The following is a 431,958-nucleotide window of genomic DNA, read 5'->3' as shown; positions in this document are numbered from 1 at the left end:
GACATATTGAGAGATCGTGAACTGTTCAATAACCTAGCTATTATATGGATTGATGTGACATACCTAGCAACTTTTTTTCTTCTTCCCACTCTGATTTTTGGGGGATGGAGATCTTTTTACCTTGGTCTTATTAGTCACATTTTATCCAATTTCGTTGGCAATCCGTTAAATGGGTTAAGTATCAATAACGGATACTCTGTAAAGATATAACTATTATGCATGCTTCTGAGGAGCTGTCATGGTCTAATTGCTAGACTGAGGAATAATCCTTTAAAGGAAAGATTTTAGCCAAAGATGTTTTGAAGAAGAGGACAGAGATGCTGGTGATTACTTGGGGCAAAATAGCTTTGAAAAGAAAACCTTAGAAGTACCATTTCAGTAGGCTTACTGCGAACCTGTGTTCACCTTACATGTTGTAGTTATTAACATTGTAGTTTATTAACAGGGGTGAGAGTCATTACTAATGGAATAGTCTGAAACTTGGATACAAATTCAAGGCTACGTTGAAATGATGCCATTTCTACTGTTTGGTAACGGTGGGGTTATAGATTTCAAGGAGCTTTTGAAAACAGTATCCAAAGCACTAGAGAAGTAGATCACAGAGCAGGATTTCTTTATTTATGAAGAAAATAATATTGTCTGATTTCTTCACCAGGCCGACATAAAAAGTCTTAATTCAGCCAAAAGTCTGAACAATCTCATCCCTGAGTTAACCTTGTCTGGTATTCACAAAGTGTTAAATCACACAAAGAAAAAAAACAGGCATTGAAAATGTATAACTTCTAAGGCCAATGCTATTTTCATTCTGCAGAGGGCACTCACTGGTGGGTGTAATTTGTAGGGGCACCAAGGTCATGACCTGGGGCAATAGTGACCTATATAATTGATGTCCTAGTGTCCTATATAATTGATTGGACCTCCTTTGTCCAATGACAGCAATACTTGATGTTGTTGGGGATTTATTTCCTCTATATATCTAGGAAACTACAGGGGCTGAGTGACTGACCACATTTGTTATAGACAATATGGGCTCACATTCTGTTTTTGACATCCCTGTGGAGGCATCTTTTGTTCTCCCCTTTTTCAATGCAGTTTACATCCTCCCAGAAACTTTCTACGCAAACTTCCTTGTGGAGCACCCCATGGCAGTCTTAGGAATTCCCTTTCGGAAACCGTGTGTTTCCTTTTGTGTTTCGTTTCCATCTCAGGTTGCAACTTTAAAAACATTAACAATGTTCACTCATATCATGTAATTGTGTATTAAGCCAAACTAGGCTTTGCAGAGCAGGATAGAAACTGATGGTCACAGTTATTTGTTTGCACACCTGAGATGCAGATTATTTTCAATCCGGACCTCAGATTATAAGGCTGGCTAATCCTGTGGTTCTGCTTGATTCTGATGAAAACAAATGTTGTGATGATTGAAAAGTCTCTTCCAGGATGCACTATACATTATAAATGAGTCAGTGTACCAGACAGTAGTCAGTACAAGTCCTGTACAAGTTGAGGCAGTTCAGATTGATTGGATTCTCCTTGTGGCTCTGGCTTGCGGCTTCGGCTTGTGGCTCTGGCTTGCGGCTTTGGCTTGTGGTTTTAGGCTTGGGGCTTTGGTTTGCGGTTTTTGGCTGGTGGCTTTGACTTGCGGCTTTGGCTTGCAACTTTTGGCTTGGGGCTTTGGCTTGGGGCTTTTGGCTTGGAGCTTGGGTTTGCGTCTGTGGCTTGCAGCTTTGGTTTTGGGATCCTTCCGTTCGGTTGTTTTAAACTTGAGGTAATTTTAGAGATGTAATTACCTCCATATGTTAACCCTACCAGAGTCATTGCTAGGGTCTAAACTCGGAGGGCAATCCTGTTTTTTTAATTTGAGAAAGTCTTTATTGTTACATCATCATTGGCTTTCAATTTCTATGATAGTTGGTATACTTCAACCATTTGAACTTTCTTTATAATGATTGAGTACTAAACTGAAACGGTATTACTAAAGTTAGTCACAGGTTGTGGCTATGGCTATGTATATAATGTGACTGTGATGTTCAGACCACTACGACTGCTGGGGCAGCCATTAGCCACAGCCTAACCCCTAAAAAAAAAATATAAGGATTATATAGGAATGAAAGAAAGGACGAAAAACCTATAAGAATCCTATAGGAATCTTATGTAAGTCCGATTGGGCTCTACAAGCATTTCACCTATAGATGTAGGACTTTTTGTAAGGGAAATTACTAAATTGAGAAACAATCATACATTCCCTTTAAAGCAAAGAGGATTGGGGGGGTGTCTTCGCTTGATATTGTTTTTAATTTACAACAAAATATATATCGGCCGATATTGCTAAAAATAACAGCAAATCTCAGCCTGGGATTGGATTGTGATTTCACAGTTGAGTTAATGACAAGATAGTCTTATTTACTGCTTAGCTTAACACCTTCATGGCGGGGCCAGCTATAGGGGTCTACTCGGTGTGGAAAAACGCTGCCGGTCTAAGCTGGTGTTGTCGGGTCATCGCAGATATTGGATTGACTCGTTGAAGCAAGGTTCCCTAAATTAATGCTTGTTTAGCCAATTAAACTCATTCTTGGTTTTTTTTTTGTATGGTGGTATTTTGCTTTAGGTCTGAGGCTTAACCTTGATTCTCTCTATTTTGATTGTTTGAAAATTAATTCCGAAGCTTTAAGTAAGCCGGTTGAAAAAAACACAGAATATTGAAATTTAAAAATTCAAGAAGAAGTAAAAGATGTTTCAAAATATCATTGTTATTTTTCCTTGTTTGTTCTTAATGACTTGATGAGAAACTGTCATGCAGTGAGTAGTATAATGCAGTATTTTTTTATTCAGGAATTATGAAATTCTGAAATGTGCAAAATAACGAAAGCGTCAATACTTGCTATTGGCAAAAAAAATTATTTCATGATTATCTATCCTTCATAATAAGAAAGACAAATCATCATGCTTAATCATCACTATTATTCTATTAATAACTAATAGTGTAATTTGACTCCGTTAATAATCACAATATGCATCAAAACAAATTGCATGACGTATTGCAATCATGAGGTTTCATTATTTTCTTGAATCTTGAAATTATCCTTCATAATATTTTAATTGCTGTGATGTCAAAACCTTGGCGATACAATCCCCATCTCCATATTTCTTAGAAACTCTTGCTAAGACTCTCTTAATTTTTCCTAAATGCTTGCTTAATATTGATCTTCACAAATGCCAAGGTGACCTTTTCCAAAAGCTTATTCGAGGATTCAAAAACATTAAAGGCCCTGGGCATAATTGGTATGGTAACTAAAGACCAGTATTCTCACTAGGTGTATTCCATCTTAATGCATAAAATAACAAACCTGAGAAAATTTGGGCTCATTTGTTCATCGAAGTTGCACAAATTTGTGTTTTCCAATTCAATTTTTTTAGTGAGAGACTACCTCTTTATCTGTTACGTCAGAGGGAGTCATTTAACCTGCAATGTTTAATACTGTCTTATTTGTTTTGACTTGTTATCAATAGTGTCCAGTGCCTTTAAACCTCACGCGTAAGGATGACTTGGAAATGTTCTCTTTCTTAGAAGAAGAATAACGACCCCCCCCCCACCACCACCCTTTATTTTTTCTCTCTTGGCCCCAAAGCAGATAAATCAATTTCTAAAGATTGTCAGCGTGCATTTTGGTTTGTGGTAATTAAGAAGAAAAAAAGGACAGCAGCAATGTTCCGATTGAACACCAATTGAATTTGGTCGCCTGATTGATCCATAAAGTCCCACGAATGAGATCAAGTTCATGACCTACAAGTCCGTGGAGGACCGCACTGTACCAGCGTCAACGACCCACCTGGAGGACACAAGGGCCTCTTCCAGTGGCAGGTGGATAGCCAGGGTGCCATCCGAGATGATCACCTCAGTGTCTCCAAGATGAAATTTCCTGGACCAGCCCCTTATGTTTGTACTCGGCAAGTAGAAAGAGGTCTGCACTTGGCAAGTGCCCATTAGTTGGATCTTAAGGCATGTGCCTATTCTAAATGTTTTGTCAAGTCTTTCATTTTGTTATTTCGAAAGGTTACAACTGGTTAGGGACTCTGCATTTGATTTGCAACTTTTGGAAGGAGATGGAAAGAAAGGGAAGTATACAGTTTCCTGCCTTTGTGGTATGTGTTATGAGTTTGCATTTTGAGTGAACAAAGAGCAATGGCCTAAAGCAGGGGTTGAACCTGTGTTGTAAATTACCATTTCAAATACACTATTTTTAAAATTTTGTTTTTACTTTTTTACATCATTTAGCTGTGTGGCCGTCCTTTTTTTTTCTTCTTGAACTTCAAACCCTTTTTTGGCAATTTACATTATTATTTTGTTTTAGTATAAAGGCTCTAAATTTAAATACAAAAAAGTTTCACAAAGGTACATTATAGTTGTTTTTTTTAATAGTCTGGCACCTTTTTTTGGATTGACACAAATATTGTTTAACATCATTGTAAGCAGGGTACTAAGCAAAGATTGATCCTACATAAAGGTCAAAAAGCTGAATGATGTGGCCATCAAATCTGAACTGTATCAAGGTAACTTATTGTTTTGTTGTTTACTTATTTAAAATATTAGTTGTTTCTTTTTTCAATTCAAACAATGGTACTTAAATTTATCTATCTACTAATATGTTGTATTTTGTTATTAACAAAAAGTTTAAGTTTAAGTGTTATTTATACTGAAAGTATAACCACAGTACAAAAATAGACACGCCCCCAAAATTGGAAGATAATAGTCTGGCGCCTTTTTCTGATTAGCACCAATATTGTTTATCATCAATGCAAGCAGGGTACTTGGCTAAGATGGTTCCTGTAGAATGATGTGCACCCAACATGTGAGTCGTTGTGTCAAGGTAAACTATTTATGCATTGTCAATTAACTTTAAAGTTCAACTGGTGGTTCATTGTCATTTCTAACAGGCAAGGTACTAAAAATATGGGAATAAACCACAAAAAAGAAACACAAGTTTGTCTTTAATTTTATTCTTCAAAAATAGGCACTTCAATTAAGAAGTCTTAGTCAAGCCAGTGGTTGACAAGAAATGACCTTGTCTATTCCATTGTCAATTGTTACTTTACACCTAAGATTGTTAACTTATATATGTCATGGGGGTCCTTGCATACTGAAATGAACAACCTCTATAAGTAGAATTTTGAAGGACAACACCTTCCAAACAAATAATGTCTTAATTGTATTTGCCCTTCATGCTTACTGGTGAGGAAAAGTTTCCGTATGGCGCCACCACTTTTTCATTCGAAATAAAATAATATAGTATCTAATTTACCTGATTGATATATCCCTTTTTGTAAAAATGAGTGAAAAAGTGGTGGCGCCATACGGAAAGTTATCCACTGGTGAACTTACAGGTTAGGTAGGATATGCCTTTGTTTTTGTAACCATCTAGTTTAAAAAAAAGAAACATTATGAATTTATTTTATGATTTCTTTTCATTTCTCTTGCATTGTTGCAAAACAACAATTGTAAGATTAGTGCTCACTTTTCACGAAGATGGTATGCTATCAAAAGATGATTGGCACCATTAATATTACTAACTCCATTAAGAAGATTTTTTAAGAACTGAACTTTGTCTGACCTATTATTAAAACCAAGAATGGTTAGCTTGCGGCCATTGCTGTTGTCTACGAAGCACAAATTAGTGTACCCTCGACATGCCTCGGCTGTTCCAAAATGATTTCCGTTGCCTTTGCTGAAAATATGTAGATGGAATGAGCATAAACAGAGCACATGCAGCCTGCTATATAGGCTTGACTTGGGAGCTATAAGGCTGTTTTAAACAGAAATTCAAATAATCGTATATTTAATTTCTTTTTAAAATCCTACTGGACACTTACTCAAAAAACTCTTTCTCACCTTTCCCAGAAAAAAAGTGAATCGACCAAGACCGAGAACAAAACCCTAAACTGCTATCTTCCTAATTCCAGGGTAAGTTTCATTTTGTTTCAAGTGTTTTTCTTTTCTTTTCTTAGAAAGAGGGTTGAAGTGCAAGGCCAGAAACCCATATGTCCGCCACTCGTTGCATGTAATGTGTATGCAGTGTGCAACAGCTTATTTATGCTTCCTCTCTATTTTAATAACCAATTACCAAAATAGCATCGACTTGTGAAAGTTGGTAACAGCAGCAGAAAAATTATGTCATGGCTTTCAAATATTTAGCAGAACATTCTTTATTGATTGAAACATTGTTGAATTATTTGTTCTTTTTGTCAAAAGCACTCAAAAGCGGCCGCTCTTTTTAGGATGATCTGAATTTTTAACATAAATTAATTTATATTTCAGATGTTATATGTTGAATTGAGCCTGCATTGCAGATATTGTTCATATTTTAAAAATGTGATTAATAAATAATAAACAATTTGTAACATGTTTTCTCAAAATTTGTTGGTTTATATAAAATTAAATGGCGCGGCCATTTAATGGCCTCGCCTTCTAGGTGGTACTATCTTGTACTATTGCTCTGACATTTTTGATATTTACAGTTCTTGGCAGCCTCACTTTCAAACCAATGGCAAATACGGTCAATAGCTTCAAGTCGTAATCGGGTCAAAGGTTAAATCTTAATGGCCAGAGTTGCTAATTCGTGGACTGAGGAGACTGCCCCTTTAAGGACGATAGGAAACTCTAGCAGTGAACTTATTACAAAAGAACGACCACCCCCATCCCTTTTGTCCATCGTACATTCACATCAATCCAGCAGTAATCCCCCAGCAAAAAAGTCCAAGTCTTTAATGAACATCTCCAAGATCTTAACGCACCATCTCGTATCTTCTTACGTATCCCCCCCCCCTTCGCCGTCTTTACATGTCTGTTAATATAGAGAGCTCTTTAAGCCGTATGCAAATAAGGGAACTCCGAGCAGGTGATAATAATCAGAGGAAGTTGATCTCTTAAAGTACAGTACGTCATTCGCCGAGAAGAGAGAAAACGGCGAGAAAACAACTTTTTTTCTTTAATATGGGATTTCTTGGGAGCTCAGCACTAAACATCAATGAAATCGAAGAGTCTCTCATTAGCCGTGATCTGAATCAGCTGCGGAGGGATTACCCGGCCTCTGCACTTCCATTCATCTTGAAGACTCTTACCAACGAATTGATTTTAAAAAGTGTGATTATATACTCCTGGTTAAAATGTTTTTTCATTTGATCTGATTCGTGTACACAAGCCGCGACGACGGCGCTATCTAAAAATAATAAACCAACACTTTCTAATCGTTTCTGTCGGGGTGTTTTTATTCCCTTCGTATTTTTCCGCTTAGTTCAAGTTATGTGTTGTTGTCCAACCACTTTACCTTATCTGAATGCAGAATCTTGAAGAAAGTGCATTCTATGAATCATGATTGTATGTAATTGAAAAGTTTGTCTTCATTTTCCTTTGCTTACTTCTTTCTTGTTGTGTTTGGTTTGTTTTTGTACGCTTCTTGACACTGCACTAGGATTGACAACAGATTGACGAGCAGTCGTTGGAGTAATTGCTAAGTTCAAGTTGCTGGCAGTCTGAAGCTCCCTCAGATTACAGAAATACTGCCCTCTCTAGACATTTGTTAGTTTCCCTAGGCAATTTGTATACATATGCTAAGCAAATTTGCTTAGCTGGGAAAAGTTACCAGCCAAAGCGCCATTTAATGTATGTTGATCCTGATTTGGTTCACTGTTCATTAATGTGTGTTGAGCACTTTCTGGGAAATTTGTGAGAATTCTTGAGGTTTTACCTATATTACTTACAGCTGGATTTGAGAATAATTTGTTACTTTTCTTGGATGGGGTTTAATTTGTAGAAATTTTTGTTTCAGAAGGGAGTTTGTGACAAAGTGGATTTATCCATACTTTATTGTAACAGTAGATGTAAAAAAAATTATAAAGCTGTTTAGTTAGCATTGTGCTTACTGTACACATAAAGGCATACCTAAGCTTAGGTGTACTTCGTGTTATAGACTAAAATTAAACAATTTTTTTTGTGTCCTCACCAAGGTACCATGCCTTTATGTTTTAGCTGTATTGATACAAGCAGGGAATTTGGCACATAGAGTGTGTCATGAGAAAGATAATTGGCTATTAGGCCAGAGCAGATCTTTCCTTTGAAACAATATAGGTAGTAAGCAAGCAGTCATTATGACAATTTTGAAAATTACTTGTTTTCATCATTCACCTATATTTATACTTAAATGCATCAAAGGGATTTGAAGTAAAGCAGCGCAGTCAGTTAATCTACTTATAATGGCATCATCAAAAGTACTTAGTTATTAATTTTTTTAATATATTTATTTTCGAGACTCTGCTAGGGTCGAAACATCAGGCCATTAACTATTTTTTTCGTATATTTTTTTTCCCCTGGTACCCTCTGCTAATTACAAGGATTGAACAGGATTTTAGCGGCCATGCTTGATCCCCCGTCCAGCAATTAAGACATCTTCTCTAGACTTAGGGGTGGGTTCTCTAGACTTGGGGGTTGGGTGGACGGTTGTGGGGGGGGGGGGAGAGGAAAGTCCCACTCGAATTGAGTGAAGATTCTATTCATGCAAGACTTTCGTAAACCATCAAGTGTATCATGTTTATTACATTGGTTGTAGGGTAAAAAACTAATATTCATAAATACCTCAGACAGTTTCGCTATTCCTTTTGGTGGAGAGCGCGTCACGTGGGTGTGTATAAACCTTTGTTAATGACCGGTAAAAAGTGTTAATTCATGGGCGTGACACACAACCTTGCACCTGTTCTTATAAGACAGTTTCTTCATTCCTATTGGTCGAGAGCAATGCTGAAACAGTTGTGCCACATCACGCGATACGTGCGACGCGCACAGCATTCCCTTATAAGGAGTTGTTTACCCGAGGGCGGCGGAGGGCTTTACCATTTCATAGCTGGAGGGGTGTTGTGTTGAAAGAAATCATTTAACAATTATAATTTTTGCATTTATTTTACTTTTTGACCAAAAAGTGATGTTTTTGACCGAAAAGGTATTTATGAATGGGAATCAAAGTGTGTTGAATGGGTTTTCAACTAGTGGTTCAAACCCGCCGAGGCCTGGTTCTATATAATTTACCTCGACTTCGTCTCGGTAAAATTATCAAGAACCAGGCCTCGTTCGGATTAAACCGCTAGTTGAAAACCTCTTCACCAAACATTGATTCCCTTATTTATAAATGGATTGTTTACTACGTTGTTTTTAGTTCAGCGTAATCATTTTTATTATAAGGTGCTTTTTATCAAATTAACGATGGAAAATGGGCTGTTTAAATATTATTTTTATTTTTATTAAAAACTACAGTAATATGTTTCATCCATGACGCGATGAATACATCTATTAAAATGTCATAAGCCAACCTAATAATAATTGATATTCATAATTGATACTCATGGCAAACCGTATGGTGATGATAATTTTGTTTACCCACAATTACTTCACAGAAGAATGGGCTCTAATTTTAATTGCATAATAAAAAATTGTGAAATAAATACATATGTTTTTTCTAATTAAGTGAAAAAAAGGAAACCATACCAATTTATACTTTGATAAATTGGGCATGTGTTGGTATTACAAACAAAGGAACTTTACAAAAAAACATCAATCAATCAAACCAATAAACAATAAAACAAACAGAAAACCCTAATGAGTGCATACATATCTTCATTATACATATCAACCATTATGGCCATGGTTGCAATTATGTGTGTTGTCCACTCGTCATTTCCAAGACGAACCCGTCAGAATTATTCCCTTCCTATCTTCTGCCCCCTCTGGGCTGAACCCTATTATTTCACCTGTTTTGGCACGGAGGATTTCCGAAGCAATCCTTTGTTGAATAACAAAATAGCTTTAGCTGCGTGAAACCGACAACGATGACGATCTGGCCACGGCCCCCTTCACGTGTAACCAGACCACACGTAGAACGTAGCTAGGTGTATCTGTGTGTATCGCTGAGCCGTCTTGTGCCCGGAGAGAAAGACGTGTTCATCCCTTGCTGCCTTCTAGGAAGGTAGTGGTAGGGGGTAGGGTACGATGTACACAACGATGCTACCTCAATTACACGCAACAACATGTTAGTTTATTTTTAATAGCTGTACAAAAAAGAGTATACAACAATTATGAAAATAGTTGAACACTAGATAAGATCTACTCCTGGAAGAAACTTAGAGCAAAAGGGTGCCATGTTGGACTGATAAGTACGTTGGTTTTCACAGACTAACATGATGTAATAGTGTAATGCATCACGGTGGCAACAAAGGCGAGTGCCTTCCTGCCCCCTGGCCATTGTCTTGGTGCCCTTCAAATTTTGAATTTCCTCATTAGGGTGACGTTTACCATGGAGAAAATGCCTTGGTGCCCCTGCCCTTTCAAAAACGAAGCATACAGGCCTGATCATCAATCTTCACACACATTTTGTTTTAGAAGGACACAGTTACATGTCTCTAGAGTTTGCAATGTGTGAAACATTTACCTGCACATTTTGCTCCCAAAACCACTCTGACTCACAGTATTGATGAATTAAACTCTACTTTCTACAGTCATAAAATCAACTAATGCACCAATTAAAAACCTATTGATTAAATTTAAAAAAAGAAAGGGTGGTTTTAGTTTTGTTTGGGCACATTTGGATCAACTGAAGGACAAATTAATAGAAGGGATAAAAAAAAAACTCATCACCTCTGCATGCAAAACAGCAATCAATAAATCTGGGTTGGAAAAAAATAACCTGCATTTAATCCTTGCCCTTGCTGACAAAATTGTTGATGGTAATTTCTGATCAGGGGGCAAAAAAAACCAGCATAAATATATGTGTCAGGGAATTAAACATCACAAGTCAGGAAGGATTGAAGGGGTTGGATTTTGTTGGATAAATGGAGGATATTAGTAGACGTATACATATTGATATTTTCTGTAGATATATTCTTAGTGAGTTTGATCTAAAAATCTCTTTGGAGAACGAGACCAAACATCCTGAAAAGTGATCCCAACTGACAAGTTGTCAATTTCAAGAAAATATGGAATCGGTATTTATTTTCTACTAATGACTCATTTCCACCTTGGAGTGGTTCCTTAAATCTAAAAACATTTTACCCCAGTTTTGAGTTTAATGATCAAACAAAAAATCTAAATTTATTATACAAATAATTAAATATGATTTTTTTTCTAAGAAATGTTATCCAATATTTGAAGATGTTAAACTATTGTGGGTCAACTGTTCGGGATATACCTCTTACATTACTTAAGATCCCACAATTAAGTTAATTGGTGCTAATATTCTGAGAACAGAATCATGTTTAGATACAGATTCATTATATTTGTTGTTCTTGCAATACTTATAAATAGGGATTGAAATAAGCAGTAGTTTTCTGCATAACAAAAACCTTCTAGGGAATGATTTGGAAGGCAATATTCGGTTCCAGTACTACCTTAGCCAGTGCCAACTTTAAAGGCACTGGACACTATAAAATGGTTAAGTGATTGTGAACATTTTATATTAAAACAACAAACTGTGTCCCCCCCCCCCCACAAGCTCCCCCCCCCAAAAAAAAAAAATAAAAAAAAATAAAAAAAATAAACACAACCAAAACCCCAAACAAACACTGTGTACTATTTTGAGGTGTTTTTCATGAAAGTCTAAACCATTAGCCTAATATTGGAAAATAATTGGAATTACTACAAAAAAACACCTTCCCATTCAGTAAGCTTTTATAATAGACTCTTGTAATTTATGTGGAATAGTTCTGTACTTCATTTCCAGTTTGGTTAATACAACAATATGGTTCTGGCAGTTATTCTTTATCCCATCGCAGACGAAGCTGGCTTCATTATTAATTAAGCAAATGCCAGGTGCTACCGGCAATTAAAATAAGTAGAAACACTAAAAACTGCTGTTTTATTGAGATCAATTGCTCTGCTTAAAGCTGTATTATAACCATTAAGATTGTTTATTACCAACAGAAGCTGTTCAACCATTGTTCGTCGATGAACTATAAAGACAAAATATTTTACTGGTTTAAATTGTGAGTGGATTGACCTGTGTAGCCTAATGAAGGAAAAGGATATTATTTTGGGGGGTTTTGGGAAAAGAATTCCTCTATTTATGTCAGAGACCCTTTAGAAATTTTATCAACTAGTATTTTTTTATATGCAGTGTTCTTTGGCAGGAAAATTCTCTATTTTGTATATTTGAATGATTCCTCCATTTATGAGACAATAGTTCATCAACCATGATTAGCTTTCACAGTTAACAAGAATGTTGTTGGGGACAGTAATGGAAGTGCTAAATTTTATAGAGCTGTTTAAGCAGCAAATATTCTTTAACATTAATGATACCTAATTGGTAAAAGCAAGAAAACAGTCACAGATGATACAGATGATATTTACAGTTTACCGGGAGCCTCTTTCTACATGTAGTAAGCATAATTTTGCTGTGCATAGCTACTTTTTGTGGTACTTAAAGGTACTTGACACTTTTGGTAGTTACATAAAATAATTGTTAGCATAATAACCATTGGTAACGAGCAATGGAGCGCTGTTAAAATGACTTACTCCCTCTGAAGTAACAAAGCTCTTGAGAAACAGGTAATTTCTCACCCAAGATTAAAAGACTTCAGACCCGAAGCCTTTTATAATTCATCTGAAAGCACCCAAGTTCAAGAAGAGTTTTTATTCTTTTTTTTATATTTTCTTGCAACTTCAATGACCAATTGAGTTAAAATTTTCACATTATTTGTTATTTTATGCATATGTTGAGGTACACCAAGTGAGAAAACTGGTCTTTGACAATCACCAAAGGTGTCCAGTACCTTTAAGCAGCTTTATGCAATTCGGCCCCTGACAGAATGCAAACATCTGGGCAGATTAAGAATGCAGAATTTTCATGATGCAAGAATTTTATCATTCATTAGCTAACATGTGAATTACCGACGGTGTATCCACACCCTATGAATATCAAGTACATAATGCAGATATAATTCTTTAGGAAAGATCAAGTGATAGACTAAGTCATTCAGCATGCAATCCCAGTAATACCGTGCTGCCAGAAAGACGTGGATCAACCGGGACAAAGTTTCCAATTTCGGGTGACCACCGAGAACCCTATCAGAGGAAGCTCAGTGTTCCGTGAACATCCATGACTGTATACAGCAGCGTTTTTTTTTTTGCGTTATAATCCCGCACGGACTACAGCCCCCTAATCTGTCGTCTCTAGCTGTTGCCAATTTACACAGAACTTAACGCTTTGTTACAACCGCGACCCACATAAGTCTACATCTTGTGGTATTAAGCGATCACCTGATTTGCTTCTGGTCTACTGGAAAAAAACATGGCTGTTGGTTTCGACTAAGTCATCAGGCCCTGTAATCCCTTCTATACCCCATGCCGTTAACCTTGATAATGAACACTTGCATAATTCAATTCGGAGGCACGGGGGGGAAGGATCGTCAAATGTTGGATCTCGTAAGACATGTTTGTTGAGAGGAGTTATTAAAGCTAAAGGAAAAGCCCATGGTTGTCTGATTTTGTTTAGACTTCCAATATTGTTGGACGTGCAGAAATGCAGCGCAATTCGGTTCAGGCCGTAAAGCCTGTGTGTTTTTCAATTGTGAACTGGCTTGGGTTGATCTGGGTAGTAAAGTAAATATTGTAATAAATTAAATTTTGTTATTGTATTCTAGCTGAAGTGACAGTAATCATCACTTATAATGTGTCGTGCGGGACAAGAGACTTAATTGTTTTTTTTGTGTTTTTTTTATGCTTCCATGAAATTCAAGTTTTATTATTCTATATTTTTTTTCTGTAATGGATTAAAGTTAAAATCCTGTAAAATAATACTTTTTATTTATTTAGAAGCAAGTATTATATGCACTTACTTGCCTGTTTAAAAAATAATAATATGTTTTTGTTGTCTTGGATGGGTCAAGCTTATTGAGACCAATGTAATGTTTCAATTGTTAATTTAAAATAGTCTTTGGGTTTTTTCTCCTTGAAATATATTTTTTGTGTTTTTTAATATATTCAAAGTCGTTACTTAAGTACAATTTGGTCATTAGACTGCAAATTGGTGAATGTTTTTTTTATAAATAAACCATAAACCAACAAAACCACTTTAAGGGAAAACTTCAATTGGGCTGCCACTGTCGTTGTCATGTTTCTCGTTACAGCAGCACTAATTAATGCCAGCTATCATTAAACCAAAATGGGGCAAGACTAGTCTGCCCTTTCAGCCTGGTTTGGATTCATTGATTTTGTATGAAAGGAAATACTAAATGGCTGCATTGTTCTAAATTCTATCTTTTTTTAGACAAAAATAACTGGGAAAAATATATTTGTAAACATCTGTTTTAGAAAATGGTCAGGATGGTTCTTTACAAGTTAATCACTTTCTCCTTGAAACTGCTGCTCCTTAGTCTTATTCTTTGTTAGTCCATTATCATAAAAACTACACACAAACAATTATTAAGTAGTGAGCATTAAGTGTTATCCCACAAACAATTAAAGCCAGGCTTTGATAACCCAATGCTACATCTCTAAATTGTAATTCTTTGTTGAAATTTTGTAATAGTTAATTGCAGGTTACATCACCCCCACCCTCTGACATGTCTGATTCCTTACAATCTTGTTCCTGCCTATCTCCCCTCAAAGCCATTGGACACTTTCGGAACAGAAAAAAAAGAAAAAAGTTCACAGATTTACAAATAACTTACAGGGTTTACAGAAGGTAATGGTGAAAGACTTCTCTTGAAATATTAGTCCATGAAATGCTTTACTTTTTGAGAAAACATTAAAACATTATCAATTCTCGATATCGAGAATTACAGATTTATTTTAAACACATGTCATGACACGGCGAAACGTGTGGAAACAAGGGTGGGTTTCCCCATTACTTTCTCCCGAATCCGATGACCAATTGATCCTAAATTTTCACAGGTTTGTTATTTTATATATAAGTTGTGATACACGAAGTGTGGGCCTTGGACAATACTGTTTACCGAAAGTGTCCAATGGCTTTAAAAGGGTCTAGAGACTTTTTGTAGGACACAAAACACTATCCACAGATTTACATTAAACTTACATGGTTTGGAGATAATGGTGGTAGAAAGCTTCCCTTAGAATATTACTTGCTGAGGTGCTGTATTTTTTGAGAAATTATTAACAGGTCACAATAATTATTTTAGAATGTTTTAAACGTGTTTCATGACATTTGTTTTACTCATTTCTCAAAAACTACAGCACCTCAGCAATTAATATTTTCTACTATCATAATCTTCAAACTGTGTAAGTTTAATGTAAATCTGTGGACATTGTGCTTTGTGTTACAATAGGTACCCCAATCCTTTAAACACCCACTCCCCAATTCCCTGCAATTTGCAGTCTATATGACAAGATCCTATAGTGTATAGTGTCATTCTTCTATCTGCTCGTTCCGGGGGTTAACATTGACAGCAATAATGAAGTAAACAGTCATAATAACTGCCGCAATTGTTCCAATCTATCAGATAAACCATCTTGACTCATCGGACCATATAATGTCCACTGCATCATTATTGATGGACTGAATCCAACGATGTGACTACCTATTAATTCCAATAGCGATACGACGACGACCCAAAAAGCTGTAGAAGCATCAAAAACGCCACTGTATACAGCACTATCTATATCTTCAATACACCGGCCCAACCCTGCAACTGTTATGGAGTGACTGTAAAAAATCGCTACCATGGAGATATAAGACTTCATGAATTTGTGTCGACATTGATTTTCTTGGTCGTCTTCTCTTATTCCCTTCCCCTCAAGTCTGACAGAAATCTTTTTGAAGATGCTTGATGGACCTGAAACGTGATAGTGACATTAATAAAATGTGGCCTCTTAATGTGGAGATATTGATGCATCTACATATAGTAATGAAACTTCATAAAACGGGGCCTTCTTATTTTGTAATACATTTATGAGAACTTTGAGATCAATGAATGGAAGGACATGTTCAGATTTCTCAGCCATGGTTATGCATTCAGAACAGAAATGTTACACCCAAAGTTGTGTATACAGATATTCATACAGAATTTGTATTAAATCAGTTAAAGGGAACTTGTTAACATGATATACTGGGTACAAATATTGTATAAATTGAGAAAGTTATATTGGGTATTTATTTATTGGGTATTGAATTGTCATTTTTGTAAACATTTTTTTCTTCTGTGGGCTGTAGATCTCAACTAGCTGTCTCATCATCTCTGTCATGTTGCCAAATGTACAGTAGTACTAATGAATACCGACTCTCATTAAGTCAAGATGGGACCAGACTATTTTAACATTTCAGCCTCGGTTTGGTTGCATTGATTTGATTGGGTGAAAAACAAGATGGCTGTTTAGGGATAAACCCTGTACTTGGGTCTTTTTCCCAAACCTAGGTTTTTGCTTAGGACCGGACTTGGTCTCAATCAACAGTAAAGACATTGTGCTTTTTGAATGGTGTGGAGCTGGAGCCGGGACCAGCCAAAGCCTTGATCAGGAGTCTGCCAGGGGTCAGAGCCAGGAGTCAGAGCCAGAAACCTGAGGAAGATCGTTAAGAGCAGGAGCCAGGGCTAGTAGCCGGGAGCGCGCAGGACCATGATCCAGGGGCCGTAGCCAGGAGCCATAGCCACAGGCCGAAGCCAGGAGCAATACTCGGAGCCAGGAGCCAGAGCTAAGCAGAGAATAAAAAATAAAAAAAACTTCCCCTTAATATTACTGCTAGACATGACTGCTATTATAGGTTCTCAACATGAAGGCCCTAATTTTTATGACTTGCTGGAAAGTTAGTTTGTGTTGAAAATGAAATTGATGAAACTTAGAAATGTTTCAAAACGTTATGCCTCATCTATACTACCCCTTTAAACTGCCTGGTGATTTCATCACATTGTAAACATACCCCATGCATTAAAGAACATGTGAGTTGTTTTCCAGTTTGGTAATGGTTCCAACTAATGGGAAAAACATTGCATGAACACTTGTCATGTAAGTAATACTTGTTTAGTCCTTCGCTCCAGATGTTATTGAAGACTTAACATCAATCTATTTATGTCATTGCTTCTGATAGCATTTTATTACTTGATTTAACATTTTAACTGTTACATTGACTACCGTTTTGTCTGTGGTTGGCTTCGAGTACCACAACTGGGATGGCATAAAACTAGCCAGTTGATGAAACAGTAAAGCCCTTCTTTGTATGGCGAATTTGTTTACTTGTTGTTTTGGGTAGCATGATCGAATTCATTGACGTGGGTAATTGTAATAATTTATCAGTTTTTGTTTAAAAAATAAATTGTTAGCAGAAACTGCCACCATTACTGTGTACAGTGCCCTAGAGCCTGCATGATTAGAGTGCTTTAAATAATGTCATACTATTATACTTTTGCCAATTTTACAACAAATTTCCTAGCTGTGACATCTCATTGAAAAGAGAGGTCTATAACGCCAGGTTGTGTGCACTTTTTGGATAAGACGAAGAACCTCAACCTTCTGTTTGCTCTCTTAGAGCAGTTCTCTAGGGAGATGCGGGGAATACGGGGATGGACTGTTATAGGATCAACACCCTCCCCCCCCCGCACAAAACCCCCCGAACAACAACAACAACAACAACAACAACAACTACAACAATAAACAACAACAACAACTACAACTACAAAACCCAAAAAACAAACATCATCAGTGAAACAATCTGCATATACAGAGACATGTCACCAATGGTTCTTTGAATACTATTCACTATGAGACAGGCTAATTCCTCAGATCTCCTTGAGCCTGCCCAACCGCATCTTCTTCTATTATCGTATCAATACCATTAGCTTGTTGCACACGCTGGTTGAGATGCTGACTTTCAAAACCCTCAGAAGCCACAGATTAAATAATTTTAAAAAGAAAACTCCTCACGTTTTTCTACTCAGATTTACGCCACTGTCTTGACAACATAGCTTGTCCTGCGACAAATTAAGCCACTTTCTAGCTTCAGAGTTTATCAAGGGGCAGCATTGATTCTTGTTATTTGTAAATGTACATGTAGGACAGTCCGCAGTCCTCATTTCAAGCTCATTGGTACTGCGTTATTACTCTCTCAGTCCTTGCGCAGTCCTAAACTCAACTCGTTGGTACTGTGTCATTACTCACTCGGACTACAATGAATTATGTCATATTGTTTCCGACATGGTGTTGAATCAGCAATAAACATAATGAAGTTGGCAATAAAAACGGTCATACTTGTAGAGTATTAATAGGCCTTATGTTTGTTTGCTAGTTACCATTGCTTGTTATTGTTATTGTAAACCCACCTGTGGCTGCCAGCATATTTTTCTCATCCATCGCTAGACTTCTCATATAGGTTTTTCCCAGTGCATATATTCAGACGTTGTAGAAATCTATGTTTGGTTGTTTTTTAATCGATGTTTAATTGTCTCAGTGAGAGGATGGATGGGTGATAGTTGGCTCACGATCAAGAGAGTGAGGAGCCCACACAAAACTCCGAAGATCACAGTAAATCAAGGCTGTATTAGAAAACCTGAACAGGAGGTTACTGACCAAACGACCTACATATCTCAATGTCCTACATTGTGCCATCGATCCTGCACTTTCCACCAGATTGTAAAGATTTTGATTATTGTTATCGCGTCCCTGGATATAGGTAACTTGAGACGGGGCAGATTTCTTGAGAGCCAACAATGCTAGGGCGTAGGGGCACTTGTAGGCTGAGCAATTAATCAGCGCAAATGAACAGATTCTAAATGAGATACCCCCTCGGATCCCAATCCATTTTCTCCGAAGCGAAGTAACAAAGTATCGTCTTAGTGTGAAAACATTAATCCTCTTAATGTACTCAAGGATAAAAAGAAAAAAAACTAGGCTGGGTGTTAAAAAAAAGACGGAGAGTGAGAAGGAGAGAGAGAGAGAAAGAAAATAGGAAAACCTGAGTCCGATATCTCTGGACGAGATATTTCTCCAATAATGAAATCTAATCTTAAGTATGCTTTGCATCTAAGAAGGTATGTGTGAGAGGTAAATTGACACCTTCAAGTATTTTTCCCTCAGATTTTTGAATAATTTATCTGCCTTGTAGGTTTGAGGAGTACTGAATAAACAACATGGGTAATTAACCAAAGGGGAAAGGAGAGTGAATCTAGAATTACAATTCAAACTCTGTGTTTTTGGACATTGTTCTAAACACTAGAAGTGTTGATCGGTATAGATTCAATCAAACATTTCAACCAGTCAAGAAGAGTAACCAGAAGGTATATTTTTTATCAGTTATTCATAAGGGACATTCATTTGGTGAATAATTAATAATTTAGCAAAAATCTACAAAATAAATTCAACAAAATCTACACAAAATCTTCAATAAAGGGATACTCGGCAAAGGTTTTACATAAAACACTAAAACACTACAGGGCCCAATTTCGCTAGCCTTATAAGCGTAAAATGCCTAGTAATGTGCAGTACGCATGCTCAGAAGCCAAAATTCGCCGCTAACCCGTGAAATATGCTTGCCGTAAGCATGAAATTCCCTGCTTCCGTAAGCGCCAATTCTGTGCTTACGGTAAGCAGAGCCATGAAATTGGGCCATGGTAACAGTTGTTTTCTTTTTGCTTGTGGAGTATTGTGGTATATTTAAATGTAAGGACCTTTTGGATTTTATCCATGGCACTATTTTGTGAAGATGTAACAACATTTAAAATTAACAAAACACTTTTTGAAATCATTGATGACATATTTAAACATTTTTAGAAAGAAAAGTTTGAACAAACATGCACAATCATGTAAGTTTATAGTTTCCTACTTAATAATAAAACATCTCCTATCATTTGAGTTTTAAAATGTTGATGGATAAATATTTAATTAAAACAAATAAATTGTTATCACAATATTTACTGTTGATACGGAGCAGCCGAATTGAAGTATTATATTCAAGTGAAGTTAACCCCATCTTCAATCATAATTGTGTTTTTTCCCAAATCTATACATTGCTGTCGCCGATGGCTTGAACTGATAACTGTACGTGTTATCTCAATAAACAGCCCCTGATGTTTTAAGGACATGAATAGAAACACAAACGCCTATTGAGTCTCCAAAGTTCTTTGTCATTCATTCATTCATTCATTAGAGGTCATCGCTGAAAACATTGAAAGCTTAAAGGTGATAGGGTCATAGATTGGTTTCTGCCAATGTAATACTTATTTATAGGCAAAACTATCAAGTCAATAAAAGTTACATATTATGTGAAAATTTCAGGCGAATTGTCTGTTGCCTGAGAAAACAGCAAAAGACTCTCCTGGTATTTATAAAAGACTGTTGGATCCGTCCACTTTTAGTGAGGTAACAGTGGATACCAACCGCATCTCTAGCCGCAGCATCCACAAATGAACACCAAACCCTCAAATCTGAGAACCGCAAGGGGATCCTTCTTTTTCAATAATAGTTCATACTATCAAAAGGTGCAGCACTTCTCTCCAAATAAGTTTTGGGAGAAAATAAATTTTGCAAGGAAAAGTAATTTTACCACTTGGAATAAAACTAGTATTAAATAGCACTCTGCACTGAACATAAACATAACAGCAAAATACCTGACAATGTATCAAAATTTACTAGTGTGAACATGTCCAAGTTTCATATGTAATTGCAGGAACTGACTAAACTAAAAGTGCAGTTTTGTGTGTCAATGTCGCAGTGATCGCTAAGTTGTGGTCATGACAGCCGGGTGGTTTGAGCAATTGTGATGGTATTAGTTCGGCGTGCCATGGAACAGCTTTATTCTGTGCACCGTTTAAGAAGGGGTTGTTTTTAAATGGAGCCAACAGGGCCCAATTTTATGACTCTGCTTACTGCCTTAATCTGCGCTTACGAAGTCCTGTAACATGTAGGAACGAGACGTAAGCGCAGAATTCCACAGTAAGCAGAGCCATGAAATTGGACCCTGAGCTCATGGGCTATTGACTATTGACTTGTTTCTGTGGTTTTTGTTATTGTTTACAAATTTGATGTTTATATTTATCAGTTGATAAATGTTTAACAACATTTTCTCAAAACCCCCAAAGTATTTGTGTGTGTTGTGAGTCTGAGTGTGGTCCTTCTTTAATGAGGTGTTGGGGGGGGGATTGTACAAGGAAAGAAAAATGGGTCAAGAGACAAAATGAGATGCAACAATCTAGCTCTCGTGCCCAGACTTTCTCTATTCCCTCTTTTAAGTGCATGATAATCCCTGTAATCTTCCATGTTTTGCGACACAGATCAGATTTCTTTGCTGGTCATGTTCTGTCGCTAACGTCTGACCAGTTTCTCGTATCATTCGCCGTAATCACTGATGATTGAAAGCTCATGGCAGCTGAATTAGGAACCCCCATGTCACAAATGAATGGGCGAAGCTCATCAGGAAAGCTGATAGGCCAGGGGTAGACTTAAAGGAAGCCTCCTTGGATTCACACGTTTGTGGGATCAGGGAGTGGCTTATTAAGCAGAGGCGGAGAGGGGACCAGCCTGGGGTACGTTGACCCAGGCATTAGATCATGGTGCAACCATCTTGATTTTCCCCCAATTCAAATCAATTGAATCAAACCGAGGCTGGAAGGAGAAACAGTCTGGTTCCTTTTTTGTACAATGAATGTTGTTCATTGCTGGTGTTGGATACAAGGATCATGACCAAGATGGTGGCAGTAAGATAATTTGGTCTAGTGACGTTCTCTAATGGAGCGATTGAGGGTGTCCGAAGTAGGGACCGATACATATATATCACATGGGCCAATTTCATAGAGCTGCTTAAAAAATTGTCGGTTGAGTAGAAATTTGGGAGCAGGATACCAGTGACAAATTGTACATGTTTTATTGTAAATTGGCTGGTAACCTTATTCTGGTAAGCATAGCTTTGTTGTGCTTAGCTACTTGTGCTTAAGAAGCTCTATGAAATTGTGCCCTACTGGTGGTAGACTCAAAAATTGTTATCAATTACTCTCTTTGGATCGAGATTAAAGATACATTGATTCAGCAGTGTTGGCTCACTCCATTTTGGTTAGATTTATAGGATTGCATGGAGTTGTTGTTTGTTTTATCATTTTTCATTGATTGATAGTCCAGGTCTTTAGTGTGTGACACTGCAATATTAATAATCATCTTTTTGAACCAAGGTCTTTAACATCATAATCTTAATCTTACAATGAAATTACTGTGACATTTAGAATGTCTGTGATTCAGTTCAGTAAAATGTGATCCTTTAAAAAAAAATTTGGATGACCTGTGATGGTTATTTGTAGAGGCTTAAAGGCAGTGGAAACTATTGGTAATTACTCAAAATAATTATTAGCATGAAACCTTACTTGGTAACAAGCAATGAGCTGTTGATAGTATAAATATTGTGGGAAACGGCTCCCTCTCAAGTAACGTAGTTTTTGAGAAAGAAGTAATGTAGTTTCCACGAATTTGATTTTGAGACCTCAGATTTAGAATTTGAGGTCTCGAAATCAAGCATCTGAAAGCACACAACTTTGTGTGACTAGGGTGTTTTTTCTTTCATAGTTATCTCGCAACTTCGATGACCAGTTGAGCTGAAATTTTCACAGGTTTGTTATTTTATGCGTATGTTGAGATACACAAACTGTGAAGACTAGTCTTTGACAACTACCAATAGTGTCCAGTGTCTTTAAGTTAAATCTTAGTAAAAGCATGTTTGTTGTAATTTACAGAAGCTTATGGTTGGATGTGACATTGACTCTGCCAATCTGTGATACATTCTAGTGGCTGAATTCAATGGCTACGGCTACAACTGGATCACCATGCCAAAATGCATCAAAGCATAGGCTTTACCCTTAGAAGTAGCCACAGCCACTGATTCTGACATGGCCTTAGTGAAGCGTGTATATGTTTAATGGCAGAGGCGGTCAAGCACATTTTAGTCAAGCTCTGGTGTTTCTGATGAGCAGTATGTGGGTTCGAGTCCCGGTCTTGACACCTTTGTCCTTATACAAATGGGACATAAAGCTATAGACCTTTATCACGGTGTGGTGATTTTGATTTATTTACTCCATTCCAACTCATTGCATCAAAAATGAGGCTAGACGAAATAATAGTCTGGTGTCATGTGCAATGAGTGTTAGCATTCATTACTGCGACCTCTGGAAATAGGGAACATGACCAAAATGGTGACAGCGTGGTAAAGGTCTATTGGTCAAGTTTGTAATGTAATGCACGTACAATAATCTGTATACACTTATCGCTAAGAGAAGAGGTCGGCACCTGCTTGGTGCTCAGGTACCTTGTTACCCTGCTTAAAATAATCACTGCCAAAAATCTGAATAAAAACTTTTCTTTTCAAAAGGAGTTACACAGGTGTTTTTTTTCCTGAAGTCAGATTTGTTTTCTTAATTCAAGAATACTACCTTTTTTAGCAGTGTAACACTTATAAGGAGTTATGTAAATCGGTCTCGCAATTAATCAACTTTAAAAAAAAACTGTCTGGAAATAAACAATAATAAGCACTTTGAGTTGCACAAAGTGCTATACAAAACTCTTATATATACATTTTTATTATTATAAAAAATAAAATAAAAAATCCTCCTCCCTTGAATCTCTTTTTAACTGAAAATACTGTCCAAAATAAAAAGGGGAAAAAGTTCACTTTAAGAAGAACAATCAGTCTACCTTTTCAATGTTAGATCAAACATTTCCTATACCTTCCCTAATATTGAATATTTCAAATTGATTTATTTCTTTTACCATTCAATCAGATTAAGATCACGTTACCTTAATGTTTTTCCCAGCACTTTACAAATTTAGAAGTAGAGGTTTTGTTTGTGGAGCACTTTTAGGAGTTATGAAGTGGGCCCAATGTTTTTCCAGCACTTTTCAGAGTTAAGAAGAAGTAGGGCCTATATTTTCATAGCATTTTTTCTAGAGCTAAAATATCTGGAATCTATTCAAGAAGGAATTTCAAATGACAACTCTGAGATTTTTCTAGGTTATGTATTCTTTAGGGAGATAAAAAATATTGTAATACAATATTTACTTAAGAATCAGAAATAAGAATGAAAATTTTCCTTTTGCTATAAATGGATATCATATGCTTCTTGTGTGTACTTGATTTGCCTCTGAAGAAGGTCCGGTTTGGATTGAAAGCTAAAGCCATCTATCCTACTCATTTTTTAATATATATATTTCTTTATAATCTGTTTCTAATCTGTTTCACTTTTTTTTTTAAAGATGGCCTTCTTTTCAGTGTTTGTTATAGATTTGTGGCAAGGTTGACAAAATCTGTGGATGTAGATTTAAGGTGTGCACCAACAAACAGATGTATCAGTGCATGAGATGATTTCTAAACCGACTCCGTTACTTAACCATCTATAAGGATTATATATCTAGCGTAGGCGCCAATTGCTGATGACCTCAATATTTGATCGCATAATTCCAGCTGCTCTTCAGAGATTCTTAGCTGAATTAACCGTCGTGACTTTATAGAAAGAATCAAGCCATACCACAGTAATCAATGAAAAACACAACCCAGTCCAAATATAAGTATCAATAAATTTGTCACAGGCGATGGCCAGTTGAACTCATGCGTGTGTTCAAATTTCCGTCGCCATACGCCTGCATTATCGCATTCACAAAGCGTATGGATAGAGACCCGTTTGGAGAAATTAAGAGCCTCAAAAGCATGGAAATTTGTGAAGTGTGTCGTATATTTATCATCTATTCAAGAATCGGGAGGATGGTCGTCAAATGTTTAGTGAGCATCGGAGTAATTACTCTGGCAGGCACAGCGGATGTTTTTCCAAATTCAGCGCAATCAAAGGTTAGGGATGATTCAAGGTCTCAGTGCTCATTAATTCATGTAATATATTTATATGTTAAATTAATTAATAAAAAATAAGAACTTGTCTCCTTCACAAATGAGGATGGCATATAGTATGTATTCTTTGAGCTATTTATAAATACAAGGACTAGTAATAACGTCCACAATGACAGCCAAGTAAACAACTTACTTGTATTTTATGCAATTTATGCAGTTTTCTTCTGAAAAATAGTTTATTTAACATTTCACATTTTGTAATAACAAGTTATCTTTTTTAATAAGTCATATATAAGGCTTGGACATACATTTTGAAATCAGTTTGATTTAAATAAATTTAAAGCTTTAACTTCGAGCTGCCCTTAAAAGTTCATCAAAACTTTCTTAAGATGATATTTAGTTAAAGATTGGTAATGGACAGGACAGCATTTAAGAGGCCTACTTGTAACAGCCTAAACAAAATCAAATAAATACAACAAATATTATTCTGAATTTTGCACATGTATCAATCTTCCAGAAAAAATAACTGTCCATTTGAAATGCCTTTTTGAAAGAAATAAACTAATGACAGAGAGGGGTTGGCATCATCCATCAAAATTGAGAACATCACAAAACTTGGGACATTGAAGGTATTTTATCAGATACTTGAGCAACTATACATCTTACACAAAGTAGTTGTAAGATGTGTTTTTTGCATCATGAAGAGTCAGATGCATGAAAGCTGAAGTTGTTTTTTCTGAGAGTTAAAACTGACCATGAATATTGCTGCTGTAAGGTCCTATCATAAAAAGCTTCTATTCAGGGCCCAATTTCATAGCACTGCTAAGCACAAAACTTGAAATTTCTCCCTTGATAAAAACAGGAATGCCAACCATATTTTCATGTGATTTTTAGGACAAGCAAACAACAGCTGAATACCAGTAAGAAAGCAACATGCAACAAATGGAAATTTGGTTGGTAATCCTGTTTTTATCAATTCATGCTAAGCAAATTTTTGTGCTTAGCAGCGCGGTGAAATTAGGCCCTGGGTGCCAGCCATCTTATTTGTCTCCCATTCAAATGGGAGGGCAAATTGGTCTGGAATCAGTTTTTATTGTAAAAGGAACATTGCTGTTCATTAGTAATGTTGCTCATATAATACTAGGGCAGCCCCTTGCTGCTGCTTCTCGGGTTGTTTAGATGATGCTGCTGGTCTTTTTGGCAAACACTGCTCAGCTCAAGATGTTGGTCACTTTAGAGGGAAGGTACACCTTTGGTAATCACTCAAAACAAATATTAACTTAAAAAACTGATTTGGTAACAAGCATTTGAGAGTTGTTGACAGTATAAAACATTGTGAGAAACGGCTACCTCTGCAGTAGCATAGATTTTGAGAAAGAGGTAATTTCTCACTAAAATAATAAAAGACTTCTAGCCAGAAACCTTTTATTCCTATCTGAAAGCACACAAATTCATCCAACAAGGGTGTTTTTTCTTTCATCATTTTCTTGCAACTTGTTATTTTATGCTTATGTTGGGATACACCAAGTAAGAAGACTGTTATTTGACAATAACCAAACGTGTACCTTCCCATGGCCAATTAATTATAAATAAAAAAAAATACGAGTCAACTTCTGAAATTCCCTCCACATGAACTGAGTAAATAATTGACAATATTCAAATGAATTCTTCATTACAAACACTGTAAATAACTAACCTGACAGTTTTTTTTCTTCGGTGGGGTAAAATAAGGCCTGCGTTCAGTGATGATTTAAGCTGAGCATTCTCTATGATTTATCTAAAGGCACTCTGGACATCTTACGCAATTGTCAGAGACTAGTATTCTCACTTGATGTATCCCAACATAAGCATATAGTAACAAATCTGTGAAAATTTTAACTCAATTAGTCATCAAAGTTGCAAGAGAGTAACAAAAGAAAAAAAAACACACCCTGCACAAATTTGTGTGATTTCAGATGCCTAAAAAAGGTTTCAGGCCTGATGTCTTTGAAAAATTACCTTTTTCCCAAAATCTACGCTACTTCAGAGGGAGCCGTTTCTCATAACGTTTTATACTATCAACAGCTCTCCATTGCTCGTTACCAAGTAACTTTTTATGCTTACAATTATTTTGAGTAATTACCAATAGTGTCCAGTGTCTTTAAGATGAGCAATTTCTGTAATGATTCATTTAACGCAGCAATTTCATCCCCCAAAAGTGCAGGAGTAGTCTCGACCAAGTCATTTGCAAGGGTTCCTCAGAGTATTTTATCTTTTCTAAGTTTTTTTTTATGGCTAGGCTGCTCAAAATATAAAAGAAAATTGCCTAATGGAACCGTCTCGATGACTAATTTACTAATATCTTAAATGGAGCTTTGCTTTTTAAGTGGCGATTTGCATTTTCTTTCAATGATCTCCATTTGAAAGTAAAGTGGTTTTGATGAGGAAACAATGCAGAAATGACTGAACAATGAGGGACATTAAAACTGAAAAATTCAATTAAAACTGTTCTCTCTGCTTTATGTATTTTTTTATTTATTTTTTTCAGAGATGTAAAAAGATCCCCCTATACCCCTGGGAATTTTTCTTTTCTTGTCCAATTTTGCTGAGACAAGGTGGGTAAACAGTTTACATCAGTGCATCACACATTTCTCTGTTCTGGCCATGGTACAAACAATTGCCTTTTTTTCACCATAAAATATTTTTGTGTGTGTGTATCAAAAGGGAACGTGAATGGCTGAATTAAGTATGATTTTGTGGTGTGAATAAAGAAAAACAATACTAGAATGGGTTTGGAACCTGCCACCTCTGGAAGTTGTGCTGATGCCCTAGTCCTACTGGTTGAGCTATGGATCTTACTTCAAAGTCGGGGCCTAATTCATAAAGTGTCAGCACAAAAACGTGCTAAGCAAAGAATAGTAATGCTTAGCAGGAATAAAGGTTACCAGTCAACATTACATGAAGTTTGCATTGTTGTGGCAGGTGTCCCACTCAATTGTTGCTCTGCAAGGAAACTTGCCGAGCAGTATTTTCTGCTTAACAGATGAAATTGGACCCAGGTCTATCTGCACAGTAGTTGCAGTAAGGCGAGGAGACTTTCCAACAAGTTATGAAAAGATTATGATTTCACCCCCGGAATTTCTAGTTCACATGACAAGGAACCAATTTGTTATTAATAACTACTTTTGACACTTTAATACATCATGTTGGATGAGAATTTAAAGAGTTGCCGGAGGAAATCTGTTCTCAGTTTTAACAGGCCAACTTTGGTCTGGATGTGTGGGACTGGCAATGGATTTTTTAGTGTGTGTGGCAATTGTCCTTAGTTTCTTGTATTGAACTTTCAACCAGAGATGTTCTATTTAGGTAAAAAATAATTAAATCCTCTTGTCTGTAATTATGCCATGAATAAATTGTGACTCCACAAATGGTCTGTCTGCAAAGCACATCTTAAAATAGTTTAAAGAGAACAAGACTAACCTAGTTAATCCCACTGTGACCCCTTTCACATGAGAGCAATTTATCAAGGGTCCCTTGCTAAATTGAAGCAGGGTTGTAAAATTTTACAAAATGTACCTTGTGTGACTAATAGACTATGAGAGACCTTAGTGGCAACTTTTAGAGGATTGTACTGTTTTCAGCAAACCTTAAAGGAACACGTTGCCTTTGATCGGACGAGTTGGTCTATAAAAAGCGTTCATAACCGTTTGTTATAAATTGCATATGGTTGGAAAGATGTTTTAAAAGTAGAATACAATGATCCACACAAATTTGCCTCGAAATTGCGTGGTTTTCATTTTACTTTGCGAACTAGCACGGTCAGCCATCCATAAATGGCCGACCGTGTTCGTCGATGAGGTAAAGGGAAAACTGTGCAATTTCGAGGCGTGTTTGTGTGGATCATTGTATTCTACTTTTAAAACATCTTTCCAACCATATGCATTTTACAACCAAATGTTACAAATGCTTTTCAAAGACCAACTCAACCGATCCAAGGGAACGTGTTCCTTTAACTAAAATCATACACAAAAGTTTTGTTAAACGTCAAACATTCCCAGCTTGCTCTTTATTCTTGTCAAGTAGGCCTGTAAAAAAACATACACATAGCTGCCTGTTACACTTTGAACCTGTCATTCTACCCTTTTTTATTTGTGAACAATAATATTTCTGATATTCCCCTCCTATACTTTCTCCTACTCCACCTCAAAAATTCAATCAATAAAAAAAAGTGTCTTGATAAAAGCGAGTCAAGATCCAATCAAAGAAATATTCACAAAGGTTTATTTTTTTATGAGTTTCCAAAGAGCTGTTGATCCTGTAGGAGGAGTTATATTGCTACATGCTGTTCATGCAGTCTGTCAGTCAGGCAGTTCACCATCAGACACTATAGGAATTGGTTCCGTTCAATACTCTAATAATCTCCGTACAGAGAGAGTAAAATGCCTGTAAAGACAGCTACACCTTCTTAACCATTTTTTAAAGACTTTCGCCAGAAATTATAGAAATTACTGAGTCGGTAATTGAAAAGAAATTATAATTTATTGTATACATTTGTCATGCAAAATTATTTTCTTTATTGTGTACAACTATTCTTATGTAATGTATAAAATTAACAGCTATTGGCAAAAAGTCAAACCCTAATCAGTACTTGTGAAAACTGTGTCATATTTAATCCACCTTTTAATAATTGACATTCTGATTTAATTGCCCTCAAATTATCCCAGCCCACAGAACAACTTTTCAATCACTTTCAGTTTAAAAAGTTCCGAGTCTAAAGTCCAACTCTTACTAATCAATACAATTACAGTCTCAATTATTAATACAAAGAAGATATCAAAGTCCTTCCATTCTTATGACATTCACTTGGTCATACTCTCCCGACACTCTCCCTCATTTATCGGGGTCTGCATAAAATTTTAATGCCCATTCTCCTTCAGAGATATAAGTGAGTGCGTTTTAATCCCCAGTTTCCGTGGTTACCAAGCAAAGAGGAGTATAAGTGTGATTAGCGATTGGACGATATCTCCCCCATCTCTTGAAGGCAGTTCCAAGTCACAGAGGTATTTAATGAGGATTTCTCAAAGATAAACCATGGACATGCAAACTACGTGTTAAAGGAAGGCTTTACATCCCTTAAGGGGTGGGTTATGTTGAAAGAGGCTTACCGATCCAATTTTTATCGAAATCCGTGCTTCCAGCCCTGAAAATGGATGGAAAACTCAACAGGCGAAGAAAACCTGCGCATTGGTTTCCCCCAATGACTTGTCATAGGAGTAATTACCTCGCAAGGTTCTTGTACATTATTCAAATGAAGTGAAAAGGGATACAGTCTTCGTCAGGTTCACTATCAATCCGAATCTATCTTGTTTTGATGTTTTAAGCTTTATAATGTGAGTGTAAAATAATCTTCTTACACACCCATGATGTAGGTTTAAGAGGGATTGGAAATGTACTTAGAATTACAACAGATCATTACAAATTAAATGTTTGTTTCTCTACAGATTTTAGTTTGAAACATCCAAAAAAATTGCAACAAAATCTTGCACAAATAGTTAGTTACCTTTACTCTAATTTTTGATTTCTCAAAACCATTACCATATTGATCTATGTTGTGACATCATATTTTGCTAAGCAATTAAGATGGACTCTTAAAACATGCTTATACCAGGAGACGGATTTTAGCAGTGTGTGAAAATCGAGCCCTCCTAGGGTTCGATTTCACAAACCACTCAAGATTCATCTTACGATGAGTTGTCAATATTTCCTTTCCCACTCTGCTTTGCAATTAAGATTAATACACATCTTAAGATTAATCTTAATACTGTGTGAAAAATAGACCAGTTAATTAATTCCAGTACACACATATCAAGTTCTGATGAGTCCTTTGCCCTTTTCAATGTGAGAAAAAACCTCCCTCGAAAACCCCCCACACAAAAAACCTACACATTGTGTGAGTGCACTGTTTTTACAAAACATAAAAAACATTCATTTTGATTAAAATGTGAAGATTTGGTTTTCAATTTGTAGACAACACGTTGTGAGTTTACTTACAAACAGACCAACACGTACTTAAAAGACCACTAGGGGCATGTCTACATCTTTACAAGACATGGCACGATTACCACTGCTGGGGGCAACCGACAACCTTTTGAGCGGAGAAAAAATATTACCTTACAGTATCTGTGGGCGTAAGAAAACTAAGGGGTGTGGGTAGGAAGGGGGATGTCTTCTTCTTACCCTATGGGTTCTGTATACCGTTGTTACAGAAGGAGGAGGTTGCACGGAAGAGATGGTTGTTCCTCCTGAGACATTCAAAATAAACTGTAACCGCTTCAAATCCAAATGCATTGGTTTGCTTGATTCTGTTTGGTTGAGGACTGCACTGGTAAACTGATTACGCTTGACATGGGATTTGGTATTCAAAGCACCATAGTTTAGGTATTGAGTTATGTCATAATGGTGTTTGATTTTGTTACAGTGAGGTAGGATCCAAATCAATCAAGGATGATCATTGTCAGTATTTTTTTTTTAAGTCTAAAATTATAACATATCCTTCCAACAGCTTAATGATAGGGATATATATCGTTTGGTTTTTGTCAACATGGTTTATAGACCAAATTATCAAGAAAGATACAATAGTCACCTGTGAAAGTTCCAGTTGGATACAGTCTCTACTTTTTGATAAAACAGGCCAAACTGTAACAGTATTTTCACCAAGAACAAAGAATCCTTCCACCAGTGAAATGAAAAAAGGTACTGTGTTGATTCAGAGTTGGTAATAACTGCATCTCTGGAAATAATAAGGGAAGCGTTCAAACAGAAACGAAAAAGTTTGGAGAAACTTTGCAGGTTCAAATCATAATTTTTACTGATCAACAGGGGCACTTCAAACAAGTTAATTTCCCAGGATTCTTACTACTGTTGACTTGTTCTCAAATACCCATTGCACAAGCGCTAACTGTTGAATGAGGTGCATGCTGGTCTAGCTAGCGATCAAACTTAATCTCTAGCTAGACCAGCATGCACCGCATTCCACGGCCAATGCGCGTGTAACAAGCATTCTTGCGATAAGGTCTGTTACCATCATTATAACTAGGTGGGCTTTCGGATAAAAATTTCATTTTTTGGGGGGCCATTACGAAAGTATGACCATGCCTTTAATACTCGGGACTGTCAATGCTTTTTATTGGCACTAAATACTAGACTCACCAGGCTAGGAAACCCTTTTCCCCCGATGGTTCATTACTTAATGTTTTCTTTTTAACAATTTAAATTTCAACTTGACAAAACCCCAACCTCCGCAAAATTGGTTTTCCTTAACCTAAGCAGTGCCCTTTATTAAATATGTGTAATTCCCTTTTGATTGGTTAGCAGATTGCAAGAGCTAATTCTATTTGTCTATGCATTTTCAGCTGTAAATTACTAGTTCTGATTGGAAATAGAAAATACAAAAACAATGGCTTCAGTCAAGGAATACACAAATACAAAGCTCATTTCCTACAACTCAAATTTTCTCTAAGACTGTTTGTTATTAAAAAGTTGATTGAATTTGCGCTACCAATATACAGTCTAAATATTGGGCTATTTAAAGGCACAGGACACTTTTGGTTATTACTCAAAATATTTTGTAGCATTTTTGATAGTACAAAACCTTGTGAGAAATGGCTCCCTCTGAAGTACATTTAACGTAGTTTTCGAGAAGGAAGTAATTTTTTCAAGAATTTGATTAGATTCTGTGACACGGGTGTTTATTCTTTCATTATTATCTTGCAACTTCCAGGACCAATTGGCTCAAATTTTCACAGGTTTGTTATTTTATGCATATGTTGAGATACACCAAGTGAGAAGACTGGTCTTCAGTGTCTTTCAGTCGACCAGTAGGCTCAGGACACTATTAGGGTTGATAAGTTACAGGCAAAATGGAGTAGTTGCTATAGAAAACAACCAACAACAAAATTCACCAACAAAATCCACCATGAAGGTAGTTTGCTAGAGAGCTACTTTGCATGCACATTGGTCATGGCAACAAATAGACAGCCTAACGTACCAGTCAAACACCCATTTGATGCCCCAGTAGCCGATTTCACGAAACGCTGGGATTAATCATCCTGAGTTAGGACGTGTAACTTGTCCTAACTTAGGATTAATCTTAAGGTCTGCATGCTACAGTGCAGGGCTGGGACTTGTCCTAAGTCCTAAGATCAATCCTAAGTTCGGAAGAGTTTGGTGAAATCGATGGCTGGTTCGGCTCCCGGCTTAAGGTCGCGAGTAGAGTTTGTATTTTTGTTGGCTTCCTGCTCCCTGTGCCATGATGGTTTCTCTTCATTATTTTGGTCCCCCCCCCTCTCTGTTAAACTGAGCTCAGTGCTCCTTGGTTATATGGGTCAATGTAGCTGGCTGCCAAAGAAGCCTTTTGATACATGCCTACATAGCTGCTCGACCACGACAGTATAGTCGCATCCTTTGCAATTCAGTTTCTCTGCTGCAAGCAAGGATGATTTGCCTACTGAATTGTTATTATTATATTAATTTTAAACTGTTTTTTTTGTCTTGCTATAAAGCATGTTTTTATGAAACTGGGTGCATTTGGACTTTGCTAATGAGTGTGTAAAATATAATTGCTACTAAGACAAGGTTGTTTGATTTCTGAAGATCAAGAGTAAAACAAATCAAATAAAATCAAATTAATCAACATTTATTTTCATACAAACATAATATACAAATACTAACAATAGGATTTTACAAGACTGAAAACTGTATGGAGGCATGGCCCATTAAAGCCATTATACACTTTCGGTACAGAAAAAAAAAAAAAAGTTCACAGATTTACAAATAATTTACAGGGTTTACAGATGGTAATGGTGAAAGACTTCTCTTGAAATATTGTTCCATGAAATGCTTTACTGTTTGAGAAAACATTAAAACAATATCAATTCTCGTTAGCGAGAATTACGGATTTATTTGAAACACATGTCATGATACGGTGAAACGCGCGGAAACAAGAGTGGGTTTTCCCGTTATTTTCTCCAGACTCCGATGACCGATTGAGCCTAAATTTTCACAGGTTGTTATTTTATGTATAAGTTGTGATACACGAAGTGTGGGCCTTTGGATAATACTGTTTACCGAAAGTGTATAATGGCTTTAAAGCAAAGCTTTTAGGCTGGGGATGCCTGCACAAAACAATGGAAGGTAATAATAAGATGCAATTCCTCATGATCAGTTCAAGCAGTTATTGTGTTGTAGTGGGTGTGGTGTTGGTAAAACTACCTCAGGCATCCCATTCATTACAAAGAATGAACCATGGACTACGCTAACAACCGATTTAACAAAAACCAAGTCTTAAGACCTACATAATGAGTTCAACATTTTATATAATGTGTAAAACGAGCCTGCTATCATTTCCCCCTCTTTTTAAATTTTGCAATACACTCATCCCCCGGAACTAAAGAATTAAGAAATATCACTAGGGCAAAAACAATTGACAATTCCTATTAATTTACGTTGTGCAAGTCATCTTGGTAAGGCGTGTAATTCAAAACTAGTCTGGCAACTTAAGTCTGGAGCATCCCCCCCGCCATCTGGTCTTGTATCGGATTTCCTACTTTCTTTCGGCTTCCACGAGCCGATATTAAAAAGACAATAAATTAAAACTTAAGCACTAATTTGTTCCAGGGTCCACATCTGATATTTTTAAAGATTCATACTTTAAAAAAAAAAGTATGAATCTTTGGATTTTCTGTGCGGAATTTTTGATTTTGTACAACTTGCGGGGAATGCTGATTTAAAGTGACTACCAGATAAGTTAGTGCCTTGCCTATTTCATCACCAGTTATCACCAAACAGAGTAATAATAATTAACAATAGTACACAAATTCTGTGCTTGTCAAGTTTTGTCTGTGCTTACAAGAAATAGATAACAATCAACCAATCTGTCTTCTCTCCCTTCCTACTTCGCAATCCAATCTTGAAAGATAAAGTTCATAACTCTTCACACAGACAAACAAAAACACCTGGATTGGATGTGCCACAAATGGGTGCTGGCCCGTTTAGTCTTAAACTCTTGGATTTAAGTGAAAATGTCACACCTAATGACTTGAAGACAATTTATTTGATCTTTGATAAACAAGCTAGAGGTCAGACCGAGGTCAGCGATGGAATGCATAAGGGTCCTGTTTATGATCTCAGCAGATTCATCATTAAAGGAATGGTGGGAGTCTGGTGTCAGCTCTTAAAAGTTAGCTAAACTATTTCTTTGAGAATGTTTTCTTTTACTGAAGTGGATGGTACAGATGGTTAAACCCAAGTATTACTTGATATCTAAGTTGGTTTCATAATTCAAACGTAGCTTTCACACCTGTTATGCAACATATAAGTGCCTTCAGACACCTGTTGGGTGTAACAATGTGCTGAGAATGTTAACTTTTACTGAAGTGGATGGTAGAGACGGTTAAACCTTAATACAACATGATATCCAACTTAGTCTCATAATTCAAAGTGGATGGTACAGAATGGTAAAACCCAAATAAAACATGATATCTAACTTGGGGTGGATTTCACAAAGGTAGTCCTAACTTAGGACTAGTCCTAGGCAATGCTAAGAGATAGGACCAGTCCTAAGTTAGGATGAGTTACTGAACCTAACTTAGGACCAGTCCTATCTATTAGCATTGCCTAAGACTAGTCCTAAGTTAGGACTACCTTTGTGAAATCCACCCCTAGTCTCATAATTCAAACATAGCTTTGAATTCATACCTGTTATGCAAAGTATAAGTGCCTTCAGACACTTATTTGGTGTGATAATAGCTTATATAACGGCATTGTACAGGCAACCAGTTCCAGGCAATTTCCAAGAAGAAAAAACACATTAACATTTCAGTTTTCTTGATAAGTTCCTGGGGACAGTGCATACAAGTCAAAATTCCTTGCTAACCTGCAGGCCCAATTTCATAGAGCTGCTTAAGCACAAAATTCTGCTTAAGCAAAATAATCAATGCTTAGTAAAATCAGAATACCGGCCAAGACTCCACCCAATTGTTATGCTAAGTAAACAACAGCTCAATACCAGTCACAGGCAATGTATATGGCATGAAATGTTGGCCAGTAACATGTGTAAAACAAGCGAGCTATTTTCGCGCTTAAGCAAATTTTTTGCTTAAGCAGCTCTATGAAATTGGCCCCTGTGAAATTAGCTTGACTGATTATTTGCTATGGTAAGCAGAGCCATGCAATTCATACAGAGATGCTTAAGCACTAGCCCTGGCTGCCTTACACTTTTGTATTACGTGTAGACAGCACAGAGGAAGATTATTGTAAAGGGCTTCTTATAAGCACAAAAATAAGCTAAGCAAAACAAAATTATGCTAACCAGATTAAGGTTAGCATACAGCAGTATTTCCTGCTCAAGAAGCTCTATGAAAGTGAGCCAAGAGGTGTGTCTGTATTTGCGATATAGCAGTTCACCATATTTAAAGCCTTTGGACACTTTCGGTAAACAGTATTGTCCAAGGTCCACACTTTGTGTATCACAACTTATAGACGATGTGACCTCTGACTTCACACGAAAACCATAACATGATTCGCGCACATACCGCCGGGCAAAACCTTTGTGTTTTGGCAGCCAGCTAGAAAGTGTACGTAATCTTACTATGACTACGCAACTCAGTGCCCGGCGAAACATGACGTATATAGTGTTTTGTCAACAGAGGGCGGTTTGAATGTAAACATAGGTCACATCGTCTATATATAAAGGAACAAACCTGTGAAAATTTAGGCTCAATTGGTCATTGGAGTAGGGAGAAAATAACAGGGAAACCCACCCTTGTTTCCGCACGTTTCACAATGTCATGACATGTGTTTAAAATAAATCCGTAATTCTCGATATCGAGAATTGATATTGTTTTAATGTTTTCTCAAAAAATAAAGCATTTCATGGAATAATATTTCAAGAGAAGTCTTTCACCATTACATTCTGTAAACCCTGTAAGTTATTTGTAAATCTGTGAACTTTTTTCTCTGTTCCAAAAGTGTCCAATGGCTTTAACAAAGAAATTCCAAACAAATGCAAACTGTAGTCTTAACTGGGTCGAGGCTTAATCAAGGTATTGAAACTAGGTCGGTTCATTAAGTGGAGCATATCACTATTAGTGAAGTAATGGTGGAGCATTCTCACTGATGGAGCATAAAACTCAACTGTTCTAAAATAAGTACTACGGTTTGCATTGAAGTGTAAACAACTTTTTTTGTAGGTAGTGGTCAGTGGCTCTAAGAAGAGCTGTGAGTCTACTCGTCAACCAGTGCTCGACATTTCGATCAGGGCACAAACAAATTTTTTGCTTTACCCGAGGCAAAATGTTATCCCTTGTAATTATTAGACATTTCTAGTATTGAGACCAAGGATGCCTCATAGGTGAACTTAGCTTGCAAGCCTGAGGAAACCTATAAACAAGGGTAGGCTACTTGCTATGAGAAACAAATTTGCTTCTTTATCTTCTTCTAATACTGTAATTCAACTGTAATTGAAATGAATTGTCAAGGAACTGGTAATGATAACTATAAACCATCTCTTTAATACAATTTCATCATTAAATTTCATCAGTGAAAATACTTGATAACAAAGTATTGAGTTTGAAGCTAAATTAATTTGTCACAAACGCGACAGATTTTCAGACAAAATTAATTTCAGTGATATTGATATACCACCATCACATTTATAATCAACCCAATTAATACTTGACAGCAATTTTTGTTAAAGCCACTGGACACCTTTGGTAATTGTCAAAGACCAGTATTCTCACTTGGTGTATGGCAACATTATGCATAAAATAACAATCTGTAAAAATTTTGACTCAATTGGTCATCGAAGTTGGAAGAGAATAATGAAAATAATTTGTGTGCTTTCAGATGCCTTAAAAATATTAAGACTTCAGGCTTGAACCCTTTTAATATTTGAGTAAGAAGTTATCTTTCCCAAAAACTGTTTTACTTCAAAGGGAGCTGTTTCTCACAATGTTGTATCAACAGCTCCCTATTACTTGTTAACGAGTAAGGTTTATGCTAATAATTACTTTGAGTAATGACCAATAGTGTCCACTGCCTTTTAATGAAGAAACATTCCAACAGAAAGACAGAAACTATGCCTGGATAAAAACAAAACAGATACACTCAGCTATGGCTATGATTGTTGCTAAGGGAGTTGCTCAGGACACACTTCAATGCATTCAGCCATAGCCAATAGCCATAGCCAATAGCGGACATTCCAACAGAAAGACAGAAACTATGCCTTGATAAAAACCCAGATACACTCAGCTATGGCTATGATTGTTGCTAAGGGAGTTGCTCAGGACACACTTCAATGCATTCAGCCATAGCCAATACATGTAGCCATAGCCAATAGCTATAACCACCTAATCAGACACGGCCTAGTAAGCCTTGGATTTAAATAATATCTGGTACAGTGACTTGCTTAGTCTCAAGTTACTCCTTACCTCTGACTATAGAGACAGTTACCATCATTGGTTGCCAGATTGTCAAAGCCTGATACCATTGTGCCATACACATTTTCATTCAGAATTGTGTCTTGGTGTTCATCATCTTTTTCAAAACTACGCGGAAGCTTGCCATGAACAATGTGACATGCCAACTAAAGTCTGAGGAAACCGGAACTGAGAAAGTCTAAGACAAATGTATCTTGCAATATGTTTATTATGCTTAAAACATACAAACTTGGTGTAAATTTTTGGTTCTAAAAACAAAATGTGTGGTGCATCCTACTCTTGTCTGGTTTGCAGCTCAGTTTTTGCAGAACAGATCAAACTTGCCAAGGAAATTCTGTTCCAAAGCTTTCTATTTAGTAAAGCAGTGCCTTTGTGATTTTGGAGCACTGAGAAGCCCATTATTCAACTACATTAAATCCATCGCTAGCTCTATAGTGTGAACAATCACGTTTTTGAAGATTTTTGAAGATATTCTCATTGCGACTTTCTCTTTAACTTGAACAGACCCTTGAAAAGACACCCACCATGCCCCGTTTGGATTATAGGATTAGACGCATGTCACCCTGGCCAGACACTATCATAAGTCATCCTTCAGATAATTAACAAGAGAGTAAAAAACCCACAACAATCTCTATTGTTGGCAAGGGCCATGACAACACTAATGATTAAGGAAGTGTTGTTGTATGACTAACGAAACAAAAACAGGGCGGAAGTTGGGTGTCAAAGGCTTTTTCTTCAGTGATGGGAGGTCCAGCAAGGGCCATCAGTGTTTTTGTTTGTTTGTAACAAAACAAAACAACAACAAATGGGTTCCATGTGGCTGATTGTTTATCTTGGTTTTACCTTTTTGTTTTGGTTGTTATTTATTTACTTTGTATAGTTGTTGATTTACTAATGTTTTTATTGAATTTTATTTTTGAAAAGAAAGTGCCAAAGACTTCAATTAGAATGCAAAGTATACAGCTATATGACACACATGAGAATTTGACTAGTAACGTAAAGTTTCTATAACCCAAATTGTTTCCCAATAACCAATAGGCCTACTGCGCTCCTAATCATAAAAGGCTTATCTGATTGCAAGTTATTATAAATAAAAGACAGTAATTCTTCATTTGAAAATAATGCCATCTTAAATGCAGTCATTTTGAGCTAAATGTCTCATTAAACTTGGATTTTTAGTGGATAGTAAGATTTTTTTATCTCTTTACTTTAAACATTTTTTTAATGAGAGATTGCCCAACATAATAAGGCCAGACTTTCACTTCAAGATAAGGGCTACACTTTACTGATTTGGTCTATCGACCAAACTCATCTGCCACTAGCTGTTGCCACCTACTCCTGGTGCTGAAACATGGTTACCCCCTTTCATAGTCCATAAGGATGAAGGCATGGGTATTATCCACTAGGAGCCTTTCCAATTTTTTAAGGAGTAATTATGGTTAAGTGCCTTGTTCAAGAGTACAAGTGTCATAACCGTGATTCGAACCCACACTCTGCTGCTTACAACATCAGCACTTGGGTCCGGTAAACTAGACCAATTGGCCACAACACGCCACAAAGCATTGTTTAACTGTGATTCTGGGTCTCAGCACCTTTGACTGTGGCTTCATCAGCCATTTGCATTCACCCATTGGACAGTCAGGTTGGTGTCGTGGTGTCATGCCTTGCCTTCCACCTCTGTCCAGGCACCCCCGTTCCAAGACCATCGGGGGGGGGGGGGGGGGGGAGGCACTATTTGGATTGGGTTTTCAGTCCCTACTTTACTGTATGGGTTTTCCCCTGGAATAATTCTCTAGGGTTTTTAGCAATAAGAATTTAAATCCAGATCCAGACTTGTTGGTAATAAAGCCATAGCCACTCCTGAAGCCATCAAATCCAAAATGCCCAAGACAAGAAAGAGTAACAGTCTGATCCCTGTTTGGTATAATAAGATTCAGTATTCATTTCTGCTGTTGTATGCAGGGAACATGACAAAGATATTGACTGTTCTTATGCCACAAGTATTGACTGTTTAAGTAAAATCCCAATAACAAGATTCATCTACACACAAACTTCCACTTCAGAAATCTCTTTATTTCTCATCTCCTATCCATGATCACCCTTTCCTCCTTTTCGATTATACTTTCAATTTTTTTGGTAAAAAAAGTCAGGAAAGACAAAGCAAAAAATAAAAGACAAGAAAAAGACAAAAATTGAGAGGGGAGTACTCAGTTGGCTTGCATGTGATTCACACTTTATCGATCGATGGCATCAGCTAGTTGCCTAGGCCATAACAACATAGAGTCCAGGCCCCCGGGCAAGTTCTGACTTCCCTCCCCTCATGCGCAAAATCGCATTTGCTTGCCCCTCCCTCGTTGGCTTGGAGCCTGATTTGATTACCGTTGTGCTCACACTGCCCAGACTTTGCAAGTCAGTGTATTCAACCTGCCGAGGACCGACTCCTTTTTGAATATACATTGTCAGCCGGATGCTTACAAGTGAAAACAACTAAAAACCATAAACTACCTGCCAAGTGCTCAAAATGTAAAACAAATATGTCTTTGACGCATCAGGAGGGATATGATTTTGATGTTGTATGCTTGTTGTATTTGTAGTTCCTTTATTAAAGAGTCAGGATGGAAAGCAACACAGTTTCTCCTCAACACCTTGTTATTGTTTAATTACATCAACTCATGTTTCATCTTCTTGAGATAAAACTGATATTAAAATGTTTTGGCTGAAATGTTTATTTGTAAATAGTACGTTTCACATTCAGGGTAAATAAAGGATGAAAGTCAGAGACCACTTACCAACCTTTAAGGACCTGTAGATTAAACGCAAAACCTAACAGGTCCTTTTTTTTCAAAAGGCAAAATGTATGCCACTCACATACAGTACTAAAACATTCAAGAAGACGCGAGAGTGTAACACAAATAAAAGGAACAGCACTAAGCCACTTTTTTGTTCCTGGCTAGAAAAATTTGAGCTCAACCAAAGGACAGAGTTTGGGGCCGAATAGAGAAGAAATTGTGCCAAGCAGTTTTTGATGCTCGGTGACAGTGGACCCAGGTGTTTTTGTGGAATGGAAGTGTCATTGGTTTTTCTCTTTCATTGTGTTTGGGCATTCACACAGCCTTTGGGAGGTCTTGTCAATGATTCGTGCCGTAAGAAAACAAATAATTCTCACTTGATTTTGTGGTGCACTTGTCACAAGGTAATGTTGTTGACTTAACTCGCTTGGCCTCGTATAAAAAGGGAACACTTTCCATGGTAACTGTACCATTATGGTAGATATCTTAGAATTCAAGATGCTACCTGCCCCCACCCCACCCTCGGACAAACCTTCCCCTACCCCCCCCCCCAAAAAAAAAAATAATAATAATAAAGGCAGTGGATACTATTGGTAATTACTCAAAGTAATTTTTAGCATAAAACCTTACTTGGTAATGAGTAATGGAGAGTTGTTAGTAGTATAAAACATTGTAAGAAACGGCTCCCTTTAAAGTCATGTAGTTTTCGAGAAAGAAGTAATTTTCCATGAATTTGATTTTGTGACCTCAGATTTAGAACTTGAGGTCAAGCATCTGAAAGCACACAACTTCGTGTGACATTATTATCTCGCAACTTCGACGACCAATTGGGTTCAAATTTTCACAGGTTCGTTATATTATGCATATGTTGAGATACACCAAGTGAGAAGACTGGTCTTTGACAATTACCAAAGGTGACCAGTAACTCGTCCTAACTTAGGACTGGTCCTATCTCTTAGCATTGCCTAGGACTAGTCCTAAGTTAGGACTACCTTTGTGAAATCCACCCCAGTGTCTTAAAGTAAATTTTTTGCTTGGCTGTTTAAAATAAATTGTAACATTGTTAACTAATCATATCTGTTGTGGCCTCTGATACTTTTGGCCTTGTTATGTTTTTATAACCAAAATAAACAAATCAAAAAAATTAATCAGTTTTATATCATGAAAGCAGTTGATTCCCATAAAGTAAACAAAGTAATACTTATAATAATAAACGAAACTGTTGTTTTCCCTTTTTCACCCTGATTAATGTCCCATTGATAATGTTATCTTACCCGATTATTTTTCTGTTATAGTTGCAGGTTTAAATATAAAAATACATTTGTCTTGATTGAAAAACAGTTTCATATTGAATTTTGTTGTACAACCTTAATTAATTTTCAAGCATACTTGACACATAGCTTAAAATAGCGCAATACGTGATATAGAAAAGGGTTTGATATTGGCAGTCCAGGGCCCAATTTCATGGCTCTGCCGAATTCTGCGCTTACGATTGCGATTCCCTGCTTACGTGCAAGCGCGAATTTCTGCGCTAGCCTTGTAAGCGTAGAATGCCTAGTAACGTGGAGTACGCACGCACAGAAGCCAAAATTCGCTGCTAACCCCTGAAGTACGCTTGCCGTAAGCACAGAATTCCCTGCTTCCGTAAGCGCCGATTCTGTGCTTACGGTAAGCAGAGCCATGAAATTGGGCCCAGGTCATACACATGTATGTACCATACTCTTTAAGATCAACCAGACAGAATTAAGGATCAAAGTTACCATGAAGATAGTTATACAGGTTAGCTCAGTGGTTTCTGTCCCTGCCTTTTACCTCTGTGGACCCTGGCTCGATACCCAGACATGAGACTTGCATGTGGATTGGGTTTTCCAGTTCCTATTACTGATATTGTGGGGTTTTCCCATACAGTGGTCCCCCCCCCCAAGTCTAAAACTGAAATGTCTTCACTGTCTACTTAACTTGGTGTGATGTTTCCTTTTGGATGCTTTGTCGACTGACTTCATAATTCAGATTCAGATATAGATTGCAACAGGTATATGTTCAGTTGATTTTTCAGTAACAAACTTTGCAAAGGCTGAATGGTAAAGGCAGTATTAAAGGCAGTGGACACTATTGGTAATTGTCAAAGACTAGCCTTCACAGTTGGTGTATTTCAACATGTGCATAAAATAACTAACCTGTGAAAATTTGAGCTCAATCGGTCACCAAAGTTGCGAGATAATAATGAAAGAAGAAAACACCCTTGTCACACAAAGTTGTGTGCGTTTAGATGGTTGATTTCGAGACCTCAAGTTCTAAACTTGAGGTCTCGAAATCAAATTCGTGGAAATTTACTTCTTTCTCGAAAACTATGGTACTTCAGAGGAGCCGTTTCTCACAATGTGTTATACCATCAACCTCTCCCCATTACTCGTCACCAAGAAAGGTTTTGTGCTAATAATTATTTTGAGTAATTACCAATAGTGTCCACTGCCTTTAACACACACATAGTTGGAATAGTATAATTTTCTCTATAGTCCAATGTACTCAATGAAATGCAACAAGGACACAAGACAAAAAACAAATCGGGAACCAGCATCCATCATCGATGATAAAAATATTCATTTACTCAAACATGACAAAACTACACAGCTCCGTTTCATTAACACAGTTGATATTAAATCTTCCCAACCAACCCTTTCTACTCTAATCGAGTTAAAATAAATATTTTATACAAATGGTGAAAAAGCTACCAGGTCATGTTGAAGCATAATTTCAATCGGCGAGGCCATTAACAGGGTAAGCTACGTGATGTGAAAATGAAAATGGGCTTCTCTTCTTTTTACAACAAGTTTGTCACAATTGTTATTGTGTGCACCAATACTGTAAATGTATGAACTGCATAGGTGTTCTGGGACAAAGTTGATTGTTGTGGACACAGCGTGGACACAAATAAGGTGTACCCATTGGAATGTTAACTATTATTATTATTCCTTATACGAGTCCAATTAAAAGCTCACAAAGATAAAGGTTTAGTTGTAATTAAAAACAGTTTGCCAACAGCATAAAATGCATGACAGTACATTCCAATACATGAAAGTTGCAAAATAAATAATGAATAATGTCATAGTGGTCAAGTGATTACACTACAGGACTAGCAATCACAAGGTTGTAAGTTCGAGTCCCCAGCTAACCGCTGATTTCACAATGACAAGAATAAGTATTGCTGTCTCGTTACTGAATCACAATTTCTTGATTTGTGCAATTCATAATCATAGGCATCAAACCAATGTTTGTATGGGAAAGATTAGCTGTTGCCAGCATGGCATTTGTATCTATCCCCTTGTGAGAGCTTTGCCAAGTTTCCTTTTTGGGAAGATCATCTCAACAAACAAACAAACAAACAACAAACGAACAAACAAAAACAAATAAACTAATAAAAAAGTAAAACAAAAAAACATCTTAAAAAGAATGAATCACCTTACCCTGGTTGACAATGAGCATATGAGAAAACCAAATTCTAACAAAAGTTACACTTGTATAATTATTTGTTTAAACTTACAATATGATCTTGTTCTTGGAGATGAACATTCACTAAAGGGTGCTAGATGTCCTGAGTTATCTTTTGAGTATGCCACGAGTTATAAGTGTTTCATAATGATGAGGAACGAACTGCTTGAGATAGGCACACATCTTCCCTTCAACAACCGTCTGCTTTCCTAGACCTGTAGTCAATAACAGGTAAGGAGAGGAGTGGACACAGGGCGAGTTAAGAACAGGATTTAAGAAAAGAAAAAAGAAGTGATGAGATAAGATGGCGTTTTGAAGTTGGGATGGAAGTTGGAAAGTAGATGTAGGATGAGGCAGAAGGAAAAGGAATTGGGAACAAAATTGGGAAAAGATTATTTGGACAAGAGAGAAATATGAAATAGAATTAAATGAGATATAAATTGAAAATGAACATGGTTTGTGATCAATAAGAAAGCGTATTGTGTAGGGATTTTCGAGGAGATGGGGAAAAGGAGAACGCGCATTGGGAATTAATAACATTCCCAGAACACAATGGAACGATGAATGGGAATTCAATGAAGAGATGAAGCCAGTAAAGGGGGGGGGGGGTCAGAAAGGGGCATAGGAGAGAAAATGATGAACACAGAAACATTGCAAGATGGATCGGACAGGAAGAAAATGAGGTCAAAGTATTAAGTAAACACAGAGCAATAAAGGGGACAAATAGTGAAAGGAAGGAAATACGAAATTAATATTAAAGGCAAAGATGGATATGAAAAAGAGGTCATGAAAAGACACAGAATAATAGATGGAAAGATGGAGAAACGAATGAAAAAAAAAAAAAAAAAAAAAAAAAGGGATCCAAAGAATGAACATGAAAAGATGGACAAATGATGATAGACAATACAAATGTAAGAATGATGAAATGATTCAATGACAAAAGAGAAAGAAATGATGAGCAGATTTAAGAAGCAGAGGGAAAAAGAAGAGACAAAAAAGAAAACATTAATTTCATTTTAAGACCCAACTGTTAAATTCAATAAAATGTGACTGCATGGGACTGAAACCATTGTTGCGGTGTGTTATTGCCGTGACAACGATAAAATTGCCCTGGTCCGTATGACAGCAACTTTGTAAAATCTTTGATCATACCTACTCACTCATCTGATTGCAAGGTGCCCTGCACACTGAACGGTAAATTACTTGAAATTGTAGCCTTTCGGGGGAACAAATTAAATACAATGATAAACAACCAAAAATAGATTTAATTTTAATTCCTGGCAGCTGCAAATGCAAATGAAATGCGATAGACGCTCGAGTCAAATTTCATCAAGTTTCAGGTGCGTCTGCGAAGCCCCAATTTGAATAATTTGTACACAATTATTTTTGTGTGGTTCTCTCTGTTGCTGCCATATGACAATGGATTTTAGAGATGGGCAACTTAACGCCTGTGACTGAAATGTGACTGTGAATGTCATTCTGTATTTATAGTCATATTCTGTAAATGTAGTTTATTACAGTAACATATGGTTTATATCATTTAAACATAAATTATATTTTGTTGTTGTTTCTATTTATAATACATATGGCATAGCTTAAAATGGTTCATTAGTTACGCAAATTTAACAACACATGAAATATGTTTTATGGGTCCAAAAAGAGCCATCAACAATTGCAGTCACTGAAATAAAAAATAAAATGTATATATATTTTTTAACCAGCATACTTTTTAAATATTAACAAACTTGACCTTACTGAGTGACTTGGGATAAAGGTGTTTGCCACAATCTGGGGAAAAGGGTTCTGAATTGGCAGACAATTTTAAACCAATGGCCCCATTCATTTTGAGGTGATGGTGGTATGAACAAAAATTAGGTGTTGTTCCATATTATGTATCTGCCATCATGAAATTGGACCAAACAAAGTTTCATAGCATAACCAAGGAAGGGGGAAGGGGCATGCTGACTAGATCAAGTATAGACTTGCTAAATTGTGTTGTTTTTCGTTTTTGTGTTTGTTCTGGGCCATGAGCGTCTTATGCAGTTTAAAAGGTAGAAGCTGGTATTGTATATTAATTTTTAATTTTTTAAAAATCAAATTTAGTGTTGATTAAAGACAAATTTTCTCGGGCGAGATTTTAACCTGTGACTTCCGGATTAAAGTACCAGCACTTTAACAACTGAAATATCTAGCACTAATTCTTGGTGGTCTACCTATTTTGTCTGTATCTTTGTTCAGTGGTTGCCCATTAGAAGCCGTTCAACCTGTAACTGCCGTATTGCCAGGGATCACACTTGAGTTTGCGATTCAACAGGCGAGGACAGGAGAGGGAACACCGTAATAAGGGGGATGTAGCTTTTCAATTCAAATATCAAGTAATAATTCAACCATATTCTTGTTGCATCAATATCTCTGAGAAATAGTTCCTGCATAATTGTCATCTTTAAAGGCAGTGGACACTAGTGGTAATTACTCAAAATAATTATTAGTATAAAACCTCACTTGGTAATGAGTAATGGGGAGATGTTAGTAGTACAAAACATTGTGAGAAACGGCTCCCTCTGAAGTAATGTAGTTTTTGAGAAAGAAGTAATTTTCCATGAATTTGATTTTGAGACCTCAGATTTAGAATTTGAGGTCTCGGAATCAAGCATCTGGAAGCACACAACTTCGTTTGACAAGGGTGTTTTTTCTTTCATTATTATCTCGCAACGACCAATTGAGCTCAAACTTACACAGGTTTGTTATTTTATACATATGTTGAGATACACCGAGTGAGAAGAATGGTTTTTGACAATTAGCAATAGTGTCCAGTGTCTTTAAGAAGACACTGACTGAATATTGGATATAAGAATGAAATGCCCAGAAGGCACTTTTTATGAGCATTATTTAACAAAATATAAGCAAATAAAAAACAGGATGAGCATTGATGGATGCAAAAAATCCTGGAAAATGGCTAGCTGGTTTGGGTTTCCTTTTTATTAATCATGGAAGCTTCTTGATATAGTTCAGGAGGTTAACAGACTTAATGAATCACAAGAAAGAACAACAAACAAAATTTTGATTTTTTTTCTTCTTCTTTTTCCCTTTTGGTGATTTCTTTCAAGAAAATGTACAGACACAGGGAAGACTTTGATAAAATACTCAAATATCAGAGATTTCCAAGAAAATCAAACCACCGAACAACTGTAAGACTTAAAAGGTTATTCAAAAAATGTGAGCACATAATCTTTTCCAAATCATGGCAAGATGATCAGGGTTGTAGCTAGACCAAATTCAGTGGTGGGCAATAAATCAAATTTTGTTGGAAGTCTACCAAGTGCAACACAACAAAATTGTTCATGTTTAATTATGGGGCCATTATTGCTGAGGTGGGGGCCAGGTTTCCAAACTGTTTGTATCATGTGGCCATCCAATAGTTGAATGGCCTTTTGATTGTGTTACTTCTCACTCCTCATCATAAGCTGTGTCTCAGACCAATGCAAAGTGGACAATATTTAAAATCTGTGCTGGGCGGCGTAATGTATTTTGCTCAGATTGTGGGAAAAAATTGAGAGTCCTGGGCAGGCCCGCCCAGCACCGCCCAATGTGGCTACAACACTGAAGATGACTTATGAAAGCAAGTTAGTCGTGTGCCTTCTAATGCTGTTGCTTAATATCGATCAATTTCATTTTCTTCAAAACAACTTATAAGTATACCATTATTTTGCATTGATTTTCAAGTAATACAAAAAAATGACATTAAGTTTGAGAGTATATGCTTGTACTTTTTTCCCTCAGAAAATAATATCGTAGATAGAAAGGGATGGTAGTCATAATTACCTTTAAACATGCACACACTAGAAAGGCTGCATGCGTAATTTGAAGTTTAATTCAGAATTCACATCTTTGTTCTATAGACAAAGACTCATCCTTCAGTTCAGTATCCACACATGTTAGTTTTCATTTCAGAAGTAAAATTAAGAATTAAATTATTTCCTAATTAGATTAGGACAACAATAGTTTCATTTCTCTTTGTTCATTCTGGTCGTTATGCTTGAGACCCCGTCTCGTATATTCCCTCGTCTTTCGTTTCCAAGCGTATGTTAATTACAGTGTTTTTTAATCAAGAAATGGACAGAAAAGATGTGCCTGCATTCTAATTATATGGAAATGAATTAAATTTTCCGTGATGAACTAATGGAAGTGACGTCTATTGCTGGAGAGAAACGTCAGCGCACTGAATTTTGTTGACAACCTGACCTTTCTCCAAGGCAGTGAGATAATTAGAAACGGCATTTGGGAGTTACTAATGAATAACAAAAAGTTAATTGAAATAAATAATTTCTCGGTGGATGCATGATTCTTGTGGTAGGAAAAGCCACCGCTTACGTGGTCTTTAAGATACTGAGATTTTGTCTAGTGTGTATGGAGGAATGATAAATTAATCATGGATCTTATTGTAGTCAATGAACCAGCTGATCAATCAGGTAGCTACTATATGACCGTCAGGTAACCTCTGAACATGTCTGTTTATAGCCACCCAGCATACAAACAACCAACCCAACAACCAACTAACCAACCAACAAACTAACAAACCAACCAACCAACCACGTAACCCAACAAAACAACCAACCAACCATTTCCAACCAAACAAGCATTCAGTCAGACAAACAGCTCAGCAGCAAGGTAATCAGCAAACCAACTAACCAACCAACCCAACAACCGACCGACCGACCGACCGACCGACCGACCGACCGACCGACCGACCGACCGACCGACCGACCGACCGACCAACAAACAAACAAACAAACAAACAAACAACCAACCAAAAATAACAAACCAACTAACCAAAAACAGCAAACCAACCAACCTACCAACCAACCAACCAACCAACCAACCAACCAACCAACCAACCAACCAACCAACCAACCAACCAACCAACCAACCAACCAACCAACCAACCAACCAAACAACCAACCAACCAACCAACCAACCAACCAACCAACCAAACACAAACCAACCAACCAACCAACCAACCATGTAAATGTCTTCCAAAATATTTAGACTGACAGTCAATCAAGTAATTGGTCATCAGACAAGCATCTTAGAAGATAGGAAACTAAACCAATCAATAACTCAGCTATAACCTATTACAAGAACAACTCACACTAAACCAGCCAAGCCAAAACACAGGCTGTTGGCTAGTATTCTTATTACCTATAGCCAGTCCACGCGCAAGAAAGACATCAAGCTAGTTTGCCACACTGTCAGCAGGCAACGTTTGAAAACAAGTTTGCACGTTTTTGAACCAGTCACAACACAGGATAACTAGACAATCAACCAGCCAATAGACAATCAACCAGCCAACTTGGCAACAGCCACTCTTGACCCTGCTCAACAGATGGCTTGTTTACACTGCAAATACAAGGTAGCTGGACAAGCTAAAGTGAAGAAAATTCAAAGTGTGAAACTGAGGGGGAGGGGGGGGGGTGCAGGACCCCTGCTAAGAACCCTAGCCTGAGTAGCCTACCCGTCAGACTCCCCCTTCCCCACGATTCTTTTGTATTACTGTATGGAAACCCTATGGTAGAAATAATGTTTATTAAAACTAATCTGTGAAGTTTGTTAAAGCCACTGGCCTTTCTGAACAGAACAAAAACTAAACGTTCACAGATTTACAAATAACTTACAGGGTTTACAGAAGGCAATGGTGAAAGACGTCTCTTGAAATATTATTCCATGAAATGCTTTACTTTTTGAGAAAACATTAAAACAATTATCAATTCTTGATATCGAGAATCACAGATTTACTCTAAACACATGTCATGGCGAAACGTGCGGAAACAAGGGTGGGTTTTCCCGTTATTTTATCCCGACTCCGATGACCGATTGAGCCTAAATTTTCACAGGTTTGTTAATTTATATATAAGTTGTGATACACAAAGTGTGGGCCTTTGGAAAATACTGTTTACCGATGTTGTGCGATTGCTTTAACAAATCTATTGGTAGAGTTAAATGCGTGATCACATTTTCCAGTATTTCCAGGTTGTGAGTGCTGAATTCAGGCAGTGCATGCTTATGAACATATAACCAAGACTATCAGCTCAAGTAACTATATACACTGTAACTAATTGATTATATATGAAGACCCCAAAAATTATTTCCAGGCCTGTCTCTCCCCCTTCCCCTCCCTCCAAAATGAAAATGTCAAGTTATGTCATTGCAGTGTATATATCTTGTTAAAGCTACAAAGTTACACAAGAAAATTCCTCATAATTGTCACTTCAGTTCGCTAATTTATACACAGTAAAAACTGCTTGTATTATTTTCATATTCTACTGTTGAGTACGAGTCCTCCAGAGGCATACAATCTCGGGTCAGAACAGACGCCTTATCCAACTGATGTCTTTTTCACTTTAACTGTCAAATTAACTTCCCGTTTGTCATACACCTGAAATGATTCGCTTTGGCGTCATAATTGTCAAGAGTTCAATGTTCTCAAAAGTCAGTCTGGGCATTGACTCTCCACAATACCTAGGTGTTAAGACCGACTCCTGGCTGATTGCACCTATTATTGTTTGAAGTCTGGGACATGGGATCCCCCCCCCCAAAAAAAAAAAAAATAAATAAATAAATAAATAAATAAATAAATAAAAAAAAAAAAAAAAAAAAATAAATAAATAAAATATCAATATAAATATAAATAAATAACTAAATAAAATAAAATTATATTAAAAATCCAACCCATCAAATATTTGAAAGACTAAGGATTGATAATCATCAGGGGAGGGGGGAGGGGGTGAGAATGTTTTGTTAATTTTTAATAAGAGTGCTCACTTGTTATAATGTATATACCACTATACCAAAACTCCAGTGAAATATTTGTCCAAATGGAGAACTTGGCCTTTTTTTAGAATCACTGCTGGACAATTCAATTGAAGCCACAGAAATAATTCAAACCACCTTTTACTAGAGGAATTTAAACTAACTGTCAGTTTCTTTTTCGATTTGCAGCTTTTTAATTTGATGAGTTGTTAATTCCTTGTCACTTCATAAAAACAAAGATTAAGCCAGCACATCCCACAGAGCATTGTGTACAGGCTGATGCACTTTTAGCTTTGTCACTTTGTAAGATGTTAAATCAACAGATTTGTCACTCTGTAGAAACGCAGAAGTCAAAGAACGCTTTTTCTAGGAACCGTACAAGCGCTACGTTAATCAACGGATTAAGTAATTTTGATTTATCACTTCATAAAAACTGCAATTGTAAAATACATGATTTGTCTGTAATGCTACTTAGTTTTAACATGAAACTATTACTATTACATGTTAAGTCCTGAAACTTGGTGAAAATATTAACATTATTGAGTGGTTCTACATCAAAAATGTGCAAAAAAAAAACCCCGATTTGTAACAATTAGTGATTTTTTGTAAGGACAGTGCTCTTAAAGGATTTGGGTACTTTTTGTAACACAAAACACAGTGCAACAACAGATTTACATCACACTTACACCATTTGAAGGTAATGATAGTAGAAAGCGTACCTTCAAATATTAGTTGCTGAGGTGCTGTAGTTTTTGAGAAATGAGTAAAACATTGTCATAAAAATACGCTTTTCACATGCTAAAATAATTGTCGTCTCATGATCACTGAGACGACAATTATATTCATGACATTGTTTAACTCATTTCTCAAAAACTACCCAGCATGTAATATTTTCAGAAGAGTTTCAAACTGTGTGAGTTTAATGTAAATCTGTGGACATTGAGTTTTTTGTCCTACAAAAAGTTCATAGACCCTTTAACCAATCTATCCTTCATGTCCAAGTTTCATCATAATAGTGATAAAATATAGACTTAAAGACACTGGCCACTATTGGTAATTGTCAAAGACCAGTCTTCTCACTTGGTGTATATCAACATATGCACAAAGTAACCAACCTGTAAAAAATTGAGCTCAATTGGTCGTCGAAGTTGCGAGATAATAATGAAAGAAAAAAACACCCTTGTCACACGAAGTTGTGTGCTTTCGGATGCTTGATTTCGAGACCTCAAATTCTAAATCTGAGGTCTCGAAATCAAATTCGTTTTTGAAAACTACTTCACTTCAGAGGGAGCCGTTTCTCACAATGTTTTATTCTATCAACCTCTCCCCATTACTCGTTACCAAGTAAGGTTTTATGCTAATTAATATTTTGAGTAATTACCAATAGTGTCCACTGCCTTTAAAAGGTGACTCCAACAACCTTTAGAAGGCTTTTGGAACCAGGAGTACACAATCTGAGAAGCATTACTGCTCAGATGCAAATTTTGGGGCATAAACACCGAGATTTTTACACAACAATATAATATTGTACTTTGAATGCCTTTACACCATCAAAAGCTGATGTAGGCTTCTAACTAATAGTTTTTATTGCAATAAGTTTTCAGGGTGATTACCCAACGTATACCTTCCCTTTAATACTTCAGTTCCGTTGTGGATTTCTATTGGACAAACCAAGCTTGATTTAGGTCAGAAGAACTGCGCATGTTTAAATAACTGCAGCAATCTTTGAGTATCCTATTATAACACACCTGTAGAGGGCAGGCTCATGTACGTATCAACAAATCAAAAACTCAAATCCCAGAAGACCCTCCTGATGTAAATACTTGTGTCTGTAATGAAGACAATGTACTTCCGCATCTTATGTTCTCATAATAACCTTCTCTAATTCTACCCCACCCTCCCTATCCAACTCCTGCCACCGATGATCAGCGCAAGACTAATAATTCCAACACTGTTTGAATAAATAGAATTCAGGGTTGTTTGCCTCCCCGCAGTTTCTAAACGTTGGAGAAGTTTAGCCTGCTAATGGAGCGAGACGGCAATATTGGGCAATGGCTCTCATGCGTGACCAACTCCCAAGTACATGAATATGTTACGTGTGATGAAGTTACTGATCAACTGAATGCATAATGCAGTTGAAGTAAGACTTGCTTAGACTAAAATACACACTTTAGCAGGGGCAGTGATTGCTTTAAATTGACTTTGCCTCTACTCAAAGAACCATTACTCTTTTTAATATTTCTCAGAGAAAGAGGATGTGGGTTTAAAAAAATAAGAACAACAAAGAAATAGAAGTCACTTGAAGTATTGCTATGCAATTTGACCTGATTAACAATTGAATAAAAAAATAAATTTCCGTCTAAAGTAAATAAATTCAAACAGATTACCGAAAATATGAATCCTAGGGGGATTCTCTCCCAGGGCATGCTGGGACAATGTGATCCGATGAAGTGTTTTGAGATAAACTGAAAGTACAAGAGGGGACTAACTCTGGAGGAGAGGCAGAACAGGGAATTTAGTTTTCAGAGATCTGTCAACCTTATTTAGTGGAAGATGTACTTTAAAAGAGAAATGCAGAATAATGAAAAGAAAGAGAGGAATTTCATAACAAGTAGTCTTCTGGATAAAACACAATTTCTTTTTGGGTCGTTACCAAAGAATGCCCCTACATTGACCTTTTGTTTAACTACTTGTCAATTTCTTTGTAGATAACAATATACACTGAGCAAGCAGTGTTTCAATCATTGTTAAAAACACAATAATTCTATTCCATTTTTATTCCGTTGCATTGTAGAGTTCTCCCCATACACAAGCTATCATATCGGACTGATGCTCGATTTTGCATAAAAATATTTGATCGATACACAAAAAAACAAACCAAAAAATTGTGTTTAATTATTTTTTATTTCCCCCCTTTTTTACACAAAACTTAAAAAGGGAACCATATAGAATGCTCCGGATTGCTCAGTATATAGGTCTTCTAAACCAAGATAGAAATAAGTAGAAGACACTCCGAGGTTTTGTATCAATCCAGCATGCTTTGGCCAAACACATAACAGTTTGAGTCCAGAACGCCCCAGTTTTGAAAAAAAACAAGGGGAGGGCCCTGTGGTTACAGCATTGGAAAGAAAACATAATGTTGAAATCATCATGATCCATCCATGATAGTGGGATGATAACGGGTACCAACCGCTTTGTTGGCTATATTGAGGGGTGAGTATTCAAACTGGGTCACTAGAGTATGGGTTCGAATCCTGATCACAGCATTTGTGTCCTCAGGCACAGCATTTTTAACTGTTATCACATCTCATCATCCAGAAGTGAACGGGTACCTGTGAGGGTAGAGATTGTTTGCCCATTTGGCTGATGGTGCTTGAGATGGCTTTAGGAATGTAGGAGGCCTGACAGACAGCAATTGTAATAATAGTAGCCTAAAACGCACTTTGTTTTTACTTTATTAATTTGGGGTTGAAACAAACGGAGCGGGATATGAACAAAGATATTGACGAAATAGGGAGCCGCCAACACAGGGGTAGTTAGCTCAAGTATTAGAGTACCAAGGAGGTCAGGAGGTTACTGGTTCAACTCTCGCTCTAGCCACATATTAGAACTGAAAGTAACCACCGCAAAATAAATCAAATTTACATTAAGTTTCCATGAAGATGAAAAAGGACATTACATAAAACAACGACCCCCCAACACTCAAAGATACCGGACTGGTCTATCACTTTATATCTTAGCATTTAAAATTGACAATGGACAGAAAATCCTTTTACCAAACCTTGAAAAACAATTAAACAAAACGAGCCAAAACCGAAAGGTTTATTTGTCCACAATCCACATTATCTCAACTAATACGATATAGAAGCATTTATTACAGCGGACTAAAACTACGCACAATACCTCTAATATTCTTAAATGTTGTTGTCCATATTCATCAAGTGATTGTGAAAGAGGTAAAGAAACCTATTGGGTAAGCTTTAGTCCCGATGTCCTTTTGGTTTCAAGGCAGTGGACACTATTGGTAATTGTCAAAGACCAGTCTTCTCACTTGGTGTATCTCAACATAAGCATAAAATAACAAACATGTGAAAATTTAAGCTCAATCAGTCATCGAAGTTACGAGATAATAATGAAAGAAAAATAACCCTTGTCACACGAAGTTGTGTGCTTTCAGATGCTTGATTTCAAGACCTCAAATTCTAAATCTGAGGTCTCAAAATCAAATTTGTGGAAAATTATTTCTTTCTAGAAAACTACGTCACTTCAGAGGGAGCCATTTCTCACAATGTTTTATACTATCAACAGCTCTCCTTTACTTGTTTCCAAGAAAGGTTTTATGCTAATAAATATTTTGAGTAAATACCAATAGTGTCCACTGCCTTTAAAGACACTATTGAAAGTCTTACATCAAACCACGGTCAGAAGAAGTACAAGATACGTGAATGCATTAAGATTTAATAAAGTGCACTGCATCAAATATATATAAACCTGTGGGTAAGAGAAGAAAGTGTTGTGGACGGTTGATTTTTAGATTTCAATTAATGAAAGTACCAGAGTCCTGATTCCATCTCAAGGTCATGTGTTTCTTATAATAAATAATAAAAAGAAAGCTTTTTTCCCCCCTCGTTCCTCTGTTTCTTCATGGTCTGATCGTGTGCCACAAAGACAAATTCCCATTATCTCTGCCAGTGTGGTCTTCAATTAAACTCAGAAGATTACCGAGGAAAGGCACTTAAGAGCCAGGCAACCCATGCATTTATAATCGTTGGCGCAGGCCGATCTTAAGATATATTTCTTTCTATTCATTAAGTGACTGTAACACTCCTAGTTGCTGACTCCCCAGGGTGAGTTGCAATTAGAGTTAGAAATACAACAACTATGTCCATGCATATATATTATTCATTTAATACTACTTTACCAAAACCCGTCACATCTACAACGCAGGAAGGGAAAATCATTATTCCACAAAACAATTTCCACCGTGAAAATGGTACTACGGTAACTACTTGGTATATTTATAAGGCGAGGGATAGGCGTCTACAATTGTGAAAAGGGTGTATCTATGAATTTCCCCAATGCTCTGTCTTACAATATTTGAATAGGAATTAAAGTGGTTTAGAACTTACAATAAAGCTGTTCTCCACAATTCCTACACATACGTCTGTGAAAGAAATTCTAAAAATAAAATAATTTTGAAAGCATCTTTTTTAAACAAAGTAACCTTTCTCCAGTAATATAAACTTTTGTTGTGCTTGGCTGTTTTTTGTGCTTTAAGAAGCTTTATGCAATTGAGACCATGACCCAATTTTGACCCAACAAATATTGCTTAGCGGAAACTGTTTATCTGTCAAAGTGCATGAAGTTTGTTGTGACTGGTGCCCCACCCATTTTTTTGCTTAGCACAGAAATTGGCTGAGCAGTATTTTCTGCTTAACAGCTTGATGAAATTGGGCCCAGATCTACCCCCACAGTCATATTTAATATTGTTTGATTTTAATAATTTATTTTTTTGTGTAATTATTAACACCCCCAAATGCATATATTTTTTTATTCTGAAATTTTTATATATTTTTATAAATCAAATGAAATTCTTTGTTCCTTTTTTTTTTTTTTGGGGGGGGGGTGTTCATTCTGCACAAAACTGGCATTTATCTAGGATTTGTAATGCATACCAGTCGTAATGCTATGTTCTAACCATCAAAGTATTTCCATTTAGACGACATTGATCAATAATCTTACACTACATTAGCATCCAGGACGCACAAATGTCTTATGGTAAATAGTGATTTGAAATGACCTTCAACTGACGTTAATTTAGCTTTATCTAGATTTGTACATTAAATTGAATTTCATAGAGAAAAATCCATATAAGTTCCTGGGTGAAATTGGAATCCATTCTACGCTTCACTGAACCTCTTATTCTCAGAGCAATCAAATCTTAAGATTTGTTCCAGATACATACTTTTTAGAAACCAGTGTTCAACGGTGAAATGTTTTGGTTGTTCTTTTTCTACACATTAATGCCAACTTTAATGTTCAGCAAAGCAGTTAGAACAAAGGTAAGGAAAAAATTGAAAAAATAATAATAAAAATCCAGCAATTAGGATGAGGATATTTCTCAGTCTGTGAGCCATTTTGTAATCAGAATCCCACAGCTAGCACACAGTCCAACCTCTGGATCAAATATAATTTCTTTGACAGTGATTAAAACACTAGGAGCCTGTTAAAGGCAGTGGACACTATTGGTAATTACTCAAAATATTCATTAGCATAAAACCTTACTTGTAAACAAGTAATGGGGAGCTGTTGATAGTATAAAACAGTGGAGAAACGGCTCCCTCTGAAGTGACGTAGTTTTCAAGAAAGAAGTAATTTTGAATTTGATTTCGAGACCTCAGATTTAGAATTTGAGGTCTCGAAATCAAGCATCTGAAAGCACACAACTTTGTAAAACCTGTAAGCACAGAAAAGTATTGCTACAAAATAGGTTTCCTGACTGCATGGGTTCTCCCTGGAATAATTTTCTGGGGTTTTCCTCACACATCTAAAACTTTCTTATGGAAAGGTTTGTGGTAACACAATGGAATGACTATCTCTAATGGGGTGGTTCTGAAAAGAACCGCTTTCTCCGGAAGACGATCAGAGCATACTGATCATAACGTCGAGTTGAAACCAACGGTTCTTTTCAGAACCACCCCAACTCATTAGAGATAGTCATTACATGGTGTTACCGCAAACCTTTCCATATCGTATTTCCACCATGTAGAGTTTCAAATCCTACTTAAAACTTTCTTCTATTTTTTAGTCTTCCCTCTTTTGGGTTCTTGTTTAGTACTGTAATTATTCAATTGATTAAGTTCCCTTTTGTCGAAATGGAGTAAAGTCTATACACTTAATTTTTTGTGCGAGAGCTTATTAAGAAAAAAAAGAAGTAGATGTAGCATTCATCTTGAGGCATATTTTTATCCAATAATTTTCTTTTAACAAAACTGTGGTCCAAATCCACATTATTAATCTACCTGGACAAGTAATTTAAGTCGGCATTGTTATGTGGAAAATACTTACCCAACAGATGTAACAATTGTACACTTTTTTAATATCTATTAGCTATAAGGCAGAATTCCCCTATCTAAACAACAAATTCTAGATGCTTCTCTACTTTCAATTTAATTCAATGTTATATTTCAACCCATTCTCAAGATGAAATTGGACGACAAACCGAAAGACTTCTAAAGTAAAGGAGGAAACTTCAGTAAAAGAAAACCGTAATACCGAAATAAATACACTGAAGCTTTGTGGATTTCTGTGATAATACAATATAAATAATTGCATTATTTGAACTTGGACATAGTGACTATGATACCATGCATAAAAGAAGATAAAGACAAATATTTGAATGGGGGTTTTGGAGGTAAATAAGATGTAAATGCTTACCAAGAAATACCTAAACAGATCGTCTACGAACTGACAGTGAAAAAAACACTATTTTTGTATCCAAATTGTCACATTTTAGCAAATTGTTAATCGAGACACTTTCATGCTGTTTCAATGCTCCAAGAGCTTTACTTTCTTGGTTACGATAATAAGAAACTGCAACTTTGCACCGAAACTGAAAATTTTTGTTTCCAGGAACTGAGACCAAGGTTCATGTTACCTTTGTTACACCATGGAGCAATAAACTAGTTTATTGCCCTACAGCACCCCAACCCCAAATGTGAATAAAAATCTTTTCACAAACTGATATTGCCTTGTGTGTAGCCCACACTCTGACCTACATTTTCACAAACTGACACACAGTCATGTTGTAATACATTGCATGGTGTCAGTTCATGCACTAAAAAAATGTATATTTTGTGTAAGAATTGACATAAACCGTTCTTACATTATTGCTTACTAATTTATGGCCAAAAGCAGTCAAAATCTATAGGCCTATGAAGTTCAAAGCATCAGTTCTTCACTCGCTGTCAGAAAACTAGGTGAAAATACCTTGAAATATTAGGAAAGCTTGATTTTAAAAGGTGTTCATTATTAAATGCTGTTTGTAGAGATGCGTGTGTCAGGTCGTGGTGAGATGTCTGTAATATTGTATTTTGCCTGGCAGGAGGATGTACCGTAAGGCCAGGGAGGGAGGCCACTGCCTCTGTTGCCCCTTTTCATGGCCTTTGTGCCCCTTCAAAAGTTTCCTATATAGACTTTAAGATTTACTCGTTTCTTTGTGAAGTCGTTATTTAAGGCGTTTGTAACTGGTTTTCGCTCGTGCAATCACATTTTTCTAATTTGTTAGCATATCGAATCCTGTTATGCCTGTTTCACACTGTACAGAGCCAATTCCCAGGTAATTCCTGGGGAATTTTAACCCCACTACAACCCCATGTACGCTTCACATCTTATGCAATTTACCCGGGGAAAGTGCACACAACCCAAGGGTTGTATCATTTAACCTGATCAGGGGTCAATTTAACAGAGATAGTCCTAACTTAGGACTAGTCTTAGGATTTATTAAAAACTGAAGACTAGTCCTAAGTTAGACTGAGTCATAACTCAAGATAAGACTAGTCTTTTGCCCAGGGGTCGGTTTCACAAAGAGAGTCCTAACTTTGGATGAGTAGCTCCTCCTAACTCGGGATACAAAGAGTTAATTTTACAAACAGTTAGGACTAGTCCTATACTTAGGCCCAGTCCTATAGGAGATATTGAAAACATTGGGATACTCCTAAATTAGGACGATCAACTTGTCCTAACTCGAGATAAGTTTAGTCTTAACTCTTTGAAAAATTCACCCCAGGGGTCGATTCTACAAAGAGTTGGGACCAGTCCTAACTTGGGACTAGTCCTATACTTAGGCCCAGTCCTAGGAGATATTAAAAACTTAAGGTTAGTCCTAAGTTAGGACTGAGTAACTCCTCCTTAATCCAGATAAGACTTGTTTTAGCCTAACTCTTTGTGAAATCCACCTCAGAGCCCACAACAACTTCCTGGAAAATGGCTAAATACCCTGGGAATTTGCAGGGTGAGCAATCTAAGTGTGAAAAGGTCAACCAAAGTGTCCCAAGAATTCCAAGTTTAATGTGAAAGGGGCTTTTGTGTAGAGATTGAAGTTTAAGGATGCATGGTAAATTAAGATATGAAAACTCTCTATTTCATCACCATAAATGGAAGTCTAAATTTTAGAATAAAAGAGGGCTTTGTCTTGGTTAAAGTTTTGTAATAAATTGGAAGACAAAACATTTGTGATGAAAACAGAAAACAACCACAGTTTGTTTGGCCAATCAACAATCAAGTGCCTGACAATATACATGTAGTACAACTGCAAAGAGGAAAATTTAAACTGTAAACATGTTTATTAATTTTGGTTTCACCCATACACCGATGTGTGTTAGCACTGTATACTCAGTACTTTCCTGAGTCCTGTGAAAAAATATCACAGGCATGTTACTCGGGTGGGATTCGAACCCACGAACCTTGCAATTCCAGAGCAGTGTCTCACCAACTAGACCACCGAGGTTGCCCGGTAGCTAGAGGCAGTTCGTAAACATGTAAATATATTTTCAAAAGAGCCTGAGTAAACCATTGGTAATTAATGTCCATGTTTAACTTAACACTCTTCAATGGAATGTGGTTTTAGAGAGAGAGATTTGAAACATTTAAATATGAGAAAGGTTTCCGCATGGATGGAGCATTTCTCACTATGTGTATTCCAATCACAGATTATTTTCCTGTATGGACATAACAACTCCAGATTTGCTTCCATCTATAGAAATGAAATGTTAAAGGCAGTGGACACAATTGGTTATTACTCAAAATAATTATTAGCACAAAACCTTACTTGGTAACGAGTAATGGAGAGAGGTTGATAGTATAAAACAATGTGAGAAACAGCTCCCTCTGAAGTGAAGTAGTTTTCGAGAAAGAAGTAATCTTCCAGGAAATTGATTTTGAGACCTCACATTTAAATCTGAGGTCTTGAAATCAACCATCTAAACGCACACAACTTCGTGTGACAAGAGTACTTTTTCTTTCATAGTTATCTCGCAACTTCGACGACCAATAAATTAAGCTCAAATTTTCACAGGTTTGTTATTTTATGCATATGTTGAGATACACTAAGTGACAAGACTGGTCTTTGACAATTACCAATAGTGTCCACTGTCTTTAACAAGTTTGTTTTGTTGTTTACATACTACATATTTATGTGATTAAAACAATCCAGCATAGCCAAAAACCAAAGGTATTATGCTTTGCCTTAAGTGACAAAGGTAATTGTCAAAGACCAGTCTTCTCACTTGGTGTATCTTATGCATAAATTAACAAACCTGTGGAATTTTGAGCTCAATCGGTTGTCAAAGTTGTGAGATAATAGTGAAAATAGTGAAAGAAAAATACCATTGTCACACGAAATTGTGTGCTTTCAGCTGCTTGATTTCGAGACCTCAAATTCTAAATCTGCGGTCTCGAAATCAAATTCGTGGAAAATTACTTCTTTCTCGAAAACTACATTACTTCAGAGGGAGCCGTTTCTCACAATGTTTTATACTATCAACAGCTCCCAATTACTCGTTACCAAGTAAAGGTTTTATGCAAATAATGAATTTTTTATTAGTTACCAATAGTGTCCACTGCCTTTAAGTATAAAGTCTATAGAGTATACATTGCCTCTCTCAATTTGATCATAAAGTGTTATTTTCATGTTTAATCGTCCCATAAAGATTATGAAGATAGCTGGGACACTGACAAGAAATAACATCATCAAACATAATTGATGACTTATGAAAACAGAAATGACCACATAAAAATGATATATAACAATTACACAAAGAAAGACACCGAGCAAAAAACACATCATTAAAGGAACACGTTGCCTTGGATTGGTCGAGTTGGTCTTTGAAAAGCGTTTGTAACCGTTTGTTATAAAATGCATATGGTTAGAAAGATGTTGTCAAAGTAGAATATAATGATCCACAACACAAATTTGCCTCGAAATTGTGTGGTTTTCCTTTTACTTTGCGAACTTACACGATCGACCATTTATGGGAGTCAAAAATTTGACTTCCAATAATGACCCACCGTGTTAGTCGACGAGGTAAAAGGAAAACCAGGCAATTTCAAGTGATACTTGTGTGGATCATTTTATTCTACTTTTAAAACATCTTTCCAATCATGTATTTTATAACAAACAGTTACAAACATTTTTCAAAGACCAACTCGTCCGATCCAAGGCAACGTGTTCCTTTAAGTATTTGTTGTTGGAGTTGCAGTGACTATACTTTGTTAATTAGTAGCCTGGGTGGTGTGATTCACTGTTTCCTATCCACATAATGCAAAGCTCATTCCCATAATTGCTCCCAAGTTTGGCCAAAAGGACTTGGTGATAACACACACGTATAGGCAATTTTTTATCATTAATTGAATTAGGTCTTTGCAGCATGCATTTGTGTATTCATTACCCAGTTATTGCAAGGTGCAGCATTTAGGGGGGACACAATACTTAATGGTTTTAGCCAGAAGCCATAAGATGTGCTCCCGTGTTGGATCATAATCAACATTTCTTATTCTTATTATTAAGTATATCTATGCTTTTATGGGAAAAAGGGCAGACAGAAATTTAATCTCATTTTGGTTCAATGTCTATAATGCATTACACATTAGACTCTTTTTTTTGTTGGTCTCCATATTTTATGTTTGTGAATTTACGCTCATGTTATGATACATGTAATGGTGTTTTACTTAATTTAAATACTTGTGCAAAAAAAAAAAACGTTTTAAAACCTTTTTATGACATTTTAAAAATACTTCTTCATGGTTTAGTTTTTAAATTAAATCTGTGTGAATTGTTTCTCAAAAATAATTTCAAAGGATGCTTACCAACATTACCATCTTTGTACCAAGAGCTTTCCAAGAGAAATTACAAATTTTTTTCAGCGCCAAATACTAAAGGATGACCCTATGTTTATACTACATAATTCATGGAAAATAAACACTTTTTTGTTTGAAAGCTTATTTTGGTACAACATTGTTAATTTAACATGGAACAGAACACCTTAAGAAATGCACTATTTCAGTTCCCTTGGCCAGGAAATATATAATGTACAAAAACACAACCAAGGATTATTCAATAAGGGTATGGTAAACCGTGTGTCACTCAAACCTTAAGATTTTGACAAAATAAATGGCTTTTAGTTTTGACGGGAAAAAGTTATTGAAAAAAGTTGTTGTTACGTGTAATATTTCACGTTTGTTCATATACGCTCAATTGCACAATAAAACTGCCTAAGAAGACGCCTATGAACTTTAAACATAATCTTGACAGCCTTTCAGACGGAAACATTTCTCAGGATGAATTGAACCAGTACTTCCAATTACCTGAGGCATTATTTCCGTCTGAAATGCCGTCACTTTATAAGAAATTGTACCGTTATTCACTTAAATTGTCCTCACTGTGAAAAAATTGTCTTCAGTAAATATACGACTCTCTTAATATTATTCATGCATGATGTCATTATTCTTACTAAAAATGAGGCTGAAGGCGCCCGTTCGCCAAACATTTGCAGTGGCTGCGCCTATGACCTCGTTTTGGGTTAGAATTGTGACGTACAATACTCATGCATATGTATTAGAAGAGGCCTATTGAATTTGTCATCACTGAATATTTAAACTGTATTCACTGAATATTTAAATTGTCTTCACTGAATATTTAAATTGTATTCACTGAATATTTAAATTGTCTTCACTGACATACCCCATCCCATGCCTTTGCTTGGGTAAAAGAATGAAAACGTGCCGCCCTATACACACCGTGCCCAGCTCTGGGCAATTTATTTTCTTCTCACTAAATATTAACATTATCTTCACTGAATATTTAAATTGTATTCACTGACATACCCCATCCCATGCCTTTGCTCGGGTAAAAGAATGAAAACATGCCGCCCTATACACACTGTGCCCAGCTCTCGGCAATTGACTTTCTTTTCACTAAATATTAACATTATCTTTGCTGAATATTAAAGTTGTCATCACTGAGTACTAACACTGTCGTTTGATTTGGACAAGTCCTGTAATGTATTTACAAAGTCATTCTGAAGCTACAAAGGGAATTTTATGAAGCGCCTTTTATGGAGTCTTTCTGTTATCGTCCAGATCCTTAATTAGAAGCAAAATCCTTAATCTAATGTCTAGACAAGTACTCACAAGGGGAGGGGAGGGGGGGAGCGCTCGAGTTGAAGTTCATCCACTGCAAAAAGGACGTGCAAGAACTAGAGTCGTGAACTCCGACTTCCTATCTGGATCACTAATTGGTCAATGTATCCAAAAGGTGTCAGGTGATTGCCCGTTGCTAAGGAAAAGGCTGACAGGGAGTAAGCGTAGTTTACTGCTCTGTTTAAAGAAGGTGTGCGCAAAACTGACAAAGCGTAATTTATGCACGGGTAACTCAAAAGATTTGATCATAAATTATATTTTTTAGACTGTGGGGGCAAAGTGATAGAGTTACAGATGTTCATTGTCTTGCCTTGATGATAGAGAACTTAGGTTTGAAACTATTCCTCTGTCCCTAGTTTCATAGGATTTCATCAAATGACTGTGATCTGTTTTAGCTATAAAAAAACACCCATAAAAACACCCAGAAGACACTGACTCTGAAAATGCGCAACCAAGATTACTGTGGCGATGACGGTATGTAAATTGGGTCAATAAGATTAAACCAAGGTGACCATTTAATATTAACAATAATAATATAAACAATAATGGATTTAAAGAGTGCCTGTTAGCCTCAAAGGGCCTTGCAATATGTAAAAAGCAAAACAAATTAAATGCTAGGTTTAAGTTAAGCCGTTTTCACACGACCTAAAAACCCGATTCCCTGTGACAATTTTTAAGAGGGTAGATTGTTTATTTTATTATCTCACACTTGGCCGCCTTGCAAGCTTTCACACAAAGTGATGTAATAATTTGACCACTGTGAGACAAGAGTACAGATATCCCTGGTAACCAATGAATTAATGTCCACTCTTAATCATCACGTAGTACCAGAGAATTGATCACAATCCACTTTAAGCAAATGTTTGCGTGACCATTTTAAAAACGTGCATCGCACTAAAAATGTTGACTGTTCCAAGTTATCACACACGCCTCCATCAATCCGCTTTCACATGGAGTGGAGGTATTGGATTATTTCACACAATGAGTAAACTAAGTTCACTGTATGAACAAACAAAAACTCTTGAGTAAGATCATGTATAGACCTACAACAAAAATGTGCAATAATAAAAAAAATTAAAAAGAATGCGCGAGGAAAGTAGGATGTAAACAAAACATTACTCATCCTTTTTTATCAACTTAAAAAAAAAAAATTAAGTTAAAAGAATTTTTTCTCTTTTCTTGGACTCTGTTGCCCTGGTCCTGGCCTTAGTGCCCCATTGAAAGTGTCCATAGTAATAAAATAAAATAAAAACCCTCTCAAAGATGAAATTTCTTGCTTGACAATAACTTTTCTGAGATTTAAACTACAATACCTAAACAAAAACCATTTAAATTATAGAAAAGCTGCTCCACCCTTAATGCCCCCCTACCACTCCATCCCCAACCACCTGAAAAAGGGAGTAGCAAAAAACAACAACGATGTAATTATTGTTGATTGCCACAGGCTACAATTAACACAGTTTTTTCGAACAGAGTTTGGTTTAGGCATATCCATTTAGAAAAACAAAATTAATTTTGTAGGACGTAATACATGTCCAGCTGTCATTTCCTACTTGAATGGGGTCAATATATTAAAAATGTGTAATTTTACACCTAGCCACATGTACCCTTGATCCAGCTTGTAATAAGCAAAGGGTCAGAATAGTACACCTACGATAACATTTATCGTAAAAAAACACGGTGTGGTCTTTAATATCTGCAGGTGGATAAAATAGCAGCATGTCTTAATTGCATTACACACTCCTTTAAAATGCCATTAAATCCCGATTTGTAGCATTTCTCGTAGGGTGTTTCGCGCTTCGAATCTCAGCGACGCCATTCCCACAAGTCAACTTTACACTTGCGTAATTGAGTTAACGTTTTGATTAGGTAGTTTTAGGGGCGAGAAAACACAAGGCACAAATAAGCGAGACACAGCCATGCATAAAACCTCGTCGGTGCAACGTGTACTTTACCCTATGCTTGATTTGCTTTAAACACCAGCTAGGCATCTTTCTCCACTCTTTTGATATAAATGCGTTCATTTTTATTAATAAATCGCCCACACAATATTGCACCTCCTCCAGCCAAAAAACGTTAGACCAAAATGGATTTTTGCCCCAGTGCAGACACACACTGGCAATGTGGCAATTTTAATTATCCATCCCGAAGTTGTGTTCTTCATGCTCACATGCACACTAGAGTGACGGAGACCCACCAAGTGTAGATCGCAAGTGTCTAAAGTAATTTCCTGACCGGGCGAAGTAAAAAAATTACACCCTGATGGAAGTTCTTTGAGAGCCAAACCATAAAAAAAAGAGATGGGGGGAGACGAAAGGAACTAAAAAGACAAAGGAAATATTGCGAATCAAAGCATTAATTACTTGAGTGTGACTCACACCCTTACAGCTTGATGAAATGCTAAAGCCTTGTCTGACCATATTACCAAGAATTAAATGATTAAGAAAGGTAATTTGTCACTCTTCTTCAACTGTATGACAAAGAATATGCGTCCGTAGTGCACATCCCAAACTGAATGGTAAGTCAGTTTTAAATCTCTTTATTGAGATTGTGTGTTTAATGAGGTGTGTAGATTAGACGCTCTGTGATTACACTTGAAGGGAGAGTAGACACCGTTGGTAAACGTATTCAATTTCAGATATGAAAGGTCCTTTTATCACCAAAATTAACTTGACTCTTATTAAAAGGTGCATCCACACTTTCTTAGAGAGCCAGAAAGGTGTGAACAAACTGGCTCCAGATAATTATTTTTAAGATGTGCTATTTGTTAAGAAGAACTTGGGTGTGAATTAACGTTTAGATAAGAGCAGACAGCTTGAAAAATAAAATGGATCAAATAGATAAATAAATAAATAAGAAATCCAATTAGAGTAGTTTGTACACAATACCGCCATCACAAATTATTTAGTTTTCACGGGGAGATATCAGTAAAAAAAAAAAAAAAAAAAGGATGAATGTATATATTTTCAGAGATTTCCGCTAAACACATACCACAGAGGCAAAGGCTTGAATTTTGTCATAGTTAGTCATCATCCTCTCCAATATTTCAAATGGCCACATCCAGAGAGATTGATAAGCAACCGAACAAAAAAGAAAAGACCTTTCAAAATACTTCAGACAAGTGCTGTACTAAATATTCGGACAATCACCAATCACAACACTTCACTATACATTATACTTGCTGTGCGCTGTAACCACCAAGCTTCTACTAGAAACGTTTTCAGCGGTAAAGCCCTTTCTTTTACTTCCCCCCCCTCTAGAACCGCCCCCTGAACAACGAGAAGTTGATGTACTCTCATCCAGTACTGTACTTTTTTTTTTTCTGGCTCCTTCACTGGGTCGAAATGAAATAAAACAAAAGAGACGGAAAGCCGATGTTTTGTAACAACACCACCTTGTTGGTAATCAACTTGCGCAAAGTCATAGTTTAATAACAGACGTTCAATTATTCTTCATCTTCGGTGGCTCTCTGTCATCACCTGTCCCTCGGCAAATTTGCGTAAAAAACTCTAATCATCCTGACAGCTGAAATCTGCCCAAAAGAACCCCAGAAGCTATGCCAGAAAATCCCCCCCCCCCTTTTCTTTCTCCTTCTGTTTTCATCCTGGAAGATGCTAATTGGCAGAACAGGTTAAAGATTTGCCTTTCTGCGTGAATGCACGAAGGAGATAGGGGCTGGTGTATATGGAAATTGGCAGTTTTCTTCTCTGGAACTGTCAGTGTTAATGCCAATTAAACACAGGCACGGCAATGTTTGCCTTAAGGGGCCTACAGTTCACAAAAGTGCTCTATGGCTAACTGCGTATGACTCCCACTGCATCTGTTGTCAGTACTTACCAAAAAAGAAAAAAAAAGAAAAAATGAACATGAAGCAAACAAAATTCAAGTTCAACTCACTGATGAAGTTCAAGGGATAAGTGGCAAAGTTCTTTTCCTTCTTAACGACCTGAGAGACATCCACAAGTGCCTCAACACTTATAAGAATCATTATCCCAGGGAAGCATTTCCTTTTAAGTGGAAATCTTATTGATTTCTCTTCAATGTGTAAAGAAGTTCAAGAAGTACAAGACCACAATACCCATACAAGAATCCTTTGAAACTCAAGTCAGTAATCTTCTCACAAAAACTGTGTATTTTTTTTTGTCAGAGTGTTAATGGGATTATCCTTGGTTATAACCCTCCCATCATGTCAAAGTTTCTGACATTAATCTGATTTCATAAAGGTTAGACTCAATCATCCACAATTTGATTTCCAATAGAATATTCGTACATTCTGAATTATCCAAAAACCTTGAAACAGTCATAAGATGAGACTAGAAAGCATCGTTATCGAATCCAACTCAATTAAGACAGTACAAACATACGTTTTGAATCTAAATATTGAAAATTGCAGTCTCTCATGAGATAGGTCCACAATAGTCACTTGATGTAAATATACAACCATTGGAAATCGTAGTTTCAATAGAGTTTAAAATATATATTGACTTAGAATGAAAGCCAGATGTACAAGTTGATGTATTTGACAGTCTCTTAACTTAAAGATAAAAGCTCTATCTTTAGATGATTGTAATAGTAATAATAATAGTATTTAATTTAATTTATATTGCGCTCTCTCTAATACCAGCCTGTTTTAGGGTGCGTAGCAGTAAAAAATACCACAAAAAAAGTGCACAGAAAAAGTTCAAGAAAAATTATAATTGATAAGAAGAATAAAAGGTTTCTGCTATAAGCTAGGCACACAAACAATATGTCTTTAGCTGAATTTATATTTAAAGAACTGCCGGCTATGATCAAAGTAAACGAAACCATGTGACCTGTGACATCACTCCTAGATTTCCCGCAGACCTGAGCCCAATTTCATGGCTCTGCTTACCGTAAACACAGAATCGGCGCTTGTGGAAGCAGGGAATTCTGTGCTTACGGCAAGCGTATTTCATGGGTTAGCAGCGAATTTTGGCTTCTGCATGTGCGTACTTCACATTACTAGGTATTCTACCCTTACAAGGCTAGCGCAGAAATTTGGCGCTTATTGCACGTAAGCGGGGAATCGTGATCGTAAGCGCAGAATTCCGCGGTAAGCAGAGCCATGAAATTGGGCCCTGATTTGTACACAGCCCAGTAACGTTTGGTTACTCTGGCGCACTTTTACACTATCCCTGCATGCGTATTCCTGGATCCTTAGTCCATAGGGTTCGTTGTACATTGGGGTAAAGAAATACCCACTTTCATTTCCCACTAGCAGTTATGCCCCGGGGATTTGAACAAACCCCCAGGGTTTTACTGCATACTCCTGAGCAGGGGTGGCTATTCTCAGGGGTATGCCAAATTGTTGCCAGGGTAGATCAGGGGTAAAGCGCTCTTAGTGTGAAAGGGATGGCCGTTATTCCCTGTGGTTGCCCCTGGGGATTAGACTAGTGTGAAAGGGGTTGCAGGTAGATCAGGGGTAAAGCGCTCTTAGTGTGAAAGGGACGGCCGTTATTCCCAGTGGTTGCCCCTGGGGATTAGACTAGTGTGAAAGTAGCTGCAGAAAACTGATATATATTTTATTGAGATTGCTGTCTTATATTTTCCTTTTTTATTTGAAGAGGGCATAAATAAATATCAAATTTTATTTTTAGAATTTTTGAGTTTATGTGGAAATTATGACCAAAATGTAAAATGTCCCCCATGACTGAGTGCAGTGTCTTCTTCCCTGCCAGAAATACCCTGGAATAAACAAGGTCACACTTTCTTCGTGCTCATCACGAAAATGCAAGTGCCATGCCAAATCTTCTTCTCTGATTATAAGGCATGCTTACGAATGCCTTAAAACCATTGTTTTTCTGCTAAAGTAAGCACAACAGTAGGTTTACAGCTTTAAGAAATCAGGCCACATTTTTCTCACTAATGCACACTAAGAAGCTTTATGAAATGGAGCCATGGGCCAATTTCATGTTCGCTCAGCCCCACCAGTCTTATCCGAAAACCTCTGGGATTGGCTGATGAGCTTGTACAAATTCTTGTTTAGGATGTAGTGATGCATGATGGGAACGACCATAGTGCAGTCAGCGCAATGCGTACAATCACAACAAGTACTTGCACAAGATGATAAATGTTTGTGGTTACACCATGTATATGTAGAATACAGTCTAGTAAGATTTGCAGGAACACATAATAATGTACATGAGACCTAAAACCATATAGACGGGTAGGATTTGGAAACTTTGCATGGTGGAGATACAATCTAGTAAGGTTTGTCAAACACATGAGTAAGATTTGAAAATTTGCATGCTTGAGATACTATCTAGTAGGTTTTGCTGTAACAATGTGTCCATAAAACTCACTCACCACAGTTGTCAGAACCACCCAAACACATTTCACAGTGTCTCGGCAAACTATTTTTAAAATTTTGTGTGTGAAAGAGGCAAGACAATTAAAGGAACACGTTGCCTTGGATCGGCCGAGTTGGTTTTTGAAAAGCGTTTTTAACCGTTTTTTTTAATAAAATGCATATGGGTAGAAAGATGTTGTAAAAGTAGAATACAATGATCCACACAAGTTTGCCTCGAATTTTCCTTTTAATCTGCGAAATAACACGGTCGGCCATTTATGGGAGTCACAAATTTGACTCCCATTAATAGCCGACCGTGTTAGTCGACGAGGTAAAAGGAAAACTGTGCAGTTTCGAGGCATATTTGTGTGGATCATTATATTCTACTTTTAAAACATCTTTCCAACCATATGTATTTTATAAAAAACGGTCACAAACGCTTTTTATAGACCAACTCGTCCGATCCAAGGCAACGTGTTCCTTTAATCATCTTTTTGGATTGACACTCACATTCTCAACAGTAGAGGGCTTATCACTGAGTACACTACAAAGGTCCTGAACTCTATCAGTTTCATTTAAAAAAAAGTGTGCCCGGAAAATGTTCATAAGTAATCAATGCAGCTAATTATGTTTCTATCCAACTGAATGTGAAAGATGTTATGCTTTTATACAAATTTTTATTTTAGGAAATTCTAACACTGCAAGGAATGGAAACAACATAATTTCTATGTCTTTTGAGCAACACATATTAAAGACAGTGGACACTATTGGTAATTGTCGTAGACCAGTATTCTCACTTGGTGTATCTCAACATATGCATAAAATAACAAATCTGTGAAAGATTGAACTCAATTGGTCGACAAAGTTGCATGATAATAATGGAAACAAAAAAAACACCCTTGTCACACAAAGTTTGCTTTCAGATGCTTGATTACGAGACCTCAAATCAAATTCGTGGAAAACTACTTCTTTCTAAAAAAACTACTTTACTTCAGAGGGAGCCGTTTTCTCACAATGTTTTATACTATCAACAGCTCTCCATTGCTTGTTACCAAGTAAGTTGTTATGCTCACAATTATTTTGAGTAATTACCAATATTATCCACTGCCTTTAACAGTTGTGCTGTGCTGCCATCAACGAAGTTATTTTTTTGTTTGCTTAGAATCTTCTGCTGAGACAGAGTGCTGTACTTTGTGTGCTCTGCAAAAGGTCTTAGAGCACTACACCCTTGTCATGCCACGACTTATTCTTGATTTAATCGTACGTATACAAGACCCATTGTTCAGTAATAAAGATTAGTCAAGAGTGTATACTTTGGGTGTGGCATTTTATTCCTAAGGCTATGCCATGGACAACTACTCAATTAAATTTCCTGAACTTAGGGAAGGGGCCAAATCAGCAATTTGATGGACAGATAAATTATTACACAGCTGATGATCTGCCTTATTTCTTCATTAAAAGAAAAAAAACTTCAAAAGGGAGGGAGTCAAGAGAAATCGTATGGAATAAAAACCTTGGAAAGATGAAATTAAAGAAAAGCTTACAAATCTACTGTTTGGAAGGAAGGGGCTCCTACTTGGAAAGTTCTTTAGTTGTTTTCGTCACAACTGCAAAACAGCTTTCCTTCCTGTTTTTTTTTTCAATCAATTTATAGACCCCACGGGAAAATGACTGGGTAATTTTTTTAATAATTTGGGGTTGAAGAATTTTTTTCTTATACTAGGGCAAGACAAGAACCTGCAATCTCAGGATTAAAAAGCCGGGGCAAGTGAGCTTTGCACACTACACCAGACCTGTAGGGCCTATGTTTAATTTTTGAAAGGGCACAAGTACCGAGGAATTTTCACCTGGGTAAAGGGCACCCTATGAGAAAACGGCAAATTTCTACTGGAGCATTGGAAGGGCATGAAGACAATGACCAGGGACCATGAAGGCAATCGCCTTCAGTGCTTCCGTGAAGTATCAGGTCTACTATACCCAGTGCATGGATCAACTGAATACAATTTCACAAACAATGGTCTCTACTGAAACTGTCTGGAACTTTTGTTTCTACAAAACTCTCCCCATCTCTCTCTCTCACTCGAGAGAGTCGAATGAATTAAAAGTGCCCAAGTATGACTTCCTGTTAGAACGTTGAACTTGTCCTCTACGCCCTTATCAAATGAGACACATTACCAGACGCACCCTAATTAAAGCCCATTCAGGGTTTGGCTGCTCTGACTAATAATATTTGTTGACTCCTTCAATGTCTCCATAAAAACAAGAAATCCCAGGGAAGGGGGGTCTTAGATCTGAGGGGAGTCTGGGAGTGGGAAGGGGGAAGCTATAAAAGTATAAAAATAGTAACAGAATATTGTTGTGGGAAATGCTTGAGTAGTTACAGGGGTTTTTGTCCTTCAGTCCCACGGCTTAAATTTGGGGTAAAATTCCACAAGCCTTGTAGCTCGGCACTGTACACAGTTGGTATTTACTCAAAATATAGCATAAAAACCTACTTGGTTAGGAGCAACGGAGAGCTGCTGAAAGTATAACACATTGTGAGAAACGTCTCCTTTTCGAAGTAACCAAGTTTTTGAGAAATGGTAATTTCTCACTAAAAGACTTCTGGCCAGAAGCCTTTTATTCCTATCTGAAAGCACACTAATTTGTACAACAAGGGTGTTTTTTCCTTCATAGTTTTTTTGCAACTGCAATAACCAATTGAGCCCAGATTTTCACAGGCTCATTATTTTATGCATATGTTGGCATACACCAAGTGAAAATATTGGTCTTTGACAATTATCAATCGTGTCCAGTGCCTTTAATCTTTACTGCCGGACCAGAATTTCACTGTACAAAACCAGAATCTTAATGCGAAAGAACTTTGATAACTGATTTTATTTGAAGCACTGAGAGAAGTTACCATGCTTGCCTTGTGGCTAAGTGGGCCTATATTTTGATACTCTACCTGGGGTAAATTTCACAAAGAGTTAGGACTCGTCTTATCTCGAGTTAGGACGAGTAACTCGTCTTAACTTAGGATTAATCTTAAGGTCTGCATGCTACAGTGCAGGGTTGGGACTCGTCCTAAGATTAGTCTTAAGTTAGGAAGAGTTTTGTGAAATCGACGGCAGACTCAAAAGTCAAAACATAATTTCCTTTAGGGAGAAACTATAAATAAATAAATAAATAAACTTGTGGGTACAACCATGTGTAAGTCTCTTTTTTTTGGGAGTGTTGGTTCTAAAAAGAGGCTGTGTCTATGGTCTCGATGTTTCAAAAGCTTCCCCTGATCAGCAATATACTCGGCTTTCCAAAAAAATTCATGTATATTACACATTGAGGTATTATTAATTCAAAAGAAAAACACAAGTCCATCGGACTTGTCCGGCCGTCAGTTTTCTGGCCCAAAGATAAAATCACTGACCTTGGGCCTGCGGTCTAGCGTAAAATTTGAGCCCTGAATCCCAAAGAAAATTACGCAAATCTTCAATGTGAATATCTTTTCTTCTTAGAGGTTGCCTGGATTGAGTTGCCTGAGATAAATTGTTTCATGTGACATGGCCAGTAGATAGACTTACCCTTGACGTACCTAGTCAGTCGGTAAAAAGATTTCAAATGGAATGAACTCAACTGTTGGTAAGATTTTAATTCATGAAACATAAGCGTTTCCTTCATGATCTTGATTGCCTTTTTTGTGCTCTGATGTGATTAAAGTAGGGCAAGTTGGCATAGTGTGGAGCATGGATAAATAAAATAAATAAAAAAGTTCACCTATTTTTAAGAGGGTTTTTAAGTTACCATCAATCCCCTTGCAGACAAACTCTTCATCAGATATGGATTTTTGTTTAAAGTGATTCTTAAAAAAAAAAAAAAAAAAAAAAAAAAAACCCTGCTTATTTCAGTTGCTGCAACTAAAATAAGAAAGTGTTTGGATATCAATGCTTTCACACATTAATGGGATTACCACCTATTGGGTCATTTGAATGATAGTGACTTTGACGAAGAGGGATGGAGCGTGAAGCCATTTACTCTTCTAAAGCTCAAAAAAGTAACTATTTATTATAATACCGTTGAGGAAATTTGCCCCCAAAATGGAAGATAGTCTTCTGTTTCGACCCTAGAAGAATCTTTCTTCAAAAAAGGTTTAGTATTTGTAGATAATTTTTGTTGCAATCAGCTAAATTTTACTTCTTCCTTTTTTTTAAAATAATTAGTTGTCTGTCTTCGCTAGTGTCTAACATATATTGACCCAATTCACCGTACGTCATCAACTGAATAATCTTGCATGCGACATATTGGTATGCAATGTCATTGTGCGTTATTCAGTGAAGTGCACATTTTAGGCGCAGAGCGTTTACGCGTAAACCTACTGCCAACCAAAATGGTGAGCATGGCACAGTCGCCGCGTGCATGCAAGGGGGTCAATAGAGATTAAATGCCACTTTTGGATGTGGACAACTCCACAGGTAATTCATCTGAAGCTTGAATTCAGATGTTGATGTTCATTTTGTGATGCCTTGATGGGTCTTGCGGCCTTGTTAGTCATCATTTTTTGACAAGGTTGAAGAAAAGAGATTAAGATATATTTACTTATCAGGAACGTTAATGCTCATGACTGAGCCAAGGTCATTCTAGATGGGGTGGGTGGGGGGGGGGGGGTTCGTAGGTTGTGTCGTGGTGAGGTGAAGGGGAGTTTACATGTTAATTTAAGAACAGAAATTAGAATTACAAATAATCTTCCAGTGCCGTCTATTTATTTGACAGAGAAATAAGAATGCACCGTACCACTCTGTGTAGTCTGGACCGTTCCATTTTGCTCGCTTTGTTCTTGTCAAAAATGGAACAGTCTGGATTTCACACTGTGAGTTATATTTTGTATTTGATGGGGGTTTGTTATCTATCTTGCAATCAAGTAAGCTTATTAAAATTTGGGGTAACTGAGTTTCCATAATGAATAATGCACTATGAGGCTTATTTCATAGAGCGTTAAGCAAAACCAATAAAGCACAGAACAAAAGTAAATTGCAACCACAGACAACAAGCCCAAATTGAATACTGATTGATACACTGTTAATGAACGGTTCCCTGCTGTTAATTGCTTGGTAAACAAACCCATTGAGCATTATTTTCTGCATATTAATCTGATGACACTAAACATGCCTGGATTTACAGGCATGCCGCAGAGGACGTGGTCTCCGTTGCCCTGGTCTTGGCCTTGGTGCCCTTCAAAAGTTTCCCATTGACTTTAAGATTTTCCAATGGAAGTGCCCTTTGCACAACGGGAATGGCCTTGCCCTTTCAAAGATGAAATTCAAGGCCTGTAGACTAGGCCGCCCGAGGAAAGCATAGTGTTACACACCAACTTGACACATTGTCTGTTTGTCTGTCAACAAGATAGATCTGGACTCAGTTTCATAACTCAGCTTACCAGCAAATATTAATGCGCTTGCAAACACCACTCTTCCCTTACAGGGCAAACACCAAATTTGTGTGCTAGCTGTGTAAGCCAAGAATACCTAGTGTAGTAACACAGATTATGTTTGCACACAAGCAGAAATTCTCTGCTAACCTGTGAAATACACTGTGTAAGCCCCAAATTTCCCTTTTCCCTAAGCACCGATTCTTTGCTTATAAGCAGAGAGCCATAAACTTGGACCCTGATCCCAAACTCAACTACAGTTGTCGAGATCATCGTTCATCAGCAAGAAGAATAACAGATGTTAAATTTGCATCGGGAATAAAGAATATTCATTTAGGTTTTCCCCATACTACACCGATGTGTGTTAGCATTGTAAACTCAGTACTTTCCCGTGTTCTGTGAAAAAAGATCAGATAGGCATATTACTCGTGTGGGATTCAAAGTCACGAATAACATTGTGTAATATTATAATGCTATAGACCCCCTGCATTATGACGCCACACTTTCAAAAAGCGTCCACACTAATCATTGGACAAGTCAATAGCTGTTCTTTGAGCGTAAAGATCATGCTTGAACCTCAGTGTTCCTGTAGCATTTTGCGCTAGCCTATGCAAGGGGTCTATTGCTAAAATGCTAACCTATTTTCTCCACCATCTCGTTGATCTTCATCTCTGCTTCCTTGACATCATCCCCAGATTGGCTGCTCATCGCTTCAACTTCACCGACGCTGAAACCAAAATTTGTCTCATCCAATACAATCGAGATCCCTCCATTCATTGAAAAAGTCTTACGTTTAGTCGTAAAATCAGCAAAAGGTTTGAGATTTAAGTTCTGCATTTTGAGCCACTTTTCAAGATTTGTGTCCATGCAATTATCATCAGCAACCTTGACCTCGTCTGGGTCATTTGCATAGGTCAGCAAAATGGCTGACAGATTGGCAATTATGTTCTTCTCATCGTCAAATTCCAAGTATTTAGTGTATGTTTCAGGTTTATTTTGTTTACTACGATCAACCAGCGGTACTTTGAGTTCCCATTTACCGTCACGTCGTCTCAGCCAGTGGTCGGCCAGAGTTAACTGAAAGGAATCCGTATCAAAATAGGCATCGTGAAACGACACATGGTTAACACACGTCCCTCCTGCCTGAACAACTCGTCCTTCAGTGTCCACTGTAATGGCGAATTTGCTTTCGATTTCTAGGTTCATCTCACCACTGCTACAGCCAGCACCATTTTCCACTGCTTGATTCTCATCTGTCATGACAACTCGGTTGTTTTTCACTCCATTTTCACTGATAAAACCTCGTCCGAAATCGCTGTACTTCGTGAATTTTCAGCTCAGGTTTTGTTATGGTTCGGTTGTTGATGATGCTACACACACACAACGTAGACGAAGACAGGGGGCAACACAGGGCACCCGACTACTGATTGCAGTGTTTACATTTCGTCCAGCTGACTTCTGTGGACATGCTGGAACGCAGGATTCCCGCTAAGTTCATTACGTCACTTCCGTTGTCCTCGACTCGACCTGACGCAGCAGCAGACAATCTGCTATCAGTAGGCGAGACAATTTGCATGTAGCGACCGCGCTGTAGACCACGTGTAATGATTGAATCAAAGCAGTTATAGACCGAGAGTCAGTCTTGTAAAACGCGCAGTTGTGCCCTCCCCAAATTGCCCTAGATTGATGATGGTGGGCGACGAGAGGGAGTGTGTGGCAATTCCTCGTGGTCGTTTAATGGAGACATAAAAGCAAAAAAGATTCCGACTCTCGGCCTACTTCTAGATCCTTTCACGAGATTCATTGACGTTGGTGTGACTTTGACATTGGGCTTCCATTCAACCAGGGGGATAGGGAACTGATATGTGCCCACGTGGTCTGGAGAAATTTTGGCAGAGTTCAAAGTTCTTACTTTTGGGAGGTTGCCTTTTTATCATGAAGGTAAAAAAAACCGCGATATTCAGCTGATAACCTAAAACAAGTTTCAGGATGTGGATGAAGACTTAATAATTTTGTAACTTTTATAATTCCATTCAAGGACAAATTAATGAACAATCTTTTATCAACATGACACAACATCAAATCCGGTTAATTTTCTCCAACAGACTTCCAGTGTTATCAAATTGTTGAAGTGTGAAATAAACAAAACAGGATAAACCCCTCCATTAAATATGCAAATTACATTGCACCTGGCGGACCGGCAGTTGTACGCATGCCCGTGGTAGTATCACCTAAGCCCTCCACACACAGCCATTTTGAAATAATTAGCAAAACAATGTGTTGGCTTCACTCGAATCAGGGAATGCGTGGTTTGCCTCGCAACGCTCTACACACACCACACCGCGTGCGGTAATTTAGTTTGGCGAACCTGGACAAACTGTGTGTAAATCTCAGACTGTTACTGCAGAGAATTTCAACGGGAGCAACTCGGTGTGTACGCAAGGGCCCACCTACTGGAACTGCAAGTCTTCGGAGACATTTTCTAAGGAGTTCAGAGCGGACCTCCAAAAAAATGTGAGTTTTTCATGTCTTGTGTTCGGTGGCAGGCAGCGTAACTGAACGTGTGCAGTGTCATCGGATTGTGTCAGTGATCAGTTTTAGGTCATTAATGCATAGTGGATGTGTTCCTCAGTCTTGTGTGTGTGTGCACAGTTTTGAATTGGAGCGCGTGAGAAAGGCTTTCTAATTACTCGGCCCGTCCTTAGCATTTGTAATTAGTGGCGCGGTTTTTATTGTCCTGGCCGGCTAGGCAGGTCATTTCACATTTACCGAGCGGGGAAGACGGTTGATAATCGGTGAGTACTACACCTCGGCATGTTATGCTACAATGTGTTAGAATTTGTTTATATATTTTGTTTGAGCTGCAAGATTTTTTTTTATTCCGGTCGCGGTTATCACAATCGGTAACATCAATTTATGGTAGTGTGAATAGGTTGGTGTTATATATTTTGTTGTGAGCTTTATTCTGGGATATATGAACAATTATAAGCTGTGTGTTTAATCCCATATATATAGCAAGCATAGCTAGCCTTTTCCATTTTCTTTTTCGAGACATATGAACATTCCTGCGTGTACATCAGTGGTTTGTGTTGTGTGGCAACTCGTGTGAATGGGGTCATCCAATCTTAAACTTTATCCAGTGATTTCCCTTGCCATTTTTGTTCCAGCCAGCTCCTGAGTTCAATTTTGCTCTCGTGGAACACTTGACCGTGTGGTTGTTCCATCCATCACACACAAAACTTCACTGACCAGGCTTTGCAAGTTAACACATGCACAGTGTTGGTGACAAGGTCAAAATAATAACCAACCTATTGAATGGTGTTGGCTTCAGTTGTGAAAAATCACTGGCTGGTCATTTCTGGGGGGATCTTTGTGTTGTTGCTTTGCACAGCTCCGATTGGAAGTTGTGGTTGAGGTTGTGTGCTGACAATATACTCATTTTTTGAGCTTCATGGGCTGTTGGCTTTTTATTGTACTGCACAATTTATATAAAGTCAAAATTAAATTTTTCTGATATATTTTTTCTTGGAAAATATTCTCCCTTTTGACTGGTATTTTCAACTTTTTGATTTATTTGAATTTTATTATGGTCTCTTGGAGTATTGTACAAAAATTGCATTAAATAGGGCCTATATTTGCTGTATGTAGGAGGCCTACTCCTCCATTTTTGTTGTTGTAATTTCTGCACTATTGAGTTGTATGGATGTTAATTGGCATAAAAATGAAGATTTTTTAATTTTACTGAGATTTAATTGGAATATTTTTGTGAAACTTGCATTCCCATGGACACTGCTGTAGCAATGCTGTAACAAAATCGTGCACGGAAACGAACCCCAACATTTGAATAATGTGACTGACTTTCCCAAAATGAGAACAGCTTACAAGATCTGCCCCAATTTCATTGCACTGCTTACCGCAGAATTCTGCGGTTACAGTTCATATAATTTCATATGTTTAATGTGGGTCTTGCAGTGCCATGTCAAATGGGGCCTGCTCAGGTGCTTCTTAATAAATAATGTTCTTGTTGAAGTAGTTTTATAGTTTTGCAGTTGTAGAGATAAGATTGTCCTCTTTTGTGAGGTTTAGTTCAAAGCGTCGAGTACGATTTGTCATCATGTACACATGGACCTTTAGTGATTCTGAAACCATTTGTTGGCTCTAAAACCCAAGCTACTCTTATTGCAGCCTTCTCCCAACAGTGGTCCGCTGGTCAAATGTCAGTTAAAACAAATGAGGACCAGTCCGAATTCTGTCCAATTGGTCCATGTGACTAAATTCAGTGTTGATTTTGAAAAGCATCCCTATTTCTTTTGAATATTGACTTGTGAAAAAAAATGGCGCACTAGTGAAACAACAAGCTAACTAGTCCTGGTGGCTAGTCATTTAAAAATTAAGGGTTTAAGTCTGGTATAGACCTTTCTTTTGCAACGTCACAGCCCGAGTTTTTGCCAACCCAGATTGGAAAACTATGGAAAGCCGTAAGTTTAAATTAAGAAAAGATCGCTATTTTTTGTAACAATGTAACCAAGTTTGTTGATTTTGTTAAAAACAAAACAAATAATTATGAGAGGTATTTTATTTAATTGAAAGTTTGCAGAAAATGCTGAATTTGGTTAAAACATCTGTTTTTAAGATTTAGTGTTTTACTAACATTCGGCCGACCATGCCAACCAAGGCGGTTTGTTTATCAACAAAAGAAAGGTCTATTGTCAAGATGACCTTAGCTGGTTTTTATCTGCCTTTCTCAGAAACAGCTGTGAGGTTAATTATGATGGTGTGTCAAAAAAAAGTTCAGTCTTTCAGTCTGTTACAATGTCTTTCAGCATTGAACTTAAATCCCATTTAATTTCCATCTGGAAATCCGTCTTCAGTTGGGTCCAGTGGTTGTAGTATTTATGAAGCAAATGTAGATATCTACACACATTCTTTGAGAAAATTGTCCTTGTAACCGGGAATGTTTTTGCCCAGCAGTTTTGCACAGCAAAATACTTAGAATGAACTTGGCCATTGTTTTGGGGCACTTTGAATGTTAAAATTGAGCAGGAAACAATAGGTTTCTGAGTTGTAACTAACTATTGATACAACTTGTGAAGCATTTTGCTAACCAAAAGAAAATTTTCACAGAGCAGCATCATTGTGGATAAAAGAATTGAATTGAATTGATGAAATAATCATGTGGTTATTTGAGATACACACCTCATTCAAAACGTATATGTTTTAGGACAAAATACATAATTCAATCTGTGACAGTAAATAAATATATTTGTTATTTAGTAAATGTAATACAATTAAACAAACAAATAACTAAATTCATATGTATAAGTCAATCCCAATCCTTTAGAAAGAAATTGATACAAATTAATAAATTTACTGAAAGAAATCAAATAATATATAAAGTAATTGGTGCTGTAATTTTAATATCTGGTAAGAAATGCAGAAGTTAAAATTGGAACTTAAAATTAGAACTGTCGAATATTCAATCTGTTTTTTAGATAGACAACTTTCAGTGTCTGAAAATGCAGTATGCCAACATACGTTTTATTCCCTATTGGTCTAGACTGTTAGTATAGACAAACAGTGTAACAGGATTAAATAGACAACCAAATGGTGATTTATTTTTTTAATTTTATGTATATTACAGGGTACCTGCAGAATTAAAACGTGAAATTATCATATTGTTAAAACGAACAGACCTGGAGCTCTGAAGTTGAGTAGAGTGTTTGAAATGTCGAGACCACACAAGGGTTTGCCCTTACTAGTTCAGTGACTAGCCAGCAGAACGAAATAGCTAGTAATTTTACTAGCACCGTTAGTTTTTCAACTAGCCCATATTTTCACTTAAAGTATAGATGCTTTTCAACACTGAACTAGCCAGACCAGTTGGGGTGAATTTTTACTGGTCCCCCTGTGTTTTATCTGGCCTTTTTGTCAGCGGACCAGCAATAAGGGAGAATGCTGCATACCAATTGCTCTTTCAGATTCAGCATTCCTCCCCAAAAAAGATTTAAACATGAATGTACTGCCAGTTATAAGTACTTGTTTTATCCACACCATGCAGATCATCAAACATCACTGAAACTTGACTCTATTTATTGCCACTAAAACAGAGAAAACAATGTGTCTCGGAAAATGTACAAAATCTTGAGTGACTCGCAAGCCCTTTTTGAACTGCTTGTTAGGCTACTAACTTTGGCTCTGTCCAGTGTCAATGATTTTGAAAACCAACACTTTCAAAACAAGACTTAAAGCGGGTAGACAATGTCTAAGTCATGATTTTGAAAATTGCAAGGGTTGAAAGGACTAACAAGAAGGGTCTCTTTTTATGTGAGGAATGAAGCATCAGTGACTAATTCATTGGAAAATCAAAAATTTCATTTTAAAATTTTTCAAAAAATTTCAGACATTGCAAAAGTGGGTTAAACACACACGGCACAGTGTTAGGTAAATTGCTTGGAAATCATTTTTTTGAAGTAATGTGAAAAATCTACCATTATACATTTCTAGCAAAAACTGTTTCATTAGAAATGATTCATTAGAAAACAAAAATTTCATTTTAAAAATTTTCAAAAAATTTCAGACATTGTAAAAGTTGGTTAAACACACACGGCACAGTGTTAGGTAAATTGCTTGGTAATCATTTTTTTGAAGTAATGTGAAAAATCTACCATTATACATTTCTATACATTTGAATATTGTTATTTTTCAAGTATTTTTTCACTTCAACAATTACATCTATCTTAGTTTTGTTGTTGTAGTATAGTTGGACTTATTATTTTCTGTCAGAATTAGCAAAAATAAACATCCACAACTTTCTTCTATGGGAATGTACCGAGTGACCCATAATCTTTCATGCATTTCTACTGAGGTTTTAAATAACTGGACTGCTGAAGCTACCCATTGACTAGAGAGCCCAGCTTGAGTCCTATGTTAGAACAGGAATGCCAAGTTGTGATCAAAATTTGATATGCTGTAAGAATTACATCAAGTGAACGTACATGTAAATGATTAAAGAGTGTCGGGGATAGTGAATCACATTGAATGGAAAATCCTTATACTTGGATTACGCTGTATTCAATCATTTACGATGTACTTGTGAGACCAGTGTTGTACTTGTAGTGTTGTATGCAAACTTTTCTACCTTTCAAAGAAATGCACAAGATCAAAGTCCTAATGCTAATCAAAATGTTTGTTGGGGTTGAATGAACACCTTTTGAGGGGTTTGTATTCTCCTCTATTCTTTTGCTGCTCATAATGCTTAAAATCACAAATACTTTGTATGATTTGTGACCAAAGGGCATCAACTGACTGTTTGACCATAATTAACAGTGAAACTATACATCAATGAGTAAATGCAATGGAGGAGAGCTGGGGTTGACCATGCTGTGCACTTATTTTATACCATTTACAGTGTACGTGAGTTATTTTGTAAGCTCACTTTACACGCTCTGTATGTAGCCTAGGTCAAAGTTGGTATGCGCATTGTGTAGTTACTAAATATACACAACCGTGGTGAATTATTGAGGTCCCGTATTCATTGTGTTTTCAACAGTGTGTTATCAGAATCTCTTACCTTTGATGATGTTAGGCTGAATAAGAAAAAGGCACTTCAGAAATCGTATGAATGGTGAATGAATGGTGTATACTGAGTGAAGGCGCTACCGTCATAAATGCCTAGCTCTAAGATGGTTTAACTGCAGGAAATACTTCATTCAAATCCAAGGCATTTTAACAAAAATTCAAGGACATTTATATCTGTATTTTAAAAGACTCAAGAGACAGCACACCTCAAAAATAGAACAGATTTATCCAGTTTCACATTTGATCAAAGTTTCATTTGGCCATAGTTTGTTCTTCATAATCATAGTACTGTTGTATCTCTTGTATTGCACATTTTGCTTTTCTCAATCATACAGAAATTAAAAAAACCCAATTAAGTATTGATTTGACTGAGCCAGAAAAATTTGTCATAGACAACAAGTCGGACATAAAGTTTAACGTTTTGCGTTCACCCTTGGTGACCTGTCTTCAGTGCGTCATTGCTTATACATGTAGCATATCTGCTGATTTGTTTAAGAGATTCAGTAACACTCTCGGAATAACTTGCGCCCAATTTCAACATAACTGAGGTGTGAATTTGTTGATGTGATACTGTCCAGCAAAAAGTGATATTTAAATATTTTGGAAGTCGATGACTCATTAAACTTTCATAGGCAACACTTTTTGATTGCTCTGCTCATCAACGGCAAGAACTCATGGTTTCCGATGATTTATCGGCAAAATTTAATTTTCTATGCCACTGGGTTCCGAGTATCAAGAGGGAGCGAGGGATGAGGGACAGCGCCCACGTCAGAAACCCTAATGAGTCTAATACTCAGTCGAGCGAGAAGAGTGACATGTTGCCAACGTCTGTTGCAGATACCAGACGAAGAAAAAGGGGAAGAAAAAAAAATCAAAGTGATATTTCATTACTTTGTTCTTTTTGATAAATATAGGATTCACCGCTGTGATCGGTCCTTACCAAACAGCTGACGCATATCTGTTATTTCTACAGTGCCAAAATTCATTGTTAAGACGGTTAAAGTGCAGGCAAGGAAAAGCAGCAGGAAATGGTAGCAACTGCCAGCGGATTCCGTGGCCGTCGCATTCCCCAAAGGTTTTCCAGGATAGAGGGGAACCGTAGTGTAATCTAGCCAATGTTGCATGAAATTACATAGTGTTTCTTTCATTTGTCCCAATTCCCTGGTGCGCCCAGTGTTGATGGAACAGTGTGTTGACATGGGTTCATTGGCAGCTCAGTGGTGAAGAGAAGCCATCCAGATGGCCTCCAATGCCCTGAGACACAAAACCAAGTCTCTACATGTAGTCCAGAAGGGAAGAAGCCTCAACAACTTACCAACAGATTTGAGCCCTGGTCGTCTCCAGGTGCAAGCCCATGTTATTCTTTCCTGGATTGTGTACTAATTGCCAGGGGAAGTGTCCTGTAGACCCATCTTATTTTTTTCTGTTTGGAAACCCGCTGCTCGTAGGGGGGAAATGTGTATGTGCAGGAAATATTCTTTACTAACTGCTAAAGCCTCTCATTCATCAGTGATGCAAGGGGCTTACTCGTCTTGCAACATAGTCACACATCTGATTGGCCTATATAAGATTCCACACACTCCCAACATATCCGTAAGGTCCTTTGAAGCTAGCATGCTCCAGGAAAGCGAAAAATTTCTTTAAAAGGCTTAACCTATTTCTAAACCATGTTCTTTCTTTTTGTTCATACAGACATTTAAATTCCTTTACTGTTAAAATTCATTTCATCTTTTTTCTTATTTTTTTATTTTTTATTTTTGTTGAGCTTACTTACCGGGTATGTATTTTTGTATGTAGACATTGTCTTATCCCAATTGGTTCTTTGTTGAGATAATTACCTGGTAAGAAACATTAAAACACTGGCTCAGGTTGCTTTACCTCAAGGTTGCTTTACCTCAAGTGGCCCAAACGCCTTTTAAACTTGTTTGTTTTATGAGGTCATCATCAGTGCACAATTGATTGTGTGCTGTATTGTCCCACATTTTCTATAAAAAAAAATATTTAAAAAAATGCTAGACTAGCAATTAGAATCATTCACACTCCAGTAGATTGCCCTCACTCATTCTGACTGTCAATTTATGATCCATGTTCAAAACGGGCAACAACGGAAACTTCCCACCGAGCATGTTACATCTCGCACGTAATAAATTAATGCGTGAACGATGTAATAGAGCTAATTGGCAGTTGATCAATGGACTGTGGTATTAATAAAGACATGATAAAAACAGTGTGGAAGGGGCGGGGCAGAAGACCACTGTTAGAACGTCAAACCAAGCATTCCATCTGAACAACACAGCACGGCAAAAGGTCCATAGACAACAAATTTTCTAAACTAGAATCAAAAGGTTTGCAGCTGAAATATTACGCTATGTTTGTTTTGTAACTGTTTCCCTGGATAAGGCACAAAATTGTGCAGTTTCCTGCAGTATTTTCTGTGACTGAAAGGGTATTTTAGCACCCAAGTTACATGACTAAACTAATTAGACTAAACAACAACAGGCTTTGGTTATGTTACGAATGGTTTATGAATGGTTTATTTATTTAAAAATGCCATCGCAGCATACCGCTGAATTGCGACATAATTTACAATCATTAAAAACATTACCATTATTATTAAAAAGCTTTACAATAGAAAATACTTAGTGAACATTTGAAGAAAAAACCCCACAAAAACAAGGGACTGCCAGAAATGTACAAACAGTTTGACTACATTTATATACATTTAAGACCAGGAAATTTAGCAATATATGTTCTGTTCAGGGTAATGTGCAAAAGAATAGACTGAAATACAGTAATTAAAAGGAGTTTAAAAATCTAAATCTAAAGCTCAAAAAGGGACATGTGGTTTTTGTTTTAGAAAGAAGCGGTTTAATGACCACCTACATTCCCTGAAGAGTTTCACAAGGTCTTTGTTGGAAAATTACAGGACTATCTGTATTGTTTCGGGGGTTGTAGACATCATTCTGCACAAGATTATTCTTTTAATACCAACACATCTGGGATGGGACATGAGCATTAGAACTTTTTTTTGAGGGGGGGGGGGGGGGAGAAACTCCGTAAATAGCGCACTCTGACCATCGAGGTTGTCACTTCGCATCAGGGCATGTGTCATCCGCGGCCCGTTATTTACACTCCCCACCGAAGCTGGGAGCCCATAGCTACCTAGCATGGTGCACGATACTCATGTTACACATTCCTGTATGATAACAAAATGAGTTGTATATGTTATGTTTGGGTAGTCCATGTGTAGACACTGTCATATTGAATTAATACAATCTGTAAAATATTATGAGATTGCAAGCAGGGCGTATGTTACACATTCAGAGCAACTGTTCCCACCGTGTTAAATAGTCAGCAGCTGTATACGAAGAAGCACCACATACTTAAAATACCCCAAATCACTCCTAATTTGCTGGTATAAAAATAGTACAGGTCCATGTGATTCAACTCAAAGCCCCTTTTTTATTTGTCGTATATTTACAGAGAATATTACTTTTTACTACTTGTCCAATAATTTGAAGAAAACTTTAAAGAGCATTTTTTTGTTTCAGTCGAGTTCTAATTTGTTTGAAATGAGTAAGCTTGTTGTATTTGTATGTCTTGACTGAAAAAAAATCACAAACTTGACTGATTTAACAATTGAACTAAAAGTTGTTTTGCCTCTTTGTAAGTCAATTCCGTCACCATGACAATACAACGGGCACCAAGCAATCCTGCAACCCTGCAATTTTCCTGGAATTTTTCCTAATCTTTTGGACCCCAACAGCACCCAAAACCTGTGGATTTTGACTATATACATTTAAGGGGGAATTGTGTAATTGATGTTAGCAAGAATAGATTCATTTCCACCCTCTAATAAAACAAAAAACTTTAATAAGAAATCTGCAAAGATTTTGTAGAATTGGTGGTCATATTTTTGTGAAACAGGTTTATGATGTATGAACCTAAATGTTCATAGGTTCATAGGTTTGTCATTTCATAAAGGTAACATAAACAACATACACTGGGCTTTGATAATGCCAGTGTTGAACACTTACTTTGAGGTTCGACAAAATGGTAAAACCTTTACCTATATTATGAGTTTGCTTCTACAAGAGAAGTGATTTGTAAAGTTTGATTTTATTGGCTTTTGTTGGTAATTGAACAAGGAAATAAGGTTACACATCCAGGTTGGTTGCATACATTGTGGTGTTTAGACCAAGTTGGTAGTGATCATTAATTCAAACAGGAAATTGCTGCTTGGTGATTTAGCCATTATTTTGTTGTTTTATAAGGCCCCCCCCCCCCCTATGTGCTCTGCTCGAAGACTGACATTTGGTTTTTTTCTTGTGCATTAACACGTTTTGCATTTTTTTTTCTTTTTCTTCCGATCAAGCGTTGTTCTTGATTATCCTTAAAGTCTAACCGGAACTTGTATGATGTTTTCACCTCCCCCCCCCCCCGATGTAAAAACACATAGTGTCTGTGGGAAGTACGATACTATAGTCTGCTGTTTTGTACTCTGAATAATTACATTTGTTTTGTTTACCCTAAAAAAAACCCAAGGGCACTTGATCTTACATTCCATAACTCAAACGCCCAACTGGCACAGAATAAACAAAACCAATTAAGTTAGCGAACACTGTATTTGAAAGAACACATATGGCCAAAGAAAATTAGAACAGTTTGACATTGTCGTTATTAATCATATAAAAAAATGAGCGCTGTCTAATATCTTCACAAAAAAATGATATTGATAAGGAACGAGAAAGACTTTCTCCCGCTGCTAGCCGAAGCTTACATCGCAGTTGTTATAGGTTGTAGACTCGGGCATTATTAACCTCTCCCCTGTCATGTGCTATCAATTATGTCCCCCTCGCTACAAAAACATGTGCTACATAATTCTAGTAAATAGATTCCATTAAGATGACATGATGCTGATTGCATTGTGGGTCTCCGAGTATTTCTCTACTTCATTGGGAACACTTACTTGTACATGTGTCTGCTCACTCAGCCACTCATACTGAGGGATTACCGAGTTTACGCTTTTACCTTGACTTTTAGAAAGCTAATTGACAAGACCAGCTGTATCTCAAGTCATTCCTGTTCTTTAACCCAACAAGCGATTAACCTGGAAAAAGGAGGGGGAGAGAAAATGGAGTTAGTTTATCTGTTAATTACATGTAGGCTCCTCGTTCAAATGCTGGTTTTTAATCTGGGCTTTTTTTCTTGTTTTGGTCGGGAATGGCATTAGGAGGAATGTGTTTGCCTTATTGTGCAACGGTAGGGTTGTTGGAATTGGAAACATTCAAGTGTAGAATTTGTCAGAGGAAACGAATTCTAGTTTGGGATGTTTACAATGGAACATATAATGTTTAAAACCTCCCACATGCAAGACAGTGCTATTACTTTAGCTTATGCATAGCTGCACAAAAATAATTAACTTTTTATTTTAAACTTTTTGGAAGATTTTAAAGGAAGATTATCAAATGGAAATTAATTAACTGTGTTTTAAGCTACATTGCATGACAAAAAACCACAAAAAAATTATTTCAGATGCTTGAATTCGAGACCTCTTTAATTCAAATATTTTATTGAGAAATTACTTCTTTCTCAAAAACTACGTTAACGTAAAGGGAGCCATTTCTCACAATTTGTTAATACCATCAATAGCTCTCCATTGCATTACTTGTTACCAAGTAAGTTTTTATTACCAACTGTGTCCAGTGCCTTCTGCTCATCCTAAAAGTATTGAGAGAAAACACTAAGGTGACATTTATCAGCAATGGAGAGGCAAACTGAGTTTTTTTTCAAGAAGTAACTTCAAGGCTGTACCGATAGTGAGTTTGTCTTCGATGGCTGCCCAAATTTTGTGAAAACTAAAAGTAGAAGAAACAAAGATGATGTGCTTACATTTATCATCAATGGAGAATCAGAGTTTTTCAAGTAGTAACTGAATTCAATGTCGTAGCGATAGGGGCCTAGTGAGTTTGTTTTTGAATATAGCTGCCTAACTGACTGATGTTCAATGTGTATGCACAGACTCGTTCATTTGCTGAATGGTAGTTTCTCTTAACCTTTGGTGACCTGTATAAAATGGAATATCCTGAATCTCTGTACTCTGGACTTCCTCCCAACAGAGTCAATAGAGTAAACTGTCATCATAAGTAATGTGTACAATAACTGGGAGAACTAAACGTCGGAAGCACTCCACAGCTTGGTCTCAATCTGAATTGTGACTACAGTTTTATACACTATAATGAATAGGGTAGGTGGCCTTAGCTTTCGATCCAAACCGGACCTTCTTCAGAGGCATAAAACAAGTACAAACAAATACATATCCATTTATAGAAAAAGAGAGGGGAAAGGGATAATATATAAGGGATTTAATGTACTGGTATTTCTTACAGGCACTGGACACAGTTGGTAATAAAAACTTCCTTGGTAGGTAACCAGTAATGGAGAGCTGTATAAAACATTGTGAGAAATGGTGTAACATAGTTTTTGAGAAAGAAGTAATTTCTCACCAAAATATTTGAATCAAATTCTAGACCTCAGCTGAGGTCATGAATTCAAGCATTTGAAAGCACACAACTTGTGCGACAAGGGTGTTTTTTCTCTCACAACTTCGACGACCAATTGAGTTCAAATTTTCACAGGTTTGTTATTTGTTGAGATACACCGAGTGAGAACAATTCCAAAGGTGTCCAGTGCCTTTGAAGTCTTGCCACTGTTTTTCTGGTTATCATAAAGTCATAAGTAAATTTGTTATGTATATCAGGTTTTTACAAATTCTGACAGGCAAGAATACAACACAAAATAAAACACGTTTTGACAGTATGTATTTTTTATTTTTACGTTATTGAAAATTTCCATGGTATTAACACACTTCAGTTTTCTAATTAAAAGGTCAAATTGTGTTTTCTAGTGCACTCATCAATAGATAGAGTCCTCACTAAAGTGAAGAAAAATATAAAAGTCTCTAACTTCACATTAGAATAGTGTAAAAATTTTTATTTTTTTTTAAGTTGGAAGCAAGTCCAGATAAACTAGCAAGTGAGTTTGTGTCATAAGGTCAAATTCAATGCTGTTTTGATTGAATATCATCAGATTTGTTCAACTCTGCAGCAGTAGAGTAAACAGCAAGACAAATTCTCAAAGAACAAATCTACCCAGCGAAGTAGATGTTGTACAAACATTGTTAATACAGATTTGAATTTTGTTTTGTTATCATTACCAATTTAGCATTGTGGCTAAATCATTGGGAACTTGGGACCATCTTTTAGTAGCTACTTCTTGGGTGGCCTTTGAAAAAAATAACTACACTACAGCTTGGCCATTTGGTTATGCACCAAACCAAACCAACCTCCCCACCATCAGTGTAAAACACATCAGTGTAATTGTATGAAGTGCTAAGCACTTTTTTTTCTGTAATTACTACTATCTATCTAGCAAGGTTTGGAGTGACATCAGTTTCAGTAAAACACTTTGAACTTGGCATTTAAACTCCATCAAGTTGTGTTGGGCCAAGGGTGAAAATGGAAAAATTAAACCCATGATGTCACTGATCGTGTGAATGCACTGTTAAAGTGTTGTGAGGGCAATGCTGTTTTTTAAAAATCTATAGTAAAAGGGCACTTCTACGAGAGAAATGAACATTGTACGGGAAAGTTTCAAGGGGCACCACGAGCAGGGCCAGGGTGTGGGGTCAAATGCCTCTGTTCCCCCCATGATAGATCAAGTCAAAACCACAACAGAGAGCTTGTTCTTTGGCATATACGCAAAGAAACGGATAAGGAACCCTAACTAGACAAAATTATATACCTTAAGATTGAACCACAGCACAGAAAATAAGCCTTCTGATGCTCATACCAAAGACATCTATTTGAGGTCTTGCAGGCTTTGGATGAAGTGAAATTTATGGTGTCTCGGTTTCTGTGAAGTTCTTACAAAACAAGGAGAAGCTAAGGAGTTGTATTTTTATCAAAAGAATCGATGGACATTTCATCAACATTACTTGTGTATTTTGGTGATTTGAATCTAGGTTACTTGCCAGGCTAGGAGTTCACATAAGCATTTCCGTTGCTGTACAAACTTTCGGTGCCTTGTTTTTCAGTTGCCATCTGGATCATTAACCAGTTAAGGATGTGCCACGGGAAAAACCAATCAGAGAAAGTGTAATTTAGCATCATAAGTGTCTTCATAGACTAATTCTTGGGCCAAAGCTGAACATTTTTGTAATCAATACACATTTTATAAAGTGCCTCTGCAAAGAAGTCAATCAATTTTGGGTCCAGTCATAATTTCGTTAGAATCAATTTGTTGTTTACTTCGTCAAGTGGAGGAATTTTAAATCTGGATTCCCTTTAAAGGCAGTGGACACTATTGATAATTACTCAAAATGATTATTAGCATAAAACCTTACTTGGTGGCGAGTAATGGGGAGAGCTTGACGGTACAAAACATTGTTAGAAACGGCTCCCTCTGAAGTGCCAGAGTTTTTGAGAAAGAAGTATTTTTCCACGAATTTGATTTCGAGACCTCAGATTTAGAACTTGAGGTCTCGAAATCAACCATCTAAACACACACAACTTCGTGTGACAAGGGTGTTTTTTCTTTCATTCTTATCTCGCAAGTTCGATGACCGATTGAGCTCAAATTTTCACAGGTTTGTTATTTTATGCATATGTTGAGATACACCATCTGTGAAGGCTAGTCTTTGACAATTACCAATAGTGTCCAAATAAATCAAAACCCACTTGAAGAGTTTCGTTTATAGCTGTATTGGCATGTACCACTAGGAGACTGTAAATACCTGTGATTCCTATTCACAATGGTCACGGATGTTTGAACTAATTTCATGAACATGAAACACAGATTGGAAGGATCCTGTAAACTAGGTTTCCTGTGCTGTCAAACGCTTAATTGACAAAGAAAATATTAGCCTGTCGTTTTCCGCTCATCAGTGCTTTTGGAATGAGATCACTGTCTTGGTGATTTTGTTGTTGGGGTGGTACACAAAAAAAATACATCCTGCTCTGATTTGTGTTTCATTGATCAAGGGATATTTAAAGAGGTTTATCAATATTTGTGTAGTCTCAGATATCGCAGTGTTTGTATTATTTATCAGTCGAACTGCAGTTATTATTATCTTTCCCATCAAAATCAGAACACCATGTGAATTAATAATCTCGGAGATTTTTTATAGAAAGAGGAAACGAGGTCCCGAGTGTGAATGCCTTGGATGTTTTAAAGGCAAGCTGTTTTTTTTCTTGGGTAGGTGAATCTCTTCTAATGAACGGGAGACTTTAAATTTCCAATTAGCAACAGTACGCCAGAATTTAAAACCAATTTTCTCCTGCCGCCTTGCTCACACCCTGGAAAAGAACAAGCGCACATCCCCCAAACAAGGCCTAAATCAATTTGGCTGAAAAATTATAAGCTATGCTGGCCATAGCAGTGCAAAGACTAATTTAGTGTGTAGAGCAGACTCCCCCCTCCTCAGTGAACATGCATAAGACTCTGTTGGTTAGATTAAGTGCCTAAAACTAATGAATTCTCGCCCCAAATGAAATTAGAGCATCAGCGTCCGCGGGGAGCAAGAAGACTCTCCTACCCCAGCTAGTCCACAAACCCAAATTCATTTGTTTTTGCAAAGATGGTTAATTTGTATTGGGTTGTGATGAGTTTTGCCGGCAGCGGCGCAGGCATTATCACATTTTGCCTCTGAACGCTGGGGGCAAGTGAACCAGTTAGGGCTGCCAGCCTTGTTGCTAAGGTCAGTTTGGTCCCGTTCGGCATAATTTCCCACCCTCCAGCTAAGCATACACAGAATGCAAGAAACAATTGGCATCTAAAAAAAAAAAGAGCTTAAAAAAAACACCCTCAAAATATGCATTAAAGCCATCATGTTTCAAAAAAACATCGGTGGACGGTCAAGTTCTGTGTGTGGGAAATGTCTGGAGTAGGCTTTTAGCCAGCATTGCAATTCGAGAGATTTGAAATCTGCTATAAATTAAACAACTAAAAGGATGTCCAATTCCTCTGACAATTCAACAAAAGTCATATGGAAACTTTTTGGTTAAAACCTCAGTGACTGATTTCATCAAGAAAAGAATTGCGTTGCAAAAATGTGCAAAGTACCAGTCACACCATAGATTGTGTAGGCCTATAGTATGTGACCATAGAGTCTATGATGTGACATGGCACTTGACTGGTAACTTTATTTTGTTAATCCTAATTTTGTTGTGCTTATAGCTACTGTTTGTGTTTTAACAGCTCTGAGAATCTGGTTAATGTATTGAGAATTGTGACCAATTTCTGAATATAACATTCTAAAATATATTGAATCTTTGATTTGGCATAGTTAGCAGACAGCGTTTTAGTTTTCAAACAACTCACTCGCTCAATACTTTCTTTTAAACAATTTGGATGTAATAATAAATTGAACTTAAAAGAAGCAACCCCCCCCCCCCAAACAAAAACCAGACAAACGAACCCCAGGAAGAAACCCACCACCAACATGCATCACATGCTACTAAACGGCACATGAAAATATTCCATAATGAACTTCTAAAGACGCTCGTATAAATAGACACAACCGTGTTTTCCCCCCAAAGTGTCTTGTGTTACAGAAGACACAAGACTCACTTTCCTACAGTAATTTAATACAATGCATCTTTAAAAGCCACACAGGGATGATTAAAAAAGAAATTAGAGCAAAGCATTGTTAATTTTTTTTTATGGCTGAAATTGAAGACAGCTGTTTGAGTTCATGAATGTGAATATATTATTACTTGATGTTCCAGCAAAAATCCAATTCTGTGCGGAAATGAACTAACAGATATCACCCTGTTTCTTTTATAAAAATATCGACCAAAATGTATCAATTAAATCACGTTATTCATTTGAAAGATGCTAAAACATTGTTTTATGCTAAGACAATTTTGTGAGTAGTTTGAAATGTAATGAGTTTGTAATTCAATAAATTTGAGAGATTTTCCCCCAAATTATGTGATTTCACTTAAAACATTGTTTTCTAGGCTAAGAATTATATGTGTGTAGTTTGAAAATTAATGAAGATAGTCTTCATTAGGTTTGAGAAATTTGTTCCCGAAAATATACTATTTCACTTTAATCCTATTATATTTTCCTCTCCATTAAGTATTCATAGTAGGCTGCATTAACAATTTTCAGAAAAAATCTTCTCTAAATTCAGTCTGATCTTCATTAACGAATGGAAGTAAATCATTTTGTAGTCCTCACATGCACAAAAAATACATGACCGGGTAGTTCAGGTCGTCCGTCTGTGAGTGAAGAAAAAAATCTAGTCCATAAATTAATCAATCTTATGAAATGAAGGGGTCTGTGTCGCAGGTTGAAGTAATGGCAGGTGCATTCAGGGTACACAAAAACACTGTATGAGCTACATTAAAAAAGTCAGGTATCCAATTTCTTGTGATATGTTTATTTTTCATACTCTCTGTTTGTGACACCAATGAATGCTTACAGCTACGGGGAAAAAAAATATCAAAAATGAGTTTATTCAGAAATGAAGTAAATGTACTTGAAGACTAAATTAGGTGACTAGGAAATGAAGACAAAATCTATGGTTTCTGCAATTATTTATTCAGGATGAGTAGTGCTGACAAAATAGTTGCAGTCCACAGACACTTTTCATGTTTGGTGAGATCAAACAATTTACATGAATTAACAAACCTGAAAATATTGGCTTAATCTGCTATGCGTATGCATGTAAACACAATGTCCTTAATTTGGGTTGTAACAACCGAAAACGGCAATTATTGAATAAAAAAATTAAAAAAATGGTTTACAGACACAGTTCCCAAGTATGACTTCATTCCAGAGGGTAAAATATTTTTCCAGAATAAAATGTGTTGTTGTCTGATCGTCATAGTCAGTAAGCTTTCAGACTTAAATTTAACACCAAATGTGCACCAATCATGTTTAGTACCTTTAAAGACACTGGACACTGTTGGTATTTGTCAAAGACAAGTCTTCTCACTTGGTGTATCTCAACATGTGCATAAAATAACAAACCCGTGAAAATTTCAGCTCATTTGGTCATCGAAGTTGCGAGATAATAATGAAAGAAAAAAACACTCATGTCACACAAAGTTGTGGGGGCTTCAGATGCTTGATTTTGAGACCTCAAATTCTAAACTTGAGGTCTCGAAATCAAATTCGTGGAAAATTACTTCTTTCTTGAAAACTAGGCCACTTCAGAGGGAGCCGTTTCTCACAATGTTTTATACTATCAACCTCTCCCCATTACTTGTTACCAAGTAAGGTTTTATGCTAATAATTATTTTGAGTAATTACCAATAGTGTCCACTGCCGTTAAACTATGACCGGTACTTTCACCATTTGTAGCTAGCACATTTTCTCCATCTTTGGAATGTAACTTCCAACCTAGGCCCAAACTCATAAAGCCTGTAAGCGCAACAAAACTTGCCTAGCACAGAAAAGTATTTCTTAGCAGAAACTGGATACAAGCCGAAAATTCCATTATGTTTTTGCCTGGTGCCTCACTCAATTCACGCAGAGAAATTTGTCAAGCAGTGTTTTCTGCTAACAGCTTTATGGGTGTTTTAGGGTGTGCGCAATATTGTTAAGATAGAAAACATGACTGGACGCACTATAAAGTGTAGCTTCATCTACCGTCACGCTTGTAGTATTTCAAATGGTTGTAACTTTGTTCAAGTACCTGAAACTAGCTGAGAGTGTCTCAACATGTGAGTGGACATACACACTTTTATACTGGAATTAATTAAAGTTTATTAGAGTTTTAAATGTTCCAATTACTCTCAAGTTTCATTTAAAAAACTGGACCGAAAAGGCAGTTATATTTTTTCAAGCTATTTTCTTTTTATGGAAATGAATAAATAAAAAGATAAAATAAACAAACTCAAATTATTGTTTGGTTCAAGCATGGGTGGTCATTTACATGCTAAAACACTTTGAGTGGTTTCAGTTAAAAATATATTTTTTTTAATTATTTGAAAGAAAACAAAACCCAACCTGCTTATTATGACGGATGCACAGTGGTTTCCTTTGTACATATGTATGTTGGGTGGTTTCAGTTACTTGTATAAAATATTTTTTTTACAACTATTTTTACAACAGTGTTTTACTTTATTGTATTTCCTGTTCACACTGATTATGCACGTAAATAACAACATGGTGTAACGATAGTCACCATGGAAAAATTACATTGATATCTTTTTGCTTGAATGTTTTTAAGTTCTTGAGCATTGAATAAAAATTTGTCTCGTAGGTAAGTAAACTTCAAAACCAAATAGTTTTGAAAGATATTTGTCAACATTTGAACATAAAATAAAAAATATGGATTTGACAAAATGCAATCCTGTCAGACTTGCCCAGTTCTGAGTTTAGCTGACCGACTCTTTAATCACTGGCCTCAGGGGGTGGTGGTCGAGTGTCAATTTCAAACTCTGATGTACCATTTTGTTTTCTATATTTTGCGTGGCCACAGAGGGACTGTACCTTCGAAAACATCCATTGCAAAGAGGCAATGGACTACATTGCCCCTGATCTTGGCCTTGGTGCCCCTTTAAAAGTTTCCCAATGACTTTTAGATTTTCCAATGGAAGTGCCCTTTGCAAAATGAAAATGGCCTTGCCCTTTCAAAGATGAAATTCCAGGCTTTAATCTTAGTTATTTTTTTAGGTTCGAATCTTGAAATGTTAATTTACAATTGGTAATTAGAGCAGTGCGCAACACACTCCCTCTCACAGGCTAATATAGCCTGCAAAAAAAACCCCATAAAATCAAATATATTGTATCAAAATAATGGCAGAAAACTGGGGGGAAAAACCACAAATATTATTTCAATGATTTCACTTTTGTTTATGTCTATGTTAAATGAGGGTACCCTGTTTAAAAGTGGGCTTTCCTGCTGACAAAAAATGCTTACAACTGTCTGTATTAAAGCCATTGGACCCTTTTGGTACAGAAACAAAAGAAAAAGTTCACAGATTTACAAATAACTTACAGGGTTTACAGAAGGTAGTGGTGAAATACTTCTCTTGAAATATTATTCCATGAAATGCTTTACTTTTTGAGAGAACAGTAAAACAATATCAATTCTCGTTAACGAGAATTACGGATTTATTTTAAACACATGTCATGACACGGCGAAACGCGCGGATACAAAGGTGGGTTTTTCCGTTATTTTCTTCCGACTCCAATGACCGATTGAGCCTAAATTTTCACAGGTTTGTTATTTTATATGTAAGTTGTGATACACGAAGTGTGGGCCTTGGACAATACTGTTTACCAAAAGGGTCCAATGGCTTTAATGACTCAACATTAAAAACCGAAATATACACTGCTTCAAGTCGTTCATGTACATGTATTATTATTTTAGTTGTGAACAAAAATAATTAGGAATGGCTGCAGTTTTGGGCGGCACTGGCTGTATCTTATCTAGCTGGTGTAGAATTATAGATGTGTGGCATTTGAAACATCCGATACTTTGGTAATACGACACAAGGTAATCAATAATTTATTTCAAGTACATCTCTCCTGTCTCACACCTCTATGAAATAAATCTTCACATTAAGAAGTAAGCATTGTTAGTTTTCAATTTTTTATTTCATTAAATTTCTTTACTTCAAAAGAGAAAAATGAGGCACATTCTGCCAATGCAGGGCACGGAATTTAATCAAAATGGGTACATGCTGTAATTGAAGTGAGCAATTTTGTCCTCCTTTTTTTTTCTTCACTTTTTTTCTTCACTTTTTTTCTTCGGGTGTTCGTTTTTGGGGGAAACAAAATAAGCCTGGCTTAACTTTTCAACTTGCTTTAAAAGGTTTCTGGTTCGGCATTTTTTGAAATAACAAACAATCACTCAATGTCCTACTCGGTAATGTTGGACCTCCATAATGTTCCATGCACTATTGGTTAAAGGCTCCCCACCTGGGGAAAGACTGTGTGAAAAAGGCTAACCTAGATCGGAATTAACAAACCGAGTTACAGTTCAGCAGGACTCTGAAGGGGAATGGAAACAAAAGCAAAATTCAAACCCAGATTTTTTTTTTTTTTTTCATGAATGAGCAAATATGATTACTCCCATAGTATGGTATGGCCGGCCCGATTTCATAGAGCTGCTAAGCTAAACTGAGTAGGGCACCGTTTACAAACGATACATGTTAAATATTTGACTGGTTATCTTATTCCTGTAAGCATAATTTTCTTGTGCTTAGCTATTATTTGTGCTTTAAGCATCCCAATGAGCTTGGGCTTTCTGATGTGTATAGTTGTGTTATGTCCATCCACAATCTTAAGTGGTTCATATGCTACTCTCAAATGATGAAAAGCTCTGTCCCCACTGAGTTCACAAATGCTTTAATTTCTATTCCAGGAAGGGGGGATGCAAGCTCAACCCTGATGAAGATTATGCAAAGATTTGTTAATGTTACATTCTGTCTTTAATGATGCCTGTGTGCCTAACCAAAATGCTTGTAAATGTAGAAGGGTGTAGCATTATGTAGTTGAGTCACCCACCCCTAAATAAGAAAAGAAAAAATTACAGAATTATTAATGATGCACAACTGTCAAGTTCATAAAATAAATCGTTTTTTCCCTTTTTATCATTGTACATAAAAAAACACAATTTTTTGATAATAATTTGTTTAGGTGATTTAAAAAAAATATATAATAATAATAATCGTTGTTAACCCATCCATATGTTACTAGACAAAAAGAGGAACAAGATCACAGGTAATTAAGATTTCAAATCACTTTTTAGAGACATGGCTTAGATGACCATGGCAGATTCCATGTAAATAAACAATTTCAAAATTTAATTTGTTAATGCCACAATAATTTAGAATATAATACTTAATATCCAATATTTCTAACAGTTCTTGTTGATTTCAGCTAAATTCAATTATAACCACCGCTTAAATAATTGGCAGGGTCTTTCCTGCCGGACCATAATTGTTGTTCACTTTTCTTACACCGTTTTTAAAAGGGGGTGACGGAAATTGGTAGACAAAGAGTTTCCTTTGCATCTGTTGGCTCTTAAGTTGCCCCAGTTCTCCACCCCCCCCCCTCCCAACTCGTCTAACCCCCCTCGTCCAGTGGCCAGGAACAATATAACCAGTGGTCTGAATGTCTCAGGACATGATCACTGGCGCTGGCATAATGAAACCCATTAAACCAAGTGTGCTGGTGGGGCGTCCAAGATGGCAGGAGTGTGTCCCTTTGCATGACTCAAGATTAATCGCTTCATCTTCCCCCTCTACTCCACCCTTCAATCGTTGATTCAGAGAGCGAAAGAGAAAGAGCTACTTCATTGTCTTGGTCATTATTTCGCCATGTCGTTGTACAAACCTCACATTGAATGGGGGTCACATGTGTGCCATCAGTTTAGCTGGACTTTACGTTCAGGAGGCTGATCTAGCCCCAGGCTCTGGTATGGTTAAAGGATAGGCAAACATTATGACTTGATATAAAAACGGGGACGTTTTTTTTTCTTCTTTTGGCCATTGTCACGGACTTCCCTACTCCGATTGAGCCTCGACAAAGAAGTCATTTGCATAGAAGTGTAAGCCCACAGGTTTATCCAACAGTAGCCTCTCTCTCTTCTGTGGGTTGCTAACGAGCTGTCCTGAAAGGCGCAACACCATATGTCACTCTGGAATTATCAAAGGGAAATTTTTTTTTGAAAAGGGAAGTGCAGAGAAAAATGATAGGATATTATTCATATTGTAGGGCTCTTGTGTTATGATCTGATAAGTTAGTCATAACTAATGTGTGTGTATAAATTATACTGTCACCGATGAAAAGATTGATCATTCCATGCTTGACACAGTTGTCTGCTTTAATGGTGCCACTGCTATTCAGCTTATCAGTTTGTGTTTCATTGAAATAAGATTTGTGTAATCTATCAACTGGACAGTGAGATTTTTGTTATCGCCATGGTATCAGGTTTCATTTTTATTGTGGCAGAGAAGAATGAACTTTACGTACTAATTAAAAAAAAGACCTTAAAAACGTTAATAGATTTGAGCTCTTTGTATAAATCCCGACACACCCCACCCTCATCACTGCCAGTCGTGTCATTTCTTCTCAACCCATCTGTGACATTGTAGTTGACCTGTATTCTTGATAAAATGTCAATAGATTCTATTTTGTTTTTAGATTATGAATCGTATACAACCACGGTGTAGCTAATTCTATCGTAACATTTTCAAGATAACAGCAAACGATTGTTATTCAAATTTTCTGTGGGAAATTCCTGTCCATGAACTTACCTGATTTCCCAAGTCAGGTACCCCCTCTTGTTCATGGACAGAAAATTCCCAAAGGATATTATTTATATAAATTGTTTCTCTCCACAACTGTTAGTGCATTCGTTGTAAATTAAGGTTAAGTTGGTTTGCGCACTATGAACATCTGATATTACAATTCATCAACAGTATACACTTGCAGGCAAATGATTTGAACATTTGAAACCGGCGGTAACTTCGACTAAGATTTCTAAAGAAAAAAGGAGTTTATTTGAAACTATTCCCCACTGTATTGAGGTATACCCCAGTACGTGACGCTGACGATAATGCCGAGTATTTCACAGTGAAATTCAAGGACTCTTAGTTGTCGTGTCCAAGTCGTCAGCCACAGCAGGGGGGAGAGTAAACCCAAGTCTCTTTGATTAATCTAAGACGCACTTGGCCATGAGGTGCTCCATAGTTTGTCAAATGATGGTGATTTCTTTTTATGCGAATGTGTGGTTGTGTGTCTGAGAAATCATGTCTGCGCTTTGCATAACGCAATCATGGATTAGAAGTTATTAAAATGGAAGCCTTGAAAAGAAAACCCATCTGGCTCATCGCACAGTCATTACGCCTCCCAAGACAAGGTCTAATTTACTAGTTTACTAAAAAAGGAGAACAAATTACAACTAAAAATAGAATGTACAGTTGTTTGTAAATATGTTGGAGAAATAACACTATTTGGTCAGTATAGTGTGCAGTTGAGCTGTATAATGAACAGTTGCGAAATAAAATCATGTATCACCAATTTTCTTTAAAAAAAATATATAAAAAACGAAACCTAAAATAATCTTTGATTTTCACTTTAATAGGAGTTCACTCTCAAAAAAATTACAACGTGGATATATTTTGTATCCTTTTCCATTCAGTTAGTATTAAGATGAAATATTGACATTCAAAATAAAATGTCTTGAAATGAAACATCACCAAACATTAAGAAAGACCCACAGCACAAAGCAAACTACAGCCGTCTGCAAATAGCTGTGGTATATTCTTAGAAGAATAGAGATAGAGGAGTGGCATGATTATGCAAGTAGGCCTTTGCTGATTAGCCCCACAAACACCTGTCCCTATTAAGGCTAGTGCACGGCAGAATGAACCAATAGAACGAGAAATAAAACGCAGTAAAAGAGATGGAAAAGTCGCTGGCGAAATGAGACAAGCAAGTCATGTGCAATGTGATCGGCGTGGGGCAAGTGAATTAGACTGTAAATTGTTCATAGGCAGAGCTTCATCCCCCCGTCTGAGATTTGCTGAAAGATATTGATTTTCCAGTTAATTAAGAGGAGGTAATAAAATGAAATTCCCCCACCTTTTTACTTCTTGTTGATATTGTATTGGAGGGCCACTTTCTTTTCTTGTCTTAAACTCGGCAGTTTGAGGGAAAATGACTTTGGGATTGTTTTTGCAAGGACAAGCGATTGGGAGCTGTAATTGTGGTAAAATTGCTCTCTCTTTCTCGTTATATCTCTGTATCTGACTTTTTGTAGGAATAATATCCCCCATCAATTCTTCAGCGTGCATTAAGACTTATTTGGATCTTGAGTTTTCTCCTTAATTCGGATTCAATCTGCTGAAACCGTGTAGGCATTTTTACGTTAAGATAACAGCGACTGGATGTTGACATGTACTGTTCTGTCTGCATGGAAGCCGTCGTCGTCGTCTGTCGTAGAGGTGGTCCTTTGTTCATTTGTAGCTCTGATTAAAGCACCGATCGATGGAGCTTCGACTGCTAATGAATTCCTTCGTTTTTGTCAGTATTGACTTATTCATGTTTGTCCAAGGGGAATTAATTTGCAGGCTTTCTTTTTTTTCCTCATTTTTTTTTCTCTCTCTCTCTTATGCTCTGTCCAATCACCAGTGGTGCACTTGACAGTCGTGGCACAATGATCGCCACTGACACGTTCTAAGCTTTTTGTTTCAACATGTTAAATCGATGCCCTAGCTCTGCCATATGAATAAATGATAGTAATCAATAGGAAGGACTTCATAGGAGGTGTTGACTTGTGTGGTCCCTAGTGACCGGTAATGGACAAGGATCAGAACCCGTACTCACTGGAGTTTGGACTCATTTCATCTTCAGTAAACCCAACAAATATAACAAAAAACCAACTGTGCATAATTAATACGGCTCACACTTGCTTTGTTGGGCTTTGCCCGTTGTGATTCTGTTTTTTTTTTCTTTCTAGTTTTTTCTTTCTTTTCAAAATGATGGTGGGCTTTTTCAGGCTAGCGTGTTGTTTGAGGACAGGTTTTATGTTTTTGTACGTTGGTTGAACTTGGGTGGTTTTGCTCGGGAGCCTTTGGTTTCTGTTGTTCAAGTTTTAGGTCTTTGTAGTTTTTCATAACAATGTATTCTGCAAGGTGAACCTGGACAGTCTGTTTGACTCATTCTAGGAATTTGTTTTGTATCTTCTTGCTTTTTATGTGTATTGAGGATTGTTTCAAATGTATTTTGATATTTCAAAGTAAAAAAATTTTACAAAATAAATTTATGTCTGTTCAGAAGTCTTTACAAGAGAAATGTGGAGGGGCTTTGGGTCTTTGCTTTTCGTTACCATAAAAAAAAGCCATGCAGTTGTACACACTGAATTCACGCTTTCAAAAGGAAATATTTACATATATAGTGCTGTTCTGGTCTGGACCATTTGATAATGATGAATAATCTTGTTGATCAACTTGACAAGCAAACTATTATTTCCTTTATTGAAAACTCTGTGGCTAATGCAAACAACATTGCACTCACTGCATGAACAAAGTACGTGCTGAATGTAGGGTTTGTGCGATAAATAAAAATAAATAAAAAAATCCAGTTTGGATAAAAAATCGTGACGGCATAAACTGTTTGGAAGTCATTGGAAGCTATCCGAAGTATTTTCGCTTGAATCAGAAAATCTATTTTGTTTATAAACTTAAAACTGAGAAAAAGTTTTTTGCTAGTTTCTCATTACCACACGTATGAAAATAGAAAATATATTAATAATTCATTAGTTCTAAACAAATGATTGTTTTTAGTTAATAATCAAATGTCAGCTGGCAATAATTGAATTTCAGTCCAGTCATTAGATTCAAGTAAATGCGTATGTTTACATGGTCAACCATGTAAGCAATGGCGTTGCTGTTTTAAATCATCCACGATAAATATTAATTTGTTGTGTCAGCACAAGTTGTCGCTTAACAGCCCGATAACCACAGGAATGTACTCATAGAGTACAGCGCGGGCGACTGATGATCAAGAAATCAAACGGATCCGAACTATCAGAGAGAATCCCATTATCGGTTCCTCAATCTGACCCACAAAGAATTTCTGAAACCAAACCATCTCACAAAGAAATTCTGAAAACGAGTTCATGATTTTTTTATTGGTCTATGACATTTGTCAGGTGTTGTTGAATTTTAAATGACAGCCAGTAGGATCATTGTCTGTTTCCAAAGTTTTCCTTATGTGGTTTTTGTGGTAGACATCTAGATAGTCTGTGTTGTAATTTTCAAACCTTGTAGATGAACAACCCAGTCATAGTACCGTTTTAAATTGGTACATTTTGAAAAAGGGTTGAATATCAATGAAAAGATTTCCCTCATTAATTTTTAGAGATGGGTTGATGAGTAACAATAAAATAATCCATTTATCTTTGCCGAAGAACAATCCATTTAGAAAGCACTATTTGCAAAGTGTTTACTCAGCCTTAAACAAAGAAAACAAACAAATTACACATTTTTGGTCACCATTCACAAGGCTTCTTGACCGAAGGTAAAGAAAACGCTGAAAAGCTTGGAATAATTTCCAGAAAAGACCTCTGGTTTCGGTAAAACAAAAAACAGTTACAAGTTGTATCATTCAATTGACAAAGTTTGATCATACTTGGTCTAAAACAAATTGTATATGAAGCTAAAACTTTACTTTAACTGAGAACTGAGGTTGTTTCCCCTTTTCCAAAGAATCAGTAAAGAATATTTCTATATTTATGTACTTGTTTACTACTACCTGAGAATTTTCTCATTGGTTTTTATGGTTTTATTTAAAGGCAGTGGACACTATTGGTAATTACTCAAAATAATTATTAGCATAAAACCTTTCTTGGTGACGAGTAATGGGGAGAGATTGATGGTATAAAACATTGCGAGAAACGGCTCCCTCTGAAGTAATTTTCCACGAATTTGATTTCGAGACCTCGGATTTAGAACTTGAGGTCTCGAAATCAACCATCTAAACGCACACAACTGCGTGTGACAAGGGTGTTTTTTTCTTTCATTATTATCTTGATGACCGATTGAGCTCAAATTTTCACAGGTTTGTTGTTTTATGCATATGTTGAGATACACCAACTGTGAAGGCTAGTCTTTGACAATTACCAATAGTGTCCACTGCCTTTAAAGATCTATTGGACAACATTATTTACGGTCCACTATCGAATATTGTTTTTTTTAATGCCTACAATTGTACATCCCGCCATTCAAACGCTGATACCAGGATTCGCACAACAACACTGCAAACCTGGTTTTCTTCATCTGCCATTTGATGTTTTTATACAGCTGCTCCAAACCTTTGGAATAATCTTTCTAATCAAATCCGTCATGCCATTTCTCTGACTGAGTTCAAAACATAGCTAAAAACTAATTTTTTCAAGACTTTGAATAATGTGGTAAAATAATCTTGTTTGATTTTGTACAATGTCTGGAAAGGCCTTAGAATGGTTGTACCTTGCATCCTGATTCTGAGATGTAACCAACGGTTCTTTTCACTTTTCAGAACCACCCCAACTCATCTACAGATTATCATTACATAGTGTCACTGCAAATTCTTCTTTATCAAATTTCCACCATGCAAACTTTCAAAACCTACTTAAATCCTGATTCTAGTTGTATGATTGTCATGAGTCGGATAAACAATTTTGGGTTGAACAAAAAAAGAAGTTAACTAGATCGGGACTTCAATCTCTGACCTCCGGATCAACATGCTGGTGTTCTACCCGCTGAGCCATCTCGGCCTATAGTCGGCAGTCCCACTTTTTTGTTAAAAAATATATCTTCATTCATGCGTGCCGAACAATGACATTAAGTTAGCACAATGACAGATCTTAACATTTCATAAAACCAGGGGCCTATGCTCAAACCTCGGCTTGCCGCTCCAGCTCAGGCTTAGGCTCCACGCAGTAGGTACGCAGCTCAACCCTCAACCTGCATTTTAGAGCAGCGCGTATTGCTGATTGTACCAGCACGCGAAGCCTGAGCCGGAGCCTATAAGCAGAGCGTTGAGAAAGGCCCCATACTTCTGATACATGCGGCCATTGTAACAATGAGGGCACATTTAGGTTTTTGGAATGCGTCACATATTTTTTTCTTTCTTTTTCCCTTCATTATTTGTTTAACTGTACAACTGTAGAATTGTACAAATGTTTTCATTCAGGCTATTTTATAAGAGTGGTTTAAAGGGCAGGTATTCCTTTGGTAAACTCCCAAATGTAAAAACTTACTTTGATAAGACCATTAAATTTCAGTTAAAAAAAAATCTTTGTTCAAAGAGGATCACTTTTCTAATCTAAAGACCCAGCCCAGCTGTCGTTTTCACCAAACTCTTTCCAACTTAGGATTAATCTTAGGACTTGGGGCAAGTTCTGTTTTGTATTCAAAGACGTAGGCAAAATTAACCCATCCTAAGTTAGGCAAGTTACTCGTCCTAACTTGATATAGGATTAATCTAAGCGTTTCGTGAAATCGGCTGCAGGTCTTGTATTTTCTCTTCTCTCCTCTAATTATCTGTGATATCTTATCTTCAGATCCGAGTACATGGACTGAGCATCCTGTTCATTTTAGGAAGTCAGGAACATCGAAAAATCAAGTCTGGTGCTTGTCCTTTTTCCTTTTCTCTTGAGCAAGTCAACGAAAGTATCCCTCCAGAAACTTGTATGTCAACCCCACTGTTTGGTAAGTAAATATTATTGAGGAATGTCTTAAAAAAACCAAAGGAGGGAAGGCTTGTTATGGAGGAAGTACAAGGGTAAACCCCTTCTCCCCCATGAAGTGTTGTTGTTTCTTTTGCTTAGTCTTCACCCTGTTCTAGGACTTTAGCGCTATTATTATATTGTTGTCATATTTCTTGTAATGAAACCAAGGATGTCTCATAAATGAGCTTAAAGGAACACGTTCCCTTGAATCGGTCGAGTTGGTCTTTGAAAAGCGTTAGTAACTGTTTTGTTTTTTATAAAATGCATATGGGTATAAAGATGTTGTAAAAGTAGAATACAACGATCCACACAAACATGCCTCGAAATTGCACGTTTTTCCTTTTACTTCGTCGACTAACACGTTCGGCCATTTATTTGTTGACTCCCATAAATGGCCGACCGTGTTAGTTCGCACAGTAAAAGGAAAACCACGCAATTTTGAGGCAAACTTGTGTGGATCATTTTATTCTACTTTTAAAACATCTTTCCAACCATATAATGCATTTTGTAAAAAAGGGTTACAAATGATTTTTATAGACCAACTCGTCCGATCCAAGGAAACGTGTTCCTTTAATCACTGTAGCTCACAAGCCTGAGGAAACCTGTAAACAAGTGTGCTTGCTATGCCAACCTAAACACTGCTGTTCACCCTACTACTCTTCCACGATAAGTGTTTTTGGTTCTTTTACCTGCACTCCTTACGCAAGTACCGGAGACCTACAGCTTAATGTCCCATCCGAAGGACAAATCAATTATAGTAAATTATCTTACTCAAGGACACTTGGTGTCATGACTGGGACTTGAACCCACACTCTTCTGATCAGAAACACCAGCAGGCTTGAGTCCTTTGCTCTTAACAGCTCAGCCATGACACGCTACAAGGACAAACCAGCTATGATATATTAGAGGCCATGCATTAAGTGCCCTGATAGGTTGGGCTGGGCTGGTGTTTAAAACCGCATTAAGAACTTCTGTCCAATGAACAAGACTGTTTGTTAAGGTTATAGTAATCAGCTTTGCTCGTATGCTGACTTACTGCTCATTGGCCTTCATGTAGCACTTAAACTTCTGATGACTGTGCAAGTCTTGCATCATTGAAAACTAGAAAACAAGTCCAACTAAGACTATTTTTATTCATGATTTTTTTTTTTTTTTTTTTTTTAGAAAATTCTTGAAAATACCCATACAAATTTGTATAAAAACAATTTTAATTTCTCTAAAGTAATAATAAAATTTGTTAACATTTAACCTTTTACTTTCCCATTGATAATGTTTTAAAGCAATAAACTACTTCAGACTAAAGTGTGTGAAGAAACAGAATCGCACACATGTAAAACTCAATTTGGATGGGACCAACTTGGGTCCCAGAAGTTTTAGTACACGAGAGACATGCACAGTCTGTTTGACAGCGGCAGTGGCCATGCTCTTGTTTATTTTATGGGGTGACAACAAGTGACTGCTTTGATTGTGTCTACCCATAGTTGTTTGAATTTGAATTACTCAGTATGCCTCTGTCTTTTGAAATGAAAAGTAGACGTTCTCTTTGTTTGCCAATTCCAACATCGGCAAATCCACCTAAAAACCGCTGAATCTTCCTGGAAAGCATACAATAAGAAGTTCTTTCATTTGTGGCGCTTGTGTTTTTCTTGTAAATTATACCAGAGACACACATTCATCTTTAATCTGATACAGGTGTTTAATTTGTACAAGGCATCCAAGCTTCTTCTCCGGAATTGTTAGCTTGATATTTTATATCCCTTTGGAGGTAACAGGAGAAATACAATCTGGCCATCATTCATTGTAGAGTACACGCCACGACCGGATTCCTCCTCAAGAGAAACCCTTTTCTTATTGCGCGCAGCAGTATTGCTGGGATCGTACATTGTAAAGAAATGGACCTCTGAGAAATGTGCGCCTCTCTAATTAATCATATGTCAGACCGGTGTCCATCATTGGTGTTGCTTTTTCAATATTGCTGCGACTAAATTAGAACAAATACTTTAAAATGGACACTAAGGAGATTGATAATAGGAATACCTAAAGGGAGTACGTGTATCTTGTTTTTGTTTTTTCAGAGAAAATATACGCGTCTTTGTTGTTGTATGGCAACGCTTCTTTACAAAACATCACGAGTCAAGCTTACTTCAATACTGTGAATATCAAGGTTTTTCTTGTGTGATTTCCTGCCATGCCAGGAGAGATGTCCTTACCATGAAGGTGGCCATAACACTGTCTATAATTGTGTTTTATTGACTCAATGTACGAGGTATTATGCTTAAATTGTCAAATTTGCCGGAGCTGTTGGTACAGGATTAGTCAATGTGACCTCGGATAAATGAATACCTTTGCATAATTAAGACAGTTTTGACTCACCTTAATTCTTGCTGGAAGAACGAGTGAGGCCTCATAATCACCAAGTGTTATGCGTAAACTGCTTTGTACCGCCGGTCCTAATTGTCATATTAACCATTTTTTATGACAATTTTTGTTGCCGAAGATGGATGAGCAACCTCTAAATAGGGTAATTTGAATTAATATTTCATCTTCATGGCTATGGTATTAAGGCATATTAGACCAATTAACATGAAATTAGCGGGGAACTTCACTCAGATAAATACTGCTGCACTCTGTGAAAATGAGCGTCAAAGTGAAGCTTGTTTGCATACTTGAATTGATAAACAGCTCGTCGGGAAAAAGTTTTATCCTTAAAATTGCTGCTTAAGCAACTCTATGAAATTGGGTCCAGGCTACCATAAACTAATCCTTTGTGTCAGTCAACCCAAGGTTTTTTTTTCTTGTTCTCTTTCTGATAGGGCCTATATGAATTCATAACTTTGTGTAGTAGATTGTCAGTAGTGTGTTTGCATCAATTTGCATTAGAATGCAAGTACTTGCAATTTTCTGGTTTAAAATATAAGTTAGAGATTTTTCACCACCTGTCTCAGATTGGGTGGTCGGTCTATTTAAAGGCACTGGGCACTGTTGGTAATCACTGTTAGCATAAAAACTTACAATGGAGAGCTGTTGATAGTATAAAACATTGTGAGAAACGGCTCCCTCTGAAGTAACGTAGTTTTCTAGTAGGAAGTAATTTTCCAAAAGTATTTGAATTTGATTTTGAGACTTCAGAATTTGATTTTTAGGTCTTGAAATCAAGCATCTGAAAGTTTTTATGTGAAGCAGTGTGGGTGGGGGAGGGGGGGGGGGGGGGTATATTAGGTAGCCTTCTGGGTAAAAGTCCTAAAGTTTATGTATACTGAACTATTTGACAACATATCGCAAGTTCAAGACATGCACATACAGGCCTTGAATTTGCTCGTGAAGGGCCACAACAGTTTACTTCTGGTAAGGGGGTTCTTCTTTGAGGAAAATACAAATTTGTATTGAAACCTTGCCCAGGGCGCAACAGCAATTCTTGCGGGTGCCTTAGGTCAGTTCAAGGAGAACATGGAGAAAGGGTATGTCCAAAGTAACACCTTCGGCTGTGGCTTTTGATACGGCTGTTGCTTAGGAAATTGCGCACGTTGACACAGGATACAGCGTTAGCCAGTGGCCGTTACCACAAGTTCTGACACAGCCAAACTTGCGAGAACATAGCCTGTGGACTTGCATCGTTCTATAGATGCAACCTTCCATCCAAGGTTTGCTGTTTGTCGTTGAGTGCCAATAATCATTAACAGGACAAACCATCACCATAAAAACCTGTCCTTTATGAAATAATAATTAGTAATTGTGATGATCATTACACTCTTCCATGTATGTCATTAATATGTATGTATCAGTTATTTATGTTTTCATTTTCTCCAAGTCATTTGAAACGCCTGTTGTGCTTTATGCAGTGTACATCTGATACTCTTTAAAATTTGATTAATTTTCATTTTCAAATGAAAAGCATAAAGAAACTTAATTGCATTCAAATAGCTAAAAGATTACTGTATATTTGCTCTGTTCATTTCTTTATTTAATGGAAGATTTTACCGGTGACAAATGGTATGTGGTATTCCAGGTATGATCCCTGAGGTACCCAAATACAGCTCTGAGTAATGCAATGCCAGCCCATCTTCACCCATACCAACCCCTAGATCAATGGCGCCACCGTTCTCATAAAATCCCAGTAATCCACTTCACACTTCGGCAACTGATAATTTTGTTTTCTCTTTTACCAACCCCTCCCCACCCCCTCCACCTCCCCCTCAAAGTTCTCATGGCCAGGGCCAGGGAAGGAGGGACAAATGTCATGGTGATGTAAGATATGGCGCAACAATTTGCCCGAACTGAACTCTTAGTCAATAATAAGGAAAAACGCAGCATCACGCTCGCTTAATTGCTTGGAGAGGAGACCCCCAAAAGCCTTGTCTGTGTTCTTTATGTCTGGGCAAGCACCCTACCGCAGACAGAAGGTTCTTGACGTTCGTAGGGTTTGTTGGCAGGGAAGGTTATCTTAATTTGCACCACCTGTACATGCCAGTCAGCGTGCACCATTATTTAAATGAAGCTGATGAACACACCCCTGTCTTGAACTTGTGATTCACCATGACTTGGATGTGCAGAGACTGGGCCTTGATAAGGCTACCCTTAGGGATAGGGGAGTAGGTTGGTAATAGTGGGGGTAGGGATGGGCTACCCTCAGGGATATGGGGGTATAGGTTGGTACTGGGTGTAGAATGGGCTATCCTTAGGGATAGGGGAGTAGGTTGGTAATAGTGGGGGAAGGGATGGGGTCCTCTTAGAAAAAGGGGGTAGGTGGGTATCTGGGAAACGATTAATGCATGAATTGATTTTTAGGTATATGAAGGCTGGTGTCCGTTGATTGATTTGACAATGGATTGATTTGACAATCGCTGTTTTCTCAACAAGTAGACACTTTTCTTCTGAAACTGTCACATATGACTTTTATTCTATCTTCCTTTAGATAAATCAGCTTTGCGCTGACAGAAACCCAACGATGACCCTACCTATAAGGAGTTTGAAATTTCTCCAAGGGGTTATTAATTGATCATTTCCATTAAGACTATGCGCTGTAGACTTACTTCAGTGCAATTCATTAACATGGTTATTTATTATCATTTATTATGAATCGTTACTTTATGAAGTGGGTAATGGAGTTTAGTTCATGTGATTATAACGCCCCCCCCCCCCCCCCCTCAACATGCTAAATACAGACAAGCCGAACATGGGGCTCAATTTCACATGTCCCAGTGATGTGATGATGAAAATCCAAAGGTGTTTTTGTCGGTAATTGCCTCTGCCTTGTTGCCTTGTAAGCAATCCACATTAATTCCACTGGAAAACAATCAAGCTTCTTTGATAGATTTCAGCAGACGAACGAGGATTAAAGATGCTATGTCAGATTTTTGGCCGATTTGACCCAAGGTCATGATGGGGGTCGAGAAAGTTACAAGCTTTCATTTGAGCCATTGCTCGAAAAAGTCCGCCAGTTATTAGTAGCAGTGAAATAAAGTGCTCAAAATTAGTTTTTGTCGGGATCCTGGCAATATATCATGTGACCAATTCTTATGTGTTTATAAGAAACGTTTTAAATTTTTGTCATGGTTCCTGACCATTAAAAGTAAAAGTTAACTTTTTTTTGTTAGATAGGGTGATACTCTTTGAAATACCATTCACTTTTGGTTCCTAAGTCTGTCCCTGTTCTCTTCTTTGGCACCACTTTATCAAGCCTGTCCCTCATTACAAATATGGTTTTGATAAACATAAGTTTCCTTTCAAAGCTTTTCATTTTCTTCTACATTCACTTCTTCAACTCCTTTTCATCTTTTCATACTCTAATTCCTCCCCCCCCCCTTCTAAGCCCTCATTCAACTTAAGCAAGATAATCCATCTGCCATAGCAATGTTTTGCAAACTTTATTCATTGGTTGCATTTGCAAATGATTGAAAAGGGCTTGACCCGGCACCTTGGACAATAGCGGCTTTGTACTAGGAGCCTGAGGTAAATACATATGTATGCATGCAACGGCTTTATCAGAAATTTACACAGAATTAACCAGCAACGAGGAATGCATGATAGGTGCAGAAATGGGGTCATGGGGGACTCGCTTGGGTAGAATTTTTGTTTTGGGATATTTCAATTGAAAAAGAAAAAATCGTATTGTTCAGCCACCTGAAAAGTCTCTTGTTTTGTGTAAGGGTGCTGGTGCGCTGGTGTGTGTGAAATGAGTTAAGCGTATTGCATCGCATGTTGTAACTCCAACTTGAGTGTGTTTTTATTGGTTGTAGTGAGAGTCCTAATACTCAGCTGTATGGAAATGTTTATAATTCACGCTAAAAACGCTCCTCTATCATGCTAAAGATTGCTGCACTAAGTACGCTCTTGCCAAGTCAATGCCTTTCCTTAATTGACCATAAAGACAATTACCTCTAAAGTTTTGTCATTAATGCTTCCATTTGGGGGGAAAGGAGGGAAAAAAAGAAGATGATGAAGATAGAAATTAGAACCACACGGTCTTGAATTGCAGTGAGGCTCTATATACCTTGTAGTGAAATGGTTTGTTTTTGTCTGTGAAGAAAGGGCTCTGAATGCTTTACATGAACAATTATGCTCCTATTGTCTTGGAAGGGGGTATGTAGAATAGAGTAGATTGGTTGGAACATCAAGATGTGCTGCACCATTATTTCCTTATCGAAACCAAAACATAAAAATCAAGGCATACAAACCATTCTAGGGGTTGATTGTATAGAGTGTTCATGCGTGCTGTCACACCACAGATGCACTGTTTTAATTGTTGATTCGCCTTAAAAATAAACCTGAAAGTCAACAACAAGTTTAAGTCTGTCTTTACATTGAGGAGATGGCTGTGTTAAGCCTCAGTTCATACTTGCGATTCAAATTTTGCATCTAAATTCCCAACGAATGATTTGCGTCAGTTGACTTGTGCTCAACTCCTGTGAAACATTCACAGCAAAAACAGACCTGTGGTATCAAAGTTTGTATCGCATTCGCAGGAAATATGAACCAGCATTTGCATTCGCAGGAAATATGCACCAGTGTTAAGTCTGAAACAAGGCAGATAGTGGTAGCACTTAAAGACAATCTAATTACATAAAAAACTGCATTCAGCTTTCGTAGCAGCAAGTACTTCATCAAATGCAATAAAGGGGACAAGCAAAGTCTGTCTCGGAATACATCACTATCTCAAAGAATGGGGTAAGCGCTATTCCGAAGAAGTAATTTCTCATTTTGGTTATTTCGTGGTAGTGTTGGACTCGAAACAAATGTTTCATAATTGTGTTTATGAGAGGATGAAAACCGCTCTCGAGGTCAGGCAACTTGTATGGGTTTGGCGGGAAACGGGTTGTTTGTTCATCAACACCGTAGAGGTTTTTTTTTTTTTATTATCCTCATCGGGGACTAATGATGAGACAGGGTTTAATAGCCAAGAACCTATTCTGGAGTGACAAACAATAGGACATCCTGCGGTGACTTGGAAGAATCCCTGTAAATTATTACCTGCTCAGCCATTCAATCCCCTCACTTTCTTTCTAACTGTCCCCCCTCTCTAATCCCCTCATTGATACCCCTGATTAGCCCGTCCAGAGGAGCTTTAATGACTTCCAAACCCTTCTTCTGCAGCAATCATCCCCACTTCTCGAGTCGATGGGACTCCTTGTGTTCTCTGGGACTGGATATTGTTTCCATTCTTAATGAAAAGAAAGACATCCCAGGCAGATTAGCCTCTCAAGGTGAATTCCTCTGTTTATCACCAGGGACAAGGGGTACTTCTCTTGGCAGGAAACAAACATGATGGTGCTGCTGGAAGAGAATAGAAACCAAATCAGGTGGTTGCCCCAGACTGATCAGCGCGATGTAACGGTATTCGCTTTATATGATCAGTTATTAAGTACAGTTTTTTTTTGGTGCCACGTCTATGGGTTTGTTTTTCGTTTCCTGCATCAACCATTGTATTTCAGAACATTCTGTTCTTTTTTATTTGCTACACTGATCAGCGCGATGTAACGGTATCCGCTTGCTATGATCAGTTATTAAGTATAGTTTTTTTTTTACTCAGTCCATGGGTTTGTTTTTCTTTTCTTAGCATCAATAATTGTATTTCAGAACACTCTATTTTTTTGGTCTGCTGTAGTTTTTTGTTTTGAAGATCTTATTTTACATGTCTATCGCCTAATGAAAGAAGAGTGTTTACAGTTAAACAGGACTGTTCACTATTAAGTGATTGAGCTCAAAAGAGCTTTAAATTTGGACAGATTTTGAGCTTAAAATTTGGACAGATTTTGTACATGTTGTAGTGATTGTGAGATCATAAGAAACTGCTGTTATTGGAAGATTGAGTGCAGCTGAACTGTTACGTCTTCATTGGGCATATTATATAGCATGATAGTAAGACATGTTGGGTTTTCAACTGCAACAGTTCAAGTTTTCAATCTTTTTGTTTTACGAAAAGAGACCATTGATAGCTTCCATGATGCAACCTTTTGTTCCTTTGTCACTCATTAAAGTATGGGCGTGCTATATTGGTTCTTTTGGGGTATATATTTATCATGGATTCTTTCTCATGCTGTGATGAGTAGTTTGTGAATAATTCAGTGACCTTGGTTAATTTTGGTTGTCATGGAAACAGTTAATGAGAAAGTCCTTTGTTTGTACCCTAACTAGGAAATTGTGAAGACAGGCAATAATTTTATTGGACAAAACGTACCTATACTATGTCATTTTCAGATCGATCTTTTCAAGAAAAGAGATGTGAAGAATTTCAGAGGTTTTATTTTAGTGAACAGTACACAAAGTTACAATGGAACACTTAATGATGAAATTCTAGTACAAGTTGGGACGAAATGGCAAATGTGTTTTGTAAATGATATGTTATACTGACTGGTGGAAATTGACTGATAGTTGTTGTTCTATTACTCGTTTGACATTTTTGTTCAGCTCCATTTTTGTTTAGCTCGCCAAGAAGTAAACACTGTTTTAGTTGGATTTCCAACACTTCCATTTGATGGATTTCATGTATTTGCCCTGTCCTTCCTCATAAGGCGTCTACAAAAAGGCATATTTTATTTGATAGAATAAAATTAGAGAAGATGATGAGACAATTTCCGGAAAATGTGTTGAGAAACATCAAAACTCGCTAAAGGGGAAAAAAATGCATCCGAGTGAGTAATTCAAGGTTCTATCATTATTAAACTCTGTCACTCTTCAAGAAGTAGCAGATTTGCAGAGAGAAAAACCCCCAGAAAGAAAGCAAATTTTGAGACAAAAAACCTTGAAGAAAAGTCCATCATAACCACTGCTGTCTGATAACGAGCGGCCAATTGGGCCAGTAATTTGAAATACCTGTTTTTTATTTTGTGGCAATTACCGGAGACAGTTTAGCCTTGACTTTCAGCATGGGGAGTCCTCATTGCCTGTTTTCTCACAACAAATTAAAGACTCCCAGTAGCCATGAGAGACGGGGACTTGGTAATGGACCAACCTCATGTTTGTTCAGCGACAGAAAATCTCCATTGTCAGCCGAGGCTGTTTGATGCTGGTGTGTGTGTGTGTGTGGCTTTTTTTTTTCTCTCCCATCTTCTTGGTTGTAAGTGGTAACACAGACAAGTCTGAGCAGCTGATCTACACATCTTCCGATCATGTGAAATTGAACTTTTTTCATGGCTATAACTGTCACATACTTCTCTTTCCTATTAGTGGCGAGTCTAGAGGATAGTGAGTTTTTTTCTGAAGTTGTTTCATTTTTTGATAAGAATTGTTTTTTTCGCCTTCCATTTTGGCTTGATTCGAACATCATGCCTTGGTACAAATAACCTAATCCTACATTTGTACCTCAATGTTATAACACATCAACTACATAGTTCAACTTTAAAAAATAAATATTAAAAAACTCATTAAAATCCAAATGACTAATTTAATTGACAATTTAAAGTTTGCACTCCGCTGTTCATTTAGTTCAAACTAGCAGCTGGTGGAAAGTCCCAACACCTATATAGTGATTGGTATTCTGTTCGTTTAGTCCATCACCTCAGTGTTTACATAGAGTAGTATGCAAAGGCGTCTGAACTATCCTAGCAGTTCACAACGTTTAACATTTTTCTTCCGCCCATGATAATACAAAAATTAATTTCAATCCGAAGATCAAGTTTCATCTCTTACTACTAGAATTAAATTTGGATGTAATAGTTGGTGCATTTCAACCACCATCCGTACCCTTAGTATAACCAAGCATGCAGGCCTATATATGCATCCCTAAAAAAACAGCATGTTTTTTAAAAAAACCCAGCAAAACTCATTAAATTGCGTCGTAAATTTTGCTGCTGAACAAACCATTTGTAAAGGGGCAGCAGAGCATATAGTACATAAAATAAATCTAGGAATGCTTGGAAGTTTAATACTGTACGAAGGATAGGGACCACTGTGATTAATTGTGTTTGTAGTCATCTAAGCTATTTCAATACGAGGAATAGACTTACACGGCTTAAAGACACTGGACACTTTTGGTAATTGTCAAAGACCAGTCTTCTCACTTGCTGTATATCAACATGCATAAAATAACAAACATGTTAAAGTTTGAGCTCGATTGGTCGTTGGAGTTGCGAGATAACTATGAAAGAAAAAAAAAACACCCTTGTCACATGAAGTTGGGTGCTTTCAGATGCTTGATTTTGAGACCTCAAATTCTAAATCTGAGGGCTCAAAATCAAATTCGTGAAAAAATTACTTTTGTTCTCGAAAACTACGTTACTGCGGAGGGAGCTGTTTCTCACAATGTTTAATACTATCAACCTCTACACATTACTTGTTACCAATTAAGGTTTTATGCTAATAATTATTTTGAGTATTTACCAATAGTGTCCACTGCCTTTAAATTGTTGCTTCAAATTCTTGCGCTCATTTCCTCTTTGCTTGGAACTGATCTACTCCAGGGTGTGTATATAAATATTATATCTTGGTTTAAGGTATCTTAAAAGAACCTATGGAGGAACGTCATGACAGCTTGTCTGCACTCTGATACATCCTACCAATTATTGCATGTACGGCCCAGCAGTCCGCGGCAGGGTGGCCCGGGGCCGGGGTAAAAAAAGACTGGAGTAGACCAGGGGGAACCCCGTCGTGTTCCTACATTGACTTGATGTTGTCATAAGCGCAATTAGATACTAGACTCCATCTACCATTTATATACCCAGCCCTCTGGAGCTACTACTACCTTGTATATTTTTTATCAACCAAAAGAAAAGAAGAAGACAGAAAGAAAGAAGGAAAAAAAAAAACAGGGGGAAAAAAACGTGAGAGTTGGTCCCACCATGTTTGGTATGAGCTTCACCTATGCTGCCTGTGGCCCCGTAATTTGCAGGAATTTCAGTCGGCACAAATTGAATTATCGCAGATGAGATGCAAGCATCTGTTTATCCATTCCAGCCAATCATCCCAAAATAGTATGTCAGCAATTAATGTGGAACCTTTCTCTCTAGCGCTCTTCGCCTCTCACTTCCCTCAGTCCATCTTCCCCTTTTCCTTCTTTTTTTTCACCCCTTCTTCTCCCCCCTTCCCCACCGTTTTCCTTCCATCTTTCATCTTTCTCTTTCTGTTATTAAACCCCTAGAGCCGGGCTCAGCAGCTTAATTCTAGAGATGATAACTAACCAACTTATAAATGTCAGGTGCATAGCGAATCATTTTCTGGGCCAATTTTTAATTGCATTTGCAGAAGTGTAGTTTTTTTTCCCCTTCTCTCTCTCTCTCTTCCCCTGTTATTATTCCAAGGCAGTTGGCAAGATTAATGAGGGAGCAGTAGAGTTGAAGGAAGAGAGCTGTTTTGACACTTTTATGGGGATTTATTGTTTGCTAACCTTCTTAAGCACTTGGCTGTTTTTCAGGTTATGGGCAAACCAAAAATTGCTGAAGTAAGCTGTAACTAATTTTAGAAGGGCGGAGTGTACAAAGGCTTTTTCATTGCTACTTTTCATATCACTCTTTAACTCTCTGTTTGAAGGGGTTCTCCATGAGCAAGCTTTGAACTCTCACAGGTTTGTCTCTGTGGATGCAATTAGAGGCCAGGGAAATACAGGTGTAAATCTTTCTTGCTAATTTGAAGGAAAAAAAGGAGCATGGATCCTAATTTTGAGGACAGCTCCCCTGCCTCCATCACGGTGGAAGGAACTCATTCTAAATGCTTTCCCTGAGATTTGTTAGTGGCATTGCCAATCCTATCAAATTTCTTCTTTTTTAAGGGGTTGAGTTAGTTCAGTTGTGCTTTCTATGAACTTGTTTATTTTCTTTCAAAAGAGTTTGAATCATTGGAACTTGATTGTGATGTTAACATTTTCTCTCGGACAATATTGAGCAAAAATCTGATTAACAACAATCAAATGATTTAGCTTCCTTAAGAAAACTGCACATGCAATTTCTTGAGAAGAACTGAATCAGTTCATTTCATTACTTGAAGTGAATTTCAGTTTAGTTTTGACTTTTTCTGACACTTCCTCGCGTAGGTGGGATGTCAGCCACGTAACTGAACCAGTTGCACTCTACCAAATGTACAACAAATATTACTTTTCTCCTATTTTGTCAGTAGCAAACTGGAGTGTCCATCAGGAATTCTGGAGTTATAAAATCAAATCTCTCTTTGCATTAAGAATGGAATCATTTTCAGCAACCATTGTGAGTGTTTCTAAATGTGTTATTTCTGTTTGGTTGAGAAATGTTGTCTGGGTTTGAAAATTGTTGTCTGGATTTGAAAAATTTGTATCTGGAAAGGAGTTTGTAGGTTAAGGTCAGCTGATGATGACGTTTTTTGGAAGGAGACTATGTTGGGTATCAAATCATACCAATTTCCATTTTCTTCTGTGAAATCAGAGTTGTTAAATGAACTTCGACCTTGTTTCTTTGAGCAAATAGGGAAACGTTAAAATTTACGCCAAGTGTTCCCTCATGTGAGAAAGTGTTTGATAGCACGTTTAAAAGCAGACAGCGCATGCCCCTCCCCGTCCAAATTGTTGTTCATGGACGTGGCTTTTATAGTCCATAATGAGTTGCCATTAATTGTGTAATTAGAGGCTATCTGAATGAGATGGGTGATTGCACAAAACCATGGAAACTAATATTACGGGATTGCGAGCACCCGGTTGTAGTAATTATGCTAAACTTCTATGTAGCTCACTAACATATGATGGTTGTAGGACTTCTCAATATGGCAGCAATTATATCAATGAGTTTTATTCGCCAGGACGCCATTGTCTGCCGCATTTTCCAATTAGTTTTTCATTAAATTAAGGGCAGTAGAGCATGCATGAACTGTATGTGCATTTTCATAAAAACACAAGTTATTAAAAGGCAGTATAATTATGATCATGATTATCAAGTATAAAGGGAACATATTGGCCCCCTTGAACAAAAAATAAAAACACGTGAACAGGATTTGAAGCTGACAGATTGACATTAAACACCCAACCTCAAACGGTATCCCCCCAAAGCCCTAGTGGTTAGACGTGTAGAAAACAAGCAGGAGCTTGCTTGACCTTGCTTTGTGATTGAAGGAATGCGGATTGGTAAACTTGACTGTCAGTCGTTAAGATTCTTTGTAAGTTTGAATAATGACCTTTTGCTTAGTGGCGGGGGAAACTGTGTCAAAGGTATGTACGTTTGAAGCTCTCTAATCATTTAGAAATTATTCTTCTTTTGGGTCGTCCACATTTTCCAACTGGTAAATTCATCAATCAATTATTCAAGATTTGTCCAGGAGCATTTCATTATATGTCTTTCATCTATTAGTTACACTTTCTCTATGGTTACACTGGATTATAAAAACAGCATGAACATTTTTAAGGACACCAAACTGCAAAAGACCAATGACAACAGAGCAAAGCAGCAACAACACATACAAACAAGGCAGTGCCCCCCCCCCCCCCCCCGATGGATTTTTAAAACAAAGGAGAAAAAAAGACTTAATTATTTTCAACAAGATTATAACAACCCTACAGTTATCATTTATGAGAAGTATTGTGGAGAAAATCCTACACTTCTCTGTTGTTAAAAGTAATTTCTTTCCGCCGTATTATGTTATGTGTTAATAATAATAATAATTAAAACTTATAAAGCGCCATCTATCTAAGACTAAACTTATTCCGAGGCGCATAAAACAAACAAAAATAGTAACAAAACAAAAATACAAATTATGAAGCTTGGAAAGAAATAAGGGTACGTTGAATAAAAATGTTGAATTACATAAACGTGTTGGCAAAAATAAATGGTTAAAAACGAAAATGTGTTAATAAAAGTATGTAAAACAAAAATCAAAAAAGCATTTGGCTTGATATTTGTGTTTTTACCTTGCGCCAATTTCTGTTGAGCACTGTTTAACTCAGTACTTGCCGAGTATTTTCCTTTAAATCAATTAAAGGAAGTTTTCCTAGTATTCATCAGACCAAATGTTTTCATTTCTTAAATTGGAAGTGCATAATTCTTATAGAAGAGTAAATTAATTGCGGTCCAAACTGAGGACAGTTTCATCCCATTCGATGGTCGGGTTTTTAATGATTTTACCGTTACTGATTTGTCTGGGATTTTTGTTTTCTTTCGCCAATTAATATCAGGCTTATTTCCAATGCTGCAATCAAAATAAGCAATTTGCCATTTGTGGGGGGTTCTTAAAATGTAATTTCTTTGATTTGACTGAATTTGTTTCTGATGGAAATCTTTCTCTGGAGGGATTTGTTCTGAGTGAGGTCTTGATGTAACCAGTAAGCTCTCGGATTGGAAGCAATCAGTTGTTTTTTGGTAATTACCAATCGTGTACTTAATTCTTATGTGTTGTTTAATTTAAAACACGGCAGAAAGATGCACCTGCATTATATTGTTTAATGTAATTCTAATCAAATTAACGTTCGTCCTTCCCGCACAGCGGTTGAGGAACCTTCTGAGAATAAATGTATTGCAAACAATTCAAAGAAGACTCTCCTTGATGTGGATTAGCAGAGTATTATGACAATTAAAAATAAAATGAAAAATAAATAAAACTATCCTAGAGGTTACTCATTTGTAGTCAAAGAGGGAAAAACTACTTGTTTTGTCCGCTGTGCCACTCTTGCAAAGAGCCATATGGTGGACAACTCTTTTAAGAGTGAAATACAGGTATTCTCAACTCGATACAGAGGGAAGTTCATTCCAATTTTACTCAAAAAGAGTGACACAGCTGACTTTCACTCTCAAAAGGCAAAACTTACACCACTAGGAAAAATGTTCTCTCTTTTACATTAACAGTGATTTTCGGACTTGCAAGATCAAAACGCTTTACCCATTTAACAAAAAATATAGCATTTCTGGCAAAAACATTTCAAGGGAAAATTTCTTTGTATCATTTGTTGTGTCCAACTGTGCCTTAAATCTGAACTCAATCTTTCCCATGCCCTTTATAAAGGAACTAATATTGCACACTTTGTCACATGTCCTACTGTACAAGACTTGAAAGTCCGGTTCAGAAAGGGTGGCTAAAATAGTAAATTAATTTAATGTGAATGATCAAAACACTCCTTATACTGAACCTTGCTTGATCATGGTCCCCTACCACTTCCCTTGATAATAAAATTCTTTGAAAGACAGGTTTTTTTTAAGCACTAGAACAAATCCAGTGAGAAGTATTAATGTGGACAATTTTGCAATCGAGGAAGATATAATTAGCTGAAGCAGACTGCTTACCAACCAAAAGGACCTATGGTATTAATGCAAAAAAAAAGTTAATAGCCTGACAGTTCCGCCCTGGCAGAGGTTTTCTTGAAGGCTAAATCATTACACAACACAACACAATTTGCAATCGATAGCAAATGTGCATAGAGTATCCTTCTTGGAAAGATTGCATCATGAGCATTTGATCGACTTAATTCATTCCAATCCCCTGTTTACTTCTGGGACTACTGTTGGAAATAACATTGAAATTAGCTGTGTTTAATTCTGATGTGAAATATTTATAACGGTGATCATTGATAGTGAGATCAATTTACATTTATTCTCAGTGGCTTCTACTGAAAATTGAGATCTCATTTTGAGTCAGTGCTCGAGTTTGGGGGTAACCTCCATAAGACAACGGGGCTTTTTGCTCAACATTACTTATAGACTAGAAGTTTATATCACAAGAAAAAATTGTATGAGGACAAATTATAAACAGTTTGGTGTGTAAACCTTTTTTTCTCATTTAAACTCCCAATATCTCTTCGTAATCAACAATCTGTCAATATGTTCAAAACACTGCTCAAACTCACCTGTTCTGTTAACAATATCTCTGTCAAGCACATTCGAGCATGTATGGAAAATGCGCTATATAAATACATTATTATTGTTTTTATTATTTTGTTTAATATTGCTAAGTAAACTTTGACGCTCAACAGAATTGAAAGATATTGATCAAATTTGAAGTCAACATTTGAACACCAATGAGGTATTATTTATTAATAAATTGAAAAAACATAAAGAGCACTGGGGTGGATTTCACAAAGAGTTAGGACCAGTCTTATCTCGAGTTAGGACCAGTTACTCGTCCTAACTTAGGACTAACCATGCAATTTGTATATCTCCTAGGACTAGTCCTAAGTTAGGACTAGTCCTAACTCTTTGTGAAATCGACCCCTGGACTTGTTTGGACACAAGTTTACGGGCCGTATGCTAAAGTCAATGGCCACAGACCTGCAGTCCTGTGCCAATTTGGAGCCCTGTGAGTGATGGGGATATGGGAGGAATCTTTGAATTACATTTTGTTTTTAAAGAGGAAGAGGGAGGTGAGAATTAATAGCCCCAAAGTTTGTACATTTTTGTGTTTTAAAGAAAAATGTAAACTGGAATTAAAAGACGTGAAGTTGATTGTGACACCCACATCCCCTTCCCAATATCCAACCATCAATTATTAATTTGTTAAAGCTGCATTTGAGATGATGCATTCAATCGAGATGAACAAGGGATCCCACTTGGGAAATGATTGGTAAATTATGATCTGACTTGACTGCAATCTTTAATCTTATCCAGATGTCTTGGAAATTAAACCGATTTCAAAATAATGATCATCAGAATAAATTACCCCCAAAGTGAAAATTTATGTGGTGTTCCTGAATGATGAAAAAACCCAAAGGGTTACAAAACTGTTCTATAAGTCTCATTAATTGTATAAACAATAAGATATACATTAGCAACACATATTTCTCAAATGAGCCTATTAGATATAACTGTTCAAAATGTAATGTTTAGATAAAATGGCAACCAGAATTTTAGTTCAGATGAAATTAACCGGAGGAAAACAAATATATAAAAATGAAGTTATTTTCTGTTAGCGAAGCTCTAGACGGTTGACATGTCTCGTTAGAGACTCAAAGAACGTGACGATCTCTCCTGTTGACCAGTTTTCACACTATCCCTACTCTCAGCTGGTATGTGCTTCATTATCACCTGTAGCGCAAGGCTGGCACAGTCCCCCGTCTCATGTTGTCCCGATCTATGTATAAAGAAGAAGAAAAAACCCAGAGCCAGGATCGGGCGGGCGGTGAGCAAGCTCTCCCAGCCCTGCCAATTGAGGGGACATGCAATAAGGCATCAGGCCCCGGGCGGTGTAAGAAATAGTTTGCCTGGATTTCCCATGGACAGCAGCACAACACTTGTTCCTGTCACTCTGTTGGCTATACCCTCTAGTTACTAATTAATATTGAATTCCGATGAACAACCGATGTACTTTTTTTCCCCCAGCTCATCGCCCCCATGCCGATCATGCGGCCCGGGCGTGCTTATTTCAGGTGAACAACTACCCTTTTTCCTCTCTTCTCCCTTTCTCCTTTTTGCCCGCTGTATAGATTGAGCATTTCACAGTTGAATTTTTGGTAAAATATAATCTGATTTACGATGGGTTAGTCATCAATAAATAGTCAGGTTTTCTACATTTTAGGTAGGAATGTCAAAATCAGCTTTTAATCAGGGGTGGAGGATGAGGTCATGGAAAGAAACATGTTGTAAAAGTGTCTGGAGTGACCAGTTTAGACAAATTTCATCAGCCACTTCCAGATGTATCTATTCCTAAAAACCTCTCTCAGACCGAAACCCTTTGAGTTAACTTCATCCTTGAAACAATTGTACACCTTCAAGTCATGATCCCACACCAAAGAAAAAAAAAAGAAAGAGAGATTATGTTGGACGAGACAAAACAGTGGGCTCATCCGCCTTCAGGATGCTGCATTCACATCCCGCAGGCCTGCGCTAAACCACTGTAGTTGTACCTGTTCAGTCATTGATGAAATTTGGATTACAAAGACAATTGAACAAGTTTTTTTTATTATCGAGGCATGCATTCTCCAAGCCAAACACCATTAGTCAACTCACTGGCTCCCAGGGTCTGAAAACAATACCGATAAGAACAAAATACCTAACCAGCTTTAAGAGGGCTGCTCTCTTCAAGAATAGGCAACCTTAAACAAAAGATAAGCCGTCTTAAGAAGGTAGAGATGAATAGGGGTTAAACAAAAGTCTTAAGAGCAGTGGAGGTGGAAGAAGTATACCTGTGGAAGCCATTAAACAGAAATTGGCAGGTAACAATAGGCAGGGCTGACTAAGAAACTATAGAGGTTGCGTAACGGGTATTGGGATTTCGGCATTTGCATATGAAGAGGGGTGCACTGATGATGGCATGGACTCTATCAGGTGTGTTTTTTCTTGTGTGTTGATTGGGGCTTTGGCTTAAATCAGGTGTGTGAGACATTAGTTTGGATAATCACCCGAGTGATGTGACACAGTGGTAGAATTTCTCCTGAGACGTTTTGTGCAGAACTATAGTTGGAGCGATTTCCTTCGACTGGTGAGTGAAGTTTGGAGAAGTTTCTGGCTTCCTCTCATATTTTATTTCTAGTTCTTGGAAATTAACTGAACTTTGGTGATGTGGGATGATGGTAGAAGAACGGTGTGTTTTTCTAGCACTATGGATTTATTTACAGTTGGGCAATCAATATGTGGGTGGTGTTAATGGCTGGTTGTGAAGGAAACATTTGAGTAGAGTTTTAAAGAGAAGAGTTATGTTTGAAGGAGTTCACATTTTGAAATGGTTCACCATGATGGATGTTGTTTTTTGTGGGAGTGCTACCAGTTGGGGGGGGGGGGGGGGGGGCTGGAGAAACCCCATTACCTTGCCCCGCCCCAAATGTGAAGGGGAAAATGAAACACATTGTTTCTTGTGAAATCACAAAGTTTGTGCAGAGAACTATCAAATTAATAGTTACTATTCAGAAATACTACTTTTGGAAAGATTAAGGGTTTGCAATTCTAGTGGGAAAACCTTTGCGTTTGATATTCTCAATATGGTCAAAGGTGATGGAGATGATAATAAAGAATTTCTGAAATGACTTCTTAAAACTATCTGTATGAAACGTCCCCATATTAAAAAAGGTTCTAGTGTTTGTTTCAGACCAAAAATAACTTTAATCTTTAGGGGTAGACTTTCATCAAATTTGTAAGATTAAGAAAAATATGATATGCTTCTTGGTATTAAATGATCTTTAGGTAAGATAATCTGGAATATTGCTGTCAAAAGACTCGGTTTGTTTCGAGACAAGTTTTGAGGAATAGGCCTTGGAGTATAGTGCCATCGGGCAAGTTGTTGCTCTAGCCATGGAGAAAGAATTCATGGTCTAGCCTAGCCTGAGGTTATACCTTATAGGTGGATTAACACTGACAAGAGTAATTAATAGCGATTATACTGGAGGATTCAAGCTATGAATGGATGTGGATTTTGCTCTACTGTTGGCGGGAAATATCAGGGACCACCAGGGATCTAGGCTGGTGCCTACCCAGCATTCGGTGTTCGCAGTCGTTAAAGGCACTGGAATTGTTAGATTATTACCCAAAATATATGTCAGCATAAAATCTTGCGTTGGTAACGAGCAAAGGAGAGCTGTTCATGAATATAAAACATTGTGAGAAACGACTTCTCGCTATTTCTCATTAAATTATTTGAATCTGAGAAAGATTCAGGCATTTGAAAGCACATTGTGCAAAGGTTTATTTTTTTCTTTCATTATTTTCTTGTACCTTCAATGACGATTAAGGAAAATTTGTTACAGGTTTGTTATTTTATGCATATGTTGGGAAACACCAAGTGAGAATAATGGTCTTTGCAGTTACTAAAGGTGTCCAGTGCCTTAAAATGCTACAATCTAATAAAGGAAGCTGCAATGTGAGGTATCTAGCATTATCTGTTGATATGCTAAGACTGTCAAGGTTGAAGTTTTATTGACATTTAATAGGGCCTTTTGAGAAGAAGTGGGGGGGGGGGGGTGAGGAAGAGCTAATATGCATCACATGGTCATCAGGGGGGGTGTTATGTGGGAATCAAGTTTGCTCAGTGGTTTCATTTCCTGCCTTTCACCTCTGTGGACCCTGGTTTGAATCCCCACCTCATACCAACGTCTTGTATGTGGATTGGGTGTTCAGTCCCTACCTGATTGCTTGGGTTTACCACCAACATCCACAACTGATCATTTCTCCAGAAGACGATCAGAGCATACTGATCGAAACGTCGAGTTAATCCGACGGTTCTTTTCAGAACCACCCCAACTCATTTAGAGATAGTCATTACATGGTGTTACCGCAAACTCTTCTATATCTTATTTCCACCATGCAAAGTTTCAAATCCTACTGATCATTTTTCTTGTTTCCTATTATCCTACTTGGCCCTAATTGTGCTGTTAGATGTGTTATAAATAAATAGAGATTTGGGGTCAACTGCATCAAGGGCGGAGACTGGGGCGGAGTCATGGGGGCAGTCATTGCATCGTTTTTCATTAGATCTTTCTGTCTGAGGGGGGTCAGGAATATTGGGACTGGTAGGGGCAGGGCCATAAGGGCAACAGAGTATAGTGGACAGAGCAAAGGGGATCCCAGGCATAAAGGGCTGTCGAGCCCAACAATCTCATGGAGCTGCTTAAGCACAATAAATAGCAAAGCACAACAGAACTCTACATACTAGAATATTAGGTTAGCAGCTAAGGTTACTGCTTATAACTGCTTAGCAGAATTTGTTCAACCAAATATTCTCTGCTTTTAAAAAACCAGCTCTATGAGTATCCAGACTGATCTATAGACGCATTGATTATGTCATATTTGAGCGAGTACTGTCATGCACTACTAGCCTTGGTGAAATCACCGGAGAGTGAAGATGCGTATCTATCTATGTAGTAAAATCACATACCATAGAGTTCATGGCTAACGTGTATTATTATTTGCGGTCCATGCATGACTGGGTAGCAGATGGGGGATTTGTGCGTCTTCTGTAAGGAAACTGTCAAGCATTGTCTTGCACATCTATTTATGTGTATTCATTGCTTTTCAATCAAGATTAGGCGTGACTGACTTCAGGGACTTTTAACGTAGGATATTTGTTTACAAATGCTGACTCATTTTTAAGACTTGTTTAATATTTGTCCCCCCTTTTAAATGTTGTCTTACGGCGTTTTAAAATTTTTCCCTTGTAGTTGAGTGGTTTGTTTCGATTATTTTCAGTCGTAACGTTTTATGGATGATAATAATACAGAGACGTGATTGTTTCTGGAGTATTGTGATCACACTGTTAAGAATCAATTTAGAGTGTAATGTGGCGAGAGTGGTGGGTCGTTGGAATCGGTAAACAAGGTTTTAATGATTTGCATTACAGGTTTGGGGCTCGATTTGACCATGGAGGCAACAGGTGGATCGTCAGCTAATAGGAGGTCATTAATACTGATTGAATTAACAGTCAAGTCCAAGGTCTTTGTCTCGCAGTTGTGATTCCATTCTGAGGCTGTTTTTAGTACAGCTATGGCTGAGGCTATCGTTGGGGCTGTGGCTTGTTGTGTCTTTGGCTAGATCACTGTGTGCTACAACACTTGGTGCTTGGCCTTGGTTCCACAGCTTAAGATCAGTAACTTTGGCTGGGGCTAGATCACTAGGTAGATACCACAACCACAGCCAATGACACTCAAATGGACCTTATGCGCATGATGTCATTTGAGTAGTGCGCCCTCGCCTAGAGGTCAAAAGGACATCATTGGTTAATCCTGTGTGCCGTGCGTCATCTGTGCGTTTCCATTGTTTCATCGTTTTTACCTCTTCGATGGTGGCTTGATTTCGTAAAAATGCGGAAGGTTGAAAGGATACAACCTTGGAATCAAACCAAAGCCGTGTTAATTCTATGGATTTTGTTTTCCTTATTTCAGGATTTTCATTAAGCCTTAAACCTTTTTGTAAGAAGTAAATCAGCTACCAAAGGGGGAAAGAAATACTTTAAAATTGTATTTCTACTGGTTTTGTATTTCTCGTGATGCACAGAGTCTGCAAACCTCCTGAAATGTTAAACATCTGAGAGGTTCTGGGTCTAAACGCAGGTCCGTAAGCTATTTTGTTAGAATGGTTCACTTTTGTCAAATCTTCCTGTACAGCTTCTTTTTTTTTTTAATGTAAGTTTGAGTCTCAAGTCATGATAATGATGAGGTTCATACATGGAAAGGCACTGGGGCAGTTTGGCAATGTACATTTTGTTTTATATTCAATCGCCTCAGGCAGCGAACATTCCAGCTTGAAAGGAACACCCAAACTTTGTCTCGTTCAGCGTAATTGTGGAATTTGTGATGGTTAGGGCATACATGTAGCTGTTTGGTTTAGGGCATGGAGGAAGGACATTTAGTGTGTGTCTTTTCCTCTGTCTGTATTACTCCTGTCGTATACATTGCTTCATTTAGAGGATGAAACCATTTCTGATTTCTGCAGAACTTAGATAAAGCAATCTTTCCATGTTCTCTACTCTGTTGAAATGTAATTTTAAATACCTCTCTGATTGTTGTCTGAAATTTCTCTGATTGCAAATTTCCTTATTGACAAAAGACATAGATAGTCTGCGATATAAAAACAGGGCTTTGGCTTGGGCTTAGGCGTGAGCTTAAGCTGGGCTTATCTAGAAAACATACACTTTCCTTACAGGGCTTCAATCAGTCCAATTGAGACTAAGCCTAAGCCAAGCCATGCCTTAGCCAAGCCCAGCCAAGCCATGGGTTCAGTATGCGATATAAATGCATGTCCATACACGACAGAAAGTGTTAAGCACACGGACACGCTGACAATACGTAATGTATCAAAAATTTCCAACACCCAGATTGATTTTTCATAAGCTCAGCCTGGAAAATAATATTTGATAAAAGATGTCTGAAGATTTGTGTTAGCAGCAGATGTATGTTGGTGTCTGTAGTCTGATGTTGATGAATGGTTGCGCCAGCAAAGGAAAATATTTGTATACACACACCAGTAAATGAATAAAGATTTAGCCCGCATCTGTAATTGCACTTATCTATTACCGAGTGACCTTCATTGGTTATTACGAGATGACCTTTAACCCCACTAGGCACCTGCCTCAAACCCATAATGAAATTACAATCTAATTGTAAGTAATTTTCTTTGGGAAATTTTATCTTTTAACTACAGTTAAGTCTTCTGGCTTTCCTTTAATTGACCTTGCACTGAACACTCTGGAGCCTTCATCAAAAGGTAAGATGTTACTTATGGCTTTCCCTGTGTTACTTATACATAGCTGTTTGTTTGTGAAGAAAATGGGAATTAAAGAATTAGACTTGCACTAGTCTTAACTGACTTATGTATATCCTGATGTTCCTCATGAATGAATCGTTTCTCAGATTTCTTATATCTATTGGGGAATGATGCCACCAGGGATGTGGTTGGTATCCTCTGTCACTATGTAGATGGATTCAATGTTTTCATGAAATTACAAAGACAGTTGTTTGTGGTTTTAGATTGACAACAAAACAACTGATGACTATACCTTTTAAGACACTGGACACTATTGGTTATTTTCAAAGACCAGTCTTCTCACTTTGTGTATCTCAACATATGCATAAAATAACAAACCCGTGAAAATTTGAGCTCAATTGGTCATCGAAGTTGCGAGATAATTATGAAAGAAAAAACACCCTTGGAAGATGAAGTTGTGTGCATTTAGATGGTTGATTTCAAGACCTCAAATTCTAAATCTGAGGTCTCGAAATCAAATTCGTGGAAAATTACTTCTTTCTCAAAAACTATGGCACTTCAGAGGGAGCCGTTTCTCACAATGTTTTATATCATCAATCTCTTCCCATTTCTCGCTACCAAGTAAGGTTTTATGCTAATAATTATTTTGAGTAATTACCAATAGTCTCCACTGCCTTTAACACAATATATAGATTTGACAAAAATATAGACTTCATATATTTTTACATTTTTGTGCATGTGCGTTCACCAACAACGGACTACACCAGCTTTATAGAATTTGTAAAAAAAAATAATTCAGTCAATAAAACATAATTATTGTAACCAACCATCTGTCTTTTTTTATGCAGAGGTAAGTTTTAATAGTTAAGGCAATTAGCAGTATTAACAAAGGTCTTTAACAATTCTACATTTGAATACAAACAAATAAACTTGATTACAATAGAATAAATTATTGATTCGCAGTGGCATAAAACTTATGGGGTGGTTTTAACATAATTTGTTTGTAGTGTTGAGGAACATAAGCCACGGTTATTGGGTCAATATTTATCCATGAATTTAAAATCATTCAGCATGTTTTGAATAATCGTTTGACTAAAAAAAAAAAAAGGGAAGTACGATTTTTTTTTTTTTGATAGAAAATATAGTAAACCGAACAGGTTTTTATTACCGTCTATATAGAAGATGTTTTCTTAACCCTCCCACTGTCTGACCAATCAATGATAGATAAACTATGTCATCCTACAATATGAAATCATGTGGTGAATGCATCTACACAGTATACAGTCAACCCTCCTACTGTCTGACCATTCGATATCAACTTCTGAGGTTTTGAATGATACTTGTCAGTTTGCAGTATGATTTCAAGTGGTGAATGCATCTACACAGTACACTGTCAACCCTCCTACTGTCTGACCGTTTCATCCACTGAATGATAAACTATGTAATGTCGGCCTATAAACAGTCAAATCAAATGGACACAACTCTGTGCACTAGCGCCACTATATGCACAACCCCTACACAGTTGAATGGTTTCAAACGATTGGTCAACTCACTGACAAAATGATACCCAAAGTAGGAGGGTTGTTCAAGATGTCTAAACTGTGTGGCAAAAATCTTTCTCTCTTGAGTTTGTGCTCATCATAAGCTTGTCACACTGAGTAATTTTCCTTATTTTTATATATATTTTTTTTTCGAAGGAGAGGGGGGGGGGGGGCACAGTAAAAACCAACATTGACTGAGTCCTTGAGAGAATTTACAAGACTCGACAGTGTAGTCTGGTTAAACAGAATATTCCACAGGGAAACTACGTACTGTGATTGTTATGTACCAATTGGATTTATTGTTCATATACATGATTGCACTGCAATCATCACAGTACAAACAACTGCTTTATTTTTCCCTCCACCTCTCCACCTCTCCCATGTGATTATCTTTGGTCCATGTGTGCAAATGTGTCTTAATTGTGTACATACATTATGCGTATGTGGTTTCCACTGAATCCCTTATTATCTGTTTGCGGAGGATGGTGATTGGCACCGCCCAGTGTTTGCCCTCAAAGTGCTGTTGTGGCTGGGGCAAGTTTGTCGCTAGAGCAGTGTTTCTCTTTTTTTTAAATTTTATCCGGAGCTCGGGTGATAGTGGAGATGATGATGGTGGAATTAAACAGACATTGGGTCTCAGTCTGTGGGCTTTATCATAGGGTGTTGAAGTTTTTGAGTCCCTACTGTATCAAGAGGGCAATGGTAACCCAAAATGGAAAGTTGGAGGTTTGGGCAAGGAGTTCTTCTCCCAAATCTGTCCTCCCAAGACCCCCAAGCCTCCCCTTTATCCTCTTCATCTTCGTACACCCACCGCCGTTAAACTGAAAACAAAATACTTAACTTTTTCAAAAATAAACCACAAAACTAGTGGTACATATCTACCAAACATGTACAGCACTTTGGGATGTCGTTCCTTGTCTGGTTCTGTGAATTAATAATGTTAATGTGTTAATTACTTTGTATGCATCCGAATTCAGCCTTTTTGCTCGCTATGTTTGCATTTTTAATATTAAACCAATAAATAAAATATATAACACAAATACACGCCCCTTTTTTCGTTATACATGCTCATTTTGATGGTGTTGGAGATGTCGATTCGAGATGTTATTTTATCAGTTTTAGTCGGTTATTGATAAACATTTCTCGTAGGTCAGCCAGGAAACACATAGTAATAAAAGGGAATGAAAAGAGACTGCTCAATGTCATTGGCGGACAGGGGAGACGTCGTTGGAAGAACTAGCCTTTAATGAAAATGTAACGAAGCCCTGTTAGGGTATAATTCATGAACATTACCACTGACTAGAAAGCCTGATTTCTCTTCTAACTTGAAAACCATGTTTGTAGATATGATTAATTTGTCAAATTACACGAATGTAGATAGAGCGTGCTGGTTCGCCTATTTATAAACCCAAGGGAAGTACATGCTTGTTCATGAGTAAGTGAGATCTAACGCTGGATTTTCTATGTTTTTAGAAAGTTTTTTTTCTCTTCTTTTCTTGTTTTCCCGCCCGCAGGGAATGAATGGAAATTTAAATCAGCCATGTTAATTGTGAAAGATTCTGCCCTCTTGTAGTCCGCAATGTCACTTTGTATTTGTTTGGAGAGACAAAAACAAAACTTTCTTAAGTGTGTCAGCCCCGATGGAGGGGAATTGATTAAAACCGTTGTCAATTGTCAGTGATGGTTACTTCAAAGGCAGGGGGGATCTTACACATTTAAATGATTATTCATTCCAACCGGATGTGTTCTTATTATTTTTTTGGCAATGGAGCCAACAACTTCTCATGAATACCAGGGGGGATTACCAGTAACATACCTCAAAAGTCTCTATGTTTCATCACCTTAGCTCATCTGTGGAGACGTGACAAAAAAAAACCAATACCCATAAAGTTAAAAAGCATTCCTCTAAGTAAATTGTAAGGGAACGGCCATTAAATTAAGAAAACAGAGCCAGTGTATAACTCTGCATTTTTATATTAACCTTCTACTGCTTGAGACGAAAAAATGCTACACTTTGAAGCGAGGCCTAATGACTGTAGGCTGTTGGCTTTTGTTGATTAATGAGATAAATCTAGGCCAGGGGAATGCCTCATGTTTGTCTTCATAGAGCATCAATTTTTGTGGGTCCTGCTTGCTCAATCTAACCCAATTTCCCCATGCTGCTAAGGGGGGGGGGGGTTGTAGTTCACAGCAGTGTGTCTCTCTATCACATTGCTCCATTAATTACCGTGATGAAAACGTGAAGTTGTTGAGAGTTTGGAATGAGATGAGGGGAGAGATGGAAAAGACAGAGAGAGGTAGCTAAGAAATTTCTCTTTTCCCCTCGTCTAAACTGCATTTATTGAATTAAGATACAGCCTGATTAAGGGGGGGTGGTTGTGTCTCTGTTTTATCCCATTACTGACGTTATTGGGGGGCTGTTGACTTGGAACATTTGAGTCGATGATTTGTTTTCTTCTCTCCCTCTCTCTCGTGATTCGGTTTATGTTTTGAAGTCATTTATCTTGAGGTATATCCGGTAATTAACAAGGCCAATCGGGAGGGCAGGCCTTCGGACTAATGATTTTTTCGCTGCCGAAAATAAGAGCACAGGTCAAGATATCCATCTGCTTTCCATCTGCCAGATTCCGTACATCAAAGACATTTGTGCATGAATCACTTAGTTTGTTAAAGAACTGTTTTTAATACTGTTTTTGACATGTACATGTACATGTAAATTAATTCACACAGTCTCCAACAGTTAAAAAGAGCGTACATCAGGTTAACAAAATTATATATCCAACCCATTATTGAGTTTCTTGAAATGTTGTCAAGTTGCAAGAATTCTAAATGGTGGCGTGTGGTTACCAGAGTGGAGTTGTGTGTGGGGGGGGGGGGGGGTAGCATTAGTTAAAAACCACAAGGGAAATCACTACTGCACTGTGAGGTTTCCCTCCATGGATGGATCCAAAATAAGCTATCTACACACACAGGTGAGGCAAGGGGGAAAGGGTACCATTGGAAAGGAAGCAGGGATTTGACAGAGTCGTATTTTCATAGACCGAACCCTTGTCACCTTAACAAAGCGGCCCATGCTTCTCTCCTTGTTTTGGGAGATTATGCACAAAGTGTCTTAGTCTTTTTCTGTTGTTAGTGTTTTCATATGTTTTGCGTGATGAGAACTAATAAACAAACAATCCTATGTAATTGAGGTACTATTTTATTGAGGTAATATGGATGGGGAGGTTGAAAATTGGCCCGGACTACTTTTAGTAGATCATTATAAACTTCATTATCACAGAGTGAGTTCTTAATTGGTCTCATTGTTTCGACTACCTTAGCTATACAAGTACCGTTTAAAGATGTCTAAACCCATCAGAATATAACTGTATGTTCTGCTTTATTCTTTTGGATTGAGCTGAGGACTGCCTTAAAGGCAGTGGACACTATTGGTAATTATCAAAATAATTATTCGCACAAAACCTTACTTGGTAAGCAGTAATGGAGAGAGGTTGATAGTATAAAACATTGTGAGTAACGGTTCCCTCTGAAGTGACATAGTTTTACGAGAAAGAAGTAATTTTCCACAAATTTGATTTTGAGACCTCAGATTTAGAATTTGAGGTCATGAAATCAAGCATCTGAAAGCACACACTTTCATATGACCAAGGTGTTTTTTCTTTCATTCTTATCTCGCTTCGACTTCGACGACCAATTGAGCTCAAATTTTCACAGGTTTGTCATTTTATGCATATGTTGAGATACACCAAGTGAGAAGACTGGTCTTTGACAATTACCAAAAGTGTCCAGTGTCTTTAAAGCCATTATACACTTTCGGTAAACAGTATTGTCCAAGTCCCACACTTCGTGTATCACAACTTATATATAAAATAACAATCCTGTGGAAATTTAGGCTCAATCGGACATCGGAGTCGGGAGAAAATAACGGGAAAACCCACTCCTGTTTTCGCGCGTTTCGCCGTGTCATGACATGTGTTTATAACAAATCCGTAATTCTCGTTAACAAGAATTTATATTGTTTTACCGTTTTCTCAAAAAGTAAAGCATTTCATGGACTAATATTTCAAGAGAAGTCTTTCACCATAACCTTCTGTAAACCCTGTAAATTATTTGTAAATCTGTGAACTTTTTTTTTTTTTTTTCTGTACCGAAAGGGTCCAATGGCTTTAAGCCCTTTTGGCACTACCTTTACCTTTGTATCGAGTAATTGGTGGCCCATGTAAAAAGTCTTATAAATAAGGTTTAAAAAATGACCTGGAGATTCCTTTCACACTAAAATATCTAACCCAGAGAAAAGTTAACCCAGTTCCATACTAAAACTGAGATTAGTGGGTTAACCCTGGTCCTTGGCTAGGTTAAATTGTACCCCGGATTAAGCCAGTTTCGGGGTTTGTTAATCCGGAGAATTTTTAGCCCTTAAAAGTGTAGTGTGAACGCTCCACTTCATCCAGAATGTTTTCTTTACACTAAGATTCTCTGGATTGAAATATAGTGTGAAAGGGGCTTTAGAAAGCTAATTATGCTTTGCAATTGGGTCAGGCGCATACCGCCATAATCAGAGTCCAACTATTCAGGTTTTGAGTTATGGTGTTGAAAGGATCCCCAGTCTATGACTCAACGGAGTTTGGGTTTTAATGAAAATATCACTTGAAAATAAGACATTTTGATTGAATGGTGTCCAAAAGTCAATAGTGTACCCTTCCATGAACATGGAATGTTGAATGTTGTTTAATAAACACCTCGTTCATCAGGCATTGACAGATGAAAATACCTTTTACAACACTTTTTCCTGGTTCTAGGATTTTCTCAAAACCTCCTTGAGCCTTCAAATTTTTGTTGAAAGAAGTTAAGCAGTCACCAGTAGTATATGAGGAGCTAAGTTTTCCCCGTTGGGAGGAGAACTCACTCAAATTGTTTTGCCTAACTTTTCCTCGCAACGGGGAACACTCAAATTTTGCCTTCACTTCTCCTCTTTGTTTTTACCTCACTTCTCCTTTGAACGGGGGAAAATTAGCTCCTCATTGTGTCCCAACCTGTAGTTTTGTATTTCCAGTGATGCACTGAGTCTGTAAACCTCTTGAATTGTAGCATCTAGAATAGAGGGGGACCCAGACCCGCAAGCCGTTTGACAGGAATGTTCGCATCCATACAATCTTATCCCAATCGGTGTTCATGCGTTATTCGTTGAATGAGGTGCATGCTGGTGTATTAGTTAGTGACCAAGCTATTTATATCGAGATGGATCTCATTCCACAGCTACCGCCTGCGTACTGAGTTCTGGCGAATTTGTCTTTGAAGCCGAAAGGAAAACCACAGCTGGGTGCATAACAGAATTATGTCAAGAGAAAAATGTGTTAATTATTTTTTATCGGGAATAAATAAATCTGTAGAATCAACAAAATAGTTGTACTGCCTGCTAGCCTCTCAAAGTATTTGTTATTTTTACCTTCTCAGCAGATTATCTTGGCTCTGAAAAAAAAGGTTATAGTTTAAGGAAATGTATATGGAAACTACAGCTATATATAATTGGCTGGAAGTGCCCCATATCAAAACGGTGCACCCCTTTATTCCTCCCCAACCTAAAAGTTTACGCTAGTTTCGTCACGGCTGCCTTTCCTTTAAGATGAAGCTCTGTGGATTGTTAATACCGTTTTTAGACCAATAAGCCATGAACAAGTCTGAGGTTAGGTCTAGCCAAACTGCTCATCCCTACACCTGTCACTGCCTGTATCAGCAAAGCTGCACACCAAAGGGATGTCACACTGTCACAATCATTGCAGACATTTGTTGTCAACTTGTAGCCTTATTGTTGCATTGATTGATTGGTCCGAACATAAGGAGGAACAAATACTGGGTGGACTGGAAGCAAGGGAGGAGGGAACTAGATTGTTTTAGTCATCTTTAGTGGATGACACATTGGATGAATTGGCAGGTTTGCTGATGTGGTCATCAGGTCCTGGGAACCTACATGTAGGCTGGTTGTGGGGATCGCATTGTTATAGTAGAAGGACCTGGGAACTTTAAAAAAAGAAAATATGTTGACAAAACCATAATTGATGTCCGGGAAATCCGGGGACAAAAAATGATTATCAACATGCCTGGAACAACCAGAAGGCACAGCCTTTAAATTATTGTTGAAAACAGAATACTTTTGTGGAAATATTTAAGAAACTCCTGGGGAGATGCATTGTTTTTCCCTTTGTTTTTTTACTTCGGTTGTTTGTTTTTCGTTTTTTATTAGGTTATAATATACCATGTATCTTTCTCATAGAAAATTTCACTGGCAAGGTTTTGTAAGATGTGTTTCTTGTAAAATAAGACAGTTTGCATAAAAATGAGGCACTTTTTTTAAACCAATTTCTGGTCTGCTCTTAGCATTCAAGCCTAAAGAGATATATGTGTTACATCAGAGTGCAGTCTTGGAATAGATCCAGGTCTTCCTAAGCTATGTGCCAATCATAACTCCTTAATTATGATATCGCATTGTTGAACTGTCAACCATGAGCCAAGGTAAATTTGCTCCATTAATTAACTAACACATCCACTTCTTATATATACACGGAATAATATAAGACGGGAAAAAAAACCATCTGTGATTATGTCAGCACTCCAATGATTAAATCCCCCATCGCATCATTAGAGGGAAATGTTAATTTAGGTGAGATTAAAAAAGAAAAAAAAAAACCTTTGATAATTGGTTGGGTTCTCTCGTGATTAATAAGATGGCACATTGATGCTGGTCAAGACGGAGAGCAAGAGAAGCTCGTTGGTTATCTTGAGGATGAAATTAATTAATGGATGTACACAGTGAGGAAGTTTTAATTATGTCTGATGGGAAAACGTCTTATTATTTAAAGGATATTTTATCAACTTGATATGTGGAAAACTCAGTTTTGAAGTGTTCAAAGTAACCTATTTCATTAGTTATTTTTTTAATTTTCAGTTACAGAGGACCACCCACCACAAGACCAAGAAATTTTGAAACCTTTTTAATTATGATGATATTATTTCAAAGTGGAAATAGAATATGCAGAACTGTTTTAACCTGTTTATTTTATAACGTAAACCAATTTGAGCACAACCTAGATTACATCAATCAACTTGATAATTGCACGCATTTTCCTTTTGTTCGGCACTACTGATTAATTGGTCGTTAGTGCTCGCTCATTAGCCTTTCCAATTTGCAATTTCCCTTTTCTTTTGTTTGGGGGATACGAGACGAAACTTTGACACGTCAATTGTTCTGTCTTTAAACATTAATATTCGTGCGAAATGAGCCCGTAAAATCATTCTATGTCAGGAAATGTTATGTTCCGGTCATTATAAATTATCTCTGCCCTAGTTGACTGTTATATAAAGTTATGTATTTTTGAAAGCATTGTTTTTACTCGTTGTCAACTTGAGTAATTGAGTAGTGGAATTGATAAGACAATAAGAACGTGCATATATTATGCATGGCTGTGTTAATCCACTGTGAATACACGGTGAACCATCAAGGCAGGTTATCAGCTCATTTTTTCTTGTCTCCGATAATCAAAGCCAGTTCTGACCCAGTTTCTCCTGGTCTTCATCGTGTTCTTTTTCTCTTGCCCAATTTTTTAGTGCACTTATAAACGACTGTACCGGGCGAGCCTTATCAGTTGGATATCGTAGGAGTCGTGTTTGGTTGTAAGGGGACACCCATTCCTACCTTAACCTAATGGATATGGAGGAATCACACAACCATTCCCCAATCCATATTCAATCAAAATTTCCACCGTTGATTCTCAAACCATTTGCCGCGATTATTTTACAACTTAACTGCTTGAGAGTGAGTGCGATAAAAGAATAGGGGCCCCTCAAAAAACAGAAATCAAAGACGAAACAGAAAAAAATACATTAATGAAATCTCTCGTGGCGTTGTGAAAACAGAAATGGAAATATAATCCCAAAACACATTAATTTGGCGAAGGAGCTGCCGGTTATTTTGTTTTTCTTTGCACTTTCTTCGGATATGGCAAAAGGTCATGTTCCATTTTTAGGGAACAGCGAAGATTGCATTATTTCACTTAAAGGGAAGGTACACGTTTGGTAATTGTCAAAGACCAGTCTTCTCACTAGGTGTATCCCAACATAAGCATAACATAACAAGCCTGTGAAAATTTGAGCTCAATTGGTCATCGAAATTGCGACAAAATGATGAGAGAAAAAAACACCATTGTTGGGCGAATTTGTGTGCTTTCAGATAAGAATAAAAGACTTCTAGCTACAAGTCTTTTATTATTTTAGTGAGAAATTAACTCTTTCTCAAAATCTATGCTAACTCAGAGGGAGCCGTTTCTCACAATGTTTTATACTACTAACAGCTCCCCAATGCTCGTTAGCAAGCCAGTTTTTAAGTTAATATTTGTTTTGAGTAATTACCAAACGTGTACCTTCCCTTTAAAGCATCATCTTTGTGACTGTCTTGCAATAATCAAGTTAGTATCAACCATCTCTAGTCCCTTTTGCAGAAAACCTTTTCCCAGCAACCAATAGTCACAGGTTCTTATTGAGCTTCACAAAATGATTTACAAACAGAAGATTTTATTATTTTCAATGAAGGAAAGTAACAGATTAATGAAGTTTAACAAATTTTCTTCTCTCTCAAATGCACCCATAGAGTGAATTGGTAATATCCAAAAACCCAATTGCAAACCGTGGACCGTTGTTAATTGTTCCGTTCAGATCTGGTCACAATTCCATTGGATGAAGTAAATTGGGAGTTTGTCTCGTTCTACAGTGGCATAATCGAACAATGGGAGGGGGGAAAAGCGATCAAATTGACATGAAATACAATGTAGTTCTACCTCCATGGTTTTTTCAAGGCTGTGAACGAACGGACGGAACAGTTGTGAAGCTCTCCGGGACGTCATCGTATTATGATCTGCAGTGACAGAAGTGTTCATTGTTACTTGGTAAAAGCTGAACATAAAAGAGTTAGGGTAGACTGCAATTTGGTATCCTCAATTGTACAGGTAGGATGTCATAATGGTAGTTTTTATTCAATATTCTGGATCGAAAATGTCTTTGTCAAATAATAATCGGGACGTTTCATGGAAAAGGCCTTTTTTACGTATTTTTACACAACATATCATGGGAGACACCCAATAGTCACAGTTGATGAATAAGAGTTGTGTAGCACCCTGTGAACCATTGCTCTATTATCTGGACCCAGTTTCAGAAAGCAGAATATACTGACTGGACAAACTTCTTTGCTTGAAAGCCAAAATTTATATCAGCAGGACACCCTCTCTTGGTTGAAATCTCTCTCCTTCTTCCTCCATGTCTTGGTAATTCTCTTATCACTAAAGATCCAATAATGAATCAAAAAGACTCAGGGAAATTAGAAGCAGCTGCCTTGGCCACACTGTGGTCTGTCTCTTTAAGATTTCTGTGTTTTACTTGTTACCTCAGTGGCTGACCTTGCTCTAAGGTCAACACCCCCCCCCCCCAAACACTCTCTCAGGTATTAAAAATAGTCTGGTTCTTGGCCTGATTTGGGGAAAAGCTATCCGGTATGTGTGGAGGAGCTTTGGCACTGGACGGCATTCCAAGCCAATCTGTTGTATAATCAACTTCTAGGAGCTATTCAACTAACGGATTTATAACTAGGGTTTAATGTCCACTGTCTGGCCCCATTAGAAGTTCTCATTTTTTTGTTAGTGTGGAGTTTGATTGGAAAGCAGAGGTCCAGAATAGGAGTCTTGTTCTTTTAATGGGATACATTCTTAATGGTCAGGTTGTTTACATTTCAGGCATTTCTGCCATAAGGTCCCTTGTCTTCATTTACAGCTAAATCTCCTTGTGCATGTTTACTCCCTTCTTTCCTATATAATTGGCTTTCCTGGGCCTGCAGTCCTCTGTGGGGCCAGCCCTGGCTGGTTTTCTTTCTCTCACTCACCCTCACACACAGATTTTTTCTTCTTCTCTACTTTCTTATTTTCCTCCTCTTGCAAATTCATTATCAACGACACCCGTATCATTTTTCATCTTGCCTGACCCGAATATATCAGAGGATCATAGTGATGGGGGCCAGGTAATTAAGTTTGCTTGTACCTGAACGAAGGCAACGTCTTACTAACAATTATAAGATGGTGTACTGGCAGTGGATATGCGAGTGTAGATTTTCCCTTTTCATTTGGGCTCGGGATTAATTTTGATGCTGTCAGACATTATTGCAGCTACTGCACTTTTCGTCTTGTTGCCGCTCACCAAAAAACATGTTTTTATTCCGGGTTCAATCTCCAGAACATGTCCGCTTTTTTTCTTCTTCTCCCTTCCACTATCTCTCTCTCTCTCTCTCTCTCTCTCTCTCTAGAAAATTACATCACTACTGTAATATTGTCATCGCAGGCCGATAATTAGCAGAAGGTGTGACTGGATGACAGTGTAATGCCCTGTGTACTTTAAGGGGGGTAAAAAGGACTAGATTTAGCGGGGGGAAAGAATGATTGCTAGAGGGAGTGTTAAACGGAGGTGGTAGCCGTGCTTGAATTTTCTTAGCCACATGTCATGGACCTCGTCCTGAATTTGAATGGCATTTTGTATGTATATAGGTCTCATGTTACACATTTTCGCTAGTGTTCTGCATATTCACCCTCGGTATTAATTTATCAATATTTCATACTCGGCGGTTGCCATAGCGATGCATTTGAACCGATACTTTGCGGAGATAACAAATGTTCACACCCGCATGACTAACTACATTTACTGGGGGGGGGGGGGGGGTAGAAAACTCTAAATTGTGTGCGATTTTGGGGAAGATTGTTATCGTGGAAGACAGGAGAGGTTTGTTGGTTCGTGTTGAGTTATAATCTATTAGAGGGTTGTATGTTGAGGATAGCCTGTAAAAAGGGAAAACCAATCATGTGGAAATATCATGAGAAGCTGCATGTATTGAATTCACCAAAATTCTCTCTCTCTCTATCAAAAGAAAGAAAGGAAAATCATCAACCATTACTTGGAAATAAAAACAGTAGTCCTAATAAATCAATAAATAAGACAAATGTATTCTAATAAAAGTAGATAAACAAATAAAACATAATATAATCCCAAAATAATAAAGATGACCATGGTGCAAAAAATATATATATATATAAAAAATGGGTTAACTACAAATTTTTAAAATGCCAGATCATAATTTTTAATATAGGCCTGAATGAAGAAGGCTCACCCGTTAGAAGAATTGACCATACGCACAAGATGTCAGGTGTAGAGGCAGCCTTGCCTAGAGGTAAAAATGGAGGTGTTTGTTGGCTTAAATCCTAAGCCCCGCAGGTACAAATCTGTGTGTTCCCATTATTTCATCATCGGTTAACCTCGAAGATGACGTCTTGATGTCATCATTGCATGAGGTCATTTACATCATTGTGAACATATTAAAACCAAGACGAGAGCGGGTAGGCCAAGACTAGGGCATGGGGGCCAAGACCAGGCCGACCTAGACAAGGATGGGGAGGCCAAGATCAGGGCGGGAGGCCAAGACGAGGGCAGGGAGGCCAAGAGGGCGACCTAGACAATGGTGGGAAGGCCAAGATCAGGACAGCCAAGACAAGACCAGGGCAGGGCTCAGGCCAAGATCAGGGCAGGAGGCCAAGACGAGGGCAGGGAGGTCAAGAGGGCGACCTAGACAATGGTGGGAAGGCCAAGATCAGGACAGCCAAGATCAGGGCAGGAGGCCAAGATCAGGGCAGGAGGCCAAGATGAGGGCAGGGAGGCCAAGAGGGCGACCTAGACAATGGTGGGAAGGCCAAGATCAGGACAGCCAAGACCAGGGCAGGGCTCAGGCCAAGATCAGGGCGGGAGGCCAAGACGAGGGCAGGGAGGGCAACCTAGACAAGGGTGGGGAGGTCAAGACCAGGGCAGGAGGCCAAGACCAGGGCGGCCAAGACCAGGGCGGGGAGGCTAAGATGAGGGCAGGAGGCCAAGACGAGGGCTGGAGGCCAAGATCAGAGCGAGAGGCCAAGACGAGGGCAAGGAGGCCAAGAGCTGGACAAGGAAGAGGCAGAAACCTCTTTGCTTATTAGAGACACTTCCCTTTGAAATTTTAAGAAACATTTGACATAACCTTTAAACCATAGACCCTAAAGTATAGATGCAGGAAACTTGTGACCACATTTTATTTTCCCCAAAACTTTTTGTTCCAGCAGGGGCCAATGTGCACACTCAAGTTGATTAAAAGTGTACGGTCTATTACTAATAGAGACATGGTAGAAGGTGGCTAGTCCGATAAGAGTGTACATTACTATTCATTTGTTATACCAAATGCATTAAAGCTGTAACAAGCCTCCTGTGTTACTACTCATATGACTCTCATTTATTACATTTAGAAATGACTTATTTATACTTATGGGCATAATGCAATTTTCTCAAGCTCTAACTGTGTCATAAAAAAATCTAACTGGGCCCTGGCCCCAGCCAAACAACACAGTCTTTGCATCTCTTGGGCTTTTAATAAACTCCAGAAAGAAACAGGCTTATCTTCCTCAGTCATTTGTTGCCATGGTGATGCCCTTAAAGTCCCTTCCTGTTGGCAGTTGAGGCAAATGAAGTAGAAGTGGTAAATGAGCAGAGATTATGACCACCAGCCTCAGATGATCGACTCTTTTTGGTTTGTTGTGTGTCTTGCTCGGAGCCAGGGACTTGGGGGGTACTGTGCTCATCAGGTGAAGTGATTTCATCAGCGAATCTCCCTGGATAATTACCATTGTTACAAGTCGGCCAGTGCCCCACACTCTCTACTCACACAGCGTCTCTTTTTTCTTTTCTTTGAACTTGAAAAGAAAGACCTGGCTAGATTAATACCCAGCGTCTCTTTTTTTCTTTTCTTTGAACTTGAAAAGAAACACCTGGCTAGATTAATACATTTTTATGTTGTCAAATGTTTCAGCTCCACCAAAATTTTGATTTAAACAAATATATCTGTGTTTATAATCCTTTAAGATTTTGATATGGGTTTTTTTTTTAAGTGAAGATAACATTTTGATAAAAGCAAATTGAAATGTTTAGTTTTCTGAATTGCTCTGCTCCTTAAACATTTGGTTTCTGTTTTTGAAAGTTTGAATTCCGCTCAAAGTGTTATCTTACAAGCAAAGTGTCACCTGTGATGGGCTTCATAAAATGGGGTTTATATATTTTTCTTTTTTGAAAGGCTACATAAGAAATTCCTAGACAGATGCATTGTTTCAATTGTGTCACAACTTTGTCACAACTGTGTCACCACTGTGTCACAACTTTGTCACATTTTTGTCACAACTGTGTCACAAATGTGTCACAACTGTGTCACAACTGTGTCACAACTGTGTCACAACTGTGTCACAATTTTGTCACAACTGTGTCACAATTTTGTCACAACTGTGTCACAATTTTGTCAAACTGTTGCTGCTTTATGAAAAGGCTTGCTCATACAATTAAAAGAAGTAATGCTTTCAACCGAGTGCACTTGTATTTTACTCTCAATTATTGCCTTTTTGATTTGTCATTGAAGTTAAACGCAGTGATATAGTTATCAAGACTTTCACTTTGTTAAATGTAGGTTCCAGTTCAGCTTTTCTAAAGATCCACATGTGGAACAAGTTCACTGGATTCGTTTAGTAGCCTGTTTATTTCCCAAAGCTTGTCATTTATTTCATCTATTGAAACCGACAGTTTTTATTCCTCTCTATTCAAGTGAGCGGTTGGTTTAATTTGATTTGTCATACAGTATTTCCACGGACAACAAAAATGTCCAGATTGAGGATAAAGACTTGAACAGTGGCCATTAGAATGAAGTCTTACTATATACCATGGTCGCTTGAATCTCTTGAAGTGGTGCGTGCCGAACACACACACTAACGCAAGTTCAAATCTGCCCACTCACACAATAAGAATAATTTGGGCCAGCAGCGTGCGTCACTGTAAAAGAAGAACAAATATTGAAATTTAAACCCATTCTTCATAATCGATAGTTATGTCGAAATGTTAATCATTGGTTAGCACCGGACAAATTTTGTGAGTAGAAAAGAAGAAAAAAAGAAGTGAATTTGATGGAGCAATGGGCTCGATGGATGATTGAAACCTGATCCTGGGTGGACCTTCGCTTAAAAACCAAGATTTTTGCCGAGCGCCTTTGTTGGTGGTAGGACTGGTCAACAAGAGGGAGATTGTAAAAATATTTGGGAAATTGATAAAATACTTTGAGATAATATCAGAACCATCCAGAGATTTCAGTTTTGAAAAAATAAAGAACGAGAAATTACATGAAAGGAAAGTCGTGGTGCTCTTGTGATTTGGGTGCCGTAACAGGCTTTGTTGATTCTGTCAATACAAGTAGTGTTGATTTTCAAAAAATTCCATTAGACTCTGAAAAGATTTTTATTTTTTTTACACTGAACGTAAATCACATTATTTTAAAATTCTTTAATTAGGAATGCAAACACATTTTTACTAACAAAAATTTTTATTTTTTTCGGCTATCATTTCTTTAAAAACAATTTAGCTGAAAAAAAAAAAAAAATAATAATATTAAAAAATAATAATCAATAATGATTTTAATTTGATCAGGAGAGCAAATAATCTTTTATTGTATAAGGTGAACCACCTTGGCCAAGTACCAAATGCATTCATTCCATCGATCAACATTTTAAGGCCGTAGATGTGCAATTAATTGAAATTTAAAACATTGAACTGCTGAACAATTCACTGTTTTTGAGACCAAGAAAAAATAGATGCCTTTTGTTAAAAATGCATTGTCTGGGTATTCTTGCAAAATTGATGTTAAAAAAGTTACTTTAAGTCTTATATATAGCTATTTTCATTTTGTCAAAGAATTTATAAAATTAGTGACATTTAGTGACTATAAACCAGAGAGTTATTGTAGTGAGTAGATTTTATCTCACATTACTAGCGTACTAACAAAAATGCGTCAAGTATTATGTACTTTATGCATAGCTTACAAGAAAGTATTTGATGTTGTTAATTTTAAAAACTATATTTTGTCCAAATGTGTGCTGAAAAAAGGGGGAAAAAAAAAAAATCTCAATTTGTGTGTCCTTTGGCACCCCCTCCCCCAAAAAGTATTTTTTTGTTTGTTTGATTTGTTGAAATGAACTTATTCTTGAAGGTAACAAGTTACATTGAAGAGTAATGTGGCATACAAGAAAGTATCTTATGTTAAATTTGTAATATCATCTGTCAAAACTAATGCTGAGAGAGAAAAAAAAACCACCCAATTTTTGTGTTGTTTGGAAAAAGAATTAGGGATCAACTTTAACAGTCGCTTGGAAATCTATTGATTTCTTGACATGAATTTATTCTCGAAGGCACAAGTTACTCAGACAAAGTGAATACAAAACAACTGTAGTATCACTGGCATCATTCCTAAAAGTGCTCTCTGTTAGAAATTCTGTCGCATGATATACCACCCGGTTGCATTCGACAAGTTTGTTTTCAAAATTATAAAGTTGAAAACTTTTCTGAACCGAGTTACCACCTTGGCACGTGGATACAGTGAGCGTAACAATTTTTTACACGTTTCTTGTTGTCAAAATGAAACATGCTTTGTTGAATTTGCTTGTGAATTTTAATGCGTTTTTAATTATTGACTCACAGTCTTGATACCTTCTTTGGGATTGTATCCACACATCACTATCATATTTATCTTTAATCATCATCATCAGAGACTGAGTTCTAAAGATAGTCAGTTGATGTGAAAGCAATTATCATTGATCTGCCCTTTAGAGGAGGCCAGGTCCCTGACCCAAATACAGACGGAATATTGTTCCATTTGGAAACAATTCTGGGTTGAGTTTGTTGTTCCTGGCGATGTTTTAACATGGGAATGTTGGCTTCTGTAAAGTGGAGGGGAGGGAAACCTATTGTAACATGATGCCGCACACTATTCCTACAGACATCCTGGATATTCTGTTTGATATGACATATTACGGATGATCTGTTTCCGTCTATCATTCTCCGTAGTATACAGCAAGAGTTTTTACTTAGAGGGGTGGGGGGGGGGGTGCTTAATGGTGATTCTCTTTCAAGTTACGTTCTGTAATGGGGGTGGGGTGGGGCAGTTGTACATTAAACGCTGATTGGTTGTCAGGTTTTGTCTTAAAGATTGGAGGGGATGTTATGTTCAGTGCTGAAATCCTTGTCAAGTTACATTCTGAAAACGATGGGTAGGGTACATTAAATGCTTAGAATTTGTTGTCTTATGATGTGACAGCTCAATAAAATTGCATATCGTACATGACCAATAAGAGGTGGGTAGACACGTTTAAAGCTGGAATTGTAAAATTTTTGAATCTAAGAGTGTAATTCATACTTACTTCATTCATAGGTAGGCTTTGTAATTCATTCATTCATTTTTAGTTGAAAGTCCTTCTCAATCTATGCTAAATTGGCTTTTTAAAATCTTTTAAATTGAAAAGTCCCCCAATCCGTCTTTGTAATAAAGGTTTTGACCCTGTCATGTTGACATGTTTTTATATATTTAATTGCATGCAAACAAAACAAAAATTCCAATCTGCTGATATAACAGTGAATTCTCAGAAAACCCTTCCAAGTTGTGGCCAGTAGAGGGCAGGCTACCCTCCATCCATGTACCCCCTACCACACGCTACAGTCTACACTACCCGGTGAACACTGAGGTATTTTTTTTCTTTCTAGCTCTCTTTAGTGTTGCCATGGTAGCATCTGACCCATGTTGGAATTGTTTGCACAGCCTATTGTCTACCACCAAAAACGAGTCAATCCTCTTACCCTATTAAATCAGAACCTTTGTTGTAATTTTTTTAGTCAACCCCGCTCGCTTTTCTTTCAATGGTCTTTTTTTAGTCCTCCCTACACATGACTGAGTTTTGATTTAGTGATAGAATTGTAATAGCTTTAGTGTCCCTCTTCTTTTTTTCAGGTTGTATGGATTGTATTTTTAAAAAAACGAGCAACCTAGCCTCTTATTTTGGTCAATACAAATTTAATTAAAGTGATTTTCTCGGCAAAGGTTGAATTATTGGTGATTTCTAAGCCTGAACCATCATTGTATACACAACTGCCTCCACACTGTTGACTTAAAGCATGCCACCGTTGTCTCATTTTTTGTGTTCCAAACTGAGACTGGATGGTAGGACTAGTCAGATCCCCTTTTAGTGTAATGAGGATTAGCAGTGATGACTACTTGTGTATACAGGGAGTATGACTTAGATAATGTTTGTGTGATAAAGATACTTATATGTGATAAAGAAACTTCTGTGGAACTTCTGTACATGGCTGAACAAAGAAGCAGAGTCAAAAACAGTTCAGAGACGTTTGTTTGAATTGGTCCATTGCTGTTATATGGTAATAAGGAAATATTCTAAACTGTTTGGTATGCTTTCTGTCATGTTTTTAGTCAAAACTTGTTCCTCTCTGATATTTCATTACAACTGCAAGGAAAGCCATTGCTCTTGTAGTTTTGTATAAGGTCACAATGAATTGACTTACAATCAGAACTTTGTTGAATGGAGTGCTCTAAAATATTCGCCTCACTGAAAAGCTAGAACGCCTGTCAACAAGTTGTTGAGAATTATTTCAAACTAGAACAAGTGTATCAATTGATGGAACACCAGGAATGCTATAAAACTCAAGCGAGCGGAAAGAGCTGAAAGTCATTTCCACATTATCAGGATGTCATCGGCAGATGTCCTGGTGATTTTGATGTTGCTTAATTAATGGAAGCCTAATTTTTATAATTCTTTTTAGTATTGAACCTTTCAGCTTTGAACCCATAACCCAATTTCATCTTACACTTTAATCATTATGACAACTTAATACCACAATCAAACTGTCAAAATCAGACCAGGGCCCAATTTCATAGAGCTGCTAAGCACAAAAATTTGCTTAGCATGAAAGTTTCTTCACTGATAAAAACATGATTAGCAACCAAATTTACCATTTGTTGCATATTGGTTGGCTGATGTTTGCTCATCCTGAAAATCATGTGAAAATTTTGTTGGTAATCCCATGTTTTTATCGAGGCAGAAAGTTCATACTAAGCAAATTTTGTGCTCAGCAGCTCTATGAAATTGGGCCCAGGTTACCCCCCCATCAGAATGTAATACAGTGAATCCCCAGGACACATTAACAAACAATGTCAAGCTAATCAAAATTGTTTTCCCAATCTTGTGATTTTCCCAGCCACAGCAAGCAGCGCGCATTCCTTCCCAAGCCTTAAACCTTAAACCCAACCCTAAGGGGGCCCAGGAATACACCCTCTCTCTCTTCATTGATTATTAGTTAATGTGGGTGATTTGGGGCAACTCAAGGTTTTCACTGTGTGTACCACAAACTCCATAGTCCCCCCCCCCATGTAGCTTAATTGCATTTGCATATGTTGATTGGGGCCAGCCCTAACCAGGCAGTGACACAGGCTACCCAGTCTGTGCACTCAGCAATTTTGGGGGGCCATTCTCATGCAAACAAGGTTAGCTTTTTTGTGTGTGCACACTGCTCCTTTTTGTTTGATGACCCATAGGAAATTCTTTATGGTTTATAAGTGCCATTAATTCACCTATTTTAGTGTGGGGTAGGTAAGTAATCCCACCATTGTATCAGAGAGGGGTTGAATAGACGCTGGGTTATTTCATCTGTGTGGGTTGTTGAGCTCTGAATACCATCACACTCTGCTGGAAGAGGGGAGTCACCTTTTTTTGCCTGTGAGTTTTGACTTGTTGTTGGTGTTTGTTACTTTATGTACTTATTAGCTTGATGTGAAATATGCTGATGAATGTAGTTTAGTGTTGGGGTGTATTGAATAACTGCGATAATGAGTTGTCTAGACACATTCTCACACCATTTCTTATGTGTAGCTGTATTGTACATATGCCTAGAAATTGTTGAGTAGTGGGTTGTCCCGCTGTGCAACACAAGCTTTACTCCGGTTTGGACACCCCATCAGGCCACAATACTACTCAACCTGTGTGAAACCCTGCTTATTACAATGGCCTATTAACTATTTAGTTTCTCTACAACCCATTTACAGCTACTTTATTGCAGGAAGCTTAATACCAGACCAAGGCCGGCTTTAGAGATACGGTCATTTACATATGCAGATGATATCAATTAAGGTGATTAGGCCAGGTTGGGATATAAAAGATTGCTGGATGCCATTGTGTGGTTGGTGGTTATAACCCCCCCCCCCCCCCCCCCCAGGTAGCCACCTGATTTTTTTTAGTGATTCTTTTCTTTTGACTCCTCCTGGGAGCTGATTTCATGCAAATGGAGTTCTGAATACATCGTTGAATCAATTGAGGCCAGGCGCTGTCTCATTGCTCAGTGCACCGTCCATCAAACCGTGATTGCCATCTCTCTCCCCTCCTCTCGTATATACCGGGGAGGCTGAGTGTGTATACGCGCTGTGGTCGGGCCGCGGCTACAATGATGTGATTAATATTGCACATTTGTATCACAGTGATTTGTACTCCTCTGCTCTTCTGTGTGTGTGTGTGTGTGTGTGCTGCTGCTGTTTGTGGGTTTGCTGCCCGTAGCTCTGGAGATTAAAGCCTGACCCATTTGGGCCGTCCTCTCCCTCCCTCTCCATTCCTCAGCTGAGTGGTCTACTTTGGATGCGGAGGTGTTAATGTAAACCAAACATTGGTCTTCCTCTCTCCCTGGGTTTGTCCGACCGGCCGGCCGTTGTGTCTTCACTCTCTGCTGCTTCTTGGCCCTGCCCCCCGATTCGTCTTAAAAGATGTCTTAGGGTGTGTGAGGGCAGACTTTGGAGATGAAATCAATACTACACACATGCTGAAACAGCAGGTCCAAGGTGGGCATCAAGAAGAACAGAATAAGGCCTCTCTCTTCTTTTTATTATTATCCACACCCGGACTGCATTAGGGAATGTAAATAATGCATACGATTTCATTGGTAATTTAAACAGGCCTGGATGTAGGCATAGTGATAATTGCTTAGCCTGGCATTCACTGGTGTTTATTCAAATGTGAAACAAGATTTGAATGTAAGCAATCCCGCCCGGCTTTAATTGTTGAGGCTCTTATGCATGCTAAGCATTTGCCGGGTGCTGATCAGAGACTGAGCTAGTCAGTGAGTGAGTAGGGGCTTTGGTGCGAAGGAACACAGCCGTATTTCCCCCTGGTCAGTCGCGCAGCTAGTTCACTGGTTAATGAGGCCAACTGCTGTCTGGTGTGTCTGCGTGTGTGGGTGCGTGTGTGTTGTCTACTCTCTCTCTCTCTACTCGTAGTAGCTGCTGCAGTCGGCGTTGTCGTCACACTGGAGGGAAGTGGGTAAGTAAGAAACTGTGACCTTTGGTATAAACCCACATCAGTGTTGTGCATACAATACCCAAGCATGTACTGCATTATCCATGGTGTAAAGTGTGCCTCCTGTACTGTCTGAATGGGCAGGGGTAAAAGGCTGGCATTCAACGGTGCACTGAGGGCATGACATATCATCACCCCACACTGCACACTACCAATATTAGCATGACCTAGTCTTATATTTCTATCTCGGGGATCGGGAGTACTAGATCCGGCCGGTGAGTTACACTGGGAACGACACGCTGCCCGATCAGTGGTTGATTCAGGGACTTTCTGAATGGATTGGACTTGGAAGGGAACCATGATGGGACAGGGTCTGGAGAATATTTAATAGTCCGACCTGATTGTTGTCGTAACATTTGGACGGATATCCGTTCCAGCGATGCAGAATCTTGTTTGTTGTTTGCATCTCATGAAATAATGTTCATGGTTTACAGTCATTCTTCATTCAGAATAGTTCAGAGTTTTTAATGTTGATGATGTGTTGTTGATAAAGATTTTGTTTGATACCAAGTTCGTAAATGGATTAAGTCGTACATCTGGAAATGTTATCATCGATACATAACTTGTTCAACACACACCTACAATGTGATGATGTTGTGACAGCGTTGTCATTCACAATCCTATCCTAGATTTGTGACAGTATTTGTCGTTCACAATCCCAGATTTAACTGTATTTTATTTAAAGTCCTGCTCAATTCAAATCTGTGACCTATTTATTTTTTTATTATAAATACTCTACATTATCAGTGTTCTCCCAAAATTGCTGTCACTGGAATGTGTTTTTATTTGTTTAACTTTCTTGTCTGATTATGATACACACATCGATATTTTGATTTAGTACTTGACATAATTTTTTGAAACTATTTGATATTATTACAGAATTGTTTTAAACTATGTCATATTTTTATTTTAAGACTAAGATTTTCAGGATTGTTTTATCCTTTTGTCATGACCATTTTGAAAATAATTTTATGAAAAAAAGTAGCCTCGGTTCAAATCGAGAAACAAGCGATGTGATCCTTCATTCATGTAGGAGCAGGACCGATTTGTCTTGTTAAAGCCAAGTAAACGGATAATTACAGCTATGTTTATCGTCATTGTGTTTTCAAATAGAGTACGTAGGATTAGGTTTTTTTTTTAAGGAAAAATAAATATATTTTTAGGAAGGAACAAAAACGGACTTAAAATCACTGGCTTATTTAGAACACAGTAGTGTGAAACATGGGTAAATTAAAAAAAATCGTTAAAAAAATGGGGCCAAGTTTAATTATTTTTGTTTGGCTTCAAGAGTAAGAATGAGGACAATGGATGAATGACTGTTGTGTTTTTTGCTCGGCTTACTGGATAAATATTTTAGGGAAATAATTGCATGCTGGAATATTTCAAAAGGCACCAAGGAAGACCTACATTACATAAAATATTAGCTTTCGTAGAGAATGAAGCCTACTAAAGAAAAAACTTTGATTTTAGTAAGTTATGTGATGTTTATTCATGATTTTCCTTCATGGTATGGCCCTTGTGGAACATAGTTTAACATGTTCTGCATCTTGGGTGTTTGACTGGACCTGCTAACATGTGTTGAATCTATCAGTCCTTGACTCTTTAACCAATTGATAAGAATAATTGATCAAAGTAAAACCCAACAAATGGTCAAAATGGTTATTTTTTTTTCTTTGAAGTGGAATCCCATCGGAGCAATGCGATTGATTCTTTTAAGTCTCTCTCTCTCTCTCTGTGTTTGTGTCGTACGCCCGCCTTGCAGTTTGCTTTCCATTGCCAACAAGAAAGGGAATAACTGGAATTGTATGCGTTCATGACTCGACCGAGATCTGTATGACATGAATAACTGTATTTCATGCTCAATGAATAGTGTCATTCAACAACATGGGCCATTGAACATTACCTCAGTTTTCAAAAGGGAACCGATCTATGTTAAGAGTACCACTTGTAACATTTTTCTCTGTAGCATACAACTTAATAACTTAGAATGTAAAGTTAACCACTGAAAACATAGTGTCACAATTGAAAAGCAAATACCATAAAAAAAAAAACCATACATTTTCTGGGGCAAACATTTTGTGGTATTTGCAGCAAACACTCGATGAAGTTCAGAATACTTTCAAGATATGATTTCAAAAAGTGTTCATTTTCAATAGTTTTTTGAAATAAAAGCTGTAAATTTGATGCAAGTCGGCAAGGATCTGTGGTTTCTAGAGACATCTGTGGTTTTTAGAGACAGTGTTTTCACCTCCAGATGAGATTATCTCATTAAGAAAAACAGTTAACTCCAAAACAACAATGCTGAAAAGGGGCTTGTTTGGGAAAAATGCAAACAGAAACTACATCTATAATTTGCCAGAAGTGCCCCCCCCTTCTCTGGAAAACATAATGCACTCCTACAAATTTATCCCAGTTTCCCTGTAATAGTATAATCACAAATCTGCCCCCTACCATGCCTTCAGAATGTACCCAACATGCCATTGGTAGGCCCCTCTTTGAAAAAAAATTGTGCACCCCACTTGAGCCCCCTACAAATTTATCCCAGTTTTCCTATAATAGTATCGGCACCATCTGCAACTTACCATGCCCTCAGAATGTACCCACATGACATGATTCATTCAGTCCATGCTAGATATACATTACACCCATATTCATGACCTGCCTAAGGTTATGCAAAAAAAAAAGGAGACTTTTTTTCTTCTTCTTCTTCACCCAGTGTGTCTGGTACCCTTCATTCACACATACCAAACCCTAGACAGTGGGCCCACCCATGGAGAAACATTGTCTGTTTGACCTAGGTCACACCTTGGTAAGGTCACCTCTTTTATACTGTAGGAAGGGAAAAAATCCAAACTTCATGCAGGGGTGTCGCTGGTCTGTGCTGCTTATACACCATGGTCTTTTTCTTTTACTAAAAGTAGCAGCAGCACCACCACGTGGCCGAGATAAATTTGTGCCTTTTTGATATCCTGGTAAATTAGATTGAATGGCACTGTCAATTGCATATTGACCCAAGTAATGAAGTTCTGAAGTCTGGAGTAGGCCTAAATATATTCTGAACCGGGGTTCAGTCAGACGTGTGTGTGTGTGTTAGAGGCTGCTACACTCTGCACAGTTTTTGGGGGCTTTGATTGAAATGACACGGGTCCGTTATTTAACCCGTTGTTCCTCCTCAGGCAAATTTTTCTTTCATTATTCAGAAGAAAAAAAAAGGGAAAAAATTAATTTAATCTTTGGAACTTGAATTACATTGTAGGGTAGTTTATTGTATGCTTTCGACTGTCAAAGACAATCAGGACTGTACCAGGTGTTTTTTATTTCTGTTAGGGGGCTGACACTTTTGTATTAATATCACATCAGCCATTCACAAGTTGTTGTGGGTACCCCCCCCCTCCCCCCTCTAAACAAAATGAGAATTCAGACCACCATGTAAATAATTACGATGATGTTCCCTTAACCCTTATAATAAATTTGAAGGTGACAAAATGTCCCCCACACCATCAGTGATAGTTAACCCACAAACACATAGCCTATACTACACACATTGATTTCAGTCCATTGCCTGATGATAAATTGCCACCGGAAAAACACAGCATGCTGAAAGAAACAGAATCATGAAGAAAAAGAGGCCATGTTGAACTGGACCCGCGACGCTTTGTTTGTTCTGGATATGTTGTCCTAACTCACCTCTTGCTCATAATTTATTTGCTTTTTCAGCAGCAAATTATTCAATATGGCAGCTCTCCTGCTTGCTCACTCCTTTTTTCGTCCCCTGTCCTTGTGCACATCGTCCGTAATTGCATTAAAACTCTAATACATTTAGTAGGATGGTAGAGGCCTTGATTATAAGAAAGAATAGGGCATCTAGATTGATTCATTAGTGCGACAAGCAATTATAGTAGGGAAAGGCCACACAGCTATTGATTTTTGCATCAATCTGTGGTTCTGTGCAGGTTCTTATAGATGGTGGAAGGAGAGGGGGGGGGGTGGATATGCTAGATGCAAATGTCATTCAGGCTCGGAGGGTTGGGAGGTATTTTTTTGTCTCTATCTTCTTGTTGAGATTGAGAAAGGAGAAGAAGGATTGCCGGTCCATGTTGATGTACTTGGCAGGATAGGATTGAGGGGTAATGTTGGGCTAGTCAATGGGGTGGGGATGATCTGTAGTAAGCTACTGAGGGGGGTTGGTCGAGCGTTCTGCACACCCAATTGTAGGGGTTTGGGGAAAGATCTATTGGATCAACACTTGAGGAAGAGGTTGATGGACATAACTAGTTGAAAGGGGGTTGAGGTTGCTGATTATAATGAGACAAGAAAAAACCTCACTGCCTGAACAATAAAAACATAACATTTTTAATATTATTTTTCAGAGGCGAGAGGTATATTTTTTAATGGGAGCGCGGCACATGCTCTAATGAGTTCATTACCTGCTTGACTGACTCTCCCCCAAGCGATTTTTTTTATTTGTTATGTGCGTCTGTTTTTTAATTTAGGCAAAATGCCCTTTTCCTACTTCTGTGAGTGGGGTATTGCATCTGGTTCGTTGGAGGTAAAATAAGTGTTTACAAAATATTCAGAAATGGAGAGTGTGAAGACTCAAGTGGGAGATTCTAAGAAGGAATAGACAGCTGCCTCCATCTTGGTCATATTCCTCATATCGAGCAACGATAATGAATGTTAAAAATCTTTTTGCAAATAGGAACCAGGCTATTTTGTTCTCCAGTCTAGGGTTGGTAACATTGATATCTATGGGAGAAAATTTCAAGATGGCTGCATCTTGATTAGGGTCTATGTAGTTGTGTTATTTTGATTTTTACCTGTTAGACTGCTGTGTGATCGTAAGAGGATCAACCCATATCCAGGCTGTTGAATGCTTTACTCAGGTTAAATTTGAAACCAAGATAGATACACAGATAAAAATTGTTTATTGAAAACTGTATATGAATAATTATAATTAAAATGTACATTTATAGGGCGCACATTTCAATTAAAAATGCCCAAGGCGCCAACATTAAAAACATGATAATGAAAATAAAATAAAATAAAATTAAAACAAGTAACTAATTAAAAGCTACTCCATTCGATGAGGTTTTTTTTAGGCTGAATTACAACAGTTTTACATTTAAATACATTACAAATTGAAATTAAATAATGGGTCGAATAAACCCCTAATCATTGAAGGAGCAAAAAGGCTTTAATCTATAAAAAACTACTGAAAGGTCAATAAAAACCTGAGATATTTGATTTCTCAGTTATTCTCAAAAACTTCTGGAGATTACGTTTTCTTCAGAGAAGTAAATTAGATATATTCCACATTGTGGCTACCTGAAGTTTGTTTTTTCTGCTGATGCGCAAAATCTGTTAACCTCTGGAATTTGAGGTTCTGTGTCTAGAATAGGGGGAGCTTGAGCCCTGAACCCATTTAAAAAAAAAAAAAAAAAAGGGATTTTCCACATTATTTGTCAAATCTTCCCCCTGTCCAGAGTAGATATTTTATAACTGCTTGACCACCGGGTGTGACCGATGATGATCAGAGTCCAGTCCGAAGGCAGTAATTAGCAAAAGATACTGCTGTAAACAGTTTTAATGATGTCGTCAAATCAGTTGGGATGTTTCTTGTTTATAGTTCTAATAGTTTTGCTTTCTAATTCATGGATTTTTTTTAGTGAAATGATACAGTGATGTTTTACCAAAAACTGTGTAAATTTCTTGTAGAATTTGTCACTGTTCTGAAGAGAATTTGGTATGTATTTTATTAAGAAGTTAGTGTGGTTTTTGGGATGGATATTCAATTTTTTCAGCAGTCTTTCAATAGCATGGTAGCAAGGGGCTGCTTTACATGTAAACTTGGGTATTAGTTGATCAAACCATCAAACTGCAGTGATATAATAAGGATTTATTTCATCAGTTTTTTTCTTCTTCTCAGTCTCAGAAACTTCTTTTTTGGGGGAAGGAAATATAAAACCCGTCGGAATTTGACCAAAGCATAAAATAATTGATATTTGATTGATGCATCGGAATACAGCCCCTTTGCTGGATATATTATGTGTTTATCATTATGTGTTAATGTCATGCACATTGCGTCTATACGCATATTCTGAAAGTGATAGGTAATTATATGGACTAATGTTGTAATTATGTAAGTAAGGCACAACATTGCTTACAGCACACATGTTAATATTTGATGGCCATCTGTGTGTCTCGAAGGCAAGAGAAAAAACTGTGGTTTTTTAGCAACATGTTTTTTGTGTCAAAGACCAAGATAGTGACCTCTTAATCGGTTCTAACCTGACTTAAAATGAAAATTATGATTTTTCTCACATCTATAGCTTGACCTGTTTGAGTTTGTTATTCCAAATGTTAGTGTCAAATCTGTCTAAAAATTTAAATAAGCATTTTTTTCTTTTTCTTTTTTTAATATTGTTTTTGATAGACATACAAAGTAACTTTAATTAAATATACACATAATTTCAAGTCCACTTTATATACAAAATCGTATCCCAATTTGGTAAATTTGAAATCAAAACTAACCCTAAGAACTGTTATCAGTTAGGATTGCATCAAATTTAATTAAATCACACAACAGCATAATTTCTTGTATATAAAAGATTCCAAAATGAACCCATGGTCATATAACAATTAACATTTCTACCTTCAATGTACAACCATGTTCTACTTGGTCAATTTCCACTTTCATTCTCAAAAAATAGATAAATAGAGAAGAAGAAGGAAAAAAGTCCCCGCTGAAAACTGCCTTCTTCAACCGTGAAATCTGCAACAAAGTGACTGAGACGTCTTGATTTTGTTTTTGCGCGTTAACGCTTGGTTGGTTTTATGATGCTTAACAAGGCATGGTTATTTAGCAGGGAGTGGGTTGCTGTAGTAAAGGAGAATGAGCGAGAGAGGGAGAGCAGTTGGAATAAACCACAACCTTGAGAAATACATGCATATTTCACATTATCTTTTCTCCTTTTTATGACTTTTGAGCATTTTTTTGTTTTGTTCTGCGTCTTCTTCTTATGGAAATGGCAGAGGGGATTGTTAGAAATATACTCCAAAAAAAAGGGTGGTTTTTTGTTTTGTTTTACTTTCGGATGTCTTTTAGAGTCTGCTTCTGAGGTGGAAAATTAACCACACAGTGATCAGAAATTAACACCCTTTAATCTGTTATTTTTAGAAGATAACACCTGTGAAATGAATCAGTACAGCATAAGATTTTAATGTGAGGTAGTTTTTATGAAATAAATTATGGAACTTCAAGGATTAAGAAAGCAGATTCAATTTAAAATCGCTGTTGTTTACATAATTTCATCAATCAAATACTGAATGCTGTAGGGTATAATTTTAGTATTTGACTACTGTTTTGTCTTATGAAGAATGAAAACACAAGTGTTTGGTTTCACATCAGCTCAACTTGACTGTTTCTGTGGAATACTTATGTCTGATTAAGTAAACCCCGTTATTGTAATTTACCTGGTCTGATTAACTTTCAATATCGTGAGACCAAGAAGAAAGAACCCCACAAAACCCCGCCTTTATTAACTTTTCCTGCGGTGAAACCATCTTATCCATCCAACGTCATAAACATCAAATTTAGTGATTACCATGGAAATTGCCCGGCATGCTTTTGAATGCACATGGACCAATTTGACGTCTACGCCACCGTCATGATTTGTTGTTTTCTCACCAGGACATTTTCTCAGTGGAATATTAAATAATAATTGGTCGTAATTTAATGCTGAAACATTACGTGACTTGCGTGATTAGTCAGCATTGAAGAGGGCAACCTTGAACATATACTGTTGTGGAGTTATCAATCTAATAAAACTAACAATTGACTTCTGTATGATTGAAGTCAGACATGCTTTCCAATCCCCCCATGCCAAGGAAATTAAATAACTGCATTCTTGACTGGTTTCTCCTAAAGTGAAAAAGGGAAAAGTAGTCGGTGGACAAAAAAAAAAGAAGAACAAGGCTGAGTGTTTGTGGACATACATGTAAATGGCCAATAATCCCTGGAATCCTGTCCAGTGGTTTATTATGCGATTGCGCTGAGCCCCGGAACTCAGTCAAATCATTTCATTTGCAGCCCGATCACACAAACAATATTTCCAGCGTGGTAATCTCTGTGATTCATCCAGAGCTGACTAGTGCGTCCGTCGCAGCAGCAGCAGCATCGCGGGCCTCCGCTGGTTGCCTATGCAAATACGGCTGTTCACACTGACGATTTCCGACAGCCCGAATTCGGGGGTAAATTGTGAAATTTGTTGTTGCAATACCTACTGCTACTGTCAATCTCTCTATTGGGTATCATCTATCATGCGTTGCTCAAACCAGGGACAGAATTTATTATCTCTACTAATTTATACTGGAAGTTTTTCCCAAAACTGACATTCCGGTTGTTCTTGTTGATTTTTTTTTTTTTGGGGGGGGGGGGGGAGGAGGGGGGACGGGGAACTGGCAATCATGTCCTCTGTATTGAATGAATAATGAGTACATGTGTTATATTTGCTGAATCTTAAGTTTGATTAGGGATTTTTTCACCAACAGTAATCAACCAAAATGTCATTATTCAGTGCTAGGTTGAGAACTTCGACCTCTGCTCCATTTTTTGTAGACTACATTTCACTTTGAAAGTGATTGTATATTTTCTCAAAAGTCTTTGATAAAGATAAAGTGTCAATTTCAACAGGTTGGCTTTTTGTTTTCAAAGTATGTGTGCATATACCGACATTCGCTGGTGATGCATATCTTTCCTTAGTTCTGAACGTACCATTTGCTTCAAGATATTGATAAAAATGAAAACACAGCAGTCTGCATTTGCCTAGGCTCATGACCTACATTTCAGATGTTTTTTTAATTTTACCTTTTTTATCAAATTTACAAAAAGTATGTGCCGAAGATGTTTGTTAGAGATTCCTGTTCCTCGATATCGTTCAAAATTCTAGAAATAAGTGGCGGGACAATCGGCTGATCAGATGGTTGTCACCAGACGTTGGAGAGGAAAGTAAACATTTTCTGGAGCATGAGTTTGCAAGTTTTTTATCAGGACAGTATGACAACAGTCATCTGGAAAAGAATGAATCATGAAATAATTTACGCATGAAAATTTGTTGTTATATATATATTATATATAAAATTTTGTGCAGGACAGCAATACTAGTCTGAGAATGTTGATGTGAAACACAACCAAATTAAAATCCTCTAGTTTTTAAAGTTTTTCTGAATGAGCTCAAACCCTCTAAATTCAGTCCAAAATCAATTTGTAGGGATGGTTTTCTTCCCTGATTGTCTCCCCATTCTTGGTTGAAGAGCAAAAAAAAAGTCCCAAATTCCCTTCAATTGCCAAAAAATAAATAAAAAATTCACGGAGTAAAGGTCGATGATGAGACTGTCCATCAAGTTTTTGGGGAGTATTTTTGTCTCCCTCCGCCCTCGGTCGAGGAGGACCTGTCAGGAAGACAGTCCTGACTTCCTCCCATCACTGTGAGATGGTGGTGCACCCTGATCTCTTAATCAATATCACAATTGAAACTGTACACCAAACGGTAGCATCTGCGAGCCACAGCGTTTCCTGAGAGATGCTCTTCACTCCCCACACTCCAAAAAAAAAAAAAAAAAAAAAGAAATCCGAAAAAAAAAGAGAAAGAAAAAATCTGATGTCTTCCCCTTGGTTTGTCAATCCAGTTATCTTACATGTCTTTGTGCATCCACGGTTCATCACATGGCTGGCTTTTGCTCATTTCTCGTTTCCCGTACTACCCGGCCGTTTTTCCCCTCTCACACGAAATAGACCAAGCTTTCTATGTTTTGCATTTGGATTGATTATCATGCAGGAGAGAGCGTTGCACTAAAGGGGGGAAAGAGACGAGTATATATTCGAAATGCACTTGCCATCAATTTGGGCCAAATTGTACATGTATGTAACATCCGAGGTGCAGCATGGTCATACATGAATTTCATTGCTTTGCCCATTTTGGCTGTTGAGGGCTCGGGCTGGCATTGATTTTGGCAAGTGTTGCTGCATTCATTAGTGCTAATCTAGTGTATCGCGCATTGGTCTTCGACTGCACTTCATATTTGCAAGGTTTTAAGCGAGGGTTTTTAGCGTACAGCTGTTGATCTTAACAGTCGGTTCTAATCGTCCAAATGGATTATTGTTGTTTCTCAGATGGATTTTTTTTTTTGGGGGGGGGGGAAGCTGTTTCTTGTGTTTTTACTTGCGCAGCTTCCCTCGGTAAGGACACCGAGGTTCCCAAGTGTTTATTCATTGCCACACTACAGTTCAATCTTGTCATGAATTCTTGACTCCAATCCATACATTTTCAGGTTAGAATAACAGTTTTCCGCCAACTTGTTAATCATATTCTGTGGTGTTGGGTTTCAGCTGTAGTCCCAGCCATCCCAGAGAGTACGCCTGCCAACAATTAGGTCATAGGTTTACCAATCAAAATTGTTCCAGTAAATGCGGGGGCGGGTTGAAGGGGTTGGGGGGGGGAATGAAATCACAAGTCTTGTCACTTTTTTTTCTGATTCCAGTTTAATGAATCCGTCCATACCTTAGAGGTACCCGGGAGGAGTTGTTGTTTTGTGTCGTCCTCAAAGCTTGTGATTCAGCCATTACACCCTGTCCTTACTGACAACTCATACCTGTTACACCTAGGCTGTAAGATTGTGGACAAGCGTAGCCCGGGGGGAACCACTCCAGCGATCCAACGTCTCAAACATTTCAGCCCATTGCAGCAGCATAGATAATAAGTGATCAGATTCGGATCTAAATTCTCAAGTGTTCCTTGCTCATGACAGTGAGAGAAGCCAAGGCGAGAAATAATGGAGTTAATCTTTTTCTTCCCCTAGCCTCGTTTCTTCTACTTTCTTTGTTCTTTTTTTTCTTTAAGCACATGAATATCGGGGTTCTGGATTGCTTTAATGAACTTTATGGCCTCGAGAGGTAGTCTCTTTTTTTTCTCTTCTCTTATCATCTTCTTGTTGGCGTGGCTTGATGGCCAAGTGACAAAAGTATTAGTGGGAGTACCTGGTTTAGTGAACTTGATTGTCTGGAAGCTTTGATGCTTTTTTTGTGTGTGTACAACCCCTATCACCGAGTGAATCCGCTCAGCTCATTGCCCCAGAGGCATCAAGTGAGATGAAATAAATTTCCTTTTGCGTCCAGCGTGTGTCACATATTTTTTGTTTTGTTTCTCTGCCCGTTGTGCCCGGGCAGGGCCTGGAGGGCTGCGTCCGATATTGTGTGCTGTTGCTGCCTCAAAGCCATTTTCATCAGCCCTCAGTGTGTTTGTGTATCTCAACTAAGCATGAGGTTTTTTAGAGATTTTTATGTAACCACTGTCTTTATTATGACACAGCCCCGGGGGTGGGATCCGCAGTGCTAATGAAACAAATTCCCCCCCCCCCCCCCAAAAATAAAATAAAATAGGACACTTTGAAATTACGTTGGCTTCTATGGTCATCTAGGCCCGATTTTCCTTCTTATCTGTAACCTTTTGTTATCACCCCATCTATGGTTCTGAAAAGGTCGACCGTGTTGCTTAAACCTAATTGGGTTCAATCAAACTCTCTCAGAAACCTGTGGCGAAACATGTTGTTTACCAAATCTCTCTCCTGGTAATGAACTTAATTTTGCCATTTCATACCTGGATTCTAATTGAATACAGTTGGTGTATTCCCCCTGGGACGCTCCCCCAGACCCCGCCCAATTAAAAGGGGAAGTCGTAGCGCTGGGGTAAGGGGGTCTCACAGGAAGGGAGCACAGTGCCGGGCAGGCTCTGATTATATGCGTCAGGTGGGACACCTGTCTTACCAGAGTTGCCCCTGAAAGTATGCAGAGGTAGAGATAGTGTGTTGCCAAGCTGTAAATAGTTGATGTTCATGACAGCATTTCAGTACAAGTGTAAACCCCCTGAGCTGAGGGGGGGGGGGGGGGGGGGTAGTAGTTATCTCTCCGAGAAAGGAGTTGAGGGCAGCCTGTTGTATTTTAGACTATTCAGTTCCGGGTGAGAGTTAATACCTTACCGGAAGTCTAGACAACTTAGGACTTAAAACTAGTTCAAGGATAGAGGTTTTGATATGGTTGTATGGAGTCACTCGGTGAAAATTGTTCGACTGAACAAGGCAGCGAGTGCTAAGTATAATGGGGAGGGAGAGAGTTGGGAAAAAGTGCAATTGTAAACCTACAATTTGTGATCATAGTGCAACCGAACTTGTTGTTTTGTTCTTCAATGATGCTATGAATTTATAAAATTGTGACAGCAACAGAAAGATCCTCTTATAAAGTGCTGCGAGAAAATGGATTTGAACCTGTCGTTAAGGGGGTTAATCTGCTTAATCACCAACGAACATGAGAGTAGTGCTTACACAAGTGTATCTACCCATAAAATATAGCGGGAGTCCTTTGTGTTTTTTTTTCTTCATTTGCCTCTTGAGTCCAATAAAAAGGCAGTCATTTCTCATTCTCGCCCTAGTTTCCCCTTAAACCCGAGTGCTCTGACTATTAATTAAGGGGCAAGATTGCCTAACTACTGGCATCAAAGAATACACAAAAAATAATAGATAAAATTCCCGACCTTGAGTTCTTTCATTGAGAGCTCATATCCTGTGTAAATGGATATAGAATAGCTCCTAGATTCTACCATTAGAAATGAAAGGAGTGGGTGAATGCGTCTGGTGCTTGGGTTTGTTCATCGAGCAGCAAGTTATGCAGGGCAGTGACTGTTTAGCAGCAAATTGATAGTTCTATAGGCCGTTATCATGCTGCCTCCATCTTGGTCTTGATCCTCGCAGCGAACAACAATAATGAATGGTAGTAATCATTTAGTAAATAGGAACCAGACTGTTTTGTTTTTCCTGCCTCGGTTTAGTACTATTGATATCAATGGAAAAAAATTCAAGATGGCTGCACCATGATAAAGGTCTATTAAAGTCTATCTTTTGTAGATTTTACCTTCTCTACCTACATGATTTTACCAAAATGTGTTGTGTCATTTTCCCCCTTCACACGTTGGTTTTAGACAAAGCGATAAATATGTAAAAAAAATTCTATGAAAGAGGCAATTTATTTGGAGATTGAGGTAACTTTTGAGATTGATTGGAGATTCTTCCATGGGAGGACGAAGATCGGAACTAGTCATGGATGGATAGTGTATCAGACAATACGGCGCCCAAGTTATTAAACCCAAGTTCCCGTTGAACATTGCCATTTAAGTTGTACTAAAAACACATTTTCCCTTCTGATGATGACCATCTTTGTCCAAGCGTTTGTCATTCCCCCACATTCTATGTATTCATATTTGACTCCTTTTCCTGTGACAAATCATTTGCAGGCGGTTATTTTTAGTCTCTTTTTTTTTCCCCCCCTCCATGTTTTATTATAGTTTCTTGTGAAGAGAATCTGGCCATGTCTCGCGGGAGTCAAATTTCTTGTAGCAATGATTTGGTATGGTGGTTACATTACCTGTTGTAATTATACATGTAGAGACAGTGAACATTGGGGCCTGTAACTCATCTGAAATCTCGACCTCACTTAAATTGCTAATGACAGGGTGGCTAATCCGATGGTGGGAAAGTCCTGGCTCCACGGCCAGCCCCAGGAATGCCTTAAGGATCAAAAGAGGAGAGGAACAAAACAAAAAGAGGGTGGAATTGAAAAGGCAACAATACTTATAGCAGCTTAACAGGTCTCCATGGTCCCCCGGGCTGGCTTAATAATCCCCTTTCTCTGTTTTCAGTGAGGCTAATCCTTCTTTGTCTTTGTTCTTAACAGAATTCCTAAACGAGGGTCGAAGTGTGCACACGGATTAAGACTGCATTCTGATGCATGCAGTGGAGGAGAACCCTGAGAAAGAAAGAGAGAGTTAGAGGAGAGAGTTGTCGTCGTCCGTTGTAGATGGTGTACCCCTCTCTAACGGGGTGTTGGTCTCCCACCTGGATTAATTGGTGTTTTCCTGCCGTCGTCCCGAAGACGGCTTGTCCTCTTTAACATTAAGATACTCTACAAAAGGTATGTGCCAACCCCATTTATGCATGCTGTTAATTGTGGACATTTCTGATTTGAGTTTTGTTTGGTGATTGTGGGAATATTTGCACTCTTTTCAGTACTCCACTGGAATTAAAAGGGATTATGCTGATACAGTTAGGTCGAAGAATGCTCAAAGTGAGAGTTGTGTGTATTGATTGGTGGTATTTTTAAAGGATTTGCTTTTTGGGAAAGTTTATGAAAAAGCTGCATGGTAAGTACAGTTTGCAGTAGTTGTACACCAAATATTTCTCTATGAGTTAAAAGAAAAGTCCTGGTGAGTGAACAGCTCAATATTGAGATTATAATGCTCTGAAAGTCTTCAGAAAAAAAAACTGAATTTTCATGTTAGCTATACTTCTCTTATAAATGTAGTGCACTATTCATTTCAAAGCGATAGCGACGAAAAGTCACTTGTGAGTTGCACCACTTTAATTTAGTTTCACAACCTATAGGCCATCAGCGATTTGCTGTTGAGATCTACAGCCATTTTCAACAAACACCAGATAATGCGTAGTGACATCTTTTTTGTTATTACAAAGTAAAACTTTCCCTCCCCATATCATGATTTTGTGTAATCGTACCAACACTCCCTGAACCTTCTCTTAATTCCCCCCTGGCCCGCCTTCGTCTCTCCCCAAATTATAAGTAGGTCTACATCGCCCTTGACCCTATTCCAATTTCCAAGAGATAAACACATTCCTGCAAAACAAACCAAACTCCTAATAATTATGGTGTGCATGTGTGTGTGTGTCTGTGCGAGGGGCCCGGGTCCCTGGCCCTGCAGCGAGCATTGTTTTCAGTCCCAAGCAGCCACCACCAATTAAGCTGTGCCTCAGTGGTGTAATTGTCTCCTGGCTAACCAACCAACCAACCAACCACCAGGCAATCACTGTACCACAGGCTTGTCTTTGAACTTTTTTTTTTATTTCATTATATTCTAACTCTCCCGGTCTTTGGGCATACCAGGCCCGGGTGCTGAATGGGCTTTTCCAGCTCATTAAACCGGCCATTCAAACAGCTGGTGACTTTGAATCCTGCGAGTAAGTCATAAGGGACCTTCAGTGTTTCTACTTCATAGTAGTTGTATAAGCCTCTCCTTCTACTGTTTAGTCATGGAGGACGGACAAGTTGGTGATTTTCTCACTCTCGTCTTCGTCTTGTAAAAGGGGGAAGTTGTTCAGTCTGCGTCTGGGTGTAGAGATTAAATGAGTAAGTGATATATTAAGACAGTCATAACAGGGTCGGTTTCATTTTGTGGAAACTGCTGTAGCGATAGGGGTTTATAAGCCACAATGAAGCAATGACATTGATTAACCAAAAGTGTTTCTGTGCTGATTTAGCTTGTGCTGTTCTTGTTCCAGGGGGTGTGCAGTGGAGGTTTGTTTTCTCTCTGCTTTATCAAAGGTAATGGGGGTGTATTGATAGACACACCAAACAGTGTGGACGCACACTCGCGCACACCAAAGGCTTACAAGGTCAAGCTTGCTGCTATTTAACAACCTGGGTATATTTGTTTCATTGTGGGGCCGCTTTTTACTGGTGGTGCCTTTGTGGACCAGCGGCCCCTTCATTGTCTTTCTGTTGGTGGGGAGCCAATGAGGATCAACCAAGCGTACCTGCATGGAGTAATAGCCCCATTGTGTGGTTCCAATCACAGTTCACAATTCACTGGTTGTGATTCGAGGGAGCTAGCTATACATTAATTCAAAGTGCTCTTTAATCAAACAGGTTCTTCTTCCCCAACGCCCCCCCTCTCTCTCTCTCCCTACTTTCTTTTTGTGTGGACTTTTTTTGTTCATTTGCTTTACAGCGTAACATTCAATTGTTCAGATGTTTTTTTGGATGTCTCTACGATTGATTACCTTGTCAGAAGATTGTAAAAGGAAATGGTTGGATCTAAATTGCCTCGTGACTATATAAGTAGTTTACTTCTCATTTGAATAGATTATATTGTTACACATTTTTTTCGCTGAACGTCGTAGTCAGTTGGAGTTATCCCTACTGCAAGTTCGTAAAAAATAAAAACAACTCACAGAACCCAAATTTGAAAGAAAAAATACAAAAGGTCGCAGGGTTTGTACTCAACATTTTTTTAGTTGACCAGAAAGTTTGTTACAAATCCAAGACAATTTTTATTTTTATATTTTTTTATATACATTTTAAATGTTTTTATTTGAATGGAGTAAGGTCATCATAAAAGAAAGACCGTCACACAAGTCTAGTCTTGAGCTTCAGTGTGATTTTTGTCTCCTGCCTCAACTTTAAAATCTCAGTAGATAACACTGAGTCGCCATCATCAAAACACTCCAAATTAAGATGATGAAGCTCTTGATCATCTAACAAGTTAATTACGGAAATGTCATCGCACAGATACATGAACTTTGCCTCTGGTTCAGCCGAGTCCGGGAAGGGGGGGGGGGTTAGGTCCCCCGCAAGGGGGGCTAAATACAATGCCCCTGTACCTTACCCCCAGCTGACTGAGCTGTCGCTAAAGACCTGTTGAATCTGAGAAGGGGATGTCCAGGTGTCCTTAAACTTCTGCATAGTGCATTGCCCTACAAGGCCGAGTAGTGGTCAGAGAGGGGGAAGGTTGCTTAGGTGAGAGTAGGAGAGGTAGTTATCTGTCTGAACAGCCTGGAATGAGGTCAAAGCTGGGGGTTTGATGAGCAAGGTTTGTTTGGGTTTGGAGCACTGGGAATGCCTGATCTAATTATTTATACACTCCCAAGTGAAGAACAAGGATGTACTCAGCACTTTAGCGAGTTAATCTTGTTAACTCGTTCTGGTCGGAGAGGGGGTCTGGGGCTGGGCGTCTGAGAAAAAGGCGTATTTTATATTAATCATCAATTCATTGTACGGTTGTGTCGAGGAATTGACAGTTTTTTGGTAGAGTATTGCCAAGTCATTTACTGCGAGAGTCATTTACTGCGGATATACATGTTAAAGAATTAAAAAGCTGTGATTTTAATCCCAATTCCCAGCACACACAGTGTGGATGACCGATGCGCGATGTAGAAAGTAAATAAAAGTAGGTAGGGGGGAAAGCAAAAAGCTAGGTGAGTAAGACGACATGTGGCCCTCTTCAAAAACTGGTTGGTACTGTAAAACAAAACAAAATGTGTCTTGTATTTTATACTGACTAAAAAAGGGGGTAATGAAAACTTTGGTCATGCATGTAAAATGTGCACTTTATTTTGTAGTTCGCTGGGAGAAAAAGAAGAGAGAAAAAAGTAGGTGGGGAACATGCCACCCCTTTTTGCCCTCTCCCGGATTCCGTTAATGGGATTTATATACATTGGGGGCAGTGATATACCTCCCAAACCCCGTCCTGATTTCCTTTTGGAAGAAGAGAAAACACATGAACCGGGTATGTTGTACGTGCACCCAGAGGCTGTATCTGGCGCAGGCACGTCCATGTTACCCCCCCCTCCTTCCCTCCCTCCTTGCTTGGCCATAATTTGGGGGTGCTTAGGCTTTGGGTGTACAGGAACAGACAGTTCATGATGTAACTGTTGACAGGATTGGCCAGTGCGTATGTTATCCCTCCACTCTGTGAAAAGGTTAATACTAATCCATATTTCTCCAACATGTGTCCTTACCCTGGCCATTAAATGCCACTGACATTTTAATTCACGGCGGAACTTGTGAACCTTTGAACTCCAACTGTTCTGCTCCCCTTCTTTTTTTCCCCTCCTTTTTTATTCTTTTGTGTCTTTTTTTTTTCCTTCGTCTTAATTGGTGAATCATCAGCAACTTGCTCTCAACACTTCATATTGTTTTCACATGCATATTGATTTCGTCCAGCCGCTGCTTGGCGTGGCTAGCTGCCCCGTTCTGAACAACACTTCAAGTTTTGTAGGCGATTATGCGCTGCGGATATGTTTTATCTCTGTCTGATACTGTTTAGGACCTCAGTCTGGTGCCATGATGCAAGCCAGAGAGGGGCGACAGGTCATGGTACCCTACTTCAGAGTTGTAGGAACTGGTCACCTCTTTGATTCAGTTTTCCAGAACGGCGTAGCTATAAGAGGGCGTGTTCGCCATTCGTAATTAACACAGTTAAAGAAACAGATCATCAAGTGTTGAGAATCTAAAATAGAACATTAATTGCTGATTCATTTGCATTGTTTAATTTATCAGCTGTTTTTTGAAAGTTTTATATGTTCCAACCCAATGAATTAGTGTGTCGGAAAGTGCAAAATTTTACGTCATGAAGAGAAGTGATCAGTTTATTCAATGTTTTTTCTTTGTCAGTTCTTTGTAGTATTGTTTTTATGTACTTGATTATTAATCTTTCTATATTTAGTTATTGTTTAAAACGAAAGACAGGCTAAATTCATACAGACTATTGTGGTGTTTTTAGAAGAAAAAAAAAAACATGTGCACAGTTTAAACTGATGGATTTGTGCTCTTGATGTCTTATGTAGGGGGGGGGGGGAGAGACATCCACAAATATCTTGGCAAGTCTCGGCCCTTGGAGTCCAAGCGACTGAGAGGGCAGTGTTTCTCTCTTCTGGCAAATCCCTAGGATGTGATCATGTTGTGGCCATTTTGCCGGCGCTGACATTCAACTAAAAGCCCATCATCTGATAGGGACTTAAAAAACAATTAATAAATTAAATGCCCCGTCTTAACTTGGGAATCCAGTACTTTATTTTATGTGAGAGCTTTTTTATTGCCTATTCATCTTCTTCGTTTATGGACAGCGTCAACGATGCGTCCTGATAATATGTTTACCGAAATTGTTCCAGATTCTGGCCTGCTGTAATTAAGTGAAGTGAGGATAGATTGATGTTAGGGAGAGAAAATGAAAGGTAGGCCAAAGGATTTCAAGAGAAAAGGAACACAAAAAAAAACCCTAGTTTTAATGAGTTTATTGCACTTGATGTAGACCACCCAGAAATTGGGAAAAAAAATTGGCCCATGGAGAGAGTCACCCTAAACAATGAGCAGCCCGGCTTCGTGCCTCCTTAAGTTAGGTTAGTCCACTCCCTTTAAAGGGGTGGTAATGTTGATTTAGGAAAGCGTTCATCTTGTGATGAAATTTCATCAAACTGTGAAACTTTATCAACAATTTAAGCTCACATGTTGAGAAACTAAATAAAAACAGTCTTTCTGTCCCCCCCCCCAACATAAACTTTTACTTTGAACACACACACTGCCCTTTTTCCACTTTATTTAGATTTGTTTTCCTCTCTTTTTTTAATTTTTTATTTTCGTATTTAATTTTTCAATTCATGTTTGCTTTTGTCTGTCTTCAATTAATGAGTTGTCAGTGTTGATACACTGTTGTTTTTTGTGCCTTTTTAGCTGTCCCGATTTATTATCTTTCACAAGAGTTTTCATATTAAATCAGCAGTGGCTGTATCAGTTACCCTCGGTAATGATGGCCGTAATATAAATATTAGAAAACAAATGAAAATGACTCATGCATTTGTACCAATTTGACATCAAGAAAGGCTCACCGCCGTGTACAAATTAAGAACAACCTCCGAAAAGGGGATTTTCATTTTGATCCAGTCCAACGGTATTACCGTCCCTTTAAGCCGACATAGCTCTCTCTTGGGAAAATTTTCCCACAAAGGATGCTGGCTTCAAATAAATAAAGACAAAGTGGGGAGATTAACTGAGGTCAACCATGACATTTCGGGTCATACTTGGGTAGTTTATGTTAACTTACTTAAACCATTACTAATCTGTACCAGTTGTTGGTAATGAAAGATGGTGAAATATATACAAGCATGCATGGCACACTAACCGTTGTTGACTAGTAATATCTCGTGAGATAAATAGGTACTTTTTAAAAAGGGCTGTAAACTTTAGTAGCAAAAGTGCTAGAAACCTGTATGTCTGTGCCACATTTATCTTGTATTTGTTTTTCTGTTTGATTTTGAGCTGTCTGTACTGTGCTCGAATCCTTTGTTCATACACAAAGAGTCAAAAGTCAACAACAGCACTGCTAAAAGAATTTATGTCCCCACAAATTTGAATAAATGCCAAAGAAACAATGAACTGCGTGATTGTATTGATGATCTTTAGATGATTAAGACAAACTGCTTCAGTGAATTATCAAAATAGAACTTACGGAACAGTTTTTTGTTTTCAGCTATGATTCAACCTTTTCATGCTGTCTGGTTATTATTCATCAACCTTGCAGGGAACTTTTGCTTTGCATTATTTGCTTTATAATCGCCCTGACTTAAGACTGGGGATTGTGTGTCTAACAAACTCATCATTAGTCAGAATTGGGGGACGTGAATTCGTCGGGTTGTAAGTTGGATCTTTGTGTCATCGTTGCTTTGTTTTTAATTTGTTGGCGCTGAGTGTTAACAATCGAGTGTGTAGTTTACAAGAACAATGATCAGTAAATGATACGGAGTAGCTTTTGGAAATCACCACTTGGGTTCGAGGATGACACTATCAATACAAATGATGTATCCAGAACAAAAAAATCTTAAATTTTGTTGTTTACGTTTTAAGATCTGTTTGCCTTTTATTTCAACAAAAAAAAACAGACGATATAACTCAACTTTGTGGCAGAGAAAAAGCTTTTTCCAACTGGCATAGAATTAGTTAAAAAGTATCCAAATTGTTCATATATGTAAAATTTCATGGATTGAAAGTGTGCTGAGTATTATGGTAAAGAAAGTTGATGATCTCTTTAATGGATTTCTGTAGGTGAAAACAAGTGTAAATGCTTCACTCTCCTTCTCCAGTCTTAATGTTTTCTTTATCCATAATTTCATCGTTAGCGGAGGCGACCATGATTTATCATTTGTCAAGTATTTTTTCTTAATTAGCCAGGAAACATATTCAGCTCTATACGCTCTGACAGAGGCGTCAGCGAGTTTGAATTAATCCATTAATTATTTAGTTATCCCAGGCATATACTCATTACAATTAGGCCCTGGGTAAATATTCCATGGACCCTTCTCACTCACTTTTTTAATTTAGATAATTACACTTGCGTATCTTGAGTGTGTACGCATGTGTGTGTGTTTGAGGACAGTTTTTTTTCCCATGTTTTTTTTTTTTTTTTTTTTTTCTCTCCCATATCTTTTTCTTCTCTCGCTGTGGTCATGTGACACACTGAGCCAACAAGCGTAGGGGTCCGAAGAGTGAGGGGCTTGATCACTGTGAGAGGGCAAACAAAGAAACAAGGAAAGTGGGTCAATGTAATCAAGTAGGTTAATGGGGCGACCCGTTAATGACTTACCAGTGGGTGTAGCGAGGGCCCAGGTTTGGCACCTGCAAATCAGTTAAATGGCTTCATGTCATTGCGCTGGCTAATGTGCTGTTCAATATTGTTGACGCCTGTGTGGAAGTATGCGACTGTATAATGGAACAGTAGCGAGTTTACTCTCTGGTGCGGGATCATAGACCCCTGCTCTACACCAGTAGAGCGTGTCCGTCCGCAGTTGAATGTCTTCTCCTTCCAGAGGAAGGTCTGCATTCATCAAGAATTTCACTTGACATGTTTGGTTGAGATAACAAATGGGGGAATCTCCACCGCAAGTAATGGACCTTTATCATGGTGCGGCCATCTTGATTTTCTCCCATTCAAATCAATGTAACCAAACCGAGGCTTGTAGGAGGAAGAGTCTGGTTCTGTTTTGATAATTGGATATTAGAATTTAATTACTTCTACTGGATACAAGGAACATGACCAAGATGATGGAAGTATGATAATGTTTCGTGAAGCTTAATAACAATAGTGTGCCCATTTTGAGTTTATGGTTAGTTTGAACATACAAATTTGATTCCTGTCCATCTTAAAAAACATTTTTGAGGAAAGGTTCTCTAAAGGGTTGATGACTTACCTAATCATTCAGATGAAATATTGAACTCAATCGAATTGAACTCAATCAATCAACATTCTTGATTCGACTGCATACACAGTCGAATGAACCTAACCCTGAATATATAAAATGATTAATATGTGTTTGGGGATTAACATAAATTGTTCACTGAATCTTCTATGTCATTGAGTAGTTGTATAGACCTGTTTGTTTGTATGCCTATTTGTTTGTGATTCTTTTAAAGTATGTGGCACAATTGCCACCTGGAATAAGTTTTCAATCCGGGTGTTTGGTACAGGGATACACTGCTGCAGGATCCGTGAACTGTCTCTTCGTCAAAACAGGGTAGCTATCGTCCAGTTAATTTGATGATCTTCAAATGAAGTAACGTCTATAACATGTCAAGTCCTTCCCTTTAAGATGGATGTCATAAAGTTGTGAGGGATCGGTCTGCGCAGTATTTGATGTAATCAGTTTGGATGTTTTGGCTTGTCAGGAACAGATGAGGAGGAAGAAAAAGTAGAGAAGAAACCAATATGTTGGCAAGTGGTTAATACGAAGAGGAAAGGGGACAGGATTCCTCTATGCTACCCGCCTGGGGTAATTTGTACAGACTGTAACACTAATTTCCACTCCTTCTAATTTGCAATTTTCCCCCCCTATCATTTTTTGTGTGTCCCCCCTTCTCCTCTCCTATATCACAGTGGCTGGTTGTCTAGATGGGGGACCCCATGACCCGTGCTAACCCAGATTCGGGGTGACAGTTTGCAGTCCTTTTCCTGTTGTTGCCTGTGAGTTGGCACAATTAGATTAAGGGCATGTCTAGGGGGGGTGCTTGATCGGAATATACACACACATATAACCGACTGGCTGTTGGGGTGTCTTTAGGACAATGCGAGTATCGATCACGGTTTAGGCATGTGGGTTTCTTTTCTTGGTTTGGGTTCTTCTCCTTGGAACTACTAGCAGCTGAAAGGTTGGGTTTCCTGCAGAGTCAATGCTCGGTGTCAAGAAAATTATTGAGACATCTGGCAACAAAGCCATCCTTGCCGTGTTGATTTGAACTTGAGTGTCAGTTTGTTTTTGGGGTTGTTGTTAATTTTTTTCTTCGTTTTTTTTTTCCTTCGCGTCCTCTTTCTCTCTTTTTCTCCTCTATAACAAAATTGTAAACCAATTAAACCAGTGACTTTTTGTTCAGCCCAAAATTGGTTTATGTTAATTATTTGATGAAAGAGATAAATGTTGAGTGTTTGGTTATATAATCTTCTTTTTTTTGGTGCGAACTAAAAAATTAACAGCCTTTTGACATAAGCAGAGCCTCTTACAATTTAGCCTTCGAGAAGACTCTGCTAGGGTTGAACCGTAAGCCCATTTACTTTTCCCCCACCATCTATAACCATAGTAAGCAAGTTGCAATACCTAATGTGCTCCTTTTTACATCTTTTTTTCCTTTAACAATTTGTTTTATTATTAAGGTAAAACAAATCTGTCATATTATAATACGACTTTATGGAAGAAAAACATATTTTTGAAGAAATTCTGTTGATTTTTTTTTTTTTTTATATAAAACAACATTGTCAAAAACAATTCTTGAAGACTATTTTGTTTGCCCTTCCTTAACCTTAGTTAATTACAAGACACAGGGTTTCCGTAGGCAACCCTGAAGTAAAACCTCTGTACAGAATTATCATTTTCAAACTGTGTACCAATAATCAAATTATAATCTGGGTTAACGCAAAGAGAGACCAGCTGTTACCTTGTAAATTCTCAAAAAATGATTTGGAGCTTTTTTTGAAAGAGATCTTATGTGGCTGTCAGGCCCTGACAAATTTATGCCATACTAAATTGGCGACAGAAGTATAAACACTTTTTAAAAAACATTTCAGCTAAGCAAGCAAGAGGGCCAGTGAATATTTATCAGCCAGGCCTTGTCAGTGGGAGAAGACATATGGAAGCAATAATGAAAGATTTTAATGTCATTTGGAGAAAATATGCAATCTCGAGTAGGGAGTTGATGAGGTAGCAACACATTACGCAGGTTTCGACCGCGTCTTTCTTGACCGGGCCGCGTCGTCAAGAGACTCTCCGGGGCTCACGATCTTAACGAGGATAGACGATGCCCATTTACAGGTCCGGCGAGTTTATTCCAGTGCATTCGGAGGTAGTCATAATCTGCTTTTCTCTTGTACTTGCCTCTTGCCTTTTTAGTAGATTCATCTCTCTGATTAGCAACATGTCAGGCAATGGGGCACTTGAGTCCCAGCGCTTAATGGAAACAATTATGCAAATGCATATTTCCATATCTGCGCATCACTGAATGCAAGTTGTTAGTCACCTTCTTTTTTTCTTTTTTCTCTGTGGTTTGCTTTTTTTCTTCTTATCGTATTCTTTCTTTTCTTCATTGACTCCCGCCCTTCTCTATCTCGCTCATTACTGGGCCAACGTCGCTGTCTTTACACGGCCTCTGAATTCCAGCGCTGCTAAGTGTACCCATTGCAATCACATGATATACCTGAGATTAGAACTCGATACCCAGCCTAGTATAAAACAGTACAAGTTGGTACTCAGGCGGGCCCGGCCAGCCAGGCTGTGCCTTTTTTTTTTTTCCTTCCCCTAATGCCTTGCGTAGTTGATTGTGTAGATGAGTGGAAGTTGATCAGTGCTGGGGAGAAACTATTAGTCATTCGTGTCCACATGGGGTTTAATGACCCTATGACATTAGCAAGCCTGATCAGCCGCCTGCCAACATTAATTTCTTGTACCGAGGCTTGTGTATGCATTCATTTACTGGGGTCTCCAGTCAGTGCTTTGTATGAGTTGAGAGAGAGGGAGAGAAAGTGGAGGGTCTCCAGTTGAAATTACAGTGGCTTGGTCCATTTGAGCTGGTGACGGTCTCTGTGTGTGTACTGCACTCTGACATGCCAGGGGGAAGGAGTTGTTTTACCCTCAATGGTAACCTGTTGGGATGATAAAACCTGTTGGTCCTACAAACAATAGTCACTACTTCAGTTCCCACAGTCAATAGCAGATGGTCACTGGATGGTCACTCGGCAGCAGCACGGACACATGTCAGAGTTCAAAGGTCAATGTCAGGTAGGTGGTTTATTTTTAATTCATTGGTAGCTTTCAGGCCACAGTGCGGTGTTCAAATACTCCATGTTTGCCCTTTTGAAAAGATGTTCCCACACTCATGTGTATGAATCGGTTTATCAGGAAAAGCAGCCAAGCCTTTGTCGTTCGTGAATCAATCTGCTAGTGAGGCATGACTGGGGTAAACCCCACTACCCTGGAAGCACGCCACCACGCTGCAGCCTTGGCTGTTGAATGCAATGGCCATGGGACGGTAGTGCATAGTCAATGGGGCTGATACTGACTAATGGTCATCTGTAGAGAGAGAGTTTGTCAAGGCAAGGTGGGAGTGGGTTACAACATTGTGACAGAGCCCTCATGTTTAGGGAACAGCGTCAAACATCACATTCTTTTCAGTCCTTAACGCTTTTCCTGTGGAGCAAACTGGGTTGCTTTTTAACAGCTCAGATATTTTGATGGTTGTCTGGCGTGCAATCTATAAACCATATTGCACACAATATTTGTGGCACAGTTGTCTGTCAAACTGCTCTGTACATGTGATTTTAGTATCATCATCAATCCTACTAAAGTAACAGGTTTATTCTCATGTCATGTTTGTTTGGGTTTTTGCTGTCCTCTTTCTGCCAATGCTGTCATCTAGCTGTACTGAACATGGTTATGTGTGTAGCACTTTTGAATTGCCATATGAGGATGATTTTGAAATGAAAATGGGTCATTGTTATCAATGACATGTCTTCTTATCAAACTCTTGTGAATCTGTGGATGAGTCCGCAATGATTCATTAAAAAAAAAGACGACACTGAAACATCCGTCACCTTCTGACAGCAGTCTTCCTCTTCGGGGGGAAAAAAAAGAAAAGGGAAGAACAGAAAGAAAAAAAAAACCACTTTGTTAAAAGTCAAGTAATTTGCCTGTAACGAGTTTCCCTCCCGGAAAGAACAACCTGACTTTTTAGCCTACTTGTGATGTCACTTGAAACTTACTCCAGAGCCTTTTCCTGTCCTGCCTCACCGAGCTTAGGCCGGTCTCTCTGCCTCTGGCTCTCGTAATTTCTTTTGTTGTGTTCATTCCATTTGCCGTAATCACCATGCCCATCCTTTTTTCATATTTTTTTTCTTCGCCAAAATCTGTTCGGGAAAAAAAGATAGAATACATCTCTCAAGTGGCCGGGACGGCTAGCGGATAGGAACCCAATACTTGCATCGCTAGCTTACGGGGTATTCCCGTCTTCCCTATAGTCACTAACGGGCATACCTGTACCAGCTTTGATTTATTTGTTTCATCCAGCTCTAATTCATCATTACTGGGGGTTGTTGCAGTCTCCCTCCGCAATCTCTGACAGTCAAGGTGGGATTGTAATCGGAGACTCCTTTACATATTTCTTGCCCTCGTGCCTCAACAATCGGGCATGCAATCTGGCCAGTGCGCATAAAATAACCTATCCCTCTTTGTTTTGATTTCGCCTAAATTGGATTGGGGAGGTGTCACTCACATCAGCAGCATATGGGATAATATCTCTAGAGTCCCCTGGCGCTCTGCTTGCCTGGAACAACCAGGGCAATAACCTGCCTCTGATGAAGAAAAGTTCAACCAACCTTCTTTTTTTTTTACCTCTCTTTTTTCTCACTCTGTGCTCCCTCCCTTCTTGTACTAAAGAAGACTGTCATTTGCATACCACTGCCTGTATTAACACCATGCCTCTAAGCCTTCACAAGGTCAGGTTGGGGAAAACCACATTATTATCAAAGCGGTCTACCAAGTAATGGAATGCTGCCTGTACTAGGTTTGTGGAGGATTGTTTTTTTCTTTTTTTCTTTCCCGTCTTTCTTTAAAGACAGGAAAGGATTTTGCCTGTAGTACAAAATGCAACAAGTCGTATGTCAATCAACTTTCTTCATGTGACCCCCAACTAATTTAAAATCAATGCTGAAGATAATTTGTTTTTTACTTTTGGGCATTTTCTGTTTCGTCAAATGTATTTCCTGGTGGTTGTCTTGACAGTTAAGAAGTTTGTTCGCCATGGATACAACCATATAAAAAAGTCCCAAGAAGTTGGCCCTTCTTAAATGATACAAGCAAATACAAAGATTTCAAAGCAAATACTTGTAAAGTTATCTACTTTGGATTGTCTGTTGATGTTTAATTTTTTTGATGAACTGCAGTTTTGCTGTTTTCTTTTTTAAAAAGAAAGAATGAAAAGTTAAATCACAATATGAAATCTAAGCATTACATTTGTCTTTTCTGTACCCCTGGCAGTAGGGGCAGCTTTTATTGCAATTTCTTTTCTTCTGGTCTAGTCAGTTTTCTTGATTGTTGTAAAATATCACAACTTTTTGAGGAATGAACATTTCCTTCAAAAACTTCACAAAAGGAGTGGAGGAACACTCTACTGCAGTTAATTGGCAATTTTTTACAGAAACAATTCACGGTTTGTAAAAACTTACAACACAATAGGGCTCAATTTCATGGCTCTGCTTACTGCAGAATTCTGCCCTTACGATCACGATTCCCCGCTTACGTACAAGCGCCGAATTTCTGCGCTAGCCTTGTAAGCGTAGAATGCCTAGTAACGTGGAGTACGCATGCGCAGAAGCCAAAATTCTCCGCTAACCCGTGAAATACGCTTGCCGTAAGCAAAGAATTCCCTGCTTCCGTAAGCGTCAATTCCTTGCTTACGGTAAGCAGAGCCATCAAAATTGGGCCCTGGTTGTTTCTCTTTGATGAGGAAGGCAAATTTCTTCTTTTCCAGTTTAGGCCCTAAATGACAGATCAAGAAGGGTGCCCAAATTCAAACAGGGTGGCTGACAGAAGCACCCAGACACCCCTCTGGCCATCACTCTAAGCTGGCTCAAATCTTCACATCTTACAACACGTGTTGCTTTCCATTTAGGCCATCAGTACCTTAGAATTTGAACCACAGTACAAATCTCCCTTTAAGTTTTCTTCTCCTGTTCTTCTTTATTTGGGGAGGTAGTGTGATTCATGTTTCAAGCTTAGTCAAATCCAGTATCTTTTACCATGCCCGGCTGGGTTCATCACCCTGCGGAGGATTTGTGATCTGTCCTGACCCGAGATTTGTTCTAATTTCTTGCAAAAGTCTGCAATGAATCTGCTGAATTCGTGTAGTATACATAGAACCACTGATCATGATCAAGCCCCCCCCCCCCTTGTGTTCATAAAGCACCTATCTCCTCTATTGTTTGTCATTGGATCTTGAGCGCTCAAGAAAGCTTTATTTTTGGGGATTAGAAGAAAAAGGCAGATAAGAGATCTTAAGAAAACAGTAATATGTCAAAGGTCAATTATCTTAGTTTAGAACCAGGGATGGTTTTAACAACAATTTGAAAACTTGTCAATCATAAAAGAATATTTTACTGAATAAGAAGTAAACTTATGGTGTTAGTTGATGCAGAATATATCATAAAAACAATTTAATAGGTCAAAGGTTATATATATTTCTTTTTAACCGTTGCTTGTTTTTGTTAACAAACAGAAAAATGAAAACTTTACAAAGTTAATCATGTAGGCCTATTGTGTGAATCTATCAATAAGTGTGAACCATTGTGAGGCAGTTCCAATTGATATTTTGGGGCTTGTTTTTACAGTTTAGAAATCTGAAGGGTGGTTTTACTAGAAGGTTAAAAGTACACCGGAATTTTTGTGTGGGTGATTTGAGTTAATATATTTACACAGACACAAAAAGAAAAGGTTAAGTTTTTTTTTCCTCCTTCGTTTTTCTTTTTCTTTCGAGACTGTAGCAGTAGGGGGAAGCGGCTCAAGCTTGTGCAACACATGTCAGTAGTTGTTGAAATGCCACACATATCTAGGGCTACTCCTTCGGGACCATTAACCTATGCCAGGTTTCCTGATGATGCCCATTTATGGGCCAGTTTTAATTAGTGCGAGCCCCGCCAGGCCCATTGGATGATTATTATGAAGCTGTTGACAGTTGCCATTAAGAAAAAGCAGATGGGGTCTGAAGTGAGTCTGGTCCCTCCAGAGGAGATGGGGTCAGGAAGGCACACTTGTCCCAAGGCGCTCCCGTAGTCCCCAGCCCATATTGTTTCAAAAAATATCTGGGTTCCTTACCTTTACTTAACTTGTCAAAAAGTCCTTATCACTGAAAATCTTCTTTTTGGACATAAAATGGCGTCATGAAGATAAAGAGTGGGTTTGTCCGTAAGGCATGTTTGAAGAGATTGGAAACAAACTTTTTAAGAAAGTTGTTAGTAATTAGGCATCTTATTGGTAGTTGAACCAAGGAAAACTCAAACGTGCCTCGCACTGTAACCTACAGGCCTGAAGATGATAAAGAAATGTTTAGTTTTAGACTCTAGCGTTGGCAATTTTTTAGTAGTGATCTGTTCAATAAGTCTGGTTTGTTTTGTTTTGAATGACTTTCAGTAATATACACCGCTAAGTGTGAGATATGATGCCCCAGACAGTTCCTGAAGTTGAGATAGCGAATTCCCCTTGGCTGTCAAGTGATTAGAAGGCAATGGGAGAGATCACTAGTTGCCCCGGGGCAATGGGAGTTATACTGGTTGCCCTGGGGGAAACATCAGCAACATGTTTCAATTTTGAATCCTCAAGTCATGTTTTGTGACGGGTTTAAGGAAAAAAAAAAAGGGAAATTTATTCAGACTGCTGAAACTAAACATGGGTCAGTTATTTCTTGCTACCTTAAGTTGGATAAACAAGACTAATAAACGAACAATCAATCAATCAAACAAACAGTGGATTCAAGTTGGCTTCGTGGTTTGTGCCCCCACCTTTCAATTCTGTTAGTTTCGTTGACATTTCAACATTAGATCATCTTTTCTGCTAATCTGGTACATGTGTATCTTCAGGCCAAGTACAAATAATTACTAACCCCACCCCCCCCCCCCCCAAAAAAAAAAATTTAAACAATATATATTATAAAAACTGGATAAACCCCCATCTGAGTTTGTTCTTTTTCTTTCGGCTGTTTCCAACATTTTACAGACATCATTGTTAGGCGTAGACACTTCATTATTTAATTAAAAAACACCCACGATTGTCTGCATTCTCTCATGAGATGTAGTAAGTCTTGTCATAATGTAGACTAATGTCTACTTCACTCACTACCTGTAGGCCTAAACAACTACCATGACAACAGTATTCTACAAGTGAAAAGTTCAGCCGCATCAAACCCCCATCCAACCCCCACCCCAACCACGATAACATGTATTTATTTAAAGGATTTTGTTGTCTTTTTGTTTTTATGAAGCAAGTTGCACAATATTCAGGATCTTATAGGATGTTTTTAAAGGATTGTGATGGGCTTTGTGGTGTTTCTTAAATTCTTGCATTTCCTTCTGAGAAATCAAGAATTTATTTATTAGGAGGGTCATCAATACGGCGATCATCAACTTAATATGCAGTTTCAGGCCGGGTACAACTTTTGAAAGTGATGTAAGACACAGGAAGAGACGCGATGTTGAAAACAAATTATGAACTAATTTCTCTCTGGATTTTCTGGTTGTAATTTTCACACCGTACTCTTGAATAATGTTTTTATTTTTAAGTTTTTAAACAATGATGAGTGGAATTTCATTTTCCGGACATTTCTTCTGATTGGGAACTTGTTTAAGTCATTTCACCTTGATTAGATAGGCCTACTGGTGTCTTGAAGAAAAAATTGGATTTCTTCGTTCAAATGAAGAGGCTTTGTTTGTCTGCTGAAAACGATATTATATTACCCTTTTATAAATTATTGATTACCCTTTCGAACAAGGCTAGAGAAGAAAAGAGAAGAAACAAGCTCCTCAAGCCGAGAGAGAATCCACGGAGGACTTACATGTAGAATGGGCCGCTAATCTACCACTAAGTACTCGACGTCAGCAAAATATCCCCCACATCTCTTGGCGCTTAATTCCCCGTGATTATCATACACATATGTGGCACAAATGGCCTACTTCCTGCCAATTGACGAAACCAGGCCCAACAAAAGCTCAGCCATCCCCAATTAAAATCTGAATAATAAAAACTGAACAGCATCTGAAAGGCTAACCGTGTGAGGGTAGTGTTTGGATATCTGCCGCGGGGCTCATCACACAAAGCACTCTTTTTCTCCCGTTCTCTCTTCTTCTTTCCCTTGATGAGTCAGCCAATGAAATGACCCATTAACACTCCACAAGATGTCGCAGGAACATGTCAAAATACGTTAACCGACCCTTCCATCCCTACACAAGTGCCATTCTTTTGGGAGACTTTTAATGGGGCAAGTGTAAAGCCTGCAACCATTAATTACACAGGATGTTTATTGTAATGCAATATTTGACAGCCGGCTGTGTATGATATTTTTTCCTAGGGTCAGGCAAGGTTAATAACGAGCCAGCTAGATTGTCCTGTGAACCGTAATAAAGCCAGCTAAATAATTGCGGCCTGAATAGAAGGAATCTGTGTTGTGTGTGAGCACAGTGGAACATGTTTATGATCATGTGGATACACCAAATCTCTCTTGTGTTCTGCTTTCTCGCCGAAAAATGACCGTGTGTAGTAACAGGGAAGTAGCCTGTCACCCTAAAAAGACTGTAAATTTATTTACTCTGGATGCCGGACACCAAAGTCTCCTCAGGTAAGTCTGCTCTGAATTGAATGTGAACATCGTGCACTACGAGTGTACCTACATGTTTGTTGTGTGACCAAGTGTGTAGTTGAGAGTCGAGGAAATTTGAATTTCATGGTTGAATTTATGTAATTAAGGCCCAGAGCAGTTTAACTTCTGTTGACTTCCAGTGTAGTGGCAAGACCCACATTCAAGGTTAGATGTGCAGTAATTATAAACGGTAAACTGAATTTGCAGCTGTACAACTTCTTGCCTGGGAAGTGTGTGATGTGTGGCATAGCTTGTGCAATGGGTTAATGCTCCCCCCCCCCTCTCTCTCTCTCTCTTCTGACTAGTCATGTACTAGATGTTCAGTCAGGCTTTACATGTACATGCCATGCTGTGACTGGCCCCTCATGGCTTGTCATTCTCCACCTCTCCCCTTGACATACATTCCACACATTTCACAGTGGTTGACCAGTACACAGTCCTATGTAGTGTGTGACCTTAAGATGAGGTAATCAGAGCAGCCAAGTGCACAGGGAGCTGGTGACCTTAAGGTAGGGTCATCTGACTGGTGGCCAGCATGTTGTTAAAGGTCTAGTCTGGCCACTAGTGGTTGTCTGTGGTTGACCATTGAGGTATTCCCCTCTGCTGAGTCTGACTATATTTATAGGGAGCCATCAAGTCAACCTTCCCTAACTGCATTGGTAGAGCGTAGCCTACATGTACTTCCGATGATACCAGTATATATGTGTGAGTGAACTTTACACAATTACAAAGACTGAACAATATTGAGGATTTAAGAAACAATACTTCATGTTCAAATGAATACCAGTAAATTTGTATTGTAATTTAAATATTGTACATATAAGGTTGAATTGACTCTGAGCAAAACATGTGTAGTTGGTGTCTCAGTTGTCTATTTGAACGGGGTGTCGCTTGACAAAGACAAGAGAGTAAACTAGAACTAGACTTAGCTGTGAGCTTGGTCTGTCTACACATGAGCGTTTGTTGGCCAGGGTCATGGCTGGGTTAATGGATAATCAGATAGGCAAGGTTTTTATAGCGCAGTGTGTCTGTGGCTCACATCAGAACCCCACTGGAAATCCATTAGGTTAACACATGTCAGAGATCTACCCAGTGATTTGTGTATGCGAAAGTCATGGTCAGTGATGTTACATTAGGCTGGGCTGAAGCTGACAAAGTGTCAACTTACAAAATGATGTTCCTGTACTCTTTAACAAAAAACATTTAAAAAGAGGGGGGGGGGGGGGCTGGGAGAAATCTTTCCACTCATCTGTTAACAATCACTGTGGTTTTTTTATTTTGCCTGTTTGCAACATTCCATGGAATCTTGACCCTGTCATTAGAAAGGTAGGGACTGTAAGCTTGTGAATGTTTACACTAGGGCACTGAATTACCCATTTGAGAAAAACTGGTGATGAGAATTAATGGATGGGGTTAGTTAGTATGGGATATATTTATAGCAGTATGCCCAGGGGGGCGAGAGAGAGAGAGAGAGAGGTTGTCCTTAGTCCATAAGCAGAAAACATTGCGGAACAATGTTTTACCTAGCAGAAATGAGCAGGATACCAATCACAAATTTTAAATGTGAACTGGTATTTTGGCTGGTAACCTTATTCTGGTAAGCATAATTTTGTTGTGCTTAGCTACTTTTTGTGCTTAAGCAGCTGGATGAAATTGTGCCCTGGTGGGAGACATTTTAAGGTTTTTGTTTTTGCTGTTGGGATGGTAAATGGGACAGACTTGTTCTCATCTGTGGTGACACTGATGAACATTGATAGGTGTGAGTGTCACATATCATTACTAGTCCCATTTTCTTGGTCATTGCCAGGGATGGATGCTGCGGAGTTGCTTAGTCATTATTGGCAAGTGGCATTAGGTTACTGGCATTTTGTACCAAGTAGTCATTTGTTGAGTTTGTTTTACCCTGGTTCCCTGCTTATTAATCTGTTACTGAGCATAATTCTCTGTGCTACAATGCATGATGCCCTAGTGGTTGCTGATTAGAGTTGGCATGGGCCAGGTTTTTGCTGCAGGAATTTCTTTGGAAAGACTCAATCTTTTCTCTGAAATATGCTTTTACATGGGCCTCCCCAAGATGATGCAATTTTTTTTTTTTAACCGATGGCTGATTTTTGTGTGATACCTAATATACCTTCACTTAATGCTAGTAAAATTCTCAAATTGCTAGAAATATGTTTTAGAAATGATTTAGAGAAAAATAATAGACCCATCATCGTTAAGTGTTAGTGTTGGAAACACGTTAAAATGTGCTGGTACTAATTTATGCAATGTCTCTTGTTTTGAATAATTTTTTGTTTTATATACTCAATTTTTTTATATATCACTCTGACTGAATGAATTTTTAAAGCCTGTTTATTGAAAAGTCAGCTTAATTTTACGTTTTGATGACCCATATCATATTGACTGTGTCTGCACACTGTTTTATTGTACATGTACTGCGACTGGTAGGCACGCATACCTAGTGAGCTGGACTGAATTGCGTCAAAACATTTTGGGCTGTGAGTCTCAAAGTGTTTCGAACGGTACTTTAAATATGCACTTACGCCATTTGAATGCAAAATGCAACAAATGCATGTTTTAACCTCAACTCAACTTTATGTCGTCTTTGATTTAACTTTTAGAAGGCGGAATTTGAAAACATTGCGTCAAAACATTTTGGGCTGCGAGTCTCAAAGTGTTTCAAACTGTACTTTTAATATGCACATTAAGTCATTTGCTGCAAAATGCAACAAATGCACCTCAACTTTATGTCGTATTGTTTGAGGCGGAATTTGAAAACAGTAATTTGTCAATAATATACTATATTCAGATTTGATGAAAGCAACCAATATGTACATTAAACAGCACTTAACTGCAACCAGTACACATTAACATAACCAGGAACATTCTCCTTTGTATAAACAATCCACCATTGTTTTGGGGAATTCCTCTAAACCGACAACATTGGCGGAAACCAGCATCGGTAGGAGGAAATGCTTCTGGAATTTGCCATCAAACAGCAGTAATTAGCACTGAAATAAATAGGATGGTGTTTCTGTAGTTCTTTTTATCAATTGTAGCCTGGCAATGGCCCATTTCATTTTAGTTTTGATTGTTCTTTTGTCAATATAATGGCAAGGGTTTTGACATTTAAGTTTGCAACTGGCTGTAAGTTCTAGTATTCTGATTAATGTGGTAGCTTCTGTGCCCACTTTCATAGAGGTGCTTAAGTTAAGCACAGAATGTATCTTAGCACAACTAAATTATGCTTAGTAGAATAAGGTTACTGACAAAACTGGTTTCATGCTGAGCAAGGAATCGTTTAGCAATATTTACTGCTTAAACAGCTCTTTGAAATAGGACCACGGGCACAATATCAGTGAAAAGGTGGCTGTTCTTGGTCAAACGTTTTGTTCAAGGTGGCTTTAAAAAAAAGGTGTCATTATAGAGTCTTAAATTTGGCTTTTTGGAGTGTGCTGGTACCTTGTATTAACAAGTTATTTTTAGCAGTAGAGTGAACGCTTAGGCCGAATTGGTGGCTACGGCTGCGGCTGCGGCTACGACCTTTGGCAGGGGTGTTGCTAAGGGCGTCCTATACTTCAATGCATGATGACGCGGCGATCCAGCCAGAGCCGTAGCCGTAGCCGCCAATTCGGATACGGCCTCAGACTCCTGAATAATAGTTTGAATCGTGTGTAGTTGCTTGGACAATGTACAAGAAAACACGAGTGAAAGTAGTGGAGCGATTATGGGTTGATACGACACAGCAGGGGCAAGTGGGACTGAACAAACCCAGTGCCGGAACACCATTTGCAAAAAAAAAAAAAACAACGACCACAGCTTCCTAAAAGCAGTTACATAGCATCTTGATAACTGAATGCAAAGTTATATGCAAATTGGTTTCAGTGAATGAATGGCCATGCAGAGTTGGCAATACAATCAGGGGATCAACTACCTATTGTGCGCTGGGGCAGTGTGAGTGAAAAGACATAGAATTGCTCAGCAGGTCACAGGAGTTTTTTTTTTTTTTTTAATATGTCTGTCTGTACTTACATGTAGGCTAGGTTAAATTGCCCTCAAACTGCCATCAATCTGTTTTGTGTTCCATAACTCTATGGTTGTTGTAATCTTGTAGGGAGCAGTGTGTGTGGAAACAACAGATTGGTTAGTGCATAGAGTCACTGGGTGTATACAGACACAATTCTGAGCGATAAACTTTTTCCGATTGTGTGCTAGCAATTGTTAGTTTGGGCGAGATTTCAATGAGGAGTGTCACGGTTGTTGGTTCCCATTACAATTTTAAAAAACTACAATTTTTTATTTAGCTATTCTGTGATGTTGTCTTTTTGACTAATTTTTCAACGATGTTTTCACCGAGGGTGAAACATGGCCACTATCATACCTTAGTCAACAACTCTTGATTGTGTTGTATTTGTGTAGTTACATCACAAGTTACATACTGTACAAACATACTGCACATAGGTAGGCGGGGGAGTACATACACACTGGCCATTTTGTGATCGGACTTTCAACCTATTACATTCACTCAGTAACTTTTTGGAGTTTTCCTCCACCGAGGGAATATTATTAGCATGCAAACAGATTCTTTTTAGAAAAGTCTTGATGGGGTTTGACGTTGAACAAGAAACTGAGGAATGTTTCCCCACTTCCAGGCAGAGCCGAACCGATTTAGCGTTTCCCTGTCAGGAAATGAACCCTAAGAGGTCCATGATGGAAGCCCCTATTCCTGATGTCTACTTCAGTCCAATACGCCAGGCACCCAGAGTGAGATTTCAGTTATCGTTCCTAATGAAGCGTTCTTCTTGTTTATGCCATCGGAAGCTTGCAAGAATGTCACAATACTTCAAACAGGGTCTACCTCTCCCTCTCAAGTCAGTTTTCTTAATCCCAGACTCCTTCAGACGCTAATTCCTCATGAACATCCTGTTGTCTGAGAAGTGTCAAAAGGGCGCAAGCCTCAACGACTTGAAACAGTTGTGCGTTTTTCAATAAGAATGCCCATATAGATTATGACACTATAATTTCCCCCGCGACGAAATAAAGAACCATTTTTAGAATCTGCTGGTTGTTTGGACCTCCCACTCATTACGAAGTTTGCAGATTTGAGATGAGATAATGGGATTAGATCAGATAGGAGATTAAGAGATTAATGAGCATCCCCTGTCTTTTCTTAAGCAAGGCTAGCGATCTTGAGGCTTAGGTGCGAGCTCAAAGCTGACAGTTCAGCGAACTGCTGTCAAAACTTTCATTAGAGCTTATTTCTTCTTGCCATGCCTTTTAAAAGACGTGTCTAATCACTTGATTTCCTTGGCAGGATGAGTCCTCTGAAGAAGAATTATCCTTTTGTAGTTTTCAACCTTTAGCCTTTTATTGACAACAGATTTCATGACAAATAGTTTCAAGTTGAATTAAACAGTGGCTCTTTGAGATATATTTCAGAGTTAACTTTGGAGGATACTCACTAAGTTTTCTCCAGTTGAGTCGAGAAAAGTTTCAGCACGTGTCGTTGTCCAAGCTTACTCAGCTTGGGGCAAATCAAGAGGGTGAGAATTCATTAACTCTCTGTTTCAAAAATGAACTTATTCATATAAATTCTTTCATTTGATTCAGTTCTGCAAATGAACTGTTTATCCAGTAGACGTGTCAAATTAAAGCTGTGCTTTAAGCCGCCCCTTAAAACAACAACCTTCATAACGGTGCCTCTGTGTTTGAACAAACCCTGTGGTTTCATTATCCAGTTATCTCTGCCTACTTAATTGTTCCTTATCGAAAGCCCAACTGAGCTCTTAAATTACACAATCATGCAACAGCACCTTTGGAACCCTCGTAGTTTTTCGGTTGTTGTTTTCTCTCTCTCTCTCTCTCAGTTCTTGCAGTGGGACATATCACGGCAGCGTTGTTGAACTTGCGCCTTTGTGCAAAATAATGGTCCCCGGTTTAATGATTGACCGCTAATTATTGACAGAATTTATGCATGGCTATCTACTCTCATCAGAGGTGCTTAAATTAGTGGCTTTATTACCTGCTCCCCCCCCCCCTGTATGTTGTGTTTGGGTAGGTTTGACCTGTACTTCCCCAATTAGTGGAATTTGCTCCTTGCTTGGATTGGAAACACTTCTCCTAACCATGATTACCCAATGATTTACAGCTAGGAAGTTTGTTGGTGCTGATGAATGATGATTGTTCATTGTTTTGTAGTGTGCTGTTAATTTGTGGGTAAGCCTTTTTAAGTTTTGCAGACGCTTGAAGCATGTTCGTATACTTGTTTTAAAATGGTGTCAGAGGAATGCGGTGTTATCTGGTGGAGACGGAACCATGGTTCTCGTGTTGGTTTCTCCTGGGGTTTTTTTCTTCGGAATTGAGTTCCAGATGAGAATGATCTAATGCAGGCCTGTATGTTTCGTAGTTGAAAGGGCAAGGGCATCGAGGCATTTTCTGCCTGGTAAAGGGCACCCTATGAGAAAATTGTAAATTACTACTGGAGTATTGCATGGGCATCAAGTCAATGACAAGGGGGCATGGAGGCGATCTCCTTCGTTGCCTCCGTGAAGTACCAGGCCTGCTAATGTAGAAGGGATGATGAGTGGTCTCAATACCTCTCTAACAGTGTTCCTCATTAATGCCAAAAAGTATAATTCTTGAAATCAGAAACTATATTCTTTTGCAGATTTGAATTTTTTCCCCCAGCTTTTGGTGACTGCTGATTATAACAATTGATGTAGCTGATCAAGTGTCGGAGAGTGAAAAACTGATGAACTTTTTTAAATGAGCAATAGAATGATGTTTTGGGTTTTTTTGTTTTTCATTTTGTGCAGGTTCATTTTACGAACAGTGATAGTAACAGAGACACACAACGATTCCCTGCGTGCATTTGTGGCCGATCTGTGATAAGACAGTAAGTAAACTTCAAATTGTCTTCCTGTGTTTGTCTCGGTAGATATTTTATCTGTTCGCTATGAAATTTTCATCTGTGAGCTTATTCAACTTTTTGAACTTGTGGAGTGAGCGTGGTCGGTTTAGAGGTGAATGTTGAATCTGTCTAACGCTTAGAAACAACTTTGAAAAGTTTTATTTCATGGTCGTCATTATTAGTACAAAGTGGGTGAATGTTTGACAGAACAGCACCTAGCATTTGAAACTTTCCCAACAATGTATTATTATGTTGAGTTTGTCCACCTGATCTTTTTCAAACCAGAACAACACGCGACAAGGATGATCAGATAGTGTGTATCACAAATATTTAGTTTCCAGATAACTGATTATTTGTACATTCAAAATAAACTATTCACTTGGTTTTGTTTTTTGGGGAGAAACTAACAGAGACATTTTGGGTTTTTTGAGAAATCCAGTCTGGCTGTAATCAGAATTTGAATTTCAGATGACATATCAATTATAAAATTTCTGCAATTACTGAAGGTGTCCCACAAGATAAGCATTTGGGCTCTTAGACTGAGAGTGTTTATCATTAGGCCATCTCCAATTTCCTGCAATTTCCTTTTAATTGCCAGTTTCCCCTCAGACGAGCAGTGAATTACTTCTAAAAGAGACAATTTACAAATTAATATAGTCGGGAGAGTGGGGTTCTGAAAAGGAATATAGCGCGCCTGGTGACTATTTTTGATTGCAATTCTTACTGCCAAAACAACACAAACAACAATCAAAATGATTTTGATAAAAGAGACTTGGTGCTATTGTTTCCCTGTTACGAAAAACAGAACATCACATGATTTCAAAATAGAAATTTGGTGTTTGGTATAAGGCTTGTGACACAGAGTCCTCCTGTTTGGGTGCTGTATCTTAGGGGGTTAAGATTTCAGGGAACGATTTCGTCTAGCAATTTTGCATAGCAACATATTTTAACAAAACATTTTGGATGCACACTGAATGCTAACTTCGAGTTGCAAATGATGAAATTTGAGTAGCAACTGATACAGTTTGTGTAGCATTTTGCTCTGCTAGACAAGGGAAATTGTCACTGGATTTTGCTATAGGAGTGAGGAAGGATTCTTTGTAAATCGGTCAGGAGGATTTAGGTCGAAGGAAACTTGCATGTGATGAGTAGTGATCATGATCGCCTTCTACAACTGGTGTTTTACCTTATCTGATTGTCCTCTACAATAATTGTTGACACTATCATGTTAAACTAATACCAGGGCCAGATTTCATAGAGCTAATAACTAACTTCAGAGAATAACAAAAAGATGCCGGTCTCTCGCCTCCAAGATGTAAGGCTTTCATCAACCAAGAATGCCTTGTATGAGAGTCTGGCATCGTTTGGTGTCCTATTAGTTTTTGTCCCAGCTAGCAATTCCTAATGACCTGTTTACGCTCTAACTGAAATTCTCGGAAATAAATCATTGGGATATTAATGATGCGAGAGCCGCATTCTTGTAATAATCTTAGCTGTTTCTCTTTTGCATTGGATGGAATTACTGTGAGACATTCTTGCTGTCCATCCGTTAATACTCGGTAATGCCAATTGAATGGAACAGTTGTACAAATGCAATTACGGCACATTCCAGACTTATTAATAGAGATGGGGGTTATTTCATTGAGCGATCGGCATGGAAGGAAAGTTACTGGTGGAGGTGCTTGGAAAGATCAGCTCTGTGTTTAAGTTTTGAAAAAGAGTTCCACCTCAATTCCATTATCGGACCAGGTTGGAGAAAAATGGCCAAATGTAGTTTCAAATCTTTCAGAGATGTATGGCAACACAAGTTGTAACCAACCCAAAACTTCACTAGTAACCAACCCAAAACTTCACTGGTACTTGGCAAAGCTTTTGTTTAGCAGCTAAATGGTTTGAGTGTTTTTTTTCTTTCTGGAACAGCTGTAGTTTGAAACTTTGACTGAGTATGTGTAAAATTTGTGATTTTTTTTCTCTCTACAATATTATACAAAATAAATGAATGAATAAATAAATAAATAAATAAATAAATAAATAAAAATAAATAAATAAATAAATAAATAAATATATAGATAAAAATAAATAAGTAAATAAAAATATACCTGACATGGAATGGTTAGCATCTTCCATATCGAGAATAATTCCCTCTGTGACCCCATTAAGTTTATCCTCCAACCCACAGCGAGACCTTTTCCCATGGTGAATCATAAACACACTGGGTGGGAAAGACAGTAACATTGTAAAGAGGACTGCAGTATCAGTAGTAGTACCAACCATACCCTTGGGTCATTGCTGACTCTTGTATCGGGCCCTTACCCCGACCCTACTCCTCCTCCGCTCATGCTCCATGTTGTGTTACTCTATAGTACGAAACAAGTAGGACAGTGTCTAGTAGTGATCATGCTGAACTTGAAGAAAGCTTAAGGGCTTATCGGAGTACAAATCGTGCATGAGATTTCCTTGGGTCGGGACTAGGAGAGCGACTCGACCAATGGGCGGATGCATGAAGGGGGGGGGGGGTTAAGGGAGACAGTAGCGACTCACTTTAGAATAACTGACAGATGGGGTAAAGCTTTACGTAAATCACTCAAATGTAGAGACAAATGGGGCAGGTACCTCATGAATATTCAGTGAGGTTGGAGTGCTCTAGAAGAAGAAGGCGAGGAAAAAAAAAGGCCGTGAGCAGAATTGTTAATGACGATGAGAAGTTGTGAATGCTTAATTGGCATGGAGTCGATTACTTAGAGACTCTTTCTTTACTTGAGTTTTCCTCTTCAGCAATGATTTATGCTTGCCACTGTAGTCTATTTGCTTAGTATATTGGGCCCTTCCTTGGTTTCAACTCGTTGTTGATTCTGATTATTTAATTTTGATTATAAACAGCGGGGAACAAATATGCAAGTGACATTCGGATGTCTGAGGTGCAAATGAATGGATTTGAATTGATCACTTTTGCCTAATGCGCTGATTGCTGTCATACTGTACTTCATAAAAAGTAAATCATTTTTCGGGTTGACAAAAATCAGGTTTCTATTCATCATACAACTGGTACAAATTACAAGCAATACCTTTTGCGATTCACTCTGTACAAATGCAATCTCCACACAAGTGCGAGTTTCATTTTCTGTGAAATAACAAAAGGTCTTGTTGCTGCTCTGAGATGTGGAAGGTGTTAGTGGGAAATCACTTCATATTTGATGAGTACATGGAATTTGTGAGAGCATGTGAATGTCTATTTTGTGTTCTGTATAAAAGACTGAACCACTTTTACAGGCCATTTTTTGTTTTGGGGGTTGGGGAGGGGGGTAATTAAAGGCTGGATAAAGTTGTGTCATAAACCCATCAAATACTACTACGTTCTTTACTTCCCATCCATTCATTTCCATGACCCTTTGTGAGTCTTTGGCTTTCTGCATCCTGTCTGCGCTAATTGGGGACAAAGTTTAGATAGTTTCATAAAACAAAACCTCTCGAGCTGCGAATCTTAATAGGGAACAAAGTTTAACATTTTGTCCGTTGGACAGATATGATGTTGAGTAAACAAAGCCTGCATGAAGTTTGTGAAACATATATAGGCTTTAATTTCATTTGTCATGGGGAGCAAAGAAAATGATAAAAGTTGCAAGTGCAGTCGATGAGTGTGTTTTTGTCTCTACACGTTGTACACCTCCAGGAAGCACAGTTAGTGCTAATAAAAACCCATCTGTTATGGGAAGGGAAAAGCCCAAATGGGGGAAGAACCATGCAATCAAGTAGGGACTGTACACCTAGATAAAATCAGTGTACTCCCTCCATGAAAGTGAACTATGATTCTTAATAACTCTCAAAACGTTGTTTCTTCCCGAGTTTGTATTGCACCATTTGTGAAGCTTTTTGTCCTTTTTTAGAGTTTTGAGTTTAGAGATTCAATACCTTAACAAATAAACAGGAGGTTTTAACAAAACAAAACTAAAAGTTAGACGAGGGCTACTAGCCCTGTGGTCCATGATTCAAACATGATGTCATTGACCTTACCTTTAGGCCTGGTGTTCCACCCGGCTTGGGGTCCCCTTTTTGTTTCTTATATTTGGGGGCTACAGGGTGTAAATTTTCCCACAGTTTTTCTTCAATTGCTGTGGAAATCCCGCTGGGACTCTGCTTACAATTATACACTGTCTAGTATTGTCTTAAATTCCACCATCGTTTGTTGGGTCTTTTCTTTGTAGATGATGGTGTTCAGTGTTCTGCTATTGAGATTGAGTTTAAAAGCATGTGGTTTTACCCTTTCAGAGGGTGCCATTTCCCTGTGTGTGTTTGGGGGAAAGTAGTTCCTAACAGACTGATACTGGGGTCGGTTTCAAAAAGAACTTAGGACTAAGTCCTAACTTAGGACTAAGTCTTAACTTAGGACTTGTGCCCGGACATATTCAAAACTAATAAGGCTAGTCCTAATACGACAAGTTATTGTCCTAAACTCGAGTTAAGACTAGTCTTAACTCTTTATGAAATTCACCACTGGTCACATGTTGGTCTTGTAGCATTGTTGCAGTACAAGTTATAATTCAAGTAAGGCCTGTTTGAGTGAGTGATTCTGAGGTAAACATTTGGTTTCCAATAACTAATGGAAAGAACAGTGTGAGCGGATAAACAAGAGGGGTGAACGCTTGTTAGAAGATTTCTAAACCTGCTGTTAGTTCGTGACAAATGTGATTATGCACAAACTCAACTAAATACTTTCAAATATAGATTTACTCTGTAAATAATATATCTTTATATAGAGTAGGTCGAAAGACTTTTTTTAAATGTCTCTATCCCTTAAACATTGTGTTTTTGTGTGTATGGAATATTACAAAACATTAGCAAATAAATTGAGGATGTTTGGTGATAGGGATGAGCAATTCCACGGTCAGTCGCATTACACTTTTCAGTGTTATTTATTGATCTTGGTGCTAGTAGTTCTATGTGAGATATTATTTCCACTAAGTTTATAGACTTGGATGTATTCCAGAATGCAAATTCCTTCCCCAAATCTCCCGTCTCGTAAGGTGTGTAGGGACTAGTTACGTATGGTGTTGTTATTGTGGCCAGTTTAATTTCCAGAAATAAGCGATCATGTATAAATACATACAGATGAGTATTAAGTTTGGAGCTCTGTTACTTCTTCCATAAACATTTGTCTTCATAAATGTAGTATTTATACATCCGAAGGGAGAGAAAGGATCGTGACAATAATGTGAGAATAATATTGTGGAAATTCATAAGGACTTTACTAAGTGATTGAAACTTCATCAGGAAGCTAGAAATATTTTACAGGGAAAAACAAACAATTTATGAAAAAAAAAAAAATATATATATATATTTATATTTTTTTTGAAGGGCTGTGTTTGTGTAATCGAGTTTTGTAAGAGACTCAGTCCAGCTGTGTGGTAATTGTTGTACCGGCCGATTGGCCTACCCCGCTGAGTTACAAAACTAGTCAAACCCATGTTTGGGACATACCTTATACAAGCCTACGGCAATCCAGCACATACACAAAAAGAAGAGAAGAAAAAAAATCAGAGAAGAAGTCTTGGAAACTCCCGAGGAAGTACGGAAAGAACAAAAAATTAGAAACTTAACCAGAGGGGGAAGATTTTTTGAAATGAAGAGAGTACATTAAAGAGGCTTTGGGTTGAAAACCCAGCAGGGGTGGCGAGTAATTTTGATCGAATCATGAGAGGATAATAGAGAGGGACAAGGGGACAGGGCCTTCACGGACCACAAGAAATAAGAGAAACAGGATTTTACTTGAAGAATGCTGACGGGCTTCTTGTTCGGGCTTGTTGAGGAGGAGTCGTCGGTGGGCCACCTCCCTGCTGAGCCAGCTCTGGCACCCACTCACTATCTGATGGGAGTAAATGAGCGGCACTTTGACTGACGAGATAAACTTCTTTGGTGCGATGTAAAAAAAATTAGAAAAATTAGAAATCTCTAAGTGCTATATTACTGGAGGGTATCATACCTTCTTAAATAAGTGTAGACGAATTGTGAAGCTTTATATGGATAGACATGGTCTCTTGATTCGTATCATTAGACCTTTTTAGTGGCAAGCAAATGTGGGTTTTCTGACAATCTATGGGTTGGTATGAAGAATGGACGTACTGAATGTACAAACATTTCAGACAGGAAATGTCTGGTAACCTCAAAAAGGGAATTCAAACATGACGATTTTGGATTGTAGCTGGTTCCAGATGTCACTAGGACGGATCTATTTATGTTAAGAATAAAAATAAAAATAAAGTATTTTGGGGTCCGATCAGACATAATGTGTTCAGGACTCATGTTTTACATTAGCTCATAATTTAAAGAATGATCAAAACGGTTGTTTGGAAGAGTACATAATTTAAATCGGAAGTGTTTTCAAGAAAGTAAATGTTTCAGTTTTGGTTACCAGCTACAATTTAGAGAAAGAACCACATAGAATGTTCTTGATTGCGAAATAGGTTTTTAAAACTAAAATGAGCATCAAGTAGAAAACATTCCAAAGACCTTGTTTCAATTTAGAGTGCTTCGGCCAACCTCAAAAATTTTGGTCCAAAATGTCCCACAGTTTTGACAAAAAAAACCTGGGGAGAGCCCTGATTTTAGATCAGTTTTTATTTTAATTTTGTCAAATTATAATTCACCTTGGAATACTCACCATTGGGATACAGTTCACAAGATTATTACTTACAGACACTGGACACTAATTGGTAATTACTCACATTAATTAATAGCTTAAAATCTTACTTGATAACAAGTAATGGGGAGAGGTTGATAGTATAAAACATTGTGGGAAACGGCATTGAGAGACGTGACATAGTTTTTGAGAAAAAAGTAATTTTCCACGAATTTGATTTAGAGACCTCAGATTTAGAATTTGAGGTCTCGAAATCAAGTATCTGAAAGCACACTTCGTGTGAAAAGGGTGGTTTTTTTCCCATAGCCCAAAATTTCACAAGTTAGTTACTGCATACATTGATATACACAAAGTGAGAATACTGGTCTTTGACAATTACTAATACTAGTGTTCAGTGTCTTAAACTGTTTTTTTTTTCTTTTTCTTTTTTTCTCATACCATTTCTCAAAACAAACCCCCAACCTCATAAACAAACTGACGTTAAGAAAAGTGAATCAGATAACAAACACAAGTCTTAATTCAGATGAGGAAACTGTATTATTATTATTTTTTTCATGTTTTCGTCTTGTTGTTTATTGAGAAGGACTCGTCCTTGGAGTGTGAATAATGGTTTGGCAAACTGTTAATGATGGACTCTTTAAAATGGATATCACAGACACGCAAACATTGTGCAATTTGTGCAACTGAATTTCCGTGGGAAATATTAGTAACGGCACTGACTGAAGCTTGTCGACATGAGATTTACTGTGGAAGCTAATAGAAGATTCTCTTTTTGCAATGTTAGAGGGGGAGTGGCTAGGGTAAGATGACCTCCCAGCCCTTTTTTTGCCCCCACAAGATTTGCATAAAAATGAAATTCAAATTACGCTAAAGCTAAACAAACAGTTGGAGTGATTCACACACTACAGCTAAATGTCAATATTTGAAAGTACAAATGCATTTGTTACACCCAGAAATGTTTTCACTTGATCTGCTTTTAGTGGTTGTTAGTTAAAAGGATAACTTATTAATCCCAAACCCCTCCTGTTTAGAATGTTATCTTTTGGGCAGTACATACAAATCTGCAAGGGTAAGGAAGGTTGACTTATGGTTTTCAGAGGTTACGGATAAATGTACTCTTCTAAAATAAATTATTCCATTGTTTGCTCAGAGAGAGAGAGAGAGAGACTTGAACTGAGTCCGGAGAGAAGGGGGCGCCTTTAGACAAAGAGGGGGAAGGATAAGTAATGGTATTGGGAGTTGGATTTGGGTGAGGTATAAATCTGCAATCCAGTGATGTAACCATGGGCTGTCTGATCTCTTTGCAACTATACCATCTTTCTGATCGGGATGTATGGATAATTGATCAGGGTGGCTGTGTACAGTCAAGAGTGTTGGGGGATAGATTCTGATTGTTAATGAACAGTCTTGCCTGGCAATAGTTGTCATTGTCAGTGTCATTGTCATTGGTTTGCCATGTTTGTGTTAATCAATGACTCCTACCTACGTATGTATAAATTCTGTAATAGCGCTGTTGTCACATGTTCTGCATATTCGTAGTATGAGTGCACTAATGCTTTCCTTGGTTAGAGCAAGGAGCTATCTCCACCAGCTGCATAAACGGCTAGACTGCCGTGTCTGGCCTCGGACCCTCATATAGCTGAACTGTTGACAGTCAGGGTTGATGGGTAATATACAGTTGCCATTGACTGTGATTTTCTACAATGTCTGGTCAACTTCCATAACAAAAACACACAAACACAAGGCCGTCCTTGTTGCAGGGGGAGGGTATACAGCTTGGCTAATTCAATAGTGTCCCCTGGATTTAGAAGAGCTTTTTTTAAAAGTTGTGTATTGTAAAGGTGCGTGCTGTGCTTTTGTGTTGGGGAACTATTTGGAACTGACAGACATGTTTTGCATGTGAGATTGGCTTTTTGGAAGTGTGGAGGAATTCATTTTATTATGATACGATTTCAAAGTGGATATGAAGAGAGGCGTATTGAAATGATTTATTGGACTAATCCTTGTTAAAGTATCTTGTTTGTATTGAAGCAAAGTCCCAGGCTCAGTTCACATTTACATGGACGTGATGCACTGTCAATGCATGCATGAGCAGAGGGTATATCCCTGTGCGGTTGTTGTAGTAGCACAGATTTACGTGCAGTTGAATGTGCATACGGCCGTCTGCTAAATAATACCGGGGGTAAATTGGAACGGTCCGTTGGAATTGTGGATTGTGCTGGTATTAAGTAATAGATTGGATTCCAGGGGCTGGATGTATTTTTTGTTTCCGTATCGCGGGATAGTCCACCAATTTCTATTAAGAAGGATATATTTGCCAAAACAAACTGGTTGACCTAGAAAAAATGTAATTTTTGTGTGTGTGTGTGTGTGTTCATTCCGTTTGGTGGAGATGCGTCATCGAGCAATCTTGTGGCATTAATTAGTGCAAGCACCGTTACATTAGTGTGGCCTTGGACGAGGCCAGCCTGAGATGAATTTCGATATGTTGGTTGATAAATCTAGAATCCAATTATCGTTGCTTGATGAATGCCCCAAAGCTCATCCCTCTTGCCAGGTGTGATTTATTAATTTTGCATCTTGACCAAGGCAAAGATGATCAGTGGGTAGGGAGGCTAAGGGGAAGAAGAAGAAGAAGAAGAAGAAGAAGGAAAAGGGGGAAAAAGTAATTTGTGAGGACTCATTCTTTTTGAAGGGGGGTTGAATCTATGGAGAGAGGGAGAGAGAGCAATCTCAGGCCGTTGAATAAGAATGGAGAACAGTGGGTCGTGATTTGTTCCTGTTCGTGTGTATAACGTTGTAAGGCCTGACTGAAGTGGCACTGTGCCCTGTGCACAGATTGTACGCTGTGCCTTTGTTCTTCTGCCTCGGACTGCCTCTCTGATTTCGCTGGGCCTTTGTTCATGCCTGGTTTTGTGTCAGAAAACTCATTAATGGAAATGACTCGCACGGCGGGGCGAGTGAATAGAAATCCATTATGCTATATACACAAAAGGAGTCCCCATTGCCTTGTGCACTGTACAGTAATTATGCAGGCATTACAGGGGTAGGGCAATTAGCACTGATGGTGTTTTTCACTGGGACGTGACCACATGTGCGTCATCATTCATTAAGGAACGACTCCCCGCTGCACTGGATCAAAGGAAAATTTCTCTTGCAACTAAAAACCCCCGATAAGGAAAACGTCTGATGCTTGGGTTAGATGCACGTTTTGCATATCCAATTAGCCGAAAATGCGCACGGAGCAAATGGGACTAAGAAACCCAATATAATTTAATACTCCGCTTTCAAGTCTGATGGAAAATACTTGAAACTGGCTGGGGAGACAGAAAAAGAAAAAAAGAAAAAAATTAATAACACAAAAATGCCGGAATATTTACTCTAGAATTAGAGTAAAAGCAAATGGTGCTACCAGCCATGTAATATGAGAGGTGATAATCTATACAAATGATACATAAAACCTTTAAAAAATGTATGTCTTCGGCGTGTCTTATTTGTTGCTTCTTCACACTGTCAGTTATCCCATAGCCGCACTTGGCTACCCTGGAGGATCCGATTACCATTGGATAATGGTCAGTGACGCACCTCAGAGTTGCATCTGCATTCCCAGTGCTCATTTTTAGTGGGCAGAACGGGATGTGCCTAGCGGCCTCCGATTACAAAACTCATATCTTGGTCTAATTGGGGATCCAACAGTGACGATACGCAATGAGGATTTCATGCAACGTAATGGCATTTTCGCAGGCCAATTTTTAACGGTAAATTGGCGATGTGGGAGGGTATGTTTGTACGCTCCTTATCTACTCCTCTACTCTCAGTCGTTACCCCCTCGTCCCTCCCCTAACCCCAACTACCTCCAGCTCTTCTTCTCCTGGAAAAAGAAAAAAGAGCAACTGTGACTAAACAAAGCTTTTTGTAATCAAGAGAAGAGATGAAGAATTATTCTCCCCTGATTACCGTTAGGCTAGTGCAAATTGCTTTTACGACTGCAGGGGTGGCCTTTATTGAAATCAGAAATTAAAGTCTTTTCCAAGAGGAAGTTTATAATAAATAGAAAAGATTTTTTTCCTTTTGCCTTCTTAATTCACCCCAACGGTAAAGTTTAGAAAATACTATCCTTTTCTTTTTTATCCGTGGAAATGGACTGAATCAAATAATACACGCCTCAGACTGGCTGTTTTAAAAATCGGTGTTTTGGAATTAGGACGCAATTTGATGGAGAGCTCTTGAATCTACGTTTTTCTTTCTGCACATTTTTCTTAGCCGTAGTACTCAAATGAATCAACATTAAGGTATTTGATATAAGTATTTAGATCTGAGTTGGTCACAAACAAGACTGCCTTTCAATTAATGAGATATTTTGAACCCAAGCTAGATTTTTCTTCCTCCGCCCCAGTTATGTTTTTCTTATAATACCCATCTAATTAGTGTTTGATAATTAAGGAATAAATTTCATCTAGCAAAGTATGCAGCGATAATTATTTATTGAACACTAAAAATTTGGTTCACGTCTTTTTAAATCCATAACCCAAGTTGAAATCCCTGCACGAAGACAAACTGCCTAATCCAATGCAGTCATCCGTTACCTTGACAACAGAAGTTAAATCCAGCCGCAACTGTTTTCTCAAAAATTAATTATTCGGACATACTTTGGAGAAGGCAGGTGCTGAGTAGCCTAATTAGGAAATAGCAAACGAGTGCTTCACTAGTCCAGATGCCAAAGCTCCTATTTCGGTCCGCCTTGAGCGATGTGAGCTAAATTACCTCGGCTTGTAAACGTACTCCAGCAGGCACAAAGCTGTACTCTGTCCCCTACCCCCCACACTCTAAAGGAAGAAAGAACGGGTGAAAATTAAAAAGTATGTCTCCAGTTCATCCCCATGTGTGATTTGATAGCAAATCTTGTCAGGATTTTTTGTCATTTCAAAGATGAGTTTTTTTCCCCCTTCTCTTTTATGTATTGAACTATGCAAGATTCTCATCATTTTTGTGTGTACTGTCACTCTCTCCCCCACCCCCTCCCCCGCTTTTTGCTTTTCTTGGTATGTTAGTTCCATTTTATTCAAATTATCAAACGATTTCAGGGTAAGAACAGTTTACAATTATTTACGTTTCATCTGTGATATAATCCAAGGGTTAATATCATTATTCATAAGAACAAAAATTGTTCCATTTTGTTGTCCAAATAAGGGATTTCCATTATACATTTCTGAATTACTCCATAACACAAACTTCTTAAGATGGAAATATTTTCCGGAGTGGTTCTTGTTAAGGGCAGAGTTTATGAATTCTGATGCGACCAGTAAGTGGCTGATAATGCTGAAATCAGATCGTTGCTGTCAGACAGTTTTGTGGAATATTCTGGGATTTTCAGTGTTGGCTTTTGTGGCTTTTCCTGGTTGAAATGGTTGTTGAGTTATTCGTAAGGCTTCAACCGCGTAGCGATCTTTTTTTTCAGATGATGTGGTCACACTAGACATTAGATTATTATTTATTTTACTTTCTTTCCCTAACTAATTCCCCCATTTTTTTAAATTATCATTAATATTATAATAATTAAACTTATCAACAAATTTTTTTGCGATGAAATTCTATTGATAGAACTCACACCAACAAAAAACCCAAAAAGTCCCCTTTTCCAAGTTCCTTTACTGTCAAAATGCCATGGTTAAACACACACCTTTTTGTTTTCTTTTGCATTTGTGTTTGAGGAAGGGGGGGGGGGGAGGTCAACCGACCAAGTTAAATAAAGAGAAGTTCTTATGAAGTAGTCAAGCCGAGGAACTGCGTAGTCCCCTGGAATTAATTTGTTCATTTAACCAGTGATAAACCTTGACCCCGTGACATCATTGCTCAGCAGATGTCGTTTGTGTCTCCTACTCTTGGGTCGAAACAAAACCTAACCAAGCGTGACCGCATCTGCTGTGTAATCAAGCGATGTTGTCAGGGCCAAAACAATTTCAGTGAAAAACCGAAGAAGCCAACGCCAGTCACTTGAAGTCCTCATCTTATTAAAGTTTTCCCCTCCATTTTAAGCGATGTAGGATAGATTTTAAAGAAGGTCGTCAGTGAAAAACAGTTAAACAGGAGGATAATAAACACCTTCTTCATACCCATTAAAAAGTTGTTTTTGTAGACACTCTGAATGGTGTTTTTTTAATCTTCTAAAATAAAATCCATAAAAGAGTGGGATGTGAAGCCAACTTAGAGAGCTAAAAAGCTTGACATTTACTTGATCTAATGAATTAAGAAAACATCCCAGAGGTTTGTTCTGAAAATTTGGTCGATTCCCAAATTTTAGTTTGTTTGTCGACAAATGATTTTGTACTCAGTGTTTTTGTATAGTGAGCCAAAAGGTATTTGATTTGATGTATAATTTTACATAGCAGAAAAGGCTACTATTTTATCATTGCTGTCTGAGAATTTTAAGCAAATTTGTTGTTAAATAACTTATCTGGTGGGTTCTGTTTTTGTTGAAGGAACTCTTAACCTCCAATAAAGGGATTTGTCGCGGCTCTATAATCTCATGCCAAATAAAATGGGTGTGTGATTTCTCAAGATTTTTCTTAAAGTCTTCTGGGGCTTTCAAAATTTCTACGACAAAAGAGAAACAGTCAACAAACAGAGAAAGAAATTGCCCGAACCTATTTTTAGCTGTGCACAGACTCTGTAAACCTCCTGTTTCTGGGTCAAGAATAAGACAAATTCAAACCTGCAAGCTACTTTTCTGAATTGTAATATTTATCTAATCTCCTCCCTGATAAAACAGTAAAGTCCACTTTGCGACAAATTTTCTTTAGTTTCCTTTTTTTAGTTTGAGGCAAATTCCCTCGCAAAAAGTCTGCAGCAAAATATTCATAACATTTCCTTGAATTAAAATGTGAATTTTGTTTGGTTATTCACAAACGATCCACCTCATGACAAGTATACCCCGATTGCACTTCCTGCAATTTAAGGAAAATTTGTAATAAAAAAAAAAATCTGTGAATCCCCCCTAATATACAAAGTAGTTGCTATAACGTTTCTTTGAGTTCCTTTTGTTTTCTTTCTATTGTTTCCCGAGCCATGGGCGACAGTTTGATTAACGAAGCTGACTCTTGTTAGAGCATCAAGCCGCTGTGTGCCGCCCCTCTCTCTCTCTAGCTCTCTCATTCTGTGTCTCTCTCCCCGCTATACCCCCTAAGGTGCTCGGGCAGATTCCTTGGACGTCAAACGCAGGCTCTTGGTTAGCAAACAAGACGTTGATGCCATCTGCTCTTAAAATCATACATTAATCACTCTGGAGCTTGATTAATTAGACATGGCTTACTTTCATCTGAGAGGGTCCACGGGGGTCCCGCTGTTAATTATTCAAAAAAAAGGGGGAAAAAATGAAAAAAATAATGAAGAGCGAAACAAGCCCTTCTTTGAGGGATGCAAATTAAGACGCAGGATTGCAGAGATGATGAATTGTGGTTTTGTTGTTGTTGTGAACTTCTGATGGCAGTTTTTAAAGTTGTTAGTTGAATTTGTGTATTCATCAACTGGCATTTGGATTGTATTCATGTTTGATAATGTTAAGATTTGTAGGATAAATGGAAAAACAAAAAAATGAGGATTGCAGAATTGGAGAGAAACAAAATTTGAGTACAAGAGATCAGGTGAACTTAATCATTATATTTTTTTGTGGGAAGCATTAACATTAACTGATGGTAGCATTTGTTTAACTCGAAACTTAATTCCACAGCAGTGACAAATTATAAGACCGGCTGGACTTTATTTTGTTTCAGCTATGGCTATAATTATTGCCATATTGGAAAACAATATTTGTGCTTGTTTAGTATGTGTGGTCCCTGTCATTGCCTGCAGGTGACGCCTGCGTGGGAGGTTTTTTTTTTCTCTGTATTTTTTTTAAGGTGATGCTTAAAATATTTAGAGGCAAAGCTATTCAATAATAAAACGATGAGTTTTATTAATTGCGTCTGTCATGTCTTCACAAATATAACAGGAACTCAAACGTGTCGTTCCGGCGTGTTACTGTATCGGTCTGCCATATATTAATGTTCTAAATGAATTAGGTCAACCAAGGCAAGTGGGTCAAGCGTAGATTAATTACAATGATTTCATTAATTGGTATTAATAATCGGCTTTGCATGTTGTTTCCTTCAAGGTTGTGCAATCTCGGTGTCTTTTGTTTTGTTTTGTTTTTGCTGAAATCGACATGACAAAAACACTGGAAGAACAATCAATAGCGTGTGTTTTTAAAATATTGTTTCAGGCCAATTTATCCGAGAGTTATGTCAATGAGGTTTATAATCAATTGGGTTTGTCAGAAACCTAAATTTAGAAAAATTTAATTTTAGAGCACATTTTTGAGTAATTAGAACATTGTCTGGGTAATCAGGGCATTGTCATTTAAAACATTTAAGTGGGGATCATCAGGAAATGGTGTTAATCTGAAAAGAAGAGAAATGGAATTTGAAAATAAACAGTTTGAAAAATCATTATGTTTGACTTGTTACGAGAACAGAGATTTTTGCTTGGAAATCAATTTTGAACTAGGACATGGTAATCTCATTAAGGATGAATTTTTAAAATTTGTGTTAATTTTTTTGGCTATTTTGTTGTATAGATTCATGAAAGTGAAGTATTGCACACATACAAATCAACCAATGATAAATGGCAGTTAATTTAAAACTGAAAATGGTTTGTCATCTGGAACCCGACATTATCTAACGTCCATCAGCCATACACACAATTTTGCATGTAGCATGTATTTTGTGCATTGTCCGCAGCTAATATGCAAAAAAAATTCAAAACAACAACATCATCTTAGAATTGTATGTATCTACAAGATGATGTGTTTTGAAATGTTGTTTTCTAGGACAGGTTGGTTTGGATTGTATCTCCAGCTACTGAGATTATGGATTATCTCCCTTTGATTTCACATGGCGTTTTATAGTAGGAGTTGTTACTGTATAGTGATCTACCCCTTTTCTAGGGTTGAGGGATGGAGGTGCCTTAAACTAATAGCTCCTAGCCGTTATATTCCAGTAATCATTGGTCTAGCTTGCCTTGGTTGTCAGAAGGGGGGGGGGGGGGGGGCCTCATGGGCTGATCCTATATTTGCTACAAAGTATCTAGTTTGTGTGAGCTGAGATTGTAGGTGGGGGGCTGGGAGTTGTTGAAGGAGTGAGTAGTTGGGTTGTTACAGTGAGCAGCATCTGCCACGGGGTGATAGGGCTATAATACACCAGATTACAGGGTTATGACAATCGCTACGGTGATTCATAACCAGGAGTCTTAACCGCTCGCGCCTTTTCAACGCTAAGCCAAGCTGGCAGCGGATTGGAAATGTGCTCTGGATGGTTACGCCAGCGGTTGTCCGTGGAGGAACACGGTTTGTGTTTGCGTGTGTGGGTCGGGTCAGTTGTGCTTCAGCCAGCGTGGTGTAGTTGAACGAGAGATTATGCGGGCTGTAAATGAGACGTGTTTGTTTTCCCGGCCTCTAAATCTTATGTGTGTTACTAATAATATTGAGGGACATTTACACTTGCCACCATCAGACTCGTAAAATTTTGTTGATGAGGGCATACATTAGATTCTTCAGAGTAATTCAAAGAGTGAATTGAAAACCTCAGAAACCCAATCAAGATAAAGCAAATACTCTATTGAATGATAGGACCAACTAGAATGTAGGCCTATAGAAAATGTTAGGTTTGAAATTGAACATTGCAGTACCCTAAAAAGGGAATGCTTTGAAGAATCGAGGTTCAGTGGGCATGCTCAGTCGCTTTTATCGGTGTAAACAAAAGGTCTACACTGACATGGTTGGCTTCATTTTGATATTAAACACTGATGGAGAGGCACCTCATTGAGCCATTGTTTGAGTTGTATAATAAAAAGTTTACTTTGGAATTTTCAAGGATAATGATTCATTGCTATGAAGTGCTTGGGTTTTTTTTTCCTTTCTTTTATTTTTGTTGAAGAGAAGTCTATTTCTGAATTGAAAGGGCCCGGCCGAATCAAACAAAGAGCTATTCACTTGTAAAATACTTAAAAGTGATTTGAAGTTGTGAATGTTTGTAATTTAAAAGAGAGCAGGGCTATGGAGTTTATTATGAATGCATGATTGGTTCGGATGTGTTTTGGATACAGGGAAACTTGCACAACAATCCTTCTCTGCAATACACAAAGGTTGTCAAGCTGGTTATCTCTGCAAATAACAATCCTTTTTATCCCCCAAATAGTGACTTTCCAGACAGTGTAATTCATCAAATTTTGATTTATACCCAAGAAAAAGTTCAAAAGGATAAGATTTTTATACTGAGCAGCACTAGGTAAATACCGGATATCTTGTTAGCATATTGATTATGAAGACAGTTTTTAGACGGTTCACGCGCTGCTTTCTTTATTTTTTGTTGTACTGGTGGAGGCAACATTGTCAGTTTTAGTTCACCGAATTCGACCTGTATGAACGACTTTAGTCATGACTTTAATTGGGTTTATCTTTGCAACTGATAACCTGTGGAGTTGTATTTCAAGCTTGGCAGTTTTCATTGCCCAATGTGTTAAACAAGTTTCTGAAAGAAGAAGATGTTTTACACGGTTCGGTTGATAATTGTTAAAAAAATCATTGACCTTTATCTATCTGTTACATAGTGCTTAATACGTTCGGTAAACTCTCTTAGTCAAGCGGTACCAAAGTTTTGTTCCAGTTTGGTGATATTTGACTAAAAGTAATGGTCCACTAAATGTTTCTATTGACACTGGAATTCTGTCATGGTCTAATAAAGCATGACCATGGTTCTTACATACTTTAGGGTTTTGGAAAGCATGTATTCCAAATGCATAATGAAGAACAAAAGACTTCACCTCAAGTGATGTCATTGGAAAAGACAACTCAATTGATATGTTAATGAAGGAATAACAAAATCGTTCCCTTTGTGATCAAAATAATAAAGGGTACAGAAACTGAAAGTGTTTTGATTAGACTTAAAGGTGTACAAATGGATGTTTCTGTTTATTTAGTTCATTTTCGGGGACTAGGAGATCTGGGGTCGATTTCACAAAGAGTTAGGATAAGTCCTAACTTAGGACTAGTACTAAGAGATATCAAAAGCGTACAGCTAGTCCAAAGTTAGGACTAGTAACTCGTCCTAACTCGAGATAAGACTAGTCCCAACTCTTTGTGAAATTCACCCCTGGATGTATAAATGTGTTCTCTAAGAAAAACTTTGATACTTTTAACTTAAATCCTACAATAGTTTTACATTTTTCAAACATTAATTTTGGCAAGTGTACTGAGTGGATGGCCGAGAAGTGAGTTACTTATCAAGAGTTGTTCAATTCAAAGTTGTTCATGTCCCGAGCCATTTAAATCCAGGGCCCTAGTTGCTTTGTGCGTAATCACCAATCCTCGAGAGAGAGTTATTATCCCCAATAAATGCAAGCTGATTCATCTGAAAGCCTCTACCTAAAAAAATAACTGGGACAACCTTTGACAATTGAATAATTAAGGTGGGCGGAGATAGCAGTAGAAGATCATTTGCACATGTTGCTGATGAGTGGTGGGCTGGCTTAAGACCCCAGTAATAACCAGACAGGAGCGTTAAAAAAGTTGTTGTGTCTGAGCAGGTAATTGATGAACATGCCTGAAGTCTGCTGCTTGGAACCAGACTGTTTCACATTCTTAAGTCATTTATTGCTGACTCAGTTGATGATCTTTATCAGTTGGGCAAGTGGCCTTCTCTTAGCTCTCTAAAGTGACCCCCCCCCCCCTCCTTAAAGGAAAGATCCTATGGTGTTTGAATGACAAAATGCTGTCAAAGAAAAAACCAACAAGTTAAACAAAATTTACAGATAGAGATAACTTTCGCTGGACTTCTTAGCAGCACATCAAGAAGATACTTCTTCACGGTAGTAGAATTAAGCAAGACAGTTCTCTAAGAACAAACTCTACCTGGCAAGTAGACACACACATGGTGTTACCGCAAACCAAATATATATTGATACCTCACCATGCAATGCCTCAAATCCTGTATAAGATATTTCTTAAAGCACCTTGTTTGAAGCTCCCATGCCCCTCCCCAAGTGAAATACAAGGATTTCAAAATTCGACCTCCTCTGCCAATGTGCACAGAGAACCAAGCCATCAGTCTTACATATGAGGTTGAAATAAGTTGAATCAAATTTTTCATTGGTGGAAGATTGTTTGCCAAGTAGTTGCTAAACACCCAAACTGCCACTTTAAAGGCGTAAAAATGTGAATGGCACAGTGCTTCTCTGCAAGGTTATCACAACAACCACATTATAAACACAGGATAACTCTGCTTTATTATAAACAAGTTTCTTATCTGGAGCATTTGGGAATTGTTTTCTTCTCAAGTAATTGTTGCTTGTCTTGTGGCAGCTGAAGGCAAGCCTTTTAAAGGGACAGTCCAAGACATTTAGGGGGTGGCTAACTACTGTTCATTAAAAGCAGTAACAGTTAAGTGTCTTGCTAAAGAACTTGGGTTTCAAGACTAGGACTTGAACCCACACTCTGATGAACAGAATCACCAGAGTCGGGTGCCCTTGATCGCTCTGCCACAATACGCCGTTTGAAGTGAATTGTGTTATGGTCTCATGCTTTCAAATTGTTATTATGAAATGAATTTACTTTATGAAATACAAGCTGTATTGCCCTGCAGCCCTCACACAGATTAAAAGACTTCCTTTGGCAGATACCTTCTTGTACTGTGAAGCTTCTTCAACTGCAAAAAAAAACTTTTGAGTACATGATTCTTGTCACCCTGTGAAAAATACTTTCCCTTAGAAACTGTCAAACTGTTTGTTCTGATTTAGACATGAAAACATAGTTACAGTTGCACCGGTAAAATGTTGAAAGCTTTGGGGAGGAAATTATCTTATTAAGCTGGGCTTAATTGAATGGAAGGCAGTAACTGTACTAAACATCCTGACCAGTTATTCCGCCTGACATGTTACCATTTTTGGAAAGCGTTCATAAGTAGGGTAGAGAGGAATATGGGTTTGACTCAATTACATCATCGTGTTTAATTGTTCCCTTAAAACTCATACCGAGTAAACTATGTGGTGGTGTGGTGTCCAAAATATAATTTGCTATAAAGTATGTTTAGAACTTTTTTCTTGGTGGGGATTCGCAATTTTCCTCTTTATATACAGCACAGCTGACCTAGGAGGGAATTGTAAAGCTTTCAAAGGGCAGAACTGCAGCAGGAAGGATCACCCGTGGAGGCAACTGCCATGGGTCACTTGGGTTAATTCATGGGCTGTGAAGTATGGGTGTATCCACCGGGAGAGTCCCGCTACAGTTGTTTTATACACTCTGTACCTCATTCAAATTAAACAGTCTTCAAGATTTCTGGGGGGTGAGGATAGTCCCTGGTCTGTTGATCAGATAGTTAAGCCTTCTCCTTTGGACCTTTCTTCAGAACATAATTGTCACCCCTGACAAATGCCCATGGATGATAAGCTTCCTGATCTGGCAGTCTTCTGCTGAAATTGCCATAAATCATATCAGGGCATTTTGTAGAGGGAGGCACATTGTCTGGCCAGTCATGTTGCACTCCGTCACTCAAGAGTCATGTCTACTTATCATCTCTAAACATAACCGAGTGGTGATCAGCCTGAGTTCGCAACAAAAACTGTCAGGCTCAATTTTTGGGACAAGAAGTCTTTAGCCTGGGGTCCAAACATTTTATCCTTTTTTTTTAAACTAATATTTTACATAAAAAGAGCTTTCATTCCAGAGGGGAGAATGTCGAACTGTCATCATTCATTCTGGTTTTTATATGAATTGGAATGGAAGTGTAATCTAGGGGCCATTGTTGTTAGAAGAATCAAGCCGTGGCGTCATCAAACATATCATTTGGGGTTTTGAGGGGGTGTTTTTTGTTGTTTGTTCCCAACATCTTTCATTCAGTTCCACTGAACAATGGTTTTCATTTGTCTATGATTTGATGATGATGGGTGTCTGCCCGAACAGGGCCAGTTTGTGATTGCGTTCAATAAGTCATCATTAACCAAATGTGGAGTTGCACCTGTTGTGGAATAACGCCTCTCTTGGGAGTCACTTCTTGAAGGTTTCATATGGGCAAATAGAAATAACTGGAATTCCGCATGGTAATCAGCCCTAGTTGGTTTTAGGGGTTTTTATTTGCTTTTTGCTCTACTTATAAAAAAAATTCTTTCACACACACCAAAAATAAGAACTTGAGTTGAAATTTATGGATTGTGATGATTTATAATCTGTGTCAATGAGGTATATTGCTCTATAGTTTTGGGTAACCCATTACCGTCTGAAGGACATGTGTTAAATGCATGCTTGAAACAAACACCCAAAATGTGGCTTAAATGTCAAGTGTGTATTGGGAAAGAGTTTCATTCTTGAAGTGGAAGGAAGAGGAAGGAATAGCAAGCAGTCATTAGAATTGAAGTTGAATTTGACATTCCAATTACGAGTAGTGCTTCTTTCAATTGAGTACAACTAACTTGACATTAGGTTGCCATGGTAACATCAGTGTACTTTCATAATGAATGTCCCTCTTTACACACTTCTCACCCCATGGAAAAATAAATGACTCACTCGCATGTAGAGACCTTTAAGTGTCTTCGACGAGTTATTGCGAAGAGCCTCCATTGTTTTATACTATTGTTCTTATTGTGCCGGAAATGAACTGCCAGAGAAAAAAATCTTCTGTAAACTTTTGAAAAAAGGAACTAAAAACCGAAGACTTTCCTTTTTGTGGCGTTAAAATTTATTTTAATTCTTTTTTTTACAATCGCAGAACTTTTCAACCACAGGTTTTACAATCACAGATACGTTACATTCATAGAGGTTTTACAATCACACAGGTTTTACAGTCAGAGAACATTTAACATTAATGTCAGCTCACTATCTTAGCTGTACTCCATTGTTAAAACAATGGAAATATATCTATATACGCATAATGCATAGGATGGACTAATATTTGTTTGACCTCTATACGAGGGCGCCCTACTCGACTCACAAAAAGAGTTCTTGCTTGCTGTAGGTACCAAGCTATGTATTAAGTTAAGGAAAAAGGCGACAAAGTAAAATAGTTTCAGCCGATATTCTGGTTGGAGCGAGATGCTTTTTTAATGAGTGTTGCTCAAAATGCCTCGTAGCTATTAAGCTCCTGTGCATGATATCCAAAGGAGCATTTCTAGATAATAATCTACCGAAGCGCCCATAGGTACCCGGCTGCTGCTGCAGCTCTTTGCTGAGGTATGTTTAAACTGTTCCCAGGCATTGTTTTTTCTTTTCCTCCCTTCCCATTCACCAGGCACACTCGGCTCTTCTTTTTTGCACTAGAAGGCTACAGGTGAGCCTGTTAGAGCCAGGCTGGAGTGACACAGCATTGATTTTATCAGGATAATTGCTTGTTGCCCATTCTCAACATGTGTCTGGGTAGCCTTGGTTACAACGTGTAGGGAGGACACATAAAGGTCATAGGCCTGATTAAAGCTAGTGGATTCACAGATATGTACTTGGATGTGTTAGATCATGTTCGCCCAATGTCTGTATTGATATTCCAAGCGTTCAAGATGGACTTGGCTCTTGCGATGTCACCATGGCTACGTACATATATTGTGAATTCCAGATTTTGAACCTAACTCTTCTGGAAAGGCACACAAGCTGTGCACCAGTAGTGAAGTCTGGTGCATAACAACATGTAGCGCAAACTTGTGTCTCCTTTTAGGTGCATAAGATGATGGGCAAATAACCGTAGAGAAACATGCTAAATGAATGTGACAATATAGTTTTCGGAGCAGATTAATATTAATAAATCAGACAACGCCATCGTGTTTTGGCAGGTGGTTTCACTGAGGTGACAAGAAATATCAAATTGACTTGTGACAAATACAGGTCATTTTGTTCTCGGTTGAGGCATGCGACCAAAGTTCACTGTACCGGATCAAAGAGTAAAAAAACAAAATTAAAACGTTAGTACTAGTGTTTCTGGCTCCCTTCCATGTCATTCCATGTCATTAAAAGTCTATGTCCAGATAATACATCAACCTAGTTTTTCCTGTTTGAGAGGGGGGGGGGGGGATTGTATGATTTCCTTAGAACAAAAATGTTGTACTCATTAACGATAATCTTTTATTACCTAGTGCCATCAGTCATATTCATATTGAGAGACTGCCAGACAATTTTCTTGTCCCCCATCCTCTAGAGCGAGCTTCCTGGCCTATTAGCCCTTCGTAAATGACTCTCATCAACATTCCAATGGGCCCCCTCTTACTCATACAAACTACCTGTAATTTATCTGCTAAATGAATCAATACCTTCTCATTATGACGCGACTGAACCCGCGCCCGATTCCAGGTCAGCATATTACTAATGCGTTTGAAGATTTCCAAGTGAAGTCTTTAAGCGGTGTGGACCAGAGTCGCGAGCTAATTGCCAGTCAGCTCGGTAGTCTGTGACCCATTTTAAATGCAAGAGAACCAGGTTCTTGAACTTCACTGTTCTTCTCTGTGTAATGATTTAAAGGGGGTCGTGCAATCAACTGTGCTGGCGGTGTACCTTCAAAAGTCTCTTGGATTGGATTTCATTGTAATTCTCAGCTTTATTTTCTGCGAGACAAGTTGCAGCATTTGTAGTGTTGTTGTCGAGCCTTGGTCCATGATGTTGCTAAGTCTCTCCGAATCACAACCTTCTGAAAAGGCGGGTTATCTTTGACAGTTTTTGATTTACTTGTGATATCATTACGGAGAAACGGTGAAAGTGTAACTTCTTCAGTCAATGTGATTTGGAAAAAGCTGAAATGGTTTACCATTGTTAAACACTTTCTTGTTAATAACGGCACCATGAACAATATGTTTCATTGCACTTGAGTTTTTCGTTTTTTGAATCAGTTAATGCATCCTGACATCTTTATTTGTATTCTGGCTTTGATTTTACAATATTAAGGTGGGTTGTTTAATGTGAAGAAAGGCTGTAAACTTTGTGACATGGAACTAATATTATGGTTACTAAGCCTTCAAACTGGGCAGCTTTAGTTTTGTCTGCTGTTAGGGACAGGTTCATTGTAATGGGGGCTACACAATGGGAACTTTTGTGATGGTACCAGGCATTTCACTCATTGTTTTTTTACCTTGTCCTCATTGATGGGAACAGTAGAAGAACACCCCCTATTGTCTCAAAACCCTTTCCCATGAAAAACTTTCCGCTTACCAATATTTCAGTGATAATCCTTGCACTGCCCTTTTTGCAGATCTGACCGTTCTTTAAAAAGATGAGTCTTACATCTTAGATGATTTCAACACCCAGGTCCCCAACATTTCTAGGAGTTTCCTGTGGCCATCAGCCTCTGACGATTGAATCGGGTTTCCTTAAACTGACCCGTTAATGACACAAAGAAGGATATTAAGAGAAATAGATCGACTGGCGCACAATAATTAGACTTTCAAATGTAGATTCATTTGTTAGCTCCCTTGCATGTTATTACTCCATGGGACGTGACGGGCAGAGGTAATTCCTGAAATGGATTACTGTTGATGAATTTCAGATGAGATATCTCCACTTGAAAACTGTACAAACTCAAAGACTTGAAGTCATCGGTCTCCTCTCAACCTTTGCTGTTATGTTTCCATATTTTAGATCTGTACCCGAGGGAAAGTTTTTGAAACATGACCTTTCGTGACGTCTTATATTTTATTACTTCTTTTTGTATTTTAGTAAATTTAAGGCAAATACTATTAGCTTTATTTGTTCAATGTATACGTTACGTTGTAAGCTGATTGAGTTGCCGAAATGTTTTATTTTTAAGATTTTATTTTTGCCCTACTTCGATTGAAATGTTTGTATTTTGTTTCACAAACATGCTGAATGTTACATTTGGTTTTGTGGGCCAATGTTATATTCAGAGTGACTTTGTTAATATCTTAGGGTCTTTTTTTTCCAGATCAATTTCATCTTGGATTGGTTTTTTTTATGACGTTTATGGAGCCGTGAACTCAAAATGGTATTTTCTTTTTTTCTTTCTTTTTCTCCAGATAATGGAAAGAAACAAGGTATAAGAACAGCGCTTTGATTCCCTCCTCTTCTGATGCACCATGACTGCTGTTGAGCAAAACTCCATGGGTGACATTGGGGAGTTTCCTGACCCACCGTTACAGGATCTACCACTAGCTAAAGTAACCAGCAACATGTTAAAAGACAAACTCCCTCCGTTTTCAATGGAGAACTCGCTCTGCAGTGATCTTCCAACAACAGGACCTGATCACGCTGCTGCAGCAGTCGGAGACGAGTTGAAAGTAAATGGCGATTCCAATTCCAAAGACAGCGAACCCAAGAGCCAACACGAGAACGGGCCTCGAAAAGAAAATGGTCCACCTGAAGATGTGGCTTGTTCAGAGTGCCACGGACAGTTCAACAGTCTGCAGTTGTACATGGAACATAGTTGCAAGGCCTCTAAGTTCCCCAAGCAACAACAAAATGAAAACGTTGAAGACACTGACGCAATCGCAGAGAGTGATGGAGCTGCGTCAATCAACGGTGACGATAGCGAACTGAGCGATATCGAGAACTTTGAAGGAGAGATTGTCTACCGACCGGATGGGTCTGCTTACCTTATGGACGGATCTGAATTATCTGATAGTGAAAGTGCCCAATGTGGCTCCAAAGAACTAGACACCCTGGGTAGGCAGCCCTTAAAGGACACTGGAAATATGTCTGCCTTTCCCGGTATTGTGAACTCTCTCCATATACCCGCCTATATGACTATGGGGAACCTGGCTCCATTTAACCTGGGCCAGCTTGCAACTCCTATAGTGCATAGCTTCCGCGTTTACGACGTTAGAACAGGAAAGGGGGATAGTCAGGAAAGTTCAGAAACTAAAGCCGATGAGGAAGGACAGCATTCTGCCAATGAGAATGCAATGGAGGGCCATGGTAAGCCCATCCTTATGTGCTTCTTGTGTAAACTGTCATTTGGATTTGCCAAATCCTTTGTAGCCCACGCAAACAACGAACACAAACTGACTCTGAACGAGGAGGAACGGCAGATAATGGCCCGTAAGAGCCAGTCCGCTATCATACAGGGTCTTGGCAAAGAGAAAAATCCCCTGTTGTCATTCCTCGAAGCCACTGCCATCAAATCGCAACCTAGCCATCTACAAAACTTCAAACACACGCCACCTTCCACTGATTATTTGCACTCGATGTTCTCTTCAGCTGCCTCGTCAGTAAGCTATGTGTACCCTGTTAATGTTGCCATCAGTACTAGCTCACCACACACAACCAGTGTCGTCACTGCTACCTCAACTCCCAAAATGCAGCATATTCGTGTTGAGGCTGCTGGCAGAGAAGCTGTCGCGGACACTGAAACGGACGGAAGGCATTCACAACAAAAAGAAACAGCCCCTGGTCTTTTGGCTATTGCCAAAAGTGAAAACCAATCTTCAGGACCAAATCAAGACAAAGGTACATCCTTGGACAATGACAAAAGTATTGCAAGAAAGGATGGCTTATTGTCAGCTGAGCAATCTGAAATAATCCCAAAGGACCATTCTTCTCCCGAGAAGTGTAAAGCCAAAAGACACCCTGATGGATTTTTGGCACAGGACAGTCACAAACTGTCGGTCGAGCTAAACGCTTCCAGATCACCAGCTGCAGACAACGGGACTTCTGGCAGTCACAATTTTTCGACCAATTTTCTGCTTGAGCCAGGGAAACCAGTGGTGAGGTACAGCCCAAGCCCAAGTGCCAGTTCAAATTGCCAGACACCCCACCCACAAGAGGCTGAATCTCCTGATCCATCGAGCCTTGCTGAAGAAAACCTTCCCGATGGGAGCCCATCCCCCAGACCAAGCAGTCGAGACACCTGTACTCCCTCTGATTGCTGTTCTTCCAGCGGACGGAATTCTAGCAGTGTGGAATGCCCAAAGTGTGACATGGTCCTGGGCTCTTCACGTTCACTAGGCGGACATATGACCATGATGCACTCGCGCAACTCCTGCAAGACACTTAAATGCCCCAAATGCAACTGGCACTACAAGTATCAGCAAACGCTAGAAGCTCATATGAAAGAGAAGCACCCAGAGAGTGAATCAAAATGTCCTTACTGCGAGACCAACCAAACCCATCCTCGTCTATCCAGAGGTGAAACCTACACCTGTGGATACAAGCCATACCGCTGCGATATTTGTAACTATTCCACCACCACCAAGGGCAATCTAAGTATTCACATGCAATCTGATAAGCATTTAAACAACGTACAAGAGCTACAAAACGGCAGTGACCAATTATTCATGCACACTAGCAAGGTGGGTAATGAGCTACCCCCTTCATTATCGTCTACGTCGTCAACGAAAACTAAGCCTAAGCACACCTGGCGATGCGATGTGTGTGATTATGAGACCAACGTGGCTCGCAATTTGCGCATCCACATGACGAGTGAGAAGCACATCCACAACATGATGGCAATCCAGCAGAACGTCAGCCAGATGCAGCGAGAGATGCAGACCAACCTGACTGGCTTTCAACCTGAGGAATCCATGTATATGTACATGGCCCAGAATATGCTCCCCATTGTTGCCCAGGGACCAGAAGGTATGGATATGCAGAGCATGATGAATTACAACTACGATCCAGTTGCATATGCGGCCATGGTCGGAAACATGGCCTTGGGCGTTGCTCCTACTCCTGACCAGCAGGCCAGACCAGTTCATGAAGATCAAACCGCAGTAGTAACTACAGATGACATGCAGAATAACGAACCTCTGCGGTTGTACCAGTGTTCAGTGTGCAACAAGTTTAGCACAGATTGTCTGGGTACACTACAGCAACACATCTCTAAGGATCGAAGTGAACCCAACGAGGAGCTGTGGCGTATCGTGATCGGTGATGTCCAGCAGTGTGCATTATGCAACTACACCACTCAGGTGAAAGCCAATTTCCAGCTTCACATGAAGACCGATAAGCACCAGCAGAAACTGCAACTGTTCAACCACATCAGGGAAGGCGGCAAGCAAAATGAGTGGCGTCTGAAGTACATGAATGTTGGCAACCCAATTCAGTTACGCTGTAACGCCTGTGATTACTACACCTACAGCACCGACAAGCTTCACACACACACCCACAGCAGTAACTACCGCCATGAGACAAGCATGAAGCTCTTCCGTCACCTTCAGAAAATCAACATTACTATCAACCCTGAGACACGCACCTTCCACTGCCCTCTGTGTAACTACTCCACCAAGGCCAAACTTAATTTGATACAACATGTCCAATCCTTGCAGCACATTAAGAGTGAGGAGAAACTCAACAAAGCCTCACCCAAGGAAGGGATGACAGCTGATGGTGCATTAGACCTGTCCAGAAAAGACAGACCATCACCAACTTCTACTGCATCTACCCCAAGGGACCAAGATAAAGAACCTGGTGAACCTGAAGCCAAACGTCCAAAATTACCCCAGGAGAGTTTTACAACAGGAAGGCAAAGAGGGGAGTCTCGCAGCAACTCAACCACCACACAAATATTTTCCTGCCCCTATTGCAAATACAGCAGCATAGACCAGCAACGTATATCTGCTCATGTGGTGTCCCAGCACAGCATTAAACCCCAGCCCATCTTGCGCTGCCCTCTTTGTCAGGAAGTCTGTACCAATAAGATCAACTTAGAGGTACATCTCATGGATGCTCATAGTGTCTCCAGAGAATGTATGCAGCGTCTTATGATGACCAGTGAATGGGTGATGCCAACAGCTACCAATCCTCCAGCTACACCGCCATTCATTCAAGGAACCAACCCTGCAATGGAGGCATTGGCCCAGGCAGGTCTTAAACCCCCACCAGCTGAATCCCCGGCACCTTCTTTTTTCGAATCAGCTAAAATGGAAGCACATGAGAAACCAAGAGATTCTCCAGGTCCCTCAAGTGACACAGAAAGCACTGATTTATATCGTTGCCAAAAGTGTCATCTTGTTTTTGCAAATATCGATCAGCTCTACTCTCATCAGGACCAAAGTTGTCCCCTCACTGAGCAAGACACTCCAGGTGGACCAGGATTTCTATGTTGGAAGAAAGGTTGCAACCAATACTTCAAGACAGCTTCTGCTCTTCAGATGCATTTTAAAGAGATCCATGCTAAGCGGCAACAGTCGACCAGCTCGGAACGTCATATGTATAAGTTCCGCTGCAATCAGTGCAGCTTGGCATTCAAGACGGAAGAGAAGCTCACCAACCACATGCAGTATCATCTACTACGTGCAGCTACCAAGTGTCCAGTTTGCCAGAGAATGTTTCGATCAGTCCCTGCCTTGCAAAACCACATTGAGACAGCCCATCAGGATTTGAGCAGCAGTGAACTACTCCAGTACTACAACTCTGTATCCAATGGGGACTTGGTTTCGCTACCTAAATCGGTTGATGACTCTCCAAATTGCGATGACGTTCTCAATGAAGGTGATCAGAACAACCAGTTTGATCAATCTCAGTTTGAAGGCCAGTTGGAAGCTGAATCTGTAGATGGTACCATTGACAGCTCAGATGCAGGTAGAGATGACCCCAGTCGGCAGGTGGAAACGCCAAATAGTCAGGAAGTTGATAGTCTCTCAGAAGATGGAAGTCAAGATGAATCTAAATACATCGATGATGGAACCTATGCAGATCCTAGCCGCAAATACAAATGCCATCGATGTCGTTTGGGATTTATGCGCCAGAGTGAGCTGAGTAGTCATAACAAAACAATGATGCACCGCAAAGGGGATCGCAGTCTGACTGCTTTCCAACTTCAGAGGTACTGGGATCCCAATCGACCATATAAATGTGATGTCTGCAAAGAATCCTTCACCCAGAAGAATATCTTGCTTGTCCATTACAACTCTGTCTCTCATTTACACAAACTGAAGCAGAGCCTGAATGAACCCACCGAGCCAGATACATCAGCAGATACCAGTGATGGTAAGCCATATCGTTGCAATTTGTGCAAAGTTGCTTACAGCCAAGCCACGACATTGGAGACACACATGCGCTCTGTGCTTCATCAGAGCCGAGCAGCCAAACAAGAGCTTCAAGGAACCAGTGCTGAACGTGAAGAATCTACATTGGACCAGACAAGAGGTGCAACCGAGAATGGTGATCTTGTATCTCCTAAACCATCAGGGATGTCTACTCCATCACAGCAGGCACAAGAACTGCAGTCACAGCAGCTGCAACAAGCCCAACAAATGCAGTTACAGATGCAGCAGATTCAACTTCACCAGCTGCAGCAATTGCAGCAGGCACAATTGCAGCACTTCCTTCAACAGCAAGGAATTAGTCAGCTCCATTCAGAAGCTGCCCAGCAGCTCCAGGCAGAACTAGCTCTTGCAACGCTAGCTGGTTTTCCCCCAGGAATGATGCTACAGCCTGGTCAGATGCTTCCTCAACCGAGTGTCTTCAGTTGTAACAAATGTTCATCAGTCTTTGTGAGCCAAGAGGCCCTTGTTCAACATCAGCTTACACAATGTGGAAACTCTCCTTCATCAGAGAATGCTACCACACCAGCCACACCACCAGCAACCCCAAAGCAAAGCATCCCTGAGATTTCAAACAGTCAGCAACCACGTCGTATTCGAACCTCTCAAGTCCAAAGAAAGCTCTTGGAAAGCTATGGATTCGACCTTGTTCAACAGTTCAATGAGTTTGCTCAGGGTTTACCAGCCAGTATTGCTCAAGAGGACAAGTTCTACTGCAGCGATTGCTCCAAAGAGTTTTCAAGTATTTTTGTCTACAAAGCCCATTTAGAAGAGCTTCACAAGAAGGTGCTAACCATTAAGGAGATCGAGATGTACTCGCAGAAGTTTAAAGAGGAGCTTATTGAGAGCAGTCTCGAAGAGGAGAGAGAAAGGATCGAAAGTGAGAAAGATGTCAAGGAGGAACAACCTGAACAGAATGGGGAAGTCAAAGAAGAACCCGGATCTGATGCACTATCCCAGGTGCCGTTATCTGAGGAGCAGTATGCTACAGCTCAGCTTGCTGCAGTGCAGTATCTACAGCAAGCACACCAGCAAGGCCAGATATCTGCTGCCCAGGCCATGCCTCCCCCACCTCCTCCACAAATGCTGCTGTCAAATGCATTTCCGCTCTCAATGATGCAGCCCATGCAGACTCTCTCTGGCATGCAAAACTTCAACATGGTGCAAGGAATGAACTCGGTACAGGCCACCATGCCTGCTATGCAGGCCGTTCAATATGTGGATCCCAACTACATGCAGAAGTCTCCAAAGCGGGCTCGCACACGAATTACCGATGACCAGTTGAAAATTCTAAGAGCCTACTTTGACATTAACAATTCTCCCACGGAAGAGCAGATTGCAGAGATGTCCCAGAAGTCTGGTTTGCCACATAAAGTTATCAAGCACTGGTTTAGAAATACTTTATTTAAAGAGCGACAGAGAAACAAAGATTCTCCTTACAACTTCAACAACCCACCCACCACCACACTTCAAGATGCAGAGAAGTCAGCTCAAGCAAAGGCCAAGCAAGAAGTGGCAGCTGCCCAGGCAGCTGCTTTAGCAGCAGAGCAGGCAGCAGCAGCCTGTGCAGCAGCTGCTGCGGCTGCTGCTGCAGATGCACGACATTCGTCACCATCACCCATTTCATCCATCAGTGGTTCTGGCAGCAGAAAAAGGAGCAAAGCGGGAAGCAGTTTTTTAGCCGATGGTGCCTCCCCTTGTCTGTCACTACCTTTATCATCTACAATGCCTATGATGGCCTTGCCACCAGCACCCATGGCGTCAGCCTCTGCCTCGTTGCCTGTTTCTACAGCCATTCTCAGTGCTCCTCCTATTCCTGCACTATCGGTATCTCCAAAACCAGAATCAAAACCTGAGAAAAAAGAAAGTGTGAAGTCAGAGACTGTTCCTGAGAAGAGTCCTTTTCTACCCGATTGGTCTCAGCCTAAATCACAATCACCACCACCACCCATTGAGGAAGCCCCAGTGAAAAGCAAGCCAAGTGACATGGATGTTTTCAGCAAGTCAGAAGAGTCCTTACTTAAGCCCCCTGTCAAACGAGAGCGAGAAAGTGTTGCAAGTGTGAGTTCAGTAAACAGTGTCTTCACATCAGACCCACAGGGAGTCAATGTTTTTAGATCATCGACCCTAACATCTTCACCTACTACGCCTACCTCAACCCACTCTGAGCTGGGCTCCCCAATACTTTCACCGATTTCTCCAGCAACCCATGGGATGCCGTCTGCCACCTCCCCAACAGTGAGTTGCAGTGGTTCAGGATCCAAGCGGTCAGGTCGCACACGCTTCACAGATTATCAGGTCAAAGTCTTACAGGAGTTTTTCGAGAATAATGCCTACCCCAAGGATGATGACCTGGATAACATGTCCCGCCTGTTAAACCTCAGTCCTCGTGTGATTGTAGTTTGGTTTCAAAATGCCAGACAGAAAGCACGGAAGATATTTGAGAACCAACCTCTGATTGACAGCGGGGATTCTGAAGGTGAGTGTAGCAACCGCTACAAGCGTACCCCCGGTATGAACTACCAGTGCAGCAAGTGCTTGTTGGTATTCCAGAGATTCTATGAGTTGATCAGACATCAGAAACTCCACTGTTACAAAGAAGATGAAGGTAGCAATCATTCATCTCAAGTCAGTCCAAGTGGTGGTCCTCCCTGTACTTCGCCAATTGCTAAGAGCACAGCCAGCAGCACTAGCAGTGTCACCTCTGACACTGTGTTCACCAAGTCCGAGGAGAGGAATCCCAAGTCCGAGGCTGAACCTAAGGCTGAATCCAAATCTTCCAGTTCGACCCAGGACGGTCAGGGTCCAGTGGTGCATTATCAGTGTGAGAAATGCAGTTTGGTCTTCCCGCATTTTGACCAATGGAGGGATCATCAGCAGGTACATATGATGAATATGGGCCTATTTGGGAGCTATCTTCCCCAGCAGATGCCATACAACATGATGTATCTCTCCTACCCAGAAAGCATGAATGGTGTAACTCCAGAACAGTATCTGAATTACTTGAGTAACAAGAAGCAGAATGAGTCACCAACTAAGAGGAAGTTCTCCGAAACGAGTGATGAATTATTGGGGCCATCAACCTCTGAAAATTCAGCTGATAATGGGGAGCAGCCAAAAGACAAGCGACTACGGACCACTATATCTCCAGCTCAACTTGATGTCTTGTATGCAAAGTACCGTGAGGACAGCAACCCTACTCGCAGGATGCTTGACATGATATCCAAAGAAGTCGGTCTGAAGAAAAGAGTCGTTCAGGTTTGGTTCCAGAACACACGTGCTAGAGAGCGGAAGGGACAGTTTCGTCTCTCTGGGTTGAACCAGATGTGCAAGTGTCCATTCTGCAGGGCCCTGTTCAAATCCAAGTCAGCTCTCGAAGCCCATATCAGAACCCGTCACTTTGACCAGCAGGTTACCAACAGTCAGATGGAAGCCATCCTAGCTCAAATGCCCGAGTGTGATGAAAGCGGAATGATGAGCCCTCAGTTCGACAGCTCAACAGGCAACATGTTCTCAATAAGTCCCAGTCTCTCTCAGGACGGAGACCATGCTGTCAATTTGTCTTCCACCCACAAACTGCGCCGTAAGGGTGAAGAATTGATAATTATTTCGGATGATAGCAGTAGCCAAGATGGAGTCGAGAACCCCAATGAGTCTGGAAATTCTGATGAGTTGGGATTGAAGCAAAGATCAAGGAATGACAGCGGACGAGATTCTGAGGGGAACAGAAGGGAGATGTCTAAACAGTGGGAGGGGTTACAGTCACGGAGCGGCAGTGATTCCTCCCAGCTTCAGATGGATGAAGATAACAAGGAATCTGAAATGCTCTCACCCACCAGCAGCATGGTTGGTGAAGACTTCTACGAAAACACACTGTCTGAAGCAGGTTCTATGGATCGAAGTGAGGACTCCTACAGTAATCTGGATGAGGCAGAAAGAATGAGGATACGTGAGGCCAATAAAAGGTATCGCACCCAAATGAGTCAACTCCAACTGAAGGTGCTGAAACACTGCTTTAATGACTACCGCACTCCAACCATGCATGAATGTGAACTGCTCGGCCAGGAGGTTGGACTACCGAAACGTGTAGTGCAGGTGTGGTTTCAGAATGCAAGAGCAAAAGATAAGAAATGCAAAACTACTGTGACCAAACAGTTTGGGATGATTGGCACTTCGTCTGACGGTCTACCAGAGTCGTGCAAGCTGTGCAATGTCACCTACTCCATGTCTTTGTCAGTGAGAGATCACGTCTTTACTGAGATACACATTCGGAGTGTGAAGAAGTTCATCAACAATGAGATAGAGAAGGACTCTGAGGACAGTGCCAGATTCTTGTCACTTCAACAGAAGGTGCATGGTTCCCCCTCTCAGCAGCAGCAGCAGCAGCAGCAGCAACAACAACAACAACAACAACAACAGCAGCAGCAGCAACAGCAACAGCAGCAAGCTCTTGCAGCCAGCCAAGCATTTTTGCCTGGAGCTACCCACCCAATGATGCAAGGAGCAGGAGGTGTTAATCCAGTCGCTGCTGCAGCTCAAATACAAGCAATCCAAGCTATGCATGCAGCTCAGATGATCTCACCTCAGATGGCTTCACAACAGATTGCCGCAGTAGCTGCTGCTGCTGGAATGCTTCCTGGAGGATCTCCTCCTGCAGTGCCTGGCAAACAAGAAGGACGGAAGGAAGGAGGGGTCAAGCAGGAACCCAAAGATGAGGAGCAGGCAGCCCAGCAAGCTGCAGCAGCCCAGCAGCAGGCAGCTGCAGCTATGCAAATCGCTCAGCAGCTCAACGCGCCAGGTTCTCGCACAGACCAAGCTCTGATGTCTTACCTGTATGGCGGGGTACCCCCATATTACTCACAAATGCCCATGATGTACCCATTTTATCCCGGTGGGCAGGAAGCAGCAATGATGGCCGCCTATGAGCAATCCATGCAAGCTGCAGGGATGTTCCCACAGATGGCTCAGATGTATGGAGCAAATCCCCTGGCTGCAGCAGCACAGCTACAGTCCAAAAACCCAGAGTCCACCACGCCCAAACCGAGTACCAGTAAAGAACAGCGGGAATCCTCCTCCTTCCCTGGGGATAGGGATCGTCTCATCCTCAGGCCCAAATCCTCTACCAATCGCTACCTCTGCAAGAAGTGTGAGAAGGTCTTCACAGACCGAGATTCTGTGACGTCCCATCAGGTGACCGCCTGTTATCCAGGTCAGGTGGTGAATACGGAGGAAACTGTAGAGAAGCTTCCATCAAACCGGTTCTTGTGCCAGGCCTGCCCACGGGAGGCTCTCATCACAGAGGAAGACGTTAACAAACATCTACAGTCATCAGGCCATGAGAGGAATGCTGCACTGCGACGTAGCAGTAGCAGTAGCTCCAAGAAAAGCTCTAAACATCATCGGCATCATCATCAAAGTAAGCACTGAGTGCTCAACAAATTATTCAACCCACCAAAAACAAAAGCATTTGAGTCAAACATATTAATTAGCATAACTGACCTAAAAATCTGATATTTTCCCTGCCTGCTGGGAACGGAATGACACTATACATAAGGGGCCTTATGGTTTTGATTATTAAGACCCAAGTGTGGGTTACAAAGTTATGTGCACAAAATGACATGATGCTCAGATAACACTTTTGGCTGGGCAAATTTGCACAAGTGAACCTATGAAATTGTCTAAAAGAATTTTTTTAGACATTAACATTTTGCAGTCTTGACGAGCTGCCTTTTGTACAGTAAATTATTATGGACCAACGAGAGGTTTAATACATGAAATAGGTGCCCTCCTTTGTTTATTTAAAGGGTTTTTTTCATATCGTCTTAAACGAAGGAATTACTGTAATGCAGACCTGATATATTATGCATTGTTGATGAACTTCTTGGGTTGGTTTGATTAGGGGGTGGGGGTATTTTTGATTGATTTATTTATTATATTTTTTTAAAAGGGGAGAAGATAAGAGTAAGACGACTCAGATTGTAGTCTTCGCTCGCAGTTTGTAAATAAGCCATAATAGGAGAGTGATATTAACTGTAGTTTGATTGCGACTGGGTTGCGTTGTGGTAACGTTGGTGCGTGTAGTTGGTTAAAGATGGATTCCTTATCCCATCGGGATAAATGTAGACGAGGAGGGTTTGAAATTTTGGTTTGTTTACATCCAGTAGGAATACCAGGGTATTATAAAAGAATCGATTCAGTTTGGGATTTTAATATCTGTGATTTGACTTTTACTCACTGCGTCTTGCAGGTTCCTTTGTGAAACAGTGCTATGGTCAGATCCAGAACTTAAGATCTTTAAAAAAAAATTGAAAGTGAGATGAAAAAAAACTTGTTTGTGTGTTGATTCTGCGAAATAGAATAAACACTACTGGAACGAGTTTGTTGAAAACATTTTTAAAATGTCAACTTCTGATAACTTGGATGATGGAATGAGTAGGATTTGGGGGGGGGGGAATGGGTAGAAAGTAGAATTCTGGTGTATTAATTACTCACTGATGAGGAAGACTAGCTTGAGAATGTTTGTAGTTTAGAGTGTATATATTTATATATATATATGAGAAACCTATATGATACAGTAAATATCTATGTAAGTAGTTGGTAGTTGGCACCATGTCGCTATGTGAGAACAATATGCTTGTCATGGACCACAGTACAGCACCTCCACACTAGGATGATTCACATTATTAGATGTAGCACTGAATAATCTGGTGATGCGTTGATTGCAAAATTTATTTTTGTTATCGTTGTAGGATTGTCATCGTCTTGAATGCAATTGAAAGGGTTCTTTTTTGTTGGGGGATGGGGTGAAATATTGTGACTGCTAGTCTCGGGTGAGTTGTGCGTTCTCTTGTTTCGCCGTGCGACATCCAAGTGAATAACGTAATAGTGCATTCACTAGTATGTTTTGAATTGAGCTTGAGAATGCGACTAATCCACGAGTCAATGCAATGGAACTTGAAAAGTTCATCACCATAATCAGGATCTGATACTGCGCCGTGGATAAACAAGTTGGACGTGAAAGGGATATAAAGTCTGAGTTTGTTCAGGGCGTTACTCGACACCGATTCCTGATCGCCCGGGACATTCTGTGTTGTGATTTGTGTCAACAGTGGTCGGAGTATAAGATGGTGGGTTTGGATGATTCCTACCGTGTATCAAGTTTTAATTATTGCCAAGTGGGCCCATATAATGTAGATGTTGAATTCGCGACCTGACGGTTGGGACTAGCCGTAACCCGAGAACTCGTCAGAAAGAGCTGGCGTTTAATTTCCTGCAGTCGCACTTGAATATTAAAATGAAAAGACAACTCTTGCTGGAGTGGATGTAACCCAACCTCCCCATGGCAAGATGAAATAGAAATGTCAATAGCCAAAATGAAATGGTGCATATCCATTGAAGGGTTCTACGCTAAAAAAGAGTAGGAAACTAACATCTGAGTTATGTGCAGTTTTGCCCTTTTTACATATGATTGTCCAAGTTGGATCAGATATTATTCAAACTTGGAAATACGCTAGGCTTTATAGTCCTGTTATTCTTTTTGATAGAGCATTACTGCAAAGCAGTTCCTTTTTGTTACATTGTCGTAGTATAATTACAAGGCCTAAGTGGACAAGGTTTTTTTTTACAACTAATCCTACATATAACAGTTTATTTTGTTTAACTAATGCTATTGAATAGATTCTAGTTCCACATTAATAATTTGACCCAACGGTTAAAGGTATCACACTGTCATGACCAAAATGCTGTGATTTTGTTGGTGTTGTTATTTTTCCGCTTACTGCATTCTTATCATGAAACAACAAGCTATATGTATGATGAGGCAACAACAATGCGGGGTCTTAAGCGTTATAATTTGTTTTCTTAATTAATTTAGATCACAAGTAATTACTGTAATGAATGTATCTGAAGTACTGAAGATGTATAAAGAAAATTAAGCATAATATTGGACATAATATAGTAAGAAAATTTACTCAGACCAATGCATTACTTGTTTAATAGTCTGCCAAAATAATAGTAGATGTGTTGCACAAACTGCCTAGCAGGTACAATTGTGTTGAGTGTAGGTTCTCCACCAGTAAACAAAATCCTAGATTTTTTCTTGAACGGAAATAGCACAGATTTTTATAAGTGTTTATTTTTGGTATTAATGCTGTGTTGACATAAACAAATTAACGTCTTTGTTCCCTGCAAGCTTTGATTCAAAAAAAAAAAAATACAAAAAAATACAAAAAAATTATTAATCAAAACAAAAATGTAGACAATTGCATTGTCCCTTTTAGATATTGCTTAAAAGCAAGTATGTCTGTTTATGTTTGTTGATCTGTTTGTTCTATGTTCATGCATTATTATAAAAAAAATATCACTGGCCAAAGGAAAAAAAACAAAAGAAATATTGAAATAATTTTTCCAGAGCTTTTGAAACAAAAAGTAGAAGAAAAAAAAAGAGAGAAAAAAAAAAGAAGCTTAATGTAACCAGGTGTACATAATGTTATAAATGATGATTGAAATGTAGGTAACGCGGTGTTTTGTTACGTTTTTTGTAAGAACACCCAGTAGAGGCCTGTTTGTATGCATGCCACTTTTTATATACAGCTTGAAGCAAAACAAACAACGACCAACTTTATCGGCTTATCCGTGCTTTGCGTATTCATTTCTGCTCCTAGAACAATGTAATTTTTTCTTAATTAATTCGAATGACCAAGATATTATGGTGCCACTATATTTTATGCAGTGATCCATTTTTGGGACTCATATTAAGTATAATAACAGAGGTTTAACAATAATTGAGAAAAGAGATCGGGGGAAACGCATCCGTCTCTTTTGAATGTAATTTTGCTGCTGCTAGTGCTAGTGTTTTTGTGTCTGTAAGTGTAAAAAAAAATAGGCGACATTATTATATGCCAAATATGCAGGATTTGGTCACCTTGGTTTTGAATGGTGTTCTATATGAAGATTTCTCAAAAGTAATTGGTGACTGTGGTTGTAAGCTGATCTTTGATTTGCTGATTTCATTTGAAAATTCACACCTTGGTTGAGACCAAACTAGACAAGTTTAAGTCCTCTGTTGGTGATGGGGTGAATCAGTGAGATGGACTAATGCATCATTTGTGTTATGTCTCCTTGTGATATATGATGGTGGATTTCAAACAAATAAATAAAAAAAATAAAAAAATTAATCAACAGCACCACACTGTAAATATGATGTGCACAAATGCCAAATGAATCTTTGACAAAGAAATAAGCCAGCCAATTACAAAACCCATGGCACCTCGGTACAGATAGTAGACATCTATTTATATAGTAGGTGATTAGTTTCATTCTACCGAGCCACTTAAATGTAAACTACACAAACAGTAAAATGATGAAAAGAATGTTTATGGTGACTCATGTACATTTCACTAGTCGGGTTTTCTTTCGTTCTTTTCCTTGTTTTGATACAAAGTAGAAGATTGCCTTTCGGTAAACAAACTGAATCTTGTATAGCACCTTGTAAAGAGTGATACCAGTTTTATGTTGTCGATTTAATGTAGAAAGAAGACTTGGAACTGTTGCCCAAAATTGGATCTAGTAAACCTCAGTACAGGTTTTTGTTTATTTTATATTTTATGAACACATGTAGTTGTGATAATGGTTAACAGAGGCTTGGACGGTCATTCCTGTGGAGTGGCTCTGTGTAGAAAAATACAAAAATCTTGGTATACCATGGTGTATTTATGCACAAAACGATAATCTTAGATTATAACTGTGTCCGGTAGTGTTCGTCATAAACCACAGTACTGTTTGCTACTGTTCTGATAGACTAATGCAAGTCTAATCTTTGTGTGCACTTGTGCCAAACTGTCAAAAAAAAAAAAAAAAGGAAGAAAAAAAAGATCTTGAAAAAAAATGTTACAAACACTTGATGTTTAATACTGAGTGTGTCTTCTATTTTTGTTTGGACAAAACAAATTTTTTATAATTATTCTATATGGGATGTTAATGAACATGACAGCCCTCTGCTTCGCACCTTAAAAAGTAATGCTTATATTATTATTTTCATGCGTTTTTGTACTTTCCTATGTTCATGCAGTCATGTAATATCATATATCTGATTATTATTATTTTTCATTATGTACACATATATTTATCACATGCCAGATCAGATTCTTTTGTTTTATTTGTTTTTTGAATTATTGTTTCTTTTTCCTGATTTATTTTTGGTCATATTTTTGTTTTGTTAGTTTGATTTAGTAAATGCTTAAGAAGTTTTGTATTTCTGGTCATGTGATTAAAAGTAATGAGGTACTAAACAAGAAGATAACTGCGTACGTGTCTCATTTGTCTTAAGAAGAAAGTCCGTCTATCTTTTGCAAACAACCATGCTTACCAACCAAAAGGACTGTGGTATAAAGGCAGGAAATATTTATCGATCCGATATTCCCACCCTAGTATTAAAGACACTGGACACTATTGGTTATTGTCAAAGACTAGTCTTCTCATAAAATAACAAACCTGTGAAAATTTGAGCTCAATTGGTCGTTGGAGTTGCGAGATATTAATAATGAAAGAAAAAACACCCTTGACGCACGAAGTTGTGTGCTTTCAGATGCTTGATTTTTATACCTCAAAATCTAATTCTGAGGTCTTGACATCAAATTCGTGGAAAATTACTTCACAGGGAGCCGTTTCTCACAGTGTTTTATATAATCAACCTCTCCCCACCATTACTCGTTACCAAGTAAAGTTTTATGCTAATAAATATTTTTAGTAATTACCAATAGTGTCCACTGCCTTCAAGACTCTGCTCGATTCAAAGCGTTGGGCCATGAACTATTCTCTGTCGTTAAGGTTGTGGAAACTATTGGTAATTGTCAAAGACTATAGTCTTCTCACTTGGTGTATTTCAATATATGCACAAAATAACAAACCTGTGAAAATTTGAGCTCAATTGGTCGTCGAAGTTGCGAGATAATAATGAAAGAAAAAACACCCTTGTCACACAAAGTTGTGTGCTTTCAGATGCTTGATTTCGAGACCTCAAATTCTAAATCTGAGGTCTCGAAATCAAATTCGATGAAAATTACTTCTCTCTCGGAAACTACGTCACTTCAGAGGGAGCTGTTTCTCGCAATTTTTTATACTATCAACCTCTCCCCATTACTCATTACCAAGTAAGGTTTTGTGCTTATAATTTTTTGAAAGCACACAACTTCGTGTGACGATTTTTTTTTTTTCATTGTTACCTCGCAAGTTCGATGACCGATTGAGCTCAAATTTTCACAGGTTTGTTATTTTATGCATACGTTTAGATACACCAACTGTGAAGACTAATCTTTGACAATTACCAATAGTGTCCACTGTCTTTAACAGTTGGGTGAAAATAATTCTGGGGTAATTTGTGCTCCTCGAGTTGGTCTTTGAAAAGCGTTTGTAACCGTTTTTTATAAAATGCATATGGGTAGAAAGATGTCAAAGTAGAATACAATGATCCACACAAACATGCCTCGAAATTGCGTGGTTTTCCTTTTACCTCGTCGACTAACACGTCGGCCATTTATGGGGGTCAAAATTTTGACTCCCATAAATGGCCGACCATGTTAGTTCGCACAGTAGAAGGAAAACCACGCAATTTCGAGGCAAACTTGTGTGGATCATTGTATTCTACTTTTAAAACATCTTTCCAACCATATGCATTTTATAAAAAACGGTTACAAACACTTTTGTTTTGACCAACTCGTCCGATCCAAGGCAACGTGTTCCTTTAATTAAAAATTTGTTAGCTCTGCACTCAAATGAAATGTTTCAGGAGGTGAATGGTGAATATCTTCTCAAGAAAAGATTTACTTAAAACTTGCTAAGCAAAGAGTTACCTTAACCTAAAACAATTTATTCTAGAGTTTTTCGGAGAGGGGGGAAATTAAACTTTATTTAAAAAATTGCGAGGATTAAGCTTTGCATTCTTCAAGGGGTAAGTTCAGCATTGTTATCATATTTGGGCCAAATATTTAAAAAGGAATGAGGGGTAAGTTCAGCATATTTGTTTTTTACTTGGCCAAATATTGAAATAGACACAAGGGGTAAGTCCAGTATTTTTATCAAGTTTGGGCCGAATATTGTATTTTTCTTTTTTTTTTGGGGGGGGGGGGTGCAAATATGGAAATAGACACAAGTGTTTTTATGAAATTTTAGCCAAATTTTGAAACAGACACAAGGGGCAAGTCCAGCATTTTATTCAAATTTGGGCCAAATATTGACACTGACACAAGGGGTAAGTAAGTCCAGCATTTTTATCAAAGTTGGGCCAAATATTGAAATAGGCACAAGGGGTAAGTCCATCATTTTGTTCAAATTTAAGCAAAATATGGCAAAGATTGAAAAAGACACCAGGGGTTAGTCCAGTATTTTTATCAAATTTGAGCGAAATATGGAAAAGACACAATGGGTAAGTGCAGCTTTTTTGTGGGGGGGGGGGGCAAATATTGAAAAAGAAACAAAGGGTAAGTCCAGGTTTTTTTTAATCAAATTTTGACCAAATTTTGAAAAAGACACAAGGGGCAACTCCAGCATTTTTATCAAATTTTGGTCAAATATTGCAAAAGACACAAGGGGTGTAAGTCCAGCATTTTTATCAAATTTGAGCCAAATATTGAAAAAGACACAAGGGGTAAGTCCAGCATTTTTTTTTTTTTGAAATTTGGGCCAAATATTGAAAAAAACACCAGGGGCAAACTCCAGTATTTTTTTATCAAATTTGAGCAAAATATGGAAAAGACACAAGGGGTAAGTCCAGTATTTTCATCAAATTTGAGCGAAATATTGAAAAAGGCACAAAGGGTATGTGTAGCATTTTTATCAAAGTAGTCCAAATATTAGAAAAAGACACAAGAGGTAAGTCAAGCATTTTTATCAAATTTGGGCCAAATATTGAAAAAGACACACGGGGTAAGTCCAGTATTTTGATCAAAATTATATATCGACATCAGTTCATGTTTAAATAAAAATTCAAGTTTATTGTGGTTACATGATGACACAGTTACAAAAAGAAAATTGGAAGCTCATTGGTAGAGAAATCTGTTTAAATACTAGTATCGTTATTCACTTTATGTTGATGTTTATGTTACAATAAATGTATGACAATAGATGCCATAATTGCGGGCAAATTGCATTTGGGCTTGGATGGCTGCTTAAAGGAACACGTTGCCTTGGAGCGGTCGAGTTGGTCTTTGAAAAGCGTTTGTAACCGTTTTTTATAAAATGCATATGGGTAGAAAGATGTTGTAAAAGTAGAATACAATGATCCACACAAACATGCCCCGAAATTGCGTGGTTTTCCTTTTACCTCGTCGACTAACACGTCGGCCATTTATGGGGGTCAAAATTTTGACTCCCATAAATGGCCGACCATGTTAGGTCGCACAGTAGAAGGAAAACCACGCAATTTCGAGGCAAACTTGTGTGGATCATTGTATTCTACTTTTAAAACATCTTTCCAACCATATGCATTTTATAAAATACGGTTACAAACGCTTTTGTTTTGACCAACTCGTCCGATCCAAGGCAACGTGTTCCTTTAATATCATATCATTGCAACCTATCATTTACAGTGATTATGCAAAACAGCTGTACAGCAATCACGCTTTGTTATGACAACGACATAATTATGAGTCAATCTGTTTTCTTTTTCCGGTAATTTCATTTTCTGCCTCTAGAAATTGTCCATCACACTAAGGTTCGGGTAATTTCTCATAACAGACGGATATATCAAATCAGGATTAATAATTATTGATCATCTACACCAATCTCTTCAGAGGAGGTGGGGGGGGGGAATTATGTCCTGCCTTCCTAAAGCCTCCCCATTGCCTCGTTATAAAGAGTTTCCTCTACTTAATACACACATTCTGCGGATATTCTGCAGATATTCTGCAGTCTACACTGTGACTTTCCAGACATTGAACTTCACGTTGGACTTCATGATGAATGACAGAATACTACAGCGAGGGTTATGACCTGAGAACGAAACCAGGCCGGGCTGTGCGTCCATTGGCCTACATATCTGTACATCTATCTATCTCCCTACACAGCCAGCACAGTGGGGGGTAAACACTCGCCAGGTATAGATTGACAAACACCATTAGTAACCGTTTAAAAATATCCAAACTCCAAATCACGTTTATGACATTTGCAAAAAAGGGGGGGGTGTAGAAAAAGGAAAACAAGGGTAGAGTGCATTGAATTATTCCGCCTCGATCAGCGAGGAACTAATGGAATTTGCCAGAATGGTTGTCGGGAGAAGAAGCTTAATGAACACTTGAAATCTCTCTACAAATGTCAAACGTTGGATTCTTTTACATGACGATGACTGCAAGTATGTCAGTCCCAATCACTCCGTGTATAAATATATTGAACTGTTGGTTTCTACTCAACGTTTTAAAACCGTCGCTCAAATACTCAACCGTTGAATTGTCCCTGCATAACAACATGGACATAGTGTGATATTACACACATTCGGACTTGTTATGTTTTAACACAATATTTAACTTTTGCTGCTAGTCTATAAAACAGAGATTTGTGCTTCGCAGCCGAACTAGTCCCGAGAAGCATTAACCTCCCTAGCTATTTATTCTTCAGTTCAGATGAACTATATCATGCACAAGCAGAACATGAACAGCACATACATGAACATTTGAGAAAAAGCCACCATTCTGATGGATTGGATAGTCATTAAGAGCTCACCGAGGAAGGGAGTGGGGTTTGTGGTCGCAATCTGTGTTTCCTTTTAAAGAAAGTGGCGCAGCAACACCATCCTATTGGCAAAGTGTGATATGATCACACCATAAACCATGCCTCACAGTACTATAGAGATAGACAAGACCATTGTTAGAGGCTCGTCCGGAATTCATTGGCCGGGTTTTACCTCTATATTTCTGCAAGAAAGTGGAAAGCTGTGGTTTGCCTTTTCACAGTGTTACAAAGAGGAGGTAACAATTTTTGTTATACTTGGTACTTGATCGTATTCTACAGACAGCTTCAAGTTCAAAGAGGGAATAAAACTAGGTTTGATATGAATACCAAAGTGAAATTATGAAATTTAGGTGAATGATGATATTTGGTAAATGAGAACATTTATAAAGGAAAACTTGTAGGTAAGAATGTATGTGCATTATTGTAAGGGATAACAGCATTGAAATAAATGTTACTGATATACCTAGAAAGAAAATTTGGTAAATGAGAAACTGTTGTATTTATGAGCAAATCTAGGTCAATGAGAAACAATAAAGGTAAACCAATGTTTCAGCTTTTAAAGGCAGTGGACACTATTGGTTATTGTCAAAGACTAGCCTTCACAGTTGGTGTATCTCAACATATGCATAAAATAACAAACCTGTGAAAATTTGAGCTCAATCGGTCGTAGAAGTTGTTGAGATAATAATGAAAGAAAAAACACCCTTGTCACACGAAGTTGTGTGCGTTTAGATGGTTGATTTCGAGACCTCAAGTTCTAAACTTGAGGTCTCGAAATCAAATTCGTGGAAAATGACTTCTTTCACGAAAACTACGTCACTTCAGAGGGAGCCGTTTCTCACAATGTTTTATACTATCAACCTCTCCCCATTACTCGTATTCAAGAAAGGTTTTATGATGATAACTATTTTGAGTAATTACCAATAGTGTCCACTGCCTTTAAGCTGGAAGTAGCAATAAACCCCATGCATACAAGTAACATGAGAATGTGAAGCATTGACTAGATAGCATGAGGATAGCTTTATAGCTTCCACAGTTAATATCTGTGTTAACTGAACATGAACACTTGCTTTTACATTTACTGCCATGGTATTACAAGGCATGAATCATTGAAGTCAATGACAACATCGAGGGGCTAGCTTTCAGGGACGAGTAGAGTATGACACACACAAAAATGTAGTTAAATAATGAACAATTGTACGTTGCACACTTGATTGAACAATGGGTGCAGGGGTGGATTTCACAAAGGTAGTCCTAACTTAGGACTAGTCTTAGGCAATGCTAAGAGATAGGACCAGTCCCAAGTTAGGATGAGTTACTGGTCCTAACTTAGGACCAGTCCTATCTCTTAGCATTGCTTAGGACTAGTCCTAAGTTAGGACTACCTTTGCGAAATCCACCCCAGGTTGCATATTGGAAATAGTGTTTTTAGCAATTATAAGAACTAGGTGTGTGAAATACAAAGGTTCTTTTCGAACCACGACTTTGGCTTCAACTAGGCTTGGGCACTGTCCGCCTGTTTGAATTTCTGTTTTGAAAGTGTAGGTAATCAAAGTTAAAGCTCAAAAGCTGGAAAGGGCAATCATCTGAGTCAGAATTAGGAGCTGTGGCTGTGGCTTAGTGTTGAAGCATAGGGAGCCCATAGCAACAGCCTTAACAACGGCCAAAGCTGTAGCCACTACTTATTAGGACATGGCCATGACCTTGGTAAAGCATACCACACCAAAGATTTGCAAGACTATACTTCACATTTTAATAGATGTTAAATTTGCATCGAGATAAAGAATATTAATTTTGGTTTTACCCATATACACCGAATGGTGTTAGCACTGTATACTCAGTACTGTCCCAAGTCCTGTGAAAAAAACCACAGGCCTAATACTCGAGCTGGATTTGAACCCACGGCCTTTGCAATTCTAGAGCAGTGTCTTACCAACTAGACTTCACATCTTATCCCGCATAATGCAAAAGAAAATACAAGTTTGAAAGCAAAACAGGGTTATTGTCTTCCATTCACAATGACTTTCCTCGGCTCAAGATGACAACACCGAAACAGGGGAAAAGAAAGAGCGAGAGAATAAGATAGCAACCCCCAGTTGGGGGTGGCCATAAGAATCCAGGGTTCTTAGGATATGAGTCAAGTAACTAGGTGTGGAGGACTGGGGGGAGGGGGGGGGGGGTAGAGGATTAACTGACAGGGTCGTGTACATCATGTAATTAGTCAGTCTGACATGGAGCCCACTGTCATAATTACTAAGGTTTGTTAAGGACTGACGTGAGCATGATTCTATCAACTATGACGGCTGATGTATTACTGTACTCTGAGAGTGGTGTCGCTCAAACAATGCCTTTTTTTTCTATGACTAAGGAAAACTGTTCAACGCTGACACCCAATTTTTACATGACCTTATTTGAACATGCTGTTTTGGGGGAGTTTGAAATAATTGTAACAACTGTGGTACACTAACACATTAGTATAAAATGAACTTTCCAGCCGTAAAGTTTTAATGCAACTTACTTTCCAAATATGAACAAAATGATATTAAAAAACTGTTATACCGCGTGATACAGCTCGGGTTTATTTGCATGATTATCTAAAAACAGTCCATAATTCTATTTTCCATGACGACTGTAAGCCCTATATATGTAAATGGTTGTATTAGTTTAACAATAATTTGTTCATTTATTGGTTGCACTCTCCAGTCTGTTGTTATTACTAGAGCTCATGGGAATTGTTTTACTTCCCTCAAACGATTTTTGAGATAGGTCAAGCATAGAGAAAGGACCACAGACCTTTCTCTATGGGTCAAGCAACCTTCTATCAACAAAACAAATTAGACCATGATACTCCTTAAAGGCATGGACACTGTTGCTAATTACTAAAAAATAATCATTAGCATACAAACTAACTTGGTTACAAGCAATGGGGAGAGGTTGATAGTATAAAACAGCTCCCTCTGAAGTAACGCAGTTGTGGAGAAACAGGTAATTTCTCACTCAAATATTAAAAGACTTCAGGCTTGAAGCCTTTCATTTGGCATCTGAAAGCACACAAGTTTGTGCAACAAGGCTGTCTTCTTTGGTGGTTCTCTTAAAGGTGTCCAGTGCCTTTAACACTTTAAGGGAAAGACATCTCATGTTAGACCAATGACGACATTGTCCATCGGTCTACACAGGCCATAGCTTTTAGGAAGACATTATGAAATCTGGAAGACAATCAACAATTAATTCACAGCTAATTTTCAAACTGACATAATTATTATATAAGCTTCGCTTAAGTTTGACGATTCGCCAAAGCCTTTGGTTTATGTGAAAAATATGACTGAGTTTGTAGACCAGGGCCCAATTTTATAAAGCTGTTTAGCAGAAAATACTGCATAGCATATTTCTTTGCTAAGCAAAAAAAGACTGGGCACCAGTTGCAACTTTGTAAACTTTATGGATCTTTGACTGGTAACCAGTTTGTGTTAAGCAAGATTTTTCTGTGCTAGGCACTTTGTTATGCTTACAGGCTTCCTGAAAATTGGCCCTGTACCTGTTTGACAAATCAAAGGTGGGCAATGGAGTGACTAACAGAAACCATGCCAGTACCACGCAGACAGCTCTGAAGAGGTTAATAGATTAAAGTAAAACTGACAACGGACAAACCGCTTCCCAGGTCATATCATAAACTTGGGTGTGATCCATTGGCCCAATTTCATAGAGATGCTTAAGCAGAAAGTATTGCGTAACATTTTTCTGTGATGGGCAGGATACCAGTCACAAATTGTACAAGTAACATGGTAGTTTGGCGTGTAACCTTTATCTGGTAAGCAAACTTTTGTTGCACTTAGCTACTTTTTCTGCTTAAGCAGCTGTATGAAATTCGGACCTGTTGAATGGTTTTTGACTGGTATCCAAGCACAGAGATATTGACAAATAAGGATACTGCCAACATTTGGGCTTGCAAGCACTTGAATGCAGAGGTCGCAAGTTCAAGTCCACGCTCTAGTCAAGATTTCCTTGTTCGAACCAAAATAATCAAAAATACATCTGTTAAGTCTTTGATGAGAGAACGGACAGTACAACTTCAGTATTAAAATTCTCGCTGAGTTTTTACGTTTGCTTTTTATGAGTTAATAGAATATATTCACATTGATGCATTATAAAATGCTTCTAGTTGCAAAACCCAATCTCACCTAATGGTTATAAATACAAAAATTAATTACATTTCTACATAATTACGGATTAAAGCTCTGTAAAGAACGTAAATACATTTAAAACTTACAACAAAAATAAAATAATAAACTCTCAACACTAAAATTGAGAATAATTCTCCACAAATCTTGTCCAAACAAAGGTAAACATTCTCTTAGCAACCATTTATAAGCTCAAAAGTTTAAAACTTTTGGTCCCATTTTTTTTTTATAAAACCAATTTTTTTCTACTTTTCTAGTTCTCTGTAAGTATGGAAGACATGGATTTTCAGACTTACTAATTTTCTGCAAGTTATTTTTCTGAACCCTCCGCTTTGGACCATAAACAGAAGTTGAGAAAAGTTTTCCGCTACCCAATCTTGTAGCTTCAGAATGAGTGGCTGTGGCTGTATCGTCATGGGAACATGCATTGAAGCATGGGATGCTCATTACAACAACCTTAGCAACAGCTGTAGCCAAAGCAAGAAAGCCACTTAATATTTTTTTCTTCTGGTCTTTATAAATTTCATTTGGGTAACTTTTTGGCTAAGCTCAACTTCACAAAGAGCGACGGACATTTCCGAATTAAGCATCATTTTATGCTTTCCCTTTTTAATGTTCAGTTCAATTCATAATTTACTTCAAATTTTGCTTGGAATACTTTTTAAAGTGTCCATAACATAAATGTTTCTTCAGAAAACCTTACAGGACCCTCTGGCGCTTTAAACATTTTATTTCCCCCCAAAAAGAGTTTGTCCTCTTTTTATGTTTGTCAAGATATGCGAGAGTCATAAGGCAAGATTATATCCTTAAAAAATAAACAACAAAAAACAAATAAGTTAGCACCATCATTTAAGAATGGTTGTTGGTGGTTTTACTGTTACATATTTACACACGTACAAGGACTACAAATTCTATCAAAGCCATAAGACATTTTGCTTTTTGTAAAATTGCTTTTTTTTGGTCAGTGCTTTTACAAATGGCAGTCAATTTATAGACTAATAATTTACACTGTAAAAAAATCTGCCCCCGAGAAGTACTTGCTCGGCTGCATTTTTGTATAAGGCCATTTTGTTGTCTACTTATAAAAGGTACTTGGGGAGGTAACCTGTTGCTTTAAGAGAAGAATAGAATATATAAAACAAAACAAAATAGCAGTTCTTTTTCAAAACCACAATTTATCACACCTCTAAAGAGATTTGTTCATGGTGCTTCTTGGATTTCATGTTTAAGCTTTTAACCTCGATAAGTATTATCTCATCCATAGTCCCCCCTCCCCCAACAACAAATCTTGGCAGAGGGAATTGTGCTATGTCATAGTACATCACTTGCCAATACATTCATCCCATGTATCTTTGTATGTAAATTAAACTGCATAGTTTACCAGTCATCAAACACAGATTTCCTTCATGATTAGTCCTACATCTTTCAGAAAAATCAAAAACTAGTATCCAATCTTGAGCCTCCAATTTTTTTCCTCTTTTTCTTACAATGAAACAAAGTGCATTTATTTGTTTATAGGTTATCTACAAAATAAGCTTGATTAAAATAAATAAGACTTGTTAAGACACTGACGATATTTATAACACTACAGTTTTGACTGCAAGTGCACTTGCTATTTTGTGACGAGTTGTACGTGGAGCTTTGTAGCATGGGTTTGTTGAGAGACTAACTGACTTCCGAAAATTTTGAGTTTTATTCTTTGCCCAAACACACTTTATATGATTTCAGTGATATTATACCAATGCCACACTGCTGTAGCAAACCGAGTACTTAACTGCAAAGTGCGTCTAATAAAGAACCTTATTTTGACGTTGAGCAGATTTGCTCTTAAAAGACAGGTTGTCAGTCGTCAAGTTCTTGGTAATTTGACATGAGTGGTTGACTATCTGTAAAACACAACTATACTTCATTCAGACCTTTAATCAGGGTGTGTATGTGACCTTTACCATTAGGCCTATTCATCATACTATCCGGTTCCCTGTATACAGTAACAATGATTAACACTCATTCTCATTACGGGCTCAGACTATTGTCCACCTTCCAGCCTCAGTTTGGTTTAGGTTCGTTTGAACGAAGGCACAATAAAAATGGTGGCTCTTCGATGGAGGTGTACTTTAAGTAACCAACACTGTACCTTCCCATCACGGAAACAAAATCATGAAACTTCAAAAGTTCTGGATGAAGCGTCTTCCTATCAAGTGTCATGAAACCCAAGCTCTGGATTTCCCTCGTCTTAAAACCGTTTTCTCCTCCGATTAATCGTCTTAGCTTATGACACATGACCCCCTAACAGCTGTCTCTGTCTCACAACCAAAGCCTTAGTCCGTGATCCACGACTCCTAATTAAGATGGACATCCCCACGTAAGGTAGGGGGGGGGGGAACGATGTCCACACGGTTTAGCGTAACATGAACATTCAACATAGCCGGGGTCTTTCATTCTCTCTCCTCGTTCTTGTCAAAGTTCTTTCTCACTTTGTAGAGGTTGCTGGTTTTGTACACTGGCATGACTTCTTGATGTTTGGGCAAGGGGGTCTTTCCCTCCCAGTCTCAGATCTGATGAAGTTCTTGCCTCGTTTCTCAGCGTTAATGACTTAATTTGTCCCGAGAAGAAACTGCCTTTCCACGGCGGAAACTTTTTACTCTGTAGGGAGAGTACGTCCAACTTGACTACCCCCGTGGGACCCTGTAGACAGGGCTACACTGACGAGATAAACACGTAGCCCAAGGGTTGTCTGGGATATCCACAACAGTTTGTGAGAAAAGCATTCATTTGTAAACGTGTCAATGACACCTTGAAACCTCTGGGGGTGCGAGGGCAGGGGGGGGGGGGTACTAAGTAGGGCGTGGCTATAAACCCATGACACTGCTACGCCTTAGTTGACCAGGTTGATCATTCCCCACACATGTCAGACCTGAAAATAAAAAGAAACCACAAAAGCAATAAATATATATTACAGAATGACTTATGGCACTTTCGCAATGAATAGCGCAGCCAAAGTATGCCCATGAGAGGAAATATTGCCAGTAATTGATTGATGTCTTCATTGTCCGATTATTTGGGTGTGTGTGTTCTCCGTGTAATCGTGCGACACACTTTTAGTCCGGGTGTCATCCTGTCCCTTAATTGGATGACAGGGGGGGGGGGGTAGTGGTACCAGACATCCTCCCACGTTACACCGACTGACATCTTGTCCGATTAAGGAAATGCACAATTTATGTAGAAGTTGTTTAAATGGATCAACAGCCGGTGATCTCTTGCTTAATAACTTTGACCAAAAATGAAATCTGTCTCTTCAAATATGGCACACTGAATAAAGCTGAAATTGTTGCCAAATTTAACACAAAACAAATTTTTGGGGGCAGATTTTTGAATATTTTGCTTTCAAGCCAGAGTAGAGCACTGTACACAAAGGTACAGGTAAAGCACTGTATTGCATATTGAATGCAACTGGTCCCCATTTAAATGTTTGCTAAGTAACATACACATTTCCTGAGGGGTACCGGTAGTTGCCAGATCTTTCTGATTTGCAAAGACCAAACGGCCAAACGTTTGTTTAGATTTAGCGTGATCACTAATAACAGATTGAATGTCTATTGTGCTACTTGTCTGATGATCAGAAAATCAACGTTGAACATGATGCCCAGAGTAAAGCTCAATGATTCAACGGCAACTGCTTAAAGGACACCAGTGAAAAAATTGCAAGACGTAACAGCTGCTTGGCCTTAAAGATCATCTCACTGCATTTTGGCAACCAGATACCAAGTGTCTGGTGTAAACTTCAGATACTTTAGAAACAATTTGTGATGTAAGCACTTAAAGACAGTGGACACTATTGGTCATTGTCAAAGACTAGTCTTCACAGTTGGTGTATCTCAACATATGCATTAAATAACAAACCTATGAAAATTTGAGCTCAATCAGTCATCGAAGTTGCGAGATAATAATGAAAGGAAAAAACACCCTTGTCACACGAAGTTGCGTGCGTTTACATGGTTGATTTCGAGACTTCAAGTTCTAAATCTGAGGTCTCGAAATCAAATTCGTGGAAAATTACTTCTTCCTCGGAAACTATGTCACTTCAGAGGGAGCCGTTTCTCACAGTGTTTTATACCATCAACCTCTCCCTATTACTTGTAATCGAGAAAGGTTTTATGCTAATAATTATTTTGAGTAATTACCAATAGTGTCCACTGCCTTTAATTCTCTTGAAAAGGAATGTTGCCTTTTATGATTTGGAACTTATTCTTCATGTACTATTCTTTGCAAAAACAGCAAAATGATATCAATTGATGAACTACTTTCTATACTGTTGGAACGGTTCAATAGTCAACCTTTGCACCCAGATAAATAACCTTTTTGGAAAACAGGGGTCAATTTCTGATGGTGCTAGCCACCTAAACTTACTAAGCCCAGGCAATTTTTGCTTAGCCAATAAAGAGTATCAGTTAATATTGTATATGTATTCTATATATTTTGGTTGTGACTGGTGGACTGCTGTGCAGCAAGTAAATCTGCTACTCGTCACTTTTTCCTGTGATAACCTTTTTGCATCACAGCCAAAGTTATCAACAATGTTTCAGTTAAACGTTTCATAATGTTTCACATCAATGAGGGATTAATTATGCATTTCCACTCTGACCAATAAGAGCTGGGTATGCAGGGTCACTACTCTCCATAAACAAAAACTAACACAAGACATATGTTAATGAGCACAACAGCACTAGACATGAATATGCATGAACTTGTCTGGAGTTTCCTTTGATTGATCACTTTTAGGTACTGGGTGAATTGACGACTCTGACTGTTGCTAAGGTTGTTGGTTGGTGCAGCATATGCCTCAGTGCATGCTACTACATGCAGCCGTAGCCATGTTCCAATCCACATAGCCAAAATGGACCTGTCATTTCAAGTGAGTTAGTGTAGGCCTATGCCTTAGTGCGTGTTACCGTGACGATGCAGCCATAGCCGTATTCCAATCCACATAGCCAATGTGGACCTGTCAATCATGAGTTAGTGAAGGCCTCTGTGTGTTTAACAGATGCCTCTATTACTTGCCATTGTATGCAAAGTACATCGCACCCCTCCTAAATTTGCCTTCAGAGAACAATTTGTTCATGTCAACAGGGAATTGAACAAAAACGAAACAGAATCGCCTCCATTCAGAAACCAAGCTTAATTCTGCTACCTGTTTGGAAGTTCGGCGAATTCCAACTGTTAGCAAAAACCCACTTCACACAAGCTGGCTCTAACGATTTTCCTGAAGCCCACAGAAAATTAAGGCAGCTAACATTTTTGAGGTTTTTTTGTACAAACAAGTATCAGGTTTGTCATAAGAAATGGATGATTTTCTGGTGCGCTAGCTTAGCAACTGCCCAGCCCATCATTAACAGAAGTAAAAAATTCTGAAGTTTCTTGAGTTTTATATCAAGAACCGTTTGTTTGTACATCTCTCACACAACTAGCGCAGAATTGTTGGCGCTACAACTCTCCATAGATAAAAGCTTCAAATGCTGCGGCCAACAGCTACATGAAATCAGGCCCACAACATTACCACTGTTTGACCTTCCCTACACCCCCTAACAGAAACCAGTAATGGAATTATGCAATGTATAATACTGTTATACCATAGTAATATATTGTGAACTTTTATTGGTCGTGAACCCATCGTGGGATATGTACTAAAGACACACGTACATGGCACAGGTGAACATGAGTCATGCACCCCAACCAGATACGTTACTTTGATCGTGCCCACAGCTGGTCATTTTCACCACTCAACGACGGCCACTAATCATCAACTTTTTAGTGGTGCCAATTTTGTGGTAAAAGTCGACTACAGATCGCCTACAATTCATTACCATGGTATAAAAAAACAATTGTTGCACACTGTGATGGGGTCCATTAGTTTTGTATGCTCTCGTGGGTAAATGGCGCCCTGGTGGGCAAATGGCACCCTTGGCTTTTCCTCAGACCTCAACCACAGCGTGCAACATTTGTAGATTAAGAATGAGTCAAGCAAGCAAGCAAACACTGACAGGACTACGCACCTGTGTAACACTACAAGCTACAACATTTCTACTCTCATCGGACCCACCACTGGCCGGGGACTCGCACCGATCCACCCTCTCCGTGCTCTGGAACATCTCCGGTGAGAAGACACTCCCACTGTCTGAACTCCGACTGGACGTCCCGTCCTCTGGGAGTCTGACCCTGGTCTCCTCCTCCTCACTCAGTGCCTGGTCGACCTTACCGCTTTCGGACTCCGCAAGGAGGGTGTCCCCAGACGATTGGCTAAGCACTAAGGGGATTGAGCTCATAGAGCCGCGGACTCGGCTGTTACGAGACGGGGAAGGGGCACTGGATAAGGAGAGGTTGGACAGGCTGCTGAGATGTAGGAGCTGACTTGGACTGAAGGAAGTGATGGCGATTGAATTCCGCATCCGCGGTGCTGTGGTCAAAGACATGAACAAAACTTTTAAATAAATCCAGTTGATTGCACAAACATCATTGTATTTTACAGTTTGCTCTTGCTCCTAAGAGCGCTATTAAATAGAGGTTCTGCTTATAAAAAGTCTCTCAGATGTCCCGAATCTCATTACTGCTTTGTGTTTCTTTGTTTTACTGTCCTCTTATAACACTGCCTGATTACAAGGAGCTAGGCCAATCCAAGTTACCTTGTTATAACTAGAGTCAACTGTATGCAACTTGCACATTGTGTATGTGGTGTACACACAACATGAGATTTAGTTGTTTATCCATGAAGTTCCAGGAAATATGTATTTTTTTAACTCCTTTAGTTACTGACCAGGGCCCAATTTCATAGCGCTACTTAACGGTAAGCAAATTTGCTGCTTACTGAAGCAGACAAATTTGCTTAAGCCTTAGCTTATTTCACAGGTTAGCAGAAAAATTGGGCGGCCATATTGCGTGTTTACCGTGGATTTGCATTGTGACGTCATTTATTTTCGTGCGGTAAGCACCGGAAGGTTAGCATGCCTTTTCGTGTGCTTAGGGTTGGCAGCGCTATGAAATAGAAACTGCACAGTACAAGCACAAAATCGGCCGCTAAGCAGCTCTATGAAATTGGTCCCTATAGGTACAGTTACATGTAGCATGCCATAGTCCGCCAGCTTTTTCACAAGTTAGTCCATTTTCATGTGAAATGATGACGCTTTCCATCACTAAACTAGACAGCCAGACCACCTGGAGTGAATTTTGACCGTTCCTCTGATATTTTAACCAGAATTAGGCCAGCAGACCATCGTTAAGGGAGAACACCTGTGTTGTGTCCATCATATCTCAAAATGACTTATCGAGCGTTAGAATACAATTTTTTTGCAGACAAGAAAGTTTCAGTTCAAGAGAAGACTAAAAATGAGAAAATAGAATTAGCTGTTACAAACAACTTACCAACCAAATGAACCAAGAGTTTAAATGCAAAAAATAGTAAATGGCCTGACGTTTCGACCCTATCAGAGTCTTTCTCGAAGGCTAAATGACAACACAACAAACATGAACAGGTAACTAAGTGAAACATAAGCAGTGAAGTGGAAATACATGAACAGGGTTACAAAGCATACAAGACTAAAAATAATATGTTTTGTGCCTACCTTTGCCTTTATCTCTCACGGATATCGCTCGATCGTTGATTCTGTCTTCATTTGGTTTGATGTCTAAACACGGTTTACTTCCTACACCCATGGAGGACAGCTGAGCTTGTCTGGCTTCTGTAAAGTAAAACACGAAAAAGGTTTAAGGTTCAACTGATAATACAAATAAGTAACTTTGAGTTCTCTGTTGGCAAGACAGACGTAACCCCATATTTTAATTTGGAGAGTGGCCTGGTGGCCAGTTTTTTTTCTATTCTGTGTACTTTAACACGTGTTATTTTTTGTAGTTCTTAAATAAAGGTATGACACACCCGACCGGCGTCTCATAGCATTCTATTAGGCACGGCTTGTCGTCATGGCTGAGCAGTCAAGCACATTGGACTCATGTTCTGGTGTTTCTTATCAGCTAAGAGGATTATTTAAAAAAGGGAAAGAAAGCCCGAATTCCGTACAATTATTAATATTGCCCTCATACATTTGACCTTATTAGAGGATTTTAAAAAAAGGGAAAGGGAAAGCCCGAATTCCGTACAATTATTAATATTGCCCTCATACACTTGACCCCATTAACTTAACATTGCCTCTAAGTCCCGGTCTTGACACTGATGTCCTTGAGCAAAACACTATTTTCAACCAATGTTCTTTTGGTAGGACGTAAAGCCATAGGTCCATTGTGTTAAGTATTTTGTAATGCACATAACCCAATTTCGATTATGGCTAAAGAGTAGGGGTTAAAGGCTGGTTAATAGTCGTTTGCTCGATGGTCGCGCGATGGAAATCTTGATGCGCAATCATAAAAAGACACAGTTTTTAGTATAGGCCTCAGTCTTAGGATTGCGAGCAAGATTTCCATCGCTGGACTATCGCGTACCGACTATAAACTGGCCTTAACCCTGTATGTCTGGTTCGTTCCAAGCGCCCTTGTTTACGGGTTTCCTCAAGTCGTTAAGAGAAGGGGTTTGCCCCAGTGTTTCTGGCAGTGACTGCTGGGTGTGCTGAAGCACCTTGTAAACCTTTAAAAGGTGTTATATCAATGGGTCTTACTATTAAAAAACTAATAATAAGAGCTTTGAAACGCCAGTAGATAAAGCGCAATGAAAGAACTTGTTAATATTATTTTAACCATTATTTTTTGACAAGTATGTCAAGTTGGAATTAAGAGACCCATTGACATGCTTTTAGCACCTTGTAAAGGTTTACAAGGTGATGCGCCCAACCATGCCAGAAAAAAACCCAGGATAAACCCCCATGGCAGGCAACCCGTCCTGTTTATTTTTTTTCTGGGGGAGGGAATTGACTATATAGACTGCACTGAGTAGGAGCTACATGTAAGACTAATTAACATCATGATACTGCCGAACGTCATTATGCGAGCCAAATGAAGATCCTAAGCAAAAGTTTGCAGGAAACCAAGAAGTAATGCCCTGTGCTTTGGCCAGTAACCCATTACATGTACTCCTAAGCAAGACTTTCCTGAGCTTAGCAACTCAATGAAACAGTGACCTGACGGACTGAGTAGCTCACCTTTGCTCCTGAATGCTTGTTTCCATAACAACTTGCTAATGTCTTGAGTCCACGCTTGCTTGACGCTGTGTGAGCGCGCATGGAGGGTGTACGCCTTGTCGTTGGTCTTACGTCGGCGAAACCATATCTCGAGCTTCAGACCACTCTCGCCAATACTTTCCGTCATTCCAATATCTGTCATCTGTGAACGGGGGGGAATAAAAAAAATTTAAAAATTCGGAAATGAAACAAAGAGGTAGAAAAAAAGTGTCTACTCGACAACTCAACAGTTTTGACAACACAAAGATCTTTCTATTCAACATTATAAGGCTGGACAGCCACTTCAAGGTGAGGGCTACATTGAACTGATTTGGGCTGGCACCAGGGGAATAAACTGACACCAGGGGAATGCTGCCACCTACTCCTGGGCTGAAACAGGGTTACCCCCTTCACGTCTGCAAGGATGTAGGCATATCCACTAAGGAGCCTGCCGTCGATTTCACAAAGAGTTAGGACTCGTCTTATCTCGAGTTATGTAGGACCAGTAACTCATCCTAACTTAGGGTTAATCTTAAGGTCTGCATGCTACAGTGCAGGGTTGGGACTCAACATAAGTCCTAAGATTAATCTTAAGTTAAGAAGAGTTTGGTGAAATCGACGGCTGACTGGTAGAACAGAATGCACTACCTATACCCAACTTTTTACAGAGCAATTATGTTATCTTGATAACACAAGTGTCATGACCAGGAATCAAACCCACACTCTGCTGCTGACAACACCATGCCCCAATTTCAAAGGAGACTGCTTAAGCAGAAAAAATTGCATAACCATTTTCTGTTAAGCAAAAATGAGCAGGATACCAGTCACAAATTGTACTTGTGACATGGAAGTTTGGCTAGTAACCTTATTCTGGTAAGCATAATGTTGTCATGCTTAACTACTTTTTGTCAAATTGGGGTACGGTGAACTAGACCGCCCTACCAGATCACAATCAAACACTTTATCGAGTCCAAACGTTTAAATATGGGTAGGTTTTACTCAGTGAGTTGAAAGCTGTAATTTTCTATTTTACCTTGAGGCTGAATTTGTAGTGGTACACATCATGTCCTCTGGCAGTCCTCCTAGACTTACTGAATAAAATCATGTCTTCAAAGAGGAAGGCGTGACGGACGCACTTCCTATGACCTCGATAAACCAAAAACTCATCCTGCAGAGAACAATGTTTAAAACATAATCAGATAAGTATTATTATATTTCTGATAAAGAACTCAAGGATGCCTAACAGGTGGCCAGGAATTACAGGCACATCATGGCCTCCATTCCCCCTGGTATTGGCCTTGGTGCCCCTTCCAAATTTTCCCATTAAATTGAAAATTTCAAGTGCCCCTCTGTAAAATGGAAATGGCCTTGCCCTTTTGTAGATGAAATCTTCCAGGTCTGTAACAAGTGAACTTAATCACTGTAGCTCACAAGCCTGAGGGAACCTGTAAACAAGGGTGCTTGGAATGAACCAGAAGTACTAGGGTTTGAATCCCTACTTTTCCACGATAAATGCAGACTGCGATTAAACGTTACTGCGATTACATAACCTCTTACCTGTCTTAATAGTTCACCTTGCTCATGAAGATCAACCTGCAAAAGACAAAAAAAAAATCAAATGTTTGTTAATGACTGATTGTAATAGTATCAACGACTGTATGAAACAAACTTATTCTGTGGTGACAATTGGGTTTGATAACTCTGTAAAAGTAACAAAAACTGTAGCATTGTATCTGAAAAGAGACAAATTTGTTTTGTAGAAAAAAAAGTGTTTTTTAACTGCTTGTAAACGTAGCAAAGAAACGTAGCAAAGAATCTGACAGAGACATACTTATTCTGTTCAAACATTTGTATCTGATTACTTTGCAAAAGTAATACGAAACTTAGTATTTCATCTGACAGCCCCTTGTAAACCATTTTACCCGGTGTTTTGATAATAAATGGATCCTAAAATTCAAACAAGCTCTGCATACCTCATTGGGAAAACAACTTTGGGGCGCCCTAGGGTAAGATAAAGTGCTATATAATAACTGCATTTATATTATTAGTACTAAAATAGGCAAAGAAAACCATGCATTTAATTTTAATTTCCCCAAAAGATATCTCGCCTTTTTAGTATAAAAAAAACCTTGATAACCCAAAACTACAATGTCTTAAACACTTCACAGTCCTTGAACCCAACAATCTGTCAATTTACGGAAATAATAAAAATACATTCATTTTATAATAAGTACATTCCAAAGTGTAATTGAGGAAAAGTAACAATTTCCTAAACTCAGACGGGGAAATTGTGTCACTCATCTTCTGAATGACAGCACATCCTCGTCGAAACTATTTCCAGAGAAGATTGGTAATTATCAAATAAGATCTACGCTAAGTAAATCTGACATTCATGCTACATTTGTTCTCTTCCTTAATACATTAGTATAGTTCAATAAATGTTAATGTATTTTTAATCCTTCTCCCTTAACGATTGTTTAGAAATGTCAGTTAAATACCCAAGGACCAGTCAAATTATATCCAGGTGGTCCAGAAGTTTAGTTCAACACTAGTATAGCTCTATAATGTATTTTTAGCGTTAACAAGGTCCGATGACCTATTAAAGGCACTGTACACGTTTGGTAATTGTCAAAGACCCATGTTCTCACTTGGTGTATTCCATCATAAGCATAAAATAACAAACCTGTGAAAATTTGGGCTCAATCAGTCATCAAAGTTGCGAGAAAATGATGAAAGCAAAAACACCCTTGTTGGACGAATTTGTGTGCTTTCAGATAGGAAGACTTCTAGCTAGAAGTATTTTATTTTAGTGAGAAATTACCTCTTTTTCAAAAACTACGTTACTTCAGAAGGAGTCGTTTCCCACAATGTCTTATACTATCAACAGCTCTCCAATGATCGTTACCAAGTCAGTTTTAAAGTTAATATTTGTTTTGAATAGTTACCTTCCCTTTAAAGGGAAGGTGTACATTTGGTAATCACTCATATACAGACTTTTTAGTTAGAAGTCTACAGCAGCTTTTGAGAAACTTTCACTTTAAAATAATGTGGTTACAAGTATGTGAAACGATATCAATTTAGGTGCACCAAAAGTTAAATCTGAGAAGCGATTTTTAATATTTTTTTAAAAGTTTGTACAATTGCCTGTTCCAAACATGTAGTTATTTCACCCCATCTTTCAATGCTCCTACTATAATATAAAATAATCTGAGTCCAAACCAAATGGTGTAAGAACACAAAACTGTCGACTGCGTCATTTCCCCTTATCACTGTCACCCATCTACATATCCATCATGGACTAAACAGAGCGTTTCCCCCCCCCCCCTCAACTCAACCCTACCTCATAACAATTGGGTCAATTTGCCACATACACAAACTTGATTGGATTAACAGAGCCCCTTTTGATTGGATTACTTGGCCCCAAGAACAATCACTAGTAGAGATTGCTTCATGAGCAACCCAAGCCCTGGATTAATCCCATCAACAAACAGGATTAGATGAGATTATGACATGGTTGGATTAATTGCGGCCATGAGGTTAAGAGTGTTTCGTCCTCCTCGGCAGTGATGAAATATGACGGAGGCTGATGCACTTTTTTTTCTTTTCTTTTTTCTCAGTCGTTGATTTATTTTAAGCCAATTATTAACCGTAGATTCTTTAGCCGTTCTTCAGCTAATAATGACCCGCATTGATTCTTTTTCAGAGTTTGATTATAATGAGCAATGTCTCAGACCTACTTTTTATCAATCATTAATCCAGACTCAATCTTTATGGTAAGCAGACAAGTTTACTCTTGGAGTGATGGGGGGGAAATGAAGCAGGGCTAAATGACAGGAAACACTATAAATGGTACCTCTTTGCAACAGCACGTTAAAAGATTTTCCAATAGTTGTAATTTTGTAACTAAGTATCTGACACCAAGAAAGTGTTTCAACATCAAAATGGACATACAGGTTTATACTGAAACTATTTGAGTGGATTCATTTGATAAAATGACAATTAATCAGCCTAAAATCCAATTTAAAAAAAAATTGATGGAAACATCCCTTCTATTATTTGAACAAAGTTGAACAAATCTACAACATGTGTCACTTCATACCAAAACCTTTGCACTCTCTGCCAAAACTCCAAACTTGGTTAATTTGCTCATCAAAAACAAGAAAATAAGAGCTTTCAAAAACACCTGATTTAGGGCTTATAAGGGAAGTATTTCTCAACATGTAAAATGTTTAGGGCGTCACATCTAATTGATATCAAGGCTGATGTTTTACTTGTCTTCACTTTCACTGCCATTTTACTATTTCCGAGAAGTGCCTGTTTCTCTGATAAAGGCCTCAGTTTACTTTTGCTTTCATAAATTTTAAAATTTGCACCGGGATAGAACACTACTTTGGTTTACTCTTACACCGATGTGAGATGAGCACTGTAGACTTAGTACTTCCCCTGTTTTGTGAAAAAATAATCACAGGCATATTGCTACGGTGGGATTCGAACCCACGACCTTTGCAACTTTTTTTTTTTTGTTTTTTTTTTGGCCTACAAATGTTCAGTAGTTAGAGTTACTCACGTCACAATCTTTGATGGAATCCATTGCTAGTAGGTCATTACCGTGCCTCATCTGGAACTGTACCATCTCCTCAGCAGACTAGTGCAAGGAAAAATAAATCCCTGGAAACTTTAGGAATAGTGCCACATTGTAAACAAGTAGAATTAGAAACTTTGCAATGATAAAGTAGAGTTTCGCTCGGCCCCATCGGCCAGTCTATCCAGGACCGCTGGTATGGGCTAATCGCTTGCACAGATTCTTGTTGAGGAAGTATGTCATGCGTACAGTGCATAAAAATATGGTGTAGTGTGAGTGTGATGCATGATGGGACTGCGCATTATTAAACTTATGACAGCGCATGATACGTTTGCCCATCCCAGCCCCTTTGGTTAAAAGAAGGCGCTGGGGACGAGCAAAAAGTAGAGTTCGGTGAGGTGTTGCGGTAGCACCTTGTGTAAATCTCTTTTGAGTAGTGTTGATTCTGAAAAGAACTGGTCAGTGGTTGACAACTTACCGGCAACACTACTCCAAAGAGACTTAGATATGCTACAACCTCACCTAAAACTGTAAGCAGTATGTTGTCGGAATCAAGCGAATTTAAGCTTCAAATATTGGCTGCTGGCTGCAGCGCAATGTTAATCACAGAAAATGTAATCTCAAAAACTTTGCTTAAGGTAAACTTTAGAGAAATTTTGCATCGCGGAAAGTAGAATTCACAATAAATATTCCAAAGTGTGACCCTACATTTAAAAAGAGTTCACTTAAAAAACACCGTTCAAAGTTAAGTGTGTTAGGCCATTTCCTCTTTGAGTATGAAATTCCAAACTCGACTCTAATTAAGACTCTGAGTTTGGAATTTCATACTTAAAGAGGAAATGGCCGAACACACTTAACTTTGAACAGTGTTTTTTAAAGTTTTCTATGAAAAAAAAGCAAAGTAGGAAATCAACTCATCAGCTAAGCTTGATATACAAACATTTTGGTTGATTTTCTTTACCTTGAGTGAGGACAGCTCTTGATCCGAGGGTTGACACTCTCTGATGAGGTCCCGTAACAGCAAAGCGTACTTCCCCAATCTCTGCACAGGCTTCAGGAGGTAGCTAGCAACATCCATTTTGTCATGTAGATTACGCTGTTTCGACTAAAACAAACAGATACAAATATTGTTACGATCATTATCCTCATGGTAAGTCATTGCGTCGAGTGCGTGCACATTTTGCTGCCTGCTCAAATTTGTTAGAATGGGGTGTGTTGTGTTGTCTCTTAGGCTTTGAGGAGAAAGACTCTGCAATGAGTGATTCCTGCGTATCATGGCCGAGCGGTTAAGAGCACCGGACTCAAGTTCTGGTGTTGCTGATTAGCAGAGTTTGGGTTCGAGTGCCGGTTGTGGCACTTGTGTCCTTGAGCAAGATATTAAAGGCAGTGGACACTATTGGTAATTACTCAAAATATTTATTAGCATAAAACCTTACTTGGTGAAGAGTACTGGGGAGAGGTTGATGGTATAAAACATTGTGAGAAACGGCTCCCTCTGAAGTGCCATAGTTTTCGAGAAAGAAGTAATTTTCTACGAATTTGATTTCGAGACCTTAGATTTAGAACTTGAGGTCTTGAAATCAACCATCTAAACGCACACAACTTCGTGTGACAAGGACGTTTTTTTTTTCATTATTATCTCGCAAGTTTGATGACCGATTGAGCTCAAATTTTCACAGGTTTGTTATTTTATGCATATGTTTTGAGATACACCAAGTGTGAAGGCTAGTCTTTGAAAATTACCAATAGTGTCCACTGGCTTTAACTTAATACCATAATTGCTGTAAAGAAAGGGATGTGCAAGCCTCAACATGATTCCAACCTCGGTCGACTAGAGAGAGAGAGAGAATTGCTGTAAAAGAACCCAGAACACTTAATTGTGGAACATTAGGGATTAAACCCTGTGTTTCTGGTTCACCTAGTAGGCACCCTCGTTTACAATTTTTCTCCAGCTTTCAAGCTACAGTAATTAAAGGAACACGTCCCCTTGGATAGGTCGAGTTGATCTTTGAAAAGCGTGTGTAACCGTTTGCTATAGAATGCATTTGGTTAGAAAGATGTTGTAAAAGTAGAATACAATGATCTACACAAATATGCCTCGAAATTGCGTGGTTTTCCTTTTACCTCGTCAAATTAAAAGGAAAACCACGCAATTCCGAGGCATTTTTGTATGGATCATTGTATTCTACTTTTACAACATCTTTCTAATCATATGCATTTTATACCAAACGGTTACAAACGCTTTTCAAAGACCAACTCGACCGATCCAAGGCAACGTGTTCTTTTAAGTCCACTTTTGAGGCATCCTTGGTTTCGTTCACAGAAATGTACAATAGTACAAAAAGGGTTTTATTACTAAATATTTCGTTCAAACAGTTGGCGACTCACCTTGAAGAATGTACCATAATCAGCCAATAAGCCATCAGATCTCGGCTTGTTCTTGTTGTAAAGTGCGTACAGACCAAAACCCTTTTTCTGCAAATGAAAAAAAAGTGACCACAAATTTAATTAGAGATGAGAAACCAAAGAATTTAACTCCAATGACTGATTGTGAACCCTTCATACTCATAATTGTCCAAGATGAAAAGAATAATTAGATCATTTCTCTAAAATGAACTATTTAAGCCCTTGTCACACGGCAAAATAAAAATCCAAGCAAACTCCTGGAAATTTTAGTCTTAACCCCACGCCATCCCATGTTCGTACTTGTCAAAATTTTCCTGGAACGAGGCACACTTACTACGCTAAACCTAGGAGTTATCTAGCTTACAACCCTACCCCCAAGCAGGGGTAGTTACTCCTGAAGAAATAACAGGCATTTTTCCAGGGTTAGTAATTCATGTGTGACACCCTAGCTCTATGGTGACACCCACCGTCAATCAAAGTCACCCTGGAACTTCCTCAGGAAAGTCGTCTAGTATGAACAGCGCTTAAGTTGTTCACAAACTTTGACAGCCACAAAACAAAAAAAACATGAGCATCAAAAAAGTAGGACATGCTATTCAAAAAGGCTCTATTCTACCCTTCTGATTCATCAAATCAAGTTTTTAATCAATTTATTTTCATTAAATTTAATAAACTCAAACAAAGAAATTTTCTTTGAAGCTGCATATGAAGAAAAAAAAAAGGCTGATCAAATTTCCACAGAGGAAGAATTACCAAAACATGTATTTTACAATTTCCAGCCAAGGCGCGCTGATAATCAACCCCAAATATTCACCCCAGGCACTCTCCGCTCGACAAAATCAACTCGACAAATTCAACTCAAGAAAAGAGAAAATAAAACCCCACAACGGAAGACAATGTTATCCCGGCTCATTAACGTTTATAATCAAATCAGAAAAACCCCTAATTTTCAACCCCTACTTAAAATTATCTCAACATTCAGAATCTATGAATCAACAACTGCTAAGGTTTTTTTTTCTTCTCCTTGGTCTCTGTGGAAAGTCCCCAGTGGAGTCTGTCAACGGAGCAAAGGACCAGAGGGTTTGTTTCTCTAAGGCTTCCTATGCGATTCTAATCAGTCTAAACCACCTGTACTACAACTCATTTGCCCCTCTGTACCCCAGTGGACTCTGGTGGCTAATAAACCACAGACAAAGCACTTCAGGCTGTTTTCTTAACATTTCCAAAGAGTCCCCTCTTTAAATATCCAACATTGTTTGCTTTTTTTTCATCTCCCCCTCCCTTCAAGTTCATTACATTTGTGGGGCAGAGTGTGAAGTTGGTATTCATATTTTTAATGGGGTTAATTTTGTTGATGTTGGACTGCTCTCCATGTGTGATTGGAGATCTAGATTGCTATTTCGCTCGGCTGATTTCTCGTGGGGCAATGTTGAGTTTGAAGCCCCCTGTGGACCCACTTGATGACCCGGTGATTGCAAACATCACAACCCCTACATGGAGAAATGCTTGATGGAACGGAATTATTCATGCTTTTGTTCTCTCTCTCTCCCTTTGTATTGGGACGACAGTGGCTTTAAAGACACTGGACACTTTTGGTAATTGGTAAAGACTAGCCTCCACCGTTGGTGTATCTCAACATATGCATAAAATAACAAACCTATGAAAATTTGAGCTCAATCGGTCAATGAAGTTGCGAGATAATGATGAAAGAAACAAACACCCTTGTCACATGAAGTTGTGTGCTTTCACATGCTTGATTTTGAGACCTCAAGTTCTAAATCTGAGGTCTCAAAATCAAATTCGTGGAAAATTACTTATTTCTCGAAAATTACGTCACTTCAGAGGGAGCCGTTTCTCACAATGTTTTATAATATCAACCTCTCCCCATTACTCGTTACCAAGTAAGGTTTTATGCTAATAATTATTTTTAGTAATTACCAATAGTGTCCACTGCCTTTAAATTACAATCCATGAAGTGCTTAATTGTCTCAAAGTGATGACAATCGAATAATTAATGTACATCTTGCAAGCTCCTTTGTGTCTTATTTCAAAAGATGTCTCATTAGTCTCAAGATAAAAAACCTTTCTTGATTTCTCTGGCCAATTTGTTTACTTCTTACTGTACCCAATTCTCCCCACTGCTGAGGCCAAATTTAGGAGGGCAGTTGCAAAAAAACAAACAGATGCACCATAATTTTGATAACATTTCTTTATTCAAAGGTTTTTTGTTTTTTTTTCGTTTTTTTTCTTCTTCATGCAAGTCGCCAGACACACATAGCCTGAAGGCCACTTCAAGGTGTGGGCTCCTACATGTAGGGCGGAAACAGGGTTACCCCTTTTACAGTCCATACGGATGTAGGCTTGGGTATCATCAGTCCGAAGCCTGGCCGGTAGAGCAGAAAGCACTACCTCCCCAATTTTATGTGTCACGACCGGGATTCGAACCCACACTCTGCTGATCAAACAGCAGAGCTTGAATCCGGTGCTCTTAACCGCTCGGCCATGACACGCCATTCAATTCAATTCAAAATGTTTTTCTCTTCTCTTTTCGTAAGAGAAATAAACAAAATGAAATAATCGCAGATAAGATGACTTGGAAAGAGTTAATCTCTGCAAATTAAAGAGAGTATGAGGCTGTCAGAGTAACCAAAGTTTGTTGAAGACAGCCTAGACGGACTTACCACAGACAAGGAGACAAGCAAAACAAAATCTAAAACTTAAAAAAAATATGGACTGGTTTGAGTTTATCCCAAGAGGACTTGGTAAGCACAGAGTAAACAGCACTTCAGAAACTAATCAATCAAAAGGGTGAAAACTGACACGGATTCACTGTTGATATAATGAAAACCACAACCACAAACTAATTTGATTCGGGTAACACATCAAAGCTTGAGGGGTAACTTTTGGTTGAATTGTCTGCTGCCCTCTATAGTCTGGTTGTCATAGTTCTCTTGATTGATGCACATCAAGCATAATCGAATCAACATAATTTCCTCAATCTTTAACCAACTGTTCCGTACGAAGCCACACAGACATTCAATAAATCTTAAAAGTGACAACAACAATTCATATGAATTGAGTCCACAATCTATCGCTGGTTTTATCACCAGATATATATTAATAACATAATAACAATTCCTGAAGGAGGAGGTTTACTTACATGTTGCAAGAAGCAATGGCAGACTTGTAGAGGGTCGCTCTGGCACTGACTGAGAGCTTTCAGGAAATGACGATCGTGGAACTCGTAAATCTTTTCTAGATTACCGAACACGGCGCTGCGCTGGCCTCTCAGACCCTGCGGTATGTCGTCCCGATCCATCTCCGGAAAGTAGTTCTGAAAATCAGTTTGAAAGGTTTTTAAACACAAAATCAATGAAATAGGAAGGTTTACTTTTAATGACAACTGCACCAACTTATTAACAAAAGTTTGTTTTAATAGTTTTCTTAAAACTACAGCAATAGCTGACTGACAAGTAATAATGGAGAAATCAAAGAGTAAGTGAAGTGATTTTTGAGGCTTTGCATGATGTGGGAAATAAAACTGACGAGGTTTACAGTTAACAAGCAGGTTGATTTACTACTTTACTCCTAAAGATGAGCAGAGCATGTTCCCAAAATTTAGACTCAACTGTAACACTGTTTCTATGCAAAACCAACACTCTGGTCCTTCGCAGAACCAACAGTTTGTCCAAACGTGATTTGATTCAAAATGACAACCACCCACAAACCTACTAAAGAATTAAGTTGCTACACCCCTTGCGCCATCATCAAAATGGATCAAAAAGGATCTTTGAGTTCTTCTGGGATATCGTTTCATGCACAAAAATCCACATGCAAGAATAAAACAATTTATAAAGAAATATTTTTTTATGAGTATTCCTTGAAGAAATTCAACCCCAGACCTTCCTTGATTTTTACCTCTATGATGTACTTCAGCGCAAGGACGTAATCCTGCTCCGTCTGGATCATCTCATCTAAGATCAGCACAAGCCGTCTGTAGTTAGGGTGGTCCTTGTTAGCTGAGACATTGTCATTGGATTCAATCTCAAGCTTGAGTGGGCTACCGGGAGCCTGGGAGACAGACTTCCGGATGTGACGGTTTGCGTCCTGGGGTGACCAATGTGTCTCAATCTGTGCCGGGTTCAAATTATTATGGAATATTAATTTACATTGATAGCATGTTCAAAAAATCCCCCACGTACTCTAAGAACAACTGTGAAAATGTTGAAAACCCAGTAATTTGTTTCAATGCATACTTTTGCTGGATTAACTTTTTAAAGTTTTTTAAGATGAACATATATGTATGAAACTAAACAATAATAGTCTTTACTTGAAATGGTTGGCAAGTTTTATAAGGTGTAAAATCTTAACAGTTTGAAGAAATCATGGACACTGACCGCTTCTGATGTTTCCTCATCTGAGAGTTGGAATTCATCCTCCATGTTGGCCTTCCGACACACCGCATCTTGCTTCTCCTCCGTCTCAGAAGCCTCGTCTCCATCAAGTCTCTTGGACAGTATCAGGGAGTAGACTTTCCTCTTTGGTGTCTCGGCGCAGCTCGTCGCTTCCTCTGGTTGTGTCTCCGAAGCATCAGCCTCAGGTTCCTCGTACCCTTCGTCGAGTTTCTCCAAGCTGCTAGTTTCTCTTTCTCGTCCTACAACCTCACTGATAGGCTTGATCAGAGCAGCCATCTTGCGTTGCCTCACGGAGAATTCATTCGGGGAGTCCATCGAAGATGGTGATAAAGGTAGAGACCCTCTCTCTAAGACCTTCTCGCCGACTGATATCCCCGAGTCAACCGAGCCGTTACTATGTAAAGAGTCTCTATGCTGCTTTGGGGGCGTTGTTCGGCTGCCCTTACGCAGCAGCTCTTGTTTACCTGGTGCCCCATCAGTGTCTAGTGCCCCTCCTAACCGATTCTTCCCCGCTCTGTTCGTCGACTGCAGCCCAAAGCTGCTAAGCCCGTCGAAAATGGCCGAAGCACTCCTCTGATACAGAGCATTCTGCTTCTTCTCTGTGCCCTTTGACACGGACCCGTACTTGAGTAACGATCGGCGACCGCGTAACACACTGTGCAATCTGTCTATCTTATCTTGAATCATTTTGTTTGTCTCTTGACAACGCTGATGTGCAAAGTTACACTGCTGGATGCATTGCTCTTTTCCTAATTGTTTGGAGAGAGAGCGCATTTGCGCAAACGCTTCCTGCGTCGTGGGAGGGTTGTCACGAAGGTATTTTTCTAGGGTGCAGAGATGGATGCGACACTGTTCTCGTGTGGTGCTCTTTTCGTGACCGAGTAACGCAACAAACTTCATGCCATCTAGTGCCCATGCATATGCCTGAAAATCAAACAGATAAAAAAGAGTTTAAATATTTCTGAAACAATCTGACGAAGAATCAGACTTGTAAAGATGTACATTTACTATGTCCCGCATTTAACATACAAGTTGAAATCAATTTTGCAAATGATAAAATTTGTGTTCAAATCAATAAATGTGATTGATAGTTATTTCCCTTTCACCAGCTAAAGCTAAGATAAACTGCTACATAATTGTTTCCTTAAAAAACATAAATAGTGTAAATTCTTTAAGAATCTGCAGTCAAGACAAAGTATTTGACAGAACAAAATCACACACACATCAAAACCCCATGAACAAAGTTTCCAAATGGTTCCTGGTGGTTTCGTTTCTCACGAGTCTTGCACAGATCTGTTTACAAACACACCCCTCCTAAATAGACAACTTTCATGATCACCAACAAAGGGGGCTACCCTGGGTACAGATCGGATTTAAGTCATTTGACGTCACATCAAACCGCTGATTCACAGGTTTTAATCAAGGTCTGTGTGCTAAGAGAATGACTTGATTCAACAAAGGGGGCTACCCTGGGTACAGATCCGATTTAAGTCATTTGACGTCACATCAAACCGCTGATTCACGGGTTTTAATCAAGGTCTGTGTGCTACATGTATAAGAAAATGACTTCATACAAAGCGTCTTTGCTTTGTTAACTTAAAGCAGATCACATGGCCATGAGTTTACATAATCTTATGTTTTCATAAAATCTTTACACACTGCAGGAAAACAGGAGACACCCTCCCCGCCAAACAGTATTTGTTGATATTACGAATTTATTTGCGGAAAGGAAAGTTGGATCACTGTTTATAAAATCATGACATCATGTGTACTCTTTCTGAACGAGCTAATTGTTGCAACCCCCCCCCCCTAAAAAAAAAAACATTTAAAAAAAACATGTTGCAATCTTGAGTTGTAGTGTGACTCAACTGATAGGGCCAATAAAATTATAGCTTACTTTAAATGGGTTTTTGGTTTGCTTTCAATGGTTTCCTTCTTTTCATGCTATATAGTTTGGTTATATTAAGTATTTATTTAATTTGGGGTTCAGTTCGATGTTCGAAATACTTTGCAAAAAGCACAGTGCTCAAAAATTGATTTTGAGGCCAAGCCTGCGGGATGAGATGGAACCCAAGTCTACATTTGGGATATACATTCCAGGCCTCTAACTGCTGACAGCCTTGGAGGTTCCTCCATGTGACAGCCAAGGAGGAACCTCCACCATGGAGGCTGCCCCCTTGGAAGGTCTACCCCCATGGTCTTATAGGTACACCTAGGGTACGTTCAGACGTAGGGTTAAACTAGTCCTTAATCCAAAAGTGCTAAACTAACCCTCCGTGGGAACGCAATATTCTGGTCTGCGAGGATCAATTTGACCAACTGAGCTGGGCTAAACTAAACCTAAAAAATTGGTGGACTAGCCTAACTTAGAGGTGACATAATTGTACAGCACCAACTTGTTACTGCAGATAAAAGGCAGCATGGGATATGTACAATGTACACACTGCTATCATATAATAAACCAATCATATGCAATCTTATCTTGAGTCAACTTGCACATGGAAGTGAAGAGGCGTAGATAAAGGGACTACAATGATAACACTGTTGTTAATACCCTGTCAGATCCAACTATATAGATGCTCAGGTGTGTTGTTATTATTAGCCTAACTATCCCAATGCACATCATATCTCAATGTTGAGGAGGGAATGGCCCCATAAACGAATCTTTGAATTATGTGAATATTCATGTAATGCTCAGAGATTCACCGTATCAAACCATATCACTCCATGATCCAACTATCCCAACAAATAAACTCAGATTGGAGCCCTCTTCTCAATCTCCCAATATAGGGATACTATAGCCCTATAGTTCTGGAATCTTGAGTTTTCATCAAAATTATCCTAATCAAGATGTACCTATACCCAGATTGGGGCCCTCTTTTGCTAACCGGGATATTGTAGGCTAAATTCTGAAATCTTTTAATTGTCATCAAATTATCCAATTGAAATATACTTATAACCACATTTGAACTACGCTCTCCTCAGAGAAATAAATTGGATACTCTTACTCAGCCAATTAATACTGTTACTCGGCCAAATACAAAAGCCTTTTTGTCTCCTGGCGAAACACATTTGCTTGACTGACTTCTTAGGGCCTTCCACATAAGGCAACTTTTACAGGCAACTTGGAGGCAACCCACTGCATTGCATGCTACAGGACCACTTTGATAGCACTTGAGTAACTTTGCATACAATGTGTTACGATCTTCAAGAATAATTATGTGAACATTCAAATGTGAGTGGATTCTCTTCTTGGAGAATGCCTGGAACTGGCTGCCTGTAAATTGCCCCATGGCTGGCCCAAAGGCTCACATACCAAACTTAACTTGCCACTACATGTAGATCCACCAAACCATCAAATGAAGTTGTTAATGATTACCAGAGAAGTTTTTAATTAGTACATTAAGTTGCTGGCAGAGGATTATAGGAAAAATATATTAAATCTACAAACAATCCTGCTAGAACCATGTGGCAGGTTGTAACATTGGAACAGTGTGACTTTGGAACCGCTGTTTGACTGTATTGACTGTGGAACATAAGAATGGCACATTTAGAAGAAACCTACGTGTATAAAACTGTCAATAATGTATTTCCCTTTCTACATGGTCAAACCTTGAATATCGTGAACAATCATTTTAGTTGTAGAACACCCAATGGGCAACATCCCCTCAGAATGGTATAAGTTGTGAAAATATGGGTAAATTATAAATCACGTTTAAAAAGAATGGTGCAATATGAAGCCAAAATACATGAGCAACTTTTACTTCTTTTTTTAAAAAAGAAAAGAAAAAAGTGTATGCCTCTTAACAAAGGGGGTCACCAGAGAGCCAAACTGCACCATGCTGATTATGTTTTGAAACCACGTGGAGATAAAAAGCAAACAAAGATTCAAGACTTTCTAATTCTACATAATGACCTAAGACAGATTAGAATTGAAATAATGAAGATAGCTTTTTTACCTTCTCAAGCTAGTAGCAGAACTAAGCAACTTCAAGAAAACTGTCTGTCAGCTCCAACCACCAAAAAAACAACAATGAACCATTCCCTTTGAGAGCTTCCTTGTTGTGAACTGTCATGCAGCTGTAGGAACAACTGACTGACCACATCGGAACAAAAACAAACCATTACCAAACAGCCCTGTCCGATTGCAGTGGTCCAATCACACTGTAGGTAAACATCCTCTCTTTCACATGATAAGTTACTAGGCTAATCTGGGATTACCCTAGTCAGCTTTGTTTACTCTAATCCTCAATGAGAGGGATCAGTAACCAGGGAGGTTTGATTTGAGCTATTGTGTCAACGTCAGACAGAGAAACTTTACTGAGGAGAAGTGGGAACCAGAGGGGAGGATGAAAGAGAGACCCTTGCGGACTTATGTAAATTATCAAAAGTGTGAAGTGGTTTGGGCCAAGAAGAGACAAGTATAAGTCTGGTTCCTCTTATGAAGATATCTAATAATAAACCACAAGAACGTAAAAAAAAGTACGCTGGACCCAATTTCATGGAGCTGGTTAAGCAGAAAATATCTGCTAAGTAGAAATGAGCAGGATACTAGTCACAAATTGTACATGAGACATGGTAGTTTGGCTGGTAACTTTTTTTATGGTAAACCATGATTTGGGTTGTGCTTATCTATTTTTTGTGCTTAAGCATGCTCTGTGAAATTTGGCCTAGGGCTTTTATTTCAAAAAGCCTGCAAGTAAGTACAAAAACTTGCTAAGCACAACAGATATTGCTTAGCAGAAACAGTTTACCAACCAAAATTACCTTAAGTGTCATTGGGTGGCTGGTGCCACTCAATAATTGCTTAGCAAACAAATTTGACTAGCAGTATTTTCCGCTTAGCAGCTTTATGAAATTGGGCCCGGTTTCTACAAGATAAAAAGTTGAGAAATATTACAATCATGAAAAAACCAAATTGAAACTCAGAAAGTTTTCGTGTTATCAAAGAATATTACTTAATTTTTCCCAGTCAAGGATAAAAAGTTCAGTTTGAAAATAATAATACACAAAAAATAATTAAAACATTTGTTGTTTGCTCAGCAAATGAAAAATAGCAGGAGTCCTTTATCAACATCTAATAAACTCATTAAAGGGTATTAAATGACTTCCAAAAGTACTTATTTAAGTTTACACGAGTCATCCAATGAGAAACGCCGACGTTTTAATATCAACAATGACATCATAAAAGCACACCTGGTAGGACAATAAAAACCTGAATGGAATAATAATGGTAAAGCACACATCAAGACGAGGGTTACCGTTCGGACTTAAGTGAGCATTGTAAACAAGATCCCCAGGCAATCAACCAAAGAGGGCTTTCAGTGTTTGCTTTTCCCAGAACCATCTTTTGTCGATACAACAAAAACGGAAGACAAAAGTCGGTGATTTAATAAAGTGAGCCAGAAATGAAGAGTCACGCCATGTTTGAATCAGTGGTTTTGGCTACAGCTTTGGCTGTGGAGTCTCCAGGACTCAAAGCTCAGGTGTTTCTGATCAACTTGTTTGGGTTCGAGTCCCAGTCTTGACACTATCCTAATCTTTTGCCCTTAACCCTTTTTAGAGACGGTTCATTTCTGTACAATCATCACAAAACGCCTGGACATTGCTAATCTTGTTGATTTTTTGCAACATGTTTTTATTTTTGTTTTTCAGGAAAAAAATCAGGACAAAAAATTAAAGCATCTTCCAAACAATGACTCTTTTAAATTAAAAAAATCATTATACAGCGACAAAAACTCAACACTTTTCACCTACATCTTGTCCCAAACTGGTTCCCATATATGCCCCTCCCCTCTTTCAAACTTTACCAATATACTACCAAACAATACAGATGAAACACTGCCCAATAAATTCTACCTCTATATTGTTCATTACCACCAAACCCCTCTTCCATCCAAAACAAAAAAAACACTACAAGGACAAAACCACAGAATGAGCCAAGACAGTTACTCTAAGCCACGACGCTAATCCCGTCAGATCCTATATATCCTACCAGCTACAAGGCTTAATAACCAATCAGGTTAACTAGCAGTCTGTCTCGGCCACATAATCCCTGGCAACTCACCCACACCCAGAAACCTGTCAGATGGGTACCAATTTACACCTACTGAAGATCCTTTCTTTTGTGGTACAACTGGGGTTATGTATCCCTTCCTGGTTTGGGTGGTAGTTGTGGTTGTTGCGGAGCAATGACGATGTTCGAGCAAGGGACTTTTATACACATAGTGACTAGTGTCTGCTATTTCCCCGTGGGACTTTGAGTGACCAGAAGAGGGGCCTAATTCCCGCGGCCAAAGTGACTAGTGGTTGACCAATGGTCACTGCTCAAACTTGCCCAATGTATCAGGGAGTGCTTAGTTTATGATAGTTTACAAGTACAAAATCATTTGACAGCAACTAAATTGTTTCAATACTTTGGGGGTGATGGGGTTGGCAGGGTGGGTGGTGGTAGGGGATGGGGAAACAAGCAATGTAGCCATTTCAAATGTGCTTGATGCCTTGCAGTGTGAGCTTTTGGCATTTGTTTCAGAACTTCATTTGAAGGGGTAGGTGGGTATGGGGTGGTGGGTACGTGTAGAGATGGAAAGGTGTTGTGGTGGTGGGGCATTGGGGTTGGGGTGTTGGTGGTCGGGTGCTGGATGGTTGTTGGTGGGAGGGGGAGGGGAGGACATTGAGCTGTCCTTGCTCTTTGTTCAGTTTAACCGTTCAACATTCATTTCAAAACTTCATTAGACAGGGTTAAAGGGTTATGGGGTTGCTGGTGGGCTGGTTGGGTGAGGGGATGGGAAACCATGTAATGTAGCTAATTCAAATGACCTTTTTGTGCAACCATTTTGTTTCAAAACTTCATTGGATATACCATTAGAAAAGCAAGGCAACAGTTCAAAATGCTCTGAACTGATTGCTTCTTGTAAAAGGGCCAGTATCTCATTCCAACTACCTGTAATCTAATTCTAACACAAACCTACTATCTGAACCTGTGACATAAAAACAGCACGTACAGCTTTGAGCACAGTCTACCTAAGCACAGGAAATATCCATAAACTTCGAGCTAGAGCTCCTCGCCGGGGCAAACACCTGGCGCCCCACAACATTGCCACTCGGCAGAACCCCCTTCGTCATAGATTCAACCCGGCTTTTTAACACTAAGCGCTCTCAAGTCACCATTAATCCTGTCTGAAATAACAGCTCTCATCACCTTTTAGTAAAGACATTATCATCAATCAGCCCACCTGGAGGCACCTGTCCGCTAATAAAACAAGAAACAAACAACGACTTTTTTTTTGTGTCGCCGGCAGCGGAAGAAGTGTTTTTAAGTGATACGCTATTGAGGGTTTCCTGAGCAATGAGGGGGGATGAGTTTGTGGGCAGGAAACCTCGGTGACATCATCGATAAGAGAGTTAATGGAACTATCACATGAATCAACTGCCTCTTCAGGGCGGTATCGATTGGTTAGGACATAGATGTAGGACCCACGGGGGGAAAGGGGGCAATTGTCTCCTACATTTTGGCAAAACACTGGGGAAAATACAGGCACAGCAAGAATAAGAAAACATTGCATAGAGAAGGCAAAAAAATACTTGCAAGGGTCATGGGTTCGAATCCCACCCGAGTAAATATGCCTGTGATATTTTTTCACAGGGCTTGGGATAGTACTGAGTATACAGTGCTAACACACATCGGTGTATGGGTAAAAAAAACAAGAAAACTTATTATCTGGTATTAGAAACTTGTTTTTATATTTTTTATATTCAAACAATTTTGGGCAAAAAACGTTTAGTTTCTAACATACAGGCAGTTTGCTTGAATACACCAGGTTCACAGCTGTCTGATGATTTGTTTTAGGGGAAATATAAGTTTGAAAGAAAGTTTTTTTATGGTCATTAATATTTTGAGTATTTACAAATCTACTGACCCTACCTTTAAACAATCTCCGTATCGATACAGGAACCTATTACTATCGTATATCTAATGTCAACCGGAGGTATCCATATTTGATTTGTCGAACCGCTTCCCGTGGAAACGACCTCTCTTGAAACGACCTCGTTGGATTATCAATCTCTCCAGACAGGATAAGACTTACATTAAGGTCTCATCAAAGTCCCTGAGTGATCAGATCTTTGGGACAAGGTGAGTTTCCTACTCATCTTGGGGGAGACTGGAGGTCAGAAAATTAGCAGGACACCTGGAATCCGAGCCCAACCCATGCCTTCCCCAATCTTGAATTGTATGACAGCCCCCCCAACCCCCCCCCCCCCCACAAAAATTGAACAGATACCTGGATCCGAGTCCAACCCAACATGAAAAGTTACTGCAAAACTAAGCAGTGACAAAGTGACAATCATTATGCTCACACCAAACTTTCAGCCATTCAATTGCAATACCAATCCTTATTGGTCGACCATGTAAACCAAACCAACACAAACCTATGTAAGCAACGCTCCCATTGGTTGCTGAATAACCAACACTACCATACATAATCACACACACACACACAACACCTTCGTGTTAATGCAAGCCATAGTGAAAAACCTAGACTGGATAACAAGTCTCCCCTCGACTCATTTTCACTGTGGGAGAGGAGGCAGGTAGAGGGGGAGAGCTTTTCATTGTATCGAACCATTCATTATTTTGTGCATTAATTTATTTCTGTCAAGAGTTAAGGGCAAGAGTTCTGAGCAGGCGTGTTACCAACGAGATGAAGAGATAAGAAAGAGGAGGAACCTAGGGAAAGCAGCCTGTAAGAAATATTCTAAAGAAAGAGGTTACATTTTCCAGCAGTGTGACAATATTAAGTGGAACTCTTTCATAGAGTTTCTTTCTTCTTGTAGCCCCTGGTCAAGAGTGGCTTGAAGCCTTGCTCAGAGCGAATTTGCATAAGAAAAAAAACTAATAATAAATTGCTCCACTCAAAACTATAATTGGTTTTTAAGGAGAAAATCAGAGATGGCGATCACAAAATGTTTACTAAATTTCCAACAAAACCCTCACTGAAGGAGGCTTAATCACCAGACAGTCAAGAAGAGAAACACTTACACCGTTCTCCAACAGCCAAAGGTGATGGAAGGGATCAGAGAAAGAAATGACGGATTCCATCTTATTCATAATCCTTACATAATCCTTCCATCACCTGAGGTGGTGCAACTGATTACCAGCCGATAGTTTTAACAACCCCCCCCCCCCAAAAAAAAAAAAAAAAAATTCACCAGACAATAGAGGGAAACTCATATGCACTGTTCTCCAACAGCCAAAGGTGATGAAAAGGATAAGGGAACCAAATGACAAATTTCATCTTACACATAATCCTTGCATAATCCTTCCATCACCTGAGGTGGTGCTAAAAATTACCGGCCGATAATTCTATCCCCAAAAAGAAATGTCTTTCACTACAACTTATGATTTTTGATAATTTAGTTTAGGAAGGCGCTACTTATGTCATAACATCACACTGAAGGTGTTTCTCAGATCGCCAAAGGTGACCGTCGGGGATTATGGACTCAATTGAAGTGTAAAGCTGTTAACATCATCTCGGCATCACCTCAGGTGCTAAAGGGGATTACTCCTCTACACCGCCCATCATGATGTCAAGGAAGGCGATACTTATGTCATAACATCTCAGCGAAGGTGACTCTCTGATCGCCAAAGGTGACCGCCGGGATTATGTAGGAAATTTAAGTGTGAATCTTTTAACATCATCTCGGCATCACCTCAGGTGCTGAAGGGGATTACCCCCTCTACAACGCCCATCATGATGTTCATCAATGAGATTTATTAACTCATATTAAGGGTCGGAGATAAGTCATTATAAACATCACAGCCGAGGGGGCGATCTCCATCCACCCCATGGCCCGAGGTGTCATGTAGGAGGTATGAACCAGATTTTTGGAGCACACACCTTTGGTGCTGGATTGAATTAACGGGAGCCACTGTGAATTTCCTCTCTAATTAGTCCACTAACGAAGCAACGGGAGAGGGGGGGGGAAGGCGAGGTGAATCTTAACACCCTGAGCGTTGGATTGTATTGACAGTGTCAATCGATTGCCTGGGTGTCAGTAGAGACAGAAAGCCCATCCCTCATAGACACCTGTTGTCCATTAATAAAGTACCAGCAAGTGAAGTGCATCCAAAAACATTACAGACCTCCAATTGAGTTTGTTTGATCCTGAGTTTGAAAACAGTGAAACATATAATCGGGGTTTTTCACTGGAGTCTCCAATAACCGATTGAGCTGGCTCGTTATTTCATGGATTTGTTGGGTCACACTAAAATGGGAATATTGGTCTTTGACAATTACCATTGTTGACCCTTTGCTTTAACCTCCAGTCAGGTTAGCTCAGTGGTTTCTATACCTGCCTTTCACATCTATGGACCCCAGTTCGAGCCTGGACCGGCACCGTGAATGTGGATTGGGTTTTTTCAGTTTATACCTGACTGCATGGGTTTTCCCTACAGGGGCTTTTTTTTTCTAAAATTTCTTCACCGTCTTCTTTATAAAAAAAATTGTGTGATGTTTCCATTAGAATGGTTTGTCGACTACTTATTTCAGAGATTCAGATTCATAGCCACACAAATACCTTATCCAGCATGGTGTAGAGCTTCCCTGCATCCTCAATGTAGCGTCTCTTGTCTTCCAGTCTGTCGGTGAACAGCTTGAGCTGATGGCGTAGGGACCGAGCAATCTCCCTGACTCCGGAACGTTCCGTCTCGCAGGACTCGGCAAGGACCTGGGCATCCTCTAAGAGATCCTCACCACGGCCAATATGTTGCTATGGAAACAATATAAAAACATTGTGAATAGTATGATCGATAACAACAATTCCAACAATGATTTGCTTTATCACGCCCACACGCCCCCCTTTTTTAGCCCTTTTTATACTGTATCTCTTCCCAGTGGAACAAAGCCTCAGGGAGGCCCTGGTAGTTTTTACCCCAAGGTTACCCTGGCACAATTTCACACTGTGTCCAAATTCTTAGGGGTTCGGGTTGCACAGTTAAAACCAAAAACAACTGGGGTTTTACCGCTTACCCCACTCCAGAGCAGGGATCGCTATTTCCTAGGGTCACTTCCATTCAAAAATCTTTTAAGTCTATGGTAAACTTGTGTAGGGGCATCAAGGCCAATACCAGGGCAACAGAGGTTCCATGGCATCTCTGTAATTAGATACCTGCGGCCGATTTCACGAAACGCTAGGATTGATCCTATCTCGAGTTAGGACGAGTAACCCGTCCTAACTTAGGATGGGTTCAATGCGTCCTACGTCTTCAGATAGAGAACATAACTCGTCCTAAGTCCTAAGATTTATCCTAAGTAAGAATGAGTTTAGTGAAATCGACGGCTGGTACCTTTGACTTACTGACACACTAAAAACTAAGTCCGTTTCACTCTCTCTCTCTCTCTGTCATTGAATACCGATCACTTCACTAGGTATCTATGCCATCTGCAACACAAATCACTGAAGAAAACAAACTTCTGCTACTTTGTATCCTTGTAGATGCCTTAACAACGCTCGGTAACCGAGGTACACACCGATACTCTTTCAACTGGTTGTTTGTCGAACAAATTAACCTTGTGCTATTACGATCACTCGGCTGTTGATATTTACGTCCAGGGATGTGTTTATTTTCAGGACCCTTAATATATTTGTTTTTTCCTTAACTCTCTTGATACAATAAATAATAATTTAGGAGTCTAATCATCTTTAATCCCAGCTGAGAAGCTAAATTGCGAAGGACACCACATCAACACATATATGACCAGGGGTCAATTTCACAAAGTGAAAAAATTCATCGAAAGACAAATTGTCAGTATCACCATAGTGATTTGTATTGTTAAATCATACTAAAATTGAATTGCAGTTACGATCAATCTGAGTTCTTTGTAAAATCAACCCCTGGGGGTCGTGTGGCCAGAATACTTCTCAACCACTCAATCCCCACACACTTGCCGTCCCCCTAAGCATCCCGTCCAACTCAAACATTTATTGTTCCCTGATCTACCATAGCAGTGAAGTAGAACTTCTCAAACTCCTTAATATTATGGCAAGAACCAACCTAACAACTCTGGTTGATGTTAATTAACCCCCAATCCCACACACTTTCCATCCCATCCAAACTCAAACTGTACCAGTTCCCACACCTACCATGGCAGTTAAGTAAAACTTCTCAAACTCCTTAATATTATGGCAAGAACCAACCTAACAACTCTGGTTGATGTTAATTAACCCCCAATCCCACACACTTTCCATCCCATCCAAACTCAAACTGTACCAGTTCCCACACCTACCATGGCAGTGAAGTAAAACTTCTCAAACTCCTTCTGTATGGCGATAACACTTCCCAGCGATTCGGCTTGGTCTTCCTTCATTTTACCGAGATGTAGCTCTCCCTTATTGCTCATCCATTCTGTCACCTGTGAGCGGAGAACAGGGAGTGGGGGAAAAACACCAGGAAAAGCATCCATTAACTGATGGGAAACAATCACTTTAGCTTGTATCCTTGGTTGCAGGAGGAACTGATCCTTAGCAATGGTGAAAGCACTCCGTTTGTCAATCACGCTTGGTGTTTTTTATGTTAGAACCCCTTGGCATACAACACCCAAGTGTTTTTCGGAAGAGGTATAAACTTGGTCCAATAACAGGCCTCATTGGCTTGTCTATTTAGCATCTTTTGACCCTTTGTACTGCCGTCATATGAGGCTACTTAATTGCCAGTTGTCTGCCATTTTTAGTCAAAATGCCGGTTATCTTTTGCATACGCTGATTCCATGAACGTCGCCTTAAATGCTCACTGTACATTGAGGACCATACGAGAACATACAAGTGTAACATACGAGGAATCTGTCTCACAACATCGCAAATGCAAAGTTTATCAAGTGATGTGAGGTGAATTGGGTCAATACATGACATACAAAGCCAAAGAAAAAGGTTTATTTAAAATTATGTTCCCAATTCAAAGATTTCACATAAATTAAACACAGATCATCTGTCGTTTTTCATATGAAAAAAGTGTCAGCCTGATTTTCCATGAAGATGCGCCGATTGGTTTAATTGGTTAAGAAATACATCTATTGAAAACTTTTTAAGTTCATTATACACACGTGTACCTCTACCTCCAACAAAGCCATTATTGAAAAGAAAACGACAGACTATAAAAGATCCGTCACAAGTCAACAGTAAACTCTAATGCCTTGATTAAGTCTCTGCTCAGCCACACTAAATCAATGTTTGTTTGGGCCCCCACACACAACAACGAAGACGGCCAAAGTTCAAAGAAAGTTGCCTTGATGAGAAAGTCTTTGTCAAACACTTGTGCTGACACTGCAGCTTTGACTGTATCAATTTGGATGTGTTTTCCAACTGCTGGTCAAACAAACTGTCTGAGCCCCATTGTAAGTGAAATTAGGCAGGGTTCAAGAACCGGTGCTATTTTTAATAGGCCAAAGGAAGTCCTCTTAACCCAAGACAATACACACACCCCAGTCTCCATTACCTTTACAGATCCTAGCTTGTAAGGAACTTATACTATTATAACAAATAATAATAATATCAAAGTCTTATACAGCGCATATATCTACCAAACAAGGTACTCAAGGCGCTGAGTATATGCAAACTTTCAGAAAGATAGGTTGTTACAGTGATGAATTCCACGACCCAATTATTTAGCACATTATAAGGGTTTAGGTGCTACGGCGCATACAGCAGCCACAGCCAGGAACACCGGGGCGAACCCCTTCTCTTTTCGAAAAGTGCACTGGGTTCTGTTACATGCGCTACACAACACATGGGACCAACGGCTTTACGTCCCATCCGAAGGACAAATTATATTATTCTTCAGTTAACTTCAATGAAAACTTTTCTATACCAAATTTTGAAAGAAACTTTCTTTTACACGGTTAATGACAAACTTTCATTCACCCAATTTATGAAAAACTTTCTTTTACCCAATTTACAGAAGGAACTTTTTATCAATTTCTTGTTACCAAGTTTATGATGGAACGAGATGTGTGAGTTTCACCAACTGGATGGAGTTTAAAGGAACACGTTGCCTTGGATCGGTCGAGTTGGTCTTGAAAAGCATTTGTAACCATTGGTTATGAAATGCATATGGTTAGAATACAATGATCCACACAAGTTTGCCTCGAAATTGCGTGGTTTTCCTTTTACTGTACGAACTAACATGGTCGGCCATTTGTGGGAATACAAAATTTGACTCCCATAAATGGCCGACCATGTTTGTCGACGAGGTAAAAGGAAAACCACGCAATTTTGAGTGATACTTGTGTGGATCATTATATTCTACTTTTAAAATATCTTTCTAATCATATGCATTTTATAACCAACGCTTACAAAGGCTTTTCAAAGGCCAACTCGACCAATCCAAGGCAACGTGTTCCTTTAAGATTTCAAGTATGACAGCAACACAGGGGTAGATCAAAGAGCGGATTTATTCTTTCACTTTTTTAAAGATTTTCTATTTTGTTTTCACTACGCAGACATTTTGAGCTACATCCCCTACAGTATTGTGGTTTTCCCCCCCAAATTCAAGCCCAGGAAGTGCCTTAAAAGTTAAGACTTTCACAAAACAAAAACAACCCAATTAAGAGCATATCATACTTTAACAGCTACACAGGGCGATCTTAACACCAAAAATGGAGATTTGCAAAATAGACTGAAAATATTGGGGTGAACAGTTCACTGTTAATTGATGACATCAAGATTTGCGTTCAGTATCATCAGGACTTTCATGATGCTATTTTTAACACTCACATCCGCTGTTTCTTCTTCAAAGACGGCTAGCAGAAGTCTCTGATTGAGAATATTGAGTCGTCTGTCTGCAAGCTCGTCGAGTTGAGTGCACGCCTGATGAACTTGGTCAAAGAGGGTGCTGACACACACCATCGCATCCCTGGGGGGAAAAAATGAAGAAAAGCACACAGAAATGATGCGTTGCTAGAATCAGCAAATGAGGTTTGAAAACCACAGAAAATTGATTTGATTGGCGCCCAGACATAACAACAAGGTTGATGTTAAATCACTATCACTTCATTATGAACCAATTGCCACACTTTCTGCTTGAAAATTAAGTGTATCCTAAATTCACAGACCAGACTTTTTCAGTTCTGGTCTGACCAATTAATTTGTTACCGGCACCTCATGCAACACGGAGCAAAGAGTAGAGCTAAAATTTCTGCCATAAATAGAAACACATTTCAAGAAACATGAACAATCATATCACGATCCTAGCGAGTGAGGGCAGAGTAGATTTAAAGCTTTTTGTTGATCAGAGAACCTTAAAGACACTGGACACTATTGGTAATTACTTAAAGGTCTCGAAATCAAGCATCTGAAAGCACACAACTTGTGTGACAAGGGTGTTCTTTCTTTCATTATTCTCTCGCAACTTCGACAACCAATTGGGTTCACATTTTCACAGGTTTGTTAATTTATGCATACGTTGAGATACACCAAGTGAGAAGACTGGTCTTTGACAATTACCAAAGGTGTGCAGTGCCTTTAAGCATCCAGCCAGCGGTTTGAGTCAGACAAGTGCACGTCAATAATCTGATAAAAATAGCTTCTATTTAATTACGCATCCGCTATAGAATATACTGTGGGTATTGTTCACTATGAAAATAACCATTAAGGTTACTCATTTCATGGGAATAAATATATCCAAGTGTCAAAAAAAAAAAAATGAGAAGAAAATCTGACAAAGATATTGTCAGAATAGGGAGACTGCAAACATTTGTGCTCGATAGCCGAGTTCGTAGCTGGCAAGTTAATCTGGATGTCGCAGATTCAACTACCATTCTAGTCAATTTCTCTTCGTCCAACCCTAAATTAGATCAAATCTACAACATTCAAAATTTTCTATCAAATCATAGAGATCCGACTGAAATTGTGTGATGTTTAGTAAAGCTCTCCAAAACAGCAACAGACAAACAAACTCAAGAAGTAATCTTTGAAAAACTTGTTCTGTGAAAGATCTAACTTATGCTGTGAATTGTCGACAACTTCAAATGCTTCCTAGATTCTTGTTTTTTTTTAATTAAAGGGGGAAACTGACTCATTATCTATCAATCAATTCAAAGACAAATTCCCAGCTGCTTCATTCAATCTCTATAATCCAAGCTTGGTTTATCATCGCCTCTAAGACCTGAAATAGTAGCGGGCATTTTATTTATACTTAAGGGTCGTAATCAAGCTAACCACAAGGGGCTCTCTCCGGATAAACAGATAATAGGGAGTTTTGAAACTTTGAATGGTGGGAGTATAATTAGGTGAGATTTGCGGTAGCACCATGTGAGTATCGCCGTTGAGTTGCTGGTTCTGAAAAAATTCTCCTGAAGACGATCAGAGCATACTGGTCGAAACATTGAGTTGTCAACCACTGGTTTTCACAAACACCCATTGTGCAACTGTTAAATGAGGTGCATGATGGTCTAGCTAGCGATCAAACTTGATCGCTAGCTAGACCAGCATGCACCTCGTTCCACATCCATTGAAGCATACCCAGTATTTGCGATAAGGTCTATGGAGTGGATTTCACAAAGAGTTAAGACTAGTCTTATCTCTACTTAGGACGAGTTACTCGTCCTAACTTAGGACTAGCCATTAATTTTTAGTATCTCCTAGGACTAGTCCTAACTCTTTGTGAAATCGACCCCTGGTGCTACTGCAAACCTCACCTATTAAGACAGTACAAGGGGTTTCTCAACCTGTCTAAACATGCGTACAATAAAAAATCTTCACCGACCAAAAGTCATCATAGACAACAACAAGACAAAAATAGTAAGACCAAATTGAAACGAAACTTACTGGAAATCTTTAGTCACCGCAAGAGGTCCTTCGTGATTCCGGAGAGCGGTCAACACTCCGTCTCCCTCCCGGTGTAGACCCGCTAGCCGAGCATCTTGGTATATATCCTGATGTTTCTGATGAACCATCTTAATGGCCTGGTTGATCTCACTGGCGCTCTGCGGGTTACCACTCATCGTGAATTCCTCCATGGAGGTGAAGAGGAATTTAGCAGCACTCTGACAACCACAGATGAATGGCTCTAGTTTCTATAGCAACAAGATTCAAAGTAACATCAAAATTTAGGGGCTTCATAGAAAAGTTGACTAGTCAAAAGAATAATAGATTTTTTTTTTTTTTCAATTTGAGTATTGCTACCCACTGTCTTGATGTGGTAGCCGTTTCTCAACCTCCCTCTCCGGAATCGAACCCTGATTCTCCATTACCTGTTGCGACCATGAAAGGCGCATAACGTACCATCGAAAGTTGATAGGGCAGACACCATATGATAACTAAATAGAAAACTTTTCATTGGTAAACAAGCAAGATAATGGTATCAATGAAATCTAGATAAAATAAACAGATATCTTGAAAATGTTTTTAGACTTAAAAATGTTAACACTTCACAGGTTACCTTAAAATACTGCCTTGGCGTATTGCCAAACCTTTTTATATTTTAATCAAGTTATCACACAAGCACAAGTGGAAAACAGAAGAATAAAGCCCTTCTCCATCCTATATCCATCCAATGAGGCGTAAATGAAGTTATCTTCAAGCAAACTTGACGCACAGCTTAAAATAGCATAATAGGTGGAGTTAAAACGGCGCAAAACGCAGGCAGTCAAACAGACCGTGCAGTATGGTTTAATATTACACAGTTGTTTCCATGGATTGATGAACCAGAATTTAGACTTTGATTTCTAATGAAGATCGAACTATAAATTGCATAGCTAAATAGGACAAACTTAAACTAAAACATAACACATTGCAGCAGTTGTGCAAATTTACTCCTGTGCCCTCTTTTTTTGTATTTGCCATTGCAGTTTCGATGTAGATCTTCGGGCGGTACGCCATCTTCCTCTGCCCTAGTTCTTAAAAGTGCCACTCCACTTAATTTGTGTTTAGTCATAAACCACAAGTCTCTGCACTAAATACCTGATTAACCAGCTAAATCTAAATGATCCTTTGCAGCAAAGCGGGTATATTAGTCTCCGAGGTCACCGTAAACATCCGCGGTAGTTGCTGTAAGTAGATCGGCTCCGTCATCTGAGGTCCCACGCTGCGATACGTTTGATTCACGCTCAGACGATTCTCATCAACACCTTACGACATCTTTTTTGACTTCAAGCTTCTTGGGCTCAAAATTCAATCCCAGCAAACAATTGGGGTTGAGTAGTATAGCCGCAGAGTGTAATGTTGAAAAACAGGATGCTGGTCACGAAAACAGAGAGCGACCACACCCTCCTCCTTCCAGACTGAAGTTCAAAAACTCTCCACTTTAAAAGTTATCAAAGCACACCCTCGGAACAGTTCACAAGAGCCGAGGTCACGACACCCAAACTTTTGCATCAACAAGTTAAAAAGGTTGCAGGCAAATCCTCCGCAGACAATTTCACCGTGGTGTCGGGAAAAACATGAGGCCTATATGATGGACTGTTTATAAATCCTTCTTGAAATCCGAATCCAAAGATGATTTGTAAAGGATAAACAACCTCCTTGTGTGACTGTCAAAAGGGCTCCAGTAATATCTCCCGCAGAGAGACTCTGTGAATGTTTCACCCCCGAGAACCACAGGCTACCGTTGATTCTGCATAAAAGGACTAAGGACACCTCTTCAATAATCAAAGACTTAGATGTTAACATCCAAGCAAGGTCCTTGTCAGTGATTGTGCCCGGCCTGCCTTGATGGTTAAAAACAGGAGGTCAGCAATGATAATGAACAAGCCTACAACCACGCTGGGACTACCCCTGTCTGCAATAATATCCCTCAAGGATTCCCACTGGATCCCCTTTGCAGACTCTACTGAAGCCAACTCCTTGTTGTTGACAGTGCCATTAACTGATTTGTCCTTCCACCACCACACAGAGAGTCCCAAGTTCCTTGGGCTGGATTATGCAAGAGGGGGACCCCAAACACAGGACTGTGTACTTGCATTCCAAGACACTCCACGTCATGGTCACATGTCACAAGTCAATAAGGAATGCTTAGTGTTTTAAAACAATGGGGGTGATCACCAAGGTATTCGGTGGTTTTGATCATATTAACATAGTGCACATTTTAATTGTTTACAAAATGTATGGGGAACAATAACAAGCCCTAGAGCAATTGCTCCCTATAACTACTACCCGAGCCCAATTGCTTAAAGCTGAGCACAAAAGGTAGCTAAGCACAACAAAACTATACTTACCAGAACAAAGTTACCAACCAAAACACCATTCAACCTGTACAATACTGGACGAGCATCCTACTCATAATATGCTTAGCAGAAAACTGTTCGCCACTATTTGCTGCATTAAACCCATTCAAAGAAATCCCTGAAGCTCCTGAAAATCACACCTTAAGACGTTTTCTGCTGCAGGTGAGTCTGAACTTTGGACACTAGTAATAACCACAAGTGACAGCATAGAACGCAATGCTCAGAATTTCAGCAGAACGGCCACTAAGACCCCCCCTCCCCAACCTCCCCAAAACCACCATCACAACAAACACTACATCCATCAACAAAATCTGCACCAAATATTCAAAACAATTATCCCTACCTAGAAACACAAAAAAGCAAAACAATAACATGACAAACATACCACAAGCCTCTTTACAACGCAGAGGGGGTATGAACTGAACATTCTCAACATCTCTAAACTGACCACAAAAATCCCCCCTTTCTTTTCAACCAAAAATAGCTTTCACCTTATTTTGACTGCCAGGGGGTATTATCTGGTTTTCTATACTTTTTAGAACTGTTTCTTTAGATGGAAGAGTGATGTAGTAAAACATTAACAGTCAACTAAGGGGAAAAACTATTGATGATAAAAAACTGAAGGAATTCAAAGCATCTCTTTAATTCTTATATCTTACATAATGAAACAGCCTTTTCTGGGGAAAAACAAAGTCTTCGGGACGTGTCTCAGACACAGGAAAACTTGTTAATAAAATATTTGTTTCACTGTCTCAAAGTTTTGATGTCCTCTCAGTCTTATTTTATGAATAATTCAACTTTTTTGTCTCAGGATAACTTTTGTCTTGCAGAGTTACTTACTTTTCATCACTTGAAACCCAGAAAGGAAGCTTATAATTTTTCTACAATTGATCACTTTCCTTGGATTTCCTCGGACCTTACGTGTTGATATCAGGAACAGTTTGATTCTGGAAGATTGTAAGTATTTTCAGATGAAGCTGAGGGATTTTTTTGGGGGAGAGAATCTGAGTCTGATTTGATTTGGATTCTTTGGAGTTTGAAATTCAATCCCACAAATATTTGACGGAGGCAACAAAGGCGATTGCCTCCATGCCCCCTGGTCATTGCCTTTGTGCCCTTAAAACGCTCATGATTCTTTAGAGTTTGAAATTCAATCCCACAAATACTTCACGTAGGCAACAAAGGCGATTGCCTCCATGCCCCCTGGTCACTGCCTTTGTGCCCTTAAAAGGCTCATGATTCTTTAAAAAGTTTCAGATTCAATCCCACAAATACTTGATGGAGACAACAATGGTGATTGCCTCCATGCCCCCTGGTCATTGCCCTTGTGCCCTTAAAATGCTCAAGGAGAAAATGCCTTGGTGCCCTTGCCCTTTCAAAAATGAAGCATACAGGCCTGTAACCCAATTCAAAATTAGGGAAAATTGGGGAAAGCTTTAAAGGTCCCTCAGGAGTGACCCCTAAGGGTCAGTGCTGTGATGACCTTTGGGGGTCATTCACAAAAGATTCAATGTATGTATCTGGTAAGAAATCTTGTGGTCATATTTCCTTTTGGATTATAAGCTAATTCAGAAATAGCCCTCGGCTATGTTTCTAATTACAATCTGATGACAGGGTTTTAAAAAACCATCGCTCTAAACTTATCTGATAAATATGACAGATAGTTGGTTTATTTTTTTACCCCCCCGAAAGTGTTTATTGAGGGCAGTGCCCAACTAAAGTATTTTGGGTAAATTTGAGGAAGGTTTCATCAACTATAGGAAATGTTGCTTAGGCCTACTTCATATTAGAGAATTTCTTTGGGAGGATGTAGGGAAGCCATTTGCTGAACTTTATGACAATATTCTCCACTAATTCAAGAAAAGACTGTACTCAATAGTGTCAAAGCAGAAAACTAAACGTAGTTAGCGTAAAGGCAAAGCTAACCTTTGGTTTAAGGAATCATCAGGTTGTGTTATTCCTTTAAAAGTGCCCACAAAGACAAATCAATGGGGGGGGGGCACAGAACTTTATTAACCCCTGGTTAAACTCTTAATCCCTGGTTAAACTCCACTCTTTAGATTAGTTCATTTCCCAAAACCAGGAATCATCACCAACAAAGTCCAGACATTCCTACTAGTTTGATCAAAGAATCAGAGGGGAAAAAATCAAGTCTAGCTTCAGAACATTAAGCCTCCATCTTTACAACTTTCAGCTTCCTCCCACAACATAAACCAAGCAAGACTTAGGATTCATCACCCAGCAATGTAGACTGTCGGACTACCCTACCAAGTCTCCCAGGAGTTCACTCACATACCAACTTGGGACTCGGGGACCACTGGACTTCATTTCAGGAGGAATTTCCTAATCCAAGGAGGAATTCATCCAAGAAAAACAAACACAGAGAGAAAGGTTTCTACAGGGATACTTCTCAACTAACAGGGGGGTTGAGAGTATTTACAAAACAAAACTAAAAAGCCAATCACTGGGGTAATTGGTGATTTTTCTTCTTCTTTGTGAACAGAACTTTTTTTCAACCCAAATGGAACTTGATCTTGAAAAGCGGATATGCTGGAATTCTTAAAAGAATGTTGACAGGTTGGGGGTATTTATTCAACCAAAATAAAACTTGACATTGGTGATTATTTTTGGAATACCCAGCACAGATTATTGGATGGTGCAACCGAAGCATAGAGCTGTAGGCAGTCCAGTAATTTAAACAGAAAGAACAACATTGGGGACGCTGGCAAGACTGAAATGAAGAGTCCGTTTATGGATTTGACAAGAAACACAATAATGGGGGACCACTTTGCTTCCGTCACGTTAGCATTTTCCAATGGTTGTAGTTTTCTTCACAGAAAGGGTTTCAACACGTAAATAAACATGCAAGCTTAAACTATAAATAGCATTTTAGATTTGTTTTAACTACCCTGAAATTTCCATCAAATAAAGGACGGTAAAACTATTTTTGGGGGTCAAATTTGGCAAAAGATCAAGGGTGATTTAAAAAAAAAAAAAAAAAAAAAAAACATTTGAAAAACTTTTAATGTGATGGATGAAAAGTGGCCCCCTTTACAGTTTTGCTATGAACAATATTAAGTATACATATACCAAAGCTTCAGCTATAAACACATGTTTTGGTACTAAATATCCATTTGTCACAACCTTGGGTTAAAGTAGGGTCAGAGTGAGTTAAAAAAAAAAAAAAAAAAAAAATAGCTTGTGTAATGTTTTCAAGCCTTGACTGAAGTGAGGAACAAGTCAACGCAGAAATCCAAGTTGATGGTTTAACAAATTTCCTGCACCACAGACTTTTCTTTTTGATAAAAAAAGGAGTTTTAGAGAAACTTGGATGAGACTTACCATTCTAAACCTGACCCAGCTGTCATGATCATACGGGAAGCTTCCATCGAATCTCTGTGTTAGAAGATCGGCCGCTATATGCTGATGAAGCTTCTCTAACGAATGTACCACTTCACACTAAGATATAACAGGAATAAAAAAAAAGTTAAAAATCTAGTAAACCACATGGGAAACTGAGTGGGTATATTTTAATCAATTGTTGGTTAAACAAAGAAAAGTTCAAAAGATTGTGATTTGATCCTGCGACCTCTGCGGGTGCCACTCATTACAAACTATGATATTGAAACGCACATCCAGAAATATTCATAGAAAATGGTGCAAACTTGTCAAAGTAAAATTTTGGTTTTCATTCTATAATGAGCAATACGGAAGGAGGTCAAATGTCAATGTCAAATTCTAGTTATGAACACAATGAAAATCAAATTTTAAATGAATTTGACTTACTTAAACAGCAGCCGCACACACTTGTTTCACGACAAACCCAATACTAGATGTACATGTATATAAGCACCTTCAAGACTGCCTGTTTTTCTTACACATAATAGTCTGACATCTAAGCAATGCCCGCCACTGCCTGCCACTGCACTCTTCGTTTTTAATGAGCACAGGAGACAATTAATAATAACTTCCTAAAAGATGAAAGTGCTTCCAAAACAACAAGTGTGTTTCACTGATGGCGACTCAGTGACCTCCAGTTCACTATCTATCTACTGATGTGAAAGCAAATGTAAAGTGAAATCCCGACATCACTAAGTGTTCAGTCGGAACTTTTGTGAATCTTCATTCAGTGGTTGCCTCATGGCTGAGCGGGTCTAGTGCAACAATCCCAAGTTCTTGTGTTGTCATAAGTGTGGGTTCAGGTCCGGGACTTGTGTCATTGACCAAGACAGGTTGATAAAGACACTTGGGACCTGGTTTCTTTTCCAGCCTATCATCTCCATGGACCTCGGTTCGAACCCCACCTCAGACTCGTGTGTAAATCCATGGGAAATAAAAGCAAAATTCTATTATAAGGTGCAACGGTGAAATTGCGCTCTGGATGAGGCATCTGTTCAGGCTGTGTTCAGGCATGATATTTGTTCTTTGGGAAAGATGAGGACAGACTACAAGGGCTGACTAACATATACAGATTGTACATTAGCCCCTTTGAGATATGGTGAACACAACACAACAGGAATTTACTGTGGTTAAGCTTACCAAAAGCCAGTAAGGCCATCGTAATGCGTCCACCAAATGCTAAAATTATCTGCTATTATGGACTTTTCAGGCTCTATTTGATAATAATTTTTCTGATGCTGAACCCAATCTTTTTAAAATATTCAATAACCTTGTAGTTGACCCTTGGCTTGGAATGGCTGGTAACAAATCGGCTCAATACAGGATCAGCATCTATGAGGACCACTGCCTGGTGGACTGCTCCAGGATGACTTTCCTGAGGGGATAAAAATCAATTGCAGAAGTGAGAACATTGAAATTTAAACTTTTGGGCGTGGGATTTTAACCTGCAACTTACGCATGTGCCAGCACTCCAACAACTGAGCTAACTAACAAAATGTTGGCATTCTACCTAGTTTGCCAATACCTTTCCACGCAAAGGTGTGAGACTGATACACACTTTTCGCGATTTTTCAGTTTAACAAAGAAGTTTGAAGAAGTCCCTCCTCCCCGAACTCCAAAATCTCCTCTGCAGCAGTAGAACAATGGCAAGACAAGTTCTTACAAAAACAATCTAAACAGCTAAGTAGATATTACCAGTTGGTCTTACCACAACTGAGGTGTACAATAATACCTCACAATGAAATGCCTTTTGAAAAACTACTATAGTAGAAGGAAAAATAAAACACAGTTCTGAAACTTACCTCAAGAAGTTGTAGTGATTCTGCGATAATTTCGACGGCTGATTTTGGGGCAGATCTTGCGTCGATAGCCACCGAGAGTCCCTTAGATCGAACCTCTTCCCTGCGGAACACAAAATAAAATGACTTGCCATCAACAACTTTTAAAAAACACAGGAAGTTTTACAACTTTTGTTTTGGAAGAAAAAGACTCTGGCTGGTGTAATAACACTCTTATTCAACAAGAGAGACAACCAAACTGATTACAATAACTTTACATTTCCCAACACCATATTTTGACCTTTAGGGATGTAAATTAGCAAGTTTTGAAAAGTTGGCAGAAAAATCGTTTGTTTCCCCAGTGTGCTTGTTTGGATGAAACAATTCAAATTTTTAATGTTCATGTATTTTTTTATATTTTTTTTTTCTCATTCCAAATCTAGTCTTGTAGAAGAAAAACAATCCTGGTCCAGTCAAAATGTTGAGCTGCAAGCCCTGTGGTCTTGTGGATTCCCCCTCATAACTCAGTAATCCTATAACTTATACTTGTCCATACAACTCTATTGTTCAGCTTTTAACCAGTGCAATTGTTTTGTCTTAGTATAACTGGGTTCAGTCTCTGACAGGCATAAAAAAATTATGTTATGTTGGTGTAACGGGCCACCAAAAATAGGGTAGGTGGGAATGGGTTTTTTTCTTTTCCTCCCAGCAACGAAAATGACTTCTTCTTTTAATGACATTTATTTTATTTTTATGTCTTTAACAGATTTTAATCATTCAATTTCATCCCTTGAAAAAATAAAAATGTCCAGGGGCGGCCGTATTTTTAGGGTAGGTCGGGTAACGCCAACATAACATTTTTTTGTTTATGCATAGGAGCATTCCTGCATGAATAGGGCACTTCATAAATAATTGTGTTATTATTATTAATCAATTTGCAGTTTATGAAAACAAAAATTCAAGTTCAGTACATATTTTCCTCCTTCTACCACAGCCATTTTTTAGGGAGCATAGCAAATGCGCCGTGTGAATGTTGCGATTCCAGGAGCAGGCCAACATTCCTCTAGTCTATCAGAGAAAACAATACACATTCTTTTCTATAGCATTGTTGGTTCACACAAGGTCATTGTATGTACAGTTTAATAATCCTAGCATGTGAATATTCTAAACAGTGGCAAGCTTTCCAAGAGTTTAGCAATGATTGTTTAGTATTATTGCAATAATACTTTTCTCCAGAAGACGGTCAGAGCATACTGAATTAAACATTGAGTTGAAACCAACGGTTCGTTTCAGAACCTTGCTTTCAGATTATCATTACATGGTGTTACCGCAAATCTTACTATAATGATTGTTTTCTTATCAACTCTACTTCCATAATCCTTGAGATATATTTAGTCAAACTTGAAGGTTTTTTTAACAGATAAGAAAAAGTATTAATAATGCTGGCAGACCAGCTGCCACTGATTATGGATACTGTCTATGAATCAAGATAAGGTACAATTTTGGTTAATATTTTTCAAAATGTTGCAACCTGACCCCCAACCTCCCTGAATCAACCCATATAAAAATCCACCACAGTTTTACTGTATTAATACTGTAATTTTACTATGCTATTTCAAGTTTTACTATTATAAGCGATTTTGGCCACAACACAATTGGTCTTTAACAGTTACTGCAGTAATTTAATATGATAATATTACAGTTATTTTTCAGTGTCATTTTAACTGTGCTTACACTATAATACTAAACCCTTGTGGTTTATACTGATACTATAACACTACTGCAGATAATTTGCAGTAAAACTATAGTAATAACTATAGTAATAATAGTGTTTTTTTAATAAGGCCAAATAAAAAGACAAACATGTTTAGCATCCTCCCTTTTTTAATAAAGGAAGGATTTTTTTTTTTTTTTTAAATGGGTGCCCAACATATTTTTTAAGACAAACGGCTGGGCTATTCTAAAAAATACTAATATTTTTTGCTGAGATCTAAAAAAAATAATCCTTTTCTTTTTATTTTCGTTTACAATTAAATTTTGTTTTTTTAAAGGAGGCATTCCTAAAAAGGAACAGGCGTGGACACTTAACATATTTTTGTTTGGCAAAAGGAAAATGTGGTAAAATGTTTGGAAACTGCCACTATATACGTTTACTCTCACTGAATCAATACAAGGTACAGTCCGAACAGTGGCAGAACTGCTAATACCAGCGGCTCTGGTAGGGACAACATGTGTCAATAGTATTGACATGCTCAGCGTGCCGCTCTAAACAAAGACAATTACTGCAGGTGAATTCACACCTGCAGTAACCTCCGACCACTGTAAACTATTCCAGGAATGTTTCATGGTTGTTCCATACTAGAAAAACGCTCTCATCACCAATAAACCTCTGGACAGAGGTCATCAGGGCCCAATAGCACAACAACTTGCTAAGCAAAGAAATAATCTTGCTTAGCAAAACAAGCTTACCAGGTAGAATTCCATACAGTTACCATTGCTGCGATTGGTATCCCAGTAATTTCTTGCTCAGCAAAGAAATTTGCTAAGCAGTATTTTCTGCTTAACAGCTTTATGAAATTGGAGCCAGGGCCCAACTTCAGAAAGCCTGTAAGCACAAAAACTTGCTTTTAAAACTCAAAAAAATATTACTTAGTAGAAACTGGTAACCAGCCAAAAGTCCATCAAGTGTACATTGTTGTAATTTTGTGCTTAGCATTGATATGTGCTCAGCAGTATTTTCTGCTTAAACAGCTGTATGAATTTGGGCCCAGGGGGTAAAAAAAACAGGTTTACTGTTTACTCTTGATGTGTTTAATGCAGGGTCACTGGGGAACAATGTTTGGGTTTGGGGTTTTGTAAGAAGCTTTTCAAAGAAAAGCAGTAAGGTTGGCAATCAACTTTGATAACTTTAATGTCACTGTGAAGGAATTTAATGACCAAAACAACTCTTGTTTTGGTGTAATTTCTTAGAAGAAAATAGGCCAAGGAATTTGAGTTTTGTTGGCAAACAATTGCAAACCAATTGTCACTGAAACTATCAAGGTTTAAATACATGATATCATTGTACATGAAAAGTTGCTTAGCACAATAAAAATATGCTTACCAGATTATGGTTACAAGCCAAACTACCATGTCACATAAACAAATTGTGACTGGTATCCTGCTCATTTCTACTAAGCAAAACTAAATAGTAAGCAATTCGTGCTGCTACAGCTCTATGAAATTGGACCCCCAAAATGGCGGCATTCCAGCAGTCAAACCAAAATGAAAAAAAGGAAATGTGCGCACAGCTGCAGTACACGTGTAATTGTTTACGCAATATACACTCTGAAGGTGTGTGTTGGGGGGGTGTTGAGAATAAGCCGGGAAGTTTTTCAGGATCCAAAGGAAACTGTTAATGAAGGTTGATTACCCATCGCAGACCAAACTTCCTTGCTGACCCTGGGCCATAAAACGACGATTGCTTCATCCTGACATACCCGGCTGTCCGCATCATCAGTTCCTCTCACAGCGGTAGCGGATCAACAATTAGCCAAAACGAAGAGACAAATAAACCCGCTAATTACGCTGAACTATCGATAACAAGATCTGAAACGAACTGGTCGTTTGTGTTCTAACGTCGGCATTCATAATAGTGAAGTAACTGGTAGACTGCCCCGCAGAGGTACCGGTTGCAGGAATCAACAAGTCATTAGGGCAGGCTCAACAGGGATTTATCGAAGATTAGGAAGTGTCGAAAGAGGTCGCTGGAAATGTGTTGACCTTTGGGTGAAGATAGCGTGTACCGCAAGAGTTAAAATAATGATGCCCAGCTATTGTTTTAATGTGTTTTTTTTTGCATAGAGGATATGAGGAAATTAGTCTTGATACGGCAGCTTGGTTTTTGAGTGAATCATAACATTGTCTCAACAACTTGCTTAGAAGGATAACAGTTGTGAGCGTAATATTTCAGTGTGGCTTAAGGCAGCTGCTAAGCGTTTGCTAACCACAACCAATGAAAGTAAGATTAACAATGAAAAGCGAACAGGGGCTGGGCTTAACTTCCATTGTTTGACTGTTTCCTTTTATTAAATTAATTTTGTTGTACATGGAGGAACACAGACATGGATCCTGAATCATGATTGGTTGAACTCATGTCACAATGTATGCTTTCTGTTAGATAGGTTCCTTTATGATGAAAATATAAACCAATTCATCCACCCCACCCGTCCAAGAAAAAGACCCCTGGGTAGAGAAGAAAAATAGGCAATAAGACTGTATGAAATACATCCTCTACTTATTTTCAGATATCCAGCTTATTTCTAAACTCTCAATTTATAATTTCAGAACAAATTTATACAATTTCAGAACACACAATCAAATTTAAAAAACACCTTGTTTGAGGCAGTGAAACAGTTTTAGAACAAAAATAATCGGCAGAAATCACCTTCACAAACAAGTTTGAAACTTATAACACAGGAGGTGGTCCAGTGGTTAGCGGGACTTGCAATTACAAGGTTGTAGGTTCAAACTCCCCCCCGAGCTAACCGTTGATTTCACAATGACTAATGACTAGTGAAACAGTATTGTTGTCTGGTTCCTGAATCACAGTTTCTTGATCTGTGCAATTCATAATCAAAGACATTAAACCAATGTTTGTATGGGAAAGATTAGCTGTTTCTAGCTTGGCCTTAACTGTTGATTTCACAATGACTAGTGAAACAGTATCGTTGTCTGGTTACTGTTGAACAATTTCTGGATTTGTGCAATTCATAATCAAAGACATTAATTTTCAATGTTTTTTATGGGAAAGATTAGCTGTTTCTAGCTTGGCCTTAACTGTTGATTTCACAATGACTAGTGAAACAGTATCGTTGTCTGGTTACTGTTGAACAATTTCTGGATTTGTGCAATTCATAATCAAAGACATTAATTTTCAATGTTTGTATGGGAAAGACTAGCTGTTTCTAGCTTGGCCTTAACTGTTGATTTCACAATGACTAGTGAAACAGTAGCGTTGTCTGGTTACTGTTGAACAATTTCTGGATTTGTGCAATTCATAATCAAAGACATTAATTTTCAATGTTTTTTATGGGAAAGATTAGCTGTTTCAAGCTTGGCCTTAATATCCCTTGACGAGAAGATCATCTAAACAAACGAACAAACAAACAGAAGCGGTAAAAAACTCAAACAGAAGCGGTAAAAAACTCAAACAGAAGCGGTAAAAAACTCAAACAGAAGCGGTAAAAAACTCAAACAGAAGCGGTAAAAAACTCAAACAGAAGCGGTAAAAAACTCAAACAGAAGCGGTAAAAAAATCAAACAGAAGCGGTAAAAAACTCAAACAGAAGCGGTAAAAAACTCAAACAGAAGCGGTAAAAAACTCAAACAGAAGCGGTAAAAAACTCAAACAGAAGCGGTAAAAAACTCAAACAGAAGCGGTAAAAAACTCACCTAGGTATGCCGAATAGGTAGCCGAGCACTCTGCTGATGTCATACATTCGATACTGAGGTTCTGTCCAGACTGGGCTGTCTCCCTGTACCTCCAAGATGGCTGCTCCCCTGCTGTCTCTTGACCCTACAGGAACAAGCGTCATGGTTACTATAGGTTACCAACCGTTACATTTAATGTTGTTTGCGACGAGGAATTAGGGTTTCACTTTGAGCAGTGAAAATGTTTCCTTTTTAAATATGGGCTATTTACTAAAAAAATCTGACTAACATTTAGAGGGCAAAAAAGGGAAAAGAGAATAAATCAGGTTTTTAAAATAAGAAGAATCGGTGCTATATTTGACCCATGGAAAACAAATAAGAACAATTTGAGTACAAGAACTGACTTAAATATCCTACAAAATTTGATACTCTTTTTTTAGTCTCTTCATTAAATTTGTTTGCTATTTTGAGGGAAGCGAAAGAAAATTTAACTCAGATATAGGTTGGAAGCGTATCGTGCCTGATGTAAACATGTGTCGTGATTAAGTTGAAGAGTTTTTTTATTATATAAAATTTATATATATATTTTTAAAAGTACTTAAGATTGGCTTGAAAGTAAAAACATTTGATTTTAGTTCTTCTAAAAACCAAAATTGTTCTTGACAAATGGAGGATCGGAAACAAACTCATTCTTTCCCAAATTTTCCTTTTAGTAAGAGAATGTATGCGGTAATGTTGTACAGTAAAGTTACATTGTCTGTAAACAGTACAGCTAAAAACCTTTGAGCAAATTCTGTACAAATTTCAAACTGCATGTTTTTCTTTTAAAGACACTGGACACTATTGGTAATTGTCAAAGACTAGCATTCACAGTTGGTGTATCTCAACAAAATGCATAAAATAAGAAACCTGTAAAAATTTGAGCTCAATCGGATGTCGAAGTTGCGAGATATTAATGAAAGAAAAAAACACCCTTGTCGCACCATGGTCACATGAAGTTGTGTGCTCTCAGATGCTTGATTTTGAGACCTCAAATTCTCAATCTGAGGTCTCGAAATCAAATTCGTGGAAAATTACTTCTTTCTCGAAAACTACACCACTTCAGAGGGAGCTGTTTCTCACAATGTTTTATACTATTAACCTCTCCCCATTACTCGTAACCAAGAAAGGTTTCATGATGATAATTATTTTGAGTAATTACCAATAGTGTCCACTGCCTTTAAGTATGACGGTTGAAATAAGGGGCAACATGTTGTCAAGAGTTGACCTAAGGATGATTGAAGTTTGTTGTCTTCTGTCTCCAGTTCACAATTAGATTTGTAACATAAAACCGGGCAAAGTTGTACACTGTTGTGCACAGTCTGTTCCAAAGCAACGAGTAGCACTAGGGGAAAGTCCTTGGCATACAGGTTGGATGAAGTCATCAATAATGACGTGTCAATTCACAGAAATAAACATCATGCCATGTGGGCAATTAAAAGGTAAACAACTGGCCTTAGAACAAGTGTTAAAATTGGCATGATTCTCTCTATTGGAGGCTGGTGGTTACTCATTTGAAACACATGGTGTGTGGTAATCACAAAGATGAAATGCAAAGAGGAAACAATGGGGAAACACCATTAAATGTACCACTTTGCATCCGGCAAAGGAGCAGTTTTTCCAATGGTTGTAATTTTGTATATTAAGTAACTAAAACCAGCCAAAAAGTATTCCAATATGTAAAAGGAGATGTAGGCTAATCCTTAAAGAAATTTTATTAGATTCGTTTTATGCTTTACCCCCCCCCCCCAAGAAATGGGCATAATAATAATAATAATATTAATGGCATAATCACCCTGAAAATCTACCTTTTCCGGCCATTTTTTAATTGAAATTTAACTTAACATTTCATTTTTGCCAATTAACTCAAATTATTCTGCATGCCCATTCACATGTTGAAAGACTTTTGGGTGGTTTAAAGTTAAAAAAAAAAAGTTACAGCCATTGATGTCAACTGCAAACACAAGTCAACAGTAGAAAAGTGGATTTAATTGGGGTGTCTGAACATAGAGCTGTCGGAGAGTATGGGTTTCGAACTTAGAATTGTCAGAACATCAAATTAAAAAGAGTGGTCAACATGACTCCGCAACAATTACTAGCATTTAGCATAAATGAAAAGCTGTGTTTTAGATTTGTCACAAGTTAACCCTCCAAGGTTTGGAGGGAGCCTTAAACTTTAAAGGCACCGGACACTATTGGTAAATACTCAAAATAATTGTTGCATAAAAACTAACTTGGTAACGATGCAATGGACAGCTGTTGATAATATAAAACATTGTGAGAGACGGCTCCCTCTGAAGTATTGGAGAAAGAAGCAATTTCTCACTGAAATGTTTGAATCAAATTCGAGACCTCAGCTGAAGTTTCAAATTCATCTGAAAGCACACAACTTGTGCAACAAGATTGTGTTTTCTTCCATTATTCTCTGACTCGCAACTTCAGCAACCAATTGAGTTCAAAGTTTCACATGTTTGTTAGTTTATTTGTTGAGATACACCAAGTGGGAAGACTGGTCTTTTAACAAAAGTTTCCAGTGCCTTTAACACTGATCGATACCTCCCTGAGTAGTCACATAGGAGTAGAGTAATAATAGTTGGCACTGTTTATAGTGGCCACACCAGGATATTCCCAATCCTAAACAAATTTAATAAGTCAGGACAAATTATAAACTTGCTGAAACTGATGAAGATAAAAATCTACCTTCACTACCCTATGGAACTAGAAAACAAAACTCCCAATGGGTGTGGTTCCAACTTGTTTTCTTTTGGATGGAACAAACATGTGAACTCGGTTAACACTTTAAAATTAATATTTTTCATTATGAATTGCAATTTATGGACCATCTGTTCTGCCAAGCATCTCTACTATCCCATTAAAGACACTGGACAACTTTGGTCATTGTCAAAGACCAGTATTCTCACTTGGTGTATCTCAACATATGCATAAAATATTAAACAAACCTGTGAAAATTTGAACTCATTTGGTCATCGGAGTTGCGAGAGAATAGCCTAATGGAAGAAAAAACACCCTTGTCGCACAAATCGTGTGCTTTCAGATGCTACAATTCAAGACTTCAATTCAAATATTTTAGTGCGAAATATTTTAGCTCTCCATTGATCATTACCAAGTAAATTGTTGTTGCTAACAATTTTTTTTTACCAATAGTGTCATGTGACTCAAAAGCATTTGTGAATGGACAGTGTCAGAGTGGGCATTCTGGTGAAGAGGGGGGGGGACATAAGAATGAACATAAGAGAAAACAAAACCTCTATGCTGATCAGGGCAAAATTTCATAGGACTGCACAGGGACAATAAGTTGCTAAGCACAACATTATGCTTACTAGAGTGAGGTTACCGGCCAAAGTACCATGTCACATGAACAAACTCTGACTGGTATCCTGTTTGTTTTTGCTAAGCAGAAATGGCTAAAGCGATATTTTCCCTCCTATCCTGAGTAGCCTGCAAAATGTTGTTCCTGCAGGACAAGTGCTTTTTCACACATAAATTATTACATCAATTAAATTAACCTAGTGGTCTACATATATGACATCATCGGACTTAAAGGAATTGGGTACTTTTTGTAGGACAAAAAACACAATGTCCACAGATTTACATTAAACTTACACAATTTGAAGATAATGATAGTAGAAGGCGTACCTTAAAATATTAGTTGCTGAGGTGCTGTAGTTTTTGAGAAATGGGTAAAATAATGTCATGAAAATATGTTTTACATGCTAAAATAATTTTCGTCTCAAGATCACCGAGTCGAAATTTATTTTCATGACATTGTTTTACTCATTTCTCAAAAACTACAGCACCTCAGCAAGTAATATTTTCAGGGAAGTTTTCTACCATCATTATCTTCAAACTGTGTAAGTTTAATGTAAATCTGTGGACATTGTGTTTTTTGACCTACAAAAAGTACATAGACCCTTTAAAAATGTACCTGTAAGAAGTACTGCTTCAGAATGCAACAGTTCAAAGTTGACTTCCAGTATGTACTGAGGCAGTTGGAGTTTATCACCGTGTTTATCACCGTGTGTGTCACCGCTCCCGTCACCATCTTCGGCGGCACTGTTGCTGCCCGGACGAGAACTAGACTTTTTCATGTCTCTTGACCCTAGAAAATAAAAGCAAAGAATGAGTTGAATAATTAATTCCTCAGTGATATATATTGGGGTTATCCTAATTTATAAATTGTGTGCAAACTTCATCATTGGCTCCTCACACACTCAGTCTCCAATACAAAAAAATGGAAAATTCAATAACGGGTGAAGAAGAAGTCTAAAAGTGTGCACAACATTAAGGTAAATACAGTCAACCCTCGATCCTTATAAAGAGACCTGTTATAAAGAGGTTCTATTTATAAAGAGTACATTCTGAAGTCCAGAATCTCATTTTCTATTCCTTGTTTCTTTGTTGTGCCACCTCTCATAACAACCGTCCTGTTTTAAAGAGCTAACTTGGCCAGCCCAAGCAATCTTCACAGGTGTGCACATCAAGCTTACACAGTGGAAAACTTTCCCTGGTATGCAAAATCTGTTTTTGCCTGAAATGCTTTAACTTTTGAGAATTGAGTTAAACCATAGAGCAAGGAAGACTTGCTCTATGCTTAAACAATCAGTGCTGATCTGGCGAGTCCAAAACCTGATGATTGAAAAAAGTTAAGTCTTTTTTTCAAAACTACCAATTGCGCTTTTAGTCTTTTCATCTCAGTGATGGCAACTTTGCCTCTATCAAGAAAATTGGTGCAAGAAGAAATTCATGAAATCATTAAAAATTGTGCTAAATCACATGTTTGGTACTTATTGTTGTATTGCAAAATTAAAAAGAACCAAAAAAAGACAAAACCACTTGTTAATTTAGAAAACACCAACCAAAATCACATTGATTTTTGTCACATGTTTGGACGAAGTTCCAACTGAAATTCTACTTACACAAGAGCACTCTGAGTTTCCTTCCACCATAACAAATAAACCAGGTTCCTACAAGTAACCAATCAGTGTTACATGTATACACACAGCAACTCATGCTGAGAATCAGACTATAAATTATTGAACAAAATTTAACAAACACGTCATCTCTCTCGAAGCTTGAGAGTGATTGAGTGACTGACAGGGTTTCTGGCAGCAACATTTGTTGTAGGCACTGTTAATGACTGTCAGAATTGTGATTGAGATCAAAATAACAATTAATGGACCGTTGTGTGAGGCATAAACCGGGAGCTATTAATCTAATGGCAAGCTTCTTGGTTTTTGTGGTTGGGGCGGGATCCTGTTGTTTTTTCCTCATCGATGATAATTTGGAAGTTTGTTACTATAGAGATATAAAGCAAACAAAGTTGACTGATAAACAGCTATTGTAAAAGATGTTGCCAACGAGGCTTGATCGGTTGAAATGGTTAAATACAACCACTTGTTAATTCAGAAAACACCAACCAGCCTTTAAAAAAAATCACATTGATTTTTGTCACATGTTCGGACAAAGTTCCAACTGAAATTCTACTTACACAGGAGCACTCTGAGTTTCCTTCCACCATAACAAATAAACCAGGTTCCTACAAGTAACCAATCAATGGTACATGTATACACACAGAAACTCATGCTGAGAATCGGACTATAAATTATTGAACAAAATTTAACAAACACGTCATCTCTCTCGAAGCTTGAGAGTGATTGAGTGACTGACAGGGTTTCTGGCAGCAACATTTGTTGTAGGCACTGTTAATGACTGTCAGAATTGTGATTGAGATCAAAATAACAATTAATGGACCGTTGTGTGAGGCATAAATCGGGAGCTATTAATCTAATGGCAAGCTTCTTGGTTTTTGTGGTTGGGGCGGGATCCTGTTGTTTTTTCCTCATCGATGATAATTTGGAAGTTTGTTACTATAGAGATATAAAGCAAACAAAGTTGACTGATAAACAGCTATTGTAAAAGATGTTGCCAACGAGGCTTGATCGGTTGAAATGGTTAAATACAACCTTTTTTTGTATACTTAAAACATTCCTGACAGTCTAGACCCAAACTTTTGCTGCTCATCTTTGCTGAGCAGGAAAACTTTAAAGCAAAATGGTTTATGAATTTTGATTTGTTTTCATCAGAATCCAGCAGCATGTGGTTACCTGAGACTCAAACCCTTTGTAATCTCGTAACAGTGGAATGTTGGGTTCTTTAAATATTTTGTTTCCCAGGTATAACTAGGCGTCAATCAAAATTGATATAAAAAACAAGATTTAATTCTGAAGGATCGGCATAGTTCTAAATAGGGGTCAATTTCACAAAGAACATAGGACTACATAGTCCTAACTTAGGACTAGTCCTAGGAGATACTAAAAACTGAAGGCTAGTCCAAGAAAAGATTAGTCCTAACTCTTTGTGAAATCCACAACTAGTCTTTTTTTATGTCCATCACTCTGCAATAACTTGGTTCATGAATGCAAGAAAGAAATTCTACTCACATTTACACGTGAGTCCAGGAATGTTTAACTTTAACATTTTTAGAAAAACTTCCAGAGTCACAACCATTTGAATTCCATCAGAACTTCAGAATGTCTTATTATTAATCTCAATCAATCCGTACAGTCAAAACAACAAGAACTCCAGTGTTCGAGCGATGATTTTCCCAAAGGACTAAATTGTGTTTCCACAGACACACAGAATGAAGAGACATTCCTTGATGATGTAGTCAAGTTGATGCGACATTGTCAGAAATACCCAAATAAGGCTCCGGGAAGCACTTTCTAGCGATGGAATGGAGTCCCAGAGAAGTACAATTTCCAGAGGTGATGTTTTTTAAGATCGTACAGCGAGGTTAGATGATCATGTGGAATGTACTTCAGTTACATGATTCTTGTATTTCAGGTGTTAAATGTAGGGTTCCGAGAGTACTTTAATTCCTGTAAGTTACTCTTGACTCCTCTTTGAACTGACTACCTCTTATCAGTCCTCAACTTCATAAGATGATCCAACAAGTGACATTAAAAACAGACACAACAAATTCCGTAAAGTATCTCGTCCATAAAATGCTATTACTGCAAACCAAATTCAAGGGCCTGCAGTTTCCACCCTACAGTCCTTCTCGAAGGCTAAATAACATCACCACAGGTAGACTGATGTTAACAAAATCAGTCAAGTGGAACGAACTGCTATTCCTGTCAGGTTTCCTCCTGGACTCCAATAAATATCACTGTTGCTTCATCCAATGGTAATCATTCGACCTCACTTCAAGAGCAACAGATAATTTTTTTTTTCTTCAGATCAGAGTTTCGCAATTTTGGGATGAAGTGCCTCATTCGATCATTTTCCTCAACTTTAAGAGCCTCCAGTATCTCTTATTTGACTCTACTTACTCCCGTATTTCTCATATATATTTTACTGTTGCTTTGTCCGACTGATTGTAAATGTTTTTCCTAAATTCAAGAGCAAATGATAATTTTTTCTTCTTCAGAGTTTTGACACTTCCTGGATCAAGTGCCTCGTTGGATCAGTTAGCCTCCAGTATCTCTTATTTGACTCTAAATGCAAACTCTCTCATTAAAATCACAAGCTGTGGGATGCTATAATGAGTCATTGAATAGCTGCAGAATATCCACAGAATAACTACAGAATAGCCTCAACAGAGTTTCACCAAATTGCTCTCTGCTCCAAGTTCAAACACGTCAAAACCTAATCGCCTATATTTCCATAAGTGTTCGAATCCACAGACAAACAATGATGGTTTTCCACGAGGACAAGGAGTTAGCCTGTATAGTAAATCCACTCTGACTTTCACCGATTTGGAATAATTTGAATGAGACAATAAAAATACAATCCTTTTGATGCAAGTTGTCGTGTGTACATAACCCATGCAGATATCAAGGCTTGAACTGTTTATGTAAGCTCACCGTCGTTTGAACTGAAATAACAATGAGTGATGTCACCCATTGTGGAATTTTGTTAGCAGCGGGGAAAGCTTACCTTGAAATGTGCTAAAAATCGAAGATGATATAAATAGATGACTCCGAGAATGGAATGTACTCATTTTTTCTATCAGTTTTTCCTCTCTCGATAATGGGAACCGTTTTTGGGGGAAAGCAGTTACATCAACAAATCCCACTGAAATGATCATTGTTGTTTGGGTTGACTTCATGGTTGGGGATAAGTGGTTTTCATTTATGAGGCACATTACAATGTTTTGTCATGAGTATGGATTTACACAAACTAACCATTTCCTACCACAGAGGGCAGTATCACTTATTCACTGCCAGATTTTTATACACCAGTTAAAACCAACGGAGTTGAAACCAACAGTTTATTTCAGAACCACCCCAACTCATTAGAGATAGCCATTACATGGTGTTACCGCAAACCTTTCTATATCGGATTTCCACCATGCAAAATTTGAAATCCTACTTACACCAGTTAAACTTTACATGTTTTGTCACATGAGTTAACACAAACTGACAATTTGTTACCACAGAGGGCAGTATCACTTATTCTCGGCCAGAATTAGACACACTTTTAAGTGAAATTTCACTTTTAACAACTCAGAAGGTTTGTTCTGTTATAATATTCCCTTGAGGTAGGAACCTCTTAGACTTTGTAGGAGCATCTTTGGAGGTAAAAATCCTCAACAAAGATAAGAAACTTCTCCATCTCTGAGTCAAGAGGTGTGCAGTTGCATGGGGTGACGTCACATGGAATGATGACATCACATGAACCAATGACAACAACCAGGCAGGATGCCCCATCTTCACAAACCAATTCTGTGCCACTAGTGCCACTACAAGTATATACTGCCCTCTTGTGGTTGTGATGAAACTAAAAGTGCAAAGTACTGATTGAAATATAGGTTTTATAGTTTTGCAGGCCTGATTGATACTTCACGGAGGCATCAAAGGTGACTGCCTCGATGCCCCCTGGTCATTGCCTTGGTGCCCTTTAAATGCTCAAGTAGAAATTTACAATTTCCTCGTGCCTTTACCAAGGAGAAAATTGCCTTGGTGCCCTTTCCCTTTTCAACAATGGACCATACAGGCCTTACCTTTGAACCAACAGCAGATTTGTGAGGTCGAAAATGAAGTATTGCCGCAAATAACTTACATAAAATAAAAGCTACAGTGAAAACTTCAGATTTCTAAAAGTCATTTCACAAGGGAAAAAAATGTTGATGCAGTGGCACTGGCACTTTTGAAATTGAGTTCACATTAGTCCCATCATGAAATTATTTGAATCTTTTGCTTAACAAAATTCTCTCCACACTACTATTTTACATTGTTGGTAAAATTGGAAAAAAGTATATATTGCTCCTAAAAACTTAACTCTTAGCCTCTAACTTGCACCCAAAAAAAAAAAGAAAAAACAATTGTGGAGTCTGGCGCCATCATTGCAGGAAATGGACCGTAGTCCAGTCACCGGGAAAGAGTTTATTGTGGCTGGCAATTGTCTATAATTGTCTATTGACTGTTTAACTCATAATAGCTGAAGTTAACCTCTGATTCAGTCAGATGGGTTCTCAATGTTGCATGACCATGATGCCTTGAACAGATAACAAAAACTGACCGGATATATGAATAATCTTTTCATTCTTGGTGTAAGATCTTAAGTGCACTAGATTTGTATTACTAAGGGAATCAATGTGTGGTGAAGAGGTTTTCAACTAGTGGTTTAAACCCAATGAGGCCTGGTTCTTGATAATTTTACCGAGATGAAGTTGAGGTAAATTATCAAGAACCAGGCCTAGGCGGGTCCGGGTTTAAACCACTAGTTGAAAACCGATTCAACACACTATGATTCCCATTCATAAATACCTTTTTGGTTAAAAGGCTTAATAAAGTAAGACACTCTGTAAAACTTATCCGTTTCCGAATGCTTGAGCTCTGTATGTTTCCACCTCCATGGTATGTTCAGTTCAGCATGCGCGTATTTCCTTTCACACACAGCCCGGCCAAATCACCGACAGCGCCTGCATCACCCGTAACAAAGACGTCTTGCATCAAGACTAGCGCGGACAACCGGTTATAAACACTGGTCATTATTAACGGTTTAAACACCCCCACGTGACACGCTCTCCACCAATAGGAATAGCGAAACTGCCTGAGGTATTTATGAATATGATTTTAGCCTTCGAGAAAGACTCTGCTAGGGTCGAAACGTCAGGCCTTTAACTATCTTTTGCATTTATACCATCCGCAATTTTGTTGTTTGCAACAGCTTCTTCTATTTCCCACTATGATTCTACCCTATATTCAGAAAAACTGGTAAGCAGATGACATTGCTTACCACATTAATTTGCTGAGCAAAAGTAGCAAGGAACTAGTCATAAACAGTCTAGTTTATAAGGTCTGCTTCAAACTTCACGCATACTTCACGCGTACCCTGAATGTTTGTGACATGCTTCACTTTGCATTTGTATGAAGTACTAACAGGGCGAATGTCTGGAAGCCCATTTCTGCTAAGCAATGCTAAGCAAAAGTTTTGTGCTTAGCATTTTCTTTACTAGTTTTATGGAATTTTCCCACAGTATCAATGGGTGTTAAAAAATCCCTACTATCAATCAACTGTATGAGTCTACAGCCCAATCGTGACAACGGAACAACTGTTAATTTTAAACCAAACTACATCTAAATTACCTTTATTTTTCTTTCCTCCACCACCTTGCTGACCCGCTCCTCTATTACTTCCTGATCGTGTGAACCTTTGAACTTTTGACCTCCTCCCCGATAACCTCCTCTCCATAACCGGAGGCTGCACAATATCTCTCCAGTCCTCTCTCTGGAGCCCGAGCTCCCCGGCAATCACAAAGTTACTCAAAGGTTTGGGACGGACCGCGCTATTGCCCGCAGAACTAAGGTCCATTGCACTGGAGAGGGCCGACGGCAGAGGTTTCTCGGCACATGGGATGTCCCGTGTTACATCCCGCAGCCAGTTCCTGGTGAAGACATCCCTGAAGGTGGAGGCGGGTATAGGTATCTCCCCTAGTTCCCCGTCGGGGGTCAGATACTGTAAGGTCAGTGTGACAGTGCTGGAGCTGTTGTTGTTAGTCTTGATCGAAGATTGCTTGATGTTGCCACTGGCTCGGTTGTTGTTAATCTTGACGGACGGTGGTGATGGGGGCTTGATGTAGAGGTAGTAGTCACCCTCATGAAGGTACTTGCGTTCCACTTCACATAGATGCACTACCACGTTTCCATGGAAACACAATGGCCAGCCATCATCCCTTGGTTTATGTTTTAGTTGTAACTGCAAAGAGAGAGACAGAATCAGATGTCAAACCCTTAGTATCATGTTGATGACCGATGTGGGGGAAGGGGTAGGAAGATGCAGTGAGAGTAAGATAAATAACACAGGGATAAAACTCAATTATGTGAACTCAAGATATCTTGACCTATGCTAACCATATTGAACCAAAAATACAATGCAATAAAATAAAATATATTATAAAATCAAAATTGTAAATAATATAGGCTTAGAAATTTACATACATAACTGCAATGTACAAAACAAATGTCGTCAGGAGGGCTACTAGAGCATGGAGAACAGCAGAAATATTAATATCACGAAACAGTGCTTTGTGAAAACACCTGTGAAAACACCAAGAGAGGGGCATCCCCGTAAAATTTCATCTTGACAATCCTCCATAAATCACACCACACAAGATAAAAGGCCCTCTCCTGTTCAAATCGGTGAGAGGGAGCTGGCAAGCTCATCCCTCGTAGAAGACAGAATTAAAACTCTACTATGTGAGCAATGCTGTCTGATGGGGTTTGGTCACAGTAGAAACCCCTGAGGAGTGTCTGTCATTTATGGTTTAAGGCTTGTGCACATGTAATTCAATTCAATTCAACAGTTATTTTGCACTACACACAAAAGGTGAATTAAATAGTGGAGTCTGAATCAAAATGTTTGGCTTGGCGTACAGGTGGATATGGCAGACAGGTTGCTAGTCATTTACAACAACAATCTCTACTGCAGGTACCTATTTAAGCCCGGTTCATACGTCCTGCAAATGTGAATGCAATACGATTTTTGAAGTCACAAATTTGCAAGGAATAGTTCCATTTGATTGACTTGTGGTGGGTTCCTACAAAACATTTGCTGCAAAAACAACCCTGTGACATTAAAATTTGTATCGCATTTGCAGAAAGTCGCACCAGGGTCTACACCTCGATGAGGAAAAGCAATTAATTTCAAAGCGTCTTGTCAGAGAACACAACTGTCATTCAAACCCACATGCTTTTGAATCAGAAAATCAGACTTGTTATAAAGTCTCTCCCCCCACCCCAACTCTTCAGGCTCAGAACGAGATAGCTCTTTGGAAGTTCCTGGTGCACTTCACAAACAGAGTTTCCCCAAGTGAACTACATCAGTAGAGGGTAGAAATCATATCAATTGCTCCAGTGAAGCTTATATCACACTAAAGCTTCAAAGAACCAAAAGCTGGCTCAACATTGTTACTTCATGGGACAATCAAACCCATTCATGGATGGCAAGTACATAAAAGTGCCACTGACTCGCAGTCAACTTTTCAACTTTATGGGAACATCTGGTGGCGCACTGGCACTCCTAAAGTTATGATAAGGAAAAATCAATTGCTCAGACTCAAATTCACATATATTCAGGCATGATATTTGTTTTTGGAAATAATAAATAATAATAATAAAATTGATTTATACTGCGCCAATTCCAGGCAAAGCTGTTCAAAGGCGTATGACAATGAACGATACAATATTAAACCATTAAACCATCTAGGAATAATAAATAAAATAAAAAAAGGCGGGAACTTTTTATCAAGTTCAAGGGCTGACCTGCTACACATGAGGTAGGGTCTGATAGACTTTTCAGGCTTTATTTTAAAATGAACATTTTTTCTTTCTTTTTCTTTTAAAAAAAAAAAATTAGCAAACATACTTTTTAAAGTAGGATTAAAAATATTCCTATATATTTTGCATAAGTAACATGGACCCATTTCTGTTCGAAATTGCAGAGACTTTGACCAAAATCTTCATGACAAAAATGTTATTATAAAAATAGGTCGAATAGTTATGTGAGAGCAGGGTCTTTCGTTAGTCTAAACTTTGACAGATTGGACAGGGTTCTACCCAGGATTGTTCTTTAAAGGCAGTGGACACTATTGGTAAAAATACTTATTAGCATAAAACCTTACTTGGTAACAAGTAATAGGGAGAGGTTGTTAGTATACAATATTGTGAGAAACAGCTCCCTCTGAAGTAACATAGATTTTGAGAAAGAAGTAATTTTCAACAAATTTGATTTTGAGATCTCAGAATTAGATTTTGAGGTCTCAAAATCAAGCATCTGAAAGCACACAACTTCGTGTGACAAGGGAGTTTTTTCTTTCATAGTTATCTCGCAACTTTGACCACCAATTGAGATCAAGTTACAGGATATACCTTGCTTTAAAAAAGAAAGTCAATTTTTTAAAGTTTTATACATGGTAAAGTAGACTACTACACTTTGGCCCAATGCCATAGTTATATTGTCATGAGTTGCTATATCATTAAGGTTTGAGGCAAGAAAATGTATAGAATTTGAAAGTAATGACAAACATCCAAGTACATTTATGAGCATATAAGGCTTCCCGAGGGAAAAACTTGTAATAATCATGGATAATTTTCAAAAAGTTGTTTGGGTACAATACCGCTGGTAAAAACCACCAATATGATATGTTTATATTTCATTTCTGACTCTGCATTTCTGTAACGCAATCTTCTGTGCCGTGTTATCAAAGCTGCCGCACCGTTCCAACCCAATTAACCCCTGAGAAAGAGGGTGAGTTATGTATGTTCGGGCACATACTTGTTGACACTTTTTGGAGTAGGCCCAGGGGTGGATTTCACAAAGAGTTAGGACTAGTCCTAACTTAGGACTAGTCCTAGGAGATATACAAATTGCATGGATAGTCCTAAGTTAGGACGAGTAACTGGTCCTAACTCGAGATAAGACTAGTCCTAACTCTTTGTGAAATCCACCCCTGGAATCCAAGCTGAAATTGGGACAAATCCAAACTTTCAACTAAAGGAAATCATCTGAACAAAATTGTCTCAGTGTTCAGGAAGTGGTTGCTTTTTACTTTTTGTTTGATTTTTTTTTAATATCCTGTTTTGAAGTCATCATAAAAATAAATATCATTTATGCCAGTTTCATTTAATGTCATCCACCTTGACTGTCCACACTTAAGCCTTAATGGTGGCATCGCTGTCATTCATCTTTATCAAGGCAAGGGCCAACAACTGGCATACAGATTTTGGAATTTTATTAGGCGCTCTACAACCCGAACTACAAGTATCTAGCCCTATGCTGGCACTCTCCCTATTTTGTCAATATTTTTGCGTGGAGACACGTCAGTCAGAAGACTTTCCCTTGCAACTGCTATAAGCCAGACACAAAGTTTGTTCCAACAAAACATGGGAAGTGGCAACAGAGGAATCACCTTTTAATAAGTGGATGCAACTTTTGACTTTTTACAACAGCACCATCAGAAGCAGCCAGCCACCTCTCTCATACATCGGAATCAACACCGCTAGCCTTCAACGCACTCTTGTTGTGAAAATGATCCGCTTGGATGACTTCAACTCTTTCATGGATCTCCTAATTCCATCAATCATAACTCAAAATCCCTCGGCCTTTTCCCAAACTGATTTTGGTCGCTCGGGTAGACACTCATAACACTAATCAAGTCTCCAATTATCAAAGGGGAAAGAATAGCATTAAAGGAGAAATTTACACCTCAACAAATGGAAAATGTGATCCTCACATAAAGTATGTTTAATAAGGAATCAATCAGTGTTCAAAACATTTCCAGTTAAGGGTAAGGCTACCACATGGGCAGCACTCCCTCTCAAAGTGTAACACTCTCCCCTGGCAGTGTAACACTCTCCCCTGGAAGTGTAACACTCTCCCCTCCAAAATGAGCATTTTTCTCAGTCAGTATTTTTGATTCTGAGTTGACAAGTGTAAAATCAGTTCAAAGGGCAGCCTGATGATTCCACAAAATGGTCACAGATTGGATTTTGTCAACATATAGGAAAAATTGTCAAGATACCAGAAAAGACGCACTGTATGAAAGTTTCGGCTGATTATCTTCTCGCTAACAACATAAATATTGCTTAGTTTACATTTGATACCCTTGTTTGTTGTTGTTACCAATATTGGAATGAAGTCTATAATAATAACAAATGGTAAAATCCATTCAAATTCAGCGAGATGACACTAAGTACAAACTGCATCCCTAGCTGCAGCATTCAGGATTAGACAGGATTCATATTCAAATGTTTTGGGGAGAAAACTACCAAAACCATACAAGAGAATCCTTTCAACAAACAAGGGAATCTCAAAATAGTTTATATTATCAATAGCTGCAGCGCTTCTCACCAAGTAAGTTTTTACAGTCATTAATTTTTCAAGTACCAATTCATGACCCTATTTTTAAAAGCATAATCAATTGTGTCATTGTAGTTTTATCAGTCTTTTGTTTACTGTTGTAGTATAATAGGGTGTTTTATTCAGTCTTCCCGGTGCATGTTTTTTGTTGTTTTTTTTGTTCAATGCATATACAACAAAAGTCCCACTTTTTGGATTGTGCCTACTCTCTAATATTTTCGGTAAGATGTTAAACAATTTATGTGTAGTGGAAATTATTGTTAAACTCAAATGCAACAGCGCATGAAAGCAGTAACACTTAAGGAAGTGCATTAAAAAAATCTTTCTGAAATGAAAATAAGAAAGGAAACAGATGATGTCAAAAAAGGAGAATAAATTCATACATTCTTAAAAGAATAATTAAAAAGTTGTATTTGAATTACACAAACATAATAACTTGTGTTGTTCACCAGCAAGCATGTAACAATTTTCTTTAAATAAAACAAGCAACATGCAGAAAATCTCTCCTTGAGTTTGATCCCAAAGGTTCAAAGAATTTTTTTAACAAAATTACATATTGTTTTCCTCTTTTTTAAAAGCTATATACAGACACTTTAAGTTTGACTGTATATGAACATTGTATTGATTCTCACTGACAGCCACAAGCAAGAAATTGAAACCCCTACAGAGCACAATGAAACTGGCTGGGTAGCATTGAGTCAAACTACAAAAAGGTCAAATACATTTACACAATAGGGGGGGGGGTGCTATCACAAACTCAAAGTACAGTTAACCTGCTAAATACAAATTTACTTTGGAGCAGAGTCGGCTTTTTGAGTGTTGAAACTACAGGAAGTTCAAAACCACATCAAAGTTCGGATTCTTTGCGATAACTTTAACAGGGGGTATTTTCCTTTTGATAGAACACACACAGCATTGACTTTGCCTGGATGTAATTTACAACCGCAACAATTCACAGTTCGTAAAATTTGATGGGCTTAGGGCCACATTTATGGTGAAAGAACAATTGCATAAGCTTACCACAACTCTTTTCCCGTTGATGTTTTTACTTGTTGTGGGTACTTTGTTACGCCGAAATTCACTGTAGGAATTTGTTAAGTTCTTTAGTTCTTTCATTTTGTGGATAGATGTAGAAGCTGTCCTTGGGTAGCTTCGGCATAATCTGGTCGTTCTGAGAAAACTTCAGAAAACAGTGGTTTCCAGAGTTGAAGAGGGGTGGTTCGATTCAAACCATGTCATGGATGAAAACAGTTAAACCAAACGCAATGAAACCTACTTTATTTAACTATATTTACCCTTGTAAACAACTTGTACATCAGGCCCGTCAGTCTGTCCTTAATATGGCGAGACAGCTTTTCTTAAATGAAAAAGCGCCCTGATGACTAAATTTAAAATTTCTTCTTTGAAACATTTGCAGCATAGGCAAATTCCTACTGCATCATGCCTGCAGTAGTACCATCCCAGGCCTGCTAGTTGTTCTTGTAAGGGCAAGGCAGTTTTTCTATTGTTAAAGGGCAACCCTAGGAGGGAAATGAACATACACTAGATAAATTCAAGGGGCACTGAGGCAAGGCCTGATACCTCACGGAGGCAACGAAGGCGATTGCCTCCGTGTCCCCTGGTCACTTCCTTGATGCCCTTGAAATGATCCAAAAAATACCAATTTGAAATTTCATCATAGGGTGCCCTTTACCAAGAAGAAAATGCCTTGGTGCCCTTGCCCTTTCAAAAACGAAGCATACAGGTCTATACATGGGCCAGTTGCCTTCAATTGCAAGCCTGAGTAACTACAAGTTTCTTTTACCCTCGGACTCATTTGCTTTTCTTGCCTGGTGGTGTCATGCTCAATTTTCTCTCGGCAAGTGAATCAGCAGATAAATTGGCATTTTACACCATTTTAACGTGAGGTTCAGATTAGCGACTTGTAATTCTTTGTCCACTTTTATAAGAACTGTTTCTATTGGAAAATAGGTGCATCACCATCCCCTCTTTACTGAGTTGGGTTGAAAACGTATGGAAGTAACAGCATGCGGGGACAACGCCAAATCGAACAAAATTAAAAACCCATCAAATCATGGAGCAGGAGTTTCCGGACTTAATTCCTTTGAAGCTCTTAGGATGTACATCTTATGGGAAAAGTAAATGTTTGCAAAACCAATTCATTCAAACTTGATTGATAAACCAAGATAAAACTACTTCTACAGTCTACAGTACTGAAACGTTGCACTATTGAGGGTCATAAGATGAGCATTGTAAAACCTACTGTGTTAGAAAACCAGATGTGAATAATTTACAGCGATTCAGAAAAGGCAATTGAGATCATATTTCTTTACCACATGAGGGCGCTTTGAACTAATTTAAATGACAGATTCTCTTGCATATCACAAATTACAATCTCGAGAATATCTGTCTTGAAAAACCTCTCTCTATTTAGGCAAGGTATTTGGCATGTACTAAAGCACTTTTCAAATGTTTGTTATAAAATACATATTGTTTTAGGTTGTTTTACTTTTCCAATTTTTATATTCATTTATTTATTATATCTGTCTTGAAAAACCTCTCTCTATTTAGCCAAGGTAGTTGGCATGTACTAAAGCACTTTTCAAATGTTTGTTATAAAATACATATTGTTTTAGGTTGTTTTACTTTTCCAATTTTTATATTCATTTATTTGTTTATTTTTATATTTTGGGGAGCAATTTTTATATTCATTTATTTATTTATTTTTATATCTTGGGGAGCAAGGAAGAGGTGCACAAAAAATTGAAAATGGTTTACCAATAAAAAGCACCTGTTACTCAAAACCAAGTAATACTTTGGTGAAACTTACAATTTTTTATGTCCAAACTGAAAATGAAAGGGGCAGTTAATGTCAATGTCCATGAATTGAACTCTTCTCAAACAGTTGTATAAGCAGTAGTGGATTACTTTCTTCAATTGACTAAAATCTGTAACTCTGCATGAATATTATATATCTGCCCAAAGTTCACTGAAACAAGGAAGCCATGATCACAGGGGGCAATTATTGCAGTGGTGGGACTATCTTTGTCCAAAACTTTTTCCACGGGTTTGACTGATTGCACTCTGGTGCCAACCACAAGCCAAGCTAGGCAGGTATCAAGTGCCAAACTTGTGACATCAACATGTAAAATATTGTGGGGTCGATGCGGTTTTTCAACCTCATACAATGAGGCTTAAGAAAGTGTGGATGGCTTTCTACTATGGGGTTGATGTGTTTTTCGACCTTGTACAGCGACAGTTGGGAAGTGTGGATATATTTGATGCTGGCGAGCTGGGCATATAGTTGATTACAATTAGTAAAATTGTCTACCCTCTGCAAAAATATGAGTTCCGAACCAGTGGCACCAATTGTAAACTTTATGAAACTTTTGTCTGGTAAAGTGTTACAGCTAAGCAAGCCTTTTCTGTACTTCTGTGCTTTTGTTTATGCTTTTTCTGTACTTCTGTGCTTTTGTTTATGCTTACACCGTACACGGACTTTATCGATTTGGACCAAGATGGCATTAAATGATACTGCAATATAACAAGCCTTGTATCCTAGATCTACAAAGTGTGTAAATTTAAAGGCATTGTAGAGGATTGGTAGAGCTAATCAGAAAGCTTTCATACTAAACATTAAACAATTATGTCTTTTATTCATGGTACCAATCCTGTATGATACTTTCAAACATCCCTCTAGTTTAACCACGAACCACCACCACAATTGCCACCCTGAAGAGGTTTCTGTTTCCCTGCTCAATATTTTCAGACCTACTGACGACATTAACCAGCGTTAACGGCTAAAAATACACCACAACATAAAATTCTTCACACCATATCATTTTCCATACCAGGATAAACATGGAGTTAAAATGCCTGGAGGTGCAGATGCCTAATCAAAAGTTACCGGACCAACAAAACTCTTTACAAAGTTGTCCCGTTATATATTTCTTTCTGTTAAGTCTGATGTTTTGACATGACTTCAGAGTTGGACACATGTTTTGAATGCATATCCGCACATTCATCTATTCTTGGTGTTTACTTATGATTGCCAGATGTTTTTAAAGGGGTGTTCTGAACCTTATAGATGAAGGATACAAAACTTAAATTAAAAAAATGGTTCATACTTCCTGCGAATGTGAATGCACAGCAAACTTTGAGGTCACATGGCTGTTTTCGCAGCAAATGTTTCGCAGGAGTTGAACTGTACTGTTGCAAATTATTCACTGCGAATTTATGATGTCAAAATTCATATTGCATTTTGCCTTCGCAGGAAGTATGAACCAGGCTTTATTGTTTTTGTTTACTGTCTTACTGCTTCCCCGAGTCTCAAGGAAAAAAATCCACAGGCTACTCGGATTGGATTCGAACCAATGACCCCCCCCCCAATGCCATTTTGAATCCTGTAATTAGCAGCAAGTATTGCAACACTTTATTTAATGCAATTATTACATCGATAAGCTACTGAACTTCACAGTTCCTTCTACATACGCCTCTCTTAATATTTATGCATGAGGTACGTCACAACGCTTACCCAAAACGAGGCGATGGGAGCAGCCACTGCAAGTGGTGGCTAAGTGCGCCTATAGCCTCATTTTGGGTAAGAATGATGACGTCATGCATAAGTATTAAGAGAGGCGTATTGCATTATTGACAGATTGCTGAAAATTCATTCCTTGATGGTCTCTATTTTTATCCATCTAAACATCGTTAGGGTCATCTTAGATTTATCTTGGACTCCGGGATGCAGGGCAGGAATGTTATTTGCAACTGGGAGTGTAAGCAATCTCCTGCTGCACACTTAATACTCATGGAATGTCCATTTTGACCACTTGTAAAAAGGTCACCACCTGTGATGTTATGACGAATCTTAGTATTAATGTGGGGGTTTTATAATAAAGTGCGCCCTCACTGATTTATCTTCAGCCGTGTTCCCATTTGACTTTTCTTGGTTAAAATATGGTGACTTTCTGTAGAATGACAAAGTTAGATCCAATGAGGATACATAGTAAACTGCCCTGCCTGTTAACTTACCACGGCCGTGATGTAAAACTAACAGGCCGAAGGAGACTTTCGCGCAGCCATGGTAACTAACATGGCGGCTAAAAAGTGCAGTGGAAACAGCTCAGCGCTGTTAACCTATACAAACGTTGCGGAATATAAGTCCAGGTGGGAATGCACGCAAGAATACAACCAGCGCCAGTCGCGGTAACTTTCAGCGTGGCAGCAGAAGAAAAAGCCCAATTGGAACACGGTTCTTAAGAGGGCAAGACCATTTTCATTTGCAAAGGGCATTTTCAATGAAAGCTCTTCAAAACTCTTGAAAGGGCATCAAGGCCAAAAGCAGGGCAACAGAGGCCATTTGGGATTTCCGCGTTATTCCATGCCTGCTTGCTTCCACTAATCAGCTGAACAACTATTTGTATTCTTAAAAAATTAATACAGAGATAAATAAATATATAAAAAACTACACCAAGATTATGTTTTCCATTCATTGTCAAATACCAAACAAATACACTCAATTAATGAGTCAGTTTACAAAATGTCAAAGTAAATACCACATATTCTTCTGTAAACACAACAGCCAAAAGAGTTGTTATCACTGTGTATGAAGATGTTAAATAGCTTTCCAATTAAAATGACTGAGCTACCCTCTCATAGTGAGCGCAGTGCAGATAGAACAAAATGCAAACCTATGAATCAGAATGCTTAAAGTCAAATAAAGTACAAACTCACCTTTGCTGCTCCTATAAACTCACCCCATAAGCTTTTATGGAGTTGAGTGTCAATTTGTTTTTATGTGGGCGACGTGTAAGGAACACCAAACTTCCACTTTAATCAGCATCACTATACACATTTATTTGAAAGCCCACACAGACCCAGTGAGCAGTTGGAGTACAACTTCTTAGGGTCTCGCTAATAAATCCAATTTCCAGTTCATATGTCCTGACCTTGCTTTCTGTGGCAAGGGCTAACTGGACCACATCCTGGGAAGCTGCCCACTCACTCAGTGTCCATTCCATGGAAACTAAAAGTGGAAGAATACTGTCAACCACTGTCACCATTTTGGTCAGGCACCCTGACCCTGACACAATCATAATAATAAGGTACTTTGTCATATGACAAAGGGCCAGACTACCAATTCCCCCAAGCCTCAATATGACTACATTGAGTATGTATATAAAAACGGGGCAACAGCAACTGCAGATATTGCAAGGTTTGTTAAAAGGAAATCCACATCACACGTCTTCACAAAGATCACCCACAAGAGAAAACATCAAAATATAAATAAATATCTATATATCCAATAATAATAATAATAAACCACAGCATTTATAAGGCGCACTTTACTGAAAAAGAGAAACATTCAAGTCTAACACACCACACATTAGTGTACGATATTCCAATAACACCTACAAGGAAACAATGTTCCATAACAAATTGAAAAAAAATAACACACAAATTATAAATTATCATCCCCAAATATAAAGAAAATTCATTAAACATTCACAAGCAGCAAAACTGTACACTAACTTGAAGGTCACGCCTACGTGAACAACAAGAAGTTCCATCCAAAACCCAACCACCAATAACCCAAATATTGATCCCAACATAGCTGCCAAGTCTAACACAACACACATTATATTGTAAGCTATTCCAGTAAATAAACAAAATACAACACTCACCACTAACCCACAGCCACTATCCAGATTTGTACAGCGGCAAACACAAAATATAGTCCAAGTGTTGTGCAATAAAGAGGTCCGTAGATAAAGCAACTTCAGTTAAATACAATCTTCCAGAGCGACAGACACTAGAAACACTGCATCCATAGAGAAAGAACGCTACATCTATCTCCTGGATTCTTTTTTTTTCATTTGAGGGGTATATAACCCTACGGCCTCTGTGGCTAGCCTTGCGCAAAAGGCGAGTGAATGGTATTCAAATCACGCAATCATATTACTATTATTTGGTTACCAGAGGGTGACTGGTGGGTTACTACACAGCACAGAGGGTTGGTAATACGTCATTATACACATGTGTGCTTATTCTTGAGGCCTCGATCAGTTGGATACAAAGGACCAACTGCTGATTTTGGAAATATGGGGGAAGGGAACTTTTTGAATGGATAAAGGGCACTTTAAAGGGACGTGTTTTGAAAATATTGACACCTTCATGACAACTTCATCAAGTGGTTGAGTGGATTTATTTATATTTGCATGTTCCTTTTTCATATTATTCAAGATGAAAACGCAAGTTTAAGAACGCTCTTTCAAAATATATTTGAAGATGAATAAGAATACAATTTCTAGAAATCTAACTGATCATCCTCTTCACTCGAGAATTTCTTAAACCCCCACCCCCCCCCCCAAATGTGTTTCCCTTTTATCAAGGCTCAGAGTGTGAGAATGTCACCTCAGGTATGTTGCGCTGGGAAAAAGACATCCCTGTAATGATTTCCTCCTTGAACTGTCCACCATTTGCATCTTGAGATCATAAACGTTCTGTGCAAAAATCCGGGAGAGCATTAGAACAACATTCAACATGATAGAGCAAATGACGATTTCTTCCCTTTTCCCCCCTGGAAATAACATTTTTTGAGAACCAACAACATGGACATTTGTTTCCATCAGGGAGATTTTCAGTTGTTCGTCCGAAAGATAGGGATATTAAATGTTGGTGCTATCCATCCAGTGACACTGTATCTGTTGACTTGTAGTAATTTGGAGGGATTATTTATGATAACACAATTCCAAATATAATATGCGCTGGACAATTTCCACTTGTGTTAGGTTAACTGGGTGGTGGGGAAATAGTTCAACTAAATAAGTATGAACTTTTGCAACCATTTTCGTCGGTGGTGAACAGGTTTTCTAGCAATAACTAGTTTTCGGACGTCTTGTTTGCTTCCTTTTCAGGGGACTTTCTGCAGGATCAGAGAAAGAGCTGGCAGCTCTGGAATGCGATATACTGCAACCATGGACTCCAGAGCTATCAAAAGGCTCCATCCCTGCTGTAACCAACATGAACTGCCTTGTCTGACCTCCAATTTGTGGGTCCATAGGAAAGGCAGCCCAGGTACCAACCCTCATAATGAGACTCCATAATGAGTTAAGTGACACCTTATCAAAGGTGCCAAAAACACCCTGGTCTGTCAGTAATAGCATACGCACCCTTAGGCCAAGGACCTCCGTGGACCCATTCCACTTCAGAACCAGAGATCACTACCTGTTGACTTCATAACACCAACCACCAACTTGACTTTTCCCTCCAATTTTAAAGATACTTTTGAAGTTTGGTTTTAACTTTAAATGGAAGGTATGTTTGGTTATCTTTCTTAAAGCCATTGGACACTTTCGGTAAACAGTATTGTCCAAGTCCCACACTTAGTGTATCACAATTTATATATATAATAAAGGCTTAATTGGTCATCGGAGTAGGGAGAAAATAACGGAAAACCCCACTCTTGTTTCCGCATGTTTCGCTGTGTCATGACATGTGTTTACTATAAATCCGTAATTCTCGTTGTCGAGAATTGATAATTGTTTTAATGTTTTCTCAAAAAGTAAAGCATTTCATGGAACAATATTTCAAGAGAAGTCTTTCATCATTACCTTCTGTAAACCCTGTAAATTATTTGTAAATCTGTGAACTTTTTTGTTTTTGTCTGTACCGAAAGTGTATAATGGCTTTAAAATTAATGGCAGTCAAAACTTTTGGTTATAAAACTAAATCAGCTTTCGATAGTAAAGCATTTTGAGAAACTTCCACCAGCAGAAAATTTGCTTAAAATCGGTTAACATCAGGGCCCAATTTCATGGCTCTGCTTGCCGCCGAATTCTGCGCTTACGAACACGATTCCCTGCTTACGTGCAAGCGCCAAATTTTTGCGCTAGCCTTGTAAGCGTAGAATGCCTAGTAACGTGGAGTACGCATGTGCAGAAGCAAAAGTTAACCGCTAACCTGTGAAATAGGCTTGCCGTAAGCACAGAATTCCCTGCTTCCGTAAGTGCCGATTCTGTGCTTACTGTAAGCAGAGCCATGAAATTGGGCCCTGATCATGCAAGGACCAATTTCATGGCGCATGGTGTTTTGGCTGATAGTGATACTTCTGGTAAGCAAAATTATTTTTGCTTAGCTACTTTTGTGCTTATTAAGAAGATCTATGAATTTGGGCCCTGGATGTTATTGAATACTCACTTTGTCCACACCTACTTCATCTTTAACCATATATAGTTATAATATTCTGACCGAGTATTCACAAACTTTTTTCAGTTAAACACCGATCAGTTGGCACAGTGTGCCTGATATCTAACAGCATGGGTCTTCCATACAAACCCTACAAACACGTAGCTCAAAGGGCCAAAGAAAACAAATGCAGCGGTGACCGAGTCACAGAGGGAAAAAAGTCCACTACAGTGGTCCAGTCACAAAAGCTGAGGCAAACGCTTTATGATAATGATTGTAAATTGGCGATAATCTTGTAGGATATAAGGCCTTCATTGTGTGATGGGTTTTGGGCACAGATCGTCAAGGTCTGTTATATTCATAAAAATCAGGCATTGGGCGGGATGAATATAATGCTGTCCTAGTTTGAAGAAGCATTAAAGGTAGGATCTTAAAATTGATTTTTGTCAACGTAATGCTGATTTAAAGGGAGGGTATACCTTTGATAATTACTTTAATTTATGACCATAAAAACTTACATGGATAGCTGTTAATATTACAACACTGCTAAAAACACTGTTAGAAACGCCCCCCCCCCCCCCCACCTTTGATGTAAGGGGTTTTGGCTTAGAATTTTGAATTAGTACTTGATAAATTGAGACCAGAATGGCACAATAGTCAGATCCCTTTTGCTAAACTAAAAAGCAGTGTCTACTATTGCCATGGCACAAGTGGAACTTTACGAATATGGAGGCATGATAAAGGTGATCTGAACAAGACTCACTAAGTCCACCAAAGACCTGATCAGCTTCCAGGCATTCACACCATTGGAATTGTCTTGTACAGTAAAAATAGGCAACCATTACATTTGATGTCAATAAGAAACAATGCTTAAAAAATGGTTGTCATTCCTACATTCGTGATCAACAAAAGGTATCACATCTGACAGGTAAAAGTCTGAGAAAAAAATGTAAAGCTGTACAATTTAGAAACTTCTGACTGGCTATGCCAAACAATATTTTGACAAAATAGGGAGACCACCAACAGTACAGCTAGCTACCTCAGTTGGTGTAGCACCAGCCGTCGATTTCACAAAACTCTTCCTAACTTAAGACTAATCCTAGGACTTAGGACGAGTCCCACCCACGTACTGAAGCATGTGGACCTTTAGATTAATCCTAAGACGAGTTACTCGTCCTAACTCGCGAAAGACGAGTCCTAACTCTTTGTGAAATCGACCCCAGAAAGTTAATCCAGAGGTCCTTGGTTCAAATCTCACTTCTGTCAATCACTCTTCGTTCAACCATCAACAATTTAAAATGAAACGCCAAGGGGTTTATGGTTTGTGACATTTCAATAATAGACCAAAATTTTACACAAGGATTTTTGAATTTTGTCTATAATAAATCATACCAGAATAATGTTTGGCAAACGCTGGTTGCATGTCTGCCCTTGGGCAGGGGCAGTGAGTCATCACATGGTGAAATCAATCATTCGGGGTAAAAACAAAATCACAATTGTCTGTTGTACGATTATGACAGTTGGTTGTGGCATTGATGAAAAAAGAAGTGATCATCCATGGTTAAACACTTTACTCACTTAGAGGAAAATATATTGCAAAGAATAAACAAGTTGTTTCTCCGGAGCTATTTTTTGTATATATTTATATTTATTTTTAGACTTTGAAAAGGACTCTGCTGGCTCGAAGTTGCCAGGCCATTAACAATTTTTTTGCGTTTATACCAAACCATAAATAGCTTTTACACATTCCTCCACAAAGCTGTTTCTTTGGATGACTCCTCATGTCAAGTTTGACTCTACCACAGTTCATTCCGACACAACCGAACAGCTCCGTATAAGTATATCTGTTGAATGAATGCACGTCGTCGACAGTGTTTGCAAAATGTAAGAAAAGAACATAGAAAATGATTCATTTTCTATGTTCTTTTCTAACATTTTGCAAACTCTCAGAAATGTGGACATGAGAACCAACGTTAAAATGAAAAGGCACAACTAAAAATATATGTTTTGTATTAAGACGTTAATATTTTGACGAGAAGTATCTGGGTAAGAATAGGCATACGACGAGGACTATCAATTTAGCAAGGACTATCAATTTAACAGTCTCGCAAGTTAAGAACTTCATAATATAAGCTGTGGTTTAGAGTTGCTGATCATTCTGTGCATTTATTTACCAAAACAAAAATGGAAATCTCACAGAAGTAACCTTGACTTCTCAATGGCCTCCAAACCCACCCCAACCCTTCTGAAGACTCCATTGAAAAGTACAGTGATTGGTAGACCCTGAAGTCCACTTCTCACAGCGTGAAGTCAATGTCCCTAAAGTAGAAGTTACCTACAATTGAAACATGACTGACCCTCTGTATTTAACTACCAGCTGCAATCGTTAAGTGTCAATGACCTTCCCTCATACAAAGGAATCGGACCATAAAAATTTGTTACAGAAAGTTGTATTCAATTTTTTTCTTTTCTTTTTCGGAGGGAAGTCGGATGACTCACACATGATGCTTGGCAAAACACTAGAGGGTCGTCAAAAATGCATTGAGAGAAGTTTGATTTTGTAATGAATGTTTTTCTAGTTATTGCTATTGACGCTTTGCAGGGGAGGGGCAGGGCACATTGGCGTTAAGAACGGCACAAGGCGCCTCCTTGCTCACAAGGAAATTTGGCCTTCGGATAGGACTTACGTTCTGAAACAGTTTTTATTCTTGTGCCAGTTGGAGGTCATACTTGGGTGAGCTACATGTAACCCTATCCCCCCCCCCCCCCAAAAAAAAAAAACCATGTATCAAGTGGAATACATGTAAAATGTACTTCTAAGTGTTCGTTTTCCTTTGTTGACTAGATTTCTGATTACTGAGCAATGTTGTCATAGCCTTTTTTTTTTAAAGAAACTTGTTCTCAAACCTTTATAAAACTGAACAATAAAACAAATTGCTGTGATGTTAAAACTTTTGATTCTATTAGACAGATCTGTATTTATTTTTGTTGGTTTGAAACATCAGAAGTCCCCCTAAAATGAAGTCTTAGCCCCCAGTTGCCCCCCCCCCCACAACAACAAAAATGTCTAAGTACTCTTCAACATGCAGATTCCTCTGGAAATCCATCCACTGTCTAACAAGACCCCGTTTCACAGACACAAAAAAGCATGTACGTGCTTGTGAGTGACATTTCTGTCTTACTACATTCAACAAGACAGACAATTCAAACCAGCCTCACCTATTGTTCCCTGATAACAATCCATCCAGACACTACACTATCACAGCCAGAGCCCATCTTGCTCAGCCAGTTCTTTCTCTCAGAATCAAACCTGTTAAAATCTTGCCAAATTCTGCACCAAAGAGAAATCCCCGATGAGACACTGTGTTACCCCACCACTGGTCCTTCACCAAATCTCCTCAACTCTTTGTACACCCATGGTACATCATTCCTCTTAATCACTTGGTGGCTCAGTGCCAGCAGAATGACTAATCCTTCAAAGTAATACCCTCTCCTCTCCCAACAGAAGTCTGTATTGACACCCCCCCCCCCCAGCTTTAGGACCAGCAACTTAATCCTGTATATTTGATCAATTACTTTCAACACGTCATTAACACAATTTTGAGATAGTATTCTTATTCCTATTGAAGAATTATGAATACAAAAAAGTACATGTACCATGGCCGGATTCAGATGTATATATGCAGTAAATTTTAGTGGTCTTTTTGGTCCTCCATGTGTCATCAGAGTCAGATTTCATAAATCTTTTGAAAATTTAAGGCTTTGGCTAAACCACTTTTGGCTCTAAAACCATGTCAAAACGGCAGCGATATTGAATTTTGGGTTGGTAAATTTTCTATGGTAAGCCAAAAAATTCAAGCATATTAAAGCACACAATTCAATGCAACAAGTATTTAATTTTTTTCTTTCAGTATTTTCTTGCAACTTTGATTGTCAGTTGAGACAAAAAATGAACAGCTTTGTTATTTTTTGCGTATGCTCGGATGCACCAAGTGAGGACACTGGTCTTTAAGATTTACCAAAGGTACACCCTGCCTTTAAGAAGCGAAAGAAGTCAACTCTACAAAGCATTGCACAAATTAGAAACTTTGTGTAAACTTCAGCTGCATGTGGCAAATACCATAGAAACTCTAATCCTATTACAAATTAGTTGTAACCCAATTTTTAAATGAAATCTTGCCGAATGTCACAAAAAGGCTTCGGCCGGCCGGGAACAATCATCTCCCCGGGGCAGAGGTCATTATTTCCAAAAAATGACTTGGCATCAGGTTTCTTGTACGATTGGCATTAAGTTATTTACACAAAAGCATCAAAGATATGAACCGAATAGCATTATTACAATGTCCCCCCTTGCATTACAACCGCACAATGATACCCACACAGAGTTACAGCTAGGTATTGAACGAACTGAACCATTTGGGAAGATTGTGGTTTACTCATAACAGACTCAAAGTCTCAAAAAGTGCAAATTTATGTGCGTGATAAAATGATCCAAATTACAAATGACCACAATCCTGATTTGACCCTTCCAGCCCCCCCCCCCTCCCCTCCCGTCCTTTGAGTTGTTGTAAACCTGATGTAAAAGCCGAAATGAGTTTCCCATCGGGGATAATAAAGTGAATTGAATTGAATTGAACAAGTTTTGGGTTTGGATCAACATCAAAGAAGTTTTGGCACGTCCACACAGATTTTATCGGACCATAGTTGTACAGAATGAACCATCAGCTAGAGTGGAAAACCCAATAATAAATGGCCGTTCAAAGCATTGTTTTCTCCAGGGTCAGATTTTATCAGCACAAAATTTAATTTTCCCGGGTCAGTGCAAAAATAATTTTTACAAATTTACCAAGGTCATTCATTCAGTCACTCAGAGCAAGTTAAATCAACTTGGTCAATCCCTCAACAATCCCTCAACTTCGTAAATTTCTGAACAATTTCATTAGCAAAGAACTAAAATGAAATGACCTTCACGATTCTCATTTATTTTGAGTTTTTGGTAAGCTATTTTGGGGGGATGTGTTTAGCAGCGCAAGATGTACATGTGTACATTTCAGCACAACAAAGTTTGAATGTTCAAATATTTCCACTTTACATGGTAAAAAAGATTGTCAGAATGGTGCAAAACTTTCCTTGAAATATCTTTGCAAGAGAAATGCTTCATTTTTGGAGAATAAGTGAAACAATTAAGGACTCTCCAGAGTCTGAAATGAGTCTGTTTTTAAATGAGTTTTGAACTGCGATATTAAATCTTTTTTTTTCTCCTTTCTCAAAATATATAGGGTTTCAGGCAAAAATATTCCAAAAAAGTTTTCCATCATGACCATCCTCAAACTATGTAATTTGAAAATTTGACAACTGACCAATGGTTTAATAGATGTTAAGCTTGCATCACAGATAAAAGAAAATTCATTTTGGTTTTTTACCAATTGAATGGTTTTGAAAGACACCCTTAAAGTCAAACCAATCCAAGCACGGAGGCCGACCACTGGCTAAATCTGTCAATTTTTATCTTCCAGATAAATATCTACCTAAATATCTCTCTTCAGCCACTTAACAAAAAGCAATCAATAATTCAGCGACCTCTTTTTTTTCACGACCGTAATCTTGACCTAATTGTCTTCAAGTGTGGTTGACCTAGAATCACTCAGACCAGTCCTGTCAAAACGACTGTTTATTTGTTTATTTCGTTGTCGTAATTTTGACCCGTTACCTGTTTTTATGGTCTGACGTTTGCCTAGAACTCAGAAAAAGGACCAATTTATAGACTGTTTTTGTTTATCTTTGTCGTACTTTAGCTGTTCATGACTTAAATGAGATGACCACAGAAAAATTCATAAATATTGACCCAATGACTAATTGCATCTTAATCACAACTTATTGTACACTATATTTTGACATCCCTATGTTCCGACACCCCTTACAATCTAGTTTCCACATCCTAACCCTAACCATCACCCTATCCCCAAACTGCAGGCAGTAGTGACCATGTAGATTAGGTGATCCGGACAAAGGGGTGGTCGGAAAATAGGGGTGTCCAAGTATAATATGTACACAAAATAGAAAAGTCACCCAACTTAACATATATACCTGGTACAAGTAGTTTCACAGTACATGTTCCCAGACTTTCCACGTTGAGAAACACAAAATGAACACATGTGGTTTCATGCTGTTTTCTAAAAACCACCACAAACAGAACAAATACACAAAGCAACAAACATGTGCATGCAAAAATCGCTTCTCACAGGAAACACAGTTCTTATTTCCTCGAAATCTAAGAAGCTTAAAAAAAACCAGTGTAATTTGGGTTTTTAAATATTTGCCTAAAAATAGTTTGAGGCATTGCATGGTTGGAGAATCATTGTGGTTTTTGGTTTGGTAATACATAGTAGCTTCACAATGCGTTTTTCACAAATCTGAAAGCAAACATTTCTATGCGATGAAGGCATTTTTTTACTTTCTTGCAACTTAAATGACTTAACTTCTTTTCACAGGTTTGTTATTGTGAATACTGATCTTTGACAATTACCAAAAGTATAACTGCTTTTCACTTTTCCCTGCCTTAGTCCAAGTTTGCTCAACAATTTATTGGAAAATATTTTGTCCACTGTTGACATTTATGAAAATACTCCTTGAAATGTAGAGAAAAAGGAATAAATGTGCTCATTTCCAATAAAAATGTACTCACTTCCATCCATTTAAAACAAACTTTACAAGACTTTCATCCCAGATGAATGGCCACTAAAATACTTCAACATTGAGAGTGGGAAGTGGCCACCAGTGAGAAGCTTAAGGAAGGTGTGCCCCTGGATACCAACCGGTGACCTCACATGACCTGACCTTAGAGAGAGTAGAGGTCATAGGAGTGGCCAGCATGTGGGTGGGAAATACCCCTTAATGACTTACAGTAATGTGATCTGCCTGAATGAGTGACCACCACTTAACAAATTAACTCACAAACCCAGCTCAGCAGGAACATTAACTTCATGGCTACCCCATTCTGGCAAATTTGAGGTAAAGTAGAGCAGGGCACGATATTAACACAGGACCGCAGGCAAGAGAACAGTGCAATTTTAGCATGGGGTTAGTATTTAAACACACGATGGGGAAAGCACGGTGGTCTCGTGTTTTTCATTTGATTAAAATACCTTAATGTGTAATATCTTTGAAACCTACTTATTGACCCCTTGCACGCGTGTCACACGTGGCGACTGATGCCACGCTCACCATGTTGGTGGGCAGTTAGATTACGTGTATTAACGCTGCATCGCCTAAATGCGCATTCACTGCATAACGCACAGCATACTCTATGCATAGAGTTATATATGAAAACGCACAGTGAAATTGCCCACCAGTATGGCGCGTGCAAGTTTTTTCTGATGATGACGTCAGCTGAAATGCGTCAATAGTCCAAAGATTGTAAGGTAATATACAGGATGAGTAAGAATCAAAACATAATTGTCGATTATGAATTCCCTAGTACCAATTTTTTCAGTGAAATATTTTTCCTCTGAAATGAAGAATATTCATGAAAAATGTATCTGATGAACACCTACAACAAACCAAACAGCTGATGTTGGTTGTTCCACCAAAATTAAGTGCAAATAATGTCAAAATCACCATGCAAATAAAGTGCTCTGCGATGCCAGGTACTGTTTGAAGATCAACGTTGGAGAAAAAAATGCGGACGGAGACGGTAAAAAGCGGAGCCACCAAGAAAAGACGCGGAACGGGAAAATTATCTGAGCATACATAGTACAATGTACCTTTATCCACAATAACTGATGCCAAATCTGAAGTCTATAGACTATAAAAACAACTCTAAATAGAAACAACACCATGTTTAGACATTATTTCCCAGGCGCTATTACACCTGGATGCTTTGACACCTGAGAGCCACACATGGGGGTCAATGTGTGAACTCTGATAACAACCTGTCAGATGGCTGATAATAATTGTCTTTTATTGCTTCCCAGATATCTGATCTTCCGAGAAGATAAGTAATAATGGTGGTATTTAAACAGGAAACAACCTGTTCAATTAACAACCTTGCTAATCTAATTAGGAGATGTAACCCCTTTTAGGGATACCATTGACCGATAGATCATGGGTAGATATGTATCTCCCTGTGTAGCATACATATAGTCTTTTCCTTTTGGTTTATTCTCCAGATTTGCTTCCTCCCGGCACACTTACAGGTTTTTAGTCGCCTCTTATCTAAATTTCTTTGTCAGATCCATTGTCCCTATCAAATAATTTGTCTTGTCATAGTTAAATATCACTTGCAGTGTCCTGGTCGATTTAATGAGCCAATTTTCAAACCCTGCATTGGCTGGACTGATTAAATTGATACTATTTATAATGCATTTATACTCATCTATGCACAAAATGACAAACCTGTGAAAATTTGAGCTCGATTGGTCATCAGAGTTGCGAGATATCTATGAAAGAAAAAAACACCCTGATCACACAAAGTTGTGTGTGCTTTCAGGTGCTTGATTTCAAGACCTCAAATTCTAAATCTGAGGTCTCAAAATCAAATTTGTGAAAAATTACTTCTCTCTCGAAAACTACATCACTTCAGAGGGAGCCGTTTCTCACAATGTTTTATACTATCAACCTCTTCCCATTACTCGTCACCGAGTGAGGTTTTATGCTGATAATTATTTTGAGTAATTACCAATTATGTCCACTGCCTTTAAAATGAATGGCATTATTACCTGTAGTTAATACAGTGCATTGTTAGGGATGAGTAAAATTTAGGGACAAAGAAAACGCTATCGCAGCTTTGTAGATAATTTGCAAAGTGCAATAAAGTGCAATAAAGTGCAAAGTAGATTCCAAACACCAATGTTGCACGTTCAGTTTGCTCAAAGTCTGTTCAGCAGCTCTTCAACATCATCAAAAATAACCTCAGCTCAAATTAAAAACTCATTAATTAATCCACCCCTATTGATGAACCTTACACCTTCAGGGTCGGGCAGGCACTTCACTAGTTAAACTTATTGTTCAAGGCGTATCAAAAGCAATCAGGAAACTGAACTAATTAAACTATAAATAGATTAAACATAGTGTAATATCAGTCTGTGTAAACAATCAGTCCCTATTCTGAATCTGGATGTAGCAAATGATTTATAGAATCTGTTTACTGATTTTATACAAACTTATCTTTTGCAAAGCAGTACAGGTATCTAACTTGTAATTTGTGACATAACATATATACTTAAGAACCCGACAGACTCTGGACTTCCTGCAGGCATATGATTTTTACCAGCTCATGAAAATCATTCATTTTATGGTAGTCACACTGAACCATTTTTTATCAACTTCATATCTGATGAAAGGGGCACATTTCAAAACTTGTTCAGCGGTTATTTTTTAAAATTCATGACTTTCTGCGTAATGTAAAATTAGGATAAAAAATGAACAATTTCTCATATGACCAGTGCAGTATCTTGCCTGCTAGGAATTGCCCCAGAATGTACAAAGTCACAGTTTTTATACACAAGCTAACAAGGTCTACTTTAGGTCACATCACATAAAGATGTCCAAATTAACTTTTCCACTTTTCATACCCCACCCAATGAAACTCGGCCGAATGTTGATTTTTATAACTCAGTCAATATTTGTATACAATTATGATTAGTAGTGTTGCATTGCATTTATTAAAGAGTAACAAGTTCTTACCCAGCTATCTTCTTTCAACTGCAGCAGTATCGCCCTGGTGGGGAGTAGAAACTCCTGTAGAAACCGTACCCCGTCTCCGCCGTAGTGGTGGTCCACAACCCGGCATACTTGTGACAGAAGATACGGTGCTACAGAGTCAAATGGCTGATAGAGCTCTGATAGGATATCTTGCATGTTGAGGTCAACATAGTCCGAGCCGGACCTCTGGTGGATGGAAAAGAAACAAAATATGAAAGTTGATAAGAGTCTGTCAGTTTGAGGTTCTTGCGATGAGATTTCAGGCTGATCCGATGACTTCCATTCAATTCAAATCGACAGGGACATGTGTCTTGCTGACACTATATTGATAGTGAAAGTATCGTTCAAAATATTTGAACTAGAAATACTCTTGTAACGAAAGAAACAAGTATCGTTGTGTCAGTGGAAAACACTGCAAGTTTATAAAAAGATAACTTGGAACTTCTTATGACAATGTTGACAGATTGATCAGTTGGTTCAATTGAATGTATCAGGTCCTGCTGCCAACAGTTAAAGTCACCTGGAAGTGGTATTTTGTCAAAATAAAGCTTTTGTCACTAAAATATGTGTTTTGATAAGTGGAGTATGAACAAACAATTAACTATAAGGTTTACAAAAATTAGTTTCCATGTTATTTACAAATTTGAAAATAAGCCCGACCCGAGAGGGCGCTGTTCGTGACGTCAATCGAGGCGCAATGAATCGCATGCAGTGCCAACACAAGAAAGGACTTGAATGTACTTGCACGTACGTGTGTTCTATGTTCGATCGAGGCAAAGTCTGCCTCGATTGACGTCACAAAAGGGGTAGGCGGAGTCACCCCCACACAACTTTAATTATTTTTTTAAACATATAAAGCGTTAAAAACAATTGCTCCAAAATTTATTTTATTGTTCAGAAACATATACTCTAATGTTTGAAGGAAAAAAAATTATATTTCCAGGTGACTTTATAGAATGAGTCTATGACTTGTAACATCCTGCAAAGTAAGAAATGTCAAATTGTCGCTTTGACATCTTCAATCTGAAAACCCTGTCAATAAATGGAAAAATCGAAAGGAGAAACACGACAAAAACCTGTCAGGGAAGGAGGTTCATGTAACCAAACAACAATATCAACTTTGGCCAAGAAAGAAATCCAACTAAAGCCACAGTGAGAGAAAAGAAAGCCCCACTAAAACATCTGCAAGTAATCAAGCGATGGTATTTGATTCATGAACTCCACCCAGTAAGCATATCAGGTAAGGCAACACGTCTTACCTTAAGACCAAAGAAACATCTGATTTGAAATGTCAAGTAACGATAGACATGCATCGCCATCCTTGTTTTGCATCCGTATCCATTAACACAAAACTCAACCCATCAACGGTCGTACATAATCCGTGTCTAGAGTATACACTCATCACATACATCTCTACAAAAGAAAACTTAAAACCCTGTGAAAGGGCACGAAAAAAATGAGCAGTAATTTTTACGGTTGACGAATCTGTTGATGATTTCATAAAGAGAACATCTTGAGCGTTGCCTGGAGTTAAACAAAAGCAGTATCAACAATGAATCTCTACTACCGTAGACCACCTTTATCCTAAAACATACGAGCCCTCATTTTTGTGTAACAACAATTGATTTTACAAGTATACAGATAGGATGCAAAATATCACGGCAAACAAAGATTGGTAATAGCTGCTGTCAGAAAGTTTTAGTTTTTTTTAACGAAATAATACAAACCGCCCGAACTTTGATCAGACCTCTTTGGTTACCTTCCGGAATTTCAACTTCTGTGGGGGTGTGTAGGTTTCTAAAAAGTAACTTAATTATTGCAACTTAAAGGTAGGGTTGTAGATTTTTTTGAAAACGTAATGCTGATTTATTTGGCAAATTATCAAGATACAGTAAAAGTCACATTGTCTACTTGTTGAGAAAACAGCAACAAAAGTTCACAGTATTTTCACAAGAACTTTGAATCCATCCACGTTTACAACGAGAACTGACCACATCTCTCTGGCCGAAGCATACTAGCGAAAAAGACACCAATCCTCAGAAGTCTACAAATCATTCATGCAATAATCGTTTTACTGATTTCTAATCAACGGGGAGGCATTTCAGGTGAAATAATTTGCAGAATGCTTGCTATAATTAGTTTCAAATTTGCGAACAGGCTTGTATTAGTGCGCTGCACATTTGTACAGGGCCAATAAAAGTGCCAGCTATGCAGAAAGAACTTTGTTTAAATCCTGCATAGTCACTGTATTATCCTTACAATACAAGTCGCTACAAATAGCATCAAAAGATGCCTGTGGGAAAAATACACACATTGACTCTATGCCCCTGACGTTGTTCACAATGTGTGTGTCCCCCCCCCCCCTCCCAACCCCAACCCCAATGAAATGCTAAAAATGTTTCATGTATGCATCTGCGTTGTACCTTGTGGGAAACCATTCTTCAATTAAAAAAAAAAAAACGATGACATTTTACCTGCAGAGTCTCTGGCACATACCATAACATGTCAGTCATAACACAGTGGGTCTACATGTGGAAAACAGTTACTGATGTATGATTTCATAGCTCCAAAATGTGCAGCATAGATGTCAGTCCTCGTACATGCATTTTACAAAACAATTGTTAACTCAAAAGTGCAGCACTGACTTGAGAGTACGTATGAACTTTCCACAAATGACTTTTTGTGTATCAATACTGCATTGTGTGACAAGTGCATTATCCCTTCCTTTGTTTACTTTGAATAGAATATATATCACGTAGTCAAAAAATCAGCAGCCTTTGGCCCATAAGTCTGACTGAAGTGGGGTGGGGATGAGGACTATTTAAGCTACCGGTCTTCTACTTCCAGAAAAAGTAGAGGGGGTTATTTCTGGTGAAAATACTGTTTTTCTCAATCTCATCTTGGCGTGGTACACTTCTAGCGCTCAGCGCTTGAGAAGTACATTGAAGAAGACATCCAATTCAATTCAATTCAAAAAACTTTAATCATCATTTGCAGGCAATTACAATAGTAGACCAGCTCAATATAAAAATATTAAGATAAATATACAATACACAATAATTTTAAAATACATATAAAGATAACTTGACAAAACGACAAGGCAGAATATGTACAAATGATTGAAACCACAGCAATTAACCAACAGGCAGACAAAAACAAAATTTTTTTTTTTTTTGGGGGGCGGTATTGTTTGTTCCATCTTGGAGTGTGGGTAGAAGTAAACAAATAATCTTTATCCATCATGCAAAGTTACACCTAAAACTAAACAACAAAACGAGCAAAGGAATGGAGGTTAATTTAAATCCACAACAAACTCCACCAGAATTCCAACCCATGCTACAAACCTTGCTATGAGTGCCATCCCCCTGTCCTTCCGAGACATACTCTTTCACATCATTAAGAAGATTCCACACCCCAAGAAGAAGCAAAACACTGGGTATCCAACCCCCAAACAACAGCAGCAAGAAAGCCTTCAAGAAGATTACATCATGATAAATGTGGCGTTTACGGACATCTTCTGCCATCTTTTTCTCCCCACCAGGAAATTTTCTTATTTCCACCTCATCAGTGAATATGACTACATCTACATGACTTGCAAACCTAACTGACTGATGTTGTGCACCTTGCATACTCTGCACCGCCCGTAGAGTAATCAGATACAATTGACACAGAGATGTTTCTCGCTCTGCGACCATGAGCTTACCAACTGTCCTCATTCCATCACTCATTGGTTCAAAGAGAAACTGTTGATGAATTGGTTTAAAGATGAGGTAATGTTGCTGAGAATGAATAGTTTCTGACAGGCTTTCTCTTATTTTGTTTAGCTTTGGTGCCGCTAGTGGTGCTGAGAAAGTTGCTATGACAACTTACTGTCTTTAAATCAAGATAAGTTATGGTATTGGTAAAAAGAAAGTTAAGATAGCTGCTATTAGCCTTGTTGAGATATGGTGGACACCATAAGAGTGCATTGGTTGTTTTGGAGCCTTCATACAAATGTACCCAACCTAATAGAGTCATAGTAACGTGTTCACCATATCTCAAAACGGCTTATGGTACACTTGATCTCTTTGGATCAATACATGTACATGTATATGGAACAGCGTTGGTAGGCCTAATGTTTCTAAGATAGTTGCTATTGCACGCTTAATCTTCTTAAATCAAGGTGCAAGCTCGTGTGTCACGCCCATGTTTCAACACTTTTTACTGGTCATAAACAAAGGTTTATACACACCCACGTGATGCACTCTCCACCAATAGGAATAGCGAAACTGTCTGAGGTATTTATGAATGCACGCTTATTCTTCTTAAATCAAGAAAAGGCATCGTAACTTTATACAAAGACTTATGCCTTCGTCAACTTCTCTGTTTGATTTAAGATAATGCTCAACAAATGTTGAAAAGAACACCCAAAATGGCATACACAATCATTTTTAATTGAGTTTGAGTTATGTTTTGGTCCCCCAAAAAGTTTGTTCTTTGAAAATAAATTGAAAATAGGCCCAAGTCACAATCACCAAGTTAATCTACCAAAGATTGAAGTCCATATCATGAAGAATCTGATTTTGTTTTATAATTGTGAAGTTGTTTACATCACTCTTAATAAACAAATATTAACACATCTTTAAGAAAAACTCAATGCAGATCTGCGGACACACCAAAGGACAGCTTGAACTTTCTCTCATTGAAGATGATGACAAAATGACAACACCAGATGACGAGCATCAGTTTCTCTGATTCATGGACGATGGACATCAACTGCTCATTCCAAGATGATTATTATACCCTATAAATATTTCTTGTTAAAGGAGATGTACATACAGTCCTTATCTTAGGGAGACTGGACTGGATGGCTCAGCTGGTAGAGCGCCGTCACAATCAACTGGAGAGTGTCCTGATACTTCATGGAGGCAACAAAGGCGATTGCCTTCATGCCCCCTGGTCATTGCATTCAGGGCTGTATGCTTTGTTTTTGAAAGGGCAAGGGCACCAAGGCATTTTTCTTTTTGGTAAATAGCACTCTATGATGAAATTGGAGCATTTCAAGGGCACCAAGGCAATGACCAGGGGACACGGAGGCAATCGCATTCATTCCCTCCGTGGAGTATCAGGCCTGTGCATTGGTGCCCTTGAAATGCTCCGGTAGAAATTTACAATTTCCTCATAGGGTGCCCTTTACCAAGGGGAAAATGCCTCGGTGCCCTTGCCCTTTCCAAAATGAAGCATATAGGCCTGCTGCAACATAGCGCTGGACAGCTCAGTTGGTAGAGCACCGGCATGGTCAACCAGAGGTCATTGGTTCAAATTCCGCTCTAGTAAACTTTTCTTTGTTTAATCCCAAATTATTGACAGCAGTCACCAACACCTCTCCCAATTGTGGCAATTTCAGCAGTAATGGATACTGGCTTTAAAATTTTCCCTCCAAGTTGAAACTATTTCATTGAGTGTTTTACGACCCCAGTTGCCTAAAACATTTGCAAGAGAAGATTGTAAATTCATCAAGCTTTGCCTAATGCAATAGTTTAGTTGAGGAGACGTTACTTTTGTCAGGAGACTGGGAACAGGCTTTCCAGACATTCAAACCAAATGCCTTGGAAATACCATGAGGTATAAGTTAAGTGATTGTATGGTGATTCAACTACCATATTTTGTCAACTTTAGTAAATTGTAAAATGTCATATGGTTAAAGATGCATGGCTTGACTTTTAGCAAAGTTGATGGTATCAAAATAAACTGAACAAACAAACAAATTAAATATTAGAAGAATGTTTTTCTTAAGTCGAGTAAGTGATCAACTTTCATTTGAGACATTGAATGAAAATAACAACCCAGTTTAAAAGATACGTACATAGTACTTAAAAAAATACATGTACTTATTCCCACTTAGTTTCTTCGAGGGTGACTTTCAACTTCTGTCTCCTGAAGAAGGCCTTCAGTCCACCCTGTGTTCTTTACTACTGTCAAACCAGCTAACTTGAACTTCCCTTCTGGAGGAGGTCTCCACCGACAAAGAAAGTGACAATGGTCCCCCAATGGATGGATTCAGTGTTTAACGGTCTGTGAAATTGGGCCCCCAAAGTTCATGAGGTGTGGTCCACAAGGGTCTGTCCTGGGTCCAGAGGGACCTTTTTTCTCCCCAATGTTTGGATTGAGAAAAGTACACTATGCATTCTTAAGAGTTCACCTCTTGCCTTGATTCTGTCTGCACGGAAAGGATTTATGGAAAGAGTGATTGGTGAGTGGAAACAGCAGTGAGCTGTCCCAACTTTTATTTTAGACAAACTAAATGGTACAAGCTCACAAGCAGTCATAAATAATGCTGTAATTTGACTACACAAAGCACAAAAATAGTCCAGGCAAGGAATGTAGCATTGACACTGCAATCAATTTGCTTAATGTGAGCAGAGCAGTTGAAATTTATAGGTGCCAACAAGTTCACATTTTTGTACAACTTTGTCTTGGAGCTTGCAGTAGACTTTCTTCCAACAGAACATGAAGTAACTCTAGGGAAGTATCAAGGGCTTTGAAGCCACATTTAGAGGGTAGACCACTGGGGAAAACCAGTTCGCCTGCTACTAATATTAGGGTCAGACTGTTACGCAATTGGGTCGATACGCAAAAATAATAAAATTAATACAATTTATTAAAAAACTTCAACAAAACAATTATACAAAATTGTTTTTATTTAATTTAAACCAAAATCATATCCATAAAATGTTCCTGATTGCACCTAAGAGCTTTTGAAACGTCAAATTCCAAGGATCAGCGTGTTGACCAAACTTGAAAATTTTGGGTCTAAAATGCCTCCCAGTTTTGGAAAATTCTGGTGAGAATTTGGAATATTCCTTACTCAATTTAAAAAGTGCAACTGCAACTAGCACAGGACCCCACATTGTTTACTAATGATATCATTGGGTCCTTGGGTAATGCAAACTTAAAACAAAAATATATATATCTTGTGAGCAAAATGACATTAAAGGCAGTGGACACTATTGGTAATTAGTCAAAATAATTATTAGCATAAAACATTACTTGGTAACGAGTAATGGGTAGAGGTTGATAGTATTAAACAGTGTAAGAAACGGCTCCCTCCGAAGTGGAGTAGTTTTCGAGAAAGAAGTAATTTTCCACAAATTTGATTTCGAGACCTCAGATTTAGAATTTGAGGTCTGGAAGTCAAGCATCTGAAAGCACACAACTTTGTGCGACAAGGGTGTTTTTTCTCGCATTGTTATCTCGCAACTTCAATGACCGATTGAGCTCAAATTTTCACAGGTTTGTTATCTTGTGCATATGTTGGGATACACCAAGTGAGAAGACTGGTCTTTGACAGTTACCAATAGTGTCCATTGTCTTTAAGGAAATAAAAATGCGTTAGAAACTAAAGATTATTCTAAATACAAAAACCTGGAGCAGTCTGCACATCCCAAAACAATTTATTAAGTGTACTATCTAAGCAAATTGAAATTTCTGCCTTTATTCACCAAGTATTCCTTTCTTCCGTCAATCAACAGAGCAGTAACAATCCTGGATAGAACATTTAAAACCATGGAGCTAACAGAGACTTCAAAGAAGGGTTCCCGCCTCATGCACTTTGCATCACTTTATATAATGACTTCCGAATAACGATCATTGAATTGCTGTTCACCAGATGTTTGGACCTTTCCATCTCTTTCTGCTCTCTTAAAGGCACTGGACACCTTTGGTAACTGTCAAAAACCAGTATTCTCACTTGGTTTATCCAAACATATATGCATAATATTACAAATCTGTGCAAATTTTGAATGAATTGGTCAACAGCTCTCAATTGCTTGTTGTTACCAAGTAAATTTCATGCTTACAATTATTTTGAGTAAAAAATAACCAATAGTGCCTTTAAAGTGTGTGCACAACATTTCACGTTCCCAATTTTTTTAGGTGATATCAAGTTGGTTACCGTTGAAGACTTCCCTTCAAGTATTTTTGCCTGAAATAAAAGTTGTTTTGTCCCAGGTCCAAGTCCTGCTCTAGTCATTTTTGTTCCTGTTCAATCTAAACCAATAAGTGACACACGCAAACAAAAAGAAATTCTTACTGCTTTGTCAATCTTTTCAGTAGCATCACCAAACTAGCGGATGATTCAATCAAATTCAAAATCCCCATATTAACTGGATACAAACTGTTCCATAAATAGCGCCGGACGTTTTCTCTTTCTCCTTGGCCTAAATTCTTTGGACTTTTGACTCAGTTGACATATGTTCTTGATCTCTAAAATAGCCACAAGATGTTGAGAGGAGTGGGAGGCATGCAAAGGATCTCTAATGATGAGGATTAAAGTAGTATTGCATAGCTTCCTTTAAACAGCTGCCTAAAGTCACTGGACACTATTAGTAACTACTCAAAATAATTGTTTGAATAAAAACTAAAGACTTACTTGGTAACGAGCAATGGAAGAGCAATGGAGAAACGGCTCCCTCTGAAGTAACATAGTTTTTGAGAAAGTAATTTCTCACTGAAATATTTGAATTTAATAAGTGCACTCAGATGAGGTCTTGAATTCAAGGTATCTAAAAGCACACAACTTGTACGACAAGGTGGTTTTTCTTCAATTATTCTCACGCAACTTCAATGAACTTGAGTTCGAATTTTCACACGTTTGTTATTTTATACATATGTTGAGATACACCAAGTGAGAAGGTTTGTCTTTGACAATTACAAAAGGTGCCAGCGCCTTCAAAGGCACTGTACACGTTTGTCAAAGACCAGTCTTCTCACTTGGTGTATCCCATCATAAGCATAAAATAACAAGCCTGTGGAAATTTGAGCTCAATTGGTCATCAAAGTTGCGAGAAAATGATGAAAGAAAAACATCCTTGTTTGAAGAATTTGTGTGCTTTCAGTTAGGAATAAAAGACTAGAAGTCTAGCTAGAAGTCTTTTATTATTTTAGTGAGGAATTACCTCTTTCTCAAAAACTACGTTACTTCAGAGGGAGTCGTTTCCCACAATGTTTTATATTATAACACCCCTTGCAAAGATTCTGCCTGCTCATTGGTTTAGAGCGCGTCACATGACATGTCTTAGTTTTGCTACACGACGGCCGTCGGTTTGCCATGCGCTAGTCCGAAGACTAGCACATGGCGCCGTGCGCTAGTCCGACAGACTAGCACACAGCGTGCAGTACCCAGACGTCCGTTGCGTGTACGAGGATCATAAATTAATAGTCTGTAACCATTTCGGATTGCACGACACTACATGCAACACAGTAAGTAAAAGTGTTTGCAATCTGTATTCGCATCGTCCGTGGATTGTAGCATTCAGGTCTGTAACTTAATAATAATAGTACAGTATTTAGAAATGTTTGGGGTGTTATAAAACAAATATTGACTGCTTTTACTCGTGCAATGGTTAAAAACTATGACTCCCTCGGTGATCCCCGGAGCGTTCTATTTTCCCTCGGCTTCGCCTCGGGAAAACAGAACGCTACGGGGATCACCTCGGGAGTCATAGTTTTAACCATAGCACTCGAAGCAGTCAATATTTGTATACTATCAACAGCTCTCCAATGCTCGTTACCAAGTCAGTTTTTAAGTTAATATTTGTTTTGAGTAATTACCAAACGTGTACCTTCCCTTTAAAGACATTCTTGCCAAAATGAAGTACACTATAAAGATGTGTGGCCCAAATATTCGTAAAGTTTGCGTAATTGTTAGCCTATTTATCTTTTATTTCACTATATTTTTTTTTCCTGTGGTCCAAGGACCTTTTATGATGGACTTTAAGTAGTTATTATGCTAAATGTAGCTCATAACATTAATAGCTAATTAAAAAAAAAAAGCTTTTCATTGTGATGAGCCGGAATACTTTCTTCCAAATTGATAGTAAAAATCAAAATAGCTATACTCCTGTAGGCTAGGAATTTTAAGTTGTCATTAGAGACAACTTTAACTTGGAAACAATCCTTTGATGATGACTAATATTTGGTTAAAAATACAAATGACTTATTTTCAGAGCCTATTAATTATCACACATTACCAACATCCATGTACAAACAAATAAGTGTTTTACACACTGTGCAAGGCATACGTGGCAGTATTTTATGGTGGTTATTACTTTTCCTTTTTTTCCTTTTGAAACAGCAGCCGTCGATTTCACAAAGAGTAAGGACTCGTCTTATCTCGAGTTAGGACGAGTAACTCGTCCTAACTTAGGATTAATCTTAAAGGCAGTGGACACTATTGGTAATTACTCAAAATAATTATTAGCACGAAACTTTACTTGGTAACGAGTAATGGGGAGAGGTTGGTAGTATAAAACATTGTGAGAAACGGCTCCCTCTGAAGTGGAGTAGTTTTCGAGAAAGAAGTAATTTTCCACAAATTTGATTTCGAGACCGCAAGTTTAGAACTTCAGGTCTCGAAATCAACCATCTAAACGCACACAACTTCGTGTGACAAGGGTGTTTTTTCTTTCATTATTATCTCGCAACTTCGACGACCAATTGAGCTCAAATTTTCACAGGTTTGTTATTTCATGCATATGTTGTGATACACCAAGTTAGAAGACTGGTCTTTGACAATTACCAATAGTGTCCACTGTCTTTAAGGTCTGCATGCTACAGTGCAGGGTTGGGACTAGGATTAGTCTTAAGTTAGGAAGAGTTTTGTGAAATCGACGGCAGTACACATAGTTTCTTTTGCTCCGCATTTATGATTATTTATATCAGGGACCTATATGGGGAACATTGGATCCACTGAATGGGGACATACAGGACTGTGACCAATCAAATGAAATTACAATTTTTTTCCCCACAAAAATTACAGAAGAAACAAGAGAGTTAGAATCATAAATTTCAGTCCATGTGTATACCATCAAATAAATGCGAGTGGACAGCCCACACCATTTGATATATTTCTAACTTCCATAAGGACCCTCCTTTGTTTACAAACATTGAGCACCATTGTGTAATGGTCCATTAGTCGGCTTTCCCTCTCACCAAATTTACCAGACTGGGTGGGCACAAAGCTGATAGCATTATTGTATCAAATGATAAATTGTTGTATTTTTGTTGCAGTGAAGGACACATGAGTTAATCCCATGACTGTGGCTGTGACACTGCAAAAGAAAGGTCGGCTAGCTGTCAAAGGCTTTATTGTCTGCTAAAGTGAGTCAACTTTACTCTCATGATAATATTGGATATTGGAGGATTATACAACAGCCAAGGTATCCACCAATAAAGTGCTCAGGGCGATTGAACAAAAAGAAGCACTTATTTACAGCAGGTTTAAAAGTTGTTTTTTAAATAGGAGACCGATTTATGAAGCACTTTATGTACAAAGGTTAACAAGGTATTTTGGTGAATTCAGCAACCACTGCCAGAAACACTGAAGCAAACACCTTCTCTTATGGATAAGTGTAACTGAGTTCTATTATAGCATTACACAAAACACAGGATCTACAACTTCATGTCCAATCCATAGAAATGAAGCAATAATGGTTTTAACCCTCTAGTGTCATGACCGGGACTCGAACCCACACTCTGCTTATCAGAAACTCCTTAGCTTAAGTCAGTGCGCATGACAGCACGGCCATGACAGCCACAAATTATCTGCACTAAGCCAACGATCAGAATCCCTCACAGGATGCGTCGATATTGTCAAAGACCATGGAGTACTGACTGACACTTCTGACTAAGACCAAGTAATAATACATCTGCTGACTCCACTAAGCGAAAGGATTAAAACTATTTGTGGGTTACTAAAATTTCAAAATAGTTCATTGGCTAAATTTTTACAGGAAGTGCAAACTTTGTTCAACTGAAAGGGAATGTAACTGTGTTTATTATAGCCTACCATCTAATTTTACCTCCATGGTACTACATACTACATATAATATAACAGGCCAGATACTTCACGGATGCAACGAAGGCGATTGCCTCTGGAGATGGCCCCTGGTCATTGCCTTGGTGCCCTTGAAATACTGTAGTAGCAATAGGGTACCTTTACCAAGAAGAAAATGCTTTGGTGTCATTGCCCTTCAAAAACAAAGCATACAGGCCTGAAATAACACCCAAATTGCAAGGAAAAACATGGACATTAACACTGGACAGGACCACTTAAACCAATGATGAGCGAATGAAGGTGTTGGCTCTTCTACTTCAATGTTGCACCATTGCAAGATCGGTGCAATCATGGAGAAAGTAATGAAGGCCTTGTCCTACACGGCAGCATCTTGAATTTCCAGCTTTTCTACCTCAATGTTTTTTGTCAAATGTACATTTTGGCTTTTAGCTGCTGTATTGCAGTATTTTAATCAATTATGCGAAGGAATAATGTTGCACCATCTCCCTTTAATAAGAACCCATGACTGTCCCCATTCATGTGAACCTGTTTCCTGATACTTCTAGCATGTGTAACAAGGACATTAAAGGCAGTCCGATCAGGAAAAGAGGAGTTTGAGTTGGATGTTGGTTATAAAAACTCACAGCAGGATGCGAAAAGATGAAGATCAACATAATTAGGCTGAAATTATTGATGAAAATGCTTTATTCGAGACAGGTAACTATGCATTAAAGCCATTATACACTTTCGGTAAACAGTATTGTCCAAGTCCCACACTTCGTGTATCACAACTAATATATAAAATAACAAACCTGTGAGAATTTAGGTTCAATCGGTCATCGGAGTCGGGAGAAAATTTCGCGCATTTTGCCGTGTCATGACATGTGTTTAAAATAAATCCGTAATTCTCGCTAAGGAGAATTTATATTGTTTTAATGTTTTCTCAAAAAGTAAAGCATTTCATGGAACAATATTTCAAGAGAAGTCTTTCACCATCACCTTCTGTAAACCCTGTAAATTATTTGTAAATCTGTGAATATGTTTTTTTTTTCCTGTACCGAAAGGGTATAATGGCTTTAACAATTGCCCTTTAAAACAATGTCCTGAAATCTAATACAAGTTAATCAAATTTCAGTTGTAGTAACATCAATTCACCACAAGAAAAACAAGTCATCCCTAAAAGGTTTCCGCCCCCCCAAAAATGAAACTTACAAAACCACAAAATCAGCGGGAATGTTCGATGCACAGTTAGGGGCGTATTGAAGAAGCCCTTTAGTGAACCCAGCCACCCGATAGGTCAATACTGTTTGGTTAGGGGGGTTAATACGGTTCAAACCACTGCGACACCCACAGAGTCTCCCATACATCAACCTCCGGAGCATAAACATGTATGTTTCCAGACCTTAATCTGCAATACACAATGATCACTTGTTTATAGAAGGCGCATACTATTGATACCAATTTGTTAGATTATAAGCTGGGAAGGTTAACACAAACAGTCTTGGGAGATATTTCTGTTGTCCTTTTTTCCCCTTTTTTTTTTTATTTCAAAATTGCTGTTTCTAACCTGTACTATGTAATTCAAGCTTTTTCATAGCAGGCACTTGTGCCTGAGCAAGTCTTAATTTTCACACTCGGAGGATGTCTCAAAGCGCTCACTATTTTAAACAACCATTTTACATATGTGTACAAAATGTAGCCACCTTACAGCAATTTACAGGGTGTTATGGCAAAACCATGGAGGAAGTTCCTCCATGCATTAACTGAGCTGAACACAGCCTACATGTACCATGCGAGGAACACTGAGGCAAATCCTTCTGGATAATTGTAGGCCTACTGGTTTCGATTATGGTTATTACACAACACACAGAACTTGTGGCTTCTGAAGGATGTAGCGATATAAGGGAACACATTGCCTTGGACCAGTCGAGTTAGTCTTTGAAAAGCATTTGTAACCGTTTGTTATAAAATGCGTATGGTTGGAAAGATGTTTTACAAGTAGAATACAATGATCCACACAAATTTGCCTCGAAATTGCGTAGGTTACCTCTTAGACTATCATGGTCGGCCATTTATGGGAGTCAAAAATTTGACTCCCATAAATGGCAGAACATGTTAGTTCGCAAAGCAAAAGGAAAACTTACCAGGCAATTCATTGTATTCTACTTTTAAAACATCTTTCCAACCATATGCATTTTATAATGGTTCCAAAGACTTTTTATAGACCAACTCGTCCGATCCAAGGCAACGTGTCCCTTTAAGTAATTTGCTTTATAACGGATGGGTAAAGACCGAACTAGAATCCACACTCTGCTGACCAGCAACACCAGATATCATCGTACCAGACATTATTCAAATGAAAATCATAAAAGGCTTAATCCCTTATTGTCGTTTCTTTACACCAATGGTAAAAGTTTTAATACAGCTAGGTCTACCCTTAAGTCACTCTAATGTATCACGGTGTGCGACTGATTTCATATTAGCTGAATATTTCACAATGCCAATTAAGCACAGACTATGTACAACTCTAAACACTCCAAGCTGGGACAGATTACCACAAATACATGTACACACGTAGATTCCTCACAAAGAAAACAGAAAGTACCCCCTGACACATTAGTGTATAGGCTACTACTACCATAAGTGTACACCGGTACATTCACTGCATGCTACACTCAGCTGGTTGTTTTGTTGCAGGGTGATAAACACACAACACTTATAAACCAGAAAAGTTCCATGGTAAAAAAAGTTGCACCGAAACCAGGTTATCATCTCTTAAGGGTCAAAGCCAACATAATGGTTTTCACCGTACACAATACTCAAGTGCTTCCCGTTGGCAAACCATACATGTTGGTTTTCATAGCTACATGTATGTCATAGAAAAGAGACTAACTTGTGATGAGAATGCAAAACCAGGGTGGCATAATATCTTTTCAGATTACAAAATATATTGAGAAAGATGAAAGAGGGAGTCTAAGATTTTAGGAGTCCTGGGGTGGATTTCACAAAGAGTTAGGACTAGTCTTATCTCGAGTTAGGACCAGTTACTCGTTCTAACTTTAAATAATTCTAGCTGGGTGATTTGTTTGGTAAAACATAACATTTACAACAAAAAGTGAATTTATAGATATTGAATATATTATGAATAATTCTGGTAATGAAACCACGGAAACCTGTAAACAAGAGTGCTTTCTATGTGAACCAGAAACATCAGGGTTAACTGCTACGATCCTCCATGACAAGTGTTCTGGGTTCTTTTACTCGAACCCACACACTTTGATCAGAAACTGCGGAGCTTTAAAGGCAGTGGACACTATTGGTATTTACTCAAAATAATTATTAGCATAAAACCTTACTTGGTGACGAGTAATGGGGAGAGGTTGATTGTATAAAACATTGTGAGAAACGGCTCCCTCTGAAGTGCCATAGATTTCGAGAAAGAAGTAATTTTCCATGAATTTGATTTCGAGACCTCAGATTTAGAACTTGAGGTCTCGAAATCAACCATCTAAACGCACACAACTTAGTGTGACATGGGTGTTTTTTTCTTTCATTATTATCTCGCAAGTTCGATGACCGATTGAGCTCAAATTTTCACAGATTTGTTATTTTATGCATATGTTGAATGAACACCAACTATGAAGGCTAGTCTTTGACAATTACCAATAGTGTCCACTGCCTTTAATCTAAAAGTATCTCTTAGCTATAGAAAATGTTCAGCTTGGCTCAGAGAAAGAACTAACCAGTATCACTGACACAGATTACGCTACTGTTAACCCCCAAATGACATGTGAACACAGCAATCATTCATGAAAATATGACAGTACGAAACTTGATAAAAATTTGTCAAAAGAACTTAGATTTGCCCCAGAAACTTTGCTGAAAGGTGCCCATCTAAGGGGGGTCGTGGTTGCCCTGTACGTAATACAAAAAATACTCTATACTGAAAGAAGGAGAATGTTTGACTTAAAAAGCGGCGGAGTGATTGAACTGAAAGAAAGTTAACCTTCATTTGACCTGGATATTTGCAAATTCTGAGAAGCTGAATTGTGAAGGATGTGGCCTACGTGTTGGAGCCGCAGGCGTGTAGAGGTGCCTTTAGCAGCCAGCTACATGCCCGATGGAGTATACAGTCTGTGATCAACATTTATCTAGAGAGAGCAAAACCAGTGGCCCGAAAGAGAAAAAACCTCAATGCATGCGAGAGAACCAATGCACAACTCTGATCCAACATGGCACTATAGCTGGGAATCGAACCAGGGCCACAATGGTGAGAGGCAAGCACTAAAAGCACTAAGCCACCAATGTTTACGACATTGTTATTATATACCAGCCATCATTGCTCCAGCCATACTCCCACACACTTTCAAAAAGGCAGAGGACGCGTCATGCTCATGTAGGAACTCTCTACCAAATCACATTACAACATCAACTCACTCTGGACTTTCAAGACTTCCAAAACACATCGCTTCCTTCTCAAATGAGGTTTGCAGAAACACCATGTGTCTCTACACGCAAACCTTGCTTGATCTTCACCTTGCCAACTTTCAAATTCTACGTGTTCTCTTAGTCACCAATGAATTCTTGTTCTTCCCACAATTAATATAGCAATCTATATTACCAATTTGACACTTTGGAACATGCACTTTATAAGCCGTCAACTTATTTACTCTTACTTACCGAATGAAATAAAGAAGTTTCTAAGGAGCAGGTTTATGCACCAAGAATGGCAAGTTTCCGAATCAGCTTTCAAATCAATCAATCAATCATTAGTCAGTGTATAATTTCCTACCCATCATGTTAGCACACAGCTTGATTGAGTCATTCTAGCCAGACAACACTCATAGATGTGTACATGTACTTTATGTAAAGTTACACAGCGCTGTGAATCCAGGGGTCACGGCGATTAACTCAAGATCTGAGTTACGATCTCATTAATATTGGCACCCTTGTTCCCATGGGCAAGGTGTTTTATTAAGCTCAGTAGTCACTATAACCCCTGGAAGGAACACTCTGCTGACAATTGATACTGATTGCCGTTTATGAAACTAAAATCGTTTTTTTATGTACTTAATGTAAGCTGGTTGGGAACTTTTGAGCGGTATGCAATACAAGACTTTTGGGATGCTTGGTGCCAGCAGACTTACCAGGTAAATTCCATTGTTCTCGGTAATGTGTGCATGCGCAGAGCTACGTAAACAATGGATATTTACCTGATTAGTCTGCTGCCACCTAGCGTTCCAATGTTTCCCATTAGTAATCACTCTTGTAATAAAAATCAAAACTTTTTTGAGAGAGTCATTTCACTTTGAAGTAATGTGGTTATGGAAAATAAATCATAGTTTTTATCTCCCAAAATTGGAATCTTAGAAGCATTACCGACAGTTTTCCCATCGGGGATTTCCTCCCACATCTATAACCTGAACCTTTCTTCTCATATCCTATTCGTCGTACTTTTGGCACTTATTGTGCTGTTGGATGTGAAATAAGTAAAGAAACAAACTAAGAATTGGGAAACTGCAGGATTTTTTAATTGGGTTATGTAGATATTCCAGAATGCAAAACTGCTTTGGACTAAATCTTTTTCAACACTATATACCAGACTGAATACAGTTTAAGCATGCTGTAAGATCAAAGAAGTGGTAGGCATTTACCCTATGACTCGACGCCCCTCTCATAGGTTGCAATGCTTGACCACTCTCTAAATGTTAAAGGGTGAAAACACCACTCTTTACATTTCGAGTGGTCCCTTAAATGGCTCTTTATAAAAAGAGTGGTGGTTATTTTACTTTTTTAGAGGGGTTTTACTCCAGGAGAGAGTGAAACATCACTCCAGTCTTAAAGAGTAGAAGACCACTCAACCACTCTTTTGCATTCTAGTTCCATCCATAATTTTCCCTCAGGCTACACACTTCCAGGGGTTATGATCGAGCAAAGCCTTCCAAGATTAACAAACCATGGGAACAAGGTTGTACTTTAGGTTTATGCTGGTTCTTACTCATTTTCTAATTATAAAATGCCAAGGATTTCCCCCAGACAAACTTCAGACCCTGATGATCGTCCGGTCATTTAGAAACTAGTAAGCAGGGGTGCTTGAAAGTTAACCCAGGGAGGCAGGTTGAACACAGTTGTCTCTGGCATCTTCACTCAATCCCCCAAACCCTCTGGAACCAAACCCCCCCCCCCCCCCCACACACACCTAACACCAGTGAACTTTTGGAGACTTTTGGACGCTAGGTGGCAGCAGACTTACCAGGTAAATTTCCATTGTTTACGTAGTTCTGAGCGTGTATGCGCACATGACCGAGAACAATGGATTTTACCTAGTTGGTCTGCTGCCAACAAGCGTCCCAAGAGTCTCCAATTCCAGAGAAAACCCAAGCAGTGAGGTAAGAGGACTGAAACCCAGTCCACATAGTGCCCCCGTTGGGATTCAAACCAGGGTCCTAGAGGTGACAGGCGAGGAAAGATACCACAAGCCAACCTGCCTTGGAAGGGTGCTTGGAAGGACACAAAATCTTTGAAATGAGCACATATTATTTGCGTGACTACCAACAAGCTTAACTTGGTAGCTGCCTGACCCTCCCCAAACAAATTATTGATTAAAACTTAAAAGCCTTCTGGTAACAAACACAATAACCATAAAATTGCATGAATTACCATATAATTGGTTTTCCATACTTTGAAGTGCCTGGTAAATAGAGTTAGTCTTAGCCTAACAATCCGTTGGCCAAATATAAAAATGAAGTTTGCGAGGAATATATTTATATGAGGTGTGTGATAATTGAGTGTCTGATTTATAGCCAAGTTACAATCAAGGCCCTTTTGGTTATCAAATATGAAATGACAAATAAAGACCTTAGTCACTGAGCCGACAAAATATGGTTATCCAATTACAGTGACATTATGTAACGAATTCTGTCTAACAACCAAATCTCATACCACAACTGTCTCGTCATTTATAAAACCACACACAAGGGCAGCGAGAAAAGAGAGGAAAATAAAAGCAAGAAGTGTCACTGAATACCCATCACTGGCTGAAATCATTGTTTAAAGGCTAAGTATGCCTTCAGAGAAATGCTTCTCAGATTCAAATTTGGGAAAATAAAAACCGATATATTTGTACAAAAACTCTACATTTATTTGAAGTGAAATGTTTCTATCGAAACACTTCATACTATCGAGTTGCTGTAGGCTTTAACTACCCAAGTTTTTATTGCAATTAATTTTAAGACGAATAACCAAATGTCAACCTTCCCTTCAACAGGATATTACTGTCATACTACCATGGGGAAACCACAACCAGACCAACTAACGACCCCCCCCCCCCAAACTCAACCAGTCACAACAAACAAACTAAAGTAAAACCAAGTAAAACCATGGTAAAAGTGTGAAAAGAAAATGAACAAAAAAATGGTATTAAGTCATATCCCCTAGTTCATCTACCAGTGAACATGAATTTTTTACAAGCCTTTCCTTCCTCCGTGCTTTGAACTACAAATCCAAAACTTCTTCAAACATCCTATTCCAATCCTACAATTGTACCTATGATCTTTTCCGACCTCGGTACGTTATAAGCCATCCTGTGGATCATAATAAAAATAAAGGGACCTTCGTGCCCCCCCCCCCTCCCCAAGCAGCCATCATTCATAGTTCCTCTCTGTCATCATATCTAAACACGACAGCTTCCCCTTTGACACTTATTAATAATGTACCTCAAGGTACACACTTAGGTTACATTGGTAGGCCATGTGTGGCGCTGGAAACTTTAAGGGAAACCACTTTCCTTAGGGAAGAATCGCTTCAAAAGAAAATTATACACATTATCAACATTTGCAGTGGTTCTTACCAAGTAAGTTTTGACGGTCGCTTATTTTTTAAGGGATTACCCTCCCTTTAAAATTAATCCAAGCCTAAAATAATCCTATCATGTAGCTGAATTGCTCAATATATCTTGTAATTTCTACATACTTAAAATCGCATAAGCAGGTTGTTTGTGGTATGCTGTGCAAAGCACACTGTCTATTTCAAAATATTGTTTGAAACATAATCCTGATGACATCTGTGACTGGGCGTTCTCCTCTTGAACTTTTAACTAAAACATGTCAGAGACACTGGACCCTTCAAACAAACTCTCTAAATTCATCTCTTAAAAGAATAGGATAGGAAGGAAAAGTTTCTTCCTTGATAAAGACCGGGAAAGTTAGTTTTCTCAGTCAAAGTGTGATAAAAAAATGTTGTTTTATCACTACTACCGCTCAATTCATAAACTGCAGGAGTTCGTAAAAGGGCTAAAATCAAGCTGCGGCCTATAAGCCGAAGATTATGGTAAGTATATTATTTTAAAGAACCATCTATGGAAGTTCTGATAACATTTAGTCCTGAGTCCAAAGAATAAGAATAATAAAAGGTATTTATAATGCGCTTTTCCAAAACTTGATCAAAGCGCATAACAAAGAAAAAGATAAACTAGGCCTAAAACTAGCAAGAAACAAATTATAATCTACTATTTAGGAAAGTAAGAGATAAGTTTTAAGTTTTTTCTTAAAAGTAACAACACAAGAAGATTTACGGACATTAATTGGGAGGAACTTTGTGAAGTTTTGTGGAACTTCTCACGTTCACCTTTATAGAGTGACTATTTTCGCTCTGTTGGTTATCCTCATATATCAGTAGTCTTATTTTATTTTTTAGTTCTCTGTATAAATTGTTTGTTGTGCTATAGTATAAAAGGTATAAATAATACAAACGAATAGAAACTTTGTTTTGCAAAAAAAGACGAAGTGGCCAAGCCCAGTCAACTTTTATTACTGTTTCTTTTGTCATGAGAAAGTTTCCACTCCGGTGGCCTTTTTTCTTCCGCTACAAAAGTCTTTAGTATTGGGCGGACTGAATAGCCCATGGTGTCATGATGAGAAAATCCAAAGCTAGTAAAGTAGTATCATCCACGGAGTTTAATCAACTCCCATGACACGAACGTCTCCCCAGTCCACAGAGCAAACAATACCAGCTTATTTTAAACAACGCTTTCATCCAAAATGAAACAAATCAGAATCGTAGACTTAAGTCTGGGATTATAAGAATGTGCAACATCTTAAGAACTTCCGTGGGCAGGGCGACTATACCTTCTGTGTCTTATCAAAAGCATCTTCAGTACATAAGAGGATCACCATGGAAAAGATTAAGAAGAAATTGCAAGTTTTGATCCTATCGGATTCCGTCAGGTGAATTTTCTACAAAAAGGGGTTGCGTTAGAAGGCCTTACATCAAGCTGTTTGACCAACATACTATACAGATTATCCCTCTTTTGTCAGTCCCTACTTGCACATTTTCCTCACCTCTTTATAGGCGGGAGACCTTCCTCTTGTTCAGAGTGGCCTCCAAATGAACTAAAGTAGCCCTCTGTTGTTTTTTGTTCCTTGTCGCCAAGGTCGTATGGAAATTAGTACCTGGGACATTGACTATTGTCAGTTTATCTGCACTGATTGTTTAGGCTAAGGAGGAGGGTTTTGTGTGCAAAATTTGGATTGTACAATCCTTGATGGTGGCTTAAGGGATCAAGACGAAGGCTAGCGGATTTAAAAAGATTCTCCATTACTTCGGCTGATTCGATACTCTTTTGTCAAATTATAGAAGGAATACAAAACACTTTTCACTTTATAGATTTTTTTTAAGTAGGCATGCAAGGACTTGGATTTTGTCTATTTTTTTTTATTGTGCTACAATTTGGTGAGTCAATAATTGATAGGTCTATTCATGCTGTGAAATCATCATGTTGCAACTTGGAATATTCTGGATTCTACTGACCAACACTGATTTCTCCTTGATTTTGATGGAATCTCGTTGATTTTGATGTAAAGGTACTGGCCTGGCTGAAGCCATTGGCGTACACCGAGTCCACGAGAAGGGTATTAGGCCTATAACAACCATTGGGTGTTGGTTGATGTTTCAGTATTTTTTTAAAGTTAGATTATTTATTTCTCATCAAATATGACATTTCAGACAGAAATATTTCAAGGGATGTTTTCAACTATCAATCATCATTAGACCGTGTAAGTTTTATGTAAATCTGTGATCTTCACGATTTTTGTTTCTTACCAATTCTGTAATGTTCCTTTAAGTAAAAGTAAAATGAACAGTGATTTCTAAAACCTATGTTAGCAGCCGTCGATTTCACAAAACTCTTCCTAACTTAGGTTTAATCTTATGACTTAGGACGAGTCCCAACCCTGCACTGTGAGCATGCAGACCTTAAGATTAATCCTAAGTTAAGACGAGTTACTCGTCATAACTCGAGATAAGACGAGTCCTAATTTTTTGTGAAACCGACGCCAGGGCTGAATTTTACACAGACCACACATATACCATAGAGGCCACTGATATTTAGCCTCGGACTTGTCCCCTTTAAAAATCTAGTCTTGTAAAATAAATTCTGGTGTGGTGAAACTTTGAGCTATGAGCAATGCCGTCTCTCATGGAATTTGACCTAGAATTCACCCACTGAAACAGGTTCACATTATATACCAATAATTGATTTGAAATCTCTCAAATGAAAATAAAAATGTGAAGCAATGAAACACGACTTCTCACATTGCTTTCAATTTAATCAATAACAAAACCCCACTGGTGTAACATAGGAGCCATTGTTACAAACAACAAGTGGTTGTCCTGTCCCAGATTTGTTTGACAATCGTTAAAAGTCAATTTACACAAGGGATTATTTTGGGCCTGTTTGGGAATAAGAATATCTTGGTTATATTATGGAAACAACCCACCCCTGGGAACCTGAGACACAGTACTGTTGTCTCCTTCATCACATTCCACCTGATAAAGGGAAGGTTTACATTTGGTAAAATTAATTGCAATAAAAACCTTTGGTTATGGTTAAAATAAGCAGAATGGTTAGAAGCATACAGTAGCATTTGATAGTATTATGTATCGTCTTTAGAAACATTTCATTATGAAGTATCATACTATACGTAACAGTTCTGAACCCCAAAGTTTTACTTTGAGTTTTCTCTGATTGTGTATCTTCCTGCGTGGACATACTCTCTCTGAATTTGTTGTGACATCTCAAACACTTTGTTTTTCACAACAGAAAGTTTGAACAGTCCAGTCTGAACGTATGATTGTTAACTTTCCAAATCCGCAAAAATTAAGTGCATACAAGAGGCATTTCAAACGAGTAAAGAAGTCTTCACTGTTTGTTCAATGTATGCGCTTTAGGTTTGACATTCTTGAAGTAGCACTGCCACTTTCCCCCTTGGGTGAGTGGTACTTCCAGTCCATTAGACCCAAATGTTTATAACGGTAACTATTCTAGGAGCCATTTAGAACGCCAAGAATAGAGCAAGGACCTCCATTTCATGCAAGGCCTGCAAGTTGGATGGTTCATTTCACACACAGCACTTTTGGGTACAGTATACACCGTGTCACCAGGCCTTTTACGGGAGTATGCTCTGATTTGGAAAGGGTAAGGGCACCAAGGCATTTTCTCCTCTGGTAAAGGGCACTTTTCAAGGAAATTGTAAATTTCTAGTGGAGTTTTTCAAGGGCTCCTAGGCACTCACCAGGGGGCACCAAGGTGAAGTATCAATCAGACCTGCGTCACTTTGAGACTTTGGCAAAAAGTGACTCAACGAACTCGCTCAAAAGAGTTCAAGACCCGCCAAGTAATGATAGTTTGTGGGTCTTTGGTTAAAAGCTACTTGCTGGTTTTTTTAATATTAGATACAACAAGCATGGTAAAAAGTCCAGTGGCCACACTAGCTGAATTTCCAAGGAAACTGCAATGGAAATTTAGTTGACAAATTCACCCAGAAAACGGCAGTTTACTCCGGAATTAGCTATTCCTGCTTGTGGGTGGGTGAAGGCCTCCATGGGATAGAGCGATAACCAAATTTTTGTTGATTATATCAAAAAAGCTACCACCTTTGAAAAGGTGGTAGCAGTAATTTGAAATGAACTTTTTCACAGTTTACTTTTATTGTATACGTTTATCAAAAAATAAAAACCACTAGGGAAACTGACTGTCAATGATTTGGGGTTATTCAACCCAATTGTCCGGTTCCAAGAACCAAAGGGAGCGAGTGCTCCCTGTAGTTCTTCTTCCTTTCTCTAAGTTGAATTCAATGCACTGTACTGATTGAGGACCTAAGATACAACACATACAAACTTCTTTATGAAGAAAAGAATAGTACAAAGACTGAGGAATGTACCAGCAAAACAGCAAGGTTTCTCAAACCGTAAGAGTGCAATTTGTGACTTGCAGAAAGCAAGGACAGAAGCATTGAATATGGTCCAGAGTTTCAAAGGTTTCAGATCACAGGTTGTCTTGTGTCTATTGACATATCAATCACCTGGAGGGGTATTCATAGACCACAAATATGTTTGTGAATATTAAAATATTTGGCTTTCATTGAAGGAAAGCCTTTGAGGAAGTTAAGATTGTATTGTAATCTAACTTTTGTTACTGCACTCTCTTTTTTGTATAACGTATTTCCATTGTAAATTAAAATGGTGGTTTTGCTTTGAAAGCATTGCCGTTATTAATGAAAGTTGATGACCTTCCATTAAGATTTTCCCTTTTTTCCCTTTTTTTTGTGAATTTGTATATTTTCCAACACTGTAGGCTAAACTTTGTTCAATTGAATAGAGTTCAAACAATTACAATTTTTCGCAAAAAAAAATATTTTGAATTTAGATCAATCAAACTGTTCATGACTCCTGCTCTAAAACCTTCTTAAGAGTACCACCTCCATGACAGTACCATGGAGGTAGAGACAGTACTACGGCACCAGAAAGTCAACTATTTTGTTGGTATGGCAAGAAAATAAAAAATAAATTCTTTCTATAAAACCTTGGAAATAACATCAACAAATTGCTGACTTCTCTGTTATTAACACAAGAAAACAACCAGGAACTTTTATGCAAACCTTTTGAATCTGACACAAAAAATTCAACTAAGTCAATATTGATTCCATCTTTCTGGTACCATAGGTGATTTTCATTTGAGTACATCCTGAGGTAGCAAGGTAGGAGTAGCCCAGCGCTCCAAATAAAGATCCCAGTGGGACTAAATGCCAGCTTTATTTCAGTACAGAACAGCCTCTGTTGAGGGACGGGGTTAGGCTGTGATTATTTACACAACTTTTAACTCTAGATTTGGACTGCAGACCATCATCTGAATGTAAAGCCATTGGACACTTTCAGTACAGAAAAGAAAAAAAAGTACACAGATTTACAAATAACTTACAGGGTTTACAGAAGGTAATTGTGAAAGACTTCTCTTGAAATATTTTTCCATGAAATGCTTTACTTTTTGAGAAAACATAACAACAATATCAATTCTCGAGAGCGAGAATTACGGATTTATTTTAAACACATGTCATGACGCGGCGAAATGTGCGGAAACAAGGTGGCTTTTCCCATTATTTTCTCCCGACTCCGATTACCAATTGGGCCTAAATTTTCACAGGTTTGTTATTTTATATAGAAGTAGTGATACACGAAGTGTGGGCCTTGGACAATACTGTATACCGATAGTGTCCAATGGTTTTAAAGCATATGGCCCAGAATAACAGAATATCAGACATAATTTTTTGTTTTTCCATGGGTGGAAAGGAAGTACAAGTTTTTACTGAGACTGCCTTGCCTAATGTTTTTTTTTTCTTGTTTATGGCATAGAGCATTAAAGTTTTCCTAAGAAAGGGCAACCAACCCATAGAGAGAAAATATTACTTCCCTGCATCATGCTTTTATTCTTGGTTGGGCAAAGAGCACGGACTAGAGCAAGGCAGTTCTGGGAAATGGGACCTCTAGAGCAAGAAAGTTTTCCTTATAAATACTATAGAGAAAGGCACCTCTACTATTAGTGAATGCAGGCCTGTATGCCTCGTTTTTGAAGGAGCAAGGGCACCAAGGCAATGGCAAGGGGCAACGCAGGCAGTCGCCTCCGTAGCCTCCGTGAAGAATCAGGCCTGTGAATGTATTGCGACTGTCAGGCCATGGAGGTAGATACTTTCACTCTAAGATCAAGACACATAAGGAAAGGGCACCCCTATGAGTGAATTTAATTAGGGCTTTCATTCTTGTTAGGACATTGTACAGTAAGGACTAGAGCAAGGCAGTTTTGCTGAGGAAAGGGCTCCTCCTCTACGAGGGATTTTACAGTCATATAGTAAGCAAAAGTGATTTGGGGTTTGGAAGGGGTCTACAAATGTGATTTTCTCAACTGACGGTACTTCAAAGAAAATCTATCTCTAGAGAACAGTGAGCTTTCAGATTGCAAGTTCTAGTTACATGTCTGTTTTCTGATTTTGATCGCTGATCTGTACTTTGACTTCAGCGAAGATCTTGACAGTTTTCCTTTAATTTATCTTCCAAAACATTCTCTCTTTGCTTGTCACAGCTTGAATTTATGATCAGTTTGGCCCGTTAGCCAAATATGGCCAACCGACGAACATTCTAAGAACTGTTTCTGCTAAATATTTCAACCCATTCCAAACAAACTGCTTCACTGTTTGTTAGCCTGAAATTAAAAAAAAATGTCCAAACTAGATTCGCTGACAACGATGATGATAAAATGCACTTATCCAAACAAAGAGTCCATCAAATTCGCAGCTTTAGAGTGGATGTCATTGTGAATCACAACAGATTTATCAAAATGTGAACATTCCTAAATATGGCTTGTGGGCTTCCGTTTAACTGTTTCTATACACGCAGAGCAAAACCTCCCCAGATGTTGCAATTCAGAAGGTTTATAACGCTGTCCATCACCACAAATACAAAACTACGGGGTTGGTCCTTCTTCCATGCAGGACTGATATTTCACAGAGGCAACAAAGGTGATTGCCTTTGTGCCCCTGGTTATTGCCTTGGTGCCCTTGAAATGCTCCAGTAGAATTTTACAATTTCCTCATAGGGTGCCCTTCACCGAGGAGATGTCTTGGTGCCCTTGCCCTTTCAAAAATGAAGCACACTGGCCTGCAAATGGACACAATATGGACTATTTCGCTCTCCCTTTGTTGATGGCTTAAAATAAAATCAAGAAACTCTATAAAGGCTCAGGGAGATTTTGAGAAAATCCTGATATCATGAAGATCCTGAGAAATCACAATCCACTTTACTCAATAATAATGCTTTATCTCAGTGTGGTCCTACTGTGTTTGTATTATATGAATCTGCACAAAGCAAATTTCCCGCCTTCGTGCATCACCACTGATCCACCGCCTAGTACTTAAGCAGCATGCAGCATCAGAGTCCAGCATTCTCCAGAAGACGATGATCAAAGCATACTGATCGGAACGTCGAGTTAACCCAACGGTTCTTTTCAGAACCACCCCAACTCATTTAGAGACGTTATTACATGGTGTTACCGCAAACTCTTATATATCTTATTTCCACCATGCAAAGTTTCAAATCCTACTGCACAAAGCTGTTGGATTTTACTCCATTTGGTTTGGTGAATGGTAAGCACTAACAATAAGAATTCGTCTTGCGCACTATAATACAGTCTTCAAGTTTTTTTAAAAGAGAAACAAGATATTGATGGCTTTTTGTTTTTATTACGTACAGGACAACATTCCTTGGGTAAAGAAATCATGTGAAATTTCTGCACCAAATTTGGTCAAGTATAAATTTAAAACATACAAGGAAAATTGACTGGGTAAATTTAAAAATAATTTGGGTTGAACACAATAAATATTTATGGGGATTTCAACCCATACCCTCCGCAATAACAAGCCGGCACTCTACCAAAAGTAATATCTAGCCCTACATTGGCGGTCTTCCTATTTTGTCAATAGCTTTGCTAGGAGGTGTTAGTCAAAAGCCTTTCAACCTAGTGCCTAGCCAGGGATCACACCCGAGTTTATGATAATATATGACACAACCCTTTTAGTCACACCGAATTTATAAACACTCTACACGGACTGAACCGTATAAAACTACAGTTAAGTAACACAAAATTAAAAGTTGTTTACCTTTACTAAACATCTTAAACCTTTCATGCTGTCGTCCAATAAATGAACTGGTGTGAAAAGTGGACTTCAAATCCGCACAAACTCGTCGCAGGAAAACAATAAATAAATCTTCACTCACCACCAGCAGGAAGAATAAAACCTTCAATCTGCAACCACTGTGGTAAGGTTTTGTTTTTCCTTTTAAGTTTAAGGAAATACAGATGGGTAACATACAATACTAAGCAAAGTGTATACTCACAAAGATTCGTCTAACCAGAGGCCGGATAGCTCTGTAAGCAGATCTGGCAATGCCTTGTAACATGACTACACTTCACGATGTTCGGGCACAGCGTGGTCGTTATTACATCCCCCTCTAGGCTTGAAGTTAGATGGAAAAACTCCCCAGAAAACTCTGTCAGCATGGATGCCGTCTCGGTTTACTTGTCTACTGGGCGCGGGAAAATTAAAAATCCACAGTTTGTTCTTCCAAGTTCTCTCGTCGTTTCAAATCTAGTAGATTGGTTCCATTATTCTCCATGCTAGTGAGGTGGGTCCATGTGGTGGACTCTAAACACTACACTAACTGTCCACAGATCGCTCCAATCTTTTTCATTCCCTTGTTCTTGTTGAGCAAGACATCAGCATCTGGAGGTTTCTACTTATTGTGAAAACCTTCTTGACAGCGTAATCTTCCAAGGCATCACTTCTTAGTAGCATTGAAGTACCACTTTGATTTAGTAAAATCCTTCACAGAGCAATCTCAAGTTGTTTAGGAACAATTAGGTAGGCAAATCTCTGTCCTTACTCTATGGGTAGACCTATACTATAAATAGTCAGTGAGGAAAGCTGTATTGTTTACCTACTCTGCTGACCAGTACCACTATATCACTGGATACAGTATGACCCTCTAAAGCATCCAAAGCTAGCTTACCGTGGTCTTAGCACATTGCACATCTCAAGCCTCAAGGTGTATAACTGGATGCTAATAAAGAAACCAACCTACAAAGTCTCCTTGCTCACAGAGACACAAAGCCACCACCAATCCTCACTATTCAACTCTATTGTGTGCCAGCTCATCACATCCAAGCACGATTTCTAGAGAGCTATGGATGTTATCTCCCTCCCTGCTGGTCCAGTATACACAGTATGCAAACTTTAAGACACGCATGGGCCTATGTGTTAAGAGATACCCTACCTGCGTACAGTAGCAGCTATTGTACCCATGCTTCAGTGGGCCTTGTTTTGGGTTGCCACAAGCACTAGTGCACATGGCTTGTGGGTTAATATTAGCCCTTACTAAGCTGCCGCACACTCTGCTAGCTACAACTATGGAGGCCTCGATGCTACTACAGTCTCCAACCACTGGGCCCCTCCTTTTTTTAGAAGGAGGGGATTTCAATTCAACTCTCTATTTTGAGCTCAGTCGTAAAAAATATAAAAAATCAGTGCACAAGTCATCCCTCTTTTCTAAAGAATAACGAAAAATAATAAACTAGAAACAAACTTTTGACAAGGTTTGACAATGGGAATGATTGTTGATTATTTCCTAAATCCCGGAGTGGTTAAAAACAAACAATTAAATGATACCTGTAAATGGTGGATTTCCACCTTTTGGTATGGAATAAGTAAAGAAAACAATTAAATAACAAAATGAAAAAATTTAAATAACAAAATGAAAACATTTATTAACAGTAATTTTTAACATTTTCTAGAAAGAGCAATGCATTTACAAGATGGTGTATGGAAAATTGTGGAAAATTTTAAATTTTCTTTTCTTTTTTAGCTTTTTAGAAAGACTGCTAGTTTTTTGTTTAAAAGGGTTGTTGTTGGATAGGGGTGTTGGAACAGAGGGCTGTCCGTCGACCAATGGTTGTTAACCAAAGACAACCTAAGCCCAAGTGACAGTACGTTTTTCAAATTCATGAGGAAAAATGTAATTTTTCCACTCCATTTTTTTTTTTTACTGATCATCAGATTTGAAACATTTCATGGTGTTCATCAACAAGACAGGCAGGACTTGCAGCTCAAGGGACTACAAAATTTGTCACAAAACCAGAACAAAAATCAGGAAAAAAAATCTATCTACCAAAGTGTCACAATTAAACTTTATTCATTTGAACAAGCACAAAGAGAAAGAACATCCTTCGTTTTATCAGTAAAACTTTCGTATTCATAAGATATTTATCAGACTCAGATTCAACTTGAACATTGAACATAAGTGTTAAACTGAAGATGAGTTGAGGTATTATATTATTCAAAAAAACAAGACCACTGGTCTGTCAAGTCATAAGTTTACTGGCTCGAAACTAAAAACACTGGCCTCATAAGGCCTGCGATCCAGTGTTAATTTTGAGCGGGCTGCTAATTCTGTTTCTGGATGGAACTGCCACTTTATTACTCTGCCTAGACACTGGACACTATTGGTAATTGTAAAAGATCAGACTTCTCACTTGGTGTATCCCAACATAAACATAAAATAACAAACCTGTGAACATTGTGGCTCAATTGGTTATCGAAGTTGCGAGAAAAAGAAGAAAGAAAAAACACCCTTGTTGGACAAGTTTGTGTGCTTTCAGATAGTAATAAAAGATTTCTGGCTAGAAGTCTTTTATTATTTTAGTGAAAAAATTACCTCTTTCTCAAAATCTATGTTTCTTCAGAGGGAGCCATTTCTTACAATGTTTTATACTGTCAATAGCTCTCCAATGCTCATTACCAAGGTTTTATGCTAACAATCATTTTGAGTATTTACCAATAGTGTCCAGTGTCTTTAACTTGGAAATAATCCTGCCAGTGACCAAAGATTTGAATACTGCATTCAGCTTGGACATTATGGCTGACTTGTAATGCACAAACTGTCAAAAATCTTCCAAATGAAAAACTAAGGATATTGTAGAATAGGAATACTAAAAAACAAAAGGTCTACTAGAAAATTTTCTCGAGTGAGATTCAAACCTTTTATGTCCAGACTCTAGAGCCCAATAATTCAACATCTACAGTAGCTATGGTTACACACCTAATTCCAACACCCCTATGTTCCGACACCCCTATGTTCCGACAACTCAGCCTATATTCCGACACCCCTATGTTCCACTCCCCTATATTCCGACACCCCTATATTCCGACACCCCTATGTTCCGACAACTGAACCTATATTCCGACACCCCTATATTCCGAAACCCCTATATTCCGACACCCTTATGTTCCGACACCCCTATATTCCGACAAGTTGTTCCCGCACCATTATTACTCAGTTGATCAATAACAAAAACACAACTTGTATTACGCAAGGTTTCTCAGTAATTTTCGACCGGGATTAGGTTTGAACATTCATAAAATGAATTTGTACTATTTTAAAAAATGATGGAATCACGCATGCATTTCATTTTTTTTTGTGGTTATACACATGAGTATGGCTCCCCGAGGTAGCTGGCAATAAAATACTCGGTACTTTGCTATTGTTAGGTGCGTGTCCGTGTTGATAACATTTCATGAGCCTTCAATTAATAAAAATTCCAACCCTCACCTGCGTTTATTGCGCCAATGTGTAATTTCTTTCCTTTGCCCCCCCCCCCCCCACCACAATTTTTTTAAAATAATAATAACAATCATAATAATTTATTAACAATTAATAACAATAAATAATTCAGTCCTACCACCCCCTCCATTACTCAGTCCTCTTCTAAAGAAACCGAATATTTGTAATAGCAGAATCTTGTTATACAAATTAAACTCCTTTGTGGGACTACATAAAGATAGGTTACTGGTACGTTCATGAACTAAATTGCGAACATGTGTAGTTTCTTCAAGTCACACGTTTTTCTTTAAAAAAAAATGGCTAACACAAAATGTTGGTACAGGTTGTCGGAACATAGGGGTGTCGGAACATAGGGGTGTTTGGGTCGCTGGAATATAAGGGTGTCGGAACATAGGGGTGTCGGAACATAGGGGTGTCGGAATATAGAGCAGTCACCGTAGCTATGGGTGCAAAGGACAGCTGGTATCCTACCACGCATAGTGCAGTATTTGTAACTGCAATTTCATTAATGAAAGTTTTGCACAAGGAATCCCAGGATGCTGGTCCATAATTACTGACTCGATTCACCATGAAAGTTGTTCACCTGGGTCTGAGAATCCTGACAGGAAATAAAGGGGGGGGGGGCAAGGCCAGTAATTAGTCACGGTTGAGGACAGTCACTGTGAGCTAGACAACAAAACCAATTTGTTCCTCTCGGTGACTTACGTACGTTTTGCAGAACGGGTCGTTGTGTTTTTATGATTAAATACTTCAATTCAATCATGAGGTTTGGAAGTAATTGGACCAATGGTTCCTCTGTCCAGGAGAGGAAACACATTGGGTGAGAAGAATTGATCAACTGCCGGATGTTTAAAGTTTGATCACGCTATAAAGCATTATGGATCCAGTTCAGCAGTTTACCAAGGGATATCACGTAAGACACTTTGGGTTGACTGATCATAAGTGGTAATAAACGATTACAGAGTATGGTGTTTCCGATTTTGAACTGATTTTAAAAAGAAAACTAACAGGGATTGAAAGTCGAAATGATACACCCCTTTGGTTATAGAGTTTTCCATTTGTCTTTCTCCTCAGCAGCCCATCTTTCGTTTTGTCTGTTGCTCCCTGGTTTTATGCTTTCCAACTTCCATTTCCTTGTGGTTTCCTAGTTTTTTGTGTCCTTGTTTTTTTTACTTTGCCTTGTGAGTTTTTGTTCTCAAGTTTTATCATTTATTTATAATCCATACTGTATGTTAGGGTGCAGTATTTTTTACCTATTTTACTCAACATAGGATTTGAGGCATTGCATGGTGAGATATCAACTTTTTTTCTTTTTTTTCTTTTTTTTGGGGGGGGGGGGGGGGTTGCGGGAACCAGTTAGTGTATCTACTTGCCAGGTAGAGTTTTTCTTTAAAGAACTGTCTTGCTATATGTTCTACTACCGCGAAGTAGAATGTATAGCAAGACAGTTCTCTCTAAGAACAAACTACACCTGGCAAGTAGATATACACATGGTGTCACCACAAAACATATATTTTACTCAAATGAATGGGTTTTTGTATTCTGTTCTATCTCCTTATAAAGACCCACCGGCAAGCTAGCGGCCTTCTGCTTTGCTGTAGCAGTGTTCATGGAATAAAAATTCTGCGACTGGCCGCAGAAAGTTGTCTGCTTCTAGGCTTTATGAAATTGGGCTCTGTCTGTGTTCCTTTTCCATTCAAGTTCCACTTTCACAGAAGAAACAAAAAAAAGATTTAAAAAAGGAAGGGATATAAATTGGTGGTCAGTTATAAATCCTGCCCAAGGGCCCGGCTTGTCTGTAATCATGAAATCGTCTACACTTTTAATTCTCTCTCTATAGTTTAAATCATGAGATGACTCCTGATCCCTCTCAATCACTGCTTGTTCACACATGGGATAAAGAACTCCACAAAAAACTGCCCTCCACTCTAGGATGCGAGCCTTATCCCTTAAATCCGATGACAGTCACCCCCTTGAGAAGGTACTACCATCAGAGTGACACCATCACCAGTAGATTTATTACCATGGAGAATAAACCCAGACTTTTGTGAGATAATTTCGTTTCGGTTTAAACATAGGAGTGGTGGATATCAGTGAAAAAGAGAACCCTTAATCTGTGTACAATGAGGCAGACCAGACAATAGATTGCTCTAACAAAGAGTAGTTCAGTTGTTGACCAGCATGGTGGAACTGATTTGAAATTGATGGTTAATGAAATCTGGTATTGGTTTCTACTTTTGTACTTTTGTAAAAAAAAAAAGTAAAGAGGACAATTCATTTGCTTTGATGGTGTTTCTATAAGGTAATATGAAGCTCTGGAACTGCCATCCAACTTGTTGAGATCCTGAACATAATTTATGCAGAATGATGACATCTTAAGTATTACAAGAGAGACAACTGAAGAAGTTTATCTCATGATGACAATGTCTTGAAAGATGAAAATCACTTCCAGATACATCAGGGCCTGGATTAGGAAATGAATTAAGGATATTATGATGATGCCAAATGGCACATCCAGAGCCCCGTAAGCTCGCGAACTATGCTTTCCAATCTAATGTATTTGTTGCTACAAAAGCCAGTTTGTGGTTAGTGAACAACAGAAGTATTTAATCCAAAGTGTTTAGAATCCCTTCCATGAGTATGAGCTTTGCTTTCACTTTTTGTTTGAATCTTTTGAATACATACTACAGCTCTTGTGTGTGTAAATTTATATTTCTCAGACTACTAAACAGTACGTTTTTATTTGAACAAATGTGGGTGTATATAATTTTGAATCAGATTTATCAATTGTACTTTTACTTTTCATGTTTTCCCTCCTCAAATTTGTTGGTGGATCAAAGTAAACAACTCCTACCCAACTTTTTTTTCAAAACAACAAACAAACAAAATTAAAAAAACACAGTACTAACCGAACATTCAGAATGACCCCTTTACGGTCAAAAAAGGATTTATGCCTCAGTCCTCAAAACTGTAGATAGCTTTTTCAATCTCATTTTTATGGGTAAAATGCATTCACCTGAATAGGCCTTTGTTTGATCTACTCTTCCCCCCCCCCCAAAGAAAAAAACCATTGGCAAAACTAAAGTCTAAACCCATCATCATCACAATAATCTTGGATTGTACCAATTTTGGAGTTAATGGCACTTTGAGTTTACAGTGTTTAAGGCAATGCAGCATTTAAAAGATTACCATTGATACAGGGAAACTTTGGCAGAGTCTGTATAAATCAAGAGTTTGAACAAAACTTATCAACTAGCTAAAAACCCCTACATTTTTCAGATACAGGGGGAACACTCTCAACAAAGATGACAGAGCCTACGAGCTCCAACTAGTCCAAACCCACACCTACATCGCCCTCCAAGATTTTAAAAAAACAGTTGAGCATTGGACATTGTTGCCAAACACACAATGTGCAAAAATGTTCTTGCTTGCTTTCCAACATCTTGACAAAACTTGACCGGCACCTTTGAATGTTTCTCTTTTTCAGTAAAGTGCGCCTTATAAATGCTGTAGTTTATTAATTATGCCAACTACACATAGGGCCTATCAAAAAAACATTTTAACATCACACTTGTCACCAGCGCAGCAAAACTTCAATGGAACATTCCAAGATAAATCACATCTAGGATTTTTCACCTGGACAATGACTGTGCATCTTGCTAATCTACCTGCTTACCTTGCAACATGCACTCCCGAACATGACTTTAACAAAACTAAAGAGGGCGCTGTTTGCACAAAATGGATACTGCTCTGTTGCAAGCCTACATGCAGTTTCACTGTGACTGGAGGAAAGTTGCACACCAGTGAACATCATAATGCTTTGTTTTTGTTGTCAAACTCATAATAAGATTAAGGTTAGCAGTAACATTATTTAATTAAACCTCTTTTGTGAGTGTTATTCTGGAAAAAAAGTTGTTTGTTTCTCAAACAGTTTGCTCTGTTCATCCTCAACACTTATTTACTATCACCAAAAATCAAGTACAACTGTGTTCAAAGTCACTGAATTACCATAGGCATGAAAGAATTTTAGTTGTTTCACTTTTTTTAATAACAATATAATGGACATTTGTAGTGCGCTGATCTGTCAGAAAGACACTCCTTGCGCACAAAAAAAAAAAGAATCCAATACTGAATAAGTGAGGTTTCAAGTTCAGTGAATGATTTCCCTTATGGTGTAGCATCAAGTCACCAAAGGCATGCTGATGAGTATCCAGAGGACTATAACGGTCCGTTTGCATTGCACGCCGTTCACTCATAATGTGCGCGCACGCACTGCAGCACTGCAACATTGTAACACCCCTTTTATCGAATGGCTTAGCCCAACAACAAAATAATGCGTTTGCAAAGCGATGCGACAGGTTCAAAATATAAACCTGGGAATTCGCTCCGGGATCTGGTAAGTTTTTGTCCTTTTTCTTCAAATATATTTCCTCAATGGTGTTATGAATATGAGTGTTCATTAGACATTGAAGATTAAGTTCGTGCCCTTACGGGCCTTAGAATTTGTGTCATGATTTTAGAAGTGGTAAAAATGGGGCAAATCTGGTGACTAGCTGTCGAAATTATACGTGTTGGACCAGATTGTCATTTGCCGGTCAAAAGAATATCGTAACCCTCCGGCCTGGCGGCCGTCGGGAGGAGTGTTACGTTATCGCAATAACTTCACCTGCAGCAAGTGCAATGAGACCTGTCACTCGAGAATCGAACAGGACAGCCACAGCAGAGCGCTACATACTTACAACTACAGAACTCTTTAAAACAGAATGACCAACATGACTTGACTGATTCTGATACTTAACCTCCCTTGTCTTTTGAGACAGACAGATACCAGCAACAACATTACAAATGTACCAGTTCAAAATAAACTGACTCTAGTTTCAGGGTAAATATTTAAAAAAATACTTACCGATCAAAATATAAGAAGCATTGTGACAAATGGAAGAAAACATGTTCTAGAGACTAGAGTAGAAATGTCACAAACTGCTTTTTTTCTAATCCACACTGCACGGAAAGATGATTTTGTTCATTGCGTGGAAAAGATCGACACGTGTAAAGAGCGCCACCAACCCACATAATGATACGACGCTTGTGATTGGACGTTTAACAAACTTTGTACCAATCAGAGCTCTTGTACTATTTTGCACATTTCAAGATGGCTGCGCCCACAAAATAGCAAAAAGTGCGTGTGTGGTGCGTAACTCTCGGTCTTCAGTTGGAATTTGTCCAATACATCGAAAACTTCTGTGTACATTGTTATTTCAGAAAATCTTGCAGCACAATTTCATTATAAATCATTATGAGTGCTGCTGGGTTCTCAAAACTGTGTAAAATGTGGCCGAATCAACTGATTTGTGCTTCGATCATGTCGAAGATTCCTACACGAAGAATATCGGCATCGGAAATTCCGTTTCCAGTTCGAGACACGTTTGGTGGAAACAGATTTTATAATCACAGGATGGCATTGTCATGTAGAACACGTTGGTCTTCAGTGCTTTGTGGAAGGTCAAACCAAAATCTTGCATCTTTAAGTTTACAATTGGTGAGTGACTCAATCTTGTCAAATACAAATACAATCAGTTGCTTTTGTTTTGGTGAAACTATGGATAACTTTCCGTATGGCGCCACCACTTTTTCACTCATTTTTACAAAAAAGGATATCTCATTGAGGTAAATTAGATACTAAATTATTTCATATCGAATGAAAAAGTGGTGGCGCCATACGGAAACTTTTCCGAAACTATATCTGTATCACCACTTGTTCACTCAAGTCAATTTACCAACAGAAGGGATATCGCATTTCAATAAATTAGATAGTTATTTATTTCATATCGAATGAAAAAGGGGAGGCAAGAATGATAGGGAAATGTTTCAGAATAATAAAGGCCTAGCATCGGACAAAAAAAAAGCAAATAGGAAATACTTTGAAAAAAATGTGTAAATTTTAAAATTGTTTCTACAAGTACAATTGAACTAAGAATAGATTTTGTCCCAAATTATAACTATCGGACTATTTTTTTGACAGAATGTACCTTCCCATCAGACGGTCAGGGGTCTATCCACATCGAGAACCTCTTGCAGTATTTTCTCAAATCGATCATCGACTAATTCTCCACAACCAAATGATGAGAACCTCATCTACAGTGGACCATTGACCAACATGGTGAAGCTGGTGAAGCTGTTTTCATTGTCAACAAGCGGTCTGTCCATTATGATACTTCAGATAATGTTCATGAGCAGTGAAAGTGGCGCCATGAAGGTGATCGGTGGCTCCATGGCATCCCTCTTGCTCCTCACACCAATCGTACTCCATTGGATCACCAAATCATACGCGACGCAGATTTACTACGATAACGTCACAGACACCTACACAGCGTACACCCTCAACTTCTTCCTGACCACAACCAAGCGAGTATTCACGCCTGCCGATGTTGAAGTCCCTGCCGTTCGCAACCTGATGACATCGTTCATGGTTAAGGGAAAACCCCTTTTGGTAAACCCAACCGCCTTCTTTCATCCCAACCATTTTAGCCATCTTATGGGTTATGACAAGTTACCCGAAGATTTCACCATGGAGGAGATGGAGCAAGCTATGGCTGACGACTCAGATGACGAACCCCTCAAAAAGGAATGATGAAGAAACGCTCAAACAATCACTTTTTTTAAATGTTGATGGCCACTGATTTCGAGTTTTCAAAACAACACCAGGGGCCATTTTCAAAGCATGAGCACGTCTTAACTGTTCAAGAAAATTTTCATGCTAACTATAGCAGACAATTTGCTGAAAGCGTCAGTGTATTTCACAGGTTAGCTGCCAGCTTGCATGCTCACCGTGGATTTGCATTGCTACATCATTCATTTACAAGCATTAAGCATCGGAAGGTTACTATGCCTTTTACCGTTAGCAGTGCTATGTGAAATTGAAACTTTCAAAGGGTAAACTATGCCATGTAAAATTACGGTGATGCTTTTGAGGAGCACTTTGCCTGCGACAGATCCTCCTGTCCAGCTTGTAAGCATCTCCAACAAGCATAAAATACCTGCTTAGCACAGAAAATCATGCTCAGCAGAAATAGGTTACCAGCCAGAATGCAGTACAGTTCACATTATTGTGACTGGTACCCCACTCTTTTCTAATTTGAGTAAATAGTGGTGCTTTTCAACACGCTACTACCAAACCAGACCACTTGGATTGGAGTAAAGCCCGGTTCATACTTTCTGCGAATGCAAATTTGATGCGAACTTGACAGTACGTCACAACTCTGTTTTCGCTGCGATATTCCCAATAGAGTTTGGCACAAATCAACATCAATTATTCGTTGCGAATTTGTGACTTCAACATTCGCATCGCATTCTCATTTGCATTCTCATTTGCAGGAAGATTGAAACGGGCTAGAATTTTGACTGATCCTCTGTTTTTTAAACGGCAGCCGACCAGTGCTAAGGGAAATGCAACATTGCTTATTGGACAATGTCAAACAATGAAAATAGTTGTTTGCTTGGTGTACATTATAGGCACGTATTTCTATTTTTTAGCCAAGCTTGTGATTTTGCAAATGCCCTATAAAAATTACTCTTTCTAAAAGCTTATCTTATATGGACCTCCAAAGGCCTTCCATTACGAGTAAGACCAATCCAATTCGACATTTAAAGGAAATACATCATGACATTTCAGGGTAACTCCCAACCCCCCCCCTTCAATTTTAAGTAAAGTACCCTTGACCCAAATAATTAGGCTTAAAAAATCAACAGGAGTATTGCGCAGTTTCCCTTAAAATATAGTCGCCAGAAGGTTGCTTAGTTTACAGAATGGGTTTTGCTGAAAAGGGTTCTAATTTGAAAGTTATAGCTTGGTTAGTTTTAAGCTGCGTTAAATGTGTTTGTTTTTTTGTCACAAATAATCAAAACTATTATATATAGTTATTAAGATATATGTACATCTAGGGCATTTTTTTTTTGGGGGGGGGGTGGTTCATGTTACTTCATGGGTTTTTTAAAAGCTTAATGATACAATTAATAAACACAACACTCTTGATTCAGAAATAATCAATGTTTCATGATATTGTATCGGTTAATTTACTTCGGAAGTTTTCCTTTTTTCATGTTCAACAACTGTATTTAATCAAAAAACTTTTGCCAGTGATAACTGTTCAATTTAAAAATCCTCGAACAGCATTCAGTGTTGCAGCAGTTTTTCTATAAAAAAAAGTCAAGTTGCACTCCAATTGAATGCCATTTTAACTGGCCAAAATGAAAGCCTTTTAAAGGCAGTGGACACTATTGTCAAAGACTATCCTTCAAAGTTGTTGCATAAAATAACTATCCTGTGAAAATTTGAGCTCATTCGGTCATCAAAGTTGCGAGATAATAAGGAAAGAAGAAAACACCCTTGTCACACGAAGTTGTGTGCGTTTAGATGGTTGATTTTGAGACCTCAAGTTCTAAATCTGAGGTCTCAAAATCAAATTCCTGAAAAATTACTTCTTTCTCGAAAACTATGGCACTTCAGAGGGAGCCGTTTCTCACAATGTTTTATACCATCAACCTCTCCCCGTTACTCGTCACCAAGATACGTTTTATGATAATAATTATTTTGAGTAATTACCAATAGTGTCCACTGCCTTTAAGTTTAGTAGAATAATATTGTGTACCGCCAAGTCAAATTGAACGATTGATTTAACAGCAGAGGCAAAATCGCTTGGTACTGATGGATACTCCGTGAAATAGACTGCTTTTTTCTGCCAAGTATGAGGGGAAACCTACAATAACATTTTTGTGATCAACTGTACTTCACTGAAATTCATTTTTTCAAACTCTAGTAAAATTAAGACCACTCACAAGCATACAAGTGTAAACTTGATCTTTATTGTTTTTCATTAAAGTGCAAGACGTAAGCCAGTGGGAGTCAATCATTAATTGGCAAGAGATTGGAATTAATATCAATAAATTTAGATATTTCAAATTGTTTAGAAATGACACTAACATTGTAACAAAGCAGAAGGGAAATTCATGCTAACTAGACTTGGTTTTAAGTCAGTGATTAGGGTGTTTTGTCTCATAAAGCTGTTAAAAAAAATTCTTTGCTTAGCAAGAAATGAGATGGGTACCAGTTATCTGGTAACCTATTTTTGTTAAAGCATGAGCTTACAGGCTTTATGAAATTGGGCCTTGGTAGCCAAATACAGTATAGCGCCCTCTTGTGGATTAATCTTCCAGATCCAGAGATAGGGCCACCAATGTTGTGTTTTGTGTGGCTGATGCAGACAATCTGCAGACTTCTAACCGCCCCCCCCCACCTTCTCGTACCCTTTATTCAAGAACAAAGTTGTTGACAAAATTGGTAGACAACACCACAATAGAAACCCATAGGTTTCTGGTTCGAGTCCCATTTTAGTCAGGTTCTGTTGTTAACTTGAGTAATTGATACAGATTTAATTTATAAGTGTTGACACCATTAGGCCTCACTTTGTTAACGTTTGACATTCCTTTTTGCTTTCTTAAAGACACTGGACACTATTGGTAATTGTCATGCAAAGACCAGTCTTCTCACTTGGTTTATCTCAACATATGCATAAAATAACAAACCTGTGAAAATTTGAGCTCAATTGGTCATTGAAGTTGCGAGATAATAACGAAAGAAAAAACACCCTTGTCACACGAGGTTGTGTGCTTTCAGATGCTTGATTTCGAGACATCGAAATCTAATTCTGAGGTATCGAAATCAAATTCGCGGAAAATTACTTCTTTCGCGCAAACTATGGCACTTCAGAGGGAGCCGTTTCACACAATGTTTTATACTATCAACCTCTCCCCATTACTCGTAACCAAGTGAGGTTTTATGCTAATAATTATTTTGAGTATTTACCAAAAGTGTCCAGTGCCTTTAAAAAACTCATAGATGGTAAGTAAAGCAGTGTCCGAAAAAGTGGCTACGCCTAGAATTCCTCATCATCATGCATTGAAGTATAGGGCTTCCTTAGCAACACCCTAGCAACAGTCATAGCCACCTAGCAACAGTCGTAGCCACCCCAGTAACCTTTGCTGTAGCCGCAAACATCGGATACAGCCTTATTTCCCAAAAGGACCCTCTTACTGCTGTTGTGTTCCCTGCATGCTTGCCACACTATTATTATTATTTTGTTCAACACAAAAACAGAGCCAGATTGTTCTCCTTTAAAAGACTGAATTTCATTACATTAGTTTAAATAGGAGAAATGATAATGCTATGTGATGCTCGCATCCTTACATTACAAAATTTTAGGCGTGCAATTTGAAATAAGTTGGCAAGTCATTAGCTGACAGACTGATGTCCACAATTATCATGGTTAGAAAACTGTTTTGTTCATGTACTAAGTTACTATAAATTGTGTGTGTGACACCACAAACCATCGCAGTGAATTTCAACGTTAAAGGCAGTGGACACTATTGGTAATTGTCAAAGACCAGCTTTCACAGTTGGTGTATCTCAACATATGCATAAAATAACAAACCTGTGAAAATTTGAGCTCAATCGGTCATCAAAGTTGCGAGATAATAATGAAAGAAGAAAACACCCTTGTCACACGAAGTTGTGTGCGTTTAGATGGTTGATTTCGAGACCTCAAGTTCTAAACTTGAGGTCTCGAAATCAAATTTGTGGAAAATTACTTCTTTCTCCAAAACTATGGCACTTCAGAGGGAGCTGTTTCTCACAATGTTTTATACCACCAACCTCTCCCCATTACTTGTCACCAAGAAAGGTTTTATGCTAATAATTATTTTGAGTAATTACCAATAGTGTCCACTGATGCTACAAATTTAAGTTGTGAAAGCGTACATCGGGACTTATAGACAAACATTACACACGCATCAGTTGCCCAATCCTAGGCAGGGGATCACCCTAAGAATGTGAACGCGAGAAATGGTAAATTGACACAAAGGGGGCTATTAATTCGATGACATCTCATTTAATATTTCGCTATGAAATTGGCATTTTACATGCTTTTTGATGTGTGGTTAGAGACTTGTAATTATTTTTAACTTTCATGAGGGCTTAAACTGTTGAAATATTTGAGTAAATCACAAAACTAAGTTTGACCTTGGAGCACTTCTTAAGCAAACTAAGTGGAGAGATTCAGCAGAATTAGACGCATGCAATTGTCCAATGTAGCAAAGATGGCTTTTATTTTTTAGGTGGCTGTATCTTTGGCTTGATGGTGGGATGCACAGTAGTACTTCTTATGAGCAATGAATGTTGACAAACTACTGAATGAGATGTTACAGTTCCGGCAATGCTTGACCGTCGGTTTTAAGCCCCTCAGCAGTGGTCTGGAAGTCCCGGTCAGGTAAGAGTTGACCGTGATGCGTGCTGTGGAAGATTGAGGTTGCCTGATGGATGGATGCTTATATACAGGGATTGTTAGAGGCGTGACTGAGTGTATCATCACCGGTGGCCGGGATTGATGGCGAGGTCTGTTAGCCGAATCCATCCTCGATTCTCGATGATGTAGTTTGGATGATGAGGTGGGTGTGGCATGATGAGGAATGGATGATTTAGGAGAGCGGCCGTTAGTTTCCGCGATACTCTCTCCGGGTTCATGTTTGATCTTTACATCTGTCTGAATCTCCACACTGCTTCTATGAGGTGGTACTGGTGAGGATGTCGTCGACAGACTCTCCTTGTTTTGGTTGCGTTGGCTGTCCATGCACTCATGCGGATTCATAACTGAATCAAAATCTTTGGGTTCCTGTTTAACAACCACACCGTTCGATAGCAAACTTCCGCTTGAAGATGACGGACTAATTTCAGTGTCAATGTGCATCAAGTTCCTCTTGCGCTTGATGGGAGGCAGGGACCACTCATTGTCCGAGACATCAGACCCATCCAAGGCAGCCCTTTTTAGTTTCGGGGACCAAGACTTGTGCCGCCTGAAATCCTCCCAGTCTTGTTTCTCAACTGGTGAGATTTGACTAGCTGGAATTCTGGCAGTGGTGTTCGCTGTCTGCTGCGCCAGCGGGGTGTAGGATGCTGAGTGTGTGGAGCTTTGCGGACTTGGGGTACTGTCACATCCTGGGTTATCAAACGCCCTAACATAAGAGCCTTTAGGGTTAATATTTAAAAAGCTGGTTTCCATCGGTGACCCGTGAGCGTGGGTGTTTGGACTTGGACTCTTAACGAGGCTGCTTTGATTTGAGAATTTATGCATGCTGTGCTGTTTAGTTCTGACCACAGTACGTGGTGTAAACACATGACGTCCTGCACAGTAATACTCTTTGTGAACGAGTAGGCTTTCCTTCTTGCTGAACGTTATCTCACATTCTTCACACCGATTGCCAGACTGCTGCTCGGGAAATGTCTGTTGGGCGGGAGGCGATTGTAACATTTCTCTTGATATGACGATCTTGTGGCTGGTTGATTCAGCAACATTGCCCAGCGGTGGCGTTTTGGGTTTAGTGCTGAGGTCCAGGGGCTGCTCCCCTCTGCCAGCAGTACGGATAACAGGTATTCGTAATTTTTTGTCCCCCTGCTCGGAGCCATTCTGAGGAAAAACAACCGGGGTAACAAGAACTAACTGAGGTCCATGCAGCATTGCACCCGGCGGAAGAAACTGTGGTCTACCGCTACCTTCCATTGGAATCATCCGTAATGGATGCTCAAATGAAACTCTGTCGTCACAACTGGACTTTGAAGTGGATGAAACCGGAGTGTGTGTGAGAGAAGAAGGGCTGGATAGATTCAAATGAGATGTTCGATGCAAGCTGCCGTTTCTTGGGCTGCAGTTATCTCTTTCATCTGTATCGAAAGGCGGTGAACGACTCACTGCGGCAGATTTTGAAGTACATGGTTCATTTGACTCAACGTCCTTCAGCATGGCTTGCATCCTTTGTCTGTCCATTCCAGCGTAGCTTTTGCCCGCTTTGCTCGATGACTCTTTCCCATTCGCGATATTTGTTACATCTGAATCAAGGGAGGCAGGTGGACTATCACTATTAGCGTGCCTACTTGCGCAGTAGTACTGCTTATGAGCAGAGTAGTTCTTCTTGGAGATAAATACAATGTTGCACTCATGACACTTTGTGTCCGACAGCAAAGCGGGTGCATCAGTGTCTATGGATTCATTAACTTGGGAGTCTGTGCTCATTTGGGATTTCACGCTCACATAAATATCTTGAGTTTTCTCTATGAGATCATTATGGTGAAACAGATGCTTCTGGAGACTCGACTGCCTGGATGTAACAAAGTCACATTTGGGGCACGACAGTATATTGTCCTCTTGCGGCTCCTGTTTTAATGTTGTCACGACACTATCCGCACCATTTTGGCCATGTTCCCTGACCGGAGTTGCTGAACCACACCTCTCCACCTTTATTACAGACGATGGGTTTGATCTGGGTGAGGCATAGGGCGAGGAGAGGTTTGAGACTGAGCGACTCCTTGGGTTGCTGGGACTACTCGTGAGTCTCTTATGCCTCGGGGATGGAGCCGAGTTAGCCCGATCTATCTGTATTCTATTTCCAGTCTTCCTGCACATTATCACAGTCTCATATCGGTTTTCTTTCTCATCCCCTTCGTCCTCTCCTTTCCCTCCAGTCGATTTCCAATCTACCTCGGCAACTTTCTCAACTTCCACAGTACTTTTTTCTTGAGACAACTCTCTGACGTGAGAGAAGACGTGCTGGCACAGACCCTGTCTGTTCCTGCTGATGAAGTTGCAGAACTTACAGAGATTGGCGGTCTCGTCACAGTGTAGCAACAGCATATGGCTCTCACAGTTGTTCCTGCATTCAAACGACGACTGGCAGAGCTGACACACAAACGTCCTAGCAGTCACTTCTGGAACGTCGTCAACCTCCATGGGAGTATCTCGGCACTGGGCCAGCCTAGGTGGACTGATCTTTGCTGCAGTCACCTGGCTGTGTGTTGTAGCAGACCGACTTGAAATCGTCGTTGTTGAACGTCTTCTGGAGGAGGGTAGAGGTTCAGTTGCTGTACCTGGGCAGTAGTACACTCGGTGCGCCTCCAGATTACTTGGGTTGCGGAATTCAATGCAACAGAAGCTACATTTGAACGGAGGACCTAAGATGAGGGAGAAGCAAACGGAAATGTGTGAATCAAAATGACTAGTAATAAACCACACGAAAAACATGAATGATGAACGTGAGATATTGCCAGGATCTTGATCTTGATCTTGCCTAAATAATTACCTTAAATGAAAGCTTCCTTTTTTTTTTTTCAATCCAGCAAACACAGCATTTACTTTGACCTTTGTGGTAGAGTGGAAGTCAGACAAATCTTGCAGCTGCAACCACTATAGACTACGATCCCCACAAGTATTAATCACATTAACCTATATCTTTTTATAGTAATGTCACGTCAGTGAGAAAAGCTCTATAGTAAACTCCTCAGTATTTCATAACATCTAACAGCACAATCAGCACCAATAACAGGAAGAAAAGGAGTCAATGATGAAATGGCCGGCGGAAAACCGCAATGCGGAAAACTCAAGCAAGCAGGTAGAGAATGCAAACCCAATCCACATCCAAGTTTCCAGGGCCCAATTCTATGGCTCTGCTTACTGCCAAATTCTGCGTCTGTGCAAGCGCCGCTAACCCGTAAACAAATTTGCTTGGCGTCAGCACATAATTCCCTGCTTCGATAAGCACCAATTCTTGGCTTACGGACAACAGAGCCATACAATTAGGCTCCAGTTCAAGGTGAAATTCGCACCAGGGTGCACAGAGGTGAAAGGTTAGGAAAGAAACCACTGAGCCAACCTGGGCCCAATTTCTTAGAGCTGCTTAAAATACTGCTTAACAAAATCCCTGCTTAGCAATAATGAGCAGATACCAGTCACAAATTGTATATGCGCCATGATATTTTGGCTAGTAACCTTATTCTAGTAAGCATAAATTTGTTTTGCTTAGCTACCTTTGTGCTTAAACAGCTCTATGAAACTGGGCTCAGATCCCAGTATCAATTCAATTCAATTCACTTTATTATCCACTATGGGAAATTCATTTCGACCTTTTAAACAACAATTTTACAAAATTTACATAAGATTATTTAAAATATTATATAAAACAAAACAAAAAACACTACAAGCCACAAAAGTACAAGCCACAAAAGTGGCATCAGTGATGCCTCTTACCTTCTGTTGATGTATTGGCTTTGCTCTGTGATGGTGACGGTGATGCATCGGGCGTGGCCTCATTACTGGAGGAACTCCTTGAATTCTCAGGATCACCGTTGTCTTCTGCACCGTCTGAAGGAGCTGCTATTACCATTTGAAGCTCTGTAGACTTGGGAATCTGGCGTAGAGTCTTTAAGTACACGGCACCTCCTGGGTTGAAATCAAAATAGGTTCTCGATGAAAAAAATAAACAGAATAGTGCTGATGGCTCAAATTTTTGGGAAATTTCTATAAGACCGCAGGGCTTGTAGGTTATAACTTTTGCTGAACCACAACTTTGTAAGACCAGTATCAAAATGGATGAAAACGAATTTTTCATGGTGGTTGACGAAAGAAAGAATGTTCTAGTTACTTTGAGAAGGCAATTATTAAAGCCAGTTCACCAAAATAATATCTTGCTAGCCTGGTGGACTAATCGAGAAATAGGCCCGAGTTTAAAAAACACGAGACTAATGGACTTGCTTAGTTCTCGTAATTTGTTAAGGTTTGCATGCAGGGGCAATGGAGTGCTTCATGGCAATTGCCTTGGTGCCCTTTGAAATGTCCAGTAGAAACTTTACATTTCCTATAAGAAATGCCAAGCTAACTGGTCCGGCTGGCTAGTCACTGAAAAAGTTAAGGCGGCAGAAAAATGAGCACCCTGACTGGAAGTTACACAGTATTTGTAGACTCTCTACATCACTATATTTATAACAAAATTAAGTAGTTGGCCTAGAACCTTACGCAGTCAAGACTGTAAGCCACTTAAAACCTTCCGAGGACTTTTAAGACAGACTGGTTTAAGACTTCCTACGTTACGTCAAGATACAATCAACGACAACATACCATATGAGATAAGAGCGATGTTAACATTACGATGCGCTGTAGTCTGTTTGATGCACATCCACCATGGCGGCTTGCTCTCTGTTTGATCCACCTCAATGATGGAAGCTCGATGCTGCCGGGTTGATCGTAAAGTCTGCAAAAATATATAAAAAAATTCACGACAATGAGCCATTTGCGAGTAAGATTTGTATAAAGTCTGGTACAATGACTTGCTCCATCACAAGTTACCCCTTAAATTTAATTACTCTGCCTATAGAGACAGTTGCTTTGTCAAATGATTCAGGGCAAGCTTTTGTACCACAACGTCCAGATGAACAAATCCTGGTACATTGTTTTCAGTTAAAGTCAAACCGAACACCTGTGCCCGCTCCGATTTTGAAGGAAAAAAAGGCTTGTGTCCACTGATTCAGCCCCCAGAACTTGATGCCCTAAACCACTCGGCCACACCACAACATACTAAAAATAATTCAAACAAAAATAAAATTCTGAGCCATCAATACAGGCATGATTACAACACATTCAACAAATATTTTTTCAAGAAATAAATGTTAAAAAACTAGCAATTTTTTTCCAGAAACAAGGCCTGAAGCCACAACAAGATCTACCTCAATTCACATGTACTCCCAAAAATAGATTTTTTAGAAAAACAAGAAGAAAAAAAAAAAAAAAATTGTTTTTATTCTTAAAACAGCCTTCAAAAAAGCAGACAAAATTGTTGTTATCTGTAGTTTTGGTCGGTCTATTTATCCAGACTCGAAATACATTTTCTCTTTGCATTTATCACTTCAATCAATCATTCCTGGTTTTTTTGCCTACATTTCAATCCCCCCCCCCACAAAAAAAAAAAAACAGAACCAGGTAGAGCGAAAAGAATACCCCACAATTTCGTCTAGTTATTTGTTTAGCCACTTTATCTTTATCTGTGAAAGTGCATGTACATGAATTGCCCAGAGAGTCTTTCGGTTTGGTGTGCAAAGATAGCAGATAGTGAATGGGTGAAAGCTTCTTACGTATGTAGATAACAACAGGCTCCATGTGTATTACCTTCAGATAACACTGATACCAGTGGAAGGACAATTTCCCAATTGTGACATAACCATTTTGGAATAAAATTGAAGAGAAACAAAAGATGATGGGGAGAATGAAAAAAAAAAAGTCTACAAGGGCATGTGACATACATGTGACATCTGTGGCAAGGTGGAAAGCATGTAAAAATAGCACACAAATATGACAATATTTTTTTCCTGAGGTATTGAAAGTTGACAAACAAGTTCTGGATGCTTTAAAGACAGTGGACACTATTGGTAATTGTCAAAGACCAGTCTTCTCACTTGCTGTATTTAAACATATGCATAACATAACAAACCTGTGAAAATTTGAGCTCAATTGGTCATCAAAGTTAGAAGATAATAATGAAAGAAGAAAATAACACCCTTGTCACCTGGAGTTGTGCGCTTGCAGATGCTTGATTTCGAGACCTCGATTTCTAAATCTGAGGTCTCAAAATCAAATTCGATGAAAATTACTTCTTTCTCGAAAAGTATGTCACTTCAGCCGTTTCTCACACTGTTTTATACTAATCAACCTCTCCCATTACTCGTTACCAAGTAAGGTTTTGTGATTATAATTATTTTGAGTAATTACCAATAGTGTCCATTGCCTTAAACTGGGGGGAGGAGGGGCGGCTTGTTTATCGACTTACTGAGGAGAACTAATACACGAAAGTCCACTCCCGGAAAAAAATCCAATAATATTTCTTACAACACAACCTCATCCTTCTTTAGTTCGGCAACATTAGCTTGTGAACATGAGGATTGACACTAAGGGTGTGCCACAACATTTAACCAGAGCAATGTTTGTGCATCACCACACCTTTTTGACAGTGCCACAAGTAAAAGAAATTGGTGTTGACTGTAACAAACCAAATCGACTGTAATGAACCAAAGTAAAACAAAATTATAATAATCATAATAATAATAATAGACCGTTTTTATATAGCGCAATTCACGCCCGAGGGGTATCTCAAAGCGCTTCCGACATTATTACCCCTGCTCACTGGGCCCTAATCATTCCTTAAACCATCTCAGCTCCCTGGGGAGTATACAGCCTGTGCGCAATATATACGCTACTCGGCTAAACCAATCACAAGAACCATCTCTGCCCTCACAGATGCCCATTTACCCCTAGGTGGAGAGAAGCAATTATAGTTAAGCGTCTTGCTCAGGGACACAGGTGTCACGACTGTCATTGGTGATGACTTGGTTGGCATGTTGGAAGCTGAAATGAAGTGAGGTTCCTGCTCAAAAAACAGTATGGCAACGATTTAGTTTTACTGCACCTGATTAAGGGGTGCCCCGCCAATTTGCAAAAAAGGATCCCTAGAAACTACCTGGGAAATGTGCAAGGTCACAAAAAGACCAACTGGACAGGATTTAGGTAGGTCATTCAACATGATAGAACCAGCCACTGTGGCGCCACAAACAGGCTGTGAGAGTCCATTGAATGATGTATGCTTATCCGCAAAGGATAAAAATCAGTTTTGTTCAAGTCAGCGATTGAACAATCTGTAATCATACACCAACCAATCAAAAGGCATTTTTTGAAGCAACGACTTTGGCTTTTGCTTCTGCTCTGGTTTAATCTCCATCAGTAATATTTGAACTGTTCACTTCTGGTATGAAGATTCGAACATCCACACAGTGCCGAAACAGAAGGCATGGGTTTTGAAAAGTGGCTTTTGTTTTTGTAAGAACAAAAACTTTACATTCACAATAAGGTCAATATCGTGGGACAACTGACTTGTCGTTTTTAACTTTCTCTCTGGATTGATTTACTGCAGATGATCAATCAAAGTCGCCCCTCATGAAAAAAAAAAGGTGGGGGGGGGAAAGAGAGAGATTCTCGGGAAAAGTCAATCTAAAAATGCCGAGAGGTCATCTATATCCACACCGGTACTTGGCATAGTGTTCACCATCACTCATTACAAACGGCTGGTAACTGAAGACATCTTTGAGTGTGAAACTCTCTAATCTTTTTAACAGGAGATGTGTTCCAGATCTGTGCTGATCATTTGGCTTCCCTCCCATGTACGAATATCTAGGGTTACAGTTGACACGATCCATGCAAATTTCCTGTTTGATAACTAATTTTGTTTTAAGTGACACCAAGCCTGTGAATCATTGTGTCTGTTATGTCTGTACAAATTTCTTGGTTATGTGCGTACTTGCCCACTGGGCGATTCTTGATGAAAACAAGTTGGGAGTTTGTTTGGTGTCTGTCCCCTTAGGTCTGTGCAGACGCATCACAACGAGTGCAACCGCCTTGAAGGCCCACTTTTTTCACATAACACAGAATACATATTCCTACCTAAATAAAAGGAAGGGGGGGCAATCATCCCCCTCCCCAATGCCCCAGTTGATGGATAGTCATTTTAATTTTTAATTGCCATATCCCCTCAACATTTGAATACAGACTAGCGCCATGCACTGCTAGCAAAGATCATAACTAACTGGCCGTCCCAATTTTGAATGGTCTGCTACACGCTTAAGTCTGTCATGAAGTTAAGGCAAACAATTTGTAAGCGTAATGGGGAGATTGTGGAGAGCTTGTTAGCAGCATCAGACGGTTCCTCATAAGAATCCACTATAATCGCGCTATAATCAAATCTCACCTGTACAACCAAACTCACTCAGACAATTCCAACTCTTCAAATTGTTCCTTCCTCATGCGCTATGAGCGGAAACCAACGGAGACAAGGGGCTTAACACATATTTGTTATTATTAATAATATTTAGTTTATAACATGTCAAACATTGCAATTAGCGCCAATAACAGGATGAATAGGAAATGACATGTTAGTTGTGGGAGGAAAAACCCAAAACTAGGGAAACCTGCGCAATCAGGTAGGGACTGAAATGTTAGTTGTGGGAGGAAAAAAAAAATAGGGAAACCTGCGCAATCAGGTAGGGACTGAAAACCCAATCCAACTGCAAGGCTCTTGGGTCTGAGGTGGGATTCGAACCGGGGTCCTCAGAGATGAAAGGCAGAGTGAGAAACCACCAAGCAAATCTAATCCCCAACAAAAAATGTCCACCGATTCAGCTGGGGGATTTCGCATCCATTAAAACTCTAAAGGTTTTTGTATGAGGGAAATTGTCTTTCCAATGAAAAAAACACAGCATATGTCCAGTGAGAGACAAATACTTTCTACGTAGTAACTTTTCCCTGTATTGTTTGTTATTATGGAGAAAACTTTTTGCGCTTAAAATTAATCTGGGGCAAATTTCATAAAACTATCAAGCAAAACAAAAGAAGCATTATTGCTAAGCAGAAACAGGCTACCAAGCAAACTAACACTCAACACTGCTAAGTTTGAGGCTATTTTGCACCAAAAAAAAGAGTTTGTCAAGGAACTTTTTTTTGCTTTTACAGACACTGGCCACTATCGGTAATTGTCACAGACCAGTCTTCTCAATTGGTGTTTCTCAACATATGAAAATTTGTCACACGAAGTTGTGTGCTTTCAGATGCTTGATTTCGAGACCTCAAATTCTAAATCTGAGGTCTCGAAATAAAGTTTGTGGAAAATTACTTCTTTCTTGAAAAAACTCCGTCACTTGAGAGGGAGCCGTTTCTCACAATGATTTTTACTATCAATTTCTCCCCATTACTCGTTACCAAATAAGGTTTTATGCTGATAAATATGTTGAGTAATCACGAATAGTGTTCACTGCCTTTGAAAGCTTTATAAAATTGGGCCCTGGATTTGATTTATCTGTTTTCCTTACCTTGAGATCATAAGACTCTTTTATCTCTTCATCTTCTGTAGACACTTTCATCTTGATGGTTCCTTTGTAAGGACCAAAGACTGTATGAGGCGGGATGATGCTCCCAGTCACTAGTCCACCATCTGAAGCCCGGATGAAGCATGGTGGAAGACGGTTCTCACTAGCTCCGTGGATTTCTGTGGCAGAACCTTCTGGCGAAGGAGCCAGTAGGCGAGTCTCTTCAGCTTCTTGGAGAGATTTTAAGGATGAATTCTGGCTTTCTCTGTCTCTCTCAAGGATGGAGGCTTGCATCGTGTCTTGGCTATACTCCATTAAAGCCATTTCCTGAAATATAAAAAAGGATGGATGATTGAATGTTTGCGAACCCTGGTTTATAGAAGATGCAGGGATTATCGGCCACCCAGGATCCCTGGCAGATAGAGCTCTCTCAGCCACCCTCGACAATCAACTTTTGATATCAACACCCTGAACTCATAATAGTTTTTAAGCAATTGAGAAAAGAGAAACAGCCACTGTTTAACTGTGCACATCTGCTAACAAGAATTTGTTTGCTTAGAAACAAAATTTTCCAACAAAAATACATTTTTGCAAACATACAGAGATGGATTTCCGGTAAAGGCTGGCTGACTTGTTTGAATCTATATTATTTTTATAACACCTTGCTATGTTGCGCATAGGGGATCCTACATAATGCCCTATGTAAATGTCTTGTATTATTTTTGATTAATATAAAAAAAATAATTCAACCCTAAAGTGTGACTTCTTATATATGTTTAAAGGCATTGTACACATTTGGTAATTGTCAAAGACCAGTGTTCTCACTTGGTGTATCCCATCATAAGCATCAAATAACAAGCCTGTGAAAATTTGGGCTCAATCGGTCATCAAAGTTGCGAGAAAACGATGAAAGAAAAACACCCTTGTTGGACGAATTTGTGTGCTTTCAGATAGGAATAAAAGACTTCTAGCTAGAAGTCTTTTATTATTTTCGTGAGAAATTACCTCTTTCTCAAAATCTATGCTTCTTCAGAGGGAGCCGTTTCTCACAATGTTTTATACTATCAACAGCTCTCCAATGCTCGTTACCAAGTCAGTTTGTAAGTTAATATTTGTTTTGAGTAATTACCAAACGTGTACCTTCCCTTTAATTCCCTTTTGTATGATGCAACCACTGCCATGCCATTTGTGAGAGGGACTGAATCTGTTAATGCAGTTTACACAAGAATGTTCACAATTGATGCTTTCTCATAATTGCATACAGGGAACTTGTGTAAAGAGTTGCACCATCAAGACCATGGGGGTCTTAAAATACTTGTGTAATACCTGCAAGTCAATTGGTTATCAGCCGATTAAATGCTTATCAGAGCCAAATTTTAAAAAATTGCCAAGTCAGACTTTTTTTAAGTATTTTGATGAGTAGATTTTTTTGCTGCTGGGAATTTTGTAACACAACACACAATGTCCACAGATTTGCATCAAACTTACACCTTTTGAAGATAATGATTAATGATAGTAGAAAGTGTACCTTAAAGTATTAGTTGCTGGGGTGCTGTAGTTTTTGAAAAATGAGTAAAACAATGTAATGAAAATACTTTTTCAGATGCTAAAATAGTTTTCATCTCATGATCACCGAAACAAAAAATATTTTCACAACATTGTTTTACTCATTTCTCAAAAACTACAGCACCTCAGCAATCTTCAAACTGCAGAAGTTAAGTGTAAACCTTTGGACAGTGTTTTTTTTGTCCTACAAAAAGTACATAGACCCTTTAAGGTATTCATTCGTTTGATGGTTCTGGAAAACAATCTTGAGCACCAGTTTTGAAATTACACTTGCACAGACCTATGAGGCCATGACCCGTTGTTTCCCTGGTCTTGGCCTCGGTGCCCCTTCAAAAGTTTTCCATAAACTTTAAAAAGGTTTTCACTGGCGATGCCCTTTGCAAAATGAAACTGTCCTTGCCCCTCTCAAAGATGAAATTCCAGGACGTAGCTAAGATATGCAGTTTGCGACTATCATAAACGTGATGTCCATATAAGGTCATACACGAAGAAACTGCGAAGATGAATGATAGGTGGCTGAAAGAAGTAGGCCAGGTAAAACCAGCGCACAGTGATCCTTTCTTCCCACCAGTACCAGCTGAGAGTCAAAAACATGTCAGTGACACGAAAAGAGAACGACCTACATAACTTCCTTATCAGAATGATATCAAAGCTAGACCTCCACTCCGACTCCAACCCTATCTCATAACAATGTCACATCTTTCCATGTTTTCCTGTTATCAGGGGGAGGAAAACAGTCTGGTTTGGCTAGATTAACCCAGGACATCCAAATACTTTTTTGTTCAAACGAGTGCTTCTTTCTGTGTCACTAGAAACCAAATAGACTGTGATAACCTGAAAACAAGTTTCCTTAGAGATATTTAGTTACCAACCGGCAGAGTGGCGGATACACCCAGATATATACTGATAAATGTTTTTGCGTTTTGTTTTTATGAAGATGAGCAGAGTATACTGCTCGAAACATGGAGACCTCACTGGTTTATCTCAGACCAAACACTCCTCCAAAAATAGTTTAACACAAGGTTTTGTAGATGTTACACTTCTTAGTTTTTTCAAATATTTATGAAATTTTGATGGACTTTTAAAGTCAGAATGCTGGTGATTTTTTAACTAAAGCAGAACAAAATGTTGTTATAAATATTTTTGTCAAGAAAAAATTTGAAAGGGTCATTTACAATATAGGTCACATTGTAACTTGGCTGGTAACCTTATTAAGGTAAGAACTTTTGTGTGTGTGCTAAACTGATTGTCTCTATAAAACTAGGCCCAGGGGTGGATTTCACTAAGAGTTAAGACTAGTCTTATCTCGAATTAGGACAACTTACTCGTCCTAATTAGGACTAGCAAAACGTTTTTCATATCTCCTAAGACTAGTCCTAAGTTAGGACTAGTCCTAAGTTAGGACTAGTCCTAAGTTAGGACTAGTCCTAAGTTAGGACAAGTCCTAACTCTTTGTGAAATCGACCCCTGGTTGCATATTTTATTCCTTACAAGTTACAACTCAGACAAAAACAACAATTATTTACTTCTGCCAGTGCCAACACATGAATTGCTTCTTTTGGAAAGAATAATCCATAATTGAAATAAAGATAGGCCACCTAATCCGTAAAATTATTTCTCAACAACATGTTATACGGGCATTATCAACAACTGATATTCTTCTTACCAAGTTTATATGGCCACAATTTTTTTTGAAGTTTTGAACTTGATTCATTGAAACAATGTTACAGGAGATGGTTTGGGGGGGGGGGGGAGTTAACAAAACCAGGGCTAGGGCATTCTTCCATTGGAAACTGGAACCTTGATAACATTTAAACACAAGTTAAACCAGATACTTTGTAAATATGATAACACCAGATAATACTCCATTCAGGCAGGGAACAAAAATATGGAAAAACAAATTAATAAAAAAAAAACTCTTCTTTTTATCAGCGAGTCCGGGGGTGCTGTTAATAGAAACTGGGCAGGGCCTCCTCTGAGCTGACTTATCAGGGGCTTGCCTCTCGTTGTTTATCGCTGCTCGAAACCCTCTTGGTTGTCACATAATTCTAGATAGCCGATAGTGGCTATGACATGTTAACCTTTAGCACTGAGATACTGGGAGCTTATCTTCCCCGTTCAGTAATTTTGTTCCTTTGGTGCGGGCTCGGTAATTGCCATGACGCAACGACTCTCTTTACCCCTTCGGGCAAATCCTTATTAAAGAGGGAAACACCATGCTCTGATTGGTTCGTTATATTTGAGGCGCTTAATTGGGCTGCCCGGGGAATGAAATGATCTGAAACGGTTGTTATCTCAAGAAATATTGAGGGTTTTTCTCACATCCAGAAAGCGATCATTTGAGGGTTTTTTAAGCAAGTCTTGGGCGAATAAAACTAAATATCTAGGACTATCTCACCACACTAACAATCTGTCTTTAAAGACACTGGACACTATCGGTAATTGTCAAAGACCAGCCTTGACAGTTGGTGTATCTCAACATATGCATAAAATAACCTGTGAAAATTTGAGCTCAATCGGTCATCGAAGTTGCGAGATAATAATGAAAGAAGACAAAAAAAAACTTGTCACACGAAGGGGGTGTGCTTTCAGATGCTTGATTTCGGGACCTCAAATTCTAAATCTAAGGTCTCGAAATCAAATTCGTGGAAAATTACTTCTTTCGCGAAAACTACATTACTTCAGAGGGAGCCGTTTCTCACAATGTTTTATACTATAAACCTCTCCCCATTACTGGTTACCAAGTAAGGTTTTATGCTAATATTTATTTCGAGTGTCCACTGCTTTTAAATACCGCCGCTTTCAAATGTTCTTGTACTGGTTTGTAAAGAAGCAATAGAAACGATTGAGCAGTCTAGTTCAGCATTAAACTATTTTAAACATCTAACTTATATGGATTTTACGATATCATCAGCCGCCTAGTATGCAAAGATCACCTGTTTGTATTTTACATCTGCACAACTTTCAGAGGAAATGGAACTTCCAAGTTATAGGTCAACAGTAGAAGTTTCACTCAAATATAAATTCATTATTTTTACACACAACGAAAATATCATGGTATTTCCGCTCTGTCCAAGAAAACTTTCTCCTCAAACTTCACAATTATTTGCCTCGTCTAACCATACTGAATTCTCCTTGACAATTCTACCACAAGTAAATGGAGTAATTTCTCTGTGTTCATCTTCATCCACGAACGGAGACAAAGACACAAATCGAAAGAATACCAGCACAATCGTCTGTGGGAGATTAAAAGACAATAATTCATATTCTTTTGTTCCAAATACAAAAACTAACCTGTGCCCTCATACTTGGGGGATAAACAAGAGAGCATTAGTACAAAACTGTTCCACTGTGTTTCAAGCCCCCCCCCCCCCCCACACCTTTCTTCCTCCTGCCCCCTAAATATGATAATAATAATAAACAAATAAATACAATCACAAACATACACTGTAAACAAATAGCTTGATACATTAGACAGCTCCCCCCCCCCAAAAAAAACAACTTCTGTCTCATATATCAGCCAAAAAAAAAAAACGCACACAAATAAATTGTCCAATAACATTCCAATCTTTGCTGATGGATGACAAAAACTCAAGGAATTGTCTCAATGGTAAATTATTATCACCAGATCAAATGAATCATGCATTTACTGGGTGAGCATCTTAATAAGTCATTTGCATGTTAGATTTGAATAATGTCTAGTACAATGACTTGATTGATCACAAGTATCCACTTTTTAAGGCACTGGTAATTACTCAAAATAACTGTTAGGATAAAACCTTACTTGGTAATGAGCAATGGAGAGCTGTTGATAGTATAAAACATTGTGAGAAACGGCTGAAGTAATGTATTGTAGTTTTTGAGAAAGACAACATTTTCCACGCAAATTTTTGAATTTGATTTTAAGACCTCAGAATAAGATTTTGAGGTCCCGAAATCAAACCTCTGAAAGCACACAACTTCGAGCAACAAGGGTGTTTTTTCTTCCATTATTATCTCGCAACTTCGACGACCAATTGAGCTCAAATTTTCATAGGTTGGTTATTTTGTGCATATGTTGAAATACACTAAGTGAGAATACTGGTCTTTGTCAAGAACCAAAGGTGTACAGTGTCTTTAAGTTAAAATTCCTCTGACTACATCAACAGTTGCTATGTCACATGATTCAGGGCAAGCTACTGCGTAGTTACATAAGAGACGATGAACACCAATACCATGACCCATACACAATTCTGATACCAGGGTTCGCTCATCTGGAGGTTGCTATACAAAAGCTGCCCCATTTGACACAGCAACTGTATCTATAGTCTGGGTAATTCAAATGTAAGCGGTAACTTGTGACTTAGCAAGTAACTGTACAAGACTTAATTCAAATCTTATTTGTAAATGGCTAATATTGATACACGCTTGTTGTTTTCTTGAAGACTGTCAGTGAAGCACGTCTTTGAATCCCAAAGAAAATGTTTTAAAAACATTTGTTTACTTTCACCCCGTTCAAGATATTGTAGAGTTTTGAAGTAATCATGTGAGCGGTGATAAACTCTTTTCATGACTAAGGTTTGTTAAAGGCAGTGGACACTATTGGCAATTGTCAAAGACTAGCCTTCACAGTTGGTGTATCTCAACATATGCATAAAATAACAAACCTGTGAAAATTTCAGCTCAATCGGTCATCAAAGTTGCGAGATAATAATGAAAGAAAAATAACCCTTGTCACACGAAGTTGTGTGCTTTTAGATGGTTGATTTCGAGACCTCAAGTTCTAAATCTGAGGTCTCGAAATCAAATTCGTGGAAAATTACTTCTTTCTCAAAAACTATGTTACTTCAGAGGGAGCCGTTTGTCACAATGTTTTATACTTTCAACCTCTCCCCATTACTTGTTACCAAGAAAGGTTTTATGCTAACAATTATTTTGAGTAATGACCAATAGTGTCCACTGCCTTTAAGGCACTAATCACTTATCCAACTAAAAGTAGAATCAACTCAGAGGAAATGAAAGGTTATTTTTGAAAATCCTACAAAGATTACCTTCTTCTTTCATAAAATCTTTTTCTGACGTTCAAATGCAACTGCAATCCACAGTCTTGGGAAATACAGAGGTATTAAAGACTGACATAAGGATTTCATTTTTAAAAGTTGCAAGCCTGGGTTTTAAAAGCCATTGAGGATGAGAATGGTATGCAAAATAAGTTTTTGGTCGAAACTTTTTTTCAAAATTAGAATCACTCATCATTTCATTTTGAAATATACCAATGGTATGAGATTCGATTGAGGTTCACAAAAAAACATAATCATTCCATTAATGAATTTTAGTATAAAATAAGGTGTAGAAATATCGAACAACTAACTGACCCACTTCTTGGGCCCTAAACAGTATAAGCCCTAAACATTTCTTCCAAAAGCAAGAAAATGCAAAAGGCGTGAAGTAAAATCACAAACATATAACTGAACGTATTGATTACTAGCGATCAATACAGCACAAATCAACTTATCAATAACTATCAATGATATTGATAAGCACTTTGGCACAGTTTCAACCCGATACATCCAAACCAGTTCATCTGATGCAAACGCTGTTAATAACTTCTGTTATTAAACCTCAACTGAGATGACATATTCATCGAGTAGAACTTTCAACCTTCCTCCCCAAAAAGTATAAAAATGCAAATAATTATATAAAAAAAACAATATACTTACAACGTTGAGCTCCAAATTCACTCCGAACACACATAAAAAAGACAACCAACACACCCAGAGGAACAGGCAATTTGTGGCCGTTCTAAAACAGTGCCCCAATATCTATATAGCAGGACGCATCCATTGGACAATGTACCCTGAAAATTAGACCTGAAAGGGTGAGCCTTAATCAGTGCTTTCCTTGCTTATCAGAGATATGAAAATTACAGAGTGAAATTTTTCTCCATGCCAGCTGGATAGTGAAGATTAGATAAAGACTCCACTAAGAACATTGGAAAGGGGGGGTGTTCAAAAGAAAAATGATACATTAAGAATGTGAACTTAAAGTAACACTCCTCTTTTAAAAAATAAATAAATCATTATAATTTTAGACAGTTTTTGTTTTTGTTTTAGAAGTAGTAGACTAGCTTTTAGTCTGGGCAAAAAGTCTCACTTGAGATAAAAGGATTAACAAAATACAACAATTGAGCTGATTATGCAACTTTGGTTGTTTTTTGTTTGTTATAAAGTTGTACATACATTTCCTGTACTTTGCTTGATTCTTTTGAAGTGTATTTTTGTTGACATTAACCCTTGGGTTGTTGTTTTTTCCCTTCCCCCCCTTTTTTCCCAGATAACATAAACATTGTAATGTTCCAATCAATTTGATACAAAAATGTTTGTTAAAGATTAATGAACTCCCTTGAGAAATATTTTAGAAAGTGGATTTTGGGCAAAGCAAGCAGTTTAAACTGGTAATATTAACATGAGCTATAGGCCAACAACAGGGGTCGTCAAGGAGTGTAAACAGTGAAAAACTAAAATGAAAATGACACCCCTGCACATTGGCATAAACTGGGACTTTTACACTTAAGGGAAAGTCGGTAAATGAGTAACATAAAAATGTTCCCAAGTACCGATCTATCTTACTCAACGAGTTAGGGGGGGGGGGGTGATTCAGCAGTGCCAGGCCACATTCCAAAACACTTAGCAATCCCGGTACTTCTATTATAACTGAGTGCAGCAATTAACTTTCTTTCGAAAGTGAGTTGATATTTTGTTGCCCTCAATATAGCGAGGGCTGAATATGGGGCTTACATATTTTCCATCAGTACTTAGTATATGCTGTACATTTTTCATATCTATGGTATCTCATGCCACACATGTCCTCCTAGTAATTCACTCATATCCCTCGGTGTCATCTTACAAGATTGTTGGGGCTAGTCAACCCTTCGGCTCAGGAGGGCCTGTTAGCAGGGGGGGGGGTCGGGAGGAGGGGGGAAGCTGGACCAGCTCGATAAGGTAATACAAACTTCCAGGTGGCATCCTGGTGTTCTAAACGAGTAGCGTGATTGGTCGGGATGGTTGTTGAACATGCTGTTTGAGGGACGATTAACGGCGGTGCGCGTTGCAATCAAGATGTGTTTTTTTGTTCTTCCTCCTTGGCTTTACCTGTGCCTGCATCCGAACCCATAAATCATTTGCGACCCCAAAATGAAGTTAATTTTGGAATGTTACAGTGGATGCTTAAAGGAGATGTGTACATCCGACTGTTTAATGAACATCAGCCCGTAGAGCAATGATCAGACATTGATCTTAACCACACCACAATAGTCACCATAAAGAAAGTAGTGTTTGAATCCAGTGCAGTCTTATATTAATTGCCAGTACATAGGCTGCTGAAATCAAAAACTGGTACGAATACATTAAGAGTTACACTGCCTTTTAGACATTATTCATAAATACCTCAGACAGTTTCGCTATTCCTATTGGTGGAGAGCGCGTCACGTGGGTGTGTGTAAACCTTTGTTTATGACCGATAAAAAGTGTTAATTCATGGGCGTGACACGCGACCTTGTTCTTGTAAGACAGTTTCTTCATTCCTATTGGTCGAGAGCAACGGCTGAAACGGTTGTGCCACATCACGCGATACGCGCGACACACACAGCATTCCCTTATAAGGAGTTGTTTACCCGAGGGCGGCGGAGGGCTTTACCATTTCATAGCTGGAGGGGTGTTGTGTTGAAAGAAATCATTTAACAATTATAATTTTTGCATTTATTTTACTTTTTGGCCAAAAAGTGATGATGTTTTTGACCGAAAAGTTATTTATGAATGGGAATTAAAGTGTGTGAATTAGTTTTCAACTAGTGGTTTAAACCTGCCGAGGCCTGGTTCTTTATAATTTACCTCAACTTCGTCTCGGTAAAATTATCAAGAACCAGGCCTCATTGGGATTAAACCACTAGTTGAAAACCTCTTCACCACACATTGATTCCCTTAATAACACATGGACATATCCGTTACTTAACAACTATCTTAAGAACCAAACTGTAAAACACACCTTTGGTTTTTGGAACCGTACAATATTTTACTCCTACAAAAAGTGTAGATATATTTAACAATTTATTTACCTGTGAAACGTAACTTCAAAAAAGGTTGTAAAGTTTTTGAGATATAGGAATAATCCATAGTTGAAATACACAGTCTGAGAAACTTTTCTCAAATATAATTTTTTTTTTTTAGTACTTCTTTCTAAAAACACATTCCTTTGATGGGAATTATCAATACACTATCAACAGCTGCAGCAGTGCTCCTTAACCAAGTCAGTTTGTGTGGTCATAAATATTTGGAAAAATCGCCTAAAATAGACCCTCCCTTACAGTCCCTTGAACCATTTTTTTTAAAAAGCACCATACATTTCAAGGGCTAATACATGTACATTGCTATCTCTTGCAGACTAACCAATTCTCTTGAGCATGAAGGACTAAAATGGTGTCATTGAGGACATGTTTCATCTGTGATGTACAACAGTTCTTGTTGCCATGGTTACACGTAGGGAAAACCAGTTAAAATAGAGATTGATAGCGCCACAAACCAAACTACGGTTTATGTTTGTGTATTTAAAAAAAAAAAAAAGGAATATATTATATTATGGTTGGTACTCCATTTAAAGCCATTAAACACTTTCGGAACAGAAAAAACAATAAAAGTTCACAAATTTACAAATATCTTACAGGGTTTACAGAAGGTAATGGTAAAAGACTTCTCTTGAAATATTACTCCATGAAATGCTTTACTTTTTGAAAAAAACATTAAAACAATTATCAAATCTCGACATCGAGAATTACGGATTATAGTAAACACACGGCAAAACAAGGGTGGGTTTCCCGTTATTTTCTCCCGACTCCGATGACCGATTGAGCCTAAATTTTCACAGGTTTGTTATTTTATATATAAGTTGTGATACACGAAGTGTGGGCCTTTGGACAATACTGTTTACCGAAAGTGTCCAATGGCTTAAAGTGATGCGAGGAGTAAGTTCTTGAATCACATAATATGTGGGTTTGAAGGTTTACGCACTTGGTCTCAAGGGACTTTTATACAAAGGAACAGTGCTTCCCCACAAGGGTTACTTTTGTTATAGTGGCACGTACCCCACAGAGAAATTCTTCCAAAAAAGGTAGCAGGACTCTGTCACTGCAATATATGCAAGTTAGCGTATTTACTTTAGTGCCCCCCTTCCCCTATCAATGCCAAATTGATGTTACATTTTATAAGCTTTTTAATGTGATGATTTCAATGTTTTTGAAACATTTTTTTGTTCTCCATTTTTACACCCATACAATGTATTTGTTTTACACTCACATTAGATTATCTTACAAAAAGAAAAGTAAAAGGCATAACATGAGCACTAAGGAAGCACTTGCCAGAAGTTTCCACCTAGAGAACAAAATGAACCCCCCTGTGCCCTGAAATGTTACCCTAGTTCTGACACTGATGCAAGGCTGGGGTGTGTGAATGTGGCAGGAGATGGTACAATTCAATGATCTCTTACCGCGATACCCCATGTTCCATTTTCTGAGTCATTACTCTTCAACAAATTTGAGTATGAGTCACAAAAATCGAAAAGGATCAATCACAGAGCCTTAAGAGCTTCAAGGCCGGCTACAGAATGCCCAGAAAAATATATAGTTGCTACATTTTTGTAATAGATGTAGTCCATAGGAAACCGGAAAAATATTTAACGAGTCTCTTCTTTCACGTTAATACATGGTAAAAATGTTTTTCTCCGAAACACTCCAAGCCAATATTCTGAAAAACGAGAGGTCAAACAAACCCGAGCGACAAAGGAATTGTGACTTCATCGGTGCTATTTGATGTGGAAAATAGCGCCCTCAATTGGCCAAAGCTGGAGAACTGTGTACAAACCCTATTGGGAAAAAGCACCAATGACGTCAGGGGGTCATTGCATATCATTATTATAGATAAGCAGTTTGTGACTCTCGTCTAAAAAAGCCTTGACTTGCATTTTTGACTGAATTGCTTACTACTAAATGCAAATTTTGAGAGTAAAATGGTTATTAACCGGTATCCGCGATGTCTATTTAGCCATATTGAGATCATCCTGCAGCCGCTGTTTAACTATTTGAGAAAGGGTATCAAGAATTGAGACTGACACCAGAGCATTTAATAGGCACTATTAGGCCAAATCAAAAACTAAGAGGCTGCCTCCTTTTCATTTTTTGTTTACGAAAAGAAAAAAAGGATACATCTCTGAGGAAACGTATGTAAAAAAACAGTGGTTACCAATTTTCTGCCTAGCTAAAATAACAGGAAACCAGTCAAAGTAAGGCAGCCTGATGTTCTATTTTGGCTGGTTACCTTAAATTCTGGTGAGCAAAATAGTTTTTTTTGCTCTGCCACAGTTTTTGCTTCTATAATTGAGCCCTCAGCCTAATCTCAAAGAGATGTTAAAGACATTGTACACTATTGGTAATTGTCAAAGACCAGTCTTCTCACTTGGTGTATCTCAACAAATGCATAAAATTACAAATCTGTGAAAATTTGAGCTCAAATAGTTGTCAAAGTTGCGACATAACTATGAAAGAAAAAACACCCTTGTCACACACAGACCTGTGTACTTTCAGATGCTTGAAGTCTCAAAATAAAATTTGATGAATATTCTTTCTCAAAAACTACTTCACTTCAGAGGGACCTGTTTCTCACAATGTTTTATACTATCAACCTCTCCCCATTACTCGTTACAATTATTTTGAGTAATACCAATAGTGCCCACTGCCATTAAAGGAACACGTTGCCTTGGATCGGACGAGTTGGTCTATAAAAAGCGTTTGAAACCGTTTGTTATGAAATGTATACGGTTAGAAAGATGTTTTAAAAGTAGAATATAATGATCCACACAAGTATCACTCAAAATTGCACGGTTTTCTTTTTACGTCGCGAACTATCACGGTCGGCCATTTATGGGAGTCAAAATTTTGACTCCCATAAATGGCCGACCGTGTTATTGGACGAGGTAAAAAGAAAACCACGCAATTTCGAGGCATATTTGTGTAGATCATTGTATTCTACTTTTAAATCATCTTTCTAACCATATGCATTTTATAACAAACGGTCACAAAACGCTTTTCAAAGACCAACTCGACTGATCCAAGGCAACATGTTCCTTTAAGCAGAAAATATCGCTTGGCAATTACAACTGCCTAGCAAAAACAAATAGAAGAGAACCTGTCATGAGCAATATAATAAACACAGTAACCACTTTCTGATCAGCAAGACTTTGCTGTGCTTAGCAAATTAATGTGCTTTATAAAATGGGTCCTGAAGTATAAATTTAGAAACCATTGGGGTTTCATGTCTAATTAAAACATCCACTTCAAATAATTTCTGAACCTTGGTTTGTTTTATAGTTTTAAAGGAACACATTGCCTTGCATCGGACGAGTTGGTCTAAAAAAAGCGTTTGTATCCGTTTGTTACAAAAAGCATATGGTTTGAAAGATGTTTTAAAAGTAGAATACAATGATCCACACAAATTTGCCTCGAAATTGCGTGGTTTTCCTTTTAATCTGCAAACAACACCGTCGGCCATTTATGAGAGTCAAAAATTTGACTTTTCAAAGACCAACTCGACCGATCCAAGGCAATGTGTTCCTTTAATCATTATAATCTTCTTTTCTCGGAAGCCAGCTTTAAAATAAATTAAATTTATAGGTTTTTTTGTTTCATTTTATTTTATCTATTTTAAAGCTGTTTATTACACATCAGGGTCCTTAAAGATAGGAGTTGTAATTCTGATAAGGCTATCTCGTCTAAATGAAACGGCAAATAAAAGAATAATCTGAAGGAGACCATTAGCTGCTGGCATCAACTCTTTGTTTTGTTTACAGCAATAGCTTGTCTTTTAAAAAAGGCACAGAACACTATTGGTAACTACTCAACATAATTATTAGCATAAAAACTTATTGGGTAATGAGCAATGGAGAGCTGATGATTGTATAAAACATTGTAAGAAACTCACTCTGAAGTGACGTAGTTTTTGAGAAAGAGGTAATTTCTCAATCAAAGATAATAAGACTTCAGGCCCGAAGCATTATATTAGGGATCTGAAAGCACACAAATTTGTGCAACAAAGGTGTTATTTTTTTCATATTCTCTTGCAATTTTGATGACCAATTTAGACCAAATTTTCACACAGTTGTTATTTTATGCATAAAGTGTGTTTGGATGCACCAAGTGGAAATACAGGTCTTTGCCAAATGTGTCCACCGCTTTAAAATATATGTGAGATAATGTTCGAACCCTGACATCAAATCATTTTCAATTTTTAATTAACTAGCACTTATCATTGACAAATTTTCATGCAATACTTGTTTAAATGAATTGGAATCTATCAAAACTCAAATTTTTATTCAAATATAAATTTGGGGGTCAAAATTGAAGTGAGCGCATGTTAGTTCACTTGAGCAATAAAATGGCCATGATCGCTGGCATTAATACATCAGAAAGATAAAGTTTTGAAAATACAGGTTAAAAATTTGGACCAATAAAACTTCCTAGGGGCAAATAAAATGCAAAGTTAACTAGCCTGGTAGGCTACTTTTCAAAAGCTTTAAAGCACAAGTTTTACAGAACTTTTAACCATTGCAATTCCCATCCCATCAACACTCAGCAACCGTCCAAACAAACAAAAACAGAAACCAATCCTTGAATATTTTCAACACGAAGGCAATTTTGAAAATCCATCTCGACAAAAAATCAGCAGCGTACAGCGCCCCACAAAACCCCCCTCCCTGACTGCAGCATATCATGAATTCTTATCTGCTCAACACACTGGCAGATCGCTGTGTCTGATTAATGTGCACCAACGCTGGTCCCTTATCAATTGGTGGGATCCGACCCTCTAATATTAAAATGGCGATACTACAAAGGTCAGAGGAATTTATTTCCCAGCCGCGGCACCGAGCCAGATCCCTATCGTCTGATTCTTATCTCACCTATGATATCGCCAGCCAATCACAACGGAGTTTGGGTACCCACTAAATATGGACGACTTCAGATCAATCTTGTGATAGGCGCCTCGCATATGGGATTTGTGGGGGGGGGGATGTTCGTCTATCTCTTCGCTCATGTTCAACGTTGGAAGCGAGACCAAATCTCCCTATCCGAGGCAGTAAGATTTGCATAACTTGAAGGCAAGTAGACTGGTGCCCGGGTGAAACATTCATTTTAAATACTGGCTTATTAGGCATTTCAGCAATAGACCTTATGCACATGACATCATTTCAGTACGGCGCCCCCGCATTGAGGTCAAAAGGAGGTTGTTCATTGGCCAATCTATGTGCGTTTCGATTGTTTATGTCACCGTTTGACCTCAAAGATGGCGGCTGGATGACGTCAATGCATAAGGTCTATTCTAGACTTGCCAACCAATACAGTACATGCTCTGTTCAACAAACTGTCCCAACAATACAATAGCAACAATGACAATTACTTGACAATTAACCCTGCATTCTTTACTCCAAACAAGTGAACAATTTCCAATTACACAAATTAGGAACCGAGTTATAAAAAAAACGGGTAATTTTGTGAAGAAAAAATTTTGTTGTGTGTTTGTATAATCATCAAGTAATCAACCACAAGGAAAACTGACTGGGTAAATTTTGATTTCAATTTGGGATATCAGATTATTTTTTTAATATTATACATCTCCTGACATAAGAATACTTTCAACATCAGAAACAAAGGGGCAACAAGAGTGTGATATTAACCCATATTCATAGCCCACCCTGCTTGAAGAAAATATTTGGTATCAGTGGCACGCTCATAGACTACGGTAAAAGTATAATGCGCATACGTCCCATATCCAACGAAGCGCAGAATTTTCCTGTATTCCACTCCCACTGTGAAATATTTGTTACATGCCTGTGTCATTACCTTTTCTGACTCTGGTAAAGTAAATCTTGCTTGTAAGAGAGTTACGTAGCCCCCACTCCTTAGATTTCTTCAATGGCTAACAAATAGTAGCATGTATTTTCCTTTCACACTTTTTGCAAAAATGGTCCGGCGGGTATACCATAGATTTTAATAATTCAAAATATTTGTTTTATGTCTAACTGTCTAGGCAAGATGATAATCAAGAAGTAAGTCAGTGTGAAGTAGGGTTTATTCTGTGGTTCCGAACTTCATCTTAAAAAAAAAAACTCTCAAAAAGTACACCTGGCTTTCAAAGTGCAGTGTGCTGCATGCAAACATGATCGTGCACAATATCTTCTGTCAAACAACTTTTGACTTTTGTACGACAAAGCACTTTTATGGAGATAGCCAGTTCCAATGGCCATTTAATAAATTAAAAAAAGCCGATAGAAAAGATTGTCAGATAAAAATGTTGCTTCACAATGAGAGAGATTGGGCTGATTTCGGGCAACATTTCCCTTTGTGCAATACCATCCAACCTTTGATAAACAACACAGAGGAGATAATGTACAAGGGTCAAACATGCCTACCACTACCAAGCCCGTTATCTACCCCTCAGCTGCCCTAGATAAACTTTTATCAGGGCTTTTTGTTGTCCGATGAACTCATGGAAATTGACAAGCGCTGATGGAACTTTTGATGAGACTGTCTGTAAAAAGATGGTTGAGGTGATAACACACCGGCGATGACTCACTGTCCTAGTGTAGATTATGATTGCCAGTCGACATCAATAGTTGAGATATTAATGATAAATAGCTGTTGTTTTTCCTTCATACAGTTCTCTATCTTTTTATCTCTATGTTTGGAAGGACTAAAATAACCTAAATAATGCAAAATAGATTTGTGGTTGAAAGAAACAAAAATGATACGGAAAAGTTCACAGTAGGGTCTGTTAATCAGGGCTTCGGGTGAATAATGAAATTCACCACTGGACTACATGAGAGCCATCTGAGTGATAAGCATTCACATTTATATAGACCAGTCAAACCTTTTTTCTTGCAGAGTACATTTTCTTTGTAAGAGCTTTATCACTTCATGAGAGTTTGATCATGTTACTTTTTTATTTTGATTTTTAAAAGGTCGGGTCATACTTTGGCATCGACCCCGAAAACCCCCCAGAGTGTAATGTCAGTCCTTAAAGGCAGTGGACACTAATTGGTAATTACTCAAAATAATTATTAGCACAAAACCTTACTTGGTAACGAGTAATGGGGAGAGGGTGATAGTATAAAACATTGTGAGAAACGGCTCCCTCTGAAGTGACGTAGTTTTTGAGAAAGAAGTAATTTTAATCGAATTTGATGTTGAGACCTCAGATTTAGAATTTGAGGTCTAAAAATCAAGCATCTGAAAGCACACAACTTTGTGTGACAAGGGTGTTTTTTCTTTCATTATTATCTCGCCACTTCGATGACCAATTGAGCTCAAATTTTCACAGGTTTGTTATTTTATGCATATGTTGAGATACACCAAGTGAGACTAGTCTTTGATGATAACCAATGTGTCTTTAAGCTTAATTCTTATAAAAAGGTATATGGAAGGAAACATCCTGCAAAATTATTACATCTAAAATGTACCCGTTGATCCTCAGAAATCAATTAAAACCATTTTGAGTCAGAGAAACGATTCTTGCATGAACGTCTGAGCATCAATCATGAAAAATGTCCCGCACCTCTCTGCAAATGCAACCATTTGTTCAAGGCCTAGACACCCCAAATACCTCAAGTTGGAAGTCAACAACCCCCCAAGTCACAATTGAGCAAAATGTTTACACTGTGCACCTTTTATTTGGACTCTCGAGTCTGAGTAATATAGAATGTTTTGTGAGCCTACAAAACATTTATGAGGCTGGCGCTCTGTTTAGTGTGGTGCACCCTAATATGCAAAATCCATAGATCTATGTATTATAAGAACTAGAGGGCGCACTAGTGATGCTTCTTGCACAAACGCGATGAGACCGCAAGGAGACACACGCGCCATTCTGCACGCATGTTGAATATGAAATACACGTTGGAATTAGTGTTTATTGAGCGCTGACGCGATGCTGTTTTGTCAACTTACAAAATGGCCGCACAAACACACGCTGTGCGCTGCCCATTTTGTCAACTTAGAAAATGGCCGCCTGCGTGCATGCCGGGTCGAATATATCGGCCAGTGCGCCCTCTAGTTTTTATATATAACTCTATGGCAAAATCTTACCCTGAAGCTGAACCATAGTCAAAGGAACTCAAACTCAAAGGAACTCAGGTTCAGAGCGTGACTATTAGCAAGTCATGGTACTAGACATTCTGAAAAATCTAACTTGCAAATGGCTTGCTATACAGCATACTAATATCAGGTGGCAAGGAAAACATGATTTTTTTTTAAAGATAAACATGCCACTTGCTTTAAGTTCACACCCAAATATAAACATTTACCGCATAACAAAATTTGTTATTTTTGTAGTCGGACCAAGGCTGTTAAAAAATAATCTCTTCCTTTTAGGCTTGGTCACCCTTTATTAGAAACATCAATGTGAAAATAATTCACTTCCCTGTTAGTGAACATGGGAAACAGGAGTTCGTTGATTTAGATTGGACCGCCAAATTGACAGCTTGAGATGTGATGCAAATGTATACTACTAACCAGCGTGTTTTAGGTATTATATAATAGAATTATATTTAAAACAAAATTGTTTTAGGAGTATCTTTGAATAACATTTCACTTCAAAGTAGTGTGGTTATGTTCAAGATAGGCCTATAAGTTTTTAATGCCCCTAAATTTGAATCCGAGAAGCGTTACCGCAAGTAACACTTCACAGATTTCTCAAACTGTGTATTCCTATTGGGGATAATCCGCAAAGACATATTTCCTCTGGATTTTCGAAGAATTTTTTTTAAAAAATGCACCTTTTGAAATGAATTGTTCAGTTTGATGTGTACAGGCTACATTTTTATTCGATCAAACGGTTCCAAAAACTATAATGTATACTTTGCCTTTAAAGCCAATGGACACTTTCGGGGAAAAAAAGAAAGAAAAAAAAAAAAAAAGTAACAGATTTACAAATAACCTACAGGGTTTACAGAAGGTAATGGTGAAAGATTTCTCTTGAAATATTATTCCATGAAATGCTTTACTTTTTGAGAAAACATTAAAACAATTATCAATTCTCGATATCGAGAATTACAGATTTATTTTAAACACATGTCATGACACGGCGAAACGTACCGAAACAAGGGTGGGTTTTCCCATTATTTTCTCCCGACTCCGATGACCAATTGAGCCTAAATTTTCACAGGTTTGTTATTTTACATATAAGTTGTGATACATAAAGTGTGGGCCTTTGGACAATACCGTTTACTGAAAGTGACCAATGGATTTAAGTGAGTCTTGTCAAAAGTCCAAGGTATTAAATGCCTGGACTAGCTTTCTTGATTCGTAGTATTATTTTGTCCGTACAGATCTGAATATCGTCAGTGATCCTAACCCAAACCGACCAAAGGGTTTCAAGAGAGTGCAGCCAACTTACAACAGGTATGAAAATAACAAATCAAAGCCCCAAATCTCACTATTCTACGTAGACCTTTTTTGTCGCATTTTTTGGCAATAAAAGGTGAATGGTTCGCATTTTATTTATGAATACAGCGTTAAAAGAGGACCACAGTCACACCAACTCAGGAATAATACCATTTATATATAAACAATTCCGACAGTTTCAGTCACTTGTTTTAGAGGATCTTCCTACTCATGTATCAAGGGAACTCGGCAAGCTCCAACAAGGCCAGTTAGTGCCAAGCTGGCAACTGCCAATCTCTCTCATACAAATATTTATTTAACGTCTATGATTATGAATTGCGCAAATCAAGAAAAAGTGATTCAGTTACGAGACGACAAATACTTTTTCTAGTCATTGTGATTATAGCAAGTCCTTTCACAAAGAAACAGACCCAAAACTTTGTTCTCTAGGGCAAGACAGTTTTTCCTCTATGAGGAAAGTCTAAATTTCTACGGGAAATATTGTTTAATTTGGGACGCTAATCATCTGGTACTTTGTGTCTTTTTGTCATTTATGTATACTTTACTTCCATATGGTATGCTCATATAGCGAATTCAATTTAAATTTAGAATTTCACACTATAGCTATAAGTTAGAACCAACCATCTCCTGAAAAGATCAAAACATTACTGATGCCAGCAGGGTTATGCTATAATACATGTACGCATCATTTATTATCAACATCTGTTTTATTTTTAATTACAAACTTAACTTTTTTTTTTAAGGAAAACAAAAGGTTGCACTACCCTGTTGTTCCAGTTATTGTTGATGGTAATTTATGTGTTGTAAAAATGTGTAGGTAGGGTTCTTGTTTGTTCTTCATCAACAATCAACATAATGCTGATTTACAGGCAAAATTAAAATAAAAGTCACCTGTAAAAGTTTCAGTTGAACACTGAGTCAGCTACTTGTTGAGACAGCATGAAAAATCTGTCACAGTATTTTCATCAAGAATGTCAAATTCATCAAAGTTCATTCTTTTTAGTCAGGTATAAAAAAAAGTATCTGAGCAATTAGAGAAACTTTCCTACACTGTAGTTAACTTGTTTAAAACACATTATTCAAAACTGTAGGTGGTTGGAATCTGTCCACAGTCAGAGACATTTGCCAAAACAAAAAAACATTTTCATCATCCCCGAAAGAAACCGCCGAACACAGTTATTAAGAAAAGAAAACTTACCAATGGTGTCTTTAAAAAATATGCAGACAGATTAAGCTAATCTGGAGGCCAGGTGGTGGTGTGGACCGAACACATTAACAATCAACACAGACTTGCATGTATGCGCTGGCCGATCAAGCCGCCTCCGCTGTGGTGGTAGTAGATTCAGCTCTACACACAGACACACTGCACAACCCTTGAGCAATATACAGAGCTCAGCCTTGTGTTTCTGATGCTCTGAGCCGGGGCTTGTAGTGATACCATCAGTGGCATTATATTGTCCCATCAGCATCTGACGTTATCACAGATCGCTATCTTCCTCTCTGGCATATCCTGATAAGGGTCTAGGCTGTGGCCCTGTTGTTAACCCTCTTTATCAAAATACCATCTGGTAAAAATGCAGATAAGAGCTGCAATAAAAGTAATCTTATTTCAAAGTCCATCTGAAAAAGGAAAAAAGAAAAAAAGAAAAAAATTGTTTTCAATTCTAAGACTCTAGCTTTACAAAACATGTATAAATAGCAAAGTCAGTTATCGAGACACGACCATCTTTTTTTCGTCCATTCAACTTCATATTGACCAAATTGAGTTGAGACTTAAAGGGAAAAAAAAGTATGGCTCCTCAAATTGCATGAGATTTAGCACTACCATTGTGAGTCTCCAAGACTGAAACCCAGACCATTTTAAAACTTGAACACAGAACAAAAAATGTTGAAAATTCATTATTCACTAAGAGGGAACAAAGTACAGATACATCAATAGGATTTTAAAGGAACAAACAGAATTGGTTTTGCTAGCAAAACAAGTTCCTGGCAGTGTACGCACTTTATGTAATCCACCATATACATAAACTGACATGACAAACCTGTAGAAGTTTGAGATCGATCGACCATCTGGGTCAAGAGAGAATAGTGAAAAAACGATTACAAATTTTGCATTGCATCGATGCCAAAACAAAAATGAATAAAATGCTCACTGAGGGTTAAACTCCAAACGCAAAATCACATTATTTATTTCTCATCAAATATGAGATTTCAGACAGAAATATTTCAAGGGATCTTTTCTACTATCATAATCATTAGACAGTGTAAGTTTTATGTAAATCTGTGATCTTCAAGATTTTTGTTTCTTACCAATTCTGTATTGTTCCTTTAAAGACACTGGACACGTTATTTGTAATTTTGTCAAAGACCAGTCTTCTCACCAAACAACAAAACTGTAAAAATTTGAGCTCAATCGATCATCGAAGTTGGGAGATAAATGAAAGGAAGAAAACCTTGTCACACGAAGTTATGTACGTTTAGATGGTTGATTTCAAGACCTCAAATTCTAAATCTGAGGTCTCAAAATCAAATTTGTGGAAAATTACTTCTTTCTCGAAAACTACGTTACTTCAGAGAGAGCAGTTTTTCAGCAGTAATTACCAATAGTGTCCATCACAGTGCCGTTAAACTCTGCATGGTGAGAACACAATCAAGTGAGGTTTGTACGTTCTCGCTCTATGGTACATTTATGCTACATCAACTTGTTTTTTGAGTTGTGGTGGTTCTGAGAAAAACAGGTGGGATGACAACTCAACTTTTTAAAGGCAGTGGACACTATTGGTAACTACTCAAAATAATTATTGTCATAAAACCTTTCTTGGTAATGAGTAATGGGGAGAGGTTGATAGTATAAACCATTGTGAGAAACGGCTCCCTCTGAAGTGACGTAGTTTTCGAGAAAGAAGTAATTTTCCACCAATTTGATTTCGAGACCTCAAGTTTAGAACTTGAGGTCTCGAAATCAAGCATTTAGAAGCACACAACTCTGTGTGGCAAGGGTGTCTTTTTCTTTCATAGTTATCTCGCAACTCCCACGACCGATCAAGCTCAAATTTTCACAGGTTTGTTATTTTATGCAAATGTTGAGATACACCAAGTGAGAAGACCAGTCTTTGACAATTACCAATAGTGTCCACTGCCTTTAATCAGTATGTTCTGATCAAGTAAATTATTGAACAGGCAAATGCATTCCACACAACCAACCTCTGAAAATTGCATTAAATTCCATGGTTCACGTTTCATTAGAAACAACTGAAAACAGTTTGTATTTTGACACCAGATTTTGCGCATGCTCTTGTTTGGCTTATCTAAGCACTTTGGTGATTTTTGGGAGTCTTCAAAGACCATTTCCTTTTTTTGCAGTTTTTTAATGGGAAAGTATTTCTTTGGTTTTCAGAACTGAATTCAACTGATTGTTGTAATCCAATATAAATGTACATTCCATTTCTAGCTGAATACAATTTTTTATTTTCCTTTTTATAGCACCATGCTTTACAAAACTACTACAGGCTATACATATAAATTCCTTCTTAAAGGCAGTGGACACTATTGGTATTTGTCAAAGACTAGCCTTCACAGTTGGTGTATCTCAACCGTGTAAGTTTTATGTAAATCTGTGATCTTCAAGATTTTTGTTTCTTATCAATTCTGTATTGTTCCTTTAAAGACACTGGACACGTTATTTGTAATTTTGTCAAAGACCAGTCTTCTCACTTGCTATATCTCAACATATGCATAAAACAACAAAACTGTGAAAATTTGAGCTCAATCGGTCATCGAACTTGCGAAATAATAATGAAAGAAAAAAACACCCTTGTCACACGAAGTTGTGTGCTTCTAAATGCTTGATTTCGAGACTCAAGTTCTAAATTTGAGGTCTCGAAATCAAATTCATGGAAAATTACTTCTTTCTCGAAAACTATGGCACTTCAGAGGGAACCATTTCTCACAATGTTTTATACCACCAACCTCGTTACCAGGTGAGGTTTTATGCTAATAATTATTTTGAGTAATTACCAATAGTGTCCACTGCCTTTAATCAATACATTCTTGAAAAAACAAGAACAGGAAACAAGACTGTATGAAATAAAACTTAGTTTTGTTTAAAGCCACACTAATGCTGAACTTTCATGTTCAAACATATCCTGAAATTATCCACATTAAACTATCTTCCTCTTCGAATATATCAGAGTAGCTTTTTAAAGGCAGTGGACACTATTGGTAATTACTCAAAATAATTATTAGCATAATACCTTACTTGGAAACAAGTAATTGGGAGAGGTTGATGGTATAAAACATTGTGAGAAACGGTTCCCTCTGAAGTGACACAGTTCCGAGAAAGAAGTAATTTTCCACGAATTTGATTCGAGACCTCAGATTAAAAATTTGAGGTCTCAAAATCAACCATCTAAACGCACACAACTTCGTGTGACAAGGGTGTTTTTTTCTTTCATTATTATCTCGCAACTTTGACGACCATTTGAGCTCAAATTTTCACAGGTTCGTTAATTTATGCATATAATGTTGAGATACACCAAGTGAGAAGACTGGTCTTTGACAATTACCAATAGTGTCCAGTGTCTTTAAAATGTATCCTAAATTGTTGGTCCGAAATATATATTAAAAATATATAACTTCCTCGACTACAAGAATAAAGCCCTAGATTTAAAATCAAATTGACCGTCAATCTTGCAAATTATCGGGCAATGAATGCGAAATCAGGACAAAACCTTGAGAAACAACAGGCTCGCTAATGGGAGCAATAGACTTAGCAAATAAAAAATATCCTTTGCACACTGAAAATACACACAGTCACGGAGTGATTGGTCTTTCCTGGTCAACATCAAACACATGTATGAGATGTAGTTACGCTGATTGCTTAATTAATTCATCCTTCCCCCTTTCCAAAAAAAAAATCAAATTATAAAAGACTGCACATGGTTCATGCTAACTTCCAAAGATAACTTGGTTTTAAGGGGGGTTTAACCTGTAACACATTTGTCTTAATTTTGGGTTGAATTCATTCAAGTTTAAGTGTTCTTTATACTCTATTGGTGATAGTGAAAACAATCTTAAGCCACTGGACACTATTGGTGTTTGTCAAAGACCAGTCTTTTCACTTGGTGTATCTCCACATATGCACAAATAAACAAACCTGTGAAAATTTTAACTTGATTGGTCGTTGGAGTTGGGAGATAACTATGAAAGAAAAAACACCCTTGACACACGAAGTTGTGTGCTTTCAGATGCTTGATTTCGAGACCCCAAATTCTAAACTTGAGGCCTCAAAATCAAACTCGTGGAAAATTACTTCTTTCTTGAAAACCTCTGTCACTTCAGATGGAGCCGCTTCTCAAAATGTTTTATACTATCAACCTCTCCCCATTACTTGTCACCAAGTAAGGTTTTATGCTAATAATTATTTTGAGTAATTACCAATAGTGTCCACTGCCTTTAAGTGCTCCACAATACACTGAATAAAATTCAGAGAGAATTTCTCAAGTTAATTCAAAAGTTGAAGTATTCTGAAATTGACATCAATAACTCCCACAATTATTTTGATCTCAAGCTTGAGGTGAGTATGACTAGTACTATAATTCCAAGACAAATTAAAACTTTCAAATGGTTTCAAGTGTTCCTTTTGCCTACAGTAAAAAGCATACACGGGTGCAAGACAAAACTTAACTAGTGTCAAATTGCCTTATAATTTCAGCACAAAAAACTTGCTAAAGCAGAAACAATAACAGCCATACATGCCACAAGTTTACAGTGATGGTTGTGCAAAGAAATTTACCTCGCAGTTATTTTTGGTCTGCTTAAAATGTGTATTTTATCAAGTTGAGCCCTGTTGATGTTACCAATTTATGTGCATTTAAAATAAAATCTTTATAAAATGTTTAATTAAAGGCAGTGGACACTATTGGTAATTACTCAAAATAATTATTAGCGTAAAACCTTTCTTGGTGACGAGTAATGGGGAGAGGTTGATGGTATAAAACATTGTGAGAAATGGCTCCCTCTGAAGTGCCATAGTTTTCGAGAAAGAAGTAATTTTCCACAAATTTGATTTTGAGACCTCAAGTTTAGAACTTGAGGTCTCGAAATCAACCATCTAAACGCACACAACTTTGTGTGACAAGGGTATTTTTTCTTTCATTATTATCTCGCAAGTTCGATGACAGATTGAGCTCAAATTTTCACAGGTTTGTTATTTTAAACATATGTTGAGATACACCAACTGTGAAGGCTAGTCTTTGACAATTACCAATAGTGTCCACTGCCTTTAAGCAATAGTTTTAAAAGATTGTTTTGGGGGAATTTGTTTTGGCCGGGGTTTTGTTTTTGTGGGGAGTGGGGGCCAGAAAAGGCCATTTACATTTTAAGAGCAAGATGGGGACTCGGGATGGATTTGGAAAAAAAAATTAAAAAAGCAAATTTCACTTTGATTGTTGGCCAGATCGGTGACTACGTAGTAAGATGAACAACATTCCTAAGTGAGGCAGTGTGCAGGCAGTGGCAACTATAAGCATGTGGTTCCCCCACCTCCCCCATTGATGTCCATTCCCCGCCCCCCCCCCATTTGAAATATGGACTTTTCATAAATAAAATTAGCAGCCTAAAATGATAATCGTTGTAAGCTTTAAAGATGCTATGTCAGATTTTTGGCCCTAAACATTAAAAAATAGATTTTTTTTAGTGGATGGTATTTCAAAGAGTATCACTCGCTCTAACGAAAACAAAGTTTACCTTTTACTTTTAATGGTCAGGAACCATGACAACAAAATTAAAACGCCTCTTATAAAACACATAAGAATTGGTCACGTGATATATTGTCGGGATCCTGACAAAAACTAATTTTGAGCACTTTATTACACTGCTACTAATAAGTGGCGGACTTTTTCAAGCAATGGCTCAAATGAAAGCTTGTAACTTTCTCGACCCCCATCAAAATACCTATTGAATTTTAAATCAAAATTTTTGGGTCAAATCGGCAAAAAATCTGACATAGCATCTTTAATGTGAACATTTCAGAGTTTTTGTTTCACACTCACAGTCAGTTAATCTTTTCAAAATAGTAAATGGCACGAAACAACAGCGCTGAAGTGGGGATTGTTTAGAGAAATGCAAACAAAAGCTACAGTTTTAATTGGCCAGAAGTGCTCCCCCTATTAAAATGGTGTTTTCCCCTATGAATTCTACTCTAGTTTCAGTGCAGATTATTGGAGTATATTCCATAGCTTTTTTGAGATATGGTAGACACTTGGACGAGTGCGTTGTTTACTTTAGGTGAGGCCTATACAGACAATTTTACCCATTTGCACATTTTTAACAACCAGAGATAGATTAGGCCTATTGGAAAACATTCCATATCTTTTCTGAGATGTATGGTGGACTTTTCACTGTTGGTTTGGGTGTACATGTATACTGAAAAATTACCCAGACCTAATTAACTCCAATGGAGGATTGTAGGACCATGTCATAACAAAAGACAACAAACAAAGAGGGATCAAATTTGTATTTATTTATTATAATACTTTAGAGTATTTTTAGAGGGGGGGGGGATCCACAAAACCATTGTGAATATGGCTCAAAATGTTTGCTAGACCAGAATTGTTTTTACAATACTAGAATTGAGATTTTGTTTCATATCTGCACAGTTTAAAGCAGTTTGAAGGAAGATATCTCATTTGTATTCAATGGGCAACTTTCTTCATTACACGATAGAATTTGAAGAGATGTATCACTTTGCGACTGTTGAAAGTCACACTTTTTTAAACAAAGTACAAGACCACTGGACTTGCCCAGTCGTGACTTTAAACTAGCCTTTATGCTAAAATTAATGCTAAACTTGCATATTACATCGTTTAAAAACTTTACCTTAAAGCCATTGGACCCTTTCGGTAAACAGTATTGTCCAAGGCCCACACTTCGTGTATCACAACTTCTATATCAAACAACAAACCTGTGAAAATTTGGGCTTAATCGGTCATCGGAGTCGGGAGAAAATAACGAGAAAACCCACCCTTGTTTCCGCGCGTTTCGCCGTGTCATGACATGTGTTTAAAATAAACCCGTAATTCTCGTTAACGAGAATTGATATTGTTTTACTTTTTTCTCAAAAAGTAAAGCATTTCATGGAATAATATTTCAAGAGAAGTATTTCACCACTACCTTCTGTAAACCCTGTAAGTTATTTGTAAATCTGTGAACTTTTTTTTTTTTTTTCTGTACCGAAAGGATCCAATGGCTTTAAGACCGATGTGTAAGCACTGTATACTCGTACTTTCCCCACGTTTTGTGAAAAATGTCACAGCAGGCATTATACTCAAGTGGGATTCGAACCCGAGACCCTGGTCAAAATTACTAGCCTCGGGCCTGTGGTCAAGTATGAATTTAGAGCACTTGGCATTGCCCACAGTCAACCAGTTCCAGGTAATCTCCAAGAAGGCTCAACATTCAAAATTGGCATCTTATCTTTTACAGGTAACTTGGAGGCAACCAATGACATGCCTCCAAGTTGCCTGTAAAAGATAAGATGCCTGCATGCAGTAACTGGGTTAGAGTTCATAATTCCATATGTACAGTCACAGGTCTGTCTTTCGTCCTTCGAACAGGTAGTACCACAGACTCTGACTGCCACACTTCATACTGTCCACCTTCTAGAAATATAGGTCAGCATTTGGTGGATGGGTTTCTTCTGTTTGTAGAAATACCATGTGAACTCTGCTTACAATAAGTGTGACCTTGTACCTTATTTGGGTATTCTGGCAGGCAAGATACTGCACTGGTCATATGGAAAAATTTACATTTTGTGTCATAACTTCCACATAAATCCAAGAGTTATGGGTACGTGTCGTGGCCGAGCGGTTAAGAGCACCAAATTCAAGCTCTGCTGATTCTGTTCAGCAGAGTGTGGGTTCGAATCCCGGTCGTGACACTTGTGTCCCTGAGCAAGACACTAAGTAACTATTATTGCTTCTCTCCACCCAGGGGTACATGGGTACCTGTGAGGGCAGAGATGGTTCTTGTGATTGATTTAGCCGAGTAGCGCATTTGTTGCACGAGGCTGTATACTCCCCAGGGAGCTGAGATGGTGTAAGGAGTGAATTAAGGCCCAGTGACCGGGGGTAATAATTTTAAGCGCTTTGAGACACCCGTTCGGGCGTGAAAAAGCACTATATAAACTCAAATATTATTATTATTATTTATGAAAGTAAAAGCTCGACAAGATTTGAGATGTGCCCCCTTTCATCATATCAAAAGTTGATAAGAATTAGACAGTTAGCTCTTTTGTAAACATGTGACGTCACAGGTCATATCGTCTATTGCTGGCCAGGTACCACAGACTCAGGGCTATAATATCCATCTTTGGGAGGGTGTAACCCGGAAAAAGGGTACACTTAGAAAAAGAATGAATAAAACTAAATAAAAATGCTAACTATTGGGGCACTCGCTTGAACAAATGAGAGAAACCAAGATCGGATAGGGCTAAGACGCGAGGAGATGCAAATAAAAATAGGAACAGTGACTCAAAATGTAGGTTTCTCAACAACAAAAATAAAAAATAGCTTTATTGACTATAAATCAATCAACAAAAGCAGTATTAAACAATAAAAACCTCTAGACCAAACTCAGGATCTAAACTTTCTTCCTTATAAACCTTAAATTAAACCAGTCAAACCTAAACCAAGATATCTAACTGAAACTTAAAAACCAAAACTAAACTAGAGTAAAACTAAAACCCAAACACAGTTAAACCAGATTAAAACTAAAACACAGTGCCAAAGAAAAGTTACAAATTAAAATCAAAATGGCTTTAGGAAACCTGTGTAAATAAAACAACAAGAAATACAATTGATTAAAATACAGTTCTATCAAGTTTAGGAAGAACACATGGTCTTTAAAAAATGCAATCCAATGTTTAAGAAAAAGTAACTTCCAAAGAATCACAGGAATATTACAATTTGTCAAGATATTTATACAATAACAAATGAAAGTATATGCTTACCGAGTCCAGAATAGCAGAAAATACACTTGAAGATGGCAAAATTACATGGTGAAGAAAAACAAAACTTGAAGAAGAGAGCTAGAACACATGTGCTCCATGCGCTGCCAGGCTGCTATCTGATTTTAATTATATACAATACACTGGATGGGTGACTTCACTACCAAAGGATTAAGAACTGTTTACAAACATGTAACAAAAGACTTCTAAGAAATAACAAACTACATGTACAGGGGTGCAATAAAACAGCTGAAGGGACAATATAAACAGGAAAGGGCAATTAACTAGAACCTGGAATTAATTAACTTGAATAACAACACAATGAATTTTCTACCCCTACTACAAGGGCAAGAGAATAACTTTCCGTATGGCGCCACCACTTTTTCACTCGTTTTTACAAAAAGGGATATCTCATTGAGGTAAATTAGATACTATATTATTTCATATCGAATGAAAAAGTGAGAGCGCCATACGGAAACTTTTCCGGGCAAGGCCATTTTCATTTTGCAAGGGGCACTTCTTTTATAAAATCTTACCATACATTTGACAGGGCACTGGACAATGCTATTGCTAGTGCTACGATGTTGTCTCCAGACACAGTCTCAAATAGCTATCCCTAAATAAACATTGTACTCCTAGAATAGAACTTCATAGTTCTAGGAGTAGCCCTTATCACAGAATCCTTTCGTTCCTCTCTCGTTACAGACGGAAAAAAAACAGGATTAGGGATGCTATTTACTCCTTGAACTATCAATCTTAACTGAGGTTCGTTCCGCTGTTCGTGGAGATGACAGCGGAACGAAACTCATTTGAGTAGGCTGTTATTGTTAAATTGTGGGTACCCCTTTTAGTTAGTTGCGATAACGTAACCCTGCCGTCGGCAGGATGGTTACAATATCGCAACTAGAGGTACCCTTAATATGTCTGTTGCTAAAATTTTAGGGTCCATACCCTTAACTTAATGATTAATTAATATTATATGAGGTTCGTTCCGCTATCTTTTATCGTCTCAAAGATCAAGGACTACATACCTGTACTGCATGTGCGATACACCATGACCATGCATGACACTGCAATTGCATTAATGTAATACATTTTTTTAATATTTTGAATATTGGACCATATGAACCAACAATTGAACTAGGCATACCCCCCTCCGCTCCGGTAGACAACAGCCATGACAGCATGCACTTTTCTACACTTGTGACTTCGCACATATGTACCGTGTACGGTGTAGTAAGTGACTAGCCCAGGTTGGACTCCTCCGTTGCAGTAGCACTGATTGACGTCCTACCATCCAGGGCTAGTAAGTGACATGCTCGAAACTTTCCCCCAATCCATAATAATAATAATAATAATAAGACTTGTAATGCGCACATATCCACCCTGCTGGGTGTTCAAGGCGCAGTAAAACCAAAAACAAAACAAAAACAAAACACAACACAAAGAAAAACAGACACAACAAAATTAGTCATTGAAAACCTGTGACATAAGATAAGTTTTGAGAAGAGACTTGAATTTTGCAGTACAAACACAAGATCGAAGATTAAGTGGTAGAGAGTTCCAGATGCGTGGCGCGGCTACAGAAAAAGACCTGTCACCCCATGAGTGTCGAGACTTGGGTTCAATGAGGAGAAGCATAGAACTTGATCGAAGATTCCTTGATGGAGTGTAAACGTGAAGCAGTTCAGAAATATAGTGGGGAGCCTTGCCATTAAGAGCTTTGTGGACAATGAGCATCAGCTTGAAGATGATTCGTTGAGAGATAGGCAGCCAGTGTAGTTGTTTCAGAATGGGGGTGATAGAACAGGATTTTCTAGACAGTGTCACAATGCGAGCAGCAGTATTTTGGAGCCGTTGAAGTCGGGAAATCTGGTTGTTAGGAAGACTGTAGAGAAGAGCATTGCCGTTGTCAAGACGAGAAGTAACAAATGCGTGAATGACCTTTTCAGTGGCACTTTTGTCCAAGTACTTGCGAATCTTACCTATATTCCTGATGTGATATGATGATAAACGAACAATGTTGTTGATGTGTGGCTGAAGTGTCATCAATGAATCAAAAATAACCCCTAAGTTCCGAGCTTTCAGCGAGGGAGCTATCCGAGCATCACCGATGGAGATGTATGGCACTGAAACCTTAGTTAACTGTTGACGTGACCCAAATAGAAGGAACTCTGTCTTATCATCATTTAACTTCAGGAAGTTTTGTTGTGTCCAACGTCGAATCTCTTGGATGCATTTCTCAAGTCTTGCAATAGATGCATTGGCGTTTTCTTGAGAAGATTTAAACGTGATGTATAGCTGAGTGTCGTCTGCGTACACATGGTAATTCAGATTAAATTTCAGGATGATGTCACGAATCGGTAAAGTGTATAGCGTAAACCACTGCGGGCCGAGTACCGACCCCTGTGGCACAGAGTAGTTCAAAACAACAGGGTCGGATATCGCGGTGCCAATACATACATGCTGAGTTCTATTGTAGAGATACGATTTGCACCATGCTAGGGCTGTGTCCTCTATGCCAAGGTGATTCTGGAGCCGAGAGAGAAGGATGTTGTGATCGACAGTGTCAAAAGCAGCACTCAAGTCTAGCAGGACTAGTGCTGTTAGGTTACCATTGTCCATTTACCATGTTTACAGAAAATACAATTAACAGTCGGTAGCTGAAATATCATAAATACTTACATTATTACAGTGCACGGAATTGAGGGAGTTAGCTTGGGCTTTAATAAACGGGAAGTCCTATCATTTATTCAGCAGTTCACACAGTTTCTGTTTAGTTCCGCTATAGTTCTGCACTTAAATACTTCCATCGCATGTTCAATGCATGCATTGTAAACACAGCGTATTGTATAGTACTGACAGTACACACGTGCTCGTTTTGATCGGCACTGTCCATTAAAACAGCGCCACCACACGGCGAAGCTTCACATTACACCTTAAAAAGTTATTCTTTTGAACTTTAATATTTTTTAACAAACTAATTGAGTAGCGGCTGAAGGAACAATGGCTTTATGTCCCTACTTATGAAGTAAGTATAGGTCTAGTTGCGATAACGTAACCCTCCTGCCGACGGCGGAGGGTTACGTTATCGCAACTAGTATAGGTCCATAGTCTTAATTTAAATTTGGCTGTTTTTCTATTTTTAATATTAATTAATGTTTTTATAAACATATTTTTATATTAATACAATTTAAAAATTTTAATGTGTATGTAGTTGCTGGGAACCTCTGAAAAAAAAAAGGATTCACCGAGAGGTTTCCCCAGGGTAAAGAAGAACAAAATAAATAAATAAATAAATAACTATGACTTGTAAATAGTAAGTTGTTAGGGCTTCAAGTGATAACTATGCGATATATTATAAAGTCACATAAAAAAATTATGTGACACTTGTCCCCTGGAGATTATGCCAGATGCCCCACATAGGCGGAGAACTGCGTAGACCCATGCAAACTTAATATTCTAGTTATTGCAACCTTTTTTTAAAATCATCTTTCCCAGCCCATGTTAATATTTCCCCACTGGAGAAAGAATCTTTAAACAAAAGTTTGTGGCTGCTTCTTTACCCCGATGTTGCGAAGCAAAACAGAACTTATAATCACGGCACATGCAAGAAGACCGGGGCCACAAAGTATCCTACCAATCCATAATTTCAAACTACGACTTTTCCCAATAATCTCAAAGATCATATATTAAAAATAAGTTAAAAGTGTGTTTGACATTGGTTGAAACGATTTGTGGCCTTTAGCCGTTTATGCATTTTGTGGAATCTTGGACTTTGTTATCCGCCCGCATTTAGGGCCTATTTAGGGGTTCAAAACTATAAAGTTTGTTCTCTCCATTTGAATCAGGTCTTATAAATAAAATGGTCCAGTAAATAATTTGAGCTACAAGCCCAGCATCCTTGTGGATCCCCCCCCCCCCATATGTGGATTTGAATCTACATCCCACCTGCACCCCAATACAACAAAACCTGTTCATAACTTTTTAAAAAAATAAATCACACAATGATTACACCAAAATATAGTAAGCTGCCAAGTTTAATCTAGTTCTGGTTAAAGGCATTTAAACAACAGTACACAGTGTTTACTGAATTTACACTTAAGAACAAGTCTTTAAAAAAAAAAAACACCCCCCTACGACAGGTGTCGACGAAAAATATAAAGGTAAACAGTTTTTGTTTCAGAAGGATTTTGTTATACATCTGGGTTAATTGGACAAACTGGTGCATTGAATAAAGGGGGAAAAACAACATTTTGCCATAAAATATTTTTACACATGTTCACAGAAATTGAGAAACACTAAAGCAAAATTCATACAATCGTTTAAGTATTTTTACACTTACTTTTAAGGCAGACAATTTTTCTGATAAGCGAAAATATGCAGGATACCAGTCACAAATGGTACATGGGGGTACTTTGGCTGGTAACCTTTTTCTGGTAAGCATACTATTTTTTTGTGCTTAGCTCCTTTAAGAATTTTGGCCCAGGTTGATTGAGGTTGTTCAGTACAGGGATAGAAAAAGTTTTTTTTCCTGCCGTCCAGTTCCTACACACTTTGCACAAAGAACCCATAAAACAAATTTCACGGAAATTTCCAGTAAATTATCCATCCTTATCAGCAGCAGATACACATAAAAAAAAAAAAAACGTTTTCAATTTTGCAAGTTTAATTTTTGTTATACCATGTGAATTTAACGTGTACAAACTTGCACTGCGTCATTTTTTTATGAGTAGGGCCTATACAGCTATCGATGTAGTTTCTTATCAATTGCAACAGGCTATTTCATTTGTTTGCAAGCAACTAGCTTTTCAAGAAATTTGTTGAAATATCACCATACTAGTATTCTAACACATCAGAAATGGTTCAACACAAAAACACAGGAAAAGCTTGTCGAAATAGGAACTCGCATAAAATCTACACATCTTTATGTGTGAGAGTCTGTGACAATTGGAGGCATTCGTATTTTTTTCATGACAAAGCATTACAAAGCAGTCACCAACAGATAGTTTGTTGATTTGTGTCAGTCACAAAAGGTGCTTAAATTAAAAATAATTGAACAGTATACACTCATTATGTGGATTGAAAACAATAGTTTAGTCAATAGTTTGCATTAAGCTTCATGTGAGAATTTACTGCAAGTGGAAAATTCGTTCAGCAACAACAGCTTGAAAGTAAGACAAAACTGATCTAAAATGATATATCCGATTTATTATTACACTATGCAGCATTATTGTTGGCACAATCGTTTTTAACTGTTATGGTATACTATAATACTGAACAAAATGGGTCAAGGTTTTTTTTTAAAAACCTCGGCACCATACTCGGTCTCCAGGGGTCAATTTCACAAAGAGTTAGGAGATACATGTATAATACTATGGGTAGTCCTAAGTTTGGACGAGTAACTCTTCCTAATTCGTGAAATCCACCCCTTGCTCTTGGGGGCCTTTCTCAGGCATGCAACTGTAACTTCACCGAAAAGAGGAAATAACAAAATTTCAATGAATTTGTATAGTATTTTTTCAATTTTGAATGGTAAAACTGAGTTAAAAAAGAGGAAATCGGCTGATCTGAGGAAAAGTTGCATGCCTGCTTTCTTATGTACATATGTTATTAAATTCTTGTTTAGTCATTTAGGGTTTCTCTTGTTTTGTTTTATGGAGCGGAGGGAGTGGGGAATGGACATTGAGTGATTTATTGAGTGATTTATCGAGAGCCGGTTATATTTATGCGTTTTGCTGCTGTTCTGAATCTTCCAGGTAGATACGAGTCTGGTGGCTCATAGAGACGTGTTTGACCAACCCCCAGCAGGATGAGCAGACCTCCTTGCAGTAAGCACATGTCCACGATGATGGCTCTGGTGGATTGAAAGTAGAAAAACAATGGTACTGTAAACGAATCAACCACAAGAAATAGTGCAGCCGTCAATTTCACACCAAAGTATTCCTTACTAAGGATTAATCTTAGGACTTAGGACGAGTTAAGTTCTGTATCTGAAGACGCCAGGCACTTTGAACCCATCCTAAGTTAGGACGGGTTACTCGTCCTCACTCAAGATAGAATTAATCCTAGCGTTTCGTGAAATCGGCTGCAGAAGTGCAACTAAATGAAAATAAAATTATCACATCAGGGCTTCAAGGTCCAACTAGAGATGCAAACATTGTTCCCCACTTAAATAAAAATGTATATTTGGTTTGTGGTAACACCATGTGTGTATCTACTTGCCAGGAGGTAGAGTTTGTTCTTAATAGAGAAATGTCTTTCTTTGTTCTACTACCGCGTAGTAGATTATCGGATGTTCTGGAGACTTCTCGGTTATGAAAAGAACTGTCCGGCTTTTTAACTACTACCCGGGCAGAAGGTATAGGAATCTGGCTGGGACTACTACTTTAGCTGATAGGATCGTAATTAAATGCACTGTAATCTTCTCCATAGAATAAAGAACGACAGTTCTCTAAAAACAAACTCTACCTGGCAAGTAGATACTAGGTAAAGATTTATGTTTATCTGTTAGTATTTCCTTTCAGAAATTAAATGCAGACACTAATATATCAAGGCAAAATTCCTGATATATTTTATTTCCCATTCCTTTCAACCAGAAAGTTTGACTTTGGTTGTATGACCCCCAGGGGGTGAGAAAGTTGGAGGAAGCGCAAAGAGCATTTTTATTTTATTTGAAAAGCTTAAAGTCTATTGGAAATATTTTAAAGGGGCACCTTGGCCAAGACCAGGGCAACAGACACATTGGATTTCATGCCCTGCCCGACCATGCTCTTCTTGTAAACTCAGGTATGTACTACTACCGAGAGGGTATGAAAGGTGGAAGGAGCAGAGGTGGAAGGGTAGGGTTAAATTTGCCAAACCGACGTCAAACTTTTAGGCTCTTGCATAGCGTCAGATATAGGCCCTTAGAACCTGCATGGGCCCAATTTCATAGAGCTGCTTAAGCACAAAAATAAGCTATAGAAGCAAAACTATGCTAACCGGAGTAAGTTTACCAGCCAAAACACCAGGTCCAATATACAATTTGTGACTGGTATCCTGCTTATTATTGCTAAGCAGGGAACTCAGGCACAGGCGATTACCAGCCAAATCTACCTTTGACCTTGAGTGCCATAACACTGTTTTAATGTGGGTGGTAGTTAATTTAAATCTGGTAGTTACGCGTAACTGCATGATGAAAACATTGGATTTATAAGACCAGTGGCTGTCGGGGTAAAGACAGGCCACCAGTTTAGAGTTACAACCCTTTTTTTTTCACTTACCATCTCCTTCTTTGCCCATTTGACTCTGTTCCATAAAGCGTCTGACTTTCTTAGCAGCAGGTGGTCCACCAGGGTGGGGGCTGGAATTGGCTGCTGGAATGACGGGGAGGGTTGCCGGATCAACATAACCACTGCTAGGATTTGGGAAATAAAAAGACATTGTATCAAGTAAACAGCCATCAAAACAAGTACACGGCAGTTTATGTTCACAGCCATAATATCTTGCTTGTTACAAAAATGTTACAAATTGTGTGGTCATCCTTCGAGCTACTTTTAAAAAGAAATGTTATGTATCTTACCAGAGCAGTTTAACCTATCGGTTGCCATACTTTTAGTTTAAACTTTTTTAAAGAAATAAACCAATAAATTATAAATATCAGTAAGACAAGTGGCGTATCATGGCTAAGCAGTTTAGTGTCTGGTGGTCGAGTCATGAGCGAGTCGGGTTCATATCTTGGTCGTGACACTTTTATCCTTAAGCAAGAATCTTAATTACATGTACTTCTCTTCACCTAGGGGGCAATAAGGTAACTGTTAAGGCAGAGAGAGTTCATGTGATTGATTTAGCTTGGTGCATCACATCTGTGGCAGCCCAGTTTGTACACTCCAAAGGGAACTGAGATGATTTAGGAGATGAAATAAATGACTCAGTGGCCAGGAGTAATAATGTTTGAGTTACATCACCGAGTGACAAATTTGAGCACTATACAAGAAGCTACCAGTTTTAATATTTGCCACAAATAAATTGGTAAATATTAGCGACCAAATTTGTGTATTTATCACATGCTCATTTTTTTATACACTTTGGACAGATAAAAGGGAGCTTTCATTTTGGACGACGCATGGTTCTGCAACGGTAATGATGACGTTTGGCGTCATCTGCGCATGCGTCGGTTTTGAGAGCGGTCATCCCTCAATTTCTACAACACTTGGGATGAATCTGCATTGTGCTGAAAGCGACAACGTTTGGCTGAAAACTACCTACCATCGCAGAACCATCTGTCGTCCAAAACGAGAGCTCCCTACCAATGATGAGTGTAACAATCCCATTTTGTGGTAATAGCAATAGCAATTCCAAATTTGTCATAGCATACTAGGCCTGTTCTAGTGTTTTTCCCTTTTTAAAGATAGTGAACACTATTGGTAATTGTCAAAGACCAGTCTTCTAACTTGGTGTATCCAAACATATGCATAAAATAAAAAACCTGTGAAAATTTGAGCTCAATTGGTTGTCAAAGTTGCGAGATATGAATGAAATAAAAAAACACCCTTGCACACGAAGTTGTGTGCTTACAGATGCTTGATTTCGAGACCTCAAATTCTAAACGTGAGGTCTCAAAATCAAATTCGTGGAAAATAACTTCTTTCTCGAAAACTAGGTCACTTCAGAGGGAGCCGTTTCTCACAATGTTTTATACTATCAACCTCTCCCCATTGCTCGTTACCAAATGAGGTTTTATGCTGATAATTATTTTGAGTAATTACCAATAGTGTCCACTGCCTTTAACACATTCATACATAAACCTTTCACTTTTTATTGCAACAGTTGCTACATAAAAAAAGGACTACGTAGAGTAGTGAGATTTGGGGCTTTGATTTGTTATTTTCATACCTGTTGTAAGTTGGCTGCACTCTCTTGAAACCTTTTGGTCGGTTTGGGTTTGGATCACTGACGATATTCAGATCTGTACGGACAAAATAATACTACGAATCAAGAAAGCTAGTCCACGCATTAATTACCTTGAATTATTGACAATACTGCTCACTTAAAGCCATTATACACTTTCGGCACAGAAAAAAAAAAAAAAAAAAGTTCACAGATTTACAAATAACTTACAGGGTTTACAGAAGGTAATGGTGAAAGACTTCTCTTGAAATATTATTCCATGAAATGCTTTACTTTTCAAGAAAACATTTAAACAATTATCAGTTCTCGTTGTCGAGAATTACGGATTTATTTTAAACACATGTCATGACACGGCGAAACGTGCGGAAACAAGGGTGGTTTTTCCCCATTATTTTCTCCCGACTCCGATGACCGATTGAGCCTTAGTTTCTCCAGGTTTGTTATTTTTTATATCAGTTGTGATACACGAAGTGTGGGCCTTTGGACAATACTGTTTACCGAAAGTGTCCAATGGCTTTAAAAACAAAAAACAAAAAAACCTGTTAAACTTAGAAATGAGTAGTTCTGCTGGTTATCAAAGACAAATTTAGTATCAATCTTTGATCTTAAAAACTTCATGGCTCTGCTTTATCACAGTATTCTGTGCTTAGTTAGTCAATGCTTTTTACTCAACCAGCAAGTTTTCTGATGTAGTTTTGTAAGCGAAGAGTTGCTAGGCTCTGCCGACCACTAGTATTCTGTGCTTAGTCAACGATTTCTGCTCAAACAGCAAGTTTTTTGAGGTAGCTTTGTAAGCAAAGAGTTGCTTACCGCAAAGTAGGTTTGCTGGAACATAGGGCTGTCGAAACACAGAACTGTCATCAAAATGGATGCAGACAATGCATAACCAATACCATGGTAGTATAATACCCCAGGATATTGTGGGGCAAACTTAAAGTGAACAATTTGTGGCTGGTACAGATTTAAAGTGGGTATGCTAAAACTTTAGAAATACCCTTTAGACAATCAAGGAAACTTACATGAAATCGCAGCTAGCATGCATCGAGGGCATGAGGTGGTGTAACAGGCAAGGGGAATCAGTCAAATGAAGCATAACCTTGGAATACTTACCCATTGGTTGTGAGGACAGAATTCTTCCCTGTTCCAATCGGGCAGCTTTGCGTGCTTCTTCCTTATTGGAGAATTGAATGAATGCGTACCCCTTGTGCAAGGAGATACCAAGAAGGGTGCCGTGTCGACAGAAGATCTCCTCTAGTTCCTGCTGACAGACAAACTCAGGGTTCAAGTTGCCGCAGAAAAGTCTGGATTCTCTGGCCTGTTGGTCGTTGCTGTTTGTGTTGTTGCTGATGTTGGACACCTGTCGAGGCGAGTGGAATCGATTGAAGTGTTGTTGGTTGAACCCCAGGCCTGGACTGCCGCCGCCGCCGCCGTAGAATCGGTTCATGATTGAGAAAGGGGGAGCTGTTCTGGACAAAATGACAACAGATAAATCAAATCAAAGTTTCCTTAATGCTGTGTTTCTCCTGCAGAAATCAACACCAACATTTGCTTCTGAAAGTGGACCCCAGACAACAAGGGAAATTGTTCAAGTTAATTACCTTGGAAGGTTGTTTCTCCCACTTTTTAAAAATCCTTTTCAAAAATTGTTATTAATTCGTTTTGTTTCGGGGAAAGATATGGTGTGGGGGGTGGGGGATGGGCAAGAAATCAACACCAACATTTGCTTCTGAAAGTGGACCCCGGACAACAAAGGATTTTTTTCAAGTAAATTGCCTCGGAAGGTTTTGTTTCCCCCACTTTTTAAAAAATCCTTTTCAAAAATTGTTATTGATATGTTTTGTTTCGAGAGAAAGATATGGTGTGGGGGTAGGGGATGGTGTGGGGGGGGGGGGGGCAGAAATCAACACCACCATTTGCTTCTGAAAGTGGACCCCGGACAACAGAGGATTTTTTCAAGTAAATTGCCTCGGAAGGTTTTGTTTCCCCCACTTTTTTATAATCTTGTCAATTTTGTTTTATTAATGTGTGTTTTGGGAGACAGATATGCTATGGGGGTGTGCGGGTGTGTGTGTGTGTGTGTGTGGGGGGGGGAAGGTGACAACAAGAGGATGTATCCATAAAGATGCTTTAAGATGGGAATTCAAATAACCATGTCTGCAAAAAAATGTGCTAACAACACAACATTTGAGAATGTACTCACCTTTTCGTGAAGAGACCACCAAAGAATGATGGGAAGAAACTTTTGAGGTAATTTTTGTGTTGATGCTTTTTAATTGAATTGAATCTTGAACACACTTTGCATGAAACCAAAACTTCCAGAGCAAAATCCCTTTAAAGACACTGGACACTATTGGTAAACAAAGACCAGACTTCTCTATTCAAATTATTGGTGTATCTCAACATATGAATAATCTAACAAACCTGTGAAAGTTCGAGCTCAATTGGTGGTCGAAGTTGCGAGTTAACTTTGAAAGAAAAAACACCCTCGTCACATGAAGTTGTGTGCTTTCAGATGCTTGATTTTGGATTTTGGATTTGATTTGAAGACCCCAAAATCTAATTTTGAGGTCTCAAAATCAAATTCATGGAAAATTACTTCTTTCTCAAACTACGTTACTTCAGAGGGAGCCGTTTCTCACAATGTTTTATGCTATCAACCTCTCCCCATTACACATTACCAAGTAAGGTTTTATGCTAATAATTATTTTGAGTAATTACCAATAGTGTCCACTGCCTTTAAATATTGGAGCATCTTAAGTTCCAATGGTCCGGTAAGAAAGTTTCAAGTGGTATTCCAGTGGTTAGACAGGGGTCGATTTCACAAAACTCTTTGTAACTTAAGATTAATCTTGGGACTTAGGACGAGTTCCAACCCTGCACTATAGCATGCAGACCTTAAGATTAATCCTAAGTTAGGATGAGTTACTCTTCCTCACTTGAAATAAGAGTAAGACAAGTCCCAACTCTTTGTGAAATCGACCCCTGCCCAAAAGCTTCGTTAGAATAAAATGCTAGCCCTCGATCCACTTGTTTAGGATTGCCTACAAATTGGGCTCAATGTTGTTGTCCAGCAGAAAGTTCTAGTAGTCCAACAAACTAAAAAGATTTGTTTTTTTTTCATCTCAAGAACATGCCCGACTTTTGAGGCGCTCCCTATATTTCCCAGGGATACAAGGTTCACTGGCCAGGATGACGTTGATGTAGGTCTCAACTATCTATTTTAAAATCTTAGTATTGAGGTTTCCTGGAATGATGGGTCGGCCAATGATTCTCCGATCCAAAGTCTTTTTTGTTGATCTAGGCTGAAATGTGTAACAAATTTAATTTGCTACCACTAAAGGCAGTGGACACTATTGGTAATTACTCAAAATAATTATTAGCATAAAACCTTTCTTGGTGATGGTTTAAAACATTGTGAGAAACGGCACCCTCTGAAGTGCCATAGTTTCCGAGAAAGAGGTAATTTTCAAAGAATTTGATTTCGAGACCTCAGATTTAGAACTTGATGTCTCGAAATCAACCATCTAAACAATCACCTTCGTGTGACAAGGGTGTTTTTTCTTTCATTCATATCTTGCAAGTTCGATGACCGATTGAGCTCAAACTTTCACAGGTTAGTTATTTTATGCATATGTTGAGATACACCAACTATGAAGGCTAGTCTTTGACAATTACCAATAGTGTCCTGCTTTTAATGCCCAAAACCAATGCTCACTAAATTACAACAAAATTGGGGGTACACTTTTGCTTTTGGATTTAAATTAACCAGTAGCTGCTCTCTTTCACCTCATGGGAGAATTATGTTTTTGCTTTTCCATTCAAGTGTTTTGGGTTGATTTGGTCTCCAATTATTAGAAAGATACTTTTCGTCCGTTGCACTCTCAGGAATTCGTTGATCAAAACTCAGAAGCTACCGGTCCACCCATGACTCATCAATCGAGTCACGCTTATATTTTTCTTGTTGGATGTAAGCCAAAAGGCCTTTTCACACGAGGAAAATAAGCAGGGGGTCCTTGGTCTTAAGAACACAACGTTGTTTAATCCACATCGTGTGAAAGGTACCTCTGCTTAAATAGGCACGGGTCCCTGGTCTTTTTAAGACCAAGGTCCAGACCTCCGTCTTAAAAACACAACATTGTGAAAATTATACCACGATCGTCCGTGTGTGCTGTGTGAATGGAAATTGCTTGCGTAACGAAGGAGCCTGGTGTGGCTGGAGCTACCACGCATGCACGCAAGAAGAAACACATGGTGCAAGAAAATCAAGATGTTCAACCCCGTTATATTATAACGTTAAACCTTTGAGCGTGTGCACGACTCCTTCAAGAGAACAAGTTTTCAATGTTGACCTTTAGCATCACAAAATACGAATGTTCTGAGACATGGGATGTTGGTTTCTGCGCCATGTGAAAGTTCCTGTTAGAGTTTGACCAACGTCCTTGGTCAAGACAACTGGCTTTGGAGACCAAGGACCCTAGTCTGACGTTGTTGGTAAAAAGGGCTTTAGTTATAAAAATTACTCATGTGCTGCTGAAGTGGTCCTGTAGCATGCACTGCAGTTGGCGAGGTTGCCTCCAAAAGTAGCCTAGTGTGTGACAAGGCCCTTACTGTGCCAATAAACTCAGTCATCCAGGCCTGGAATAACACGTTGTAGGCCATGGCCCCAGTTGCCCCTTTGAAGTGTCCCATTGTGTTAAAGATTTTCCAATGGAAGAGCGCCCTTTGCGAAATGAAAATGGCCTTGCCCTTTCAACATGTTAACAAATTAAATTCAGGGCCTGGTCATCATTACAAACATTATTTTTTTGGTTGCACCATTTGGAGAGTGACTGACCAATGTATTATACACGATGTACATGTAACAACCACTTAGGGCAACTCGACTCCAAAAATGGGTCTCTCCACAGTTTGGTCTTGTGCGACGTTGAATGGGGTCAATAACCCCCTTTTTAAAGGAATACGTTTCCCTTGGATTGGGCGCTTTGGACTATGAAAGTGTTTGCTTTGAAATAAATATTGTTGGAAAGATGTTTTAACAGTATGAGGACTCACACAAATATCCCTTAGAATTGTGTGGTTTGCCCATTTTGTGAGAGTCAAAAATTTTCTTTTACAAAATGACAGCCCGTTGTAATTCAAAAAGTTAAAGGAAACCAACAAGATGTACGATGTGAGGTATAGGCTACTAATTGTTCCATTTACAAAATATCTTCCAATCCAATGCAAATTTGTTTTGTAAGATGGACGCTACTTTTGACCCAAAGCACCCAATCCGAAGGCAGCATATCTCTTTAAGAATACCCCTCATCACATAAAAGGTGTGGTTACCCCCACCCCCAAGGTAACTTGTTGACGTCATCCGATTTCAACTTTGGAGAAAAGAACATGAATACAGATGTTTCCTACCCCAAACAGCTTTTTGTAAACACAGTTGCTTCCAAAAACAAATCAACTGAATATTTAACAGAAGCAATTCACCAATTTAGAAATCTCTGAAGCTGACTGCATCTTGAATTACTGACCCTAGCGCAAAGCTGGACACACTTGCACAATGCGTATACCCATCTCTAGAGTCAAATTCTTGGTGGACATTTTGAAAATCCAAAATGGCAGAAAGGACAGGCGCGTGCAAGGGGTCTATACACCAGCTTTCAACGAGTGGATGCATTTTATGACAATTTTTTCAACCAAAACATTTACGCTATTTCAGTAGTCTATGCTGGATTTGGTCCAGGAAAGTCTGAATTAGAAAATTAAAAAAAAGGAAGAAACAAAACCAATTTCACTGTTCTTCCTTGGTTGTTCACTAGCGTATTGCAAGTCAACATTAAAGGATTGGGTCAACATTCTCTCCAATTGATCCATCAGGTCATTTACAATGTGCTGTTTTAGTGAAGATCCATGGACCCGTGAAATGACAAGCCACTAGTCCCACCGGCTCGTCACCGAAAAATTGAAGGGCAAACCCTGCTACGCCTCAGTCGCAGTCGCAGCACTTCTTGAGTTTGTGCCAGAAAAAAAAATCAAAAAGTACTCACCGTGTGTTTTAAAATGAAGTCAAAAATGTCAGCAAAAAGGTCTTCAAAAATCACTCCAAAAACGTCGCCCCAAAAATGTCGCAGAAAAATGTCACGACGATATTGAAAAAACACCAAAACTGCAAGTGTCAAAAAATGAAAAAAGCAAAAAGGGCATTTAAAATACGAGTCACTTTAAAAATAGAAATTGGTAAAAAAGTTTTTCAAATGCACTACATTTTAAGAATTCATCTTCTGCAAGTAGGATCAACGATTTACAGCAATACGTGTTCTGGTCAAAATATGCAGTCCAACCATCAGAAAATGAAAAAAATAACTGTTGATACATTGTAGTTATTACACAGACTTTTCCAATGTTAAAGTGAAGTATTACCCATCTTTTTCACTTCACCAATACACAATTAAAGAGCAAGAGGAAACATTTTGTACAAGTTTTCATATGTTTTAATCAGATCATTCATACTTCATACATTCATACTTTCAAATAACAATGCAAACCATCTGCAAGCCGAGGTTTGTATTTGAAGTCGTTACAGTCCGGGAGTGTTGTTGTTCTACAAATAGAGCTTATGCGTTGACGTCATCCAGACTCCATCTTAGAGGTAAAACGGTGACGAAACAATCAAAACATACAGACTGCGCGGCGCAAAGGATTGGCCATGGAACAACCTCCTTTTGACCTCTATGTGAGGACGCCCTACAGAAATGACATCATGTGCATAAGGTCTATTGCAAGTACGTTGACATAAAATAAATATTCTTATTATTATTATTTCAAACACAACTCATTAAAGGGAAGGTACAATATTGGTAGATGTCAAAGACCAGTGTTCTCACTGGGTGTATCTCAACATATGCAAAAAATAACAAACCTGTGAAAGTTTGAGCTCAATTGGTCATCGGTGTTGGGAGAAAATGATGAAAGAAAAAACACCCATGCTGGACGAATTTGTGTGCTTTCAGACAGTAAAAAAAGACTTCTAGCTAGAAGTCTTTTATAATTTTAGTGAGAAATTACCTCTTTCTCAAAACTTATGCTTCTTCAGAGGGAGCTGTTTCTCACAATGTTATATACTATCAACAGCTCTCCAATGCTCGTTACCAAGTCAGTTTTTAAGTTAATATTTGTTTTGGGTAATGGCCAAACGTGTACCTTCCCTTTAATTAAAGGTATAATATAGGATCAGTCGAAAAAAAAGGGAAAAAAATAGCGTTCATACTTTGTGTGATTTACAACCAGACATGAAATTATAAACAATAGATTTGTGTACGAGCCAGGAGAAAATAGTATAAAAAAATATAAAAAATCAGCACGTAAACAAAATAGGTCTTAAATGTTGTTGTAACAGCAAACATCAGCTATTGTTTTTTTTTATCAAATATAAAAATATAACTTCATTTCAGAGAGAAATATTTTCATAGTTTGATTTTCATGTCATTCAACTTTCAGACTTAGATGAACGATGTTTCTTATCCTTACAAATCCTTTGTTATACCTTAGATAGGTTAAAAATAAATATGAAATTTTTAACAGAGTGGTCATACTAGCATTAGTATTAAACACTTATTAAAGGAACTTGTTGCCTTTGATCGGACGAGTTGGTCTATTTAAAGCGTTTGAAACCGTTTGTTATGAAATACTTACGGTTAGAAAGATGTTTTAAAAGTAAAATATAATGATCCACACAAGTATCACTCAAAATTGCTCGGTTATCCTTTTACGTCTTGAACTATCAGTGTCAGCTATTTATGGGAGTCAAATTTTGACTCCCATAAATGGCCGACAGTGTAAGTCGACGAGGTATAAGGATAACCGTGCAATTTTGAGGCATATTTGTGTGGATCAGTATATTTTACTTTTTAATAAACCTTTCTAACCATACGCATGTCATAAAAAACGGTTACAGGAAAAGTTAAACCAATCTTTTGTGTCACCGAAAACTGCAGTCCTGAGATACTTCAATCAACTTCAAGAAGGCAAGAGGCACAACTTTCCTTCTTCCCAGGTCATTTGCCTTGTAGTTTGATAACGTAATCCTCATCCCGTCATCGGGAGGAGGGTTACGTTATATCGCAACTATTTGCCTTGGTGCCTGTATAACTGAAGTTAGTACAGGTAGGACAGCACTTTCACAGTAAATGTAGTTGTACAATGTAGGGTTACAATCATCACAATGAACTAGGACGTAAAATGTGCCACAAGAATCTCCTGTGTATGTTAAGGTGGTGCATTGTTTATTTCAAACTCTGAAACTCTGGGCCATGCTATAGCGCAAGTTAAGAAATCTTTTAAATGTCCATTTAAAATAAACTAAGCACCAACACAGCAGTCAGCACAAAGCCTGAAAACCAGGTAGATTCAACATTATAAGTGCATATTTATTTTAATTTAATTTTAATCTACTTTAGCATGTTTAGTTTAACTTCCTAAAAACTTTTCATTTTTACAAAAAGGGATTTCTCATTGAGGTAAATTAATTAGAGCTACAGCTACGGCTAGGGCGCGCACGTCTGCTATTCTTCAACACTGACAGACACGCTGATCTAGACGTAGCTGTAGCCGAAGTTGCCAGTTCAGACACGGCCTAACTTTCCATATGATGCCACCACTTAAATTTTTAATTCACTCATTTTAAAACAAAAAGGGATAGGCCTATCTCATTCTCATCGAGGTAAATTAGATGCTATATTATTTCATATCGAATGAAAAAGTGGTGGCACCATACGGAAACTTTTCCGATAAAACTAAAAGCTAGGAAACTTTTCCAAACCCATTTAATTGATAAAACTAAAAGCTTAAATTGTACGAATTGTATACAATATCCTTGCAAAACGCGAGAGGGCGCTAGATAAACCATCTCTCTTCTGCACTTCGTTGTTATTTCTAAACTGACATGATCTTCACCACTAAATTTACCATGTTAAAATACACCATTTTAACTACCAATACAGATCTGTTTATGCACTAATAATTCCAAATTCCGCTGATGTATAAATTGACTCACCGGCGACTAAATTAAACAATATTTTGAACTTCAAATTTCCCGATGAACGCCAGACGAACCACGCCGTTGATCCAGGACAGTCGCGAAAGAATGACGCATTGTAGCATTCACTTTGCGCATGCGTGAGTTTAACAGGCTAGACTGAAACAGGGGGAAGCCACTACCAAATAAAATACGCTTACATAAACAATAGTATTCTTTTAATTTTTGTTTTTATGCAAGTCGCCCAAAACAAGGCTAAAAGCCACTCTAGGTATAGGGCTACAAGGAAGAAAACAGAGATCTGTAAGAGCCTATATTGATTTATTTTTTTTTTAAATGTAATAAAACAAAAACAAAAACAAAAAAAACAATTATAACAAAAATCGCCAGTTCAATTTCACTTTCACAGAGAAGAAAAAAAATATAAAGAATTTTATAGAGGCCCTAACTTTCCTCTTGTTATTGGAAATGAGTGGTGTGGGGTACTTGTGTCCAGCCAATCCAGCCGTATGTTTTCTATATCACTTTTTTTTTTTTGGGGGGGGGGGGGTAAGTGTTCTGATGCGGAGTGCGGGGGGAGGGGGCTCTCTCGTTTGACTGTGTTCACTCATGGAAATTGTTCCTCCATGGTTCACCTAATAATAAAGCCCTAGGCTATAGCCCTATAGCCAATAACTCAGACATACAATAAAAAGGGGGAGCTTTCTGCGCTAAGCAAATTGACCACACGTAGGCCTATCTAACTTGCCAGTGGATAATCAAATTCAATTAAATATTTTTTGTGGCCTGATGTCCAGTTCATAGAACAAGGGGCTTATAAGCACAAAAAGTGACAAAGCACAAATCATTTCTGTTCACCAGAATCAGGTAACCAGGGAAAATATCTTTTCAAAATGTACTATTTGTGACGAGAATCCTGCTTATTTTGTTTGCACAATTCCTAACCAAAGGCTCTTAAGAAACCCATAGTTATTTGGGGTTAGAAAATTATATTACAGATGTACTCACTCGTACAATGTGCAAATCAAAAGCTGTATGACATGGCCAAAATTTCTGTAGGCCTACATGATTGTTTGATTTAAACACATACAACTAAGTAGTATTACTGATGAGGCAGTGGACACTATTGGTAATTACTCAAAATAAATGTTAGCATAAAACCTTACTTGGTGACGAGTAATGGGGAGAGGTTGACAGTATAAAATATTGTAAGAAACGGCTCCCTCTGAAGTGACATACTATACTTTTTGAGATGTAATTTTTCACTAATTTGATTTCAAGACCTCGGATTTAGAATTTGAGGTCTCGAAATAAACCGTCTTAAAGCACACAACTTCATGTGACAAGGGTGTTTTTCTTTATTATCTCCCGACTTTGACGACCAATTGAGCTCAAATTTTCATGGTCTTTGACAATAACCAATAGTGTCCAGTGTCTTTAAAGTAACATTTATATAGTGTCATGAAAATTTAGAATTGGGCTGAGAAAAAAAAGACCAAAACAGAATTTACCTTAAGTGATTCTTATGTTTCCAGATTAATCAACAACAAACACTTTGTATTGCGCAGACAACCAATTTTGATATTAACAATGATGAGTCAATGGCATACAAATTCAAACCTTTCATTGATTTATTGAAGAAACAAATATTTTGAATATATCAATGATTTTTGTGTGCAAATAAACATGAACATAGAAATATTTTCTTTATTTTGTGGAAACAAAATCCTGTCTCATGCACAAGGAAGTTACATACTGAAAGGTCAGAAAAATGGTTAAATTAAAACCTTTTTCAAATAATCAACTTCAAAAGATTCATACAACCATATTTCCCCCCAATATACCTTTACCATACTGACACTATCTATGTCTAGTCCCCTGTGTGCATTATAACTAATGCATACCAAAACTGGACCAGACTAGTTCACCTTCCAGCCTCACTTTGGTTACACCTACTTAAATGGGGCAGGGGTGAAAAAGCATTATTAGGGATTTCTTGAAGAAGTACAGTTGGATTTGGAAATAAATATACAACAATTATTTGAACGAAAGCATCTCTACTTGCCGGATAATGTTCACCTAAAAGATGTTCCTACACACAATTCACATATAAACCAATCATTATATTTTTCCTTTATACCTACGGGATTTGAACTAGAACTCAAGCATGTACAGTACTGAGCTACAGGTCAAAGGTCACTAAAAGATAAATGTTTCACTTTTGATAATAAACAATGAAATTGTTTGACACTCCAGATTTAAGAATTGGATAATTTACTTCTACCCTTCAAAGTTCAGGCCAGATACTTCATGAAGGCACTGAAGGCAATTGCCTCCATGCCCCCTGGTCAATGCCTTTGTGCACTTGAAATGCTCCAGTAGAAATTTAAAATTTTCATCCCAGTGTGCCCTTTACCAAGGAGAATATGCCTTGGTGCCCTTGCCCTTTCAAAAGACGAAGCATCAGGCCAAAAAGCTCCAACTCTACCCTTCCCTCCTGAATTGAAATTCTTGCTATTTTTACACCTTCAAACGTCACTTGTCTCAACAGTGTATAAAACAAAAGTCAACACTTAAAAAGTTCAACAAAAATTAAAATTTGAAACTTAAAGGATATAAATGTCAAGTTACATTCATGCTAAATGTTACAATAGTTCTATAAATTTAGACAATGCAAACTTTACTGTAGATGTCTTTTTATGTACAAATTCCCAACTAAAACTGGTAGCATTTACACTCTATACAAACTTTATATATGCATTTATCTTAAATTCTTGTAGTTATCTACAAATAAAATACACTTTACAGTACGTAATATAAGCATTTGTATATATAACGGCGAATAATATTCATTTCAATATGTTATTAAAAGTTAAGATTTACATTTGTGTACAATTTTTTTTTTACAGTACATGTAAATATAGATAAAATACTGATGAGGTTTTTATAAACATACAATTAAAAACTGTTTTTTTTTATATTTTCTAAAGATCTTTCATAATCACACACTTTTATTGCTTATCTATGAATGCCAGTCAAAACCATTTATAGTCGACAAAAACATCACCTTCGCCCCTTTATTTTACTACGTGACAATTTAACAAAACACCTTTATGTGCCCACAGGAAGTTCATTTATCTCTGTTTCAAATTTGAGCTTGGTTCCTTTCAAACAAATGCTTTACAACTTTACATAACGACACAGGTAACTTGTCCCGAATGGCCTCATATGAAGGTACGCTGTCAACATAAAAAAACATCATCATTGAAGGAACACATTGCCTTGGATCGGATGAGTTGGTCTACAAAAAGCGTTTGTAACCATTCGTTATAAAATGCAGATGGTTGGAAAGATGTTTTAAAAGTAGAATACAATGATCCACACAAATTTACCACGAAATTGCGTGGTTTTCCTTTTACTTTGTGAGCCAACACCTTCAGCCATTTATCCATAAATGGCCGACCGTGTAAGTCGACGAGGTAAAAGGAAAACCTAGCAATTTCAAGGCATGTTTGTGTGGATCATTGTATTCTACTTTTACAACATCTTTCTACTCATGCATTTTTATAACAAACGGTTACAAATGCTTTTCAAAGACCAAAGGCAACGTGTTCCTTTAAAACGTTATGATTTTGCCTGGCATCATTAGGTTCCTTTCCAACAAATCTTACCGTTAAAGACACTGGACACTAATGGTCATTACGCAAAATAATTGTTAGCATAAAACTTACCTGGTAACGACCAGGAGTGTAAGGAGCGGCTCCCTCTGAAGTATAAGGAGAAAGAAGTAAATTCTCACTCAAATAATAAAAGACTTCAGGCCTGAAGACTTTTATCATGCATCTGAAAGCACACAAGTTTGTGCAACAAGGGTGTATTTTTGTGCGATGACCAGTTTCGTCAACATTCTCAGAGTTATTAATTTAAGCATAATATGTTGAGATACACCCAGTGAGAATATGTGTCTTTGACAATGACCCAAGGTGTCCAGTGCATTTAACCTTCCTACAAAAAATACAGATAGTGTTTTTTGACGACTGTTTCCCCTTTTTACGTAAAAAAAGGGAACAGTAGAGCTTACCCGTTTTCCTGTTTTTATGTTCTTCTTGTGAAGAAAGAGCCATTCAACTAACTACACTTTACATTTAAATAAGACTGGCACAAATAAAATCACAGATCAGCCTTGCTGTTCTAAACACAATATAGACTTGTGGACACTTCGTTAAATGTCAGTCGCGGTGATAGCATTCTGACTCTATTCCAAATCTCCCTGGGATGATTCCCACGGTATTCTCGCAAGACTGCATGCCCTGCGAGACTACTGCTCTCACGACTATGGTGTAGAAGTCGGCAACCAGAAGTTTGCGCGAGAGCAGTGAACATGCAGGAGCAGTATTCGATCGCGGAAACCTGAATCATTACGATCCCGCCACAACTAGACTATCTCACCACGGCAGACCATTAACAATTTGTCCACAAGTCTAAACACAATATGAATCATCTATAAAGGGAACATGTAACATTTAAAAAGTGGCACACCCAAAATTAGTTTTTGGAGGGTGTATAGCATGCGGCTACAGCTGGATTTCCACATCATAAAGCGTTGAGGTATAGGACGTCCTTACCAACACACTTAGCAACAGTCGTAGCCATACATGTAGCTGTAAATGCCAGTTCGGATACGACCTGGGATTTGTACTTTAAACTCAGCATTAATATTGTAACAATCATTCAGTGAGAAAAATAATAATAACATTTAAATACACCCAATATCAAAAACAAAGTATACATGTCAGCGACCGACCAAAGAACTTGACAAAGTAGAGAGGTGCCAACATTAAAGACACTGGACACTATTGTTAGTTGTCAAAGACTAGTCTTCACAGTTGGTGTATCTCAACATATGCATATAAATAACAAACCTGTGAAAATTTGAGCTCAATCGGTCGTCAAAGTTGTGAGATAATAATGAAAGAAAAAAACACCCTTGTCGCACCATGTTCACACGATGTTGTGTGCTTTCAGATGCTTGATTTCGCAACCTCAAATTCTAAATCTTAGGTCTCCAAATTTGTGGAAAATTACTTCTTTCTCGAAAACTACGTCACTTCGGAGGGAGCGGTTTCTCACAATGTGTTACACTATCAACCTCTCCCAATTCAGCCTTATCAAGTAAGGTTTTATGCTGAAAATTATTTTGAGTAATTACCAATAGTGTCCACTGCCTTTAAGTCCTAGACACCTCAGTTCGTAAGAGAGCTGCTTGGAGATCTAAGGTTCAAATCCCGTTCTATTCTTGAAATTTGTCTTCGATTAAACAACACTTAAATAAAAATTTCTCAGGCTGAAATGTACATTCATTTGTAAACAATTAAAGGCAGTGGATGCTATTGGTAATTACTAAAAATAGTTAGTATAAAACCTTACTTGGTATTGAGTATTGCAAAGAGGTTGATAGTATAAAACATTGTGAGAAAGAGCGCCCTCTGAAGTGACATAGTTTTCGAGAAATAAGTAATTTTCCACGAATTTGATTTCAAGACCTCAGATGAAGAATTTGAGGTCTCAAAATCAACCACGTAAAAGCACACAACTTTGAATGACAAGGGTGTTTTTTTTCTTTTATTATTATCTCGCAACTTCGACGATCAATTGAGCTCAAATTTTCACAGGTTTGTTATTTTATGCAAATGTTGAGATACACCAAGTGAGAAGACTGGTCTTTGACAATTACCAATAGTGTCCAGTACCTTTAATACCATCAATGGCTAGTAAAGGATAAAATCATTCTTCCTGAACACTTAACTACACAACCCTTTACAAGTCTATCCAGTTCAATTAGAGGTCATATCATTCGCACACACGTATTAATAGCAAGCATTTTTATGACATTAGCAAACGCACGCCAGATGACATAAAAAGCCTCAATCCAATTTTAAAAAGACTCATTAAAACAGAGCTGCATACGTGCACTACAAAATTTACAGTTAGTAGGAAATGACACCCATTTATAAATTATACTTGCCATGTCAAAGGGTAAAGGGGAGTGATCTTTGTTTCTGAGACCAGATTGTTTACCACACATGATCAGGAAGTAACCAGAAGGTAAAGTGTGCCTTACATGCAAAAATGATCTTATAACTGACAGGGCAAAATTTGAAGAAAACCTTTTCATACCTTTTCTCGGGAATTGCAAACAATTATCATTACTCATTAAAAGCAGAGTGAGGACATAAAGGGGACTGTAAGGCTAAAAACAATTTTTTTCCCCTGTAACATGCTGGAAAAAAACGACGGCTGGTAGGTAGGGGGAACAAAATTACTTTAGATTTTTTTTTCCTTTCTTACTTTAAGACAAATTTGTACTATGTGCACACCAAAACTTAAGTCAATACTACAAGGAAAGGTTTGCGGTAACACCATGTTATGACTATCTCTAATGAGTTGGGGCAGTTCTGAAAAAGAACCGTTGGTTTCAACTCAACGTTTCAATATTATTCCTTTTTTTTTAAAAAGCAAATCAAACTATCAGTGAAATCTTTTTAATCTACAAAATCAGGTACAGTTGTATGTATCCCTTGTTCACTTTGTTTCAACCAATTTTCTTACATGGATCAGGTTGGTGTTTGCCCAAGTGCCCCTTAAAGGCAGTGGACACTATTGGCAATTGTCAAAGACTAGCCTTCACAGTTGGTGTATCTGAAGTGCCATACATGTAGTTTTCGAGAAAGAAGTAATTTTCGACGAATTTGATTTCGAGACCTCAGATTTAGAACTTGTGGTCTCAAAATCAACCATCTAAACGCACAGAACTTCGTGTGACAAGGGTGTTTTTTTCTTTCATTATGATCTCGCAAGTTCGATGACCGATTGAGCTCAAATTTTCACAGGTTTGTTATTTTATGCATAATGTTGAGAAGCCGTTTCTCACAATGTTTTATACCATCAACCTCTCCCCATTACTCGTCACCAAGAAAGGTTTTATGCTAACAATTATTATGAGTAATTACCAATCGTGTCCACTGCCTTTAAAATGTTCCATTACAAATAATTACAACAAATAAATGACCTTGCCCACACAAGAACAAATTCAATGTACAAGGTCTGTAGAAGAACATATATTGTGCAGTTGTGCACATAGAACAACCTCCACACATCTAACCTCAGGTCTGGATTTCTATATTTCAAAGGGCAAGGCCATTTTCAGTTCACAAAGGGCACTTCTATCAGAACATCTTTAAAAGTCTATTGGAGACTTTTGATGGGGCACCAAGGCTAAAAAGCAAGGCATTTGACACAATGACCTCCAAGCCTCACTGACCTAAATTTCTACATCCACACAAGTACTGAAGTACAGGTTGTACTTTGCACAAAACATATCAAGTTACAGCTGTACACAGCCACTAAGGGCCCAGGGACCAACTAAAAAAAACAGCTAATTTTGGCTGATGAAGCTACACGTAGGGCTACATTTGTTTGCAATTAGCTAATTAAACAATCAGCACATTGTGCTTATTAGTGGTTTGATGAACACAAAGATAGAGCCAATATGACAGAGTTGTTCATGTACACCTATGGTCCTACAATTAAACATGTTTACACAAAGAGCCATTTATGTCAAAAGGCCAATTGAGATTTACATTTTATACTGTGCTTAGCTTAAAGGCAGTGGACACTATTGGTAATTACACAAAATAATTTTTGGCATAAAACCTTTCTTGGTGACGAGTAACGGGGAGAGGTTGATGGTATAAAACATCATGAGAAACGACTCCCTCTGAAGTGCCTTAGTTTTCAAGAAAGAAGTAATTTTCCACGAATTTGATTTCGAGACATCAGATTTAGAACTTGAGGTCTCGAAATCAACCATCTAAACGCACACAACTTCGTGTGACAAGGGTTATTTTTCTTTCACTTTTATCTCGCAACTTCGATGACTGGTTGAGCTCAAATTTTCACAGGTTTGTTTTTTTATGCATATGTTGAGATACATCAACTGTGAAGGCTAGTCTTTGACAATAACCAATAGTGTCCACTGTCTTTAAAACTAAAAACATGCAATAGGCCTACTAGAGCCAAGGCTTGCAGTTTAAGACCTCTCATATGAGTCTTAAAAAAAAGTTTTAACCATTGACTACCTAATTTCCCTTTTAATTGTTGTCTAATTGTGATTTAATTACACATAGTCAAAGATACACGTATCTCTTTATGAAACAACAAAAAGTAAGATGACCCACTTAATTATACGCCCAAAGCATCTGAATAATGAGTTTTACATCAGAAACTGACAAACGCGGCTCTTAGTGACCTGAAATATGATTTGACATACGTTACACTCTTCTGTTGCAGTGTATTATTTTACATGTAGTTTTGGGCATTGCTGCTATCCGTGGAAATGTAAAATGCAATAATTGAGAATTGAGGTGTACAATGTTACATGTAGGTCCCTCCAGATTTAAATCAATAAATTGTCCTTTTAACATATTGTGGGTGGCTCTTTGTGAAAATGGTGGCGATGTGTATTACCTTTGGAAACGATTGTTTTAAACATCCTCCTATGCAGTAAAATGTTTCAGGTCAGTTTCCAACTAATTTATGCTAAGCACAATTTGCTAGAGCAGCTTACTAAGTAACTCGAACTTGGGCCTAATTTCATAGAAATGCACAAAACTAAGCTAAGCAAAACAAAATAATGCTTAGGTTACCAATCAAAATGACATTGCCATCTGTGACTTGTTACCTGGATATATTTGCTTAGCAGAAATGGTAAGGCAATATTTTATGCACAATCAGGTCTATAGACCGTT

At 38.3% G+C, this 431,958-nt stretch overlaps 6 protein-coding genes and 1 long non-coding RNA gene across 26 annotated transcripts; 2 read left to right on the top strand and 5 right to left on the bottom strand.

Moving 5' to 3' along the window:
- Window positions 1-16,580: 16,580 nt before the first annotated feature.
- LOC139934958 (thiamine-triphosphatase-like) lies at window positions 16,581-77,624 on the bottom strand. 2 transcript variants are annotated; one of them, XR_011785743.1, is made up of 3 exons: window positions 76,901-77,624; window positions 44,600-44,762; window positions 16,581-16,682 (listed from the first exon to the last, which is right to left on the bottom strand). XR_011785743.1 is itself a non-coding variant. In XM_071929387.1 (2 exons), the coding sequence occupies exons 1-2, from the start codon at window positions 77,520-77,522 to the stop codon at window positions 44,656-44,658; spliced, it is 729 nt and encodes a 242-aa protein (XP_071785488.1). In that variant the 5' UTR covers window positions 77,523-77,624; the 3' UTR covers window positions 43,466-44,655. The 2 variants fall into 2 exon arrangements, 1 of the variants encoding a protein (XP_071785488.1); XM_071929387.1 differs by lacking the exon at window positions 16,581-16,682 and having other exon boundaries at window positions 43,466-44,762.
- Window positions 77,625-78,552: 928 nt separating this feature from the next.
- On the top strand, window positions 78,553-229,880 carry LOC139935453 (zinc finger homeobox protein 3-like). Of its 8 annotated transcripts, XM_071930067.1 has the most exons (7): window positions 78,553-78,776; window positions 106,918-107,065; window positions 130,521-130,583; window positions 140,971-141,120; window positions 166,220-166,456; window positions 190,801-190,880; window positions 215,557-229,880. In XM_071930067.1, exon 7 carries the CDS (start codon window positions 215,617-215,619, stop codon window positions 225,946-225,948), a length of 10,332 nt encoding a protein of 3,443 aa, XP_071786168.1. In that variant the 5' UTR covers window positions 78,553-78,776; window positions 106,918-107,065; window positions 130,521-130,583; window positions 140,971-141,120; window positions 166,220-166,456; window positions 190,801-190,880; window positions 215,557-215,616; the 3' UTR covers window positions 225,949-229,880. The 8 variants fall into 8 exon arrangements, with proteins under 8 accessions (XP_071786168.1, XP_071786166.1, XP_071786167.1 ...); XM_071930065.1 differs by lacking the exon at window positions 140,971-141,120; XM_071930066.1 differs by lacking the exons at window positions 78,553-78,776; window positions 140,971-141,120 and adding an exon at window positions 79,042-79,057.
- Window positions 86,902-89,889, bottom strand: LOC139934644 (uncharacterized). Its single transcript, XR_011785722.1, has 3 exons — window positions 89,733-89,889; window positions 88,810-88,950; window positions 86,902-87,036 (listed from the first exon to the last, which is right to left on the bottom strand). It is a non-coding gene; the product is annotated as an uncharacterized lncRNA (long non-coding RNA).
- A 10,376-nt stretch (window positions 229,881-240,256) lies between the features above and the next one.
- LOC139934666 (puratrophin-1-like) lies at window positions 240,257-352,711 on the bottom strand. Of its 9 annotated transcripts, none has more exons than XM_071929001.1 (24): window positions 352,135-352,711; window positions 324,081-324,284; window positions 300,437-301,046; window positions 293,770-293,943; window positions 289,806-289,929; window positions 284,397-284,496; window positions 283,865-283,969; window positions 282,538-282,654; window positions 276,800-277,047; window positions 274,748-274,886; window positions 272,266-272,391; window positions 270,557-270,748; window positions 259,961-260,902; window positions 259,482-259,694; window positions 258,724-258,897; window positions 255,546-255,632; window positions 254,119-254,262; window positions 253,143-253,220; window positions 250,133-250,168; window positions 249,609-249,743; window positions 248,558-248,738; window positions 247,034-247,150; window positions 245,518-245,871; window positions 240,257-242,334 (listed from the first exon to the last, which is right to left on the bottom strand). In XM_071929001.1, exons 1-24 carry the CDS (start codon window positions 352,195-352,197, stop codon window positions 242,270-242,272), a joined length of 4,728 nt encoding a protein of 1,575 aa, XP_071785102.1. In that variant the 5' UTR covers window positions 352,198-352,711; the 3' UTR covers window positions 240,257-242,269. The 9 variants fall into 9 exon arrangements, with proteins under 9 accessions (XP_071785102.1, XP_071785106.1, XP_071785107.1 ...); XM_071929005.1 differs by lacking the exon at window positions 352,135-352,711 and adding an exon at window positions 351,897-351,963; XM_071929006.1 differs by lacking the exon at window positions 352,135-352,711 and adding an exon at window positions 340,594-340,718.
- A 7,867-nt stretch (window positions 352,712-360,578) lies between these two features.
- LOC139934687 (transmembrane protein 70, mitochondrial-like) lies at window positions 360,579-363,412 on the top strand. The gene is given in 3 exon segments (XM_071929044.1): window positions 360,579-360,952; window positions 361,436-362,024; window positions 362,027-363,412. Coding segments are annotated over 3 exon segments (882 nt in total). The 5' UTR covers window positions 360,579-360,709; the 3' UTR covers window positions 362,077-363,412.
- A 185-nt stretch (window positions 363,413-363,597) lies between these two features.
- Window positions 363,598-408,033, bottom strand: LOC139934686 (uncharacterized). 2 transcript variants are annotated; one of them, XM_071929042.1, is made up of 6 exons: window positions 407,920-408,033; window positions 396,427-396,848; window positions 376,193-376,516; window positions 371,406-371,538; window positions 370,539-370,730; window positions 363,598-369,466 (listed from the first exon to the last, which is right to left on the bottom strand). In XM_071929042.1, the coding sequence occupies exons 3-6, from the start codon at window positions 376,511-376,513 to the stop codon at window positions 366,579-366,581; spliced, it is 3,534 nt and encodes a 1,177-aa protein (XP_071785143.1). In that variant the 5' UTR covers window positions 376,514-376,516; window positions 396,427-396,848; window positions 407,920-408,033; the 3' UTR covers window positions 363,598-366,578. The 2 variants fall into 2 exon arrangements, with proteins under 2 accessions (XP_071785143.1, XP_071785144.1); XM_071929043.1 differs by lacking the exon at window positions 396,427-396,848 and having other exon boundaries at window positions 407,920-407,973.
- Window positions 408,034-409,256: 1,223 nt separating this feature from the next.
- Window positions 409,257-423,262, bottom strand: LOC139934921 (heterogeneous nuclear ribonucleoprotein C-like). Of its 3 annotated transcripts, none has more exons than XM_071929346.1 (6): window positions 423,170-423,262; window positions 420,165-420,283; window positions 415,237-415,592; window positions 414,112-414,184; window positions 412,500-412,633; window positions 409,257-411,091 (listed from the first exon to the last, which is right to left on the bottom strand). In XM_071929346.1, the coding sequence occupies exons 3-6, from the start codon at window positions 415,568-415,570 to the stop codon at window positions 410,961-410,963; spliced, it is 672 nt and encodes a 223-aa protein (XP_071785447.1). In that variant the 5' UTR covers window positions 415,571-415,592; window positions 420,165-420,283; window positions 423,170-423,262; the 3' UTR covers window positions 409,257-410,960. The 3 variants fall into 3 exon arrangements, with proteins under 3 accessions (XP_071785447.1, XP_071785446.1, XP_071785448.1); XM_071929345.1 differs by having other exon boundaries at window positions 415,237-415,587; XM_071929347.1 differs by having other exon boundaries at window positions 412,500-412,630; window positions 415,237-415,587.
- Between the last annotated feature and the right edge of the window lie 8,696 nt (window positions 423,263-431,958).

The sequence above is a fragment of the Asterias amurensis genome, chromosome 3 (assembly GCF_032118995.1).
Source record: "Asterias amurensis chromosome 3, ASM3211899v1".
Taxonomy (NCBI): domain Eukaryota; kingdom Metazoa; phylum Echinodermata; class Asteroidea; order Forcipulatida; family Asteriidae; genus Asterias; species Asterias amurensis.
This window is presented reverse-complemented; position numbering and strand designations above follow the sequence as displayed.

Coding starts and splice junctions, on each gene's coding strand:
- LOC139934958 (XM_071929387.1), bottom strand. CDS start 77,522: ATGACAGATGAGAATCAAGCAGTGGAAAATGGTGCTGGCTGTAGCAGT. Junction 44,763..76,900: donor CGAGATGGTGGAGAAAATAG/GTTAGCATTTTA, acceptor TATTGACTACAG/GTCTAGGAAAGCAGACGGTT.
- LOC139935453 (XM_071930065.1), top strand. CDS start 215,617: ATGACTGCTGTTGAGCAAAACTCCATGGGTGACATTGGGGAGTTTCCT.
- LOC139934666 (XM_071928999.1), bottom strand. CDS start 327,622: ATGGCAGAAGATGTCCGTAAACGCCACATTTATCATGATGTAATCTTC. Junction 284,497..289,805: donor TACCTATTCGGCATACCTAG/GTGAGTTTTTTA, acceptor TGTGTTCCGCAG/GGAAGAGGTTCGATCTAAGG. Junction 259,695..259,960: donor ATGAGGAAACATCAGAAGCG/GTCAGTGTCCAT, acceptor AACCCGGCACAG/ATTGAGACACATTGGTCACC.
- LOC139934686 (XM_071929042.1), bottom strand. CDS start 376,513: ATGGCTTTAATGGAGTATAGCCAAGACACGATGCAAGCCTCCATCCTT. Junction 371,539..376,192: donor AAGAGTCTTATGATCTCAAG/GTAAGGAAAACA, acceptor ATATTTTTGCAG/ACTTTACGATCAACCCGGCA. Junction 369,467..370,538: donor AGCCAATACATCAACAGAAG/GTAAGAGGCATC, acceptor CCCTCATCTTAG/GTCCTCCGTTCAAATGTAGC.
- LOC139934921 (XM_071929346.1), bottom strand. CDS start 415,570: ATGAACCGATTCTACGGCGGCGGCGGCGGCAGTCCAGGCCTGGGGTTC. Junction 414,185..415,236: donor TCTGTCCTCACAACCAATGG/GTAAGTATTCCA, acceptor TTGTCCGTACAG/ATCTGAATATCGTCAGTGAT. Junction 412,634..414,111: donor GTGCAGCCAACTTACAACAG/GTATGAAAATAA, acceptor CCCAAATCCTAG/CAGTGGTTATGTTGATCCGG.